Below are 513,206 nucleotides of genomic sequence, written 5' to 3' on the forward strand. Positions count from 1 at the left end.
TACAGAGGTATCGACACCCATAGTTGCTGTGTCACGTTCAACGAACCCATTCACACCCGACGCCCCAGATAGGGCCACGGGAGGTGCTAGCAGTACTTTTACACCACCTAGAATAAATAAACTTGTCTTTCAAGAGTCAGCACATTCACGTACACCTAAATTCGTAAGTGAACGTACGCTTAAGGAACTCCTTGTAAATTGTAGATATGACCCGGTGGTTGGTAAAGAGGACGAAATGGTCCTGGCATCATTACGTATCAGGCGAGCCGCAGAGTATTTAGCGAGGTTACCAGGGATGACTACGCATCTAGACAACATATATCATTTTGTTCAAACAGGACGAGATCCAGGATGTATTAACAGAGCTATGGAATTCCAGAAAGTAGAGATACAGGGGGAACTGTTACGTTTCCTCATAAACTGTATGATCAGAAATCAAGATCGTCCGGGGGTAGACCCGAATGCAATGCTTATTCTTACAAGATGGAGTCAGAATATATCAGAAGGGAGACACGATAAGCAAAATTGTATAATAGCCATGTGCCGAAAAATACGTAAAGAAATAGAGCGTATTCATGAAGAAAGATTGGGAACAGACGAGTTTGAGCAAGATGAAGTGTCCGAATCAGGGAATTCCGCAAGACAGTCAGAGACCATAGCCTATGTAGGCAGAGGAAGATCCTGTGAAAATACTAGATGTTTTCCTGATCCAATACATTCTGTATGCCCAAAAAACAGCAGAACGTATCCGACGCCTGTAATAAATCTGAAGTCTCCTGAACATTCGTTTCAAGCCGCAGATAAGATACTACGAGAACGAAGGGGTTACCACCTCCTCGATTCCATGGATGAGCAAGAATTAGCCAGATCAGCCGTTCACTGGATTGATAGTCCTGAAAAATACGGTGATGAGACCGTAGCACACACGTTTCTCAATCTCAGTACAGATGAACAACGCTTAGCTGGAATCTATATGATTCAGCAACTCCTCATATTATATAAGTGCCAACATGCTGACCCTGGTCCTTTACCTGATATATTAACGGAACTACTCACAAACAGGTGGAGAGGTTCTAGTAACAAGCTAATTAAAGAGATATTAGTGTCACGTAAACAGTATGTCCTTTTTGTAAATCCAGATTCTCTCTCCCTGCCCCACAGAGAAAGAACGCCGTACTATATGGATAGACAAAATCCTTTACGAGAAGTGCACCCAATAAAAGGCGAAGACAATGAGTTTCACCGTGTATTTGTTTACACACCCATATCAAAAATGGAATTATTAGAAATGAAGAAAGTAGTACCTAGTCATGACAAAGACCCAGCGGGTTTCCACCGAGAAATTAAAGACATGTTACTGATGGGAGAGTACACCTTTCCTGATATTATGACGATATTAAAGGTGCTTTTGCCTGCTGGCATTTATGAAAAACTGAAAGAAAAAGAGTGGGAAGTAGGAGACCAAAGGATAGACTGGACAGCATTAGCAGAGGAAGAAAGGAGCCGAACTGCAGGTTCGGGGCTCGGGGATAAAGTTAAACTGTTACCAGGTTTACTAGTACAGGTACTGCCACGTTTATTAACTACAAAAAAAGGAAGATTGGGGTGCAATCACAGCCTGCAAACAAAAGCAAGATGAAGACACAAGCGATTATTATGCTCGATTTGAAAAATGTTTTGGTATAAATAGTGGTATAAAAGCAAGTAGTGACTCATATCCACATTTATTTGTGACAAAATTGGTGGAAAATGCATTGCCTCCAGTGAAGAATAGAATATTGAAATTCGAGAGTACCTGGCAAAGTAACACTCCGTCGCAAATGCTACAAATGTTACAGTATCATCACAATAGAATTAGGGATGAACAAGAACACGAGCATAGACGCATGAAGGATACAAAAATGAAAATGCTAGTTTCTCAGACAGTACCAGCAGATGGTCACAAAAAGGGTGTGACACATTCTGGTGATTCTGCAGTTCCTGTAAAAGGAACCTGCAATTACTGTAAACAACTAGGCCATTATGTACATGATTGTCCAGTCCTGAAACGTAATATAGCTACAGGTATTGCAAAGGAGAGACCACGATTAGTTAGACAAGATCAGAATGAACAAGGAGCTATGCAGCATGGACAGTCCATGCCAGTTCAGCAACAGTCCATGCCAGCCTCACAGCAACCCATACAGTTTGTGCCAGCTGCACCACCGTTGCCTGCTACTGCCACACAAACCACAACACGACAAATGTATCAGACTGCACAGTATGAATACCCTGAATATCAGCGCTACGCATGAACCAGCCTAGAGAGGGAAATCGACTTACCGCTTATCGAGATTCCTGTAGATCAAGAAGGACCTTATGTACATAGTGAATTATTAGGTCAAGATAGAAAATTCTTACTCGATACAGGGGCAAGTCGAACAACTATAAAACGTAGTGAAGTTCCAGGGGCACCCCTCTCAGGCTCTCAAAATGTTTCCCTTGGTTTTTCAGGAAAACCTATTGTTAATGAAGTATCACAGCCTCTACCACTTACGATAGGACCTTTGACACGAACTACAGATTTATTGCTTACTAAATCATGCCCAGAAAATCTGTTAGGAATTAAAACTCTGAAAGCACTAGGAGCCATAATATGTTGTTCTCCGGAAGGAGTAAGGTTGTTTTTGCGTGATTTTAAAGGTCACTATGTGTCTAGAGACATGGATCCCCGACTACAGACTTTACCAGTACATCTATGGGCACAAGGCCCTACGGATGTTGGCTGCATGAACATTACACCCTATCGAGTTACATTGAAAGCAGGAGTGGTACTACCACGAATGCGACAATACAAGTTACCGCATGATGCTGTAGTGGCTTTGCTGAAAATCATTGATGAGCTGATTGCCCAGGGAGTAGTTATAGAAACAGACTCCAATATATGTAATTCACCGATAATTCCGATTCTTAAACGAACTGACCCTACTGCCCCACCAGTATACCGATTGGTTATTGATTTGCGTGAACTAAACAAGTGTATTGTACCACAATTCCCTGTGGTCCCTGATATATCATCATTGTTGACAGCAATTGATTCCGAAGCAACATTCTTTACTGTAATCGATCTCAAGAATGCCTTTTTCAGCGTCCCAATAGATCCGGAAAGCCAATACTTGTTCGGATTCAGTTTAAATGGGCGCAGCTTTAAATTCTCACGCGCTCCCCAAGGATTTACAGAAAGCCCCAGCATCTACAGCCAAGCACTGAAACGAGAACTTGACAGTATCCACATGCCAGTCAATACTGCACTGCTTCAATATGTCGATGATCTGCTGATCACCGCAAGAAGCGAGCCAGAATGTGAAAAGGCTTCTCTGACAGTTTTACATTTCCTAGCCGACAAGGGGCACAAGGTGTCCCCTTCTAAGCTGCAATTCTGTGTTCAGCGAGTTATTTATCTTGGTCACTCGCTGTCCAAGGAGGGAAGGCAGCTTACACCAGATCGCATTCAGTTAATTGCTAACATGTCAATACCCCAGACACAGAAGGAGGTGCGGGCTTTCATAGGCCTCACTTCATATTGTAGGCAGTGGATCCCTCAGTACGCATTTCTAGCAAAACCACTCATTCAGTTAACCACACAGGAGGCAGCCACATCGACTGTTCTCCCTTGGACTCAGGAACATACACAAGCTTTTGAAAGCTTAAAGAAAGCTTTATGTCAAGCACCTGTTTTAGCAACGCCATGTTATAGCAAACATTTTACACTTTTTGTTACAGAACGCGAAGGTACTGCCTTGTCAGTACTCACTCAGGATCAAGCAGGATCACGCAAGCCATGTGCTTATTTTTCCAGTACATTAGATCCCGTAGCTCAGGCTTTGCCTGCATGCCTGAAATCAGTGGCAGCGACAGCTTTAGCAATCAGACAAAGCGATGCCATAGTATTAGGACACCCATTGACAGTACAAGTACCACATGCAGTAGAGGTTCTTGTGAACCGAACACAAACACAACACTTGACCATAGCAAGACTTACCGGTTATGAACTGACATTGTTTCAACCACACATAGAGATCCGACGGTGTAATACATTGAATCCTGCTACACTATTACCTGTAATTGGAACAGACCCACTAGCTCATGATTGTATTGAAATCATTGAAATAAAGACGAAACCTATACATCTACCCACTGCTATATCGATTATGAAATGTAAAGCACACACGAAGGTTACTGATACCATTTCTCAAGGCAATGATTTAGCTGACAAAACAGCTAAACAGACTGCTCAGAATCGCACATTAGACATGACAAAGCCAATAGTTCAGACACCAACACAGTGTATGACAATTAAGGATCCCGCACTTGACGTAATTGACATACAGACACATGCCACAGCAGAAGAAATAAAGAAGTGGACTGAACTAGGAGGGATCCAGACAGATCAAGGATGGATGACGAAGGAGAAATCTGTATGGTTTCTCCCTGATTCCATGGTTCAAGTCATTATAGCTACAGTTCACAGTCCAGCACATTTAGGAGAGAAGGCTATGCTAGACAGCATTCAGCACATTTGGTTCAATAAACATTTACGAGCAGCAGCTAAACAAAAAGTTCGTACCTGTATGATATGTTGTCAGTTTAATCCAGGAAAGAGTGTTTCCGTAGAGCAGGGTGGTTTTCAGCCTCCTGACCATCCTTTTGAAGTCCTCCAGATGGATTATATTCAGATGGAACGTTGTCGAGGATTCAAATATGTTCTCGTAGTTGTCTGCGCTCTCTCCCGTTGGACAGAGGCGTATCCCGTATCAGATTACACTGCCTCGACTACTGCCAAGCAGCTAGTTCGAGAATTCTTCCCACGGTACGGTTTACCACGTGTTGTATATTCAGATAACGGCCAGCCTTTCTCATCCGAATTAATGAAATATGTCTCACTTTTGTTGGGATATCAGTGGAAATTCCACTGTGTCCGACACCCCGAGGCAGCAGGTCTCGTGGAACGACATAATCAACTTTTAAAAATCAGATTGTCTAAAATATGTCAGGAAAAGGGTGTGGACTGGATAGTAGCCTTACCAGTTGCGCTATTTTACATGAGGATGGTAGCACACTCTCGAACAGGGCTATCCCCTTATGAGGTGATCTTTGGTAGACCACCGAATATGTGGGGGACGCCTATACCCCGTAAAATAACTGATGTTGACTGTAATATGCTGACAGATTACCTGGCTTCCTTGATGTCTGCACTACAATCTTGTCGTTCACAGGTAGTCGCAGCTTTTCCCGACAACACCGAGGTGAAACCCCATGACGTAATTCCCGGCGATTATGTTCTCGTCAGGAATTTTGATCGGAAAACCCAACTGGAGCCAAGGTGGAGGCTTCCTAAGTTGGTCCTGCTGACGACCAGAACAGCTGTGAAGATCGAAGGAAGAAAAGGATGGGTGCATTCCACCCATATCAAAAAATTTCATGGACTTCCTCCTGACACAAACAGTACTTCCCGTGTGTCTTCCCCCATTGACTCAAAGCTACCTTTGGCTGAGGCCAGTAGCACCGAACTCTATAAACAGAAACTCAGGTCCAGATCTAAACTGTCGGACGATTTGATTGTTTAAGTCCTCTCCAAGGTGAAGCGGTTGAATCTGTCCCGACATGTATCCCTTAGGTCTGAATCATGTAGAGTCCAGAATCATAATGAAACGACATGCTTATTGTAAATCACTGCGTAGCCACTGTATTGTGACTTTATTAATTTTGTTTTTCTTGAGTTTTTTAATAGTTACTGCAAGTATATTGTTGCATATGTATTATCCTGTTTCTAAACGTGCTTTCAATATAACTGATGAACATTCTTTTAGTGACCTACCCCCACATGAGTTGTCCTATAGACTTGCGCTGCGTAATAACACATTCATTAGTATGTTACATCATTCCCATCAGACTAGTAATGCCACCAATTGTTGGGTGTGTGGCCGACTCCCTCCCTATCAGAATAACAAAGGAGTTCTGCCTTTCTTTCCACATCCGTTCACACACAATGGCTCCTGTGGAGCATGGTTTAGTTTATTGAATTCCATAGACCCAGACACAGCAGTTTATCAACAACACTGGATATGGGGAAATCTGAATATAGTTTTATTCAAAGTCTGTCACCCCAATAAGGAGGGTCACCCCAGTAGAACAGGAACTGATTTAGAAAATGAAGTGTATAAATTAGGTAATTTTACGCCTAATCTTATGATTTTGAATGTCAAATCCGAAGTTGAACTAATTCTGCCCACTATGTCAGTATTTCCAGTTAAGGGTGAATTATGTGTGAGAAAAGTTGGTTCCATACATATGGGCCATAGCCAATGCGTTACTATAGTAGAATATAGTGATCAAGGTAAATCTTCATTTAGAGCTTCTCGCCATTCTTACTTCATATGTGGCCAGACGGCATATATGCGTCTGCCTCTAGATTGGGATGGTACCTGTTACATAGCATTCCTTTTGCCACCTGTTTTCCTAGCTCCCCCTGATTATTATCAAAATGTTCATTTAGTACACAATAGAGAGCGAAGAGATCTCCCAGTTGTCGATTATACTGAGACAGCATGGGACAAATATGTAGATTTCAATAAAGGTATCTTTCCCTATATAGGTACTATATCAAATAGTAAGCTGATACGCAGACTCACCAAGACTCTTGAAGCTGTAGTAAACGAGACTATAGCCGCCCTAGGCAATCTGACAGAGGAACAATCAGTGATGAGAATTGTTGTTCTCCAGAATCGTCTTGTCCTTGACGTCATCCTGGCCGATAGGGGCGGAGCTTGCAGGGTCATCGGATCCAGCTGCTGCATATTCATACCAGAAAATTCGCCATCTGTATATAAAGCTATAACACGCCTTCATAAGATTGTAAGCCAGATACACGAGAATCCAGGCACTTGGACGTGGTCCGGGTGGTTTTGGAGTGTGATATCAGCCTGGGGATGGAGAGTTCTATCCTTCCTAGGTATTGGCCTTCTTATGCTCTTCAGTTGTTGTCTATGCCTGCAATGTGGACCAGCGATTTGTGGTCTGTGTGCCACATCGTGCATTCCATATCACAGTTCTCGTTCAAAATACCGGAAGAAGAAGGAAGAAGAAATGATGCTCCATGAGCAAATCGATGGAATGATGAAGATTGATGTCTCTTGAAGGGCAAGAAGGGGACAAGGAGGGAATGTGGAAATGTGGATTTTCCTGATCAGTTATGTCCCCTATCTTGGACCCCAACGGTTCTATATGCATGTTACAAGTACATGTATGTTCCCTCCAGTTCCAGTTTCTAAGACGCAAACATATGTGTGTCTACCGTCGACATGTTCTCTGTCAGATCCGCCATTGATGGGCTGGATATTCGATTCCTAGGTATGAAAGGCCACCGACTTTATATGGCTAAGTTACTCCATTTTTACAGTTCAGGCAAGTAGGCCCGATTCTGTCCTCAAAGCCTTTCCCTGCTCTCTGTCTTTGACAGCTTCAGCTTGAGCTCGCATCTGTATCCATGAACTTTGTCCTACTCCCTGTGCAGCTAACGGTGCCTGCCTCGGCCAGTTTTCGTATGCCTGCCAAGAAGCTGTATTTCACCTTCGAATTATCTATTTTGCTCTTCAGCCGATGCATTCCTGTCAAGTGATTTAGGTAAACATTTCCTTTAGCTCACAAGCAAGGACTCAGCCTTTCCGTCCTCCTGCAAGTGATTCATAGCCCTGCTGCCATGGAAAGTTTTCTGCCCCTCGCATCTCATATAGACACTTAGACGCTTGTACACGCACACACAGTTAGTATAGAATAGATTCTGTCCGAAAGTCCTTCCTTGTGGATAACATAGTTCTCCAAACATAGGATGGTAGATATGATTTGGGACTAGGTTGACTTGACCCCCCAGACTTCTCGTCTCCACATGTAGAGCTAAATGTCAAGTCCCCTTCACCCCCTAGTTGCACGTCAATTACACGTCATGCTGCTGCGCGCGCATCTATGCCAAGTATTATCTTATAGATCCACCTATGTCTGATAATACAAACCAATCATGTTTCTTTTATTCCTTGTTACGCCTAGTTTCGATTATGTCACTGTCACGTCATTTTTCTTATCAAATGTTACGCCTTTTACATTCGTTTCATTGTAATGCACTTATTATAAAAATACATGTCTGTCAATGAATTATTGTACTTCACTTCCTGAACCCTCGTGGTGACGGAACCTGAAGGCCGCGACTCGAGTCGGCCATTTTGAATGGAATAAAGCCCATTTAGAAAACCTCTTATACCACGGATTCTGCCTCTTGTTATTTTGAGCTATTTACTTTATTTAAGATCCCGTATGAAATTCAGTCCGGTATATTTTATTTACCACAGTAGCACAAAGTCGCATTGCACTTAGTACAGAGCACTTTTAAATATTGAAATTGAGGACGGATGTCCAAGTTTTGGGCTGATGGATGCACTCTTGAAGTGCTCGGCTGCGATGAGGTGGAAGGCACAGGAGCAGGAGTGTTTCTCATCTGTCCGCACTCTTGTCGTGCAAGATTGTTTGGATGAAGGGTCCTCAGGTGCTTCATCATACTTGCCATGCTGTACGAGTATTTCTTGTTAGGATCCCCTCGTGACAGCACTCTTTTGCAAATCTTGCACGTGATCAAGGTGGCATTGGTCTTATTCTGCCCCTCGGGAAAAGTAAAAAATGTCCACACCACTGAAGAAAAACGTTCTTTGTGTGGTAACTCCTTCAAAAATTCATCCTCAGATGTATGAGGAGATGCAGGTGATGCCTGCTGCCCTGAAGCCATTTTTAGTTGAAAAAAGTTAGAGCTAAGTGTAAACTTAGTCTACAAAATCTTCTTCTCTGCAAAGAGATGCTCCTCCAAAGAAGGTCAAAGAAGAATGATTGAATTGGGTGTGGTCTTTCAATAGTTAGAACAGGAAGTGTAATGAACCAATCACATCTCTTTTTTTGCAGGTCACATAGGATCCGCGCACCCTGCGCTTACGCAGCACGCACCCAGCGCGGATTCGCAAAATTGAATTAAAAAAAATTATAGGATTAGATGTAAAAATATATTAGTTTTAAGACTAGTTTAGAGTTTGTCTTCAATTAATATTCACATGAAATACATATATATGTTTTTTTAAATGTTAAATATTTAGCGGGATCCGCGCACCTACCGCGTCATAGACGCATATGACGCATCGCGGAAGCCCGTAAACATCGCGTTACGTACATCGAACGTGTCGCGTATAGTCTGGGAGTCGCGTACTAGTCACATTGCAATCACGCACTAAACACGTATCCAACGCCTACCATGCACGGATGCTACCACGTAGGGATCGAGAACGGTGCGCATAGGGTGCGCGGATCCAAAAACATGGAAAAAAATATATAAAATAAAGTTTTGAACATATAGTTAAAAAAATATTTTGAAAAATATAAAAAAATATGTTTGAAAAACCCATTAAATTCAAATAATATTTTATAATTTTTAAAAGAATTAATTGAAAAAATAAGTTAAAAAATGGTGATAAAAAAGTATTTAAAAAAAACAGAATTAATGAAATTGACACACTGAATTTGAAAAACATAGAAATCCAATCAAAATCATTAAACATGATATCTTCAGAGATAAGTTAAAGATAGGAATTAGCATTTAAAAAACCTTTGAAATTCACTGAAAAAAACATAGGTTTCATGCACGTTATAGTTAGGCATTGGCATTTAAAAAACCTTTGAAATTCACTCAAAAAAACAAAGTTTTCAGGGGCGATATATAGTTAGCTGGACATTTCCCTCGTACAAAACCCTAGAAATTCCCCTGTTATAGTTAGTTCAGCTAACTATAACTCACGCCCCCGCAATGCACTGCTGATGACGTCACATATTACATCACTCATGACATGGTCAGTGACATCACTGATGACATCACTGATGACATCTCAAATGACATCACTGATGACGTCATCCAGTGACTGTGTGTTTCTGTAAAGTTTAAATATGTTTTTTTTTTTTTTTTTTTTTTAGTCCTCATTGTGCAATACCGGGTTTTGAGATTTCTCAGGGATCTCTTGGCACTTACGTTGCTCTCTTTCCCTTTTTGCCAAGGACACTGTATCTCTTTTACCCTTTTGAGGAAGGTGGGAATAGCTAGCCATTCAGGCTACTCCAGTCGTCAAGCCTTCTGGTTGTATTGCTATTGCATAATCATTGGACCCATTTTGAAGCAGCCTATGGTTTAGTTGGTCAAGACTCTGTTTCCCAAATTTCCCAAAATTGGAATCTTTTATTAGCACTCCCACTTCTATCTAAACGTGAAATTCTATGAACATTATTTAACCACCCCATATGTGAGGGGGGAGTAGACCTAATCCAATTCACACATATTTCCCTTCTAGCAAGTAAAATTAGTGTAAATAGCAGATTCTCTTGTTCTTTCGTTAGTTTAGCAAAATTTGCCCCTTCTTCTCTAACCCCAAAGATAACCAAGTGGGTACTTACGTCAACTGGATATTTAAGTACCTTCTCCAGGCTTTTAGCCACTTCTCTCCAGAAGACATCGATCTGCGGGCACTGCCGAAACATATGCAAGTCATCGACCTCTTCCTCGTCACACTTCGGGCATTTTTTCTGATCCGAGTTTTTGAATTTTGAGAGTTTTTTCGGTGTCCAGTACTCTCTATGGAGAGTGAACAAGTGGTTCCTCCTTAAGGCAGCAGATTTTATAACACCCCAGCATTTCCCCATAGATACTTGCCATATGTTTTCGATGTCACTCATCAGCAGTGCGGTATTCCAGATCTTCTCTAGTGTCTTAAGATTGTCTTCACCTGATTCTATAAGTGACCAGTACCATATAGAGACTTCTTTCTTTTGGACTCCGATGTTAAGCATTTTGAGCTCGAGTTCTCTATCTCCTTCATAGTGTTCCGTCAAAGTCTTAATCCAGCTGGATAGCTGATAGAACTTAAATTTAGATAGGGAGCCTCCCATAGTAGTATCCAAGAGAGGCCAGTCTATGATATGTTCCTGCTTTATCAGTTGCCCCCATCTAGTAATCCCATTTAATAGTAGGGGAGTTGAGAGGCTATCTTGGAGGCAATCTGGCGTGCCGGGGGAGTCCCAGATCGGGGCATATTCGCTATAATAAGGGATTTTAGTTAATCTTCTTATTTGTGTCCACAGTTTAACTGCAGATAAGAGGACCTTTAACTTTATTTTTTTGAAGAATTTTGGGTGGCCAAATTTGTATAAAAAATTTCCCATAGGTTTCGTTATAGCTTGCAAGTGGGATGGATAGAATTTGTAGTCATTTAATAAAATCCTAGCGTATTTAAACTGAAAGGCCCAGCAATATAGTAATATGTCTGGGCTGGCTATACCCCCTTGATCTTTCTTCTTCCTCAGTTTTTTCCATGCGATTCGTGGGGATTTATTAGCCCAGATAAAGGAGTTTAATTCTCCCTGTAGTTTTTTTATTGATGTTCTATCGAATTCCAACGGGATCGTGCTAAAAATATAAGTGAATTTAGGCAATATTGTCATTTTGATGATATTTGACCTTCCCATAAAAGTTAACGGTAGGCCACTCCAAGTTTTTAACAATTTTCTAGTTTCACTAAGTAGCCTTTTAAAATTTATTTCTGCAATTTTGTTTATATCGGTAATTATGTCTAAGCCTAGATATCTTATTTTCGTTTTTATCAAGGGGTGGTTGTTAGTATAGTTCCACACCATGATTTCAGATTTGGACTGGTTGACCATATATCCAGAAATTGCACCAAACTGATTGATAGATACCTCGATATCGTGGAGAGATGTTAAGAAGTTATCTGTGAATATCATCAGATCATCTGAGTTTAAATATGTTTTATATATTTATAGTGAAAGGCCTATGGAAGAATGAGTGGATGTACAAGTGTGTGAATGGATGATTTTCTAGGTGCATAACTGACTCTATAAGTGAGTCATTAAATGTATATTGCTGCAGACTAGTGACTAAACTGTGTGACGTCATCAGTGATGTCATCAGTGATGTCATTTAAGATGTCATCAGTGATGTCATCAGTGATGTCACTGACCATGTCATGAGTGATGTAATATGTGACGTCATCAGCAGTGCATTGCAGGGGCGTGAGTTATAGTTAGCTGAACTAACTATAACAGGGGAATTTCTAGGGTTTTGTACGAGGGAAATGTCCAGCTAACTATAACGCCCCTGAAAACCTATGGTTTTTTCAGTGAATTTCTAAGGTTTTTTAAATGCCAATTCCTAACTATAACGCCCCTGAAACCTTTGTTTTTTTCAGTGAATATATATATATAGATGTATATATATTACCTACTGGCGGTCGCCAGTAGGTAGTTATAGTTAGGACCCCTTTTCCATAGGAAATCCGCAACATTCTATTTTCAATAACTTTGGCGCCGGTCGACGAATCCTCACGAATTTCTCAAAATAGGTGGGGCGCTACGCTCCGCTCCTGCTCTGAAAGTCTCGGGGGGATTCGTCAAGCGGGGGCTGAGATAAAAGGGGGGTCCCAAAACGCGTTTTCCCCATGCATTTTTCCATAGGACCTTTAGAACGAGCTACAGCCCGAACGGCTGAACAGAATTACCAGAAATTTGGCAGAGAGGTAGTCCCTAGGTCAAGGAAGTGCCTTTTGTAGGTTTGGTGTAAATCTGTTCAGTAGATTCTGAGAAAATAGCCTTTAAATCAATATATATATCTGAGCCCGCTCACGGTACGCTTACCGTACGCTTACCGTAAGCGTACGGTGGCGTGCGCGAGCGCGATTCTGATTGGCTGATAGATCTTAGTAAACATTCGAATCGGCCGAAACCAGGAAGCGGCGGCCGCCATTTTGTGTATTTCACTCTGAAAAAAAAGAGTGATATTTTGAAAAGGGGGCAATGAGGAGAGTTACAGACCCCCTTACATTTGTGAGGGGGTCAAAGAAGGACAGAAAAGTACAAAAAAAACATTTATTGATTTTTAAAAAAATCACGGGGTACGCGTACGGTAAGCTTACGGTAAGCGTACGGTAAAAAAAAAAAATTAAAAGAAATGAAATGCAGATTTAAGAGTTTAGATATTAGGGGGCTCTAAAAAGAGCCGTTGTGTTTATGAAGTCATTTTTTTAGTGGTACCTACAAGTAAGTACCGATGCAGAGTCTAAGGTTCAAGAGGAAGACTCTGTTCCCTTCATCATTGAAGTGTACACCCTCTCCTCTATAAATGTCTTGCATGTCATAACGCAAGTTGTTGTGGTAAATGGATCCCATACCATAGTCACGGAGGAAAGCAGAAACAGATTTGTTGACGTGCTTTCTTGCTTTGTCAATCTGCGGACAGAAATGATTGGACCAGTTCCATTTTTGCCTTTGGCATATGTTGGAAAACACAAAGGCAGTTTTAGGGAAAAGTGAAAACAGTTGTGCAAAGGTGTCCTTCATAAGCATTTCCAGACCTACCCCAGTCAAAGTGCCTAGGTCATTGCCACCACAGTGCACTATTATGAGGTCAGGGTGTTGGATTTGCATGAAGGATTTCACCAATGGCATCAACTGGTGCCACTTTAACCCTCTCTGACCAATCCATTTAATGTCTACATTTGGCAAAGCAAGGTCTCTCACCATATCTGTTTTCTCTGCAAACTTTTCACTCCAGAAGACATAGCTGTGCCCTACAATCCACACTGTGAACATCTTCAAAGGAGAACTGGATGCACTCAGGAGGTGTCTTTCCGTAGAATGGCAATATGAAAAGAAAGACAGTTTGGAAATGGAGGCATACATATTTTTTTCAAAACAAAAAGAACTGATTGGCTGTTTCATACCATTCTAGAATAAAAACTAGGCTGTATGTGTAAATTAATAGAAGCATGTTTTGTATTGGTACAAAAAAATACGTAACCAAAGAACAGTACTATGGATTTGCTGTTAGGTTTGAAAAGTCAAGCACTCTTGCTCTGTGGAATTGAAACATTGTTTGGCGAACTTCTGACCTAACTCAACACAGCAGTGTTCCATGAGCTGTTGCTATGGTAGCAGGCAGAAGTCAAGTTGGGGGAAGGGTACTAGGCAGAAGTCAAGTTGGGGGAAGGGTACTTTTGGAAAAGGGTTGGTTTTCAACCAATAGAAATGTGTGATTACATTTGAAAAAAAGGGGGAAGCACTGAGATTTGAAACTTACATGTATATGTGTGGAAAAATAGAGGGAAAGTTTGCCATTATCTGGTTCTGCTGAGAGGAGAGAGGTGAACACAACAGAGATCCTGGCTCTGATAATCTGCTGTTTGAGTGTCACATTTCTTTCACAACTAACTAATTTTAAAGGTGAGTTTAAAAAAGAATAGTTTAAGGGTTTGAGGTTGGACTCAGTAATGCAAATACATTCAGCATCACTAAGGCTGGTTGCCCTTGCTGGAGTGTAGGCAGTCACCGAGAATACACATGGTGGTGGTCTGAAAAAACAGTTTGGACATGTGCATTTAAATAAATCAAAAAAAGTGGTTTCATAATGTGTCAGTCTGTAAAAGTGATTTTCACTTGCCCCGAAAAAAAAAGAGCAGTAAGTGTGCTTTCAAATTGGCAAAGAAATTTCGTTTTGGGACTAATGTGAAAACATGACTCTGTGTGCAGAGAGGAATTATAGGCAGAGATTTATTGCGTATTGCTCTGGTGATTTCACAGTTGCATTAGATGGAAAGGGGGAGCGAATTTTTGGGGGAAGAAGCAGACTCTTAGCACACACCCATGTGCTTGCCATGTATAGTCATGCACAGTATTTACAAGCGAGTGGGGTTTTCAGGTTTCAGTCTGTAATGCAAATACATTCAGCATCACTAAGGCTGGTTGCCCTTGCTGGAGTGTAGGCAGTCACCGAGAATACACATGGTGGTGGTCTGAAAAAACAGTTTGGACATGTGCATTTAAATAAATCAAAAAAAGTGGTTTCATAATGTGTCAGTCTGTAAAAGTGATTTTCACTTGCCCCGAAAAAAAAAGAGCAGTAAGTGTGCTTTCAAATTGGCAAAGAAATTTCGTTTTGGGACTAATGTGAAAACATGACTCTGTGTGCAGAGAGGAATTATAGGCAGAGATTTATTGCGTATTGCTCTGGTGATTTCACAGTTGCATTAGATGGAAAGGGGGAGCGAATTTTTGGGGGAAGAAGCAGACTCTTAGCACACACCCATGTGCTTGCCATGTATAGTCATGCACAGTATTTACAAGCGAGTGGGGTTTTCAGGTTTCAGTCTGTAATGCAAATACATTCAGCATCACTAAGGCTGGTTGCCCTTGCTGGAGTGTAGGCAGTCACCGAGAATACACATGGTGGTGGTCTGAAAAAACAGTTTGGACATGTGCATTTAAATAAATCAAAAAAAGTGGTTTGATAATGTGTCAGTCTGTAAAAGTGATTTTCACTTGCCCCGAAAAAAAAAAGAGCAGTAAGTGTGCTTTCAAATTGGCAAAGAAATTTCGTTTTGGGACTAATGTGAAAACATGACTCTGTGTGCAGAGAGGAATTATAGGCAGAGATTTATTGCGTATTGCTCTGGTGATTTCACAGTTGCATTAGATGGAAAGGGGGAGCGAATTTTTGGGGGAAGAAGCAGACTCTTAGCACACACCCATGTGCTTGCCATGTATAGTCATGCACAGTATTTACAAGCGAGTGGGGTTTTCAGGTTTCAGTCTGTAATGCAAATACATTCAGCATCACTAAGGCTGGTTGCCCTTGCTGGAGTGTAGGCAGTCACCGAGAATACACATGGTGGTGGTCTGAAAAAACAGTTTGGACATGTGCATTTAAATAAATCAAAAAAAGTGGTTTGATAATGTGTCAGTCTGTAAAAGTGATTTTCACTTGCCCCGAAAAAAAAAAGAGTAGTAAGTGTGCTTTCAAATTGGCAAAGAAATTTCGTTTTGGGACTAATGTGAAAACATGACTCTGTGTGCAGAGAGGAATTATAGGCAGAGATTTATTGCGTATTGCTCTGGTGATTTCACAGTTGCATTAGATGGAAAGGGGGAGCGAATTTTTGGGGGAAGAAGCAGACTCTTAGCACACACCCATGTGCTTGCCATGTATAGTCATGCACAGTATTTACAAGCGAGTGGGGTTTTCAGGTTTCAGTCTGTAATGCAAATACATTCAGCATCACTAAGGCTGGTTGCCCTTGCTGGAGTGTAGGCAGTCACCGAGAATACACATGGTGGTGGTCTGAAAAAACAGTTTGGACATGTGCATTTAAATAAATCAAAAAAAGTGGTTTGATAATGTGTCAGTCTGTAAAAGTGATTTTCACTTGCCCCGAAAAAAAAAAGAGCAGTAAGTGTGCTTTCAAAATGGCAAAGAAATTTCGTTTTGGGACTAATGTGAAAACATGACTCTGTGTGCAGAGAGGAATTATAGGCAGAGATTTATTGCGTATTGCTCTGGTGATTTCACAGTTGCATTAGATGGAAAGGGGGAGCGAATTTTTGGGGGAAGAAGCAGACTCTTAGCACACACCCATGTGCTTGCCATGTATAGTCATGCACAGTATTTACAAGCGAGTGGGGTTTTCAGGTTTCAGTCTGTAATGCAAATACATTCAGCATCACTAAGGCTGGTTTCCCTTGCTGGAGTGTAGGCAGTCACCGAGAATACACATGGTGGTGGTCTGAAAAAACAGTTTGGACATGTGCATTTACATAAATCAAAAAAAGTGGTTTGATAATGTGTCAGTCTGTAAAAGTGATTTTCACTTGCCCCGAAAAAAAAAAGAGCAGTAAGTGTGCTTTCAAATTGGCAAAGAAATTTCGTTTTGGGACTAATGTGAAAACATGACTCTGTTTGCAGAGAGGAATTATAGGCAGAGATTTATTGCGTATTGCTCTGGTGATTTCACAGTTGCATTAGATGGAAAGGGGGAGCGAATTTTTGGGGGAAGAAGCAGACTCTTAGCACACACCCATGTGCTTGCCATGTATAGTCATGCACAGTATTTACAAGCGAGTGGGGTTTTCAGGTTTCAGTCTGTAATGCAAATACATTCAGCATCACTAAGGCTGGTTGCCCTTGCTGGAGTGTAGGCAGTCACCGAGAATACACATGGTGGTGGTCTGAAAAAACAGTTTGGACATGTGCATTTAAATAAATCAAAAAAAGTGGTTTCATAATGTGTCAGTCTGTAAAAGTGATTTTCACTTGCCCCGAAAAAAAAAGAGCAGTTAGTGTGCATTCAAATTGGCAAACAAATTTCGTTTTGTGACTATTGTGAAAAGAAATGTAGTAATATATTTAAATACAATAAAGGAATTTTTTTTTAGTTTTTTTCAGGTATTGCTGAAGAGCAGTGAACAAAATTTAAGATGCCTACAAAATCCAGAGTTCAAAAAACGCTAAAAAAAAAAACTATATTTGAAGACAACTGGAGGACCAAAGTTAGTAGAAGATGCTCATGTTGGGAAAAAGAAAAAATCTTCTGGTAAGCAGAAAAAACAATTTCTTAAAAATATATTCAAAACAAGGAAAAATGTACAAAATGTCTGTACTGGAAAGAATGTTACGAAACGAACAGAACAGGAAAAAATTGAGAATTTACTTAATGCAAATATACCTTCTGCAACTGAAAAGATTTACATAAACAGAAAAACAGCGTTTAAAGAGATACGTAGAAAAATGTTTCAGAGAAGAGTTATGTCCAATTTGATAAAGGATGTGAAGAAATATAAGCAAAAGGCAAAATATTACAAGAGAAAAAAAGAAATTGAAGCAATTGCAGCAAAGGCATTAGAATTAAAAAGGAAATTATTCATATTAATTTTGAATAGGATGCGTACATTAGACAAAATGGTTAATGTACTGAAATCACATAGCAAAAGGAAAAGAGTAGTGAACAGAACAAACTTTTGTAAAGTGTTTTTAGGAAAGTGGATGCATAGTTCAAGTAGTGAACCTTTTTTTAATGAAGAGAGCTATTTTCAAAGTAATAGTTTGCTGCATGCAGTTGACACCAGAGGTCGTTCATACGAAGTAACAAATGGTTGCATAATGGAGAAGGAGATAATGGTTCCAAGAGATGAGGTACAAGTGATGGCAGATGAGGCAATGGGGAGACGTCCTAAAGCCCCAGTGTACACTTGGAATTGTAGTAGTATTTGCACTGTGCGTCAGGAATCTATTGACAAATTTCGAGAGTTTCTAAGAGAATATAGTAAAAAAAGTGTAAAACAGAAGATTAAGGTGCTTCAAAGTCTGGATCCATGCAGAGTGAGAGAGAATACTGGTTTGCAGGGTCATTCTCTGGCTTGTCTATCTAGAAAAGTGTGCAATAGTGTTTTCCATCATTTTAGGATGCTGGCTGTTCATCATACTGAAATGAGAAAGTTTGTGAGACGGTTGTATTTTGCCAAAAGTCCAGCAATAAAGTTAAATGAATTGAATAGGGCTCTGTTCCGTGGATCGGTATCAGATGTAGAGAAGGTTGTTGATGAAATTCAGTTTTGTTATTTTGGTCCTGAACAAAACAGTGCAGAGAAGGACACAGTAAATGAGGAAGAAGTGGAAGAGAATGTAGAACCTTCTGTAAGTAAGACATTTAATGATCACATAACAAAATTTGCAATAGTCTCTAATGAAAGACCAAATTTTACTTGTATTTGTTGCCGCAGAACTCATTATAGAAAACAAACTAGGAATGTTGATCTCTACAGAAAGAGTGAAAATGAAGATAATTATAAGTGGAAGGATTTTGCCACATATATATTTCTAGAAAATTGTTTTGAATTGGGTGAAGATCAGCGTATTTGTAAATACTGTTACAACAAGTTAGAGGAAAATAGAATGCCGACCAGAGCTGTACATAATAATTTAGAATTGGATGCTATTCCTGCTGAACTTTCTGAATTAAATACATATGAGTCTATACTCATTCAATGTGTTCATCCGTTCCAGACCATAGTACGTATGGAGCCCAAAACTGGTAAATTACCTCCTTCAGATTTACTGAGAGGTTTAAAAGGTAGAGTGGTGTATTTGCCCTTGGATTTGAAAAAAAATATGGAAACTATTGATGCAGATACTTTGGAAACTGAACCATTAATTATTCTGATTAATGGTGTACCTACAAAGAATAAGGAGATTTGGCAGGAGCTGGTAGATGTGCGGAAAGTACAAAGAGCAAATTTGTATTTGAAAAAAAATAACAAATGGTATGAATCAATTTATATAGAAGAAGAAGAAGAAGAAGAAGATTTACAAGAAGACACAGAAATACCAACTGGACAAATTGAAAAAGTGGACAAGTCAAAGGAAGAAGAAATTTATGAACATTTTAGCATACATCCTCTTCATTCGAAAGAAGTTATGGGAGACAATATTGATCTCTTTCAGATGAAGAAAGCAAAAGGAACTCCCGTGAGTGTATGGGAGGAGAGCTTGGAAGCTCGATGTTTTCCCCAGCTGTTTCCTAAAGGAAAAGGAGGACGATACGATGAACGTCCAGAACAGATTCCAGCTTCTGAGTATCGGACTACAAGACTATATGCTGAAGATCCCAGATTTCGACAAAGTATTCCTTATTTGTTCCATCTTTTATTTGAAAGCGACTTGTCTGCATTGTCTTATGCAGTAAATCACATTTTAAAAAGTGGAGTACATTTACAAAATGTGTCTGCTAAGGATTTTATGGAGAAAGTGCAGCACCGAGATGATCATTTGGAAACACAACTGATCAATCTGATGGCTTGTCAGCGTGGGACAAATGAATATTGGTACCGACGCCATGGTGAACTAAAATGCATGTTACGGAATTTAGGAACACCAACATGGTTCCTTACCCTAAGCTGTGCCGAGTACGCTTGGGATGATTTACTGGATTTTCTACGAGAGGCCAATTCAAACATTAAAAACATCGAATACAAGACAGCAGGAGAACTGTGCTCATTGGATCCGGTAAATGTTTGCAGATATTTCAATCATAGATTTGAGGCTATGATGTCCTTCATCTGCAATAAAAAAAATCCTCCCCTTGGAGAAGTAGTGGATTTCTTTTGGAGAAAAGAGTACCAGGCAAGAGGTGCTCCTCATATTCATATGCTGTTGTGGATCAAGGATGCCCCAAAGTTTGGAACAGATACTGATGAAGCAGTGTTATCTTACATTCAAGAATATGCAACATGTGCTATACCAAAAAGCACAGAAGAGAAAAAGTTAAAGGAGCAAGTTTTACGTTTCCAAAGTCATCGGTGTGGAAAATACTGTCGACGGAAATACAAGAGCAAAGATAAATACTACACTAAATGTCGATTTGGATTTCCTAGACCTGTTCTTTCAAATGGAAGAGTAAACAGTTTTATGTCAGCTGTGAGACATACTATCACAAGAAAATCACCTAAGAATACCTACAACCTTAAAAGAAAAGAAGAATCAAAAAATATAAATGACTACAACCCAGTCATTTTATCCATGTGGAACGCTAACATGGATATACAGTATGTAGCTGACAATTCCATTGCTGTTGCTCGATATGTAACGTCTTACATTACGAAATCAGAAAAAACAGAATTGAAGGAAATGTGGGAAGAGATTTCTCACGAGAAGACTGTCAGTAAGAAGCTGTACAGTTTCAGTTTGAAGATGTTATCGCATCGAGAAATTGGATCCTACGAATGTTCAGATAGGTTATCTTCTGCAAGTCTCTACTCGAAGTCAAGAAGAATAATTTGGGCAAGTTTAGGCCTTGCAGCAATGAGAAATCGGGTACTGAAATCTGTAGGAGAAATTGAATATTTGGCCGAGAATGACCCAGAAAGTACAGATATTTTGAAAACAAACATGTTGGACACATATTATCCCAAGAGAAGTCAACATCTGGAGAACATGTGTCTCTATGAAGTGCTGCAGAACTACATTTATTCACGGAAAGCCGCAGAAGACATCAATAATGGAAAATATAAAGTCATTGGTGAGGAAGGATGTTTGGTGAAGCAAACAAAAGGAAGTTTAATAAATCACCGGAAGCTGAGTTGCGACACTACTGACAAGAAATAATTTTACTACTTGGCTCTTTTACAGTTGTTTAAACCATGGCGTACAGAGGATGAACTACTGGGAGAATTCCAGAGCTATGAAGATTCTTTTAATGCTTGCAAAGACAGCATACAATGCAGTACATTCTCAACTTATCTGCAAATGTTAAATGAAGAAATTGATCAGGAAACTACAATTGCAGCAGAAATCGCTAGAGATAGTTCTCAGGACAGCCAAAGTTCAGGAACACTCAGTCAAGATCCCCTAGGACAACCAATCATTGAAAATGAAGCATCAATAGCCATGAATGAAGTGGAAACGGCTATGAATCAAGCACAAGAAGAATTTATAGACTTAGAAAATTTGGAAAGACAACTGAATCAAGAGCAGCAACAAATTTATGAAGAGATCAAAAACAAAATTGATCACGGATTTCTACATGTAAAAAAAGAGTGCTCATGCACATCATTTCATCCAATCAGGATGTATGTAAGCGGACAAGCTGGAACTGGAAAAAGTTTCCTAATAAAAGTCATCAGAAGCTACCTAAAGCAAAAAACGGATTCTACTTTGTCTTGTGTGGTTACTGCTCCAACTGGGTTAGCAGCATATAACATAAAAGGAATCACTTTACATCGTTTGCTAATGTTACCAGTGGAGCATGAGAACAAAATACAATTCAACAAGCTAACTGGAGAAGCATCCTTGGAAGTTTCAAGAGTATTGAAGAAGATGCAAGTTCTCATTATTGATGAGGTGAGCATGGTATCAAACTTAATGCTTGCCTTTGTGCATTTAAGAATGCAGCAAATTTTGAAGACAGACTATGACGTGTTATTTGGAGGAAAACACGTCATAGTTTTTGGAGATCTTTTGCAACTTACTCCAGTTAAAGGACAACCAGTGTTTAATACTGTGACACATGAAGACACAAAGAAGTCATTGGGAAGCATCGGTAATGCAAATATTTGGTCCTTCTTTGAGTACAAGGAACTTACTACTAATATGAGGCAAGCAAACGATGAAGAATATGGAAGTATTCTGAAAGATATCAGGATTGGACTACTCACAGAAGTTGGCAAAAAAACATTACAGAGTCGGCTGCTACATAATTTATTTCCAAAGGAAGAAATAGTTGCAGAGAAGATATACAAGAACATTGCAGAAAACAAAAGTGTCATCTGCTTAATGCCAACTCTACGTGAATGCTCAATATTCAATGAGGAGCTTTTGAAATTGGAAAAGGAAGAGATCAGGAAATTGGAAGCAGTGGACAAAATTGAGGATGGAAGAATTAGTGTCACAGTAACAGGAAAACTGAAAAATAAATTGGACTCACTAGAGAAGAACATCTCCAAAACAGCTGGATTAGAAAAAAATCTATATGTTTGCATGAACTGTAGAGTATTTTTAAGGAGAAATTTGGATGTTGAAAAAGGTTTAGTTAATGGAGCGATGGGAAGAGTTGTGGGTTTTATTAATTACCAGAAAAAAGAAGGAGTTGAATGTTTAAAAATAAAATTTGATCAGATAGAAGAAGTTAAAGATATTTGTCGTTGTACAGTACGTTTTATGCTTGTGAAAGACTTATATGTACGTAGGAAGCAGTTTCCGTTTTCTCTAGCATATGCTGTAACTATTCACAAGTCTCAAGGATTGACTGTAGATTGTGCATTTGTGAACATTGGTTCAACTGTATTCAAAGAAGGTATGGCATATGTAGCTTTGTCACGAGTGAAAACATTATCAGGTTTATTCATGATAGACTTTGATGACTCAAAAGTTAGTGCTGATACAAACTGTGTAAAGGAGTATAATAGATTAAGAAGAAGCTATGCTCCTCATTTAGGTCAGTATCCTGTGTTGGAGAAACGTGTAGTATCTCGTAAAAGAAAAAATGAGAATATCTGTAATGAAGATGTAGAGAAGAGGAAAAAAAAGAGGAGTGATGTAATTGCAAGCAAAAAGAAAAAGGAAAATGAAGAACAGGTTGTAGGATGTCATTTTGAAAATAGCTCTGGTGTCAACTGCTACGCAAATGTAGTGCTGAATGTTGCATTTTATCTGGAAAGTTTGCAAGAGCAGATAATAGTAAATCAGGGAAAAAGATTCTGTTCAGAGCTGAGTCTCCTTTTTCAAAAGCTGAGTAAAGATAAAACTCAAATAGAAAGTGCTACTGAAATTAGAAAACTTTTAGATGTATGTTCAGGACGAACACAGTTTTCTCAAAATGAACAGCAAGATGCACATGAATTTTTGATGTATTTTCTTCAGGTAGTGGAAGAAGAAGGAGTTCCCATTGACATTTTTTTTGGTCTCTCTTATAAATGGGAACATAGTTGTGATAATTGTTATAATATATGTGGCTCTATTGTTGATAATGAAAGGTTTATTTATTTGACATTGCCAGACAGTAAAACAGTCACTTTTGCAAAATTAGTTAAAGATGCTAATCATAGCATGAAATGTGGTGAGTGTAATTCTGACATGTTTTCAACATTAATTTTAAAGGAATACGGACAGTATGTAATTTTAATGATGCAACGATGTAGAGCTGATGGTTCAAAATTGGATACTTTAATAAAGAAGTTTACAGGACAGCAATTATCAATTTCAGGAAAAACTTTTGTAACTGTTGCAATAATTTTCCATGATGGACCTACTGTTACTTCTGGACATTACACAGTTTATCTTAAATGTGAAAAAGGCTGGACACTGTGTAATGATTCCCAATTGATTTTCAAGCAACGTTTGCCTTTTGATTTCGCAAATTCCTATCTAATCTTCCTGAAACCTAAATTTTAGACAAATTTGGCAAGATCTCGACAAAATAATTTTACCATTTTACTGGATTACCATTGCAATTTTGTAGAAAAAAGATTTTTTAAATTATCATTTGGCCTAATGGAAAGATAACCAATTGTAATGTGGACTTTTTTAATTTTTAATGAAACTTTGAAAAACCAATAATTTAGAGATTATCGGTAACATCTGCACAATTTAAATTTTGGAATGTTATTAGACTGCCATTGGAAATTTTTTCAAAAATGATTTAAAAAATTACTATTTGGCCATGCGGAAAAGTAACCAATTCTATTGTGGACTTAATAAATTATTCAAAAAATTTTCGTGGACCAAAATGTTACAGAGAATCGGTGAGATCTGGACAAATTAAACTTTAGAATTTAATTGGATTACCGTTGGAAATTTATTACAAAAAAAAATTTAAAATTACTATTTGGTCTAAAGGAAATGAAATCAGATGTATTTTGGAGATATTTGAGATATAATTTTGTGATTATACTTCTGAAACAAACATATCAGACGGTATTTTAAAGAAATAAGTATTGGTATTAGATGATATTTTTTTAGAATATTATGCATTTCTATAATGTTAAGTTTAAGTAAAAAAAGAATCAGGGCTTTTTTAATACAATCTTTGTGATTGGTATTTTTTTTTGCCCGCTGTAAAATGATGAATGCAATTGCTTTCACAATTTATAGTGAAATGCAATATATTCTGAAAACAGCAAAAATAAGGCAAAAATATTTTTTGGAAAAAAATGTAAATATGTGTTCTGTATTATAAAATGTTTTAAAAATATTAATACTTTTTTCTTTTTTTCCAGATAGATATAGAAAATTTTCGAAAACTACAAACATTTTTAAAACTATTTTTTAAAAAAACAAATGAATAAATATTTTTTCAGTGAGTATGGTAAGTCAATAATAATAATTGTAGTCTCTCAAGGAGCATGTAATGTGATAAATGATTTTTAGTGTTTTTAAAAAAAAAAAAAAAAAAAAGTACGCGCACCGTACGCGTACGGTAAAAAAAAATAAAAAAAAGTTTTTAAAAACATATGTAAAAAAAAGATGAAAGATAAGGTTGGCTCTTAAAAGAACCGTTGTGTTCATGCAGGGACAGAGGAAAGAAAGCATGGGAAAATTAGTCAAAGCGACAAGTGTGCTAATCTATTTTGTTATCCACTAGGGAAACACTGGTCTCCCTATGACAAATTAGATCATGACACGAGGCACATCGAATATCAACCCTCGCAAACCGAGGGTTAATTTCCAGAGGGCTAGCAAAAGGAGATTCTCCCCCCACAGATGAAGGGCTCACCTGACCTGCAGAAGAAGGAGTCAGCCCTGCAGATGATGGTCCAGGCTGAGCTGCTGTGGATGTACTGGCTCGTCTTTCTGAAGAGTTACCTCCAAAAAGATGACCATGTGTCCTTCTGTGTACATCCTGGAGGTGTCTCTTCATGGTGTGATTCCCAAAGGAATACTTCCTGTCAGGATTACCTCTAGAAAGTACACGCTGACACAGCCTGCAAGTAACTAAGGGTGCATTCACCTTTTGCTGGCCTTCAGGAAAAGTAAAATAATCCCATACATAAGACGGCTTTTGTTTCCTCGCTCTCTGCCTCAAGACAGTGCTGCTGGTGCTAGCCTCACTCTCAGAAGGGCTCTGCTGTTCTGCCATCGTATCCCAAAGACAAACCAGCTCCTTCTCCTAAGGGATCACAAGCAGAAATGAGGGGAATGGGTGTGGTGTAGGAGAGTTCTAGAACTGAAAGTAGTTTCAACCAATCAAAAGTTGTGTTTCATGATCACATGACCTACCGTACGCTTACGGTACGCTTACGGTACGCTTACAGCAAAAAGTACGCATGCGCGTAAAAAAGACACGCGCTTGCGCGCATGCGCATAACAGTCACTCCCCGGCACTTCCGCGTAACGTGCGCGTGTAGCGTACACGCGTACGCGTCCCACGCGGAGGACGCGCGGCTACGCAAATTGCGTAACTATACGCAAGCAGCGTATAAAAATAACGGGCGTTGCGTAAACCGTACGCTTACCGTAAGCTTACGGTACGCGTACTAAAAAAATAATAAAAAAAAGAAAAAAAGTACTGCAAATAAATTTTACATGTTTATTTTAAAAAATATATTTAAAAAAACATATTAAAGAATTTTAAAAATTTAATCATAGTCTTTATAAAAGGTAAGAAAATTAAAATAAAAATATGTTAGAAAAAATAGAAGAAAAAAAAAAAATTTAGCATTTAAAAAACCTTGCAAATTCACTGAAAAAACCATGGGTTTCACACACGTTATAGTTAGGAATTAGCATTTAAAAAACCTTAGAAATTCAGTGAAAAAACCATAGGTTTCACACACGTTATAGTTAGGAATTAGCATTTAAAAAACCTTAGAAATTCAGTGAAAAAAACAAAGGTTTCACACATGTTATAGTTAGCTGGACATTTTACTCGTAAAAAACCAATGAAATTGCCCCGTTATAGTTAGTTCAGCTAACTATAACTCGCGCGCCCGCAATGCACTGCTGATGACGTCACATATTACATCACTCATGACATGGTCAGTGACATCACTCATGACATCACTGATGACATCTCAAATGACATCACTGATGACATCACTGATGACATCATCCTTGTGATAGAGTGGCAGACCTCCTCTTCATCTAATATAACCTTTGACACACACATTCAAAAATAGAGACTAAAATTTACAAAAACAATGGACATACCAATACCAGTAACAACAACCTCTTCAGTAATACTAAGATCCACATACACATCCACTCATTCACCAACAGTCCTATACAGTCACTCATACATGTACTCACTCATCATATGTACTCATACACCTATACATCCTGTTACACAATGCCACTCATCCATAGAGTTACTCACACACATAGTCACTCATGCTAATAAAGAATCAAACATACATTTATTTGCATATACAATTATACACACACCACCACACTTACTTCTACGGAAACTTACACATACTTAGTCTTTTAAACAATCACTTATAGAAACACATACTTATTCATACAGGAACTCTTTCAATCTCTCCCTCTGACATATACTCACTTATATACACCAATAGTCACATATACTAGTTTTAAACATATGTAGTTACTCATAAAGACACTATTGAGACAGTCATTCACTCACTAACACACCCATACACACACTCATCCACCCATGCAGTCCTGCACACATGCTCTGTTCAACACATACAAACAGTGAGTCACTCATTCATGCACCTATGCACTACGTAATACCCCCCACCGAACCATGCAGACACTCAGACTGATACTCAAAAAACCAACTAATAACCTATATAGACACCCATGTAGCTACTCACCAACCCATGCAGCCACTTATACACAAAGTGAGAGACTGATACAGATATATACATATTTAAACATTACTCACTAAGCCATGTATTCACTATGATACACTTAATCAGTCAGTTAAACAATCAATTTATCAAAAACAAATCATCCATTTAGACACTTATATACCCATTTATTCTTCCATCGACCTTGAGATATACATATATAAAACATATTTAATTTTCAGAAAAACCCACATTCACTGGATGATGTCATCAGTGATGTCATTTGAGATGTCATCAGTGATGTCATGAGTGATGTCACTGACCATGTCATGAGTGATGTAATATGTGACGTCATCAGCAGTGCATTGCGGGCGCGCGAGTTATAGTTAGCTGAACTAACTATAACGGGGCAATTTCATTGGTTTTTTACGAGTAAAATGTCCAGCTAACTATAACATGTGTGAAACCTTTGTTTTTTTCACTGAATTTCTAAGGTTTTTTAAATGCTAATTCCTAACTATAACGTGTGTGAAACCTATGGTTTTTTCACTGAATTTCTAAGGTTTTTTAAATGCTAATTCCTAACTATAACGTGTGTGAAACCCATGGTTTTTTCAGTGAATATATATATATATATATCCACAATGTATTTCAAAATAAAGACACACACTCGAAAGTTCTATGCAAAAGTAGATAGCGTTTTAATCCTCAAATGTTACGTTAAAACGCTATCTGCTTTTGCACAGGACTTTCGAGTGTGTGTCTTTATTTTGAAATTCATTGTGGATTACGACGTCCGGCGGGAGTTCCACCGGCATCGCGCACCACCTGGCTTCGGGCTCGGTCCCAGAAGGAACCGGTTCATTTATATATATATATATATATATATATATATATATATATATATATATATATATATATATATATATATTATCTACTGACGGTCGCCAGTAGATAGTTATAGTTAGGACCGAGTTCCCATAGGAAATCTGAAAATTCTATTTTGAATAACTTTGGCGCCGGTTGACGAATCTTCACGAAATTTTCAAAACTAATGGGGCACTCCGCTCAGCTCCTACCCTCAAAGTCTCGGGGTGATTCGTCAAGCGAGGGCTGAGAAAAAATGGGGGTCCCAAAACACGTTTTCCCCATGCATTTTCCCATAGGACCTTTAGTCGGAGGTACAGACCGAACGGCTGAACAGAATTACTTGAAATTTCGCAAAGAGGTAGTCCTCAGGTCAGGGATGTGCCTTTTGCATTTATGGGATCAATCTGTTCAGTAGTTTCTGAGAAAATTGCAGTTAAAAGTACATAAATATCTATAGGCGCGCACCGTGCGTGCACGGTGCCGTGGGCGAGCGTAATTCTGATTGGTGGTTAGATGTCAGTCAACATTCGAATCGGTCGAAATCAGGAAGTGTCGGACGCCATTTTGTGTGTGGCAGTGAAAAACAAAGGCGGAGTATGTGAAAAGGGGGCAGGGTAGAGAGTTCCTGAGGGTGAAAAAAACATTTTATTCTTTTTTCAAAAAATCGCGGGGTGCGCGCACGGTACGCACACCGTGCGCGCACGGTGAAAAACCCTTAAAAAAAAACAAAAAAACATTTTAAACGAGCCATTCCATATTACAGGATACAGTCAATCTATAACTATATACATAGGTAGTTTATTGTAAAATAAATATAAAAAATATAATAATACATACATAAATTAGCATTTAAAAAACCTTATAAATTCAATAAAAAAAACATAGGTTTCACACATGTTATAGTTAGAAATTAGCATTTAAAAAACCTTGCAAATTCACTTAAAAAACCATAGGTTTCACACACGTTATAGTTAGGAATTAGCGTTTTAAAAACCTTGCAAATTCACTGAATAAACCATAGGTTTCACACATGTTATAGTTAGCTGGACATTTCACTCGTAAAAAAACATTGAAATTCCCCCGTTATAGTTAGTTCAGCTAAATATCACTTGCGCGACCGCAATCCACTGCTGATGATGTCACATATTACATCACTGTATTCACTAAGATAATGTTAATAAGTCAGTTATACAATTAATTTTACAAAAAAAACATCCATTTAGACACTTATTTACCCATTTATTCTTCCATTAACCTTTAGATATACATATATAAAAAATATTTATTTTTCAGAAAAGACACATATTCACTGGATGATGTCATCAGTGATGTCATCAGTGATGTCATTTGAGATGTCATCAGTGATGTCATTTGAGATGTCATCAGTGATGTCATGAGTGATGTTGCTGACCATGTCATGAATGATGTAATATGTAATGATGTCGCTCCTCATTACAGGTCGGTGTAGCAGCCACATCCTCGTTATTTTGGCCAACGCGTTTCGGGCAGAGACGCCCTTCTTCTTGGGCCATAGCTGAAGATGACGACAAAAGAGCACTGTCAGTACAAATCCCTCTTTTATTTCTACAATCAGCTACACGGAAGAGGCATTTCCTGTGTGGCCGTTGCTACATTGGAGTTCCACCCCCGGAGCCACGCGGGTCTGCTTGCTGTTTGGATTGTACAGTTTGAGTGGAGCGGGAGATGCCAAATATATTGTACAGTGAGGTGGACAGCACCTTTTATCCCATTTTGATTGTTCAAGAAATGACTTTGACGACGCCCACATGGGTTAGACATTTTGCACTACCAGTCCCAGAATACATTGGGGGATGATTAACATGCTGATTGTAGAAATAAAAGAGGGATTTGTACTGACAGTGCTCTTTTGTCGTCATCTTCAGCTATGGCCCAAGAAGAAGGGCGTCTCTGCCCGAAACGCGTTGGCCAAAATAACGAGGATGTGGCTGCTACACTGACCTGTAATGAGGAGCGATCCCGAGTGCGCCCTCCACCTGAAGGGGTAAACTTTGAAAACAAATTAGTGGCCAGCCCTTGGTCACGGAGGTGCACCACCGCCTGTGCTTCGTGGGTCCGTGTGCTGTTTGAATTGGTCAGCTACACGGAAGAGGCATTTCCTGTGTGGCCGTTGCTACATTGGAGTTCCACCCCCGGAGCCACGCGGGTCTGCTTGCTGTTTGGATTGTACAGTTTGAGTGGAGCGGGAGATGCCAAATATATTGTACAGTGAGGTGGACAGCACCTTTTATCCCATTTTGATTGTTCAAGAAATGACTTTGACGACGCCCACATGGGTTAGACATTTTGCACTACCAGTCCCAGAATACATTGGGGGATGATTAACATGCTGATTGTAGAAATAAAAGAGGGATTTGTACTGACAGTGCTCTTTTGTCGTCATCTTCAGCTATGGCCCAAGAAGAAGGGCGTCTCTGCCCGAAACGCGTTGGCCAAAATAACGAGGATGTGGCTGCTACACCGACCTGTAATGAGGAGCGATCCCGAGTGCGCCCTCCACCTGAAGGGGTAAACTTTGAAAACAAATTAGTGGCCAGCCCTTGGTCACGGAGGTGCACCACCGCATGTGCTTCGTGGGTCCGTGTGCTGTTTGAATTGGTCAGCTACACGGAAGAGGCATTTCCTGTGTGGCCGTTGCTACATTGGAGTTCCACCCCCGGAGCCACGCGGGTCTGCTTGCTGTTTGGATTGTACAGTTTGAGTGGAGCGGGAGATGCCAAATATATTGTACAGTGAGGTGGACAGCACCTTTTATCCCATTTTGATTGTTCAAGAAATGACTTTGACGACGCCCACATGGGTTAGACATTTTGCACTACCAGTCCCAGAATACATTGGGGGATGATTAACATGCTGATTGTAGAAATAAAAGAGGGATTTGTACTGACAGTGCTCTTTTGTCGTCATCTTCAGCTATGGCCCAAGAAGAAGGGCGTCTCTGCCCGAAACGCGTTGGCCAAAATAACGAGGATGTGGCTGCTACACCGACCTGTAATGAGGAGCGATCCCGATTGCGCCCTCCACCTGAAGGGGTAAACTTTGAAAACATATATATATATATATATATATATATATATATATATTCACTGAAAAGACCATAGGTTTCACACATGTTATAGTTAGCTGGACATTATATATATATATATGAAACAGGACATTGACACTGACCACACCGCATATTGCCCTGCACCCCGCCAGCCCATATGGGCATACTCCCCACGCAGCACTTACCTGGGAAATGAATTCTGAGACTTTCAGTTCCTACGAGCAGCGAGCAGTGTGCGGACACATCTGTTGGGGTGAAGCGGATTCCAACCAATAGGAAAGCGGCAGGACATTTTAAAGAGCGGGTGGAAAGATATCCTGAGTATTATGCCATCTGTGGAAGGCCGTCCAGGCCGAAATGCATTACTCCTTCATCCATAGAATCCCCTGTGTGGCCTGTGCTTCTTCAAATCCGGAGGAGTTCGCTTCAATCTTAAATATTTTAATATTCATCATGAATATAATGTAAATTAAATAAATGCAAGTAATATTTAATACTATATATAAATATGTACTTATATAAACATACTCACAGAGATATATATGCATGCATGTATATATACACACATATATAACATAATACAATACTATTAATAAAAATATATTACATTATATTACATTTTTTGAGTTTTTTAAATTTGCTACTATAAAAACACACATATAAATATAGAAAACATAAAAAATATTAACAAATCAATAGCAAAATATTAAATAAATTATAAAGAACAAAAAATCTTTAGAGGGGTAAAGTTTACTATTCCCACTATCCCCCCAGGTGTGGGGGCGGTGGCCACCCCCGCTGTCACCTGCGGCCACTGTGGGGCAGCAAAGAAAGAGTCGCTAGCACCACCCCACTCGTGCTCTTGCGGCCGCAGGCGGCAAACTCGGGAGCCACCATGGGTGGCAAAAGATCTTGTTATGCCACTGCATTCACTATTCCCACTTCAGTGTGTGCAACAGTAGAGAAAGCATTTGACTTTGGAGATGTAACATTTACTATTTCCACTCCACTCTGTGAAACAATAGGAAAAGTGTTGGACTTTGGAGGGGTAACATTTACTATTCCCACTCCAGTCTGTGCCACAGTAGAGAAAGTACATCACTTCAAGCACATACCATATGTGCAAGATAACCCTATTAATTTCTAATAAATATAAAACGTTTATTATGAACTTTATTAGTTAATCCAAAAAAAGTAAAAATAAATAAAAAACAATTAAATAATTTACATGATTATTAAATATTAATAATTCAACATGTCATTTATGTATTACTTTATTAACTTACTACACTATACCCCCACAAAGCTAGCAGCTCACACCTAAAATATATCTAAAATAAATACTCGTAACACGAAAAACATAATTAATAATGATATGCTTATACATTAATAATGAATTGTTAATTAATCAATTATTACTTCAATTCCCGCCATATACTCTTACAAACCCAGCAGCTCTCACTTAATATATAACTTATAAAATATAAGTATACCACAATTTACATAATTATGAATCAATTATATAAATATTCATTATTGATTATTGAATTAATTATTACTTAACTTCCCACCTCATACCCCTACACACCCAGCTGCCTGCCCCAATATATAACTTAAAAAATATAGTTAGTACACAATTAACATAATTAAAAATCAATTAAATAATGTATAATTATTTAATAATTAATTGTAATTAACTTCCATCCCTACACCCCTACAAACTTAGCAACCCACTACAACACTATAAATTACCATTAGCAATTACATTAAAAATGATAAATCACGTAAAATTACAAACTATATTTAATAATATTATTAACGATGATACAAAGAATAATAACACATGAAATTAATATATGAACTAAAACACATAAAGATAATTAAACTATATTATTGAAAACGATATTCTTGACAATTAAATTACTTATATGAAAAATTGATATTCTTGACAACGATATCCCTGCATCACAATAGTTTTCTATCACAATATTCATTTTCTGGTATTTTTGTAGCTCGTTCTTTAAAACTCAATATTTTTTGCAATTACCTGCTAGATGTCAATTATAGCCAAAGGATGTCACAGGGGTGGGAGGGATCCTGGTAGCCCATTGGGTAGTGACTTCCTCATCCCCCCAGGGCACTTTCTGGGCATAAATATAGCACCTTTGGCACCTGAACCTCAGATAATGACTGAACTAGAGAAAGTATGTTTTGTACACAGTGGTTCAGTCCAGCCAGTTGTCATGTATAGGTTCCTTTTTTTTAAAAAAGGAAAAGAAATTGAAAATAGATTCCGAACATTTTTAATCGGTACTCTGAAATAATCAATGTGAGAAAATGTAACAATTATAACATACAACAACCTCCAAACAGTATAGTGTATAATGCAATTAATTCATTCATTGCAGTAGATCAGGAGATTTTTCAATATAATCTTATGTTGGGGTTTTAAATATGATCCAGTGCTCACGGGTAAGTGAAAAAAAGGTGCTCTAGTGGGTGATAGAATAGTAAAAACATGCAACTCTTAAAAAACATTGCACTCCTATTAATTAATTGACATAATTAAAATAGGAGTCAGGGCAGGTGTGTCAGCACCTGATATCATGCAGAGTGCGAGCTTACACACTGTAGTGACTCATGCTGAGTTTGAATCTTGATGTCCTATTTAGGGATCACTTTCTGATGAGATCCGGGCATCAATGAAGAATAAACACACATATTGTTTAGGAAGCAGTTAGGTGAAGACCGACGAGTCGATCATCTGGGAAAAATTCCTAGGTACCGTCTAGCGTTTCCTTTCAGGGAAGAAGATTCAAGGGGGCGCCTACCGTAGTGATTCTATAACAATTAATGTGCCGGTTGGGCCTGAGTTCCCGCTGGTATGTGTATCTTTGAGATGAGGATCCTTTTTTACTTTTTACTCTGCTCCTTTCTGGGAGAACTCCATTGAAACAGGGGGGCCTGTCTGAATAGGAGAGGCATATACGTTTATTTGGAACCCCCAAGCATTTTGAGGAACCTAAGTGTCGTTGGATAATGACTTCCATTCCTGCACAGAAAATACTTTCACAATGGCAGAGGAAAGGACTTATACTGTGGACCCTCCCCTCCCTCTGTTTGTCCACCATTGAAGTCAAAACATCCACCCCCTTCTCCTTTGTAGGAAGAGCATTGGCCTAGTATTTATGTATTGGCAGTTGAAGTAGGGTCTGAAGAAGCTAGAACGGTCAGCAAAGCGCCCCTGTATCTGTCAGCACTGGGTGAAACCAGACCAAATACCCTCACCAATGAGGAGTGTGCTTTGTCCAATAACAAGACCACTTGTATATAACACCCAATATCCCTAATTAACTCACTCCCAAAAAGAGAACCTTGAGTGCTTAAACAAACTTCTGACCCAGCCAATTCTCCTAACAAAGGGGTCTATTACGATGGTGGAACGGAATGCGGGACCGTCTGCGAGGGGTGCGGTGGTCCCGTACCTGCAATTAGGATGCCACCGTGACATCCCTCATTCCCATCATTGTGGCGGGCGGAGCTCACAGCACCACCCACTACAATGCTGAGAATGCACATTGTGCATAGACATGCACAAGGTGACAGGCACGGTGCCTGCCACTTTATCCATGCCAATGGTACCCCCCATGTGCAGCCCTATCCCCCAACACCCTGGGGGCCCACTACAGGTCCCCAACAGCAAAGACCGGATGCCTTTCCATGGTGGCGTTGCCGCCATGGAAGGGCTGCTTTCCGCTATCATCATAATATGGACGGCGGTTTCTTGCAGACACCTCCACCATATTATGCATGTTTTCCACCCGGTAAACGAGTCGACGGGCAGACAGGCGACAGACGGTCTTTCCATCCGCTGCGGACCCCCCAGCCATCCTAATATGGCTGGGGGTCTTTGAAGTGTGGATGGCGGGCGGATCGCCCCCGCCGGGCCAGCGGTGACTACCGCCAGCCCGGCGGGGGCAATCCGCCCGCCATCCTAATGGGCCCATAGCGTCTATTATTAGATGAAATCCCTTCCTTCTACCATATGACAGATCTGCATTTTCATTGCTCAGGAAACATACAGCCCTCTGGGCCACATGGACATCACCTCAGGATCAAGAGATTCCCTCTGTTTTTCACTTGCTCGGCCAAGTATAGGATTTTAGTCAGTCAAAGGACCCAGAGTATCAAATAACTTAACTTGCCAAGGTGTCTAAGCTCTGTCAATCCCCTTTCTGTGTTTTTTACCATCTCTGCTTAGAAAGCTTAAAATTTCCTATCAAGGTTTGGAGTCAAGGCTGCTTTGTCTATAATGGTTGGTTTAGGGCAGTCTGCCCTCATCTTAGTACTAGTGGTCCGTTCTATGATATTCCTAATCCTGGCTTTTACATAATCATCCACAATTGATACAGGGGCCCATTTCATGGAATGTGGGTGCTGTAGAAACCCTGCACCAAACATTGAATTACCTTCTGCATGCAAAATCGGTGTTTGTGGCTTATTTGCCGCCACTGTTTTTTGTCACCTTAAGACAACCATTAGCTCATAATCTGCATCATAGTCAGAAAGGTCATCCAAACATAAATCATTTAACTCCCCAAACTGTCTTTTATTTGGACCACAACATAAATTCACATCTGATTTGTTTCAGAGAAAGTTTAAGTCTATTTCCCCTAGTGGACGAAGCTGCAGGCTGTAGCTGACGAGGGCTCCATGAGGCCAGACACCTTCGCTGAGAGGTCCCACTGAACAGGATTTGCTGCTGTGGAGAAGAACACAGTGGGAGCCACTGTGAAGTCAGGCCGACCACGTGGCACCTTGGGAGGATCGGCTGGCAGGTACGTCTCGACCTTCTGTTTGTTCTCTGGGCATTTTTTGGTGAAAGATTCCTGAAGTCCAAAGTTTTACGGTTAGGCACGAGCAGCACCTGTAATACTACTACAAAGTGTCTAGGATCTGGGGGGCACAACTTGGGGTTAGGACTCACTCCAGGAAAGGCCATCTTCAGGGTTAAAGGTCTCTGGAGGTTGTTATGTCCCTGTAGCTCAAACAGGAGGCCAGCAAACTAGCCCTTGGAGTTACTTCTCGTGATCCTGGGTTCAAGGAGATAGTCCACTTCAACGTCAAACATCAAAGCAGACCTTCAAGAAGCAGGACAGTCCGCTGGTAGAAGCAGGACAGTCCTCTGTGGGTCCAGACTGGCCTTCTGAAGTGTTCCCTGCTACAGTGAAAAACGACTTTAGATGTTTTTCAATGTCAGGGCATTTAAAACATTAAATATACATGCCCTTCCCTTTAAATACCATGTACCCAGCTATATGGGTATTTAGCCCTACATTAAGGGTGACTTAGAACAATTTAAAAGGAAGATTTAGGCAAAAGATGTATTTTGCCAAGTTGAAATGAAAGTTTTAAACTGAACACCCAGGCTGCACGGGCAAGCCTGGAGACATTTTTACAGTGCTACTTTAGTTGGTGGCACAATGATTGCTGCAGCACACGAGTAGTGTTCAATTTAGAGGCCTTGGGTATAGTTCATAACATATACTAGGGACTAATAAGCAAATTAAATGTGACATTTTGGTATATACCATTTTCACCTGTGTTAAAAGGAACAGCACAAGCACTTCACCACTGGCTAGCAGAAGTAAAGTGTGTGGTGCCCTAGGGCCAACAACAGTGGGTTCAGCAAAAGAAGGGAACAATCTGGGGGAATACCATGCAAAAGGTTGTCATTTCCAAGAGTCGAGAAGGGAGTCAGATAAACACAGAGTTCACCAGAAAGGGCAGTAGTATGTAGACCTTTATAGAATCTAGTTGGATCCCAAGAACTCTCAGAACCTGAAATATGTACTGCAGCCACATTACATATACCACTGTAAGAGAACCTGTGGCCTGTCCAAGATGGAGAGATTATGTTAATATTAAATTAGACATTGGGCACAACAGCCCAGAGTTTAGGAGTCAGCAGCACAACTGCTGCCATATCCAAGTTTCATAAACTTCTGAGTTCCTATAGGCCAAATTATAGGTGAAGATAAATAGCCAAATGGGATAGAGACCTCCAATGTGAAATCACAGAAAACAGGTGGAACATTTTATGGAGGACTAGGTATGAGAGTAGCTTATCAGTCCAACATAGTGTCCATACTAAAAATAATGATAGGGTAGCATTTTGCTCCAGATAAGCTACAGAACATTTTCCCAGTAACGACTGATGAATGCTGAAGAAAATGCAGTGAGGTGGTATCCCCTTACCTGTTTGGTGGCATAGCTCAAAGATAAGTAGGGGCCTGATTATGATGATGGTGGGGTTGTCAGTGGCAGTCCCACCACCATGGTATCCGCCCGCCATAGTACAATGGAGTTCAGATGGGTGGAATGCATCAGACGGGCTCCTTGAGCACTCCGGTGCGGCGGAGGGGATTGTGTTCCCTACCATGGTGGTGGTGCCCTTTGCACCGGCCTTTTCATGGTGGTTAACCCACCATGAAAAGATTGGCAGGAATGGACTTTGGGGGCCTGCTACGCCCCCCTGGCCCTCCGATGTGAGCATCTTCATGTCCCTGCACCATGTGGCAGCCAAAGCATGGTGCCTGCCATGTACTGCAGGGATATGTGTAGTGTCCCTATTTTGCATTGCAGCGTAATTACACTACCGTTCCCAGCAAAATTATAGCACGAGAACAACGAAAATCAACAGATTGTGATTGACTGTTGCTCGTCGCTCTTGTGTTTTTCACTTTATTTTTTTCAGTGTAGAATGTTTTTTACTATCAAAAATTGACTCAACAATGCATTTTGTAGTAAAATATAATATTGAATAATGGATTTACATTTTGTGTAGCTACACATCATTTTTGTAACTTTCCCAAAATTTCAAGTAATTAGGCGAAAGCAAATAACCCACATTTTGATAGCTAGTGTGAAGCTTGAAGTTTGTCTAATCTCGTTTCCAAGAAACAGCCACAATTGAGACATTATTTCAAGTAGTGCTTTTGAAGAAGGCATTTTTTAAAATAGTTGATACATTATATAATCACATGAGTTTACACTTGTTAGACGTGAACCTATTCTAGTGGAAAACTGCTTTTGATAAGTGAGTCTTTTGCTGTACAGTATTTGTTAATGCTGTGAGCAATAACAGACATCGTTTTAATTACCAAAAACAAATGGCATTCATTTAAAATGCAGATGGATAAATTAAGTGCCATGAACTACCCAAAATGATTTTAAATGCACTCGTTTCGGATTTATGGCAAACACATGTATACTACCATAAAGATGCGCATCTAAAGGAAAGAAAAACATTGACAGAAACGAACAGTAACTCATAGGTAAGATGCAGTCATACAGAGAGACAGGGGCCCAGGCACACAAAACACAATGACAATGTCACAGAGAAAGTGGCGAAAAAGACATCGAAAGTGCCACAGAGACACAAGCAAGAACAGAGAGATATCGACACACACAGAAACAGTAATACCCAAGAGAGGCTTTCACGGCCACTCCTGCATACATACGGCAGCCCTCTGGAACCATAGGTTGCATGCCATGAAAATCAAACCTGTTCTCATACTTAGAGTTAGCTTTTGCAAGTCTCCAATGGAGGGAGATTGCAAAAGTAATTGAGTGTCATTAAATTAAATGTAGCTTTCTATAAAAGAGGTATATATTTGGAGATTTTAATGATAAGGGAACATTACGAGTGAAGTAATAATATTTAACTGGCATACCAAATTCAAGTACACTTCAGTAGAAAACGTTAATTTAATAAAAGATTGAGCACCAGAAAACAAAGTAAAATTAACTTTTAATGAAAAAAGTATTACAAATTGTTGGAAGACCATGGACCGAAAGAAAAAAACGGAAATTTACACATATTGAGTTGCACTTCCATTTTGAGTAAATTCATAACTTTGGGGAATTTTAAAAGAATACCTAGAATACCTCTCAGAATCTGTGACTGTTACAGATTTTGGGGGCATATTATCAAGAAACGGCGTTAAAATTATCGCCGCTTTAGCGGCAGAAAACTGCCGCTAAAGCGGCGATAATGGGCTTGATAATATGCCCTTGAGAATTCCAATAGCAGCCCATGTTCTGTTGCCAACATGGGCTGCTATTGGAATTCTCACGGGCATATTATCAAGCCCATTATCGCCGTTTTAGTGGCAACTTTCTGCCGCTAAAGCGGCGATAATTTTAACGCCGTGCTTGATAATATGCTCCTAGAAGAGTACTCATATGTCCATATTTTTGACATGAGTATATTTGAGGTACAATCTTTTTTTTCTTCCTCTATGAGGATTTTTTTGCCCAATGAGAAACTCCATCACTTGCTCCCCAACTAATTTTGGGTGTGTCCTTCCCCACGACCATCCTTGATATAATCTTACTCATGTCCATAGTAGAGGTAAATTGTTGACTGTATCCAGGATGAAAATTAGTTTTCAAAAAGTTTGTCAGTATCCAAACACTAGCAAGTTTGTGTGTGTTCATCCTCTTAGGTAGGAATTTACACTTTGGAACGACCACAACTGACCCTGTCAACTCTACTTTCATCTACTATTAAGCTGATGCTGTTTCCTTTGATGGATGTTACTGCCTTGAAGAATGTTGTGATCAGTTGCCCGCACTCATCTCATCACTCTGATCTGCAGGGAGGCTCACTAGTCTTTTCTGTCTGATTGTGTGCCCTTTCACAACCTGGGAAGATTAGCTGTATGCGTGGAGTGTGTGTGCCACCTGGAAAGAAGCTCTGTGTCTCTGACGAATGCGCTACATGAGAGACATGAATCAAGCCAATTAAGGCAACCTGTCCCATGAATGACAGAAGAATACTCTTGAACTCTTAAGGCCATATTGCAAAACCTTTTTTGAGGTCGCAAACAGCTCAATTCACTGACTCAGGCCATTTGCAATTGCAAAAAAGGTTTTGAAAATGTACAAAAGCCAAATTGCGATTTGGTAATCTGTTACTGAATCACAATTTGTGTTTATGATTAGGTATTTGGAAGGGGTTTGTTTAGGGCATTCCTTCCTAATCCGAATTCGCAGTAGTATGTATGAAAGTTTTGCAACCAAATTATGGTTGCAAAACATTTATTTTTTACCGACACCTCAACAGTGGTAGTAACCATTCACAAATGTTAAGGGGTCCCTAAGGGACCTCTTATCCTTTCTGAATGTTGATACAAATATTTTTTAGGAGTCGGCAGTGGTCCCATGGACTACTTACTACTCTTAAATAATTGAACTTAAATGTTCAATTTTTCTCTTATTAAATGCATTCCTTTTTCCTCTAAGGCTACAAAAAAAGACAAAAATGGTTTATTGCGACCCCATTGGGAATCACTATTACTATCTTGAACATTTTTGTAGATTAGGAATTGCGATTCCTAATCGCGATTCGGAAAGAGTTGCAATTCGAAACCCACAATCCCTAAATTCTGTACATATAGCCATAAAGTATAAGTTTTTCATGGTTCAGAGCAATCAAGATGCATATTTTGTATAGCTTGGCACTTAGTTCAGATTTTTGAAACGTTGCAGATTATGATTCCTTGAAAGCCAACAAAGGATTGAACTGGATACTGAGAAGTATTCCAGGACAATACTTTAGTTCAAGGATTTACACTTTGTGATTGAACACTAGTTTCTAAAGTCATCATTTGAGTATTATGAGCATTTCAATCTTGGTATTTCCACAAGAGAAGCAAAAAGTATCTTCTTGTTTGTAGACTTTGGAAACCTTTTTTTGGATACATATATGGTAAAAAAGTAACAATATAGATTAAAAAGCAATTTGGTGTTGTTTGGCAAATTCAATAATACTAGTGTTCTTTTATTACATTGCAATATATGAACCTGTTATGTTGAAATATAATTTGAATCACAGAGTGGTTTCCTACACCATTAAAGGTAGTTGTCTATAGTAAGAAATGCATAATATATTTGATTGCTGTTTGGAAATATAGATACTGTTCAGAAGTATATTGTTATAATAACCCAAGAAGGCCATGTGGTTCTTAGTAAGTGTATAAGCACATCATCTGCTCTTCAGTCAGAGATCAAGTGCCAGTTGGAACGTTAACAGAAACCCAAAGCACCTTTAACTGTAAGGGACAATTCATTGTGATGGACAGGGGAAGGAGGGATGAGGGGAACAGGGGATCAGAGAAAAGAGAAAGGACTAACGATACATTGGTATATGCCTATGGTCAAGTCATTACAACACATCTCCTTATCAACTACTTGAAAGAACACCTGACTATATACAAGGAGTAGTACAAAGAAAGGTTATATAGCAAAAATACATTTTGAAATCTTTGTGCCATTCAGGGAACTTTCCTTCCGTATTTGCTTTTTCTACTTCTAGAGTGCTCTTATTAATTTTTGCCTGAACTTGTGTATTTTGTGTTGAGTCGGAAATATGTGCCTCATTCCTACATTTGGAGATATTGTCCATTTCCCAGGTCTGACCATTCTCTAATGTGACACCATTCTTTCCCACCCATGTTACCCTCTCTGGTTTAGAGAAATTACTATTCCCCTTTATTCTAATTTCAGGTATTCTGATCTTCACCCAACCCCTCTTCTTGAAATTTGTAATCATCATACTGTTACTCTTGTTGGTTCTTTGTTTATACTTGTTTTGGTGTATTTGGATCTTATCCATCACGTTTTTCCTAGAGACCACCAGTTGCTCTTCTTTTTCAGGCCAATAAGCAGATAGGTTTGTTTTCGGTTGTCTTCCTTTAAGTGAAACAAACAGTGACACACCTATGGTGGCGTTTGCAGAGCTATGATATGCCTATATGGTTTCTTGAAGAGCTTTGGCAATGGAAACCTGGTTCATTTCTGCCCTATGCAGGCACTTCTTGATCATGTTCTTCACACGTTCTACCATGCCATTTGCCCGGGGCAATACAGGGCTGTTTTAATGTTCATTATGGATAGTTCCTCTAAGGATTCCTGCATTTGGTGTGAAGTGAAATATACCCAATTGTCTATTAGAAGTGTCTCTAGAATTTTCCTCTTAAAATGAAATATCTTTCAAAACTTTTATGAGAGTATTCGTTGTTAACACATTTTGTCACAACCCATCATGTGTGGTAGTCTACTAGTACCAATATGAATCATTCACTGAGTGATTGGTAGTTTAGCGGTCCAATTATGTCAAAAGCTAATTGGGTCCATGGTTTAGCTAGAATCTAACCGGAGAGAGTGGGGGGGTTACGTTTTCTCAATCTTTTGTCACTGTTAGCACAGTCTCTAAAGATTTTAACTAATTTTTCATCCTAAGTGACTATGTGAGGCCACCAATCATCATTCCTTATTTTCCACTTTGTTAGACTACGTCTCCCTTGTGTCCCCCATGGGCAAAATTTGCTGTTTTCCCTAATTGCTTGGGAAAGCACAATTTTATCTCCCCTGCAAATTAATTTCCCTGTATCGCTTAATTCCATCTGCACTTCCTAGTATTTGTTTATGTGGTCAGGTAGTTTTCTCTTATGTGTAGGCCAACCCTCATGAATGAAGGGACAGAGGGCCATAGGCTAGTCAAGCATATTTTTAATACTGCATTCTCTGGGATGTCTTCTATCCCTTCACTTTGTCCCTTGAGGGGATTCCGGGCGAGGTAATGAGCTACTCTGTTTTGTGTCCCTGGTAGGTATTGTACCCTGGAATTGCATCCCTCCAGTCCAAGCAACCATCGGGAAATTCTGAGTGTGGTTCTTTCTGACCCGTTAGTTATGAAAGCATAATCTAAGGGCTTGTGGTCTGATCTGATAGTCAAAGGGATCTCCCACTAAAAAGTAAAGTGTTTGACCACCCCGTAGCAGGCCAACACTTCTTTTCCCACTACTGAGTATTTTCATTCAGCCCTTTAAGAGCTCTTGATTCAAATGAAATGATGTGTTGTGCTCCATTTATCTTTTAGTGAACATGGCCTCTAACCCCTTGTCACTGGCAACCGGGTATTAAATGGGTAGTGTTGTTGAGATTAAACCTTCCCAGTGGTACATCATTAGTTATAGCTGTCTTTATTTTGTGAACAGCTTCTTGACAACTCTCATTCCACAAAATGTTTGTATTCTTTTTAAGATGGATCCTTAAGGGATCTAATATATTTGCAAAACCTGCAAAAAATGTTTTGTAAAATTCAGCAAGTCAAAGGAAGGACTTCAATTCATCTTTACAGGTAGGTACTGGTGCCATCTTTATTCATTCCACTAAATCAATCTTTGGTTTAATGCCTTCGTGTGATATAGTGTGGCCCAAAAACTCCACAAAGGTCACCCCATGCAACTTTTGTCTTCTCTTATTGTTAACCCTGCCTTTTTTAGTGTTCCAAACACTGCATTGAGAGTATTATCAAGTTCTTTAATACTTGTGCCAAAAATCAAAATGTCATATTGGAAACAGATGGTTTTCGGAATGTTCTGTAGTAAATGTTGCATTATTCTTTGGAAGATGTCCACAGCCAAAGCTGATCCAGAAGCCATTCTTTTGTATTAGAATGTTCCTAAAGGGGTTATGAATGAAGTCAAATGTCTTGAGGTAGGGTCTAGTCCTGTCTGGTGGTAGGCTGAGGATGGATCTAAAACACTAAATTACAAAGTTTTGTTGAGAACTGTTAAAATTTCATGAATCCGAGGTAATTGATGTAGATCCACCCATATATTATCATTTAAGTCCCTGAAGTCTACACATAGTCTAATCTGGTCCTTAGTGGCTTTCTAGGCAATTACTATTAGAGCTAACCACTCTGAGCACTCTATTGGTTTGATTACATCTAGAAAGTGAGTAATTAATCTAGAACTTCTTTGAATTGTATATGAAGGTGTAAGGGGATGGGTCTGAACTTGTGTACAATAGGTACCACCTTTGATTTGAGTTTAATGTGATGTTGGTATTTTTTTAGTATTCTTAACTTATCTGAGAACACCTCAGGACATTTTTTGCAAACCTCTTCCTCACACATTGTTGGGTTTACTATAACAACAGGATCACCACTGCTGGCAACTAGTTTGATGCTTCCATCCCAGGAGATTCAACCCCTTTTTCATGATGTATACCTTCCCTATAGTGCTTCTGTCTTTGAACCAGATTCTCATTTTCACCAAATCCTCCAATTGTATTGCATCCCCATTGTACCCATCAGGTCTAATGTCCAGTGGTTCTAATAACTCACTACTATTGAAAAACATTGCATTTAACCTTTCCTTATCCAACAAGGTATATGGAGAACAAGAATGTACAAATACAGTTACAGGCTCATTTTCTAATAACAATTTTACAAGATGAAAAATGTATGTTCTTGTTCTCCTTGGTCACCTGAGAAACATAATTTCCTATTGAGTGGTTAGTTCTGTCATATGAACTTGTTTGTTTTTTAAGTTCCTACACACTCTGGTAAAATGTCCTTCCTTCCCACACTTTCTACATATATATGTTCTGGCTTGGTAATGTATGTAGTCTGTAAGAAGACCCATGTTTTCACAACAAATACATTTTGTTTTTTTAATTTGCTGATGTTTGCTTGTGAAAATCATAATTTTTCCTGGTATATGGTTTGTACGAGTCATCGATTTTGTATGAGAAAGGACCTCCAAGTTTCTAAATGACATTCACTTCAGCAGGAGATATTGTTTGTCTTTCAGTATTTGCTCTCATCTCCTTCATACACTCTGCTGTGTGTTCTATCTCAACTGATACTTCAATAGATTGTTTCAAGCCTAGATTCTGTGTGAGAAGTGTCTCCTATACTTTGGGATTATTGATACATCTGACCAACTGATCACAAATTAAGGAATCTGTTAAGTAGAAAAACCCACAAGTGTGTTAGATAATCATTTTAAAGCAGCAATATATGCTTTTACTTTTTCAGCTTTGTCCTGAATCCTTGTGAGAAATGTGTGTCTTTCGAGGACAGCATTTATTCTTTTGCCAAAATGATCTTGTAGTTTGTTGAAAGTAGCCTGATATACATCTACTTTGACCTCTTCCTTCTCTTCTTCATCTTCCTCTGTCTGGCAAATGTGTTCATACATTGTCTTTCCCTCTATGCCCAGATTGTGTAGCAGAATATGCTGTTTCCTTTACTGCATAAATTGACTCCCCCCACTACCAACCAACATGGTTAAATGAGATTCAAACAGTTTAGTGCACTGTTTCCAGGGTAGAAGTAGTTCTCCCTCTTCCTTCAGAAAAGGTGGGGGCTTGGACATACTTGCAGCTGTCATTGTACCATTAAAGGATAGTTACAGTACAAACTTCCTTTAATTTTGCATAGAGTATGAAAATACAATACAATACAAAATTGTGAACTCAATATTTCTGCTAAATATCAGAACTAGAACACACAATACATGTTTATTGTTACTATATTTGTTACTGCCAATTCCTATTTGTCCCAACAACTATTTCTCTAATCCACACCACAGAGTCCTCTTTCTATTTCCCTCAGGGAGAGTTTGCAGTACCAGTTTTTATTTACAAAGGGCGTACACTATTGGGGAACAGCCCCAAATTGCAACACTGGGCATGTACAGCAATGGAACCACCGAGAGTTCCTTTAAGATTCTTGTGAAGAAGAGGTTTGGGGGTGTTTCCAGCTGAGCAGGTATGTGCTATTACAATATTATTTATGTATGCAGAGAATATCTCAAAAAATATTTTCCATTATTTACTCATGGTACAGCACTTGAAAACTAGGTTGCGAGTGGTTTATTATAAGGAATTCCTCACATTGCTTGGTACCATCACCGTTGTGGCCTTTAGAACATTGCAAGTAGGCTGCACGGTTTCTCAGATGATTGCCTCAGGTTGGGTGCGTAGTTCCTACAATGTCGATGCTCACATTAGAATGCTGCATATTTCGGTTATGCTGCATTGTTGAAGCAGCATGTTGTATGAGAAGTCAGCGCTCACTCAAGTTCACTGATTTCTGCAGTGCAGCATGTTTGATAAAGCAGCTCGTTATATGTAATGTCAGTGCTCGCTTCAATTTCTTAATGACTGCCGTGTGGCAGGGTGTCACAACAGTGCCGGCTAAGTAATCACTTCAACCTTCTAGGAAGTACTCGCTATAATTTCTGAAAGTCTGCTATGCAGCATATTTCCAGTAGTGACGGCAAAGTAATCACTTCAGCAGTCTCAGAATTGATCAAAGAACAGCACGTTTATACTACTCTGCGCTAGCCTGAAGCATAATCCTTTGCAGTGCAGTGTGCTGGCAATTTCTTTGATGATTATGTAAGTGGAGTGACCATATCTATGTCAATTGCTGTCAGCTGGTTTAAACTTGCTTGTGTTTACTTCTTGCGCGATCAGCGCTGAAACTAATAGGCGTTATCACTACGCTGGAGGTGCTCAAAGTTCAGCCTGCACTGAGATTGAGTTGCACAGCCACTTACAAACCGTTTAACAGTTCACTATTCTTATGATTGTAACACTGCTCGAGGTGACTTTCACTCACTACACAGCCGCTTATCTCCTTATAGCTTAACTGATATGCTGCATACACTTGGAGAGCTAAATGAAGAGTATATCAGACTAGCAGTGGTTGTATATTTTGAGTGCTAGAGCGAGCTGGAGAATTCCTTTAAAAGTCAGCGGCTTCTCCTGATAGCACCTGCAAAGTTTTGAAATTGCTGGCAGCACGATGACTTACAGTATTTTGTAGAATTCTTCATAAGTATCTGCCATCAGCCTGTCTAATTTGGAGGACCGGCTTGCTGTGCTGCAAGCTTTTTCTCTCGTACTTCTCTGGTTGAGATGAAAACTACAGGCTCTTGATTGAGTACATCAAATAGGTGGTGATGGGGTTGCTGTCCCCTCATAGCCACTAGTTGCCAGTGCTATAATAACTCAAGAATTCCATATGGCTCTCAGTAAGTTTAGTAACACACCATTAGATCTTCAGTCTGAGATCAAGTGCCAGTTGGAATGTTAACAGAATCCCAAGACACCTTTAACTGTAAAGAGCATTCCATGGCGATGCTGACAAATAGTAAATCTTCCCTCACGACCTCTTTTTTGAAAACAAACAAATTAATTGTACAAGGGAAAAATCCAGGTCTAAAAGCAATGATGCTACACACAAGAAAAAAGTTTTTTTTATAATAATTTTTGTTAATTTTATTTTTTGTTGTTTGACTTATTCAATTCGTCATCGATCAATTTAATACATTTATCATGATCAAATCATATATAGTAAACACTGATTGAATTCATTACAGTAAAACAGCATCATATAGACAGCATTGCGATGGACAGGGAAGGCAGACATGAGGGGAACAGAGGATGAGGGAAAAGAGAAAGGACTAACTATGCATTGGTATAAAGATAGAAGATGGCAGTGGTAATAACAGGTTGCTAGCAGATCCACTAACAATTTATGGCAGGTACACAAAACGCAATAATAAAGTGTGCTACAATGGACAAACAACATGCCATCCCAGTAGTGTAGATAAATATAAGGCAGAAAGCAATATCAAATTATAAACTAAATTCAGAGCAATACACAGGTGTTATGTTTTTGGTCTGACAATATAGCAGATCCAACATTTAATTTTCAACACAAATCCAGAATTTGTTGACATGCATGTCAGTATCAGATGACAGCGAACAGCTGACACATGTTTCGTAGAAAGATGACTTTTTCAAAGCTGACCATTTGAAAAATAATTGTTACTCATTAAAGTCAACTCTTTGAAGAATTCTTTTTATATTCACACATTCTTGCAAAGACATAAAAATAGGCTTAGACCCAAAAAGAGAGCTAGGAGAAACATATTAAGACATGCTTAGGAAACTTCCTTCTACATGTAAAGACGTACATATCATATTCAACTTTCACTATGGATAGATTTAGAAAAAGAAACAAAGTGCACAAGTGAAATCAGCAAACAAAACGGCAGTTGAGTAAAGAAGGACAAGAAGAACCGCAGAGAAAGAACCACAAACCAATCAAGAAAGGATAACCCTTTCAAACATTTTTCTGTTGTATTGTCACCTTTTGTATAACTTTTTGGCTCGTGATTGTGATTGCTGCCATTTTTTTTCTCTCTGCATTATTATTGTTACGGGGATTCTTCCCCCGCATCACCAGGTCATTCCTTTTCCCGCTGCTGCTGCCCCTGCAGCCCCACCCCCCGTTCCAGCCCTGCTCCAGCCTCCCTTCCGCTGCTCCCCCCCTCCCCTACATATGGTGACCGATGTGCGGTCACGCCGCTGGCACACCGAAGGCGAGCCTAAGGCAAGCCCGTCTGCGCCTGTCCGTGACCCGACCACGACCAGCACCAGGAACCCTGGCTCTCCTAGACCCCTCCACTATGACTCAACCACCCATCAGGCACTCAACCCCAGGAGACACACGGACTGCGCAAGACCATCGCCTATCACCACCGATGGGCAGTTCTCTTGCAGACCCTGCCACAGATCCTTCACCATCGACAAAGCTCCCACGACTGCTGACTGCCCACCTGATGCATGCACCACCGAGAACCTGACATGCACCGACATGCCGTAGAAATCTGGGACCTGATCGACACCCTCTCACCAGACGTCGCCTTCTTCGTGGAGACCTGGACCAACGCCACCTCCGGTCCTGACATCGCCACCGCCATTCCGACGGCTACAAGATCCAAAGAAAGGACTGCCCGCACCACCCAGGAGGGGGACTCGCCATCACACACAAGACCGCTCCGACTCTCCTCCTCCAGCTCAAGTGACCACCGGTCCAACGCGGAACACCTCCACTTCCAGATCCAGACCAGCCCTCAGACCACACTACAGACTGCCAGGACCTCGCACCCAGCCTGCAATGACCATCGCCGAGCTCGCTGCACCCCACACCATCACCTCCACAGACTACATCCTACTCGGGGACCTGAACTTCCACTTCGACAACAATGACCCCGATTCCAGCACTCTCATCAATAACCTCGCCAACCTAGGACTGAAACAACTCGTCAACACACCCACCCACAGAGCGGGTCACACCCTCGACCCCATCTTCGCGGGAGGAAAAAACATACGCTTCAGCCACACTACCGAGCCCCCCTGGATGGACCACTACTGCATCTACTTCACCTTCAACACCACCACCGCACACAAGCCCACCCCACGCTCGACACGACGGAATTGGAGCAAGGTCACAGACGAACTCCTCAATGCCACCCTCCATCAAAACACCCCCGCCGCCACGACCGACACCAACACCGCAGCCAGGGAATTCCACTGCTTGATCACCTGCTGCACAGACAAGCTTGCACCGCTCCGCCTCCCCGCCAAACAACGCCCCCTGAAGGCCGCTTGGTTCACCGCAGAACTCCAAGAAGCCAGACGCGCCTGCAGACGCCGAGAAAAAACCTGGCAAAACCAGTAAATCATGGAAGCTTGGAACAACCACAAGAGCGCCCTGAAGGAATACCACCAGCGCATAAGAGACACCAAATGGACCAACGCGACTGACGCCAGACAACTGTTCAATATCATACAGCAGTTCACAAGACCTGCCTGCAAAACCACAGACATCACACCCTCCCAGGAACTCTGCGACAAGCTCAGCTCCTACTTCCACCGGAACATCAAGGACCTCTACGACAATTTCAGTGAACCTGCCCCAGACACCACCCCCCTACCCATCTCCGCTGACAAGCCGACCAACACGTCTTGGGATCCTGCTACCATCAAACTCATCACCACGACCATGAAGAAAACTCACTCAGGAGCACATTCGGACCCCTACCCACCACACATATTCCACAGGGCCGCCGCCGCCATCGCACCCGAACTTGGTCACGCCATCAATGCCTCCCTCACTTCAGGCATCTGCCCAGACGATTGGAAACGGGCGGTGGTGAAACCCCCTCCTCAAGAAACCTACGGCCGACCCCATGGACCTGAAAAACTACCGGCCCATCTCTCTCCTCCCCTCCGCGGCCAAAGTCACCGAGAGACTCGTAAACGCCCAGCTGACCACCTTCATCGAAGAGAACTCCATTCTAGACTCCTCCCAGTTGGGATTCCGCAGCAACCACAGCATTGAGACTGCCCTCTTGGCCGCCACGGATGACATCTGCATGCTACTGGACCAGGGATACAGAGCGGCCCTCATCCTGCTAGACCTCTCCGTAGCCTTCAACACCATTTCTCATCGCACATTCACAGCCAGACTTCACGACGCAGGGATACAAGAAACCGCCCTCAAACCCAGAGGATCAGACTCCATCCCTTCCGCTCCGAAACCACTGATATCAACTGTGGAGTACCACAAGGATCATCTCTCAGCCCTACACTCTTCAACATCTACATGGCCCCCCTCGCCACCATCGTCAGACAGCCCGGGCTCAGCATCATATCCTATGCTGACGACACTCAGCTCTTCCTCTCCCTTATAAAGAACCCCGAAGACACCAGACTCTGCTTCCAGGAAGGAATGAAAAATGTGGCAGCCTGGATGAAGGACAGCTGTTTGAAGCTCAACTCAGAGAAGACCGAGGTCCTCATCCTCAGACCCTGTTCCACCGCCTGGGACAACACCTGGTGGCCGTCTGCCCTCGGGAGCCCACTCACCCCCACCGACCACACCCAAAACCTCTGCATCATCCTCGACTCCTCCCTCTCCATGAACCACCAGATCAACGCCGTCGCCTCCACCAGTTTCAACTGCCTTCGCATCCTTCGTAAGGCCTTCAAATGGAATCCCTCTGACTGCAGAAGGACTGTCACCCATGCACTCATAACCAGCAGACTTGACTACGGCAACGCCCTCTACGCCGGAATCAACAGAACTCTTCTACACAGACTCCAAACCATCCAGAACGCCGCAGCCAGACTCGTCCTCAGAACTGCGCGGCGTGAGCACTTGACCCAACACCTACATGGCCTCCACTGGCTCCCCATAGAGAAGAGAGTCACTTTCAAACTCCTCACCCACGCCTACAAAGTCCTCAACAACATCGGACCCAAATACCTCAATGAGAGACTCTCCTTCCACGCACCAGGGAGAAACATCCGCTCCACCGACCTCGCCCTGGCAGAGGTCCTCCGGATCCGCAGAAACAAAACCGGAGGAAGAGCCTTCTCCTACATTGCGGCCAAGACCTGGAATAAGCTCCCGGTGAACATCAGACGCTCCCCGAGCCTGTGCACATTCAGGAAGGACCTCAAGACCTGACTCTTCGACTGATCTGGAGCCTTCCCCCCCCAAGCGCCTAGAGACCCTAACGGGTGAGTAGCGCACTATATAAACTCCTGATTTGATTTGATTTGATCCCTCTCAGAAAAGAGCGAGACCCAGGGACAAGACTTCTAAATCATGCACTGTCCTAAGGAGGTGTCCTGAATCAAGCGTATCCTCAGGGTCGTACCGATGCTCAGAGGGGTCCACCTCTCAACAGCCCCAAGTCTGTAGGTATATATGACCCAGACTTTAGGATGGTCAAGCGGGGGAAGGAAAGGATGGGGACAGCATGGAGGGAGACCTGTGAAAATAGAAAGAGAATGATATAATACACCCCTCTTTAACCATAAGACAACTACTCTTCTATAGAAGAAATCTGTGCTCAATAAACTACCTGTTAAGGAAAAGAATGTAACCCCTAAACAGGGAAGTAGAGCAGGTGATCAGAAATCCTCAACACCGATACACAGTAAAGGAGAGAACAGAGAGAATTTAAATATCTCCTAATATACCTTCTTACCCTGTCTATCAAAGAAAGCAATACCTATCAACCTACCCTCTATATCAGGTTTGAGATGCCCCACAGATGTTGTGCCAGCACTGAAATAGTAATCACCCATTACTGACCTCCCCCTCAATCGTGAACATTTGCATAAATGATCAGGTATCAATTCATCATCAAAGATACTGAAATGAATCTGTTCATTCACTAGTACAACACAACACAAATGGATCACCAAAGAATATAGCTGGAACAGCTCCATACCATTTAGATCCTGTACAAGCCTGAATAGAAGGTATCCTCAAAAGTTGCTCAATAAGTTACTAGAGAGTTTTACATCACACTCCAATATTCCGTTTACCACATGATTAATCTGTACATCCTCTTCCCTGCATGAGCCAAGGAAAACCGTCTCGCCAACAGGGAAGAACACGTAGGTACTGTTTGTCAAGGACTATAAGTTAATAGAGAGTTTATGTCACTCTCAAACTGCCTGTTACCACATGATTAAGCAGTACCTCCTCTTCCCCGCATGAGCCAAGGAAAACGGTTTCACCAACAGGGAAGAACAGGTAAGAACTGCAATCAAGAACAATGAGGAAATGTACGCTGAGCTTAAGAGCAATCGATATCCAGCCTCTCGCTCCCTCGCATGAGCCCCAGGAAATATAGGACTCGCCAACGAAGGGAGCGAGTCTAATAAAGATCCCAAAATAGAACGGAATTCCGTAATAACAAGGAAAACTGCAAGTAAGCTTTGGTGTAACTTGCACCCTTACCGGACCGGGGCCTGTCCACCAAGTTCAGAAATATGAATAATCGGCAGCTCCATCTGCCGTTCGTTCTGCTATATCCGGGTCTCCTGCCATCACGCACGATGGTGCATTGGTCATCAGGAAACTCATGTGCTGATGGGAATTGGAGTTCCATAGACTCCGGGACGGTTCTTCCTTATGGAGCCTGTCTGTGGGCGTTGCCGGTGTTGCCTGACAGTACACCCCGCCCAGGAGGACAGAGACAGGCACATGGTTTGTCAGGGAAACGCCTATGAAAGGCTGCACCAAAGGAGGAGCATGTATCTACACTGCCGGTTCCCAAGAGTCATCCTCAGCACCGTACCCTTTCCAGGCCACCAAAAATACCACAATTTGCAGCGCAAGACCTTGGAATCAATAATTCGGCCACCTGTTCTGCTTGGGTTTTCGGATCAGATAGAACCCGCTCATCAGAGCCTCACTAACCCAGCCAGAACGTTACCCCCTCCCTAGAACCTATTTACAATCCTGCAACCACATATATATCTACCACCTAAGGACAGGGGATTCCTACTATACATACCAAGACCTCTTACAATCGGCGGCCTCGCGATCCCATACGGATCCAGACCTCTCTGCCCATACGACAGTATCACAAGTGGCGGCCTCGCGGTCCCATACGAACCCAGACCTCTCTACCCAGACGGCAGTCTCAGCACAATCGGCGGCCTCGCGATCCCATACGGATCCAGACCTCTCTGCCCATACGACAGTATCACAAGTGGCGGCCTCGCGGTCCCATACGAACCCAGACCTCTCTGCCCATACGACAGTATCACAAGTGGCGGCCTCGCGGTCCCATATGAACCCAGACCTCTCTGCCCATACGACAGTATCACAAGTGGCGGCCTCGCGGTCCCATACGAACCCAGACCTCTCTACCCAGACGGCAGTCTCAGCACAATCGGCGGCCTCGCGATCCCCTACGAATCCAGACCTCTCTGCCCATACGACAGTATCACAAGTGGCGGCCTCGCGATCCTATACGAATCCAGACCTCTCTACCTAGACGGCAGTCTCATACGACAGTTCATCCTATGATCACCATAACATACAAAAAGGGAATCAGTCTCACTATTCATCAGATCACACAAGGATTGCCAGTTCAAGCATAGCCTGTTCTCAGGTTTGAGGGGCTTCTCTTTCCCTTATTCAGTTACCACTTACCTGATCAGGGTTAACATCTGTTCATGTAGCCGCAGCTGACTAGAAGAATAGGCTACCCTCTCATACAAGAACACGCAGCACATGTTGGTTCACTACAAACTGGATACTTTATTACTCATTACATACACAATCACATAACATTACGATATAACACATAACCTGCAAAGAAAAGTGAAAGATTAAGTTGTACACTCTAATAAGAAAGGGTCGACATCACCTTAGTAGTATGTAGCCTGCACTCAGTGGTCATCTAGGTTCCCTTCTCGTCTGTGCCTCGGCTCGCCTGGAATCACCCTTCTCCGAGTCACTGGGACCTCTTCCTTATCGGCTACTCTCTCCTCTCTGGCTATTCTGCTAGGAAAGCATCTGTCTCTCGGTTCTTCTCCGCCTTCAAGATGGCGTCTGTCTTCCCTGGAATAAGTAGTAGCTTTACTGCTAACGGCTAGATGCCGCCTACGGACTGAACATGTAACTGCCTCAGACTTTCACTAATATAGAGGTGCGTTTCCTCATGGAAAATTCCGGCCTGTAACCTGCCGCCCACCAAATTCTTGTACCTCCCCGTACCAAGGACACGTTCCCAGCCGGCCGGCCTGATGTAGTGTCTTCGGCATGAAGAAAAATACAATCCTTCGATAAGGGCCGGCCTGAACCGGTTCTCTCCAAGCGAATAACACCTCATAACTAAAACATTACGTTTGACCTAGAAGCATCCCAAGCTGCCGGAGCAGAAAGAAAGATGGAGTCTCTCCCGTTTGAGGCCTACCAGGCCTGAATTCAGCACAGCTCCGTGAAATACCCTCACTACAGGACAGGTTATCCCTAATACTAACGAATCTATCCCCTAGGCTATGTGTGCAAGCCCTGATCTATGGGGAAGAGCACAGGATCATGTCGAAGTGCCTAGTAAATAGGCTCCATTCACTACTCTAACCCTTAGACTTGAATGGTAAGAGACTGAAGTCACATTTAATCATCTTTTCCTCACAAGAAGGCCGGGAAAATCGAGCAGAACATTTCACCCTTGACTTCAGTCTATTATACATTCATTAAACGGAACTAATATCTGTGGAAGAATAATATGAAACAAGACTAACTGATCTATGTCTAGTACCAGGTGTGCAGAATTGAAGTAGTGAAGGAATACACTGAATAAAGCAACAGATAGAAATCAAAATGCCGATAGTAATCAGAATACCTCCTAATATTTGACGTAACAAATGCAAATCAGGTAACCAATTAAAGAGCCAGTCAAACCAGCCCTGGTCAATGTGTTTTCTAACTTCTTCTGTCAAGTCATGTAATTTATCATTGTGAGCTTGAATGGATTTTGTATGATCCGACAAGTTAAAACAACACAGACCCTCAAAATCAGAACAATCGTGTCCATGTTTAAGCAAAAGATAATCAATGGCCGCTCGATTTTGCAAGATAGCCCTTCGTTCACCCTGGGCGTCTAATAGCATGTCAGACAGGACTGTAGAAGTATGATTGATGGATTTTACCATCCAGCAGGCCATTTTCCCAATAGATTTGGCATTATAAACTGCCAAAGCAGGAACACCAACAATTGAAATAGCCAGGCTAAGGTATTCAGACTTGGAATATAAATGCAAAGATGAGTCACAATCCTCCTGTAACCTCACTGTATCTCGAATCACACGAGAGTTGGCATTCGGATGTGATGAGAACATGAGCAAGCTCAGTCTAGTAATGGCACAAGGGCCTCCAGAAATATTTGCGGGTATATATGGCCAGGAAGTATTACCACATGAGAAAAGCCATCCGGCAGGCAGTAACATCGTGCGATAGTGACTGGGGGTAACTACCATACTCTTGCAAGTCATGTTATTCTGAACAGAAGTACATGTTTTCGGTGTCCTTTGAAGGCACAAAGTTCGTTCATGAGCGGTGAATGAAGTGGCACCTTTCAATCTTAAACGCATACATTCAGAAATCACCCTAGGATCACAAGTAAGGAAAAAACATAAATCACCCTGTGTGATATTATAGGTAACTATTTGGGACTGGACGGGCGGTATCGGGTCTGACAGTACAGTACACAAGGGGCAATACTCATGGGCAGCGAAATCGCCCAGAAGAACATTGGGGCGAGCATTTGATATATTAAAAATATGAGTCAAAGTCTCCAATGAAGCAGGGACAGCAACCAAACAAGTTGCCAGTATATCCGTCACCGATCTCATCGGTGTCAAGCAGAAATGAGGGGCTTTAGTCACTTGCTTGGCCAATGTAATCCAAAAGTTCGGCGACGAATCCCACGCAGCGATGGAACGCGACACTCGGGTTCTCAACTCAGCCCGGGTTGATGGGATCCCTCCTCTCTCGTCGTACCAGCCCAAAAGGAGTCCAACGCCGACACATCCTGCAGCAACAGTCCAAAGAATGATCTGCAAAAGAATCAAATACAGGCATTATTCATTCTCGTAAGTAACATTTGTCAGCCGGGACTGCTTCCCAGCTATCTTTCCCTGGTCTCATAACTAAAATGGTGTTGTCTTGACCGGTTGCAATGACTTCTGCTTGTTCAGGGGGATTCTTAGGCGACTGCACCCAAACTCTGGCCCCAGGATTATCTGTGGAGCCAAAACCTTTCTGGCCTCGTACAGTTAGCAACGTTGGGGCAGTGCCTTTTGTCATCTCACCACTGAAGACAGGCATTATTAGCAATTGAGCCACTCGGTCAGTTTGATGTATCAGTAAGTCAACCTCACTGCTATTCAGCAGGAGCACCTTAATCTCTCCCTGATAATCACTGTCAATGATTCCTCCAAGCACCTGAATGCCTTTTACAGCCAGCCCCGATCTAGGGGCGATTAATCCGAAATTTCCAGTTGGTATATGAACACCAACACCGGTTTCAATGATGACTCGATCCTTACTTTTTATAACGGTGTCATTCATGGCATGCAAGTCTAAACCTGCCGACCCTGGGGTCGCTCTACATGGAGCCAAAGCTCCGGGAGTAATCTCCCAGTACATCACAGTCTCTCTGATTTCATTGGGCTTAGCATCAACATTCGGAGGAAACAAACGCATAAGTGGGGATTCAGCTTTTAGAAAAGGACGGTTATTCAAAATCAATAACGCTTGAGGCAAAAAGTCTCGCCAATTCTTATACCTGTCATCTGTTAATTTGCGCAATTGGTCTTTCAGCAGGCCATTCAACCTCTCCACAAGACCCGAGGCCTGTGGATAATATGGTATATGAAACACCCATTCAATATTGTTTTCCACACAGAATTCCTGTACCAATCTTCCACGAAAATGGGATGCATTATCAGATTGAATTTGGAATGGCACACCATAATACATCATAATCAATTCCAATGTTTTAATAGTATTCAATTGGGTAGCTTGCTTACAGGGAAGGGCCACCAACAGGCCACTGTATGTATCAACAATGGTGCAAACATATTGACAATTCCTACTCATAGGAAGTGGACCAATGTAATCAATCTGCCAAATTTGAGCGGGCAATTTCCCGCGATGTAAATGACCTTTAACAATTTGGGGCACTTTGCGCTGCCTGATATGCTGACAAATGGGACAATGTAGAATAACATTTTTGATTAAATCTAGGGGAATATAAATTCCTCGATCAGCAGCCCACCTGCTAGTGGCTTTCTCTCCAAAGTGTCCTGCTTTCTGGTGGGCCCATTTCGCCAATCCCGCAATATCAGAATCTTGCGTATCCACCACTGCCTCAGCAATTTTAGATTTCTCATCTGCAATATTATGAAAGAATTTGTCAAGAGAGTCTATCGGGGTATGAGCATCCACATGGAAGATTGTAACAGTACTCTGTGGGAGCATTTCCCAAATCTCCTGCCATAATTCTTTTCCCCACAGTTCTTTTGAATGGATTTTCCAACTATGGGAATGCCAAGTCGGTAACCAAACTGCCAGTCCATTGGCAGTAGACCAGGAATCGGTAAAAATATGACATGTGCCAGGTAACTCTTGTTTCAGAACTTGATAAACAGCATAGAGTTCAGCAAATTGACTGCTCTTACCCTCACCAGTTGTACTCAGCAATTTTTGTGTGATCGGATTATAGGACACTGCCTTCCAATGCCGTTTCGTCCCTATGAACCTTGCTGAACCATCCGTAAACCAGACCTGGTTTCTGTCCTCTGCGGACAAATCATCAAAAGGTTTACCCCACTTAACAGGAGACTCCTGTACTAAAGGTACGGAACATTCACTCTCAGTCTCAGTTGATGGCGCCCGTGCCACCTGCTCATGCAAAGATGCAACTCCTTTTTGTCCCACACGTGCCCTGTCTTGTATATACCATTTCCATTTAATCACACTCGCCTCGTGAGCGTGTCCAATTCGGTGAGTTTTCGGCGAACTCATAACCCACTGCATGATAGGAATTTCAGGTCGCAAAACTATATCATGTCCCAAAGTCAATTGCTCGGTATCCACCAGAGCCCAATAACATGCAAGTAACTGTTTCTCAAAAGGTGTATAACGCTCACCAGCATCGGGTAACTTTTTAGTCCAGAAACCTAACGGTACTCTACTCTTGCCTTGTTTCTGCCACAAACTCCAATTCGCATAAAGGCCTTGTACAGACACATTCAAATCCACATCACCATCACATACAGGCCATAAATCCAGAGCATGCTGAATTGCTTCTTTTGCCTGACTGAACGCATCTTGCTGTGGTTTACCCCATTCAAATGCATTCTTTTTACGAGTGACCTGGTACAAAGGGGCCAATATTTGACTCAAATGAGGAATATGCTGGCGCCAAAAGCCAAATAAACCAATGAAGCTTTGGGCTTCTTTCCTATTTCTCGGAACTGCAAAATCAAGAATTTTCTGTTTAACTTGAGGGATCACTTCTCGGTGCCCTTCATGCCAATTAATACCCAAAAATTTCACAGCCTGGGACGGACCTTGTAATTTATCCGGGTTGATTTCCCAACCTTTCTCACGCAAGCACTCAATGACTCTATCCAATTGGGTCTGAACTTCCTCTTGTGATTCGCCTTGGATCAAAATATCATCAATATAGTGACATATCTGAATTTGCGGATGAACCGGTACCTCAGCCAAATGCTCTGCCACCAGCCGGTGACATATCGTAGGACTATGCACATAGCCCTGGGGAAGACTTCTAAACGTCATCTGACGCCCGTTCCACGTAAAACTGAATTGTTCCTGACACTCAGGGGCAATCGGAATCGAAAAGAAAGCATTAGAAATATCAATGGACGCATACCATGTACCTGGATGTTTTTGGATTCTTTCAATTAGGGTAATAACATCCGGTACTGCAACAGTCAAAGAGGGTGTGTGTCTATTCAATTCTCGATAATCAACAGTCATGCGCCAAGAATTATCACTCTTACGTACAGGCCAAACAGGATTATTCCAAGCAGAAGTAACTGGGGTTATAACTCCTGCATCCACCAACTCCTGAATAGTGGTACTAATCTCTTCATGACCACCTGGAATACGATACTGCTTCTGACGAACCACTTTTGTCGCCTGGGGAACTTTTATGGGGGGCATTCTTAAACGACCAACCCGTACAGGCCTAGACGATATATAATGTTTAGTTCCAAATTGGTAACATCCATCATCTAAGTGCAAAGTCATTCCTTTCAAAATATCAATTCCAATTATGAATTCTAAGAGTGGCACCACTAATACAGAGTATTCTTTTCTAGGAATTCTACCTATTCTCATTTCAAGTAAAGTTTGAACTGCGGGAGTTTCCTTTCCACCTAATCCGGTAATTGTAAAAGGCTGACCTTTAAACTTCTTTGATTTTCCATGAATAAGAGTGGCCTCCGCTCCTGTATCTACCAATGCTCGGGCCCTTTGGATATTACGATGTCTCCAATAAATATCAATATCTACATAGGGTCTATTATCTCTGTGAGCCCATCTGTGTACTGGAGCTTGACCTATTTCCTAGTCCTTTTTACTGTGTTCTGTGTACCAGGATAAATCAGGATAAAGACTCTCACGTTTCCTAGGTATCGATACCTCCTGTTCATATCCATCTCCATTACGAAATGGATTACTGTTCTCTGCATTGTACTGCGGGTTTTGATCGGCCAATATGTGTCGATCCTCTCTCCTTCTCAACTCAGGGGATTGATCCCTATCATCTCTACGTCTGCTGTTAACATAATCAACTCTCCCCCTCTCTCTTACCCCCTCTCTCTCCCTGTCTCTCTCACGACGGGGGGACAAATCACGTACATAACGTCGATCATCACGACGATCAGAGCGCCCACGGCGGTCGTCATCACCGCTACCGTCAGAAAAACCACGATCACACTCAGTTGTCCGAACACGCCGGGCACCCTCCTTTCGATCCAAGCCACGTTTACAAAACATTTCCCACAAACGAGAAGTAGTCTCACCATCAATGTCCTCCTTCCGCACACCATCGGCCATAAGACCAAAAAACATATCACGTCTAGTAAGTTTATTGTCACCAGGAGTACGAGTGTCAGGCCGGGACTGCCGTTCAGGTTTAGACCACTCACCCAACTCACCGATTCCAGCACCACAGATAACATGTTACCAGTCTGATTAATCAATAAAGTCATCATGACCTGCTTATAAGCAACAGGGGAAGAACGAATAATACGATTCCGCACAGAAGATGTCAAGAAACCATCAAGCAACCTGTCGGCAGTATTTAGAAAAATTGCCGTTTTCATCACCTCCTCTTTGAGACGTTGCGCAGCATCGCGCAAAGTATACCACGGTTTGTCATTCATAGGCCAGTCAGATTCAGTAGGATATTTTTGATTACAACCCTCAGTCGCCAATTGAAGCAAAGAAATTTGACCACCACCATTAAAGTTACGAAAATGATCCTGTACAGTAGAATCCGAACTCAAGGAACAAAACTTCAAACAATCGCCAGCATCCAACATAATGCCAGCAGCGCCCAGTTCATAAAGGCGCACCATCCATGTGAGTAAGGTCTCACCAGCTCGCTGCCGAAATCGCTGCAAAATATCACTAATTTCTTGTTGAGTAAAATCCTCCAAAGAGTCTAAAGCAATACCATTCGGAGCACCGGGAGCCTGCTGCACCTTCCGCCGAAAAACCGGATGCACCGAGACCGCGGGACGAGCATCACAAGGAGCTCGACCAGTACACGTAGAGGAATAATCAGTGGAAGAAGCATCGACCCCACTCGAAGGACGAGCGCAATCACGGGGTGCACCATCAGAGGCGCAAGAAGCAGATTTACAAGCACGGCCGTAGCGAGAGGACTCGCGCTTGGCAGACTCCTCACCCGAGGAAGGAGAATCACTCGAGTTCCAGATATTACCATCCCATTCATCAGGATTCCAATCCAGTCCGGCTTTCGCCACGACCAGACGCACCTTTCGCGTCGAAACCCGACCACGCCGATTCTTGTATTTATAACGAGCAATTCGCACAGCCGCCCTCTCGGCAATAGTTTGGTACGTCTCAAGTTTATCAGCAAGCAACTTATTTTGACACCGCAACAAAGTATGAGCATTCTGAATCTCAACAAAGTTCGCTTCCAAATCCTTATGCAAGTTCTGTAACTTCAACAACCTCTCATGCAGAATTCTGTACGCAGACAGAACAATCCAACCTCTGCGTCCCAAAACGGGAAGCTCATCACCCTTAGATACCGGCGCCTTCTGTAAACAAGTAATCACATTAGCCGGCTCCGCCAGCTCCAAAAAAGAATTCCAATTCTCACTCAAACCAGTAGAATCAGCCCACTCACGGGCTAAGGCTTCATAAGGCGTTGAATCCCAGCCGGGAATATCAACGGGCAACTTAAAAGTAGATTTTGACTTTCTAGAAAACATCTCGGAAAAGAAAGAAAAAGAGAAAAAGAAAAAGAAGAAAGAGAAAAGAAAATAACAAACAATTATATAGAAATAATATACAAACGAAACCACGCACGCACCGAAAGCAAACACGATACAACCACAACGCACACAGGTTTCGTAAACGGTTCGTGACGCCAAATGTTCTGCTTGGGTTTTCAGATCAGATAGAACCCGCTCATCAGAGCCTCACTAACCCAGCCAGAACGTTACCCCCTCCCTAGAACCTATTTACAATCCTGCAACCACATATATATCTACCACCTAAGGACAGGGGATTCCTACTATACATACCAAGACCTCTTACAATCGGCGGCCTCGCGATCCCATACGGATCCAGACCTCTCTGCCCATACGACAGTATCACAAGTGGCGGCCTCGCGGTCCCATACGAACCCAGACCTCTCTACCCAGACGGCAGTCTCAGCACAATCGGCGGCCTCGCGATCCCATACGGATCCAGACCTCTCTGCCCATACGACAGTATCACAAGTGGCGGCCTCGCGGTCCCATACGAACCCAGACCTCTCTGCCCATACGACAGTATCACAAGTGGCGGCCTCGCGGTCCCATACGAACCCAGACCTCTCTGCCCATACGACAGTATCACAAGTGGCGGCCTCGCGGTCCCATACGAACCCAGACCTCTCTACCCAGACGGCAGTCTCAGCACAATCGGCGGCCTCGCGATCCCCTACGAATCCAGACCTCTCTGCCCATACGACAGTATCACAAGTGGCGGCCTCGCGATCCTATACGAATCCAGACCTCTCTACCTAGACGGCAGTCTCATATGACAGTTCATCCTATGATCACCATAACATACAAAAAGGGAATCAGTCTCACTATTCATCAGATCACACAAGGATTGCCAGTTCAAGCATAGCCTGTTCTCAGGTTTGAGGGGCTTCTCTTTCCCTTATTCAGTTACCACTTACCTGATCAGGGTTAACATCTGTTCATGTAGCCGCAGCTGACTAGAAGAATAGGCTACCCTCTCATACAAGAACACGCAGCACATGTTGGTTCACTACAAACTGGATACTTTATTACTCATTACATACACAATCACATAACATTACGATATAACACATAACCTGCAAAGAAAAGTGAAATATTAAGTTGTACACTCTAATAAGAAAGGGTCGACATCACCTTAGTAGTATGTAGCCTGCACTCAGTGGTCATCTAGGTTCCCTTCTCGTCTGTGCCTCGGCTCGCCTGGAATCACCCTTCTCCGAGTCACTGGGACCTCTTCCTTATCGGCTACTCTCTCCTCTCTGGCTATTTTGCTAGGAAAGCATCTGTCTCTCGGTTCTTCTCCGCCTTCAAGATGGCGTCTGTCTTCCCTGGAATAAGTAGTAGCTTTACTGCTAACGGCTAGATGCCGCCTACGGACTGAACATGTAACTGCCTCAGACTTTCACTAATATAGAGGTGCGTTTCCTCATGGAAAATTCCGGCCCGTAACCTGCCGCCCACCAAATTCTTGTACCTCCCCGTACCAAGGACACGTTCCCAGCCGGCCGGCCTGATGTAGTGTCTTCGGCATGAAGAAAAATACAATCCTTCGATAAGGGCCGGCCTGAACCGGTTCTCTCCAAGCGAATAACACCTCATAACTAAAACATTACGTTTGACCTAGAAGCATCCCAAGCTGCCGGAGCAGAAAGAAAGATGGAGTCTCTCCCGTTTGAGGCCTACCAGGCCTGAATTCAGCACAGCTCCGTGAAATACCCTCACTACAGGACAGGTTATCCCTAATACTAACGAATCTATCCCCTAGGCTATGTGTGCAAGCCCTGATCTACGGGGAAGAGCACAGGATCATGTCGAAGTGCCTAGTAAATAGGCTCCATTCACTACTCTAACCCTTAGACTTGAATGGTAAGAGAATGAAGTCACATTTAATCATCTTTTCCTCACAAGAAGGCCGGGAAAATCGAGCAGAACACCACCTCATACTCCATGTCTTGATCCACCTATAGAGGAGCTGGATGTTTTGTAATGAGACAGTGAGAGGGCTTCAACAATGAAACATGAAAGACAGAATGAACCCGGAAGGCAATGCAATTTTAACTGCAACGGGGTTCACATGTTTTATGACTTTGTACGCACCTATGAATTTAGGATTGAAAACACTATCTTTTGAAGCAAATATTTCTTGTGGAGAGCCAGACTAGATCTCTTTTGGTGTACACAGGGCCCTGTCTATGATATTTGTCAGCCTGTTTTTTGTATTGTTCTTTTGCTTGAGATAGATTTTTCTAGGTGTACCTCAATGTTTTTTGAATATGCATGACACGACTATGCACTTCAGGAAATCTCTGACTGCTACATGGTGTTGAAAATGGAATGAAACGAGGATGAAACCCATAAGAACTAAGAATGGAGTGTGATGTGCATAACTGTGACAAACACTGTTGTATGCATTTTCCACAAGCCATAACCATTCCACCCATGCCTCTCTGTTATTATCCACATAACATCTCAAGAATTGTTTTAATGATTTATTCAGCCTCTCTGTCCATCAGTTTGGGGATGAAAGCTGGTAGACATTGTAGAAGAGATCTGTAATACTGAGCACCATTCCCTCCAGAAGTGTGCTGTAAACTGGGTTGCACGATCAGAAACAATCACTGTAGGGAGGCCGTGGAGATGAACCATGTGGGTTAACAGTAAACGGGCTAACTGTCCTGATGAAGGGATTTGCTTACAGGCGATGAAATGGCCCATCTTGGTCAGATAGTCAATTATGACTAATATCACCATGTGTCTTGTATCTGGTGGTTGCCCTACAATAAAGTCCAAGGAGAACCTTTCCCATGGTTTAGTAGGTGTAGGTAGTGGTTGCAATAATCCCTGAGGCTTGAAAAGGGAGTGTTGCTTCAGTTTCATTAATGATTAAAACAATCTAAATCTAGTTGGTAATAAAACATACAATATATCATGCGTAGTTCTTAAACAGTACATATTTAGAGTGAATAGACTAATTGTCATCGAGTCAGAAAACAAGCAGATGGATGGTGACATGTATATGATTTTTTTTTATTGTAGATGCCCCTGATGAAGGGAAATTCCTGAAATGCATTGGGCAAGTTTTAATAAAGTCATGACATGTGGAAACCATTTCTTCGCCTGTTCCTTTGTGACCATCTTCGCATTGCAGTTGAATGAGTAAAAAGAATTGAAAGAAACAGGAGAAAAAAATGGAGCGAAAATGTAACAGAGTAAAACATGGATAAACTTTAGGTGAAGAAACATGAATTTAATTTGTTTGATTCGTTCAGCAACATGGCTGTGCAGCTAGAGTTGGAACCTAATGAGGTTCCACTGTGTTCGTTTAAATTGGTGTGCAATTGAGTGGAGCACGTATCTAGCATGCACCCCGCTACAGTTCTGAAGTTTTCATGCATATGCAAACTTGGGAGTACGAAGGTGTGCATCTTACCACTTTTTATGCTAATTGATTTCTGAGTGATGAAAACCAGAATTTCCGCAGGATCCTCTCGGTTGTTTTCACACTTCCATTGTGTCCTGCACTATTGAGAACATGACACCATTGATACACTTGTTTCTGTAGCTCTTGTGTGGGAACAAGGATTTGATTCCCCTTCACTGGAATGCCCTGCCCTATCTTCCATTCAGGATGCCCTTTCAGCCAATCTTTCCACCGAAATGTTTGAACTCCTTTGGCCACCTTTTGCTTAAAGGAGTCGGTGTGTATCACACAAAGGACCTTCATGGGCTCAATGATCGCTCGATTTGGGGTTGAACGAGGTTCCGTAGAGGATTCTTGCCGTGTTAGTGCATCTGCTTTATTTTTTTCACTCCCTGGTCTAAGTGTCACTATGAAGTGAAACTCTGTATAAAATAGCATCCACCACAATAGCCGAGGTGTTAGTTGCCTGGAGACTTCATAAATAGTAGATTGCTATGATCGGTGTACACTATAACACAGTGTCTCGCTCCTAACAACCAATGCCTCCATTCCATAAATGCCTCTTTAATAGCCATCAGCTCCTTTTCTGCGATGGTATAGTTTTGTTCCTCACTGTTTCGTTTTTTGGACATGAAAGCAATAGGGTGTATTTGACCAGTAGTAGTATGCCTTTGAGATAAGACTGCTCCGATCGCCACCTCGGAGGCAGCTGCTTCCAAAATTAACAGTAACTCTGGGGTGGCATGGGCTTATACAGGAGCAGTTACAAAAGCCTTTTTTAGCGTATCAAATGCAGACTGGGCATCCTCAGTCCACTTGAAACTTGATTTCTTTCTCAATAGTTTGGATATTGGGGCTGCTTTATTAGAGAATTGGTTAATAAAACACCAGTAAAAATTGGCAAAGGCCAAAAAACACTGGATGTCCCTCGCGTTTTTTGGAAACGGTCACTCTATGATGGCTCTCACCTTTCTCTCCGTCATTTCTTGTCCAGCGGGGGTGAGCATAACACCCAAGAATTCTAGTGTGGTGACATGGAATTCACATTTACTGATTTTACAGAAACGTTAGTTTTTTTGCAAAGCTTGTAGGATGAGAAAAAACATGTTTCTGATGCTCTTCTTCATTCAAGGAATAGACGAGGATGTTGTCAATGTACCTGACCACAAAACGATCCAAATATTCATGAAGAACATCTTTAAAAAAAAATTGGAATGCAGCTGGAGCATTGCATAGCCCAAAGGGCATAACCTGATACTCGTATAAACCATAGCATGTCTTGAATGCTGTCTTCTATTCATCTCCTTTGCGCATACAAACCAGATAGTAGGCTCCCCGAAGATCAAATTTGGTGTATATCACTGCTCTTTTAACTTGCTCCAAGAATACTGACATCAACGGGAGCGGGTATCGATTCTTTACCGTTAAGGCATTTAAATCGCGAAAGTCTATGCAGGTCCTAAGGTCTCCATTAGCCTTTGGAATAAAGAACAAAGGAGATTCTGCAGGGGAACTGGAATGGTGAATAAACACCAGAGAAAGATATTTGTCAATGTAACATCGTAGATGTTCGTTTTCAGGTTCGGTCAACTAGTATATCCGTCTGCATTGGACCACAGCTCCCTGGTATGAGATCAATCCTACAATCATAAGGCCTATGCGGAGGACGTACTTCGATCATTTGATCGCTGAATACATCTTTAAACTGTTTGTAACAAGAAGGTAGGGATCCCACTTTTTCCGCCGCTGCAGCAATATGATGGCTCAAGGCTAATGCTTTGGACGGAATTTCAAGCGTCCCTAAACAATGTTGTTTGCAAAAGTCAGACTCCATGGTCAACACTTTCTTTGATCACTCTATAGTTGGATTATGTTTTTATAACCAAGGTATGCCCAGTATTACCCCAAACTGAGGAGCGTGGATGATATTAAAAGAAAGGTATTCGTAATGGGTTTCGTTATATCCGATTTCATATTCTTACGTACCTTAACATGTGGGACCAGATTCAAGTCGTTTACCATCTACTGCAAAAACGACTTCAGGTGAAGCTTTCGGTATAGGCCTTACTCCCAATCTTTGCGCTTCCTCCTTATCCATGAAATACTCTGTGGCAGGTGAATCCACCATTGCTTTTGTCTGGGTTGGTTCTTGTTCGATATAGATTACCAAAGGAATAAAGAAAGGATCCTGACCAAGGACATTTTCTTGCTTTAATGAATGGATAGACACAATGATTTCTCCTGAGGCTCATCCGGGAGTGTATTTTGAACGCTGCTAGTAATGCTATTTTTGCACCTTGACTTTTAAAATGTAAACGTTTCTACTATTTGTTTTTAGAATGTTATCTTTCCTTACCTGCACTTTGCTACTGGCACTCGGCAATTACGAGTACTGCTATTGGCCGTCCTGCGGTGGGAGCGCGAGTCCGCCATCTTTGATACAGTTTCTAGGTCAGCGGGCTAGGCTTTCTTGACCCAGACGCTACTTAAACACAGCCTGGCGCGAGCGCGCTCATGTGATTTCTCCTGAGGCTCCGCCGGGAGTGTATTTTGAACGCTGCTAGTAATGCTATTTTTGCACCTTGACTTTTAAAATGTAAACGTTTCTACTATTTGTTTTTAGAATTTTATCTTTCCTTACCTGCACTTTGCTACTGGCACTATTATGAGTACTGCTATTGGCCGTCCTGCGGTGGGAGCGCGGGTCCGCCATCTATGAGACAGTTTCTAGGTCAGCGGGCTAGGCTTTCTTGACCCAGACGCTACTTAAACACAGCCTGGCGCGAGCACACAGCGGATGCGTGCAGCGGGTGTGCCGGTGGTGCACCGAAGGCGCACCAAAGGCAAGCCCGTCTGCGTCCGTCCGCGATCGTTCCGCGTTCAGCGCCAGCCCCCCTGTTCAGGGGATTACAGGTAATCATTCTAAATTGCACTATGACAGTATCCTTTTAAAAAGTAAGAACTCCAATACTATTGCCCATTCTTGCATCTGTATCAGTCCTGATCTCCAGCTTCGGGAGTGTTATAAGGTCTGTCCAGGGTGTGGGATTAAAATACCAGAGCTTCTATTTTACACCTTAGATGCACGCAGCAAAGATAGAGAGGGAGGTAGTCACCTCTACATGGAAATGTGCTCTCTTGAACGCGAGATCCTTGATTAAACACAGCACGGAGTGTGCTTCATTTATAGAGGATGAAAATATAAAGATTGCTTTCATCACAGAATCCTGGACTGATAATTCATCAGGTCCGGATTTAGTTAAGGCGACGCCTCCTAACTATGGGGCAGATTTATGAGCCCCTTGCGCCACTTTTGCGTCACTTTTAACATGGGAAAAGTGACGCAAAAGTGGCGCAAGGGGCTCATAAATCTGCCCCTATGTATGTTATACTCTGAACAGGCCCATTGGGAGAGGAGGCGGATTAGCGGTCATCTACCATTACTCACTTATTACCACATTTAGTCTGGGAGAGGTGGAAGGCTGTGAGGCACTAGACTTCTCCTCACTATACTTTTCAAGGCACTCTCATCTATAGACCACCAGACCCTAGAGGCCGTTTTATTGATCAGGCTAGCAATCTTATGGAAATTGGTATTATCGCCAGTTCTTACGCTGTTTTGGGTGATTTTCATTTCCATTTGGATGCTTCGTCAGACCCTGACACAGCCAAATTGCTAGATTTGATGAAGGGCAGCAATTTAGAGCAACTCGTGATTGGTGCTACTCATCAGGCAGGACACATACTTGATGGAATTTTTTCTAAAAATCCACAGTTGCAAGTTATTAATATTCTTCCTTTACTTTCGGTCTGACCATGAGGCTGTATTACTTAAACTCACTATCCCTGATCGACACACTCAATAGCCAGCAAAAAAGAAACTGGTGAAAAGAGCGTGGAACAAAGTAGTTGCTGAAGATCTGTTTGATGCCCTCAACAAGACCTTAATCACGCCCCCTACAAATCTAGATGAGGCAACGAAATCCTACTCTAGCTGGCAAGAAGCAGCAGGGAATAAATTAGCTCCCAGAAAATTATGTTATCATACAAGACTGCAACCATCCGCCCCTTGGTATTCTCAGGAACTAACGGAACAAAAACTGATTTGTAAACACCTGGAGAGAAATTGGAGAAAGGAGTATAAGGATAGTGATAAGGAGGAATATAAACGTGGCTTTGCCACGAACAAACAGCTGGTTCATAATGCCAAGCTAATATTTTTCTCCACTAATATTAACGATGCAAAAAACTCAGCGAGGGAACTATTTAACACAGTTACCCGTTTGGCCAACCCAGTGGCAATTACAACTACTCCCAGTCAGGAACTGTGTAAAGAATTGGCCAAATTCTTTTACGGGAAAGTGGATGCCATATTCTCCACTTTCTCTAACGTAACATCTAAGACTACCTCGGGCCAAATGGATGATTTAAATACAGAAAAGAACGCACAACTGGACAATTTTGCCCAGCTAACAGTTACGGATACTTTTAATATTCTTATGTTGGTGAAGTCTGGCTCCCCTTCTGACCCTTGCCGATACCCATATTAAAGCTACCGCCAGAACCAGTTTTCCGAGTCTTGACCTCCATTTTTAATACAATGTACTCAGAAGGGTATTTCCTGTTAGAGTGGAAAAAAACCTCTATTCTGCCTCCACTAAAAAAACAAATCTTCACTCAAAAGACCCCAACAATTTCAGGCCTATATCCGGATTCCCGCAACCTGCAAAAATTGTTGAGAGGAACTTAAATACGCAACTTAGTCAATTTCTGGAGACTTCACAAGCACTGGACCCAACCCAGCATGGTTTCAGAGGGGGGCATAGCACCGAATCTGCACTCCTGAAATCTACTGAAGAGATCAGGTCCATTTTAGATCAAGGAGTCAAGGCTGCTTTGATCATGTTAGATCCTTTAACAGCATTTGATACGGTCCATCACAATCTGTTGATGGACCGTTTGCAGGAGATCGGAGTACAGGGCTCCGCCTGGAGACTTCTTAAATCTTTCCTGTCAAAATGGAGTAAGTTAGTGTCTTTGGGGGAATTCTCGTCTGATCCTTTTTCATTACCATGTGGGGTCCCGCAGGGGTCCTCATTGAGTCCGACACTTTTTAACATTTATGTGTCCTCATTGGTGCCCCTTATTCAGTCATTTGGGTTTAGCCTGACCTACGCGGATGACACCCAAATCGTGGTCTCATTACAAGCAGATGAGTGGCGGAGCACTGTGGGCCGATTCAAGGACTGCATGAACGCCGTAGGGATTTGGATGGCCCAAAACTGCCTTAAATTGAACTCCGGGAAAACTGAGGTGGTATGTTTTGGCAACGATCCGAATTTTTGGACCCCGGATTGGTGGCCAGACACCTTGGGTCCTCTCCCCTCACCTAGCAGGAAGGTAAAAAATCTGGGAGTGTGGCTGGACCAGAAGCTTAGTTTTACAGACCATGGGGCATATGCATCAACATTAGCATTTGCGATTCCTTATTAGCGAAAAATAAGGATTCGCTAATAAGGAATAGCAAAAGGCTATGCATGTAGGAATCGCTATTCAAATAGCGATTCCTTAACTTTCCTTAATTGCTACTAGCAAATAGCGAGTAGCAATTAAGGAATGCCGTCCCAATCATTCCTATGGGCCTCCAGGCCCATAGGAATGAATCGGAGATTGCATGAGCAAATAGCGAGTACCAGTAGGTTCTCGCTAATTGCTCATGCAATTTCAAGGGTGCAAGGGTGTCAAAATGACACCCTATAGCACCCCTGAAAATGATATGTGCACATATGTTGCACACACATGCATGTGTGTGCGCAACATGAAACTTTGAAAAATGCACAAAAGTGCATTTTTCAAAGTTTTTGCAAATTACCATGCAGTTCATCTTCATGGTAATTTGCTCCCCCTATTAGCGAAATCGCTAATTTTTTAACTTTGATGCATTGCATTTAAGGAATCTCACTTTGGGATTCCTTAAATGCAATCGCTATTTAAGGAATCGGTATTTAAGGAATCCCTATTTAAGGAATCGGTATTTAAGGAATCCCTATTTAAAGAATCGCTATTTAAGGATTCCTTAAATAGCGATTTCTGCTTTTGGGTTGATGCTTCGGGATTGGGTATTTTTAACTTAATACCGGGAGCTATTAGCGAATCGGTATTTTACCGACTGGATTTTGGGTTGATGCATGAGGCTGAATGTGAATTCAGTGAAAACGAAAAAAGGGGTCTCTACCTATGATTTTCAAAACGTACAATGTATCGTCTTTTAGGTATATCAACACTTGGACTAAGACAACAAAAGGAAAATACAGACAATTAAATTCAGAACATAATCGAGAAACAAATTTATAAGTGTTTTATTTTTAAATTAGATCGATTTCAAACAGATGAATTCAGTGCATTGACTGATTTGTCATTGATACAAAAAGACTTTCAAAATAACAATGAAAATGCTAAACGGGGTCCCAGACGTACTCAAACACTCGCTGGCTTACACATTCATACCGGAATCATTCCGCACCATAAACACTGAAATCACACATTCACATATAAAAGATGTAAATAGCCCAAAGAATATTCAATTTATGAACAAAACTCAATATGTACACAAAATCATATGAATATTCAAAATCGTGTTAAGTGACATATGTTCAAGTTTGAGGAATTAGGGCTTGGGTGGGCCACATGAGTGGCCTCTGCTACGTCCTTTGCTTTCAGGTCATCACAGCTCTTACCATCTCTAGGCTTGAATATTGTAACAGTCTGTATTTTAATATCCAGGAAGGAATAATGCAGAAGTTGTAACTCCTGCAGAATGCTGCTGCTAGACTGGTGTCGGGCATTCCAAAATACGCAAAAATCTTGAAGGAGATACGGAAGCATCATTCGTTGCCAGTTAGGAAGCGTACCCAGTTTAAAGCATTGTGTTTGGTCCACAAAGCGCTTTATGGGACGGGACCAGCTTATATAAAAGAGCGACTGCATTGGTATCAAGCAATCAGATCACTGCGCTCATCTGATGCTAAGCTGGTTTGTGTCCAATTTGTGAAAAAGGCCACCTGGGGTGGAAGAAGTTTTGTAGTGAATGCAGCCATGGCTTGGAATAATCTCCCACTATACCTCAGAGGTGCGACCAGCTTACTGGCTTTTCGAAAAGCTTTAAAAACTTGGCTGTTTACAGGATAATTTGACCTCTGCTTTGAGCCTGGGGCAAGATCTCACATAGCGCGAGGACACCTACGGGTAACAGTAGCGCTTAATAAATGTTATAATAAATAAAAATGCTCTGAAATTCCCCTTCTCCGCATTTCGAGTTTGCTAGTTTTCCGTCGTTGTGCTTGTGGTAATGATTGCCGCTTGTCCAACTCTGAAGTGGTTATACTTGGGCTTGATAGCACATTCTGTAAGGAAATGCCCCTTTTTGGTGCAATATAAGCACAGTCCGTTCTTACGACGGTATTCCCTTTCGCCTGGGGTTAAAGAGGCTCGTACTGTTTCTATTTTCATCGGTTCCGGGGAAGCCGTTCCAAGCTCGGAATTCTTGACACGATCAAAACGAGGGGGATATCTTTCTTTCCTTATTGTTTCTCCCTTGCGTTTTCGTAGGCGATGATCCAAACACATTGTTAATTCAATGAGTGCTGAGCAGGTCCAGGGCTGTGGATCGACCCGATCTAGTACACCTTTCAGCTCATCTTTGAGCCCTTGATAAAAGATGGCAGCCTGTTTAGATTCAGGCCAGTCTGTTTCAGCCACCAATCTCCTGAAGGTGTTTAGGTATACTAGCAAGTATTTGTTGCCCTGTGTTAGTTCCAATAGTTCTCAATTTGCGGAGAAGGTGTCTGCCATGCAATCAAAGGTTTTCTAGAATTCTGTTCGGAAATTAACCCAATCGTATAATAAGGAATCGTCCCTACTGACTATGGGAACAGCCCATTGTGCTGCTTCCCCAGCCAAGTAGGAGATTAGAAATGCCACTTGTGACTGATTTGTGGAAAACATCTTTGGTTTACAATTAAAGTAAAAGGATCTGAGTGAGAAAGACCGGTACTTTGTGTATGTCCCCATAAAACCTCTCAGGGGGAGCTAAATGTATTGGGGAGGGGATTTCTACGACCACCGGGCCAGACGCAGGCAATGAAGGAAGGCTTCCGCTGCATTCTATCAACCTTAGGAGAGGTGGGGCTCACTGGTTAGAGGTGGCAGACCCGTAAGCTGAGAATCGGCCAGGGACCAGGGTTCAATTCCCGACGCGGCAGGGTTGTGGACCAGGGTCAAAACGGACTCGATAATTCTCGCCTCGGTACCTACTCTAACCAGGAACACACTCGGCAACTCTGGGCATTAAGCTTGCCTCATCTCTACAATGGCCCCCCACAGATGCCGGGGATGCCTGGTTTCACCTTGGAGATACCCAGAAAGGGACCATCTCACAGGGATAGCCAGGACGGGTTCCCCAGCGGTCTACAGCGCCGGGACACCCCGTTGCTGGGGTAGCTGTGCGCTTTACAAGTCTACAACATTAACATTAGCCTGTAACGCAGCAGTTTCCGTACGGGAAGCCATGAGTTCTACCTGGACTGCTGCAGAGCGACTAAAACATAATCTAGGGTGGCCATTCTGGAATCAGCCCAACCAGGAGGATATATGTTTCCGTGGGCCAATTATTCTGGCCTGACTCAAGCGTATCCTCAAGGTCGTACCATTGCCTAGAGAGGTCCACCTCTCTACAGCCCCAAGTCTGTAGGTATATATGACACAGACTTTAGGATGGTCAAGCGGGGGAAGAAAAGAATGGGGACAGCAGGGAGGGAGACCTATGAAAATAGAAATAGAATGATATAATACACCCCTCTATAACCATAAGATAACTACTCTTCTATAGAAGAAATCTATGCACAATAGACTACCTGTAAAGGAAAAGAACGTAACCCCTAAACAGGGGAAGAAAGGCAGTGATCAGAAATACTCAACACCGATACACTGTAAAGGAGAGAACAGAGAGAATGTAAATATCTCCTAATATACCTTCCTAGCCTGTCTATCAAAGAAAGTAATACCTATCAACCTACCCTCTATATCAGGTTGAGATGCCCCAAAGATGTTGTACCAGTACTGGAACAGCAATCACCCACTACTGGCCGCCCCCTGTTGAGTGAAACACAAATAATTGCCAGTATGCTGATTATCTCAATAGTGAAAAGTTCCATAAATGATCATGTATAAATTCATCATCAAAGATACAGCAAAGGGTCTGTTCATTCACTGGTACAACACAAATGGATCAACAAAGTATATAGCTGGAACACCTCCATACCATTTGGATCCTGTACAAGCCCGAATAGAAGGTATCCTCAAAGGTGATCAATAAGTTAATAGAGAGCTTTACGTCACTCTCCAATATTCCGTTTACCACATGATTAATCTGTACATCCTCTTCCCTGCATGAGTTAAGAAAAACGGGTTCGCAAACAGGGAAGAACAGGTAGATACTGTTTGTCAAGAACTATAAGTTAATAGAGAGTTTATGTCACTCTCAAATTGCCTGTTACCACATGATTAAGCTGTACCTCCTCTTCCCCACATGAGCCCAGGAAAACGGGCTTGCCAACAGGGTATAACAGGTAAGTACTGCAATCAAGAACAATGAGGAAATGTACGCTCAGCTTAAGAGCAATCAATATCCAGCCTCTCGCTCCCTCGCATGAGCCCCAGGAAATATAGGAATCGCCAACGAACGGAGTGAATGTATAAGGATCCCAAAACAGAACGGAAGTCCTTAATAACAATGAAAACTGCAATTAAGCTTCAGTGCAGCTTGCACCCTTACTGGACCGGGACCTGTCCACCAACGTTGGAAATAAGAATAATCGGCAGCTCCGTCTGCCATTCGTTCTGCTATATCCGGGTCTCCTGCCATCAAGCACAACGATGCGTCGGACGTCAGTAAACCCATGTGCTGATGGGAATTGGAGTCCCCTAGACTCCGGGATGGTTCTTCCTCACGGAGCCTGTCTGTGGACGTTGCCGGTGTTGCCTGACCAGAGGAAGGGGGGGCATGGATAAAAAGAGACTTGCTGTACCGTATCTGCGATGATGCACACTGCTTAACAGGATGTGTCACTCCTGAGATTTACTGCGTTAGCAAAGTTAGGGCTGCCTGGTTTTGTGAGGAGGCAATAGACTGGAATCAGCTAGAAAGGGCAATTACCATCAGTACACTAGCAGGCCTTCTTATTCATTGTCATTGCATTTACTTTAGTGACATTCAGTTACATGCTTCTTCTACAATACGACATGAAAGTAGGACAACCAGGTTCACAGACTGGAATCTATGAGACCCTCAAGGATGAACTAAAAATACTGATTGGACCCTTTTACAGTCTCTGGATTAAACTCAGAACATGGGTTGGAGTTTCTGACACTCCCAATGTTATGATCCAAACATGGTTTGGAGTTTCTGGCACTCCCAAGGTTACACTCAAAACACTGGTTAGAGTTTCTGGCACTCCCAATGTATGCTACGAACACAGATTGGAGTTGTGACACTCCCAAGATAAACTAGGAACACAGGTTGAAGTTTGACTCTCCCAAGGTATACTAGGCACACAGGTTGGAGTATGACACTTCTAAGGTATACTAGGAACACAGGTTAGAGTTAATCACACTCCCAAGGATAACTCGGAACATTTATCTCTGTACAAGGATCACGCATGAGGAGAATTCTCTTGGCACTAATTTTCATCAGAGACACGCACAGCAAAGTCTCTAGTCCTTGAATAAACACAGTTCAAAGGCCAAGGATGCAGGAAGAGTCTGGAGCAAGAACAACCAAGGTGAACTGGAGGGAAGTCACTGAGGAGAAACATGAAGACAAATCTATAGTCTTGAAGATGCCAATACTCTGGCCTACTTACCACTACTAAAGGATAGTGAGTACTAGCCTAATTCTTCAACTTGTCGTAAGTTTGAAGAAGGTCTCGAGGTCTTGACTTAGGAAGTCACAGGGGAACTGGAGTAGAAGTCACAGGGTAACTGGAGTAGCTGATCAGGAGTCAGAGACAAAGGATGTATCGAGGGAGTTGGAGCAAAGGGAATCACCGGAGGAGCTCTGAATTGCAGCAGAGAAGAGCACTGCCCAAGTCCAGTCGATTCAGCAAGTGAGTCGGAAAGAAGGAAGCTTGTTACACAAGCAAAGAGCTCAGGTTTGGGCGTGGTTTATATAATATGTTCTGGGTCCAATGGATACAGCAGGATCACGTCTGGCACGTGGCTCACGTGGCAGTGTGGAAGGTTCTCCAAGACTCCTGAAGAAAACACTTGCTGGCACACTGGCGGTGACCTTACATGAAGAGCAGGTGTAAACTAATGGATGAAATAAATTTAGAGGAAACAAATGTTTTGTTTTATCTAAATGTACACAAGGAACAGTGTAGGGCATCCACCGTCAACAATAGACGGATGTGTCATCAAAGTCTGTAACATCGTGTAACAGAGCCCCCTTGGCAGAGTCCTGAAAGGGAATGGAGCTAGTGAACTGAAGGGTCTGCCATACGGAGTGCCAGTAAGGTACCAAATCAGGACAGGACAACAAGGCATGGAACAAGCCACACGCAGCAGAGAAGCAGTGGCAACAGGCATTCATTGTCAGGAGCCAGGTTCTGGACAGTTTATCAGGTGTCTAGACCCAATTATGGAGATTCTTGAAATAGGAAAACTTCAGACGCACCTCTATGAGGAAATGATCATGGCAATCCAAGATCTTGCTTCAGTCCTCCTCTGAATATTCCGTGCCTAGATGTTACTGCCAGTACACCCTAGATGAGATGCATGTGTCTTGAGAGTAAATGTTGTCAATACGAATCTGATACAAATTAGAGAGAAATCTAGAGAGAAACCCCACAGCCGTAGGTAATCAAACACCAGGGAGGTGAATAGGGTTCTCACCCCAGAAGCCCCTGAGGCTGTGTTTCAGCTACCAATAATGCCAGAGCTGCAACTTAGGTAGTTGTAACGTCGATTTCAGCACCTCAAATAAACAAAAGGAATCACCCTCCAACAGGTCCCTGACCAACCAAATACCCCATTCCAACCAGAGCACCCAGGTAAATGAGCATTGGTCAACAATTATGCCTGCATTACACCCCAATGGTGCCCCCTTATGGACCGTGGGATGGACTCCTAGGAGCCAATGCACCAGCTCCCATGCTGCCCAAGTAGCCCATAACATTGGGGGCGGTGAGGGGACTTCACCACCTGCGCATTGTACAGGAGCACCAAACCCTTGGGCCATGTGCTGCAGCACATTCCCAGAAAGCCCACTGTGGGTCAGTATCGGTGAGGGACAGGAGGTAAGCCGCCTGAGAAAGATGGTGCACAAGGTAGTACATGCACATATCCAGAATTCGAAGATCACTGGCCCCCCCAATATCAGCGTGCATTCTCGCAGGCTTGAATCAAGGCTTCCTGCCCACCCTGACAAACAACTTGATGCACATGTGCGGGGCAGTGAAGCCAAACCCTGGAGCAGAAGTATGCCAAAAATAGAGAGGAACCGGGGGTTTATGATTATCTTCAACATCTGGAGTCTTCCTCACAGAGAGACATGTAGAGCAGACCACCGGATGAAATCCTGCTCCATGTGGGTTATAAAGGGCTGAATATTACCCTTCACCATATTATAGGGACCCCTATTGATCAGTAGGCCCAAATACTTCAAAACCTTATCTTCCAGATGAAGCCATAAGCAGCCATAGAAGGCTGTGGGTCCAATTGATCTTGTACCCTGAGAACAGCAAACATCATCATTAATCAAGGAGATATGATGGGGAACAGAAGCCTCTGGGTCACTCAAACACAACAAAATGTCTTCTGCATAAAGTAGGATCCAGAATTCACCTGCAGGGGTGGCAATACCCCGGATAAGGGCAGATTGGCAGATGGCATCCACCAAGGGCTCCAATGGTAATAAAAACTGGAAAGGGAACAGCAGGCACCCCCACCTCATCCCCGCAGTATATGGAGGGTGGAAGACAAACGCCCGCCGCAATCAACCTGTGCTGTGGGGGATGTGTAAACCACTTGAACTTAGACAAAAAGCTGGTACCCAGCCAAGCCCTGTCCAGCTTGAGGAATAAGTACCCCCATTTCACCCTACTAAAGAGTAGAGTAGAGTCTGTAGAGCAGGGGGACCAGCAGGTCTTTGTTGATCTTATAAATCTGTATTGGAAACCATGGTGCCCCAGGGCCTTATTATTGGACATAGTCCCAATGGCATCCAATATCTCGTCCTCCGTAATCTCACCCTCAAGGTCCTGATGGCGGGCCTCTGACAAGGTGGGCAAGTGAACGGTCTGGAAAAAGTCCTGCTTTAAGTTCTGATTAGTAGAAGCATCTGAGCGATACACCACGCCAAGGAAACGGACAAACGCTTCCACCGGGTAGGTTAGCAGTCCCTCTGCCTTCCCACGGATAACTAAAATGGTGCTACTAGCCTCCATCTGATGTAGCTGCATGGCCAAAAGCCTGCTCACCTTCTCCCCCTGTTCAAAATTGCCACCAATTCAAGTAAAATAGGACAGACTCTGCCTGGGAGGTAAAATGAAAATGTAACTCAAATTTGGTGCGCTCCAAGCATCTCAGGAGATCCACGGTGGGACTCATCGTGTAAGCCTAGCAAATGTCACCCTCCAGCTTTATGTGCACTTCCTGGGTCACAGCAATAAAATGGGACCCCCTTCAAATGAACTTCAGGTCAGGGAAAAAGGGGAAATAAACACTAACAAATAGTAAAGCTTCCCTCACGACCTCTTTTTTTCAAACAAACAAATTAATTGTAGACAGGGAAAAGATCAGGCCTAAAAACAATGATGCTACACACAAAATGTTTTTTATAATAATTTTTTTGATAATTTTAATTTTTATTGTTTGGCTTTTTCAATTTGTCTTAGATCAACTTATTCCATTTCTTCTTTTCATATTCAAATAATATTTAAGAACCACTGATTAAATTCATTACAGTGAAACTGCATCATATAGACAGCAATCCTAGGGCACATAAACAGTAAAGCAAAATTATTGTACCATCATACCTTCTCATTCACATCCATACCAACACATTCCACATTCATACATCTAACAGAATCAACAACAAAAAAAAGTTTTTCTCATATACTAGACATTTGGAGCATGAAATACATAAATGTCTTCTATAATTAATGAGACAACTGCAAAAGCAGGATGTTAACGTCACAAGGTCAGTGGTCGACGCGTTTCGATGGCAATGTTGCCACCTTCATCAGGACCAGAGGTATATTTCAAAAAACGGTAAGGCCCCAGGAAGACCTGAAACAACACATACATAAAAAGTCATAAATAATTGGCCTAATCTTCCCTATATATATAACCAAAAAGGAATTTCTTCACATGTTAGGTGAACACAGGTTGACCAATAGTCATTATGCAAAAGGGCAATGTTGGAAAATCCAAAGAGAAAGGGAAAAATCATCAAGGAAGAAGTTTGCATTTGTCATTCTGTTCATATAGACATCCTTCAATTTATACAGCTAGTGTATTGCATGCAAGGAAGCATGCTTAGTGACTCTACTTTTAAAGAGACAGAGAAAGTAGTTTATCAAATGCCACCACCGGACAAGTATTAAAGCACCAAGTGTATAACCAAAATGGTCATATTTTGTGCAGTATTTCTATCGCTATATCATCATTCAAAAGAGGACTTACTTTTTTATAAAAACTTGAAAAGTACGTATGACCCGTCACATATGGGACATCCAATCCATCACGGTTTGTAGTTATTCGAGATATCCTTTTATAAAAAATACAAAGGACTGATGTTGTATAATTCGTAACAAAATAAGCGGATTGTAAATGCTGGATGAGTACACTATTCTGTTACCTGATAAGCGGGGAGGAGATCTTTCTACTATTCTCCACGAATCACGGTTACTAGATACCGGCACTCGCACAGTGTCAAGCTAGAGTGCCTGCATTTTCGAATTTAGTCGTTACACCAATGAAAGGTCCCCTTATTTCTATTGCTGGAAAAAACAACAAAACAGATTTCATTCATCTGTTTTTTTCTAAGTGATAGGAACATATCCCGTGGCCCCACAATGTTTGTTTTTAATATTTAATTTGGGGGCGCAGTTACCTAAAAGACGTTCACATATCTAAAAAAAAATGTTTGGTGTGCTATACAGCGATACAGACCCTTTAATGATTATACGAGCAAATGCTAAGTACTTGTTCGAAGGAACATTTTTTTGGAAAAAGGGGGAAGGAGGGATAGATGTTTTCGCCAACAGGCGACGTTTCAGTTATGGTCTTTATAGAATTAACATTGCAACAGTCATGGTTGAGTACCAGGTGACCACTAATACAGTCTAGTTATTCTATCAAAAAAACGGGCGTACAAAAACTCGTATAGATTAGAGTTGACCCGATATTGGATCGTTCTAATGGCTGACCTTTTGGTGAATTGTAGGGCAGGTCCACTCACTGGACAGAAAAACAGTATCAGTACTGCATCGTTGTATCTAAAGGGATCGAAACATAACGATAAATTACACTAATTTAGGTTTTACAGTTAATAGATCAAAACTGTTAAAGACCGTTATGTTTTAACGTATTCGTACACGCATCAGGGCTTACCTTCTTTGTGAGTCTCTTGTCGTACATGTAATCCTGCGAGTAACCGGCAGCCGCAAAACGGCAACACGCAAACGTCATTTCACGCGCGACCTGATATATTGTTGCTTAACCAATCAGAAATAGCAACGTGAGGTCAGTGGGTGCAATTCCACTAATTAGTTCAAAGGCAGGGAAAGGGGACTGCTTGCTTTAGTTTATTTAGCACCATTTTGAAACAGGTCCCGTATGCTCGTTTCTTTTTTAGTGGCCATACTACGATCGAGATTAACACAAAAAGAGTGTAAGACTACATAACTTTATTAGTCTCAATTAACCGATAATGAACATTTTATCCCAATTGTGCATAGCCATTATATTGCCGATACCGGGGCAAAAAAATGTAAGATTGTATAACTTTATTATTCTCCATAGTCAGACAGAGAGCATTTTATTTAGCTCCTTTTTTTAATAGTATATCTCCTTGTCAGTATAACTTAAACAAGAGGCTATCCATGATGTAATACTTATTTCAATGTAAGGTCAAACCCATAACACAAAAAGTGTCCCATTCAAATATATTAAGTGCGATATACTAGACACATTGTTGTTAGCATGCTAGAAGATCCCAGAATCAATTCCACGCAGCACAAAAAGAGAAGAAGGGGAAAAACTTCTTTATATATAAGGCAACATCATGGTCTCGATGCTAATGCCATGAGATGTATGTACTCAAAGTTTATCTATTATTTCCACGATTTGGAAGTTAAGTACTACAAAAATATGTCGACCATCTTGATGTGTCTTGCGCAGCTTTCCCACCAGGTTAATCAGCATGAGACAGATTTATCCCATTTCCTGAGAGTCCATACAGCTCACCAGGTCTTAGTCACATACCACTGTATGTCTTGATTTAGACCTTTCTTAACGCTGTTGAAAGTATAAATCCAGAAAGTTTCGCGTTGTTTGCGAATGGTTTCCATAGATACACCTGCTTTACTTTGAATCTTTTCTATGATAAGCCATTTGAAATCACTTTCTAGATAGTCCTTATCTATACAGTGTTGTACTAGCGGGGCTGTGATTTTCTTATTTCGTACAGCTGATTTGTGCTCGCTGTATCTGATCCGAAATTCACGTGCTGTTTCACCGATGTATGCTAATCCACATGGGCAGATTAACATATATACTATATTGTGACTCCTGCAATTGGTTAGGGTTTTCAGTTTCACAGATTTGCCCTCATACTGTATACAGTCGGTAACTAAGGCACTATCACAGGCATGGCAGGAACCACACCTGTGATTGCCCAAAATCATGGGCAGACCTGTGACTGTAAGTTGACGTGCTGTGTTAAATTGGATGGGTCTGGTATGTACCAAGAGATCGCGCAGATTGCGATTTCTGCGGTAAGCTACTATAGGTTGTTCCAGCTGGGTTTCATTTTCATCGCTGTTCAGAATTTTCCAATTCTTCATAATAATATTCCTGATCTTGTGATTAAGAGGTGAGTGATTGATAACACAAACCAACTGATCTTTAGACGTGCGGGCAGTGCCTGCCAATAATGCCTCTCGATCATAATATTTGGCTCTCTTATAGGCATGCCTTATGAGTCTGTTGGGATAGCCTCTAGCTAGAAGTCGTGCCCGTAAAGCATCTCCATGTTTATGGAAGTCCTGCATATCAGTGCAATTGCGCCTGATACGCAGGAATTCGCCAAAGGGAATGGCATCTCTCTGACTTGTGGGGTGGAAACTCTGGTAGTGCAGTATTGTATTCTTTGCAGTCGGTTTCCTAAATAGACTCACCGAAATAATATTGTTTGATCCCGAGATGAGAATATCTAGGAACTCCACTTGGGATGTACTATTATTGGCAGTAAATCTAAGATTGCAATCACTCGCATTTAGCCAGAGTATGAATTCATTCAGGGAGTCATTTGTTCCTGTCCATATAAAGAAAATATCATCGATGAAGCGTCTCCACCCGATGACATTATCTGAAAAAGGAGCTGCCTCGTTGAAAATATTCTTGAGCTCCCACTCCCCCATGTAAATGTTGGCCACACTGGGAGCACAAGATGCTCCCATACTGGTGCCCTTGATTTGTTTGTAAAATGACCCCTCAAATTCAAAGAAATTATTCATAAGTACCACCTCCAAGCATTCCAAGATAAATTCATCTGGTCTGTCTCCTGGGGTTCTTTGTAACAGGGCTGAAACAGATTGTAACTCTTGATATTGAGGAATGTTGGTGTACAAAGCCTCAATATCAAGCGTCACAAGAATCTGTTGGTTGCGATTGAATGGCATACCCTCAATCTTGTTAATCATGTCCCCTGTGTCTCGAATGAATGAGGCATAATTCTGCGTTAGGGGACAGAGATAGGAGTCCACAAACTTAGACAGGGGCTCTGTACTTGAGCCTATTGTTGAGATGATAGGACGCATGGGTGGATCCACTATGTCCTTATGAGTTTTTGGCAGACCATATAGAGCTGGGGTTATAGGACAAGATCTATTCAAAAAATTAAATTCATCCTGACATATATCACCACGGTCTAAAGCTTGGCTAGTGATGCCTAAAATGGTCCTTCTGAGATTAGCCAATTCCTTGGGGTGGGATTTCGTATAATGTTGAGGGGTAGCCAACATTTTGGTCATCTTTTCACAGTATTGGCTCTTATCCATTACAACAATCCCTCCACCTTTATCACAAGGTTTTATCACTAGATTTTTGTTAGTCTTAATGCTACATAAGGCATTATTCTCTGTGATTGTCAAATTGTTTTTTACAAAGGATGGTTTTTTAATCACTCGTGTTATTTCTTTAAGAACATTCTGTTCAAAAATATGAACTTCCGGGCCCACCATATCAAGGGTGGGAGTAAATTGTGATGGTGGTTTACATCCGGATTGATTGCCTGTCTCATTGGTGGGGGGACGATCAAGGAAGAATTTCTTTAATCTAACCTTTCTGAAAAAGGAGAAGAGATCCTCGTGTAGTTTGAACAAGTTTGGGCGAGTACAAGGAACAAATGATAGCCCCCGACTTAATACAGCTCGTTCGTCATCTTTAAGGGGGACAGTGGAAAGGTTGAATATAGGTAGCATGTCACAAACCCCTGACCTACTGCTCCCACTCTCTATCGCCAATATTGTTGATTGCGGGTTTTCAGATATGGTTGCTGATTTTGATGTTGAGGGGCCATCGATTGAGAATCCTCTCTGTTTGACGTCCACCTCCTGTTCCTGCCTCTGAATCGGCCTCTCGATAAAAAAGGGTCACAGGTCAGAATTCCCCACAGAGAGGCCTTTCCCACCGTCCAAAGAATCTGTGCAGTGGGAGTAGAAGATTCATTATCTCTGAAATAGCAACAGAAGGGCCCAATAATGGGAGAGGTTTAGCCTCCAGCGCTTAAAGGGAGGGGAGATATGGCCATGCTCAAGCTACTGGAGGACTGGAGTATGGTCTAAGATCCCCCCACCGCTATAGTGCAGACCGCAGCTAGGGTAGAGAAGAGTGGGAGAGAAGTAAGAAATTAATGCAACAACATGCCCCATGCATTGGTTATTTGTTCATTCAATTGGCCCTTAGTCTCTTGATGAGCATCTTAGTTTGGACTTTGGGGGTGGACAATTGTTTTACCTAGTTTTTATATTGTACTCTTTTCTCCCTTCCATGCACTAGTCACGTTATGGAATCAATCCCTATAGAGGAATATATGCTTGTCACGGGCAAATAAATTATCTAATGTAATTGTTACTCTGCAGTCCATTTTATCGAGCTGTTTCTAAACTTTAATTGCTATGATGTAATGATTGTAGATAATGTTTTTCATGCTATGCATTCTTTTTTGGGTTTTTTTACAAGCTGAATGAAGTTTAAATTGAATTGAATTGAAGCCCCACATATACATGATAATGAGGTGTTTTCTTTGTCCCAAGGGTGTGTCAAACATCAGATGTCAAGTAACCCATCAGCACCTAGTGCGTCATGCAGGCCCACCCCATCCTTAGCATTGGCTCTATCTAGAGGACCAGAGCGGTCAAGGTGGGGGTCTAGTACCACATTCCAGTCCCCTCCAATGATCACCTTGGTGATACCAAACTCCATCAGGAGACACGATAGTGAGGAGAGAAAGGGCACTCAGTCCTGATTGGGGGCATACACTGAGCCTATCATCAAGGCCTGGCCTAAGGTTTTGAATTTCATGAAAAACATAGCGACCCAGGTGGTCTGTCCAAGTTTTCAAAACATTAAAGAAAATAACTTGCGGAAAAAGGATGGGAACTTCACACTTTTTCAAGGATGATGTTGGTCTGGCAGAATCACCTGCCCCATTAGCAGCAGGCAGAAGGCTACTACTGACAACCTTCGCCATCAACTCCCTCCGAAGTTTGTCCGATTCTGGCGACAGATGATCCTTCAGCAGGAGGGCAATTTCAGGGCAGTGGGTAGCTACATAAGGGAGGATTTTCTTATACTTAATGAAGTGGGTAAGGCCATTACCATTAAGGGATAAAATGCAGGGGAACTTGGGTCTCAGTGGTGTGGATGTGGGGCATTTGTGTGGTTGGGTGGACATGTTCAGCCGAACAGGGAGCAGCAGTAGCAACACTCACATGGAAAACACTTGCAATAAGTAAAAGGATAACAATCCCAAGGCTTGGGAAAGGGTTGAAACCCACGGTGCAGCAATACTCAGTAAGGCAACAACCCAAGGAGTCCCAGGAACATTACGTAAAGCACCAAAAATATAGGCACAATGGTGATAACAAACCACCAAAACTTTAAAAACTTTAAACAGGTGAATGTACCTCTCAGTATCTCACCCGCCCAACACTCCCAATCAACAACATGAGCAGAGAGCAACTCTGGGCCCACACATGCAAATCACTCTCTCGAGTAAACCCCACAGCGGACACAGACAACCAGCACAGAAAAGGTAACCCAGGAAAACACTGCTAGGAAGAATTCTAGAAAAGAGAACAGGCAGTGGTGCAGGCAAACAAGCCTTCCAAAATGCAGTGGTCCCTCAGAAGTCCAAAATAGAAACCCCCAAATACCCCCCAGAAGTGACATATGGTAGTCTTACATGGAAAGCGTCCTGTCAACCAAAGCAAAGGGTGAATATTACCAGGAGTGCAGAGAGGAAGCGCCCAGCAATCTGCATGAGGGTCTGGAAGGTTATGGCTATATCGGGGAGTGTGACTTGTCACGACACCTGTCAACCATGTCTGCACCTGTTCTAGGTGCTCTGTCTTCCCATCTTATAAGTAGAGTGGTCAATCTCAGGCATTCAGGGGAGATGGAGGCCGAATCCCGCCAAAGAGCAGCAGACAAAGGGAGAGGGTAAAAGTTGGGCCCCACGGGCCATACCTGGGAATGTGGACAAATACTGTTCCAGTTCCTCTGGGTCATCAAACTCCTGGGTAGACCCATTGGTGGTGAGAAGCATCATGGCCGGGCCCAACAAGCAGTTTTGGATATCCAGTTTGTGCAGCAGTGGCCGGCGCATCAAGAATTTCTTCCGGTGCACAACTGTGTCATGCGAGGCTTCAGCAGCTACAAAGAATCTGGCATCATTACGGAGGAATGGGCCATTCTGCCGTTTGGCTGCATCAATGATTTGTCGTGCCTGTTGGTGCCAGAGAAAGCACGCAATATTCAAAAATAATGTTGGGTGCGTTTCACCCCTGAGTCAGATCCAATTCACCCATTGGAATTCCTGTGGTGGGGTGAAGGTGAGTCCCGTGAGCTATAAGAGGAAAAAAACAGGAATCTGGACATGTCTGTCACACCCAGCCCCTCAAACACAACATTGAAGCACACATTATTGCGACGGCTGCAATCTTCCATATTCGTCAGTTTCCGACAGATATATCGTATTTCGCTACCAACGTCAGGGTTGGTCTCCAACACTGTGATACAATCATCCAAGGCCTCCACCCTGCAGTTCGTAGTGTCAAGTCGCGCCTTGAAGGAACACAGATCAGCGCTGAGGGACTTAAGATCGGCGGTTGTCAAAGCGGTAGCGGCATCCATATAGACCACAGTGGCCTAAATGCCGGTGAGCTTTTTAGTGATAGTCTCTAGGGTGATGTCCACCATGGCCACCGGAGGGCGTCGAAGCTTGCCCGCCACCACATCTATGAACAAGACCTGCCATGCAGTCTTTCCTCTGGGCATCAGGGTTTATCAGCCTGGAAAGGACAAAGATGGCAGAGGCCCAACAAGCGGAAAGCAGAAGGTAATGAGCTGCAGTACATGGGTCCAGGGTGGCTTGGGCAGGCCCACAGCGATCAGCCACACTCAGAACCTCCAATACCCACAAGAACAGTAAACTCACTGGACCTCTTCAGCAGGGGCCACCATGACCCGTGGGAGCTAAGCCAGCGGCCAGACACAGAAATGGCACAGAGCACACACAGTCCCAGAGCGGCAGGCCTCCACCACCAGTAATGGGCAGGTCAGACTAGGTGCGGCCACAATCCTTACATGGGCACAACAGAACTCAGAGCCCCAAAGTCTTGCAGAGTCCTGCAGCAGATGAGGTAGTGTCAGAGAGCTGGGCAAAACGGTCATACCAGGCATCAGCACGTGTCCCTAAGGTGTGTCAATCAAAGTGAATAGAAGAGGCCTGTAGGAAACATGCTGCAGCCTTCAGGTCAAGTCTCCAAGGTCAAAGGGCGACACTTGCCTGATCCGGTTAGGAGGTGTTGCGGAAGATCAGGGGCCCAGTCGGGGGATGACAGGAAAGCCATGCCACAGAGCAGAGTATTGAACTCTCTTCAGCGTGTGACCTCTACACCACCACTCATTTCTCCTAGGCAGCTCACTGCTCACTCAAGGTCCACGGCTTCACGGCCCACACCTAGTTGCAAAAGAAGAGATGATCTATCTCAATCATGCACTGACAATGGGGAGGCAGCTATGGCTCACAAATGAGCCAGCCACAGTGCGCCATGATGGGAGTAGGGTGCCCGGAGCTGGCCGATAACGTCAGGGAACATCGGGTGAACCCGGGACCTCTAGCAAAAGCCAGCCATCTTGCGTCGCAGTCAGGCTCTGCACCCGAAAATACTACTTTTAAAATTATCAAGTCACTCATAAGTAGTGCTTTGCAGTCCTCGAAACCTGGATGCATGTGGTGTAAAAGTGAGCCATGTAAAATATGAATTGGCAACAGAATGTAAAGACTTTATGCACTGCTTTAGGCTAAAGTAGAATTTCCGTTTTACCAAGGCCTGCTTTAAAATTAAAAGTAATCTCTTTATACATTCACTTAGAAAAGAGCTGGAGAGTCCATCTTCCAAGCATTATAATATTTATCAAAATTTGAATTTATGAGTGAACAAAGATGTTTGTTAACATTCCATAAAATGATTTGTGTACAAGGGCTTCATATCTTCCTAAAGTCTGGATAGCTCTCAAAGCTTGATTTGCCAGGTTCCCTCCCTTGCAGTTATTGCATTTCTCTGCTTAGCTGAAAGGTAGAAAGAGACAAAGATCCTTGTTGACCAGATGGCCTGCTAGCAGAGCTCTGACCTGACAGGGAGGGAGACAGGATGAAGCTAATTACAGGAACAGTCACTTAAATTATCTGGAAATGCAAGGACAATAAAAATCATAGATGACTGGAAAAGACAGGGGACAGATGTATTAAGAAGTCACACAATGCAGCACACTGACTAAAGTGGCTGCACTTCTTTGCATAGGGAGAGAGCAGAACAGTGCCTTATATAATAAGAGGTAGTGCTGTTCTCCTCTCTGTGCTGGAGCACATTTGGCAGCGTGCGTCAGCGTAGACAGCCTTCCACAGTAGTGCAAGGGTATTTGCATTCTCTATAGCATATGTTTTGTACTAGAAGGGGTCCCTTCCTGTAAAAAAAACAATGCTTTAAGGCTTTTCCCACTTTGTGTGTGTGCTGAATACTTCAGTAAACATGCAAAGTAGAAAAACGAGGAGAAATAAGAACCTTCCTCCACATTTCAACAACCTCAGGGAGTGTGGGTTTTGCACAAATTCCTGTCTACGATTCTTTGAAGATCAGTGTTTCAATCAAAGCCCATCGGTGGATACATGAAAATGTCGATGCACCACCCATGCAATGCCCCCTTGAATACAAGGCAGCGCATTGCACAACTTTGTGTTTCTTTGGAGGAATGTATGACATCCAAACCGATGCGTTTACAACGTGTGCCTTTAACATGTAAATGACTTTACCATGTAGGCCTTTACCATGCATATACCTTTACTATGCAAGGTAAGTATAGTTCAGGTAGGTTAAACAGTTAAACATATATATATATATATCTATATATTCACTTAAAAAACCATAGGTTTCACACACGTTATAGTTAGGAATTAGCATTTAAAAAACCTTGCAAATTCACTTAAAAACCATAGGTTTCACACATCTTATAGTTAGCTGGACATTTCACTCGTAAAAAACCATTGAAATTCCCCCGTTATAGTTAGTTCAGATAACTATAACTCGCGCGCCCGCAATCCACTGCTCATGACGTCACATATTACATCACTCATGACATGGTCAGTAGCATCACTCATGACATCACTGATGACATCATCCTTGTGATAGAGTGGCGGTCGCGCGGACTGCCACCTCCCCGGGACACACTGTTTTTATTATTTTAAGTAATGCAGGGGTGTCCGTAGGGCCTCTGCCGCTGCCCCGGGAACCGCCACCTTCCCAGGTCATATACTTTCTTTTTTTTTTAAAGCAGGGGCGGCCCTTCGACCTCTCCCACACCTTCCCGGGACACAAATGCAATAATTAAGGGGGTCTCTCTTGTGGACCCCCGGAGACCATCACCTTCTTGAGCTTAATTCACGAAGGAGGAGGGCCAGCATCCCCCCCATAGAGCCCTACATGGCCAGGGGGACCGCCATCCCCAGGGCCAGCTCCAGCAATGTCCTGGGGTGCCCACCCCTGGAACATTGTAGTTCGATATGACTTGGCGGGATGCCATAGCAAACAGTGCTCTGCCTTGAACAAGCAAGAGGACTTTGCTCTTGCTTGCTCTAAGTGGAACACTTTGCTTTTACACACAAGGAGCTGCATGTCACCAGCTCCCTGTGTGTAAAAGCAATGCTGACTTGAACTGCGGGGGGATCAGGCTCCCCCCGTAGTCCCCAACTAAGTGGACTGGCCCCGAAGGATGGGGTCCCCAGGGCAGAAAATGACGAAGGAGGAGGGCCTCTCAGCCCCACTCCCTTTAATGAAAATAGTTTAAAAAAATGAAAAGAAAAGGCCTGGTCCCAAATAATAATAATCAAAAAAGGACAAACCCTGGGGGCTGGAGTCCCTGAGCAGCGGCCCCCCCTCCCTTGGAACAAAATAAAAATAAAGGCAGGGTCCCGGGGGATGGTGGTCCTGGGGCCAAAATCGGCCTGGGAGAGGGGCCACATGGCCCCCTTCTCCTTTTTTTTTATAATAACATTCTTTTTAAAAGGCTCAGGCCAAGGAGGATGGGGTCCCCGGGACCCCAAAAAAAGCCGGCAACTCGCCAGGGGCCATGTCTCCTTTTTCAACTACTGTGCAAACTCACCTCCTGGTGCATTCCTGGATGCGGGATGAAGTCCCCTTGGCTGCTGAGGGTCCTTAGGGCCCAACAAGACATCCTGTTACATCCTGCAAGCCCACACAGTGGGGTTGCTGAGAGGTAGTTGGAGGCCATGCCCCCTTTCTCCGGTGCTTTGCAAACACGTCTCTCAGCACACTGCAGGTGTGGGGATGAGGTCCCATTGCCTCCTGAAGGCTTCATGACTAAAGTGGACTTCTTCCCCCAATGAGAAGGTTGCCAGGAGCGCGTTTGCAGAGTGGTGGAGAAATGGTGCATGACCTCTAAAGACCTCTCAGCAATCTACCTGTGTGGTTCTTTCTGGGGGTAACAGTAGGGGTAGGTGGCCTGCAAGAACCCACAAGAGCCAAGAGACTTCATTCACCAACTAGTAGTGCACCAGGAGGTGTGTTTGCAGAGTGGTGGAGTAAAGGGGCGTGCCAACGGAAAACTCTTAACAAACCCACTGTGAGGGACTTGCTGAAGCTAACAGGAGGAGTAGTTTGCCTCGAAGGACCCTCAATAGCCAAGGGGACTTCATCCCCCTACTGGTATTGCAACAGGAGGCACGTTTGTAGAGCGGTGGAGAAAGGGAGCATGGTCTCCTATCAGGTCTCAGCAATCCTGCTGTGTGTGACTTACTGGAGGTAATAGGAGGGGTAGTTGGCCACCATGGATGTCCTTGGGGGCCAACTACCCCTCCTGTTATCTCCAATAAGTCCCACACAGCGGGATTGCTAAGAGGTCTTCAGAGGCCACTCCCCCTTTCTCCACCACTCTGTAAATGTGGCTTGTGGTGAATAAATGGTTGGGGGATGAAGTCCACTTTACTCCTGAGGAACCTTGGGGCCCAAGAAGCCCTCCTGGTACCTCCTGTAAGTCCTACATAGTGGGATTCCTAAGACCTGGTCGGAGGTTCAGCCTCCTTTCTCCACCACTCTGCAAACATGACTTCTAGTTAAAAACCATAGAAATTCACTTAAAACAACCAAAGGTTACAGGGACATTATAGTTAGGAATTAGCATTTAAAAAAACCTTAGAAAATCACTGAAAAAAACAAAGGTTACAGTGATGCTATAGTAGGAAATGGAATACAAAAAACTTAGAAATTCACTGAAAAAAACTAAGGTTACAGAGATGTTATAGTTAGGCTCAGGTTTAATTCATACAAAACTAAAGAAATTCAGCAGTTATAGTTAGCTGAGCTAACTATAACTCGCGCCCCTGCAATACACTGCTTATGATCATATTACATCTCTAATGACATAGTGAGTAACATCACTGATGACATCTCAAATGATATCACTGATGACATCATCAATTGACTGTGAGTGTTAAATATATATACCAAGGTGCATTGGTGAATCAGAAGGTGTATGAGTGCCTGTATGGATGATTCAGTGGGTGCGTGACTGACTGTATAAGTGAGCGATTAGCTATCTCAGTGAATGTATGGGTGAGTAACTAGGTTGTATGAATATGAGGTTTGGACTCCCATTTTTTATGACGATTACTCTGCAAGGATCAGAAAAACATCTCAAACACACATATATAGAAATCTCTTTTTGATGGAGAGGGGAAGGGTTAACAGATGCTAACCATTCACAAGTGGAGATAGAGTAGTCTAAAATGAAATAATGTATTTCATTTGCTGCCTTTCTCATGATCATGGAGTGGAAAGTTGAAGAGGTCGTCATTTATAGTTGCTTTGTATAAGAGTGGTGTACCTTTCTTGTGCTTAGTTTTTACAAATCCTAACAGTGACAAAACTATCCAGAAAGAGCTAAAACAACAATATAATCTACAAACTCAATTCACTGTTATGTACATAACTTTTTAATTATTTTAAAAATGTACATTATAAATAAAGATGTATTTGGTAGTTTGATTAAAAAAAATAGTATCACAGTGATATGAAAAAACTATATCAGATTAACTGTATCTGGCATAGGGTTTGTGTTTAAGATGTTAGTACCAACTTTTTGGGGCAGTAAGACTAAAATGAATTAGTGTCCCTTTATTCCCTTGTGTTTTTTGTAGAAAATCAACAGTATACTATAGTTGGAAGTTACAGTGAGGAATGTATTTAAAAGAAAGAATGTTTTAAATGTCTAAACATTATGAGCAGAATAAATACATCTATGTTATTTGCATTCTGGGAATTGTAGTACTTTTAGTCACATTGTTAAACAGGAGTAGTGAAGTCACAAATAAAAGATAAGAAAAAGTGCTGCGCCTGTATATGAATCATAAAGTAGTAATACTTGTTAGGTATGTATTAGGAAGTGTTTTTCAATGTGGTTTTTAACTTATAAGACCGGTTTGCATATGTTTAGATAGTCGTTTACGGTTTTTCTGGTTGCAGATAATATGTACGATGAGACTCGAGTTTACTTAAAGATGTAAAGAACTATATATTTTTGGAAAGATGACCTGAAGGTGTATATCTATTATGAAATCACATATGTTTGAATGGTGATCTATATACTTTAAGGCTGTTGAAAATGTCATGCATGTGGTTAGGGTGGTGCATTTCTTTAAACATGTTGTGTTTATAGTTCAGGAGGGTTAATAGTGCAGAATGTCTCTCGAGAGTTCTTGGGCAAGCTCTGGTTAGCAATATGTTCTTGTTAGGATCTGGCTTGACAGCACAGCTGTCACCAGACCATTATGTGAGAACACCAGGAGAGATGCTTGGCTTCGCCCTCACACTGGGAGCTAGGTGTGTGCGTTTTGATTAGGCAGAAGTTGTGTGCTTCCACAAAAAAGTGCAGGCTCTCAACACAGCTGTGATCATTTTGTTTATTTATTCAGCTGCCTGAGGTTGAACTTTCAAGGGCTCACACATGCTACTACATTTTCTTAGATAACTAGATCATTTATGGTATTTCTCTGACAGAATCACAGATGGGAGGATTGTGGTTATTAACCTACATGGATGTTTAGGCCTGGTTTGACAGTGCAACTGTCACCTAACATTTTAATGTACACTAATCTTGTTCTACAGTTCTTTGCTTCTATACAAATACATATCCATCACCATGTTATCTGCTTGCAATACTTAACATTACCATACAGCATTCTTTTAAAGTCAGACCTATTGTCATTGCCAATGCTTCTTTTCACAGTTTACATTTCAGCTGATTCCTTGAAGTGCTCATCACACTTGCTGCAGGTTTTGTGATGGCATAATCCACCTGTAATAATTTATTACATTTGAGCAGATACCACATTTTTTATAACGTGTCTAATGATATCACAACAATACTAAATTAAAATCGGAGACTATTTTAAAGGGATTGAAGACTCCCATGTCTTGTAAAAGATTTCAAGTAGAAAGCATCCAACCATACAACCCTCAATGTAGTCTCAAAAGTATTACAGAATTGTAAACATCTTTGAGCTTCTTTTTTTATTTTCAGTGGCTTCTCTGCATCTGTGCAAAACACATAAACACACATAATTTCTGTGCAAAACAATTGTTGCATTCATGACGGTCATTTCCAAATCCTGATCTACTGAAACATGATGTGTGGTTTTGTGAGAACAGAAATTACACGTTTTCACAGGAAAAAACACAGCTACTTAAACCTTGATTACAAAGGACCAGGAGTTACCAACCCAATCAGAATTAGTGGTCTACAGGAACACTCTGATAAATTTTGTATCAGTGTGAGATGTTGGCTTTTGAAAAAAGCCGAAGGGGCATATTATCAAGAACGGCGTTAAAATTATCACCGCTTTAGCGGCAGGAAACTGCCGCTAAAGTGGCAATAATGGGCTTGATGATGTGCCCTTGAGAATTCCAATAGAAGCCCATTTTCTGGTGTGCACCTGGGCTACTATTGGAATTTTCAAGGGCATATTATCAAGCCAATTATCGCTGCTTTAGCGGCAGCTTCCTGCCGCTAAAGCAGCGATAATTTTAACGCAGTTCTTGATAATATGCCCCGAAATCTTTTGGTGAATCTGAGAGCGAAAATAAAAACATACAATTACAGAGAACGTTCAGACCCGAAATTACTGATTCCTCAGCATTTCTTCATTTAGGGCACTAAGGGTCTCACATTCAATCCCCTTTTAACACTCCACCCCCTTCCCCTCAAGATACAATGTCCCCCCAGTAGTGGAAATTGTGGGAGAAAGTTACCAAACAGGATACTCGTACCCATTCCACAAATATAAAACTGCTTTACGGTTTGGTTTTAGCAAAAGGTCATGGGGGGCAAACAAACCACTGACAACAACCACAAATTTGTAACTTGGTATTGACAAAACGTTGCTCATGCTTGTTTGAAAAGTACTCCTGCAAAAGGAAAAGGAAATCATGTTCCCGTTTTGAAAAAGGCAGCGAGCACCCTCATATGTATGAGAGCATTGATGAAAGGTTTGTTGCGAATGTCCTATGCAAGGCATGGTCGAGAGACTAAAGGTAAATCTAGCAAAGAGAATATTAAAAATAAGCCTAATAATCTCTTCGCCTCAAGGTTTAGACCACAAAGCGTATGGACTCAGAGCATTCGATGAAATGAGGTGGGAGAGGTGCCCTTGTTGATGAGATGGGTACTGAACAAGAGCCCACAGTGTGAATGAGGCCGTCATGCTGGGGATGTACAGAAACAGCACACACGGTAACCTTGGTATATGGAATAATATGAACCATCACTGCTGCAGCAATAATAGGGATTCGTTCAATTCAGGATTATTTTGTACTGTTTTAAAAAGAAAAATCCCCATCTGAAAACACTTGCTCACTATTTTACATGTGATGGGTTTTAGAAAATAAATTTCCTCAATATGAGAAATGAGCTTGCTGATAAAAACGCGTGAGCCAGATAAGAGTAGTCCAAACTGACCATGATATTAAGATGTGAGCGGAGTGATTAATCTGAAGAACATGTGGAAAAGAATAGTTTTAGATAAAACCTGTGCGAGGCACGGCAGATGCACCTCCTGTCAGGCTAAAGATGAATGGGCATGTTTATTAAAATGGCGTGTTGAGTACAGTGCGAGTCCTTACACCCGGTGATGCTATGTGCTTTACATCTCAGTATCCCGGGGCCATTGTGGATCTGCGGTACGTACCAGGGAGTATAGCTGACCTGCAACTGGTACCCCAGTGACACCGTGGACCTGCAGCATGTACCCCAGGGGCATCACAGAGCACCTTGCAGTGTCGTGGGTCTTCATCTACTCCTGCTTAGTCTCAACCTCATCCGCCCGCTCCAGGGCCGGACTGGGGAGCCACAGACAACCTTGGGAAAAAAGCCCAATCTGCCCGCTGCTTTCCTCTCCTTGCTCTACCTCTCACATTTCATCTATCCATTCTTTCTCTCTCCTTTTGTCCTTTTTCTCTTCTCTCTCTCTGATCTGTCTCCATTTATCCGTTCCCCTCTGCCTCTGCCTCTCTCCTGAAGCCGTGTGTGTCTGCTGAATTATCCTCATGTAGATGAAGAAAGTGAATGATGCACCAACAGCAGCTATGGGCATTCAAAACAAGCATTTAATCACTCCAGCACAATGGGGAAATGGCCATTAGATGAAGAGTCCAGCCCTGGCCACTCCAATCTGCGTAAAGCAGGCTGCTGATGCACCCCACCAACAGACGGGCAGTGATGAACGAGCAGTGGGTGGTTGATAAGGGAGCAGGGAGTGAGACAGGCATAGGTAGGAAATGGGAGAGCTGGTAGGTTACCCGCGTTCAACATCAGAGTTGAGGAGTCATACAATGAACAGTGGAATCGTGGGGATCTGAAAGGCGCTGAAGGTGATAAAACATCCCCAGAAGCAGCTAGATGAGCCAACATGGTCGGATCCCTCCATTACTTACTCTGAAGAATTAAAACAACTGTCAGTGTTCAAGAACGTTAGCAGCTGCAGTCACATTAAGGTACTACTTTACTTCTGTAACCAAAATGCATTTTTCAAAGTCAAAGGCACAATGTATAATGCAGTGTGCTTTATTAATAGGCCATCGAAGCAATGTCTAACTTGGAAAAACCAGAAAAGCCAATGAAGTGCACTCTGTCCACATACTTCTTTTAATCTTTTTAGTCTACTGGAGAATTGATGAGATGAGGACCAGTTAACGTTCTCTGTAGCCAGACCCAAAAAATTGAATTACCTGAATACCCTCTTTCCCGGATACTTGAACTGGTGATCAGAATAGACTAGGCAGAGGGAATGTTTTGTTTCTAAAGCATAGGTCTAAAGTGTTTTCCTAGTTTTCTGTAGAATATGTAAGCTATTGGGCAACGGGCCACCTGTTAATCATTAATGCTTCCCACTAACAAGTGTAGCCAAGTGAGTGGATTTTAGATTTTTAAAATATCTGACAGAGCATCTGCATCCCCTGCAAATATACAACTCTGCACTTAAAGATCATTTCCATGAGTCTGTTATGATCTGTGTAAAATGGCTATTCAGCATTTATCACAATATTTAGGGAGTTTGCTTGGTATGTGCTCTCAAAGTTCCACCCATTGGCGTGGCGGTGTCAATTACCTCGGAGATTTTATTCTGAGAGGGCACACAGTCACTTGCCAGATTATGTCTCCTGATTTTATATGTTCTACATTCCTTATTTGCATTTTTTTGCTCAAACGTCCTTATGTGTTGGTGACCTGCTGGGTCATTCTCTTTAGGCCCAACTTAGTAGTGTTAACTGATCAAACTGAGGCGTGTGTCCTCACTTGCCAATGTGTATGTATGTCATGGAGACTCTTTTCAGATGGGCTTTTGCCAAGGCAGAAGCACTGAGCTGCTGCTGGTGTCAGCACTCGATGACCTTTAATGACTTGATGGTAATAGTGGTGTCAGGTCCTTGGTTCATTTAGAGCCAGCAGCTGCCTTCAATAGCATCAACCAATGCCATGTTGCACTATGAAACTTGGTAATGCAGACATTATTAGAACATGTTCAGTTGGCTGCTATCGTTTCTGACATACTGCTCTCAATTTGTGACTTTACCCCCTTTCAGGTCTAACCTGAAGGTTCTCAATCTGGGAATTTACCAGGACTCTACCTTAACTCTGGACACTTAGTAAGCAAGTTCTTATTTGTTTTCAACAGAGGATCTTACAGTCCAGTTTCCTTTTACTGCTGAACCTTCCCATGTCCTAGGGATCAGTGCTCTGGTCCAGTCCACGTTGGATTATAACAGCACCACCTAAGTTCAGAGGGATTCCTTGCATCTTGCGGTTTACTTTATAGCCAGGCACGCTGCTTAGCAGTTTCAAGAACATTCTCTCGCTTGTTCGACCTCTTCTGCCAAATGTGTCGACCCCACCCTATTCTTTTCAACTTTGCAGACAAAAGAAAGCATGATGCTTTGCCCTTCATACATACCACCAGCTACATTATCATGTACAAAACGGTCTCACACACTGCTCCCAACACATCATTTTGTGTGACCCGAGAGACCGAATCGAGGTAAGGACATAAATAAATAAATAAAACAAATTAAATTGCGCACCCTACATCGCCATTTGGCGTTGCAGCGCGCGCAATGTAATTCGTTTTATTTATTTATTTATGTACTTACTTCGGTTCAGCTGTATGTCGGAGTTTACTACCCCCCACCCTGCCCCTCCCCCGCCCCACCCTACTACGCCGCAGCACTCCCTCCAGCAGCCGCTACTGGTTGAATCCATCATCGTTCTTCTGCTCACTAAGCCACCCCTATTTAGACCCAACCATATGCATATCAGCACTCCATCCATCATCTTGTTGTGTTTGCGATGCTCACATCATTGTCTGGCGACAGCTGTACTGTCAAGCCAGAACATAAACAAGCATTTGCAATGCAATCGGTCTCGCATTACTTAAATGTCGAGCTATTGGCTTTGCAAATGGCAAAGAAATGTGGTGTGCGCCTGCCTCTGTTTTTCTATTTATTGACTTTTGTAGCAATAGCAGCACGCCACGGTTTAGCTTTAGATGATTACAGCTAAAGTGCAGTGTGTCGCCATTGCTACAAAAGTCAATAAATAGAAAACAAATTAGTGCAGCAGCCTTTTTTTCTGTTTATTTACTATTGTAGCAATCACAACACATCGCGCTTAAGTTTTAGATGTTTAAAACTAATGCGCAGTGTGCCAGAAAGTTAATGCAGGAGGATGGGCATGCCGGAGTGAACAATAAATACAATGAATTGTGGTGTGTAACGTTAATGCATTACATCAGCAGGTCGGCAGCAGTGCAGAAGGGATGGGGTGCGAGCAGGGAGGTAACAGATGGCCAGAGATGGCCAACCAAAGAAAAACAATTGGCAATGTCCCTGTGGGAGCGAACCAAGCACCTAAGGTGGGACAGATGGACACTATTGACCAACCACAGTAAAGGAATATCCAAAAGGCAGGCCGGCTACCCAACCAGAAATGCTGGGCTGAACTTAAAGCCCATATTCTAAATACAACATGGCTCGAAGAGATAGTGCAAGCGCTAGGTGAGACCTAAAAAACAGCGTATTATTAATCATATAGGCAAAAACTAATGCATTTACCAATGCTTGTTTGTCATGGAACCAATTACATTCCAATCTTTGACAGTTGTAGGGAGCTTGCACAGAGGGAAGTCAAGTTCAACCTCTGTACTTTAATAAACCATTTCTTAAAGAGGCGTAATCTTGCAATGTGATCCTTCACAACGTTCTGTCAGGTGCCTGATTGTACCATTGCAATGAGTGGGGGGGGTATCACACTATTGTTTTGGCCGAAACAGCTCCCTCAAGGGGATAGGAGATCCTTTGGGTGAAAATAAAACTGCCAACCTGGCTGAATTCTTTAAATATGCCAGACTGGTTACAGTTGGAGATGCAGGAGTAATGGCTCTGCTCCATACATTGGGCTGCCAAAATGCAAATGACCCTCTAAATTCTTTGGTTATATGCAACTGGCTGATCTGTGTCCTCATAAACCCTGGGCTTCTCACATATGTGTTGACCTCAACATATTCCAGCAGCAAGCCCTTACACACAGAAAAGGGGATTAGGGGCCTGTTCTGTGTAGGGCACCGCCATAACTTCTTCTATGGAGTGAAGCCATTAGTAGTGCAGCGGATAAAGTAGCACTTGGGCCCAGGCAATGAATGGCCCACCGTACCTAAAATGTGGTTCTTTTAGAATTCCTATCTTTATGAAATGGGGGGTCATTCTTGCATTTTGGTTGACATGGGTGCCGATTTTTGCAATAGGGGCCATGGCGCACTTGTTACAACATGTACTGTTAAGGGCTATTTAGTAACATGCCTGTGTGTCTACTCTAAAATCACTGTGGTAGTTGTACTTCAGAGGGTGTGTGATTTTAGGTGCTCTGGATTTTAGATTCAATAACGGAAAGCCAAATTAATGCAACCATGAATAATCACAATACATCACTGTAACCTAGAGGCATCCGCTGCCATAGTTCGAAACAGCAATTATGTTCACTCTGCACTCTCTACAAAATGTTTTTAAAATGTATATTCAATATAAAATATTCCAGAAAGAGCTAAAGTAGACCAACGCTTTTCTCATATGTGCGCATTCATTGCTGTTTATTCTTCTGAATTGTCAGACAACCTCTGAAAACAGAGTTTGTTCACATGCATAGCGCTAGCATGTCAGTACATTAATGTGGACTGGAGACCCTCCACCCTCCAAGTTGGGAAACAATCCCAATGGGCAAAAATGCAATGAAGCACCTCCCAGTGGAAAATGTTTAGTCCACAAATAAACACTGGGTGACAGGCTTCTGACAAGTTGCTAACTTAGACCCTTGAATGGGTAAGTGCAAAATCCACACCTGTCTGCCCAAGTACCCAAAACACCAAGAATCAAAGGAATCAGTGAGTGATGTGCTATATAAAAACTGATTAACATAACAAAAGGAACAGCAATAACTAAAAAAGCAAAAGTACAAGCAAAAACATGGCTAAAAATCGATGCTAAATAAGGCAGGTGGAGGTTATGGAGTAAAAAAATAATTTGAGAAAAAAGTGCAGTGAGGTAAAAAAGCAAGCGCCACATGAAAGACAACAGGACAGTTAAGGGGATAAATATATTGAGATTACCACAACACATTGAATTAACAGATAAAGGCAAGTAGCAAACGATAACAAAATCAAGCCAATACAAAACAATTGGTTGTGGGGAAAAATAAAAATTATAAGGAGATATCCCTGGGCTAAGAATGAAAAATAATTGAAACATAAAACAGTGAGTTAAAATAAAACTCAAGGAGTCCAGATACAAACAGTAATAGAAAACAAAAGTAAAGATCGAATGACAGGTAAATGTAGAGTGAATGAATTTCTATCACTACTACTAGTAAGTTACCTTCTCACTTTCGCAGCCTAAATCCGCCCTTATCTGGGCTGGGTTTGTTTTATCTGGGTCTGTGCTGGTTTCTGGATTCTTTTGACAAACAGTTGTGCATGTTTTCATCACCAGACTCGGGGACACTTTTATTCTGATAGACCTAGTAGCAGAGGAGCTGCAGCCCCTCTGCATGGTAGATAAAATGTCCCAAGGGAAGAATAAATTACTTTGGGTAGTGCCTTATTTGTAAAATGAAGTGCAGGTGCTCACTGTTTTTAAAAAGGCCCCGCCCACTTCCCCAGCTCGGCCCACTTCCTCCAGTGGCCTCAACCACTTCCTTTATTGGCTCCACCCACATCCACAAGACTCAACACATCAGAGACACTTCCTCACTTCTTGAGTTCCACAAGAAGCTGAAGGTCTGTCTCTTCACAAAAGCACCACAGGGACCTCACACCTAAACACCTACCCAAGCCCCTGAATGCCCTCCCGGGTGATTAGTACGCTATACACATCAATATAACATAACATATTATAACATATAGGAAGCCTATAACAACACCTTAAAAGTGAACTCAAATTAAAGAATGTGTGTAAATCTCAAAATGCAGCTTTAGAAAAGGTAATTTAACCCCTTCGCTGCGGCGCGAATTCTGCCGCAGCGCTGGGGGGGTTTGGGGGGTTTTTGGCGCCGCCATGCTCATGACGGAACCACGCCGTCATGAGTCACGGGCGAGCTGTGCTCATGACGGCGTGGTTCCGTCATGACTCCACCCACTTGCGCTAATCACCCGCACAGGCGGGGAATCAGCGCCGCATGGGAGGAGCGGCCGCCAACGGCCGCAGCATGACAGAACCGCTCCGTCATGAGCACACGGCGCCCGTGGCTCATGACGGAGTGGTTCCGTCAGAAGCATGCAAGGGGTTAAGGACTTGAAGCAGCTTTGCAAACAAAAGAAATTGTGCTTGTACTGTGCTGTTTAAAAAAAAGGAAAGGATGAAGGAAGGAATACATTAAAGAAGACAGCAACAAGTGCAGGCAGGAAGAGGAGCACTGGAGTAAGAAAATAAATAAGTAATGGCTGAAAGAAGGAGGAAATAAGAAAATAATGTGAAAGAAGGAAATGGCGGGATAGAGGGAGAAACGCACCATGTATGTTTGTAAAGCACATAGTCATTGGAGGGAACCTTAACACCATATTAAAAATGCTGTTATCCACCGTATTAGCACTCATTTTATCAACCACATAAAGATGAAAGACTGAGTAGCCACACCATGATTTCAATTTATGTCACTGAGATAGAACTCAGATTCCTGGAGTGGATATAAACATATTTACAAGAAGGAAAAAAATAGAAAGGGAGAGTGAGGGGGGAGGAGAGGTCCGAAGGCAAAGATAGATACGGTAGGCAAAGAATGTGAAGAGAAGTTGGGAAAGCAGAGATTGGGAGTGCAAGATTGGTGTGGAACGTGATGAAAGGAAAAGTGAAAAGAAGAGAAAGGCAAGGGAAGAAGAGCGAACAGTGAGGGCATGTGAGAGTAGAGGGGAAGGGAAGGGTGAACAACCATTTAATGAGTGAGGTGGTGATTAAGCAAAAACGCGGATGTAGGGCAGAAAGTGAAGTGAGAATGTAGAGAAGGGAAGGAGTGAGGTGTGAAGGGGAAGAAGAAAAGCAGATACTGATAGAGAGCAAGAAAAGAGCACACCTCTGCTTTATGAAATATACAGTAAATAATTATGTAAAGTTGAGGGGTGACAGGAGTGCATCATTCTTGGCCTGTCTCATCAATGCACAGCAGTGCTGTCCAAGACACACAATAGCGATTCTTTAACTGTGTTAAGTTTAATGCCATCAAAAGATATTTTTTTGCCATCACAATAGGTATTCCTGATAAAACATGATGAAGTGTCATTTATACCATTGGGATTATGCTTTGATGGAGAACCATAGTATAGAAAAACCACAGGAGTACAACCCATAAACAAAGCCGAGATCTGGGTGAATACAATGTAAATGCAACAATATCTCAGCTGGATTCATTGAAACTGATAACATTTTGTATATACAAAATATTACAACAAAGAAAGGAACGAGAGGCTTCAAAATATTTGTTGAATGTGCCCTTGAGCATCATATATTTCAGGAGGACTAAAAATTATATACACAACAGTTGTAACAGCACTGTTTAGGCATAAATGCCAAGGCAACCCAAAAGAACAGTGTACATAGTGCTCGTGATAAGAAAGTGACGGCGCATGTGACAACGTGAAAGAAAACCACAGCTTGTGGCGCAGAGAATAATACAGAAGATATATACAAGATTAAAAGGTTCACACAAAAGTTACTTTCAATGCATCAATTGTTATTTACAATGTTTTAGAACCAAGACTCAAAAAGCGCCTAAAGCGTATGTAAGCTGATGGGTAAGGCTCGACGGCGTTTCGATCCTGTTAATTTTGGATCATCTTCAGGACCTGGGTGGCCTAGTTGAAAGAGTGCTGTGTGAATAAAAAGAAAGTATGAGAGCGGCTAAAGGGAGAAGGAAAAGGGGCAGGGGAGGTAGAGGAAACGGGGGAGAAAAAACGGATCACTAGATACGATGGGGAAACTGTATACCTGTGTCGCACGACGATTAATGTTAGCGCAGGAAGTCAGGGGAATCACTATCGTAGTAGGAGTGGTGATTAGTTTAGCGACAAGGTTAAGCATCCAAAGCAATCTGAAAAAAAGTCAAAGTGCTATCAATAAATGCGGAAAAAACCTGGAAAACGGGGAGGGGAGGAAGGAAACAAAGGAGGGGGCGGGGAAGGATGGAGAGGAACCGTGGTATGGGACGGAAGAGGTAATGGATAGAGATGGAGACATCATATCAATCAATGACCACCAAGTGCAAGGAGTGAAGGAGAGGGAAGTCACAGTCAAATCAAAAGAAATGAACTCACCGGCTTCCCGCCGTGCGAGGGCTTGAATAGGTAACACGGATTCAACCCTGAATAGTTCTCAAGAGCAAAGCGATATCTGCTCAGGGCAAAGGAATAATGGAAAAAGGGGGATTAGAAAGCCTGCACATGGCGGCGGCATGTAGTGAGTAAAGCGTAAATAAGGCGAGAAGCGCTTACCTAATAACGCAGGAAAATTATTCAAATCTGGAATTAATCCAAGGATGATAAAACACCAAAATGCCGCACCCGTGTAAAGGTTACAGCCGGTGTCTTAAGCACGAAGGCACAGGAGACGCTGCGTAAAAAGAAATGCAAACGTCGAGGGGTGTGGGCCAAAGGGCGCGGATTGGTTCAACAAGGAAAGGGTGGGGCGTAACTAGGGACGCTATGAACCTGTCCAGGGCAAAGAAAATAAAAGAGGTATTCAGAGGTTAGAAAAAAGAAACGGAGGTCCAAGACGGGCGATCCGTGTTAATTTAAAAAAAAACAATGGGGGGCAAAATGGAGACCAGATTAAAAGTACCAACAGTTCGTAAATTCCAATGATCAAGTACAAGCTATTCAGAAATTATGGAGAACACAAACGGCAAAAATGTAAATTAGTAATTAACATGATACACATCCAATATTAAAAGTCAACTCACAATACAGAATAAGCAGTGTATAAAGTTATGCCACATAATGTTACACAATCAACTACATGACATGTCTATTTGGAAACAGGGAAAGAAAAGTAGCTCATGACAGTACAAAGGGGCAGTATGTCAGGAGTCACAGGATATCAGGTGTGGAGATGAATGGTGCTATTCCACTAGTCAATGGTATTCAATCCCTGATTTACGGAGTTACAAAGTGTTATCCATTTACATTCACTTTTATTCAGTAGGGATTGTAAATTGCCGCCACGAAGTGGAAGGCGGGGTTGGTCAATTACTTGCCATTTTATGTCAAGTTCATCATGATTCATCTCCAGATAGTGAGTAACCAAAGGAGCTGTCAAAACTTTGCAATGTATTCTGCTTTTATGTTGAATGATTCTTTGTTTGACCATCTGTGTTGTCTGACCAATATAGATAAGATTGCATACAATTGCATGAATCACATTCTGCGAACGGCATTTGGTGAACGTATTTAGAGTATGTGATTTATCATTGTATTTGAATTCCTTGGTGTTAGAGGTAAGATCACAGACACTACATGTCTGGCATTTGTGATGGCCCAGTATTGGTGGCAAACCCCAAGCTGCAGTAATGGTATTGGGTTTGAAAGAGTTAGTGGGCCAAGTAATGGCATGAACTAAATGATTAGACAAATCGTTCCCACGTTGAAAGGAGAAGAGTGGTGGCTCTTGGAAGGATTTATTGGTTCTCAATAGTGTCCAATTCTGTGCGATGATTTTCTTCACTTGGTTACTGCATGGACTAAATTTAGATACAAACGGAATGCAGGAGTTTATTTTCTTGGGTTGGGGAGTTAGTATAAATTCACGGTGGCAGTACCATGCCCTTTTGCGTGCACGTGTGATCAATCTACGTGGATAACCTCTAGCAATCAATTTCTTAAGTAGGACCTCGGATTCATTAAAGTAGTCCTTGCGACACTTGCAATTCCTGCGAATACGCAGGAATTGGCCATATGGTAACCCATCTTTGAGTCCACGGGGATGATACCTCGAGTAGTCTAATAGAGTATTTCGTTCCGTGGATCTTCGATAGAGCAATGTTCCAATTTTTCCTTCCTCAGCATGGATGGTCAAATCAAGGAACGGTAGATCATTAGTTCTGTATTCCGAGGTGAATTTGAGATGGGGTTGAGAATTATTCAGCCAGAGGATAAACGATGTTAAAGACTCGGCATCACCTTTCCATAATAGCAAGACGTCTTCTATATGACGTCGCCATGAGGAAATTTGAAAGTTGAATGGATTGTTTGGATTAAGTATAAGACATTTTTCCAGTTTATGGATGAAAAGGATGGCAAAATTTGGGGCAAAACAAGCGCCCATAGAAACTCCCTTAATTTGTAGATAAAATTTGTCTTGATAAAGGAAATAGTTATTCTCCAAGGCAATATGCAAAAGGTCCATAATGAAATCTGTGGGAATGAGGGTGGGTCTTGGTCTGCTTTCAAGTAGTTCACAAATGGCTGAAAGGCCCTCATCATGAGGAATGTTCGTATAGAGAGATTCTATATCAAGGCCTGCCATAAGTTCTGTCTCAATATCATAGGGTCTCTCTTCGATGGTCTTGATCAAATCCATGCTGTCACGTATGAAGGTATCTGTGAGAGGGACGAATTCTTTAATCACTGCGTCTATGTATTTGCCCAAGTGTTCTAAAACAGAACCACAACCAGAAACAATAGGTCTGCCAGGGGGGTTTTACTGTCTTTATGAATCTTTGGTAGAACATAAATCACTGGTGTACGTGGATGTGGGTTATTGAGAAAGGTGAATTCTTTGTTAGAGATGATATTACTGGTCTGTGCTTGCTTTGTAATACATTGGATTTTGCTTTTCAAATCAGGAAGTGGATCATGGGTAAGTTTGCGATAATGGGCAGTGTTTGAGAGTTGTCTTTTAATCTCTAGATCATATTGGTCACCGTTCATGACTACGATCCCACCACCTTTATCTGCTGGTTTAATAATTAGATCAGATCTTGTTTTGAGATTAAGTAGAGCCTGTTTTTCTACAAGAGGTAGATTGTATGGAACATATTCAAACCATTTTTGTACCTCTGCGATCTCATTCAGGACAATACGTTCAAAGGAAAGTAATTCCGGGGGCATAGTATGTGAAGGTGGGTTGAAAGAAGAAGGGGGATGAAAACGTGATGTGTTAGGAAAAGTCGAGACCGGTTTGTCAGCAAAAAATTGGCGGAGTCTGATTCGTCGAAAAAACTGTAATAAATGTGTGTGGAGTTCAAAATAATTACTACGTTCAGTAGGTACAAAGCTTAAACCTCTACTGAGGAGTCTAGTTTCATCATCCGAACGGTTGTGTTTGGAGAGATTGAATATAGGTATCAGCTCTGTGTTGGTGTTGGTAACAGAAATGTTGGGATCCAGGTCTGTAGTAGTAACATGGGTAGAATCAATAATGGGGATCATTGTTGGGGGCCCCATCGATAGAACTTGTTTCTTGTTTGTCTCTCTCCGGAGTATTGATTTTGGTAGCTGTTGCGTATTCGTGGACGGTTCTGGCCGCGTCCGCGGCCTTGTTCTAAAAAAACGGTAGGTAACAAAGGCGGAGGTCTGTTGGTATTTCTGGAGGTACTAGGATCGTCGTTTGAATCAGAATCTTCAATTGAAGTATTGGAAGAATCCGAGAAAGTGATGTGTTGGTTATTACGAAATCTACCCCAGTTGCGTGTTCTAGGTGGGTTATAAGGGGTATTGTAAAATTCGTCTTTGAGATAAGGATAGGTTTTTTCAATGCTGTAATATTTGATATCTCTTTGAATTTTAGTGATTTTTTTATTGAGTTCAAATGTATTGAATGTGGCTATAGTGGAGTTAACTTTATCAAGTAGATTTTTTGCTTCTGGGATAAGCTGTCCTCTAAGATGAGTTTCTCAATTTCAGCAATTTCTTCCAATTCTGTTTGGCTGTGTTCAATAGCTGTTTCAACTCCTAGCACCATCCAGTGGCGAGAGCACGTGGTCGCTAAGTGACTGAAACCTGTTCGAAACTTGGGGTCCTGAGTAAAAATGGCTGGAACGTTACGTATTTGCAAGCCAAGTGGAATAATCCCTGATTTAAGATACTCCGTGAGCATACGGGCATGAAGAGTGGTACGGATTTGTTTCTTTTTCAGTTTCACTAATCTTTCAAGCAAAACCTTCGAGGTATTGGTTGTAGGTGGAATAGTGGAAGTGGAAGGAACAGTATTAGAAAGGAGAGAGGGGCCGCTCAAAATATGTTGAATGTAGTCTTCTGTATAATTAGGAGCCTCTCTAGACATATTCAATCAGGAAAGAATACTGACTGAATAAACTAACTTAAGTAGTTGGAGATAAAAGGCTAAACAAAAAGCCTACTCTCACAGCTCAGCAGCTGCTCACAGTATAGAAAAACCACAGGAGTACAACCCATAAACCAAGACGAGATCTGGGTGAATACAATGTAAATGCACCAATATCTCAGCTGGATTCATTGAAACTGATTAAATTTTGTATATACAAAATATTACAACGAAGAAAGGAACGAGAGGCTTCAAAATATTTGTTGAATGTGCCCTTGAGCATCATATATTTCAAGAAGACAAAAAATTATATACACAACAGTTGTAACAGCACTGTTTAGCTGTGGTTTTCTTTCACGTTGTCACATGCGCCGTCACTTTCTTATCACAAGCACTATGTACACTGTTCTTTTGGGTTGCCTTGGCATTTATGCCTAAATAGTGCTGTTACAACTGTTGTGTATATAATTTTTTGTCTTCTTGAAATATATGATGCTCAAGGGCACATTCAACAAATATTTTGAAGCCTCTCGTTCCTTTCTTCTTTGTGATATTTTGTATATACAAAATGTAATCAGTTTCAATGAATTCAGCTGAGATATTGTTGCATTTACATTGATGGAGAACCAGGCTCTCATGCTTCAAACAAATAGTTATATTACATAATCAGGCTATAAATCACTTAATCCTACTACTACCAGTTTCAAAATAAAGTAAGACATTCAACTTCATTCAGAGAGACTTCAACACACACTTTTTAACTAATAAAGCACACAATTCAACTGAGTCTGCCATCTGTGCTATATTAGGATTGCAATTTATGATCAGTGAGTAACAAAAGGACCTCTGTGACAAAAACAGAAACCCACTGAGCTATCCACATAAATACAGTTCTGTCATCAGCATGGTACATGTTCTTTGCCGAAGGCACATTACCCCTCTGTGCTACAGTCAAAACTACAACTAGACAAAATTCTGATCTCTCTCCAGCAGGGACATAAGTCTGTAAGTATGCAGGAGGGGTTGGCGGGACATGAGTCTTTGGAGGTGAAGAGATGGTTTTTGGCGATAGATCTCAGCAGACTTGTGGGGTTGAGGGGAGGTACAGAGCACCCAACACAGTCTAGCCCCTCTGCTAGCACATTTTGAATGAATGTTATTTTTCTTCAGGTCGAAGCTGAGAAATTCCCCGTGTATCCTCTCTCTGGTTGGGGGGGGGATTGGGAAAGCCTCCTGGTATGAGTGGCCAAGACTGAGAAGGGCTTCGCGGTCTCAAGTGCGAATTCTGAAAGTATGGATTCTCAGGGCCCAGTGCAGGCTTTAATACAAAGCGATGGTGGAAGCAGGAAACCTAAGAGAGCGAAAATCCACACTCAAAAACAACAGAATCCCAAACTTACTCCCTCATTGAGAAATTATTTCAAAGCAGCACCCAGCACCTTAATATTAAAACAAACAGTCGGTTTGACTGTTTACAATAAAGGCAATGCAGGGGAGTCACTTGAATATCCAGAAGGTATACTAAGTCCAAACAGATTCCGGCTTCTTGTAGGGGGCTAGAAGAAGGAGGTATAAAAGAGCCAAGGATGGCAGATAAAAGGGATAGATCGCTAAATATACCTATGCAAATAACATAGGAAGTCCCTGTAAGAGAAATCCATACAAGGGAAAATGACCAAGAGCAGGTAGCAGGACAGAGTGAGGATCCGCCGGACAGATCTCTTACATACACTGACGGAGGAGGTCAGAAATAGATTTATGGTGTCAGAAAAGAACCAAGCAGAAATTAAGATCTTCTGCGAGAAGATGGAAGACAAACTGGACTCTTTAGCAGCTACAGTGTCTGAGTTAGTATTACAGTCTGAGGAAAATGTGAAGGAAATTAACCTGTTAAAAGAACGAGAAATAGGTTTTTAGGATAAGCTGGAAACTGGAGAACTCCCAAAGGAGAAACAGTATTCGATTGCTAAAAGTCCCCGAGGGGGTTGAGGGAAGAAATCTTAGAGAGTTTGTGGTCAAACTAATTAAACAATCTACTCTCTTGGTGGATATTCAGAAGGTACATGGAGATCCATATAGACTAAATCCAAATAAAACCAGACCCAGAAAAATCTTGGTTCATTTCCTGACTTACAATCTAAAAGATGAAATCCTAAATAAAGCCCTTAAGCTGAACGTGTTAAACACGGAAGGAATAACTTTTCAAATACGGTCTGATGTGTCATCAATTACAGCATCTAAACAGTGGGAGCTGGGAAAGCTATTAGATCCCTTCAGGCAATCAGGTGCAACTGCAGATCTTAAATTCCCGGCTACACTAAAAGTAATGTACAACAACAAGATGCAGGTCTTTAGACGGGTGGAAGAGGCCGAAAAATTCCTATAGTCTATTTTGGGGCAGGACAGGGGAGCGGTAGCCTAAATAGTATCATCTCTCCTTGATAGCCTAGACTAAAGTTGGAGACTTACATGGGTTTTCTAACTAGCATCTATTGTTCCCAAGACAAGTTGTAATACCTGTTAGATGGTTCTGACTCCAGGAGGGGAGCCTCGCAGGCCAGGGTAGGGCCATGAAGAAAAAGAAAGGGGGTTCTCCATGGGAGGGACACGAGGGTGTGGGGTGGGGGCAAGGGTGGGGGCCACCGGGTGGGGAGCAGTGGGAGAAAAAAAAATGTTCAATTCGTCTAATCAGGTCTTAAGAATAAAGTGCCTTTTGCTAACAGAAATATGATACATCCCATAGGTGAACAATCAGCACTACTGAGGGTTCTGTCATGGAACCTAAACGGGTTAAGAGTTAAATATAGGATGGAGAGGATCTTACAATACTTGAGAGATGCCCTGAACAAATTCTCATCCTGCAGAAGACACATCTAACAGAGAGCGAGATGAAGAATTTGTGTAAGTCCAGAAGTTGGATTCAGGATATAATTTGTACTACTCAACAAGCAACAACTAAGGGAGTAGCTATAGTTATTAAAAAGAACTCTGATATTCTGTTAGAAAGTAGCAAGGTTGACAACATGGGGAGATGGGCCATAGCTAAGATAAAATATCATGTGCATAAATTTACGATAGCAGGATACTGCGGCCCTAATTTGGATGATCCAGCCCCGATAAGGGGTCTACTCTCCGAGTTATTAAGTTTCTCTGACCCTCTAATTTTGGCAGGTGATTTTAATTTGGTTCTGGATCCAGTTATGGATAGGTCATTAAAAAGCAGAGCCTCTCAGAATCGTAAAATGAGATCTACGTTACAAAATGCATTGAAGCAGTTAGGATGGCTCAACATATGGAGAGATAGAATGGGAAGCAGGAGAAGGGACACTTTTCATAATAAAAAGTATGGTCATAGGTCCAGACAAGATCCTTTTCTGGTCAGTCTCGAGTTGAAAATAAATGGGTGAAAGTCAAAAACATCTTGGTGGCCACTTGTCTGACCATTCAACTGTAACTCTAGTTTTAAAAATCCCAACCAAGCTGACCACTAGAAGATGGACTCTAGATTGTGCCATCCTGTTCGAGGAAGATGTGATTGAGCAATTAGTCACAGAAACAGAAAACCTTTTCTTAACTAACATGGATAGTGCATCAATCGATATTGTGTGGGACACATATAAATCCTTCTTGAGAGGATGCATATCGTCCATGCAAATCGGCAAACAGAAACTTTTTAGAGCTGAGGTAGAAGAGATAGAAGGTGAAATTCAGAAGATAGAGCAAGGACCTATCTCCCATGGAAACATACCACAGCCGGAGGCACGCTGATGGAACTACAAACCCTCAGATTAGAAATGGCAGGGGTGGTAGATGGCAGATTATGGAAGAGGTGGCAGGCTAGTAAGGTTGCCCACTTTGAGTATGGGGAAGGGTGTGGGAAACTTCTAGCTTGGAAGACCAGAAAAGAGCTAGCTAAAGGCAACATAAAAGAAATTAAGTGTGATATCTCTGGGAATTTACTCAAGAGCCCCATTGAGATCAAAGAGGCTTTTTAAAAGCACTTTGAGAAGGTATATAGAGAACATTTAAACCCCCAGGAGGAGGCAATAAAGGACTGGTTAGACAGTTTTGCTCTAAAGAAAATCAGTGAAGAGAAGTCCAATAGCCTCAATAGCCCGATAAGCATAAGCGAGATCAAGAAAGCAATTGAGGCAGGAAAAAGAGGTAAAGCGCCAGGGCCGGATGGCTTGCCAGCGGAATTATATAAATCTTTAATGGAGGTTCTCACCCCAGTTATGGGAAAGCTATTCTCTCATATTTTCGAGAAGGGTGGGAAGATGCCAAATTCGTGCAACGAAGCTGCTGTGGCTCTAATTCTCAAACCCCTGAAACCACCCAGCCACTGTGATTCATATAGTCCAATCTCTCTTCTTAATCTTGACTATAAGTACTTCGCTAAGATTTTAGCAGAGGTTAAATGGGGTCATAGGCGATCTGTTGCATGTGGACCAAAAAGGTTATATTCGGGGAGGAGAATTCGAGATCTTCAATACAATCTGATTGGAGCGATGGATTTAGCAACCCTCCATAATGTACCCTTGGCCATTATTACGTTGGATGCCACAAAGGCGTTCAACAGAATTAACTGGGTCTATCTAATGCACATATTGAAGTTCGATCTAACAAACCCCAATAGCTAAAACTTTAGTAAATGGGAACCTCTCTCCACTAGTTGAAGTACAAAGGGGGACAAGGCAGGGGTGTCCATTATCACCGTTGCTTTTTAATTTATACATAGAGCACCTAGCCGAAAAGATTAGAAGACATGCTGGGAAACTTTCCTTTAAGTATAAAAACTGGGAAAAGAAGGTGTCTCTATATGCGGACGATATGATGGTTTACACATCGGACCTAGATACAGCAATTCCAATCATGTACAATGAAGCACAACAATTCGGCCGGGTGTCTGGTTATGAAATCAATGAGTCCAAGACGTAGTGCATGGCCCATATTTTTAAACTGGCTAACTTCTATTAAATACACAATGAAGTTAGAAAGGGCAGTTTCGAAAATGGAAAGTGAGAAAAGAGGTTTTTGGCTGCGCTGCATGAATTGGCTCGATAGCTGTAATATCTCAACTTGAATTCATCAGATACACGCCACTCACTCTGGGGTCACTCTAGGAAAACACTCACAAGTGGTTATGTATTGGCACAAGGACCTGTTGTAGGTGGATTTCTGACTTCAGTTTATTACAATAGAATTCTTTATACAGTGTATTTCATCAAACATAATTAGATAAAAGACCTTTTAATCAAAAAAGATCACTATAAAAACATTTGTATTACAAACAGGAATTTAAAAACAATGTATCATAAACCTACCAAAATCTATATACGAGAGTTTTTTGTATAGAATAACAATAGACAATAATATCTGTCATTGACTGCCACAATCAAGACCGAAAGTTAGACCACCTTGGTTGTGTATTAATATAAATCATCACTGTCTACCATCCTTACATAAACAAACTAATTTGTGGCTATTTTGAGAGCGTCGACGCGTTTCGAAGGACTAATCAAATCATGCCTTCTTTTTCAAGACTATAATATTTTAAACTCCCGTTCTTTAAAATCTATGAACATAAACAAATGCAAATTTTCAAAAAATAATAAAAAAACAATAAAAAAACAAGATCCAATAAAAAACATTTCAATATGTAATACATCAGTATTTCTAATGTAATCCTCCATCCATTGAGACCTTATGGATACCTACTACTATATTCGAATAGGGGAATTTCTTTGTGCCAATACATCAGCCCACTCACTCTCACCCCATTATGAGTATTCAATTATGCTACTCCCACCTTGAATCATACAGACAGATGAGACAATACTTTCTTGGCAAGAACCAACATATGCACCTTCTTGTGCTATTTCTTTACCTCCCCTTCTTTCAGACCAAAGGAGCTAATGAGTATTGATAACTTACTTAGGGCGAGGGAACTTCCCTTCGATTACTATGGTGTCTTCAATTCTCTGGGTCCCTATCATTCCAATTTATATCTGGGGATAGCCAACAAGGAGACAATAAGCACAAAAATCTGTTAAGATATGCTTAAAACTTTTCTAAAACTTTTTAAATTCCTGTTTGTAATACAAATGTTTTTATAGTGAACTTTTTTGATTAAAAGGTCTTTTATCTAATTGTGTTTGATGAAATACACTGTATAAAGAATTCTATTGTAATAAACTGAAGTTAGAAATCCACCTACGACGAGTTCTTGTGCCAATACATAACCACTTGTGAGTGATTTCTTACAGTGACCCCAGCGTGAGTGGCGTGTATATGAGGAATGCAAGTTGGGGTAGTGTTTATAACTCCTCCCAGAGGACAACTTTTAAATAGTTCCGTGTACGAACCCTAGTCCTTTGGGTTTCCAAGGGTTCTTCTCTCTGTTTATATAATCGATAGCTGTAATACCAGGGCCACAATAGTCCAATGATTAAGCCTTTACGTTGGAACACTTAATCCCTCTGGTCTGTTCCGGGGAACGCCCAGTGAGAGGAATAGTTCAGACCAAATATGAGAAAGAGAGATACAGAGCTCTCATGTCGGTGTCAATCAAGCGGGGGGTGCAGAGAAATCGAAATGGCTCTGGGAATATCTAATGGCGAATGAGGACTAATGAATAAATAAATACATTTTAAAAATCGATGGTGGGTAGGCATGCTGTGGGAGCAAGGGCGGAAGCCGAGGGGCACTGTAAGAGGAGTGAGCGAGTGCTCTGGCAGGAAGGGGTATTGTGATAGGAGGGGAAGGGGACTGTAAGCAGAGGAGCACTGAGATACAGGTGAGAAAGACACTATGGAGAGAGGGGCACTGTGATAGCGGGAGAAGGCCACTGTGGGGAGAGGGGCACTGTCAGAGGTAGCGGTGAGGCACAGTCACAGTGGCAGGAATGGGAGGTGTTCTTCAAGGCGCTTGTGGCTACAACGGTGGCCATTGCAGAAAGGAAGGGAGAAGACGGCCGGGTGTGATAGGGATGAGACGGTACTGGAATAGGTAGGAGTGAGGTACTAATACGCTGACTGGCAGGAAGAAATGTCTTTACTTTCAGACCACCCTCAGCTGCTTCCCGTGTTTTCTTATTATGCTGCAAGGCCTTGTCTGGGCTCCTGAGGCATTCTGTTACTGTGCAGTTTCCTGCGTGTGCCGCTGTGCAGAAATGTATTGATGGTGTTCCATAGCCAAGCACTATTTTGTCACTGTTGCCTGTAGGATAACTGTGGGAAATACGCACGCACAACTCACCTAACCTTGCAGCATTGGCGACACTGGAAATGCAGACCGCTGGCTGACGCAGCATTAATTATTATTCCATTTCATTGTACATGCAGTTTATACTGTGCATTACACAACACATCCACTTTTCCCCAAGCCTGAGGACCAGGCACTGGTACACACCAAAGTAAGCACACTGGCAGAATGCATCAAATCTGAACGTGCAACAACAAGACTGAGGGACATTTTAATGGCCTGTGCACAGTGCTGGCCAGGGCACCAACCGTGCTTGGTAGAAGAATTCAATAGATCCGCCCCTGAGAAATAATTGCCGATGCTCAGCACTAGAATCTACCGGTACAAATTAAGCACTGACTTTGGGCATGAGATGTTCTGAAAGCGATACCCTGATAGGAGCAACACTTGTTCTGCAATGTAGAGGTGTGGTTATTTATGTTCATAAAAAGAAAGAATATTGCGTTCCGACATGGGTGCTGCCCACAGACTTTTCACTAGGGGACCAAAGCAATGCCTCTCTATTGATAAGAGAGGAGCCCGGCGGACCAAAGAAGCTCCTTATCACCTCTAGCAGTCTGGTATTTGTAGATTGCACAGTCTCATCTTGACGCATGTCTGACTTTGCCAGAAAGGAAAACAAACAAAAAAAACAACAGTGCATTGCTATTGGTGCCTTGGATCATTTGAGATCCCTGCCTCAGTGCATGTTAGCTTACGGATGACTTGTATTTGGGTGGGTGGTGCTGGTACTCATTCCAGTACCCTCTCTCCAAGGTTCACCAAAATACTGTATCTGCCCTATTCCTAGTACTGCTGGGTGCCTAATGAAAAACTGTCCCATGGACAATGCCTCTCTGCAAGGCTGGCCACCAACCAAGTGAAGCGCTTGTAAATAATTGCCTCAAGAGCTGTAATGTGAGAGGGGGTTGTAGAGGGATAGGCGCTGATCATAGAGATCTGTGCAGACCTCTGCTGGCATGTGGTCAGCTCTGGAAGAGCTGTGAAAGTTTCTGACATTGCCCCTAGCTCAGTACAGTCCTGGTTTTGCAGCAGGTGAGCAAAGCGATCCACAGTCTGCATGCTTTGTGCATTGATTTCCATACATGCTTGTGTGTGCATCTTTTTAGTCAGACTGAGAGTGGCCTTTCGCCCTGTTGGAAGGCGGACCCCGGGGGAGTCGGAGAGACCACCCAGGGGGGCCTCCACACTGTACGAAGTAGCCGAGCGCTGCTGAGAAGCCTCCTAGGAGAGGTCCTTCTCCTATACCGTACCAGCACAGTAACACCACCACACAGGACTCGAGGCTGTTTATCACGATGAGCAATTCTATATCAGCATTTAGGAGGTTACGGTTATCGATATATACAAGGGGGGGATCGAGGGATCCTCAAGAGTCTCAAAGTCTTTGGTAGGGACGGGGTAGCGGGACAGTCTTTGGTAGTAGCAGGGTACGAGGGTACCTTAGGCCCAGTTCTTGTTCCTCAAGCTGGAGGGACTCCATGTCCCGGAGGGGTCGAGTCGCGACGGCGTCAGCAGGGCTCTGGTGATCAGTTCGTGGAGCTGGAGCCGCGACCAGGTCAGCAGGGCTCTTCAGGTGGTTCAGTTCAGCTCGAGCCGCGACCACGTCAGCAGGGCTCTGGGGGAGGCTTCAGCGAGGTTGGGCCGCGACGGCGTCCGCAGGGCCCCGATGTTCCGTGAGGTTCTTTGTCTCAATAAGGTGGAGCCGCGATGCAGTCAGCTGGGCTCGTGGTACAGGGTCAAGCAAGAGTTCTTCTCCGTAGGGTCAGCCGCGATTCCATCAGCAGGGCTCTTGACTCCGGGATACAACTGCCGTTCCCTTGTGGGGTTGCCCCAGATATAGGTCTGGAGCTCTTTGATGTCCGGACCCTCGCGCCTGGGGGGGGCGGAGAGGCCGGACTGGGAGAGGCCAGACGCCCAGCAGGAGAGGCGCCAGGCCCGGGGAGGCCGGAGGACGGTCGCACCCAGGTGTGGGGGGACGGTGGGGGTCCCATCGAAACTCTCCTCCTCCGGGAGAGGTGAAGTGGCCACGTGGTGCCCCCTGGCCAGATCTTGGTGCCTCGATGTCGGGGCTTCGCTGGGGCCGAGGCCGGGGGGAGCCGGGCTGCGCGGTCTGGTGCGTGGAGCAAGCATGGGGGGGAACCCCGAAGAGATGAGGGGTTCCTGTGCGGCCTGGAAAAGGGGGCCGCCGAGGCGGGTGTAGACAAATGGACACAATCCGAGGGGGACCTCGAAGGGAGGAGAGGTCCCTGGTGGCCTGAAAGGGCGGCCCGTGTAGGCCGGTGCGGGGGGGACGAGCACAAACCAAGAGGGTTAAGACCACGCCACGAGGCCGGGTCCAACAGGCGTCCCCCCCAGCCGAAGGCAGGGAGAGTCACCCATCTCCTTGGGGGTTCTCCTCATCGAGGCGGAAGAAGCGGGACAGGCCGTCGGCGTTGGCGTGGTCACTGCCAGACTGGTGTTCAACAGAGAAGTCCATCCCCTGCAGCGAGATGGACCATCGCAACAGCTTGGGGTTTTCGCCCCTCATTTGCATTAACCACCGCAAGGGCCGGTGGTCGGTCTGGACCCGGAAGTGGGTGCCGAAGAGATAGGGCTGGAGCTTTTTGAGGGCCCACACTACAGCGAAGGCCTCCCGCTCGATGGTGCTCCACCGCTGCTCCCGGGGCAGCAGCCGTCGGCTGATGAAGGCCACGGGTCTGTCGAGTCCCTCCAAATCTACCTGGGACAGGACGGCCCCAATTCCATATTCGGAGGCGTCCGTCTGCACCACGAACTCCTTGCTGTAGTCCGGGGCTTGTAGCACGGGGCCGTGCACATTGCCGTTTTGAGGGCCTCGAAGGCCGCCTGGCAGCGGGGGGTACAGTGTACCTTCTTGGGCTGTTCTTTTGACGTGAGCTCTGTTAGGGGGCCGACAATGCTCCCATAGTCTCTGATGAATCGCCGGTAGTACCCGGTGAGGCCCAGGAAGGCCCGGACAGCTGTCTGGGTGGTGGGGGGTTCCCACGCCTGGATGGCATCAACTTTCAGTTGGAGGGGAGCCACCTGGCCGCTCCCTACTTGATGGCCCAGATAGGTCACCGATCCTTGGCCTATCTGGCATTTGCTGGCCTTGATCGTGAGCCCGGCCCTTTGGAGGGCGGTCAGGACTGCTTTGAGGTGTCCCAGGTGCTCAGCCCAGTGGCTGCTGTATACGGCAATGTCATCCAAATAAGCCGCGCTGAAGGCCTCTACCCGGCCAGGACCTTGTTCACTCGTCTCTGGAAGGTGGCCGGGGCGTTCTTCATGCCGAAGGGCATCACCCGAAAGTGGTAGTGCCCGTCAGGGGTGGAGAAAGCGGATCTTTCTTGGGCACCGGGGGTGAGCTGGATCTGCCAGTACATGGCGGTGAGATCAAAAGTGCTCAGGTAGCGGGCTGCCTCTAAGCGGTCGATGAGCTCGTCGGCCCGGGGAAGAGGATGGGCATCGGTCTTGGTAACGGTGTTCAGGGCCCGGTAGTCCACACAAAATCATAGCTCCGGGGGGTGCCTGGTGCGGCGGCTTTGGGCACCAGGACGACGGGACTGGCCCACGGGCTGTCGGAGGGCTCGATGACCCCGAGGGCCAGCATCTTCGCCACCTCAGCCTGGATGCAGGCCCGCACCCGGTCGGGTACTCTGTAGGCTCTGTGTCGCACGGGGGGACTGTCCCCAGTGTCGACGTCGTGGACACACCATGGAGTCACCCCAGGAGTGAGGGAGAAGAGGGCCGCAAAGGGCTGTAACAGTTGCTGACAGTCGTGGCGCTGTTCCGGGGTCAGGGAGGGGGCGAGTTGGACGCCTTCGATGGTCCCGTCGTGGTCGCTGGTCCGCAGGAGGTCGGGTAGGGGCTCGGAGTCGCCTTCGCCCCCGTCGTCGGTCGCTAGTAGTAGGCTTAGTTCAGTCCGGGCAAAGTGGGGTTTGAGCCGGTTAGCGTGCAGAACCCGGAGGGGGTTCCGGGGAGACTCCATGTCGATCAGGTAGGTGACAGGGCTCTTCTTTTCCACCACGTTGAAGGGCCCGGTCCATTTGTCCTGGAGGGCGCAGGGGTCAACCGGTGACATGACCCAGACCTGCTGGCCCGGCTCAAACTCGATGGTAGAGGCGTTTTGATCGTACTATCTTTTCATGTCCTCTTGGCTGGCCTCGAGGTTGGCTTCGGCCAGGGCTCGGAACCTTCGTGTCTGGTTGCGGAGGGTCAGGAGGTATCTGTAGATGTCAGGAGGGGCATCTCGGGGCTTCGTCTCCCAGCCTTCTTTGACCAGGCTGAGGGGTCCTCGGACGGGATGCCCGTACAGCAATTCGAAAGGGCTGAACCCCAGGGACTTCTGCGGGACCTCCCGATAGGCAAACAGGAGGCACGGCAGCAGGACATCCCATCTCCGCCGTAGGGGCTCTTCCAGGCCCTTGATCATACATTTTAAGGATTCTGTTGAACCGCTCGACCAGTCCGTTCCCCTGAGGGTGGTATGGGGTGGTGAACTTGTATGTGACCCCGCACTGCTGCCACAGGGACCACATGTATTTGGAGATAAAGTTCGTACCTCGATCGCTCACCACTTCTCGGGGGAACCCCACTCTCGAGAAGATCCCCATTAAGGCCCGGCCCACTACGGGGGCGGTCACAGTTCGAAGCGGGATAGCCTCAGGGTACCTGGTTGCGTGGTCTACGAGGACCAGGATGAAGCGGTGACCCAGGGCGGTCTGGGGGTCCAGGGGCCCTACGATGTCTATTCCGACCCGTTTGAAGGGGGTGACGACTGCTGGGAAGGGCTGGAGAGGGGCTTTGACCCGTCCCCTGTCTTGCCGCTGGCTTGGCAGGTCTGGCTGGACCGGCAGTGGTTGTCCACGTCCCTCCGCATCCGGGGCCAGTAGAAGTGGGTCACCAGGCAGCTGTAGGTTTTGTCCTGTCCCAGGTGCCCAGCAAGGGGCACATCATGTGCCAGGTTAAGGAGGAACTCCCGAAACCGGAGGGGGACCACCAGCACTCGACTGGCCCCTAGTTCGGCAATCTTCTGCTCGCTGTACAGTAGTCCTTCAGCCCAATAGACCCAGTGGGTTCCGGTCTGGTCACCGTTGGCCTGCGAGGCCGCTTGTTGCCGGACTCCTTCAAGGGAGGGGCAGGTCTTCTGTTCCTGCAAGAACTGTTCTCTGGTGGGGCCCCCGTCGTGGCGCCATTGGGCAAGTTCCGGGAGGGTGCCGAGAGAGGCGACCTCGTCCGGGGGGGCACCGTGGATCTGGCATCAGTGTCCGCTTCTCCCTCGCTGGAGGCAGGCGGTGGCACGGGCCCCTCGGGCTCGATGGTGTCGGCGGCCATGGACGAACGGGGAGCCTGGGCGGCCATGGACCGGGTGGTGGCGCAGGCCCATTCGGGTAGTCCTAGCATTCGGAGATGCTCTCGCCGCTCCACTTGAGCCCAGGGGGAACTCTCACGGTCGTTCCCCAGGAGGCAGTCCACCGGAGCGTCGTCGCGGACAGTCACCTTCAGTATGCCTGTTGGAAGGCGGACCCCGAGGAGTCGGTACGACCACCAAGGGGGGCCCTCACACTGCACGAAGTAGCCGAGCGCTGCCGAGAAGTCTCCTGAGAGATCCTTCTCCTATCACGTACTAGCACAGTAACACCACCACACAGGACTCAAGGAGGTTGTCTTGTGACAAGCAATTCTTTATCAGCAATAAAAAGGTTACGAGGTCAATATTTACACGAAGGGATCGAGGGATCCACCAAAAGTCTCAGTGTCTCTTTGGAAGGGTCGGGGTAGCGGGACAGTCTTTGGCAGGAATGCGGTACGAGGGTACCTGGGGCCCAGTTCTTATCCTCAAGCTGGAGGACCTCCGGATCTCGGATGGGTCGAGCCGCGACAGCGTCAGCAGGGCTCTGGCGTACAGTTCGTGGAGAGCCGCGATCAAATCAGCAGGGCTCTCAAGATGGTTTCTGCTCAGCTCGAGCCGCGACGTCGTCAGCAGGGCTCCGAGGGAGGTTTCAGCGAGGTTGGGCCGCGACGGCGTCAGCAGGGCTCCGATGTTCCAGGTGGTTCAGAAAGGGTTCACAAGAAGGAGCCGCGACGCAGTCAGCAGGGCTCGTGATGGTTCCGACAAGAGTTCTTCTCCGTAGGGTCAGCCGCGATTCAATCAGCAGGGCTCTCGACTCCGGGATACAACTGCCGAGCTGTGGTGGGGTCGCCCCAGATATAGGTCTGGAGCCCTTTGATGTCCGGACCTATGCGCCCGAGGGGGCGGAGTGGCCGGGTGGAGGTGGCCAGACACCCAGCAGGAGAGGCGCCAGGCCCATGGGAGTTGCAGGGCGATCATACCTCGAGAGGGGAGGACAGTTGGGGGTCCCATCGATACTGTCCTCCGCCGGGGGCGATGAATGGGTCCTGCGGCACCCCCTGGCTAGTTCGTGGTGCCTCGATGTCGGGGCTTCGCTGGGGTCGAGGCCGGGTTGAGCGGGGGTGCACGGTGTGACGTGGGTGCCAACAAGATGGCGGAGCCACGCGGAGTATGCGACCACGTGCAGCTCCGGGTGAAGGGCCTTGGTGCAGTTCAGACGGGTGGCCCGTGAAGGCCGGGGTGGGGAACGGGCACAATCCAGGGGGTTAAGGACCACGCCACGCGGCCGGGTCCAACAGGCGTCCCCCCCAGCCGAAGGCATGGAGAGTCACCCATCTCCTTGGGGATTCTCCTCGTCAAGGCGGAAGAAGCGGGACAGGCCGTCGGCGTTGGCGTGGTCATTGCCGGGCCGGTGTTCGACGTCAAAGTCCATCCCTTGTAGCGAGATGGACCACCGCAGCAGCTTGGGGTTCTCGCCCCGCATTTGCATTAACCATTGCAAGGGCCGGTGGTCGGTCTGGACCCGGAAGTGGGTGCCAAAGAGGTAGGGCCGGAGCTTCTTGAGGACCCACACCACAGCGAAGGCCTCCTGCTCAATAGTGCTCCAGCGTTGCTCTCGGGGCAGTAGTCGTCGGCTGATGAAGGCCACTGGTCGGTCGAGCCCCTTTTCGTCGGCTTGGGATAGGACGGCCCCGATCCCATACTCAGAGGCGTCCGTCTGTACCACGAACTCCTTCTGGTAGTCCGGGGCCTGCAGCACCGGAGCAGTACACATGGCTGTCTTTAGGATGTCGAAGGCTGTTTGGCAGCGGGGTGTCCAGTGTACCTTCTTGGGCTGCTTTTTGGACGTTAACTCTGTGAGGGGGCCAACAATGCTCCCATAGTCCCGGATAAACCGCCGGTAGTATCCGGTGAGGCCCAGGAAGGCCCGGACAGCGGTCTGGGTAGTGGGGGGTTCCCAGGTCTGGATGGCATCTATCTTCGCTTGGAGGGGGGGCCACCTGCCCGCTCCCCACTTGATGGCCCAGGTAGGTCACGGATCCGTGGCCGATTTGACATTTGCTGGCCTTGATCGTGAGTCCGGCCCGCTGGAGGGCGGCCAGGACGGCCGTCAGGTGGAGGAGGTGCTCGGCCCAGTGGTTGCTGTACACGGCAATGTCATCTAAGTAGGCCGCGCTGAAGGCCTCAAGCCCGGCCAACACCTTGTTCACCAGTCTTTGGAAGGTGGCCGGGGCGTTCTTCATTCCGAAGGGCATCACCCGAAAGTGGTAATGCCCATCCGGGGTCGAAAAGGCGGATCTTTCTTGGGCGCCGGGGGTGAGCTGGATTTGCCAGTACCCGGCGGTGAGGTCCAGCGTGCTCAAGTAGCGAGCGGCCCCTAGGCGGTCGATGAGTTCGTCGGCCCGGGGTATCGGGTGTGCGTCTGTCTTGGTTACTGCATTCAGGGCTCGGTAGTCCACGCAGAATCGCAACTCTGGGGGGTGACCGGGAGCTGCGGCCTTGGGCACCAGGACGACAGGGCTGGCCCACGGGCTGTCGGAAGGCTCGATGACCCCCAGGGCCAGCATCTTTGCTACTTCGGCCTGGATGCAGGCCCGCACTCGGTCAGGCACCCGGTAGGCTCTGTGTCGTATGGGGGGGCTCTCCCCGGTGTCGACGTCGTGGACGCACCAGTGGGTCACCCCCGGGGTGAGAGAGAAGAGGGCTGCGTAGTCCCGCAGTAATTGCTGGCAGTCGTTGCGCTGTTCCGGGGTCAGGGACGAGGCGAGTTGGACCCCTTCGATTGATCCATCGTGAATGTCGGATTGCAAGAGGTCGGGCAAGGGCTCGGAATCGTCCTCGCCCCCTTCGTCAGTTGCCAGCAGCAGGCTCAGTTCGGTCCGGGCGAAGTGGGGTTTTAGCCTGTTAGCATGTAGGACCCGGAGGGGGTTCCGGGGGGACTCCAGATCGACCAGGTAGGTGACGGGACTTTTCTTCTCCACCACCTTGAAGGGCCCGGTCCACTTGTCCTGGAGGGCGCCGGGTTCGACCGGGGCCATGACCCATACTTTCTGACCTGGCTCGAATTCTATAGTAGAGGTGTTGCGATCGTACCACCGCTTCATGTCCTCCTGGCTGGCCTCGAGGTTGGCTTCGGCCATGGCTCGGAACCTGCGGGTCTGGTTTCGGAGGGTCAGGAGGTATCGGTAGACGTCAGGAGGGGCGCCTCGGGGCTTCATCTCCCAGCCCTCCTTGACCAGGCTGAGCGGTCCGCGGACCGGGTGTCCATACAATAGTTCAAACGGGCTGAACCCCAGGGACTTCTGCGGGACCTCCCGATAGGCAAACAGGAGGCAGGGCAGCAGGACATCCCATTTCCGCCTGAGGGGTTCTTCCAGGCCCTGGATCATCCCTTTTAATGTTCGGTTGAACCGCTCAACCAGTCCGTTCCCCTGAGGGTGATAGGGGGTCGTGAACTTGTATGTGACCCCGCACTGTTGCCACAGGGACCGCATGTACCTGGAGATAAAGTTCGTGCCGCGGTCGCTCACCACTTCGCTGGGGAATCCCACTCGGGAGAAGATCCCCATCAAGGCCCGGCCGACCACAGGGGCCGTTATAGTCCTTAGCGGGACCGCCTCCGGGTACCTGGTGGCGTGGTCCACGAGGACCAGGATGAAGCGGTGGCCCAGGGCGGTTTGGGGGTCCAGGGGTCCCACAATATCGATTCCGACCCGTTCGAACGGGGTGCTGACGGCTGGAAAGGGCTGGAGGGGGGCCTTGACCCGACCCCCCGTCTTTCCGCTGGCTTGGCAGGTCTGGCAGGACCGGCAGTGGTTGTCCACATCTCTCCGCATCCGGGGCCAGTAGAAGTGGGTCACCAGACGACTGTACGTTTTGTCTTGCCCCAAGTGTCCGGCGAGGGGCACATCATGGGCCAGGTTGAGAAGGAACTCCCGGAAGCGGAGGGGGACCACCAACACGCGGCTGGCCCCGAGTTCTGCTACTTTCTGTTCACTGTACAACAGGCCCTCGGCCCAGTAGACCCAGTGGGTGCCGGTCTGGTCACCGTTGGCTTGCGCGGTCGCCTGTTGTCGGACCCCTTCGAGAGAGGGACAGGACTGTTGTTCTTGCTGGAACTGCTCTCGGGTGGGGCCCCCTTCGTGTCGCCATTGTGTCAGCTCTGGGAGGGCGCTCGGAGAAGCCATCTCTTCGGGGGAGGATTCGCTGGGTCCAGGGTCGGTGTCCGCCTCCTCCTCGCTGCTGGTGGGAGGGGGTGTGAGCCCCTCGGGTTGGGCGGTCCCGGAGGTTGAGGATGAGCGGGGGGCCTGGGTGGTCATGGACCGGGTGATGGCGCAGGCCCAATCAGCCAGTCCCAACATTCGGAGGTGCTCTCGTCGCTCCACTTGAGCCCAGGGGGAACTTTCCAAGTCGTTCCCCAGGAGGCAGTCGACCGGGGCGTCGTCGCGCACTGTCACTTTCAGCAGGCCCGTCACCCCTCCCCACTCGAAGGGGACCAGGGCCATCTGGCATAGGCTTTCACTGTTGTCGGCCGTCCGTACGGGGCACAGCACATTCGGTAGAATCTGTTCAGGGGTCACCAGGTGGCAGCGGACAGCGGTGATACTGGCGCCTGTGTCACGAAGGGCTTCGGCCCGTTGTCCATTGACCGTGACCTGCTGCCGGTACTTCTGGGTGTTGGTTGGGATGGGGGTGCAGGGTACCATCTCTCGGCTACCCAGGCAGACCAGGGACATGGCTGCCGGCTCCCACTCAGTGTTCTCTTGGTCGAGGGCCTCCTCTTCCTCTTCTCCTCCCCCCAAGGCGGCGGCTGTCAGCTGCCGGGGCGGGGGCCCGCCGGCCCCGTTTCTTCGGTTCAGGGGGCAGGCCGGATCGCTGGCAAAGTGTCCGGTTTGTTGGCAGCCGTAGCAGGTCACTGGTGGCCGTGGTCCGGGTCGGGCCGGGCCCACCCTTCGGGCTAGGCTCGGGGAGAGATGTGGCTGCGGTGGCCCTCGAGGGGGGCTCCTGGGGGCCCCGGCGGGAGGGTCTCGGTTCCTGTTCGGCCCTCCCCCCCACCGCGCTGGCGGGGGGGTCCGTTGGGGTTCCTCTGGTACTCCCCCATTGAGTTCCGGGGGACCCGGGAGTTGACCCATCGATCGGCCTCGATGGCAAGTTTTCGCGGGTCGGTCATTTTGCTGTCGAGGAGGTGCTGTCTCAGTTCCACGAAGCAATTGTTGGAAAGGTGTTCCCACACGATGAGGTCGACCAGCTGCCCGTAGGTGGTTACTTTGCTCCCTTTGATCCACCCTTCTAGGGCCCGACTGAAAAAGTCCACATATTCCACCCATGTGGTACCCGGGATTTTCTTGCAGTCTCTGAACCGCTGGCGGTACATTTCCGCTGTTAGCCCGTAGCGGGTGAGCAGGGCCTCCTTCATGTGATCGTAGGAGGTCATCACCTCCTCCGGTAGCTGGAGCAGCGTGTCCCGCCCCTCACTCAGGAACCGCCCCCACAGGTCCGCGCCCCAGTCTTTTCGGGGCACCCGATGAGAGGCCATGGCCACCTCGTAGGCCTTGAACCATTGTTGGATGTCGTCATTCTTGTAATACTCCTTGACGACCTCTTTCGGGATATGTACCTTGGCCTCGGAAGGCGGTAGAGTGTCTCTAGTACTGGGGGTGTCGGTCCCTCCGTTCTTGGCCTTGATCTCGAGCTCCTTGAGACTGCGCTCGTGCTCAAGAGTTAGTTTTTTTTCCTCTAACTCCCGGTGTCGTCTCTTCTCATCTATCTCTTCTTGAAGGCGCAGCTGCTCTAGGGCCAGTTTCTTTTCTGCCAGCTGGAGTTCGCCGTCCAGCCGCAGTCGGGCGAGCTCTAGCTCGTGGCTCCGGACCTTTTCCCGCTCTCGTATTTCTTCTTCGGAGAGGCCGGTTTCTAGGCTCTTTCTTCCTCCGGTTGCCGGAGTCCGTGCGGTTGCTGTGGTCTCAGTCAGGGGCAAGGGCCCTTCTTCCTGGGAGGGGCCTGCCCCGGCCTCCAACCATGCCCTCAGAGCTTTCTGCATCTCCTCTTTGGTACCTAGGCTGGTGGTTGCAATGCCTTTGTCTTTGCAGAACTGTTTTAATTCTTTGTGCGTATATTCTTCCAGCCGTTCGGGCTGGAATTCCATTGTCGCGTTGTTTTCCTGGCTGCTCATGATGCTGTTCGTTTGGATGGGTAGCTAGTGGGTACTGGCTGGTACGTACTGCGTTCGGCTCGGATCCCGTCGCTGGCCACCAAATGTTGGAAGGCGGACCCCGAGGAGTCGGTACGACCACCAAGGGGGGCCCTCACACTGCACGAAGTAGCCGAGCGCTGCCGAGAAGTCTCCTGAGAGATCCTTCTCCTATCACGTACTAGCACAGTAACACCACCACACAGGACTCAAGGAGGTTGTCTTGTGACAAGCAATTCTTTATCAGCAATAAAAAGGTTACGAGGTCAATATTTACACGAAGGGATCGAGGGATCCACCAAAAGTCTCAGTGTCTCTTTGGAAGGGTCGGGGTAGCGGGACAGTCTTTGGCAGGAATGCGGTACGAGGGTACCTGGGGCCCAGTTCTTATCCTCAAGCTGGAGGACCTCCGGATCTCGGATGGGTCGAGCCGCGACGGCGTCAGCAGGGCTCTGGCGTACAGTTCGTGGAGAGCCGCGATCAAATCAGCAGGGCTCTCAAGATGGTTTCTGCTCAGCTCGAGCCGCGATGTCGTCAGCAGGGCTCCGAGGGAGGTTTCAGCGAGGTTGGGCCGCGACGGCGTCAGCAGGGCTCCGATGTTCCAGGTGGTTCAGAAAGGGTTCACAAGAAGGAGCCGCGACGCAGTCAGCAGGGCTCGTGATGGTTCCGACAAGAGTTCTTCTCCGTAGGGTCAGCCGCGATTCAATCAGCAGGGCTCTCGACTCCGGGATACAACTGCCGAGCTGTGGTGGGGTCGCCCCAGATATAGGTCTGGAGCCCTTTGATGTCCGGACCTATGCGCCCGAGGGGGCGGAGTGGCCGGGTGGAGGTGGCCAGACGCCCAGCAGGAGAGGCGCCAGGCCCATGGGAGTTGCAGGGCGATCACACCTCGAGAGGGGAGGACAGTTGGGGGTCCCATCGATACTGTCCTCCGCCGGGGGCGATGAATGGGTCCTGCGGCACCCCCTGGCTAGTTCGTGGTGCCTCGATGTCGGGGCTTCGCTGGGGTCGAGGCCGGGTTGAGCGGGGGTGCACGGTGTGACGTGGGTGCCAACAAGATGGCGGAGCCACGCGGAGTATGCGACCACGTGCAGCTCCGGGTGAAGGGCCTTGGTGCAGTTCAGACGGGTGGCCCGTGAAGGCCGGGGTGGGGAACGGGCACAATCCAGGGGGTTAAGGACCACGCCACGCGGCCGGGTCCAACAATGCCCGTCACCCCTCCCCTTTCGAAGGGAATCTGTGCCATCTGGCACATGCTCTCGCTGTTGTCGGCCATCCGGACGGGGCATAGTATATTGGGCAGGATCTGTTCGGGGGCCACCAGGTGGCAGCGGACAGCGGTGACACTGGCTCCGGTGTCACGGAGGGCTTCGGCCCGTCGTCCATTGATAGTGACCCACTGTTGGTACTTCTGGGTGTTGCTCGGGATGGGGGTTCGGGGCACCATTTCTCGGCTGCCCAGGCAGACCAGGGACATAGCCGCCGGCTCCCACTCAGTGGACACCCCGCTGAGGGTTCTTCCTCTTCCTCCCCTTCTCCCAGGGCGGCAGCCGCTAGTTGTCGGGGCGGGGTCCCGCTGGTCCCACTTCGTCGGTTCATGGGGCAGGCAGGGTCGCTGGCATAGTGTCCTGTTTGTTGGCAGCCGTAGCAGGTTATCGTGGGCCGGGGTCCGGCTTTGGCTGGTGCCGTCCCTCTTCGGGCTAGGCTCGGGGAGGTGTGTTGCTGAGGCGGCCCTCGCGGCGGACTCCGGGGCGGCCCGGCTGGGATGTCCCGACTCTTGTTCGACCCTCCTCCCCCGCCGCGCTAGTGGAGGGGTCCGGTGGGGTTTCGCGGGTACTCCCCCATCTAGCTCCGGGGGACTCGGGTGTTGACCCATCGATCGGCCTCGGCGGCAAGCTTCCACGGCTCGGTCAGCTTGCTGTCGAGGAGGTGTTGTCTTAGCTCCACGAAGCAGTTGTTGGAGAGGTGTTCCCAAATAATGAGGTCGACCAGCTGCCCGTAGGTGGCGACCTTGCTCCCCTTGATCCAACCTTCTAGGGCCCTGCTGAAAAAGTCAACATACTCTACCCACGTGGTACCGGGGATTTTCTTGCAGTCTCTGAACCGCTGGCGGTACATTTACGCAGTTAGTCCATAGCGGGTGAGCAGGGCCTCCTTCATATGGTCGTACGAGGTCATCACTTCTTCCGGGAGCTGGAGTAGGGTGTCCCGGGCCTCGCTAAGGAACCGACCCCATAGGCCGGCACCCCAATCCTTCCGGGGTACCCGATGGGAGGTCATGGCCACCTCGTACGCCTTAAACCACTGCTGGATGTCGTCGTTTTTATAGTACTCCTTGATGACATCTTTGTGGATATGGACCTTGGCCTCGGTGGGCGGCAGAGCGTCTCTATTGCTGGGGGTGCCGGTCTCCCCCTTCTGGGCCTTGAGCTCGAGTTCTTTGAGGCCCCGCTCGTGTTCGAGGGTCAGCCTCTTCTCCTCCAGCTCTCGATGCCGCTTCTTCTCCTCTATCTCCTCTTGTAGCCGTAGCTGTTCTATGGCCAATTTCTTTTCGGCCAGCAAGAGTTCGCCGTCCAGCTGAAGTCGTGCGAGCTCTAGCTCATGGGTCCGGACCTTCTCCCGCTCTCGTATTTCGTCCGCGGAGAGGCCGGTTTACAGGCTGTTTCTCCCCCCGTTCGCGGGGGTCGGGGCTGGTGGCGTGGCTGCATTCAGGGGCAGGGGACCTTCGCTCTGGGAGGGACCCGCCTCGGACTCTAGCCAGGTTCTCAGGGCTTCCTGCATCTCTTCCTTGGTACCTAGGCCGGTGGTCGCAATGCCCTTGTCCTTGCAGAACTGTTTTAACTCTTTGTCTGTGTACTCTTCCAATCGTTCTGGTTGGAACTCCATGGTCTCTGTTCGTCTGGGTGGATAGCGAGTGGGTTACTTGCTTGTACGTTTCTGCGTTCGGCTCGGATCCCGTCGCTGGCCACCAAATGTTGGAAGGCGGACCCCGGGGAAGTCGGAGAGACCACCCAGGGGGGCCTCCACACTGTACGAAGTAGCCGAGCGCTGCTGAGAAGCCTCCTAGGAGAGGTCCTTCTCCTATACCGTACCAGCACAGTAACACCACCACACAGGACTCGAGGCTGTTTATCACGATGAGCAATTCTTTATCAGCATTTAGGAGGTTACGGTTATCGATATATACAAGGGGGGGATCGAGGGATCCTCAAGAGTCTCAAAGTCTTTGGTAGGGACGGGGTAGCGGGACAGTCTTTGGTAGTAGCGGGGTACGAGGGTACCTTAGGCCCAGTTCATGTTCCTCAAGCTGGAGGGACTCCGTGTCTCGGAGGGGTCGAGCCGCGACGGCGTCAGCAGGGCTCTGGTGATCAGTTCGTGGAGCTGGAGCCGCGACCAGGTCAGCAGGGCTCTTCAGGTGGTTCAGTTCAGCTCGAGCCGCGACGACGTCAGCAGGGCTCTGGGGAAGGCTTCAGCGAGGTTGGGCCGCGACGGCGTCCGCAGGGCCCCGATGTTCCGTGAGGTTCTTTGTCTCAATAAGGTGGAGCCGCGACGCAGTCAGCTGGGCTCGTGGTACAGGGTCAAGCAAGAGTTCTTCTCCGTAGGGTCAGCCGCGATTCCATCAGCAGGGCTCTTGACTCCGGGATACAACTGCCGTTCCCTTGCGGGGTTGCCCCAGATATAGGTCTGGAGTTCTTTGATATCCGGACCCTCGTGCCTGGGGGGGGCGGAGAGGCTGGGCTGGGAGAGGCCAGACGCCCAGCGGGAGAGGCGCCAGGCCCGGGGAGGCCGGAGGATGGTCGCACCCAGGTGTGGGGGGACGGTGGGGGTCCCATCGAAACTCTCCTCCTCCGGGAGAGGTGAAGGGGCCACGTGGTGCCCCCTGGCCAGATCTTGGTGCCTCGATGTCGGGGCTTCGCTGGGGCCGAGGCCGGGGGGAGCCGGGCTGCACAGGCTGGTGCATGGAGCAAGCATGGGAGGAACCCCGAAGAGATGAGGGGTTCCTGTGCGGCCTGGAACAGGGGGCCGCCGAGGCGGGTGTAGGCAAATGGACACAATCCGAGGGGGACCTGAAAGGGCGGCCCGTGTAGGCCGGTGCGGGGGGGACGAGCACAAACCAAGAGGGTTAAGACCACGCCACGAGGCCGGGTCCAACACGCCCCCTGCTGCGATGGAGGAGCTGTGCTTGCTCACGGTGGTGGGCAGGAAACGAGCAGCATGTTCTGTTTCGCATACACTAAATAATGACACATGCTGTTTTCTCTCCACTTGAACCTCCTATTTTCAATGCAGGGAATGAAACAGAAAAAGTGTCAGACATGCTCCAATACCTGTAGGTTTCGCTGTGGGATACAAATGATGTTTGACTAACGGGAGGTTATCCCTGCCCCCGCGCCTTCCCTTCAGCCCACACTCAAAGGATTTCATTGTGAAGGGGGGTCTGTTTCCCACCAGGTGGATGGAACATTGCAGGCTCTGCTAGCACCTGTTTTTATCTATGCCTTACATATCTAGAACTAGGTTTCTATAGAGGTCTCAATGTGCATCATGTTTGTTTTGTTATGCCATTTGTGTAAAGTGTATAGTTATACTCATGGAGAAAGTGTACGAAATCTTGCTTATCAAGTGAGAATGTAGTGTCCAGTCCAGTTTTCAACTGCGTCCTGGTACTTGTAGTCCTGGATTTATAACAGGCTAAGTAAAAATCCCCATATGCAAAGGAAAACGGTGTCAGAGAACTCGAACAACTCGTGCTACACTTTTTAATCAGTTGCTGCTGTTCTTTCAGGAATGCTAGCGAGAACCAGCTATAAATAAACCCAATGGGAGGAGGCAGAAGAGGCCATCACAGCTGGCCATCACAGATGGAAAGTGCAATGGCCAACAAAAACATTCTTCTAGTGAAATATTCAGGGAGGGAACTTAGCACACAAAGGATGGACATTTTCACAAATGCACCAATAATATGCCAGCATTTTTAAATGCCACATGTAACAACCAATAGCAATTGAGAGGTGTGCTAAAAGCACATAGAGAGATACAAAAGGTTTTCCAGACAGCGCTGTCGAGGCTCGACCTAAAAAGGGAGGTTATGGCCTGAGAAAAGGTTTATTTTGTCACGTTGAAATGAGACATTAAAATTGTTCCAAAGGCTGCAGTGGCAGACCTGAGAAATATTTTAAAAGGCTCCTTTAGTGGGTGGCACAATGAATGCTGCAGGCCCACTAGTATTATTTAATTTATAGGCTCTGGGTACATGTATTATCTTTTATTAGGGACATACACGTAAATTAAATGTGCTGTGTTTTAGGGAGAGTACACATGCACTTTAACACTGGTTAGGAGTGGTAAAGTGCACAGAGTCGTGAAGATAAAAATGAATTCAGCAAAACAGGAGGGGTGAAAGCAAAGAGTTTGGCAGACTACCAGTTAAGGGTGTCAGGTCTAACAATAAGTAAGTAATTCAATTAAAAAAGTAATTTATTTAAGAATAACATACATTAATATATGGGTATATAGTCATACTTTTTTAAGGTCATTTAGAAGTAGTAAGGAGTTTTTAGGATTCAAGAAAGGGAAGTATATTTAGGCAGTAAGGGTATTTAGGGGTCAATGATGGGTAGGGTATGGGGAGGTAAGGTAGGTTTTGGTATGGGTAGTGTAGGGTAGTATGGTAATATATAGAAGTAGCAGGTAGTAATGGGTTATGTATAGGTTAGGGTAGTAAGGGTTTTTTAGGGTTCATGGATGGGTGATGTAAAGTGGTAGAAATGGGTTTTAGGGTTTAGGGACAGGTACTCTATAGGGATAGAAGGATAGTTTATGGTTCAGGGGTGGGTATCATATAGGGTTTGTATGTGGTTTTAGGGTTTAAGGATGAGTTGTGTGTAGGGGTAGTAATGGGATTGTAGGTTACAGGGATGTGTATAGGAGTAGTAAGGGGTATTTTGCATTAAGAGTAGTGGATAGAGTTAGAAAGGGGTGTTTTTGAATGGAGAGAGGCGTCTATTAAAATTTTATTATATAAATGTAAATAAAATAATGTATATTAAAAAGATATTACATTATATTAAATATATTTAATATAAATTTAATTTAAATTACATTTAATGACATAATTATAATTCAAAGTTATAGTTTATGCCCCCTGTAAAACTTACTGAAACTCTAAGGCCTCCATACACAGTGGGCCTGATTCACAAATGTAAACTCTCACTTTTGTGCAAGTTTACGATTGGTTGCTATTCAAAAAGTGATTTATGAGTAGTTTTTTATGAGTGCACAGTCTCCGCACATAAAAAGATAGGACTGTCTATTTATTTATGTGTGGAAACTCCGCATTCATAAACATACTACTCGTAAATCCCTTAGTGAATAGCAAACAATTGTAAACTTACGCAATAATGTAAGTTTAACTTTGTGAATCAGGCCCATTGTTTTGAACTCACTAGACAGACTACATTAACTATAACTCAGCGTGGAAATAAATAGTGTAGAGTGGAGTGGCGTAGAGTGGAGTGGTATACAGTAGAGCAGGGTAGAAATGACTAGTGTAGAGTGGAGTTGTGTAGAGGGGAATAGCTTAGAGTGGAGTGGGGATTCATGGCATACAACCAAGTGGCATACAGTGGAATAGCGCGGAGTGGAGTGGAGTACAGTCGAGTGCCATACAGTGGAGTGGTGATGTAGTTGAAAAGAATGGAATATCATAGACTGGAGTTGCATAGAGTGGAGTGACTAAGAGTGGAGGGGCATACAATGGAGTGTCATAGAGTGGAGTGGCATAGAGTGGAGTTGCGCCAAGTGGGGTGGCATAGTTTTGATTGACGTACAGTGCTATTTGGTGCAGAGTACAGCAGAATGGCATAGAGAGAAGTGGCGTTCACTAGAGTGGCATAGAGTGGTGTAAAATCAAGTAGCGTAGAGTGGAGGGACATAAGGTGGACTGGCATACAATGAAGTGGTGTAGAGTGGAGTAGAAATAAATGGCATTGAGTGGAGTGGCATTGAGTGGGGTGGGGTAGAGTGGAGTGGGGAAAAATTCAATAGCATAGAGTGGAATGGCATAGAGTGGAGAAGTGTAGAGTGGAATAGCTTAACGTGGAGTGGGTCTGAGTGGCATACAGCCAAGTGGCGTACAGTGGAATAGCATAGAGTGGAGTGGCATAGAGTGGAGTACAGTAGAGCAGCATACATTGGAGTGGTGATGAAGTGGCATAGAGTGCAGGGACATAGAGTGGAATATCATAGACTGGAGTGGCATCGAATGGAGTGACTTAGAGTGTAGTGACTTAGAGTGGAGTGACTTAGAGTGGAGTGGCATACAGTGAAGTGGCATAGAGTGGAGTGGCATAGAGTGGAGTGGCACCAAGTGGAGTGGCATCATTTTGAGTAGGGGTGGGCGGCAGGCTCCGCTGGCAGAGTTCACTGAGTTTACACCACTCCACTTAAAGCGCAGAGTTGAGTGAATGTCGAAGCCAATCGCTGGTGGAGCAGAGTTTATTGGCACATGTGAGGCACATGATTTTGATGTCACCCCATGCTATAGTGTGGCAAGCTAAACTGCACTACTCCCCCATGAGCTTCACTGGTGGGCTCCAGTCTTTACAGTGTATCGAGAGTAGGGGTGGCCGAAATTTGCGCAATCGCGTTACGCAAATCTCCGCGAAATGGTAAAAAATCTCCGCGAACACGCAGAAATTCCGCAAACACGCGGAATTGCTTGTTCGCGATACTTTTTTCCTGTTCGCGATCACTGTTTGCGTGCTCGGGGTGAAATATCTCGCAAACACGCATATTGAGAACACGAACAAGCAAAAAATTTCGCAAAATCGCGGAATGCAGATTTTTGGACAATTTCGCGTTCTCCGCGGAACGCAAAATTACCCAAATTCCGCAAATTCCGAAGAACGGAACGCTATTTACCACCCAGGCCTAATCAAGAGCATCTTGTGGGCTGGCTCCTTCCTTCCTGCTATTTCTTTATGCATATCTGCTGCTCCCCATTGGCTGCATGTGGCCGAATCTCAGCTACACACGGACAACAATGGACATTGAAGCAGAGTGCCCCTGCCCCAAGTGTCTCTCCCTAGAAAGAGGATGAGTGTCCCGAGTCTCAATTCCGAGAAGGAGGAAGACTGCTCGCCCCGGATATGGAGACTGACTGTGACTGCAAAGATGATGCCCTAGTGGTCCGAAGAGCAGCTAATTCCCAGAAACAGGCCACACAGCCTCCTGCCCAGGGTAGCTGCAGTAAGTCCATTTATAGCCAGGCAGCCAAGAGAGTAACATGCGAGCAGGACCCTGGCCACGCTGAAGTCTAACAAAACCACAGAAGCAGGCAAACAAGCTTTAAAAATTATAGGAGGAGCACCGAACGATTACCTAGTCTGTCATAGAGAGATCTTTTGATTAAATCACATTGGCCTCAATGCCACTGAATAGCTAAGAATTCAAATGGGTAAATAGTAGAAAAATATCACAAAAAAGAGCACCAGATTGTCATATATGTTCTTTATATTCTTTCTTTTATTGCTTCTTTCATATATACAACACATGAAGTACAGCCAGCGTGTTTCATCCCACAACATATGGACTTCTGCAGGGCAAAAAAAACAATTTGTTTCTAACCCAGAGCATTAGTTACAAAGTAGTAAAGTGCAAATAGTCTTCACTATACAATTATTCAAGTCCTTTTAGAGTTGTATTTATGCATCTGCGGTCAAGACTAGAGACCCCATAGATGTTTCCAAGCTCTATATTTCACAATGGTTTGTTGCAATATATGACTTCAAATTCCTTAGGATCACATTGTTAATGGATTAATCTCCATTATTTTTGTGTGTCTGACCGCAAGAGTTCCCGGCATTTCTTTTTGAAATATAGAGCTTCAGTTCGGCACTAACTAATCTAATTGTCTCAAACTCTATGGGCTCCAATATGTTTTGTAGGCTGGGAGACTTTAATATAAAATGGGATGATAAATGTGGAGGGAGTGGGGGGGAGCATGAGATTTTAATCACTCTCCATCAGTCCTAAATCTGGAGTAATTGATGCGTAAACACGAAAAAGGGAATATCATAGACCTACTGTTTTCCCCTAAGGAAACAATATCAGTTATGTATTTGATGGAGCATTATAGAATTCCATTCAATGTAACTCTTCCTAATCATACCAGGGCACAGCAGATATGAAGGCTGAAGAATGGTAGAACATGGTCCAAAAAAAACAAATGAACTCTGACAGAAGTGCTTAAAATCAATCCTTACCCTGTGAGTATTCCTGACAGGGATGTTTCCCAACAAGCAGTAGATCTTAACAGGGTAAAGTCGGCATTAAACACCATTGCTTCAGTTGCAACAAAATGGTCTAAAAGAGTTCCATCTGACCCGTGGTTTTCAAGTGAGTTAGCTATGGCTAAGAGAAGCTGTAAGAAACTAGAGAGAGTCTAGAGGAAAACAGGTTTAATGAATAACAAAGCTGCGCAGAAACATAAACTACAAAGATATAGTAGATTATGGGGCATATTTATATGGATTTGTTTTTGTACAGGAAGGGACTCCTGTCTGCACAAAAACAATCCTGGAAGGCTTTTTTCTTCTTTTTATGTGTGGTGATGCAGCACACATAAAAAGAGGAAAAAACTAAGAGAAATAAAGTTATTTCTCGTCTTTGAGCCTCCTCTAGGGAAGCGTAACGTTTTGGGGCATCCCCAGGTTTTCATGGTCTTGTAAACCTGGGGATGCGTCAAAATCAATGGGTGCAGCATGGGAACACCCACTGCAAAGGCCATGGAACCCTCCTCAGCACAGAGTAAGGCAATGCAGCGATTTGCGCTGCCTTGCCTTACTCCATATCTATGATGCCATTCAAAGCCAAACAAAGTGGCTTTGTGTGGCCTCATAAATATGATTTGGTGGTTTGTGCCACCATTGCATCACGAAAAGTGATGCACGGGCGTTGCAAGGGCTTATAACTATACCCCTAAGTATGTTAACGGAAAAGAATATTCTGCAAAAAGAATGCTAACAGCAGAAAACTTGGATAGCAAAGCATTCAAGTTAAACAGTAGATGTTTTTCAACCTTCGCAGATGCCGAACTTGCTAGTTAAGAATCTCTATGTGAAGCTTTCTCATCTTTCTTTCGAAAAAAGGTTGACAAAATCACTGTTGACTTTACCAGGAGTGAATAAAGTGAAGATGAAGTGACTCGGTAGAAGGTTGCCTTTCCAGTGAGGGATTTTGGGCCCCTATCTCAGGAAGCAGTATGCACCATGATTCTGACAAATAAGTTTGGGTCTCCATTGGATCCCTGCCCCTCTGCTTGTTTCCATATGGGAGTGGTCTTGTTGGCAGCACTTTTAACTGATCTGTGTAATCAAGCAATGACCAGAGTCCTAATCACGGTAAGAAGCTCAAAATGTCCCTATTCAAAAGAAACCAAAGAAACCAAATGCTGACCAGGAACTGCTCTCTATTTACAGGCCCGTCTCAATTCTACCATTCCCTGCAAAAATAATCGAAACGGCAATTTTCAACTAATTGGTTGAATGCATGGAAAAAAATACTTTACTGGATTAAGCTCAGGTTGGGTTTAGGGCCCTACACTGCACTGAGACTGCTCTTGTAACGGTGTTAGAAGACATGAGGAGTTTGTTGGACAAGGGTAACAGTGCCGCCCTAGTTATATTTTATCTTTGTGCTGCACTTATACAGTTTCAATCCTGCTTTATTAACTAGATTAAAAGCATTGGAAATTAAAGCAAATACTCTGTCTTGGTTGTCCTCATTTCTAACAAACCGCACTCAGGCGGTTAGGATGTACTCCCATTGTTCTAAACAGAAAGCTTTAACCTGTGGAGTGCAACAAACCTCAATCTTAAGCACAACTTTGTTTAATCTTTATGTTTTCCCTGTGGAAAAACTGATTTGGAACTTTGGGCTATCATTTATGTTATATGCTGACAATACATAGATAGTTGTATTGATTAATGATGAATTAACTTCAGCCAAGAACTTTTGTAAATGTTTGCAGAAAGTAAAGAAATGGGTGTGCAAAAATGCACTAAAACAGTAAAAAAAAACGGGTCATTGTTTTTTGGTCCCTTAACCATTACTAAGGTCCCAAATTGGTGGGCGGAGGATTTGGGAGCTGTGACCTCACAGCAAAAACTCAGGGAATTATAATACACTCTGTGTTGAGTATGAATAAGAACTTTTCTCCCAAAAGCCCTCCCATTACTACCTGAACGAACAACAAACTCATAATCCAAGCTTGGTGCTATCGCGGTTGGACAATGGTAATGTTGTAGACCTAAGACTACCTACTAAAACACCAGAAAAACTTCATTGGGTTCAGAATTGGGCCACTAAGTTAAAAACCTGAAGGAGAAAATATGATTCAGCTTCTGCCGCTAGAAAACAGCTACACTGGCTGCTGATAAGTCAAAGACTACATAATAAAACAGCCTATCTAACTCACTGAGCCTTCTATCAAATGGGCCCAGCTAGTATCTCTGAGTAATTACATAAGTATATCCAGAAAAGGACTTTGAAATCAGGACTTGCCATTCATTTAGCTGTCCCACACTTTAATTTGGAAAGGAAAAGCAGCAGAGCCTTTTCAGTTCTAGCCACTACTGAATTTTATTCTTAGCACTAGGACACCAGTATTTCAGGCTATACATTTTACGCTTTATAAATATTCTTCAGCATCATTGTCATTAATTAAGAAGAATAACATCACCCATGTTCATGGATACATGAACACCCAAATATATTGCAGAATCGGCACAATGTGGATCCAGCATATTAAAGGGTCAATCAGTCACTATCTGTGTATTCCAGATGTTCAAAATGATTCAAGGGTTTGGTTACAAGATCAATTCTGATAAAACTGAGATTCTCCCTCTCACCAAATTTTGTCTCCCTCATCAGTTCTCTTCCACTGGCTTTGCATGGAATTCTTCTAAAATCAAATATCTCGGAATATGGTTTTCTAACTCCATTTTTTCATCCATTCGGTTGAATATGTCTATTGTCCTATCCCGTATTGATAAACTGTTATCCTCTTGGAATCCTCTTTTTCTCTCATGGTGGGGTCGGCTTGATTCGATTAAAATGATGATATCCCCCATTCTTATATACCTTCTCTCCATGCTCCCCATACATATTCCTGATATTTATTTCAAACGCATCGACTCCTGTCTTTCTAAGTTTCTATGGAACCATAAAAAATCGAGGGTTGCTCTAGTTGCTCAATTTTCCGGACTTTCGTCTCTATCATAAGTCATTTTCTCTCCGTCAGGCCTCTAACTGGCTTTCTCTGACACCTTCCCCTCTTGCTCATCTTTGGCTTTCTATTGAACGTTCATTGCTTTCTCCGTTCTCTTTATCTGAGGTTGTACATTTTTCTGCTAAGAACTTAACCACTCCTCTCCCCTTGTTCAAGCAAACTTCCTCTCTTCTATACGTTTTGGTCCGTCCTGATCCTATTACTCGTGAATCCTTTTTAGCCTCCCCTATCTGGTATAACTCGCTTATTCTCCTAAACAATCGCCCTATTTGCTGGAATGCGTGGAGATCAAAAGGTCTGGTGTGGGTTAACCAACTCTTTGATGGTTTTCTCCCATGCTCATTTCCTCGATTCCGACTTATGTTTCACTGCCCGCAATCCTTTTTCCACAGATCCACTGTCCTCATGGCCCTTATACTTGATGTTTATTATTCCCTTCCTTCGTCGTCATCTCCCATATCTCATTCCCCCCTACTTCAGATTTTGTCTACTCTCCCCAAAGCCTCTCTTATTTATAAGTTTTTCTCCTCCCCCAATCCGAATCGTCCGAAATCTAAATTGGAGTGTGCGTGGGAGTCGGATCTGGGCTGTGACTGGTCTATAGCTCTTTGGGATAAAGTTTGGTCCAGGTCCTTAAAAATCTCTCGTTCTGCCTCCCTGACCCAATCTATGTTTTTTCTATACCACAGATTGTATCTTTCTCCAGTTTCTATTTCTCGCTTTTCTCTTGATAAAGATTCTAATTGTTGGACGTGTGCATCCCCTAATGCTGATCTTTTTCACCTACTTTTTCTTTGCCCTTCTGTTGTCATACTCTGGGGTCAGGTGTGGTCTTATGTCTCTCGCCTATTTTCAATCTCTACTCCCTCTTCTCTTTTTAGGTAGTCTTTCTGACACTTTAGATATTCCTCCACACTCCTCTGGTCTATTAGATCTTATGCTCGCTCTGGCTTTTCAACACATATCTTTTAACTGGAAAGATCTTAACAAACTCTCTATACAATGTTGGTGGAACTCTCTTTGTCATTACCATAGGCTTGATGTGTGCTTTGCTGCTGCTTCCACCCCTACCCTTAATAGAGATTTATTTTGGTTGCCTCTCACAACATATCTTGACCGCATGGCTCTGAAACGTACCTCTCCTTTATCCTCTGAGAATTTTAAACCTCCATGAGCGGCTCTTTCCTAGGCTTTTTGCTTTTTCTACTTTACCTATTCTTTTGCCTGATTTTCTTCCTATTCTCTTTAGAATGCCTGTTACCTATTCTTTTTCCTTTCCCTCCTTTCCTCTCTCCTTCTCTTCTCTCTTCCCCCCCTTTTCTGTCCATAAATTTTTTTTACAAAATGCTTTTTATGTTTCTTTTGATAGCGAGTATTGATCTACTGTTTTCTTTTTTAATTCAACATGGACAATGTTATTTGTATGATCTGTATCTCGTTGTTCTCTCTAATTTTCTCTAATAAAGCATTTTCAAACTTAAAAAAAAAAAAAAATGATTCAAGGGTTGAGTTTTATCCCTAACTATGGAAGAATTGCTTAACTAACAAATAACCACATCAGTCAGTGAAGATGAAAGATGGGGTACAGAGAAGAATGTAAACCCCTGTTTGTGTGGAAGACACGGATGCCAGACATCCAATAGAGCCCATGATTCTAGGATCTGCTTCAGTGAGCCTCTAGATTTCCTTATTCGTCATTCTGCTACTAAATCTATAGCAGTCGAATCATGACCAGGCCGAATAACTACATTTAAGTTGCCACACAAAATTAATAGGTTTGAGCCAATAGTGCAGTTCTCCTATTATGAAATGAAACAAGAAAAGATCACCTTCGTTGGCATTATAAACAGAACAGATGGTTACTTGGACATCTGCCTTCTTAGCCACAACGATTATCCAGTATCCAGAACTGTCAACTTTTACATCCCCGATCGACCTTTGTCTCAACTGAACTAAAATAGCAACCCCTCGATGGGAGCCCTCCATTCCAGTTGCAGCAAGTATCTCTTAGTCCACAATTCTGAATTTACAATACTCCTGGGTGAAAAAATGTGCCTGTCCCTAATAAGGTGAACTTAAGCAGAAGACATCATCCCATTTACAGCTGAAAATATGGAAATTACGATTACTATGATATACCGGATTGCTCATTAGATGTCACTTTGTTTACATAAATGACACAGCAAATAAACAAAAAAGCATTATTTTTTCCTGTTTTTTACTTTTTCCCCCAATTGCACAATAACAACCCTTGAGAGCTCGAACTAATAGCCTAACATACTCAGATTTCTCTACCCTTGTGTTCCCCAAACCCTCCAAGCCCACATACCTTGCATGTTTACCCTCCTGAATTTTTTCATCAGAGTGATTCTTCTCTCAACCCTTATCCCTAACCGGGGTTTTTCTCCTGACTCAAGAGTTAAGATCTAGAAAAAAACTGAAAAAATACTATCTAACAGCAGCAACGATTGATGCAATGGGTGCCTTTTACGGCAATTGGGCTGGGCCACCGATGTCAGCATCAGCCTTAAAAAAAAAGAAAAACCCCTTCTTGAGGAAAAACACGACATGAGGAATATATATGAGGCAAATCATCAAAACCATCATAATCCTAGAAAGTAATTTCAAACCAAACTATGAGGATGACCTCACATTGTTGATAAGGACTTTAGATCTTAATAAACATTGGTCTACTGGCTGCCAAGACACCTTTCTCTATAACTTGTCATTGTCTGAGCTGGTCCTGCACTTTAGAAGGATCTTGATATTAAAAATTCGTATTCATATATTTAATGCATAGATTTGCACTCAACCGTTTAATTACAGAAATCAGACTCATCAAAAAACTCTACATCACATGATTTAATAGGAGAGAGTGGGTAATCTGCATTAAAAATAAAAGCTGCCTGAGTAAAAAATTTACAACGTAGACAAGTATGGCCCATGGACACTGTGATGCTTACCTTTGTTAGCCTAACGAAATAGGAACATTTGGGCTCTCTGAATAAGACAGTCCATGCTCCAATCAGGAAGTTGTGGCAAAGCTTGTCTACACAGAATAGCACATAGAAAGTAGGACAGGGAGACTGACGGTCCATTTAGAGTATACTGTTCTGAAATGTGGCAGCTACAGAGAGATTATTCCTGGCTGAATGTGGGTGCCCACAGAAGCAGGAGCTTTTAAGCAAAGTTGCCCTCACTCACCCAAAGGTGACATGCTTTATCATCGGGTGTTGCTCCTCACCAGGTGGGCACTGCGATACCTGGTGACCTTGCGATAGGGTGCTTTATTGGAGATATTTTGATTGATGCCGTAGGAACACCATGAGTCTTTGGGCGCCCACATTCCGCCAGAGATAATCTCTCTGCAGTTGCCACAATTTGGAACAGTTTACTTATATTGCATTGTAAACAAAATAACAACATATGCCCTAGCATTGTCAACTTCATGTCCTTTAGGAATCCCCAACACATGTAGAATGTTCTGTCTCATGCGGTTCTCAAAGCCCTCCATCTTAGAAACAATACTCTTTATCTTAATCTCATGACCTCCCATCTTTGTTTGGAACTGTCTCCGTCAGTCCCCCAGAATGATTCTAAATGTAATTCAAACAACTACGTCTGATGTCCATATTTCTAAATATTTTCCAGAGGACCACCTGTGTTTTAAGGTGCAAAATGTTTAATGCTAGCGGGACGTTTTTTAAAATAATCCTGCTGTGTCTCAAGTAGGTCATAAATGAAGCATAAAGTTGGAGTCTGAGAAGGACCATTCTGTTGCTGTTGCTCCACAACTTAAGTTAGACCCCAGAATCTGTGTGCTCCCCAATTTAAGTTAGACCCCAGAATCTGTGATACAGAAGAGGCATTTTTGGAGGCATGGGCTGGCCACAGGGAAAGACGTCAAAGGCTTTGCTCCTTGCCACAGCTCTGTGCATTAGTTGAAGTTACTTCAACTCCTTTTGGGTCTCACCACAATTCATTGTCATTGGTCCAACTAGGATCACGTTCTCCAGAATTGCAGATCTGTGTACCAGTTACTCTATTAGCTAGACTGTAAGTGCAGATCACATTTTCAAAGTACCCCCCAGCACTCATGCTTTTACTTTGTAAATTCTATTTACCAAGAGCGTTGCTATAGTGATGAAGTGCTGATAGACTTGGCAGTCTTTGTTAGATATTTAATCAATCTATGATCCATGTAATGTTATTTTGTAAATTTTATATCCACTTGAGGAAATTGTATTTGGTACCAGTTTTAAAAATGTTTGGGCTCCGCCAATGTCGACCTGCTTTACTTGCATTACAACAGCTTGATAATTTGCACATTATTTTTAGAATAGTAACTTATCTGAAGCATTACAACAGCTTGATAATTCGCACATTATTTTTAGAATAGTAACTTATCTGAAGCAAGTCTTGAGACACAGGAACTGTTTGTTTACTTAATCCCTTCTTTGGATACAGTACACGTGAGTTTAATCCTATAATGTATTTATACTGAAACGTTATTTATATTATTTTAGGCTATGAAATAAGGCGTTTTTATATATATTGGTATGAAATTTTTTAATTACAAATTATGTATTGCTGTGTGTTTCCATGTGCTTTTATGATTGTATTATGTAGCAATCGAATAAAGCTTATTGATTGATTGATTGATTGATTGAATCAGTTTCTGACTGAGAACCTGAGGATGCTATAGAACTACTTGCATCAGAAAGAAAAAAAAAAGCATCCAAAAACTCCTGTGTACCATGTATAGCCGAGGATTGAGCTAAAGCAAGATTTATAACAGAGTTTGAAGGTACTCCTGATATAAAGTGTTTGATCTGTTATCCTCCTCTCACATCCCTACACCCGCAATATTAGAAATCATGAGCTGTTTTCCCTGAAACTGTTTCAAGACTTTGGTTATCAACCCCATGAGGAGGAGATAGTAATGGTACGGCCGTTTTTTTAGAAATAGCTTTTCATTCACACCTCTAAGCCTATAATGGCATTTGCATGTCTCCTTGTTGATAGGGCCTGTTCTTCAGATCTCTCTCCTCCCCCCCCCAATGGCTTGGAACACAAAAAATAATTTAACATTTTCTGAGAAGGGGGCCTTTGAGTAGACAAGATGGAGGGGTGAGGTAATAAACAGTTAGGTTTGATCGTTACCTTGGACCCGGTATCCTCTGTGCCATCACAACCTTTTTTAACTACTGGATCAGTGCTGTGATGATTTTGGAGGGGTACTAGCAGTTTTCCCAAGATTCACGCATTTATTCCAGGCAACCAGCCTCAGTGTCTTATCCAATGCCAGATCCCGATTATGATCCAGGTCGGGCCAATGAACCATCTCCAGGTGAGCGTCTTGCTGAGCACGTTGCAGGGGCTCAGTCAGGCAGTCGTAGTAGTAAATAGTTGGTGTGCAATTGGGCAAGCAATCGAACAGGTGATAACCAGAGATCCAAATCTGCTCCAGAGAATGACAAAACCACTGCCTGGCCGTGACTGCAGCTGTAGAGCAAAGACGCCTTAAACCGAGGACAGAGCATGCAAGCGATCGATTGTGGCGGCAAGAGCAAGAACAATCAACAGCCCCAGGAAATCCTCCAAACCAATATGATTCCCCTTTAAAATTTGTATTGTCTAGCTTCCGCATTGACTTTCTTTCCCTGTCTTTGGCTGTGCAGTTGCTGGTGATCGGTGGGTCTCCCTGTTTCTCCCCACAATAAGCTACACTCCCCACATTACTCCCCGAGGCACTCCATGCCTTCTTGACATCTGTACTCACTATGTTATAGGGAGCTCTGGGGCATGTTTACCAGAAACTGACACATCTGTATTTACCATCTGAAGGACGCAGGGGGCAGTAACTCTCCACCCTTACACGTCCTGTAGCCTTACTTTTAACCGCTGGTGTCGGCCCAGTTATTAAAATTTAATTTACCCTTGGGTACTGGGACCACCACCAAGCCGTTTTAAATCACAATTCACCCAACCTCACTGCACTCTCAGCAATATACCAGCTCCGCTGTAATCAGGCGTCGTAGCACACCCGGGACATACTAGGTGTCACTGGGTGGGCCCGATGATGAAGCATGCCACCAACTAGGTTGGTGGGTGAGGGCTTCATGAATACACCTACAAGGTGTCTGTGACAGAACTACTTTGAGTACTGCATCACTTTGGTCAACTTAAGCTAGTCTTCTTTGTTTAATCACATATAAATCCCTCGGGGACATGGACTAGCTTTCTAGTCCTCTCTCTCCCTCTTGTTACACGCACGCGCGCACATCTGTATTTACGTCAGTTTCCCTGTGCCAGCATGCAATACCCTTGCGCCACCATGGATGCGCCATATTTACAATACAGCGCACCATGGCGCAAGGATTGACTGATGCATCAGAAATTCTGACGCATCTGTTGGGCCAAAAGTCACACATTGCTGGACTCGTGTTGCAAGCACGACGCAACTCCAGCAATGCATGTTGAGGCCTATACTTATTGAAGTGTGTCACTCCTTATGCCTCCTTCAAGCAGGCATAAGGTTTTGACACAGTGGTATCCTAGACGTGGTGGTGTGAAATCTTGTAGATTTCACTGCGTCACTTTTAGGAGGCTTTCCTGCATGGGAACGCCCACCCTGCATACAGACGTAGGTATAATGTGACGCAGGGCTTTACAACGTGACGCATCTCCCTAGGTGCGTCATGTTGTAAATTGGCCGCATTGTTTACGCTGCCGCTGCGTCACAAAAGTGACACAACGGCGGCACAAAAGTGTCGTAAGGGGCTTGTAAATCTTCTCCTCTGGGCTTACAATGCTGCACTCTTCCCAGGCATGAGGCATACTTCTACACCGCACAGTTCAACCCACCAAGTAGGCCACTGTGCACTGCACTCTTTCATTTCAGATTGCACACACTCACCCCTGTTCTCTGGTATTCTTTAATCACTTTAAGAACAAAAAAACTCTGGCGTTCACTTTCAAACCTAATCTTTAACAGGCATCCTCCTAATTCCCAAGAAATACTGGGTTGGCATTATGCAGAAATGGCCTTGTGAAAGTACCAATAAAACAATCCTATCCAGTGGTGCTTTGTACGTGTAGGTGAGCACATTTAGATATGCTTGTTATAACTATTTGTTTCTCTTGGCCCTTTTTCTGATTTCCTTTCTGCCCATGAAATGTTTCCAAGCTTTGTTAGTGCATCAGTCACAGAATGCTGCCACTGAATAATTGCTGGGATACTCCGTGAAACACCAGCACAGATTTGTTGAGAGTGTGCAGATTGGCAATTTAATATTTCCTGCAATCAGAACAATTCTTTTCACTCCGCTCTAATTCAGTCCTCTGTTTGCAGTTGAGTATGTCTTGAGTATCCAATAAATCTGCTGGTCGGCAGAGACATATACTGTTGCATGAAGATATCACATTTGTAATGGAACCCACAAACTGAGAGCCAGCACCATTGGGGCCCGCCCTAATGTGCACACAGAGCCCTTACAGAGCTTGAGGTCAATATTGTGAACAGAATGTAAATGGAACGTTGACAGACCAACAGGTCTGGGCATCTAAATATAAGCAAACTTGAAACAATCTCGTCTCTGGTAGGTACTAAAGTGGTGCACAGTTGATTAAATCAAATTAAACTCTACACAGCTCCTTCATTTCTTTTGGATTCGCTAAAGCCTCACCATTTCGCTGCTATTTAACGTTTAAACATACAAAGGTCTGAAATTTGAACAGAAAGCCGTTGAGGAAACGAATCATTGTCTTCCTTACACTTATCCAGGGAGTAACACTAAAACAATCCCTGCATTTTCCTTTTGCACTATGCAGTAGAAGGAGTTTCTGGATTTTTCGACTCCTTTCTTTACTCTTCTTATAAGTCTTTTTCTCCAGGTGGGGCAGCTCAGGGCTCAAATCTCTTACAACAAGCAAAATGTCAGTGCTCTATACAAACCTTTGTTTTCAATTTTTACCGTGGTAACTCTTGACATTGTACAGTGAGTTTCTTCTTTTGCAGCCATGAGACCCCCTTCTATTTCTCTGGAGGCAGGCTGAGATGTTTCTTGACACTGGTTGGATGCGAGAAAGTAATTTATTAGTTGGGGAGGGGGATTGAGGTCCATAACAAGTAATAAAGGCACTATCCTGTTAGGCCCAGAGAGGGTTTCAGGAATTAGGGGGCCGATTGAACTGTAGCGGGATCGGGACCGCCCGCCTGCAATGCGGGGGTCTCACACCCCTAATTATGATGCGACCGCCACCTCGGCTGTCGCATCTGGCAATTTCAACATTGCGGCGGGTGCTGCTGGCTGCAGCACCCGCCGCAATGGTGAATGGCCATGTTGTGCATTTCCCTCCACAACATGGCAGACACCGTGCGGTGCCTGCCACCATGTGCATGGAAATGTAGGGGGTACCATGGGTACCCCGCTAGTGCACAACTGTACCCACACCACAGAGGGGGCCCGTAACAGGGCCCCCGAAGCCAGCCTCCGCCAGCCTTTCCATGGCGGTTCCACCGCCATGGAAAGGCTGGCTGATGCCAGCATTGTGATCGGGCGGGCGGTACCTTCGAGGCACCGCCCCCATATCCCCGGCCTTATCAGCTCCGCCAGGCAATCGTTATGATTGCTTGTGGCGGAAGCGTGGCGGGCGTGCTTGCAGAACAATTCTCCCCGCCATCCTGATGTGGCAGGGGGAAATGGACATGCAGATGGTGGAGGGACGGCCACCGCCAGCGGTGGCGGTCCCTCCGCCATTGGAATGAACCCCTTAAATCTTAACTCAACCCTTAGCAGCTATGACTCAAAACAGTCAGGCTTACTTCAGAGAAAATGAATAAACCATTTAGTATTACCAAAACAGGTTCTGACAACCCTACAGAGTAAGAGCCATCAGAGGCAGGCCTCTAATTCCACCCACCTAATTTAGATGGGTGGTATTAGAGGTCAGTTTTCATTGCTCGATACAGCCAGAAAAACCCTGGCGTTAATGGGCAGTGGAAACTGCTAAATGCTCCCCTTGCCATGGAAGATAACTCCATGGCGAGGGGGGCATTTTCGTTTGTATTTTTAAAAAAAAGGTTTTATTTTCTTTGAAATAAATAATAAAACAGTTTGATGGATGACTCCGTTAAGTTAACTGAAACGTGCCCCAAACTTCAAAACACTTTTACAGGAACCGGCTTGGCAGTCATTTCTGATTTTGTCTGGCAGTGTAGTCTCGGCCTGGCAGATGTTAAGTCCTCAGCTAGGCCTGGCCAATGAAGATAACTCTGTCTGACAAAATTTTCGATACGGCCCCTTAGTCTATTTTTTGGAGCTTGAAATCCTTCAGCGAGGCAAGGCTACAGACTGTGTCCGAGGAGGGCTCCACAAGGCCACATACCCTCTTGACGAAGTCCAGCTCAAACAGATATGCTGCCTCGGAGAACCTCTGAGTGGGGAAAACAGGTTTCTTCTGCTTATGGAAGTAGTGCCTTGGGAGGATTGGCTTGGCAGGCTTCCCTCAGTCCTCCCGAGGTCTTGGAGTCTTAAATGTTTTTTAAGTCCAAGGTTTTCAGAGATGCTAGTAGATGTCAAATTAGACACAACCTGGGATTCTACTACTACTGATGGGCTGTTAGCACTCAAGGGACCATCCACTGAAGTAGCCTTTTAAAACATATCTTAGGCCTGCCACTGCAGCCTGTTTGCATTAAGAATAGTTTTTCCAAGACGATACATATCACAATAAATTACAAATACATCAAATGATCAATTTATTCAATCGTATGTGAAAAACAACAAAAAGAATGTGAGGGTGCAATGGGAGTGTGATAAGAAATGTGCTTGCTGCTCTCACACAAGTGATACACACATGTGACAATACATGATCAAGAGTGCATATCAAGTAAGAGCAAAAAAGAACAATTGATGGATAGAATGCTGCACATTGTCAAACATTCACCCGAGTACAGAGATCTGGGCCTAAATCCATCGTTGTTTTGCTCCCCATGCCATTCCAGTTCAGAGCCAGCCATATGCAAATCAGTCTTGACCCTGTTACCCATGGGAACAGTAGAGCCCAGCCCAAGCTGCCAGGCCAGGTCCTCACTGGACTGGAAAAAATCATCTTGGGACTAGTTTTGGGGCATCCCCCCTCCTCAGCCAGGCTAGCTTGACTCCAGTGGCATGGAGAGCACAGGACCCACGTTTGTGCATACTGGTCCCACTCGGCGTGACAAATGTAAAAAAAAGAATTTCATGGACAGTATGCTGCAAAACGCCAAACATTCACCCCAGTGCAGAGATCTGGGCCTAAATCCATCACTTTTTGCTCCGCATGCCATTCCAGTTCAGACCCAGCCATGTGAAAATCAGTCTTGACCCTATTCCCCATAGGAACAGTCCAGTCCAAGCTGCCAGGCCAAGTCCTCCCTGGACTGGAAACAAGCATCCTAGGATCGGTTTCGTGGTTTCACCCCTCATCAGCCAGGATAGCTTGACTCCAGTGGCATGGAGGAGAGCAGGGCACTCAAGTCTGAGCATACCCGTCCCTCTCGGGTGACAAATGCAAAAGGAACAATTGATGAACAGAATGCTGCACAATGTCAAACATTCATCCCAGTACATAGACCTGAGCCTAAATCCATAGTTTTTTTGCTCTCCATTCCATTCCAGTTCACACCCAGCCATATGCAAATCAGTCTTGAATCTTTTCCCCATGGGAACAGTCCAGCCTGAACTGTCAGGCCAGGTCCTCCCTGGACTGAAAACAAGCATCCTGGGACTGATTTAAGGGCATCACCCCTCATCAGTCAGGCTAGCTTGACCCCAGTGGCATGGAGAGCACGGAACCCACATCTGGGCATACCTGTCCCACATTTGTGTTTGCTATCAAGTAAGAGCAACATGGCCCATTTTATTCTTATGTACAATCAAACTGGGTCTGTAAAACGTGTCAATTACATTTCCATCATTCAGACAATTAGAAGGATCATCATCAGGACTCTATGAATACATAAGGAAAAGAAAAAATAAAAGTTTGAAAGAGAGCACTGAAAATATGGAGTTAGAGTAGAGAAGGGAACAACATGGGTTTACAATGTTTACAATGGGTGAATACTCACTGGGCACTAATCAAAAATTGCTGAAGGCACCAATGGGCTCAATTCAGTTGCACCTATATTTTGAAAATACACAAGACATCACCCAAAATGGGTGGGGAATGGAGGGTGGAGGGATCATAGTCAATGGGATTAGGGTACATCTCAATAGTCTCAAAATTGCCTGTGCAAGGATTGTGCAGACTTCCAACAGTGTCGAAAATTGCCAATGTTGATTTGGACGGGGTCCAGGAAATCTAAAGTGAGGTGCAAGAATGTAATGTCAGTCAAAAAAGTGGTGGTAAAGAAATTCTGTAGGTATGAATGCCCCATCATAAGAGCACATACCTGGTAATGTGAGTGGGCAGCTTCTAGAATGTAAAAGGGAATGCAGAGGAGTACTGCTAGGTCTTCCTGGACTGCAGACAATTCTGCTTCAAAGGAGAGCTGAGTGAAGTTGGCTGGGTTTACCCTAAAAGATGGCTGCTGCTCCTGGGTACTTGAAATGAAGGAAGTACTGTCCAAAATATTGATGCCCAGGTCATGATAATAGATGAAGGAGAGCCCCTAAGCTGCACAGAAAAGGATGTCGAATGGCAAGTGATCAGTTTCCTCGGATTACCTGACAGAGAAGGGAATATGGAACAACTGCTTAATAAGGCAGAATTAGGATGGATTCTGAAGATGGACAGGATGAAACCAGGGCTAATCCGACAGGAGCAATTGACTAATTTAATATGATCTAGCACAGAGCCATTTTTCCTTAAACTAATAGACTGGATATTGTCTAGAGTTTTCTTTTTGTGCATTCCTGTGTAGTGCCCAGGTGTCTCATCAGTTTCACATCAATTGTGTACATTGCGGTAATTAATTATATCACATTTTTTCATGTAATTTGTGATTCTTGTATTTGTTATTTTTCACAATAATACCTCTGACTCTCTCTTTTGCCATTTTTCTATATGTTTTCCAATTATTGTCTTTACTTTCAGCCCCTTTTCAAAGATTGGGGCCACTAGTCACAGGGTCTCCTTTTGTATTCTCTGGGCTGTCCTTCCCCAATTTTATTTCAAAGGACTGACTTCAGCATAAACACAAAGGAATGTGACACCATTTGTTTATCAGCCAACACTATTGAAGCTCTGACAGGGAAAGAGAAGAACCAGAGATGGGAGTAGTGATGGGTGTCGCCCCACTTCAAATGCTGGCACCAGGTATAAATATTGGACCTCCTGAGCCACTCATCAGATCACTTCTGGAGCTGAGGAAGAAGAAGAGCTGTTCTGGTGTTGGAAGGACTGCTCTGCTGCTGCAAGGACTACCCTGCTGCCTGAGGAAGGGAGCCTAGATCTTCTCCTTGAACCCAGGACCTCCTGAGTGACTCTAAGGTCTAGCTGGTTGGCCTTCTGTGTAATCCACAGGGACATAACAAGCTACAGAGACGTGTCCTGCATCTTCCCAGCAGACCAGACCACCTGGACCTGCCTGTGTCCTGCTGCTGGCCGCTGCTGGAGTGAGCCATGAGCCCCAAGAGGTGTTCCTCAGGTCCTTGACCTTTGGCTTGCATCAGAGTGTATTCCTGTTAGAAATGGTATTCCTAGTTGTCCAGGAAGGTATTCACCCAGGCCAGGTAGGAATCACCATTCTAGTTAGGGTAAGCTAGATACACACTAAACGATTTCCTGTGCTCACCCTATGATAGCTTGGCACAGAGCAGCCAGGTTTATCTAAAAAGGCAATGTATGAAGTATTTGTGCAACACACACACTCACAGTGACACAATGAATACACCACAAAAAGACTCCACACAGGTTTATGAAAGTAGAGAATATGTATCTGAGCAAAATAGGACCAAAACAGCAAACTTCCAATCAGTAGAAGTCGAGATATGTATTTTTAAAAATTAAATGCAAATATAGCGCTTAGTAGTCACTAGCAGTAAAAAGTTTACTTGAGGTCGCAAGGGACCGATGCAAATTCCAAAGTTCAGGCCAGCTGCGATGGAGGGAAGGCTGGCTACAGGACAGATGCAGGGCCCGCTGGGAAAGTACCTTAGATGGAGCAAAGTGGTATACCCTGACAGCACGATGCAACACTCTTTTCCACACAGTCAGGTCACTGCGTCATCGTTGAACCTCGCAGTCAGGACCTCGGTTTGGTGCTGCATCGTTGTCGAACCTCGCAGTCAGGGCCCACATCGTTGTTGAGCCATGCAGGGCTGCCTCCGGATTGGCACTGCATCGGTGCTGAAGGAAACTAAGTCAGTTACGATCTGTGAAGTGGTAATGATGCATTGACTTTAGAAAAAAACAGCTACAGGACCAACTTCTGAGGCCCAGAACATGAAGAGCGCACTTCAGGCAAGGGTAGGACTCACGGAATGTAGAGTTCAGCAGCACCAGAGGGATTGCAGGATGTCTTTTTTGTTCCTGAGACTCCAGAAAACAGGAGGCAAGCTAGTAAGTCCTAGGAGATCACTTTGAGGAAAGGCAGAGTTCAGCTCTTCTTCAGCAGAGTCAGGGAATAGCACGACAACAAGCATAAAAGCAGTCCTTATATAAAAGCAGTTCATTAGTCCTTGAAGCACAGCAGCCCTTCTGACAGAGGTGCAGTTCAAGATCCAGAAGTGTCTGATGGTATGATGTCAGAGACCCAGTACTCATATCCAAAAGTACCTTTGATGTAAGGGGTGACTTCAAAGCAGCCCTCTGAAGTGCACAAGGATCCCTTTCGCCCCAGTCCTGTCTGCCAGGCTATCTCTGTGTGTGTGGGGGGGTAAATCAGTGCTTTATGTGTGGACAGGTCACTATCTTTTTAAGTATGTCATTCCCTCCCATTCCTCTGTGCACAGGATGACACATCAGAAAGCAGATGACTGCAGATGAGTGCTTAAAATGCCGATGAGCCTCATCTTTCTGTGTTTGTGGCTGTCTACGGCAATGGCATAAATTATAGCTTTCACCCAGCCAAGACATGTATTGGAGAGACAGGCTGTAAATTACACAGAGTTATAAGCACAGAGAAATGTCCACTTTATAAAAGTGCCATTTGTAAAACAGTAGTGTTAAATGCAACTTTATCAATAAGGAGGATGTGTCATTACCATTCCAAACATATGAAAAATGAAAAGGCTATTCCTCTCTGATCAGGAATAACAGCTTAAAAGTGTATTAAGGAATTCCCAATGCTAACCTATGAGAAGAGTAAACCTCACAATAGTGTCAAACTAAAAAGGCTGTTTGTCACTACCAGGATGTGCAAAACATACCAGTACATGTCCTACCTTTCATTTACACAGCACCCTTCTTTGGACTACGTAGGCCTACCTTTTGAGTGACTTATGTGCAATAAAAGAGGAGTTTCAAGATTGGCAAGTAGTTTTAAATGGCAAGTTGAAGTGGCAGCAAACTGCATTCAAAGGCCCTGCAGTGGCAGACCAGGGAAAAGTTTGAAAGACTACTTTGGTGGGTGGCAGAATCAGTGCTGCAGGCCCACTAGTAGCATTTCATTCACAGGCCCTGGGTATATGGTATACCACTCTACAAGGGACTTATAAGTACATTAAATATGCCAAACAGGTTTAAGTCAATTATACCATGTTTAGAGGAGAGAGCACATGTACTTTAGCACAGGATAGCAGTGGTAAAGTGCTCAGAGTCATAAAGCCAACAAAAACAAGGTCAGAAAATTGAAGGAGGAAGGCAAAAGGTTTGCGGTGACCCTTCAGAATGGGCCATTTTCCAACAGTTTCTCCCAGACCAACTGGTGGGTTGTCTCAAAATCGATGCAGGGCAACGCAACTCGACCCAGGACCTTATATCGCAGCACTTCACAGGTCCTGATCAATGGCCATATCCGAACTGACGCAACAAAACACAACTCAATGCAGGACCTAGCAATGCAGCACCTCTACTCTTGTTATGACATTGTCCTTGCACATCACATGTGCTCATAAGGTATTTAAGAAACACTGAAAGCCCATCATTTCTTTCAAGCACTAGGATGCATGAAATCAAAACAGGTCTGCCTACACATATACTCATCCATGCAACTCACTGTCCTATGAGCAGGTAGGATCCCATCCCATCCAAAGCCAGTAGTAGAACAATAATTTAAGAAGTTAGGACCCCTTGACAGAACAGTTAAGTTAACTGGCCCAACACCATGATTGTCCCCAATAGCTGTTGTGAAAAATCTAAACAGCGGAAGATATAGAGATTAGAGGAGTGTGTGATCAATACAGGACATTTTCTCAGTATATAAAGTGAAAGCACATTACCTATATGAACTTTCTTGTAGACCACGGAATGCAAACTCCCCGATCTGGGACTTCAGTTGTTGAACAGAAGGCTAACCCTAATGAGGAGTGAGCAACTCTCTATGCTAACAAATGGATCTCATGTTTGACCTTATTTCGATTTTGCGTGATTCGTTATGTATCTATCTTATTTTTGTACGTCATATATTTATGCATATTCATGTTTACAGTTTATGGAGTGCTTAATAACGAATCCATTCCTGAAATAACACAAAGTAACTCGTGAATGCACAGTGTTTCGATTACTTGTGTATCATATTAATCAATACTTGATATCTGGCATTTGGGGTCTCTTTCCATTCTGTTTTAGTATATTGATCCCTCCGCCATAAGTTTTAAAATGATCAAAGCCCTTTTAAAAAAAATCAAAACAACGACTATTAGATACCCTGCAAAAGGGTATCTTATTGACAAAAAAAAGGATTTGGTTATTTGTTTTTCCAAAACGGAGTCCGTGTGGGCCTACAGAAAGGAATAGATATTAAAGAGGCCAAGCCCCTTCGGAATGTGCCAGAGGTGAGAAGTTTCGGGGGCATGATGACATGTTATTGGAGGTTCATCCCCAATTCGGCAACTATCACTGGATCACACAAATCCCACTGCAATAGACGATGGAGCATAAGTAAACATTTACGACGGTCAAAAGGGACCAACTCAGTGAAGCAACAAGTAATTGACTTCAGAACTACAACTGAACCAGTGGTAGATACAAGTCCAGTAAGCCTGGGAGCAATAGTACAACAATAACAAACAGCAGACACCTGTGCTCGAATGTTCTAGCAGCCAGAGTTATCTCCCTTACAGAAACACGATTTTCACAAATCAAGAGCCTCTGGCCACCAGATGAGGATGAACCCATTTCCACTTTTGTTTTTCCAAGGTATCTTTGTCATTACAAATCAAAAAACGCTGATCCGCCTGCTCTCTGGAACCACACACCTGTCACCTCTATGCACAGAAAGGTGGACCCTCCAGCTGCAAAGATATCATTTCACAGTTAATTACCAACCGGAATGTAACAACCCCATTGACTTGTGCCATGCCATCCAGGAATGTGATAACCTCCTCCCAAAGACAACATGAAAGACCATTGTCAAACCTGTGGTGCAAGCGACGTGCTGAACCACTCTACAAACAAGAATTGGACAAAGCCACTGCCAGTTATCCATGCCTTTAACTGGCAGCAGAGACATCAACAGCAAAGATTGCAAATGATCCTGCCTCAGCAAAGCACAGAGGCATTGGTAACACTATAGGGAATACGCCATGAAATCATCCTAAACAAAACAGAGAGAGTGCCAGTGCTGCACTAAACTTACAAAAGAGTTTTAAACATCAACTGAATTAAACACGTTCACTTTTGACCATTTTTTGGTTGATTTTAATTAAAAATATTTTAATGCAATAAATTCTCTTATTATTTTGCACGGTTTCATTGAAGTAATTAAAGCATTTCACAAATAATCAAACAATACATTGCTAATATTTACACTACATTAACACATATAAATGACAACACCACTAGCGTACCTCAATCACTCGGACAAAAACACTCAAGATTCACAAACATACTGACTATACACCATAAAACAAACGATTTACACTTGTATGTACAAAATACATCAGGCCATCAGCAAATAACACTTGCAGTACTTCTAATAGCTTATTTTTAGTTGTTTTAGCAGATGATTGGCCAAAGGCGAAGATAGGTCTACGCGTTTCGAATCCCTTCACCGGGGATTCTCATCAGGACCAACACTCTCTACAACTTGAAAGTACGCAACCCAGGCTTTTAATATGAAATGAACGTCCAACGCAATTCTTGTCAGGACAAAAGATGTCTCGCAGGCACATTTAAATCCTTACTCCTCCTGGTAGGAGTTGACTGTGCTTCCGATTGTCTTAAAGCGGCGTGCTGATTGTATCAATCCCTCTGCGGCTATGTCCTCTTCACCAGTTTATTCCAACGCCATCGGAGCCATCGCGAACCGTGCAAACAACGCCATAGTCGAATCGACTATGGCGTTGTTTGCACGGTCCGCTTTAAGACAATCGGAAGCACAGTCAACTCCTACCAGGAGGAGTAAGGATTTAAATGTGCCTGCGAGACATCCTTTGTCCTGACAAGAATTGCGTTGGACGTTCATTTCATATTAAAAGCCTGGGTTGCGTACTTTCAAGTTGTAGAGAGTGTTGGTCCTGATGAGAATCCCCGGTGAAGGGATTCGAAACGCGTAGACCTATCTTCGCCTTTGGCCAATCATCTGCTAAAACAACTAAAAATAAGCTATTAGAAGTACTGCAAGTGTTATTTGCTGATGGCCTGATGTATTTTGTACATACAAGTGTAAATCGTTTGTTTTATGGTGTATAGTCAGTATGTTTGTGAATCTTGAGTGTTTTTGTCCGAGTGATTGAGGTACGCTAGTGGTGTTGTCATTTATATGTGTTAATGTAGTGTAAATATTAGCAATGTATTGTTTGATTATTTGTGAAATGCTTTAATTACTTCAATGAAACCGTGCAAAATAATAAGAGAATTTATTGCATTAAAATATTTTTGATTAAAATCAACCAAAAAATGGTCAAAAGTGAACGTGTTTAATTCAGTTCATGTTTAAAACTCTTTTGTAAGTATAGTGCAGCACTGGCACTCTCTCTGTTTTGTTTAGTTTATATGACTTGGCCTTGCTGCCATTGAGTCAAAACCCAAGCTTGTTTTGCTATGAAATCATCCTGACACCTGAAGGACTCATACTGCGAGAGACGAAAGTGATAATACCAGAATCTCTCTAAAAATAAGTGGTCCACCTGGCACATGAAAGCCACCAAAGTGCAGTCAAAACAAAAACCCACCTCAGTGAAAGTTTGTGGTACCTAGGAATGGGCAGTCAGGTAAACAATATTGTCATTATCTGCATACTGTGGCAAGCAACAGACATCACAGAACACCCAGCACCAATCGTGATGGAGAAAGCCAGCGCTGGACCTCGGCTGTAGGTCAGTGCTGATTTTGGGGCACTTCCTGATAGGAGACAACTCTTGGTGGTGATATACACATCCACAAAGTACTCAGTTGTTGATATTGCAAAGTTGGAAAGGATCCTTGCCACCATTTGCATTCCAGTGCTATCCCCTGCTCACTGTACCACTGGAACCAACCTATACCTGGCTGATGAGCCCTAATAAGGATGAACTGGTTCCTGGGTTGCCTGAGGTCCAGTTCTGGGAGGACCTATACTGGCAGTTTGGGCTGGACTGTTCTCACTGGAGCTGATTTGCTTATGGCTGGGTCCAAATTGAGGTGGTATGGTGGGTGAAAAACGATGGATTGGCCCTAGCGATGGCCAGTGGCTGTGATTAATTCAAGCATTCATCCACCCACCCCCTTCCCGAAACACTTAAAACGTACAATGGTCCGCCATTTTAAGGACCTGAGTTTAAAAAGTACATGGCTGAGACGGGCAGTTCTTCACTTTTTCAAGTTTATTGGATGATGACTCACTGCACCACCAACTGTGTAATTGCAAACTAGTTATTTTGAAGACCCATTAGGAACGTCATACCAGCAAGCAACCTGTGGATCCTGGCAACCATAGCTGTCCAACAATGACAGTGCAAGCGAATTAGGACTAAAGCCTTTGCAAGTCAGCTACTTAGAGGAGACTGGCTCTTCGTACAAGAGTAATCATCGGGGGGCAAGTTCCATGCCTTGGGTGCGATTTAGGAGAATCAGCGACCTCCACTTTTGCTTTTGCAGATGCGGGGAAGTAGGTGTGCTTTCATTAACAGCCTCATGCATCAACCCGAAATCCAGTCGGTAAAATACCGAATCGCTAATAGCTCCCGGTATTAAGTTAAAAATACCCAATCCCAATGCATCAACCCAAAAGCAAAAATCGCTATTTAAGGAATCCTTAAATAGCGATTCTTTAAATAGGGATTCCTTAAATACCGATTCCTTAAATAGGGATTCCTTAAATACCGATTCCTTAAATAGCGATTGCATTTAAGGAATCCCAAAGTGAGATTCCTTAAATGCAATGCATCAAAGTTAAAAAATTAGCGATTTCGCTAATAGGGGGAGCAAATTACCATGAAGATGAACTGCATGGTAATTTGCAAAAACTTTGAAAAATGCACTTTTGTGCATTTTTCAAAGTTTCATGTTGCGCACACACATGCCCTTAGAGCATGTGTGTGTGCAACATATGTGCACATATCATTTTCAGGGGTGCTATAGGGTGTCATTTTGACACCCTTGCACCCTTGAAATTGCATGAGCAATTTGCGAGAACCTACTGGTACTCGCTATTTGCTCATGCAATCTCCGATTCATTCCTATGGGCCTGGAGGCCCATAGGAATGATTGGGACGGCATTCCTTAATTGCTACTCTCTATTTGCTAGTAGCAATTAAGGAAAGTTAAGGAATCGCTATTTGAATAGCGATTCCTACATGCATAGCCTTTTGCTATTCCTTATTAGCGAATCCTTATTTTTCCCTAATAAGGAATCGCAAATGCTAATGTTGATGCATATGCCCCTTAGTACCGTATTGTACCCCATGTGCCCTTAAAGAGGCCTACTACAGGTGCCATGTACCCCTCACTACACCATCAGTGCTTCCAATGGAGTAATGTCTTTCGAAGTGGTCCCGCCCATGTAAGTGACAGAAGCTCTGAGGGAAGAACTCAAAATGCAGGGGAAGTTCCACCCAAACCTCGAGACCATTCTTGCAGACTTAGTGCACCAGCAATGCATACTTTCAAGATAATGTATCATTCGCTTCTCTTCCCTCTCTGATTTCATGGAAGCCCTGCCTGTTGAAAGGTCATTATACCTTACACGGAGCATGATCAAAGATGTAATTTTATTAAAATCTGCTCTTCAGCAAGAAGGAAGGCATCCCGAAAGAGAGGTATTATTACATGAAAAAATGTTTTTCTATGTTCTATCAGAAATTGCTTCTACTGTCAGAAGGGATGGGATGAATGGTGTGTGGGTGACTAATGGGGATTGTAAATTGGTGGTACATCAATCATTTCCCGAAAATTATACTATTTCAAAATGTTCTATGTTCTTGTCTAATGGGGCGAATTGTTCCGAATTATCACGCTTTTTTAAACAGAAGATCCAGGTACTCCTACGTATTGCTAGCCATTGTTTTTCGAAAACAAAATATTAAAAAGCTGGAAATGAGTTGTATAAAATTGCCTGCAATAATTCTAACAAGTAAAAAGCATGTACGGAAGGGATGTGACCTCCTCATTAATGTACTTATGCAGCTGTTGTGTAAAAGCGCTGTCATCTGACAGACATTACAAGCGGTAGAGCATCTGAATACTCATGTGTACTTTTATTCTAATGGCCTCGATACGATGTGCACGGTTCTGGCGTGGTGATAAACGTACACCTGAAAACAATGTTACTTTGTGGTAATAGTGTGCCAGGGCCATGCAATTACGAGTTAACCCCCATGAAAAGCGGAATTACCACGGAATTATTACAGAACCTAAAGTAACACAGAATTCTTGATTCCATGGGGTTTAATGCATACATCCATCTCCTTCTCTGAACAGGTGATAACTGTATGCTGCAAACGCTGTGTGGGTGGGGCGCGGGGATGGAAGGAGGTGGGGTGAGCAGTAGGTGAGCGAAGGGGAAGCTATGTTATGTTATGTGTTTTTGGAAAGGACATTGTCACCATTGAGGGTATCGTGGCGCATGTGTGCCTAACGCTGCTTATGGTTGATTCATTAATTGAAAAGCCATGTCGGGTGGGGGAGCACTGCAGGGCCCGCACCCAATAAAAAAACAGAGAAAGAGGCTTGGCTGCGATTTTAGCGGGCGGAGTTAATGGGCAGCAAAATAGGGGCCTATGTTACAAAATCAGGAAAAACGAGTGTAAAAGCACCTCCTGACTCTTAACCATGTGACCATGTATTTTTCACTTCGTCTCCTGTGTGTAGGCTGAAGTTTGGGACCATGTTCATTGTATTACCATGACTTAGACAGCTAACATTCTTTGTGTTTTGTACTTTGTTAGAGACTTGCTTCGGTGCTCTTTTGTCCACAGCAATCATGTGCTAAAGCAACCTCTTGTTATTTTGCATCGCCTTTTACTTACAGCGAATAATGTCTACTGTTCAAAAATGGGTTCTCACACCCACCTGCCAGATGTTGTGTAATTGTTACTGCTCACTGCCTGTGGGACTCACTGACTCCCCTGTCTGTAGGCAGCAAAAGCCTGAGTTATCATATTTTCACTCTCGCTACACTTTAGCCAAAAATCTCAGGCGTTTCATGGCCTCTTTCTATGGAGTCCACTATATATTCTGTCCATCATGTCAAATGGCAGAGTGACCTAATTGCTGTCACTGTGTCCTCAAACAAAATATAAATAATACTAGCAGGGAGGCCTTTATAAAGTGCCGATCGTGAATATTATTATTATCATTATTGCTTATCATGTGGAAGAGTGCCGGTGTCGGAAGCTCTGCTCAGGACCTGGAGGCCGGTGCAGTCAAACGTCAGCGCGCTGAATACCAAGTCTGGTAATCTTTAATCCCCTACCAGACACTCCATGCCCCTTTTTTCTCGTTCATGCAGGTTCCATCTTTCCCCCTTTGTGATGGTTTTGCCTCCTTTCTCTTCCTCCATTTTTTCAATAATTTTGTTTTTCCTCTTTTGCACTCAGTAAATATAAGATGCAGATAAATCAGTGCCGGTCTCCAAAAATCAGTGCCAGTTACCCCCACTGGCGACCACCGGCTCAAATCTACAAATATCTACAATAGTGCTGTTTTGAATCAACCTTAAAAAGGATGAGAGTTTTATGATGCCAACTAAGAATGGAACCTGTGACCTGCCAGCAGCTTAGAGTTTTTCTGGAACAGATTCATTAATAGTCTCGGGTACAATTTTCTTTTTTTCAATGCAACCAAATTTCATTGGAAGTTAAATCATTGGACAATGAACACCTAAGAACCTCAGGCTCATTTCTCTAAAAACACATTTTAAACTGGGTGGCAACATTCTTGATGAGATCATCAGTTAAGCTCCCGCCCAAAACATTGCACAATTTCCGGCTGACTGTGAAGGAGCAGAAGTCAGATATATATATATGAAGCATGTGATCCTGATCAAAGATTGTTATTGCATCTTTGCCTGGTCAAGATTTCTACCTTTGGACTTATGGCCCGATTTAGAGTTCAGCAGGCAGAGTGCAGTCTGTCAGGGTGGTAGAGGACATTTTCTCTGCAAGTATGGTGAACTACTGCGACCAAATCTAGAGAATTCTGCGGGCCAGGTGGTCATCTCTGTACATTTGGAAGAAAACCGCTGTGCTGCCATGGCTATTTCTTTCCAAATACTGAACATTTGGTGGACAGCTGCCATTGGTTTGGGCAGCTTCTCACCAAGCTCTTAATGTGTTTTGTTTTTGCAAAGCAAACTCTCAATGTGGGAGATTTTATTTTTGAAAAAACAAAACACTAATTATGCCCCACACCCTGGGAGCTTCCTCCGAAGGTGTTGGGTCATTATATTGTTTATTTACTGTCGATCACATCCAAGTTTTGCCTGATGGTGATGGACAAAAAAAAAAAAACATTACACCATCCACTCTAAAATGGGGGGCAGTGTAGTGTCCGTTCTCTAGCAGCACATGCTCTATTGGGCCATTGGCGGAAGTATTCCAACAAAAGAGCCAGAGGGGGTACCATCAACAGAATAGTAAAGGTCTCTCTATCTTTAAATGAGGTGGGCAGACTGAGGATATGGTGGAAAGGGTGGTATTCCTCCACATTTGTGAATGAATACCCAGTCCATCAAAGTCTAAATTAGGGCGTTGGTATATTTTTGGAGTTCAAAATCCTCAAATGTGGGGCAAGCCTGGAAACTGTATTAGAATTTGGAAGTCCAAAAAATGAAGTCTCTACTTTTTTTACACTTTTTGGAGCAGTTCTTCATGTCCTCTTCTACGGCTTGCAGGACCTCAAGGACATCACATAGAGGCAAGACTTACTTAAGGAGGAGTATGAGTCATGGTCCAATTGGACTCACCAGCTGATCACTCCAGAAAAAATGCTGCTTATTGTGTTCTTGTAGCCATGTAGTAGGCCAGTCAACTAAACCTTGGAGTGCACTTCTCCATCCTGGGCATGAGTGGGAGCAGGTCCAGCTCTTCAGGCCTTCAAACAAGTCATACACAGCAGGTCCATCCTCTTCGGTTCTTTCATAAGTCCAGATGGGGTTTGATGAGTTGGTGGTGAGGAGCCACTTTTGATACCTTCGCTAGCCAGTGGGTGGGAGTGACTCCTGACACTAACGCATGAGAAAAAAAGTTCCCAAGTGCAAACCCCCCAACATTTGCAGTACATACTGCTTGTCTTACTACAAGCTATCTCACAATGCACTATGCTGAGCAAAATCAAAAATGGAGGCACGTTTGACTACTTGGAGGTCAGCCCATGGCAGCCACTGTTCAGTTCTTTTCCATTCACATTTTACTTGCAACTGGCACAGCATGCATCACAGGGCAATGGGTGATGCCACTATAGTCATTAATTAGTTATTCAGATATTCCCATTTTGCTTTAGTGCACCACACCATATGTCTGCTCACATCAGCCATTGATCAGCAATTGTGCCATTCACATTTTACTTCCACCTAGCACAGCATAACAGTGTTAACTTGTGGATTATTGTGGTATTAATATGTAATGTACCTTACACTGATAGATTGGGAATAATGTCAATGCTACTTGAAGGTGTATAGTACTATGTTTGTAGGTAATTTTGGGGTATTTTATTGTGGCCTTACAACCTTGCAACATTTTATGGTAGTTTAGAGTACTTAGCAAATATGCAGTATTTGGTGTTAGTTGCAATTTGAGTCAGTTAGTGGTATTTTATGGCATGTTTGGTATCTTGTACTATGGTAGCTTAAGGTGTTTGGCCATAATTGTTACTTTGTGATAGTTTGAGGCAATTTGATGACGTGTTTTCTGGTAGGTTGTAATTTGTATGAATTTGTGGTATTTCATTTGTGTGGAACTACTATTATATAGTTTGTGGAGCTTTTGTGGTATTTTGGGTACTAGTGTTAACACTTCTCAGTGTCTTGGGATTGTAATAAACCCACATAAATAAAGCTGTAATCTCAAATTGTTTTCTTTCCCTGACCCAATATTTTCCCTCAGTTAAGACCTGGCAATATTAAAACCTCAGAGACTTGTAGATTTTATTTGTAATGACCGCAATGTCAGTTCTTCAGGATCACACAGGAGGCAGCAATGCACCATAATGGAGCAAAATTCCAATCAATATCAGAATGGCTCCTACCCTTCTGCAATTGTTAATGGAACTGAAACCCCATTTCCTAAAGAACATTATCGCCACACAGAACAGGCACCTATGTTATCCTACCTCCTTATAATCGATCAGCAAGATAGTTTAGGGCTCTTGTCAATTGGTCAAGCCTGGTGTTCCCCACCTAGATTTGCACGATACAAATACCACCAAAAATATATATAAGTGTCACTGACAATGTTAATGTGTTGCTACTTATCTCTTCAGAAATAAAAGGGGACCATCTCATAACACATGCCCTGTGCATATAAGCATACCATATGTACCTACATTAGTTGCATTAAAAGGGCAGTTAGACTTGAAAATAAAAAATATTAAGCATCATATTTAAGAAATCTAGAACTAAAATCAGAAATGGGGTTATCACGTTACTCTATACTCAGCCAGCTCAATCCATAAGTGACTCTGTGAGAATGGACTTGTAGGTATACACAGATTTTCTCACTAAACACCTATCTCACAACAGCGGAGCTATTTGCGCGCCTGCTGAACTCTCTCAATCAAATTCCATTCAGCAGTCAGACACCATAAGTCTGTATGGTATTCATTGATGCTTTGACTTATTGACAGAGATGGGAGAGCCACTGACAAACAAATAGGTTTAAATTAAGTTGTATTTTAATAATGTGACTGGCCCGATAGTGGGATAGCACATGTTCCAATGAGAAGCACAGTCCAGTCAATGAAATGGGAAGACTAGAAACTCATATTATAAGTAGCACACTTGTGTAGTGTAAGGCTTTCATTGCGAGTCATTATCATGTAAATCCAAGTTCTGACCAAGTTGTTCACTGCTTTGAATGAAGTTAGAGCAGTGAAAAAAAAGCTTTTGTATGTTTATTGTATGATATCACAGCTGTAATATCAGCACAGAAAGAGACAGGGCTCAAAGGCTGATGCTCTAGTGGGTGCTGATCTTGTGTCTCCCCTCGGTCTTCAGACACATAAGAGAGGAGGGGAATCACACAGAAATGTCCTAATCATTACTCTGTCTTTCATTCTCTCACATTGAGAACTGATGTGAGGAAGTGTGGTTTATTATATGGTGTGATCGTGTGACCTTATTGTTTAATAAACTCACCAATCTGTCTTGGGTTCAGTCAGGCTCATTTGTAAAACCTTAACTCAACCCTGGATAGCTGTGGCTTTGAGTAGTTAGGCTTTAATAAAAGAACAAGTACAAAACATTGAATAAGAAAGAAATGTTATGTTGCTATGTTATTTGCACTTGTAGAGCACGCGGTTACCCTGAGGTGTCCATGCGCTAAGTACTGGTTACCGGGGAGATTGAGTGTATGCTACTGAGAGAAGAGCCATGTCTTCAAGCCCTTCCGAAAGGACAGGAGATCCGGGGCCTTCCTAAGATGAAACAGAAGCTCCTTCCAAGCTCTAGAGGCACAGAGAATAAAACTCCTACCTCCCCAATTAACTTTTTTAAAAGTGGGGACTTGCACTTGTTTTGCACCCATGGTGTTTAGCCAAAATATCGAGTTTTACATTTCGACCTACAATAATATCGTGTTTTTAATATCGTAGGTACAGAATATCGAAGTCAAGAATATCGATGGACAGAATATCGATCCCAAGGTAAGTAATATCGAAGTTAATAATATCGAAGTACTTAATATCGATGTAAGTAATATCGTAAGTAAAAATTTCGATGTCAATAATATCGATATTTATTTAGTGTAATGTCATTTAATATGTATTTTATTTGTATGTTAAAGATTATTGTAATGTATTTTAATACATTTAAAAATAAATGTTTAGAGATTTATAATTATTTTACATTTAATTTAGCGTTTTAGTATCAGAGCGGGTTGTGGGTTTATAGGGGAATAGGGTGGGAAGTAATTTAATTATAATTAATGAATTAATATGTATTGTTTAATTGGTATTTATGATTAATTAATTGGTAATTAATTAATAATTGGTAATTAATTGATTAATTAATTGTTAATTAATTATTAATTGTAAAATTATTTTATTAATTGGTTAATTATATACATTATAATTACTTTATTATTAATATTTATTTATTGTTATTGTTAATTAATTAATTGTTAATTAGTAATTAATTGGTGATTTAAGTTTATTAAGTGATTAATTGATAATTAAATTAATTATGTGAATTTTTATGTGTAGTGGGTTGTGGGTTTATAGGGGAATAGGGTGGGAAGTAATGTAATTATAATTAATGAATTAATATGTATTGTTTAATTGGTATTTATGATTAATTAATTGGTAATCAATTAATAATTGGTAATTAATTTGATTAATAGATTAAATAATTTTTTATTAATTATTAATTGTAAAAATAATTTATTATTTGGTTAATTATATAAATTATAATTAGTTTATTAATAATATTTATTGATTGTTATAGTTAATTAATTAATTGTTAATTAGTAATTAATTGGTGATTTAATTTTATTAAGTTATTAAATGATAATTAAAATTAATTATGTGAATTTTTATGTGTAGTGGGTTGTGGGTTTATAGGGGAATAGGGTTGGATGTAATTAAAATAAAATAAATAATGATATATTTTATTTATTTGTAATTATTATTAATTAATTGTTATTAGTTAGTTAAATATAGTAAATATAAATAATTGATTATTGTATTTTATTTGTTGTTATTGCTAATTAATGTATTGTTAATTAATAATTAATAGGTGAATATTTGTAATTTCGTAGTTAATATGTATTAATTAGTGAATTAATAACTATATTAATTATAAAGAATGTATTATTAATTGTAAATAAGAGATACATTGATATTTAAATCTATTGTGTATTTTGTATGTGTAGTGTGTTGTGTGTTAAAGGGGGAATAGTGTGGGATGTAATTTAAATTTATTTATTTAAATATTTATTTTACATAATTGGTATTTAATTATAATTATTTTTTTAAAACATTGTTAACATGCAATTATTTTATAACAAATTATTGAATTGGTCATAATGTTCATAGAATCACTATGCTATCTAGTGCTTTCCCAACTGTTTTACTATCTGGAGTGGGAATAGTAATTTTTACCCCTACGCTATCCAGCGCTTTCCCTACTGTTGCACTCTCTGGAGTTGGAATAGTAATTTTTACCCCTACGCTATCCAGCGCTTTCCCTACTGTTGCACTCTTTGGAGTTGGAATAGTAATTTTTACCCCTACGCTATCCAACCTTATCTCTACTGTTGCACTGTCTGGAGTGGGAATAGTGAATTTTACCCTTACGCTATCCAACACTTTCCCTACTATTGCATTCTCTGGAGTGGGAATAGTAAATTTTACCCTTACGCTATCCAACACTTTCCCTACTATTGCACTCTCTGGAGTTGGAATAGTAATTTTTACCCCTACGCTATCCAACGTTTTCCCTACTGTTGCACTCTTTGGAGTTGGAATAGTTATTTTTACCACTACGCTATCCAACGTTTTCTATACTGTTGCACTCTCTGGAGTGGGAATAGTAAATTTTACCCTTACGCTATCCAACACTTTCCCTACTATTGCACTCTCTGGAGTGGGAATAGTAAATTTTACCCTTACGCTATCCAACACTTTCCCTACTATGGCACTCTCTGGAGTTGGAATAGTAATTTTTACCCCTACGCTATCCAACGTTTTCCCTACTGTTGCACTCTTTGGAGTTGGAATAGTTATTTGTACCCCTACGCTATCCAACGTTTTCCCTACTGTTGCTCTGTCTGGAGTGGGAATAGTAATTTTTACCCTTACGCTATCCAACACTTTCCCTACTATTGCACTCTCTGGAGTGGGAATAGTAATTTTTACCATTACGCTATGCAACACTTTCCCTACTATTGCACTCTCTGGAGTTGGAATAGTAATTTTTACCCCTACGCTATCCAACGCTTTCCCTGCTGTTGCACTCTTTGGAGTTGGAATAGTAATTTTTACCCCTACGCTATCCAATGTTTTCCCTACTGTTGCACTCTCGGGAGTTGGAATAGTTATTTTTACCCCTACGCTATCCAACATTTTCCTTACTGTTGTTTTTGTTGAAGTTGGACTAGTAGTTTTATTGTGTCTGATATTAAATATGTTTTGTAATATTTTAGCTATTGTAATATATAATTAATAATAAAAATTATTCAAATTAAAATTATTGATTATTATTTGCTATATGTAATTATTTAATATTTATTAATGTTATTGTTTTATGTGTATAGATGTATTGGTAATTTAAATAAATATTTAATAATTTATATGTTACAGAAATTATTATTAAAAGTAATTATTAAGTAAGTGTATATATTATATATTATATATATATGTTTCATTAAAGTTTCATTTAATTATATATATTTATTATACATTTTACATATTATACAATATATTTAATTATGTTTCTTTGATTTATAAGTATTATTTGGTTTATTTTACATATATTTTTAAACTAAAAAAAAACCGATATTTTTGAATTACGATATTTTTGACATCGATATTAAATTATCGATATTTTTGTACTTACCATGTTGTAGATAGGATGTCGATATTCTTGACCACGATATTTTTGTTGCGATATTTTTGTAGGTCGAATTTTTGTCTTTCGAAATTATGTCATACAATCGCACCCATAGACCATAGCATTCTACCGGGGACATACCATTGGAATTTATGCCTAAGAAACTCTGGACCAGTTCCATTGATGGCCTTAAAAACGGTACATAATGCCTTGAAACAAGTTCTTTGTTTTACGGGGAGCCAGTGCAATTTCTTAAGCTCTTCTTTCACAGAAACACATTTCGGTGTTACAGACAGCAATCTGGCCACTGCGTTTTGGACTAGTTGAAGCCTATTCGTATGTTGTTTTTGGACATTAAGATATAGGCCATAGCAGTAATCCAAACATGACATTATATGGGTCGTCACCACTGTCTTGAGATTGCTCTCGGTCAAAAAGATCTTTATTTTTCTTATGATTCTAAGAACCAAAAAGCAGGCTGAAATCACCATGCTTACTTGATCACCCATGGTAAGTTTATTGTCCACCAATACCCCAAGGTTTTTGAATTTCCTTGTGGGTATGGGGCAAGAACCAAGGTCCTCCAGCCACACTCCGGTGTCCACACCCGAGGATTATTCCCAAACTTTACGACATTGGTCTTGCTGGAGTCAAGTTTTAAACAATTAGAAGACATCCATCCAGAGATGGCACGCATACAGTCATGGAAACGTTCCCCTGTTTCCTTCTCACCTCCCTCAGTCAATGACAACACTATTTGCGTGTTGTCAGCGTAGGAGGTGAGCTGGAAGCCAAAGGACCTAATAACTCCTGCCAGTGGTGGACATATATATTAAAAAGCGTTGGGCTGAGTGAAGAGCCCTGTGGCACCCCACGAGGGAGTGAAAAAAAGTTTGGACGTATTGCCATCCAAATCCACGGTTTGCGACCTATCAGATAGGAAGGATTGTAGGAGTTTCCATGCTAAACCTTTAACACCGATCTCAGACAACCGGTCCATCAATACTTTATGATGGACCGTGTCAAAGGCCACAGACAAGACCAGTAGAATCAATACGGCATAGCCACCCCTGTCTACGGCCTCTCTGATTTCTTCCGTGGATTTCAACAGAGCCAGCTCAGTGCTATGGTATGCTCTGAACCCATATTGTGATGGATCCAGAGAGTTGTTAAGATGAAGAAATGCACTGAGTTGGATGTTCATTGCCTTTTCCAAGATGTTGGCAGGGAAAGGAAGCCGTGAGATTGGCCTGTAGTTGTTGGGATCTTTGGGGTCCAGAGTCTGCTTCTTCAACAATGGAAGAACAGAGGCTTTCTTCCAGGTTTTGGGAAATATGCCAGATGCAAAAACGGCATTCAGCAGGGGGGTCAATGTCATTCCAATCACTTCTAGAAGTTGTTTAGTAACCCGAACAGGGCAAGGATCATTAGGGGCTCCTGATCGGATCGAGTTCAGGACCTTAATCGTCTCTGATAACTCCAGGGGTGAGAATTGGTCAAATATCAGTGGAGAGCCACGACTGTCCCATCCCTTTATATTAGAGCTCATCTGCGCCATTTTATTGGCTTTGGTAAAAGAAGAAAAAATGATTTCACCTTTATGTTTAAAGAAATCAGCAATTTTGTTGCAGAATTCTGGGTTGCCCTGGCTTTTAGGAGCATTCGGGGTAGACAGTTTTCTAATAGTTTTGAAAAGTTCCTTTGAATTAGATTTGGCTAGTGCTATTTGTGTTGTAAAGACCTTTTTTTTTGCTTCTAATAGCGATTGCTTATAAGTAGTGATGCTAAGTTTGAATCTTTCCTTATCCGCATCAGCATACTTTTTACGCCATGCCCTCTCTAATTGCTTACAAGCCAATTTTTTGGCTCTTAGCTCGTCAGAATACCAAGGAGCTGAAGGTAAAGCTCGTTTGGGAGTCCACTTTTTTTCAGGAGCTAGTTGGTTACAAGTTTTAACTAGCCATTGATTATAAGCAACCGTGGCATCTTCCACTCCCAGCGGAAGAGGGCACATCGAACTCCTCAGGGAATTTTCAAATTTCTTAATGTCCAGTTTTCCCCAGGCTCTGGTTACAATCTCCTGGGCCGGTTTAGTACTGGCTAAATGGCCCCCGTGGCTGTTCAATTCAAACTGAATGGCACTGTGGTCAGACCACGAGATCGGGAGAACTGAGGTGCAAACTAGGTCGCAGTTATTAGAGTATATACCATCCAGGGTATGTCCTTTTTCATGAGTTGGGGCCTTCACCAACTGTTTAAGGCCTCCTGTCCCCATAATTTGCTCCAGCCAATTGGTATCAGGATCAGAAAGGCTTTCTAGATTGAAATTAAAATCACCCAATGCCATATAGGACTCTAGGCATAGTCCTTCTTCAAGTAGGGTACCTACTGTATCCAAAAACCCACTTTTAAGTCCCAGTGGGCGATATAGTAGTAGACCTTTGAAGGTTCTATGATTTACAGAATGAATATTAAAAGCTAAAGCCTCACATGCCAGATTGGAGGCAGAGAGAAAATTGGGTTCCACTGAGTCATGATATATAACTGCAAGCCCTCCCCATTTTTTATGTAGCCTGTCCAATGTAAAACAGTGAAACCCAGGGGGAGTTACCTTCACTAGATCAGGTCCAGAAGCATTGTCTGTCCACGATTCAGTAATGAAGGCCAGCTTTACATCAAGTATCTCCAACAATAAAGCACATTCCGTGCTATGCTTAATTAAAGATCTGGCATTGAGTAGAATACATTTTAAGGGCCCCACATCAGTGGCATTGGTCTTTTTACCTAACATAACGCTTTGACCAGATGCTGGCAAATTAAGGATACAAGGAAGTTGTTGTCGGCAGCTAACACAAAGAGTGCTCTCCATGCCATTGTTGACTGCATTTAGGGGCATAGAGGAACAGCATGGCCTACCCTTACCAGGGTTCAGTCTGTGCAGCTCCTCATTAGTGTACCTCATGATAATCGGGGAAAAATGGCCAGGGGGACTGGCCCTGTGCCCGGCCGGAGCACGGACGGGCGCAGATGGGCTTGCCTTAGGCACGCCCGCTGAGCGCGTCCGTTGCACGTCCGCATCAGCATGCGGGCTAAATAGAGCAGCGTTTAACCACTAAACCACTAACCAATGAAATGGCAGTTTGGTGGTTCGATCCCCTCCCTTCTTCAACACCCCCTGTGCCAAATCCATGTTCAAATGAGAGCAGGCAAGTAAATATATTATCAGACAGTTAAAAATGAATTAAAAGCAATGTGGAGCTTAGATTTGAAAAGATGGTCTCACCTGGCGAGCATTCAACACAGCTTCGCCCAGGGAACCAGCGCTGAGCATCCGCGTCAGCATGCAGGCTAAATAGCCCAGCGTTTAACCACTAGACCGCTAACTGGTGGAATGGCGATTCGGCGGTTCGATCCCCTCCCTCCTTCAATTCCCCTCTGCCAAATCCATGTGCAAATGGGAGCAAGCAGGTAAAAATAATATCACACAGTTAAAAAGAAATTAAAATCAATGTGGAGCTTAGATTTGAAAAGATGGTCTCACCGGGCGAGCATTCAACACAGCTCCGCCCAGGGAACCAGCGCTGCGCGTCCACGTCATCATGCGGGCTAAATAGCCCAGCGTTTAACCACTAGACCGCTGACCGGTGGAATGGCGGTTGGGCGGCTCGATCCCCTCTTCCATATCCATGTGCAAATGAGAGCAAGCAGGTAAAAATAATGTCACACAGTTAAAATGAATTAAAAGCAATGTGGAGTTTAGATTTGAAAAGATGGTCACAGCTGGCGAGCATTCAACACAGCTTCGCCCAGGGAACCAGCGCTGCGCATCTGCATCAGCATGCGGGCTAAATAGCCCAGCGTTTAACCACTAGACCGCTAACCGGCGGAATGGCGATTCGGCGGTTCGATCCCCTCCCTCCTTCAATTCCCCTGTGCCAAATCCATGTGCAAATGAGAGTAAGCAGGTAAAAATAATATCACACAGTTAAAAAGAAATTAAAAGCAATGTGGAGCTTAGATTTGAAAAGATGGTCTCACCTGGCGAGCATTCAACACAGCTTCGCCCAGGGAACCAGCGCTGCGCGTCCGCATCATCATGCGGACTAAATAGCCCAGCGTTTAACCACTAGACCGCTGACCAGTGGAATGGCGGTTCGGCGGTTCGATCCCCTCTTCCAAATCCATGTGCAAATGAGAGCAAGCAGGTAAAAATAATATCACACAGTTAAAATGAATTAAAAGCAATGTGGAGCTTAGATTTGAAAAGATGGTCACAGCTGGTGAGCATTCAACACAGCTTCGCCCAGGGAACCAGCGCTGCGCATCTGCATCAGCATGCGGGCTAAATAGCCCAGCGTTTAACCACTAGACCGCTAACCGGTGGAATGGCGGTTCGATCCCCTCCCTCCTTCAATTGCCCTGTGCCAAGTACATGTGCAAATGAGAGTAAGCAGGTAAAAATAATATCACACAGTTAAAAATTAATTAAAAGCAATGTGGAGCTTAGATTTGAAAAGATGGGGTCACCTGCGAGCATTCAACACAGCTTCACCCAGGGAACCAGTGTTGCGCGTCTGCATCAGCATGCTGGCTAAATAGCCCAGCGTTTAACCACTAGACCGCTAACTGGTGGAATGGCAATTCGGCGGTTTCATTCCCTCCCTCCTTCAATTCCCCTGTGCCAAATCCATGTGCAAATGAGAGCAAGCAGGTAAAAATAATATCACACAGTTAAAAATGAATTAAAAGCAATGTGGAGCTTAGATTTGAAAAGATGGTCTCACCTGGTGAGCATTCAACGCAGCTTCGCCCAGGGAACCAGCGCTGCGCGTCAGCATATGGGCTAAATAGCCCAGCGTTTAATCACTAGACCACTAACCGGTGGAATGGCGGTTCGGCGGTTCGATCCCCTCCCTCCTTCAATTGCCCTGTGCCAAATCCATGTGCAAATGAGAGCAAGCAGGTAAAAATAATATCACACAGTAAAAATGAATTAAAAGCAATGTGGAGCTTAGATTTGAAAAGATGGTCTCACCTGGCGATCATTCAACACATCTTCGCCCAGGGAACCAGTGCCACCAATTTATAAGGATAGAGCTTATATTTATACATTTTAGACACCAAAATTAGCAAATACTACCTGAGAGTTCTGGAGGAATAAATAATTAGGCAAATTGTAAATCACTGCTCTTTGCTCAAAATGCAAAACAAACAATGACAACTACTGTAGTTAGTACTTACATTTGAAAAATGTGAAATCTTTTTATAAAGATGTGTTTTGGTACACCGGCTCACTTTGGGCCACTAACTCTGGTAGGGGCAATTTAGAGGGGCCTATAATGCTTATCAGGACAGTTACCTTGCAGCCAAAGCAAACTACAGTCCAGTTCCAGGCACTATGGGCGAACAGCCATAGACATCAATGGAGTGGTCCTGATGTAAGTGACACAGGATGCTGAGGAGGCTGATCCAGTTAATGGAGGTCACCCAGGGGCCACCCTTTGATCCATGAACACAGTGGGGTAACTTTGGACAAAGTGGTCGATGTCCCTTGAAGTCCAGACGAAAAACCAATTGCCGCTGGCCTACTGATTTCTGGTCACAGCAAAACCAGCAGTTCCCTTTCATTGCAGCTAGTGTCCGTCATAGGCAACTAAACTGCACTTCAATGACTTGCCTGGTCCAGCACACAAGGATGCAACTTTTGAGTGTTGGGGTTCAGTCTCCTGGTCTACACTTCAGCTGTCAGCAGGGAATTTGCAATTGTGGCTACCAACTCTCCAAGGCAGCTTCTTCAACTTTTGTGGTTCTGGAGCTTTAACAGCAAGTCAGAGCCAACTGACTCTTGAAGAGTAGCCCTTCTGTCGGGGTCTTAGAGGGGGTGACTTTTCTCAAGCATGCCAGGACCAGACGAACCGCGTGTGAGAAGCCGACCGCAAGAAAGGAATTGAAAAAAGCGGCAGCGACGGAGAAAACGGATAAAGACAGCCCCAGAAGTCGCCAGAATAGAGGAACGGAGAAGTTACATTCCAATCCACCATTCAAGTCTAACATGGCACCCCATGTCCTACATGAATATAGCCCCACCCTTGATGAAGACCTTCGAAAGAATTATTTCCTTTGGTCCCACACACTGAAGGTCGAAACGCATTGGCTCCCACTCGAGAGAGGCTCAGAGCGACCGATATAACATTGCCTGCACCACATTAGGCTCACCTGAGCAGAATGTTTGAAGCTCATGACTCTCTGACATCTCTAGGACCTGTTGTAATTTAGTATATTGAGGACAAAATAAAATATAGTCCCATTATTGTATGTAAACAAGTAGGACTGCTTCAAGTTTAAAAGCTTATTCTTTTGACATTCTCGTTAGAATTGATATAATTAGAATTATTGTTGGTCACTAATCATATATATGTATGTCATGTAAATAGCCTTCATGTCACTTGTTTTTGTAATTTGTTGTCCCAGGAGTTGTTGCTGTACAAAAAATAAGAGGAGTATGCTTTAATGTGTCACGTGGTAGGAACTTCCTTTTTGCTAAACAAAGTATGAAGTACGAACCTACAAATAAATGTAACCCCGGTTAATTAATGGTGTCAGAGGTATTTCTCTTCGATAATATTTTTCTCAAGCATGGCACCTCAGGCAAATTCTTCTCTTTGCTAGGCCAGAAGCACTAGATGCAGTCCCATCTTTGGTGCAGCCTCTCTTTGCCAGGTCCAGTGAACAGCAGGACAGTCATACTTCCATCCTCTCTACAGTATGGACATGATCTGAGGTCTGATGCAAGTGGTGTTACCATTATGCCCACAACTTGCCCTTGGAGGATGCTGTGACTACTAGCCAATGGCTACCAGGTCCCTTCCCACCCGACAACAACTCCATGCAATATGTGGCATATAGCTATCCCAGGGTGCAATATTCTGCCCACTCTCAAGATGGCAGAACTCTTTTCTCAGGGTGTGGAGATAGGTAGCCCACTCTAGAAGTGTGTCTACCTGAAGGCTACATGCCCACTTGAAAACTGTTTTGACCACTGTTTCCCTCTCGCTTTCCTCAATGTCAGCCTGTCTACCAGTACAAAAGAGCAATCCTTTTTTATTGAGCCGATTCATAGAACAATCAAATACAAGATAAGAGATTTCATCAACATTAAATATAAATAAATAGCTGCTAATGTTGTACTCATAAGACTACAACTTTGGGCTCAATCATTATTTCAGAAGTTGCCCATCATTTAAAACACCAATATCATACATTTACAAATAAAATTCCTTTGTGACAAACTAAATTTGCTACCTCCCTAGTCTCTTACACTTATATATCTGCAGAAGGAGAGTTTGTAAATATAAAATAGGGAGAAAGGAGGGACAGCTCCCTAAATTGCTAAACATTTTTTATGAGATACCTGTATCACAGCAGTCAACATGTAAAGTACAATTGTGCCTAAGATGCAACTGAATTAGCAACCATCCACTAAAGTACGAAGTGGGGTTTTTTGGGGTACAAATTTACCAACAGCCCACACACAAAGTGCCATCATGCCTTTGACAATCATAATATAGCTGCCATCAGGATAAATTATATACAGTACAAGTACAGCAATAGCCACTACTGAAAGCGCAGTCGTGCCTTTGAGAACTTTCATAATATAGATGCCATCAGGTTAAATGAAAAGAAATTATACAGTACATATACAGCAATATCCACTACTGAAGGTACTATTGTTCCTTTGATAACTAATCACTACTGTTGCATTTTCAATTGCCTCCATAAACTGCAACAGGGCGTTAAATAATTTTGTACCCTCAACTCTCTTTGCATATGCCTCTTTAAGCTTTTTCATTCGACTAATTTTATTATGCCACTCTTGATATGTTGGTACTCTACATGTCTTCCAGTTTTGGAGGATCAATGAGCGAGCGATTAAAGAGGCTATCGCAATAAACGCCTGAGGCTTTTCGCAATGTTCTGCCACTGACTTAAGAAGCCAAAGAGTGCCACACTGGCCTCCAGATCAATCCTAGTCTGAAAACCAAGGTTAAGGACAGAAAACATATTTTCCCAAAACTGTACAACTATTTGGCAGGTAAAACAAATATGCAACCAATCGCCCATCCCCTGTTGCTGGCAATGATCTTCCTCTGCTGGATACATTCCGTGGAGAGCCCTTGGAGTACAGTGTGCCATCTAGCGGATAAAAAGGACATCCTCTTAAGATGTGCTGCTCTTTATGCCTTATGGCCAAGTAGCAAGATTGACCACCACTCTGTCTCTGAGAAAGTGCATTGTGTAGGCAAGCTGATTTTTTCTAGAAAACCTTTCACCTGCTGACTCCCCCTTGTTTCATAATAATCTATACCAGTTACTAACCCCCCCGTGATTTTTCCCTGTGCAGAGCAGATATTGCCAGGTGAGAATTTGAGCTAGATTCAGGCCAACATTTTTAAAAAACTGAATAATCTGCTGAAACCCTAGGGAGAAACAGTTTTCATGAATCACCACACCTTCCATGGAGAGCTTCCAAAGTGATATATTTGCCCCTCACTAAAAAGTGTCCAAATTCTTTAAAACCATTCATGTACCAAAATCATAAATGACTGTATGAGAGTCTCAGGCAAAAAGAACAATTGATGGACAGAATGCAGAACAATATCATACATTCACCCCAGAACAGAGATCTTGGCCTAAATGCATAGTTTTTTTGCTCAACATGCCATTCCAGTTTGAACCCAGCCATATGCAAATCAGTCTTGACCCTGTGCCACATGGGAACAGTCCAGCCCGAACTGCCAGACCAGGTCCTCCTTTGACTGAAAACAAGCATCCTAGGACCGGTTTCAGGGTTTAACCTCTCATCAGCCAGGATAGCTTGACTCCAGTGGCATGGAGAGCACAGGACCCACGTCTGGGCACACCCATCCCACTCGGGGTGACAAAGACAAAAAGATCAATTGATGAACAGAATGAAGAACAATGTCATACATTCACCAGAGTACAGACATCTGGGCTTAAATCCATAATTTTTTTGTTCAACATTCCGCCCAGGACATTCAGTCATTACATTTATTTTCATTCACACATTCATTCATTCAGAAACATACAAGGGATTGATTCATCAAATACATTAAGAGACGGTTTTGGGCGTCTAGCCATACTGAATTATTCTTTCTTTTTGTTCTCCTAGCTTACAGATCCTGATGAGAGCCCTAGTATTTATGGGGACTCGAAACGCGTAGACCTTGCTTTTCTGGCCACAAGAATTCAAACCTAATCAAAACTGTTAGACATAAATTCCATATTGTTTAGCTTTTTTCTTCTGTGGTTTTTACAAAAAGTTTTATGATTCTCCTTGAATGTATTTGATGAATCAATCCCTTGTATGTTTCTGAATGAATGAATGTGTGAATGAGAATAAATGAGTTGAAGTGAATCGAATGACTGAATGTGATGGTTCGTGAATTTAGCACAGTATTGTCCACTGAGTGTTTTTTCTAAATCTCTGATTGATCTAAAAATTGGAAGGTCAACCATATGAATAATTAATTAAAGAATTGTTTCATTCAATTGACAAAGCCCCTTGTCTAAGGTTTTTTGTTTGGTTCAAAATGCCTCCTCATAATTGATTGAGAGGAAAAAGGATTTTTGCACTACTAGCATTCTGTTGTTACTTATTATGTCTGGCTCAGTTCTTCTGCTATTAGCCAAAACCCCGTTTTTTTATTGGTCACCATTCTGCCCATCAATTGTTTCTTTTGCATATGTTGCCCTAAGTGGGAAGGGTTTGCCCAGGCGTGGGTCTCGTGCTCACTACACCACTGGATTCAAGCTAGCCTGGCTGATGAAGGGTGATGCCCTGAAACCGGTCCCAGGATGCCTGTTTCTGGTCCAGGGAGGACCTGGCTTGGCAGTTCGGGCTGGACTTTTCCCACAAGGATCAGGGTCAAGACTGATTTGCATATGGCTGGGTCCAAACTGGGGTGGTGTGTTGAGCAAAAGAATGATAAATTAAACCCAGATCTTTGTGACTGGGGGTGAATGTTTGCATTGTCTAGCGTTCCGTCCATCAATTGTTTCTTCTGCATATGTATGAGATTCTCAGGCCTACATATTTACATTCCTTTTAGCACCAAAAACGAATAGCGTGCTGATATACTTTTTGATAACTAGAATGCTTGAAGTCTCACACCGAATTTGTGCACAATTTTATATCTTGTTTTTCGGGAGTTCGGCCATCTTAATAAAGACCAGAAGCTGGGATCCTACCTCCTGGACCATTTAAAAAAAACTAAAAAAAACTCTACAATCCCCTTAGCGTCAATTGATATTACTAATATATCCATGAGAGATGTTTTATAATAGGTCCGCATGTTAGGTAATACCAACATGCTCTCACTTATATTTAGTTGAAGTACTTAAAGTTTGACCCTGGAGGCCTTCATGGTCCAAACAAAGCACCGGAAGAGTACCTCAAGTTCCTTAAAATAGGCCTTGCTAATATATATATATGAACATCCACGTACACAAAGCCGCTGGAATATGGCACCTTTATTTTCCTGGGTCTCCTACGATCCCAAGATCAGAAAGACGCATTTCGGCTTCGCAGAAGCCTTTGTTAATCTAATTGGCGCCAAAACTATGTAAATATATATTGCCATTCCCATCAAAGGCACCGATAGACATGGAAAAAATACTGTTGTGTTACTACAATGCACTAATGTAAACCCATTGCAATGTGTTAACTGTTCTATTTACATAAACACAGGTAATGTGGCTGATGCGACTTTGAATTTTACGATGTTTTAAGAAGTTGCACAGTACAGCAATTTGATTGATATATTTATCTCATAGTTAATGCGGAACCAGCCAACATAATGCGCCACTGCACCCAATGAGCATATAAATGTGCATATACAAACAATGTAAATGTCACCCGCCTAAATGGGAAAATCTCAAGCATATACAATAGGCCGCCAATCTCACAAAAACATTTGGGCACATACGTAAAAAAGAAAATAAACACATATTAAAAATGTACTGCATAATATCACCAGATTGTTGAAACAAGACAGCCTCTGACCCGGAATGTTCGGAAAAGCTTGCACACGGGTTAATCAGTGTTCGACCTGTGTCTTCTGCTACGGGAATAATGTTCTCATGTGCCCTATTGTGTTCACATCAACCAAACTAAGAGTCACAAGATGCAGTGGGACATATTGATTGCATCCGCATCCCGGGGCCAAACTGAACACAAATTGTGAATTTCCAACATAAATGATAGCTGCCAGGTTTATGCTCTTATTCCCACAGGACTATAAATCCCATAAAGTAATTTGGCAAACAAGTGAATAACGATAGTCCGTGGGCTGTAACCCGTATGTAAGTCAATTTCATTAATCCATTTCATAGGAGCCAAAGACCAAAATAATAGAAAGGACAATAAAATAAAATCTCTTTACTTAGAAAAGTCTCAAAGTCATTATTGGCGGGCACCACTGAATATGTATTCAAACCAGGCACAAACCCGGGTGAAGGAGACCAATGAATAAAACTGAATATGCAAACAGTCCTCACCGCATCCGCGTAGGCGTCCGGGGTGCCCAGTCACCAGGGGCACCAGACTACTGGCCAAGGCCTTTCTAGCTGGGGAAATGCAAAACCCGTGCTGGCAGTCGCGCAAGCCACCCCGCTGAGGGATTCTGGTCTCCACACTGCTGTCATCCTTGTTCTCCTTCCTGGCAACCACTATGGGGGCCCCACCTTTAGCACTCCCATACTCCTCCAAGAAAATGGCGGTCAGAAGGAAGAGCCACAACCGACTGGAGTTACGTGGACAGCGCTTAAACAGCTAATGCTGAATTCAAATGAACATCTAATCCTGCTTCCACAGAAGAAGGCACGTACACAAAGCTGCCAGAATATGGCACCTTTATTTTCCTGGGTCTCCCACAACCCCGAGATCAGAGAGACACGTTTCGGCGCCACAGAAGCCTTTGTCAATCTAATTGGTGCCAAAACTATGTAAGTATATATAGCCCTTCCAGGGGCGTAACACAGGCCCCTGCAGCCCCCGCGGTGGAGGGGGCTCCAAGCTTCAGGGGGCCCCCTCAGCACAGCACTCTTGCTTGAGAGCTCTTGATTGAGCCCGGAGGGGGCCCCTTCATTTCCTTGCAGGGAGGCCCCCTCAATTTTCGTTACGCCAGTGAGCCCTTCCCATTAAAGGCACAGATAGACATGGAAAAAATACTGTTGCATTAATACAATGCACTAATGTGAACCCAATGCAATGTTAACTGTTCTATTTACATAAACATAGGTAATGTGGCTGATACAACTTTGAATTATAGGATGTTTTACAAGTTGCGCAGTACAGCAATTTGATTGATATATGTATCTCATATTTAATGCTGAACCAGCCAATATAATGCACCACTGCACCCAACGAGCATATAAACGTGCATATACAAGCAATGTAAATGTCACCCGCCTAAATGGGGAAATCTAAAGCATATACAATAGGCTGCCAATCTCACAAAAACATTTGCCTATATACATGAAAAAGAAAATAAATACATATTAAAAAAGTGCTGCATAACATCACCAAATTGTTGAAACGAGACAGTCTCTGACCCGGAATGTTCGGAAAAGCTAGGATACAGGTTAATCAGTGTTCAACCTGTGTCTTCTGCAACGGGAATAATGTTCTCATGTGCCCTATTGTGTTCATATTAACCAAACTAAGGGGCATATTTATAATAACTGACGCATCCCTGCATATCAGCAGGGATGCGCCAGTTATTTTGCGCCCCAGCTCCGCCATCATGGATGCGCCGCATTTATAATGCGGCGCACCATGGGGCAAAAACGGCACAGATGCGTCACGCATCTGTGCCGTAAAAGTGGCGCATTGCTGGAGTTGCGTCGCAAGCGCGACGCAGCTCCAGCAATGCTCTGGGGGGCCCTATCTGCACAATGCTGCGTCAAGGTTTGACGCAGCATGGGCTCAAAAGTGACTGAGTGAAATCTTGTAGATTTCACTCAGCCACTTTTAGGAGGCGTTCCTGCGCCGGAACGACCCCACCTGCCCTGGAACGCCTACATGTGGCGCAGGGCTTTACAACGTGACGCATCTCCCAGATGCATCACGTTGTAAATACCCCGCACCATGGCGCAGGATTTGCGCCGCTGCTGCATCACAAAAGTGACGCAACGGCAGCGTAAATGAGGCGCAAGTCAAACATAAATCTGCCCTTAAGAGCCACAAGAGGCAGTGGGTTATATGGATTGCATCTGCATCCCGGGGCCAAACTGAACACAAATTGTGAATTTCCAACATAAATGATAGCCGCCAGGTGCATGCTCTTATCCCCACAGGACTACAAATCCCATAAAGCAATTTGGCAAAAAAGTGAATAACGATAGTCCGTGGGGCTGTAACCCGTATGTAATTTGATTTCATTAATCCATTTCGTCGGGGCTAAAGACCAAAATAATAGAAAGGACAATAAAATAAAATCTCTTTACATAGAAAAGTCTCTAAGTCAAACCCGGGGTTGAAGGAGACTAATGAATAAAACTGAATATGCCAAACAGTCCTCACCACATCCGCGTAGGTGCCCGCAGTGCCCAGTCACCAGATAGTGAATATCTAAGGTTTTTTTTAAATAGAATAAAACAGAGGTTTCAGGGACATTATAGTTAGGAATTAGCATTAAAAAAAAACCTTAGATATTCACTGAAAAAACCACAGGCTTCAGGGACGTTATAGTTAGGCTGACATTTATCGTTTACAAAACCAGAGAAATTCAGCAGTTATGGTTAGTTGAACTAACTATAACTCGCGCCCCCGCAATGCACTGCTGATGGCGTCACATATTACATCACTCATGGACATGGTCAGTGACATCACTGATGACATTACTGATGACATCTCAAATGTCATCATTGATCACATCACTGATGAACTCATCCTGTGACCGAGTGTTTGTAAAAAGTGTGCATAAAGAGGCATGAGGGATGCAAAAAGAGGGAAGAAGGGTGCAGAAAGAAGCACATGGGGTGCAGAAAGAAGCAAGAGATGTGCAGAAAGAAACAAAATAAGTACAGAAAAAAAGAACAGAGGTGCAGAAATAGGCAACAGTGGTGCAGAAAGAGGGTGGATGGGTGGAGAAAGAGGCAAGAGGGTGCCAAAAGAAGCAAGAGAGCTGCAGAAAGAAAAAGAAGTACACAAAGAAGAAACAGAGGTGCAGAAAGAGGGAAGAGGGTTGGAGAAAGGAGGGGCGTGGCCTCCAAAGACCACTTAGCAATCCCACTGTGTGGGACTTAGTGAAGGTAACAGGAGAGGTAGTTGGCCCCAAGGACAACCTTGGAGGCCAACTCCCCCTCCTATTACCTCCAGTAAGTCCCACACAGCAGCATTGTTGCAGGGATTCTGTTCATGCACAGAACTATGCGCAGGAAACCAGGACCTCAGTGAATTGCGGTGTACCAAAAACTCACCTCCGTACCCAGAGCCCCAATCCGACTAGCATCAGTGTCCCATTCGTTATCTGTATTCTCTCTGAGCTCCCAATGTATAGACAACCCAGAACAAGCGACTTAGTGTACTCTCAGGAATGGTGGGAATCAGAAAGACCTGTTCGTTATTATTCTCATATCAGTCCACAACAAGAGTAGTCAGAGACACGGTAAAGTTTGAAATGTTTATTTTATAAACTACGTGTCCTAAGATGCAGTACCTTAGCTAACATAAGCAGACAAATGATTATAATTAAAACCATCAGCATTGTTACAATACCATAGAAAATGAAGGGAGAAATCATATTACAAATGACAGTGGAATACAACCAACCTCCCTTCGCTAGTGAGCTAGTATTATTATACTAATAGAAGGTCTCTAGGTTTGAATGGGGAACCCCATACTGTAAAGATCAGCTTAGGTGAATCACATCACAGGATCAGCTTTGCTCTGCGCCTGGAAAGGTTCTTCTCCAGAATGTGTGTCTAATGCATTCAAACTGCAATATTAAAGGCTCTCGGCTTTCAGGTATTTGCAGCTGTGTGCGTATTATGGCTAGGAAGTGGGTCAATCAACCTGAAGTCAAAAACATACATTGTTTGGCGGCTCAGAGTGTTTCTGCACACAATGTTCAGACCAAGGTCGCAGTGCACGTCTAGGGATGTGAACAACAGACAGTTCTCATGTGAAGAAAAGGCAAGCAAGCAGTTTTCAAATAATAACATGTCTCTGCAGTGTCGTGTGCAAAAGCAGCAAAAGTGGTAAGATGGCGTTTCTAACATCTAACGCGCTTATGCTAACATAGCAATGTATGTATCTAAAACGCTGCCTCCAGTACAGCATTGCTAAGTTCTCATAGCAGGCTACGCCCCCTTTCCCCACCACTCTGCAAATGTGCTCAAAGGCATGCTCTTGCATGGGGATTAAAGTCCATTTCACTGCTGGGGGTCCTTAGGGGCCAACTAGCCCACCTGTTACCTCCAGTAAGCCCCACACTGTGGGATTGCTGAGAGGTGGTGACAGGCCACGCCCCCTTTGTCCACCACTCTGCAAACGCGCCTCCTGACATGCTCTTGGTTGGGAGGTGAAGTCCCCTTGCCTCCTGAGGGTGCCTGGGGGCCAACAAGCCCTTCTGTTACCTCCAGTAAGCCCCACACAGCTGGATTGCTGAGAGTGGTCCGAGGCCACACCCCTCTTTACACCACACTGCAAACACGCCGCTTGGTGCACTACTGCTTGGGGGATGAAGTCAACTTCAGTCCTGAGGTCTTCAGGACACAAGGGTACCTCATCACCCCACCAGCAGTGCACCAATATCGTGACCATATCGTACCTAAGGAAGCAAGCACATGTAAAAAATAAAACAACAGACTTCGCCTGTTTTGTAGACTACTCAGCAGCTTTCGATGGAGTGCCTCGATGCAAGCTTTGGACTAAATTGTGCAACTGGCAAATTCCATCAGTTCTCCTTAATGCTATTTTTTCGCTGTATAGTAATACTTGGATTAAAGTTAAGCTAGGATATAACACCACAACAAAAAAGTGCTTCACAAATCGAGGCCTAAAACAGGGATGCGTACTTGGCCCTACACTGTTTAACTTATATACAGCAGATCTGGGCAAGATGCTCCATAATGCCAACCTTGCAATCCCTAAAATCGGAGCTAACAAATTTCAAATATTACAATATGCAGACGATATAGCGGTGATGGGCATTACTTAAAATTCGACTACAAAGGTGTCTAAATGCCTTAAACACTTACATCGAGATAAATGAATTAACAATAATCTCTCATAAAACCTAAGTAATGATTTTCGGGCGCTGCGCAAAAAAAGCACTACTTAAATGGCATGTGGGTAAAGAGATAATCTCTGCTTCGAAATCCGATAATTACCTTGGGTGCTGGCTAAGTGACTCTACATTTGCATTAAATGAAGTCCCTACAGTCGACATTTACGCTCTGTGAAAATTACACAAGAAAATGCAAAGTCCAACGACAGTCCCAATCAGAAAGGTACTACAATCCAAAATAAGGGCAATTGTGGGGTACACACAGCAGGCATTTCCAGGCAAAATGGACATTATGCTAGAAAAAGTACAATGCCAGGCGTATAAACGCATATTCAAGCTACCAAAATATACTCGCAAACCTGATCCACTTGGAGTTTGGTCTGGTGCAACAAAACAAAGAATGCCTGCGTATGCAGACAAAATACTACTACCAACTACTTAAAGCCCCTGCTGGAAGCTTAAAAAACATGCTAAAACCGATCTACGGAGGAACAATCAACCCATGGCAACTCTATATGCAGAAAGCAGTGGACACACTGGACCTGGCAATACAGAACTGGGGTCAAGAGGACACAAACTACCCGGCCATCAAAAATGCAATCAACAAACAATGCTATCAACTGTCACGTAAAACTGACCTAGCATATTATGAAATGGGAGGAGGTCAACCTGGGCTGATCCCAACATACATGGAGCATAAAACCCAGCCTTACCTTAGCCAAGCATTAGAGATGAAGGCCCTAAAAAACATTCTGTGGGCCAGACCAGTACCCCTCCTAATCAAAGAACTAAATCCCAGGTGGAAATCCCTTGATCTTAAAATCAACTGTAGAATTTGCAATTTTAAAACAGAATCCCTGCTACATTTGTTGTGCTGCTGCCCCGGCCTGTTACAGTCTCGTCAAAAGCCTCTAAAGCCAATGTGGCTATGCAAAAGAGTTCAGACAGTGAAAGAAGCTGCTTTGGTTCTAATTTCTTGCACCCTACCAACAGACTTGGCTAGATTTGGGAGATACATGGACAAGCTGCTCACCAGACTTACTGAAGAAGAAGGTCCTGGCAACACCGTAGAAGTCTTGAACTGCATCAAGCCATCTTCTAGAAAATAGACTTGCTGCTGATTGAATAAGGCACATTTTAAAATGATACATCAAATTCTGTTGCAATGCTGTTTAAATAACTCTTTTTCCTTTCAAAATAAATAGTATTTTTCTCAGTATTGTAATCGGTTAGAATCTCATGTGAACTCTTTATAATGTTAGATGCACTGTGAAGGATTTTAAGTAATCATGTTTCTGTTTAACTGCAAATGGTTTTAAGTAACTGCAATACATTTTTTATTCATTCATTAATTTTTCAGGACACAAGGGGACCTCATCACCACACCAGCACTGCACCAAGAGGCGCGTTTGCAGAGTGGTGTAAAAAGGGGCGTGGCCTTGTACCACCTCTCATCAATCCCACTGTGTGGGGCTTATTGGAGGTGCCTAGTTGGCCCCCAGGACACTTGCTAGCAACGGGAACTTAATCTCCCAACGCAGAGCACCCTAGGAGGTGCATTTGCACAGTCATGCAGGGAGGGGGCAGTCCCCAAGTGAGTTGTAGATTTTTAAAATATTTTTTATTTTATGAATGGGGGCTGTGTGGCCCCCTTTCTCTTGAGCCTTTGGGGCCCTGGGGGCCCCATCCCCTGGGACCTGAGACATTGTTTTTAATTATTTTTTTATTATTCAAAAGGAGGGAGGTGCGGGACCCCCTCCTGAGGCTGATTATGGCCCCAGGGACCCCATCTCCGGGGATAGGTCTCTCCTTTTTTTTTACAGGCCTTGTGGGATCCCCTGAGCAGGTCTAGGGGGTCAGGGTGTTTCTACCCTGCCCCCTTTTCTTATTTTTCTCTCTTTTTATCCTGTTTTCTTTTGACTCGGTTCTAGAGAGCCACAAGATGGCTACCAACACTTCCTGATTTGGAGTGTTGACAGCCAATCAGAATCAAGCTCGTGCTCTGGAGGGTTCGTGAATCCTCCTCGGCTAACAGATATCAATATTTTTATTTTTTGAATTTCTCAGGAACTACTGAACGGATTTACACCATTTTTTTTTTAAAAAAGCATGCTTTCTGAACCAAGACCTACCTTTTTGCCAAATTTTTTGTAATTCCGTTCAGCAGTTCGAGCTATAGCTTTGTCTAAAGTTCCTATGGAAATTAACATGGGGAATATATCTATATATATATTAACTGACAATCATCCCAAGCTGAAGGATAAACGGGTCGCACACTCGAAGATTAAGCAGTTTTTTGCTTTTATTTCCTCATTCGCAACACAAGGGAAAAGGCGACAGACCAACACATTTAGGAATTACAAATTCCTTGATCATTTGATCATATATAGATATATTTTCACTGAAAAAACCATAGGTTTCAGGGGCGTTATAGTTAGCTGGACTTTTCACTCGTACAAAACCATTGAAATTCCCCCGTTATAGTTAGTTCAGCTAACTATAACTCGCGCGCCCACAATGCAATGACGTCACATATTACATCACTCATGACATGGTCAGTGACATCACTCATGACATCACTGATGACATCTCAAATGACATCACTGATGACATCACTGATGACATCATCCAGTGAATGTGTGTTTTTCTGAAAATTACATATGTTTTATATATGTATATCTCAAGGTCGATGGAAGAATAAATGGGCATATAAGTGTCTAAATGGATGATTTGTTTTTGAAAAATTGATTGAATAACTGACTGATTAAGTGTATCTTAGTGAATACATTGCTTAGTGAGTAATGTTTAAATATGTAAATATCTGTATCAGTCTCTCACTTTGTGTGTAAGTGGCTGCATGGGTTGGTGAGTAGCTACATGAGTGTCCATATAGGTTATTAGTTGGTTTTTTGAGTATCAGTATGAGTGTCTGAGTGTCTGTATGGTTTGGTGGGGGGTATTACGTAGTGCATAGGTGCATGAATGAGTGACTCACTGTTTGTGTTGAAGACAGCATGTGTGCAGGACAGTATGGGCGGATGAGTGTGTGCATGGGTGTGTTAGTGAGTGAATGACTGTCTCAATAGTGTCTTTATGAGTAACTACATATGTTTTAAACTAGTATATGTGACTATTTGTGTATATAAGTGAGTATATGTGAGAGTGAGAGATTGAAAGAGTTCCTGTATGAATAAGTATGTGTTTCTATACGTGATTGTTTAAAAGACTAAGTATGCGTAAGTTTCTGTAGAAGTAAGTGTGGTGGTGTGTGTATAACTGTATATGCAAGTAAATGGATGTTTGATTCTTTATTAGCATGAGTGACTATGTGTGTGAGTAACTCTATGGATGAGTGGCGTTGTGTAACAGGATGTATAGGTGTATCAGTACATATGATGAGTGAGTCCATGTATGAGTGACTGTGTAGGACTGTTGGTGAATGAGTGGATGTGTATGTGGATCTTAGAATTACTGAATAGGTTGTTGTAACTGATATTGGTATGTCCATTGTTTTGAAATTTTTAGTTTCTATTTTTGAATGTGTGTATCAAAGGTTATATTAGGGGGAGAGGAGGTCTGCCACTCTATCAGCAAGGATGATGTCATCAGTGATGTCATTTGAGATGTCATCAGTGATGTCATGAGTGATGTCACTGACCATGTCATGAGTGATGTGATATGTGACGTTGTCAGCAGTGCATTGTGGGCACGCGAGTTATAGTTAGCTGAACTAACTATAACGGGGGAATTTCAATGGTTTTGTACGAGTGAAAAGTCCAGCTAACTATAACGCCCCTGAAACCTATGGTTTTTTCAGTGAATTTCTAAGGTTTTTTAAATGCCAATTCCTAACTATAACGTGCCTGAAACCTATGGTATTTTCAGTGAATTTCAAAGGTTTTTTAAATGCTAATTTCTAACTCTGCCTACAGAGATAGGACATGTGAAGAAAGAAGAAAAAACGCACAGAAAGAAAAAAAGAAATGCAGACAGAAGCAACAGAAGTCCTCAAAGACGAAGAAAAGTGCAGGAAGAAGGATAACATGCAGAAAGAACAAACAGAAGAGCAGAAAGAAGCCTTGTTGTAAAATCATCCTGTACCCTCAACTTTTTCAGACGGATACTGGTGGTAACTGAGTCTGACTAACCAGTCCTAGAGCCAGTGCTATGTTAAAAGACACTCAGAATACAGTGAAAACACCTACATACACTAGGGATCACTATGTGTTGGGGTCCCCCTGTGATCAGCATGACCTCCTCTGTAAGCCCCTAGTAGATAATAGGGCAGGGGATTAAAACTACCTCTTAAAACGCGCCACAGGGCGTGTTTGCACATGTCACCTCAGGCCCCATCCCCTCACTCTCCCACTGTGTAAACACGCCCTGTGGCCGTTTTAAGTTGGAAGATTATGTCCCCTTGAATCCTGAGGGTCCCTAGGGTCCAACTAGACCACTAGGTACCTCCAGTAAGCGCCACAGAGCTGCGTTGCAGAGAGATGTAAAAAGGGGCACGGCCTAGACCACCTCTCTGCAACGCAGCGCAGTGGCGCTTACTGGAAGCACCTGGTGGGCTAATTGGCCCCCAAGGTCCCTCAGGATTGAAGGGGAATTATTTCCCAACTTAAAACGCACCACAGGGCTTGTTTGCACACGTTAACTCAGGCCCCGTCCCCTCCCTTCACCACTGTGTAAACACGCCCGGTGGCCGTTTTTTGTTAGGAGATTAAGTTCATTTGAATCCTGAGGGTCCCTAGGGTCCAACTAGCCCACTAGGTACCTCCAGTAAGCGCCACAGAGCTGCTTTGCAGAGAGGTGTAAAAAGAGGCACGGCCTGGACCACCTCTATGCAACGCAGCTCAGTGGCGCTTACTGGAAGCACCTGATGGGCTAGTTAGCCCCCAGGGGCCCTCAGGATTGAAGGGGAATTTTTTCCCCAACTTAAAACGCGCCATAGGGCGTGTTTGCACACGTCACCTCAGGCCCCATCCCCTCCCTTCCCCACTGTGTAAACACGCCCTGTGGCCGTTTTTTAAGTTGGGAGATTAAGTCCTCTTGAATCCTGAGGATCCCTAGGGGCAAAATAGCCCACTAGGTATGTCCAGTAAGCGCCATTGCAGAGAGGTGTAAAAAGGGGCACAACCTGCACCACCTCTCTGCAACGCAGAGCAGTGGCGCTTACTGGAAGCACCTGGTGGGCTAGTTGGGCCCCAGGGTCCCTCAGGATTGAAAGGGAATTATTTCCCCAACTTAAAATGCACCACAGGGCATGTTTGCACACGTCACCTCAGGCCCCGTCCCCTCCCTTCACCACTGTGTAAACGCGCCCTGTGGCCGTTCTAAGTTGAAAGATTAAGTCCCCTTGAATCCTAAGGGTCCCTAGGGTCAAACTAGCCCACTAGGTACCTCCAGTAAGCGCCACAGAGCTGCGTTGCATAGAGGTGAAAAAAGGGGCGTGGCCTCAGAACACCTGTCTACAACGCAGCTCCCTGGTGAATACTGGAGATACCTGTTGGGCTAGTTGGCCCTCAGGGACCCTCAGTATTGAAGGGGAATTAATTCCCCAACTTACAGCTGGCCAGGGGGCGCGTTTGCAGAGTGCTGCAAGGAGGGGTCGTGGCCTCCGGCGCGATGCCGGTCTTTTATTTATTTTATTTTTTTAAGAAGGAGGGCTGTGTGGCCCCCTTCTTTTTCTAATTTACTGGCCCTGGAAACCCCATCCCCCAGGGCCTGCACCCTAACTTTTTTTGTTGAAAAAATAAATTTGGCCCTCCCAAGGCCCCCAACCCCCGGGTCATGGCCTTTTTTTTTTTTTATTCTTTAGGCGGGGGCTGCGTTGCCCCCCTCCTCAGGCCACTTATGGCCCCGGGGACCCCATCCCCCGGGGCCGGCCTTTGTTTTTTAATATTTAAAAAATATATATATTTATAGAAACACCTAGGACATGCTGGACAAACCGTATGTACCTATCACCATGACGATTTGCGTGATATTCATTAAAAGGCGACTATGCATAGAATGAATCCACATGGAATGTATTTACAACGCTAGTGAAGCTCTGACGTCTCTGACGCCCTACCGTGCCTAATCCCAGTGCCCCCGCCGGTGGGTACTCTCCAAGTAGACACCCTTGGCGTTTATTTATACAAACATGGGTAGCTATTGATGGGCACATTTAATATACACGCACACCAAGCCATTCAAAGGGGATTCGACAAAAATTCGACCAAACAATGCATGAAACCTCCCTCACGGTTAATAAAACACAAATCCACCGCCGGATGTGTAATGCTTTTTATTTTACTCTCTGGAAAGGAGACGAACCTCACTTGAGAGTCACGGTGTGCTCCTGGCTGAGCCCAATGCTGTGTTACACCCACCAGTGCCCGCCGAGTGCCTCACACCTCTGTGTTGTATTTCACCAGCTAGTGCGTATGCTATGACACTCTCTAGCCCATGTGCACTGTAACACCACCCCGTGAATATGTCATGCCACACTTGCCTTCACACGGGTTATATTGCCCCATCTAACGTGCCTTCCTCGATGCCTATGTTATAACGCACAGTGCTATGCCATACATATTACAATATGGGATCCATATCTTTGTCACAGTGCATATGCAATGTTACACTCCCCAGCACATATTTTATATTATAACTTTAGAGACTAGTTAGGTCACACAACACTGCCCTGTGCATATTACACTCCAAGGCGCATATCGCATAGCACACGCTAGTGCCTGTGCTATCTCGCGCTCTCCAATGAATCTGTCATTGCGCACAATGTATTGCATATTATATTTCACGCCCCGGTTCATCTTATATCACACTTTTTGGTGCATAGTTTATACCATGTACTATATCTAGTTTTCATTTTCAATCGTGCTCCCAGGACTATGTTCTATATAACACTGCGTCCACCTACCCTTTTCACGGGCATTACATTTTGCGATGGGGGTGGAGGGTCAGGGGGTGTTTCTGCCAAGTGAGTCCGGAGTCACAGTTACAAACATCCTCTTCTTCCTGAATAAAAGTGAGATTATGCTGCATACTTGTTCATATTTTAAGTAGTTCGCACAGACACACATTTTAAAAACAATAAAGTTCCTAATACCCACCTTCTCTGAACAGTTAGCTTGCTGTCCCATCCACCTCCTCCCTATCCTCAGTTGTCTGAATCCACAGACTAGCCTCCTCCCTCCTGCCATGCATGGTCTGATGTGCTGCCACTGCCCTCCATTTAGCATGATGTACCAGTCCACTCCTCCTGCCCTCCATTGCCCAATTCTATGGCCCATCATTGACCTCCTGCTTAGCCTCTGTGCTTAGCTTGCTGCCCCTATTCTCCTTCCCCCTGCCCTCTTTGTGCATGCCCCTGCTCCATCCTTTTTGCCCACCATGTTCCATGGACCCGCCACTCCTATCTACTCTGAATGTTCGGTTGAGCTGCACTCCCCTCCCACCTGCCTAGCATTGTCAGATGACTGTAACCTGTCCCTGCCACCTCCACCCTGCCTGTCCACATGCCATGCCCCTATCCCCTTCCTCCTGTCCTCCATGGTTCATTTTACTGCCACACCCTTCTGCCCTCCCTGGTCTGTTGTGCTGCAACTGCTCCTCCTGCCTGCCCCGTGCGGTCTGTTGTGAGGCCCCTTCCCCTGAACTCTCTTGTCTGTGCCCAGGTCCTGACCCTCCCTTCTATCCTCCATGGTCCTTTATGCATGCCCCTGCACCCTCCTTCTTGCCCATCATAGCCATTGTGCTGCCACTAACCCTCCCGTTTGCCATGCATGGTCTTCTGTGCTGCCATGGCCCCTCCCACCTTCCCTGTGTGGTCAGCTAGCTGCCCCTGACCCCCTCCCACCTTCCCTCCATGGTCTGTGTGTATTCCATCATAGTCTCATTGTTGCTCTCCATGGTGTGTCTTGTTTCTAGTGCCCAACCTGCCTGACCTCCATGGTCATCTTGCTGCTCCTGCCCTGCCCCCTTGCCCCCAGCCCTCTGTTTCCATGTGCAGACCCCTATTCCCTCCCTCCTGGCTTGTCTGTTCCATTGTAATGCCCCTGACCCGTCCCTCCTGCCCTTCATGGCCTGTTATGCTGCAGCTTTCTCTCCTGTCTGTCCATTATGGTCAGCTAGCTACCATTGCCTCTTTCCCCTCTGTTCTCTGTTGTCCATGTGCATGGTCCTGTCCCCTCCCTATTGCTTTCTATGGATTGTTTTGCTGCACTCCCATCCCGCATGCGCTGTGTGGTGTATTGTGCTGCTGCAAACCCTGATGCCTGCCCTGTAGGGTCAGTTTAGTGCACCTCCCCATGTCCCTCCTATCCTCTGTTATCCGAGTCCATGTCCCTATCCCAATTCCTCCTGCCTACCATGATCCAATGTACCATACTTGCGAACATTTTGAACTTGGTAAGAAGGAGATTTTGAAAAAAAAATGGGGGATTGATTTTCCCCTTTGAGTTACATTGAAAAAGAGGAGATTGTAGACAAGAGACAGATCAAATAAAGACCATTTGAGCTTAAAAACATTGGACGTTTCCTGGCTGAAACAGGTCTGTTGGCATGTATGGTTGTACTACCACTGCCTCTTCCTTCTGCCCACAATGGTCTATTATATTGCCAAAGCCTCTATTGCCAGTCCTGTATTGTTGGTTTGTTGCCCCTGCCCCCCTTTCCACTGCCCTCCATAGTCTGTTGTGCTGCCATTGCCCTTCCTGCCTGCCCAGTGTGGTCAAATTGTTGCATCTGCACTCTCCTACCTGCCTTCAATTTTCAGAGTCAGTGCCCCTGGTCTCTGCCTCTCAACAGTATCCCAATGAACAACTAGATTGCTAACATTCTATATTTATTACAAAAGTGTGGAACGCCTGACGTCATCTTGATGTAATCAAAACTGTAATACCTAGAGTATTTCCTTTAGAAATTACATATATGAGAGGGTCTTATTTGCATCAAAATTATGGTTAGTGCTCTAAAAAACTAAAATGACGACATATTTTCTGAGTTTTCAAATAGCGACAAAGAACTTTTAAATTATTTGTAATCTTTATGTTTTTATATCCAGTTGACCACTTGATTAAATGTTGCACCTAGGGGAGAAGATGTGGTGTTACTTCCAGAGCTGCAGACTTTGCAACTGGGGAACCAGGTTGGAGTTTCTGCTTCAGCTCAACATTCTGTGATTCTGGTCAAATCATTTAACCTCCCCATGTCTACAACCAAAATGAAATTGATCTTGTGTGATGTAACCAATGCTCATGTAAAGCACTCCAATACCTGACAAGTCTGCACTATATAAAACTGCAAATACACAAAAAATAAGTGTTTTGCACACTTCTGTCATTGAGCTACATGTGGGCTACATCTGGGTGATATTTGTGCTGCATTTGGGCTCTTTTGTCTCTGGTGGCCATCTTGGGAGATTTATTTGTTATGAAGTTTCCTAATTTCCTCATTTACTGCAGTCTCCTCAGTAGGAAATGCTTTCAGTTTTTTACTTTGATTCCATCAAGAAGGTATTCAGATATGTCACACATTTGCCATACATTCTGAATGTTACCACTCTAGTTGCTCATTAGATCACTGTAGTAAAGCTACTGCTCACCACGGAAGTCTGCTGCTGGTATTAAAAGTGCATGTTTCAGTCTGCATATCAGAATTTTTTTAATGAAATAGAAGAGGATTTGAGAAGTCAGTCAAAATGTGCCCTAATTTTTCTTTCTTCAGCACTAATCATAATTTCTATGGCAAAATAAACCCCCTCATTGTGTTCCTTTTTAAATTAAATGTTTTAAGTGCTACCAGTTAATTCCAATCAAGATGGCTTGAGGTGTGCCATACTTTTGTCATAGGTAAGACAGTAAGCGCTCTAGTTGTTCTTAAGAACACTCTGGGACATTCTGTCATTGGGCTATACTTGGGCTACATCTGGGTGATATTTGGGCTACATTTGGGCTCTTTTGTCTCTGGTGGCCATCTTGGAGATTTATTTGTTATGAAGTTTCCTAATTTCCTTATTTACTGCAGTCTCCTCAGTGGGAATACTTTCAGTTTTTTATTTTGATTCCATCAAGAAGGCATTCAGATGTGTCACACATTTGCCATAAATTCTGAATGTTAGCACTCTAGTTGCTCATTAGATCACTGTAGTAAAACTATTGCTCACCAGGGAAGTCTGCTGCTGGTATTCAAAGTGCATGTTTCAGTCTGCATGTCAGAATTTTGTTATAAAATAGAAGAGGATTTGAGAAGTCAAAATGTGCCCTAATTTTTCTTTCTGCAGAACTAATCATAATTTCTATGGCAAAGTGAACCCCCTCATTTTGTTCCTTTGTAAATAAATGTTTTAAGTGTTACCACTTCATTCCAATCAAGATGGCTTCAGGTGTGCCATTCTTTTGTCATAAGTAAGACTGTTAGCGCTTTAGTTGTTCGCTAGAACACTCTGGGACATTCTGTCATTGGGCTATACTTGGGCTACATCTGGGTGATATTTGGGCTACATTTGGGCTCTTTTGTCTCTGGTGGGCATCTTGGGAGATTTATTTGTTATGAAGTTTCCTAATTTCCTGCAGTCTTCTCAGTAGGAAATACTTTCAGTTTTTTACTTTGGTTTCATCAAGAAGGCATTCAGATGTGTCACACATTTGCCATAAATTCTTTATGTTAGCACTCTAGTTGCTCATTAGATCACTGTATTAAAGCTACTGCTCACCAGGGAAGTCTCCTGCTGGTATTCAAAGTGCATGTTTCAGTCTGCATGTCAGAATTTGTTTATGAAATAGAAGAGGGTTTGAGAAGTCAAAATGTGCCCTAATTTTTCTTTCTGCAGCACCAATCATAATTTCTATGGCAAAATTAAGCCCATCATTTTGTTCCTTTGTAAATTAAATGTTTTAAGTGTTACCACTTTATTCCAATCAAGATGGCTTCAGGTGTGCCATACTTTTGTCATAAGTAAGACTGTTAGCGCTCTAGTTGTTCGTTAGAAAACTCTGGGACATTCTGTCATTGGGCTATACTTGGGCTACATCTGGGTGATATTTGGGCTACATTTGGGCTCTTTTGTCTCTGGTGGCTATTTTGGGAGACTTATTTATTATGATGTTTCCTAATTTCCTCATTTACTACAGTCTCCTCAGTAGGAAATACTTTCAGTTTTTTACTTTGATTCCATCAAGAAGGCATTCAGATGTGTCACACATTTGCCATAAATTCAGAATGTTAGCACTCTAGTTGCTTATTAGATCACTGTAGTAAAGCTACTGCTCACCAGGGAAGTCTGCTGCTGGTATTGAAAGTGCATGTTTCAGTCTGCATGTCAGACTTTTTTTATGAAATAGAAGAGTATTTGAGAAGTCACTCAAAATGTGCCCTAATTTTTCTTTCTGCAGCACTAATCATACTTTCTATGGCAAAATGAACCCCCTCGTTTTGTTCCTTTTTAAATTAAATGTTTTAAGAGTTACCACTTTATTCCAACCAAGATGGCTTCAGGTGTGCCATACGTTTGTCATAAGTAGGACTGTTAGCGCTCTAGTTGTTTTGTAGAACACTCTGGGAAGCTGCAGTAGAACACAAAGTAATCAACTGACAGTCTCTGCCCTTGTTGGATGTACATGTTTTACTGAGAATGTCAGACTTCATTTTCACATGACTGAGAAAGATAATGTGAATTTACAGAAAATATGCTCTCAGTTTAGCTTATAGATCACCTTTCAAACCTCTGTGGGAAAAGCATGAGAAAGTAGTTTTCTCTCAAACATGATTCATGATATCACAGCAGAAGGCTTTTTCACATGGTAAAATCACCATAGAACACACCACAATTCCTAAAATGAGTATGGTACCATCAACAAATGATTTAAAATGTAACTAAAGTCTTAAAACCTTCTATTAACTGCAATGCTTTTTAATGAGGTGCTATCATGTATATTGGTCCCAAGATGGCTGCCAACACTTCTTGGATGAAGTGCTGACAGCCAATCAGATCTCACGGTGAGATGTGTGGTTAGGCTCCGCCCAGATATATATGTGATTTTACTTTTGATTTTCTCAGGAACTACTGAACAGATTGACACCATATATGCAAAAGGCACAGGCCTGACCTGAGGACTACCTCTTTGCCAAATTTCAAGTAATTCTGTTCAGCCGTTCGGGCTGTACCTTCGACTAAAGGTCCTATGGGAAAATGCATGGGGAAAACGCGTTTTGGGACCCCCCTTTTTTCTCAGCCCCCGCTTGACGAATCACCCCGAGACTGTCAGGGTAGGAGCTGAGCGGAGCGCCCCATTAGTTTTGAAAATTTCACAATGATAAGTCAACCGGCGCCAAAGTTATTAAAAATAGAATTTTCAGATTTCCTATGGGAACTCGGTTCTAACTATAACAATCTACTGGCGACCGCCAGTAGATAATATATATATATATATATTTTCAGAAAAGCTCCATTTTCCGGGGGCCCCGACCCTGCAGGGCGGGCTCTTTGCACAGGAATGGAGAAGCCTGTATTCGGAGTTATCCAAGAAAAATAACAGTGTGCACAACTATGAATGACATTTACTTTCGTGACTTTGGCAAGAAAAAACGCTATTAAGCAAAATGGAATCATGCAGTAAATCACGTTATGAGGAATATGTATGAGGTGCACCCTGGGGCCTGTAGTTCACTTTACGGGCCACATGACCACTGGGAGGATACATAACCGCTCACCTGTGATCAAGGCGGCAAAATGCTGAAACGCGTAAGGAGTGAGAGTGGTTAAAATGCTGCTGCATTGACAAAATAAATGTCTGAACTTGGAAATAAGTCAGAGTTGGGCTCTTATTTTTCTTGGATAACTCTGAATACAGGCTTCTCCATTCCTGCGCAAAGAGCCCGCCCTGCAGGGTCGGGGGCCCCCGGAAAATGGAGCTTTTCTGAAAATATTTAATGGAGGGGGCATGACCCGCTTGGATTACTGCACCAGCCAAATGGATTTCCACGGGTATATGGTGAGCAGTAACGAGAAAGGGAGGTGAGGAAGACAAATTCTCTCTCACACAACCCCGAATTTCAAGGAAATAATATAGCGCTGCAGCATATGAAAGGCACTTTTGCATTGAAAATAACAATTTTAACAGTGTGCACAACTATGAATGACATTTACTTTCGTGACTATGGCAAGAAAAAACGCTATTAAGCAAAATGGAATCATGCAGTAAATCACGTTATGAGGAATATATATGAGGTGCACCCTGGGGCCTGTAGTTCACTTTACGGGCCACATGACCACTGGGAGGATACATAACCGCTCACCTGTGATCAAGGCGGCAAAATGCTGAAACGCGTAAGGAGTGAGAGTGGTTAAAATGCTGCTGCATTGACAAAATAAATGTCTGAACTTGGAAATAAGTCGGAGTTGGGCTCTTATTTTTCTTGGATGTATATATATATATATATTCACTTAAAAAACCATAGGTTTCACACATGTTATAGTTAGGTGGATATTTCACTCATAAAAAACCAATGAAATTCCCCCGTTATAGTTAGTTCAGATAACTATAACTCGCACGACCGCAATCCACTGCTGATGACGTCACATATTACATCACTCATGACATGGTCAGGTTCATCACTCATGACATCACTGATGACATCATCCTTGTGATAGAGTGGCGGCCGCGCGAGTTATAGTTATCTGAACTAACTATAATGGGGGAATTTCATTGGTTTTTTACGAGTGAATTATCCAACTAACTATAACATGTGTGAAACCTATGGTTTTTTAAGTGAATTTGCAAGGTTTTTTAAATGCTAATTCCTAACTATAACGTGTGTGAAACCTATGGTTTTTTCAGTGAATTTGTACGTTTTTTTAAATGCTAAGTTATGTATGTATTATTATTTTTTATATATTTATTTTACAATAAACTACGTATTAAAAAAAATTTTTTTTTTTTTGGGGGGGGGTTTCACCGTGCGCGCAGCGATTTAAAAAAAAAATTAAAATGTTTTTTTCTGCCTTCGGGGTCTTTCAGGGACCCCCTGACAAAGGCTAGGGGGTCGGGAACTCTCTACCCTGCCCCCTTTTCACGTTCGCCACCTTCCTTTTTCACTCTCGCACTGAAAACAAACAAAATGGCGGCCGACACTTCCTGATTTTGACCGATTCGAACGTTGACTAACATGTAACCACCAATCAGAATTATGCACGCGCATGTTAGAGTGCTCGCACGGTGCGCGGCTATAGATATGTATGTGTCTTTTAACTGCAATTTTCACAGGAACTATTGAACAGATTGACTCCATAAATGCAAAAGGCACATCCCTGAGCTGAGGACTACCTCTCTGCCAAATTTCAAGTAATTCTATTCGGCCGTTCGGGCTGTACCTTGGACTAAAGGTCCCTATGGAAAATTGCATGGGGAAAACGCGTTTTGGGACCCCCCTTTTTTCTCAGCCCCCGCTTGACGAATCCCCCCGAGACTTTCAGGGTAGGCACGTTGCGCATTTCGTACCGTGCACGCTTTGCCATTTTCTACAAAATATCAATTGTTTTTTTCTCCCTTGGGGGTCCTTAGAATTATATATTCAATGTGATTGTTAATTCTTTTTTTTTTTTTTTTTTTTTTTCCGTACGCGTACGGTAAGCTTACCGTACGCGCACTCCGCGATTTTTTTAAAAAATATTAAATTTATTTTTCATACTTTTTGGTCCTTCGTGAACCCCATGACGAACGCTAGGGGGTCTGCAACTCTCTTCGTTGCCCCCTTTTCATGTTATCAACCTTTGTTTTTCAGTGCGAGAGACAGAAAATGGCGGCCGATACTTTCTGATTTCGACCGATTCGAATGTTTACAGTCATGTAACCACCAATCAGAATTGAGCTCGCGCACGGCACCGTACGCGTACGGTAAGCTTACCGTAAGCGCACGGAGCACGCTTACAGATATATATATTGATTTAAATGCTATTTTCTCAGGACCTACTGAACAGATTTACACCAGACCTGCAAAAGGCACATCCCTGACCTGAGGACTACCTCTCTGCCCAACTTCAAGTAATTCTGTTCAGCCGTTCGGGCTGTAGCTCGGACTAAAGGTCCTATGGGAAAATGCATGGGGAAAACGCGTTTTGGGACCCCCTTTTTTCTCAGCCCCCGCTTGACGAATCCCCCCGAGACTTTCAGGGTAGGAGCGGAGCGTAGCGCCCCATTAGTTTTGAAAAATTCGCGAGGATTCGTCAACCGGCGCCAAAGTTATTCCAAATAGAATGTTGCCGATTTCCTGTGGAAACACGGTCCTAACTATAACTATCTACTGGCGACCGCCAGTAGATAATATATATATATATATATATATATATATATATATATATATATATATATATATATATATATATATATATATATATTAGCTACTGGCGACATCTCAGAGCCATAGTCAATTCGGAAATGACCTATTCGGTGGCTAGACATTTTAAGGCTACACATCTAAACAAACTAGATGATCTGAGATATTTTGTTATAACTGCAGTACCACCAATGAGAAGGGGAGGAAATAGAGAAAGAGTTTTGAGACAATTGGAGGCCAGGTTCATACTTGAATTGGATACTCGCACCGAGAATGGATTAAACAATGGGGAGGAATTATACAACTTTTTATAATTATTTATGGATATTTATGATTATTTAAGGTTCTCTTTTGATTAGGGTTTTTATGCATTATTTATTATAAAATAAAACATCACTTTATAATAAATTAATATCGACTGGTTTTATTTTTTAACTAGTTTTATCCCAATTCCAGCGGGATACATCTGTACTTTCCAATTGGTCATATGTGAGTGGCATAAAGTTTATCTGACGCCCGAGATTAATAATAGTTTCAACTAAAAATATGTGATCCATTGTAAGCAATTCTGATTTTAAAAAATAAAAAAAGAGAAAAAAAGAAGAAAAAAAGAAAAAATCATAAAGTTACTACCGGCCAGTTTCGAAACATTGAAGTTTTTTATAAAATGGTTTTATTGCACAGTCACTTTAATGCACTTGTTTACATTTGTTATGCTCCTCTTAGAATTAGAATAGGAAGTAGCCAGTTATGTTGGGGATAACTTAATTAATTGTTAAAGGCAATAAACCGTATAGATAAAATTAAAAGTATGAATAATCAATATTTCAATTGTATGATTTTATATTTGTCATATGTTATTTGCTATTTGTGCTATTGAAAGGTTATTAATGGATTTAACCAGGAATATTTGTTTGTTTTTATTTAAAAACTATTTAATAATTATGTATCAACTGCTATATTTATTGATTACTTGGGTAAATCATCACCTAGTTCTTTTTAACATGCTTTTCAGTGGAGTATTTTATCCATTTTCACCAAGTCACATGACACTTGCATGGTGAGGGTGCTTTAAAAATGAAAAAAGATTGTAATCTGCTCATGCGATCAAGTCCACTCGCTGGGTGAAACGCGCCATCTGCCATGCCAATCAGTGTCAGCAAATAAAAAAGATAATTCATGCACTTAACAGGTGTCCGTGTCCCGCTTTTCAGACAGCTGCTGTTGGGAATTTGATGAACTACATATATATATATATATATATATATATATATATATATATATATATATATATATATATATATATTACCTACTGGCAGTCGCCAGTCGGATGATATAGTTAGGACCTATTTTCCATGGGAAATCAGCAACATTCTATTTGGAATAACTTTGGCGCCCGTTGACGAATCTTCGAGAAATTTTCAAAACTTTTGGCCAGCTCCGGTCCACTCCTACCCTGGAAGTCTCGGGATGATTTGTGTAGCGGGGGCTGAGAAAAAACATGTTTTCCCCATGCAATTTCCCATAGGACATTTAGCCGCAGCTACAGCCCGAACTGCTGAACGGAATTACACCAAATTTGGTAGAAAGGTAGACCTTGGTTCAGAGTCGAACCTTTTGCTTAAATGGTGTAAATCCGTTAAGTAGTTCCTCAGAAAATCAAAAGTAAAATCACACATATATCTGGGCGGAGCCTAACCACACATCTCATCGTGAGAGCTGATTGGCTGTCAGCACTTCATCCAAGAAGTGTTGGCAGCCATCTTGGGACCAATATACATGATAGCACCTCATTAAAAAGCATTGCAGTGAACAGAAGGTTTTAAGACTTTAGTTACATTATAAATCATTTTTTGATGGTACCATACTCATTTTAGGAATTGTGGTATGTTCTAAGCTGATTTTACCATGTGAAAAAGCCTTCTGCTGGGATATCATGAATCATGTTTGAGAGAAAACAATTTTCTCATGCTTTTCCCACAGAGGTTTGGAAGGTGATCTATAAGCTAAACTGAGAGCATATTTTATGTAAATTCACATTATCTTTCTCAGTCATGTGAGAATGAAGTCTGACATTCTCAGTAAAACATGTACATCCAACAAGGGCAGAGACTGTCTCTTAATTCCTTTGTGTTCTACTGCTGCTTCCCAGAGTGTTCCAAAGAACAACTAGAGCACTAACAGTCCTACTTATGATGGCACACCTGAAGCCATCTTGATTGGAATAAAGTGGTAACTCTTAAAACTTTAATTTAAAAAGGAACAAAATGAGGGGGTTCATTTTGCCATAGAAAGTATGATTAGTGCTGCAGAAAGAAAAATTAGGGCACATTTTAAGTGACTTCTCAAATCCTCTTCTATTTCATTAAAAAAGTCTGACATGCAGACTGAAACATGCACTTTCAATACCAGCAGCAGACTTCCCTGGTGAGCAGTAGCTTTACTACAGTGATCTAATAAGCAACTAGAGTGCTAACATTCTGAATTTATGGCAAATGTGTGACACATCTGAATGCCTTCTTGATGGAATCAAAGTAAAAAAACTGAAAGTATTCCTACTGAGGAAACTGTAGTAAATGAGGAAATTAGGAAACTTCATAACAAATAAGTCTCCCAAGATAGCCACCAGAGACAAAAGAGCCCAAATGTAGCACAAATATCACCCAGATGTAGCCCAAGTATAGCCCAATGACAGAATGTCCCAGAGTGTTTAAAAAGCAACTAGAGCGCTTACTGTCTTACTTATGACATAAGTATGGCACAGCTGAAGCCACCTTGATTGGAATAAAGTGGTAACACTTAAAACATTTAATTTGCAAAGGAACAAAATGAGGGGGTTCATTTTGCCATAGAAATTATGATTAGTGCTGCAGAAAGAAAAATTAGGGCACATTTTAACTTCTCAAATCCTCTTCTACTTCACTAAAAAATTCTGACATGCAGACTGAAACTTGCACTTTGAAAAAAAGCAGCAGACTTCCCTGGTGAGCAGTAGCTTTACTACAGTGATCTAATGAGGAACTAGAGTGCTACCATTCAGAATTTATGGCAAATGTGTGACACATCTGAATGCCTTCTTGATGGAACCAGAGTAAAAAACTGAAATTATTTCCTACTGAGGAGACTGCAGTAAATGAGGAAATTAGGAAACTTCATAACAAATAAGTCTCCCAAGATGGCCACCAGGGACAAAATAGCCCAAATGTAGCCCACATATCACCCAGATGTAGCCCAAGTATAGCCCAATGACAGAATGTACCAGAGTGTTCTTAAGAACAACTAGAGCGCTTACTGTCTTACTTATGACAAAAGTATGGCACAACTGAAGCCATCTTGATTGGAATAAACTGGTAACACTTAAAACATTTAATTTATAAAGGAACTGAATGAGGGGGTTCATTTTGCTAAAGAAATTATGATTAGTGCTGAAGAAAGAAAAATTAGGGCACATTTTGAGTGACTTCTCAAATCCTCTTCTATTTAATTAAAAAATGCTGACATGCAGACTGAAACATGCACTTTTAATACCAGCAGCAGACTTCCGTGGTGAGCAGTAGCTTTACTACAGTGATCTAATGAGCAACTAGAGTGGTAACATTCAGAATTTATGGCAAATGTGAGACATATCTGAATACCTTCTTGATGGAATCAAAGTAAAAAACTGAAAACATTTCCTACTAAGGAGACTGCAGTAAATGAGAAAATTAGGAAACTTCATAACAAATAAATCTCCCAAGATGGCCACCCGAGAAAAAAGAGCCCAAATGTAGCCCAAATATCACCCAGATGTAGCCCAAGTATAGCCCAATGACAGAAGTGTACAAAACACTTATTTTTTGTGTTTTTGTGTTTTTGCAGTTTTATATAGTGCAGACTTGTCAGGTATTGGAGTGCTTTACATGAGCATTGGTTACATCACACAAGAACAAATTCATTTTGGTTGTACACATGGGAGATTAAGTGATTTTACCAGAATCACAGAATGTCGAGCTGAAGCAGAAACTCCAACCTGGTTCCCCAGTTGCAAAGTCTGCAGCTCTGGAAGTAACAGCACATTCTCTCCCCTAAGTGCAACATGTAATCAAGTGGTCAACTGGATAAAAAAACATAAAGATCACAAATAATTTAAAAGTGCTTTGTCGCTATTTGAAAACTCAGAAAATATGTCCTCATTTTAGTTTTTTAGAGCACTAACCATAATCTTGATGCAAATAAGACCCTCTCATATATGTAATTTCTAAAGGAAATGTTCTAGGTATTACAGTTTTGATTACATCAAGATGACATCAGGCGTTCCACACTTTTGTAATAAATATAGAATGTTAGCAATCTAGTTGTTCATTAGGATACTGTTGTGAGGCAGAGGCCAGGGGCACGGACTCTGAAAATTGAAGGCAGGTAGGAGGGTGCAGAGGCAACAATTTGACCACACTGGGCAGGCAGGAAGGGCCATGGCAGCACAACAGACTATGGAGGGCAGTGAAAAGGGGGGCAGGGGCAACAAACCAACAATACAGGACTGGCAAGAGAGGCTGTGGCAATATAATAGACCATTGTGGGCAGAAGGAAGAGGCAGTGGTAGTACAACCATACATGCCAACAGACCCGATTCAGCCAGGAAACGTCCAATGTTTTAAAGCTCAAATGGGCTTTATTTGATCTGTCCCCTGTCTATAATCTCCTCTTTTTCAATGTAACTCAAAGGGGAAAATCAAAACCCCAGTTTTTTTTCAAAATCTCCCTCTTGCCAAGTTCAAAATGTTCGCAAGTATGGTCCATTGGGTCATGGAAGGCAGGAGGAATTGGGGTAGGGACATGGACTTGGATAACAGAGGACAGGAGGGACATGGAGAGGTGCACCAAACTGACCCTGCAGAGCAGGCATCAGGGTTTGCAGTAGCACAATACACCACACAGCGCATGCGGGACAGGAGTGCAGCAAAACAATCCATAGAAAGCAATAGGGAGGGGACAGGACCATGCACATGGACAACAGAGAACAGAGGAGGAAAGAGGCAATGGTAGCTAGCTGACCATAATGGACAGACAGGAGAGAAAGCTGCAGCATAACAGACCATAAAGGGCAGGAGGGAGGGATCAGGGGCATTACAATGGAACAGACAAGCCAGGAGGGAGGGAATAGGGGTCTGCAAATGGAAACAGAGGGCTGGGGGCAAGGGGGCAAGGGGGATGGGCACTAGAAGCAAGACACACCATGGAGAGCAACAGTGATACTATGATGGCATACACACAGACCATGGAGGGAAGGTGGGAGGGGGTCAGGGGCAGCTAGCTGACCACACAGGGAAGGTGGGAGGGGCCATGGCAGTACAGAAGACCATGCATGGCAAGCGGGAGGGTTAGTGGCAGCACAATGGCTATGATGTGCAAGAAGGAGGGTGCAGGGGCATGCACAAAGGACCATGGAGGATAGAAGGGAGGGTCAGGACCTGGGCACAGACAAGAGAGTTCAGGGGAAGAGGGGGCAACAGGCCCCCTCTAACATTCACGGGCACTTGGTCCATACAGAAGAAACTCAGAAGATCTCTGTTACTCTGATGAAACATCTCAAAATGTCTCGCCACCGGATAGGTGGGATCCCTGTTCTGTATTGCCCTGAGATGTTCCAGAATTCTTATCTTTGGTGGATGAATAGTACTTCCGTTGTAACGCAAACCGCACGGACATACCAAACAGTACACTGTGTGGGTAGTGTTACAGTTCATCAGACTCTTTATTTTCTTAGGTTCCCTCATTCCTGGCACCGCATACTCCCCCCCCGGATGGTAACTGCTTGCATGCAGCACGGAATTCCCTGCAGACGGTAGACTGTGCACGGCACTGCACAGGAAACCGACTGCAGGGAATTCCGTGCTGCATGCAAGCAGTTACCATCCGGGGAAAACAATAACTAGCATCCCATATGGCGAAATATTAAGAATAAAAAGAAACTGCACGCGCCCTTGTGACTTTTTAACAGCAGCTAAGGATAGCATGAATAGGTTTGAGGCCAGAGGTTACCGTAGAGAGACCTTGGAGGAAGCCATGTCAAAAGCAGAAAGGAAACCCAGAAAAGACTTGCTAGTTGGTGGAACATCCAGTACAGAGAAAGAAAAAGCAAAGGATACCAAAGCCAACAGTTTGAGGATGATTACAGACTATTCAGGGAATGCCATGGAAATTAGAAAAAAATGTGCAAAAAATTGGCATATCTTGAGATCTGACCCAGTAATAGGGAAGGATTTGCCTAAAGCACCCCTATTAACTTTTAGGGGAGCAAGATCCCTGTGCACTACATTAGTTCAGAGTCATTGTTGGAATGATAGCAAAGCACCACCATTTGGAAAACTGGTGGGATTTTACTAGGCCTGGGCGGTAAATTCCGTTCCGTTCGCGGAATTTGCGGAATTTGGGTAATTTCGCGTTCAGCGGAGAACGCAAAATTGCCCAAAAATCTGCGTTCCCCGACTTCGCGAAATATTTTGCTTGTTCGCGTTCTCAATATGCATGTTCGCGAGATATTTCACCCCGAGCTCATTTCACCTGTGAACTTGAGGTTGAGGTTATTTATATTAAGAACATTGATGTATTCTCTAGCTGATTGCTCTGTGCCTCTATAGATGATAAATAAGTCGTCTATATACCTGTTCCAACTCAGAACCCTATGTGTCCATTGTGCATTCTCCCTTGCTGCCCAGGAATCCTGCTCCTACCACCAGCCCATGAAAAGATTCGCTTAACTGGGGGCGAAGCAGGTGCCCATCGCAGTACCGCGTATCTGTTTAAATAGTTGGTCCTGGAAAAGGAAGATATTATTCCCCAAACAGAACTCCACAAACTCCACTATCATTTTGTTGTGCTCAGCTAGATTCATTGGTTTAGTTCCTAAAAACCATCTCACAGCTTCTATTCCTTGGAGATGGTCAATGCTCGTATACAGACTTGAGATATCAAGTGTTATCATTACCATGTCATCATTCCAAATCAAACTTTCAATCCTTGTTAAAAAGTTTGAGGTGTCTCTTGTGTATGAAACAAGTTCTTTGACAAAATCAAAAAGGAAATAGTCCACGAACCTGGACAGATGCCACGTCAGGCTCCCTAGGGACGAAACAATTGGACGGCCTGGTGGACAAGTCGCATGCTTATGAAGCTTCGGAAGATGGTAGAAAGTTGGCACTCGAGGATGTTTGCATTCCAGATAAGCAAACTCTCCCTTGCTCAACATCCCTCTATGGTACCATTTGTTCAAGAGTGACCGAAAGGCGTTGATACTTTCCCATCATTCAGTTGTGCCAGTGCTTCCTTTATATAGTAGTCATTGGTCATGAGAACTACATTCCTGCCCTTGTCAGACGGCTTGCAAACAATAGTCTTGTCTTGTTTGAAGTCCGCAATCGCTTTCCTCTGCAGTTCCGTGATGTTACCTCCGCCTTTCTTTTTGTTATTTGAATTGCGAAGTTTAAGAAGGCCCTTTGTCACCACATCCGTGAAGACGTCTATGGAGTCACCTGGCATAAGTTGACAGAACCTCGAATTAGGCTTAAATGGACTACCAGGATTGATTTGCACACCTCCTGTCCGGTTCATGTTAAGCGTAGATGAGGGAATCAAGGATGTGGGATTCCCTTCATCCGCCAGGTCCTCTAAAAGTGCTAAAGTCTCCACATCGCCAGTTGTGAGATTGTGTTCTCTACATGTTTTATATGTGATTCAGTTTGGAGCAGGGCATTCCTTGCCTTTTCAAAACTTTTAACAATTTAATTTTTCTACAAAATTTGAACAAATCAATTTTAGTTTGTGGATATTCCGATGTTTTCGTTGAGCAGGAGCTCAGCCCAACTGTAACACTTCTTCTTCTGCCTTATTCAATTTTCTTGGTGTTAAATTCACAACCGTAAGCATTTCTACATTTATCTTTTGCTCCATTGTTTTTTGCTCCGAGTCACTCTTGGAGAGGCGCTGTTGATGCTTGCGCCACCCGCCTCTCCTCGTCCGACGTTTGCTTTCTTTTGTTTTTGTTGTGATTTCTCTGGTGGCTTTCCTCTCCCCCTTTGCCCCACGTTTCCCTGATGACTTGAAACTCCTCCAAAAAAGGGGCCAGTGCGGGGGCTGCAATTTGCGCAGGTCTGGAAGCTCCACCTTCTCTTTCGTCTTCGCTTTGGTCAATGTCGGTGACTTCTGACTCTGAAGTATCTCTATGTTCCACAACGAGCTTGCTTTTGTCACGTAGAAGCTGTTTCCTTGGTTGATCGTACCTTTTCGCAAATGTTAGAATGCGGCCCTATGAATAATCCCTCTCGTCCCTTTCAAACTTGTCTTGTTTCCGCTGCTTTATCTTTTGTTCGTATATTTTGAGGCGTTTTTTCATGGCCTCACGCAGTTCATCCTGTTTGTTCTTGTCACTATCTTCGGCAATCTGTTTCTTCAATTCCTCAACTTCACGCAATATTTGTTCCCTGTCGCACCATGCAAATTTGATGAGAATGGCTAACATTCCCTTAGATGATGCCGCCGTATGCTCCGCCCATTCCTCAAGCAATAACGGGTTCGGGTTTTCATACGCGGGGACCGGATAGATTCTTAGTCCCCAGGGTTTTCTCTCAACCTCCCACCATTTGCGGCTCTCACGTTCGTATAATCTCTCTAGTTGAGAGAATTGGTCTTTGAGCAGATTGGTGCCAGTAACTGGTGCGCGGTTATCGCCGCTGTGCTTTCCATTTCTTTGTGATTCTTTATTTTTTTTGAAAATTTCTGTGGCTGCCTCACATCGTGCCTCCTCGTCAAACATGCTGTTTGAGCGTGTTGCTCCTTATGCGTGTGTAAAGCTTTCCTTCAATCTGCCGAGTTCACCTCTATTCAAACGCTCAGCCGAGCGTTACTTTGTATCAATTCCACCGTTTCCACACTTCACTTTCAACTTGCTTTTGAAGCGCCCGCTGCTCTGTTCATATATTCATATATCATTACATATATATATGTAAGGATATATATTTATATGTGTATATCTATATATATATGGATACCAAAGTCCTGAAGAAATGCAGGTCACGCAAATCAGGTACAGACCACTCGAATAAGTGAAGTGAAAATAAATGTGCTTTATTCCTCCATTAGTAGGAGCATGACGTGTTTCGACCGGGTAAACCCGGTCTTGATCACATGACATGACCAAAAACCAACGAGTTTAAATGCTGTGAAGCACACAGTTAATGCTCCTCCCACTAGCCACAAACAGTGAAAACATACTGCAAGAAATGTCGGATTTTAACAACTTCAAAAGGTATTTAGGCTAGCATAATAGTAAGCTAAAATTTCGGAGAACCACTGCAAATCACAGAATAAATATATAAATATATAAAGAAAAATAACAAATGCTATTATCTTTAAACAGTGATGGACCAATCAAGGGCAAGTGCCCAAAGACTACAACATCAGAAGCAATACCGAGATGATAATAAAAATTGCAGTTAAAAAATCACATAAGGGACTGGAGTTCAATAACAATGTGAAAATACATCAGCATACTAGAATAGTGCAAAAGTGCAATACAAATCACATATTCATTTATAATGGATTTGTTAAGAATTCATAAAAGCAGATGATATATTGCAGAAAAAATGTAAGTGCATAGTGCAAAAGAAATTTTTTGTAAAAAGTTCACCGAAGTGAACTTAAAAACTGGTAACCGGAAATCCATATATTTCAAAATCTATACAGCTTGGTACAGGTTATAGACAGTGCAATAGGACATTTAGTGCAACAAAACGTAAATTCATATATGTCAGTAGAACCAAAGAGAATTTATCCATAGATCTTACCATTCTGACAAATAAAGTGCTTCAAGCCAACTATTGTCAAATAAATAGCTACCCGGTCCCTACATCTCATCTCCACCGAACCAAAACCAGTAAAACTAGAAGACTAGTAAAACCAGTTAAAATCCGATAAAAACCAGACATAAAAGAACACAGATAAAAATTCACTTAGACAATAAAACAGCTTAAAAATCATTCATAGCAGCAGATTCGATCATTACATAGCTCGGGTAACAGATATCACAATTAAGAGATAATGGGACAAGCCTGCCCCATAAAAGATTCAACAGTTCAGATTGACCCATTAAAAATTATATAAAAATATAAATAATTATAGAAAATTATAAAGATCTTCCCCTGGATTAAGATCATTAGGAATCTTTGTGTCCAGAAGTAAAATGTACTGGCTCTCCAACTGTCTAAGTTTCCTCTCTCTATCCCCACCTCTTTTATATATATATATTTATACGGCCAACCCCCCACCGCACATTGCATTCAGGCATGCGCAATATGGAGTTGGGTATAGAGCTTGTGCCAAACCTCCTACGGGTGCCCAACCCCATACTGCCCATGACCAGCGAGCGAGAAACGTCATCACATTATATAGGGATGGCATTTTAAAATATGCAAGTCTACTGGCTTTTACAAGGGATCATGAAAACAAAAATGAAGGAGAGAAGAAGGGTATGACAGCATATGTCCCTTCACTGACTAGACATAAACACAAAAAATGGTACGTTGGCAGCTAATGGGCAAACTAAATAGTGTACTCCATGCTTCAATTTATTAGGCCCATTCCATATCTCCAGATTTTGGGGGGGGGGCTAAGACTTAGGGTTCTGTGAGGATGGCGGGCGGTGGCGTGGTGCTGGCTGTGCACCCGTGAGCAGCGGTTCTCATAGCCGCCATATTAGTATGGCCAAACATAGCCCATTACCCGTCCGCCGCAGTGCGGCGTGCACCGCCATCAAAGTGAGCCCGCCACTGCGGCGGTGGGAGCCAATGGAGACACACCACCATGTGGAATGACGTCCGCCCCGCTCCACAAGTTAGGATGCCCCAAACAAGCAGATGCACCGCAGCGGAGAAACCGCCCAACCAGAGACGGCGGAAGCTCGACAGCGGAGCGTGAAACCAGAGTCCCGGTCCCTTCCACACGGTCCCGACCACCATGGATCCAGCTCTACACGTTTTTCTGGTGCTGTACCTGCTACATCACCAGCAACTCATGGACAGCCGCAGATGCCGCTGGCTGTTCGCAATAACACAAACACAACACACAACACATGGGCTGACACAGGGTCCAAATCCACATCAGACACCCTGGTGGGGACAGGAACACATCCACCAAGTCACCCCTCCGCATCCTGGACACACATTTTCCGCGACCATGCAGCAATGTCTCGGTCACGTCACTGCAGTGGTGAGCACAAGGGAATACATGCGTACAATGCAGAAGGCAGGGCCAGGGCCAGGCATGGGCAGGGCACAGAGAGCACAGGGCCACACCTCCACCCAACACACATGGACACCCCCTGAAGGCGCATGCCATGTGCCCCTCCTGTGCACCCCCATGCACAATAACAAGTCAGGTGGATCCACACCCTGCACCACACAACAAACAACCAGGGAGACAGCCACTTCAAGAGTGGCTTCAGAGGAAAACACAGCACAGTAGCACAGGGCCAGGGAAACACACACACCACAACAACACCACACTCAGGGCAAGAAAAATGAGTACAAGCACCAAAAGAACACACAGACATACCCCATACTGATACACAGACACATACACACACCACATGCCAACAGCAATGGAGCGCAACAAATAGGGAAGCCAAAGTGGGGTGTACACAAATGGAAGGCCATGGAGACAAACGACAAGCATGTGTACATCACATCAAGACAAGGAACAGAGAACAACACCCTCAGACCATAAAATCACACATGGCTGGTACGGTTAGTGAAGTCAAACCACAGACAGCTCAGTGCAACAACACAGGGAGATAGCAAGGCAAACCATGTATAGGCACAAGGATGAAAGGAAGGCCCTGAAGTCAAACTGTGAACAGCCACACATGTATACAACTACTTCACAGGAGTACAGCAGCAGCACGATCCACAGGGCCCATTGACACATTCCATGACTGCCAAACACCAGTAGTAATCTACACACATACCCCCTCACACCAGCAGCACACAACACCAGTGTCAAACACACTGAAGGCTGGCAATACTTGCCAGTCAATACACAGACAAACTATCTAACACCCTGGGGGTAGCCACAAATATCACACACACACAGGGATGCCAGAACAAATGTCTGCACAAAAACAACAGACAAACACATAACCCAACAGAAACACACACAGAACCACAACAAGAACAGACATGCCCTGTGCAGCTAAACTGTGGAAAGGTAATGGAAGCACAGACACAACAGGAGTGCACAACCTCATCACTCAGGGACAATGCACAGACAACATACCACAACACAGACAAGAAGTGCACCATCACAGAACAACACAGCCACATCAAACAAACAACAGATGCACAGGCAAAAAAATCAGATAGCAAACACAGCAGGACATCAGGGGATGCACGCCAGGCAATGACAAGGCAACAGACACACACAGCACTGCATGCACAACAAGCAGTGTGTGCACACCAAGCATACCAGCAACGCACAGACATGAGTGACATAACATTAACCCACACAACACCAATCAGCACAGCACAAAGACAACAGCACGCCCAGGAAGTGAATCAGTACCACAGCCAACACACATACATCCAACACAACACCAACAGATGCACAAGTCTGGGATAGAAAGGTGGAAACCACTTGACCAGAGGACTGGGCAGCACACACAGTTGAACTGCATATGAGCAACCATGACTGCCAAACAGCACAAGAACATCACATACAACCCATTGGGGAAATGCCCTGAGTGACACATTGCTCCTACCCAAAGAACTGCATCACAAAGCACAGTGTCATAAATGAAGTGATGGGGAGGCACACACACATGTAAAGCAAGGGGACAGCTGACATCAAAGTGAAGTGTACTGCATGTCAGTAGGGGACATGTCAGGAGTGTACCATACACAAATAGAGGTAGTGCAGACTCACAATGGGTAGGCATCTGAAGCACAGATAGGGGATGGTATGACACCACACACAACATGCCATACTGGAGGCAAAAAGGCACCATGTGACAGCAATGCATGAGAAAACACAACCACAATGACAGTGTGGAGCAGCAGGTCTGCACAGTCTCCACAAACAGTAACAAGACACATGGATGTTCAACAAAACACAACACTGACTTGCCAGTCACACACTCTTCATACTCACAAGTGACAAAAACAACAAGTAGGAGTCAGCCAGAACTGCAAGGACACACCAACACACTGCACAGTGCACAACATACAACTCACACATGTGGATACAACCACATCCACAGGGCTGAACAATCAAAACAACAGGCATACAACTCCTGGGTAGCACATGTGTGTAGTTGACAATTCAGGGGCATGCACTCATCAACACACGCGACAAACTCACCCCCTTCACACTGCACACTTCCTGACCATCCAAGAGCACACATTGAAAGTAAGCCATGGGACTAGGATGACTAGCCATCACAAGATGACCACACACATACACTACTGGGCACACGTAAAGGAAGACTACACTTACATGAGGACCCTGGCCAGCCTGGCTGCAATCCTGTGTATAGAATCCCACTCTGTGCTGGCAGTGCCCCCCAACTTGACATGTGTACAATGTAGCCAACATGAATAAATTAAGAGTATGACAACGGCTTGCCATTTAAAATCAACACCATTGCCCACACAAGTATCTGGGTCAGGAAGAACTGAAGTCCCTGTCACCTCTGTAAAAAATGGAGTAAGTGAGCCAAGAGATTGGCTATGTTGAAGTGGCACACAGACCATGTGGCACAGTAGACCATATACACACAGCAAAATAACTTTATTCGGTAAGGACACTGACAAAACAAACAACAGGAGCAACTGTCTTTATTCACATATTGCACAGATAGGTACCATGAGAAGAGAAGAGCAAGGCACAAAATGCAGGGTATGTCCATGAGAAGCTGCACAAGCAAGGGGCACACAGCAGTAAACAACAAGGCCAGTGGCCAGGGCAAAGTGCAATGTATGTCCATGAGAAGCTGCACAGGCAAGGGCAAAACAGCAGTGAACGACAAGGCCAGTGGCCAGGGCAAAGTGCAGAGTATGTCCATGAGAAGCTGCACAGGCAAGGGCAAAACAGCAGTGAACGACAAGGCCAGTGGCCAGGGCAAAGTCCAGAGTATGTCCATGAGAAGCTGCACAGGCAAGGGCAAAACAGCAGTGAATGACAAGGCCAGTGGCCAGGGCAAAGTGCAGAGTATGTCCATGAGAAGCTGCACAGGCAAGGGCAAAACAGCAGTGAACGACAAGGCCAGTGGCCAGGGCAAAGTGCAGAGTATGTTCATGAGAAGCTGCACAGGCTAGGGCAAAACAGCAGTGAACGACAAGGCCAGTGGACAGGGCAAAGTGCAGAGTATGTTCATGAGAAGCTGCACAGGCAAGGGAAAAACAGCAGTGAACAACAAGGGCAGTGGCCAGGGCAATGTGCAGAGTATGTCCACAAGAAGCTGCGCAGGCAAGGGCAAAACAGCAAGGCCAGTGGCCAGTCCAGGGTGGAGAGTATGTCCATTAGAAGCTGCACAGGCATGGGGCACACAGCACTAAACAACAAGGCCAGTGGCCAGGGCAAAGTGCAGAGTATGTCCATGAGAAGCTGCACAGGCAAGGGCAAAAAAGCAGTAAACAACAAGGCCAGTGACCAGGGCAAAGTGCAGAGTATGTCCATGAGAAGCTGCACAGGCAAGGGCAAAACAGCAGTGAACAACAAGCCCAGTGGCCAGGGCAAAGTGCAGAGTATGTCCATGAGAAGCTGCACAGGCAAGGGCAAAACAGCAGTGAACAACAAGGACAGTGGCCAGGGCAAAGTGCAGAGTATGTCCATGAGAAGCTGCACAGGCAAGGGCAAAACAGCAGTGAACAACAAGGACAGTGGCCAGGGCAAAGTGCAGAGTATGTCCATGAGAAGCTGCACAGGCAAGGGCAAAACAACAAGGCCAGAGGCCAGTCCAGGGTGCAGAGTACATCCATGAGAAGCTGCACAGGGAATACTTGAACACAGCAAAGAGCAACAAGGCCAGTGGCAAAAACTAAGTGCAGGGTATGTCCAGGAGAGGCTGCACAAGGAATGTGTGCGACTGTACCTTTCCATGGTCAGCAACACAGTCAGGGGGTAACAATGTGCAGTACAGGCCCACCTGTGTGAAGGACAGGTGTATGAGGGTGATCACCACTCAGACTTGGCTGTCAGGCGGACTGGGAGCTGGCTGTGTCTCGGGGACTGTCGGGGCACTTGACCGGGGAGAGAGCGGACCAGCTGAGGTAGAGCTATCAGTGGCTTGTCAAGCCAGAGGGCTTCTTGGACCAGGTGGTGTAGTGGCACGTGGAGGCGGAGTCATGCAGACGGGAGACACGGTGTGGATGGGAGATTGTGGAGGGGTGCCTTTCCACTTCTTGGGGATCCTAACTGGCTTGACTGACTTTGGATCAATGGGAAGTGGTGTGGACACGACAGGCACACCAAAGCTGCATCAGGTGCAGACTCTGGCACTCCCTCTGGTGATGTGCTGGATACAGCTGAACGCTTTGCCTGGGTTCGCTTTTACCCCTCCTTCCCCTGTTTACTAGGTGTTACCCCTTTAGTGCCCTCCTTCCCCTGCTTCACTGGGCTTGGAATGGGAGTCGAGGTGGTGGGTGAATCTGCCTTGGAGCCCTTCCTAGATGTACCCTTGGCATGCAACACCTTCTCGGTGGGCACAGAAACTGTATGCTTCTCTTTGCGAGATGCTTTAGCGACAGGAGAGTCCTTGGATGGGGATGCCTCTGAGGCATGTGTGCCTGAGGTCTGCTTCTTTGCATTTTGTCCCCTGTTGTCGCCTGACAGGCTTTTCTCTCTGTGCTCTGGGGTGCCATTGGTCTTCTGTGGGGATGGTGTCTGTGCCCGGGACCGCTTGGGTTGCTGCTGCTGTGTGCTTTGTGTGGTGTATCGTGACTTTGATGTATGTGGACCGTGGTCACTATCGTCAGATGGGGCCAATGCCAGGGGGGTGGACAAAGGGACCGGACCCAGACTGTGAGTATGTGCCTGTTGAAGGGCAAATGTGACTTTGGAGGACAAAAGCTGGACAGTCCGGTGCAGCCCACCCACGTCTGAATGTATGCCCTCCATGAAAGCAACCACCTGTGCCAATTTTTTGTCATGGTCAATGAAGGCATTGAGGAGAGCTGTCTGGCCTACACACAGATGGCGCAAAAGGTTCACAGACTCAGCACTGATGGCAGCAAGGGGGACAGGGGCAGGGGCCGTGGTGCCAGGGGTGAAGGACAGTCTTCCCCGCTTACTGAGGCGGACACGGGCAGCACCAGAGGAAGTGGCAGGGAGGGTGGGCACTGGCCACTGTGTGGTGGAAGATGATGCAGAGTCCCCGTTCCCTGTGCCCGCCAACATGGATGCATCCCCGCTGGCATCAGATAATGTGGTACTTTGCATCTCAGGCTGGGATTTTTCCAGCAGACTCCTGTCCCCCTCTGACGTGCTGGTGACATCTGTGTCACTGGGCTCCTGTGCAGCTGTTGTGCTGGTTTCACCCCCACTGGTGTCCGTCTCCTGTCCTTCCATGACCACAGGAGATGCTGCATGAGAGAGAGAGATGTAGGGTCAGGTCAGTGGCAGCAACAGAACAAACACATGCAAGCAATGCATTACAAAAGATGCCCAAATCTACATGTTGCACACCACTCTGTGCAATCACATCGTGCCAACTCACTATATTGACTCAAACAGTGCGTGGAAACTGGAAATTCAGGCATAAGTGAGCCATGTGATGACCACACAGCACAACACCCTGCTAGTGGCTCCGTTCAACCAGGCACACAACTAGCTCTGAGCACACCTAGGGACATGATGGGGGCACACTACTTGTTGCCACTGTCAGATCTGGATGGAACAAGAGTGGACAACACAGACACAGACTACAACATGACATTCCACAATGGCCATGAGCCCATGCCACCCACCATGTTGTACTTCAGGGCCCAAAGACTGATGCAATTAGTGTCAGAAGTCTAGGCTTCCCAAATCTGAGTGCATGCAATGGACGCATTGATGAAGGCACACTGAGATCGGGCACACTGCCGTTCCCTCCCATGGGATTCCCCAGACTACCCCAATCCAGACGATACCTGAAGACCACAACTCAGAATGCAATGGGAATGCACAGCATTCCCAATTACCTTTGTAAGTACAGGTAGAGCAAATGTGTAACACCGGCACCCAGCCCAGCAGCCACTTACATGCCACTGCATCACACTACCAACATCACATAGACCAGAGCTGGCACAGGCTCTGTACACATGCAGCCACTCCCAGCCAAAGTCACCATCCCCGAATGCTCACCCCTGGCTTGCTGCTGATGCTCCTTCAAATGTGTAACCAGCTCAGGTTGTGTCACCGCCAAGATGCAGGCCATTAGTGGTGTCATGCTGCGCCGTGCCAAACGCCCAGTGCAAGGAAGCAGCCCCAAAATCATCTCCACCATGTTCTTTGCCAGCCGACTGATGTCGTCTCACCTCTTGTGGCAGTGGGTGCGCCGCCGGTTTGAGACACTCAGAGCTCACACCTTGGCCGCAATGGCCCTCCACATGGCCTTACACTGGTGTACCTTGAGCTGCAGGCATGGGAGACAAGAGGGGGAAATGATAAGTGACACAGTGTTATGTACCTACATCTCTCAGTACAGAAGCAAGATACAAACTCATCAAAAATCCAAAGATATGTCTAACAGAGACAAGAATACATCTCACAAGGTACATCTGCATGGGAAAAGCTGATGTAAATGCATGCAGGTGTGAAGGGGAACACAGTCCCTCCACATCTCACACACATGCAGGATTCCAGCACTGAAACCCCTATGCAGCCGCCCACATCTCCAGGCCATTTTTAGGTTGAGCAACACATACATCACATATCAACCTGTGTTTGGGGGTAGACTTACTGTGCCCAAGACTGCGCAGCCCTCAATGTCCCTGCCCTGTGAATAGATAACTGTGTCATGGATGTCACATTGAAGGACATGATCTCACAAATCCAAAATCCTTTTCACAAGGCCGGCCGTGTGCAATCTACAGTGCTGATCGGCTCATAGCTGGAGTGCAATGAGAAAAGACTGATGTAATGCTCTGTAAGTGAAGTGATGTGTCCTTGTCATTGTGGGTGGAGACTGTGCAGGCCAGCTGGGCTCACACTGAGATAGACAACAGGGGCTCACACAGCCATTCAGCTAAGCAATCACTGTCCTGACTCCTGCATGAACAACAGTCCAACTACATGTTTTCTCCCCCTGCCCTCCCCCCACTGTTGAGGACTTACCACGACATTTGGGGCACCATATAGCCTTGGGTACTGTGTGAGCACCTCGTCCACCAGGACCTCCAGCTCCTCGCTCGTGAAGGGGCTGGCACGGATTTTCTCTGTCCTTGCCATCACTGTGGACATGAGACAACAGCGGTGGAATTGGGTGGTGAGGGGTCTCTGGCAGCAGTCCCTGGAGGCAGCAGCAGGTGGGTGGTCACTGGCTGCAGTGCCTGTAGGCAGCAGAAGGTGGGTGGTCACTGGCAGCAGTCCCTGGAGGCAGCAGCAGCTGAGGGGTCTCTGGCAGCAGTCCCTGGAGGCAGCAGCGGGTGAGGGGTCTCTGGCAGCAGGCTCTGGGAGCAGTGGAAATGTGAGGCTCCCTCCCACATATATATAGCCCCCTGGGGGCAGTTCAAAGGTGCCAAGCTGCAGCATTTGGTGGTCCAGGTCTGCCTCTTTCAAATGCATCCAATGACCGCCTCCGCGGTGGCGGAGCACACCTACCGCGATTTTCAAAATTGCATCATGCCACCGAAATCAAGGTTCCCATTGGCTCCAAGGGCATGCTCCATGGCGATGACACACCGCTGGGGCCAAGCTGTAGCTACTGCAATTTGGGTGCCATAAATTCACATGAGGCACCGCGATTTGGACAGCGGAGCATGCCAACCACCATTTAGGCATGTCTCCATGCCTATCACTACCGCACTTGTGTAAATGAGGAGTGCTGGTGACACACCGCTGGAGCCAGGCGGTAGCTACCACGATTTGGGTCCCATACAATGGCAATGGCCATCTGGCAAACATCAACAGTGTACAGTGCCCACATGGTCAATGGCACATCATTGTGCACACGATGCCAATGTTCCATTTACTCCACTGGTGACTACACATGCCATGTTTGTGTATGTGATTTCGTTGATTGGCCTGTTCTCCCTTACATGTCACTTATGATATTGATGGCCGTGTATGCAGGACAGTGTTGTTCTGGACTCTACAATGTGTACACATGTCAACTTGCCAGTTGACCAACTGACCTGATAAGAGTGGTCAGAGCGCGCGGCGCTTATTGCTGCTGCTTTGCCGTTTGTGAGGCGTTTTTTAAATTTCCCCATTTTGTATTTATTTTAATTGTGTTTATTTTTGCCCTTGTTTTTATACTGCTGTCCACTTACCTGCACAATAATTGTTGATTCACTGCGCTTTTGCGGGTCCTTTCCCTGCCACTCGGTGCTTTGGCGGCCATATTGGGGGAGTCAAGGACGCCGGGCGGCGCCATCTGATTGGACGGTGTAGCGTCACAAGGACGCTTGACCTCTTTTTAAGGAGGGTAAACCTGAGGGTCACTCTTGCCAGTTGACCGACTGACCTGATAAGAGTGGTCAGAGCGCACGGCGCTTATTGCTGCTGCTTTGCCGTTTGTGAGGCGTTTTTTAAATTTCCCCGTTTTGTATTTCTTTTAATTGTGTTTATTTTTGCCCTTGTTTTTATACTGCTATCCACTTACCTGCACAATAATTGTTGATTCACCGCGCTTTTACGGGTCCTTTCCCTGCCACTCGGTACTTTGGCGGCCATATTGGGGGAGTCAAGGACGCCGGGCGGCGCCATCTGATTGGACGGTGTAGCGTCACAAGGACGCTTGACCTCTTTTTACGGAGGTCATGCGGACACGCAGCGGATACGCGCAGCGGGTACGCCGGATCCCTGCCGGAGTCACGCCAGAGTCCAGCCCGTCTGTGCCCGTCTGGGCCCAGACGGGCCTAAGGCCAGGTTTCCTGGCCTAATTGCCTGAAATAAGGATAAAATACTCACGTGAGGAGTTCTTGTCACTACGTCCCCTGAAAGATACAACTTGTAAGTAAATCCACAAAGGTCCTAAAATATTCTCTGGCTGTAGGATTTGTCAGACGATCCAGTCAGCGAAGTGTAGGAACGCCCTGTCTATGGCCCTGCTGAATTGTAGATCTCTCCCTAGCCATTCATTAGAAATAAATTTTCTTATAGAAGATCTTGATTTAGATGTGTTGTTTCTGACGGAAACTTGGATTACATCTTGTGCTGGGGTTGATATAGTTCGAGCCCTCCCCCCAGGCTTTCTAATATACCATTTGGACAGGCCTGTGGGGCGAGAGGGCGGCATTGCCATTATATATAGAGATACTTTTGTGTGTAGGTCTCAGCCCGGGGGGGTGCTAGATTGCGAGAGCTGTCAGTTCTCCCTACAGATCTCTCCTACGGTGTCGGTATCAGGATTATTGGTCTATCGCCCTCCGGGTTGTGTAGGCAATTTCGTCAGTTCGCTGATTGAAACAGTAACGCATTTGGCTTCTTCCAGGGCCAATTTTATGGCGTTAGGAGACTTTAATCTCCATTTTAATGATCCGGCGGATCTAATAGCGATAGACCTGCAGTGTGATCTCAAAGTCTATGAGCTGAGTCTAATCAACTCGGAAGCTACGCATAATAGGGGCCATTTGTTGGACCCCATTTTTTCTAATGTGCCACATCTTAGGTCTTTGCCCCCTTATCCTCTCCCGTGGTCAGATCATTTCTTGGTTCCTTTTACTTGGCAAGTGGAACTAATGCCCACCCCCCTCCTGAGGGTTCACACTTTGGAGAGAGCTTGGTCTAGGCTATCGGTGGACAACTGGATTACTACTCTAGAAGGTATGCGTCCTTCTCCAGTTTTGGACCCGGCAATCGCTGACTCGAACCTTAATCAGTGGTTGTCCAGCTCTCTTGATGTCATTCTCCCTAAAAAGAAAGTGCTAAAAAGGGAGAAGAGGATGGGTTCTGCCCCATGGTACACTCCTGAGTTGAGATCTCTCAGGAAGGGATGCAAGAAGTTGGAGAGGGCATGGAGAAAGGAAGGGGTTGAAGCTAGACTAGAGGAGTATCGCTCGGCAATCAGGGTGTATAAATCTGCCCTTCGTCGTGCTAAGGCTCAATTTTTTGAGGAGAGAATAAAAAGCTCCTCTAACTCCTCTAGAGAGACTTTTAGAGTGGTAAAGGAACTTCTTAAAGTTCCTGAGCCCCTGGTAACTCATGACAGCCCTGGTGAGAAATGCAAGGAGCTGGCGAACTATTTCAATATGAAAATAGAAAACATTCTAAGTTCCTTGCCTCAGGATGTCCAGAGAATAGACACGGGCAGTCAGTCTCGGGGAGTTCTTGTCCATTTTGACACCTTGGGGCTAGTCTCAGTGGATGAAGTCCTTAAGGAATTGGGCTCTCTGAAAAGTGGTTCCCCTAGGGATCCAGTCCCTATGAGATTTCTGAAACAGGTAGCAGCCACTATTGCGGCTCCGGTTACGGACCTTATTAATGCATCGTTTGTCCAGGGCTCGGTGCCACCGAGCTGGAAGAGAGCAGTGGTAAAGGGTCTCCTGAAAAAGCCAAATCTAGATCCATCTGATTTGGCAAACTTCAGGCCTATCTCCTTGCTTCCTGGACTCGGTAAGATCGCTGAAAGATTGGTGAACCGTCAGCTGTCACACTTTTTGGAGTCCAATGGCCTGCTGCGCGACTCTCAAACCGGTTTCCGGCCAGGTCAGGGCACTGATACCGCTCTTCTGGCAGTCGTTGAGGAAGCTAGGAGCATTCTGGATTCAGGAGGCTCAGTGGCTGTGATCCTCCTGGACCTTAGTGCGGCCTTCGACACGGTGAACCATCAAGTGTTGATCCGACGACTGTCAGATATAGAGGTTGCAGGTGTGGCTCTGAAATGGCTTACGTCATTTCTCTGTGAACGGACGTACCAGGTCTGGGAAGGCAGTGAATGGTCGGTGTCTATCCCCCTCCAGTGTGGTGGGCCACAGGGCTCTTCCCTCAGCCCCACATTGTTTAATGTTTATATGGCCCCCCTGGAGGACGTGGTAGCCCCATTGGGCATCAAAATCGTCAGCTATGCTGACGATACTCAGCTGGTGGTTGCCTTATCCCGTCTTGCTGATAACACAGACTCGCTGCGCTCCGGTATGTCCAAAGTCCACACTTGGATGTGCGAATCAGCTCTAAAGTTGAACGGTTCAAAGACCGAATTAATTTGGTTAGGACACAAAATTCCCTCTCTCCCTTCGACTATTTGGCCTAGCTGTCTGGGAGCTTGTCCGAGTCCTAACAAAAAGATCAAAAGTCTGGGGATCTGGCTGGAACAAGATCTTTCTTTCAGGACCCAGGCGAAAAAAAACGGCAGGAGTATGCTTCGGTCTTCTCCGCTCAGCTCGTAAAGTTCTCCCCCTGCTCCCTTGGACATCTAGGAAGCTACTCATTCAGGGGCTTATTGCATCTAGATTAGATTACAGTAACACTATTTTTTTAGGTGCCCCTGAAGCTACATTTAATAAACTCCAGCGGGTCCAAAATGCTGCGGCAAGGTTGCTTATGAATACACCAAGGACGCAGTCAGCTAAACCTGCACTGAAGGCCCTGCACTGGCTTCCGGTGCGGGAAAGGGTCAAATTCAAGGCTCTCTGCACTGCGTATAAAATTCTTCAGGGGAAGGGACCTCCTATCCTGGGGAATTTAGCCGTGCCTTATAAGGCTAAGAGGGCCTTGCGTTCTAACCAGAAACTTCTGCTTCAAGTTCCCAGGGTGAAAACGGCTCGGGAGGCGGACGAAGATTCTCGGTTAATATAGCCATGTTGTGGAACGGACTTCCTCTGAGTTTGCGCTCAGAGACCTGCTTTTTGCGGTTCTGTAAACTTCTTAAAACGTATCTTTTCCCTGCCTAACGCTGCTGAACCTGTCTGCTTTTTTATGGTTGTCGTCCTGGACAAGCGCTGGGATGCCCTAGGGTAACTATGCGCTATATAAAACTCAGATTCATTCATTCATTCATTCATTCATTCATTCAATGTGTTGAGGTGCAGTGACAATCGCAGCAATGTTCGTCTCAATGAATGATGATATTTTTGCATGTCCTCTTATGTCCGATCATGCGCACAATCATCATTTCTGCTCCGACTGTGGTCATTGTGTTGTCGATGTGTGCCAGGTTCAAATGACGCATGAAGGTGTGTCAGGTACAGCAGCTAGGTATGAGACAGTGGGGTTGATTTGTTACACATATGCTGGATGCAATACTCCCAGGCGTGCCCATGGTAAATGTGGCCATATCCCTATTCACATTGACCGAGGTGGTGTTTGAGGTACTTGTTTTGTGTACGTTGACAGGTGTGCCATTTGGGTAGCTGAAGGTGTCCCTACATGTAAGCTGGTCTGTAACTCAATTTTGATGACAGTCATTGTTGGCATTGTGTCATCCAGAACGTGAGATGCTGTGCCCATCTCATGATGTACTGCATTGCCATGTGTCCACTTTCATCTCACCTAGGAGGAGACCAAATCTGCTTCGGTCCTTGACAATGCTGGAGGACATGGAGGATGTGGCGATCATCCGGGAAACGCTGTCTGGATAGAGCCACCCTAAAAACCCTTTGTGATATGTTGGAGCCCCACCTGCAGCCTCTCAGGACATGTCCAACAGCTTTCACCCCAACTTACAAGGTGATGGCGGCCCTGCATTTTTTTGCCACAGCATCGTTCCAGCACATGGTGGCCAGCGCAGGTGGGATGTCACAACCGATGTTCCACATGATGCTGCGTGATGTTCTGTCCGCCATGATGATATACAATGACAGATATATCCACTTCCCCAGGGTCCCGAATTGGCAGCTGTGAAGGGAGGCTTCTATCCCCTTGGACAAATCCCCCATGTTGTTGGTGCCATTAATTGCACCCATGTCGGGCTTGTGCCACCACAGGCACGTGAGCACATTTACAGTAATCGTAAACATTACCACTCCATAAATGTGCAGGTGGTGTGCCTGGCAGATATGATCATCTCCCACGTGTGTGCCAAATTCGCAGGCTCAGCCCATGACTCCTACACCCTGCAGAACAGCATTGTGCCCCAGCTGATGGCTAATCTGCTTCCCGAGCATGCATGGATTGTAGGTGAGTATGCCTAGTAGTATGGCGTGCTGGGTGTGTGACCTGCTGCCCTCTGCCTCAGCGACATTGCAATGTCTATTTCTGTTTGTCATACCTGCATATCCCAACTGTCCCTGGTTGCTGAGCCCACTGCGGAATCCCAGGACCCCGGCTGACGTCAACTACAATGATCCCCATGGGAGGACACGTTGTGTGGTGGAGCCTACTTTTGGTCTGCTTAAATCACGTTTCCGCTGCCTGGACAAGACCGGAGGTGCACTGGCGTACTCGCCTGGGAAGGTGTGTCAGATTGTAGTGGCATGCTGCATACTCCAAAACCTAGCCATTCACAAGGAGATTCCCCTACTCCTGGATGATGATGAGGACCCAAGGCCCCCGCCTGCAAACCAACCCGTGTCCAGTGATGAGGAAAGTTGAGAGGAGGAAGGTGTTGACCTGTGTCAACATCTCATCACCCGCTGTACTCTTGAAGGTGGGTGACAATGTACAACGTACCCATTGTCTGATGATGTTGCTGTTGTTGTGAAGGGGTATGTGAGAATTGTAACAGCAGCCAGTTGTAGACTCAGTGGTGGTTGGCAATGTTTCTGGGACAGGTCATTTAGGAACATCTACAGGATGTGTATGTTGACACTTGTTGCCTATTGTGACGTGTGCATGTTGGATTATCTCGATGGTAGGAGTTGTGTGATGTCTGTGATGCCAGACCCAGACCAGTGAATGTTGTTCTGTTGTGTTTTTCTAGGTGCCTTCAAATTCTCCTTGCCTACATACAGTCCATACTCCTGGTACAATGTGATCATGTTGAAGACTGTACATCCTGCAATTAAGACGGAGCAGACATAACAACATGAGTGTAAGGATTAATTATTTACAATGGTAACATGTGAGGGGGGGTGTACATTTACATTGAGGTGGTGGTGGAGCAGTGAGTTGACAGTTCTGTTAAATTAGATAATCGAGTAGTCACCACATTGATGTGGTGACCCAATCCAATAGACAGATGCCATTCACAAGGCAGTGTAGGGAAGGACTGTCCAAAAAGTCAATGCAGCGGTGAAGAGGGTTGGTAGAAAAGAACTTCCCTTGGTGGAAATTTATATAAAGATTAAATCTTTAAACTACCAACAAAAAGTTGTAGCCAATGTATTAGAACTTACACAAAATACGGTTGGACCATACAAATGATTGAATATTTAAAAACTCTTTATTAAGATCCTAAACAATCATCTTAGATAAAAATAGACATGTGACTGTCTATACTTGAAAAGCAAATTTGTGTACCATACACGCATGTGTTACACATACATTAAAAATAAACGCATTTAATTTAAATCAATGTTTTCAGAAACATACTAAAATCAAACCAAGAAAAGGAAGAAAATATTTCTCAAACAGATTCAGTATATCGGTACAAAAATCAACAGAGAGACAAAAACAGACAATACATTTTGTCATTGGTTGTCACATCCGGATTAAACTCTTGCTGGCTAATCCTAGATACACTTTACTCGTATTATATCTATAGGATAAGCTGTTTCATGGATTATGAAAAATACAGCGTCGACAAGTTTCGATGGTTCTATTTAATATCCCATCTTTATCAAGACCAAGAAATATATGTCTCTCATTTATAGGCACTGATTGGTTGCCGTTTTCGTTTCAATCCTGTGGGTAGATATGGTATATTAATTTACATATAATTTGGCAATAAATCATTTTCATATTAATTATAGATCCGTCCATTGTACTTTTTTTTTTTTATGTTGTACAATGCATCTAATCACTAAGCCATATTGGTAAAATATTTCTTTTAACATTGCACTTTATCATTTAGTCTACAATATTCCACACATGTTCTGTTATTGTTCTAGCAAATGGGCTGGTCCTGGTAAATCTCTCGTGTATAAGAGAAGGATTTACCAACATGGAAAAAGAAATTATAGCAAAAATAAACCATAAACCCTTAGCTAGATAGATGGATCACCATTGTGGCCACAGGTGGGGGAAAGAAGGAGAGTGAATTACCTCATTTCATCTCATGATGTCCTGGGTTCTTTTATTCTAATGGACATATTCTTGTTCTTTGATTAAAAGAATCTACAGAGCAATATAGATCAGCAATATTTACTGAACATTTTAGATGTACATTCAAATATGTCTCTGTTATACTCATTCTATACCTCAGAAAAATCTGTTTGCTTTTATTTATTAGGCGCTGGGCGGTCCGATTTCTATCTTCAAAGTCCAGTGTTAAAAACTGTTTGTCCCACGACTTGAATCTAGGGATAAATAATTGTTATTAATTCTATTTATTTTCAGGTCTGAATATACTATCAATTCATATAAATCTTGGCTTACTTTACCCTATTTACCTGTCGGAAGTCCTAAGTCGTGTTTCTCTCGTTCTTTATCCCGTTCTTTATTCAGTTTAGGGCACAGGGGTTTTTATTAACATCCACCCTCCTTACATCCGGAGTTCTTAATATCCGAATCTATATAAAGAAACATTAAACAACTATCCTTACTTATATTAGCATCCAACGTTGTAGTGATGTTATTTATAAAAATAAGCATAAACAAACTAACCCTCATAAGGAAAAGACAGCTTAGTGTGACTGATGTTGCCCTATTAATATTTGTATATGTATAAGAATAATATTTAGCTCAAATCAGACATCATTTGTTTTTTCTCTTAAATGGTTTCTAAACGATATAAATAAATAAAGCAGAAAAGGTTTTTTTAAATATGTAATCCCCTCTATTTGGCTTATATTCTAGATGGTATTGCTTGAGCTAAGTCAAAGGTTCCCCCCGAAAGGCATTTCTATGCCCCTACCTTGTCAAGGGATTGTGTGGCTGTCGATCGTCCTCGTATTCTCCCAGCGCCAGTCTGAGAGAACTCTCTCTTGTTCAAGGTTAAATACCAACTAAGACGTATTCTAATTGGTTCATCCTATGATTGTTTTTATCACCGTCAGCTGTATTGCCTCGGTAGTGCTAGTGTTTTGCGGGAGTCTAATTTATAAGCATCACAGAAAGGATTCGCATGCGCTACCTTAATTGAACCGGAACCACTTGGGTCCAATTGTTTGGTCACCCTATGTTATGCCGCGTTACATCATACGCATTTTTTACCGTGCTCTTAGCAGATGAAGTCACTTTGTCAGAACTTCACTATAAATACCGACAAAGGGTTCGCCCGATACCTTACACAATGGAAACATTCAAATCATCCCATTTATTGAACCAATGCTCTACCACGAGTGCCCCGGAAGTAGACGCTCCACTCGGCAAAGTCATTGCTCTACCACGAGTGACCCGGAAGTAGACGCTCCACTCGGCAAAGTCGATGCTCTACCACGAGTACCCCGGAAGTAAACGCTCCACTCGACAGGGTCGGCTCTAATTTTCTCTCACAATATTATTTTGAATGGAGATAAATAAAAACGACCGGCGCTTATACGCCAAATGTGATTGTTTACAATTAAAATTATTATCCCAAAAGGTAGAATTAAGTATTTGATTTCTCAATGTTATTACATTGAGAAATGACTCGCTAAAATTGCGTTATTATGTGATTATAAACATTAAAATCTGCACAAGAAAAAGCAGTCATATGCGAGACAATATAACCTGTATTGAACAGGGGAGATATTGCTATAAGTATCGTTTTTGTTGCTATACAGCTATCTATTGATTAGATATCAGTTTCATCCAATCTTCCCTGGTGTTCAGACCTTTATCTATGGTATCTAGATGACACATATACCATTGTTCCCTCATCTTTCTAATTCCATCTAAATTGCCGCCTCTCCTGCTTACACTTACTTTTTCCAGTATAAACCAGGTGAACTGATTAAACTGGTGGTTCTTTTTGGAATAATGATCTGTCAGAGGTGCATTTTCTTTACAATTTTTTAACGCTGACCTATGTTCCAAGAGTCTGGTTCGCAATTCCCTGCTCGTCTCACACACGTACCCAAGGCCACATGGGCAGACAAGCAGATATATTATGTTTTTGCTCCGACAGTTATTAAGTGTCCTAGCGACCAGGGTTTTACCATTAAACTCCAAATTCTTTGCTTCAATGCAATTTGAACAAATAGAACAGGTAACACATTTGTAATTACCTATTGCTTTCTGATTGTGCAAAGTAGTTTGAACACTTCCATCAATTTTTTTATATGTTTTCACCAGAGCATTTCTTATGGTTTTATTTCGCCTGAAAGAAAAAAGAGGTTTGGTCAGGGGTGTTAGAAGTCCATTATTGATGATCTTCAAATTACGATTGATTATATTTTTCAACTTATTGCTCAAGCCTGAATATTGGCTGACAAAAACAATTCTTTCTGCAACTTTGTTGTTTTTCTCTTTATTAATGTTTAAAAGATGGTCCCTATCATAGAACCTGGTGCGTTTTAAGGAATGTTTAATAAGTTTTTTCGGATAGCCCCTGTCTTTCAATTTCTTTTCCATGCCCTCAGCATGGTGATAAAAATCAATGAGAGTAGTGCAATTACGACGCAACCTTAGAAATTCCCCAAATGGGATATTGTCCTTTTGTGATCTAGGATGGTTGCTTTCGTATTGCAAAAGAGTATTTTTATCCGTGGGTTTAGAAAAAAGTTCCACCTCTAGCTGACCTTGTGTATCCTTTAATCGGATATCCAAAAACTCCACGCTCGTATCACTGAATTTGGCTGTAAATCTCAAATTTTCATCACCCAAATTAAGCCACTCCAGGAAAAGCATCAACTCATCCTTGGCACCATTCCAGATGAAAATAATATCATCTATGAAACGGTGCCAGTGGGAGACATTTTCAAAGTAAGGTGCCAACTCATTGTAGATGTGCTTCTGTTCAAAATGACTTACATAAAGGCAGGCCAAGCTTGGGGCACAAGTGGCCCCCATGCTGGTCCCTTTTATTTGTTTATATAATTCATCCTTGAACAGGAAAATATTATTCTTCAAATCCATCCTGATGCAACTCAAAATGAACTCCTGATTACCACCATTCAGATCTTCTTCGTCTAAAATCGACGACATTACCCTTATTGTATCTTCCTGAGGAATATTTGTATACAGGGCTTCGATGTCTAGGGTGACTAAAAACTGGGCCACCCTATCAAAACCCTGTCCCTCAAAGATCGAAATAGTGTGGGCAGTATCTTTCAAATATGATTTTTGTTTTTGGACTATTGGTCTTAAAAAATAATCAGCATAGCTAAGTGGCTCCAGGAGTGAGCCCAGACTACTCACAATAGGTCTCATTGGTGGATTGACTAAATCTTTATGTATTTTTGTTAACCCGTACATTGCGGGAATGATGGGGTTATTGTTAAAGAGGAACTTATATTCATTGTCGCAAATCCAATCTTCCTCTCTACCTTTGTTGAGGAGTTGTGCTACCTCTTTTCTTAGGGCATCAATCATTGTAAATGGAACACGCATATAATGGCTTGTCACATTTAGTAGTGTCCTCATTCTATTTTCATAATCCATGACATTTAAAATTACAACCCCACCGCCCTTATCGGCGGGTTTAATAATGATTTGATCACTTTCTTGTAGTGATTTGAGGGCTTTTCTTTGAGACACTGAAAGAATATTGTTCTGATTATGAGCAGTTTCTAAACTATTCCTAATTTCTATCTCAACTATCTTTTCAAATAACTCAACGTTTTTATCTACCTGACTTAGGCTCGGAGTAAAAGTTGATTTGGGTCTAAAACCCGAGATAATATGGACTGGTTCATAATTCTTATCTAGAAAAAACCTGTTTAATCTAATTTTCTGAAAAAGCTTCTCATATCTTTTTCTAATTCAAATTTATTTAGAGGGGCTGTTGGGGCAAAATTAAATCCTTTCTTTAAAACCTCTTTCTCATCATCTGTCAAAACCCTATCTGAAAGATTAATGATGGGGAACTCTTCTACCTCCAATACCTCTGATTTCTGGTTTTCAAGTAGTCTTGGGCTTGCTAATTTTGAGGTGGATGGTTCCTCATTGTATCCTCCCTCGTATAATTCCGATAGTTTCTCTGACCTCGGTTTTGACGCCCACCTAAAAAAGGCTCCCGTTCAAAATTTGGAACTGGTCTTCCTGGCTGTTCACTTGTTTGGTCTCCCTCACTACTAGAGCCCGAAGACTCAGAGAAAGTAATTCTCTTGTTTCCCCCTCTGGAATAAATTTGTCTTTGGTATTGTGGTTTTTCCCACCTTTGTTCTTTCTTGGTATTATAATATTCTTTGCTGAGAAATGGGTATACTGATTCGGCACTAAATTTCTCAATATCCTTTCTGAGCTTAATTGTTTTTTTGTTGATAAGGTATTCCCGATATCCATTAGTTTCTACTTCTAACTCTTCTAATTTTTTCTTTGCGTTGTCCAACGCTGTGTTTTGTTTCATCGCTGCTTCCAAATCTTCTATTTGTTTGCGCTCGATGACCATAACTTCTTGTGCAGTTTCAATAATTAAAATTAACCAATCCCTACTGCAACGGTTGGCTATATGTGTCCAGACCTCAAGGAATTTTTGATTTTCAATAAAAAGCCCAGGTTCGTTTCTAATACGTAATCCTATGGGTATCACTCCAGCTTTTAAATATTTAATAAGGTAATCTGCATGAAGTTCCGTTCTTATTAATTTTTTCTTTAAATTGAGAATTTGTATTATTTGCTCATGACTACGGCTATTGATAGCGGATTGTCCACCTGCTCGTGGATTCTGATTTATCAACTTATTGAATTGATCCTCGGTAAAACCAAATGTTTTAAAATTATCCATATTGTTTACCGGGAGATTCTTTTGTTAGTGAACTGGAGCTAACCGTGGTTCACTAACACCTCTCCAACCCGAAGGGCTGTGCCACAAATGTAAAGTTAAAGAGAGAGGGACCCCTTGTACCAGACCAGGGGATTAGGGTACTACCGAAAGGTAGAAAAGAACTTCCCTTGGTGGAAATTTATATAAAGATTAAGGGCCATATGTAGGTAATTTCTATTTACCGATTCCTAAATACCGAATTTTACCGATTCGGTATTTAAGAATCGGTAAATAGAATGTAGGTAAAAAATCTGTAAATTTTACCGATTCGGTAATATTTGTTATTACCGATTCGGTATTTACCAAATCGGTAATAAGGCATACCTTCCCATTCATTCCTATGGGCCTGGAGGCCCATAGGAATGAATGGGAAGCCATTCATTATTACCGATTCGGTAAATACCGAATCGGTAATAGGGGGAGCATATTCAAGGGTGGCAGGGTGTCACATTGACTCCCTGTTGCACCCCTGAATTGTGCATGTGTGCACATGTGGCACACATTCATGCCCTAAGGGCATGTATGTCTGCCACATGGCACTTTTAAAAAAGCACAAAATTGCTTTTGAAAAGGTATTCGGTATTTACCATCAACTTGTAGTTGGTGGTAAATAACGAATCCTTAAACCAAAAATGCACTCACTTGAGTGCTCCCTGCATAGGATTTAAGGATTCGGTAATTTACCGAATCGGTATATTACCGATTTCTTAAAATACCGATTCGGTAAATTGCCGAATCCTTAAAACGTGCCTCCTACATTAGAAAGGGCTAAATACCGGTCGGTAACGGGAAAATTACCGATTTTCGGCCGTTACCGACCGGTATTTAGCTATCTATATATGGCCCTAAATCTTTAAACTACCAACAAAAAGTTGTAGCCCATGTATTAGAACTTACACAAAATACGGTTGGACCATACAAATGATTGAATATTAAAAAACTTTTTATTAAGATCCTAAGCAATCATCTTAGATAAAAATAGCCATATGACTGTCTATACTTGAAAAGCAAATTCGTGTACCATACACGCATGTGTTACACATACAATACAAATAAAAGCATTTCATTTAAATCAATGTTTTCAGAAACATACTAAAATCAAACCAAGAAAAGGAAGAAAATATTTCTCAAACAGATTCAGTATATCGGTACAACAATCAACAGAGAGAGAAAAACAGACAATACATTTTGTCATTGGTTGTCACATCCGGGTTAAACTCTTACTGGCTAATCCTAGATACACTTTACTCGTATTATATCTATAGGATAAGCTGTTCCACGGATTATGAAAAATACAGCGTCAACGCGTTTCGATGGTTCTATTTAATATCCCATCTTTATCAAGACCAAGAAATATACGTCTCTGGAGAGGGTTGTCATCAGGGCTGGCTCTGTGACTGGCTTTTGGCAGGTGCTTTGCCTCCAGATACTCCCAGCGTTTTCTTAGGATGGCCCCTGTGTCGCTTGGCAGGGGGGAGCCCTGCTGCATGGCCAGTGGGGTCTGAGGACTCACCCCTCTCTGTGGGCACAGGGGAGGATGGTGAACTGTCATCCTGCAGCACACCAGAGGGAGGTGGAGGTGTTGGTTGTGGCGCAGCCGTGTCCCTCAGTACCGCTACTTGCTGGCCTAAGAGAGCCACAATTTGTCCCATGCGGGTGTCAATAGACCTCATCAGCAGGATGAGCTCGCATAACAGTTCGTCTGACCGGCCCGTTCGTCCCTGGGCCTGTTCATATGCCCCAAGGACTCTGGTGATGTGGTCCAGGTATTGTGTCCCAGCCTCTTGGTGTCTGTGGGTAAACCTGCCCCTCCTACCAACCCTGCTGCCACGGACCTGTTGCCTCACTACTGTGGGCACCCGCATCCTCTCCCTGCCCTTCACAGTTGGTGGTGTGGGGTGGTCATCCTCTGGGACAGGGAGGGTGTTGCAGGCAGCACTGGTGGTGGTGGACGCACAGGCCGTAACAGCAGGGGTCTGCAGTGATGTTGTTATTGCAGCAGATGTGGTGAGGGGATGATGGGGTCCTGGGACCTGTTGCTCCCTGGCACACCAGATGGGCCGGCTTCGAGCTCATTGTCCAGAGAATCCCGGGAGTCCACATCCGAGAGTCCATGTAATGGGGGAAGACTGGCTCTGCAGGTTGCTGGTGTTGTCCTCTGCAGTGAGTTCTAGGTCACCTGTGGGTCAGATGGGAAATAGTCATTGTAGTGCACCCCGCAAGCTTTGTGTTAGCTGTGTGTCATTCACTGTTTGTACACTACACAATTGACTGATCATCACATTGTTTTCTATGTGCACTACTGTGCCTCCTGACATGATGCAGTGGTACATGCATTACTTGTCCATGGTGTGAGGTGTTAATACATACCATACGCCACGTGCATAAATTATGATTACAGGGACCTGTTGACATCTAGGGACTGGCACAACATGTTATTTCATTGAGGACTCTTTGTTGATTTGTCTGACCTGGCAGACGTCACATCTGGCCATGGACTGGCCATTGTCATCTCCTGCATACCTTTGTCCTGTCATGTGCATATCTTGATTTGTACCACCAAACATGCTTTCTTATTTTTCGAATGGTCCTTGTTGCTCTGGCCCCATGGCACTGCACATGTCAATAGGTGCTGTGCATGATTGTGCCCAAACTTACTTCTACATTGGTGTGTCACACTTTGGTAGCTGTGACAGTTTCCTTTGCTTACCTGTGTGCACACTGTGCGTGGCAATGGGGTCGGTGTGCATACTTGTGCAATGAGAGGGCTGGTGTTGTCATATGGCACCATTTATTTTGTGACAAATGGGTGGGTGCACGTACTGGCTACTTGCCTGTTATGTGCTCACATTTGGCTTTGTCATGTGACACATCTGTGTGTGCGTGGTGGAGGCTTACATCCTGCTCAGTGGGGTCACAAGACAGAATAATATGTCTACCTACCTGTTAGTTTGTTTGAGGTGGGTCATTAGATGCCACGTGCATCTGGGTGGTGTGGAGAGCTCCATCCTGCTGTACTGAGGGACAAGGATGCATGGTGGGAGTAGTGGTACAGTCCTCCCACCCCCAGGCATCCTCCCAGTGAATGTGGCTACCTACCTGTAAGTTTGATGTGGGTTGTGAAATGGCTGACACATGCTTCTGAGTGGGGTGGTGGGAGGGATCCATCTTGCTGGGCTGTGGGACAGGGGGCATGGTGGGAGTAGTGGTTCAGGCCTCCCACCCCCAAACACCCTCACTGTGAAGATGGCTCCCTACCTGTAAGTTTGTTAGGTGTATTGCAATGGCTTTCAACTGCTTCTGGGTGAGGGAGTGCTCCATCCTGCTGAGGTGTGGGACAGAGGGCATTGTGGGAGTAGTGTTACAGGCCTCCCACCCCAAACACCCTCCCAGGGAAGATGGCTACCTACCTGTTAGTTTGATGAGGGTAATGTAAAGGCTGACACATGCTTCTGGGTGGGATGGGGGAGGGCTCCATCTTGCTGATGCTGTGGGACAAGGGGGCCTGGTGGGAGCTGTAGTGCTGGCTGCCTGTACACATGCCCCATGGTAATGTTGTTAGCTACGTTTGGGGTAAATGGGAGTGAGTGAATGTTGGATCTGTGAGACATGTTTTTGTGAGTGTGTGGTGCAGATGAATGGAATTTGTCCTAGGTGGTGTAGCTTTGTAGTTGTGCAAGGCAGTACATAGCAGTGTGGTGGTAGTCTTTTGTTTGTCCTTATCAGCCTCCACTCCCCCGGGTACTCCTGTGAGACTCTCTGGATGCAGTATTGCAAGCACCTTCTCCTCCCAGGGTGTGAATGGTTTTGGTGGAATGGGAGGGCCACCGCCAGTCCTCTCAGCCAGCTCACGGTTCTTGCTTCTCCTCTCTTTGACAACCCTTCATGATCTCCTTTTTGGATCTCGAGGTGGTACCTACTGCATTGACCCTTTCGACTATCCTTGCCCACATTTGTGTCCTTGTGGCTAATGGTGTCTGTTGGACCAGGCTACCAAACAGTTGTGGTTCCACTCTATCTCATTTACCATGACTGTCACTCTCTCTCTGTGAATTTGGGCATTTTATGTGTTGCATAATGTGTTGTGCGCAAAGTGGTTGTGGGTGCAGGGGTGTGAGAGGTGGGTGTGGTTGTGATGTGTATGTTGTGTGATGTGCAGTGGGTTAGTGGTGCAGGTGTGGTAGTGATGGTGGTGGTGTTGTGTGTGCTGCATTCTTTTGCCTCTCCTCTCTGATCTGGTGAATACCCTTCTCTTCTGGAGTGTTGCAAAGGATTGTGGTCAGGGAAGGGGCTGGTTTTATACTCAGCTATGTGGGTGTGTCCAAATGTGGTATTGATGTCAGGTGTGTTGTGTGTGTTGTCCTGGGAATTGTATTTTTCTTTTTGCCATGTGGTTGTGTCATTGGGGTGGGTTTTGTGTTTTTGGGGGGCATGGCTAGTTTGCTGTGTGCACGTTTTGGCCTTATTGTGTGTTTTTTCATTCGTCCGATTTACGGATCGTCCGCAGCGGTGGCTATGCTGCAGCTCTTCTGCTGGCTCTCCCATTCATCCCTGTGTGCGACCGCGGTGGTCGGGAACAGCGGCACGTACCGCGGGACCATCGTGGACATCCTAATTTCCCGTGCGGTGTCTCCGCTATACTTGCGGCGGGTTGGTGTTTTTCCGCTGCAAATCTGACCGCCGTGGATGGATTTTGGCCATCTCCGCCCGCTATGGGTGGTTTTTCTTGGGCTCGTTCCACCGCGGTCTGTATTTTTTGGAGGTTCATCCTAATTTGGCCACCGGTTTTTCCACGGTACAGGCGGGCGGTGGTTTTCCGCTTCCATGAGGGTCGGGTTGGTTTTCCGACCGCCATCCTAATAGGCCCCTTGGTCTCCTAGGAAACCTCACACACTTAATAGTGTCATGCTTCATCATTCAACACGCTCACACCCCGGCAGCTCTCTGCATGCAGCCCCTGTCCTATGGGGTTGTGGGAGCTGGTAACATTCACTGTTTGCTTGTCAGGTGGGAGCAGCCCTTGTTTTTGGTTCCTGCTCAGGAGCAACTGAGCATGGTTCCCCTGCCCACTTAAGGGGCGGGCAGGGACCATCACTCTATCCAGGGGAAAGGGGTACCTGGGACAGCATAGCATCGGGTTCCTTGAAAATGGGGTCTCCGTGGATGAAACTCAGCTTGGAAGGGGTCCCACTCCCCCTCCCGTTCTTAAAGTGTGCCTGGCCCAGAGGGCTGGTGTCTTCATTGCTAACATTCAGCTTGGTAGGGGGCCCCATTCCCCCTTCCTCTTCTAAAATTGTGCCAGGCCCCAGGGATAGGGGCCCTGGAGCCAAAATCAGCTCAGGTCGGGGCGCTGAGGCCAAACACACAGGACTCTATAGCATGAATCCACTGCCACCAAGATATACTTGTAAGCCCCATCTGATTGTAGGGTGCCGCAGTGGTCCAAATAGACATAAGCAAGTGGTCTGTCCAATATTAATAAGGGTGTCTGCGCTGGAAGTGCCACGGTGGAACCCTTTATCTGCTGACAGATGTCGCTCTTTAAGCAAAAATTCTTTGTTTGTGTAGTTAGTCCTGGCCACCAATAGCGTTACTTTAGCAAAGAAACTGTTGCTGTAATCCCTGCGTGTGCAGTACCTAGACCCTCTTGTGCAGCTAGTAGTAAGCATAATCTGCTATCCATGTCTGGTATTACTGTATCCCCCACTCCTGGAATTTGAGCATACGGAATGTTATTTGCATCTTGAGTGGAAACCTTTTGGTAAGGCTATGCTGTTTTTGCGTGAAGCAATGACAGCTACCATTATCTGTCCGTCTATTCTCGTGCTAGAACGAGTGATTGCAGCTACAGCAGCAGCTCGGACTGCCCCTTTTGGGGCTTCATCAGTCAATGAATTCCCTTTAACCTCTTCAGTGCCCATGACGAGATAGTCTCGTCATGGAGCACGGTTGCGCTGTGCCCATGACGAGACTATCTCGTCATGAACCCCGCCCGCTAATGTAACGCCCGGCACAGGGCGGGGAAAGGGCGTGGCACTGAAGGGGTTAATGAGAATTTCATTGCATTGATGACTCAGCGTGTTTATCACGTGAGCTCTTGGTAGTTCGTTTTTCAACTCAGCTACCTGTTCCCATAGCGATTTCCATTTAATTGTGCAACCTTTTGAGTCTTTAAACCCATACTGACCCCAGTAGTAAAGATATTCATTGTATGAGTGGACCAAGTAAAATTAATCGCACACAATCAGTGTGGGAAATTCAAGATCCGTATTGATTAGTGCCAGTAACAGGGCTTTTAATTCTGCCAGCTGTGCCGTGCAGTCTTCTAGAGACTGTGTCTTTGTACTGATAGGATGGAACTTGCCATCCTGCATATGACCCTTCACCATCGCACCCGCTGCGCTGTATTGATGTTTACTTCCACGAAGTTGGAGTTTTGTGGCAACTTCGCGTTCCCAGGGTTGGTAAAACTCTACAAACTCTGCTCGCGGAGCGGAGTACGACGACTGCGGTTAGAATTTAACCCATGAATAGAATACCTCTGTTCTATATGAACCGTGTGCCTCAATCACGAATGTTACTGTCCGACCCCTAGCTGTGACTCCATAGTATGCTAGTTTTAAAGTAAGAGCAGTTCTGACATTTTCTGAAATGTTTATTTCACTTTTTTGTTCTTCCTCCCTTGCTGCAGTCGCTCATTGTGCTTGTGCAGCAGCGTCTTCGTCAGCTATTATTGAAAAAAGAAAGTTTTAAGGAAACTGTAATAAGATTTTCTGCACAATTGGGAACTGTTTTTCCTTCAAGCTTGATAAACCTACAGCCAATACATAGGATACACCTACTCAACTGTGGCGGATTGTTCCCTTTCCCACTCCAGATGTCTCTGGGAAAATGTGATTAGGGGTCTCTGAATATAGCACGACTGAACTACTCAGATTTGACCGTTAAATATGTACCAAAGCAACGTTGGCGGCACCATGTCGTAGAGTTCCGATAAACCTATATAGGATTTGCGCATTTAGACAACATAGACTGTGGGGGCCCGATTCACAGAATTAACTTAAGACAAAATCCTAAACTTACTACTTTTGCTATTCACAGAATGCACTTACTACTTTTGGTATTCACAGAATGCACTTACTACTTTTGGTATTCACAGAATGGATTTACGACTACTAACTTTATGCCCGCACTCGGGCCGGAAATTCCGTCCCGGAGGCGGAGCTTCCGACCCGTAGGCAGAGCTCCCGGCCTGGGGGCGGAGCTTCCAGCCCAAAGGCGGAGCTTGAGGCCCGGAGGTGGGGATTCCGGCCGGTGGCGGAGATTTAGCCATGGCCAAAATCTCCACCTCCGGGCCGGAAGCTCCGCCTCTGGGCCAGAAGCTCCGCCCCGGGCTGGGAGCTCCGCCTCCAGGCCGGACGCTCCGCCTCCGGGCCGGAATTTCCGGCCCGTATGCGGACGTAAAGTTAGTAGTCGTAAATCCATTCTGTGAATACCAAAAGTAGTAAGTGCATTCTGTGAATACCAAAAGTAGTAAGTGCATTCTGTGAATACCAAAAGTAGTAAGTTTAGGATTTTATCTTAAGTTAATACTGTGAATCGGGCCCTGCGATTGGTGTCCAGACTGATCCCAGACACCCCCACTGGGTATGTTAGCCTGTATACCAGCTAGCTTACAGTGCCACTGCAAACTCCTCTTACCAATTAGATAATAGTTCTTGGCAACTATTGAACATGACAACTCTGTCCCTTCTGGGATCATGGAAACAGTGCAGTACTTTACGCTCAGTCACAAGTGCTCACTTTGTCCCAGAGAGATACACAGAATAAACGGTGGGGATGTTTGCAATAAGCATTTATTGAACCAACATCATTCTAGTGTAAACTAGTTGTGCTAAAACAACCATACGACAGAAACAGATATAAATGATTATAAGCACCGACAGAGTAAAAGGATGGTATATTCCTACCATAATGCTAAAACAATGAATATAGGTAGGTTTAAAAATACATGACAGTAATAATGCGTACTCCTATCATGTGACCCTAACTTGATGTACCTAAGTGTACCTAGCATGTATGTAGGTTTAGAGCAAACAATCCTTCTAGGATAAAGTCAAACCCATTACCTGAAGTGAGAGACTGTGGACCCCGTCGTGGTCTTGAGATAGACACCCCATGAGGGATGTCAGACCACTGCAAGCTGGAGTGTCTGCATGCAGGAACCTAAGTTTCTTGCGTCAGTGTGTCAGCATGGAAGTCCTCTTGATCCTCTCTCTGCCTCAGCAAAGATATGGTGTTTATATACCCAAAGAGGTACCCTCAGGGGATGTACCTTGCTGTGTCATGTCGGACTAGGATGACGGAAGGAATGACCCTTATACATAGTTATTATGCAGGAAATGGTAGTCCTGGTGAAATTCCAAGAATCCTCATGCATAATGAATGAGGCTAGTTTTTGAAGAAACCAGAGGAAATGTAGGTTAAAGGTTTGGTTACTACCTGAGCCTAAATCGGGGCACCTGTATGAAACATTACACCAGGTCTGAAATGTATGTAAAGGAGAGGGGGCCATGCAGCCCCACCTTCCCCAAGCCTTTGAAAGCCCCTGGGTACCTCATCTCCCAGGGCCTCTACTATTAAAAGAAGAGAGGGGGCCACACAGCCCCCTCACTGAGCCATTAATTTCTCAGGGGACGCCATCCCTCGGGGTTGGCTCAAATACTGTATCCCAGGGATCCCTTTGCCAGGACACAGCCATTTCTCTTTCAGCACCAGCACGGGCAGGGAAACTTGCATTTGCTCCCATCAGTCGGTAGCATTTTTAAAACTCCCGCCAAATTGAAGCTTACACAAAGTCTGCTAAAGGGGCTTTAAATATTCTTCTGCCAGCTGGGAGCAGAATTTTGAACAGTTTCTCTGCCCAAACTGATGTGGTCTGGGAAACAGATTAGCAGATTTCTCCCACCTAGATGGAGCACCATAAATAGCTGCTTGCTCTGGGTGGAAGCATTGTAAGCTCCTTCAGCAGGCGGGGAGCCATCTGGGACCGTAGAAGCTCCGGGGTTCTCTCTTTGGTGCCAACATGAGTTCATGGGAGGGCACCAAGGAAATCACCTTTCATTAATTGGTCCATGGGGGACAGGGTCCCCAGGACCGAATACGGCTCAGGAAGGGGAGCTACATGACGCCCTCTCCTTTAAGTTAAGCAGGGGCCCTGGGGATAGTGTCCTCAGGGTCGTTTAAAGACTCGGAAAGGGTGGCTGCATGCCCCCCTCGCTCCTTTAAACAAAATGACTCAGGTGGGGTCCCCCGGGCCTAATCAGTCTTAGGGGGCATGCATCCCCCCCACCCTTTAATAAAAAAAGGATCTGGGGGATAGGGTCCCCAGAGCCTATTGAGGCTTGAGGAGGGGGGGCATGCAGGCCCCCTTCACTTTAAAAAAAAAGGTGGCCCTGGAGGATGGGGGATGGGATCCCAATGGCCTAATGAGGTTCAGGATGGGAACCATGTGGTCCCATCCCCTTTAAAATACTTAAGGACTTGGGTCCACAGGGCCTAATGAAGCTCAGAGAGGGGGGCCACAAAGCCACCTCGCCTTTAAAACAAATATGGCCTCGGGTGTAGGGTACCCCAAGGTCTAATGAGGCTCGAGGGAGATGGGCCACAAATCCCTCCTCCACTTTAAAATACATAAGCCCCTGCAGGATGGGGTCCCCAGGGTCCAATGAAGCTTGGTGAGGTGGGCCACAGGGTCCCCTTCCCTTTTATATTGATATGGCCTCACTGGATGTGATCATGGGGACCTTATAAGGCTCAGGGAAGGTGGCTGCATGCCCCCCTACCCTTAGATTTTACCAAGGAAGGATGGGATCCCCAGGGGCCCAAGAAGGCTTGGGGAGGGGGACCGAGTGGTCCCCTCCCATTTTTTTATTGTATTTGGCCCAAGGGATGTGGTCCCCAGGCGCTTTTAAGGCTTGGGGAGTGGGGCTGTATGCACGTCCACCTAATATATATATTTGTGGCACCAGGGATTGGTGTCACTGGGACCCGAAGGCCAAACCTATGCTGTGTGGTGTGGGATTGGCAACTTGCTGGGAGTTTCGCCACAGGGCATCGCCGCAGACCAAGCCCTGTGATCAACTCCCCCCTGCCCTTAGCTAAAGGTGGTGCATAGCGTGAACATTTTTAAATTTCAGAAATTGGAAGTGGGGCTACACATAAGCTAGGCTGTGTGTGGCGTGGGGTTGGCTACCTCTGGGTGGCTGCCTGCGGGTAGTTGGATGCAGGGCATGGCTGCAAGCCAGGCTCTGCAGCCAAACCCACGTCACACGTGACAAAAGGCTGTGTGCAGTGTGAGGTTGGCTGCCTGCAAGGGGGTTGGCTTCCTCCAGGTGGCTTGGCAACAGGACCGCATGGTCCTGCTCGTAAAGCTTTAAAAGGCCCAGGGAACCCCATTCCCCAGGGCAAATGCGATTTAACAGCGTGGGTGTGAGGCACCCTCCCTGGAGCCTTCTTTGGTCCCAGGCACCCCATCGGCGTTATACTCAGGTGAATTAGGATGGCGGGCGGACTTTAGTCCGCCTGCCACCCTTGCGGTGCTGGGACCGGCCGCCAGTGGTGCGGCAGTCCCGCACCAACAATTAGGATGCGAGCGCCACCCTCGCAGTCGCATTCCGCATCTTTGACATTGCTGTGGGTGCTGCTGTAAGCAGCACCCGCCACAATGCCAAAGAGGCATTTTGTGCATTGCTATGCACAACGTGGCAGGCACCATGCGGTGCCTGCCACCTTGTGCATGGCAATGAAGGGGGAAACCATAGGTACCCCCCAAGTGCAGCCCCCAACCCCCCCTCCCCCGGGGGCATATATAATAATATGGCGGGTGTAAATCTAGTTGGGATGGTGGGCGGATCGCCACCGCCGAGCCGGCGGTGGCGATCCGCCCGCCATCATAGTGATCTCCATAATGTTTGAGCAAAAAAAACACAGAAATTCAACTCTTATAGTAGGCAAAGCTAACTAACTTGCCCACCCGCCATGCACTGCTAATGACCTCACATAATATGTCACTCGTGACATGTTAAATGACATCATTAATGACATCACTGATGACATCTCAAATGGCCTCATTGAGTACATCACTGATGACATATTCCAATCTACTGCTATTCAAATTGCTTTATAAACCAGTACAACATTTTAGATATGAAAGTAAGTACTAAATGGTGCAAAGTCATGTAAAGTATAAATTACCCTTCAGACGCACAAGCCCCTGTAGGTGAACCAAGCTCCTCCTACACACAACCTTCATTCTGTACAGAACATTTTGTCGATAGTCGACCTCATGTGACCATTCAATCAGACAAAGGTGGACAAGCGCATGCTGCACACGGTCTTTGAGCTATGAACAATTGTTTAAGAAGATCTCACTGCTTACAAACATCCAAGGACTATTGGGTGACCAAACCTATACTACACTAAGCCTTTGCTCTGTATCAAACCCTACACTGATGGTCAACCTGCAGTGGGCAATAAACCAGACATGGGTAGGAAAGTATCTACTGCAAACAATTTTGGTCCCCTCATTTCCATTGAGCTTGTTCCTTTTCCACAGTTGTTTGCAACATTTTTGTATCTTGTATTTCTTTTCCTCCTCTTCCTCTGTTTGTATTGGATTCTTGTCTGAGCCTCTTTGTTATGCCGTAGGATCATCCCCATAGATTTGCGGGCACGCGAGTTAGCAGAACTAACTATAAAGGAGGAATATCTATGGTTTTGTACGAGTGAAATGGCCAGCTAACTATAACACCCATGAAACCTATGTTTTTTTCTGTGAATTTCTAAGGTTTTTTAAATGCTAATTTCTAACTATAACATCTCTGAAACCTATGGTTTTTTCAGTGAATTTCAAAGCTTTTTTTAATGCTAATTTCTAACTATAACGCCTCTGAAACGTAGGGTTTTTTTCAGTGAATTTCAAAAGTTTTTTTAATGCTAATTTTTAAGTGTGATAGTAGTTATACCTATTTTTTGTACAGATTTTCTACAGTTTATTTATAACTATTTTATTCATTAAATAACGTTATATATTTTTCTGAAAATTGCACAAATTTTTTTTTTAAAACATTCAAACTGAAATATTGATCAATTTTTTTGTTTTAATTTTTTATTTGAATATATTTATATTATTTTCATTAAAAAAAATCCTTTTTTTTTCGGAGTCGCGCACTCAAAGAGTACACATCACGGTGGGTGCGCGGATTCTAGCTGCCATTTTAGAAAAGTTGTGAAGGATCCGCGGACGGTGTGCGACGGCTGCGTGATTTTCAGTTACATCATGTACATTTAATATTATGTGATGTGCGCGATTGGTATGCGATCAGTCTGCGACTCCTGCTCCTGCGCATTACGGTACGAGATGCTTGTGCGGTAGCGGGTCCCGCGTGACATATACATGCTGGGGCGCACTGGGTGCGCGACTCCCGCCCAAAAAAATGATGTTCCAAAATGTTATGTATGTGTCTTTAATAAACATATTAGGGCAAGAGGTTATCTAAGATATTCATAAAAATAATATATTTGTACTTATAATAAACTTATAATATTTTAAAATACATTTTCGCGAAGCCGGGTGCGTGCATTGTGAGCGCAAAGAACCAGGTCAGCAGAGCTGCTATAGAGCCAGATAAGCTAGGTCAGAAGAGCCGTTGTAGAGCCAGAGAACCAGGTCAGCAGAGCTGCTCTAGAGCCTAAGAAGCAGGTCAGCAGAGCTGCTCTCGAACCAGAGACCCAGGTCAGCAGTGCTGCTCTAGAGCCAGAGACCCAGGTCAGCAGTGCTGCTCTAGAGCCAGAGACCCAGGTCAGCAGAGGTGCTCTAGAGGCTGAGAACCAGGTCAGCAGAGCTGCTGTAGAGCCAGAGAAACCAGGTCAGCAGAGCTGCTTTAGAGGGAGAGAACCAGGTCAGCAGAGCTGCTCTAGAGCCATAGACCCAGGTCAGCAGAGCTGCTCTAGAGGCAGAGAAACAGGTCAGCAGAACTGCTTTAGAGGGAGAGAACCAGGTCAGCAGAGCTGCTCTAGAGCCTAAGAAGCAGGTCAGCAGAGCTGCTCTAGAACCAGAGACCCAGGTCAGCAGTGCTGCTCTAGAGCCAGAGACCCAGGTCAGCAGAGCTGCTCTAGACGCTGAGAACCAGGCCAGCAGAGCTGCTGTAGAGGGAGAGAACCAGGTCAGCAGAACTGCTTTAGAGCCAGAGAACGAGATCACCAGAGCTGCTCTAGAGCCAGAGAACCAGGTCAGCAGAGCTGCTTTGGAGCCTTAGACCCAGGTCAGCAGAGCTGCTCTAGAGGCAGAGAAACAGGTCAGCAGAACTGCTTTAGAGGGAGAGAACCAGGTCAGCAGAGCTGCTCTAGAGCCGAAGAAGCAGGTCAGCAGAGCTGCTCTAGAACCAGAGACCCAGGTCAGCAGTGCTGCTCTAGAGCCAGAGACACAGGTCAGCAGAGCTGCGCTAGAGGCTGAGAACCAGGTCAGCAGAGCTGCTGTAGAGCCAGAGAAACCAGGTCAGCAGAGCTGCTTTAGAGGGAGAGAACCAGGTCAGCAGAACTGCTTTAAAGCCAGAGAACCAGGTCAGCAGAGCTGCTCTAGAGCCATAGACCCAGGTCAGCAGAGTTGCTCTAGAGGCAGAGAAACAGGTCAGCAGAACTGCTTTAGAGGGAGAGAACCAGGTCAGCAGAGCTGCTTTAGAGCCAGAGAACCAGGTCAGCAGAGCTGCTCTAGAGCCAGAGAACCAGGTCAGCAGAGCTGCTTTAGAGCCATAGAACCAGGTCAGCAGAGCTGCTTTAGAGCCAGAGAACCAGGTCAGCAGAGCTGCTCTAGAGGCAGAGAACCAGGTCAGTAGACCTGCTTTAGAGGGAGAGAACCAGGTCAGCAGAGCTGCTTTAGAGCCAGAGAACCAGGTCAGCAGAGCTGCTCTAGAGCCAGAGAAACCAGGTCAGCAGAGCTACTTTAGAGGGAGAGAGCCAGGTCAGCAGAGCTGCTTTAGAGCCACAGAACCAGGTCAGCAGAGCTGCTCCTGAGCCAAAGAACCAGGTCAGCAGAGCTGCTTTAAAGCCATAGAACCAGGTCAGCAGAGCTGCTCTAGAGGCAGAGAACCAGGTCAGCAGAGCAGATTTAGAGGGAGAGAACCAGGTCAGCAGAGCTGCTTTAGAGCCAGAGAACCAGGTCAGCAGAGCTGCTCTAGAACCAGAGAAACCAGGTCAGCAGAGCTGCTTTAGAGCCAGAGAACCAGGTCAGCTGAGCTGCCTGGAACCTAAGGACCAGGTCAGCAGAGCTGCTCTAGAGCCAGAGAACCAGGACAGCAGAGCTGCTGTAGAGCCAGAGAAACCAGGTCAGTAGAAGCTGCTTTAGAGCGAGAGAACCAGGTGAGCAGAGCTGCTTTAGAGGGAGATAACCAGGTCAGCAGAGCTTCTTTAGAGCCAAGGGACCAGGTCAGCAGAGCTGCTCTAGAGCCAGAGAACCAGGTCAGCAGAACTGCTTTAGAGCCATAGAACCGGGTCAGCAGAGCTGCTTTAGAGCCAGAGTACCAGGTCAGCAGAGCTGTTGTAGAGCCAGAGAACCAGGTCAGCAGAGCTGCTCTACAGCCTAAGAACTAGGTCAGCAGAGCTGCTCTAGAGCCAGAGAACCAGGTAAGCAGAGCTGCTTTAGAGCCAGAGAAACCAGGTCAGCAGAGCTGCTTTAGAGGGAGAGAACCAGGTCAGCAGAGCTGCTTTAGAGCCAGAGAACCAGGCCAGCAGACATGCTTTAGAGCCAGAGAACCAGGTCAGCAGAGCTGCTTTAGAGCCAGAGAACCAGGTCCGCAGAGCTGCTCTAGAGCCAGAGAACCAAGTCAGCAGAGCTGCTTTAGAGCCATAGACCCAGGCCAGAAGAGCTGCTATAGAGCCAGAGAACCAGGTCAGCAGAGCTGCTCTAGAGCCAGAGAACCAGGTCAGCAGAGCTTCTGTAGAGTCAGAGAAACCAGGTCAGTAGAGCTGCTTTAGAGGGAGAGAACCAGGTCAGCAGAGCTGCTTTAGAGCCGGAGAACCAGGTCAGCAGAGCTGCTTTAGAGCCAGAGAACCAGGTCAGCAGAGCTGCTTTAGAGCCAGAGAACCAGGTCAGCAGAGCTGCTCTAGAGCCAGAGAACCAAGTCAGCAGAGCTGCTTTAGAGCCATAGACCCAGGCCAGAAGAGCTGCTATAGAGCCAGAGAACCAGGTCAGCAGAGCTGCTCTAGAGCCAGAGAATCAGGTCATCAGAGCTCCTGTAGAGTCAGAGAAACCAGGTCAGTAGAGCTGCTTTAGAGGGAGAGAACCAGGTCAGCAGAGCTGCTTTAGAGCCGGAGAACCAGGTCAGCAGAGCTGCTTTAGAGCCAGAGAACCAGGTCAGCAGAGCACTGACTGACTGACACTGGCTGACTGACACTGACTGATTGACACTGACTGACACTGATTGACTGACACTGACACTGACTAACACTGACACTGACTGACACTGATTGACTGACACTGACTGACACTGACTGACACTGACTAACTGACACTGACTGACACTGACTGACACTGATTGACTGACACTGACTGACACTGATTGACTGACACTGACTGACTGACTGACACTGACTGACTGGCACTCACTGACTGACACTGACTGACACTGACTGACTGACACTGACTGACTGAATGACACTGACTGACACAGACTGACACTGACTGACTAATCTCTACTACTCTACAACTCACTCTCTACTACTCTCTCTCTACTACTCACTCTCTACTACTCAATCTCTACTACTCTCTACTACTCACTCTCTATTATTCTACTACTCTCTACTACTCACTCTCTACTACTCTCTACCCTCTTTAGAGGGAGAGAACCAGGTCAGCAGAGCTGCTCTAGAGCCAGAGAACCAGGTCAGCAGAGCTGCTTTAGAGCCATAGAACCAGGTCAGCAGAGCTGCTTTAGAGCCAGAGAACCAGGTCAGCAGAGCTGCTCTAGAGGCAGAGAACCAGGTCAGTAGAGCTGCTTTAGAGGGAGAGAACCAGGTCAGCAGAGCTGCTTTAGAGCCAGAGAACCAGGTCAGCAGAGCTGCTCTAGAGCCAGAGAAACCAGGTCAGCAGAGCTGCTTTAGAGGGAGAGAGCCAGGTCAGCAGAGCTGCTTTAGAGCCAGAGAACCAGGTCAGCAGAGCTGCTCCTGAGCCAGAGAACCAGGTCAGCAGAGCTGCTTTAAAGCCATAGAACCAGGTCAGCAGAGCTGCTCTAGAGGCAGAGAACCAGGTTCAGCAGAGCAGATTTAGAGGGAGAGAACCAGGTCAGCAGAGCTGCTTTAGAGCCAGAGAACCAGGTCAGCAGAGCTGCTCTAGAGCCAAAGAACCAGGTCAGCAGAGCTGCTTTAGAGCCATAGAACCAGGTCAGCAGAGCTGCTTTAGAGCCAAAGAACCAGGTTAGCTGAGCTGCTCTGGAACCTAAGGACCAGGTCAGCAGAGCTGCTCTAGAGCCAGAGAACAAGGTCAGCAGAGCTGCTGTAGAGCCAGAGAAACCAGGTCAGTAGAGCTGCGTTAGAGCGAGAGAACCAGGTGAGCAGAGCTGCTTTAGAGGGAGAGAACCAGGTCAGCAGAGCTTCTTTAGAGCCAAGGGACCAGGTCAGCAGAGCTGCTCTAGAGCCATAGAACCGGGTCAGCAGAGCTGCTTTAGAGCCAGAGTACCAGGTCAGCAGAGCTGTTGTAGAGCCAGAGAACCAGGTCAGCAGAGCTGCTCTACAGCCTAAGAACTAGGTCACCAGAGCTGCTCTAGAGCTAGAGAACCAGGTAAGCAGAGCTGCTTTAGAGCCAGAGAAACCAGATCAGCAGAGCTGCTTTAGAGGGAGAGAACCAGGTCAGCAGAGCTGCTTTAGAGCCAGAGAACCAGGCCAGCAGACCTGCTTTACAGCCAGAGAACCAGGTCAGCAGAGCTGCTTTATAGCCAGAGAACCAGGTCAGCAGAGCTGCTCTAGAGCCAGAGAACCAAGTCAGCAGAGCTGCTTTAGAGCCATAGACCCAGGCCAAAAGAGCTGCTATAGAGTCAGAGAATCAGGTCAGCAGAGCTGCTCTAGAGCCTAAGAACCAAGTCAACAGAGCTGCTCTAGAGCCAGAGAACCAGGCCAGCAGAGCTCCTGTAGAGTCAGAGAAACCAAGTCAGTAGAGCTGCTTTAGAGGGAGAGAACCAGGTCAGCAGAGCTGCTTTAGAGCCAGAGAACCAGGTCAGCAGAGCTGCTTTAGAGCCAGAGAACCTGGTCAGCAGAGCACTGACTGACTGACACTGACTGACTGACACTGACTGATTGACACTGACTGACACTGATTGACTGACACTGACACTGACTGACACTGACACTGACTGACACTGATTGACTGACACTGACTGACACTGACTGACACTGACTAACTGACACTGACTGACTGACTGACTGACACTGACTGACACTGATTGACTGACACTGACTGACACTGATTGACTGACACTGACTGACTGACTGACACTGACTGACTGGCACTGACTGACTGACACTGACTGACTGAGACTGACTGACTCAATGACACTGACTGACACAGACTGACACTGACTGACTAATCTCTACTACTCTACAACTCACTTTCTACTACTCTCTCTCTACTACTCACTCTCTACTACTCACTCTCTACTACTCTCTACTACTCACTCTCTATTATTCTACTACTCTCTACTACTCACTCTCTACTACTCTCTACCCTCTTTAGAGGGAGAGAACCAGGTCAGCAGAGCTGCTTTAGAGCCAGAGAACCAGGTCAGCAGAGCTGCTTTAGAGCCAGAGAACCAGGTCAGCAGAGCTGCTCTAGAGCCAGAGAACCAGGTCAGCAGAGCTGCTTTAGAGCCATAGAACCAGGTCAGCAGAGCTGCTTTAGAGCCAGACAACCACGTCAGCAGAGCTGCTCTAGAGCCAGAGAAACCATGTCAGCAGAGCTGCTTCAGAGGGAGAGAGCCAGGTCAGCAGAGCTGCTTTAGAGCCAGAGAACCAGGTCAGCAGAGCTGCTCCTGAGCCAGAGAACCAGGTCAGCAGAGCTGCTTTAAAGCCATAGAACCAGGTCAGCAGAGCTGCTCTAGTGGCAGAGAACCAGGTCAGCAGAGCAGATTTAGAGGGAGAGAACCAGGTCAGCAGAGCTGCTTTAGAGCCAAAGAACCAGGTCAGCAGAGCTGCTTTAGAGCCAAAGAACCAGGTCAGCTGAGCTGCTCTGGAACCTAAGGACCAGGTTAGCAGAGCTGCTCTAGAGCCAGAGAACCAGGTCAGCAGAGCTGCTGTAGAGCCAGAGAAACCAGGTCAGTAGAGCTGCTTTAGAGCGAGAGAACCAGGTGAGCAGAGCTGCTTTAGAGGGAGAGAACCAGGTCAGCAGAGCTTCTTTAGAGCCAAGGGACCAGGTCAACAGAGCTGCTCTAGAGCCAGAGAACCAGGTCAGCAGAACTGCTTTAGAGCCATAGAACCGGGTCAGCAGAGCTGCTTTAGAGCCAGAGTACCAGGTCAGTAGAGCTGTTGTAGAGCCAGAGAACCAGGTCAGCAGAGCTGCTCTACAGCCTAAGAACTAGGTCAGCAGAGCTGCTCAAGAGCCAGAGAACCAGGTAAGCAGAGCTGCTTTAGAGCCAGAGAAACCAGGTCAGCAGAGCTGCTTTAGAGGGAGAGAACCAGGTCAGCAGAGCTGCTTTAGAGCCAGAGAACCAGGCCAGCAGACCTGCTTTAGAGCCAGGGAACCAGGTCAGCAGAGCTGCTTTAGAGCCAGAGAACCAGGTCAGCAGAGCTGCTCTAGAGCCAGAGAACCAGGTCAGCAGAGCTGCTTTAGAGCCAGAGAACCAGGTCAGCAGAGCTGCTCTAGAGCCAGAGAACCAGGTCAGCAGAGCTGCTTTAGAGCCATAGAACCAGGTCAGCAGAGCTGCTTTAGAGCCAGAGAACCAGGTCAGCAGAGCTGCTCTAGAGGCAGAGAACCAGGTCAGTAGAGCTGCTTTAGAGGGAGAGAACCAGGTCAGCAGAGCTGCTTTAGAGCCAGAGAACCAGGTCAGCAGAGCTGCTCTAGAGCCAGAGAAACCAGGTCAGCAGAGCTGCTTTAGAGGGAGAGAGCCAGGTCAGCAGAGCTGCTTTAGAGCCACAGAACCAGGTCAGCAGAGCTGCTCCTGAGCCAGAGAACCAGGCCAGCAGAGCTGCTTTAAAGCCATAGAACCAGGTCAGCAGAGCTGCTCTAGAGGCAGAGAACCAGGTCAGCAGAGCAGATTTAGAGGGAGAGAACCAGGTCAGCAGAGCTGCTTTAGAGCCAGAGAACCAGGTCAGCAGAGCTGCTCTAGAGCCAGAGAACCAGGTCAGCAGAGCTGCTTTAGAGCCATAGAACCAGGTCAGCTGAGCTGCTCTGGAACCTAAGGACCAGGTCAGCAGAGCTGCTCTAGAGCCAGAGAACCACGTCAGCAGAGCTGCTGTAGAGCCAGAGAAACCAGGTCAGTAGAGCTGCTTTAGAGCGAGAGAACCAGGTGAGCAGAACTGCTTTAGAGGGAGAGAACCAGGTCAGCAGAGCTTCTTTAGAGCCAAGGAACCAGGTCAGCAGAGCTGCTCTAGAGCCAGAGAAGCAGGTCAGCAGGACTGCTTTAGAGCCATAGAACCGGGTCAGCAGAGCTGCTTTAGAGCCAGAGTACCAGGTCAGCAGAGCTGTTGTAGAGCCAGAGAACCAGGTCAGCAGAGCTGCTCTACAGCCTAAGAACTAGGTCAGCAGAGCTGCTCTAGAGCCAGAGAACCAGGTAAGCAGAGCTGCTTTAGAGCCAGAGAAACCAGGTCAGCAGAGCTGCTTTAGAGGGAGAGAACCAGGTCAGCAGAGCTGCTTTAGAGCCAGAGAACCAGGCCAGCAGACCTGCTTTAGAGCCAGAGAACCAGGTCAGCAGAGCTGCTTTAGAGCCAGAGAACCAGGTCAGCAGAGCTGCTCTAGAGCCAGAGAACCAAGTCAGCAGAGCTGCTTTAGAGCCATAGACCCAGGCCAGAAGAGCTGCTATAGAGCCAGAGAACCAGGTCAGCAGAGCTGCTCTAGAGCCTAAGAACCAAGTCAGCAGAGCTGCTCTAGAGCCAGAGAACCAGGTCAGCAGAGCTCCTGTAGAGTCAGAGAAACCAGGTCAGTAGTTTGCTTTAGAGGGAGAGAACCAGGTCAGCAGAGCTGCTTTTGAGCCAGAGAACCAGGTCAGCAGAGCTGCTTTAGAGCCAGAGAACCAGGTCAGCAGAGCACTGACTGACTGACACTGACTGACTGACACTGACTGATTGACACTGACTGACACTGATTGACTGACACTGACACTGACTGACACTGACACTGACTGACACTAATTGACTGACACTGACTGACACTGACTGACACTGACTAACTGACACTGACTGACTGACTGACTGACACTGACTGACACTAATTGACTGACACTGACTGACACTGATTGACTGACACTGACTGACTGACTGACTGACACTGACTGACTGGCACTGACTGACTGACACTGACTGACACTGACTGACTGAGACTGACTGACTGAATGACACTGACTGACACAGACTGACACTGACTGACTAATCTCTACTACTCTACAACTCACTCTCTACTACTCTCTCTCTACTACTCACTCTCTATTATTCTACTACTCTCTACTACTCACTCTCTACTACTCTCTACTACTCACTCTCTACTGCTCTCTACTATTCACTCTCTACTACTAATTCTCTACTACTCTCTACTACTCTCTCTCTACTACTCACTCTCTACTACTCACTGGCTACTACTCTCTACTACTCACTCTCTACTACTCACTCTCTACTACTCTCTACTACTCTCTAATACTTCTCTCTACTACTCATTGTCTACTACTCACTCTCTACTACTCCCTACCACTCACTCTCTACTACTCTACTACTCACCCTCTACTACTTTCTCTCTACTACTCACTCTCTACTACTCACTCTACTACTCACTCTACTACTCTCTACTACTCACTCTCTACTACTCTCTACTACTCACTCTCTACTATTCACTCTCTACTACTCAATCTCTACTACTCACTCTTTAACACTCTCTACTACTCACTCTCCACCACTCACTCTCTACTACTCGCTCTCTTATACTCTAAGATACTCACTCTCTACTACTCTCTGTACTACTCACTCTCTACTACTCACTCTCTACTACTCTACTACTCTCTACTACTCTCTCTACTACTCACTCTCTACTACTCGCTACTACTCACTCTACTACTCTCTACTTCCCTCTACCACTCACTCTCTACTACTCTACTACTCAGTCTCTACTAATCTCTCTCTACTACTCGGTCTCTACTACTCACTCTACTACTCTCTACTACTCACTATCTGCTACTCTCTCTCTACTACTCTCTACTACTCACTCTCTACTACTCACTCTCTACTACTCACTCTCTACTACTCTCTACTTCTCACTCTCTACTACTCTCTCTATTACTCACTCTCTAATACTCTCTACTACTCACTCTCTACTACACACTCTCTACTACTTGCTCTCTACTACTCGCTCTCTACTATTCTCTACTACTCACTCTCTACTACTCTCTACTACTCACTCTCTACTACTCCACTACTCTCTACTACTCCCTCTCTACTACTCTCTCTCCACTGCTCTACTACTCTCTACTACTCTCTCTCTACTACTCACTCTCTACTACTCTCTCTCTACTACTCTCTACTACTCACTCTCTACTACTCTCTCTTTACTACTCACTCTCTACAACTCACTCTCTACAACTCTCTACTACTCACTCTCTACTACTATTTACTACTCACTCTCTACTACTCTCTCTCTACTACTCTCTACTACTTTCTACTACTCACTCTACTACTCACTCTCTACTACTCCCTCTCTACAACTATCTACTACTCACTCTCTAGCACTCTCTACTACTCACTCTCTACTACTCTCTACTACTCACTCTACTACTCACTCTCTATTACTCACTCTCTACTACTCTCTACTACTCTCTCTACTACTCTCTACTACTCAATCTACTACTCAAGTCAAGTCAAGTCAAAGAATCTTTATTCGGTGATTAAAAAACACCATAAAAGCACACTCATATTTACATGTTAAAAAGTCATTAAACATTTCAGGGTTCTTTGTACAGTGAATTAACAAAACATAAATACAACAATATAGCCATATTTAACACTTAAAAGTTAAAGTAAAAACATTTCAGTCTTCTCCTCTAGTAAGCCTTAAACGAAGTGCTACCTTGATAAAGTTCATAATACTACACAGTGTTTGGGGTTCCTCAGCTTTCTGTAAGAATACAAGTGCCTCCCTAGCGTGGACCAAATTAGCATTTTTCAAAATATTTACAAGGTATCTGCGTCTGGGCATTGAGTAAAAGGGGCAGAGTAGAACAAAATGAAGGGAGTCTTGCGGAGACCTGTTGTCGCAGCCGCAGGGCCCCTTCTGTTCTATTGATGTAGCAAACCCCGCTGGTGATGCCAACATAAATGGGAGAAGGTTCAATCTGAAACGGCACATCAGGAACCTATCCTGTGCATTGTACATGAGGAACAAGTATGGCTCCATACCTTCCACGCTCTTCACTAGGTGATGGGCCCTCACTGTCTTTTTACACCCTTCAGCCTCATCTCTGCGTAGGTTTTTCCGCTCTAGAAAAATTCTCCCTACATGCAGTTTATTCTGGGCTACAATAGTTACAGGATGAGTAAAGAGGTTCCCAAAACATAGCTCCTCCAGGGTATTCTTCACATAAAGGAGCCAGGGGATGCGCATACACTTGTCCCTTTTTAGGCAGTCCAATAAGATTTCTCTACTAAGTGTCGCATCAGGATTATACCAGATTTTTAACCAAGCGATAATAGGCCTCAATTTTATCAAATCTTCTATATATGGTCTCCCTAGCTCCCTATGGGCAATCAAACCAGCAGTACTTTGTGGTACCCTCAAGAGTGATTTCAGATATTTATTTTCTTCACGTTGGATACTAGTGGTATTGACAAAGCCCCATACTTCTGCCCCGTAAATTACCTTGGAGCATGATACTGAGCTGTACAGATTTATCACCTGTTCCGGGGACCATCTTCCTAGCCTCCTGCCATAGCTAGCAATTGCCCCGTTAGATGCAATCATTTTACCACAACGTTCCTCCACCAGGGTATCAAACCGCAGGGCACCATCGAATGTTACACCAAGGTATGGAAACGTTTTGACCTCTTCCACAATGTGGCTCCCTATTTTGTATGTAAATTTAGAGGTGGTTTTTTTCCCCGCCAGGAGCACATAGGATTTACTCAGATTTACAGAAAGGTCCAAGGCACTCATGAACCCAACAAAACCATCAATCAGGATTTGTAGGCTCCTTGGTGTCCGTGCGATCAGTACCGCGTCATCTGCATAAAGCAGAACAGGAATATGACGCGACCCAACCCTTGGGCAATCTGCCTTCAGACCCAACAGAAACTGCTCCAAATTATTAATATAAAGGGAAAACAAAAAAGGAGCAAGAATGCAGCCTTGTCGGACTCCACTCTTACAGGGAAAAGAACTAGTCAGCCCCCCCTCCCTATTAAAGCGGACTTTGGCGGTGGTGTCACTGTGCAGTTCCCTCAATATATTAATTAGACCACTCTCTATCCCCATACTAAGCATCATGCCCCACAATTTTTCCCTATTGACGTGATCGAATGCTGCTGCCAGATCCATGAAACCCATGTAAATGGATTCATCACTAGCCATGGTATACTTGGCAGTCAGCAAATAAAGGTTCAGGCACTGGTCACTAGTGGACCTCCCTGCCCTAAATCCGTATTGAGTGTCCGAGAAGATGTTTTTTTCCTCGGTCCACTCGGACAGTCTATTAAGAATTGCCCTCCCCAAAAGTTTTGCTGACACATCAATCAGGGAGATCGGGCGGTAGCACTTTGGGTCATCCCTGTTGCCCTTTTTGAAAATCGGCACAATTACTGCCGTGGACCAAGACGGGGGCAGGCCACAGATGATAGCAGTATTAATAACCCTTGTCATTAGGGGAGCCCAGAGTTCGATGTTACTCAAAAACAGATCAGGGGGGATTCCATCAGGCCCCGGAGCTTTATTTTTGGTCAGGCCCTCAATCCCTGCAATGATCTCCTTAATGGAGAATTCTACCAGTGGAGCCTCAGTTGGAATGGCCGGTAGGTCTACAATAGAACCAGGCTCATGATTGTACAGGCCCCTATAGTGGTTGACCCACTGCTCTGGGAGAATATTGGCCCCTATATCCGGGGTATCTTTTTCCTGGAAAGTTGGGTTATTAATTATTTTCCAAAAGCCTGCTAGGTCCTTTCTTTCCCCCGCTTCTCGTAAATCTGCCCATGCTTCCGCCTGCAAGGCAAGTTTCCTCCTCTTAATTTCCTTTTTATAAATTTCTCTGCACACCTTAACTTTGTGGGGGACCCTTGGTTTAGTTTTAAGGCAGCTTTTCAGCTCCCTCAAAGCTTTAGAGCAGTCTTTGTCGAACCATCGGGGGTTCCCGTGGTTCTTAAATGGGACACTAGTCTTTAGCAAACCATCGATCAGATTAGCGATCTGGTCGAAGGCTTCCATTATCCTCGGTCCGCGGACTTCTGTGTCCAAACAATCATTAATAGCAAGTATGCCTGCGTCCACCAGGCCCTTGTAGAACTCTTCCCCGTCTATTTTAGCCCATTTTAGTCTCCTGCCTTGGTCTGTTGCTCTCTCAGTGAAGGTGCGTTGAACTCTAATACTTAGACCCACCATATACTGCAGCTCCAAAACAAGAGGGTTATGGTCACTAAAGCCACTCCATTCGATCCCTACACTAGTTGTCTTATTAATTAAGGACCTTGAGACCAGAATGTAATCTATGAAGGAAGAGCATCCTCTACCCTTAAATGTGGGGGGGAGTGTGCCATCCTCCTGCATCCCTACCATATTAATGGTGTGTTCAAGGTCATATTTAAACCGTAACATTCTGAAAGCTGAGCCCAACGGCGTATGAGAGAAATGCGGTCCCTTCTCCATAGGGCATCGGGACCAATCTGTGCTTATTTGGACCAGTACCGGGCACAAGTGGCAATTATAATCTCCCATAACCACCAACCCATGTGGCTGCCCATTTTTTTGGCCTGTTATGACCTGGCCCAACCTATTATCTAATTCAGTAACAAGAGAGATGTTAGATCCCGCTATCTCGTTGTTATAAAGGTTTACTGCAACAAATCTAAGACCTTTCCCAGTGAACCTGACTGCCTGAATCCTGTGGGAATTCCAATCAAGGCAAGTGTAACTTCCCGGAAGGCTCAGATCTATATAAATAGCTAAACCTCCCATGGCTCTCCCTGATCTTGATTTTTGAGCAGGAACAAAAAAACACTTATACCCTTGCAGGTGGAAATTATTCTCCTGGGCCCAGGTCTCCTGCAGACAAATTACATGGAATTTTCTGATATAGTCAAGCCACTCTTTGTTATTAAATTTCCCAGCCAGGCCAGCTATATTCCATGAGATGATTTTTAGTGCCTCACCCCCCTGGACCCCTCCTCCCTGTGACCCACCAGGTGATTCTCGCACTTGTTTTCCCAATTCCGGTCCCTGTGCGTCACCTATACATGCAATATCTACAACCCTGGGTTCATCCAGCACATAACTCCGGGCGCAACTTGATGACTTTTGTTTTGCCTCGGGGCTGTGCTTCTCCCACTCAGCATTTGGAACCCCTCTACCCCCTATACCCCATATACCATTATCTCTTTGTCAATCTACCCCCTCAAGACCATCCAGGCAGTGGAACCGATTGAATGTATGGAAGGGTAGCTCTGGGCGGCTAAATAATGGCCTGGGATTGAACTCGTGATGAACACCCCTTCGACCCACCCTTTCCCAGTTGTCATATGAACGGGTCACGTGTACAGGGGCTGGGGTGGGGGGAAAGAAGAAAGACACATGAAGTGTTTGAATTGTTGTTACCTGTGATCTATTCTTTCCCTGGCATATGTGAACAACTGTTCCAGCATCCCTGAAGCTCACCAATATGCAATCCCCTATGATGGATTTGCGTGTTCTCCCTATCCAAGGCACCCTTCTGACCATTATGATCTCATTGCTTAAGTGTACGGGTAAGGGTCTATTCAAATTTAGCCACTTAATCACCCTACTTTTCAGAGCACAGAAATCCTCGGCTTCACCTGCCTCTAGTGGTGGGACGCCCGCCATGACTACTGTAAAGTCATTCGCCTCTGGTGGTAAATTGGGTCTACGTGGCCTGGGGGGAAGCTTCATTAGTGGAGTCGGTGCAACACTATCTGGGGGCTGTACCGGGGGAACAGCATTTGCAGGGGGTATAGGTCCTATGGGGTTAGGTGGCTTATTTGGGGCAGGGTTATTCCTCTGGGTTTGTGGTGGGGCGGCCGCAGTTGCAACCTGTGAGGGAGCAAGATGCATAACACTTTTTGGAGCTGTTGGGGTGGCAATAGGTTTAGGAGCCCTCTCATGAGAATTGGCCGGATTTTTCATACTGCTTAGTGTAGCCTCAAGAATGGTTAGTCTGATTTCCACTTTTTTGATGCTTTCACTAATTGGTAACAAAAGTGACCTAAGCAGGAATTCCAAATTACCCAGCGGAGCAACAGAGAGGGGGGCATTAACAATGTTGCTAGCCGTCTCTTTAGTCAGGACGGGAGCCACACCATCCTGTGCAGCGGGTTTAGAATGTAAGTCAGCCACCGTTGTCACAGTTGATATGGAGGATTTGGTTGACTTCCCAAAATCAGAATGAGGGATCTTTGGTTTGTTTTTAGCCTGGGCACCCCTCGACTTCCTCCTACGTTTGTTTGGTGGGGGCCCAAAAACCCCTTGTGCTACAGCTATTTTAGGTTTGGCTTTCCTAGACTTTGATGCTGGGGGCGGTTGAGAAATTAAGTCAATCGTCCCCCTACTTGGGCTTGTGCTACTCACTGGGGTTGAGCTCATAAGTACCACTGGGGGCGTTTTTGTAACATCCCTAAGCAGGATCGGAACATCTTCATTTAGTGTCAAGTCTTCGCTAGGTGTGGGAGGATAGTCTCCTAGAGGTCTACCTTTCAAATTATCTATAGAGCGTCTCCGCTCAGCTCTGAGCCGGCTTAATGTGTTCTCCTTGTCCCCATCTCCCCCCGCCCGAGGAAAGTAATTCTCTAAGGTCATATTTTTTGTTCCAGCCTGCCTTATGGGGGTACTTTCCTTTACCGGGGACGGCATGGTATCTTAGAGTGTGATGATAGCTATGGGGCAATTTATCAGCTTGTTGTGCTAGGGACTTGATGGCAAACGGCAGAACCAAGAGGGTAGGCCCAGCCCGGCCTACGACGGCCACAGACGGCCCCGCCCTTGTCCCGGGCTTCTCCCGGCGCCCTCCCGCGCGCTCCCGCGCAGCGGGATCCCAGTGCAAAAATAAAAGAGAAGGAGGTGGGGCGGGGGGCGTGGCAGTCAGGGGGAGCGACCCAGGTGTTGTGGGTTGACCTCACGCAGGGGCTCCTGGGAGTTGGAGTCCCTGCGGGTCCGCTCGCAGCCCTGTACTTGCCTGCCAAAGCCCAGAGTCCGGTGTCCAAGATCAGAGCCCCTCTATGCTCAAGGCGCCTCTCTCCACACCGCGAAGCGGGACCCGCGGAGCGGGTCCGGCGAGGAGCTGCGGCAGAAGAAAAACACCACAGGTGCAGGGAACAGCCCACGGCGAAGTCCAGGCAAACAAGGTATCCCACGTCGATCAGGAAGGGGGCTGCTTTCAAGTGCTAGGGCGGGGGCGTGGCAGTCAGGGAGAGCGACCCAGGTGTTGTGGGTTGACCTCACGCAGGGGCTCCTGGGAGTTGGAGTCCCTGCGGGTCCGCTCGCAGCCCTGTACTTGCCTGCCAAAGCCCAGAGCCCGGTGTCCAAGATCAGAGCCCCTCTATGCTCAAGGCGCCTCTCTCCAAACCGCGAAGCGGGACCCGCGGAGCGGGTCCGGCGAGGAGCTGCGGCAGAAGAAAAACACCACAGGTGCAGGGAACAGCCCACGGCGAAGTCCAGGCAAACAAGGTATCCCTACTACTCACTCTCTACTACTCCCTACTACTCTCTCTCTGCTACTCACTCTCTACTACTCACTCTCTACTACTCACTCTCTACTACTCGCTACTACTCACTCTACCACTCACTCTACTACTCACTCTCTACTACTCTCTAATACTCTCTACTACTCACTCTCTACTACTCACTCTCTACTACTCACTCTACTACTCTCTACTACTCAGTCTCTGCTACTCTCTCTACTACTCTCTTCTACTCTCTACTACTCACTCTACTCTCTAACTCTCTACCTCTCTCTACCTCTCTCTCTACTGCTCTCTACCTCTCTACACCTCTACCTCTCTATCTCTACCTCTCTACCTCTAACTCTCTACCTCTACACCTCTACCTTTCTACCTCTCTCTACACGCACACATATTCACATATATATATGCACATGCATTTATATATATGTATGTGTATGTATATTATCTACTGGCGGTCGCCAGTAGATAGTTATAGTTACAACCTAGTTTCCATAGGAAATCTCAAAATTCTATTTTGAATAACTTTGGCGCCGGTTGACGAATCCTCGCGAAATTTTCAAAACTAGTGGGGCGCTCCGCTCAGCTCCTACCTACTCACTCTACTACTCACTCTCTACTACTCACTCTCTACAACTCTCTACTACTCACTCTACTACTCACTCTCTATCACTCACTCTCTACTACTCTCTACTACTCTCTCAACTACTCTCTACTACTCAATCTACTACTCACTCTCTACTACTCCCTACTACTCTCTCTCTGCTACTCACTCTCTACTACTCACTCTCTACTACTCACTCTCTACTACTCGCTACTACTCACTCTACCACTCACTCTACTACTCACTCTCTACTACTCTCTACTACTCTCTACTACTCACTCTACTACTCACTCTCTATTACTCACTCTCTACTACTCGCTACTACTCACTCTACCACTCACTCTACTACTCACTCTCTACTACTCTCTAATACTCTCTACTACTCACTCTCTACTACTCACTCTCTACTACTCACTCTACTACTCTCTACTACTCAGTCTCTGCTACTCTCTCTACTACTCTCTACTACTCTTTTCTACTCTCTACTACTCACTCTACTCTCTAACTTTCTACCTCTCTCTACCTCTCTCTCTACTGCTCTCTACCTCTCCACACCTCTACCCCTCTACCTCTACCTCTCTACCTCTAACTCTCTACCTCTACACCTCTACCTTTCTACCTCTCTCTACACGCACACATATTCTCATATATATATGCATATGGTAGACTCAATCCCTATTCTAAGAAGGGGTGGGAACCGGGAGGTCCTGTTAAGGAGATTGGAAACCAAATATATTTTAGAGTTGGACAGTAAGAACCCCAGAGGATTGAATGCAAGTGAGGATTTTTATACTCACTTGTAATTTGGAGATCCATCTTCTTTTGGGAAAAACAGGATGTTATTTTAATCAACTCTAAAGTATGCTGCTATGTCCCTGTCTCGTCTAAGTTTACAAATTTTTAAGTGAGAAATATTTATTTTTACACTCTTTTGCACAATGGGTTCATACTATTTTAGAGATAATATTTATGGGGAAAAATGTTTTACAAATTTGGCATATTGTATATTTATTTGTTATCAGGTGTCACGGACGTGGATCTGTACAGTAGATGTATATACTTGCACGAATTTGCACTAATTTGCACAGTCACTTTATTGCAATAGGTGGTTTCATGGCGGGGCCCACTTGGGCCGTATTAAGGAAACAACATTGTTGAAAACATGCCATTTGGGTGTTTTTAAATTATTTAAATTGTAATTATTTATGGTTTTAATGAAGTAATCAGCAATTAGCGGATCTGTGACAAAATGCAGTATTTTTATTGTAAAAACGATGTATTTTACAGCTATTGCTTGATGTGATTGGCATTGTTTAGTGAAAATTAACTGACAATGTAAATGCTACGGAAACTTCTATGTCCATGATTAGTTCCCGCCTGCACATGTGACTCACTCCAAGCATATTTAAATGGTGAATCCGTTGTATTGCGCATCATGTGACCAAGGCCTGTGACGGGCTGAAACGCGTAATGGCAGCGGTGGTGTCTACTATATTTAATAAATAATTAATTTTCACCGCACCTTGGGTTTGCTTCGGTTTCTTGAAGGAGAGATCTTCAGTTCACGAAACGGAGTTTTGTTGTATGCAGTGCCGGAGGAGCTTTACCGGCATCAGCAAACCCCTCCTCCACGAAGGGCCGAGTGGGAAAAGAGCTCATTTCCGGGTTCCGGAAACAACCGCAAAGGATTCCGTTTGGAAGACGCCCGAGGCCCCCGAGCAGCAAGAGAAATCCTTATCGCAACAAAGGGAGACGAGAAACCAGGTCGGAGGACCAGTTGACGTTGAAACCCCAGGCGAGTAAAAGGCTTTGCATAGACTCGGCGGAGGAGTTGCCACATTGATTGCGTACGGGAGCGCCCGAGGTAATCTAGAGTGGTAGCGGGAATAAGTAATTTTGACACCATGTTTGCCGATGCGCTACGAGGCAGGGAAGCGGCAGCATGCACAATGTTCGATGATTCTCCCAATAAAGAAACTGATTCACCAGCAAACTCTGGTGTAATTAGGGAGGAATGTAACAACTTGAAAGAACATTTCAGGAAGTTGGAGAAAATAAGGCGCGCCGAACAGGCGAAATGGTGGGAGCACAAGTCATTATCTCGTTACTTGGAGGTTGGAAGAATCCCAAGGGGGTTAAGAATTATGCTGGCCCCAAGTTATGAAAAACCTGACCCCGCAATGTTAACGGAATGGGCCACTGTTAATTTGGACTCTTCCAGACGGTTAGTGGAAGTCCTGGTTAAATATGCTATAAGTGACCAAGCTGCTTTACAAAAAGAAATAGAGGACATGGAAAAAATTATTGCGGAAGCTGAGGATACACCCGAAAAAATCAAATATAGGGATGAAATGATAGCACGCCTGCGCAGGGATGAAGACGTGATAAAGAAACGCAAAACTTTTAAGTTCCAAAGGGACAAAGTTGATTATGAGCAGGGGCGTGTATTTACTTTTGCCAAGAAATATGATGCAGTCAAAGCAGGAGTATTGGCAAAGGGTCCCAGAATCCAACCGCGAGCGGATGAGGAATTAGCATCTTCGTCAACGGACCTCAGCTCAGTGGTTGACAGTGAGTCTGAAAATGAACAACACAAGTCAAATTCTGGATTGGGGTTTCAAAGAGCGTCGCTTGCTCAAGAAATCAGTTGCATGCAACAGGATCGGAAGCAAACCCTGAGACCCCGAACCCCAGCAGCTCAAACTACGCAAGTGGTAGACGCAGGAAAAACAAAAAGCGCAGGGCGAGGCGCCGGCAAAACCACAAACGCAAACGATGGCTACAGCAAGAAATCAAACAGAGGATGGAGACGGAAATAATCAATTCCGATCAGGCATCGAGCAAGACTGTGGTTAATTTAACTGATATCATCCTGTCTAAGGAGGAGACTAATATCCTTGCATTAGGATTAACATACAGTCCTAAAATGGATTTTAAATACGCAGAGACAAGGATAGATATCTATAAATTTGTACGCAAACTCAAGTTGCGCAAATTCTTTGCCCTTCAAGGCTCTAGAAGTACACCAGAGGCACACCTTCATGATATGGTAGTTGAAGAGGATTTGCATAGTGACCTTGTCTCCGGCGATGTGGATTTACTTAGGGACCTACAACAGCTCCAGCATGAGCAAACAGGAGCTTTGGAACATGTAAGCTGTATACCATCAAATCAACCATCAAAAAAGACTCCTTTCAAACCTAAATCCACCTTCTACCCCCTTATGTTGAAGGATAATTTTGATTCATTTAGTGAGAAGGTAGCAGTTGACCTAAAGAATCTGTACTCTTCAACGACAAGGGCACCTAAGAAATACAACAAACAGGATAACCAGTATGTCCAGCTCATGCAAAAACTAAAAATGAATGACAACATCATAGTGCGGCAATCGGATAAAGGGGGAAATGTGGTGCTTTGGCCCAGGAACCAGTACATGGAAGAAGCCCTTATCCATCTCAACAATCGTAACTGCTACAAATTAAGCACGCCCCTATTGATGAACGCAGCACGACAGGATTGCTATAACAAGTTGTTAGCCTGGAAATCTGCTGGTTTAATTTCTATGGATGAATTTAAATTCCTCAAGGTAGACCATCCTGTCTCACCGGTTATCTATTTCATACCGAAAATCCACAAAAGGAAGGACAAGCCTCCTGGTAGCCCTATCATCTCAGCCAGGGGGAGTTTGTTGGAAAATATTTCCAAATATGTGGATTATTTTCTTCAGGAGCACATGAAAGGTCTTCCATCTTATATACAAGACACTGGGGACTTTTTGAGGAAATTGATCGAAGTTCCATGGAATTCTGAGATGATGCTTATCTCCATGGACGTTACATCCCTCTATACAAGCATTCATAACATGGATGGGGTCAGGGCTTGTGAATATTATCTTAATCGAAGACCTATGGGAATGTATTCCCACAACAAAATGTTGCTTGCCATGATAGCCATGTGTTTGGAGAACAATTTCTTTTTGTTTCAGCATCAGGTATACCAGCAGACGCGGGGTGTGGCCATGGGGGCATGTTTTTCTCCCAGTTACGCATGTTTGCACATGGGTTACTGGGAGGAGATGGTCCTCATGGCCGGACACCGCGCTGTCATAGAATCAAATATCATTTGTTGGTATAGATTTATTGATGACTTGTTTTTGATATGGCGGGGGGATGAATTCAGTGCCAAACAATTTCTTGAAGCAATCAACAGCAATGATTTAAACCTGCAGTTTACTTATCAAATGAGCAAGAGATCGGTCTTTTTCCTTGATGTAGAAATATTTGTTTGTAATAACCAACTACAGACCAGACTACACAGGAAAGATACTGCGGGCAACACGGTGCTACATGCACTTAGTCACCATCCACAACATCTGATCAACAGCATTCCCTTTGGGGAGATGCTTAGGATGCGTCGAATTTGCAGCACAGAAGACGATTTCCTCACAGCTCAAAATGATTGCAGGGAACGCTTCAGGGAGAGAGGGTATGCAGAATCCATACTCTCCAAGGCTGTGTTAAAAGTTAACAACATCACAAGAGCTATGGCACTAACACCGAAAAAAGCCCCAACAAAGAACCTAACAGTCATCAGTACTGAGGATACACGAATCATTTTGACCTTTAGTACACAGCATAAAGCGGTACGTAAAGTTATTAATAACCATTGGTCATTGGTTCGGGCTGATCCAGTATTGGGCAATTCAATTTCTAGGAAACCTAAGATAGCTTTTCGAAAAGCACGCTCAATGAGCAATGTGCTCGTGAGCAGCAGCCCGGAATTGACCCAATCCAAATCATGGTTAGCGGCTAGAAAAGGGTTTTATCGCTGCAATGTATGTAAAGCATGCAGATATGGAGTAAACACAAAGAAATATTCAACCCCATTCCTTCCTGAACCAGTTCCAATCTCCAAATACCTTAACTGCAAAACAGATTTTGCAGTGTATGTGCTGGAGTGCTCCTGTGGCCTGCGTTATGTTGGCAGCACCAAGCTGCAGGTTCACAAGCGGGTACTCCAGCATATGCGGGCAATAACTAACAAGGACTTGACCTACCCGGTGGCACGACATTTTAAGGAGCACCATGCCAGTAAGTTGGAGGCTTTCAACTACTGGGTGGTAGACTCAATCCCTATTCTAAGAAGGGGTGGGAACCGGGAGGTCCTGTTAAGGAGATTGGAAACCAAATATATTTTAGAGTTGGACAGTAAGAACCCCAGAGGATTGAATGCAAGTGAGGATTTTTATACTCACTTCTAATTTGGAGATCCATCTTCTTTTGGGAAAAACAGGATGTTATTTTAATCAACTCTAAAGTATGCTGCTATGTCCCTGTCTCGTCTAAGTTTACAAATTTTTAAGTGAGAAATATTTATTTTTACACTCTTTTGCACAATGGGTTCATACTATTTTAGAGATAATATTTATGGGGAAAAATGTTTTACAAATTTGGCATATTGTATATTTATTTGTTATCAGGTGTCACGGACGTGGATCTGTACAGTAGATGTATATACTTGCACAAATTTGCACTAATTTGCACAGTCACTTTATTGCAATAGGTGGTTTCATGGCGGGGCCCACTTGGGCCGTATTAAGGAAACAACATTGTTGAAAACATGCCATTTGGGTGTTTTTAAATTATTTAAATTGTAATTATTTATGGTTTTAATGAAGTAATCAGCAATTAGCGGATCTGTGACAAAATGCAGTATTTTTATTGTAAAAACGATGTATTTTACAGCTATTGCTTGATGTGATTGGCATTGTTTAGTGAAAATTAACTGACAATGTAAATGCTACGGAAACTTCTATGTCCATGATTAGTTCCCGCCTGCACATGTGACTCACTCCAAGCATATTTAAATGGTGAATCCGTTGTATTGCGCATCATGTGACCAAGGCCTGTGACGGGCTGAAACGCGTAATGGCAGCGGTGGTGTCTACTATATTTAATAAATAATTAATTTTCACCGCACCTTGGGTTTGCTTCGGTTTCTTGAAGGAGAGATCTTCAGTTCACGAAACGGAGTTTTGTTGTATGGATTTATATATATGTATGTGTATGTATATTATCTACTGGCGGTCGCCAGTAGATAGTTATAGTTACAACCTAGTTTCCATAGGAAATCTCAAAATTCTATTTTGAATAACTTTGGCGCCGGTTGACGAATCCTCGCGAAATTTTCAAAACTAGTGGGGCGCTCCGCTCAGCTCCTACCCTGAAGGTCTCGGGGTGATTCGTCAAGCGGGGGCCGAGAAAAAAGGGGGTCTCAAAACGCGTTTTCCCCATGCATTTTTCCATAGGACCTTTAGACACAGCTACAGCCCGAACGGCTGAACAGAATTACTTGAAATTTGGCAGAGAGGTAGCCATAAGGTCCAGGAAGTGCCTTTTGCAGTTCTGGTGTAAATCTGTTCAGTATTTCCTGAGAAAATAGCATTTAAAAGCATATCAATATCTATACGCGCACACCGTGCGCGCACCCTGCCGTGCGGGAGCGCAATTCTGATTGGTTGTTAGATGTCGGTAAACATTCGAATCGGTCGAAACCAGGAAGTGTCGGCCGCCATTTTGTCTCTCGCAGTCTGAGGGGGTGAAAAAAAACAGGTGGAGAATGTGAAAAGGGGGCAGAGTGGACAGTTCCTGACCCCCTAGCCTTGGTCAGGGGGTCACAGAAGGACCCCCAAGGGAGAAAAAAACAATTATTTTTTTTTTTTAAATCGCGAGGTGCACGGCACGCACTGCGAACCGTGGGTGCTCGGTGCGCGAAGCGCACCGAGCGCCCACAGTGCGCGCACGGTCCGCGAAGCGCACCGTGCGCGCAGAGTGCGCACACCTCGCGATTTAAAAAATAAATAAATAAATTCATGGTGCGCGCACGGTGAAAAACCTGAAGAAAAAAAAAAATCATAAATACATAAGCATTTAAAAAAACGTACAAATTCACTGAAAAAACCATAGGTTTCACACACGTTATAGTTACGAATTAGCATTTAAAAAACCTTGCAAATTCACTTAAAAAACCATAGGTTTCACATATGTTATAGTTAGCTGGACATTTCACTCGTAAAAAACCAATGAAATTCCCCCGTTATAGTTACTGCAGGCAACTATAACTCACGCGACCGCAGTCCTCTGCTGATGACGTCAGATATTACATCACTGATGACATATGTGTCTTTATGAAAAATAAATATTTGTAATATATGTGTAGCTAAAGATTAATGGAAGAAGACATGGGTAAATAAGTGTCTAAATACAGTGATGTAATATCTGACGTCATCAGCAGAGGATTGCGGTCGCGTGAGTTATAGTTGCCTGCAGTAACTATAACGGGGGAATTTCATTTTTTTTTTACGAATGAAATGTCCAGCTAACTATAACATGTGTGAAACCTATGGTTTTTTAAGTGAATTTGCAAGGTTTTTTAAAATGCTAATTCGTAACTATAACGTGTGTGAAACCTATGGTTTTTTCAGTGAATATATATATACATACATATATAAACATATATATAATCTGCATATCTATATCAATACAAATATAAATGCATGCATACATATACATATACATATATGCATACATATGCATGTTATGTACATGAAAGTTTGAAAAACAGTAATACAAGCAAAGCTAAAAAGCCACCTAATTGCAAACAGAATTGCTTTAACTTAAACGAGGGCGAGACCTATTGCATTTTCAATGCTTGTTTACAAAATGTGCCCTAATTTTTCTTTCTTCAGCACTAATCATAATTTATATGGCAAAATGAACCCCCTCATTGTGTTCCTTTGTAAATTAAACTACCCACTCTCTACTACTCACTTGCTACTACTCTCTGCTACTCAGTCTCTACTACTCACTCTCTACTACTCTCTACTACTCTCTACTACTACTCTCTACTACTCACTCTCTACTAATCACTACTACTCACTCTACTACTATCTACCACTCACTCTCTACTACTCTATTACTCACTCTCTACTACTCACTCTCTACTACTCACTCTCTACTACTCTCTCTCTACTACTCATTCTCTACTATTCACTCTCTAATACTCATTTTCTACTACTCACTCTCTATGTTAGCACTCTAGTTGCTCATTAGATCACTGTAGTAAAGCTACTGCTCACCAGGGAAGTCTGCTGCTGGTATTCAAAGAGCATGTTTAAATCTGCATGTCAGATTTTTTAATGAAATAGAAGAGGATTTGAGAAGTCAAAATGTGCCCTAATTTTTCTTTATGCAGCACTAATCATAATTTCTATGGCAAAATATACCCCCTGATTTTTTTCCTTTTTAAATTAAATGTTTTAAGAATTACCACTTTATTCCAATCAAGATGGCTTCAGGTGTGCCATACGTTTGTCATATGTAGGACTGTTAGCGCTCTAGTTGTTCTTTAGAACACTCTGGGAAACTGCAGTAGAACACAAAGGAATCTACTGACAGTCTCTGCCCTTGTTGGATGTACATGTTTTACTGAGAATGTCAGACTTCATTCTCACATGACTGAGAAAGATAATGTAAATTTACAGAAAATATGCTCTCAGTTTAGCTTATAGATCACCTTCCAAACCTCTGTGGGAAAAGCATGAGAAAATAGTTTTCTCTCAAACATGACTCATGATATCCCACCAGAAGGCTTTTCACATGGTAAAATCACCTTAGAGCACACCACAATTCCTAAAATGAGTATGGCACCATCAACAAATGATTTATAATGTAATAAAAGTCTTAAAACCATCTATTAAGTGCAATGCTTTTTAATGGGGTGCTATCATGCATATTGGTCCCAAGATGGCTGCCAACACTTCTTGGATGAAGTGCTGACAGCCAATCAGATCTCACGATGAGATGCTTTTTCCACAGAGGTTTGGAAGGTGCTTAGCTTGATGCCCCTATTCTCCTTCCCCCTGCCCTCTGATATCTTTGTGCATGCCCCTGCTCCATCCTTTTTGCCACCATGTTCCATGGACCTGCCACTCCTATCTACTCTGAGTGTTCTGTTGAGCTGCCACTCCCCTCCCACCTGCCTAGCATTGTCAGATGACTGTAACCTGTCCCTGCCACCTCCACCCTGCCTGTCCACATGCCATGCCCTTATCCCCTTCCTCCTGTCCTCCATGGTCCATTTTACTGCCACACCCTTCTGGCCTCCCTGGTCTGTGGTGCTGCAACTGCTCCTCCTGCCTGCCCCGTGCGGTCTGTTGTGAGGCCCCTTCCCCTGAACTCTCTTGTCTGTGCCCAGGTCCTGACCCTCCCTTCTATCCTCCATGGTCCTTTGTGCATGCCCCTGCACCCTCCTTCTAGCACATCATAGCCATTGTGCTGCCACTAACCCTCCCGCTTGCCATGCATGGTCTTATGTGCTGCCATGGCCCCTCCCACCTTCCCTGTGTGGTCCGCTAGCTGCCCCTGACCCCCTACCACCTTCCCTCCATGGTCTGTGTGTATGCCATCATAGTCTCATTGTTGCTCTCCATGGTGTGTCTTGTTTCTAGTGCCCATCCTGCCTGACCTCCATGGTCATCTTGCTGCTCCTGCCCTGCCCCCTTGCCCCCAGCCCTCTGTTTCCATGTGCAGACCCCTATTCCCTCCCTCCTGGCTTGTCTGTTCCATTGTAATGCCCCTGATCTGTCCCTCCTGCCCTTTATGGTCTGTTATGCTGCAGCTTTCTCTCCTGTCTGTCCATTATGGTCAGCTAGCTACCATTGCCTCTTTCCCCTCTGTTCTCTGTTGTCCATGTGCATGGTCCTGTCCCCTCCCTATTGCTTTCTATGCATTGTTGTGCTGCACTCCCGTCCCACATGCGCTGTGGGTGTCTTGTGCTGCTGCAAACCCTGATGCCTGCCCTGTAGGGTCAGTTTGGTGCACCTCTCTATGTCCCTCATGTCCTGTGTTATCCGAGTCCATGTCCCTACCCCAATTCCTCCTGCCTACCATGATCCAATGTACCATACTTGCGAACATTTTGAACTTGGTAAGAGGACGACTTGGAAAAAAACTGGGGTATTGATTTTCCCCTTTGAGTTACGTTGAAAAAGAGGAGATTGTAGATAGGAGGCAGATCAAATAAAGCCCATTTGAGCTTAAAAACATTGGACGTTTCCTAGCTGAAACGGGTCTGTTGGCACGTATGATTGTACTACCACTGCCTCTTCCTTCAGCCCACAATGGTCTATTATATTGCCACAACCTCTCTTGCCAGTCCTGTATTGTTGGTTTGTTGCCCCTGCCGCCCTTTCCACTGCCCTCCATAGTCTGTTGGGCTGCCACTGCCCTTCCTGCCTGCCCAGTGTGGTCAAATTGTTGCATCTGCACTCTCCTACCTGCCTTCAATTTTCAGAGTACGTGCCCCTGGCCTCTGCCTCTCAACAGTATACCAATGAACAACTAGATTGCTAACATTCTATATTTATTGCAAAAGTGTGGAACGCCTGACGTCATCTTGATGTAATCAAAACTGTAATACCTAGAGTATTTCCTTTAGAAATTACATATATGAGAGGGTCTTATTTGCATCAAAATTATGGTTAGTGCTCTAAAAAACTAAAATGAGGACATATTTTCTGAGTTTTCAAATAGCGACAAAGAACTTTTAAATTATTTGTAATCTTTATGTTTTTTTATCCAGTTGACCACTTGATTAAATGTTGCACCTAGGGGAGAGGATGTGGTGTTACTTCCAGAGCTGCAGACTTTGCAACTGGGGAACCAGGCTTGAGTTTCTGCTTCAGCTCAACATTCTGTGATTCTGGTCAAATCACTTAATCTCTCCATTTCTACAACCAAAATGAATTTGATCTTGTGTGATGTAACCAATGCTCATGTAAAGAACTCCAATATCTGACAAGCCTGCACTATATAAAACTAGGGGTGGGCGGGATTTGCGAAATTAACTTTCTCAAAGTATCGCGAAAATGCTAAAAATCTCCGCAAACACGCCGGAAATATCGCGAAGACGCGGAAGTTTTTTTCCCGCCTGTTCGCGGTATTTTTTGCGTGGTCGCGGGTCGCCAACTTACCCATGCGGTTGCTCACTGGCGCGGCCATCTTGTTTTCACTTGTCCTGCCCTCTCGCGATGCTTACTTCCTGTTCCAGGTCGCACAATGCATGTTCGCGCCCGTTCGCAGTAGATATTTCCTGTTCGCGACCGCTTTTACTTGATCGCGTTGCTTTTTGCTTGCTCAGCAAGAAAATATTGCGCGAACTTGCGCACGTGGTCGCAATGGGCGCGGCCATCTTGTTTTTCACTCTATTGCATGGTTCTGGGGCCTGATTTTCAATCCTCTCCAAATCTTTTCAATCCTTTGTTTCAACCCACTTTTTTTTAATCTTTCTTATTTCTTATTTCTCCTACTATTTTCCAGCTTCTATATTTTTGGTTTTTGTCTCCTTTTTTTGTTTTTTAGCTACTTTTTCTCTTTCTATTGCCTGCTATTATTTATTTCCTTTACTTCTTTAATTTTATTATCTTTTCTTACCCCAGAACCATGTCAAGAGGGCTGGTCGACATTGCAGCCAGAGCCGCGACCGCCTTCCTTGCGGAAGGCGGCGCCCACAAGGGGTGCAGGTACGGGCCTTATTTGGGGAGGTGTAGTTGGCTGCAATAATTTTCTTTGTGCAGCACCACCTCCCCTCAACCCTGGCAGCAGGTGGCAGGCCTGGGTCCGGGTACGGCCTCCCGGAGCGTCGGCAGCGGTGGGGGAAGGTGCGCCGGGCAGTGTCGCGCTTCTCTGGGGTCCGGCGCACCCAGGCGCAGCTGACGTACCGGTGGTCGGACATCCTGGACCGTGAGCAGGACCTGCTGGACCTGCTAGGAATGGAGGTCCCGGGGCTTGGTGAGTACCTATTTAACTATTACTACTTTGTGTCTGTTCTTCTGCTCTGTGTTATATATTGCGAATATTTTTTTTTCTTCCACCCAGCTAGAATGTTGCTGCTTACATTCCAGGTTAATTACATTTAAAAGTCTTCTGTGATTTTTTATGACACAGGTACTCTTCTGCGCTACTACTAATTTACTTGTTTGCAACTTTGCGTTTGCGCTCGCTTAGCGTGATTCTGTACGAGTTTATTTTAGAGAAATTAAGTTATGTAACGCTACAGTGACTCTAGTCCACTCCTTACTTTGTCCTGTCACTAATAGATAGGGGCGGATTGATACTTAGGTTTAGGTACTTTGTATGAGTTTCTAATTTGTTAGTGGTATGCGTGATGCCCCCTCAGTTACGTGACGTGCTGCTAGTACGGCAGTCTTTATTAGAACCTTTTCTAGATTGTTCAATGAGTGGTGGTAATTGGCTTAGCACTAGCAGAACATCAGCATCAATCAATCAACCCAAAGTTTGGTGTGTACAAAAAATGTAGTCATGTGTCCTCCATTTGACCATATGCATTGTTGAGGAATAAAAGAAGTGGAAATGCATACTTAATGTACAATTGGTATGCCTGGAATAGGTGGGCTAGGTTGGGTGGTACGTCTTACTTAGGCTTAGTTGTAACCTAGTATTCTGGAACCAGGATGGAAGACTGGATTACTGTTGATAAATAGTAACTTAAGTAGTCGATCCGCGAATCCCCCAATACTACTTGTTGACCAGATGAGATAGGTCAATTTAGTTATTGCAATTGTTGTTTACATAAGTGTTTTTTGACCGTTGTTGAAAAATATTGTATTTGTTTGACACCATCCATCAATGTTTGTCTCTTTCTTATATCTTTCCAGTTCATCAGCACCCAGGGGCAAACAGACAGGGAGTGGGGGTTCGGCGGGACAACAGTCCGACAACACCAGGAGGACACCAATGAGGGCTCCTCTGCTGGCCCCAGTAAGTCTTCTTGTTTTTAATAATATTTCTTATTCCATAACTTTTACTGCACCATATTTTTCACGAACTATTGTTTCAGTTTTCAAATGCTATTTTTTTTACCAACAATTATCCTTCGATCTGTACGGTTTCAAAAATCTTATCCCTGACTCTGCTATGATGACTCTCAGTACTACTACTACTAATACTATCAGTCTGTCTGTACTGTAGTAGCTAGTCTTGCCCAGTTGGCCAGTGCCACTCTTTATGTGAAAGGTTGTAATATAAAACTCATATTCACCAGTAGCTCTAGCCATTGAGTCCAATCCTTTGGGTCGTCGTCTTGTACTACTTCTAGTCTTATTGATCTTGAGTCTTTGTTAATCTTGAGGCTTTGAAAATTCACAGCAACAAAAGCCCAACCAGATTTATTACTATTTTGATATGATAGCCTATAGGACATACTACTGTTGTAGGGATCTTGCACATACACAGACCTTTGCACAAGAAAATAGGATGTTGGTGATGATAGGTTGGACCTTCCTCACACACCTCAATCAGAAATTCAGTACCCACCACAATTCCACTGCTCGACTATAGTACTGTCTTGTCATAACTATTAGGTCTCCGAACCCTCCCCCCAAGATACCCAACAAGTAGACAACCCAGAACATAACACACCCAACCTCTCAGTCGTTGAAGCAATGCACATGCACACCCTTACTTTAATTTGCTCACTCGTGTAAGTTAGTCCACACCAAATACCACCAAGTCTATGTAAGTTCAAAATGTTTATTTTGAATTGAGAAGCTCTGTACATTGTTTTATTATAAAATGCAGCACCAACTGGAAAATCAATAACATTAAAACAATAAACATTGTTACACTTATACAGTTGGGAATTAAATCATGATAACTGAACAGTGGTTGAAGGCAGCACCACCATCCCCTAGGAATTTAGTTTATATAAATTTATAAATGAAGATGTGAGTGAAGGGACCCCTCACCTTAGGAGAACCTAGTACTGGTAGTTGTTGCATCATTCAGAAGCTCTGCAAAGCTCTGGTTCGTAGAAGGGAATCTTCCGTCTGTAATGCAAAAAATGAAATGGTGTGCGTTAGTATATTGCAACTTGCAAGCATTTCTCAGCTGTGCCAAAAAGTGTAGCATTTATGGATAAGCAATATGGACTAACAGTACACCAGTACTTCCTAAAAAAGTGGCTTGTTAATGTTTTTGTTGACCGCTTGTACGCAGCGCGTAGACTAGACAGTAGCAGTGTGAGGCAGGTCATGTGGGCTCAAAGGTGTCTTATAGAAGAAGCTGCAAGGTAACGTCACATGTGCAAAAATAAAAGACACAAAGGTAAAATGGTAGCATGGCTCAGGCTAATTAGGCAAAGGCTACAATGACCATATATAACTATTAGTGTCTACTCTACTACTACCTGATTTGTACTAGTGATGTATGTTAGTATTAACTCATTTTTCAACATTGCTACTGATCAATAGGGGGGAGGTGTATATGACGCCTAATCAAAGTGTAATGTTTTCTAGGCGCACTACCGACCACCATTGCCGGTGCCAGCGAAGGCGACGCGGAGGGCCAGGATGCGGCAGTTGCTGCAGATAGCAACGGAGCGGTAGGGGGAGTGGCAGCATCAGTGGCAGGCGGTGGTAAGTTAGATTCATAATCCTTAACTATTGTTGAACTTGACAGTACACTCACTGCAAGGGTGTACTGTATGTATATGTATACTGTACTGTTGAGACTTAGGGCTCAATTATGTTGGCGGGCGTATTGCCCCCGCCGGGCCGGCGGTATTCATCGCCGACACCACAGGGGCATACCTCCCGCCATCCCTGTAGAAAAGAGTAAGACCCCCCATATGTCGACCAGGCGGAAAAGGGTTCATTATGGCGGTGGTGTCTCTCTGAACACACCGCCAGCCATATAATCTGCATTTTGGAATGCCTTTGCGTGGCGGCATTGCCGTCCGCCACGGAAAGGCATGCAGACATTGCAGAGTATGTTTTGGGGCCCCCATGGAGGGTACCTACCTATGCTATGGTACCCCCCCTGCCTTTCAAAGCAAAACGTGACAGGCTCCGTGCGGGGCCCATCATGTTGTGCTTGGAAAAGCAGCACAACATGTATTTTTAGCATTGCTTTCGGCACCGCCAACCAGAATGTAAAAAAAACAGGATACGCCCGCCACTGTGCCAGGCACATCATCCTAATTAATTGTCCCCACGGGACCCCCACCCTTTTTAGCGTAAGGATGGCGGGCGGACTTTGTCCGCCCGCCATCCTATGTCGTAAGTAAGTATGAGTTGTTGGGGACGTTTGAAGAGTGAACTAGAAGACTAGAATCCCTTTAATTTGCATAGGAGCAGGAGTATTGAGTAACCAATGGCCTCATCTGTCTGATTTCAACTCCGCTTTGAAAGTTTTATGAAGAAGAGCACCTGGTGCACTGTTCAACTAAAAAGTGAAAGACGGGTGGAAGTAAGAAGGACGGGCGAGATTTAAAATGTTATGTACTACTGTGCTTTATAGTGCTACTCTACCATGTCACTATGTGTATAAATAATTAACTTGTCTTACTGTTTTTCTAAGAGTATATTTTACAATTGTCTTGTTTTTTTCTTTTTGATACACAGCTACTCCTAAACTAAACCGCAAGGAGTTGGCTGACAAGGCACGGCGCCGGAAGCCGGAGGCAATCCAGCGGGAATACCGGCGGCTGGTGGTCTTAGCCGAGGAGGAGGAGGAGACTGCGGAAGCAATTCAAGCCTCCTCCAGTGCCCCGGGCCCCAGCCACCGCCCTCTAGCGGTACAGCACCACCGTCTGGTGGCTGCCTGCCACCACCGTAGTGCCATCTCCGGTGCCCCCCCCCCACTGTGGCTGCAACTGCCGCGCCCTCAGACGCCGCGTAGCCCGTCTAGAGGACCAGATGCGTGTCCTCCTTGAGTCCCGCCCCACACCTTAGTCCCTGTCATTAAGTTCTGCCCCTTTTTTAATTCTTGTTTGGGTGGGTGTGAACTTGTTTGGGCGTTGGGTTTGGGATTTTTTCTTTACGGAATTTTTCTCCTATGGACAATTGGACATTGGTTGGGGTTAGGGAGGGGGGTGGGTCAGCTTTTGTGGGTTTAGTTTATTTTTGTTAGGGTAAATTAAATATATTTTTCTATGTTACATGCAATGTTGTTAATGTTTTGTAGGTGGAGTAACTGTTTTACATCACACTGTTTCCTTGCTGGTGCATGGCCGCCCATAGCCTGTGTTTGATTTAAATAATTGGCTGACTGTGTAAGACACAAACAGATAGATGCGACACACCTCACTGATTGACTTGTCCTTCTAGTACTTTCAGTCTGTCCTCTAGTCTATGCATTCTTTATCTGGACTGGTGTGTGAAAATGAAATCATTGACAACATGTCCATTATTAATTCTGCCTCCCACAAACTTCTCTCTTACCTGTGCTTGATATTTATGTCCAACTGTGGCACAGAAATGGCTGCATGGTGAAGATGGTTTCCTTTTTCTAACATGCCATGATTGGGGTGGTGGTGGTGGTAGTATAGTAGTAGTAGTAGACACTGGCAGGGCGGCAGCATTTGCAAAAAAAGAAAAGGAGACAGTCAATCGCCTTTGAGAGACTGTTAGAGGAGTAGTAGAATGAAGTACAGTACAGAACTTACCGAGCAACAATAATATGCTCAAATATTAGACAACAAAACATAATGGTGGTTGGGATAGCCTACTAGACAGAGTTACAAACTATAGTTGTGTCGAGTCACTTGACTAGGCCTACAGCCTAACAGTTAGTGCTGTATATGAGGAATGACAACAAACAAATCCAATCAATGCCTGCAATTCATGTAGAGGTATATGTTCCTTTGTTAAATAAAATAACCTAAAATATCCTACTCATGGGTGGGCAAGCAGAAGATCATCGCTCTGCCTTGAAATTGAAGTACTGTTGCTTTCGCCACATCCGCCCCAGCAAGTGTGTGATTAAGTATTGGTGTACATTTAATTTAGTCACACCTCGACAATAAGTCACACAGCCCGGGGGAAGAGGGTTAGGGTTTGTTGAATGGATGGGAAGGGGTTTTTTGGGAAAGGTTTGACATAGAAAAACAGTATACATGGTCAAACAAACGACAATCATTGAAGACTACCATATCCATATGTTAAGGGAGAAAAAGGAAATGCATGCATGATGATGAGAGACCCGGATTACATACACTTCTAGTTCTTGTTCTGTTGTTCCGGCCTTAATACGTTTATAGATAGCAAATAGGAATTTGAAATATTGGTAGGGAAGAATCGTAAACAGAGAGCAAACCTAATGATGATAATACCAACTCCAAGAACACACTGTTATAAAGATTGTTTGCAAAATATTAATCAAATTATTTAAAAGAAGATAAAAGTGGATACTGTTACTGTGTTATCCTGGTACAAAATGTGGACTGGATTTGCATCTCGGCCTTCCTCTTGGTCCTCCTCTCGTCCATCAATCTTGGGTGTGTCGCCTCGCCACTCGCCACTGCCCGGCTGGAAACAAAAATGTTGATTTATTGGTAAGGTAAGTGTGCATTGTAATGTTTTCCAAAGTATAGGGCAAGGCTTGGCCTGTAATTGTAGATGGAAAACCAAAGGGGATATTGAGAAACAAAGTTGAAACAAATGCACAAGTTATGATATAGTGCAACAAGAACACTTTCCGAGGTGGCATGTATGCATCATCTCTACTCTAGTCTGTTTCCAGCATTGACCTTCAACATTAACAGGAGAGAGCAGGCCCACAGTGCTTAGCAGTAGCACATCCTACGTTAAGACTTTAGAGTACTTTTTTTTAAAGAGTTAGGCAAAGCACATTATCCATTCCAAACATAGCATTTTACAGTTTAAGTTAGTAAATCAATGCACCACAGTCATCCCACTGCTACACTCTATTCCACTTCAACAGACATTTGGGTCTGCTGTGGTTGTTGTTGACCTGTTTACCTATAGGCTTTTAAGTTTATGCCACTCATGAAACGTCCTCCTGACTTCATCATCATCTCCGATACTTTTACTGACTGACTGTGAAGATCGGCCTGCAGTAGAAGTAAAATTGTTATTACACAACAAGAGTAGAAATATTATTGACTTGAGTCAGTCTTTAGTGTGTACAGAAAGATAGATTACTAGTACACTTTGACTTCACTTTGTGCACAACAAACAAACAACGAAAACACAAAGGCCAATCGCTCAGAGTCAGGTGTTCAATGCATGCCATTAATTGTCATTACCTGTTCCTTCTCATCTTAAGTTAACGGGCCGTCTATTTCACCATCATCCTGATGGACGGTGCTGTTGTGTCATCAAACTCATTGCGCAGATACAGTGAGTCCCCTTCCTGTATTGAATTAAAAGCAATTTCTTATTTGCAAGAAGGGGAAAATTGAATTCACCTTGAGTTAAGTTTAGTGTGTTCTGTAGAAAGTTGATTAGTGGCAGTGCACAATTACATAAATTCATGCACAACAAACACAACAAAATCATTCAGTCTGCGACTCTGCGTCCAATGCATGGCATCAATCATTACCTGTTCCATCTTATTTTCAGTTAATGGCCAGTCTCTCTCAGCTCTTAAAAGGAGGATAGCTATAGTAGTCATCTGATTCATGCTCCACTTCTTTTGGCAGGACTAGGAAAGTTTGATTTTTTTTCTTGTAGTATTTTACCATCATCCAATCATCATTCATGAGGGCAATGGATTTGGGCGGGAGATTCAGTATGATGGAGCGGAGGAGCTGGATTCGGAGGACTGTACTGTCAAATTGCAGACACCTGAAAATTGTATATTAAATAAGAAGAGTAGAAGACGGTGGTACTGGATTTGTTGTGATTCACAAGTTTGTAACCGGAACGACAGACACACAAATAACGGTGGGAAAAAAGGGAGGAAGACAGCAAGCGCAAGCCTAATTGTCAGGGAAGCATAGCTCGTCCTCAAACTCTGAGGGGTCAGCCAGTAGTAGGTAATCATCATGTGACACACTACTTCCGTCACCTGAGACGCTGTCCTCATCTTCCTCCATTGCTTCATGTATTGTGTAATTCGGTGGCATGAAGTGCTGATTCATTTTGATCATTGTTAACCTCTCCACGTTTTTGGGCGAGAGACTGGTCCCTCTCAATGTTACAATGGAACCAGCAGCACTGAAAACACGTTCGGAAGAGACACTTGCGACAGGGAAAGCCAGATAGCTTATCGCCAGCCTGCTGACCTGTGGCCATTCAGACCTTTTCCTATACCAATACTGCAATGGGTTTTGATCAATGTACACCTCTGTTGGGTCGTCCAGATAGGCCTGGACCATCCGCTCAATGTTCAGGGTTGCTGCTGGTAAGCTTTCGTGCTGTTTTTTCTGTACATCAGCACTGTGCGTATTAATGCCTAACTTTACATACCAATCGTGTAATGAATGTACTCAGCCTAATGATCCAGTTATTGTTTCTGTGGTCGATAGTGATGGTGAGTGTTGTGATCCAAACGCACTGCCCTCAGCCGACGAAGTTACACTTGATCCTGCATGGCGTGCTTCAGTACTTCTTGTGGGTTGATCTTGCGGGCTTTTAATTAGCAGCCGTTCGTTTTCCAACTTACTGGCTGCTTCAGCTATACAACTTTTGTAGCGGGCAACATCAATCTCTGAAAAAGCAAAGAATGTCTTAAGTCCAAATTTTGCACGTGGATCCAGAATTGTGGCACAAATGTAATGTTCTTGTGACAAAATTTTATTTTGTATCCTTACATTTTCAGCTAAGCGCCGGGATAAGCTCTCCACCAAGTCATGGGCTTGCCTTTTGTCCTCTACACCTTTGTATGATTCAGACACATTATTCAGCTGATGCTCTAGCATTTGCAATAATGGGATAGCTTGGCCCATTGTACAGTCCTCCTTTCTGACTTCACGTGTGAAGACCTCAAAAGGACACAGCATCTCAGTCAGGCATTTAATTAGGCTCCATTGCTCCATGTCAATGTTCATGCCTTTAACAGTAGCATCCCCTCTTCTGTTCCAGACATATTCATGGAGTGACCTGTACTGCTCATACAGACAATCAAGCATGTAATACGTTAAGTTCCAACGTGTTGCCACCTCCTGGATGAGTGCCTTGACTGGCCTTCTATGTTCACGTTGGATGATCCTCAGCTGCTTCCGAGCTTTAAAAGAATGGCTGAAATGAGTGCATATTCTTCGGCAGATGGCCAGTAAATTGCTGACTATGGGTTCTTTTTTCAGAAAGTCTTGAACTATTATGTTTATGCAGTGCGCCAAACACGGAACCCTGAAATAGGAACCAAGTTCCATGGCCTTAAGTACATTACTGCCATTGTCTGTGGCAACAAAACCAATACCAAGCCCTCTTGGCCGCAGCCATTCCAAAACATTGCTGCGAAACTCGTGTAAAATGTTTGAAGCCGTATGAGATTTCTCCATGGCGAACATGGCTACAGTTGCATGTTTCCGAGTACCTTCAAAAATCGCAGCTGTGTCAACAGCACCTTGTGCAGATAGCTTATCTCTAACCCCCACAAAAGAGATCCAGTGTGCAGTGATGCACATGTAATCTGTGGCTTGGCAACTGGTCCACATGTCTGTTGTCAGGTGGATATTGTGCAGCAAAGCTTGTCCAACCAATTCCAGCACATCATGATGTAGTGCCGGAACAGCAATTCTTGCGAAATAGGACCGGCTGGGAACCTTCCATTTAGGGCAGATGGCAGACACAAATTCAAGGAAACCCACCCCTTCCACAAATGAAAAAAGAAGAAGGTCCAGCACTAACATTTTAGCCAGCTTCGCATTGTACAATCGTGCCGTTGGGTGGTTGCGTTGGAACTGCCCCTCCAACCTAAACATGCTCTCAATGGTAGGCTGGATTACTTTCCTTTGTGGTGCTGTTTTCATTAACCCACTAAGGCTCAACGACACAGATTGTCTCATTGCGGTACTCGGTCGCCTTGGTGTCTCACTCTCAGCCTGACTCAGAATATGGCTCTTACTGCGGTGCCACTCTGATGTTACTGAGGAAGATGTGGGCGTTACCACTGCACTACTGGGGACAGGGCTAGAAATGCCTCCCTCTTCTTCACCTGCCACTGCAATAATATCGCTCCCTGATTCATCCTGACCAACTTCAATGGGTTGAGTTTTTCTACTTTCTTTTAACTTAAGTAGGTGATCCTCCCACACGATAGTGTGGTGTATTCTGAGATTACTTGCTTGTCCTCCGGTACCATAGTTTGTACCAAGCTTACCACGCCGAACACCTTGCCGACAAATTGAGCAAATAGCAACGTTCTCCTCCTTGGCGCTAACAGAAAAGAATTCCCAAACTGGGGAGGAGAACTTTCTGGCACTGCTGGATGTGCCACTTTCAATACCAGATGAACTGGAGAGTGTGCTTGAAATGTGACCCTGTGCACCTAGACTGTGACTTTTACTACCACTACCTACTGAGATGGTTAAGCTGGATGTAGGTCCCTGCCGGGCCTTGGAAAATATGGCAGCTGGAGGTAGTGGTGGTGTAACCTGTGTTGGTGATATCCGTGCTACATCCCGCTCAGTAGCAGCCTTTCTGGATAGGGTGAGAATGTTGGTATCCAATCCCTTTAGGGCGGGAGTAATGTGCGTGATGACTGGCTTGTCTTCATCAACATCATCACCCCCCTCTTCTACATCTACCTCCATAACTCTAAGTTTTTCTGGGACCTTCCTTTTCAGAAGCATTGTCTTGTGGCATATATCACTCTCAGACTGAGCTGGTGGGAGCCAAGTGTCATCACGATCATCAGAAGCGGGGCTTGAAGAAGAAGATAATGGACTAAGCCTCCTTTTCTTTGCTGGTGGTCTGGAAGACAGTAGATCTTCTGAAACAGTGGTTTGACTTTGCTCAACTTTGTCTGCAGGAAGCTCGATTTCCTTAAATGCCCCTACGTCAGGAGCAACAACTACGATGGTGGGCTGTTGCGGCTGCTGCTGTTCTTGTTGCGGCCGCTGCTGTTCTTGTTGCGGCCGCTGCTGTACTTGTTGCGGCTGCTGCTGTTCTTGTTGCGGCTGCTGCTGTTCTTGTTGTGGCTGCACACTGATCTGCTGAGTTTGCGCCTGCGTTGAACTTGATTGTGTACTACTTTGCGGTAATGACATTTCTTCAACATCGCTGCTCGTTAGTAGACTAGCTACCTCTGCGACACCAAAGCCCTTGGGCCTAGGTTGGTGGGGTTGGACCGCTGTGCTGCTCCCAGCTTGGTTCCCGGACAATGCTGCTGCAGGCGGAACTTTTTTGGTGCCAAAAAAACCATTGGCCGGCACACCACCAGTCGTGGTTAATGGCACTTCCTTTTTCTGTTCCTTCTTCTCACCGGCAACTTTCTTGGTACTGGACCTGGTACCTTTCTTTGGGACCATCTTCTTCAGATGTCAGGCAGGATGCAGATGCACAACAAGTTCTGGTCACACGTGGACGTGATGCGCAGCAGGACTTCTGTCTGGCTGGCAGTACAACGGGTAGCCGGGTGATGCTGATGACACCTCCTCCTCTGTCTTTTGTGCACCTAAAAGCAAATAAGCCAGGAGAAGAACATCAGTGAAAGGCCCCAAAAAGATCTGCAGGGTGCATACATTGCACACCAACACACCAGACACATACAACAAAAGCACGTCTTTGAGACAACCAACATCAGAAAGGCCACCCCCAAAAAAACACACTTTCCCAACTCAATCCAATGCCACCCATGCCCTAAATGATGTCTAAAAATTCAACAGACCACACAGAAAACACTTGATTAATAAAGCTGGGGCTACCTGCTCTGATCCTAGTGGATGAAAAAGCAGGCCTGTTGGCAGACAAGGCCAGGCAAGCTTGCAGGCCTAGGCTTCAAAATGGCCACCAGCCACATGGCCAGGCCCAACGACATCAGAAAGGCCACCCCAAAAAAACACACTTCCCCAACTCAATCCAATGCCATCCATGCCCTAAATGATGTCTAAATTCAACAGACCACACAGAAAACACTTGATTAATAAAGCTGTGGCTACCTGCTCTGATCCTAGTGGTTGAAAAAGTAGGCCTGTTGGCAGACAAGGCCAGGCAAGCTTGCAGGCCTAGGCTTCAAAATGGCCACCAGCCACATGACCAGGCCCAACGACATCAGAAAGGCCACCCCAAAAAAACACACTTCCCCAACTCAATCCAATGCCATCCATGCCCTAAATGATGTCTAAATTCAACAGACCACACAGAAAACACTTGATTAATAAAGCTGTGGCTACCTGCTCTGATCCTAGTGGTTGAAAAAGTAGGCCTGTTGGCAGACAAGGCCAGGCAAGCTTGCAGGCCTAGGCTTCAAAATGGCCACCAGCCACATGGCCAATCCCAACAATGTCAGAAAGCCCACCCCAAAAAAAACACACTTCCCCAACTCAATCCAATGCCATCCATGCCCTAAATGATGTCTAAAAATTCAACAGACCACACAGAAAACACTTGATTAATAAAGCTGTGGCTACCTGCTCTGATCCTAGTGGATGAAAAAGCAGGCCTGTTAGCAGACAAGGCCAGGCAAGCTTGCAGGCCTAGGCTTCAAAATGGCCACCAGCCACATGGCCAGGCCCAACAACATCAGAAAGGCCACCCCAAATAACACACTTCCCCAACTCAATCCAATGCCATCCATGCCCTAAATGATGTCTAAATTCAACAGACCACACAGAAAACACTTGTTTAATAAAGCTGTGGCTACCTGCTCTGATCCTAGTGGATGAAAGCAGGCCTGTTGGCAGACAAGGCCAGGCAAGCTTTCAGGCCTGGGCTTCAAAATGGCCACCAGCCACATGGCCAGGCCCAACAACATCAGAAAGCCCATCCCCAAAAAAACACACTTCCCCAACTCAATTTAATACCATCCATGCCCTAAATGATGTCTAAATTCAACAGACCACACAGAAAACACTTGATTGATAAAGCTGTGGCTACCTGCTTTGATCCTAGTGGATGAAAGCAAGCCTGTTGGCAGACAAGGCCAGGCAAGCTTGCAGGCCTAGGCTTCAAAATGGCCACCAGCCACATGGCCAGGCCCAACAACATCAGAAAGCCCACCCCAAAAAAACACACTTCCCCAACTCAATCCAATGCCATCCATGCCCTAAATGATGCTTGAAAATGAAATACATTCAAAAAACACCAAAGGAACAGTTGCTTCATCATGCACACACCCATGAGGCCATGCCCATGACTAGCTGGGGCCTACTACTGACTACTACTACCCACAACATTTAAAAAAAAAGGAATGATGATAGTTACCAAAAATAAATTGTAGTTACAACAACTGCAATGCCCACAATCAAACAGACACAACAACCACTTACTTGTAAAATATCCGAATCAAAAAATCCTCAAATCCAATTGCAATGATGCAGCAGACAAAAAGAGTGATCTTTCCAGCTCAAAATCCAAAGGCAGAATGAGCAGGAGATGGACAAAGCACTGGGAGGAGCCTGCTGGACAGGAACAGGAAGTTGGAGATTCTGTGTCACTTCCTCCCTCTCCCCACCTTTTTAAAAAAGGACTCCTTGCACAAGAAAGGACAGCCAAATGTCAATCTGAGGAGTTGTTTTCATCCAAAATCCTCATTTGCAGAAGGTTTCATGCTGCTAGAGCTGATATTCTTCTCCAAATTGAAAATGTTACATGTTCGAGTTCTCGAGCTTCACATTACTTCCGCCGGATGTCAATGGCGTGTCGAAAATGACTTGATCGCGTTCTCTCGCTCCCTGTCGCATTGGATATGACGTGTTCGGGGTCTCTTTCTCCTTTTCGCGTTCGATTAGACGTGCCCGCGTCCTCACGTTCTCGCTCGCGGTGTAGAATGACGTGTTCGAGATCTCAATCTTCTCATACTCGCGCGGTGCATGATCGCGAGAAGAATGACCTGATCGCGTGACAAATGACGTAATCGTGCGACAATGCGAGCGCGAACTGTTGCGAGACAGCGCAAAATGGCTACCAACAATCCAATATCTCGTGAAGAACGCGACCGGGTCGGGAAAACTTGTCAGCGAACGCGGGGATTCAGGTAAGGCGATTGCGGGCACGCGAGAATGTATATTTTTTACAGCGCAAGCAAGAAACAAATTATCGCTAAGCTGCGGAATGCGGAAATTTTGACATTTTCGCACTTTCCGCGGAATGAGAAAATGCCAAATTATTGCAATTTCCGCGAACGGAACGGAATTTTGGCCCAGGCCTATATAACACTGCAAATACACAAAAAATAAGTGTTTTGCACACTTTTGTCATTGGGCTACATGTGGGCTACATCTGGGTGATATTTGTGCTGCATTTGGGCTCTTTTGTCTCTGGTGGCCATCTTGGGAGATTTATTTGTTATGAAGTTTCCTAATTTCCTCATTTACTGCAGTCTCCTCAGTAGGAAATTATTTCAGTTTTTTACTTTGATTCCATCAAGAAGGTATTCAGATATGTCACACATTTGCCATAAATTCTAAATGTTAGCACCCTAGTTGCTCATTAGATCACTGTAGTAAAGCTACTGCTCACCACGGAAGTCTGCTACTGGTATTAAAAGTGCATGTTTCAGTCTGCATATCTGAATTTTTTAATGAAATAGAAGAGGATTTGAGAAGTCACTCAAAACGTGCCCTAATTTTTCTTTCTTCAGCACTAATCATAATTTCTATGGCAAAATGAACCCCCTCATGTTTTAAGTATTACCAGTTTATTCCAATCAAGATGGCTTCAGGTGTGCCATGCTTTTGTCATAAGTAAGACTGTTAGCACTCTAGTTGCTCATTAGATCACTGTAGTAAAGCTACTGCTCATCAGGGAAGTCTGCTGCTGGTATTCAAAGTGCATGTTTCAGTCTGCATGTCAGAATGTTTTATGAAATAGAATAGGATTTGAGAAGTCAAAATGTGCCCTAATTTTTCTTTCTGCAGCACTAATCATAATTTCTATGGCAAAATGAACCCCCTCATTTTGTTCCTTTGCAAATTAAATGTCTTAAGTGTTACCACTTTATTCCAATCAAGATGGCTTCAGGTGTGCCATACTTTTGTAATAAGTAAGACTGTTAGCGCTCTAGTTGTTCGTTAGAACACTCTGGGACATTCTGTCATTGGGCTATACTTGGGCTACATCTGGGTGATATTTGGGCTACATTTGGGCTCTTTTGTCTCTGGTGGCCATCTTGGGAGATTTATTTGTTATGAAGTTTCCTAATTTCCTCATTTACTGCAGTCTCCTCAGTAGGAAATACTTTCAGTTTTTTACTTTGGTTCCATCAAGCAGGCATTCAGATGTGTCACATATTTGCCATAAATTCTGAATGTTAGCACTCTAGTTGCTCATTACATCACTGTAGTAAAGCTACTGCTCATCAGGGAAGTCTGCTGCTGGTATTCAAAGTGCATGTTTCAGTCTGCATGTCAGAATGTTTTATGAAATAGAATAGGATTTGAGAAGTCAAAATGTGCCCTAATTTTTCTTTCTGCAGCACTAATCATAATTTCTATGGCAAAATGAACCCCCTCATTTTGTTCCTTTGCAAATTAAATGTTTTAAGTGTTACCACTTTATTCCAATCAAGATGGCTTCAGGTGTGCCATACTTTTGTAATAAGTAAGACTGTTAGCGCTCTAGTTGTTCGTTAGAACACTCTGGGACATTCTGTCATTGGGCTATACTTGGGCTACATCTGGGTGATATTTGGGCTACATTTGGGCTCTTTTGTCTCTGGTGGCCATTTTGGGAGACTTATTTGTTATGATGTTTCCTAATTTCCTCATTTACTACAGTCTCCTCAGTAGGAAATACTTTCAGTTTTTTACTTTGATTCCATCAAGAAGGCATTCAGATGTGTCACACATTTGCCATAAATTCAGAATGTTAGCACTCTAGTTGCTTATTAGATCACTGTAGTAAAGCTACTGCTCACCAGGGACGTCTGCTGCTGATATTGAAAGTGCATGTTTCAGTCTGCATGTCAGAATTTTTTAATGAAATAGAAGAGGATTTGAGAAGTCACTCAAAATGTGCCCTAATTTTTCTTTCTGCAGCACTAATTATACTTTCTATGGCAAAATGAACCCCCTCATTGTGTTCCTTTTTAAATTAAATGTTTTAAGAGTTACCACTTTATTCCAACCAAGATGGCTTCAGGTGTGCCATACGTTTGTCATAAGTAGGACTGTTGGCGCTCTAGTTGTTCTTTAGAACACTCTGGGAAGCTGCAATAGAACACAAAGGAATCAACTGACAGTCTCTGCCCTTGTTGGATGTGCATGTTTTACTGAGAATGTCAGACTTCATTCTCACATGACTGAGAAAGATAATGTGAATTTACAGAAAACATGCTCTCAGTTTAGCTTATAGATCACCTTCCAAACCTCTGTGGGAAAAGCATGAGAAAATAGTTTTCTCTCAAACATGATTCATGATATCACAGCAGAAGGCTTTTTCACATGGTAAAATCACCTTAGAACACACCACAATTCCTAAAATGAGTATGGTACCATCAACAAATGATTTATAATGTAACTAAAGTCTTAAAACCTTCTATTAACTGCAATGCTTTTTAATGAGGTGCTATCATGTATATTGGTACCAAGATGGCTGCCAACACTTCTTGGATGAAGTGCTGACAGCCAATCAGATCTCACGATGAGATGTGTGGTTAGGCTCCGGCCAGATATATATGTGATTTTACTTTTGATTTTCTCAGGAACTACTGAACGGATTTACACTATTTAAGCAAAAGGCACGAGTCTGAACTGAGGACTACCTCTTTGCCAAATTTGGTGTAATTCCGGTCAGCACTTCAGGCTGTAGCTGCGTCAACAGGTCCTATGGGAAAATGCATGGGGAAAACATGTTTTGGGACCCCCCTTTTTTCTCGGCCCCCGCTTAATGAATCACCGTGAAATTTTCAGGATAGGAGCGGACCGGAGCTGGCCAAAAGTTTGGAAAATTTTGCGAAGATTCATCAATCGACGCCAACGTTATTCCAAATAGAATGTTGCAGATTTCCTATGGAAAATAGGTCCTAACTATAACTACCTACTGGCGACTGCCAGTAGGTAATATATATATATATATATATACGTATATAGATGTATATGTATGTAAATATAAATATATAGTTATATAGTGATCCTCTCTCGGTTCCCCCAACAAGACCGAGATAAATAGTATTGGCATAGTCTAGCCAAGATCCTAACACTGGTAACATAATACTTTTTAGCGCCTCAGAAAAGACATAAAGAAGAAGCTTGCTGGAGCTTGGTAAAATAAAGAAGCCTTTTGATATAACCTGGTTAATAAGTGGTCTCATTTGTAGCTAGTAATCGATATGCTTAGATTTGGGGAGAGGTCTCATGTCCATGGGCAAGTACTATTGAGCCCAGAGAGCAGGATTCTTGTTTATGACCACTATTTTAGCCTTTTGCTTATTTAATCTTAAGTGGCTATTCTTCATTCAGCCACAAATGAAATGCATAATGTCTTGAATCTTCTGCTGGGAACAAGAATTATAATATAGGCAAAGCAAGAAAGTAAAGTCGGCATCATCCTTTAGCCAGCTCACTTGTAACAGGCCTAATATAGATGTCAAATAAATGTGGCAATAGTAAAGAATCTTGTAGTGCTACACACTTCACTCTTACAATTTTTGCAGAAAACAGAGACCACTGGACTGCTTGTAATCAATTCTCCAAACGGGATACCAACCAATCTTATGGAATGCCAGAAGTAACCATTGTCATTTTAAAGGTAGCCTTGCTTTGCAGACTGTGAGGCAAAGCCAAAAACCAGCCTCCTAGCGGTCTCCCCTGATTGGCCAGCTCTAACAGATTTAGCCAGGCTGCTTTGATTAGTTAATAAGTGGCCTGGCCGGAGCAGAGGTTATTTAATGGTTTAAGTTCGGCAGCTGTAAAGATCAAGTAGGGGGATGGGTAATAAAACATGAGCTTCAAAGAGAGGATACTGCAAGGAATGCCTGCCATGCCCACACCCTCCTCTTTCTGCCAGATGGCAGGGCCAAGAATGAAAGACAATTTGAAGGGGTCTGGAGGAGGGTTCAGTTAAATGACCCACACTGGTGGATTGGCCTAACTAGCTCTTAGAAATTACCCATGCAATGCTTTGTGGGAAAAGAAGATGCCACTCTTTGGAGGAAGCTGGCATGCTTTTGGGAGGAACCCGGCAGCTCATTGGACAGGAGTGCCCCCTGCTTGTTGCCACAGATCATTGAAAAAATAGATGAGAGCTGCAGAGCAATTCTGCTCTGAATTTGAATTTGCTGCCTGAAAATACAAAAGAAGGATTGGCCTGCTATAACATTGGTCTGCACTACACAGGATTGCTCCCTGAAGGATGGCTCCTGTTTGCACACTTGGAACTACAGACCTGAGGCCTCTGCCTTGAATCAAAAATGATTAAAGAGTGGACTCCCTGAAAGCAACAGTTTAAAAGAGCTTGCCTGCACCATCTCAAGCCAGAAGTCCCCAGCCTGGAGTGCGTTTAGTGGGCTTTTAAGGATTTGGTCAGGTGCATTGTGGGAATTGTAGTCTAAACTTCCAGGGACCATCTCAGAGTTTCTAGACCTTTACATTTGTGTTTTGGACACCTTGAACCCTCAAGAGGAACTTCAGGACAAAGTTTCAGGAGTTTGGAGAACTTTAGGGAACTTTTGTGAAAACGCCCCATGACTGAAACAACGTCAAGAGTCAAGCAGACTATCTTCAACCGGGATACAGCCAGGATTTCTTGCTCGTCCTGCTGCAAGCTCCAGCACTTCCAGGATTTCACTGAGGACCCACAGAAAGTCAAGCCGGTGAAACCACACCAAATCTGACCTGCTGTAGAGGCTCGATCGACGTCGAAAGAAAAAGCTCCAGAAAAGTTTCAGTGTGAAGGTAAGGTTTTGACCGGGTCCTCCCGCTTAGTTTATCTGGCCTGGACTCCATCACGATTGGACTCAAACTTTGACCTTGCCCCACACAAGTGTGACCAGATGTCCCAGGTTGACGCTGCCTGCCATGCCCACACCCTCCTCTTTCTGCCAGATGGCAGGGCCTAGAATGAAAGAGAATTTGAAGGGGTCTGGAGGGGGGTTCAGTCAAATGACCCACACTGGTGGATTGGCCTAACTAGCTCTTAGAAATTACCCATGCAATGCTTTGTGGGACAAGAAGATGCCACACTTTGGAGGAAGCTGGCATGCTTTTGGGAGGAACCCGGTAGCTCATTGGACAGGAGTGCCCCCTGCTTGTTGCCACAGATCATTGAAAAAATAGATGAGAGCTGCAGAGCAATTCTGTTCTGAATTTGAATTTGCTGCCTGAAACTACAAAAGAAGGATTGGCCTGCTATAACATTGGTCTGCACTACACAGGATTGCTCCCTGAAGGATGGCTCCTGTTTGCACACTTGGAACTACAGACCTGAGGCCTCTGCATTGAATCAAAAATGATTAAAGAGTGGACTCCCTGAAAGCAACAGTTTAAAAGAGCTTGCCTGCACCATCTCAAGCCAGAAGTCCCCAGCCTGGAGTGCGTTTAGTGGGCTTTTAAGGATTTGGTCAGGTGCATTGTGGGAATTGTAGTCTAAACTTCCAGGGACCATCTCAGAGTTTCTAGACCTTTAGATTTGTGTTTTGGACACCTTGAACCCTCAAGAGGAACTTCAGGACAAAGTTTCAGGAGTTTGGAGAACTTTAGGGAACTTTTGTGAAAACGCCCCATGACTGAAACAACGTCAAGCAGATTATCTTCAACCGGGATACAGCCAGGGTTTCTTGCTCATCCTGCTGCAAGCTCCAGCACTTCCAGGATTTCACTGAGGACCCACAGAAAGTCAAGCCGGTGAAACCACACCAAATCTGGCCTGCTGTAGAGGCTCGATTGACGTCGAAAGAAAAAGCTCCAGAAAAGTTTCAGTGAGAAGGTAAGGTTTTGACCGGGTCCTCCCGCTTAGTTTATCTGGCCTGGACTCCATCACGATTGGACTCAAACTTTGACCTTGTCCCACACAAGTGTGACCAGATGTCCCAGGTTGACGCTATGTGTTTAAGCACTATAAAGTGGTTTATCTCTAAAAATTCATATCTCCGGTTCCCTACATTGGAGTTTTGTCATTTTGGTATCATTTTAAATATACAAATATTTCCTAGATTTATGAATTGGTGTGGGATTTTTAGTTTATATTGTGCCTTATTTATTTAATGGATTGGTGTTTTTAAATGCTTTACATACCTGTCTCCTGAGTTAAGTCAGCCTGCTTACAGCCAGCTACCAAGGGTGGAGCCAGGGGCTAATGTTTTGAGACTTTGTCTAGACATTATGTGGAGTGGGTGGTCTTGTTGCTAGTGGTAGGTGCATGCCTACCCCTACTAGTCATCCATCCTTCAACAGATATAGATCAAGGGTACACAGGATTAACTTTTTATATGAATTTCTGTAGTAACTCCTGCAGCTTAAAAAAACAGGTTTAAAGTCTGGTTCTGTTCTTTAGCAGATCATTTGTAATATTCAGGCTCTTTAATATGATATTATTAATTACATTTTTTTTATTAATAAAAAACTCATTTAATTCATCGATGTGGTTGTGGCTGATGACGGCTGATAGCCAGAAACCGGTCCTAGGATGCTTGATTTCGGTCCAGGGAAGACATGGCTTGGCAGTTCGGGCTGGACTGTTCCCATGAGGCACAGGGTCAAGACTGATTTGCATATGGCCATGTCTAAACTGGGGTGGCGTAGTGGGCAAAAGAACGATGGATTTAACCCAGATCTCTTGACTGGGGGAGAATGTCTGCATTGTCAGCATTCCGTCCATCATTTGTTTGTTGTAACGCTTTTCGCCCTAAGTGGGATGGGTATTCCCAGACGTGGGACCCGTGCTCACTACGCCACTGGAGTCAAGCTATCCTGGCTGATGACGGCTGATAGCCAGAAACCGGTCCTAGGATGCTTGATTCCGGTCCAGGAAAGACATGGCTTGGCAGTTCGGGCTGGACTTTTCCCATGAGGTTCAGGGTCAAGACTGATTTGCATATGGCCATGTCTAAACTGGGGTGGCGTAGTGGGCAAAAGAACGATGGATTTAACCCAGATCTCTTGACTGGGGGAGAATGTCTGCATTGTCAGCATTCCGTCCATCATTTGTTTGTTGTAACGCTTTTCGCCCTAAGTGGGATGAGTATTCCCAGACGTGGGACCCGTGCTCACTACGCCACTGGAGTCAAGCTATCCTGGCTGATGACGGCTGATAGCCAGAAACCGGTCCTAAGATGCTTGATTCCGGTCCAGGGAAGACATGGCTTGGCAGTTCGGGCTGGACTGTTCCCATGAGGCACAGGGTCAAGACTGATTTGCATATGGCCATGTCTAAACTGGGGTGGCGTAGTGGGCAAAAGAACGATGGATTTAACCCAGATCTCTTGACTGGGGGAGAAGGTCTGCATTGTCAGCATTCCGTCCATCATTTGTTTGTTGTAACGCTTTTCGCCCTAAGTGGGATGGGTATTCCCAGACGTGGGACCCGTGCTCACTACGCCACTGGAGTCAAGCTATCCTGGCTGATGACGGCTGATAGCCAGAAACCGGTCCTAGGATGTTTGATTCCGGTCCAGGGAAGACATGGCTTGGCAGTTCAGGCTGGACTGTTCCCATGAGGCACAGGGTCAAAAGACTGATTTGCATATGGCCATGTCTAAACTGGGGTGGCGTAGTGGGCAAAAGAACAATGGATTTAACCCAGATCTCTTGACTGGGGGAGAATGTCTGCATTGTCAGCATTCCGTCCATCATTTGTTTGTTGTAACGCTTTTCGCCCTAAGTGGGATGGGTATTCCCAGACGTGGAACCCGTGCTCACTACGCCACTGGAGTCAAGCTATCCTGGCTGATGACGGCTGATAGCCAGAAACCGGTCCTAGGATGCTTGATTCCGGTCCAGGGAAGACATGGCTTGGCAGTTCGGGCTGGACTGTTCCCATGAGGCACAGGGTCAAGACTGATTTGCATATGGCCATGTCTAAACTGGGGTGGCGTAGTGGGCAAAAGAACGATGAATTTAACCCAGATCTCTTGACTGGGGGAGAATGTCTGCATTGTCAGCATTCCGTCCATCATTTGTTTGTTGTAACGCTTTTCGCCCTAAGTGGGATGGGTATTCCCAGACGTGGGAACCGTGCTCACTACGCCACTGGAGTCAAGCTATCCTGGCTGATGACGGCTGATAGCCAGAAACAGGTCCTAGGATGTTTGATTCCGGTCCAGGGAAGACATGGCTTGGCAGTTCGGGCTGGACTGTTCCTATGAGGCACAGGGTCAAGACTGATTTGCATATGGCCATGTCTAAACTGGGGTGTCGTAGTGGGCAAAAGAACGATGGATTTAACCCAGATCTCTTGACTGGGGGAGAATGTCTGCATTGTCAGCATTCCGTCCATCATTTGTTTGTTGTAACGCTTTTCGCCCTAAGTGGGATGGGTATTCCCAGACGTGGGACCCGTGCTCACTACGCCACTGGAGTCAAGCTATCCTGGCTGATGACGGCTGATAGCCAGAAACCGGTCCTAGGATGCTTGATACCGGTCCAGGGAAGACATGGCTTGGCAGTTCGGGCTGGACTGTTCCCATGAGGCACAGGGTCAAGACTGATTTGCATATGGCCATGTCTAAACTGGGGTGGCGTAGTGGGCAAAAGAACGATGGATTTAACCCAGATCTCTTGACTGGGGGAGAATGTCTGCATTGTCAGCATTCCGTCCATCATTTGTTTGTTGTAACGCTTTTCGCCCTAAGTGGGATGGGTATTCCCAGACGTGGGACCAGTGCTCACTACGCCACTGGAGTCAAGCTATCCTGGCTGATGACGGCTGATAGCCAGAAACCGGTCCTAGGATGCTTGATTCCAGTCCAGGGAAGACATGGCTTGGCAGTTCGGGCTGGACTGTTCCCATGAGGCACAGGGTCAAGACTGATTTGCATATGGCCATGTCTAAACTGGGGTGGCGTAGTGGGCAAAAGAACGATGGATTTAACCCAGATCTCTTGACTGGGGGAGAATGTCTGCATTGTCAGCATTCCGTCCATCATTTGTTTGTTGTAACGCTTGAGTGGTGTTGGGATCACGAAATCCAACTAGCTCATCGCTTCCCCCTTATGCTCAAAAAACAGTCAGGCAGTACTAATGACCCTACAAGACCACGAGTGTTCCTGTTTTTTGGGGAGGAATTTTCTTTTAAGACAGCTAATTTTCGATCAAGCCAGGCAGTACTCCCAGAAATCATTCGAAGGGGTATCTTTTTTTGCCAAACCAGATTTTTGCCACTCCACTGTGGAGCGAAGATGGCATCTTTGACAACTAATAACCCCCTTCCAACAGCTGGGTTCCCAGGTCTTCTTCATGAACCCTGCCAAACTGAAGGTTATTTTAAATGGCGCATCACAAATTTTCATGTCAGAAATCAAAGCACAAGAATATCTTTCGGAACTAAAACTAAGAAAACGCTAAAGTAAATAAAATAGGCATCAGGACTGGCACAGCTAAACTTGTAAGAAGCATTTAGCATATTATATGGTATAGAATTATGCGACTAAGAAGATTTTCCCTCACATATTCTTTGTTTTTTCTTTAGTTTTTGTTTTTCTCTTTTTTGTTTTTTCCTTTTTTACCGCAGGTTTCTTTCGGCATATTCAATTCTGAAAGGTACCTTTCTTGGCAAGGCAATGGTGGCGGGGTGTTACGACAGGGTCTATCATTCAGGAATTTCCTGATTGCTCATGTTTGGGGGGGGAGGGTGGGTGGGGAGGGTTGGGTGCTAGGGGCGGGTTGGGTGGGGAATGGCAGTTTACGAGGGGAAGGCCGAATCTGTGATAGTTGTTTTTATGTCTTCAATATGCCTAAGCTCTAACAGTTTGACTTGTGCATCCCAATGGCCCACTCTGCGGGCGCTCTTGTTATTTTTTGTATTTTCTTTACACACAGGTTTTCTGACTCATGGGTTTAAACTTACTACACACTGATAATACTACAAATCTTAAAATCTTATCTTTGAATATTTGTGGGTTAAATGATACCCAAAAAAGGCAAAAGGTAGCCCAAAGTTTACGGCTGTCAGGGGCTAATATAGTTTGTCTCCAAGAGACACACATAGAAGGGTCCCAACTGTATCTTTTAAATAGCTTAGGATACAAAGTTATTGGGGGTACTATACAAGGGACTCACACCAGGGGTGTAGCCGTTTTAGCCGGTATAACTATCTCCCTCAATCTATCCAAACTAAATCAGACACCCAAGGGAGATGGATGCTCACCGAAAGTCGTATTACCCCCACATTCGCATTCACTTTTATGCTCTATATATGGGAGTGTTTTGGATGACCATACTGTGATTAACCAAGTTTCTGCCAAGTTGGATCACTGGCCCCTGCCTGTCATCTTGTGTGGGGAGCTTAATATTAACTTACCATTCAACTGGGGATCTAACTCTCAATGCCTCCAGACCACCCGCAAACCCAAAGTGCTTCTCGCACTTAAGAATCTCCTATATACTCATGGGCTGGTGGATGTATGGTCTTATCTCTACCCTAACCTACCTGGTTACACATTTTTTTCTGCACCCCACAAATCATTTGCTCGTCTGGATTTTTTTTGGGTTTCTTCATCTCTAATTCATTATAGCAAAATTGAATTACTTCCCCGTATTCTTTCTGACCATAATTCCTTAAGTCTCAATATTCGGGGGTTGATAACACGTAATGAAATCTCATCCTGGAGCTTTGAAAGAGCACTTCTACAGGATGAAGGCTACCAGACCCACATGAAACAATGGATAAAGATCTTCTTTGATAACAACCTTGGCACAGCCCCTACCATGGTAGTTTGGGACACTTTTAAAGCCTGTGTTCGTGGGGATACCTTACAGTTTTCACTCAAGAAAAATAAACAAGAGGAAGCGCAACTGATGGAACTACAAACTAAATTAGCAAAAACTGAGGAAAACCTTATTTCAGTTATTCAGTCACAGGGTGAGATTGATTGGGCACAATTGGCTGTGGCTGCCACTAGGGCAGAGATATGCTCAGTACTGGCTGATAAAGCCACCTCCAAATGGGCTGCAGCAGGAGAAAAATCATATGAATGCAGTGAAAAAATTGGCCATCAGTTGTCTATGAGAACTAGGCTACAGGTTTCAGCCAATGAAATTCAAAAAATTAAAACACCTGCAGGAATTATCACCAGTGACCCCGGAGAAATTCATGCAGCCTTTTGTGAATTCTTTCATGATCTATATTCTGAGGGTGCGGGCGAGCAATCTGACCTTAGCAACCACCTAGATACTAATCTAGATTCAATAACGTTAGCAACGCTTAGCAGAGAAGAGCATGAGCTACTTGAAATCGCTCCAGCTTCGGAAGAAATCGCTAGAGCTCTGCATAGCCTACCAGATGGGAAAGCTGCCGGGCCCGACTGTATCCCACTGGAATTTTATAAGGTTTTTCTCCCACAAATCAAAGTTATCCTTAATGCTGAAGTGACTGAAATCTTCCAGGGTGTCTCTCCCCCTCAATCTTGGTCTACAGCCAAGATTATAGTGTTTCCCAAAAAAGAGAAACCCCCAACGGAAATGGGCTCATATTGGCCAATTACCCTTATTAATGGTGATTCAAAAGCACATTCTAAAATTCTTGCCTCACAGCTTTTGGCTAGAATTGAAGGTCTAGTATCTAGGTGGCAGCATGGATTTATCCCTGCTAAGGGCACCACAGAACATATTCGTAGACTCATTACTCTGCTTGACGCCACACAGGTTTCGGGAGACCTGATTGCCGCAGTTTTCTTAGATGCTGAAAAAGCATTTGATCGGGTCTCCTGGAATTATCTCTGGGGTGTCATGCAGAGAATGAACTTTAGGGTCAATGCCATTCAAGCCATTAAGGCATTATATATCACCCCCATGGCTAGGGTATCCATTAATGGGGGACTGACAAAACAAATTAATATCACGCGGGGGACCCGTCAAGGTTGTCCCTGTTCCCCATTACTCTTTGCCATCTATATCGATTCGCTTATTAAAAAACTAGAAGGCAGGGGGAGGAGCCAAGATGGCGACCGGGACGGCAGCGTAGGCTCCCGGCTCCGTGAACCTCCGCACCCCGCACAGATATCCTGCACGAGATCCTTAGCCTGCGCCATCTACCCGTGTTGGTGAACGCGAGAGGCAACCGGCCGTGTGACCCCGAAGTTTCTGGCAGCGGTACCGCCGGAGAAATGTCCGTCTGAAGTTTGCGGCCTGTGCAGCCCCGGAGCCGGGACCTCGAGTGAACGCCGTGGCCGGGCGGCAGTGCAACAACAACGGCCTTTGGTGACTGGGTTTGGTCGGACTGCCGGAGTGGTGCGAATGTCGGACTGCGCTTCGCCGTGGTCGCTCCTACCACTAAGCGTAGCTGAACGAGTGCGTGCCCGTGGTGGCAACTCCAAGACTCTCCGGTGATTGCTTCAGCCTTCGCCGGTGAGCTGCCCGGACGCCGCCCGTAACTTGTCCCGATTCTTGCGGGCTGCTCCCGGATTTTCGCGGGCGCTGGTCCGTGGTGGGGACGACTGTGGCCCGTGACCACACACCGGACACATTGTTTGCCTGCCTTCGGAACCCAGTTACCAGTGCCATGGAACCCGGGGCGCTTGTGTCTGAGCCCCGGCCCCGATCTGGGATGGACCTACCCAGCGGCCATTTTGGTATGCCAGAGTCCACCATCCTGTACACCGGGTTGCAGCAGGATTGGGAGGGTGCGACTCTGAGGAGCGTAGCGGAGCGAGCGCCGGGAGCTGTACTGGGGTACGGTGACCTTCTCGAGGCTCTCGGTGCCCTTCACTCCACCCTGATTCACGGAGCCTGGGTGTTGGGGAGCAAGCTCGATGGAGTGACATCAGCGTCGGAACAGTTGCCGCCTGCCTATCCCCAGGTACACTGGGACTTCTCACGCCGCGCACGGGGGGACAGTGTCGTGGCCGCCCCTGTGAATAGTGCACGCCTGGACTCTCCGGACAGTATATTAACGTGCGATCAGCTGGCTGTGGATTTGGTCTGTCCTGGAGGTTTCGGCCCTGAGTGGGGGGTGGTGGCCTTGTCCCGTGCGCGGTCTCCGACGACCCAGGCAACGTCCAAGCAACGGTCGCCCGACCTGGCTGATTCCGCCTTCCTGGGCCTGGTGTGCAGTGTAAATCCTGGCTCGGCATCGGGAAAGACGATCCTCCCTAGAGCTGACTGTGTCGATCTTCAGAGCCCTCTACCCTACCTGTGTGTGTCGCTTCCTGAGTTTTATTGGACACTTCTCTTCCTGGTAACATTGGACATGGCACTGGGACGAGGGGTATGCATGGGTGGGTTTGCAAAGAGTGGCCAAGGATGATGCTGACCCTTCCGAGGTGGTCACCTACTAGGCGGGCGGGCTCGGGAGTTGTGTGCTCTCACGGCATAACTGTTAGTGTACCAAGTGCGTAATGCTCCTTACTCCTCTTTGACAGGGTCGATTTTGTGTTCTTTATTGTGTGCTTTATGGGAAACCGTGTGGTGCGGGAGGGAGAAGCCGGGGGCGTGTTTTGCAGGCCCTCCTCCAGTTTATTAATACTCTCTCTACCCCCCCGTCTGGTGGGGGCTCTTTTCCCACTTCTTTTCTCTGTTTCTTCTATATTTCGGGTCTGGTTCCGGGGCGACAGGCACACTGCTGGGGGGGGGGCCGTACTCATCTGCAGAGGTGCAGGGTGGGGGGTTGGGGGGGGGATCCTTTAGTCTTTCATCTCCTTTTTCTATGGCCTCCTTTTCTTCTCTTATTCTTCTTTGTCTTTTTCTGGGATCAGCATGGTAGTACTCCTTCGTTGTTAATCACTGCTGTTTCCGGAGTGCCATAATTTCCGTGGAGTATCCTGGGTCTTGGGGCAGGGGGTTGCAGGCGCAAATGGCCGTGTCATTCCTCCACATCCTGAACTTCCTGTTTCAGCGCCATTGCTTAGATAGACTGCTGTGTATTGTTTACGTTCATCGTTCTGCCTGCCATTTTTCGCTGCTGGGAAACTGTTTGGCACCTGATCCTTCCATCCTTTTCTATTATAAAATGTAAACCTTTATTATCCTGGTCTCCTACTTGGGCTGTTCAGAGACTGAGAGAATGCTAGCGTCGAGATTTTGCTCCCCGAGGTACTGACTGTGATAGACCTGCTTTCTGTTATTCTGATTGTTTAGCGGCCGGCCCCGGGGGTTGTAGGCCCATATGTGTAATTGATTGAAATGTCAATAAAGGTTTTCAAAAAAAAAAAAAAAAAAAAAAAAAACTAGACGGTAACCAGGCTATACCAGCAGTGAGTAGATTTGGTTTAGAATCCAAAATCATGGCCTATGCCGATGATCTGGCCCTGGTCACACCGGATCCAAAGAAAGCTATTCCAGTAATCGAAGCTGAGGCTCATCTATTCGGCTCCATATCTGGATATAAACTAAATAAAGGAAAAAACTCAAATCATAATTAACAGCAAAATCACCTGGAATGATGGAAGAGTAGTGGTCAACGCCAAATATCTGGGTATTAATATCTTAGCCGATACTGATCTTATAGTAAGTCATAACACGGATCCCCTTATTGTTGAAACAAGGAAAGCCTTGAACCGCCTCAACAACTTAAATCTTTCTATTGTTGGACATTGCAATCTGCTAAAAATGATCTTCTTCCCAAGAATACTATACCTATTCAGGGCTATACCCTTAGAATTCAATAAGCCGACACTCGCAAGGTTTGAAATTTATATGGGCATTTTCCCAACCTAGAAGAGCATTTAAATTCTTGTCCTTACCTCGGGATAGAGGGGGATGGGCCCTCCCCAACTTAAAACTCTACTACTGGGCTACTGTCCTACAATCATGTCCCATACTATTACAAGATTCCCCCCCACTGCCCGCTGTCGGTTTGCCTTCACCTTTTGAACTCCTGCTCGGACCCAACGCTTGGGGCTGCTTGTGGCGGCAGCGGGAACTGGGCTTCTCTAAAAGAGTAAAATTTAAGTCCCTTCTTGGTGATTATAAAGTTTTTTCAGCTACACGCAAGCTTTTTGGTATGGGCAGACTAAATTTCTATACTCCTACTAGAAACAACTCTAACCTACCGGATATTTTTAGTTCATCTTACTTCCAAACCTGGATAGATAAGGGAGTATAGAAATTGGGAGACCACTGTTCATCTGCTGAGGTCTTGTCCTTTAAAGATCTTCAATTTCTTTATAAACTAGATAACAGGGAATCATTTAAGTATCTAGCTATTAAATCTTTTTTTTAACGAAAAGACTGGGGGCCCTTCAGGTTTTACAAATTGTGGTCTGATCGAGAAGCTTTGTGGAAATACACCACCACGCATTGGAGTCAATTATAACTTGTTTAACAGCTTAATGCCTGATGATCTGTCTATAATATCTACCAAGTGGCAACAGAAACAGAACATCACTAATAATGTTTTCTGTCTTGCAGTTAAATCTGCTCAAAGTGATTTGTTATCCTCTAACTTTCAGGCGCAGTTTTATAAGACTTGTTGTTTTAAATATTTTTTCTCCCTGCAAGAAACCAAAAATTGGGCAGCACAGCCTCTCCTTCTGCAACAATCAGCTCCTGCTGAGCCGTGGTGGACCAAGGAAAAGGCAGGTTTTACAAAGAATCATATTAAAAGAAATGTTTTTAATATCTGATGTGAATCAGTAAAAGAGAAAACCAAACACAAGAGTTACAAATCGGGTGGTGCTCGAGTGAGACAGCGGGACTAATCTGTGGACAACCCACTGGTCAGACAGCAATGCATTTTGGGGGTGGGGGGATGGCATGGACAATCCTGCTCTGGGGTAGGATCAGCTTTTCAAGTAACAACCCTTAGTAAGAGATCTTGTGCAGCAAATGTGGAGGAGACACTATGCAATATCAAACTTCGCCAGGAAGGTTGTTGTAGTAAGTGACCCATGTTTGGATAAGAATGATACACCTATCCGATTTCTTTGTTTGTCAAAGGAGAAAGAAGCAAGACAATATGACTTGCTGTGCGGATGATAAAGGCCATATCACACCAGTACCTGTGTTTATCTATTGAGCCAAAGCATAAATACAACGTAATTGGAGAACAACACCAACCTAAAAGGCCAATCCCTACCCCAAACACTAACAACAACCCACCTGCACCACCTAAAAATATACTCCTTCTAACTCCACAAACACACTTCTTCTTGCAGTGGGCCTACTATTGTGCAGCTGGAGATTCGGATAATGCAGACGATGACAACAACCACCAAATTTATGAATGTTTCACACACACCCTCATGGACTCACCTTTACCAAAAAAACACAGTTTTTATACTCACACATGCCAAACCTTTGGATGTGTTGGTCATCTTTTTTGGGAACATTACTAACACCTACCATTTAGAGTCTTGTCTTTACCTGTGTTCCTACCCATTTAAAATTGACGTTTGTGAAAACTTTTACATTGTTTTGCTACATACTATGCACTGATTCACAATGTTTTGCCCTGTGTCACATTTACATACAAAATGCATTCCCACTTGTTATATATATATATACATATATATATATTCACTGAAAAAACCATAGGTTTCACACACGTTATAGTTAGGAAATAGCATTTAAAAAACCTTGCAAATTCACTGAAAAAACCATAGGTTTCACACATGTTATAGTTAGCTGGACATTTCATTCGTAAAAAACCAATGAAATTCCCCCGTTATAGTTAGTGCAGGCAACTATAACTCACGCGACCGCAATCCTCTGCTGATGATGTCAAATATTACATCACTGATGACATATGTGTCTTTATGAAAAATAAATATTTGTAATATATGTATAGCTAAAGATACAGTATTAGCATCAATAGAGGATTGCAAATTAATTTTTGCCCTTGGGGGTCCTTCTGGGACCCCCTGACCAAGGCTAGGGGGTCAGGAACTGTCCACCCTGCCCCCTTTTCACGTTCTCCACATTTGTTTTTCACCCCCTCAGACTGCGAGAGACAAAATGGCAGCCGACACTTCCTGGTTTCGACCGATTAGAATGTTTACTAAGATCTAACAACCAATCAGAATCGCGCTCGCGCACGGCGGCGTGCGCATACGGTAAGCTTACGGTACGCGCTCGGAGCGCGCCCATAGATATATATATTGATTCAAATGCTATTTTCTCAGGAAATACTGAACAGATTTACACAAGACCTTCAAAAGGCACATCCCTGACCTGAGGGCTACCTCTCTGCCAAATTTCAAGTAATTCTGTTCAGCCGTTCGGGCTGTAGCTTGGACTAAAGGTCCTATGGAAAAATGCATGGGGAAAACGCGTTTTGGGACCCCCCCTTTTTCTCAGCCCCCGCTTGACGAATCCCCCCGAGACTTTTAGGGTAGGAGCGGAGCGGAGTTCCCCACCTATTTTGAGAATTTCGCGAGGATTCGTCAATCGGCGCCAAAGTTATTCCAAATAGAATGTTGCGGATTTCCTACGGAAACACGGTCCTAACTATAACTATCTACTGGCGACCGCCAGTAGATAATATATATATATATATATATATATATATATATATTTTCGGAGATATAAACTAACACTGTAGAGGGACCAGATGTAGTGAAGAAGATGGTTTTCCCGTCGAAACGCGTCTTGGCATCCTTGCGAAATAAAGTATTTCTTTGATCTATCATCCCACGGAGTCAGCGCCTGGATTTGTATGCGCTCAGAATTCAGGATTGGTTCAATATATTTATATATATATATATATATGCAAACCATATATATATATATATATATATGAATTAAGGTAACTATAACTTGCGCGCCCACAATAAACTGCTCATGACGTCACATATTACATCACTCATGACATGGTCAGTGACATCACTCATGACATCAATGATGACCTCTGAAATTACACATTGTGGATTGCGGTCGCGCAAGTTATAGTTACCTGATCTAACTATAACGTGGAATTTCATTGGTTTTTTACGAGTGAAATGTACAGCTAACTATAACATGTGTAAAACCTATGGTTTTTTAAGTGAATTTGCAAGGTTTTGTAAATGATAATTCCTAACTATAACGTGTGTGAAACCTATGGTTTTTTCAGTGAATTTGTACGGTTTTTTAAATGCTAAGTTATGTATTTTTTTTTTTTTGTTTTTTCACTCTGCGCACACCCCCCGAGACTTACAGGGTAGGAGCGGAGCGTAGCGCCCCATTAGTTTTGAAAAATTCACGAGGATTCGTCGACCGGCGCCTAAGTTATTCCAAATAGAAAGTTGCGGATTTCGTATGGAAACACGGTCCTAACTATAACTATCTACTGGCGACCGCCAGCAGATAATATATATATATATATATATATATATATATATATATATATATATATATATATATATATATATATATATATATATATATATTCAAACGCAAACCATATATATATATATATATATATATATATATGAATTAAGCAAAGCGTCCTTGCGGGGGGAGCACTCAAAGCTGGTGCCGGCGGTGAGGTAGGACAGCCTCACAAATATTTCACGAAGCAAAGAAATGAAGCCGCACTCTTCCTGGGTATGAAAAGGGTAAATTTTAATGACCTCCTCTTTACCAACGCGTTTCGAACTCCAACGGTTCCTGATCACGGTATTTACAAGAGTCCATCTTTTATTTTTACATATTTATACCAACTAGTCCGTCTTGCCATTAATGAAGCATTCTGGGAGTGGTAGTTTTCATGAATTGAAAAAAAACATTTGGCTAAATCATGCCGATTCCGTTTGTCGTACTTATATGTCTCTAAGTCATACTATTATACTATTGAGCACAGATAGTCCGTGCATCATAATTACTGTCAACAGACTTATTTTATCATACAGGTTCCATTATGATGCGTGTAGAGGGCTGAGTGCCCAATGTAAATGTGGTTTCTAGTGGAATTTTCGAAAAAAAATTCCACTATTTATTCACCATATGAATTGCACGGTGGCACATGTGTATCAATACGCATACAGGGAATGGAATTCGTCTCCCGTTTTTTTGAAAATTCGGGCTGAGTGCCCCTTGATTAACAGACGAAGAGACAGTATGAGAGGTAGGATCAGCAATGAACAAATAACTTCAATTTACCATGTCTACAGACTACTCTACCTGCATACTAGATTTTAAAGAAAAAAGAAAAGTTCTAAGACTCAGGGTTAACTTGAGACTATGTTCCAATTTGGAAGACAGTGTTCATAAGTGTACATAAAGTTCCTCATCCCCATTCAGCCAATGAGGAATTCTGGTTCTGAAGCGAATTATTAGTTTAGATTCCAGACGTCTAAGTCTTTCAGTTCTGTTGCCTCCTCTTTCATGTTCAGCGATGGTAGCAATGCCTGAGTAGCTGATATTTCTCCAGGTTTGGCCGACATGATTCTGCAGGTGTTTAGTTAGAGCATACGACATATCTTTGTTTTGGATAGCGCGTATGTGCTCTAGAATGCGCTTCTTGAGTGGGCAGATAGTGGAACCAATATAACGCTTCCCACACGAACATTCAATTAGATATACAACAAATTGTGATTCGCAAGTTATTGAGTTCTGGATTTTGAAGATCCGATCTTTGGGATCTTTGAGTGTTTTTAGGTTTCTACCTATTTTGCACGCTTTGCATGAGGTACATTTTGTAAATCCAAGTTGTCTTTTTTCCAACCATGATTGAGTTTTGGTATTTTGGAAGTGGCTGTTGACCAAAGTGTCGGATAGCGATGGCGCTTTCCTATATGTTATCATTGGAAAGTTTCCCATTGTGGGGCCAATGTCCGGGTCTTTTTTTATAATGTTCCAAAATTTCATTAGGATTTGGCGGATTTGGAAGCTTTCTTTTGAGTATGTCAATATTAGACGAGGTGTCTCTTCTTTTGTTGACTCTTGCCATACTTATCAGGGCTTTGGTTTTGTTTTTTGCCGTTAATGTCTGAGCTCTTGTCTTGAGTCGGGCTTTTGTTTCTCCGCGTAAGATATCTCCATGTTTGTAACCACGTGTTGCAAATCGTAGTTTGGTATCCGTGAATTTACGTTCCATTTCCTCAGGCTCTGAACAGTTTCTTTTCATACGTATGAATTCACCATACGGAATACTTTGTTTTAATGAGCGTGGATGAAAACTAGATCCATGTAGGGCGTTATTTGTTGCTGTTTGCTTGCGAAAAACTGTGGTGTGTATTTTATTTGACTTTATATACACTTTTGTGTCCAAAAAGTCAATCTCTTCTGATTGAATATTGTAGGTGAATTGCAAACCTACATCATTTGAATTGAGGATTTTTATGTAGTTCACTAACTTGTCTTTAGACCCCTTCCATAATAGGAAGAGGTCATCGATAAACCGGAGCCAGAGTACTACATCTGTAGTGTATGGATCATTTCCCTCTCTCCAAGCTATATGCTTTTCCCGCCACCCCATGGTGAGATTGGCATAGCTTGGAGAGAAGGAAACTCCCATCGCTGTACCACGATTTTGAGAGTAGAGTTGTTTATTAAATAGAAAAACATTGTTCGTTAGACATAGCTCAATCATTTCCATGAGCATGTTGGTATGTCTTAGTTCTCCAATTGGTCGTTGTTTTAAAAAATATTCGACAGCTCTCAGTCCGATGTTGTGGTCTATAGATGTGTACAATGATACGACATCGATTGTGGCTAGGAGGTAGTCTTGTTGCCATTGTGTTTCCATTAAGATTCTCAAGAAGTCACCTGTGTCTTTGATGAACGAATTTAAGGTTGGAACAATAGGGGATACAAAGTAATCCACATAGTTTGCTAGGTTTTCATAGAGGGACCCACAGCTGGAAATTATGGGTCGACCAGGTGGTTTCTGCAGGGTTTTATGGACTTTCGGCAGAAAGTAGATTGTAGGTGTCACAGGGTTGGTCATTGTCAGAAAATTTTTCTCTTCTTGACTCAGCATTCCTTGGTCGAACCATTTATCTATTCGATTGTGAAGGTAACTGATCATATCTGGAATAGGATTAGATTTCAGTTTGGTGTAATTTGCTGTATCGTTTAGCTGACGTAGCGCTTCATCGATATATGCTTGTTTGTCTAAGATGACAATGTTACCCCCCTTATCAGCTGGTTTAATTACTATTTGGTTGTTGTTTTTCAAGGTTTGTAGAGCTTTGCGTTCTTGTGAGGACAGGTTTTCTTTCTTCTTTGATTTGGTATTTTCCATTGTTTCTAATTCTGCCACAATTAGATCGTGGAACATGTCTATCCGATTGCCTGGATGTAAGGCTGGACAAAATTTTGATTTCCTTTTAAAGTTGGTACGGGGGTTGACATTGATCGATATGTCCATCTCTTGTAATATTTGTGTGTCTGTTTGTTCTGTCTCTTCTATATCGTGTACTAATTTGTATGCCGTTCTGAGTGTCTTTGTTTCCGCTATGGTATATCCTTCTGAGGTTGTTGAAGTCTCAGGTTGACGATCCTGTGTCTTATTTTTATCCGGTAGTTTTGAAAAAAAATTCTTTAGTTTTAGCTTGCGGATATATTTATACATGTCTATTCTTGTTTCTACGGCATCAGAATGTTTTTCCGGGCAAAATGTTAATCCTTTGTTCAATAAATTGCGTTCTGCCTGAGATAGATTATAGTGAGACAGGTTGATTATAAGATCTGGTTCTATTTGCATCTTCCGTCCATCCTTTATTTTTTTGTCACTGTTCGGTTGCGTAGAAAGTATTTTTGTTTTTCGGCTTCGTCTTGTTTTTCTCCACGGCCTTTGTTTCCAAAGTATCCCCTTCCACGTGCTCTTGTTTGACCTCTGCCTCGTCCTCTTCCTGTTATCTTCGGATTTTGTTGATCCTGGTACAGCATTCTCATTTCTTCTAAAAAAGAAAGTTTCTTGATAGTTTTTCTTGCAGTTGAATCTTCTCCATCACTTACTTCCACCTCTGATTCACTGGGTGTTGTGTATGGGGATTCTTGTGTGATGGGTTCATTTTTGTCCCATTGTTGTTTAAGGATGTCAAATCTTTTTGCAAAGGTAAATATTGTCCCATTTGCATAATCTGATTCATCTCTTCTAAACTTCCGTTGTTTTCTCTCTTGAATCTCACTTTCATGTTTGTCCAAGTTTTTCTCCATCATTGAGCGTAGTTTGTTGATGTTTTCTTCCTCTTTTTCATGTGATTTGATTGACTGCTCAACTTCATCTATTTTAACGTGTAATTCTTCTACATTTTTTTTGGCATATTTGATGATTATTAGCATCATTTTACGCGAACAATCCATATTGTTTTTCCCCCATTCATCCAACATTTCCGGGCTGGTGTCTGGGTGGTTGGGTAGGGTAAAAATACGCAGTCCTCGTGGTACAAGTTCAAGTTCTACATACTTTTCCATAGTGATTATTTCCCAACTTCGTGATATCTCTTTCCGAAGTAATTTTTCCAATTGATTGAATAGTTATTTTAGTGTAGATGCTCCTTTTGGTACAGTCATGTTATCTGTAGATGTAGATGCATTAGGAGATGATTTAACAAACATGCTCTCTGCTTTCTCCAGTCTTTTTGCTGCTCTTTGTTCCATATTCTCTAAATTGCTTCGGCACTAATATCAAAAGTAATGCAGGGAATGGTCTGTAGATAGATATTTAGATCTGTAATATTAACAGTTCAGTATTTAGTTGGTAGCAGTTGGTTCCTATTTTCACTGAGATGGTTGCACTAAGTGCTGTGTCAAAAATAGCGGTCATATATTTTACTCCAGGAAAGTGTATGATAGATGCCACAATGGTCGTTGTACTTCTATGTAGCTTGGTACACTCGCTCAGCGCTCACACAATGGTGAATAACAGCAACAAAACGATTGCTCGCTTACCTGGGAGACTCCCGGACGTAGTGGTGTCCTCCGACGCCGCTCGCCGGCGCTCAACCAGTCGTTGGCTGATATTTATCACCGTTGTGGTTTTCGTGTATTTCGGTTCCTCCACGACTACGCGTTTGTTTTCAGCTGAATGTTTGACAGGGACTGGCGGTGATTGCTCCACACGGAGGTCAGTGCCAGCGGTCTCTGCAATAATTCGTTCTGGCTGAATGCTTTTTGGTTTGGCGTGTCGGATCCCTTTGCGCTGGGCTCTCCCCCGAGTTTCAACATGAATTAAGCAAAGCGTCCTTGCGGGGGGAGCACTCAAAGCTGGTGCCGGCGGTGAGGTAGGACAGCCTCACAAATATTTCACGAAGCAAAGAAATGAAGCCGCACTCTTCCTGGGTATGAAAAGGGTAAATTTTAATGACCTCCTCTTTACCAACGCGTTTCGAACTCCAACGGTTCCTGATCACGGTATTTACAAGAGTCCATCATTTATTTTTACATATTTATACCAACTAGTCCGTCTTGCCATTAATGAAGCATTCTGGGAGTGGTAGTTTTCATGAATTGAAATAAAACATTTGGCTAAATCATGCCGATTCCGTTTGTCGTACTTATATGTCTCTAAGTCATACTATTATACTATTGAGCACAGATAGTCCGTGCATCATAATTACTGTCAACAGACTTATTTTATCATACAGGTTCCATTATGATGCGTGTAGAGGGCTGAGTGCCCAATGTAAATGTGGTTTCTAGTGGAATTATCGGGAGACGAATTCCATTCCCTGTATGCGTATTGATACACATGTGCCACCGTGCAATTCATATGGTGAATAAATAGTGGAATTTTTTTTCAAAAATTCCACTAGAAACCACATTTACATTGGGCACTCAGCCCTCTACACGCATCATAATGGAACCTGTATGATAAAATAAGTCCGTTGACAGTAATTATGATGCACGGACTATCTGTGCTCAATAGTATAATAGTATGACTTAGAGACATATAAGTACGACAAACGGAATCGGCATGATTTAGCCAAATGTTTTTTTTCAATTCATGAAAACTACCACTCCCAGAATGCTTCATTAATGGCAAGACGGACTAGTTGGTATAAATATGTAAAAATAAAAGATGGACTCTTGTATATACCGTGATCAGGAACCGTTGGAGTTCGAAACGCGTTGGTAAAGAGGAGGTCATTAAAATGTACCCTTTTCATACCCAGGAAGAGTGCGGCTTCATTTCTTTGCTTCGTGAAATATTTGTGAGGCTGTCCTACCTCACCGCCGGCACCAGCTTTGAGTGCTCCCCCCGCAAGGACGCTTTGCTTAATTCATATATATATATATATATATATATGGTTTGCGTTTGAATATATATATATATATATATATATATATATATATATTATCTACTGGCGGTCGCCAGTAGATAGTTATAGTTAGGACCGTGTTTCCATACGAAATCCGCAACATTCTATTTGGAATAACTTAGGCGCCGGTCGACGAATCCTCGTGAATTTTTCAAAACTAATGGGGCGCTACGCTCCGCTCCTACCCTGTAAGTCTCGGGGGGTGTGCGCAGAGTGAAAAACCAGAAAAAAAAAAAATACATAACTTAGCATTTAAAAAACCGTACAAATTCACTGAAAAAACCATAGGTTTCACACACGTTATAGTTAGGAATTATCATTTACAAAACCTTGCAAATTCACTTAAAAAACCATAGGTTTCACACATGTTATAGTTAGCTGTACATTTCACTCGTAAAAAATCAATGAAATTCCACGTTATAGTTAGATCAGGTAACTATAACTTGCGCGACCGCAATCCACAATGTGTAATTTCAGAGGTCATCATTGATGTCATGAGTGATGTCACTGACCATGTCATGAGTGATGTAATATGTGACGTCATGAGCAGTTTATTGTGGACGCGCAAGTTATAGTTACCTGATCTAACTATAACGTGGAATTTCATTGGTTTTTTACGAGTGAAATGTACAGCTAACTATAACATGTGTGAAACCTATGGTTTTTTAAGTGAATTTATATATATATAAATATATATACATATATACATATATACATATATATATATATATATATATATATATACAAACGCAAACCAGTCCTTAGAGAGGAGAGCTCCCTTTAGTCGGTGCATGCGGCGAGACAGGGACAAAGTCTCGCTTTCATTATTTTCCACAATAATGAACCACGCAGCACTCCTCTTGGCAGATGCAAATATTTATTTGGTCGTAACTCTCCTACGCGTTTCGAACACTCGGTTCCTGATCATGGTAGTTAAACAGAGTCCATTATTTGTTTCTATTATTTCTACTCATGCACACTTGTAGCCTATCATGAGGCATTGTGGGTATGGTAAATGTATTTATACTAACATATTCTTTTGATTATTTTGATTAGACCAAAAGTTTTTTTTTATATATATATCAAGTCTTCAATTTAGACTATGATGACTCTCTGTTTGCGGTATAGTGCCTCCCTCGGGGTGTTTGTTCTGAAGCTCACTCAATCCATTATCTTGAATGAGCAAAGTGTTTATTGCATGTGGTACATATATACCTGTACGCGTTTAGTCATGCGAAATAGTATGTCCAGTGACCTGACATTTCTTGTCATAGGACTGTGATAGACCATTATGCTCATAGAGGACTGAGTGTTCAAACTTAATAGGGCTAAGTGCCTATCTTCAATGGATTGACTATGACATCAGAGCCCACAACCCAACGACGAGGCTTGAACACAGCAAAAAATAAATAGGCAAAAGAACATAAAAAAAGGAACACTATTGAAGTTGCTGTTATCACTGTTCAACTTCCTCATATAGTTGATGTTCAAAACAATAATCTGAATACAATAATACAAGACAGAGAAAAAAGCAAGGACGCCATAGATTAAAGACGGATGAAGGAGAGATGATAAGGAGGGGGCAGAGAGGAGGGGGGAGGAGGAGAGGAATAGGGAAGTGCAAGAGCATAGGAGGGCATATGGTTTAAAAGACTGATCTGTTATGACTTTTTTTTCTACACAGTTCATTCATTTTGCAATCCTCTCTATTATTTGAAAAGTCATAAATGCGCATGCATTTCCTCGTCCCCATTAAGTCCCAGGGGGGTTTTTGTCGTAATCCTTATTATGAGTCTAGATTCTAGCCGTCTTATCTTTTGAGTTCTGTTTCCTCCCCTTTCGTGTTAGGGGATTCTTGCTAGTCCTGAGTACTTAATGTCCAGCCATGTTTTGTCTTTATGTGTACTCATGTGTTTCACAATCGCATACGAGTAATCTGAATTTCGTGTTGCCCTAATGTGTTCCAATATGTGCTTTTTTAAAGGGCAAATGGTGCTTCCTATATATTTTTTTCCGCAGAAGCACTCCAATACATATACAGCATACGTCGATTCACATCTAATGGTTTCTTTTATTTCAAAGGTTTTTCCTTTTGGGTCTTTTAGTGATTTCAGGTTTTCCCCAATCTTGCAGGCCTTGCATACTGTGCATTTGGTGAATCCTTTTGCTCGTAATTGTAGTCATGTCTCTGTTTTTTTATCTTCAAAATGGCTGTTTACCAGAGAGTCCGATAGGTTTGGTGCTCTCCTAAAGGATACCATTGGTCGATTTCCGATTGTATTGTCAATATCTGGATCTTTCCATAGAAGATTCCAATACTTGACTAATGTTTGCTGAATTTTATAGCTTTCTTTGCTATAAGTCAATATTAGACGTGGCGGTTCCTCTTTTGGTTCTTTGCCATCTTTATCTTCATTGTTTTTCTTCTTTTTGTCCACAAGGGTTTGTGCTCTTGTTTTTGCCTTTGCCTTTTCTTCGCCTCGTTTGATGTCAGCATATCTGCATTCTCTTTCCAAAAAATGACATTTGGTTTCATCGAATTTCCTCACCATTTCTTTCTGTTCTGAGCAATTTCTTTTCATTCTCAGGAACTCTCCGTATGGTATACTTTTCTTCAATGATTGTGGATGGAAACTCGATCCGTGGAGTAAGCTGTTAGTTGCAGTTTTTTTCTGATGCACTGTCGTTTGTATTTGGTTTGACTTGATGTAGATCTTGGTGTCTAGGAAATCTATTTCTTTTGAATTGATGTTATGGGTGAATCTTAATCCTATATCATTATCATTCAGGATTGCTAGATAGCTCAAGAATTGTGTCTCTGTCCCCCTCCATAGGAGGAAGAGGTCATCAATAAATCGTAGCCAGAGGGCTATGTTCGTTGTGTATTGGTCGTTTTCCTCTCTCCAAGCTATGCTCCTCTCCCACCATCCCATCATGAGATTCGCATAGCTTGGAGAGAATGAAACTCCCATTGCAGTACCGCAGCTTTGTGAATAAATCTTCTTATTGAAGATAAAGATGTTATTTCTCAGACATAATGTCATCATGTCGATCAACATGTTGGTGTGTTGTAATTCGCTGGTCGGTCTCTGCTTGAGGAAATACATGATGGCGTTTATACCCACATTGTGGTCTATAGAGGTGTATAATAGTCAGATTGCCATTGGGTATCAATCAAAATTCTGAGAAAGTCTCCAGTGTCCTTTATATAGGAACTCAATGTAGGGACAATTGGTGCCAGGAAAAAGTCTACGTACGTTGATATATTTTCATACAAACTGCCACAACTAGATATGATTGGGCGTCCTGGTGGTTTGCTTAGAGTCTTGTGTACTCTTGCAAAATGAATGAAATGTGTAGAAAAATACGTCATAACAGTTCTGTCTTTTAAACCATATGCCCTCCTATGCTCTTGCACTTCCTTATTCCTCTCCTCCTCCCCCCTCCTCTCTGCCCCCTCCTTATCATCTCTCCTTCATCCTCTTTTAATCTATGGCATCCTTGCTTTTGTCTCTGTCTTGTATTATTGTATTCAGATTATTGTTTTGAACATCAACTTTATGAGGAAGTTGAACAGTGATAACAGCAACTCCAATAGTGTTCCTTTTTTTATGTTCTTTTGCCTATTTATTTTTTGCTGTGTTCAAGCCTCGTCGTTGGGTTGTGGGCTCTGATGTCATAGTCAATCCATTAAAGATAGGCACTTAGCCTTATTAAGTTTGGACACTCAGTCCTCTATAAGCATAATGGTCTATCACAGTCCTATGACAAGCAATGTCAGGTCACTGGACGTACTATTTCGCGTTACTAAACACGTATAGGTATATATGTACCACATGCAATAAACACTTTGCTCATTCAAGATAATGGATTGAGTGAGCATCGAAACAAACACTCCGAGGGAGGCACTATACCGCAAACAGAGAGTCATCATAGTCTAAATTGAAGACTTAATATATATATAAAAAATTTGGTCTAATCAAAATAATATGTTAGTAAAGACACAAACTACCATACCCACAATGCCTCAGGATAGGCTACAAGTGTGCATGAGTATAGATAATAGAAACAAATAATGGACTCTGTTTAACTACCGTGATCAGGAACCGAGTGTTCGAAACGCGTAGGAAATAAATATTTGCATCTGCCAAGAGGAGTGCTGCGTGGTTCATTATTGTGGAATATATATATATATATATATATATATATATATATATATATATATCCACAAACAGTTTTCGCGAAGAAACCCAAGCCTCTTGCAGCGGTGGGCTGTGGCGGGGACGCGAACCCCATATCTCCCAACCAATCGTGCTTCACTCGTTCCAGAAAAACGATGCCACAGCCACTTGCTCCTTATCACAGCGTGTTTATTTAATCAAAGTTTGGCCAGTCACTCGACGCGTTTCGGAGTACAACTCCTTTGTCACGAGTAAGAGTACTTTGCAAATGACCATTTTTAAGTGAATACAAAATACCACACCCATTTTCATAATAGACATTGAAAACAGACACTACGGCTTTTATCACGGTGCAAGGAGCTAAAGGAAAACAGACTAATAGTCAAAGGGAAAAAAATTTCATTTTTTAAATTTCATTTTTTAAAACTTCCTTAGCACCTGTTAATAGTCCATAATTAATTTACAGAGGGCCTGCATGTATATCTGGACTGAAAAGTGACATCGTTGCTGTATTAATTTTTTACAACAAAACTTTATTGTTTCTTTCGAAACAAACATCGTCTTTAACTCAAGCCCCAGTGGGCTCACACAAGCTCTGCTCGCGATTATTCCCTATATTTGAATCGCAATTGATGCCATTCTAACAGCCTCCATAATTATTGTGCCCTCATAGAAAAGAAATTCAACCCCAGTGGGTAACAGTGATTCCACAGTAATAATGATAACAAATAATAAGTGTAATACGGTGCTTGATGATAGTCCTAGACTTAACTCTCCTCCAATCCCATGCCGTGTGTCTGTCAAATCAAAGAAAGATAAAACATAGTGACCCAATAGCAAGGCATTTCGCAACTCACCATTCGGGCGATAACACACTTCTATCCTTCTGTGTTCTGGACAATATTCCAATTAGAATGAGAGGTGGGGATAGAGTGCAGGAATTAAGGAGACTTGAATCCAAATTTATAATAAAATATCACACTCTACAACCTGATGGCCACAATTGTGATGAAGGGCTTTCAACACATTTAGGGTAGTGTCTCAATTTTTCCGGGTTTTTCACTCAGCATATTTTAAATTGTGTAATCATGAGGAGACTTGTTTAGCCTCTATTGTCTTTTTAAACTGATTTGTGTAGTATTTGTGAATTTCTTAAACAATTTCAGTATGAGGTATTGATATCACTATGTTTTATCTTTCTTTGATTTGACAGACACACGGCATGGGATTGGAGGAGAGTTAAGTCTAGGACTATCATCAAGCACCGTATTACACTTATTATTTGTTATCATTATTACTGTGGAATCACTGTTACCCACTGGGGTTGAATTTCTTTTCTATGAGGGCACAATAATTATGGAGGCTGTTAGAATGGCATCAATTGCGATTCAAATATAGGGAATAATCGCGAGCAGAGCTTGTGTGAGCCCACTGGGGCTTGAGTTAAAGACGATGTTTGTTTCGAAAGAAACAATAAAGTTTTGTTGTAAAAAATTAATACAGCAACGATGTCACTTTTCAGTCCAGATATACATGCAGGCCCTCTGTAAATTAATTATGGACTATTAACAGGTGCTAAGGAAGTTTTAAAAAATGAAATTTAAAAAATGAAATTTTTTTCCCTTTGACTATTAGTCTGTTTTCCTTTAGCTCCTTGCACCGTGATAAAAGCCGTAGTGTCTGTTTTCAATGTCTATTATGAAAATGGGTGTGGTATTTTGTATTCACTTAAAAATGGTCATTTGCAAAGTACTCTTACTCGTGACAAAGGAGTTGTACTCCGAAACGCGTCGAGTGACTGGCCAAACTTTGATTAAATAAACACGCTGTGATAAGGAGCAAGTGGCTGTGGCATCGTTTTTCTGGAACGAGTGAAGCACGATTGGTTGGGATATATATATATATATATATATATATATATATATAAATAAATATTATATATATATATATATTCACTGAAAAAATCATAGGTTTCAGGCACGTTATAGTTAGAAATTAGCATTTAAAAAACCTTTGAAATTCACTGAAAAAAACATAGGTTTCAGGCACGTTATAGCTAGAAATTAGCATTTAAAAAACCTTAGAAATTCATTGAAAAAACCATAGGTTTTAGGGAAAGTTATAGTTAGTTGGACATTTCACTTGTACAAAACCAGAGAAATATCCCGATTATAGTTAGTTCAGCTATCTATAACTCGCGCCCCCACAATGCACTGCTGATAATGTCACATATTACATCACTCATGACATGGTCAGTGACATCACTGATGACATCTCAAATGACATCACTGTTGACATCACTGATGACATCATCCAGTGACTGTGTGTTTCTGTAAAGTTTAAATATGTTCAATATATATAGGGAAAGGCGTATTGAAGAATGAGTGGGTGAATAAGTGTCTGAATGGATGATTTAGCAGGTGCGTGACTGACTCTATAAGTGAGTGATTAAACGTATCTTACTGAATGCATGGGTTAGTGACTAAACTGTGTGAATGTCTGTATCCGTCTGTCTGTTGGTGTGTAAGCGGCTACATGGGTTTGTGAATAGCTACATGAGTGTCTATATGGGTTATTGATTGGTTGTCTGAGTATCTGTATGGGTGCCTGAGTATTTATGTGGGTGGGGTGTGTGTGACTCTGTGCAGAGATGTGTGGGTGGGTAATTCACTGGGTGCCTAGTTTCAAGAGTGCATCTTTGATGGAAAGTATGGGTGGGTGAGTGTGTGTATGAGTGTGTTAGTGAGTGAATGTATATCTCACTGGTACATTTGTGAGTGACTACATATGGGAAAGGCAGTATATATGTGTGTTGGAGTATATAAATGGCTATAAGTCAGAGTGCGTGATTGTGAGAGTGGCTGTATGGATGAGTGTGTGCGTGTATCAGTGATTGATTAAGAGCGTAAGAATATGCTAGTATTGGTATGAGTGATTGAGCTGGTGTGTGTATAACTGTATAGGTGAGTAAATGGCAGTGTGATTAATTATTTGCATGACTGACTAGGTGTGTGAGTACCTCTATGGATGAGTGGTGGTGTGTGAGTATTTATATAGGTGTATGAGTGCATATGATAGTCCTGTACTGAGTGACCATAAGTATGAGTGACTGTACGGGTGAGTGAGTGGATGTGTGTGTAAACCTAAGAATCAGTGAGTGTGTATGTAGTTATTGCTGTTGGAGTGTCTATGGTTTTGAGAATGGCAGTCTGTAATTTAGAGTGGGTGTATCAAAGGTTATATTAGGGTATGAGAAGATGCATCAAATTATCACATGGATGATGTCATCAGTGACGTCATCAGTGATGTCATTTGAGATGTCATCAGTGATGTCACTGACCATGTCATGAGTGATGTAATATGTGACGTCATCAGCAGTGCATTGCGGGGGCGCGAGTTATAGTTAGCTGAACTAACTATAGCGGGGGAATTTCTCTGGTTTTGTAGGAGTGAAATGTCCAACTAACTATTACTTGCCTGAAACCTATGTTTTTTTCAGTGAATTTCAAAGGTTTTTCAAATGCTAGTTTCTAACTATGCCTACAGAGGTAGGACATGTGAAGAAAGAAGAAAAAACGCACAGAAAGAAGCAAAAGAAATGCAGAAAGAAGCAACAGAAGTCCACAAAGATGAAGAAAAGTGCAGGAAGAAGCAAGACATGTGCAGAAAGAACCAACAGAGGAGCTGAAAGAGTTCTTGTTCCAAAATCATCCTGTGCCCACAACTTTTTCAGACGGGTACTGGTGGTAACTGACTCTGACTAACCAGGCCTAGAGCCAGTGCTATGCTAAAAGACACTTAGAATACAGTGAAAACTCCTACATACACTAGGGAACACAATGCGTTGGGGTACCCCTGTGATTAGCATGACCTCCTCTGTAAGGCCCTAGTACATAATAGGGCATGGGGATTAAAACTACCTCTTAAAACACACTATGGGGCACGTTTGCACAGTGGTGAAGGGAGGGGGGGCCTGAGGTGACATGTGCAACACGCCCTGTGGTGGTTTTAAGTTGGGAGATTAAGTCCCCTTGAATCCTGATGGTCCCTGGGGTCCAACTAGCCAACCAGGTACCTCCAGTAAGCGCCACAGAACTGCATTGCAGAGAGGTGTAAAAAGGGGCATGGCCTGGCCCACCTCTCTGCAACGCAGCGCAGTGGTGCTTACTGGAGGTACCTGGTGGGGTTGTTGACCCCCAGGGGCCCTCAGGATTGAAAGGGAATTAATTCCCTAACTTTAAACGCGCCACAGTGCATGTTTGATCACATGTCACCTCAGGCCCCGCCCCATCCCTTCACCACTGTGCAAACGTGCCAGTGGTGCGTTTTAAGTTGAGAGATAAAGTCCCCTTCCATCCTGAGGGTCCCTAGGGGCCAACTAGCCTACCAGGTACCTCCAGTAAGCGCCACAGAGCTACGTTGCAGAGAGGTGTAAAAAGGGGCGTGGTCTGGCCCACCTCTCTGCAACGCAGTGCAGTGGCACTTACTGGAAGCACCTGGTGGGCTAGTTGGCCCCCAAGGGCGCTCAGGATTGAAAGGGAATTAATTTCCCAACTTTAAACACATCACAGGGCGTGTTTGCAAACATGTCACCTCAGGCCCCGCCCCCTCCCTTCACCACTGTGCAAACGCACCCCGTGGCACGTTTCAAGTTGGGGAATTAAGTCCCCTTGAATCCTGAGGGTCCCTGGGGTCCAACTAGCCCACCAGGTACCTCCAATAAGCGCTACAGAGCTGTGTTGCAGAGAGGTGTAAAAAGTGGCGTGGCCTGGACCACCTCTCTGTAACGCAGCCCTGTGGCACTTACTGGAGGTACCTGGTGGGCTAGTTGGCCCCCAGGGACCCACAGTATTGAAGCAGAATTAATTCCCCAACTTCAAACGCATCACAGGGTGCGTTTGCAGAGTGTTGCTGGGAGGGGCCGGGGCCTCCGGCACGATCACAAGTTGTTTTTTAAAGATTATTTTGGGAAGGGGGGCTGTGCGGCCCCCTTTCTTTTTACTGTTTTTGGACCCTGGAGACCCCATCCCCCAGGGCCTGAACCCCATTTAAAATATAGATATATATATATCAACGGGAACGGGGCTGCGTGGGCCCCCCTCTCTTTGGCCAATTCTAGGCCCCGGGGACTCCATCCCCTGGGGTATGGCCCAACTTTTTTTTTATTATTATGGAGGGGGGCTGCGTGGCCCCCCTCCTCAGGTCATTTATGGCCCCGGGGACCCCATCCGCCGGGGCCAGCCTATGCGAGCTTTATTTAAAAAAAATATATATATTATTTGGGAGGTGGGTCGCGGGGCACCCCTCCCGGGCAACTTCTGGCCCCAGGGACCCCATGCCCCGGGGCATGGGCAGTGTTTTAAAAAAATATATATATTTGGAGGGAGGCTGTGTGGCCTCCCTCCTCAGGCCATTTGTGGCCCCGTGGACCCAATCCCCCAGGGCCGGCCTTTGCGTATTTATTTATTTTTTAAAATGTATTATTGGGGAGGGGGGCTGCGTGGGCCCCCTCCCTGGCCACTTCTGGCCCTGGAGACCCCATCCCTGGAGCCTGGCCTCTCGTTGGGGACAGTGGGGGAGCCCCAATGCCCCCACTGTCCTAGCCGGCTCCCCGCCTCCTGCGGGAGCCGGCATTGCTTTTCCACATGGGGAGCTGCTAAGATGCAGCACCCCGTGTGGAAAAGCAATCTGGTTTGAATTTTGGAAGAGAGAGCAGGTTTCCTGCTCTCTCTTCCAAAATCCAAACCACAGTTTGCTATGACAGGGCGTTAGCCGCGAGGCTCCCGCCCTGCCATAGCAAATTGCAATGTCTCGGGGGTGTGCAGCCCGGGACACTGCAGGAGCCGGCCCTGGGGTGTGGCAGTACCCAGGGCCATCACAGGCTCCAGGAGGGGGGCCGCGCTGCCCCCCTCGCAACATCTGAACAGCCCCGGGGAGGTGGTGGTCCTCAGGGCTCGGGGGTCCATTACTGACCCCCAAATTTAATTATTAGTGCCCCGGGGAGGTGGCGGTCCCCGGGGCGTGTATGGGTGCTTGAGCCCCCCACACAGGTATATATATTTTTCTTTAAAAGAAGCCCAGGGAGTGGCCCTCCATGATTATAATTAATGAGAGCCCCGGGGTGGCGGTCCCCAGGGCTCCGGGGGGCCTTAGAGGTCCCCAAACTTTAAAAAAACAAGCCCCTGGGGTGGCGGTCCCCAGGCCTGCGGGGCGGCCCCTCTCAAATATTTATGCAAAGCCCGGTGTGGCAGTCCACGGGGCAGTGTGGGGGGTTTGGGGCCCCCCACACATTTTTTTACTGCCCCAGGACCTGGCCCACCCAGGGGCTTCAATTAAACGAAGCGCGGAAGCCCGTGCTTTGTATTTTTTTAATTTTCTCAGCCGGATTTGTACATCCAGCGCAAATTCGGCTGATTTTTTTTTTTTTTAAATGCTTTTTTGGGCCCTGGGTGTCCCTTTGGGACCCCCTGAGCAGGCCTAGGGGGTCAGGGTGTTTCTACCCTGCCCCCTTTTCTTAATTTGCGCGTTTCTTTTTCTCTTTTCTTGTGCCTTGGTTCTACCGAGGCACAAGAAAAGCAGCTCGTGAGGAGGGAGTGTCCGTTCACAAGGTGAAAAAATACCACCACAAATCCGATGGACATAAATAAAAAAATACATATGAGCATCAGCCAAATGTAAGTCCAAGGGGGAATCATAAAATGTCTTTTAAACCAAACAGCAAAAATAGAAACTTTTGATGGGGCCCTGGAAGTCATAGAGTTAGTATCAAAGGAGAAACGTGGGTGGGTAACTGCGTTTGATTGTAAAACAGGCAACGTTACATCTGCAGGATAAGCATACTCAGTATCTTCAGGTAGACCATCAGCTGGTGGTAGCAACAAAGGATCAGCAACTGTATGCATCTCGATAGCAATATCAGGTATGGTGGTAGAAGCCGGAGCCAAAACAGAATTTCTCAGCATCGCAGGGCAAGAGACCACTGGAGTCATACTAAGAAGAATCGGCCACTCGCTGTAGTTTGACATTGTCAATGGAGATGTACCTGTTATCCTTGCAACCAGGAAGTGGAGGCGCCTCTATATATCGAAACTTTTAATTTTGTATTTTCTCAACAACTACTGAACAATATTTACACCATTTAAAAAAAAGGGCGCTTTCTGAACCAAGCACTACCTTTTTGCCAAATTTGGTGTAATTCTGTTCAGCAGTTCGAGCTGTAGCCGTGTCTACAGTTTCCTATGGTAAATTGATTTTTTGGCCACTATTTTTTAAATTTCTCAGGAACTACTGAACAGATTTACACCATTTAATGAAAAGGTCTCTTTGTGAACCAAGGGCTACCTTTTTGCCAAATTTGGTGTAATTCCGTTCAGCAGTTCGGGCTGTAGTCGTGTCTAAAGTTTCCTATGGGAAATAATATGGAGAAAACACGTTTTGGGGCCCCCCTTTTTTCCCAGCCCCCGCTTGCCTAATCACCCCAAAACTTTCAAGATAGGAGCTGACCGGAGCGCCCCATGAGTTTTGAAAATTTCGCGAAGATTCGTCAACCAGCACGAAAGTTATTGGGAAAAGAAAAAACGCTTTTCCTATGGAAACCTGGTCCCAACTATAACTACCTACTGGCGACCGCCAGTAGGTGATATATATATCTTATGAACAATTCATGATTTTTTACATTTTTATAAAAGGGTAGTCCTTGAAAATGGGCCAAATGAATTTTTTTTATCTTATTTCAGGAAGGAAAATTCTACTTGAAAGGGGTGGGCAACAGAAGAAAACATGTTGGTTATATCAGGAGACAAGTCTATTTGGATAATCAAAAAGGAAACCAAGAATAAAAATATCAAAATGTGTGACATAAGTAGTCCAAATGGTGGTTGAAAAGTCCTAAAGTATTTCAATTCTTCAAAGAAAAGTCAAAAGTCCAACTGTAAGTAAAGTCATTATCACAATCAATGTGGTGTGTAATGTGAAGTAGATTTGTAGAGCGCTGCTTGTCACTCGTGAGGGTCAGAGTTGCTTTGAGAGTCAGGGGAAACTTTTCTTACCATCCCAGGCTGTGACTTCACTACCACAAAAAAGTCAGCCTCAGATATTGACAATGTTGAATGTCAGAACCAGACACACCCTGAAGTTAATGGACATACTGGGGTAAGTGTTGAACCACCTTGGACAGATGTTCTAAGAAACACCACAACAGCAGGTAGGGAGGGGTGCGATGGGATGGCAGAGGAAACAATATGCCAGCTGTTCAGGCAGTCAGTGGCTACATAGCTTGTGATGCCGGTCAGCTTGCACTTCTCAGATTGCCCGTAACTCCCAAAATATTTCAGAGACATTTCCTGCTGACCAACAATAAATTGCTTCATGGCCTCCTGGAAAATAGCTATTGTTATATACTCTGGGAGTGGAGGCAACATGTGATGCCTCGGGGTGTTAGACAAATGCTTCTTTCAGTTGCTGTTCTTCTAGACAGGAACTTGAAGAAGAAAGAGTTATAGCAGGTGCATCTGGAAACTCCATTTTTGTGGAGGCCTGCGGACTAATTGATGACACCACAGATGCATATTCTTCTAGACCAAAAGAAGCGCTATCAGCTGACTCCTACTGACATGTGATGTTCAGGTCTATCACTAAACATCTACATCCCAATAAACCATACAACTTGGAAAAAACTAAATAAGTAAATGTAAACAAATAAAATATTAAAAGCTAAAATAATTAACATTAATTAAAATGAATAATTAAATATTAATCAGTATAGGTCTCCTAAAAACACAACTGTGTTTCAACAGGTTGAACATCAATAGTGGCAAAACTGAAATCTTGACCACATTCTGACCTTAACCTACATGGGACTTATCTTTCTAGCACACGTCTCTAGATGATAAATCTATCCCCAATCAATGTGTCAAGCGTCTGGGTATTAAATTTGATTGTGAGCTATCTTTGCAAAAAAACAGGTAAATTCAGTAGTTAATGCATGCCTATTTCATTTATGAACTTTGAAAAAATCCCTTTCCCTGTTCACCTACTTGCATGGGGATGTTAAAGCAGGAGGCAAGTAAGTAATGTATCTGTTAAGTAATTCACAGGAGAGGTTCACTCTGCTGCCTGTGATAAAACACACTTGTTCATACTATTCACCCAGCAGAGTTGGTTCGGGAATTGATGTTCATTGGTCATGTTGGACTGGGCCATCTCTGCAGGGGCAACCCCAAACGTTTTGCCTTCCCCCTTCTGTTTTCTTGATTTTGTTTTTGTTGGCATAAGGACTCTGTGCACTCTACCACTGCTAATCAGTGCTAAAGTGCTTGTGCTTACTCCCCGAAAAATTGAAAAAAATTGCTTACATGCAATTGGCACCATTAATTTACTTATAGGTCCCTAGTAATATCTGACATGTGCCCAAGGCCTGCAAACTAAATGCTACTAGTGGGTCTGCAGCGCCTATTGTGCCACCCGCTTAAGTAACCTTTTAAAACATGTATCAGGCCTCCTAGTGCCGCCTGTTTGCATTTTTAAACTGCCAATTTGCATGAAACTCTCTTTTTAATACATATAAGTCACTCCTAACACTCATTCTAAACAACCCATAGGGCAGGATGCATTGTATTTATAAAGTTGGACAAAATGTAACATGTCCTGTTAGAGAAAAACTCACAAACTAATTTTTCGCTGATGTGTGGCCTACCTCTCTTATAGGATAGCATTGGATTATATTATAACTTTTACTAAGTGATAACTTTTGTTTGGGATCAGGTAGAAATGTCATGTTTGGTGTCTAAAGAGTTGTTAGTTAAAGTCCTCTTTAAAGGTAAAGTTGGTTCTTAAGTCACAACCCTGAAAATGCCACTTTTGGAAAGTTGTAACCACTGGAGGGGCTAGGATCATGGGACAAGGGTCAGGTAGGGCCGTAATACTTATCAAATCCAGAAGGGGGTTCCTGACTTCTGCAATGCTTCTGCTTTATCTCTTTATAGCATCAATCAAACCACTGCCTTTTTTGTTTGATTGGGATATTTATTAAACCATTCCATCTGAGATTATTTTCACATATTTTTAACAAAATTCAAAAGTATGAAAAGAACAGACATATACATTTCAAATGACATAAACAAACAATACATTGAACAATTCACAAGTTACATTCATAAACAAGACATTGAAATGTGTCATCACTTATGTACAGCAATTTCAAAAAGGCATTGCTTTTTACACCATTTCGTATAACACAAGGCAGCCCTTGGGGCTTTCAATTAAACCCAAACTCAAGGAAAAGCCTAACAAAGGGAACTACTTTCTGCATATAGGTGGGGAATTAATGTATCAGTCCGGTTCCCTCAACGGCAAAAGTATAGTATTTGACAGTTTCTCAGTGTTTCAGAAAGCCAAAGCCTTTTTGGAAAGTTGGCATTTTCTTTTCCTAACCATTTGACACCTCCAGCCTGTGTCCTATGGCACATGACTGTGATTAGCATGGCAACTGGCCTTTGGGCATTCCTCCCAGACAATGACACAAAAAGTGACTAGTTGTTGACAGGATGGGAGGAGTGGAGATGTGCACAGCCCCACTTACATTTTTAAGGAGCTGCCTAGCACATTCCGAATGGATCATACACTAGCCTTTTGTTACCCTAGACATCCAGGGACCAGTGCTTTGAGAAAGCAAATGCCAGATCCATCTGAGGGTGGAATTACAACTTCAGAAGGTTCTTACACTTTATAGCTGGCACCAGATATGACAAGCATTGGCATAGCCAATAGGTCTCGCCTGTGGGACCTTATAAGTGTTTAGCCATGCAAGAGTTGCATAACTAAACACTTATAAGGTCTCAAAAGCGAGACCTATTGGCAATGTCAATGCTTGTTTTAACTGCTGCAATCTATTGAAGCCTCATGGAGAACATCAAAGCGGCCGCGAGGCCACGAAAGTGAAAGTAATCGCGGTAAAGCGCGACGCGCACGCCCGCGCACATGCACTGTAGCTCTAGGCTGGCCTGGGAGCACTTTTTGGAGCCCTAACAAAATGTCTCGCCAGACCAGCGCATGCGCTGGGTCAGGCGAGACCTAAAAATAGGACACTCAGCCCTAATCTTCAATTCATGTCTGGACCAGTGGAGGACTTTTAGAAGACCGCCCTGCTGCACAAGCACTGATGTGTACTTCAGAGGCTGGCCCTGCTGCTCTCAGGTGACTGCCCTACTGCCTGAAGCCTGCCTTACTGCCTGAAACCTGCCCTGTGCCATGCTGTTTGAGACCAACTTTGCTGCTTAAATGCAGGACTAACAGAGTGTCTCCAAGTGCTAGTTGGCTGGCCTCCTGTTCAGAGCTACAGGAACACAACCCTGTACCTGGACCCTCCCTCAAGTGAGTCCAAGTGAGGCTCACCCAGTCCTGGACTCTTGGAAGTGATATATAAGTGCCTAAACAGATAAAAAACAAACATTTGGACTTAGAAAAATTCAGCCCTAAAGGGCTCTGAGAAAAGTCAGAAGATTGGGACCTACCTGTTCAAGGATACATCCAAGGTGCATTGCCAGTGGGCCTGAATTCACTGTAGCGCCCACTAAGTTCTCCTCTGCAGCAGCAAATCCTGTTCAACGGCTCCTCGCAGAAGAGGTATCCACCCTCATGGAATACTTGTCAGATATGGTCTACAGCCTCGTCCCACTGTAGGTTTTCTACCTCTAAAAAAATGACATAGTCTGAATGAAGAAATCTTCACAATGCCCTTGTCCAACACCTCTCTGACAACAACGACTCCTCCTCCTCAGACACCGCCGGCTGCCTTGTCCTGCTGACCTTTACCATCTCTGATATTTTTCTTCAAAATGTCTTCTTAGTCAGAAGGTAAGCGGTGACTATGCCCTATCCACCTCATGTATCACAATCGCGCACCATCGCGGTCGCTCATAACTTTTGAATTTGCCCTGGTCTTGAACGACTAGATGCCCGCGGTTGGCACTTTGATCTTTTAGGTGCTAGTTTTTACTAAAGACTCTAACTATTCATAACTCCAGTCTACTTATTGGATTTTTGTCATTTTGGTATAATTTTATTTAGTAAATTTTACTCTACTTTTCTAAATTGGTGTGGGAATTTCTTTTGTTTTCATTGTATTACTGCTTGAAGGGAGCAGGTGGATGATGGTCATTTATGCCAGTTACCAGATTGGGGACAATTAGGGGCTCTAGAAGGATCAGAATAAGCAAAACCAGGAACAGTCTGTGGAGGACCAGGATCTGATGTATCAAGTGGAGCAGGAAGACCAGGAACTGGGGTTCCACAACAACAATAACCAATGGAACTAGACACAGGACCAAAATTAACAATCTCACTCCAAGAGGGCATTATAAGAAGGCCTAAGACCCATGGACATGGTACCAGGTAGACCATGAAGACAGGGAAGCAAGTAGACGGAGAAGCAAGGAGAATCAGGATAACCCAGCCCAGGAAGACTAGGAATATCTGATCTAGGAGAACCAATATAAAACGTTTAGGTGGAGAAGGACTCAGCAGTCCAGAAGGATCAGGGTGAGGATCAGTGGTACTGTGATCAGGATGCCAAGAAAGCACAAATACAAGGAAGGGCCAAGATTCAGGTCAGGAAGATGAGGGTCAGGAAGGACTAGAATCAGCAGCGCAAAATTAAAAAAAACTGTATCATAGAGACCAAGAACGAGTTAGACCAGGGCCAGGATGAAGATCAGGAGGATGAAAACAACCAGGAGGAGGAGGCACAGAAGGACCTGGAAGAGAAGGAAAAAGACCGGGGCAAGAAGGACACCTATGTGTTTCTGCACCAAATTTATTGACGTATCCCATTTGTGAACAATTCTTATTCATGCTTCTTATTCTGTCAATCCCCCAAAACCTCCACTTTTTTTGCCCACATATAGAACTTACAAGTATTGGCTGAAAAACGAACATACAAGAATAATTACCCTCTGACCTCTAAAGAATAGCAGATGCTATCCGATGCTGGCACAGCAGTCTGATTGTGGATCTGGTTGCAGAGGGACTGAAACTTAGCAGAGGGATCTAAGGGGGGATGAGTGAAAAGGAGTGTGGTCTATGAAAAGTGGTGAAAGGGTTTGAGAAACTCACATTGTTGAAGTCAGCAAAATGGTTAATGGCTAACAAAGGGGCTGGATGGGCAATTGCAATCAGCAAAATAGAGTTCAGTATCATAGTAAGGCTCAGATGAGCAGAAGAAGGGGTAGGGAGGCTCCAGATAGATGATCACAGGTGGCCTAAAGAGGTACTGTGCGAATAAAATGGGTCTGATTGCCAACTGTGGGCCCACTGGGAACCAAAGCCAGCAGCGATAGCTTCAGCTAGCTTCAGGGTGGTGGAGATACACATGTGGCAGAAACATTTGAAAGACCAGCAAAGAGCTAATGAGTGTCAAAACAAGTAGAATTTTCTGTGTGACTCCCAGAACTTTGAGTTCACATTCCATGAGCCTGTATGTGTGGTGGATATAGTAAGACTCCTGTGTGTAGTGAAAGTACATGGACCAGAGGAATGCATTTGTATGATGTGATGGAGAGTAGATACAGCGTTCCTAGAGAATCAAAGTGTATTGACGGCATCCCAAAGGCTAGGGGCGGAGACCGAGACATGGAAGTGAGAGATGATGCTACCCGCATAAATTCTGTGAGTTCCTTGTTAGCAAAGGGCTGCTGGTCAGTTTTTCCTAAGTGATGACATATGGAAGATATTAGGAGTGAGCCTTAGGTCAGAGGTTTCTTTTGTGAAATGTGGCAAAGTTTCTAAGCCGCCCTTTTGTCCTTGCCTGATGGCTGCTCAGAAAGGCTCGGACAGCAATCTCTTGCTTCATTGTGTACTTGTTTGGGATACTCCTGCTTGGAGCCAGCAGTATTTCTACTTCTGTGAAGGCCACCATCTAGTACAAAGATGCTAAAGCCTGAAAATGACATTTAAAAGAGAGTCTACACGAAATCAGTTCTAATACCTCAACAGTGAATCCACATCCCATGTCTGGAAAATGAGTACAAAAGTGGAAAGGTGAAATTATCGATCCATATATAAAAAAAATGGAGATAAGAAAATGTCTCTGTTTAGTCGGTGTTCATGCCTTACAATATTTCTAATGAAGTCAATCAATAAAATACCTCTCAGTGAATGTATTTTCTTCTGCATCTTTGATGCCTATATGTCTTTTTCTGATTTACAGGGAATACTAATTCATATTCCAATGGCATTCAGTGCAAATAATTATAATCCTATTTGTTTGCTCATGGCTCATCAATGGAATACTCCCTTTGGTGGACTGATGGAGTAGGGATGGCCAGAGGATAGTCTTTACACCGACCACCCTACTTATGGTAAAACCTGGCAGTAAGGGACAGAAAAAATGTTTTTGCCCGACACCCAAGGAGAAAACTTCCAGCGGTTGGGGGCCAGTAGTTGTTTGCTTTGAAAAAAAAAAAACATTTAGAAAGCTTGCTGCCCATCATGTCTTACGGTATTGTTTGTCAAATGTGTCCTGCATAGACAGGAATTGACATGACGGCTGTACCTCTCAATGTAGAGAGCTGTCAACAGGGCCATTGGACAGCTCTAAATTTGGCGGCCATAAGTCTCTTAGGATGGTGGAGGTATTGTCCTCCACTACCTTGACAGACTTTCCTCCAACCCTCTAACTTTAAATTAGGTCCATAGTTTTTCTTCCTATTGCCATGAGATTGTAAGGAAGCCTCTCAATTATATGGGTTGGTGGCTTCATAAGGGGCCCAATGCGATTGTTTCTATTTTAGTAAGATCACACTAAATATCAGATGGCACTAAGTCACTGGGATACAACATTTAATAAAAATGAACCAGAACTAATAATTCCAGAATGTGCAGATTTACTGCAGAAACAGAGGTGTTCTGGTAACATGGAGACTTGTGGTAATCCTTTATTGGCTCTGGTACTTTCACATGACTGTGTTAGTAAGAGAGAGTACATAGCTGTAGAAGAGTGAACAGCTTCAACTAATCTTGAAAAGGTTTGGATCACCTTTATTATTAGCCATCTTTGCAGGTAAAAATAAAGGAGTAGGAGCATGTATGGAGAACGAGATAGATTAATAAAGGGCCTCATAAGTCACTGTGTCTTAGCCTGTGATGTGGTTGAGTGGCATTCTGTGTCATGTCTGTCAAAATAACTTGGAAACATTCAAACATTTGGGACTTTTAGACCTGTAAGTAGAAGTGGGCGTAACTTGTGTAATTTGCTGTACTGTAATAACAAGGAATTACAGCAAAAATATGTGGAATTACGTGAGGAGCATCACTCATCATTTAGAGCTATTTTCTTAGTAAAAAACTCACCTTTGCATTAAAAGTACACATGTGAATACATTTTGTACTAAGGAAATAGCACTAAATGCAAGTGAACAGGAACAGCAGCAGCCAGCAGCCGTGTGCCCTCGCTAAGGGCTCATTAGGATGGCTGGCAGACTTTAGTCTGCCCGCCGCCCTAGAGGTGCTGGGACCGGCTGCCAAGGGTGCGGCAGTTCCGAACCGCCAATTAGGATGCTAATTTATCTTTGCAAGAGTAATGCTGAATTACCTGAATTACTTCAATGATTTCAACAGTTTTAGCACTAAACCCTCATGTCGCAAAATCACAGGATTTGGGGCTAAAAAAGCCATTTTCATTATGCAAAAAAAAACTTTTTGGAGTTTCGAAACATAAAAGGACTTTTTAAATTGTTTCTGAATTGCAAATTGGAGCGATCATGATAGAGGGTTCCCCCTCCCCTTTCCTATTTGCAAAGGACTTTATTGATAGCTATTAACTACAATTGCTGTCACAAACTACTGATGAGCTAATGGCCCCCGATCTGAGGTAGTAACTCATTTGCAAGGGGGGGGGGGGTCCCTTTAGTAGCCCTTTTCCTTTAAAATCATTTTGGTAACCTCAGGGGATGGAAGGTTTTACAAGAGAGAAGCATTTTTAAAAAATTAGCAGTGGAACATAGGCTGGTTTACAAAAGGAAAGTTTTCCATTCGGGAAGGTGGTGTTCTGTCCCGTGCAGGCCACCATGCCTGTGATTACAGACAAGTACAGTGTGTCACAAAATGCCACCTACCTAATGAATATTAAATGGGCAGGTTTTTAGAAACTGGGTTTCTGGTTGGCAGAGGTATGCACCCTGTCCAAGCAGGAACTACAATCCTAGTCAGAGTAGATCACAAACACACCCTAAATTAACCAGTGCTCATCCCCTAGCAGCTTGGCACAGAGCAGTCAGACTTAACTTCAGAGGCAATGTGTAAAGTAGATGTGCAACACATTAAATAGTAGAACATTAAAAAACCCGTCAAAAAGAGACCATGCTTGGTTAGAAAAATAAAGAAAACAAGAGAATAACAGCTAAAATCAAATTACTAGAAGAAGAGTTATGAATACTTTAGGAATAAATTGAAATATAGCACTTAAAAACATAAAGTGCCAACAGGGGATATCTGGTCGTGGTAGACAGGGTCAAATCCAAAATTTCAAGCCAACTGTGATAGAGCGTGGGCCAGACACAGTCCCAAGTAAGTCAAGCTGACATTTTACCTTCTCTAGAATTGTGCCAACTGTCCTGTTTGTGGGTAAAAAGTTCACCAGCAAGGAGAGCGCAGCTGGCGGTGGTCCACGTGGTGCGAAGAGCTGCTGGGCATTGCAGACGGATGGGCTGGAGCCTTGCAGTCATGACCGGTGATACTTGCTGTGTGAAGAGACAAACTTGGGCGTACTAGCAATAGTTCATTGTGCAAGCAACGTGGTTCCGGACCAAATCGGCCAGTTCGTGAAGAGCTTGACTTTAAGAGCCCAAAACCACTTCCAAGGGCCCAGTACATGAGAGGCAACTCTTTGGAGTCAAGAGCTCATTGACAATGGGTCCAGGAGCTATGGGGAGCCTGTTAGGTCCCTGAGGCAAAGATAAGGAGGCCAGCAGACCAGCTATTTGAGTCACTCTGAGGTGCTGGGTTCAGCATGTGGGTTGGAGGTCCAGTTGTTCTTCCCCAGGCAAGGAGGGAAGCAGGTGAGCTTAGCAGGAGAGCAGGTCATCCAGGGCAGTAGTCTAGCACAGTCGCACTATATCAGCAGCACAGCAGTCCATCTTTCTGGCAAAGTATCCACAGGTCTAGAAGTGTACTGAAGTGGTTGGGTCAGAAGTCCAGTTTTTATACTCAGTGGTGCCTTTGAAGTGGGGGAGACTTCAAAAAAAGTATTTAACGTGCACAGGGGTCCTACCTTCTTTAAATGGTTACAGACTCACTTAATGGGGGGTATGCAGCCTTTTGTGTGGGGACAGAACATAGCCTATTTTGGTGTAAGTGTGAGGCTGTTTCCAGCTCCTCCCTGCCATCCTCCCAGGGTGACCCATTAAGTCGCACCTAAGCTCCCATTGTGTGTGGCTGCATAGAGGGAATGCACAAAGCATAGCCGTCACCCACCTCATATGTGTACTGGACACAGGCTGCAAGCAAATAGGGGTAACAGCAGAAAAATGCCATCTTTCTAAACGTGCAAAAAGAACAATTGATGGATGGAATGCTGAACAATGTCAAACATTCACCCCAGTACAGAGGTACAGAGATCCAGGCCTAAATCAATTGTTTTTTTGCTCACCAGTTTGGACCAAGTTTGGCCTAGATCCATCATTGTTTTCCTCACCATGCTATTCCAGTTTGGACCCAGCCATATGCAAATCAGTCATTACACTGCTCCTCAATGGGAACTGTCCAGCCCGAACTACCAGCACAGATCCTCCTGGACCAGAAACAAGCATCCTGGGACCAGTTCTGGGATATCAGTCAGTGTCAGTCATAAATGCTTTATTCGACAAATTGTCATAAAAGCAGAATCCAATACATAATGAATGACCAATTATATGAAACTGTTAAAACAGGAAATTATCCCTCAAGTATAAAATTCATAAGAATGTAAAAACAACAATGATAAAATTCATATACTCCTCTCATAGACATATACCTATATACAAATAATAAAGAATGCAGCATACAATAGGCATTCATTATAGTGCCGCAATCGCTTGTGATCTTAAATGTGTACATATGTGCAAAGATTAAAAAATACAATATGCAATATACATAAATTATAATGCCGCAATCGCTTTATATCTTATAATCCATGCCCAACCTAAAAATTTAGCTATGGCCATAAGAAGTGGTAACCATGTTTCGGTACGAATTAATCTAAGTGCAACCTCACATTTTCGAGTGCCCAAGGCTCGACAGATAGGGGCCAACCATGTGCACCGAAGAACTGTATAGGCAGGACACACAAATAACAAATGGGCCAAAGACTCCGAAATTGCATGGCAAATGGGGCAGGAAGTGTCATCTACTGTCCCCCAACTTGCAGTAAAAGACTTAACAGGTAATGTGCCCACTCTCAGTTGAAACAAAAGCTTTCTATCACGAGGCTTCGTGATAGTTTCCCAGTAAGATTCTAGCTTTTGTGTTGGTTTAGCCATAAGGAATTGGCCCGTCAATGTCGAGGTATCGCTATTCCTGAAAGTGTTGGAATCCACCCATCCCCAGTATCTTTCCTTCAATTGTACTTTCGACGGGAGCCGGATGTTCTCAGGATTCTCTCAAAGGGCAACCATTCCAATATTTGCTAGTATAAATCTAACATTCTGTAACCATTTGATTTTCTTGTAACAGTCAGCTCTTATTAGATCTTTAAGGCCCTCAACATAGGGTGACAATTCAGTGGTTGTCCAAATTCTCCGCCAGTACAGCAAGGGGCGTAGTTTGACACGGTCAGCCAATGCCTTCCTACCTAGGTCACAAAGTAATGGCTGTGCTGGGGTACTTTGTGGGAGGTTAGTGATTTTTCGTAGGAAGCTATTTTCCGCTACAGTCAGTTTAGAGAGATTTGTAATACCCCAGAGCTCTGCCCCATATAGAACTGGGCTAACAACTTTCATATTGTAAATGGTCAGGACTGGACTGACTGGTTTTGTAAAGGATGCATTGAACTCGGCTAGTAGAGTACCAGCCAACTGGCGATGTTTCAGTGTGGCCATGTCCAGTTGCTTAGCCCATCTCATGTCGCCCTGTATGATGACCCCTAAGTATGTAAAATCTTTTACCTTCTCCAACGGACGCATATTCAGCAGCATCGCTCCTCTAGAGGATCTATGGGGGTTATATGTCTTATATGTTGTTTTAGAGACATTTATCCCTAGACCCTGCAGATGGCAAAATTCCTCGAAAAGCATTAAGGCTCGCTGTAAGCCGCTCGGTGTTTTTGGAATTAGCAGCATATCATTGGCGAACATAAGAATTGGAATTTTTACACCCGCCAATTTAGGAGCGTCCGTTGGGATATCTTCCAAGAATTTTACGACCCCATTAATAAAGAGGGAAAACAAAGTTGGGGCCATCACACAGCCTTGTCTTACCCCTCTTTCCACTCTGAATGGGGGGGGGGGGGGTAACCTGGCCCTGGCTTCCCCACCTGATTTGTGCACAGGTGTCCTCATGGAGTCTGGCTATGAGAGATAATAATTCATGGGGCACCTTCAATCTTGCAATACTCTCCACAATCTATTGCGGGAAACGAGGTCAAAAACTGACATTAAATCTACAAAGGAAGCATACAAGCTGCCTTTTTCCAAAACCACAGTTTTCCAGTAAAGTAGAGTAAAGCGAAAGGTTTGGTCAATGGTGCTTATACATGACCGAAAACCTGCCTGGAAAGATGATAGGATATCCTGCTCACTAATCCAATCCTGGATTTTGTTTAGCACAAGGCGTCCCATGATCTTTTGTGATAAATCAATTAAACTTATGGGGCTGTAGTTCCCATGCAATAACGTATCCCCCTTTTTGAATATTGGAATTATCTCAGCTCCTTTCCATGACTCTGGTACCGACATGCCTTTAGCAATTTCATTCATTAAAATCAGGATGTATCGGTTCCATTTAGTTTTATTGGAAAGGAATATATCAGCTGGGATTCCATCAGGGCCTGACGCTTTGCCTCCCAACAGGTTACCCAAAGCAATATCGACATCAACTTCATTAAAAGCCGATCCATCATAGTAGGTATATGAAAGCTCAGACATTTCCCTATCATCTAAGCCACCAGTATATTGGGATTGGAAATGCACTACCCATTGATCTTGGCTTACATGGTTTATCGGCTCTAAAGGACGACCATCTCTGCCCCATTTTACTACATCCCAAAATAATTTTTGGTTTTTGTTTTCACACACCCATTTGAGATCCTGCCATCTATTATCATCCCAGCATTTCTCTGCAAAGTCCTGGGCTTTCTTATATTTCTGCCTGGCAGACCGGACCTTAAGCATGTCACTTCCTTGATAGCTTTCCCCAGGGAACTACGGGCCTCCTTACAATCCTTATTAAACCATTTACTTCCCTTCTTATGGTGAGTACCCTTATTTTTGATGGTTTTATAGAAATAGGTACGAAGATGTTTAAAGAACTTCGCATAAAATCCGATAACCATCTCAGATGGTGCCATGTTAGCCAGAAGATCTTCCAGATCTATTATTGCTTTGTCTACATCTAATGAGATCCAATCTAGGACTTCAGGCTTTGCCAGTAAATGTACCCATTTCAATCGCCTCGTGTCATTTGTAGGAACTAAGTCTAGAGTTATCAGTTCCCTGCTAGAATGGAAAGCATCTTTTTCTATCACTATCTCAAAGACTGCAGTTAATAAGTTATGATCACTCTCGATCCGCTCGACTACCTTCATGTCCTTTAATGCATGCCAAAACTGGCAATTAATTAATACGTAATCAATGCGGCTATGACTGGAGCCATTGTTAAAAGTGCATGCACCAACTCTGTCTGACTGTGTTCTACCATTTGTACCCCTTAATCCTTTCTCCATGCAGAGAGAATTCATCGGTGCTACCGAATCCGTCCATTTTTTTACTGGGATTAGATCTAATTTCGGGATTCTCCAGAGATCATCTTCAACATCATAAAAATTAGAGTTCCCGTTTAAAAGGGGTTCGAAAGTCATGTTTTGGGATATCACCCTCATCTGCCAGGCCAACTAGACTCATGTGGCATGGCCAGCATGGGACCCACGTCTGGGCATACCCGCGGTGGCAAGCGCAAAAAGAACTAGAGATGCTGAACATTGTCAAACATTCATCCCCAGTACAGAGATCTGGGCCTAAATCCATAGTTTTTTGCTCACCATGACATTCCAGTTTGGACCCAGCCATGTGCAAATCAGTCTTGCCCCCTACTCGTCATGGGAACAGTCAAGCCCAAACTGCCAGCCCAGGTGCTCCCTGGACTAGAAATAAGAATCCTGGGACCAGTTTTGGGGTATCACCCTCTTTAGCCAGACTAGCTTAACTCTATTGGCATGGCGATCACAGGACTCATGTGTCGGCATACCCATCCCACTCGGGTGACAAATGCAAAAAAAAAACAATTGATAGGAGTAATGTTAAATAATGTTAAACATTCCTCCAAGTACATCGATCTGGGCCTAAGTGAATTGTGTTTTTGATCCCCATGCCATTCCAGTTTGGGCTCAGACGTATGCGAATCAGTCTTGACCCTGCTCCGCAAACAACTAAATTAGTCAATTCACCTTTCATTGAAGAGCTACGGTGTGGTCTGGGCCCTGACAACTGTCAGTGGCCTCTGCTGGATGCTGGCCTTTATGGCTGCACTGTCCTTGGCATGGTGGATTGACCCATGTCAAATAGTAAGCTAGGCCCCCTGACCCTGTTGGTCATGGTAGGGTTACTCAAGCTGTGGGTAACCTCTTTTGGTAATCTGGGTGTTGCCCTGGCTATGTTAGAATTATCACAGGTGGACACCTCTGATCCCAAACTAAAAATATTGGGCAAGGAAGCTAAAGACAAAGGACATTTTAGATGTGGTCCTGAAACTGTTGAGGTGGGTCAACTCCCCAGAGGGACTGACCTGGACAGAAGGATGTAAGCCAGAGTAGGCTCTGCAATGAGCCAACCACTTTCCCAACTCTTCATCACCTGACAGACTAGGAAGACTCTCCCAGGTGTGTGTTAGTCTCCTAGCCTGTCAGCTGGGAGGTGGGCTTGTGTGAGAGACTGGCTGTCTGGCACAGTACCCCCTCCACGTTTTGCCAGCTTTTTGATGCAACGTAGACTGAGTATACTGGGTCCCTGCTAACCAGTTTCCCAGCACCAGTGTTCTTGGCACCACTTCTGCAACCCCTATAAGTCCCTGGTAAATGGTACCCTGGTATGTAGGGCTTTGGGACAGAAGAGAGTGCACTGGGTCTGCAGCACCAATTGTTCCACCCCAGAGACCCCTCGCCAAGACTATGCAAGCTGCCATTGCAGGCTGCGTGTTTTGGTGCAGAGAAAACCGAAGAGTTGACAAAGCAATCAGCCCTGTGTGCTATTCCCCCATACACTACATGAGGTATAAGTAAGTCATCCCTACTGCAGGCCTTACAGCCTTCAGGCAGGGTGCACTATATCCCATGTGTGTGCATATCTACATGAGAAGATATGACTCTACAATATCAAATTAATTATTGGATATTGCAAGTGCAAAGGGAAGCTATAGAGAGCACATGGGGTAGATACTTGTCATTACGAGTTTCCTAGCCCCATGATGGCTTCACTGTATCCTAAGATGTTTGGTACAAAACATCTCATATTAATAAATACTCATTGATGCCAGTGATGGTTTTTATAATCAATGAACACAGGTGACCCTTTAGAGAATTCCCAGGGCACTGGTGTGGTCTCTGACTAGTCTTAGCCAGCCTGCCACCACCAAACATATGTCTGACCTCATGGGGTGAAGGCCAGTGCTCTCAGAGGCCAAGAACAATGACTGCTCTGGGTGGAGGTGCTTCACATCACACCCAAGTCAGGATGGCCTTCAAAAACGGGAAGCTTCAAAGGTGATGCTGCCTTTGAAATGCAACCCAGGCAGCTCCAGCTTGTGGAGGATGCCAGCCCCCCTTTCCTGGTAGGTAAATCAGGAGGTGGGTCCCCATTCAGCCAGCAGAACCCCCTAAGGGGGGGCAGGCGATGTGGATCCCAATTTTCATTTCCCTCTATCTTGGTTTGAGGGACAATTAGCCAATTAGTGTCAGGATAGTGCCCTTTCCTGCAGGAAGTGGTCATTTCACGGGTGTAGGCACCCTAAAGGTAAGGCCCATTGGCTACTACCCCGGCAAAGGCCCTACATTTAGTATTTAGGTCACACCCCCAGACCTTGAACCCAGTTTTGATGGACCTAGGAATAGCAACTGACAAAGAAGAGCTGCTGACACAAGAACCAACTACTTGCTAAAAAATCTGTGGCAACAAACTCTATTGGATGCTTCCAGGACTCAACCAACGTGGTCTGTGGTCTCCTCCTGCAGCTGTGAGACCTCCAAGAACTTTGGAGCACCTCCAACCTTTGACAAATTGCCAAGAACCTTCCTTGGAGTAGTGGAGCTACCCCCCTGCAGCCTGCAGGCACCGAACTGCACAGTCTGGTCTACCGATCTGCTGCTCCCAGGTGACTCCGATGCAGCACCCAAGCAAGAAGGGGTACATCAGCTCCAAAGGGACAGATCTGTCCCTCCACCAAGTGAGAGGACAGCTGGACCTACCAGAGCCATGCCATGCCAATACTAGGGGTACTAGACTACCTCCACTGAAGACAGAGAAGAAAGAGTCCTTTCAGGACTCCAATGACACAGGATGCGGATACCCGCAGAGGGACTTGGAGACCCCAGTGACCCAATCCGTGAGTGTTCCAGCTTTCCCTGAATTGCCTCTTCAACCAACCTGCCCCTGGCCGCAAGGACCATATCAACGCACAATGCTTGGCTGCCTTATCTGCTCTGCACCCACCCCGCCCTGGCATGGGTAACGACAAATCAGCTGTGCTTCCATGGTCTTGAGGACCTTGAGATCTGCTTCCTTGAGTGGGACCCCCTGGACTTACCTTTAAGTCCACCTATGCAGTGTGTTTTTAGGTGGCCCCCTTCTCCATAGCGCGCCTGCTACCAACAACCTCAGCACCCCGCTCCCAGCCGAATCCTTGACATTCATGAACTTCTGCTTATGGAATATTGGACCTGGCCTTGCTACTTACCCGAATCCATGAAGGTGAGCCTCGCGAACCCACTATGTGATTTTCTATGCTTTTTCCTATTTTCTCCGGTTGACTCCTATTGTGTGCAATTGTGCACAACAGTGATTTATTTTGCAAACTCTATGAATTCATAACTTGAAAAGTACTTAACTTAGAACAAAGTTCTTGGTCTCTAGTTGGCAGGTTGTTACCCTGTCCAAGTAAGAACCCTTCTTCCTAGTCAGGGTAAGGAGGATACACTACTGAAATAACCCCTGCTCACCCCCTTGGTAGCTTGGCTGGAGCAGTCAGGCATTGTGTAAAGCATTTGCACATAACCAAATGTAATACAGTGAAAAGACTACAAAAGGACACCACACCAGTACAGAAAAATATCCAATATTTTATCTGTGCAAATAAGACAAAAAAATATAAAAATCCACTATACAGCTCTCAGAAATATCAATCATCAAAAATAGTGAAAAACTAATTACACTGTATTTCACTATCAGGACATGTCACACACACTATTACAAGTCCTACCTTTCACATACACTGCACTCTGCCCATAGGGGTGTCTTGGGCTTACCTGAAGGGTATCTTACATGTAAGAAAAGGGAAGGTTAGGGCCTGGCAAGTGGGTGCACTTGCCAAGTCGAGATGGCATTGTAACTGCACGCACACACTACAGTGGCAAGTCTGAGAACCCCTTTGAAGGTTTACTTGCGTAGATGGCACAACCAGTGTTGCAGGCTCACTAGCAGCAGTTGATTTACAGGCCCTGGAACACCTGGTGCACTTTATTAGGAACTTACCAGTAAATCAAACATGGAAACACCAATCCATAGACATAATTTACAGCAGCAGTACACGGATCAGCAGTGAGAAAGTGTGCAGAGATACTAAACCAGCAAAAACCAGGAGGACAGAAAGCAAAAACACAAGGGAATCTCCCTCTGTGAGTACAACAAATGCTTAGCATTACCGTCTAATAAGCCTAACTGCTCGCCCACACCACCACAAAAAGCTCTGTATAGCAATCTAGGTCTCACTGCACTCTCTGCACAGTGTACTTCATTTTAGTGCATTATATAGAGAGCAAGAGTAATACAGTTCACCTGCTATATTCAAGGCTGCCAGCCAAATAGTAGATCATTTCTACTATTTTGCCTGCCAAGTAACTATCAGAGACAAATCAGAGACACATCACTATTCACCCGGTGGCCAGCTAAATAGCCGCCACCAAATGTACATAATCAGTGTTACTAACAAGTTCAATTGAACAATCTGGGAAGAATGAAAAGCTGAATCCACTTTTTTGGCCATCAACTGGCCTGCAGTGAGAGTTATATCCTGTGTCACCTACCCTAATCACAAAGACTGGGAGTAGATACAGGAGCAGGAGCTGGAACAATCAGGAAACCGAGGGGGATTAGAGGTTGCATATGCTTGAGATAAAAAAGGCATCATATGCAGCGACTCCAGGGACAGCCTGAGGTGGTAAAGAGCCAGCAGGAAAGACAAAGTACAGAAGCATTATATTGAACAAACACTGAAGAAACTCAGTGTATAGGAGTATAGGTGAAACAGAATCAAAAACAAAAACTGTCATAGAGAGTGTGAGACATTGCAAAGATGTACAGGGATGGCCAGAGGCTGTTGTCAGCAGAGTCAGATAGAGGTCTGCAGAGGAAGAGCAGAGAATCAAACAGGAATGAAGAACCCAAATGTCAGTTATGTGTATCATGCCGCAGCATGTTAAGAACTATCCCTGTGGCAGTCCCCTCACACCTCCACAACATCCTTTCTCCCGCTTCTTACTGCTACAATAGTCACCAAGCACAACTATTCCACAGTGAAAATTCAGTCATAATCTGGGAACAGGCTTACTAGTTCAGAATGTCTGCTTTGTATTTGGCAACAGCATGAATTGGATGGTTTATTGTCCAAATTTTACTTAATCTCTGCTATTTTGTCAGTGTTCGGGTAAATAGTGATGCTTCTTTGCTCTTTGTACGGCCGTTGATCGGCAGCTGATCAATTAGTTATTGATTGATCTCTACCATTTAGTCTGTAGCCAGATAATTGTGAATTTCATTTGCTGTTTGCACTGCTGACATCCAAATAGTACATGATCTCTACTATGTAGTTGCTGGTGTGGTAAAAAGTGAGGCTTCTTTGCTGTTTGCATGGTTGCTGGACGAACAATACATGATCTCTGCTATTTCGTTGGTGAACAGGTAAAATAGTGGATTTTATTTGCTATTAGCGTAGCCCTTGGCCATATTGTACATAATCCTAGTAGTACATGATCATGTCTATCTAGCCATCAGCCCAACTAGTGCATAATATCTGCTATCTAGTTGGTAGCCGCATAAATATATTTGCTGTTTGAATAACCACAAGCCAAATAGTACATAATCTCTGGCATTAATCCGAGGCCAGGCAAATAATGACATTTGCTACATATTAACACGCTGCCGGCCAAATAATGCACAATCTCTGTAACAGCCTTGTAAATAGCACCAGAAATTCACTATTTACCCAGCAGCTGGGTAAACAGCTGCTACGTGTGCGATATCAGCCAAATTGTAAATTGAAATCTGAGACAGCGGTCCTGGTTAGGGTACTAAAATTAAACTTTGACCAGCCGAGGATTTTTCCATGGCAGCTGCTAAACAATGGAATTTCATACAAACAATAGTAACCAAACTTCTCTGACCAAATTAAAAACATTTCTGAAAACTTGGCTTTACCCAATTTAATTGTCTTTCTACCAGAATATAATCCTCTTTTTCAGCAGATGTTATTCTTATTTCCTTGATATCTATGTGGTGAATGTAGTGCTTTGTAAATCACAAGAAATCTAAATAAAATAAAGTAACCCAATAAAACCCATACACCCAAAAAATATATAAAAAGAATTTTAAGGCAATAATTTATTTATATCATAAATATGGACACCTGCCTTAACTTTTGGGAAGGAAGGCTGTTTCGCAATTCTAAAATGTCGCCACTCCTGTTCTTTCCCTTTGTCGAGCACATAGGTCCAAAGTAAGATAAGAGAGCGTGATTTCATTCGCTTTCTTTTATTTTCAATACAGGCTTTAGAGTGGCCCACAAGAATAAAAATGTTGAAAAGATCAAGAGGGATATTATCGAATCAACGGATAGAACAACGAAATTGGCTACCATTTTAGAGAGGTAGTGCTGTCGAATTTCTGTTTTTAAAAGGGAATCAATTCTTCTATTGCTGCACTTCACTATCCCCCCACACCTCCCCTCCCCCACGTACATTAACATCCCTGGACACAGTTTCCCTGCAGACTTTACCTGAAGGGTTAGGAAGCACAGAGTTTTGGAGTTTATTCAGCGTTTCTTACAACTTTGAGAGCAATTTGAAAATGACCTTTTTAAAAATCACAGGACCCTGATTTGTACCACACCACAGAGAGCTGACTGCCCGGGTTTTAAGAATGTAAATGCCATTTATCACCAAGTACACCTGAGCTCTACGTGAAAGCAATAAAGGAAATCGCAGTCAGTGGAGCCAAAAGCCCACCAGAATCTTCAAAATGAGAAAGGTTAACAGTAACAAGAAACAACTGGTGACCTTTCATAGAGAAAGAGTTGAAAATTACAAATCAGCACGCATTAATCACACAACAAATGCGCAAACAGGCTTAAAAGGCACAACGGGCAGTTTTCCTCTGAATGAAACAAATCTACAGAGAGTGTATTGATTAAATGCAATAGAAAAAAAATTATTTTTCCTTTCTATAAACCTACAAATTTCACGACTTTCAAAGTCTTAAATCCCATCAAGATATTGTTATCTTTTCATCTGTTTTCTGAATTTGTTTTCATTAAACTTGTAGAGCTTTTATATGAATAACAGTACGACATAACTAATAAAAATAAAATGGACGGAACCCTGTCTCTCTCGTCTGTAATAAAAAAAGATGTAGCTGCTCAGCTGGAATATATTATTACAATTGAGTTCCTTGGAGCCTAATTGCAGCTTCAGTTTAAACAAGGAAAGGGGTAAATCGATTTTCCTTCTTCTAATACCTTTTTAGGGACCAGAAGAAAGGAGATAATTATAACATTATGTTTATTTTTTCCACTCCACAGGTCATTGCAGAAAAGATGTTTCTATGCAAACTGAGCCACAGCAAATTTTAACTATAAATGTCTTAACCTGTGTTAACCAGACTTGCATTAAACTGATTCAAATATCTATTGTCAAAAGTTTCTAACTGCTTTTTGGTGCGTGTAATTTCACAGTAAGGATCCAACTTTGGTTCCTCTCATCACCAATAAAACATGAAAGAGCAAGACACCAAGTGGTTTGTGGGAAGGGTGACGGTATGACCAGGTAATATAAAGAACAAAGTACCCCCTGCATACATTATAAAGATATTGCGAGTCACCTTGCAGTTCCATAACGTACAAAGGAAATTGACCATTGGGCTATGTTAGAAATGGTGTTTCTGGTTGGCTAGAGTATGCACCTAAGCCAGGTAAAACCCACCATTCTAGTCAGGGCAGGTTAGTTAGACACCAAAGATAACCAATGCTCACCCCCATGGTAGCTTGGTCACAGTCAGGCTTAGCCCAGAAGCAATCTGTAAAGTGCTTGCGAAACACACTCAAACCAGTCACACAATAAATACACCACAAAAGAGACTCTACACAGAATTATATAAAGATATAAAGTATATTGTACATAAAACATAGTTCAAAACAATATAAATCAGTAATTACTTAGCCAACTAGGTTATTGTCAAATGTGACAATGAATGCGATACGTGGAAACAAAGCTCATACATTGCAAGCATTATGAAAACAGTATTGTCTCACTTATATGGAACGTTATCATGCACCTCAAAGTTGCCATGCATTATTACTATTAGTACATGCATTATAAAAAAGCCACTGACAAAGCCAATAGTTTTAGCTTTTGGCTATTGAATGCACACAGTCATGCACCACAGAGAGGCATATGCACCTAACCATTTCCACATGCATACAAAAACACATGCGCAGGCATCCATGCAAACACAGTCATAAAGGCAAACAGCCACACAGAGACAACAAAAAAGTAGCCTAGTCAGTACTGACTAACTGTAATCAGGATACAGGAGAGTATAAGTATGTGACTTGATAGATACTGTTTGTGAGTGAGGAAAGATACATGAATGGGTAAATGGTCATAGGAGTATATGGAAATGTAATGGATTGTGGGACGGAGAGAAGGAGGGTGCTTGGAAGGATGTATGAAACATGGATGGATAATATATAGATAGATGGATGGGACCATGAAGGAAGGTAGAGATAGAGGGATTCAGCATGAGAGAGATGCATATATGTATTGACGAGTTAAAGGAAAGAAGGAAATGGGTAATAGAACAAGGAATAACTAGATGGATGATTAATAAAATCACACCTTCATTTTTATGATGTTTAGTTGGAATCTTTCTTAGGATTTAATGTGTCATAAATGTCCACGTTTTCCTACAGACTATTTTGAAATAGCTATCATGAAGATCTCATAAAATCAGTGGTGGAGGTGTGCAGCCCAACTTTTCTGTGAGCAGTTCAAAAAGGAAATGTAAAATGATAATAAAGCAATGTTATTATCATTTTATCTTTCCATACTGGCTCAGTTCTAGGAGCGGCGGGCCTGGGCTGTCCAGAGCAAGGGTGGGTCGAGTGGTGGGCTCTCTTTTAAGTGTGCATGCTAGTTTGGTCGGCCGTCTTGGGCCAGCCAAACAGTCAGGTGCACTTAGCATGTTCTGCATCTGGCATTATTGCACAGTCTGGGTGGAGAACATGCACAGGCTCCCAGTCCCTGTCTGAGCGCAGAACCATGGCTCTCAGACCTATCACGACGCCGCTGTCATGCTGGTGACAGCAGCATCATGATTAGATAGGAGAGTATCGGAGCGAGTAGGCTTCTTGCTTCTGGGGTCAGTCGACTATAGAAAGAAAACCCAGAAGCGGCGGCCGGACTGCAGGTAACTAATTTTTGTTTCCAACCCCTAACCCTGCCCCTCCCGTTAAGTAGTAGCCGCCACTGCATAAAATGTTCTCTACTTTCTGCTCAAAAATATATGTCTAAACATTGGAAGAATGTGCATTTTTGCACAAACAGGTGTACATTTCCAGTGTGACTAGGTATGACCCTCTTTAGGTGGACACAACACAGATTAGGACCTTACACCTGATTTTAGAAACAATGCACTCTCTCAGTGCATATTCTTTATGTTCCCACCTGTAAGAGAGTGCAGCAGTGAAAGTGGGCGTGGCAATTTAAAACTGCATGTTTCATTGCCTTCCCTTGTAGGGATGCCAGTGACCCCACTGCAAGGGGCTGCAGTCTATTATGCAGCCACATGCAGGATTCTCAGGAGAGGCCCACAAACCTGCTCTGCCCAGTGTCAACAGAGAACCTTAGAAGCCTCATTACCACAGGGACCTAACTAAGCACCATTTCCTATGCACCAGTTACACACAGGCAACGGCTATAGCCCGTGCAAAGGTATACCCTATTTACACAATCAGATGTGAAATGTGCACAGTGTATTGCCGAAGGAGAACTCTCAAGTCTCTGCAGCGCCTTCTGTAATAGAGAAATGTCCTTGGGGGCCCAAACGTTAGGCACCAATACCCATTGCAAGCCAGGTCTCAATATTCTAACTTTTATTCTTCTAGCAGTCAAAACACACAGAAATAAATGCTATTCTAGCAAGAGAAAGAGATAACATAGAGTGTAAAAAATAATGACTATATTTCAATAAAAATCTGAAAGATGATGGAAACATTTGCTGTAATTTGAGAAAATAAAATATTACACTGCTCCTCCTTCAGCCAGACATGCTGCAAAATAGACGCAGATATTGCAAGTTAATAAATACAACTGAAGAAATGAAATGGAAATTAGCTGAAATTAGAAAAACAGGGCTGATGTGTGAAAGATTTGTAAGCCGCAAACTGGTTACCGAGACCTGATTAGGATGTTTGGGCTGTACAAAGACTCACAAGAGTAGTGTTTCTTAAAGTAGCACACCACGCCAAATAAATTGCGACTTCGTTTTTTAGCAATAGGAAATACCAGATCGCTAAATGGAATTTCCAAATAGCAAGTTGCTATTTCAATGTACAAAGCAATTACAATTTCGAAGTTTGTTAAAACATTACACAGCACATGCAAAGTACCATTGATTTGGAATAGTTGGTAACCAAATCCAAAGTATAAAAGGGTCCAAAATGCCTTTCAGTCTTCACAATGGCTTCACTCTATGCTGTAGTAAGGAGGATATGGATTACTGCAGCTCAACAGAAGAGGAGGAGAAAAAGGATGTCCAGACTGCGGGTGACTTTGATTGGCCAAATAGATGAGGAGGTTTATACCATATACTGGTCTACCAAAAATGCACTTCATAGCTTAATTAATGATTTGGGTAACCTGTATTTAGCACGTCTACCCAATGCAGTGTATTTATACCTATACATATTCAGGTAATGTGTAGCTTACACCAGTTAGCATTTGGAAGCTACAAATGCACTATGGTCGTGCAGGAGGGATATCCCAAAGTGCATTATGGAGGTTTTTGAGGAATGTTCTAAATGCAATGTTGGCTAGATAACATTCTCAAATTTCAATTGAAAATTGGGGTACTGGTTGGGGGGGCTACTCAAACAGGAACCACAAGCAGACCCAAATGTAATATGTGCTCAAACCTCTGGTAGCGTGGCACAAAAAAGCAGTCAGGCTTAACTTAGAGGCAATGGGTAAAGTATTTATGCAGTACTTCAAACAGTAATAAAGTGAAAACACAACAGAAAAATAATCCATGACATTTTCGAACCATACAGAAAAATGTGACTTTGTGACATTTTACCGATTGGGCCAAAGTCACAAGTTCAGGCTGACTGTGATTGAGTATGGGACGGATACGGGGACCAGTTAGGTCCACTAATCAACAGTACCTTAAATCCTGATTGCGGAGTGTTGCGAAATCCCGCATTGAGGATGGGTCGTGCAGTGGAGGTGATGGGAGGTCCTGGTGTGGAGATTCATAGACCAGCAGTGGTTCGTGAAGCCATTATTAGAGGTCCTGCATCACTGTCAAGGATGCAGGTGATGAGGTGTTTGCGATGTGAAGTTTTGTGGTGGAGATGCATCACGGTCCGGCTGGTCTCAAGAAAGTTGCCGGCCTTGTGATGCGTAGTCCTGCGTCGTAGTTGAACATGTCCTCGACAAGGGATTTGCGTTACGAACATCTGCATTGAGGATGCATTGCGCAGAGGTGGTTCCAATCAGGCTGCGGGCTGTGATGCGGAGTCCTGCGTTGGAGATGCATCACACAGTGGTTCAGATACAGAGTTTTGTGAGGTGATTGCATTGCACTTTGTCAATTCTGCTAAGTACACTGCTGAGCTGGCAGAGCACCTTCAGGCCAACTTCCAAGGGTCCAGGACTGGGTGGCACCAGTTAGAAGGGTAGGACTCAAAGCAGACAGAGTCCAGGTGCTGGGTTCAAGGTGGTTGGAGGCTTCTGTCCCTGAGGTTGTGGTATGGAGGACAGCCAAACCCCCCTTGTAGTCACTCAGGTGGTCCTGGGTTCAAGATACAGGCCCATTTCTTCAGTCAGACAGTAGGGTAGCAGGGCAGCACGGCAGCAGGTTAGCAGAGCAGCAGGGCAGCAGGCCAGCAGGGCAGTAGGACACTAGAGTAGCAGTCCATCTTGTAGAGCATCACAACAGTCCTTCTGAGTCTTCCACAGGTCTAGAGGTGTACTGAAGAGTTGGGTCTGAGGGTCCAATATTCATATGTGGTGCCCACTTTGAAGTAGGAGAAGGTTCTGGAGGGTTCTACCCATAGACCTGGTTAGAATTTCTTGCCTCCCTGCCCCGGCCTCAGCTTGTCTGTGGTCACAATAGACTAGTGTCAAACCCTTTGTGAGTGTGCTCAGGCAGAGCCTTTGAGATGTGCAAGTGTGGTAGGTAGCAGCTTCTCCCCCTCATCAAGTCGGAGACGGCCTATCCTGCTAACACCTGTGGCTCTTTGTCTCACTGTCTGGGAGCAATACCCCAAAACCAACTGCCACCTACACCTAGTCATGTGACCCAGGGAAAGGCTGCAAGCACCAAATGGTTAGGGCAATTAAATGTAAACTTTTTAAAAGTGAAATTTTCAGAATTGTGACTAAAAAATGTACTTTACCATTATAGAGGGTTTTTTATTACAATTCTTTAGACTCAAATGCAACCTGTCTACCTGCTCCCAATTCCAATTGAAAGTTACCACTGATCAAATGTAATAAATTACCCAAATGTTACCCTATGAGAGAGGTAGTCAGTAGTCACAAACAAATGTAGGAGGTTTTCAGTAGCAGGACATGTAAAACTTAAAAGTACACGTCCCGATTTTTAAATACACTGCACCCTGCCCTATAGGCTGGGTGCAAGCCAATAATACCATGTTTAAAGGAGAGAGCACAGCACTTTAGCACTGGTTAGCGGTGATAAAGTGCCCAGAGTTCTAAGGCCAAATATAATGAGTTCAGCCATCAGACCACGCAAAACTTGATTTAAGAACATGCAGTAATTATGGAAGGTTCGATCTGATGTGCCTCACAAATGAAATAGAGAACATCGCCCACCATAAGTGATGACTACAAGTCACACAGTGTCGCCTTCAAAACGCAGGTTAAGAACTTTATGGTAAAGGATGGTAACACATAATTTATGACTGTTAAAACTCAATACCTGTTATTGATTACAATATCTGAAAAACCAAGGATCTCTTAAATCATTCATATGAAACTGAAGCCAAATTAAGGTGAGTGAACCTAGTCGAAAGTCCACAAGGGATGATAAGGTCATGCTTTAGATGGATCTTTGCCAAATTACCACTGTGGTGCCATAACTCCACCTGCATGTTATCTGTATTCCTACACATAGTTGAGGTCACTGTTGCCAACCTTTCTACAGAACGACCAAATGTTTGCAGGCAAGTGGTCTTCTGTCTCCCTTGATCCTGTGTGATGCAATCTTGAGTTGTTTGTGTGGCCAGATCTTTAATAGACATTGTGAACTCATGAAAGCCTGATCTCATTACTTAATTTCCCTCAGAAATGGCTCCTTCTAATCTTCCAACCCTATGCTCTTTTTGCTGTGTGTTGTATTTTCAGCATGTATTGCCCCATAAATAGAATGAGTTGGTGAGGTTTCACTGATGTCTTGTACTCTAGCCCTTACAGTAGGTCTTATAGGCCATATTTGTCTTTGCAATATATTGATTGATGGTGTGGTTGGAGTTTCTGATGATGAGGTAACATTTGTAGTCAGCTCAACTAATGTAGATGTGTTGTTGTGGCTGATTGTTCCACTTTCAGTATCTGTGGGAATCTTAATCACATAATCTGCAGTATCAACTACAGTCTGGCATGTTTTAACAAAACCCTCAGTTTCTGGTTGTGTTATATGAGTAGGTTGAGCTGTTGTATTTTAAAACAAAATGAAAGTAGTCCTTTAATATTACATATGTTATCATTTTGTTGGAATGGGTGAATACGATGTCAATGAATGTCATATGTGCTAGCCCGACAACTGCAATATTAGTAAAGGCAATGTGAACGTATGACACAGCCTGTACCCACATAACGTCAACAATGCTTGTTAATGCAATGTCAATGTATACCATAATTTGTGCCTGCATAGCAGCGCTGATATCAGCAATAATAATATCAATATATGTAATAATCCATGCTTGTACAATAATATTATTGTTGCAAATAAAGAAAAATGTAAATGTACATTCAGACTAATGCAAACATACCATTGACAACACCAGTAAGAACAATGTCAGTGTGCAAGATCACTACTGTATGCACAGTGTAGGTAATGTCGGCAAAAATTATACCAGTGGCTGCCATATTATTCTTAGGAGCTCCAATTAACTCACATCATTGCTGTCGGATTCACCCAAGGTGACCTCCCTATCAACCTCGAATCAGTGATACATGGTGAGGCAGGTTCTGCAACACATACACAAGCTTATCGAGTAACAGGTCACAGGATGTAGACAGTTAGATGATGGAGCTGGATGGCTCCCATCGAAAGCAGACACCAAGATCTTTGTGCACATACCACCAGGGAGTACCACAGATGAAAAGGACCCCGTTCTCCAATGTCTTTCAGGCCTCCTCCAATTGGAAGCCTGCCTATGGTTCTAAAACTGATTGAATGCTCTGGTGATTAAAGCCAGACTTTCCGGGCTTTTGGGGATGGGGGACTGAAAGAGCCCTAGAGCTCCTCAATCCTCACACCAATCCAGCACTGATTCAGTTGATAAATCCACCAGCGAGCAGCCATTTCAGTTTGCTTACTCACCACGCAATGAGCTCCCAACTGCACACCAGACTCCCCAGGGGGGGCAGAGCATTCAGCTCCATCCTCATCTCCCCCAAAACGCTTTCGAAACCATCTGAGGTGGACCCATTGGATCACAACTCACCAGAAGCAATATATCCAGAACATCCAATGTCTAGGGGAGAAGGGAGTGGCGGGAGGTAAAGGGTCTCCACAGTTAAAATAAATTCTCAGCCTGCATCCAATGCATGTGGTTGGGCATATCACCCATGCCTAGCTAGTCAAAATGACACTCACAGGGCCCCAGGAGGCACCCTCCAAAGAAGTAGACAGCCCGATCCAAGCAATGGCAGTGTTCAAGCCACAGGGACCATAGAACAGCGTCCCAGCAATGGATCGTCAAACCCCCCAAAAAGGAGCCTAGCTCATGGGCCCCATTGCGTTGACAGTCCCACCAAGATCATTTGCGCCACCACCATTAGGCCGGATACCTAAAGTCCCAACGTGCCCTTTGACTCTTTCCGAGAAAACACTGCAAGCAAACATCGTCCCAGACATTTTTTCCACTACAGGTTCCCAGTAAGAGGTTCACACACAACCCTCCAACCACCTCCAGTATCCTTGTTAGAAGTGTCAATGCCCAAGAATTGAGAACAGCCCACCAGGACCCACACAACAGAGCCCAAAGGTTCTCGACCATTCCAGAAGAAGGGTGGGACCTGGAAATTCAGCTAAATTACAGAAACCTCATTCCACGACATATTCAAACACCTAAGGGGCACGCTTGTATCAATAGAAACTTAAAACCTGAAAAGTAAACATCCACCTCTCCTCACAATCACACGTGGCCCAGATAGGTCAAATGAACACCTCGGCACCTGCTTAAACATCATGCTCTGAACAGAATAGCCTGCAGGGAAAATACTGTCCCAACTGTAGCAAGGATAGGAAAACCATAATACGAATCTCATTAAAATGTGTCTAAAAATCCCCACCCCAAAATTCTAAACGCATTAAAATTAGTTTAAAAATGTCTGATCATCCCCAAAATTCTAACGCTGATAGAAATTAGTTTAAAAACAACCATTGAAAAATCTATCACCTCCCTTAAAATCACATAGCAGGATCATTTTACAGATGAGAAAGTAATGTTCCAATAAATTGCCTAACAAATGTTTTTTACCCAAGTTAACCAACTACCCACAGCTCCTACCCTACAGGTCAGCAATCGAACTATGAATGAACCAACTTTACCGCAGACTGTCATTCCTCTAACCAGGACTCACAAAAGACTTTCAAAAGACTAGTCGCTCAAGTACTTCAGAGTTCAATTGACTTTAAAACTTAGTTTTTAAGAGACACTCTTTCTGCACAGTACCAAGACGGAAAACACCCCAGGGCGGCCTGACATCACCCACCAGACACTGAAGCCCAGACAACAGCTACCTGACATGGATCACAGACAACGAACAACAAAAGACATCACTCCCAAAGACAATACTACATTCTACTAATGCTTCCTAAGTTATGTTCCCTTATATATTTGCACACGCTCTCCTTAACCGGTGTGCTTTCAAGCCCCTCTGGAATAAAAAATGTACATGATTTTGTAAGCTCTACCTCTACATTCTTGTGACTCATGCAGAGAGACCTCTCTCACTTTACACACACCTATACTGAACAAAAAGCTAATATTCTCATGCACTACAAAGCACACTCCTACACAACTCCTGGTGCCAACATATGTCTGAGGTAGGCACACAAAATTAGAACAGATCATATTACATCTGTTCATTGATACCATACACAGCCAGACTATTTATTGCAAAAGATAGCCCCTGAAATATCAAAATGACTCATCCATGTGTACCACTGTGGGATCAAGGCAAAATTCCTACCCAATAGAACAGAACCCCATAGAATGTTATTAAACATCTGCCCTCATGAGACCAACCCCACTGCACTATATCTCTTCACTGAGCTGAGTGACACTGAATCCGAGGCAGACAGGATGCGAAGAAAGGGCACCATAAGGGAGGACACTGTTTGGTACAGGGACTTCGTAGAGAAAATGTTCTTGGAGGTAGCACAACCATCACACAGCACACAAATAGTTCTGCTCCCACCTCAGTCTGCGGTCCCAGGAAGGTCCTTAATATCTTTAGGGCCACCTTCTTTAATGATCAGTGGACCCCTGACATGGAATGAATTCCAGTGCAGGGTCACTCTCCTTAATCACAAAGGAGGGAAATGAGTCACCTGGGAGGGGGTCTAATGCCAGCATAGACATCATGTGCCAGGAAACCAGGGACAGTGAGATCAATAGGTACACATGCTTGGAAGGGAAGGGGTAACCCCTCATTGTACAGAAACTTACGTTGTACTCCTTATGTTGCTGAGGCAAAGGAACCATACTATTGGGCAGCAACAAGAATTGTGGCACAATACTGCACGTACCAGACCTGCAATGGGGCACCTCCATGCTGATGGATATCTACTAGCAATGCAGTGACCTTGCCTACACCCAGCTCATCCCTGGATGGCGGGGTCTCTGTGCCCTCGTCGCGATACACACCCCAACCCTGGTCATCCCTGGAGTAGATCTGTCCAAGTTGTCTCAACATCTGTTACAGAAGAAAACAACTTTGTTGAATCAGGCTCGAAGGGGAGAAGAACTGCTGATTATTTTGGCTGTGCTCAGTACAAGGACATTCCAGAAGAATTCAGACTGTTAACAGATGCTCAAGGAAATGCATGAGGGTAAATACCCTTCTTCACCCTGCAAACCAAAGCCAAAGCCCACTGGTTACAAAAACCCAGATGGGAGCTGATGCAAATGATAAATAATACTGAGCTCGGCCTAAACGCTGTCAAGGAAGAACTGTGAGCCATCCGCCTTATGGTGATACACCATCGGTATGTGTTGGAGGGTGGGGTGTATGCCAAGATTTTTGCTTTCTGTTGAACTTTTATACCCTGAAATGATATGAAAAATGGGACATTAGCCCATGCCATCCAAGATAGGCATAATCAATAAGCTGGTATGAAGAAGGAGGGAGGAGCCCTGGAGCAGGACTCATTACACAGTATCCTTTTGTGGATCCCCTTAAGGGTGTTCAAGTTATTGACATCTATGATGCCTATTCTCCTTGCTGTACATCTATTATGTAGTTTCCGCCAAGTGGGAGTTTCTTGATGTTAAACAGCAGTCCTAAAATTCGGTAGTATGTGCTTAGTTAGGGAAAAAGCACCCAACACTACACACACAGACACCCTTTCAAGTAACATAACTGTCAGGAATGTTGAGATGGGTGAATACGATGTCAATGAATATCATGACATGTGCAGACCCGACAACGACAATATCAGTAAATGCAATGTGAACGTATGTCACAGCCTGTACCCACATAACCTCGACAATGCTCATCAATGCATACCATAACTTGTGCCCGCACAGCAGCACCAACATCAGCAATAATGATACTAATGTATGATATAATTCATGCTTGTACAGTAATATAATTTTTTCAACATACGTTCAAACCAAAGCAAACATATCTTTGACAACACCAGTAAGAACAAAGCCAGTGTGCAAGATGACAACTGTAATCACAATATTGATAATGTTGATAAAAATGATACCAGTGGCGGATATATTATTGTTAGTTCCATTGAGCTGACATCATTGCTGTTGGATTCACTGAAGGCGACCTCCCCATCAACCCAAAATCAGAGATACGTGGTCAGGTAGGGCCTGTGATCTATGCCCACGCTTATCAAGTAACAGGTCACAGGTGGGGTCCCCCATAAATAACAGGCACACACGAACCCGGGAGAATCCTGACTGATTCCACAGATAGATAGAAACACCTCAAACAAGTCAGAGGTAACTGGCCCCAATAAAATCAGTTTGGCTGAAGGCTGACGTTCCCCAGAAATACCATAAAGCTAGATACCACATTGTAATTGTATTGTAATTGCATTTACATAGCACTTACTACCCCTGATGAGGCGTCGAAGCACTTTTTTGGCAAGTAGCACGCTACTCCGGGACCCATAGAGGATTAGTGTTGAATTAGTATAGTGAAATATGAAAGTAATTTTAAGTGGTAGATAGGTTAGTCAGTTATTTGGATTCGGAAGGATAGCAGACGGATAGAAGAGGAAAAAAAGTGTGTATTTATATAGTGCTTGTTACACCTGATGGGGTGTTGAAGTGCTTTTTTTTGGCAAGTAGCACACTACACTGGAAACCCATAAAGGATTAGTGGTGAATTGGTATGGAGAAATATGAAAGTAATTTGAATGGTGGATATTAGTCAGTTATTTGGAGTGAGAAGGATAGCGGAGGGATAGAAGGGGAAGAAATGTTTGTATTCATATAGCACCTGTTACCCCTGATGAGTATTGAAGTGCTTTTCTGGCGAGTAGCATGCTACTCAGGAACCCATAAAGGATTAGTGTTGAAAATTAGTATAGTGAAATCTGAAGCAATTTGAGTGGTGGATATGTTATTCAGTTATTTGGAGAGAGAAGGGTAGGCGGCAGGATAGAAGAGGGAAAGAGGTTTGTATTTATATAGCGTTTGCTACCCCTGATGGGGTTTTGAAGCGCTTTTTTGGTGAGTAGCATGATACTCTGGAACCCATAAGGATTAGTGTTGAATTAGTATGGTGAAACATGAAATGAATTGGAGTGGTGGTGTTGGATTTGGCCCTTTTTGCAGGGTCATCTCTGAACTTTTTGCCTTCCTCCTTTATTTTGTCTGACCTGGTTTTGTTGGTTTTATGACTCTGGGCACTTTACCACTGCTGATCAGTGCTAAAGTGCAAATGCTCTCCCTATTATAAATTGATGTATGGATTAGTGACTCCCTGATTGGCTGGTTTGGTTTACTTGCCAGACCCTAGTACAGTGCACTGAGTGTGCCCAGGGCTTGTAAACCAAATGCTGCTTGTAGACTTGCAGCACTGGTTGTGCCACCCACAGAAGCTGTCTGTAAAGTGTGTCTAAGGCTAGCCCTTGCAGAGCCTGTGTGCAGTCTGGTACTGCCATGTTGACTGGACAAGTGCACCCGCTTTCCAGTCCCTAAACCTTCCCTTTTCTGCATATTAGTCACCCCTATGGTAGGCCCAAGGGCAGGGTGCATTGTAGGTAAAAGGTATGACAAGCCCTGATGTGTGTGGCATGTCCTAATAGTGAATTACAGCCATTTTCGTTTTTCACTATTGCAAGGCTACCTATTCCCCATAGGCCAGATTGGGCAGTTTGATTATTACATCTTATAATCCTAACTGACTCAGGGAACTAGGTAGAAATTCGAGTTTAGCATGCCTGAACTCAGAATGATAAAATGCATCTTTTAGTGAAGTTGGTTTTAACATTCTGTGTTTGAAAATTCCACTTTTAGAAAGTGGGTGTTTTCTGGTCTAACTATCCAAGCCTGCCTCTGCTAAGTTGTGTATTCCTTGTCTGGAGTTTGAGTGACAGGGGCTGGGGGATTCCAGGAGACAGGGTGAGTCAGCACAGGGCTGAATAGAGAGAGCTGCATGTAGATGGGTGGGAGGAGTTGCACCTGGGACCTGAATAGGGCTGTGCATTCCCTCCACAATGCTGGATCCATCTCCTGTGGTGCGTCTGATGTCCCTGCCCTGCACTGTGAAAGGAAAGATGAAGTCATCTAAACAGAGTGCTCCAGGACTGACCAGAACTGGTTTGGACTAGGCAAAGGCCTCTATGCCTTCAGAGAACAAAGAGAAACTGTGTATGAAAAGGGGGACCCAAACCCCAGAACTTTAGATCACTTTTGGGAAACCTTTGCTGAGGAGAGGAACCGGAGAGACTGAGGAGAGACTATCCCTGAGCTGAGTGCTGTTTGGGGGATTGGCCTGCAGTGATTGCCTGACTGCCAAAGAAAGGAGAAAGGAACTTTGTGTGTACTTTAATCAACTTGCGAAGGATCTCCAAAGGCTTGAGATAGAGCTTGCCTCCTGCTGAAGTCTCAGGGACAACAGACTTCACCCACCAGCTCCCCAAGAGTCCTTTGGAAGTGCCTGCAGTTGTGTTGGGCTTTCGCAAGGAGCTGGAAGCGCAACGCACAAAGAAGAAGCGTGTTGCCGAACTGCCGCTGTCGCTTCACAACACGAAAGCGCCTCGCATCGCCTGAGGAGAGGATCGACGTCGCACCAGACGCTGCCACACCATCGGAGAAGCGTGTCGCTGCCGCAGCCGCTGTCGTTGCATCGCTGGGAAAGCGTGTCGCCACTGCAGTTGTCGCATCGTTACAAAAGTGCCTCGCATCGCCGGAGAAGAGGATCGACGTCGCATCAGATGCTGCCGCATAACCAGGAAGCATTTCGCAGGGCTTGTTGCGGCTCAGAAGAATTGTTGAGTCACCGCACGGCCGTCGGGCATGCACGCATCGTGTCGCCTCAAGGAGAAGACGCCATTTTTGTTTCATTGCACCGGATGTTCATCGCATCACGGCATTGCAGGCCGCATCGCCACGGAAGCGCAGTAAGAAACCGACGCATCACCTCCCCACGCCGAGAAGAACCGACGCATCCCCTACGCATCAGTAGGGACCCGACGCATCACTGTTCTCGTGTGTAAGGAACCGACGCATCACCTTCCCTGCAACACTTTCGTTGTATAGCGTTACGCATCCAAAGGTAAATTGAACTTGAAATGTCGCATTTACCATCTTAAGAGAACTAGGCTATGTCTACCATTTTTAAAGTACTGTATTGTGGAATTTTGTCGTTTGTGGTCTTGTGTTAAGTCTATATAAGGATACTTATTTTTAATATACAACTGGTGTGGTGTCCATCTGTAGTGTTGTCACTGGATTACTGTATGTGTTCACAAATGCTTTACGCATTGCCTCTGAGATAAGCCTGTCTGCTCGTGCCAAGCTACCAAGGGGGTGATCAGGGGTTATTTTAGGAGTGTACCCCCTTACCCTGACTAGAAGCAAGGGTCCCTATTTGGTCAAAGGTACCTACCTCTGCCAACTAGAGACCCCCAGTTCAAATAGGTGGATATGTTAGTCAGTTATTTGGATTGAGAAGGGTTGGGGAGAGGTAGAAAAGGGAAAAAGGTTTGCATTTATATAGCTCTTGTAACCCTGATGGGGTGTTGAAATTTCATTGGTGAGTAGCACGCTACTCTGGAACCCATAAAGGATTAGTGGTGAATTAGTATAGTCGAATATCGAATTTGAGAAGTGAACATGTTAATCTGTTATTTTGATTGAAAAGGATAGTGGAGGGATAGACGAGTGAAGGATTTGGATATTTTTTTTATTTTTTGTGAAGGTCATAGCAATATGAGGAGGCTTTTAGATGCGTACAAAAGGGTTTTGGAGGGAAATAGTCAGAGGGAAGAGTTAAGAAAGGTTTGTTTTGGGGGATCCTTATAGTAAAAGAGGTGTCAGATGATGCATGGAGGGGTAGAGAAGGGGAGAGTCTAGAAAGGGTATTTTTGGGATCATAGTAATTGCATGGGGTTTGGGATAAATGAGAGAGTGGATGTAGAGGATATATTGATAGATGTATAGGGTGAGAAATAGGGTAGTGCATTGGAAATAGTAGTAGAAAGAAGTTTGAGATGAGTCAGAATGCTGGACAAGAAGATATATTAAGAGAAGTATAGGCTGAGAAATAGGGTAGTGCATTGGAAATGCTAAATTAGAAGAAAGTGATAAATATATAGATCCATAAGAACATTGGAAGTATATAGATGCATAAAGGAGGTAAGTATATGTAGATTAAAGATATTGATAGAGGTACAGGGTGAGAAATAGGGTAGTGCATTGGATATGTTTTTTCTGGAGAAATGTGACAAACACACAGATCAAAGTACATGGAAGGTACATAGCTGCACAATGGAAGCAAGTACATGTAAACCAAAGATGCACCAGATCAACTCTGGTTTTCAACTGTTATTGTACTTAAATTATTATTATTATTTTTTTTACAACATAATTATTCTACATGTTTATACAAAGCAATACACAAAGATAGCTACATATCTACAGTGAAAATAAATGCTTATATACAGAGGGATATGCTGTAAATATCGGTTTGCATATGTTTCTTATGTGAGTAAGAACCAATTCTTGAGTAGTTTTCTGAAGATAAGGTGGCTGACGGTGGATCTTATGCTGGGGGGTAAAGAGTTCCATAGTTTGGCTGCTTGAACAGAGAAGGATGTGCCACCCATGGTTTTTTTCTTGTATCTTGGGATTTTGAGGCAAGGTGCCCCTTTAGAGCAGGGGTTCCTTTGTTGAATGTGATTGGTGATTTTATTCCGGAGGAAGAGCGGTCCCATGCCATGTATTGCTTTGTGGGTGATACAAAGCAGCTTGAGCGTGGATCTTCTGGCAACCAGTAACCAATGCAGGGCTTTCAAGGTAGGTGAGATGTGGTCTCGCGGTTTGATATGCAAGAGCACTCTGGCAGCCGAGTTCTGAATCCGTTGTTGTCTTTTCATGGTGTTAACCCCTTCCATGCTGCGCAAATTCCGCCGCTGTGCTGACGGAATCTTGCGCGGGCGTGGTCATGACGGAACGGTTCCGTCATGAGCACAGCTCAACCGTGGCTCATGACGGAACCGTTCCGTCATGAGCACCGAAGGGGTTAAAGGTGATCCGTGGTAGAGGCTATTGGCGTAATCAAGTTTGGACAGAACAAGGGAGATAGTAGCTTGGACCTTGTGTGGAAATCCCAAATGAGGGAAAATTCGTCTCAGCATTTGTATAGTGACAAAGCTTGATCTTGCTAGTTTATCCACTTGGGCATTCATCGATAGCTTGGAGTATATGGTTTTTCCGAGGTTTCTTACTTCTTTCGATACTTTAGGCAGTAATCCCAGTTTATCAGGCCAGGCAGCAAGCGGGTCATAATGTTTCCAATCGCCATACATGAGTATTTCCATTTTGGAAGCATTCAATTTGAGATGGCTCCAAGTCATCCACTGATCCACGGCTCTGAGACAACTGAAAATTGGGGATTTTCCAATGTCTTTGGGGCATTCCAGTTGAAGGAGTATTTGCTTGTCATTTGCATAGTTATAGCACGTGAGGAGAAATTGATTGATCAGTACCGGTAATGACTTCATGTAGATGTTTTTAAAGCATGGGCGAGATGATGGAGCCTTCAGGGACCCCTGCTTTTGTGGAGTATGGTTTTCACGAGAAAGGTGGGGTATGGATGATATTAGTTCTGTTTCGAAGATAGGACGCAATCCAGTTTAGAATAGTTCCCTCTATGCCGGCTTCATAGAGTCTTTGTTTCAGAGTGTCATGGTCAACCATGTCAAAGGCAGCGAGAGGTCCAAGAGGCGTAGCACAGCAACGCCTTTGCCATCTACTGTATTATTCAGGTCATCCCAAATGGCAAGGAGGGCAGATTCAGTGCCTCTTCCTGGACGGAATCCTGTATGTTATTCTCTTCAATGAACTGTGACATCTTGGCGAGCGCTGCTCTTTCTATCAGTTTGCCCAGGAAAGGTCCATTTGTAATTAATCTTTAGTTGTCAGGGTTCAGCTAGTCCAATTTTGTTTTCTTCAGTAAAGGGTGTATGTGTGACTTTTTGAGTTCTTCTGGAAATATTCCAGTAGTTAAGGAATCGTTGCTTATTCTTCTTACTGGAGTGGCAGCAGAGGTTGTTAAAAGAATTGTCTTGAAAGTTTGTGGTGAACACTGGTCATAAGGGCTGTCGGCAGGCCTGCTTGCTTTGACCAGGACCATAAATTCATTGTGTGAGATGTGTTGGAAGTAACGGAGAGGCTGGGTTAGAGTATTCTTGGATTGTTGTTTTGTACAAGGGTTAGTTCTGGTGCTTTGTTTCTGTTTTAAGTATGACTCCAATGTGTCTGATTTGTCCGTGCAATGATTTGCCAGTTTGTCTGTGAAATCTTGTGTAACAGGATGAGTTCCTTCTAGGCAATTTGGTTTACGAAACTCATTTAGTATTCTATAGAATTCTTTATTTGCACATTTAGCATTTTGAATTCTGTCTGAATAGTACCTTTTCTTAGCTTTTTTGATAGCTGACTTGTATGATCTGTTAATTTTCTGTTGGTGAAGTACGTCTTGTTTGGCGTTTGTTTTGAGCCAGGTACGTTGCAGATTTCTAATTTGTTGTTTTATGTCTTTTATCTCTATGTTTCTCCAAGGTGCTTTTTTTCGTTTGTTCTGTTGTGTGGTTTTGAGTGGTATCAGGATGTCAAAAGCTTCCTGTAGCCACTCATATGGATTTTGAACAGACTTTATTGTTTCCAGATTTGTACTGGATGTTAGTTGTGTTTCTAAGTGTTCCAAATTGAGTTTGTTCCACGGCCGATAGGTGGATGGATGTAAGGTAGTTTTAGGTGAGTCGCTTAGTATTGTTTTATGTTGGAAAGCAAGCAAGTGGTGGTCTGACCATGTGACTGGAGTTATAGTTTGAAAGGTAACTCGTTCGGTATTAGCAAAAATGACATCTAGGATATGTCCAGCGATGGGTGTGGGTCTGTCGACAATCTGATGCAGGTTCAGTGCATCTAGGACAGGGATTTTTGTTTTTGGATGGGCCATATTGAGTTTGTCAAACCAAATGTTGAGGTCACCCAGAATGCATGTGTTGGAGTGTATTGTTATCATATTTGATGTTGTCAACTTTTGGGTGATCATTTGATCGCCCAGAGGAACAGCTTCATGCAGGACTGGAGCCATATCATCTACCGTCCATGATCCAGTTATGAATAGTATGTCTGGTTTTGCATCTGTGAGAAGGTTGTGGATGTAACGATTGTTTTTAGAGAGGGATCGAGCATTTATTAGTAGACAGTTTAGAGAATGGGCTTTGGTGATAGTGAGACTTTGTTTTGTAGAATAGTGATCAGTATTGTGTGGGTTTGTAGCAGGTGTGTTTTTAGTGCCGGTTTTAGCTGTATTAGGATAGCAATTGTGTAGCTGTTCTGTATCATGTTCCTCATCCAGCATGCTAAGAAGGCATTTTGATGGGTTTGCATGTGTATGTGGTGTAGATGGTGTTTGAGAGTGAGTTGGTGTGCTGTGTTGTTTTCATGGTGTAACATTGTTGTGCAGTAGACATGAGGAATCGAAGTTGTAAGGTGTGGCACGTTGCTTATATTGTTTGTGTGTTTAGGTTGGAAGGTGTATGAGTTAGGGGTGGTGGTACAGCATGTGGGTAATGTAGTAAGGTTCTAAATTGTCCAATGGATGAGAGGCCTTTGGAAGAGAGTTGCTATGTTGCTGTATCTGTGTTAGGTGTGGTGGAAGAGAGAAAGCTTGGCATTGGAGTTTGTTCCTTTGTTTGGTTTGAAAGGTGGGTGTATGTATGTATTTTGTGATGGTACGTTAGATGAGGTGTTGTGCTTTGAAGATCTTGTTGTGCTGGTGTGTGATATGTTTTGTTTTGAATAGTGAAAAGGGGTGCTGGTGTATTTGTTTCATGAAATGGATTTGTTTGTATAGTATTGTTTGTGAGAGGAGGTTCTAAGGTAGAGGGGGTGGTGATGTGTTATGAGTAGAGTGTATGTTGTGTGTAGGAGGGAATGAAGTAGAGGTAAGAGTGTTTTTTTAGACTGGTTTGTTGCAAGAGTTAAAAAGTGTGGTGCTGTGCATTGTATGTGTTGTGCATTAGTGTTATTATGGTGGAAGGAAGAGGAGGGTGTTTGTTGGACACATGATGGAAGGCTGATTATATGTTTGTTAGTGATAAAAAGTGGTCTGTTAGGAGTAATTAGAGCAGGGAGTGTGTGTCTGTATGGGATGTAGTTATGTATGGTGTTGAATGGCATTATTTTAGTGATTAGTGTATTGGTTAGTGGTATAGGTTAGAGTTGTGTACTGTTTGTAGGTGATGATGGGAATGTGTGGTAGTTCGGCTAGAAGGGTGTATAGATGTGGTTTGGTTGGTTTTGTAGTGTATGCTGGTACATTGATTTGTGCATAGGGTTGTGTGCGGTGTACATTTGGTGTCAGTGTGTTACTATGTTTGTGGATGGTGTGGCTGGGTATTACTGAATGGGAAAATGGGCAGCATTTCTGACCCTAGTCCCGACCAGTCTCGAACAGGCAACTGACCTTGTCCTCTCCGCCCTTAGCGTCGACGCCTGTGCTGAGACGTCCTAAGCCTTGGCCTTTTATAAATAGATGTAGATAGGTGCACTCAACCAATCAGGACACCACATGCACACCACACATAGCGATCACAAGCTCCTCATACTGGACATCTGGACACATACACACTGGCCCACATTAGCTCTCCCTGAATACTTATCAGATGCGCACATGTGATTGATTTATGAATAAGGTGCTCTTTAGGAATATAGAAAACATTTTATTGTATCTCATGAACTGTATAAGTTGATGGCCAAAACTTTATACATCGCAAGATTGTGAGCAGATGCATTCTGTCCAGGATCTCTCAGTTGCAGAGATTAATTTTACCAACTTGTTCCTGTTTTGACAAATGCCTCATATCTTTTTTATTTATTTTAGAAAAATTCATATCTGAGCAACATTTTTAAAGGTTAACATTGTTACTAACACAATGTTTAAATGTTTCAGGATTATTTCACAAGTACTTGAACCATTTTCTTGAAATGCCATGAGCCTACAAATAAAAAACTTTAATTGTTCTACAAAAATATGTTATATACACATTAGCATTACATAACTCACAATGCTTTGCATTTAAAACTATCAAAACCTGAAATGTATTATGTATTCCATGATGTTTGAAGTTCTTCTGAAACATTTTGATGTGTTTTTTCTTCACTAAAACTACTTTGTAGGCTTACTTATTGTTTTCTAGTTTGTTAAAATTGTATATGAAAATTATTTCCAAACTATATATTAGTTATAGTAAATTTGTAGTAGTTTAGTTTATTTTAAAAAAATCCTTAAAAGCACAGCACAAAATAGTTCAGATTGTTCAACATACTTAAGTAATATAAACCAAGTAATTCATCCTACACGGATGTGCGATTTCTAATCACATTTGTTAAAAGTATTTCTAAAAACCCAGTTCATTGTAAAACAAATCATACATCATGAAGGAATATTAAATGACTCGTTCAACTTAGGCAATTATACAGACTCATGATTTAAACCTTTTGAAAACAACTCATGTCCCATTTGGGGACTGGATCGACGAGTATAATACACTGTCAAAATATAGCAACACGTGCCAAAGGTAGGTTTGCCTGTAAATTCGCTAAAACCATACATAAAAGTGAGCAAAGTATCTGATGAGGCAGGATGCTTTCTCATTAACTTCTTCCCAGGGGTCTGCCCTCGATAATGAAACCATTCTATCCCCTTCCCTGTGTCAGAACCTGAATGAGACAGAGCTGGATTACCAACTCGCAATTAAAAGAAAATTGTAAAAAAAACTAACATGGAGCATCTGATATAGGTAAAGAGGTGTCCGTATTAGACATTTCAGAGATGGCCTCTAGCTGCAAAGTGGACTCTATCATTTCTTCCATGGGGTGAATGGTGATTATTTGTTCCGTCCTCCCCCAGTAGCTGCTGCCCCCATCCTTCTGTTTGCTGTCTTTGGTGTTGGGACGCAGGTCGTACCATCTATTCCTTATCTCGTTGATATACCTATGGTGACTCCAACTGCGTTGATACTTTGCTTATTCTGGTCCAAATGTACTTTTTGGGGTCTTCTAGGACAGACATTGAAGCCTTACCAGTCACTCAACCACCACTACCCCACTAAATTCTCCAGCTCACTATAATTCCGACCCCCTCACCATCTCCTCCTGTGGCTCCTGGCTGGACATCTTGGTAGCAGTTACTCCTAGGCTGGGAGAGGAACTCATTATGGCCTCTGCTGCTTCCAGAATTGGGTGTGATCATCACTCAGTGGTGATGCGAGATTCACAAATTGAGATTCATACCCAATCAAAATTTAAGATTTGGGGCCAGATGTACAACCCGTTTTTGCATGCACAAACACTTTTGCGTCCCGTTTGCGCATGCAAAAACCTCATGGGCCATGTACAAAGCCTATTTAGCGAGTCGCAATTTATTTGCGACTCGCTTAATAGGTTTTGCGGCTCGCTATTAAAAAGGGGCGTTCCCTTCCTAATAGTGACCGCAAAGCCATGTACCAATGTTTGTGACTGCAATTGCGGTGGCAAAACACTCGCAAATTGCCACCCTCTTCAAGAGGGTGGTAATGGAGTCGCAAATGGGAAGGTGTCCCCAGGGGTGAAAGGCTGCACACATTTACTGATGGACATAGAGGGTAAAGCGAAGATAAACAAGCCATGTTCCCAGTAGGGGTCAAAATATCAAGAGATCACTCCTGTCCCATAGATGACAGCCTCGACAATTGCTGCAGATCCCACAAAACTGGGGCCCGTGAACCATAGTGAAAAAAACACCCTGGCAGCCTCCAAATTTGGGGCAATTTTGACTGCTTTCTCTTCCAACACCCCCCTTCTCCATGCTCTATTGGCATTTCCTCAGGAACACAACTAGGATTTTGTGGACCGCTCAGGTACGTGATTAGGGTTCGTTTGATGCACTGGAAAACAAAAGGATGCCAGATCTTCTTTGGAATGAAAGAGTGCAAAATCCCTCTTTATGTGAGATTTCGGCATTCCTCTTTACCTACTATTTAATTTGGTTCCAGTCTGGAAAACCTTACTTTGCTTCACTTCATTCAGAACTCCTATCTCCAGCATTAGCAACAGTTTGGCTCTTCAGCAGATTTCAATATCCCTGACAAATCCCTAAAACCTTGCTTGACAAAACAGTAAGAAAATAACTAACAAGAACAAAGGTTAGTTCGTAGGAAGGACTTACACAACTGCAACACTTAAACTGTTTAAAGAGCACAATGGTGCATTATAAGAGTTATCAAACATGTGAAGAGAATATTGTGCATTGCATAGCCTGTTCCATTATCAAAAGAAACTGGTTTGTGATTAACTGGAATTGTGCACATGTGGAGACATCAGTGCACATGGTATAATCTGCAAGAAACTGGTTTGTGCATGACTGAAATGCACATCAAGAAATTATTACATGCCACAGTACTCCATCTTGCAACAGAAGTCTAGGACATTTAAATATCCTTGCATAGAGATACTCTGAAAAACCCAGTCATTTTATTCAGAAATATAGCATGGGTAAAAGTTCCAGACTTAAAATGCATAATTGGTAACAATCATATTTATCTACTGTGTTACTTCATCTTCTCTGAGTAATCCTGGCAACAAAACCTTTCTACCTTTATATGCTGTCACAATCAGTTAGATTGTGGGGAGGTAATACTGAGGCAACATTTTAAATATCAAGACTAGAGATTGTGCCTATATCTCTTGTTTTTACTGTCAATGTATTGGACCAATCAGCACCGCATTATGCTGCTATTGTGGCTTATTGCTATTTAAAGCAGATTCCTACAGGCATGACGTTTAAAGGGATGGATTTCAAGAAGAAAGAAGATTCCTATTACCTTATCCCCCATTCAGACCTTGTGCAACTAGCTATACTGAAGGAAGCTGTACGGAGCCTGACACTGCACCAGTTCAGGAAGGACCTCAAGACATGAATCTTCGAATGACTCCAACGGACCTCAGCGGAGCTGCTCACTCTTTCCCCCACCGCCTTGAGACCCTCACGGATGAGTAGTGCGCTTCACAAAACCCTGATTGATTGATTGATTGATTGAAGCTGATGTAGGGAGATGGGAGGAGGTGAAAGAACGTCATGTTGATTCTGCAAGGGTTCATGCAAGTCTCCAGGCTGGGGGGTGAACGTCTGCCATGTTTGTGACACAAAACAGAGTTCAAACTCAAAAGGTCTTCAGAGTTCACACAGATGTATATCTCTTTTAATGAATTATGCTTCTATGAAAATACACTGGTACACTGATAATATGCAGAATCCACAATAATGCCCTCCTTGTGTACCTGGCCCTCTCTGCAGAGTCATCCCCAAACGTTTTGCCTATTTCCCTCCATTGTTTTGCTGAATTTGTTTTCATTGCCCTTAGGACTCTGTGCACTTTACTTTAAGTGGTTGTGCTCACTCCCATCAAACTGGTTACATTGGCTTATACCCAATTGGCATATTTAATTTGCAAGTCCCCTGTAGAGTGGTATGCCATTTACCAAGGGACTGTAAATTAAATGCTACAAGTGGGTCTGACGCACTTATTGTGCCATCCACTTAAGTAGCCCTTTATAAGATGTCCCAGGCCTGCCATTGCAGCCTGAATGCAGTTTTCAACGGCCATGTTGACTTGGCATTGAAACCCGCTTTCCAAGCATTAAATTCACCTTTTCATACATATATGCTCAACCCTAAGGTAGGCCCTAGAAAGCCCATTGAGCAGTGTGCTGTGTAATTAAAAGTTTGGATATGTACTTTTAAGTCTTACATGTCCTGGTAGTGAAAAAGGGGTTCCTTATTACATGTTTAAGATGTCATTTCAAATTGGGAGCATATTTCATGTTTGGTGTCTATGAAATTGCAATGATAAACTCTCTTTAATGATCAAGCCAGATTGTTTCATCACAATTTTGAAAATACCACATTTAGAAAGCTGGCATTTTCCTGCCCCTAGCCTTCTTGCCTGTAGCCGGCCTTGGGTCACATGACTGGGTGCCACGGAAAGGCATGCGGATATTCAAGTTGGGCGCCCGTTGCGGGCCCCAGGGGTGTTGGGGGGATGGGAGGGGGCACATGGGGGTACCTATGCCACGTTGTTCATGCATATGCACAACATGCATTTTTGGCATTGCGGCGGGTGATGCTGAAAGCACCGCCAGCCGCAATGTTAAAAATGCAGGATGCGCCCGCCACTGTGGCGGGCGCATCCTAATCACCCCCACGGGACCGGCACACTTATGGCAGGCGGTCCCTTTTTACGTTAGGATGTTTCCGTCAGCCATCCTAATGATGCCCCTAGTGCGGTTTTCCTGCAGCCCGTGAATTCTAACTTGAGTAAACAAACAATTTTTCACCAAATCAGAATTACTGTGGGTTTCATAATGAGTGCCTTAGTCCCGTTTGTTCTCAGCAATCACTAATGATTTTGGATTACTTGTGTACCTTTAGGTGGTGGGTTACATGAGTTTCGTATGACTCTGCAGTATTAGATCAGACCCACTGACATGCTCTACATGAAATCTGATTTGTGGAGCAGCTAAGACTAACAACCCTGTCTGATAAATGTTTTCAATTGACAAGTAAAGGAATTCAAATCTACGTTACTTTATGCTGTATTATTATCTCTTGTATAGCACATCTATCTTTTGCATGGTCTTGGAGCACTCTTGGAAAATTGGGTGTACTTGTTTAATAGTTCTGGTATTTCGTGATAAGCCAGTCATAATAGTCTGCTGTGAAGCTATGTAAAATTAATGAAGCTTAAACCGTTGAGTGTAGCTTTAATTGATGATTCAAATATGTGCAGTAGAATAAGCATGTCGTGTCTGATCGGTTATCCATATGCTTGTATCTAAGGACTCTGGACTCTGATTGTTTTGTTATGTTGTTATGTGTATTTGTAAAGTGCACTGGCACCCGTGAGGGCATCCATGCAATGAGCAGGTGTGTGTACCTAGCCATGTCTATGATCAGTTGGTTATTTGAAAAGCCATGTCTTAAGCTTCTTACCGAATTTAGTTATAGAGGTGGAGGCTCTGATGTGGAGTGTCGTCCCACACTTTAGGAGTGATGTTAAGAGAATGCCTGCCCTCCTGATCTGGTTCTGTGTATGCGTGGAATGTGTGTGAGTAGGAGTAGGAGGTGTCTGGATGATTGGTGGAAAGAGAAGCGAATGTTCTGAATGTTCTGGTAGATGGTGCCTCATTTGTGTAGTGCCTTGAATGTGTGTGTGAGAGCTTACAATGAGTGCGTTTGTGCGTCGGGAGAAAGTGACCTCCCTGAGGTATGGTGTGATGTGAGTTCTGTGTGGGAGGTTGAGGATGAGTATGGCTGGCAAGATCTGGATGGTTTGTAGTGTTCTAGGGAGCTGATTGGTGACTCTAGCATAGAAGGTGTGCATGTAGTCCAACTTGCTGGTGACTACGGCGTGAGTGACAGTTTTGCTAGTAATGCTTGGGAGCTGTACGAAATTGGGTTATTGGTTGGGGGGGTGGACACTCTATTCAAGTAACAACCACAATCCTTGTCACACTGAACCACAAAAGTCACTAAATAAACATGTGCTTAAACATCTAGTAGCTTAGCACAAGAGCAGTCAGGCTCAACTTATGTAGCACACAAACAGTAATAAAATGAATACACAACCCAAGAAAAATAGAGGCGATTTTATTAAATAAAATGATACCTGAACATCAAAAATTCAATCAGTAGAACAGGAGATATGCAGTTTATATAGATATAGTATCTAAAAACACAACGTGCTACTCGAGGTCATCTGGTCATACTAGACTAGGGTAAAGTCACAAGTTTAGGAAAACTGCGATGGAGAGAGTGCTGAATACATGGACCAGGTTTGTCCCACTTTAAAAGCTACCTCCTCAAAGAGTGGCATGAAGAGTTCCTTTTGCGGTGGAAGAGGTGACAGGGAGAGCATTCTGGATGGGTGTTGCTGTAGCACGAAGAGCAGGCCTGGTGTCATGGATGGTCATCGCTGTAGCACACAGCTCTGGTTGGCCATCTCAGACAGTCGTTGCTGTAGAGCAAAGTGCTGATCTTGCATTGGTAGTCATTGCTGGCAGTCGCTGTAGCATGGAGAGTCAGGTTCACTGGAGCTTCCTGCTGGTGGTTTTCACTGATGGCAGAGTCTCAGCACAAACTAGCCTGTTCACGGTTTAAGACAGCCCAAAACGTCAGAATGTTATCTTTTAATCACAGAGGAGTGCACTATGATACCAGCCAAGAGTTCATGACCTGGGGAGGCACCTGTTGGGAATCAAGTACTCAATCCAGCAGAAGCCAGCAGTGCTCAGGCAGGCCCAGGGAGGTCCAGTACAGTCTGTCACCTGGGAAGTTGAAGGAGACCCCTGGAGCTTGTTATGTCCCCATAATTCAGAGCAGGAAGCAAGCTGTTCGCCCTTTTTGAATGGTCATCCCTGAACTTTTTGCCTTCCTCCTATATTCTTTCTGACCTGTTGTTGGCTGTTTTATGACTCTGGGCACTTTACCACTGCTGATCAGTGCTAAAGTTCATATGCTCTCCCTATTGTAAATTGATGTATGAATTAGTGATTCCATGATTGGCTGGTTTGGTTTACTTGTCAGACCGTAGTACAGTGCACTGTGTGTGCCCAGGGCTTGTAAATCAAATGCTGCTAGTGAGCTTGCAGCACTGGTTGTGCCACCCACAGAAGCAGCCTGTAAAAGTGTGTCTAAGGCTTGCCATTGCAGAGCCTTTATGCAGTCTGGAACCGTCATGCTGACTGGGCAAGTGCTCCCACTTGCCAGTCCCTAAACCTTCCCTTTTCTTCATATCAGACACCCCTGTGGTAGGCCCAAGGGTAGGGTGCATTGTAAGTACAAGGTAGAACATGCCCTGGTGTGTGTGGCATGTTCTAATAGTAAATCACAGCCATTTTCGTTTTTCACTATTGCAAGGCTACCTATTCTCCATATGCCAGAATGGGCAGTTTGATTGTTACATCTTATAATCCTAACTGACTCAGGGAACATGGTAGACATTCAAATTTAGTATGCCTGAACTCAGAATGATGAAATACATCTTTTAGTGAAGTTGGTTTTAACATTCTGTGTTTGCAAATACCACTTTTAGAAAGTAGGTATTTTCTTGTCTAACCATTCAAACCGGCCTCTGCTAGGCTGTGTATTCCTTGCCTGGAGGTTGAGTGACAGGGTGAGTCAGCACAGGGCTGAATAGAGAGATCTCCATGTAGATGGGTGGAAGGAGTTGCAACTGGGACCTGAATAGGTCTGTGCTTTCACTCCACAATGCTGACTCCCCCTCCTGTGGTTCGTCTGATGTCTCTGCCCTGCACTGTGAAAGGAAAGAAGGAGTCATGTCAACAAAGTTCTCCAGGACTGACCAGAACTGGTTTGGACTAGGCAAAGGCCTCTCTGCCTTCAGAGAACAAACAGAAACTGTGTATAAAAGGGGGGCCCAGACCCCAGAACTTTAGATCACTTTGGGAAACAAGAAGAAAACTCTGCTGAGGAGAGGAACCAAGAAGAAGCTGAGGAGAAACTATCCCTGAAACTGGGGGATTGGCCTGCAGTGGTTGCCTTACTACCAAAGGGAGGAAAAAGGAACTGTGTGTGTGTACTTTTGCTCAACTTGTGAAGGATCTCCAAGGGCTTGGAAAAGAGCTTGCCTCCTGCTGAAGTCTCAGGAACAATAGACTTTACCCACCAGCTCCCCAGAGTTCTTTGGAAGTGCCTGCTGCTGTTTTGGGCCTTCTGAGGGACTGCGTGTCGCAAGGAGCTGGAAGCGCGACTCAAGAAGGAGAAGCGTGCCGCCGTCGGAGCTGTTGTCGTCGCATCCCGTAAAGGGGTGTCGCCGCTGCAGTTGTCGCATCGAGCGTAAGCGTCTAGTATCCTCAAAGAAGTGTCTCGCAATGCCGAAGAAGCGTGTCGCCATCGCAGCCATTGTAGCTGATGCATTGCACCGCATCAAGAGAAGAGTCCCGCATCGAGGAAGAAGCGTGTCGCCATCGCAGCCATCGTAGCTGATGCATTGCACTGCATCAAGGAAAGTGCCTCGCATCCACGGAGAAGCATGCCGCCGTCGGAGCTGTTGTCGTCGCATCGCGTAAAGGGTGTCACCGCTGCAGTTGTCACATCGAGCGGAAGCGTCTCGCAACGTCGGAGAAGAGTGTCGCCGCCAAAGCCGCTGTCATCGCATCGCATAAAGGGGTGTCGCCGCTGCAGCTGACGCATCGAATTGAGCCTTCTCACAACATCGGAGAAGCGTGCCGCATCTGGAAGATCTTCACGTCTTTATTTCTTTGCACCAAACTTTCATCGCATCAACATCGTTGCAACACTATCGTTGCCCTGCGTGTCGCATCTAAAGGTACATTGACTTAAAGTGTTGCATTTAAGAACTAAAGAGAACTAAGCTAAATTTCACCATCTTAAAGTAACAGTACTGTGGATTTTTGTCGTTTATGGTCTTGTGGTAAATCGATATAAAGAATACTTATTTTTGATATAAAACCTGTGTGGTGTCCATCTGTAGTGTTGTCACTTGATTACTGTATGTGTTCACAAATGCTTTACACACTGCCCCTGAGATAAGCCTGTCTGCTCATGCCAAGCTACCAAGGGGTTGAGCAGGGGTTATTTTATGAGTGTACCCCTTTACCCTGACTAGGGGCGAGGGTCCCTATTTGTCACAAGTGCATACCTGTGCCAACTAGAGACCCCCAAGTCTAACACAAGGCATCTGACTTTTGGAGTCATTCAGGTAGCCTGAGATGAAGGGAGCAGGTTCAGTCTTCCTTCTTAGAGGTGGGGGCAGGCATCAAGTAGCAGGACAGTCCCCTGGGGACATGGAAGGCATCAAGCAGCAGCACAGTCCTCTCTGAAACAAGACAGTCCTTCCTCTTATAATGCCTGGATGTCTAAGAATCTACTGAAGAGTAGTTATGAGGGTCCTATATTTATACCTCGTGCCAGCCTTTGAGGTGGGGGTATTCCCTATGCTACCCCTGCCGCTGGTTTAGGAAAGTTGCTTCCTTCCCATGCCAAGACTCCAAGAAGTATGGGGTTACAAAAGATTGTTAAAGGTTTTTCAGTGTGTGCTGGAGGCAAGCTGTTTGAAGTGTAAGTGGGGCAGGGAACTGCTCCACCTCCAACCATCACTGTCTGTGAGGAATACACAAAGCCCAACAGCTGATCCATTCAGAGTGGTGTGACCCAGGACACTGGTAGAAGGGACAAGTGGCTAGGACAGGAAAATGGCAACTTTCTAAAAGTCGCATTTTCAGAATTGTGACTTAAAATCCAACTTTACCATTAAAGCTGATGTTAAATTACAATTTATTTGAGAATAATCTGCATAGTTCTATCTGCTCCCAATTAAACAGTATCACGTATTAAATGCAATAAGGAAACCTTGTGTTAATCAATGGGAGAGACAAGCCTTGTAGTAGTGTAAAACAACTTTAGGAGTTTTTCATTATCAGGACATGTAAAACTTAAACCCACATGTCATACTTTTTAATTGCACTGCACCTGCCCTTTGAGCCTTTAGGGCCTATCTTAGGGGTGACTTATATATATTAAAAAATAAGGTTTAGGCCTAGCAAAAGGTTTACTTTGCCAGGTTGAAATGGCAGTTTAAAACTGTACTACAGGCTACAGTGTCAGGCCAGAGACATGTTTCAAAAGGCTACTTTAGTGGGTGGCACAATGAGTGGTGCAGGCCGAATAGTAGCATTTACTTTACAGACCCCGGTACTATGTACTAGAGCCTTACAAGTAAACTAAATGTGACAATTAGGTGTAAGCCAACTTTACCAAGTTTTAGGGAGACAGCACAAGCAATTTAGCACTGGTTAACAGTGATAAAATATGTGAGTCCTAAAGCCAATGAAAACAAATTCAACAAACAGGGTGTGGATGCAGCATGCAATTAAGTTGACTTGTGCAGTCATATTCAGTTTGCTGCTGACAATTATTCTAATATAACTAGGGTGGGTGCTGCGTGAGAGTCAGAGTCCAAGGGTGAGACTGAGCGATAAACTTTGTGACACACCAAAGATGAGTTTACAGGCTTCCGTGGAATAAGATGCGGGTGAGCGATAGTCCATTCACGGCCTGAACTGGTTATGTAGTTGGGGTGTAGTCAAGTGTGCATTGAGAGTTCTATTGCGGCAGCTTAATAAATGTGACAAAAAACAGCATTGGTGACTTGCTCTTTGTGGTAAATTGCTGTATGGTTTGAGTTCATATTCATATCAAACATAAACTGTGGAGCCACCAATTATTTTTTCCATCAATTTATTTTCTAAATCATTGAATAAAACATCTATGTCATTATCAGTTTTGCTTTTTAGCACCAGTCAAGATATGTTTTGCAATGCTATTGCTTCTTCAAACTCTAAGGTCAAGAAACAAAATAGGTGATACCCCTATTCATATATCATGTATAAAAACATCAGTTCTCTTGTGAGACAATATTTATGATTGTGTATGTAACACCCCTGATGTTCCAAACTCTGCACTGTTCTACTACATTTGCATGTGTATCTGCATGACATGTGTACTTTCTAATGCATTCTGTTTGAGTAATAAAGGTATGTATTGAGGCAGATATTCTAATGGTTATGTAGGTGCTGTTTGAGTATTGACAATGAGATGCTATTGAGTGGATACTGTTTGTTCACTATTTGGCTTTGGAAACATTATGTGTGCATAAGAGTGCCAGGACGTTTGCCTAACATGTTCTGTTGGATTTTGGAGATTATGCATGTGTTCTGATTGCTCTTGAAATTACAAGTTCCTTGTTTTGAAATGTTTTTTTTCTTGTAATACCTACCAGCAACTTATAACACCACATGTTTGTAGGCTGTTATAGAACGGTATTGCATTTTTTTCTTACTGTACCTGCATTATTCTGAACATAGATTACATTGTGTTAGATAATATAAGGGCAATGTAACCTTGCTCATAATTAATAGGTTTAATACCAGCTTTTTCACATAAGGAAATGACAGCCGGTCAAATTCTTGAACTTGAAGTCTGGTCAGTCCCCAGAGTTGTATTTGAGATAGAACAGGGATGTCTTTTTTGTAGGTTCCATATTATAGTGGTCCATGAAATCAGCTCTGGGTCATGACTCCCCCCCCTCTGCTTTTTGATTTTAAATAAATTAAAAAGTTAAACACCAACTGCTTATATATTTTTTTTCAAAGTTGCAGTCCCTCTGGTGTCCCATGACATATTTTAGCCCTGGATATCCCCTTTGGGACCCCACACACAGGGCCTAGTACATAAACTATAACTTATGCCTGCTCCATGCACAGATCATAAGCTTTAATATTACATCAGTTATATTACAGTAAACCATATCATTCATACCAACACCTAATACATCTCCAATTACATAATTTATGACAACACTATACGTGGTAGTAGGGTGAGCCATAGTTTATGTCCTTTGTGGTTAGCGAGTTGACAACACTGTGTACAGAGGTGCATGAGTTATAGCATTTTGAAGGTGGTGCATACATTAGAATTTGAAGGTGCAAGTATAACTTTATAAAATTCTAATATTTGTGTAGTTTAAGTTTGGTTTGTATAGAAATAATAAATCAAGTTAAAGTAATGTAAAGGTGGCGCGTTAATTATACATCGAAGGTATAACTATAACTTTAGGATTTCTAATGTTTGTGTAGATAAAGTTTAGTTTCTATAGAGAGAAAAAATAACATTTTCCTAACTATAAGTAAACCTTAACCTTTGATTTTTCATTAAATCTGTCTGCTTTTTTTCAGAGTAGAATGGAACACAATAGAGTGCGTAGAGTAGAGTGAGGTAGAGTTAAGTGGCAGAGAGCGAAATGAGGTAGATTGAAGTGGGGTAGAGTGAAGTAGGGTTCAGTAGAAGAGCGTACACTAGAGTGGTGCAGCGTGACATGGGGTAGAGTGAATTGGTGTAGAGTGGAGTGGGGTAGAATGGAGTGGAGTATAATGAAGTGTCATAAAAGGTTGTGGCGTACAGTGTTATGGCGTAGAGTAATATAGAGTGGAGCAGCATAGAGTGAAGTTGCGTAGAATGGAGTGGCATAGACTGCAGTGGTATGGAGTGTAGTGGCATAGAGTGGAATGTTGCAGAATAGAATAGCATAGAGTGGAGTGGAGTAGAGTGGAGTGGCATACAGTGAGTAGAGTGTTGTAAAGTGGAAAAGCTTATAGCGGAGTGTTGAAGAGTGGAATAGCATACAGTGACGTGGTGTCGAGTGGAATACAGTTGAGAGGCGTACAGTCGAATTGCATAGAGTGGAGTGGTGTAGAGTGGAGTTCGGTAGAGTGGAGTTGAGTGTAGTGGCGTAGGGTGTAGTGGCATAGAGAGGAGTGGCTTATAGTGTCGTGGCATAGAGAAATGTTGCGAAGAGCACAGTGGCGTACAGTGGAACAGAGTAGAGAGGAGTGGCATAGAGTGGAGTTGCATAGAGTGGAATGTCCTAGAGTGGAGTGGGGTAGAGTGGAATAGGGTAGTCTGGAGTGGCATAGAGTGGTCGCATATAATGGAGTGGCATACAGTGGAGTGGCGTACAGTGGAGTGGCGTACAGTGGAGTTTAACAGAGTGGAGTTGCATAGAGTTGAATAGCTTTGAGTAGAGTGGTGTAGTGTGGTGTAGAGTCGAGTAGTGTAGAGTGGAACATTGGAGAGTGGAGAGACGTAGAGTGGAGGGGCACACAGTAGAGTGGCATACAGTGGAGTGGCATAGAGTTGATTAACTTAGAATGAGTGGCATAGAGGGGAGTGGAGTAGAGTAGATTGGCATAGAGTGGAGTGGTCTAGAGTGGAGTGGCATAGAGTGTAATAATTTACAGTGTTGTGGCGTACGGTGAAGTGGAATAGAGTGGTGTGGCTTAGAGTGGAATGGCATAGCATGGAGTTGCGTAGAGTGGAGTGGCATAGAGTGGAATAGCCTGCAATGAAGTGGCGTACAGTGGAGTGTCAAAGTGCATCAAAGAGTGGAGTGGTGTAGTGTGGTGTGGAATAGTGTGGAGAGGCATAGTCTGGAGGAGGTAGAGTGGAGTGGCGTAGAGTGGAATAGCATACAGTTTTGTGACATACAGTGGAGTGGCGCAGAGTGGTATAATGTAGCCTCGAGTGGTGTAGAATGGAGTGGCACACAGTGGAGTGGTGTAAAGTTTAATGCAGTAGATTGGAGTGCCGTAGAGCAGAGTCCATGAGCATAGAATGGAAAAGCATACAGTCTGGTTGCGTACAGCAGAGTAGCACTAAATGGAATGGCATAGAGTGGAATACTGTAGAGTGTAGAGGCGTAGAGAGGAGAGGAGTGACATTTAGTGAAGTGGCATAGAAGGGAGTGACGTAGATTGGAGTGGAATAGCATATAGTGTCGTGGACTTGCATTGGAGTGGTGTTTGAGTGGTACAGTGTAGTGTGGAGTGGAGTAGAATAGAAAGCTGTAGAGTGGAATGGGGTAGATTGAAGTGGGGTAGAGTGAAGTGGGGTACAGTAGAAAGGCATAGTGTACAGAGGCGTACACACTGGTAGAGTGAAGTGGTATAGAGTGGAGTGGGGTAGAATGGAATGGCGCACAATATAGTGGTGTACAGTGGAGTGTCGTACTGTGTTGTGGAATAGAACTGAGAGGCATAGTGTGCAGTAGCATAGAGTGGACTGACATATTTTGGAGTGGTGTAGTTTGCAGTGGTGTAGAGTGTAGTGGAATAGAGTGAAGTTGTGTAGAATAGAGTGGCGCAAAGTTGAGTTGAATTGAGTGGAATGGCGCTGAGCAGAGTTGCATAGAGTGGATTGGCATAGAGTGAAGTGATGTACAGAGGAGTGGCATCAGGTAGAGTGGCCTAGAGTGCAGTGTCATAGATGTTAATGGCGTACACTGGAATAGCACAGAGTGAAGTGGCAAAGAGCGGATTGGCACAGAGTGGAATAGCATAAAGTGGAGTGACATAGAGTTGAGTAGCGTACAGTTGAATAGCGTACAGTGGAGTGGCGTAGAGTTGAGGGGCATACACTAGAATAGCTTGGAGTGGCATAGATTTGAATAGCGTAGAGAGGAGTGGCATACAGTAGATTGGTGTAGAGTGGAGTGGCATAGAGTCTCATAGTGTTAAGTAGTGTGGAGTGGCATATAGTGTAGTGGTGTAGAGTGAAATAGCGTAGCATGGAGTGGTGTAGGGTGGAGTGGCATAGAGATAGAGTGCAGTGGCATAGAATGGAATAGCATGCAGTGGAATGGCATAGAGTGGAGTGGAGTGGCATAGAGTGAAGTGGGGTAGAGTGGAGTGGTGTAGGGTGAAATAGCATATGGTGTTATGGTGTACAGTGGAGTGGCATACAGTTGAGTGGCGTAGAGTAGTACAGTGTAGTGTCGAGTGGTGTAGAATGGAGTAGCATGAAGTGGGGTACAGTGGAATAGCATATAGTGGAATGTCGTGGAGTGGAGTGAGATTGGAGTGCAATAGAGTGGAGTGGCACCAAGTGGATTAGCATAGAGTGGAGTGACACAGAGTGGCGTAGAGTCCAGTGGTGTAAGGTGTAATAGGGTTGAGTGGAGGTGCATAGAGTGGAGTGGCAATAAGTTGAATGGCATAGAGGGGGGTGGTGTAAAGTGGAATGGTGTAGAGTAGAGTGGCATAAAATGGAGTGGCATTGAGTGGAGCAGCATAGAGTTAGCAGCATAGAGTAGAGTGGTGTACAGTTCAGCGGCATCAAGTGGAGTGGGGTGGTGTAGAGAGGAGTGCCCTAGAGTGGATTGACATAGAGTGGGGCGGCATAGGGGGAAGTGGTGTAGAGTAGAATAGCAGAGAATGTGGTGGCATAGAGTGGATTGGCTTAGAGGGGAATAGGGTGCAGAGTAGTGGCATAGAGTATAGTGGCATGGAGTAGAGTGCCTGAGAATGGTGTGGAATAGAGTGGAATGGCATAGCATGAAGTGGCATATAGTGGAGTGGAATAGAATGTAGTGGTGGAGAGTGAAATAGCATAGTATAAAGTAACTTAGAATGGAGTGGTGTGGAGTGGCATAGAGTGGAATAGCGTCGAGTGGAGAGGCATGGAGTGGTATACAGTGGAGGGCCGATGATTGTAGTGCCCTAGAGTGGAGTGGAATAGAGTGGAATAGCATAGAGAGAGTGGTGTAGAGTGGCATAGAGTCAAGTGGATTAGGGTGAAATAGCGTAGAGTGAAGTGGGATAGAGTGGAGTGCCGTACAGTGGAGTAGCGTAGAGTGGAATGGCATAGAGTAAAATACAGTAGAATAGATTGGCATAGAGTGGAGTGACACAGAGTGGGGTGGCATAGATTGGAATAGTGTACTTTGTTGTGGTGTAGAGTAGAGTGGCATAGACAGGAACGGGATAATGTGGAGAAGCGTAGAATGAAGAGGCGCAGATTAGAGTGGCATAGAACAGAACAGCATAGAGGAGAGTGGCATGGTGTGTCGTGGAGTGGCCTACAGTAGTGTGGCGTTGAATGGAGTAGCGCAGATCGGAGTGGTGTAGAGAGTAGTGTCATACAGTGCAGTGGCATAGAGTGGAATAATATAGAGGGTAATATAATAGACAGAAGTGGTACAGAGTGGAGTGACATAGGGTAGAGTGGCATAGAGTGGAGTGACGTAGAGTGGAGTGGCACAGACTGGAGTGGTGTAGTGTGGAGTAGTGTAGAGTGGAGTGTTGTAAAGTGGAATAGTTAACTGTGTCATGGCGTAGAGTGGAGTGATATAGAGTAGACTAGAGTAGCATGAAATGATGTAGAGTGGAGAAGCAGAGTGGAGTGGCATAGAGTGGAGTAACGTAAAGTGGACTGGAGTACATTGCAGTAGCATAGAGTGGAGAAAGCAGTATGGCACAGAGTAGAATAGCATTGAGTGGAGTGGCACACAGTAAAGTGCAGTGGCATAGAGTGGAGTGGCATATAGTGGAATGGTGTAGAGTGGAGAGGAGTAGAGTGGCATACACTGGAATAGCGTAGAGTGGAGTGGCGTAGAGTGGAATAGCACACAGTGTTGCGGCGAACAGTGGAGTTGTGTAGCATGGAGGGCCATAGAGTAGCATGGAGTGGAGTAGAATGGAGTGGGGTGGAGTGGCTTAAAGTGGAATAGTATAGAGTGGAGTGGTATAGAGTGAAGTGTTGTAGCGTGGAGTGCTGTAGAGTGGAATAGCGCAAAATGGAGAGGCATAGAGTTGAGTGGTGAAGAATGGACTAGCGTAGAGTGGAGTGGCGCAGCGTTAATTGGTGTAGAGTAGAATGACATGTAATAGCATAGACTGATGTGGCATAGATTGGAGTAACATACAGTGGATTTTTATAGAGTGGAGTGGCACAGACTTAAGCAGTGTAGCATGGAGGAGTGCAGAGTGGAGTGTTGAAAAGTGGAATAGCATACAGTGTCATGACATAGAGTGTAGTGTTGTAGAGTGACCTAAAGTGTAGAAGTGTAGAGTGGAGTGTCATAGAGTTAAGTAGCATACAGTGGATTGAAGTACAGGGCAGTGGTGTAGAGTGGAGTGGTGCAGACTGGAGTGGCACAGACGTAAATAGAGTTGACTGGAGTGGTACATAGTAGAATGAAGTGGCGTGGAGTGGAGTGGCATACAGTGGAATGGCATAGAGTGGAGTGTCCTAAAGTGGAGTGGCAACACTCTAATAGCATAGAGGGGGGTGGCATAGAGTGGAATAGAATACAGTGTTGTTGTGAAGAGTGGAGTGGTGTAGAGTGGAGTGACATAGAGGGGTAAGGTATGGAATGGAGTAGAATGGGATGGGGTGGAGTAGCTCAGAGTGGAATATCGGAGAGTGGAGCAGCATAGAATTGAGTGGAGCAGCATAGAGTGGAGTGGCACAGAGTCGAATAGCGTCGACTGGAGTGGAGTGGTATGGCATAGAGTGGAGTGGTATACACTGGAATAGTGTAGAGTGGAGTGGCGTAGAGTGGAATAGCATACAGTGTTGTTGTTAACAATGGAGTGGTGTACAGTGGAGTGCCATAGAGTGGAATAGCGTAGCATGGAGTGGTGAAAAATTGAATCTGGTGGAGTGGCTTAGAGTGGAATAGCATAGAGTGTAATTAAGGCCTTCCAATGTAGGTAAGTAGTAGGTTTCATTGTAATTTGCTATCTATTTCCACTTTATTAAAGTTGGAGTAGGTAGGAAAATGTATTTATATTTTTCTATATATTTTTTTAAGTTTATGTAGTACCACAGTAGTTACAAGAAAAATAATAAAAGAAACATGTAAACAATTAAAATTTGTGAACTATAGTGTAGTAAAGTGCCATTTAATTTTTGCAAATTAATTTTTATTTTACATTTTTGTAACAAGCACAGTACTTTCTAGGTAAAACCATTAAACTCCAATAATCTTTTTATTTAAGAAGTAAATATGCAAACAATTGAAAATACACTGTAATACACTACATTTGTGAACTGTAGTGTGGTACAGTGTATTTGTCACTGTCTTTAGTGTTTCTTTGCACCTGGTCATCTCTGCCTTTAGCCCTTTCTTGCACTTGGCTGTCATAGCCTTTAGCGTTTCTGCTTTGTGTGGACGATAGCTCTGTGTTGCGCTGTGGCACAGTATCTCTTCTGTTGGCCTTACCAGTATTCATCTGGCCAGCTTTCTGACTGACTGTGCTCCTCTGTACGGTCTTCACCTTTTTCGAGGGCCTTGTACGGCTAGAGAGGCGCTTTGACTCCACTCATGACAAACCATAGACTGCTTCTTAGGCACACATGGCACGCACAAGCAGTTTTCGGGACCTCGGCAAACTCTCGGGGAGAGCAGTCTTGTTTTTTGGGTCACGTATCCCCTGCTCGTCATCAGCATCTCCCCTTTTCCTCTTTTAAAATGTTGCCCTTTATGTAATGTTATAAAAAAAATGTATTAACTTTTCAAAACACTGCCTGCCACACTGGTCTCCCATCCTCTTCCCAGTACACATGGTACTGAAGTATGGAATAAGAAGGAAATGAGGAAATAAAAACCAATGAAGTGTGCAGCACAGAATGGCAAGGATAAATTCTTGATTTATGGGAGCATACAAGACAGAATAGACCCAATATAGGTGGGAGACTCCCCATTTTTCAAGCCAAAAATGGCTTTATTTTGACTGCCTCCCAACTGAAATTGCCTCTACTTCAATAGAAGTGAAAGTAGGGAAATACATGTTCCCGATGATTTTTTTCAATTTCCCACTTGCCTTTTCTAAAATGTTGCCATGTATGCGGGAGTGCTGCCCGGCTGAAATACACTACTTTCATTTAGAACTAAAGTAGAAGGCAGTAACAAACAGGCTCTATTTTATTCCAAAAGCATCCGGTTGGAGCATAAGATGCTGCAATTCATCCATATTCTTAATGTTTTTCTCAGAGGGAGGCAGTGAAAACGGGACATTAATAAAGCAGTGTGATCCAGCAGAGGCCCTATTGGCCATGAATGAGGTGCAAAAATGAATTAAAATGTTGGATCACATGTTTTATTGAGTGTTGCGAGGAATTTATATGTATACTTTTTTAGCCCCAATTCCTCACACAAATCTCCCACTTTCCTCTTAAATGTCAGGATGGTATATATGATATTCTCAGATAAATTTCAAACAATGCTACCCACAGTCTTACTGCATCCTTACTACAGAGTAGTAAACAACACAAAGGGGCTGATTCAATACCATTCAGACTGGGCATCTGACCGCCGTGTCTGTGAGACAATTCCAAGCGCCAAAGCCGCAAAATAATCTTCAGCCTATTACAATGTATGCAATGCAAATCTCCGACCGCTGCGGCCGGAAAGCTCTCATGGTCTGCGGCAGTCGGAAAGTTTGCAGATAGGATTCTGATACCGACAGCACTGCAGTACGACTGCCGAGCTGTTTATGATCAGACCAATGTACTAGCAATCGGTATCTGCGGTCACACCATGGCGATCGACCATCACGCTACTGCTACCACCAAACAACACAACTGTGTCGATAGGAAGTAGCAAAAAAAGGAGACAGCTGATGATCATTGCTCAAGTGGCCACGCCAACGTTTCAAAGTATAAAACACACCCTGTCCCTGACCATGGCCCTTTGCCACTACACTGCAGTGCAGCACCACACTACCCAACACATTCCCCACTGCTCCTTTCACTTCGAGTTAATATCCATTTTGCATCACACTCACCAGCATACTCACATTTCACCCTTAATATTTTCAAATGGCACAAAAAAAGACAAAGTTATTCTGACACCGAGTTGTCAGTGATGGTAGATAAAATCATTAGAGTAGAGCCACATTTGTTTGGAGCTCAAGTCCAACAAACCTCTGTTCAAAGGAAGAATAAAATGTGGGACAGGGTCGTCAGCAAGGTAAATAATGTCAGTACCATCCTGGGCAAAAAAGAGGACATCAGAAAGAGGGGGCATGACCTGCAGATCAGAGTCAAACGCCTCATCAACAGGCACCACCTGGTGGCTCAGAAGACTGGCGGTGGGCCTCCCGGGCAACTATTACAACTCACATCCTGGGAGGAGACAATGCTTGCTATGCTGCACACTGAGGGCTTGACTGGAATACCTGGGGGACTGGAGACTAGTGTGCAACACCTCTCCAACTGGCACAACATATCAATGTACTGTTTGAATGTAACTCACATTTGCTATCGTCCATCACATCCAACTGTCCCATATGCAATATCTAATGCATCAGACATGCGTCATTGGCACTTTCAAACAATAGTCCGGCATATGATTCCCAATGTTTCAGCCTCCTTCACAACCTACAAGTGGGAATGTTGTTTGCAAGAGTTTTTCCATCAAATCATCATCACAGGACCCATATATTGTGCCAATGTACAACAGTATGTGCCAACACAACAGCATCTTGCCAACCGGTGTGTTACACAGTGCCTTTTGCCAGTGTTGCCATATTGTAACTGACAAAAATAAAACTACCACCAGGCACAGTTGCCTCAGCAACCCAACATGCACTCCCCTCCTTTGCCCATAGCTACTTGGCAGCCATGTCACTACTCAGCATCACCTCACAGGTAGGTAGTCATTTAACAAGTGTGGGTTGGGCGAGGATGATAAGACTGCATCTACCATCAGGCCCTGTTGCCGGAGCACTAACAACATGTACTCCCCTCCTTTCCCTATAGCTACTTGGCAGCCATATCAACACTGATCTCCTTGGCCAATGGACTGCACACAGTACACACAAAGCTCTGCTCAGGCACATGTCCTCCTACTCAGCCTGAAATCCACAAGGTCTTCAAAAAATTAAAAGAATAACAACACAACAGTCAATGAAGTGTGTAACAAACATTTCATCAATGCATGAAGTTAACACAATCTACATGGCTGGTGGGCCATTGGCAGCGTACAGTACAAATGATAACCAGTGCAAAATATACAACACATATGTCAATAGGCCTGTATTTGACACACCTAGGAGTTTGATGTTACCAATACCCATGTGACATCTACAATGGTCTTGCATTAAGTCATTGGGAGACTCCATGACCATGACCATGTCACCATGAAATGGAGCACTTCACCTAATGATAATGCCAAACCCCCTTCATGTAATGGAGGTCAAACAAATTCTTGCTAAACTGTCAAACACAACGGATATAGTCCATAATAGCTACCTTCAGCCCTTTGTCCCTTCCATTCCTCTTCTCATTGTGTAACAAAGGATGTGGAATGTACATACCAGACTTACAACTATAACAATCAACTCTATCTCAACGGGTGGATCATGCACATCTGCGGGGACGCAATATGGCAATCAGAGTCCTGCTCCACACCAGGATCAAGACTCCAGTGATGCTGAAACTCCGGCACAAACAGACGTGGAGGACCAACCTGGCACTTCTGGATAGCCTGGGCAGACAGAACTAGGGAGTCTCACTGCGCCCATGAGCAAACTTCCCACCTCAGTGGCAACACCGCAGCTGACAACTGCCCCAACAACCTGCGCGGGCAGGTGTGGTGGGAGAGGCACTGTGGAACAGGAAAGTGAGGCCACTGGTCCCACAAAAGCTGAGGCCAACATTTCCCGAGTCCTCAGGGCATATGAGGGAAACAAGGACTGATGGGCCAGGTACTCGAGGAACTCCTGGAAATTATACAGCTGCAGCAGTCCATGGACCAGTGTTTGGATACCCATAATGACAATATAGGCCAGCTTACTGGGGTGCTAAGGGACATCCACACCACAGCGCTTTTCCCCAACATATACCCATTCCTGTGGGCAAACTGCATCTGGACCATCAACATCAGCGGCTGCCACGGGAATGGAGGCCCCAGCAGACACCTCAGAGCCTGCAGCAGTGGATCACCCCTGCAAATGTATCCCAGTACATCCCCCCAAAAAATGCAGGAGATTAGGGTGGCAAGGCACTGACCCAACCCAGAAAGAAGAGTTGCCCATGATGTCTCTTTGTGCGCAACATATTGACTTTGATGATCATTCCTGTCCACATTTCAGTTTTGATGGAATGAGTTTGTAGAACATTGAACTTCAATGTGGCTACAACTAAAATGATTTCATTCAGCCCTCCATTCTGCCTATTACTGCCAGCATTTTGCCTCAGTACCTGTTCCTGAGACACGGCGAGAATCGGCGCTGCCTGCCACCTGACTGAGGCTGACCGGGTTGGAAGAACTACACTACCCATCCCCCGTGCGGTGCTCCACGCCGCGTCCTGCATTTCGTGTGCCAGGAGGCGCTTATAAGGGGCCCAGGGCTCTCGCGGGCGGGAGCCCTCTATTCTGCCTATTACTGCCAGCATTTTGCCCCAGTACCTGTTCCTGAGACACGGGGAGAATCGGCGCTGCCTGCCACCTGACTGAGGCTGACCGGGTAGGAAGAACTACACTATCCATCCCCCCGTGCGGCGCTCCACGCCGCGTCCTGCATTTCGTGCGCCAGGAGGCGCTTATAAGGGGCACAGGGCTCTCGCGGGCGGGAGCCCTCGATTCTGCCTATTACTGCCAGCATTTTGGCCCAGTACCTGTTCCTGAGACGCGGGGAGAATCGGCGCTGCCTACCACCTGACTGAGGCTGACCGGGTAGGAAGAACTACACTACCCATCACCCCGTGTGGCGCTCCATGCTGCGTCCTGCATTTCGTGCACCAGGAGGTGCTTATAAGGGGCACAGGGCTCCCGCAGCACGGGACGTGTGCGGGCGAAACCCGGGCCAAGGGCGGGCCCGTCCTTGCCAGTCTTCGGCCGGAGGACGCTGGGCTGGGCGACGACTCTTGGCTTCGCACTGTAACCTGCCTGCATGAAGGTACTGTGTCCCTATTCATACCCGTAAAAGTGTAAGGGCATTATTAGAACTTGACTTACTGGAAGGACTATATCACAGGTCTAGGATTCATTAACAGATACACGGACATTTTTAGAGACATTGCTCAGTGCCCTTTGTGAGACATTGTGATTGACTCTAGTAATCTGCAAATAAGGAGCTTATACTGAATTATATTCATTTACAGATACCTTAAAGGGAACACGAACCCGAGCCATTATGGGGAAAAGGAAAACATCTACTACTGCACATAGGAAGAAACAGAATAAAGAGGGGGGAGGGCCCTGTTTGTCATTATTGAATTATTTGACAGGTGCCATGGGCGGGATAGAAAAACAAATTTTAATGGTAGAAGAGGCAATGAAACCAGATAAAAATGGCATTGATGAGGGTCTTGCTCTACCGGTTAATGACAAAGGGTCAACTGACCCACTGGTTGATAAGCAAAACGTAACAGATAAAAACAATGGCTGCGTAGTGAATGTTTCTGATCATACCATTGATAGTGACCCTGAGAGTGATCCTCAACCACCCTCAATGCGGCCTAGAAATCCTGATATTGCACCTAAACTGAGCAAGGAAACCAGTACAAAGAGTATGGCAGATCTGTGTACAACACAAAAAAGGGCACCAAAAAAGGGTAAGGTTTCTGCAATGAATAAACAAAACGGGGGGGGGGGGGGGGAGAAGGCAATAGCCAGCTATGATTCTCGAATGCAGAACTAAGTATTAGAATTGAAAAATAAATTCGATGCCCTAGATGGTTTTCTAAGGGAATCTTTAAATAACTTAATTGGAAGGGTGGGGGCAATGGAAAAAGTACTGTCGAAATGTCATAATAAATGTGAGTTTTTACCTGAACATCAGTAGAATAAATACTAACCCCTGCACCCAGTCAAATACTCTTACCTCGAGTGAACATCCGTTAGTCTGTAAGAGTGGTACGAGGACTCATCACAAGCCAACTGCCCAGAGTGGGAATATAATTAATCAAGAGGAGGGGTCTACGGTGATGAAAGAAAGGAGATCTATGGCCGACAAGTTATGTGAGAATCCGACCACACACATAGACCTACCCCCAGCATCAACCCCATACACACATGGGCCCCGAATACCTCAACAACCGCTTCTCGCTCTACACACCCACCCGCCAGCTCCTCTCCACCAGCCTCGCCCTCACCACCGTCCCACGGATTCGCAGAACCCCCACCGGAGGAAGATCGTTCTCCTACCTGGCAGCCAAGACATGAAACTCCCTCCCCGCACACCTACGACTGACCCAGGACCATCTCACCTTTAGGAAACACCTCAAGACCTGGTTATTCGAGCAACAGCAGCAGTCCCCCCTCCCTTCAGCTCCTTGAGACCCTCACGGGTGAGTAGCGCGCTCTACAAATGTACTGATTGATTGATAGTACTAGCCAATGTCCCCAGACTGCAACAGGGGATGACTGAAACCTGCGAGAGCCTGAGAAACAAATCGTTATCCTGCCTAGGGAACAGGATAGGTCTAACTGATAAATTCTTTCAAGAGTTTAAAAGGGCAAGAAGGGTGAGGTGGGTAGGGAGAGGGATTAAGGATTTGGCTGGTGATTGTGTCATATTAAACTTTAAAACCCGCAATTAATTGACGTGATCCTAAACAGGGTTGGAAATAGTTTGATCTCTGCACAACATATTAACATTGTCTCGTTAGGATTTTTTTTATAAATGCAGCTATTATCGATATAACAGCCAAAGCAGGGAAGTCCCATTGGTAACTCAGAATTTAGGGGTTGGCGTACCGATATATAATCGCTTTAATGCATTAGCAAATTTGGAAGAAGTGGACAGACTGAAGGGACCTGGTATTAGTATAGATAAACTTAATCGTAGGAGCAGCGAGTATGAAAAAAGCATAGGTATAGTAGCCCCTGATATTTGTAGTAGGAATAATAAATTTAGGACCCACAGGGATGAGAATATTACTGGGGGAAGGGGTATATTTGGCTTACATGATTACGCAGGGCAATGTGACATACTTAATTCAATCCCGGTGCATACTTTTGATGAAATGGTCTCCTCAACTGCTTATGTTAAAACACCCATTCCCGCTCTACCTATAAGTGAGGCTGCCCAATATTATGTTTTATGCAGGAGGATAGTCATTTGATACCCAACAGTGGGGATAGCTTAGATACCCATGAAGATGATATTTTTCACTGGTAACTGTAACTTCATGTTCTGGAACGTAGCCGGTCTAAAATCTAAGGCAAGGAATTTGGTATGGAATAACTTTGTGCAGAAGTTTGAACTCATCAGCTTACAGGAAACATGGGTAGTGGAGCCTATACATATAAATGGTTATAAAACCCTACACACACCAGCAATAGCTTCATCGTATGGAACAGCTAAAGGGGGTTTATGTACCTATGTTTCGAATCTGGTAAATTTTGGTAATATTAATATGGTAGCTGAGGACTCTTTTTATCACATCATTAGTCTACCTGTGGATAAAACCTGTACAGTGATATTAGTGAATTACTATAATAATGCTCGCCATGATCAAATAGAGAGGATCATCAAAGCCATATATTGCCATCTTCAAAAGGTACAGGAATCTGTAAGTAGGGATCTATTGGTAGTTTGGGGAGGGGATTTTAATTCTGGGTTATGTCAACATTCAGAAACCGGGAACTGCGGTATAACATATGATATGGAAACGATCCTCCCCCATTTTCCCCACTCAAGGTATGGCGAAAGCTTAAATGATATAGTGTTCCAACTTGATTTAGGTTTTGCTAATATTCTATGTTCCCCTCCTGTTATCTTTGGTCCCACTTTTAATGGCCGTGGAATATTCTCCACAATAGATTTTATTCTGGTCTCAAACAGGCATTGCTCAAGAATTACTAGCTTCCGTACTCATAAGATCGCTATAAGCGATCATTTTCCTCAGAGTCTGGGTATTCTATTATTTAGAAAAGAGGAAATGAGTGCTAAAAGCCCTAATTCCATACTGGGAGATATCTCTCTTTCCAGGCAAAATGGATATTTTTAACGATGGGATAAAATAGATCCAAACGAAGTAATGAGTAGGGTTGTAATGAAATGTAACAATAAGATTATGGCCTGTCTGGATGAGAACTCCACTAGTAAGGAAATCATTAATGGTTTTATTGCCATTACAGACCATATTAAGAAGGCACTTACTGGTAAAATCAATAATAAGAAGGGAAACCAGAAGAAAGAAGGGTGGTTTGATTCTAACTGTACAAGGAATCTTAAAAATGCCCTGCATATGGAAGATAAAAATAAGGACAGGATCAGAGAAGCCCGCAAAGAGTATAATTGTGCCTTAAAAGAGAGAAGAAATGTGTTAAAAGCAGATGCATGGATAGCTCTACGCGAAGCCTCTGTTAGCAGAGACTCTAGCGCCTTCTGGAAGGCCGTTAATGCCCCTTTTCTGATAGTTAGAGATATAGCCACTATAGAGGCGGCAATAACTGAGCAGGCGTGGATAGAGCACTTCTCCGCTCTGTATAATGATTCACACTTAGGACCTCAAATTATTATAGAAAATTAGGTTGGGCAAGTAAAACCTCCAAAGGTCCAAGGAGCACAACTGCATTTTGACCTCAGTGAGGTAAATCTGGCTATTAAAAGCCTGGGAGGAAAGGCCGCTGGCCCGGATGGTGTCCCTGTTGATATCTTCAAAGCTAATATGGAATTATGGGCCCCATTGCTGACACAAGTTTTTAATGCCTGTGGCTCCACTGTTTTTTTATCTACATGGTATGAATCCATTTTGGTACCTATTTTTAAAAAAGGTGACAGGGCTGACCCGGTTTGTTACCGGCCAATATCCCTGCTAGATTCTAACGTGAAAATTGTGGGTCGAGTAATACTGAACAGATTACAAGACTGGGCGGAGGAACAGGCAGTGATAAGTGACCCACAATATGGTTTTCGCAAGAAGCTAGGTACAATTGAGCAAGGCCTTAATCTACAAGTACATTAAAGCTAAAAAAGGACTCTTATACATGGCATTCGTCGATCTATCATCGGCGTTTGACTGCGTAATGCATAACAAACTATGGATAATTTTAGAGGAGATGAGTGTGGAAGTGGTTTTGATTTCTTATCTAAGGCACCTATATTAAGGGGCAAAGGCTTGGGTTAGTTTTGGGGCAGGGGGAATGCACTAGACACTTTAAAGTGAGGCGTGGTGTGAGACAAGGCTGCGTTCTTGCACCCTTTTTTTTTTACATTGTATATAAATAGTTTAGATAGGGTTTTAGTACAGGACTGCAGGGATTTACCAGAAGCTGATAAACGACCCATCCCTGCATTACTATGCAGATGATGTGGTTCTTATGGCTCGTACATCACAGGGACTTCAAAGGGTTGTAAATAGCTTTGCAAATTTTATGGCGGAGAGGGGCCTAACTATTAATTCATCTAAAACATTTATAATGAATTGCGGGCCAGGGTGTATAAAGCCTAGAACAATTTTTATTGATAAAAAGCAGATTGAAAGCACCAATACTTTTTCCTACCTTCAAATTTTATTTGAACGCACGGGATCATGGGTGGAGGCAGTTAAAATAAGAAGATTACTGTTTATAAGGACTCTGACTGCCCTATCTAATTTTAGTAGGAAATTGGGCAGACGCCCAACGGTGGAATTATTGAACATCTATAAAGCGAAATGTGTCACTGTCGCTTCGTATGGAGCTGGTATATGGGGGCATATGGATGTCAACTCTATCCAGGTAGCTGAAAATATTTTTCAGAGGTTTTTACTGATGGTCCCAAACAGTACCTCCTCTTTCATATGCCATGCAGAACTAGGGTTGTTATATCTGGAAGATATTATAAAGATCCAACCGGTCCTGTTGTGGCATAGGGTATGGACAATAGGGGAAATGAAGTTTAATCGCGTGATTCTCACAGGTTGTATGGGTCTGGATGGGGTGAAACAAGTCAGATGGCTGCTATATGTCAAATCGTTTTTATATAATATGGGCCACCAAGATTTTTATGACGACCCCCTTTCCATGCACAGGATAACAAGGAAAGACCTTAAAAATGGATGCTTAAGTTTTCTGAGTGAACAGAGGTTATGTGTGGAAATGAATAAAACAATGGTTCAGGCATATAACCTCATAGTAACAACTTTTAAATTGTAGCTGTACCTAGATCTGATAACACGTGATTATGATACATTTTTATTGATGCGTTTCCGTCTGGGCATTCTGCACAGATCGATAAGCTTCTCCGATGTAAATGACTGGTCGAAAGAACTGTGTAAATGCCCATGCGATGATACCTCTGGACAATCAACTATAAATGTGGTATTTTTTGTAAATTTTATTCCGTACAGAGGAAACTATGGATTACCCCTGTTTTAAAAAAATTTGGTATGAGGCAATGCCGTCCAGCATTCATGGCCCTACAACAGCTAGAGACAGAATTTGTGATAGCTTCTGTAACCACTTTTCTAACAAATATTTTTAAGTGTAGGAAATTGATCATGATGTAACACACTGAGAAATGAAATTATGTTTTCGAATCCGGTCCATTATTTTACTGATAATATAATTATATGTTTTTAATAATTTTAACATTTAATTTTGCAACCGAATAAAGTGTTATTGAATTGAATTGATTTCATCCACCACTGCTCACAACTTTTCCCTTGTGTGTTCACCATTGCACTGTAAATGTTCTGTACTGTAGTAAGGAATCCCTTAATACGTACATACATTGTTAAGTTAGCATAACCACGTTAGATGTTAGAAAGCCATCTTGCGGCTTTTGCGCACGACACTGCATCTACATGTTATTGTTTAAACAAACTGCTGGCTCGCGCTTTGCCTCACACGAGAGCAATCTGTTGTTACCATCCCGAGCTCTGCGCAGCGACCTTGGTCTGTACATGGTGTAACAAGAACAGTCTGGGTCGTTGGACAATGCATGTTTTCCACTCTAGGTTGATCGACTCACTATTTAGCCATAACATACAGACAGCTGCGAATACCTGAATGTTGGTGCTTTTAATATTACAGACAGCATGTTTAATATTCAGACCGAAGACGAGCCTTCCTGCGAGAAGACTTCTGATGCTCCTGTGATGTGATTTCACTAAGCTGATCTTTGAGGTATGGGGTCCCCCCTTCAAGCCTAAGAGACCTTTTATTAGCATAATAATAATATTAGCTTCTTAGTAAAGGGAAGGTGGTAGTATCCACTGTCATTTATAACATGATCACTCCCTTTATATTCTATGGTACTGTAACGATGCTGATGGTTTTAATTATAATCATTTGTCTGCTTGTATTAGCCAAAGTACTGCATCTTAGGACACATGGTCTATAAAATAAACTCTTTTTATTTTCACCGTGTCTTTGTTTATTCTTGTTGTGGACTGATGTGAGAATAATATACGAACAGGTATTTCCGATTCCCACCATTCCTGAGAGTACACTGAGTCGCTTGTTCTGGGTTGTCTTTTCATTGGGACCGCCGAGCTAAATCTCGGATAACGAATGGGACACTTATGCTAGCTGGATACTGGGTTCTGGGTTCTGAGGTGAGTTTCTGGTACACCACAATTCACTGAGGTCCTGGGGTTCTACGCATAGTTCTATGTATAAGCAGAATCCCTGCAACAGTACATGATTGACAAAATGCACTTCATTAATGCACTTTTCACACATCCAGTTGCTCTTGTTGTATCATTCACATCTGTCAAATAATGAAGTCAGCACCTTGTGTATCACCAAATGTGAGTAGAGCCAGTATGCATGGACTTGTCAAACTTGTGAAATGTCCACTTGAGTATACCAAACATGTCAGTCAATACACACATAGAAGTGTACAGTCTCAACACATCTTTATTACAGTGTTCAAACCTTAGGAGGTCATAATGTTGTCCACAGAGTAAATTGACACATCTGTGAAATGATCACTGTCAGTTACCACAAATGTCATGGTCAGACCTCAAAAACAGGTTTGGAGAGGAGACATCAGACAATGCCAAAGTCAGTAGTAAGGTTACAAATGTGTCAGGGAATCAGCTAGAGCCACATCAACTAACCCACAAAGGGAATCCCACATCATATATTACTAGGTACCACAATAGGGAATCAACACAGTAACTGAGCACAGGTACGTTCCAAACAAGTGTAGCAGCATCTGGTGGGATGTCACAAACATTTACCAGTAGTGTCCAACAAGCTCTGTGGCATAAGATGATAACACACATGAACACCTACATCCAGCTCATAGACAATAAGTATCTAGCCAATGTGAAGAAAGACAAACATATTTTGGGAAAACGACCACAGTGTGTAGTTTAACATAATGCCACACATATTGCCAAAGGACCACCACACAAAAGGGCAGAAATCCTATGGTGTAATCGCAACTTCCCATCCTATCACTGTGCAAGCTGCCTTGCTACCGTAGTCGTATACTAAAAGTCTATGCCCGACATTCCCAGGTATATCCCATGTCCAATTTGCACCACAGGACAGCATCCTACAACTGCTGATGTCACTACCCTGAAATGTCCAAATGACGATGAAAGGGCAAAGCTACCTACAAGAGGCAAAAATTCTGATATAAGGTTGACAAATCATACATAGGACAACAATCACAATTTACATCTGCAGTACATGGTACCTGGAGAAAATAAAACTACACAAATCAACATTGTGTGCATTTGTGAAGAGCTCCTCCACTGACAGACCAGCAAAGAGTCAGCCACAATTATGAACCCTAAACAGTCAACCATCAACTACACTCTCACAGCTGCACAACCACAGTAACGGTCACAGTCATGACATCTCACAGCATACGTACACTCAAGGAAAGAAGTTGTTGATGAGCTGTCTGCCATGTCAACTCCTTCCTCTTTGCCGGGGGAGAGTCCGGCTGGTCTCCATCATCTATGATTAGAGGAATGTTCCTGCATAATGCGTGGTTGTGTACCATGGAGCAGGCAACGGTGATCTGATACACCTCCCTGGGTGAGTAGAGGAGCGCATCTCCAGACTAGTCCAAATATCATAATCTGGCCTTCAGGAGCCCAATAGTCCGCTCCACTGGGCACTGTGTCCTACCATGGGCCTCATTGAAGTTGACTTCGCTTAGCGTTGTTGGATTCCTCAGCGGGGCCAACAACCATGGGCAGTTGGGATATGATGAATCACCTAGATTGGAGACACAGAGTGGTGCATTTAGGAAGCAGACATGTACAGAAGATGTTACAATACATCACACACAAAGGTTGGACACATCTCACTCACCAACAAGCCAGGCCCTCTCCTTTTGTTGTTATGGCATCAACTGTGGTATGATACTGTTCTGCTTTACGTAAGAGTCATGGGTGAATCCTAGGAATTTGGCAAAGACGTGTAAGATGTATAAATCCGCTAGACATGTCACTTGTACATTGATGGAATAGAAGTTCTTCCTGTTCCTATACACCTGTTCACAGGCTTGCAGTGGGACTAAGCCAATATGTGTGCCATCTATAGCTCCAACCACATGTGGGATGTGACCTATGGCGTAAAAGTCTCCCTTTATTGTAGTCAAACCCTCATGTCTGGGAACTGAATGCAGTTTTCCATGTGTATCAGCAGTGATGACAGCACATCTCATAGCACCATACTAAACATTGGTTGGGATATTCCACCAGTTATAGCCACCATGTACTGAAATGAACCAGTGGCCAAGAAGTGCATTGTGGACATCAATTTTACTTTTGGTGTCAGAGCTGTGCGATAGGTCGGTCGAGGACACAAGTGAGGCTCCATCTGGACACATAGATCCTCTATTGTCTGCCTATTGAGCCAAAACTTTCTGATGATTTCCCTGTCTTCCATTGTCAATAGGTCTGTAAAAGTTCGGAATACTGAAGTACTTCGTCTTCTCCCTCTGCCAGGGTTCCTATGTGTGGAATGGAAACAATTATTGATGGTGGTCACAGAGTCCACACTCACACACACAGCAAGATATAGCCAACACTCATGCAACTTAACAGTAGTGCATTTGTGAGCAGTGCACAGCATGTGTGTATGACAGTGGACATACATACCAAGTTCTAGTATGAGGAAAGTGGAAGAGAGATGCCTGCTCTTGTGCGGATCACAATGTATCCACAGTGAGCACTGTTGTGTGACAACCCATCACAGCCAGCTTTAGGCATTACCAACACAGACCAGATTTATATGTGTGAATTATTGATGGATAGGATGCACTGCCATCGTCACAATTTCCACCTATCTGCCCCAATCTGGAAAACACGAGTCTGTAACAGCACAGTGAACATCATATATATACAACTCATTTGGAAGGCAACGTCATTTTATAGAGTCTGCATTGCACACATTCCCACCTTCACTGCCGGGGTAGACAGCACTACAGTGTGTTGATGCACACTCATGTAGTGTAGTTCCTATTTCCCTTAGAGGCTCTGTGTATTGGAATAATATACACTATAGTTTTTGCATAGGACTAAGGTCAGTATGCTCCTATCGAGTACATTAAACTTAATTACTTTTGTGTGCCAGCTAACTCAGAGGTCACAAGAAACTTCTTGAATAAACAAGTAGGGATTAGTTTCTGACAACCGCATAAACATGACAAATTTGTTTCCCTTAGAATCGGAATGCGTCTCAGAATTGTGGAAACAATAGATAACAGTTTCACTCAGTCAATCGTGCATGCTTAGTTTCTTCAGAGTTACACAGAAATAGATAGACGGGCGTTTCAAGAAAAGGATTTATTGAACAGTCTTGTTTCTCGTGTAAGAGATATGAGCTGTTACACTCAGACAGTAATCAAGATATAACACGCACAGCGTAAGCAGTAAGAAGAAATAATACTGCAATAGCATTGTCTTTTAGCTATGACCTATTTTTAGATATACATACATAAATAACACAGGCTAAAAAGTGAATACTCGTCTGATGCTTCTAAATAGTCCTACCCCAGTGTACCTAACCCAAGTGTGGTGCGAGGTATGAAGTAGGTGCTGTTTTCTATAGTATAGTATATACTAGTATGCCAAGAGTCCCTCTAGGTTCTAGTCAGCTCCATACCTTTAGAAGGAGAGAGGTGGGAATCTGTTTCCGGGTCTCAAACTCCAACACCCCGCGAAGGGAGTCAGAACACTGGAAGCTGGATTTTCTGTGAGCAGGCATGACAGCGTCTGGTCAGTGCGTCAGGCCGGGCTATGGTCTCTTCCGAACTTGCCGTGGCAAACCGTGCAGTCAAGTCGTGCCGAGCCGTGCTGTGGTTTGCCATGGTAAGGGAAGGTATATTTATACCTGGAAGGTGTTTAGGAATGCTAGCATTGACGTAAAGTCGGGCAGAGGAAGACGTCATGGATGAACCCCTAAGGAACAGCAGTTCATGCATAATAGATGAGTTCTTGGAGAAATCAATAATCCTAGCTAGGGAAAGTCCCGTCGGCTTAAGGGTCTGTTTTCTAAGAACTCGTTGTGACATGGGATGGACGGATGTAGGTGCCCATGCCTGTATTTGGATTGCATGGCTAATGCCTAAATAAGGACAGGGATTCTATGCCTAAATAAGGGCAATGCGAATTGTGCCTATATAAGGACATGATTCAGGGAAACCTATGTACGGGCATCTAAATCGAAACACAACACTCATCTACAACTCTGATGTGTGATCAGTGGAATAGGACTAGGAAAGGTGCCATACATAAGGTGACATACTAATTGAAATGTTGTTTGGAAGACTCACTGTCGGATCCACATTGAATGTGGTAATGAGGAATGACATGGTGGAGGCTTCGTCTGACCAATGTAACTTACAGGATCGTTGACTGATGGCGGTTCCAAACTGCATGGTAGGTCGGTACATCTGCGGCAGTAACAGCCATTGGCTGTCTTTATAAAATACGGGCGTCATGGTTCAAGGGATGTGTCCGCCGACAGAGGTGGCCACCTATGTGTATATCAGACATCGCCAACGGAATAGCCTTCTTCGGCAACCGCTGGATGAGTTGAACCGCACAGAAGGTGTGGTCAGCCTCAACGGTCACAGCCAAAGGCTGCAATGGAAAATGCAAATGCCACGGTCCAATGTCTGTGGCCGTATACACCGAAGTCCGCCTACGTGGCCTATATATACCTTGCTTTCTTGGAAGATTTTAACTTGCCACCAGACACTGCTTATAGATTCAACTCCCCCTCGCTTCCTGCTGTTTTTGACCTCTGGGAGCAGTCATGACATGCGTTGTGAGGGAAAGGGCAGGCTCTATGGCTCACCAGAGTCACTCGTAAGTGTCTAGATTACTCACTGCACTCTGCTTGACTGCTTACCTTCCGTACCCATTGGCTACATTGTGCCTCAGAGTGTAAACATTATGTTAATTGCATAGTTTGCATGGCCCTTACATGGGGCACACTTATGAAGGACTATGGGCCCCAGGACTTTGTGGAGAGGAGGCCACCATTGGAATCTGTGGTTAATTCCATATCTATCACAGGCATATCTCGATGGATTACTCTTATTAATGGAGGCTACATTGACTTGGATACACACTTCATGGTATATGCGCATTGCTCTATACAGGCATCTCACCATGAGCCAGGTATGCATGATGTAATAAGCAATCTAGGATGATGTTAGTCAATACACTCAGCCCATATCAGATTTTGCAGAACTGTTGACTGGAATGTATAAGAAACTCGCAGACACCTTAACAATATGCTTGGATACGGAATGGGCAGAGGATTAAGTATTGGTTAAGATTTGTGGAATTGGGAGGTACACTTGGGATAATCGGTCTCAGCCCACAGGAAACAAGGCCTGACTGTGGTAGGAGACGTGCTGCAAATCATCATGTTCCTGTTGCCCAGCTGCTCCTTTTGTGTTCCCAGACACAGTATTAGGTAACCCTACCTACCTTATTAGCTGTTAATTGAATAAATGAGGGATGGTGACTTAGGTGAATGCTCTCACCTGATACTTTTTTACATTTACCCAGTGTCAATGAGTGTCTGACTCTAATGACTGTCCCTGCAATCAGACAGGTCTGTTGACAGGCACTTTTTGCATAGCTTCCACAATACCTTCTGATTGCACATCTGAGACATGTACAGTGAAGCTACAGGTACACTATTGGTGGAAGATAGAGGTGTAGAACACATGTTTGCTAAAGTATCCCCAATTACAATCCTCTAACAAATGTAGTGTTAGTGTCATATGTGTTACAGTGCCACATGTGCCTAAAGGAAGGTCCTGTGACAGCAGTACAAACAAAATGCAGTTGAGCCTACTCACTAGGTCGTCTATTTGAGTGGTTTACACGCCCACCAATGAGATTTAGTCATGAATGTCACACATACGAGCCCTTGCCTTTTGATCTCAGTCCTTGTATGTTGTGTACACTATGTTACTCTCCTCTATGTAGCATGTGCATCAATGCACTGGGACTGGCAGTAAAGGTGTCTGGACAGTCATGTAGAGGTCATGTTCCGTTCAGAATTCCAAAACAGTGTACTGTGTGCCATGGTCCCTCACATCACATTCCATCTACGATTGCTTGATCAACATGATATTAGTGGGGTGCCTCAGTCTTTGGATGTCATGCCCAGCCTTGGGGTTTACCATCACATAAGCAGAAGTGGGCATTTCCATGTATTTATTCGGTGTAGCATGTGACATGGACACATGTACAGTGTCCTACCTAGAATTATGTGTGTGCTTGATGGCAAGCTATGTTATAGCTACCATACAGAAGTACAAAATATTGCTGTTACAAAACTATTTCTATATCTCTTGCATCCATACAGATCACTGCCCATCAAAAGAAGATCATATGAAAAGCCATCGCCCAGAAGTTGTGGACCCTGGATGTCTCAAACCAGTGTAGTGTCGCAAGAGGTGGGATGATCTCTGGCGCTGGGTGCACAAGATTGTGGAGTTCAAGCTGGGGCTAGCATCCAAGAGCGGTAAGGGTGTGTGCCAGATCATGACCCCCCTGATGGCTCACATACTGGCTGTGGGCAACCCAGCCCTTGATGGACAATTGAGAGCCCAACTGCAGAAAGTTGGGGGTTAGTATTGGCTTCAGTGTGACATTGTGCATGAGTAACTAACTTTTGTTATAGGCACCTTTATCCCTGCAAGCTTGGAGCTGACTCATGTCCCACGCAAAAGGACCATTGTTGCATGTATAGGCATGGGAGATGGTGCATGGTGTTTATCACTGACTATAGGTCATGTTGACAGGAACTAAGCGGGGGCCAATAAAAAATGTTTTACCACTGCGGCAGGTTTACATGGGAACGTAATATCTAAACTTATCCTACATTGCAGCATGATGTAATGTGTGCAAGTGGTCCTGCACAGGTCACGTGTCAGCCTTGTGACTGCAGTTTAGCTGCCTTATTTCTGTGTCTCATGTGATGGTGTACCACATACTTGTGGCATGGTATTCAATGTATACTGGGTCCAGTGATTGTGTCAAACATTCCCTTGGTATTTGGTAATGTGAAGTAGTAAGAGTTGGCTTACATCAGTTATGAAAGCTTATTGGATGCCTACATGCAGCCATGTGTACCTTTACATGTTGTACAAGTACCCCTGTGGCATACAGGAACTGAGGGTGTATACGAGTCACTATCTGTATGCATCATACTTTTTTGTTTGCCAATGTGTAAATGACTATAAGATTGAGTGATGAGCATAAAGAGTCTGTGAAAGCCAAAATTGTGTGATATTAGGATATGGGTACATCAGTCACACTTACCCAATGACATTGATTGTTAACATCTTCCAGTTAAATGTCTTGATGAAATGACACAGACACACATATTTGGGATGGTACAGTCATCTCAGCCATTGCTTTTAAGCATGCCAATGAAAAGGATCTATGTATTATGCTGGGATGGGCATGTGCATCAGTGAGTCATCACTCTCTCTATGGTGACATGTGTCTGGGATTGATATACTGACATGTTGGTGTGACATGTTTGTCAGAAGTCATTGTTATATGGATACATATGTCACAAAGGTAGACCTGGAATCCCTGCCGTGTTTTCCCCTGACTTTTTGCCTCTGCCTCCTGTATTTTTGGTTGTGTGCTGGACTTAGTTTTGCAGGTTTAGGTGCTCCAGATGCTTTGCCACTGCTGATCAGTGCCAAAGTGCAAGTGCTTCCTGTGTAAATTGCAATTATGATTGGTTATCCAATATTTGACATATTTGATTTACTGGTAAGGGCCTAGTAAAGTACACTGAGTGTGCCAGGTACTGTAAATCAAATGCTACTAGTGGGCTTGCAGCACTAGTTGTGCCACCCACATGAGCAGCCCTGTACATGTGTCTCAGAACTGCCAATGCAGTGTCTGCGTGCACAGTTTTTAACTGTCATGTCAACCTGGCAAGTTCACCCACTTCCCAGGCCCTAACCTTCCCTTTACTTACATGTAAGGCACCGTTCAGGTAGGCCCAAGGTGCCCCCATGGGCAGGTTGCAGTGTATGCAAAGAGTTGGACATTTGCTGGTGGGCTTTGCATGTTCTGAGCGTGAATTACTGTTCATTTAATTTTTCACTATTGAAAGGCATTCTGTCACATAGGTTAACATGGGAGCTGCCTTGTAATATCTCCCAAGTGTAACTTTCCATTGGGACAAGATAGAGAAAAGATGTTTAGGCTCTCTGAACTCAGAAATTAATAACCCATATTTTAGTGAAGGTGGTTTTTACATTGTGTGTTTGAAAATGCCACTTTTAGAAAGTGGGCAATTTCTTGCTTTACTATTCTGTTTGCCTCTGCCTATTTCTGTATTCATCATCTGGTTTTGCGGTGACAGGAGCTGGGGATGTGCATTCACTCTAGACAGTCACAAGGGGGATTGAGGTGTGTCCTGCCTTTCCTTGGGGACTCATAGCCAGGCAAAATAGACTTTTCTGCATTATGGGCCGGATGTACGACCAGTGTAAAATGCGACTCGCAATATGCGCTCGATTGCGAGTTGCAAATTTCGAGTCACAATTTACAATGTACAACAGTGTCAGAGACACTGATTGCAATTCCCAATAGGGTCGCAAAATGCGAGCCTCATTAATATTAATGAGGCACTCGCAATTTGCAACTCCATTGGGAATGGCTGGCCCTACCAAGGATGGTGGCCTGCTGGGCTCAGCAGACTTCCATGTCTGGGACTGCATTTCCCTAGGACCACTGCCTGCCCATAAAAAATATTTCCCCCTGCATTTGCAAAAGGGAAGGGGTCCCCTGGGAATCCCTTCCCATTTGCGACTGCATTACCACCCTTTTGAAGAGGGCAGTAAATTGTGAGTGTTTTGCAACCACAATTGTGGTTGCAAAACATTCGTACATGGCTTGTGAGTCACTATTAGGAAGGGAACGCCCCTTCCTAATAGCGAGTCGCAAACCACTGTTTTGCGAGTCGCAAATTATTTGTGACTCGCACAATAGTGTTAGTACATGGCCCAGAGGAAAATTGCATGCACAAACGGGTCGGTAACCCATTTGTGCATGCAATTTTTTGTGGTACATCTGGCCCTTAGAGTGGTGGGAGGAGTTTTCACTAGCACCCGAATAGGCTGCGTCTACTCTGCACAATGCTGTGTCCACCTCCTGGAGTAAAGCTGGGCCAGGGAGGACAAAACTGGTTTTACTGAGCTCAGAGGCTCTTAAGACAAAGACTAGAAAGAGTAAATGGGGTATAAATATTAGACCTAAAACCTCGGAACGTTAGATCACTTCTGGAATCTCAATCAGGATGAATCTCTGCCAAGGGAGAAGAGCTGTGAGGAGGAGTACTGCCCCTTAGTTGTGTGTTTTGCTTTGTTGGGCTGGCCTGTAGTTGCTGCTTCAAATGAGAGGACAAAGACTGGACTTTGCTTTGAAACCTGCTTGAGATGATTCTCCAAGGGCTTGTGTGTGCTTGCCTCCTGTTCTGAAGTCTCAGGGCCACAAAAACGTCACCCACAGCTTCCTGAAACTCCATTGCTGGGAGTTCTGACCCGCCAGGAGGTGCCTATTCAAGTTCTGGGCCTCTGGAGGTTGTTCCTGCTACAGGAAGATGCCAAGAACTAACGTTCCGAACGAAATTGACGCTTCCCCCTCCTTGTAGCTGAATTTTCTGACGCAGCACCGCAGTGCGGGAGAAATTCCTGATGCACAGCTCCGTGCGGCTGATAAACCAACGCAGCACCTACCAGAGGCCCGAGAAACAGCCTCATGCTGAGTCCCGTGCAATGATCTCTGATGCCGAAGATCACCGCATTGACTCCGATGTAAGCCCTTTTGGACGGCAAAAAGAATCGACGTATCACCGGTCGGAGGCTGGAGAAATTGAGGCAGCACCTCCTTCGCTGTTGCCACATCACTTCCAGCGTGTCCAGCGCCAAATCTACAACAATACATGGACCAAAATAAGAAACCGATGCATCACCTCCCCACACAGTAAGAAACCAACGCATCACCTCCTCTCCAGGAAGACACCGATGCATCACCTCCCCTGCATGGCAGTAAGGAACCAACACATCACCTCACCTGGAGCAGGGAACCAACGCATCCCCTTCCTTGGGCATAAGGAACCGACGCATTAACTTCCCTGTGACTGTTTTTGCTTGTGATTTTGACACATCCCAGGTACTTTGTACTGAGAGTGACATATTTTTAGTTTCCTATGAATAGAACTGTCTTTACCTTTTAAAAGTCATATCTGTATGTTGGATTTTTGTCGTTTTATATAGCACAACCTTGACCCTAAAGTGTCAGAGCGCTTACATGAGCACCAGTTACTACACAAGGACACATTCCTTTTTGTTAGACTTAGGGAGATTCAGTGATTTTCCCCAGAATCACAGGATGTTGAGCGTCGTTTCTGAGACTCGAACCCCAGTTCCCCAGATATGAGGTTGACCACCTTTGCCGCGAAGCCACATCCTCTCCCCTTGTTTGGTTTAAAGATTCTTTATTTTTCTAAACCGGTGTGGTGTCCATTTGTGGTGTTTTCACTGTGTTACTGTGGGTTATTCACAAATACTTTACACATTGCCTCTGTAGTTTAGCCTGACTGCTCTGTGCGAGCTACCAGGGGTTGAGCACAGGCAAACCTAGTGTTGCAGGGATTCTGCACATATACAGAACTATGCGCAGGAAACCAGGACCTCGGTGTATAGTGGTGTACCAACTACCCACCTTAGTACCCAAAATCCCAATATGACTAGCTATGGTGTCTCATTCGTTCTCCGTACTACAGCGAAGCTACCAATGATTAGACAACCCAGAACATGTAACTCCAACTCTCTCAGGAGTCGAGGGAGCAAGAACACTCTTTCGCTCACTCACTCATACTTGTCCACAACATGAGTAATCAGAGACACAGTATAGTTTAAAATGTTTATTTTAACTAACGTGCTCTAAAATGCAGTACACATGCTATTACTAACAGCAGAATGCATAAACACAATATAGTGAAAATTGTTACAATTCCATAGTATATGCACGGGGATATCATTTTATAAAGCTAGTGGAAAACGGCCTACTGTGCCTTGCCACACTCCCTGTGCTAGGAACTAGTTTATTATAAAAATAGAAGACGTCTGGGCTTTGTCAGGGGGACCCCCTACCTCCAAGTCTAGATGCAAAGGTTTACATCTCCAGACAAGCACAGCTCTTCTCTCTGGAAAGGTTTTTCTCCAAGTGCCTCTAACATGCATGCATGCAATATTAAAAGCACTCGCTTTTCAACAGTGCAGCTGTGCTTCGTGTTATGTCTAGGTGCGGGGAACTGACCAGAGCAGAATAACAAGGGACATTGTTTTTCGACCTTGCACATCATGTACAGACAAAAACCACAGAGAACAACAAAGAACGCGAAAGACAGACGGTTCTCATGTGAACACGCACAAGCAGAGTTTAGTGAAAACAAAGTTGTGTAGTAACGTGCGCAAATGCAGCAGCATGGCAGCTAAGCTTGTGCTAACTTAGCAATGTTTCCAATTAATCCACCAACCTCACTACACTAGGTGTGTACTGTACTCATCCTGATGAGAAGGAAGGGTCCCTACTTGGACAGGGTGCAAGCCACTGCCAACTAACGACCCCCATTTCTAAAACACAAATACATGGAATGTTCGGTGAGTTTACTGCCATTGTGGCAGCCATTCTGATAGCTTCATGGACAGCCTCATTACAATGCCTCATGTACTTTCAGTTTCCTAATGGCATAGACATTTTAAATGTGAAAAAGTTATGCTCACAAGAACTGAGCTTTAATGTGGATATACCTAGGCAGAGTCTGGTACAACGGTAATTTATGGTGCTAGCTCACATGACTTTGCCCTATATGCCTCCATACTACTGTTCTGTACTGCATGTGACACATAGCGAGTCTACCCATGTGCATCTGTGAACAGCATTATGGCAGTGGACAGAAGTGAGACAGTAACTTGGAATGTTAGCTCTGTGGAATGGGCACTTCCATGTCAATTGTTAGTTCAAAATTTGATGTCACTTATCCCTACTTGTTGCCCTGCAGTACTGCCTATAGTAGGTTTGGGACTTTTGCTTGTTGCAGGTCGTGTGTGGATAAGTAGTGATGAATTCATGTAGATATTGCATTAGATAATTTACACTAACAAGTCCATGGTACAAGGGCCTAGGTTGAGAGAGTGATATTATATCTTGCTACACACATGAGGGTGAAATTTGGACAGTCTCACAGAAGCAAATGGATCTGGCAGTTGCTCTGACACCCTGATGATTGACTGTGCTCAGTTTATGTGGCATTAATGCATGTTCTCAGACTAATGGTGCAGATGAGGTACAGACCCATGAACAAGTACTCATCAGTGAGGATGTATTGTGTGATGTAATGATATGATTGAATTTTGGTCTTAAGGAATTGTTTAAAACCTATTTCAACCCGTTACTGCATCTACTGAGGGCAGTGAAGGATACAGGCCCAAGACCATTGGGTTTGCTGCTGACCACAGTGGTTCCCAACAACATAGTGACTCTGAGGTTACCACTACCCTGGAGGGAGAGGGGAGTGCCCTGGAGGAGCAAGAAAAGAACACTTCAACATCCTCTTCTTTGTCAGCCTTCGGTGGCTTCTCCCTAGTGCTGGTGGTGGACCGAGCTGAAACACCATCCACTTCATCTATGTCCGCCAACCCCCATTCCATCTCCGTCCTCCCTTCTGCTCCCCAAACTGCTGTCTGGGCCTGCTCCTCTAAGCAGAGGAGAGTCTCCTTCACACCAGGTACCTCAGCCCCTGCCCCTGTCTCCCCTGCTGCCCTGAGTGTGGGGGGATAGATGTCCTGAGGCGGATCTCTGTGGGCCAAACTGCAGTGCTGAATGCCCACCATAAGCATGTCAACAAGCATTCACTCTGGCATGGCAGGCATACAGAGATCTTATCAGGCTCTTTCACCCTCTCTCACAGCAACCTTTCAAGTCTTAAAACCTCCCACAACACCTCCTGCCCTTTCTTCATCCACCGTCCATAGCCCAAAACCTGTTCAACGCATACGCACACCTGAGAATGCATCAACATCATGAGCCACATGCAGCACACTCCAACACAGAGATAAGAAATGTAAACTCAGCAAACACACAGACCAGCCACTCTACATCCTCACAACATCCACAGACATCCAGACAGACATCACACACCCAGAGCTTTCCACATCCACCTCCAAGGTCACACACCAACACACTGTTAGAACTGGGGGTCTCTGGTTGGCAATGGTTTGCACCTTTGTCCAAATAGGGACCATTGCTTCTAGTTAGGGTAAGGGGGCTACACTCCTAAAATAACCCCTGCTCAACCCTGTGGTAGCTTGGCATGAGCAGGAAGGCTTATCTCAGAGGCAGGGTGTAAAGCATTTGTGAACACATACAGTAACACAGTGAAAACACTACAGATGGACACCACACAGGTTTTATAAAAATAAGTATTCTTTATATAGACTTAACACAAGACCCAAATGACAAAAATCCACAATACAGTATTAAGAAAAGGACTTATAAATGGGAGAAATAGCTTAGTTCAAAGATTATGGTAAATGCGACACGTTTCTCACAAAGTACCTTTGGATGCGTCATGCAAGATAAACAAAAGGTTTGCAGGGAGAACGATACGTCGGTTCCTTGCTTCGGGGGAGGCGATGGGTCTGTTCCTCAGTGCTTGCGCAAAGTAGGCGATGCGTCTGTTCCTTACCGGAGAGGAAGTGATGCGTTGATCTGGGGTTGCATTCCGGTCGCGATGCAACAAGATGATGCCAATATGCAATGCGATGATCTGGTGTGATGCGTCAAGATGGCGTCTTTGATGCGATGCAACGACGTGAAGGCGATGCATGCACGCCCGACGGCCGTGCAGCGACTCTGGTACTTCGGAGCCGTGACAGGCCCTGTGACACGCTTCTCCTGTGATGCGACGGCGACCCTTGCGGTGGTGACGCGCTTCTCCGATGACGCGACGGCAACAGTTGTGGATGCGACACGCTTCTTCTCGTTGAGTCGCACTTCCAGCTCCCAACAATACGCAGGCTTCTGCAGAAGAATTCCCAGCAAACAAATTCAGGGGGGGGCTGTGGGTGAAGTCTTGTATCCCTGAGACTTCAGCAGGAGGCAAGCACAGTTCAAGCCCTTGGAGATTCTTCTTCAAGATGTTGAAAGTTCAATAAAAGTTTCTTCTCCTTTCCTTGGCAAATAAGCAACCACTGCAGGCCAACCCCAGAAAATAGCACACTGGCACAGGGGCAATCAACTCCTTCAGCTTCTTATGGTTCATCTCCTTGGCAAAGGTTTGTCTTGATTCCAAGAAGTGATCTAAAATCTTGGGATCTGGGCCCCAATATTTATACTAGTAAATCCTTTGTCCTCTGAAGGCAGAGGGTGACTGTGCCTAGCCAAAACCAATTCTGTGCAGCTTCCTGGCAGGAGGTGGAGACAGCATTGTTGAAAGCAGACCTGGCCCAGGTAGCTGAAAGGAAACCTCCTCCCCCTACTCTCTATTCTATGAGGGCTCAGGGAAGTGAAAGGAAATTTCCGTCCCCCATTCTCTATGCAGCCAAGGTCCTATTCAGCCCAGCTCTGACTCATCAGACTGCTGGAGCCCTAGCCCTCCTGTCACCCACAAACCAGACATGCAATACACAACCTAGCAGAGGCAGGCTTGATGGTTAGGTAAGAAAATACCTACTTACTAAAAGAGGTATTTTCAAACACGGAACGTAAAAATCATCTTCACTAAAAGATGTATTTTAACATTCTGAGTTCAGGGATACTAACTTCGTTTTTCTACGATGTTCCCTGGGATAGTTAGGATTATAAGATGTTATAATCAAACTGCCCATTCTAGCCTTTGGGGACAGGTAGCCTTGCAATAGTGAAAAACAGAATTGGCTGTAATTCACTATAAGGACATGCCACACACACCAGGGTATGTCCTACCTTTTGGTTACAATGCACCATGCCCTTGGGCCTACCTTAGGGGTGGCTAACATGTAGAAAGGGGAAGGTGTAGGGACTGGTAAGTGGGTGCACTTACCAAGTCGACACAGCAGTACTAGACTACACACAGGCTCTGCAATGGCAGGCCTGAGACACACTTTACAAGCTGTTTCTGTGGGTGGCACAATCAGTGCTGCAAGCCCACTAGCAGCATTTGATCTACAGGCCCTGGGCACACATGGTGCACTGTACTAGGGTCTGATAAGTAAATCAAATAAGCCAATCATGGAGTCACTAATCCATTACAACAATTTTACAATAGGGAGCACTTGCACTGTGGCACTGAATAGCAGTGGCACAGTGTCCAACGCATCTACAACCAGCAAAACATATTACAAAACAGAGGAGACATCAGCAAAAAATGGAAGGGGGACTCATGCCAATGGTACCTGGTCTAACACACACCATCAACACAGACAGCTGACATTACACAACCAGACGCACACAACAAACACAGCACCATCCTCTGCCACAACTGTCAGCACACACACAGATACCACACTCACAACAGCAGCCACAGACACATCACACAAGTCCAAGCCCCAGAAATATTCAACATCAAAACACACATCAGACAATCAGGGACATTACTGCACAGCACACACCTCCACAAGTCACATCCCTCTAACTCCAACACTCAACCCCTCTCCTCACAAACCTCCCAGTACCCTTACCATGATTACCCTTGACCTATTCCGTGTCACAGCTGCACCCTTCCCAAATGAAAAAGGGCTGGGTTCCCACCACTACCCTACCCTACCACCTCCAAAATCACACCAAGATAACATGCCCCCCTCCTACTACAATCCCTACCCCCAAGGCAATAAGAGGAGTAAAGCCACCCACCCTGATCCCAACCTCTCCTTCCCAAAAAGCAAAGGACCCCTTCCAAACCCCACCCCAGGTCTTCCACACAGAAGACCAAAAGGTCCAAACGTGTCCCACTCCGATACCCCCAGTACCCTTAGGAGGCATACAATTCTATGTATGGTCTGTCCCAGGCCCTCCACAGCCCAAACCAGCCCTCCCAATCCTAAGCCAAGCCCTCCCACTGCCCAACCCAGCCCTTCCAATCCTGAGCTCAGTCCTCACACTGCCCAACCTAGCCCTACCAATCCCGAGCCCAGTCTTCCCATGGAGTCATCCAGCCACCCAACCTGAACCTCAGCCCACCCATTTTTATCCTCAGAGGTGCCTGGACTGCCCATTAGATGCCCCTATCCGGGGGATGTTTCCCTGGCTGTGATCTGTTTGGCACGGTTTGTGGCACAGCAGTGTGCTGGACCACCTGTTATCTTTCTGGACTGGCCATTAGCCTTTGTGTTTAACACTGATGTTTCTGTTACAATAAAATCTCATATTTCTTGTCTCTCTAGACCTGTGTCCTGCCCTTGCTAATAGTGCAGACTGTTTTTAGTGGTATGTAGGCCTGTGAGAGTTTAGTTGTGTGTCTTTCACCATGGTAGATGATCCATTGGCAGTGGTGAGCATATTCAGCCCTTGGGACAAGTAATGGCTCATTGTTAAGTCGATGCATATCTGGTCCGAGTTACTATTGGGACACACATTGCTTTAGCTGGTCGCTGCCATGGTAAGTATGGCATCTTTGGTTTCAGCCAATATCCATGTCTGCTAGCTTGCAGTACTTGTAAAGATGTAGGGCAGAAGGGTGTTTGCTGTGTGCAGAATAGGTCTTCAGTTACAGCACATATGGGAGCTGTGGTCTTGTCAATGCAATGTGTTACTTTGGAGGCACATGCGAGCATGTCTGTGTGTTTTCTTTCTACCACAAATACTTTGAAGTCAGGGCAACTGCTAATGCTGTAATGTTTTTTAGGGATTTGCACTAACACATCAGTCACATGTGCATGCCAGTTGGTAAAAAGAAAGACTGTCCCTCTTGTACACCATGCCACTAATCCTATGAAGATGGAGACATTGATCAAGTTACTATGTGCAGTGTGGCCTTGACAACTTGCCTTCCAGGAGTCCACCAGCGTAGGCTGAGCCTAATCATCAGGGAGTAGTGATATTGTGTTTGTCAAATATCTGTAACTGTGGTTTGTGACTAACCCATTTAGCTGCCTTTACATTTCCATGTGGGTGCTGTGTGCAAGCCTAGGACAGTGCAACAGCAGTGGAGGACATTTGTTTTTGCCTGAGACATGCTTACTGATGTTTTATCGAAGTAACAACATGACATAGCTAATTAAGTATTTGAGGCTGTCACAGATGATGTTTGCTATGGAAAACGCGAAGATGTGCAGTATGTTGACAATGTTTATGGCACACAGCACCACACCAGCTTCTCAGATGTCCACACATGTAGGATTTGTAAGTCTGCATCTGTACATAGTCACTGATCTGTACTTATGAGTAACCAACAAGATATGATGGGAACAGATTCCATTTGATGTTGCATACAGAGACACACTGGATTGGCTTTGACAAGTGATCCAGCGGTCCTAACTCACCTTGTCCACTGTGTTGTGGTTCAAGGGGTGTGGGGTGGGATGTAGCATCTACCCACCTATATTGATGTTTACTGGGTGACAGAGTTGATTGTGAGTGCCTTCATTTAGGTGATGCAGAGTGTCTGTAGATGTTCAACTGGGATGTTTGTGCTACCCACACTGACACATACACAGACTCTCTGTACATGAGGGGCTAACTTCCACATGTCAACTGTACCTCTGTGATTGACATATTATACCACACAGTAACATATATTCCTCATTGTCACATAGCACTACATCTTGGTATCTGAGACTACAACTTACTTAGCATCGACAAGGACAGCTGCCTTTTCCCAATGGTTGTTGGTAGAAATGGGATCTCTGGTTGGCAAAGGCTTGCGCCAAAGCCAGGCAGAGACCACCACTCTAGTCAGGGCAAGGAAGTTATACACCAAAGATAACCCCTGCTTACCCCCTTGGTAGCTTGTCACGAGCAGTCAGGCTTATCCCGGAGGCATGCACACAGCAACAACACCCCAGGCACATCACAAAAGGAACTCCACACAAGGCTATATATAAAAATAGCCTTTGTATTATAATAAGCACATTAGATCATAATCACATAATATACACTGTGCCAACTGGCACTGGGCAGTATCTACAGGGGACTATTTACACACGACAAGGCCAATGGGGCCACCGTCAAAACTATCACAAATCACCACTTGTAAATGTAGCACAAATAGGAAATGTAGCGCACGACCAGTAGCTACTGGTAAAGTTAGGAACTTAGCCTGAGATCCTGCAATGTAAAACAGAGGATGCATAAACCACTTTGCGTAGGAATCACCTTAGGCATAAAACTACATTAGGCCCAAACCTCATTAGCATCACACATTACGCAATAGGCATTTACAGTAGGCATCACAAGCATAAACACATTAGGAGAACGCATTGTGCAATGGGTATCACCAGGATAAATACATTAGGCCATAACCAGCATAAACACAGTGGGCCCCAAGCGGAGGCAACCCACCTGGAACTGACCCCCAGGCCCACTGGCCTCTCTCAGGGGCTCCAAAAGCCCTATGACCAACAGAGTCAGGGCGTAAGCTGCCAAGGCAGCAAAAGTACGCAAAGTACTGGCCTAAACGTGGCAGATGCCCACTAATTGCTGAGTAGCTGTGGACATGCGCGTGGGCACCCGCGTGCCCCCTGAGCCCCTCTCTGGGACTCTAACTGAAAGACAAAATGCCCCAAAGCGTTGCAGCTGCCTGCGCTCCCGCAGGACAGCTGGAAAAATGCGCAAATACAGACTGGCACTCCTGGTGCTTTCTGGGCCCCCACTGGGGCTTTTCAACACAATCTGCCCCCACGTTGCAGTGGCCCTCTACAGCGGCGCCACGGAGGGAAACTTGGCCCCAGCACTGGGGACGAACTAGTCCTCAACATTGGAGTCCCGCTCTGGGACTCGGAAACAACTGAACTAGCCCAACCATCAACCCGTGGGGCCCCACACGGGGGGCTCCTGGGAATAAAAATGCCCCCAAGAGAAAGACTGGGACTGGCACTCCAGTGCTTACTTAACCCCCACTGGGGCTCCTAATACAAATATGGCACTGTTGGAGCGGCCCGCTGTCAGGTGCGAACCGCTCAGGCAGCAGAAGGGAAGCCCCTACTCACCAGGCTCCTTCGGCTCTGATTGCTCCGGTGGGATTTTACTTCGCTGGGCTCTCCTCACAACACGGGAGCCCCGCCAGCAGCTGCAGCACTTCTCCACTCCTCCGCTGCACTACGGGGCTCTCACCGTGGTCACGAGAGCCCCGCCTCGAGACAGGCTGCTTCCTGACTCCGGCCAGCACATCCCAGTGTGGGGTGGGCTCCCGCCTGGGTCTTTTAATGCGGCACTTCCAGGAACACCGGCGCGGCTCCGTTGGTGTCCCGACCGGCTCTTCTCTTCCGGGCCGCTCGCAAGCCCCGCCCACGTCCTCTCCGAGACTGCCTGGCTTCCTGTCTGGGCTGCGGCGGTGAGTTTGGGGCGCGATACAGGGTAGGCTCCTGTTTTAGGAGTAGATCAAAAAGAACCCTCAAGGCAGAGTGACACCACAATGCGGGGTAGGCTACCGCTAAGGAGGAACAGATGCGGGGCGGGCTCCCGCTTGGTTTTCACGCAATAATCAGCGGGGTGGTCTCCCGCTCTAGAAGGGCACAGATGCAGGGGGATCCCCACACCGGGGATTCCCTCTTTAAAATGATCGCAGCTCTGTGCTGCAGTAAAAACAGAAGCGCTGCTCCTCTTGGGTAGAAACTAGAGCGCTCCCCAGGAAATAAAGATACAGCGCTTCCCGGGCACTTGAAGTCCCAAAATCCAGGGAAAACGAATGGAGCGCTCTGGCCAGCAATAAAGAGCAAAGCGCTCTTCCAAAGAAAGGCAATGTTCAGGGGGCACAAGGCTGGGCTCAGGCAGGCCAGCACACAGGGCCCTCCAGCAGGGAGGCAGTCCCTTGTGGCGGTTCCTCCTAGAGCCCAGCAGCAGCAGCCCCTAGCGTCAGGACCAGCACCACAGAACACCTTCCTGGGGTCACAACCCCTTCTCTTATACACAGATTTCCTTTGTCACATAGGTGCAGGGCAAGGGGGAAACCAGATGCAACTGGTTTGGGGGAGCTTTGGAGCACTTTGTTTTGCTCAGCTCCTCTCTCCATTGTCACGTGGGGGCTAGGTGCTCAGACACACCACAGGGAGCGGAGCCAACATTGTGGAGGGAAGGCGCAGTCCTATTCAGGTCCCAGGTGCAATCCTCCCTCCCATCTGGATGTAGATCTCTCTATTCACCACTGGGCTGACTCAACCTGGCTCCTGGAATTCCCCACACCATCCAGCACCTGCCAATCACAAGCCAGACATGCACTCCACATCAGGCAGGCAGGTACACAGCACACAGAAATGCCAACTTCTAAAAGTGGCCTTTCTCCACCAGTCACAATACATCTGTGCACACCATTGCGCAGCATTTATTCTCATGAGTTTGCGTATACTAAACTCAACCCTGCACTCCTCTCACACCAGGAATTACTATGGACACACATATCCCCCATGCATTCTTATGGCAGGGCAGGCCAGTCTCACTAAATGTAACACAGAGCGCACGCACTTTACACTGGGACACAGTGCTAAAGTGCCTAGAGGCCTAAAACCATTAACACTACATAGGAAAAAAGGCCTGGATAAATGCAAAAAGTTTAGGGGTGAACCTGCCAAAAGGGCCAGGTCCAACAGTTGTTAGTTGCATTAGTTGTTGAAGACCCTACTCTGACTTTCATCCAGGAACTTTTGGTGATGCTTCTGTTCTGACCTGCTAACAGTGGGTATGAATTGTTAGGAGTATGTTTGTTGTTCTATTTGTGGCAGTGGAAGGTGGCACTGCTGCTGAGCTGGGAATATTTTGCACCTTGAGTGTGTGGAAAATATGGAATGTGTGTTGGATACCTTATTGGCTTTCGCATTGGTGACCTGCCGGGACAGACAATGGACATACCCCGGGACACTTCAAAGGCTGCTACACAACTCACAGAACTCACAGTTTTTGTTCAGTCCCTCCAGGCCACCCAGTCCTTGCAGTAGGTTTATACAAAGGGGGGAGGGCGTCTCTGATAGGGGCGTGCCTTGTGTAATTGTGACCCTGTCTGAGGACACCTTTACTGTGCATTGGTGCTTATCTTAGTGTGCCACCTGACATGCATTTTGAAGCTTCTGTCATTGCTACCAGATATCTGATACATCTGAACTACACCTGGGCCAATCCAGGACTTTTGGCTTTGTGATGGGTTGTGAATTGCATTGGATCAATGGATAACAACTATAGCTTTGTTGGGTATTTTGGAACAGCTTATGTTCTGAAATGATGAGACTGTAAGCGTATTGTGACATGATAGGTAATACAGGGTGGTACTGCTGCTGATGTCAGTTGTGTATTTGTGGATCCTGATGGTGATGACTGCAATGGAGAGGCCGATGGATACCCGTCACACCACATTCTTTTTCATGTTACAGGTGCACGGCACAGGAGGACCCGGCTTACTGAAAAGCCTGATGTCCCCTCATGTCCAGCATCACTACACATGTATATTTACAAGTTATTCAAAAACAACGTAGATTGACCCACTGGTGAATGCTTCAACAAGTACGACTCTGCTATAAATATTGTAGTGCCAGGAATCAATAGGGTTGGTGGCATGCTCCATCATCGGGTTCTCAGCTGGGCAGGCAAATGCAGACCAGCTGTGCTTCAATGCCTGAATTACAGCAGAGCCGGTTTTGTTTTTTGTTATCCATAATGAAGACCAATTGCCAGTTTTCACTTTATCACCCGATTTTCTTTTAAACAAGCCCTCGGCTGCTGGGAATAAAAAAATTGTCAGCAATTAGTCCCAGAGGCATTTTTAACCTCACTATTTATTTTTAGCACCATTCACACAAAAAACAAAATGCGCTCCCAGTAATTCAGGCATTGAAGCACAGCTGGGCTGCATTTGGCTGCCCAGCTGGGAACCCGATGATGAAGCCTGCCACCAACTAGGTTGGTGGGTGAGGGTTCTTCTTAAAAACCCTATTGGTTCAAGTCACTCCAATATTTATAGCAGTTGTCCTTGTTTAAGGATTCACCAGTGGGTCCGTCCACGTTGTTTTTGAGTATTAATCAGGGTAAAGGGACATACCCTGTTATAGTCCTTGCTCTCTCTTTTGTTTCTTGCGTATTTACAAGTTTTCCCAGTGTGATGACTGGGACACATATTTATCAGACACCAACAAACATGCAGACACGGGTGAGCTCCTGCTTTTTGATGGCGGCCCATCGAATTGCTACAGGATCTCATTGGAGGGATCGGTATGTCACTTACCTGTGGTTGTGTCCATGAGGTTGGCAGTTTTCCTCGTCATCGAGCAGGTACAGGAGCGGCAGGACTTGTAATGCAGAATCCATGTCATTACAGGACATGTGCAGCTGTGTGGAGGTGGGTTTTAGCCTGATGTGCCCCTCTTTCCGCCAGCTCGAACGAGCTGGCTGGACCGTCTCGTCAGAAATGCACAACGTAATTGGGCAGGCGGTAAGACCTCTATACTGCTCTCTGATTCGCTCCGATGGGACTTTTCGATGCATCCAGGATTTGTTGCCCGAGTTGGAAAGAGCACTGCGGTCGGATTTGCGTGTATTACTGTGCATCGTAATACGTCGCCCGGATGTGGTCACGGTGGTCCGACTGCTTCCATCAGGACCGCGGAAGCATATCTGCCAAGGTTTCAGATTGCCATGTGTGACATTTTCATAGTTTCATTTTTATTATGAGTGACAGTTTTCTGAGAGCAAAATAAAGCAATGAAGATGAGGGAAGCATATAGTTATTAAAATTACAACCATTTGTGCAATGAGAAACTCTATACTAGCTCCTCAGCGCGCCCCTGCTTTTCCTTGTTTCAGGGGTGAAATGTCTGACAGGCATTACTGCACTGTGTGGAATGGACATCAGTGAAGTTTGAATGGGAGCTTCTGAAGGCTGTGAAAGGCCTGTAGGCAGCGTACTGTGCACACTCCAACGGAGAGACAAGTATGTGTAAAGACATGGATAGGCTGACACAGAAACACAGATACAGTAACAAACATGTATATACAGACACAGGGATTTTGAGAGATAGACACACAGAACAAAGAAATGGGCAGAGTGCCACTACAACTTAATGCAGAAAAAGGTCAGAAAGGCACAGGGAACTCACACTAAAATGTAGGGGCACATAAATGGGGCAGCTTATCATCAGATGTCTGGGACCGGCCCCAACAGGATGTGTGTGGCCCCAACTGAAACAACACACTGATGCCTAGTGTTGCAGAGCGGGCCGACAGAAAAGCAAAACACAGATTGCCAGCCAATGTGAGGCCCGCATCCCTCCCTGCCAGCAAAATCAATCTGGAGAGCACCCTCAGGAATCTGGCCTCTCTCTCTGTGAAGCGAATGACTGACGTGACACAGCCGGCCCAACAGCAATGTGAGAGGCCGGGTCCCCAACAGCATCATGAACAGTTAATCTGCGCTGATCCACCTATGTCGTTGTGACACTGACTCCGACTGCAGGTCGCTGCATTATCGTGCACTCATTTGAAATAATATAAATTAACACATGCTGACAGACACTCGGTGAGTGGCAAGTGGTAACTATTTACTAACTGTTCTTGATGATCTTCAGTCAGGTAGCGCTGCATGACTGACGCCGGCGACTCTCTGTAGCTGGCTGCCAGGCTCAGGCGGGCCTCGAGCCACCCCACTGCAATCATTTCAGTTTTCTGCCAGTGCATGTGTTAGTCCAGGCTGCGGCCTGTCCAAGTGAGCCCTTTCTATCCTGGCGGTGGCCAGGCGATGGCCATAAGATAAGCCCCACAGTGCGGTGCCTTGGCACTGAAGTCAGTAGCAGAAAGCAGTGCTGCGAGTGGAGCGCCATGTTGATTGCGGCCGGTGCCCCCCGCAAACCAGTAAGCTGCTGCTGGCCTGGCTTCCTCACTCTCCCCGCGGTTGTCTGGCAGAAGGAGTCAGGAGACATGACGTCTCTCCACTGCGCCGCAATCCCAATTATCAAACAACATGATTGGGCCTCAGCTGTATCTGTAGCCTCCGTGACATCAGGCTGTCTAACTCAGAGCTGTGCGGCGCCGCAGGAATCACAATGAAGATACATTGTAGCACTGTGAGCCTGCCAGTGCCTTAGCTCACAGTTGGCAGCCCTACTAAGTACCACGGGAGCATCCCAAGCCTGCGGGAGCAGCTAGTGCCACAACATACAGCACTGCCAGCTGCTACACATTCAGTTTGCATCATTACAGTGACAGCTGAGACACACACAGATATGCGTGACAACGAATTTCAGTTCAGTGATGCGGAACACCACACTGAAATGCGTTATTCTAATGCCTGAGGAGGGATACTTGGCAGGACTGCAGAAGCCAGTCCAACTGGCATTATAATGAGGCCTTAAGTATAAGGGTTTCGAGAGAGAAATATTTTATTACTCTCTATAGACCTTTTATAACTTAAAAAATTACATTTGGTAAAATGTTATTGCACAGATTTGATAGCACGGTTAGTTTGCTATAAAGTACCTTTCGACGTGTCACACATACAACAGTTCGTGCTATATAAAATTGCATTAGAAAAAAAAAACATAGGAATGTGGCAGGACACATAATAAAAACACAATATAAATGTCATATTTATGAAATAAGAATTGAAGACATTTGCAGTATTTTTCTTGGAGAACATGGCAAACTTACATTCTTTCATATGTACTGTTCTTCTATCACTGTAACTGGTTAGAAGTTGGTATTCGAGCCTGAGAAAGGGCGAACAACTCCCTTCAAAGATGGCCGCCGCAAAGATGTGTATCACCAATGCGATAATATGGGCATGAATCACTGCTTACAGAGACGTCTCGTGGCCCGGAGCTAACTGTTGCGTCACGGATCATGCCGCACTAGGTGTAGCAACAACTGGAGGCGTCCATGGCAGCCACGAAGGAGCTGCGCGAAGTTCCGGAGTCTAGTGTGACGCCCGGTGCTCATTCTGAGCACATAAGACCCTGACTGCGTCCCTCCTGACAGCTTCCCCGCCCGTTGTGCCCGAGCGCAGGAGGATGCGTCCAGTCCTCCCGTTCGAGGCCGTTCTAATCGTCTCCCTGGCAGGCTTGCTGTGGGCCGCCCTTCCGAAGGAGAAAACCCCTCAGCTGGCCGCTACTCCCGCGGCTAGCAGCGGGGCCCGTGTGGCCAGCACCCCTGTCGCTGCCACTAAGAACAGCAGCGAGCCCCGCACTGACCTGAGCGCCGCCACAGAGAAGCTGCACCCTGAGCACCGGCCTATGACCCAGCGAGCGTTGTCCGTGCTTGTCGTAGTCAGCGCTGCTGTCATCATCTTTTTCGTGATAAGGACTATCCGGTATGTGCTTAATGTTGACAGTACACCATTTACTCTCCATATGAACACTATTCTTCTGTGAGAACCTATTCTTCTGTGAGAACCAGTGTTTGTCAAATGTTAGTGGGCAAACGGCAGTGGTTTCAAGACTCCTCATTGACCGAGTTTAAGATTTACCCTGTATTGTTTCCCTTAATTCTTTAGAATTGTGGCTTTCCGATGACTAACGCCTGTAAGCAGTGATATGTGTTTTTTAATAAACTGTAATTGGTATCTCGCTAAGGCGTTGACTTTCCACGGTAACAGGATCACTTTAACGTTAGATTGAGATAGTGGCCATCTCGCTCTTTCCCATCAGGCTCTCTTTTTTTTTTTTTTTTTTTTTTTTTTTTTTGGGGCGGGGGGGCTTTTGTGTGTTATAGTATTACATTGCTGACATTAACCTATTCAGACTAACATAACTTGTCTTGTAGGTAAAAAGCCCAGAACTCGAAGCAGCATTCACGATACGTTGCCACACTAGATGTCAACTATAAAATAATTTTATAACCTTAGTTTTAAGCCTGTTGTCTAAGGATATTATACCGAAGTGGAGTTTATTTACAAGAGGTTCCCCATCCTACTTATAGGAAGGGGGTTACGGTAAATACTACTGACCCTGCAGTGCCTTTGAAGGGGTACCTCGGCATAAGTGCCAGTGTTAGGTGTGACCCGATGGAATCCCGTTTTGGCGGCTACCATGGATCCAGTATTTATTGGAATATATATATTCATATACTGAATATCTCATTGGTGCTTTATTAATAGGTATTCCTTACCCAAGATGTGTTTGAGAGAAGTCAAAGTGCTTAGAAGTATAGTTTATTGTCGGTCGCTGCCAATTGCGAGACCACATAACAGGATGGACTGAGCCGCTGCCATCGTGCCCCTGGTGCGGCGAAGTCTCAAGAGATTTTTGGGTGCTTTAATATAGTGTTAAATGTAACTTGGCTTGGAACTGAGTAAAATAAAACGTATGCTACTGTGCCTGTGTGAATATGCAGAGTAATAGGTATCTATGTTATCAAACTGCTAAGAGCAATAGGTTGCTTTTAAACCTACTAGGTTCTAAACCTATGCCTGGTACGATGGTGGGGATAAGGGCACGGACCTGCGTTTCTCCTGCTCAGCTTGAAAGGCTTGCAGTTACTTGGCAGAACCATGTAAGACTTCTGCACCCTCTCTCTGCTCTGTTTGTCTGTCGAGGACTAGGTTAACTGAACTGTGTGGGATGTTCACGCTGAGATCAATCCCCTCCTGAAGAAGCCCTCAGTGGACTCCTCCGACCTCAGAAACTACAGACTCATCTCCCTGATCTCGTTCCCAGCGAAAGTCATCGAGAAAGCCATCAACAGCCAACTCGCCACCTTCGTCGAAGAGCACAACCTCCTTGACTCCTCCCAATCCGGCTTCAGAAAAAAACACAGCACAGAAACCGCCCTCCTCGCTGCTGTAAATGACATCCGCTCGCTCCTGGACAGAGGAGAGACAGTATTCCTCATCCTCCTTGAACTCTCAGCGGCCTTCGACACAGTCTCTCACCGCACCTTAACTCTGAAACTTCACAACGCAGAGATCTGGGACAAGGCCCTTGACTGGATCCACTCTTTCCTCTCCTGCAGAATCTCGGACCCTACATAAACCACCTGCGGAGTCCCCCAAGGGATCCTCCCTCAGCCCACGCTGTTCAGCGTCTACATGGCTCCGCTTGCCCCCATCGTCAGAATCCATGGACTCAACATTGTTTCATACGCAGACGACACCCCACTCATCCTCTCCCTATCCAACGAACCTAACGTAGCCAAGCACAACTTTCCAGAAGGCATGGAAGCAGTCGGCAAATGGATAAAAAGCAGCTGTCTACAACTCAACACTGACAAAGCAGAAGTACTAATTATGGGCCCACACCCTGATGCCTGGAATGACACCTGGTGGCCCCCCCGCCCTCGGAAGCCTGCCCACCCCCACGGACCACGCACGCAATCTCGAAATCATCCTGGACTCCGAACACAAAATGGACTGCCAGATCATCTCCGTCGCATCCTCTTGCTTCCACACCCTCCGCCTCCTACTCAAGACCTTCAAATGGATACCCCTCAAACACAGAAAGACCGTCATTCACGCCCTCGTCACCAGCAGACTTGACTACGGCTACGCACTTTACGCCGGAATAAACAAAACCCTCACCCACAAGCTACAAAACACCCAGAACGCTGCCGCAAGACTGGTCCTCAACCTGCCAAGACACTGCCACATCTCCCAGTACCTGCGCACACTCCACTGGCTCCCCATCAAGGCTATAATCACCTTCAAGATTCTCACCCACACTCACAAAGCCCTCCACAACACCGGACCAGCATACCTGAACAGCCGACTCGAATTCCACGCACTTCAAAGGACCCTACAATCAGCCCATCTCTCCTACGTTGTTGTCCTACGCACCAGGAAGTCCACATGGGGAGGCCGCTCCTTCTCCTTCCTCGCTGTCAGAGCCTGGAACGCCCTACTGCTCCACCTCAGACAGACGACATCACTCCCCATCTTCACGAAAAACCTCAAAACATGGCTCTTCGATAGACCTCCTCCTTGATTAATTGAATCCTGCACTGCCCCCCTTCTCCCTCCCAAAGCGCCTTGAGACCCTTATGGGTGAGTAGTCGCGCTGGACAAACCCATGATTGATTGATTGATTGATTTGTGCAAATGAGTCTACCAAATAATTATGCAATACTGCTTCAGGGTTGCACACTGTGAACCAGTAGGCCTGGGAAGTCATGGGAGCCGTGATCAGCAAATTATTGGTTAGAGCCCAAGTCATACTAGCAGCTCTTTCGAGACTGGATGTAAAGCAGGGTTCCATGGCTCGGGATGCTGTGACGTAGGTCCTCTCCATGGAAAATACTTGGAAATGAGCCAACCCTCTCACTCACTACCGAACCATGAATAAAGCAATCAGATTTTTAATGCGTATGGTACCAACCACCACTCTACTCTCAATCTGCACTCCCTTGAAGCCTGAAAGCAGAGAAGTCCTAATAATAGTTGGTGAATAAATAATTAGCATGCTCGGTATGCAACATATCATTTCATTATAAGAAAGACTGTCAGTGTCGCCACAACATCCTTTGCAGCCATCGCTTGTGTAAAAACCTTGCTCTGAATATTATATATACTTGTATAGCTCGAAGCATGTTGCAACTAACTGTACACAAATTGCCTCCAAGGTGATGGATTTAAATTTCAGGCAAAAGTTCAAGAAGCTTGACACGTGAAAGGGTACATGTTGGATTTTGGGTTGTGTGAACCCGCGGAGATCTTCCATAATATTAGGATTATACCTGTAACTGGTCTGATCATTCTCTTATTAATCTTAGTTTGACGATTTTTTTTTTTTATGTAAAATGGAGAAATGTAAAGGGATAAAAGACTGATCCAATAAGTTAATGTGGAAAAGCCAATATGGAGGAGACCAAGAAGCCTAAACAGAACATTATTAAGCACCAGAAGATAAAGACCCTCCTACAGCATTACTCAATGCAATAGTTGGCTATACTTAAGGTGACTGGCCAAGTAGCTCCGTGGACGAACAAAGGTATTAATTCAGCTAAACCCTATCACAGTTAGTTTACTTCAGACCTCAAAAGGAGGGAATAAAATTGAGATGAAAGGAAAGCAAATGGAAGAGAGAATGTCAGTACTCCTTAAGAGAAATAAAAGGTAACTTTGAAGGAGTATAACATCCTCAAAGAAACTAAAACAATATTTAGTTTTCATAAATTAGAACCATCTTCATATGTCCATAAATAACTTTTTAAAGTTGTTAATGATATCTGCTATCCATCTGCTTTCCAGGGAGCACTTTGGTTCAGTAGGGATCAATGTGAGTTGCCATGGTTTTGGTTATGGAGATTAGTATAAAAGTTTTGCTGTGAATAATGTAGACTATTTTTTTTAATTAAGATGTGTTTAAGGAGTCACATTTGGTTCTATATTTCCTACATCACTTTGAGGTAGAAGCACCACTGGGATAGTGTGTATGAGTATTTAGCATTTTACAAAGTCTTCTGGGCAAATTGACCACATTTGGATTCATTCTTATCAAGTGGAAAAAGGAAGCTTTTTTATTTTTATATATATATATCTCAACGCTTCAAGTCTTCCCTCCTTTAAGAAAAGACACAGCACTCGCGGGGTCGAGTCAAGATTTATTGTGACTCACAACGCTAAAAAAACAGACGCGTTTCGGGTATGCCTTTCTCAATGGTTTACAGGCATCACGGAAGCCGCCATATTTATATTACATTACATTGCCACCATTTCCGTGCAACAACAACAACATAGGACTAGCATGTCCCTGTAATCATTAGCGCCATATTGTAACGGTTTATATAAAATGAGCGTTTGTTGTACTCAACTGCTGGTGATCACATTTGCTTGGTTTGGATAAACGCAAATTGATTATAGACAAGCAATATTTGTATTAAGGGTTTTTTAGCGTTGTGAGTCACAATAAATCTTGACTCGACCCCGCGAGTGCTGTGTCTTTTCTTAAAGGAGGGAAGACTTGAAGCGTCGATATTTGGCGGGTGCACCCCCCGCCCCACAGCACCCGTTCGAGAGTGCGAGACACTGGTGCGAGTGTAGCGTGGATATATATATATATATATATATATATATATATATATATTCACTTAAAAAACCATAGGTTTCACGCAAGTTATAGTTAGGTGGACATTTCACTCGTAAAAAAACAATTAAATTCCCCCGTTATAGTTAGTTCAGATAACTATAACTCGCGCGCCCGCAATCCAGTGCTCATGACGTCACATATTACATCACTCATGACATGGTCAGTGGCATCACTCATGACATCATCCTTGTGATAAAGTGGCGGTCGCGCGAGTTATAGTTATCTCAACTAACTATAACGGGGGAATTTCATTGGTTTTTTGTCCCCCCAACTATAACGTGTGAAACCTATGGTTTTTTAAGTGAATTTGCAAGGTTTTTTTAAATGCTAATTCCTAACTATAAAGTGTGTGAAACCTATGGTTTTTTATGTGAATTTGTACGTTTTTTTTAAATGCTAAGTTATGTATGTATTACTATTATTTTTTTAATGTTTTTCACCGTTTTAATGTTTTTTGTTTTTTTTTCACTCTTCGGGATCCTTTAGGGACCCCCTGACAAAGGCTAGGGAGTCAGGAACTCTCTACCCTGCCCCCTTTTCACGTTCGCCACCTCTCTTTTTCACTCTCTCACCCAAAACAAACAAAATGGCGGCCGACACTTCCTGATTTCGACCGATTCGAACGTTGACTGACATGTAACCACCAATCAGAATTACGCTTGCGCAAGTTAGGGTGCGCGCACGGTGCGCGGCTATAGATTTTTATGTGCTTTAACTGCAATTTTCTCAGGAACTACTGAACAGATTGACACCATATATGCAAAAGGCACTTCCCTGACCTGAGGACTACCTCTCTGCCAAATTTCAAGTAATTCTGTTCAGCCGTTCGGGCTGTACCTTCGACTAAAGGTCCTATGGGAAAATGCATGGGGAAAACGCGTTTTGGGACCCCCTTTTTTCTCGGTCCCCGCTTGACGAATCACCCCGAGACTTTCAGGGTAGGAGCTGAGCGGAGCGTCCCATTAGTTTTGAAAATTCCGCGAGGATTCGTCAATCGGTGCCAAAGTTATTCAAAATAGAATTGTCAGATTTCCTATGGAAACACGGTCCTAACTATAACTATCTACTGGCGACTGCCAGTAGATAATATATAATATATGTAAATGTCAACATGTGGCTACCAAGGAATAGTAATTTTTCTATGGTAATGGAGCCCTACAGATTAAGGGACATGTCATTTTAAATAAGTTTTAAAAAATGGCTTAAAAGCTTGACTCCCACTGTGAGGCGCGTCATGTGATCAAGGCCCCACGGGGTCGAAACGCGTCATGACTGCAGGTTGTGAGAGCAAAAAATAAATATATAATAATTTCAAATTTCCACCCGGATGCTGCCGCTTCAAAACACAGCGGGTTCCATGAGTGAGGGGAGGACGTAACTCGCTTTTCATTCAATTGCGCACCACTCTGCGGAACAAAATAGGCACTTGCAGGGCATTTAATGTTAAAAATTCTTTTAATACCATGTTGATTCATAGAAAAAAAAATTGCGTTTCGGCTATAGTCTTTTTCAATGTCGGGAGCGGCCCCCCATTGCAATTCATTTATGCACATCAGAGTTACTGTTTCAAAGACAGCAAAAAGGGCATACATCAACCAAGTCTCCCCTGCAATATTACCTCATTTCTATGGCGGCCATCTAGTAATGTGCCATGATACATAGGCTTAATAGCCATAACCACTATTCTGACATTTAACACCACTTGATTCAGCGTAAGCATCACAATTGAAAATTCTGGTGGCAATGACAATCGCATATCGATAATATTCTATTACTTAATTACTAAGCCTTTCATTATATCGTAATGGTGATGGCTTTCATATAGACACATTTTAAATTTCAGCATGCAATGATTTAATCCATATAGTGCATGGTTAATATGTTTGAAAAGAGAAAGTATATTTAAAAAATAAAACCATGCAAAATTTAATTATAACCTCCTTCACAGAAATGATTTAGAAAATACAATCGAGATCTTGCCCTGTATGGGCAAATAAGAAATGTTGTGATTCCTGAATGTTACTGAAACCCCTCACTATGAAATAATATGTATCTATCTATTCCAGTGAACTGGATAAGTGAGTGGAGAAGAAAAGGGGATAACTGTGGAATTGCTGGTATAATGTGTCGCCCTGAATGGTTATATGCTGTGCTACCCCAAGTATACGTCAGTTGACCCCCTAGGAAGTAACTGGGTTGGAGGTGAATCAAAAACTGTTAACTGCCTGCTGTCGCCAACTGACTACCCCATCATCAAAAATATGTATTTCATCTCCTAAAAGTACCCATGACTCTTTATCTTTATTGAGACCTTTAGGCATCTTCTTCTGCAGCTTAATAAAATACTTCAACTCAAGTTGTCTGGATTTCAGTTCTCTATTGCCTACTCTTTCACACCTGGAAGTTTGATCAAGACAAAAAAATATTTTAGAAGACTTAGGTTGATTCTATGCATGATTTCAAAGTAGTGTGCCACCAGATATGTCACATCTTTTCTGGCAATCACCTGCATAAGTTCTAATAAGCGCTTTTTGCTGAGTGTATCGTGCTCACTATGTATTTCATATTGCAGGGGCAAATTAAGCAATACACCACAAATTCAGAATTCAATTTAAAAATGTGTATGTATATGTTTTTACTAATTTTCTCCAGAGATGAGGCCGCACTCCATAGCAGGTAGGTGTCGCCACTTTTATTGAGAAAACTGATTGCTTCTCACCCCCATTGGTGCCCCCTGTCCTGACGCGTTTAAGGGAACCCTTCCCTTTCTTCAGAGGCCAAACACGAGCAACCGATCATGTGCTGCTTCAATATCCCCTGCATGCTTTCCTTTAAATGGCCTCAGGTGTGCCACTTGGTAGTCCGTTTTTCACATTGCCGGCTGGGATTTGTAGTCAATTATTGCACCAATTGCATCCCTCCAGTGGGTTGATTGCTCGTGTCTCTTTTCAGGGGCCAGTATTAGCCCTCCATTAAGCCCGGGTGAAACTCAGTCAGTTTAAATGTCATTACCTGCTACGCCGATCACGGAGGCACAATTTCTCCGCGCAGACCCCAATTATTCCAAGGGCGATGCGTTGCCTCCACGACCTGGAAGCGCCGTGAATATATTTTTTCAAATTTTCCCCAGAGATGAGGCCGCACTCCTTAGCAGGTAGATGTCACCACTTTTATTGAGAAAACGGATTGCTTCTCACCTCCGTTTGTGCCCCCTGGCCTGACGCGTTTCAGGGAACCCTTCCCCTTCTTCAGAGGCCAAACACGAGCAACCGATCATGTGCTGCTTTAATATCCCCTGCATGCTTTCCTGTAAATGGCCTCAGGTGTGCCACTTGGTAGTCCGTTTTTCACATTGCCTGCTGGGATTTGTAGTCACTTATTGCACCAATTACATCCCTCCAGTGGGTTGATTGATTGGGTTGACACCTACCTGCTAACGAGTGCGGCCTCATCTCTGGGGAAAATTTGAAAAAACGTATATATGTGTGTATATATATAATATAGACTGACATCTCCGAATTCTTTCCATTTTTCTTACAGCTTCCGTCATTGAGATATTTAGTATCTCATTCGCTATATTTTTTCCCCAATGTTTCATAATCGGGTGATTGTAGGTTTCTGCATTTCACAAGGCAATGTTTTGGTTGTCCTCTTGTGGTAGAATGGAAGAAATGTATCGCCAAGAAGATTTTAAGAGATAATCTGACTGTTCGGCTAAGAATTTTTATTTGAAAATAATTATTCTTTCCTTGGAGATTATCAGAACTAGTGTGTGGAGCCTTTGTGTGTGTGTATTACTAAATGATGTGAGATTAATTTCTTTAGTCCCTGGAGCAGTGAATTTAACAAAGTGTTTAGTTAACACAAATTAGTCGCTAATAATGTAATTCAGCTATGTATCGTAAACCTCGCAAAATGTAGAGAGACTTAGCCATGCCATGAATTCACCTTCAGTTGTTGTACAGTGCCCATTTTATGGTTTCTCGTTTGTCTGCCTGTGTAGCTCGATTTAAAATGTTTCCTTCGGTGTATTGTGTCATACTCTTAATTGAAGCAGCTTTAAGGTAACCGTGGGCGGAGTACTCTGTGTTCCGCGAAGAACGCGGAATAGGCACAAATCTGATCACTCCGAAGCGGAGTTGGCCCACCGCCCGCCTCCACCCCGCTATTTGAAAGAAAACTTAACAGTGAATTAAAACAATTAAAACACCCTTACCTCTAACTGCAGCGTCCCCAGGCTGCCCTCCTCCTCTTTCTCGACATTGGGATACATCTGAAGAAGACTGCGCATGCGTGCACGCCCGTCGAGTTCCACTGAGTTTGTTTCCAACTCCTTGGCACTCCGTGGAGCCCTGCTATGCACACTACACCCAGGCTTACTTTAAGGTCATGTCTCTCTTGTATCTCAAAGTGTATTCTTCCTCCTGTTTCTTGTGTTCTTGGAGGATGAAACAGAGTGCACTCTTCCTCTGCTAACGGAGGTTGTGTGTGTAATTTAAAATGTACCTGTGTTTTTTCCAGTGTAGTACAAGATTATTCATTACTGCAAAAGTAATTTTTCGTGTGATGTTTTACCATTCGATAATGTGTTATATTTCACACCATGCTAACTGTGATTCCTCTGTGCGAAACCCTATATAACATCATGTTTTGGAATGTTTCCCAGAAGCTTTCCATTGAACTTAAAAATCAGAATCCACATTAGTTTGTTTAATAGCTCAAAACTAAAGATTTCAGGATTTCCCTTGCTTTTAAACTGAGCGGTCCCTATGGCAGTTTGCTCTTTGACTCATTACTTGCCTTGTGCTAGACTGTTTTTTGTTCTGGCTGTTAATTAGATATTTACTAACTGTTTAATTAATTAAAATCATTACAGTAAAAAAAAAAAATGTACAAAATAGTCCCTCCGCCAATGTCTTTGTTTTTTAATATGCAATAGGCCCCCAGCTCGCCTGTGCTAGTATTCAAAGTTAACCGCACTTGCCAGTGGGAAGGACGAATAATGAAACCAGCATTGGCAAAGCCAATAGGTCTCGCCTATGCAAGAGCTATTGGCTTTACCAATATATTTTAACCATGTTGTATGCAAGCTAGGCAGCTGGTCTGTCATGTTTCACAATGTTTTAAATATTTGAAGCTAATAAACAGGCTAATTAACAGGCTAAACTGGCTTTGTAGCGTGACCACACTAGGCTTAGTAGAACTATTGCTGTGTTTCAGGCGCAATCTGCTGTAAATCGCTAGTATCATTTTTAGGAGATAGTTCAGTAGGTTAATATGCCAACTGCAGAAATGTCGGGAGATGTCAACCATCTGGGCTGGTTAAGGTTAGTTGCACTGGCGCCATGTCACTTGTGTCCTGCTGGTGCCTTTGAAGGGGTAGGGCAGAGTCCGTCGCTTGCCCAACCTAACAAAAGCCTGTTGCGTTGGGGGAAGTCAGCCGCAGCACATTCTTGTGCCAATGAGAGACACGTTGGCAGCACTTCGCAGCCATTCCCATGTTAGTGTAGCATCTGTGGAAGGTATGTAGGTTAGGGGCGGAGTCAGTCGGTCTCAAGTGCTGCCGTAAAACTCCAGGAGGGTTGAGGTAGAGGATATCGTCCCTGGATGGCGTTTGTTAAAAGGAGACCATGATATTCAATACTTTGTCAGAATTGAGCAGAGTTAGTTGAGGGGCAGACTCTGTCTGTGAAAGGCATCCAGTACTGGACAGCCAGTCACATGTACAGCTGCTGCCTACGAAAAATAGTAGGGTTGGGGCAGAGTTGGTGTCCAGTCAGTCTGAGGCCAATGTATTGAGCAAGGGCTTGAAGAAAAGTGAGTCATATCATGCCCAAGCCTCTGAAAGTATATTAAGACCAGAGAAGGGAGTGTCAAGTCAAGCTGCTATCCGTGAAAGGCCGATAGCGCTGGGCAGAGTTAGTCGCAATGGTTCTTGTGAAAGGCTAGTTTTCTGGGGGACAGGTGGATTGCGCCCCATGCTACGTGTAAAAGGTCGGCAGGGCTGGGCAGTGTTGGTCACAGGTCCCGTTGGTGCTTGTGAAAGGCTGGCATTAAGGGGGAACATGTCACCCATCTGCCTGTGAGAGGCCAGTATGGATGTGGCAGGCAGTCAGTCACTTGCCATGACTGAGGGAGGCCCTTCAAGGCCAGTCCGCAGAGACACACATAATGACTCGTTGATGCCTGGCGTACTCTGCCCATGCCCCAGCCCTCCCAGCTGCCACACTGCACCAGCAGGCTTCAGATGTCTATACTGGCCTGTCCCCTTTGCTTGGCAAGGCCTGCTGGGATTTCCCAGAACACCAACTCATCGGCCGAAAATGCCAAGACTTTGAGAGTGTGGGAAACGTGAACAAGGTCTTGCAATCACAAACAAGAAATCTCAGAATTCTAATCTACGCATAAAGTGAAACAAATTTCTAACAGCCACAAGGACAGTGGAAGGGGTGAGGCAAATTATGTTGCAAAACTAGTGATTTGCGAGTGGAGTTTGAAAAAAAAAAAAACAGCTGGGAGAGCGGAACAAGAAGAATGCGAGGCATGTTTGTATGCTGTAGCACGCATGGGCCTGCAGCAGGCTACTGACTATGTGTAACATAAATATAGGCAAGCACAAAGGAAGTATGATAGGGTCTAAGGGAAAGTTTAATGACCTGCCTCAGTTCTAATCCCCTAATCCTATAATTGAAAACAAATAAAAGAACTGGGGGTCTAGCAAAATCCTGCAAATTGAGCAGAAATATGAAATAGAGGGCTAGTTAGTCCCACATAGCAGAGGAGGGAGTAAAAGAAAAGGAAAGAGACAACCAAATGCAATCTATGAGGACCTCAGAGCGAAATTTTGGATACCCATCAATTGTCTGTGTGATCAATCTTATCATCTGGTCATCCAATCCAAAGTAAGATGCTTCTCTTGATCATAGAGAGCATCTAATTGGGAGTGATTTCACTCAAGGGTGGTCCAAGATTGTCAACGGATTGGAGCGAGAAGACCAACCATTGTCAGATGGTAGAGCAATCGAAAGAAGTGCAGTGCTAACAAAAGAAAATAGTGGTGTGTTAAAATTGAATTGTGAGAAAACACTACTAGTTTAATATGTGTCTCACATTCTAAGTAAAACAGTGCAAAAAGCAGTGTTAAACAAATAACTGCTATATAGAGAGGTCGACATGTTTCAGCCTAATGAGATCCATTTATCCCTGCGGCTTTCTTCAGGACCCTTGTTGTTAGATTTTCGCTACTGCAAACATGTGAAGAATAAAATGTATAGTGGAGAAGAGGAAAAAAGAAAATTTAAATTTATCTCACTATCATTTAAAGGTGGCACAATGTACAACCTTAAGTAGATCCTCCGCCTCAAAAGGATGCAGCGTGCATCTGTCAAGAGAACAAATGGAGAGTGTCTCAGTCTTTAGAAATAGTACTCCCAAAATTGTATTCCTACCCAGCCTTGTGTTAGGGGGCTTACCCGTAATGATCGAGGAACGGACCTCACCTCGCCTGGATCCTGGCTCAGGACTAGGAGGCCCCGCTCTGTATGGAAGAAAAATTAAACTCCCAACATCCAGAAAATAATCATAAAAAACTTAATACATCTTCATAGGTGTGCTAGTGTAGTTAACTACTAGCGACTGTGTACCAAGTATTTGTAAATAAAACCACACATATGTCAACCCAAGGGAAGAAACCCTTTGCCCATATACTGTGATAAAGTGCCGTAAAACAAGGGAAGAGGCAGTGTGAAAAACCATTTTTTCTTTGCTTGCCCTTGATGCTAAACGTCAAGTTTACACTATGAAAGTTACTACAGAGTGTAAAAGTTATCAGGTAAAAATACAAATTAATGTTGTCAGGAAAAGGAGGGTGTTCTCTATAATGTTAAAGGCATAGTGGGAATGACAATCTGTATGTGCCAAACATGCTAAGATTTTAAATAAGCTCCTATATAAAGTATCCACCAGAGGGAGCCTAAAACGCGAGAGATTGCATATAAAACTACAGGCACAATGACAATGTTACCTATGAAAAACCTCGTAAGGGTAGGGAGAGTGCTCACCTATCCGTCGTTGCCTCGTTGTGGCTGCAGAGTCAGGAGAGAGGTAACTCGAGCATTCAGCCAGGCGCGTTTATGAAGCCGAGAAAACCTCGTCAATTGCAAACGCGGGAGCCTATGATGTGCGTCATCAACTGTTGCCAGAAAAACATCCAGGACTACAAAGTGACGTCACAATGGAGGCGTCTGTAGTCTGTATATGTAGTTTACGCGCTAAAGATGTTGCTCGTGCGTTGCGGTTTGAGAGGGAATCGCTGTACATGTACACCGTAGCGTTAACTGTGTATTGTCTGGTTTTTATTTTAATTTTAAAGCCCCTATTACAGACCCCAGATTAAAGAACTCGAAACCTCAGTGTTGAAAAAATAGAAGCGGAAACCATGGGAACGTAAACACGTGACCGCTAGTGTGTGGTAACTGACTACAAAAGGATGGCATATGTAGTTCTTAAGGAGATGTATAGGTACTAATTATACCTCTTAAATGCTTGTATACAACTCACTCGTAACTGTGTGAGAGAGCCATGTAAAAGCAGCGTGAGTGCATAATCCCTAATAGGTAGTCACTACTAAAGAGGACTACAGGAAGATGTCAACAAAAATATATGTTGGCATCTGTAGTTCATAAAGATGCACTGCCTGGCCTAGTATGCGGTATTAAGATGTCATGGGACACTTAGCTATAATGCAACATCCTAAACCTTGTGTGCATACCATGGTATCGTGGTGTCAGAACGTACCCAAAGCCAAATGCCATGCCTTGGAACTGTAATGTAACATCATAGACCTCATGAGGGTGCCAAAGTGACAGGGCATCCTAAATGAAAGAAACCGAAACCGCATAAGGGAGATATATAGAAACCATGAATTTCACAAACCCTTTTAAAGGGTGGTCCAAGGGATGTCGTCGTTAAGACCCCTGACATCACTATGTAATCTGAATACCCATTTCTGCTCCTTTGTAAAAAGGTATTTAGTGATGTCACAGATATGGGACGGTATCATAGGCTTTTCAAGCACTGTCCACGAAAAATCTTCTGCCTTGTGATTGTTTTCAATGAAATGTCTGGTTAATCTAGTGGTTGATTTCTTGCATCTGAATGAACTCTTGTGTTCTAACATGCGAGTCCTTACTTTGCGAGTTGTCATACCTACATATTTACATTGGCATGGACAAGTGAGTAGGTAAATGAGATTATCACTATTGCAATTAGTGAACTTCTTTTGCAACCAAGGTCTGTTAGTACCTATATCAATGGAGGTAGTGTGTATCGTTTGTGGGCAAATGGAGCAATTCCCACAGGGAAAATGGCCTGTCACTGCGGGGAGCTCCCATAAAGTGCCTACCGCTCTCTGAGGAATGGATTTCGGGCGTGTGTGTACTAAACGATCTCGTATATTTCCAGATCTCTTGAAAGAGAACAAAGGAGGTGCCAACGATCCATCACAAGAGGTCAAAATGCGCCAATGTTTTCGGACACTCTTTTGTATCTCATTAGCCATCGTGCTGAAGGTGGTGACAAACCTCATCCGTTCAAGTATAGGTTTCTCAAAAGCGGGTTCCAAAAGCGCTTGACGGTGATTGTTAGTAGCCCGCTTTAATGAACGTTTCACCAATCTCCGAGGATATTGTCTAGAGACCAATTGTTCCGTTAGAGCCTCGGCATGTTTCCTGAAAGTATTATCAGTAGAACAGTTCCTACGGACTCGCAGGAACTGTCCAAAAGGTAAGTTATCCCTTAATAATTTGGGGTGTTGACTGTCATATCGTAGTAGAGAGTTTCGAGACATAAGTTTCCGATAGAGTTCACTCTCTAACCCTGTAGGGGTAACAAAGATCAACAGATCTAGGAAGGCTAACCTTTTATCATCAATTTCAATTGTAAACTTCAGGAACTGGTTTCTGGTATTGAGCCATTGATGGAAAAGATGGATCGACTCACGATCGCCTCTCCACACAACCAACACATCGTCAATGTAGTGTTTCCACAATCGGATAGACTGAAGAAACGGATTAGTTGAATTGAAGATGTGTTGTTGTCCATAGGAATGGACATAGAGGTTGGCCAAACTAGGCGCAAAAATACTGCCCATGCTGGTCCCGGAGACTTGCAAGTAAATCTGGTCTTCGAATTTGAAGAAGTTGTCCTTCATGGCAAGTTTAGCCAATGCCATGATGAAATGAACCGGAGTGATGGAGTTCAGTTTGGTTTCATGTAGAATAGCAGAAACTGTATCCAAGGTCTCATCTTGGGGAATAGAGGTATATAATGCCTCCACATCAAAAGAGACTAACAGATCCGTGTTCATATCAAAATCAATGGTGGGCAGCAGTCGTAATACATCTTTCGTATCTTGGAGATACGTGGGCATCTTGCTGACAATGGGTCTCAAAAAGAAATCTACAAACGTAGACAGAGGTTCCAGAATCGCTCCTTGTCCTGAGATGATGGGTCTCCCCGGCGGAGGTCTTTGGGCTTTATGTATTTTGGGTAAAATGTAGAAATACGGCATGATGGGGAATTTCGTTTGTAGAAACTGAGACTCTTTAGTGGTGATCCAGCCTTCACAGAGTGCCTCCTCTGAAATGTCACTAATAATACGTTGCAATCTATTAGTGGGGTCTTCTGCTAGTGGTAGATAAAAGCGGCGGTCTTCCAGTTGTCTGAGGCACTCAGTCCTGTAGTCCACTGTGTCGAGAATCACAATGGCCCCACCCTTGTCCGCTGGTTTAATAGTAATCAAAGGGTCTGCAGAAAGGTCTCGAAGGGCTCTTTGTTCAGCCAAGGGCAGATTAATGTATGTAGATTTATGGTTACTACATAGCCAGGTGACATCTTTCTGAACTGCTTTTTCTAAAGTTAGGACTGCCGGCGGTACTGCATGAGTTGGAGGATTAAACACCGAGCGTTTCTTAAGACCGGTGTTGATATCAGTTTGATCATCTTCGGTCAGTTCCTTGTCTTTGAAAAAGTAATGTAGTCTGAGTTTACGAAAAAATTGTGCTAATTCGCACTGTGTCTGGAAAGGATCCCCATCAAAGGTGGTAACAAACCCAAGGCCTCTGTTAAGAACTAATTCCTCATCTTTCGTGAGTATCTTGGAGCTAAGATTTACAATCAGATCTGGTGGGGGCTGTCTGTCGGAGGAGTATTCCTCTGTGTCTGGCTGCGAGTCCCCGTATGTGGTCCCGTTTGCGGGTCCCAATGTACATGGGATCGTTGGTTTCTTCTTCTGCCTCTCGATCTGGGAGGGCCTGATCCTAAAAAAGAATGCGAATTGGGATCAGTTGGAAAGCCTTGAAAAGGTGCCATTGGTGGTTGAAAAGGATGTGTGGGGTAGCTCCACGGTGTTGGTGGCCACCACTGTTGGAATTGAGGCATGGAGTGTCCCCTGTAGCTATTAAAGCGATTAAATCTGCCCTTCCTCTTGGTGGTTGTTTATACGACCCTGGACCCTCTGAATCGCTGTCTTCAGTGCTAGACCCTGAGTAAGTGGATCCATATCTTTTACCATTATTCCTGAATTCAGGAGGGAAGTAATTCTCGTTGGTATATGGGTAACAGTCTCGTGTTTAAATTTGGCCAGGTCTTTCTTAAATTTTTCAATTTTTGAGAGTAAGATGGAATCTTTAAACTCTTTATTGTTCTTATTAGACTCTTCTTGGTTTTTTCGAAAGAGAGTTGCAGTGATGGTTGTTTTTATTTGAGATTCTAAGAGTTGGATTTCAATCAGAATTGAATCGGCGACTTTTTTGGCAGTACTGATAATCAGTATAAGCCAGTCGCGCGTGCAGCGCCAGGCTATCCGAGACCAATCCTTTAAAAATCCCTTGTCTGTGAGAAACAAGCGTGGAACATTGGTGACTATTAAGCCTGGGGGTGCACAGTTGGCCCGTAAATATTCTGCCATGATGGCCCCATGTACCGAAGAACGGGAATGTGATTTTTTTAAAAATTAGAATCTTACCCCACTCGTCAACCCCACTAACAGAGGAGGTGGTAGGTAAATCCAATATGCTGGGAGTATTGTCAAGAATAGACTGTAAAATAGCATCATCGTAGGCTAAGCCACTGTATTCGGCCATCTTATCACTAGACAACAGGACAGCGGGAAACACCCGCAGGACAAACACAGAAGTGTGGAAAACTACAAAAAAGAAGAAACACTAACTATGAGTTAGATGTACACTATCCTATAGGTATAGTGATCAAACATACAGACCCTCAGCTGTAAGCTGCTCAATAACCAAGCACAAAGGAAGTATGATAGGGTCTAAGGGAAAGTTTAATGACCTGCCTCAGTTCTAATCCCCTAATCCTATAATTGAAAACAAATAAAAGAACTGGGGGTCTAGCAAAATCCTGCAAATTGAGCAGAAATATGAAATAGAGGGCTAGTTAGTCCCACATAGCAGAGGAGGGAGTAAAAGAAAAGGAAAGAGACAACCAAATGCAATCTATGAGGACCTCAGAGCGAAATTTTGGATACCCATCAATTGTCTGTGTGATCAATCTTATCATCTGGTCATCCAATCCAAAGTAAGATGCTTCTCTTGATCATAGAGAGCATCTAATTGGGAGTGATTTCACTCAAGGGTGGTCCAAGATTGTCAACGGATTTTTATGATTATTTTCTGGATGTTGGGAGTTTAATTTTTCTTCCATACAGAGCGGGGCCTCCTAGTATACATTTTATTCTTCACATGTTTGCAGTAGCGAAAATCTAACAACAAGGGTCCTGAAGAAAGCCGCAGGGATAAATGGATATCATTAGGCTGAAACATGTCGACCTCTCTATATAGCAGTTTTTTTTTTAACACTGCTTTTTGCACTGTTGTTTTACTTAGAATTGTGAGAAAACACTACTAGTTTAATATGTGTCTCACATTCTATTTTAACACACCACTCTATTTTCTTTTGTTAGCACTGCACTTCTTTCGATTGCTCTACCATCTGACAATGGTTGGTCTTCTCGCTCCAATCTGTTGACAATCTTGGACCACCCTTGAGTGAAATCACTCCCAATTAGATGCTCTCTATGAATGTCCCTTCGTAAAGCGATGTTATTGCCTTTAGAAGTTTCAGGGGGGCCCTAAGGTGGTTCATTTCCCCTATAGTCTGCTACGATCCCCCTTGTTAAAAGCGGTGCTATTATTGTCAATAAAGCAGCAGAACAAAGCAGGTCTGTTCTTCTTAACAGCTTGTGTGGACAAGTGTCCCAGCACTATAATATTGTCAACATGATTGGTAAAACAGTATAATGCTTTTTTCTTTTGCCCATGACTCCAAGTCCTTCAAGAGTATTTGGCGTAGGCCGTTCCCTCTTGGTCAAGAAGGGCTGCAAGCCTATAGTTTGATGGCTTGGAGCGGTCGCCGTTCTTGAAGATGGGGGGAAAAGTATGGAACCCCTCCAGGATTCCAGTGACAGCACGGTCACAAAGGCGTAATTGGAGAGCGGAGTTAAGATTGCTGCCTAGAAGACCTGTGCTGTTTTGAATACTGGTGATGGGATCCCATTTGGCCCTGGTGCACCGTCTTTCCTCATTTTCCTGCTGAACTTGATGATTTTGTCATCTTTTATTGATGTCTCTTGGGGCGTACAGATCCCTATTTCAGGGCTGTTCGGTTCAGTAGGTCCTTCTTGATTGCTCAGCTGATTGATGTTCCTCCACAGCCCGGAGTGGTTCTTCCCTTATATCAGGGAGAACACCTTGACCCATTCCTTTTCGCTGTGGTCTTTGGTTTTCCCTTATTTTTTTTTGTAGGCTGACCTCAAAGCTGTAATGGAGCGGCCATCGGTTGGTTTGTCCCCTTTTTTCTAGGCTTCTAGGGCCCTACGTGTTTGCACTCAAATATTATTAGAATGGTGGGGAGCTCCCGGAATCGTTATGGGTTTGTTAGTCAACTGCTGGTGTTGTGCATTCCCCAGGTTTAGTTGGAGATCTTCTATGATGTTCTCCCAGTTGCTTATTGCTGAGGCTTGATTTGGTTGGTTTGTGCCGAGCTGTCTTTTCTCCACCCATGCTAGCAGGTTGTCTCCAATTTTTGCTGAGCATTTTATCCTATGGAGAACCTTGTGCTTCTCTTCACCTGCAGTTTCACCTATTGCTTGGAGGGGGATTGCTTTAGAGACTGTTAGTTGTATCATGGCCCTCAGGGGCCTGTCATTACTTTCAGCCCTGTCATCGAATTAGAAATTATTATTATTATTATTATTATTATTATCCTTTAAATCTTTCTGCATCGCTGCGATAGTGTCACTGACTAAGATGTAGTAGATTGTAGACCTGATCCTGAAGGTTGGTTTCGGGCACCAGGATGGAGAGCGAGATTCATTAAGTAAGTGTGTTGAGCTTAGCTTATGGTCTTTAAGAAGAATGAAAAGGGGTTCGGCCTGACCCATGCTCCTGGGCATGACCTTCGCTTTACCTAAATCCCTCCGGTTGAAGTCCCCTGCTGTACTTACTTGATGGGATTCGTGTTTGAATAGAAGGTCATCTAAAGTTCTCGACAGAGAATCGATGAACTCCTTCCTGGTTGTCTGTGCAGGGTTGGTGTAACAGTTTATGAAAAGGAGGCGCAGGGGTTGAGGGTTAAGATTCAGGCATTTGATCAGTAAAGCCTGGAGCTCTGATTTTCTAGTTTGCATTTCCATGGCTTCAAGTCTGCAGGCATGTTTTAGGCAGATGGGGAGACTTCCCGATGGCTGTCTTAAGATGTTCCGCTTGGTAGCTGCTACATAAACCTCATAGTACCCTGCTAAGTGAGTGCGTTTCATGGACCACGTCTCCTGGAAACACAATATGTCACCCATAGCTAAATAATCCTTTGTTGGTTTTTCTTTGCAGATTTTACTGATCCCCTGCGATGCTCCATGAGAATATGGAGAGTGGTTGGTTGGGCGAAGTTCCGTCCCGTCCCTTTCCCCTTACCCCCTTCATGACTGGCTGTTAATTAGAAAGTCTCTGTTACCATATGCTCATTCCCATATAGTTGCATTTTAATTTGAACTAGCTTGTTTGCCTTCTGTATAATGATATGACATTTTTAATAAACCTTCATGATTTTGACTTTGAACCTTGTCTGGTGCAAGTGTTTTGACTTGGTTTATCCCTGTGATGGGGTCATTGATCTTTAACACACACATCGCCCCCAACTGCGAAAATGAGAGCTTAAGAATAATAATTTGGTGTCCACAGTTTTGGGAGACAAAAAAGCACCCACAGATGCAAGTGAATGTGCAGATAAGTTTGAGTCTGTTGGAGAAGAGACAGTGTACTCAGTGGGTTCTTCTAGGAATGTAATTTTTTGTACGGGGCAGAAGTAGATACTGCTTCAGAAGAAAGTAGTTTTGTTATTTTGTCTGATTTTATCTTATATACACTGAATGATTTGGAAAGTGAGTTTGCACACTACTTTGCATTTCAAGGAGTCTCTAATAGTTCCTCCCTCCTATTTTGTTCTTGCTGTCCCTGCATATACTAGCATATCCCTGAGGAGACTTGTGGTCTGCAGAAGGCTGAGAGCTGGTGTTAGCCATGTGCCCGTTAGAGAAAATTAGGGTCAGCAAATATCATGGTGCCTCTTATTTCAGTTTTGTGCTGTGCTCAATCACCTCTTCAGCGGGGAGTGTTTCGTTTTGTATGCATTTACAGCTGTGGAGAGTGTTTCAACTCTTCTTTCCAAAGTGATAGAAGGTATTTCATACACTAAGGATGTGGTTTTTATTTGAATGAGGTTGTTTTTTGTAATCTTGCTTATTTTTAAAACTTTGAGAATTAGAGGGTTTGAGGTTAGTGATGAAGGCAATGTTCTCCCCTTTTAGAATTGCAAGAGTTTGGTTTTTAAAATGCCACACACTGTTGCAGACTGTTTCCGAATGCCACTGATAGGGGTGTTTCACAGCAGGTGAGGCACTCCAGGGGGTGCTGAACAGCAGTTCATGACCTTATCTCTGACAGTGCCATGCCTGTGGCGCAGGTCATACCTGTTGCATGTTCTACCTTCTGTTGATTAATTGGCTCTCCCTCACTCTCATTGGATGATTTGTGTGAGAAGTTGGCCTAGTATATGATGTCCACTAATTAAAGTGGGCACCTTTCACCAGTCCAAACAACACTTATGGTGATTTTAAGAGGTCAAAGATAACCTTCGAAAGCTATCCAAGTGGTAGCTGTGGAGAGCAGCCTTCAGGCTTGGTCTTGAAGGAATGTTAAGCAGCTTGTTTTACCAGAATGCAACCTTATTGTATTGGTTAAATGAAAGGAGAACTACACAGTTGTTATAAACATATGTATTTATTATTATAACACACTCTAATTACCTCACAGCATCTGCTACATGCAGATAAACACAAAGCACACAATACTGTATCACAGAAACAAATGTAAATAGCAATAATACACGGTAGGCTCCAGGGGGAGACCAAACCATATACTAAAATAGTGGTATAAGAACCACGACTCGAGTCACGTCAGTGTCTAGAGGTGGTAGAATCGCTGGGACCCCAAGGAACCACCCAAGGTGAGTAAGTAGGGACCTCACGGAGGACTGGTGCAGTGTGAGAATACGACTGTGTGCTACGTACAATTCAACGGGAGAGTCACAGTTGCAGTTTTAAAGTTTAAGGACCCTTCCCAGTGGATTACAAGGAAGCCCTTTGGATCATGGGAGGTTGAAGAGCCACCTCACCTGTGGATACCGTAGTACCAGAGTTGCATATCCCAGGCAAGCCAGGTACATAGGGATGAAGTGGTGTCGGAATACGCAGTCGATCTCAATGGAGCACTTGAAGGAAATGCCACTGCAGGGAAGAAGAAAAGTGTCCATTGGAATCCAAAGGTGGATTCGTGTTGAAGAGTACCTGAAAGCAAAGGGGACAGTGTCTGGGTGAATCAGGAGTGACCAGGGGCTCGGTAGACAAATGCCCACCGAGGTCGCGTGCTTCAAATGCGTTGAGGGGTTTCTTGACTCTGCAGCCACCGGGACCAGGAGACGCTGAGGACGACTAGGAGCTGGATACGAGCTGTCCCAAGAAGGATGTCGAGTGCTGAGGTGACGATGTCCAGCTGGAGCACCAACAAGCCTTGGCAGGGGCAACCCACGAAGATGGTCAAGAGGAGTGTACGGTTCAGACCAGCAAGGCCCAGGAGAGTCACCAAACACATGGGAGTCGGGGCAAGCCTGGAGCAACCAGGGCAGCCCAAGAAAAGCAGTGTTGACCCTCGAGGAGCCTCCGGCCGGAGGCACAGGAGTCGTGAGGGGACCTTGAGCTGAATTACAAAGCAACAGCCCACGGAGCACTTGGTGCGAGAAGGCCAACGTTCTTTAATGGAGATACTCGGAGCACAGTGCACTTGCTTGGTGAGTGCCAATAAGCATATGCACTTGCAAAAAGTATGCGGTGCACAGCCCCCACGAGGGATTCTGATCTCAAACTTGGTGAGAAGGCAGCTCGGACCTCGAGCGACGTGGAACGTGGAACCCACCTCCTGTATTGCTGGAGCCTTCGGAGTCCGCGGGAGCTCAGGATCAGCAGTCCGATCAGTTGCGTTACGGTACCTACGGTTGCAGGGGAGTGACTCCTTCACTCCAAAGGAGATGTCTTTGGTTGTCCTTGATGCTCTGCAGGTCCTGCACGGAGTTTGTATGGTGCACTGGCACAGACCATGCTTTGAACGGAGTGGGAGACGAAGTTGGGCCCAAACGAAGTCCAGAGTGTCCAGACAGTCGAAGGTCAGTGGTTTCTTGCTCAGAATCTTGTCCACGTTGAATCTTTGGTCCTGTAGCCAGGTAAGCCCTTAAGTACCCACGGGAGAGGGTTGGACAGATTCAGGCGACCCTCCTAGGGGAGGGTTTGGACAGTGGGGCGGTTACTCCCATGTCCTTTGTCCAGTTACGCGCCAAGGGCTCCCAGAACTGGTTCGAGCTTGACTATGCACAGGGACACCAAGTGTGCCCCTTGTGCACTTTCAGACACTTTGGAAGTGTACCCACCCAGCCCAATGCACTAAATCCTGTCTGGGAGGTGGTCACACCTCCTGTGACAGGATGCCTATTGTTCTGCCTTCCCCTGCTCAAGCTTGTCTCAACAGCAGGACGGCAGAAATGTCTCTGGTTGGCAGCAACCATTTGGTGGTGTCCGGATCGAGAAGGCTGGTACCGGGAAGACCAGAAATCCCATGAAGCCCACTCAGAAAGGTGGAATCATACCTCCCATACCGGTGTGAAGTTATGATTCCGAGGTGTTTGATACCAAACACAACCTGTTTTGTTGCAGCCGCTTTTGAGATAGCATTTTACACGAGCATATAATGCACCTCTACCTATATGTCTGGCTGCGTCACCGACAACCCGGGAAAATGATCTCCGAAGGCTGCAGGGGTGTTATGCTCATGCAGGGGCACCCTTTCACGTAAAACCCAGCACCCTGCCTTCAGGTTTGTCAAGTCCTGCTAGAGGGGTGACTGATAGTAAGTGTAGCGACCTATAGATATAGTAAACCTATATCCTTAGACAGGCTGCAACGGCAGACCTGTAGTTCCATTTTACATGGCCTCTCATGGGTGCCATAATACATTCTTCAACCCATGTGAGGCCTCTGGGTTACCTATGCCCTGTGTACATGGGTACCATATACTAGGGACTGACGAGGGTACCCCAGTATCCAATCTGGAGCGTACCGAAGTACACAACACAACCAATTTAGGGAGAAAGCAGATAGACTAGGGTCCTGATTAGCAGAATCCCAGTCGGACTCGTCAAAAAACAGCAGAACACCAGGAAAAAGTGGGGGTAACCATGCAGTCAGATTCTACCTTCCTACAATTTGTCTGTCCCTTTCTTAGTTAGTGTCCAGGCATAAAAAAAACTGATAGACCTACTCTGTCAATGTGAACAGTGATGGTGTTGATGAGTTGACCCGCGATAAGGAGAACCTTTCACATGCTTTTCCTTCTTCGACCCTCCCCACCCCACCACTCCAGGCATGCATCTGTTTTAGTGTCACTGGTGACTGTAGAAAGGGCTCCTGTCTAGTGCTCCTCTACTACTCTTACAGCCCACCTCTCATCCATGAGGACAGTAGGTATGGACTGCCACTCCACATCTACAGTTATACTGAATAGGCTCCCGAAGTGTTCTGATACTTTGCAGGGGGAGTGTGGTGTTGTGGCAGAAAGGTGTCTCAAATTACGGAAGCAGCTGCAGGAAACCTGGCTCAAGAGTCCAGTGTGGGAAGCAGAGGATCTTGTAGCTGCCTTCTGGGTGGTGGCAGGTGAAAGGGGGGCACGCAGACCATACAGTTTCTGTGTAGGAATTGTTTTGCATGATGCTGGGAGAAGCTGACAGAGTTTTCCCTTTGCAAAGCAAGTGGAGCATTTTGCTATGTGAGCATTTTTCTCTGTGTGCTGCAAAGCAACATTACTTTTTTTTTATTGATTGAAAACTGTGTTGAATAGGTTGCTCAGAATAGTCTTTTGCCAAAAAAGTCCTTTTCAGGGTGACAAAGCCATTGAGGCTAACACTAAAAATAACTGATTCAGCTTGAGTAATTGTTCACGGGGAGGTTTGTGGAAAACAATTAAATATAATGTAGATGTGTTGAAAATGTCCCTTTGACTATTTTCAGCTGGAAAATAGTTGAATAGGGCTTGGCCCAGTGAAACAAGTTGCCATAGGATTAGGACAGTTTTATGGAATTATCTATACTTCAGTGGCAATTGTTCCAATGGTTTATCCACATGTATCGGATGAGATTTCCATAGGGTCAGAGAGGCTATGCTGTAGCTCGTGGAGTGTGTTTATCAGAAAATAAATGGCTAAGACTGTCGGGGATAAAACCTTTCCGGTGGAGAGGATGAAATTACTCTATACAACAATCTTCTGACATGGTTGATGTGATCGTGTAAGGTGCCATGCAAGAAGTATGAAATGTGAGCCTGTTTCTGGGTGAGAAAGTAACATAGGTATGCCAAGTTTTTCTCCGATTTCGGTTTACAGTACACATAGCCAGCTCTGCCACCGATATTGGTCCTTCAACCCACTCATTGTCTTTGCCACCATCAGCCGGATTTCATAACCAAGAAAAGCTATTACATTTTTTTTGTTATCTTTGAAGATCTTCTTTGTGTGATCTTGTAGTTCTGTCCTTTGTAAGAGGATTCATAATCCTGCTAATCTGTGGGAGGCATAGGTGAGTTCTTTGTCCCATATCGATAACCATTGGGGTCTGTTGAGAGTTCCAGTGAATGTAGAGTTCTGTTCTACCTCCAAGGTAAAATGGGTACCACTGATGACTTATTCCAGTGATTACTTCGGCAATTTATTTTCATTGAACACTTTTATGCCCCATAGTCATGCCTTGGTCTGCCTGCCAATTAACTAATTAATGGTCCACTTAATTTGTGACAGGTTGCATGTTTTTCCTTATTTCAGAAATCGTACGCTTCCACCTTAATGTTTAGATTAGTATGTTTCCAGACAACGACATTGCTTTGAGCATCTGATTGTTGTTTTTGAGTTTAGTTTTCTTATGGTCAGTCACAGTGCACTATGCAATTGTTGTCGAAGATGGACTCGCATATTAATTACTGGAGAGACTGAAACATCGACGTTGTCTCGGCTTTCCTATGGATGATGTAAAGTGTTTTTTATTAAAGAAATAATTTATACGGCCTCTTGTCCATCTCGAGCATATGTGTATACATTTGTGGTTTATTATTCTCTGTACTCATGTCTCTAAATTATGTACTTGCCTTCTCTGATCCTTCGAAAACGTTTCATCAATATCCTAAAATCCAATACGTTTTGCTAATATCTTCTGTTTATAGTACACCTTTCTTGATGTCACACACTTAGTTGATTCAAAAACACGTTTTTTATTATCTAGACCGAACTAATGGAGGTATGTTCTGTCTGTATCTGATTAAAAGGTACTTGTTGCATATGTCGTTTTAAAAATAAATGATTCCTTCAGGAAAATGTTTGGTTTTGTTACACTAGGTTTTGTGTGGGCAGATCTGACTACTAACACTGCACTGGCCTACGGGGATACTAATAGCTTCATAAAGCATGAGCACAGGTGATTTTCTCAGTGACGCCAGAAGCCCAGAGCTAGCTTTTTGTACCTAATCTAACTCCCATCTCATATTTAATCTTTTATTGTACGTGGCGTTAATGTTGGCAAACCTCTCTGTGGCATGCTACAGCTGTCAGCGCACAGCCTTAATATAAAGTGTCAGGAACTCTCAACGAAAGAAAATGCATATCTAGGCCTGCTCTCATAATATGTTAATTATTTTAGTGTGAGGCTTTTTTTGAAATGCCCAATGTGTCGCTCCCATTTAAGAGAGCATCTAAATTACTCCCCATTTATAGTTAATTCAGGCTATAGTAATGAGAAAATAGAATTCTGTAAACCAATATAGGGTAGAGGAATCCGTATTATGTAATCTAGTACAGGCTAAAGTAACCGGAATCATTTTACTTAATTTAATGCAGTGTGTAGTAACCAGAGTAATAGCTTCCTATTAGCTAAACCAAAATAATCAATTATCAAACTAATCTCTTGTAATCCTACTCGGGCTAAAGTGACCAGAATAACTTTATCTAACACAGAGTAAAGTAATCATAGCAGTTTACATCTGTACTCTAAAGCAAGGTAAAGGAAACCTCATCAGTATTCTTAGGCAGGGTGAAGTAATTAGGGCAGTCTGTTTCTGATGCCTGATGAACGGTAAAGCAATTTGTCTGTTTCCCTAATGGTTGCACAGCAAATCTGTAACACCAGTAATCCAGAAAAGGATGAAGATGGAGTTATCTAATTTAGAATGGAGTATGGAGTATCGTCCGTTAATCTAATGAAGAGTGTAGTAATCTCAGTAAACTCCCCTATAATGTAATGCAGAGTAACGCAGTCCAGGAATTCTCCTGTAATCTAGTTTTATCTCCTCAGCTGAATGTGAAATTTGTGCTGCTCACTGAGATGTTGACCATGTATTCTTTGAAGTGAATACAAGTTATTTCCTTCCTATTATTTGGGGCAATGTACTCGGTATCTCTTCTTGTTTGCTCTGCAACGCAGGCTAAATTGTAGACTGATCCAATATGGCTCTCCTTTACACGTTTTTTGTGCCTTAATCTTTCAATCATTGGTGAATCTGCTGTGATTTCAGCGGCTTGTTAATTGCCGGTACTTAAGCCTGTTAACTGTGATTTGGTCCTGTAGGGTGAAGTTACTGTGAAGCAGTCCATATCCTTTAATTTTGGTTTGTGTCTATGTGGTTCTCTTAGATGTATAACCTTTCATACCAAGTAGCATTTTTTGGATTGTTCTCCATTCCGTGCGCAGTGTATGTCTCGACCTCAGGGGTGTTGGTCTTCACTGATTAGGTGGTTTGGTTGTTTTGCTGTGTGCATAGCGCTTTGTAAGAAACTATTTTTGCGTTTTTGTAAGTCTTTCTGAACTTTTTGTAGTCTGACGTTTTTGGGTGTACTCAAATGTAAACGCATATTACAATATCCAAAGGATGTTCAGTCCAGTCATATCAATGGGAAAGTACAGAACCACTTCTGTATTCTCCTTATCTACTGCTGAGTGAAGTAATCGGAGGAGGGAGAGAACCCATTACAACGAAACAATGGGTTAAACCAATAGAATAGCAAAACCAGGGATTCCCCACTAAGCATGCTGCTTAATGTTCTCGATCATTAGATGACAAAGCGTGGGCCCTGAAAACCAAAAGATTATATAGAAAGCGGTTGCAAAACCATTGATAAGGGTAAATAATGTTTGTAAACAGTCTGAGGCAATGCATCTCGTTTTCTAGGTTACCACAGAATGAACTAACCAAAATTAGTCAGTACGCTTAAAAATGAAGAGTTCACGATCCTCTAACCAAAATGTTTACTTTGATATAGGTCGGACATCTTTACTTTTCGCAATCCTGCTTTCATTCTTCAGTTGTGTTTTGTTTAGATTTAACAACATAAAAGTGCAGCAGCATAAGATAGTATACTAACATTTTATTGATGTAAATTGCACTTTAAATGTAACTACTTTTCTAATTTTGAAGTCAGTTAATTTGAGTAAAGTAAAAAGGGCAAGGAGGTCCTTATTAATTTTAATGAAGTGATTCGGTTACATCTATCTTCATTTCATTTATTTTCATTCAGTTGCACATAGTCATGGAGTTCTTTAATATTTATCCACCAGATTGCATGAGGTTTTATAAAGTTGTCTTGAGATTTGATGTAATTATTTTCTGTTGAGGGGTTTGGGGCGCAGTAGGGTTATTACCGGTGCACTGTACCAGCACTTCACTGTTCCTCCTTCTGCAAACCCTCACCTACTAATCCTGGCCCCTTGATGCACCTCAGTTACAACAAGCATTTGCAATGCAATAGGTCTCGCATTTATACGAGTTTGAGCTATTGGCATTGTAAATGACAGTGCCTTTTATTTATGTTTTTAAAAAACCAAGCTTAAATAAAAAGCATTGTCATTTACAATGCCAATAGCTCAAACTCGTATAAATGCGAAACCTATTGCATTGCAAATGCTTGTCTGACTGTTTGTGGGCAAGTGGGCCTGGTTTTACTGTGGATTCCCCGAATCTTACAACAAACATTGCCTGCACGATGCCGTCTCCCATGCCTTGTAAAGCACATACTTTGTTTACATTTCTTTATTGCCATTTTGGTCAAAAAGCACCACTGGTTGTAAAAAAACCAAAAAAAATTGGCCCACAGCTCACTTGCAAAATAGGAGCGATTGTTAAAGCGGGCACTCGGGCAATGGGCGTGTATCAGAGATGCAGCCCTAAATTGCCTTTTGACCAGAGTGGTGGCCGATTTGGGCTGTCTCAGATGCCGCCAATGGCCCAGTGGGGGGCTGGGCGGCCTTTCCCAGGCAGATGGGTTTCTATTGGGGGGGAAAGGGGTGGAAGAGGGGTCATTCCTGCGCTCTCACTGAGCTCGCCCATTAACGTATGCAGATTGAACAGTGGGCCTCAGCAGAAGTGGCCCCACTTCCAATCAGGTGTGGTTCATCACTGAACTAATCCATGCACAAAGAGTCGTGGCAACATATCCATAAAAAAAAAAACTCTGTCAATTTAAGAAGCCATGCCTGTTTGAGAGGACCTCCCTCCCTCTTTCTTTTTATAACATTGAAGCTGTGTTTTGCGAAATTGCGGAATCCACAAACGTGGTCCACTTTAAAAAAATAAAAATATTAAGGGTGCCCGACCCTATTCTGGATCTGAATCCAACCCTGCATGCCAAAGACCCCGCTTAAATGTATGAGCCTTGCTGGGGCTACTAAAGTGCAGTGGTAGGCCCAGGGAAGGTGTAGGGTAGAAAGCGCCTGGTTTTCTCTGGTTCTGCCAAAATAGGGGGCAAACATTAGCAGTCACATCTCTGACCCCACCTCCACTTTGTACTCAGGATCGCAGTTTTATAATGCACAAAATTCCATTACTGTCTCGGGGAGGGAACTTTCGTAACGGCAGCATCATTGTGTGACCCGCAAGGTAGTCATTAGTAGTGGAGGCAGGGTCAGACTGGGACAGAAAACAGGCCCGGGCACTAAAATAAAAGCGGCCAAGTAGCGAATCGGGTAGCTAAAAAAGTGGCTCACGTTTGCAAATCGGGACAGGGCTTAAATTGTAAAGACACACTGCATAGGTGTTTTGCAAGGTGTGGCCAGGGCCACTGGAATTATGCTGTAGGTAAAGGCCAAATTAAGGAGCAGAGAGTAGAAAATTATGTGGCAAGAAAAAGCAAATTATGCAGTGTAATAAAGCACATTTTGTAATAGTATTATTTTGACATTTTTACACTGGTTAACACTGTCTAAGCATTGGTTGTACCTCATTAGTACCAGTTTAATATCCAAATACAGCAATATGCAACTGAAAATTAAGTCAATTTTTGCTAAGGGTCTTCCACTGCGTGGCAACATGTGCCATTGTGTTTTTAATATTCGAACCGTATGAGCCACAGGCATTTTACCCATTAAAATCTACAGATTGTGCTACAGATGGATTATGAGGCAAATGCATAATTATTTGAAAAACATGTGGCTGAACAATCGCATAATTCCAGTGGCCTTGGGTGTCACAGACTGCATACACATGTGCTTGCTACAAGTAATGTTTGTGGTAACATCAGGGAAACCAACAGTAAAAACCAGCTCACCAGACCACAAAACTGCCCCACACACAGCCTTAAATACAGCCAAACACTGGCCTGGTGGACCAGCCCTTCTGGCACCACCAGATTGCCCTACCAGCCAGTCTGACCCTCGCAACACCACAGCAGAAAGCAGTTAAGTCAGGGTGATTTCTCAACTATTAAACTGCAGGACAAAAAAACTGTTTTACTTGTTTGATTTGAATACGTTTTTTCCTCATTAAGGAGTAAACGGGGGGGGGGGGTGGGGGGGGTAGGGTAGGAGGGTAGGAGGGTAGGATCTGTTGCCAATGCACTTCCATTAAGTGGCAAATCTACAGTACACGGGTTAGGAGCAGGTTTGCTTTCCCCTGTATTTCTGTGGAGTTGTTCGCCTGATCAAAGAAGAACTCCTTCTATAGCTCTCAGCGCTTCCCTTTGCCAGGAGGGTGTGAATTCTCCACTCAGAAGCAGGGACAGAGGCCTCCCTGGGGTACCCTTGGCTCAGGATAGGGAGAGACGCACCACATGCTGTGCCTGCTCGGGCTGATCATTGCTATTCTATGGAGAATGACGATGGCAGGCCAAGTACGTGCTAAATGGGGGCCTGCCCCAAACCTGAAAAACAAGAGCCCACATCTGGCCTCAGGAATGTGTCCCCCCTACACCGGCGAATACACCTGACCCTGACTGAAGGCAGGAAAGCAGATCAAAAGCAGGGCCGTCCTAGGTAGTGTTGAACACTCTGGGGGGAGTGCACATGAGTTTGTCCCCCGAAAAAAAAAAATATCTGGGGAAATAAATCCCCCACACTTCCTACGCCCATGGTGGGAACACAAATTGGTCAATGAAATCTACAATTAATAATGATACTACTAGCCATGTTTAGCATTACGAAGTGATACTTTAAACACAATGCAATTGAAGTCTTTGACATCCTGGCTTCTATTTTTGATGTTTTGGGCTGTTTCTTGTTGCTCTTTAATTGACGATTAAAACAGGATTGAAATTGGCAGTACGAAAACTGGGCAACTGCCACACCAAATTTAGAATGCCAAGAGAGCTGGAACAGAATCAATGCAAGGTAAGTACATCCTAAAGGTGTCTGACTCTACCCTATCTTTCTGTTTTTCATGGACACAGGCCTGTGGAAGACGTCTCTATACTTCCCTAAAAGTATCCTGTTTTGGCATAAATGGCTACACTCCAGCAATATGGGCGATCTTTTCCCTCCAACCCCAAAATGCCGATCAGTTCTGCTGCAGATTGTGTTGCAGGTAAAAAGGGAGCGTATATTCAAATTGATGGCAGCATGCATATGCTGCGTGCTGGAGGTGGCGTGCTTTGTATGGGGCCTGAACAGACGAGCGTGTGAGGTTTGCGTCTAAACTGAGTGGGATGCATGAGCATCGAATGAGTTCCATCTAGAATCTCTGCTTCCTAAAACTAGACAGAAGCAGTGAGCAACCAAACTATTGCGTCTATGTCGTGTAGAAAAGGACTCCGTTTAAATTTTACTTCTGACTCAAAACTGAAATCAGAGTCCCTCGGCTGCTAATCACACACATACTTTTGGGAAACTAACGTACACAGCAATTTGGTATTGCTAGCAGTAACAATGACGATGGAGTTGGGTGTGGTGTAATAGTCTTTCATTTTTTTGAGAACTTTTCGGCATCGTACGCTTGCATTCTAATGTGCGTTAGACTCAGAGCAGGATGCACGCATGCATAACACCATGTGAGGCATATATATCTGCCAGTGAATATGGCAGAGATTAGCGTGGCCTGCTTGACCAGAGAGGATAATGCCTGAAGGACTTGTACCTAAAAGACGTGTGTGGGGTGTGGCCGTGGCAAGATAGCTGCTTGATAAAGTGCTTTCCTAATTCAAGCATTAAAGCAGATGAGCGTAGTGGCAGTTTTTGTGCTGCGGAATCCTGTAGGCAGCTGGCTAGACAATCTAATTGTTTTTTGAGGGGCTGTAAGATAAGCAGCCGAAGCATCGGCTGTCACTGCGTTTTTGGAATAGTGGTAGACGCCTGAGGTTCATAGTAAACGGATACCCCTAGGCACGAGCCCTACTGAAATGTATCCCTTATTTGCGGATCAGACAGGTGCTATGTGACACGAAAGAATCAAGTCACATGACTCCCTTCCTGATGCGTCCGCAGGGCATTGCTATCATTGATTATGCAGCAGATCCAGCGGGTCTGGAAAAAGCAAGCACACTGACGTCATGGGCACGTAACGTACGACGCGGCTGCTCGGTGACAGGTAAAGGATGCGTGTGTAAGTCCCATGACGTTTGCTCTTGACGACTGTAATCAAAAGTACTACCACGATAGTCTAAAGAAGCAGAACAGCCCAGTGAAGCGTTCCGCTAGGACCCGTCTGAAACCTGCAGGTTTCGAGTTTGCTTCTTGCCGCAGTTGATGAGATTGTCTCCGCCACGCTTGGGCTCGTACAGACTCTGGGTTTATCATCAGCCAGGGCCAGAGACGACCTAACGGAGAAAGCGCTTTCCCCGTCTCATCATGTTTCTGCTTTCAGAGCTCGCTGGTGCGTTGCACCGAAGGGATGTACTGCACACCCCACTCTGCGATAATATGGACACCCCTCATTAGGTCAACGCTGACAGAGCGCGAAAAGAGAATGAAAAGATGTGCTACAGAGGAAGAAGGGGGGGTGGGGGGGGGGAACTTCAGTAACATAAAAAACAAGCCCGGTGGCGCGATGTGACAGAGGAAGAAGGGGGGTGGGGGGGCCTTCAGTAACATGAGAAACAAGCCCGGTAGAGCGTGGTGCGCGCGCGCTTTGCGGGGCGGGGTGGGGGAGCGGACCCTTTGAAGTGCTCCCAAAAGCGGAGTGCATGGTGGCACGATGCGCGTGATTGTGCGCGTGCTAGCCATGCAATCCGCTTTTGGGAGCACTTGGAAAAGCCCTTTTACAATAGTCTCGCTTTGCGTTCGCTTACGCGATAGCAAGGCGAGACCTAAAAAAGAAATTAAAAAAAATTCCAGAGATTTTCATTTTTGATTTATGTTTTTGTATCGGTAGACTGCTAATCTGACCCAAATTTTTCTTTACGACATTTTTATAAATGGCAGATATGTTGCAGTTATGATGTAATATTTCAGGAACCATGACACCTTTTGTACTCATTTTGTTGTTAAAATATAGGTTTTGGGGGCCAGGTAGTCTTATAGAGACAGAAAATGACTCCTCAGAGCAACCCTTCCGCCAGTTTCCAGAATGGCAGGTCTATAATGATGTGTCTTAACCATCATAGTGGTAATACATTTTACATTTGTTTCAGATTTTCTGTTGATTCAAATCTGTAAACATGAGCTTAACGGGTGGTAGCAGAGGATCTTTACCACCTGAAAGTGTTGCTAGCTACATAATCTGAGGATTCCTTCAACAAAGAAAAATGTGTCATATGCCAAGCTTAATCCGAAAGAAAAGCGAATACCAACTGTGGCTGGAAAGAAGAGAGTTCAAGATGCTGCAGTAATAAGGCAAGACACAGTTCACAAAAGATTGAAACTGATGGGTGAAAAATGTCAAATATTTTATAATTGTAACAGCATGTGCTACAAGTCGCATACAATAGAAAAAAGTCTGGAAACATTTGTCAAAAAATATCAGAAACCAGTGAATCACAACAAGAATTCAAGTCTTCTGAGAAGGCAATGACAACCAAACCCATTGCCCATCGACTTAGAAGATCGATGGCTTCCCGCCGTCCACCTCCAACAACTGACCAGAAAGCAGAGGATCTTCAGTGTGGTTTGGCCAGAATAAGGGCCAAATGGATTGACGAAAGAACAAGGTGCATAGTATGTGAGTCTCAAAGGACAAACATGTTTTTTTAAATCTGCAGCTAGTTTCTTCCAAGATGAAGTTTTCAGCCGAGTAGCTGATCTAAACAGCAAGGTGAACATATTTGCAGCAGATACGTATGCCCACCTGAACTGCATGCGTGCATACATTTGAAAATAGGAATGTACAATGAGCTCCCAGCAGCAATATAACTGTTAGCCTTTAGTTAAGTGTTTACTCTTTGAAAAAAGAAAATGAACTTTTAAAGCCACTCTTGAGTGCAGGCTGCTGGCTCATACTCTGTGAGATCAAATGAATAATGGTCAACATTGGTGAAACTGTTTTGATCCATAATAATGAAATTAAGATTTTTCTGGTGGTGATATTCAATGACAGTATTCTTTTTTTGTTAGTCTAACAAAAAGAATGAGCCGCTTATGGTGTTGTCAGCTGATTTGACTCCTGAAGTTCTTGCTGCCAAAATAAGATCACAGGATCCACTATCAGCAGGAACCATTTTAAGAAACCTCCTGAAAGATTTAAATTTTGGGCTTAATGACAAATGTTGTGAGGCCCCAGAGCTCCGCAAATCAAGTTAGTAAGAAGGCCTGTTGTTGTCTTAACTTTTTTTGTTTTCGTATTTTTTTTTCTTTTTTTACATAATTGTTTAATATCAGCAAAGGTAAACTGTTACAAACTAAATTTCTTGAGTTCAGAACAACATTGATGATGGCTGACCACATTGGTGATGGCTTTGAAATCTAGGCGTGGAAGTCATTCCCATGAACCGACATGCATGTACTCTCTTTTCCAAATAATGTTTTATGAATTACATCACGGCAAAAAGTAAACTCCACTACACATGACTGCCGATGCAATCTATGATGAGTGCAGAAGTATAGAGCTAATCACTTCACTTAGTAGGATTGGTGTATCAACAAGTTATAATGACATAGTACAGAGCAGGAACTTGTTAGCTCATGCTGTAAAATCTTGTGTATCTGGCAGCCCACCACTTCCAAGTCACTTTACTAGGAAAGGATTTACAATTCCTGCTCTTCATAATTTTGATTTTGAAGACCGCTCTTTGTCGCTGACACGATACTGCCATGGTGCTTTTCCAAGACTGTACCAATAAAGTTGCTGCTGGAAAACAAGCTGTGTCAGCTGTAGGCATAAACAAAGCTGCAAACTTATAACCCAACTGCCTTGCCAACATGTGCAAAATCACTACGAACTAACTGCATGTCCCATTCTACCAGAAAGTTTCAAAGTGGCTGAGGACATGGATCTACTTTTACCTGAAGCTGCGGTCCACAAAGCTGATTTAACTGAATTAATCATATAGCTTATTCAGTGCGGACTGAAGAATGAATAAAAGCCAGGTCATCTGTGGGCTGGAATTCATGCTCTGATCTCCCAGAATACCGTCCCACTGAATGTTGGGTTTTTACCAGTAAAATCATCTCCAGTCACAAACTATGCAACAGTATACATAGCTCTAAAAAGGTACTAAATGTACATGCTCAGCTTGAAGACCAGCCTATCCTGTCTATTTTGTATGATGATGTTTTCTGTACTATAGATGAAATTAATATGAGCAATCCAGTGAAATTTGATGATCTTTAGCCAATGATGGGTGTTTTCCACATGACAAAAGTTGTGTTGCGGTGTGCAGGAAGTTATCTAGTATATGTGGCATAGACAACACACTTATTGAGGTTTAAATCTTCGGAAGCAAAACTGTCAAGTCTGTTTTGAACTGAACTTATTATGTTAGTTTGTTACAGGTATGCTCATCATATCTGAGGCTGAAGAAACATTGTGTTGGAATACTTGCTGGAACAAGAATGACAAATTAGGGTTTGCATATCTTACCTCTGAAGTGAAGAAGGCACAGGGTGCACTGCCTTCAAAAGACATAATGCAAAAACAGGCAATGTTCAATACACCAAGTTCGTAGTGTTTGTTGAAGAATGTGAAGATAAATCTTTTGCAAGTAGTACTGGCCAAATGTTTCACACATGATGGCTCAAGTGAAAAACTTTGTACGTGCTGATCGGGAAGGTGATTGGAAGCTGCACGTGAAGACTGTAGGGTCCCTGATTGCCGTGTTTCTCGAATTCGATTGCATAAACTACCCAAGATATGGGTTCTTGTATTTGGAAAGAGTAATAAAGCTAGAGGTAGAAAAACCATACCCATACAGAAAATTCATCCAAATTAATTTTGTGGTGAAAGATAGCGAGGGAAGGTTCAATGCTGTGGCTCCAGATATGAAACTGAAACGGACAATTCAGAGATCACAGAAAAGCTCCAAGGGAATTGGTCAGACATGTAATAGTGAATATGTTGCTCAGTGGCAGCTAGTTTACCATGAAGTCCTTTCTATTTGCAATGTTTTCAGAGAGATGACAAATTCAATATTAATGGACAATCGTGAAACTGTTTCTCACCACAAACTTGTGTTAAAAAGAGGGGAACAGTTGAATAAACATGTTGACATCCTTCTTCATTTCATGCAGCAGCAAAGAAACCCCTTTGAAATGACTAAACCAATGCGACTACACAACTTCTTGACCAAACAATTTGGGGGTAGCAATGTAAAGAGACTGCTACTGAATGTCCTGGAACATAGATTGTAACTATACCCAAAACTGAAACAGGAGAGATTTGTACTGAAAGAGAAAAAGCTGTTTGACATAATCTCTAAAGCTAATCTTCCACGCTTTAATTGCCGTACTAAGAGTTTTATCCAACCACAGAACTGAAACAGGAGAGATTTGTATTAAGAGAAAAAGCTGGTTGACCTCACTAAAGCTAAACTTCCACGCTTTAATTGCCGTAGTAAGTTTTATCCAACCAGCCACTACAAAACGGGTTAAAAAAAAAAACAACTTTAGCAAGCACATAGCGAGAAGAATGTATTAAAAAAAAAAAAGAAAAAAAAAGGGGGTGAATTTATCAAGGACATTCTGTTGCATGATGTTCTTTCACAAAACACATTATTTGATGGCAATGCTGCAACCAAACCAATGAGGCACAAACTTGTGCAAGAGCTAAAAAAAAACCTTTCACCTGAAGAATTTCAGTTAGAAAAGGTGTCCTCATTGAAAACTGCTGTTGTTGAGGACTATGTCACAAACCAGATGGTCAAGATTTCATCCATGCAAAACTTTGGTGAGGTCGTTCAGACTGTTCTACAGATCTCAAAGTCAGTGGACACCTTGCAAGAAAGAACTGCACATTGTCTTTGACCGTTATCTTGAACTATCTGTCAAAGAATGTGAGAGAGACAAATGTCTCAAAGTGGAACAATTGACCTTACCTGCATCAAAAACGCGACACCTATACCTGTACAACTTTATATATTCTGGTCATCAGCATCGAATAAGATGAACTTGGAGATGTTGACTCGCCAAAATTTTGCTGACGCTTCAGTGAACACTGAATTTCCAATTATTGCAAGTGGAATGATTGTCAAGGAGGAGTTGGTGCCTGCAGAGAGAGTTTCAAAAGGTACGGGCCATATTTTTCATGAAATTAACAGCAAATTGGAGGAAGCTGACCTTTGTGTTGTGCTACATGGTGAGTGGACTGTTTAAAATGGTTCCAGCAGAGTCATTGTACTGTCAAATGACACAGATGTTAATATTGTGCTACTTAGATTTGTTGCGATGTTCGTAAGTCAAGGATTGTCCGAGTTATGGATACATTCTGGAACAGACAAGAAAGGACACTTAATCCTGCTTCATATTCTGTACAAGAAACCTGACCCAGAGATGTCCAGTGTTCTTATCAAGGCACATATTTTTACGTGTGATGACTCTATGAGCACAATTGTAACCAGGCTTGGAGCTTTAAATGCTGAACCTGCAAAGTTTCTAAAGGATTTGCAGAGACCGAGGATGCATTTGACTTTAAAGATTTAGGAAAATAACTTGTGCATGTGTGAAAAATGAGTTCTGACTGTCACACATTTGACTATTTTCGGTACACTAAGTTCAAGAGATCTGTCCCGGTAAGTGGCCTTCCACCGATGGCATATTCTGTGCATAGACAAATTAAGAGTGTCCTGCTTGTTCAGAAGACGTGTGAATGTTTTGGAACATGCGTATATAGAGAGAGATCCATGTGAATTTGGTTTGGAAGATATTGATGGGATGCTAAAACCTACCAAGCAAAACCAAAGGGGATGATGGACGGAGTGTTGAACATTGCAAGCACTCACCCCCAGTCAACTGATCTGGGTTTAATCTATCATCATTCTTTAGCCCACTCTGCCACCCCAGTTCAGACATGGCCATATGCAAATCAGTCTGACCCTGTGCCTCATGTGAACAGTCCAGCCCAAACTGCCAAGCCATGTCTTCTCTGGACCGGAAACAAGCATCCTGGGACCGGTTTCTGGCTAATCAGCCGTCGTCAGCCAGGCTAGCTTGAATCCAGTGGCTAAAACCTACGAAATTTTAAAGCTTCCACCCACAGAACTTTCACATACATGTACTTGTAGATGTCCCTGTCAATATGCTCTTTTCAAATGTTTAATATTTTGCAATTGTACTACGAGTGAAAATGTGTCTAAAACACGAGTGCTGAACATTTTTTTTTTCTTTCATATTCAGATCAATAATCATTGTTTGGTGTATACATAAAAGGATTAAAAAACAATTTTATTTATTTCATTTCTGTATGTCTCTTCTTCCTCTTACATCGCCGCCATTTTGGTAAATGGCAGAAGGGTTGCTCCGAGGAGCCATTTTCTGTCTCTAAGAAAGCTTGCCCCCAAAAACCTATGTTTTGACACCAAAATGAAGTATATTGGTCTCCGGGTTCCTGAAATATTACATCATCACTGCAACACATCTGCCATTTTTTAAAATATCATCCAGAAAAATTCGTCCGGGATCAGAAATATCTACTCAAGCTAAATTAGTTAACTCGTGATCCAGAAACACAAAATGAAAATCTCTGGACAACAATTATTTTACGGAGGTATATGAAGGGGCTGTAATTATACTGGGGTTCGGTGACAAGTTGTGCAATTCTAAAGACTGGCTGGTACTTTCTGGTAAATGTTGGTATGTACTTGCAGGACTCTATTTACTTTGGTCTGAGGCTGGATGCTGCGTCTCTTCAATCCTGGTGACTTTCGATACTAGAAACGCAAATCTTTTTTTTTCAAACAAGCCTAGCTAAGGATGTGGGTCATTCGCAGTACAAGTTTATGTAGCATCACACAGTCCTGTGCATTACCATGAGAGTACTTCAGCTCTTGCTATGTTAAAAATTTAGAGGGTGAAAGTCGCCTGCCGTGATGGTGCTTGTTCCTTAGCTTCCAAGTTTTAAGCAAAACAACCTGGGGTGAAATATGCGGTAAAAAAACAATGGTTCGGGTGTGGCCAAAAGGTCCAATAATAAAGGGATCCTAAGGAGTGCACTTATGGTTAGAGAGTTGAAGATTAATTATTTTAAAGGAGCAAAAAAAAAAAAAGCTGGGGGTCGCGTAACTAGTTAGCAGGGAGGAGTCTCGTTCGTTATCAGAATTAACCAGACAAATCGCTCCACCAACTACAAACAGCCATGCACCACCACTCACAGAATCGAGAAATCGAGAAAGAGCTATCAATCTGTTCCTTTCCATGTCTGGGCCGGGTGAGGCTTGTAGCTAATAACTGCTATCTACTCATTACTGGGTCAGTAACACATGTGCAATTTGCATCTATGTGAGTAGTTTAGTAGTCTTGCACCCCCTGCTTCATTGTTTCTTCTGCTACCAATATCTAGCCCTCATGGGCCAGTGGCTTAATGTCAAAAAACGTCGTCTGTGCCTGTTTTTTCTAAAATCACTCCCATCCTGTAATACCGGATATTGGGCCCAAAAACATGATGCTGGAGAGACATCAATGTTATGCTTTGGAGAGTTCTCCTCAAGCAAGATGTGCTCCCACTAGACAAACTCTTAGGGTTTGAGATTTGTCCACTGATGCTGGTGCTGAAGGAGCATGAAAACTTGATGGAAAGGGCACTAAAGGGTCAAGATGAACTGGCTCCACCTATGTTGATCGTGGGTTTGAGAAGATAAGATGGAAAAGCTGTGGTTAGAAATTTCAAGAGTATGCCAAATCTTTTCAAGCAGGTGGTTTTTCTTTTTTTTTTTTGTTTTTTTTTTTAGAAAAATCGATCTAGGTATTTCTGTGCAAGAGGTAGATGAGAGAAGAAACTGTGAGGGTCATCTGTAATTCTGATGGTACTGAGCCATATCCCTGTCTAGTTGAATGATACTTCCCTCCCCCAAGCACAAATGGAATATTCCTTTAAGCACTCTTTGGTCCTACAGATGCAGTAGGAGACCATACATTTTTCCATTGCATAACTATGAAACAATGTCTGTTTCCTCTGTGCCGTCACATGTAGATGTAGTGTGCTTGGTAGAACTGCAAGGAAGTATTCAAATACATCTACATCATAGAGTTTGTCGATCACTGTGGATCGTAAAAGTATAGACAACAAAGCCGCGTCAATACACATATACATATATCAATACATAAATGTTAGCTTAAAACACAATATTAAAACCACAGAAATTCTTATCACAACCGTTGTCTTAAAATGGCAAGAGACTAAAACCACAGATAAAATTTGCAACATAAAACATCTCTCCACATAACTTCATCAACATCAAGCAATTCATATCAAAGATCTGTGGCAGACTAGGAGTTTAGTTCGCTTAATCCAAAATGCCTTTAAAAACATAGCCGCTCAAAAAGCTTCAATCTGGCTAGTGTCACTCTATTCTAAGTGTTTCCTGATGCTCCCTACGGCCTGGATTTTTGCATAGGGGAGCAATCCATTTTGTAGGTATAGATTTGTAAAATGGACAAAAAAAACCCAAAACATGGATAAGCGATTCAGAACACCCTTCACAGCGTACACACAGTTCATCAAATTAACCTTTTTCCTGTTGCCATCTGCACGTAAATGATTTTAGTAGATAGTGCCTTACCTGAATTGGAGATAAAGATTCCTCGCCAGTGGAGGGACTATTTCGTCAATAGTGCTTTTATAGGCGACTATTGGTTTCCGGTCAATAAAAGACATTAACAGGGAGCGCTTACACACTCTTTTCAGTTCCCACACTTTCCCAAAATGGTCCCTTTAGTCTAGCCTTAGCAATCTGACACTTAAGGCTTTGGTCGCACAGAGCCATGGTATTTTCTGTGCATACTGTGGGACCAAAATATCCTTGATACCATCACGGTAGGACTTGTCCATAACCTTTGCCAATAAATCAGCATTCTGCATTCAATCTTATGAGCAATTTCCTTTTGGGCCATATCTATTTATAAGGGTGTCAAAGGTGAACTGATGAGGAGATTCAAGAGGGTTCTAAAATCTTTGTTCCACCACGGAAAGACACTCAATATGTGAATAGCCCCACAACTCGGCACCTTATAAAACCGCCCCTAGGGCCTTCACATTATAAATTTCCAAGGCTGGAGTCACCCTTCTTGATGTTGTTTTTCTGTGAATTTTCCCTGTTTAAGCAGTTTAGTGGATCAAAGATAGGTAAGCTTGTTCCAACTGCGGTGCCCAACATAGATTCTTGGTCAGTCTAGTGCCCAAATACTCAAAGCTGGACACTACATCTAAAATTGTGTCACCCACTAACATCCTCCTCCTGCAGAGTTTTGACTTCTGACTGGTGAAAGTCATACATTTGGACTTGGAGCTATTAAGCTCCAACCCCTTCTCCTCACAAAACAAATGGAAGGAGTTTAGGAGTTGTTGCAACCCTTACAGTGATTTAGAAATTACCAAGGTGTCGTCCGCAAAAAGAAGAGCGGGAACTCTCTGACTTTTATTTTGGATGCATCACGCCCATCTCTTTTCAGTATACCAATTACAATGTCTATATATAACAGGAGGAGAGTGGGCACCAGAACACACCACTGTCTGACCCCCCCCAGACCAATCTGGATCAGATCGGTTAGAGCCCCACCCTACCCCCGCCGCACCTGGGCAAGTGTGTCCGCATGTAATCTCATAAGAATGTTCAGCAGGGGAGTTGGAAGCCCCATCTCCTCATGAACCCTCCATAGTTTCGGACGGCAACTAAATCAAATGCTCCATGGAGGTCGACAAAGGCAACATACATTTTTCCCTTGATTACTATCACACCTCTCCAGTATATACATGCAATACGGAAAATCTGATCTGCAGTGCTCTCATTTTGTCTGAAACCTGCATGCCCGTCAGAGTATGTTTTTATCCCTAATCCACTTCTGTAAACGAGCCAAAACCTGTTTACAAAAGATTTTTTGTAGGGAATCAATCGGGCTTATTGGCCTATAATTGGCTGGATTTGCCCTATCCCCCTTTTTTATTATAGATTGTAATTATTACCACTAGTTTCCAGGATGGCGGAATCTCCATACCACCTAGAGTTTTGGGTTTTCTCTATAGGAATCAGGCAGGTCTATCAGATCCTGGGGCGTGACCAGGTGTGCAAGAATTGATAGATGTTAATATCGCACTGAGCGAAAAAGTCAGATTCTGCGCTGCTCTCTACATTATTGCATTTGTGGGAATAAAGCTGTTCAAAATGAGCCACCCTGTCCGATGTCTGAATGCAAAAATCAAGGGTTTGCTTATGACCATTGACAGTGACATGCTGTCTTCCACAATGTCTTTACTACAAAGTGCTACGTGTAGGTTGGTCCATAGGGAACTCTCCCATTCTCTTATGGCTTTAATTATCAATAGCTGAGACATCTTTCTTTTCTGCTCTATATTTGGCTGCGGTTTTTGTCTTAACAGCCACAATGAGTTCCACATGGTTTCCCTACATTTATCATTGTACCAGTTGTCAGGGTTAGGGACAATGTTCCCCCTGCGCCTATGTTTCCCCAATGTATCTTTGGCATGGGCTATTCACTTTTCGTGGCAGATAGCAAAATTCTCAATTCTAGAGGCAGCCGGGAGTTTGGATAGGAACGCGTGAGTGGCAGTAACACTATTCTATTCTCCAATTCCTCTGTTTTTTATCACCCAGTCCCACCTGATTGTTTTAAAATTATTGGCATATGTGAGGGAGCTGTAGCTCTGTTGCCATAGGATACCTGGGCTCAGGGTACTTTGTCCCATAACAACATACAAAAGGCATTGTGGTCACTATCCAACCGCTCTACTATATCCACATCCACAATTGTCTGCCAGAGCTTTGTCAGCCAGGAAGTAATCCATTCTACTACTATAGCCTACCCTATTAAAGGTCAATTTGCCTTTACTGTCCAACTGGCATCTGCCATTAGTAGCCCTCAGGTCGCAATTAAATGTCATGGCCAGTAATTGACCCGTCTTCGCTGTCTACCTAACTATGGGTAGATCTAGAGAAGGAATACCCCATTGATTGTCCTGTTCTTGCATTAGGTCAATAAGGGAAAGGAGCAAGGGTTCGAATGTGACATTTAGATCCCCAGCCACCAAAAGCCTATCCTTGTCCGGGCTCTCAAAGTGCTTGCTCCAATACACTAATTACATTTGTCTCCTTGCATCTGTTCTCCACTCAATTATGAACATTATGGAGTCTTAATATCAACCCATATCGAAACACCAATCTAACTGCTAATATGTCACTGGGGATAGTCTACATTGGGAATGAATCATGTTTATTATGTGGGCACCAAAAAAACAGATGACAGCTATACTGCCTACAACTGTGCGCCGGCAGAGCGAAAACTGTAGAGATAGACACAGCGTTTAAGTCTACATCCCCGAGGCCGACCTCGCAGTGAAAGCAAGCCAGAGTGAGCCAGATAGGAGCAAATGGAAGTACCACTTTTATCTAACAAAAAGACAGGAACAAAGAAACAAACCCCCCACCTATAACCTTTCCCCCACCCGCCCTCCGCATCAGTTCAGATCAGACAAGGCCGTCAGATAGTCTACATTGGATTGATGTTTTAATCCATATGCACAACCCCCCCAGACGGTCTACCCATTGCGGATTGACTTGCATTCACACAGAAAGATGTATACCCACTTTTATGGGCAGGTGCTAGGCACCATGTCTCTTGGAAGAGACGGATGTCAAATGTGTGAGTTGGAAAAAAAATTAAAACATCCTCCTCCAGTAGTTTGGTTAATCCTGCTACTTTCCATGACAATCAATAAATATTGGAATCCTGGGGCTGGAAAATCCCATCTAAGAGTGGGGTGTCTGATTCCCCTACAGTGCTCCCCCCAGTGCTTGCAACCGGAGGCATACTTTCCAAAAACTAGATCTAATCCATCAGTCTATCACCTGTGATTCCTACGTGTGTACCACTACCCAGGTGTAGTGGATTAATCCGTGTTTGAGCAGTTAGAGGGTGGATCATCCCTTCCTCCACAAGAGCACTGACTACATTCAAATACATAATGGGGCTCTAAGGAAGCTGTCTGCTTCCAGGACTGCGTCTTGAGTGACTTAAGTCTACAGTAATCCTCGAGACCCAAATTTCTTTTTAAATTGCATCACACAACGAACTGAAGCCACATGCTCAAATACCAGTAAAGAATCTACATTTTTAGCCCTAAGCACAGATATTGCACCTAAGGCAAAGGAGCAAATGCTCAAAACCTGTCTTCCCCACACATTTTCATTGCTTTTGTAAAGTAATTATGTTTTTGTTTCATTCTTCCTCGACAGTCCCTCTCTGGTAGGGCTTAAGATTTCAGACAGGCCCCTGAAATCATATTCGCCTCTGACAATGGTTGCTCATGGTGTTGTTAAACCGTCATTGATCAGTCAAGCACTGAATGTACAGTAACAACCATTTGGCAACAGAAACCAAAACAGTGAAAGGATTACAATAGCCGTATAACAAAAATCAGAAAATCAATCAACACTGGATAAAGTACACAGCTGCTGTAAAAGAAGCATCCTGGCTCTTAAGCAAACAGTACAGACCAACTGGCATAAAAAAGAACGTAGGCTTAAGATGCTTTTTGAAGATTGTCAAAGACTCAACCCGTCGGTTCGAACGGTGGGACTTCAGAAATCTAGAGATCTATGGGAATCAGCTGTTGGATCGGAGTACCCTCTCTTGGGAATATGGAGACAGTTCATTTAGCAAGTATCGTGGGACCTTACCACCCTGGAAGGCTCTGAAGGCCACAGTCTGAGATTTTAAATGTAATGCGCTGTATTGGGAGTCAGTGCTCGTCTCAAATTAGAAGGCAGTGGGGGACTCCTTATTAGGCATGCCGCTGCTTTCTGGACTAACTGGAGTCTGTGTAGTGATCAGTGTGGAAAATCATGAGAGCTAGAAATGGGTGTATGATGTAAGAGGAGCAATGGTCCATACAAAACATTTTTCATCAGTGTTATATTGAGTGAATCGTAAATATACAAACCAAATTGCTAGATGCAATCAAAAAAGGCCAACTGGCCATATCGTTGATGGCAATTCGACTGATAGTGGTTTGAAATATGATCACCTGGACAAAAGTATATTGAGCTTAAGCAGGCGCCTCTAAAAGTGGGAAGAAATGGGATTTGTTTGTTCAGATCTAAATTTACATAAATGATGTGTGATATAGTTCAGTATATGGTCACGTCTAAGAAGACCATTACTTACTAATGCAAATTGTCAAAATGATCCGGAGGTCTGAAAAAATGAGGTTGGCAATTAATAAGTCCGTTCAGAGACAGTCTTCACCAGTAACAGAAGGAATATGGAGGTTAACTAAAAAACTTGAAGCAAAAACTTAGTGCATGCTGTAGGCAACTCTGAAACTTGCCTACAAAATAATTTCTGAAGGATTTAAAATCATTCCTAAAAAAGTCTATATTAACTTTACATTAGCCCCTAGTAATATTTGTTCTCCTTGCTAATATAAATGTATCTCCTTCTTTTAAATTCTATTTCCTAACTATAACGTTCCTATAACATTTTTTTTTGTGAAAATAAATATATATATATATATATATTCACTTAAAACAAAGGTTACGTGGACGTTATAGTTGAGAAATAGAATTGCAAAAAAAAACTTAGAAATTCACGTTGGGCTCAGATTTCACTTGCACAAATCCAATGAAATTCAGCTGTTATAGTTACCTGAGCTAACTGTGGCTTGCGCCTCTGCAATGCACTGCTTATGACGTCACATATTACATCACTCATTGCATGGTCAGTGATCTTACAGATATCTCAATTGACGGGGAGTTGGTGGTCCCCGGGGCTGCGGGTTTTGCTTCGTAGGCACCCCCGTGCATAACTAAAATTCACCTCTCCTGAGATTTTTGGCTCACCTGGTGTCTTTCTGGAAAAGACACAAAATTTCGTGAAGATTCGTAAGGCAGCGCCAAAGTTCTTAGCAAAAAAAAAAAACGTTCTTCCTGGAAACAAGGTCCTAACTATAACTACCTACTGGCGACCAGCAGTAGGTAATAGTACAAAATTATGTATAGTTTCAAACGGAGAGGAATGCTCTGGCTTCCTCCGTTGGTCGGTCATTTTAAATGTAATAACTGTGCGGCCTGCCAAATGACCAGTGATTCTAAACTCATCGTGATTAATGGCCAAAAACATGTTCATAACAATTTTTTGAATTGCAATACTAAAAATGTGATCTATTGTTTAAAATATCCTTGTGAAATGTTTTACATAGTACAAACCATTCAACCAGTAAAGACACGTATTTTGCAATATACATCCACACTGAAATGTAACGCACAGGGAGCGCCACTGGTATAACATCTGAAGCATTCAGAAAGTGTATATCCAGTGGTCTGTTTTGATTGCACTACAGAATACCGATAAAGTCAATGTGCAGATCACTTTGAACAAACTAGAAGCTAGAATGATTGAAAAATATCGTACAGCTGCACATGGCCTTAATGATCACGATGAAATGAGGGCTTTGATATGACTGGTGTTGGGAGAAGATGATTTCTACTGTACCCTGATGATTTGTTTTTTTACATCTACTAGTTTTTTACATTTTGCATTTTACCATCTTGGATACATGGTTCTGTTGCGTATTTTAGCTTACTGATTTTTATTGATGGAATGAACTTATGATTGGCCTGAACACTTCACCTTGTACATACAATTTGTTTTTTACACTGAGTCCAGAATACATACAATGTACAGTGTATTTAGTATAGAACCTTAAGGAATACCATAACAATTTGTTTTACGTCTGTGTATACGTGAGAAGAAACTTCATTATATTATGTTTTGTTTGATGACCAGTGTGAATATGTTTTTTAACTTGATTCATTCTACTCTATTTGCTTTGATTGCCTGCCTTGGGTGACATGACGGGTGATGGTTTAACTTTCCTTAAGTTTCTTTTTCAAGCATTTTATTTATTATTCCCTGGTGTTATTAGTGCATGACCGAGTAGTTTTAGGTCCCAGTCTTTTTATCCAGCGACTGCAGTCTTTCCTTGCCACTTCGTACGTATACTCCAAATGGAAGCAGTATGTCCTTGCAGTCCTCTTTGTTTTTAGTTCCTTGAGGGCGCAGTACTAAATAGCACGCCTGCCGACGTCCATTTGCATCATGTGACCGGATTCCCGGCACCTAGGTCTCCGTCAAAGTTTTAGTCACCTGGCTGTTACTTTGCTTTGTGTACGCCACTCCACTGCAGCAGTTCAGGGAGAGCGGCTGTAAATAGATTTACCCCGATTGTTTGGGTGAGTGGATATAATCTTTAGTGTCCCTTTCCTTGTAATTCTCAACACATGGGAGGAGCAAACAAGCATTTACAATGCAATGGTCTCGGCATTGGTAAAGTTAGAGCTATTGGTAAAGTTAGAGCTATTGGCATTGCTCATGACATTATTTTTGTTTATGTTTTTGTTTTTAAAACATTTAAAGAAACGGCATTGTCATGAGCAATGCCAATAGCTCTAACTTTAACAATGCCGAGACCGTTGCATTGTAAATGCTTGTTTGTAAATCCTTACGTAAGCCCAGCTGCAAGTGGATTATTATTGGTCGATACTTAAATCTATTTTGCAAACCTAAGAACATAAACCTATTTTGACTTGCACTTGTGACGAACATCCATTTCATAACTTTGTGAGTCAGATGTGTCAGTAAAATTAACTTCTGGCATGGATTTTTAGTCACTTCAGAAATAGTTTCATTTCCGTTCACCCTAGCTAGCCTCCCTCCAGGCCAACTCTAGAAAATTCCCCTAAACTCACTGGATTGTTAGGCTCTCTGAGAAGCCGCACCTGCGTCGCCATGCAAAATGAATGACACACCACCAGGCATCAGTCTTAAATTCCAAAAACATATGACACCCAAGACTATCCCTTTCCCTAGTGCAGAAAGAGCGCGCGCCTATGTCGCGCCTTCTTCAATGCAACCAATGACAAACGGGTTCTCCAACAAGGCACTACTTTTTACCAATCAGGACTCTCGCACGCCACCCCACGCGGTCGACGCGTGCTAGCATACCTCAGAAACGGGAAACTCTCTAATTGCGGGGAGGGGGGAGCGTGGTTACCCATGCAAGGGTCTCGAGAGTAAATGTCTGCCATTTTAAGGTCATGCAGTTTCAGTCGATCCTCTCCTTAGAATTGAACGAAACTGCCTGACTTTAACATGATCGACGGTGCCGTACGCGCCTTGCTCCCACACCGTTTCTTTGTTTCATCTTTGACGGTATGCGCGTGACATCACAGCATAATAAAAACACACTTTTGTACACACACTTTGGCGGAAGAGACGCTTGAGAGTAAAATAATGCGTGGCTCTTGTCTCGTCACAGCCCCGCCCCTTTGTCGCCTATGGACTACAGCCATATCCTACTCAATACCGCCGACTGCGGCAATCAGAAAATGACAGTAACGTGTTCTGGAATTAGTAGAATGACATATCAGACGTCACAAGTAGGGTTTCATGTTTTTAACAAGGCCGAGCAAAAGGCACACCACTGCCTTTCTCCGAGGTCAAGAAGAAATGCCTCGGAGAAAGGCAGCGGCATTTTCGGATTCGGGGGCGTGTTTGTCTTTTCTCTCCTCCAGCCATTGGCTGGAGGAGAGAATGAGACTCTCTTTAAAAAACACGCCCCCCGATCCGAAAAGGACAGGGCCTGATCTGAGTGACGGGACCTCTTCTCCAATGGCTGGCCAGCATTCAATAGGCCAGCCAATGGAGAACAGGGGAGAAGAGGGGCGGTTTCAAGCCCCTCTTCTCCAAGTCATTAAATCTCGCGAGCGAGACTGCGCAAGCGCAGCCTTCGCTAGCCGAGACCTAAAAAGGACTTCCGTTTAATCATTGTCCCCGCTCCGTTCCTTTGTTGTTCCTCTGTAGACTTCTTCCACAGCATAGACGTTTCCATTTGCAGTCCCCTGTCATTTCAGACCAGCATTGTTACGGTCCGTAGCACAGGTGTGTCCCTGTATTGATTATTGTTTTTTTTTTGGGCCTCCTATGAACTATCTTATACATAGAATAATTTGTTTATTCTTTATTTCAGGCTTCGCGCCATTAGTGAGACACTGTAGAGGAATATTCTCCCATAGTATTTACATGGAGTTTTGAATCTTCCCGAGAAAAGCGGTATAGTTCTTTACTTGTTTTGGTTTTCTATCTGAGTTAGTGGACACTGCACTTTCTCTATTAGACACTGGTGGCTAAAATTTCCAGAACATACACTGGTGTGTGTTCTTTGCCTGTAATTAATTGTCTATTCATACGATACACCGTTCAGTGTTCATTCTTTTAAATAGGTGTTATGTCACTTTCCTTTTTCACATATTACTGTGGTTGGTGTTGCTTGTTATGCACCAATGGTGGCCAGATGAGTGAGGTTGACTTTTCATGTATACTATTTTTGTATTTATATTGGAATTATGCACTAGAGAAGATATTGATATATACATGTTATTTTGAAGGTGTTGTGTTCCTTTAGTCCTTGTCCTTGTCCTCATGAGTCCCAAAATTAATTGGCTGAAACGCGTTGACCCTACAGCACGAGAAAGTCCCACAGACCACCATTGATATATAGGAAAATTGATTATACACTTCTTGATTAATGTGGAGGGTTGATCTATCCTCTCTAGTGTGTACTGGACTACCTCCTTTTTCTGGATTGCTTTCTGAATGAATTTTTTGTGTAGCAATCGTATTAAGTAAGAATGGGTAGGAAGGATTTGTAAATGTATATGTGTGCATATACATGTGTGTGTGTGTGTGTGTTTTCTGTGTTTTGACTTTACAGTTGGTATTTGAGTCACAAAAAAAAAGAAAAAAGGTTCAGAGATTTAATACTCATTGATGGGGACTAATTTGTTTTTCCCTATAGAAATGTTTTTTCATTTGTTCCTCCACAATATTTTGTTTCTATGTTACTACCTCCTTTGAGCAGGCGGTAAATAATTTTACTTTTGCGACTGGAATTAAGTCGCAAACCAATAATACACCTCTAAAGCAATCAGTATTTGGAGGGGACGCCTTTAACATGCCCCTTCCAAACCCAGTTAGCGATTCGGTAACATTACCCAATCACGAATTGGCTTTGGTGAATTTAAAAATGTCATTTTGTGGTCAAAGGTTCTGATTTTGAATAGCAAAATAATTTATGGTCCTGTCCAAAAATCGCAATCTCACTAAACTGTAATTCCAGACTATGACAATCATTTGCACCCTGCAGTTCTGTGGGCTCAGAGGACTGATGTATGTTTTCCCTGCAGAGATACATACATCAGGACCTGCTCACAGGTTCAAGATTTGCTCAGTTGTTCATTGTCATGAAGTCAATAACACAGAAACCACTGAGTTTGGTAACAATAAGTACCCATCATCTGGCAACAGCATCTAGAGACCCCTTTGGAACGAATGTGGGTTCGGCAAATGTATCTGTTTTGCTATGTTATTTTACATTGTATCATATATTTTAAGTGTTAACCTGCAGTAACCCATGGCTGGGTAGTAACTGTAATATCGTATTTATATAGCAATTATTGTGACAGGCTTACAGTGCTGCTAATAACCAGTTATTATGATAGTTGGCCACAAAGGCTTCACGGTGTACTGAAACATGCCTGCACTACCATGATTAGTTGATATTGGAATATATATTTGTGCCCTGCCCTGACTCACATTTGCTAGGTTCACTGAAGGCTGATGAGCTGGCTCTGTCCATGTGTCAATTCACATGCCCTGTCAGAGGCCCCAGTAACCTCACACAAAGATACTCACTCACTGGGCGATATGGGTAAACCGGCTGGTAAACAATCTGAGCTGCAGAGACTGGAATCTAAGCACCATAGCAACTTCTCACCAGTTCAAACAGTGGCCAGAGGCCCCATTTCCATCCTTGATGAGGGCCATGACACCCAGGCTATGTCACTATACCCCCCCTCTGATCCTCTAATTCTTTTCTCGTCTTTAACACTCCTACATGTCTTGCCTGTAATGCACCTCCACCCATTGTGAGAACCAGTCTTCAAAATCATCTCCTTCTGCTCAATACTCTGCATCAATTTCTGCTACTGATAATTCCTCGTGCCTTAATTACCCACCCTTTCTAATGATGATGATAGTGCATAAATATGGTCTTCACCTCACTTATGGATCTGATGAAGTTACATTGGTAGGGACTTGTCACGCACTCAAATTTATGAGTGCACTCCTCAAATATACTCAGGAACGTGCAACACTTGCGTTTCAGTGGGAGTGAGCAAAACAGTGCAGGTGCAATGCATAGAACTCAAGTGTGCCCACTCGCTGGATCTACATTTGTCACCTATACGGTCTCCTTACACCTCCAATCACATTAATGAGTCGTATGATTGGATTTATATTGCATGCCTTTTCTTCTAAATTAATGATAAATCCACTGTCTGCGAAACATAATACTATGTTCTTCTTTAATCACTTTCAATAATAATCCCTCATCTCGTGCAATTTGTGGATGTCTGTTGTCTGTATTAACTGGTATTTTTAAGACCCTTGACTGGTTGTGTCACTGTTGCTAAAGGTAGTTAAATAAAGCTATTTCAATATTCATAACTCTGTCTCTTTTATTTTCAACTGCATTGCAAACCGCTTAAAATATTTCACATGGTAAAGAGACCACTTTGACTCTACACACTGGCTGGGTTTGAGGTCCTGGAACTGTTTTTTGTGTGCGGTTACTGTTTTCAATCCCAATGTGTGTGAAGTAGCTTCAACAATTTGTGTGGGACTATTGACTTTTAACAACCATCCTGTATGATCACAAACCTCTTTAATGTCCTTTTTATATGTGAATACAAATATTTTGGAATTATGGCATTCTAGAATAAATATAATATCTTCAATATCCTGTCTTCTAAAACATTTTTTTAGGACTAGAAAGCGAGCCAAAAAGACAAAGCGATATGGTGTTTTGAATACCAACATTGATAACATGGAACTAACACCTTTAGAGCAAGATGACGACGATGATGATACCACATTGTTTGATGCCAATCACCCACGAAGGTATGTTGATTACTAATTGACACTAGGCTACTTTTTTGGGATTGGTTTTCTTCTGTCCTCAAAAGTGGACACCCCAAATATAGATTTTTTTAACATTGTGTTAGTGGTATCCATGTACCACTAATAGATATTCTTCTGAGGAAATAAAAAGTGGAACATGCAGTCCTCACTGCAGTCTCAAAGGAAACCATTTACTGTCCCCCTCGCCAAAGTTACAGAATTGGTGTACTACTGGAATAAGACTAGTGTGCCTACCCCTTGACTGTAGCCATCTCTGTCCCCTTCTTTGCGTCTCACTATTCCTGTTTTTTTTGTTTCCCCCCCATATACCTTTTGAGTGGAAGTCTTTCTTACATCCTTGCTACCTCAACCTTTTTTCTTTCACTGTCCCAGGTATTTAGTATATGATACGCACCCCTTATTGGGATTTTACATGTGTTGCCAGAAACTCTCGTCAGTGACTTAATTATTTCTAACCTGCTTCACTTTTAGGCCATGCCCAGCCGAGATTAAAGGAAAGTGTAAATTCCTGCAAGAGACCATGGTGTTGGCCCACAGTCCCCAAAGCCCTACTTTGTTGTAAATTATTTACGTGCTAGATACAGCGCAGTGGTTCACTAGATTCTCCATCTGTACAACCCTCCCCTCCCCACCCCCTTTATATTTTTGGGTTTACTATTTTTGCACTATAGGGATTCACTTGGGTGGTAAACAATACTTCCTTCAATATTAAATCACTAGTTTACTCTCTATCTGGCAGAAAATAATTCTCTGAACACAGTAAAACCAGAAAAACCAGAAAAAAGTACCATGATTGCCATAGTTAAGTCGATCACAGAAGTGTGCAATTCCTATAGCCCAATGTTCAGGACATAATGTTTGCGGTCAAGGGCAAAACGTTTTCATGTTTGTGTGCATTATGTCGTGGAGCACAAACCCTTTTGCTACCAGTTTACAGTACCGCCTTTATGGGCGAGGAAGGGCATTGTCTGTAGTTATGATAATAATTTGTTAATGCTGTTCAAACATGTATTTATGGTTCATTAATGCAAAGCTCTCATTATCAGGGTGAGGGTTCTAAGGAAATGTAATGTCTAACTGAACAATAGTTCCAGAATCAAAATGTGTACAAATGTTTGCAAAGTTTAACAATATAAGGCTGCATATAATGCTCCATATATGCTCTCTGATTAGATGCAAATATTTGCAGAAGCTTGAAAGTAAGATTGATGATTCTTCGCTTTCAAAATAAACTGTTAACAAAAAATGCAACTAGGAAAAGTGTTTTGCAAAACTGTGAACTTTTTGGTTCCAGTTCTTTGAAGAATCTTATATTAAAATGTGTTGAAGCATGCTAGTATTTCCCAAAAATATTCATAATGGAAAATCAGTGTAACCAGTTTCCTCAAGATTATGGGAAAAATGGAAATAAGCAAGCATTGACAAAGCCAAATAAGGCTGACATTGGTGGTCAACCTTTTGGTTTGGTCAACGTGTGTCTTTGTTTGATATGGTTTTTGTAAAACGTTATCGTTGAAAGAGCTGCGGGGCCCTCACCATTCTAACAAACATTAACATAAAGCAGAATTATTTTTGGTCTCGGAAAGCACACGTTGCCACAGTAGCTCTTGGCTCTGAGAAAAATTACTTTGTGTGTCGATATGCTCATTGTGAATGAGCAGAATGCCGTCACTCACACTGAAGCCAGTTGCTAGATAGGTAGAGGAGAGCATTTTAATAAAAGCAAAATGTCTTGGCTAATACCCAAACTAATTAGGGGCCCAATTCTTTAAAAAATTCACAAAAGGGCACCCATGCATATATCCTTTCACTAGTACAGATTTATAACTTTCATGAACTCTCAAGAATTTACAGAAGTAGACCAGGAAATCGTACTCCTAGAACATGTGTGGCCCTTATTTAAGCACAAGGAAATATGCATGTGTGGATTTGCTTCTGTTGAGCATTTACAAGTTCACTTTCCCTCCGACCCCTATTTTTCCAGCCTTAGAATTATTACTTCTGCCCTTGTCTTAAATACATTTCCAACCTTTTCAGAATGGGAAAACATTAAAAAAAACAGCTGGGGAATACAAGTTAGTAGGTTTCCAAACCTGGAACGGTATTTTACTGCTCGCTACCTTTTTCCATAGTATGTAGATCAGCAAAAAATTGACAAAATAAGGGAACTGTTTGTTGTCAAACCCTGCTACTGTATGAGCCCTGGTATAATCAGAGAGACTATCAGAGCTCTTATGTAATGAGATTCCTGCCATAATTTGTCACGGCACTACATGGCTGCAAAGGGACAAGTGGATTTCTTTACATGACCAGTAGATTTTTTAAAGCAGCCTGTATCATGGACTAGCATTAAATTCCCCATCCCTGTAATCTGACTTTAATTAGTTCCTTGTGAAGATTGAATAAGTTCCGGGCATTCACTGGAAAAGCAGGTACCATGTTTTAGCATATCGCTTTATCTTTTATTAGAACCCAGTATAGTTTGATCTGGGTCCCAGCACCACCACATTTATTTTCCAAACATGGGTTTCTGGCTAAGGTACAGTTGTTGCCTTGGAGCCAAGATATCTAGGATCTAATAGCCATTCATAAAAAGAGTAATTACTAGCGTCAATAATTTTATTAAAACGGAATATTATTAATTATTTCCAGCTTAGAAGGAGGCTGCTTAAAAGCGAATGCCCTTTCGGGGTTTTAGAATTCATCCAACGTTTTGTAGTAGTGAGCACGACCTTCATTTGCCAAATACTATCACAAGCCTAAGCAAACATTAGGACAGGTGAACATAACAAAAAATGCATTTGTGTGTTCCTTTAAACACTTAGAGAATCATCCGTCTACCGTTGTAATAAGCAACGTAGTAATTCCAAAAGGAAGCTTTTGAAGGATAGGAAAGCTGGTGTGCGTTTCTCTCCTCTCGAGTTAAGCTGTTTTGGAATAGGAGTGTTAAGAGTCAAGCAAACCTGTCAGAAGTTTTTTTCTCTGCAGCTGGTATAGCAAAGTCTTTAACCCACAAAATCAGTATGCATATAAAGTTTGGTATTTTCTCATGATCAGAATTTATATAATAATGCTGTTCTTCTGTAAAAATAGTACCTATTGCCTTAATAAAACCAAGTAGATGAGCGGTCTGTAGTAGCTCTGTCACGTTTTACTTGTGCTACACATGATTTGTAATAAGTGGCTGCAAATGCTAACTGCATGTCCTGTTTCTTTAGCTACGAAACTATACTGGATAACTTGTCAAGATTTTTATCTGAGAGCATCTTAGTTTTCGCCCAGTAAAGCAACTTGGTTGAGTTTTTCAGGTGATGGAGCAACACAGAACTTCAACATTCAATCTGTTCATTCACAGTTGCTATATAACTAAATCCTGCCCTTAGAAAACCTCAAAATAGTTTTCTTTTCGTAATATAATGAATCATGATTCGGTCTCCGAAACTCTTAAATTACATTACACTATAATGTAAAGCTTCTGTAGACCAGAAAAGAGATGAATCTGCTGCGGATATCAATGTCACTGTAGCAATCCATGACTGTTATACTGCTTTATCAGTATTGAGAAAAGTGCTTTCATAAACACATGAAGTGCATTGGGGTGTTCTCATAAGGGCTAAATAGTTCAAAGAGATTGCATACAGAAATGAAGAACACTAATGCCTTCATCTTTACACATCCTATAGGCACAGAAAGAAGGTTAGAGCATAAAAATCCAGCACCAGACGTTACAACGTGTCGTGGCCTCAATATCCTAATAACAAATCGGTGCACTGGGTCTGGGATGTGACCTACATGCATCCCATAGAGGCGGTATACATGCCACTACAGACAAACACAAATGACCCTACACTCAAAAAACACAAGTGAAATATTAGTGAAGGCAATTATACACCATGATATGAAAAGATAACAGTGTAAAAGGATTGCTTCCCAAAGGAAAAGAGAAAACTGTCATTTTTGATTGTAGAAAAACGTTGTTTTTATTCTTTTAATCCATAAACTTAATTCTTTAAAATACAGATGCACACTGGACAAGACTTCCAACGCGTTTCGTCCCTCTTGGGACTTCTTCAGGGGGTTTATCATTTTTCTTAAGTATCACATAACTATAAGTAAAAGGAGCCAGGCATCCACAAGACGCACTGTACTAGGCTCTCCTGACGTAGCAATATGGGATCGGTATCTCCCTCCACGTGTGTGCGCTTGTCTGGTTCAATGAAATTCGAAAGTTTTTCTACAATCAAAAATATGACCGTTTTCTCTTTTCATTTGGGAAGCAGTCCTTTTATACTCTTATGTTTTCATATCATGGTGTATAATTGCCTTCACTAACAGTTAGTTCCCTTGTGATTTTCGAGTGCAGGGTTCATTTGTTTGTGTCTTTACACATCCTATATATAACACATACAACCTATATTTAATACACTCCTGCTTTTTGAATTCCTACATTTCATCGGTGACTTTGTGAGCAGTGTTCTTTTTATTGTTGGGAAGATACAATAATTTTAAAAGTGAACACTGAATGCATCTTTACAACATTCCATGAAGCTAGCCTATTTCATGTTAAAAAAAATACGACTTAATTTTAGCATGCAAATATCTTTGTATTATTTTAGTGTATTTATTGTGCACAGTAATTAACTGCATTGACATTGTAAACTGTCTGACCAGCAACCAAAATAAAAAAAAATCTAAATACTCCGTTAATACTGTAATGAATTTCAAGAAAAAAATGCCTTACTCTGTTTCACATGTCCACCATACCAAAATAACATGTTTACTCCTCTCATTGTTTGTACTCTATGTAAAAGCTTTTGCTTGCTAGCTGTTTCCAATTCTCAACTTGTGTTTAACAGCCACCTACTGGCTGGACCACAAACCTCTTCTGCAGGCATTATTCCTGCTCACGACAGTGCTGCCTGCTACCATCGGTAGGAGCTCTCTTAAACTGTGAGAAAACTAAGTGTGGTGCCAAGTACCCTTTCGTCACTGAGCCTTGGAATTACCCATCCCAAGAACTATCCTGCTCTTCTTTCAAGATCACCACTACAACCCCTTCTTAAGTTTTGAGTTACACTGTGACAACTGTTGCAAGACCATTTTCCTCGTACCTGATAAAAATTTCCAGCAGCAACCAGTTGTAAAGTTGCAATAATGTGATGCAAACTCCATGGAAAAGAGAGCACTTAAGTTACACCCACTGTGACTGACCTTGGAGAGCTCTGCTGGTGCAATGTGAGATTTGATACATTTATTTTTCCACTTCCTTGTTGCACTAAAATGTCGAACCAGTATCCCTCCCCATGTGCTAGTCCGGGTTAGTCTGTTTCCTTCATTTACTTATGATGGTTGCTATGGGAAGTAGTGGTTATCTTCTGCTGTGGGCACCCTTTGATGCTATCCCAGGCTTTCTTTCATCCTTCAAGCCTTACTCCTGATCAGGGCAAAAGGCTAGTGAGAAGAAGGCAACCTCGGAAGTGTACAACATCCATCAAAAGAAGAAAAAGCGAATGTGAACCAAGTCTTCAAATGTTTAGTGCCTTACTCCGTCTCCCTCATAGTACAAGAGACACTGTCATATAGTTCCTAATAATACAAAGGATCTGTGCCTTTGGACAGCATAAACTAAGGAATTGGTGTCCAGACTGATTCCAGACACCCCTGAAGGATATCTTCGCCTTTAGACCAGCTAGATCACAGTGCCATTATAAGCCCCCTAACCTTACCAAGGAGCGAATAGTTTCTGGCAAATATTTAACGTGACAACCCTTGATCATTCAGGGATCGTGGAAACAGTGTACTACTTTTCACTCAGTCATTCTTGCTTACTTGGTCTCAGAGAGATAGACAGAATAAACAATGGGGATGTTTTCAATAAGCATATATTGAACCAGCGTCATTCTATAGTCAAACTGGTTTGCTGCGACAATCATTAGAAAGAAACCGATGTATAAGATTACATTAACAGAGTAGATAAAAGGGAGAATTCTTCCATGGTGCTAAAACAGTAAATATATGCTGCCATACTGATACATGGCAGTAATCAAGCGTACTCCTACTATGCAAACCCTACCTAAGTGTTCCTAGCAGTTATATGGGTGTAAAGCCAAGGATCCCTAGGAAAGAGCCAGCCCCATTACCCGATGGGAGAAAATGAAGGACCCCGTCTTGGTATCGAGTTGGACACCCCGCAAGGAATGTCAGACCACTGCGTGCTGGAGCTTTCTGCAGGCCGGGACCTCCGCATTTTGTGTCAGCGTGAAGCTCTCCTCCACCTATCTAGTGTTGGTATGGGTCTTTTATACCATAAAGATAGCCTCGGGGTTCCTTACATAATCGATGTGTTGAGTATGATCATGCAAATAAGCCTAGAACAATACCTACAATTATGCAAAGTTGTTCTTTCACCCTAGATTGAAGATGACCATGACATTTTACATAGAAGATGTTCCTGCTGTTACCTATGTCATGTGCAGGGACTCTTCCGAGAATCCCCATGCATAATAAATTTCCAAGAAACTGATCAACATTTTTTCAGCATGTATCTAGGTAAAAGGTCAGTGCTAGAACAGTTATGCTTTGCATGGTAGGACAAATGTTGGTAAAAGGTTGTGTATCTAACACCCACTCCTCATCAGAAGGTCGATAAGGTCAAAAAATGCTCAAATATGCCTGATAAAAGCATAAACATGTATACAAAATCATTGACTAAAAACATAAAAAAAATTGGTTTATTAAATAATGCTTGATGAAATATAAAAAAAAACGAAGTCTACTAAAAACTGAACATGCCGAAAGCCATGATGCTCAGTGAGAGCAAAAGAAAAAAGAAAACTGTTTTGCATTCCAATTTGGCTCGCTTTAGAAAAAGGGCTGAATTGTTCTCATCACACGGAGAGCCAAATGTTTGTGTCCTGTGTGGTAGACGTGACATCACTTTTGCTTGCATTCGCAGACGACGGTCCCTGTAACACCTCTTGTTTCAGGTCAGTGGCGCAAAGGTGTTCATCTTCAGTTCCCATAGCAGCCGATGAGGAAACACTTGGTACCTGTGTGTCTGTTGTAGAGCCGGTGTTCATTTCCACAGGAGCTGAAGCATCCCCTGGAGGCTCTAACAATTCTGTCATCAACATGGGAATACACTGAGGACTGTATCATGTGGGTCTTTAAGGGGTCCAGTAGTACATCCATGTCCGGTGGCGCAACCAATGGAAGAGTCAGACATATGTCCAACATGCATTTGTATCTGCAGAGCACAGGCAAGATGCAGTCAACCCAGACCGTTCTGAACGATAGGAACCAATGCTTTCTCAGCTCCCGAAACCGAGGTGTTCCCAGATGGAGTACAATGCGTTCACGGCAACGTTGCACCAGGAGTGCCCTTTCCATCTTTTTGGGAACTGGGCCGGCCATTGCGTAGCAGGAAAACTAAAACCAGGATACCCACTATACGTAGCAGGACCAAAGGAAGCCCTCCAAAAATGGTTCCTAGTACAGGGTGTATAAAAAGCTGGAATAACTCTGTAAATGGTCTGAAAGGTACTCCGTAGTCCAGAACCTATGCTCTTTAGTAGGTGTACGATTCCCCTTGTATCAGACCTGTTAAAAATACGATGTACCATTTCTCCAAAATGAAGTGGAAAGTTTGTTTGGACAAGCTCCTGTATCTCAGCTGAAGACCTTGCAACCTGGAGATCAAAAGTCTCTCCGGCTAAGGTTAAGGCCACATTCTTCTGAAAAAGCATGGCCTTCAGTCTGCTCAGAGAATCAAACCGTATAAAGTAAATATCTAATGCATGCTATAGCGGTGCCTCCCTAACTATGTTTGTCGGTGGAAACAATACTTGCATACAACAAGTAACCCTGGAACTTACTGTGACCAGATATGCAATGTTCTCTACCATCCCACACCAGCCTTGATCATTCAATATCCAATAGCTTCAATTCGAAAGCAGCTTGAACACCGGATGAATCGCGTCAGCTGGAGATCCTTTCAAGTGACATAGGTTTGCAACCGAAGCAGTACAAAATATTATTGCAGACTAGAGACCCACTTAAAAAGAAGTTTTAGTCTGAACCGCTGAGAAAAACTTCAGTGTCCCCATTCTTGCATCTAAATCTGTATGGTAAATCCAATGATTCATGTATGCATTCCTCTCCCAACGCTTCGTACCTGCCTACCTGGTGGTACTGTAGACAGTATTGAAACCGGAATGTCTTGACTGGCAGTGTATTAAAGCCATGGTTTAACCGTTCTGTGGAAGGTGAATCAGTCATGGTAAAAGTTTATTGGTCCAATTTTTCAATGTGCAGCATTGTATATTTTACATCTCTCTGTGCCATTGTTGTCTGTCTTTCTGTTGGATTGTATCCAGAAAATAAGAGTCGTACTGTTGATATAACTCCAAGGCACGTGACCAGAACGCAATGAGTGTAACGTCCAGCTCAATAATAAAATGGATCGCAGGTGCGACTGCCCATGTTGTAAAATAGACCAATCCTGTTCCATTATTTCTATTGCAGAAGACCCAATGCTACCCAGTGAATAAATGCTAGATGAAAGTGTGGTCATGCCATTTTTGACCACTGTCAAAGCCTTTTCTGTGTTACCCCTGTCAATCTCACGGAATCTATCAGGAGCCTCCTGTTGGGAGATCTTCCATACTTCTTTGTAAATTGCATATAAGAAGCGCTTCTGATGCGGTTTCTGGGGACCTAACAAAAAAATCACTAAGATCCATGTCATCTGAGAGTAAGGCGAAGTGTTTCACCTGGGACATGCATATTTGAATGTCAATTCTCTATTTGTCTCTTTTCCTAGTTAAATGAGTTGTTATAAAGTGTATATCCTAATTATGTTTTGATATGTTAATGTTTATGTAATTGAGAAGTCAGAAAATGTATGTTTTAACTTTGTGTTAAATGTATACATGATATGAGTCTGTACACCTTTAAAGTCTATTTGCACTAAAATATATACAATAACTAATATTTGTTTTAATATGTTTGTTTACTTGGTACGAGATGAGTGATACACAGTAATCAACAAAGATAAAAACCAAATTAAAGACCGACAGTAAGGAGAGAGAATACATAGACAGCAAACCAGGACAGATATTGCATGTCTGGATGTATATAGGCTATAAGGTTCACAAGAATAACTTACATTTATGGTATTGTTGTATAATTCGTTTTATTGTCCCGCCGCCTATTTCCTCAACAGGATCCCCCCCATATTGGAAAGAGAACATTCTAAATGTGTAATTCACATAATTTTGACTTAATATCCGACTTTACCATTAAAGAGGGTTTGTAATTTCAATTCTTTAGACACCAAACTTAAACTAACTGCTCCCAATTGAAAGTTATCACTTAATATTGGGTTTCTACATTACATTTATTATTTTTTTTAATTTATTTGCGGTTTTTGTAGAGCGCAACACTCATCCCAGGGGATATCACGGCGCTTATACCAAGCAGAAACTACTGATGACTAATACTGAAAAGTTTAGAAATTGGGGAAGAGGTGGGTTTTCAGCTTTTTTCGGAACAGGAGATAATTTGTGGTATGTCTTAAGTCGATAGGAAGATCATTCCACGTCTTTGCTGCCAAGTAAGAAAAGGAGCGGCCACCTGTTCTAACTTTATAAATACGTTTAGTCCTAACCAATGCCGATTGAAGCGATCGTAGGTTCCTAGTAGGGACATAAAATTCGATCTTCCCTTGAAGAATAGTGGGACCAGTCTTATGCAGAGCCCTATGAGCATGGCTGAGCAATTTAAAGGCAGCCATCTGGCGCATCGGAAGCCAATGAAGTTTCTACAAACATTCCGATGCCGAGTCTAGCTTGCCTTTGTTGCAGATAAGTTTGGTCGCCGAATTCTGCAATACCTGTAGGCGAGAGAACAGATGTTCATTCATCCCTACAAACTGGCAATGCGCTTAGTCTAAACGACTAACCAAAAGGGCCTGTGTGACCGAACGTCTACAGTCCAGAGGTATCCAGGGAAATAACCTAGCAAGAAGTTTTAGGATGGCGAAACCCTTGCCACAGAGGGATCGCACATGCTCCTTCATGGACAAGGCGTCATCCATGATGATCCCCAGGTTCCTGGCATGTTGTTTTGGAGTGGGGGCCAAACCCAATGAGGGTGGCCACCACGAGGCATCCCACACCCGTTTGGCACCACCAAACAGAAGAATCTCAGATTTTCCTGCATTCAACTTTAGGCAGTGTGAATGCATCCACTGGGCCATTTCTGAGAGGCAGTCATGTAATTTGGTTTTAGTGATATCAGGCTTCTCATCCAAGGCCACCATCAGCTGCGTGTCATCCGCATAGGAGCAGATGCCAATGCCCCACTTCCTTCCAATGTCGGCGAGAGATGACATATAGACATTGAAAAGGGTGGGGCTCAATGAGGCACCCTGGGGGACCCCGCAGCCGATGGAGTTAGGCCTGGAATGGAACTGACCCATATGTACTGCCTGAGTGCGGTTGCTCAAAAAAGAGTGCAGCCAGCTCAATGCAGTGGATTGAACTCCTTTGCTCCGAAGTATGTTCAACAGGCAATTGTGGGATACCGTGTCAAACGCCACTGACAGGTCAAGCAGTATCAGTGCCACTGCCCCACCTTGATCGGTGGAGGATCTGACACTGTCCGACACTGCCAGCAACATTGCCTCGGTGCTGTTAGCTTTGAAGCCCGTCTGGGAGGGATCCAGGAGGAAGTTGGTTTCCAGGTACCTTGTCAGTTGTACATTGACCCGTTTCTCCAAAACTTTGGAGAGATAGGGAAGCTGGGAGATGGGTCTATAGTTCTCTGGGTTGAGAATGTCATATCCAGCTTTCTTCAAGAGGGGGATCACCGAAGCGTGCTTCCAAGCATCAGGGAAAATGGCAGTTCTTAGTGATTTATTAAAGAGTTGTGTGATCAAGGGACAGAGCGTGGACGCAATCTTTGAGAACACGAAATGGGGGCAGGGGTCCAAGGGGGAAGCAGATTTGACTGTGTTCATGGCTGCTAGGACCTCGTCCACTGAGAGTGGTTCAAAGCCAGTTAAAAGGGGTGTAGTTCCCGAGTCTGGCGGGGCTGTTGATGCTTCTGTTATGATCACAGTATTGGGGGGTTATCTGTGTTACTATAAGCATGTTGGGGGGTGAAAGTAGAGTAGATTATCTTAATTTTCTCAGCAAAGAAGGTGCTAATACGGTCACAGGCCTCAACCGAAGGAGTGAGTGTTTGAGAGATGCTAGATGGTTTGCTAAGCTCCTTCACTATTATCTCATGTAGTAATGAAATGCAAATTGAAGAATGTTTCACTACCAGGACATTTTAAACTGAAAAGTAATTGTCCATCCTTTCAATTACACTGCACCCTGACCTCTGGGCTGTATAGGGCCGACCCTACTACACCAGGGGTGACTTGCATTTATTAAAAAGGAATGCGTAGGCCTAGGAACGTTTTTTTTGCCAGGTTGAAATGACAACGGTACATTTGGGCTGCAATGGCAGACTTGGACGTGTTTAAAGTGTTCACTTAAGTGGGTAGCACATTCAGTGCTGCAGGCCCACTAGTAGCATTTCATTTACAGGCGAGTAGTACTTTACTTGGGACTTGCAAGTAAATTAAATGTTCGAGTTGGGTGTAAGCCAATTCTACCATGTTTAAAGGAGAGAGTACAAGCACTTTAGCACTGGTTAGGAGTGGTTAAGTGGACCGAGTCTTAAAAGCCAACAAAAACAGGTTCAGAAAACAGGATGAAGGCAAATATTTTGAGTATGACCCTGCAGAAAGGTCCAAGTCCAACAGCTGCTCTATATTTTCATTATGACTTCCTGGAACATTGTCAAGACCTTGTCCCTAGCTACTGCCTTTCGTCAGCTACAGTTGATCCACTGCAGTTCCCATCTACCCTCCCTGCTTATAGGATGGGAGGTATAGCTCTAACCTTTTGGGCCATTGGCAACCTTGGAATTCCTGTGAATGTTCCACAATCTTCCTTGATTACCTGTAAGAGGATTCAATTAATTGTGGCAGCCCTAGATTCAAGTCTTGCATGTGCCTTCCCTCCTGTCAAGAGGCTGGTGACCAGACTGTGGAAGACTTCCTGAATAACCAGGATTTTTAAAGCCAATGGTTTGGAGTCTGTGGTACTTCACCTGTTGTGCACAAGTGTGATTCCTATTGTCCAGGTCTGCTTGCATCCCTTGCAGCTCCACCAAGCAGAGCACCTGTATCATTTGCTGATTAGCTTGTTCAAGCCTTTTCAAGTCCCTACATTCTTCATACATGCCCCAGCTGCAGCTCCAAGCTGTGCACAAGCACAGCGCCACCACCTCTTGTCAGTTCAAAAGCAACCGGTTAATCAATTCCTTCAACTCAGCCGCTGGCAGTAAAGCTTAAGGAGTGCACTTTTGTTCACATAATGTTTTGGTTGTCTGCTATAAGGCACAATTCACCAATCACGGGCAGACCTCCTTAGAAAGAATCACCACTGCACATGAACAACTTCTATGTTCTTTAGGCCCTCATCCAGCCAAAGTAAAACTGCAATTTGCTCATTGTGTGACAGAAATTGCTAACTGGATGGCATCGAACTGCCTGCACCTCAACAGTGGAAAATCTGAAATCGTACTTTTCAGCAGGGCCCAAGAGCTCTGGTCAGCAGACTGGTGGCCTTCAGACCTGTGGCCCGTCCCTTTGCCCAAACAAGTGGTGAAGAACCTTGAACTAAAAAATCGACAAGGATCAAATTAACTCCATATGCGCTAGGAGTTTTTCGACCATGAGACTCCTAAAGAAAGTCTTCCCCTGGCTGCATATCACCTCTAGGAAAAGCCTGGTTCAGGCTCTCTAAGTCAGCCGACTGTATTATGGGAAAGCTGTACTGGTAGCCGCTAATGCCTCTCTCTCGACTAAACTGCAAGTGGTCCAGGAAACTGCCACCCGCCTCATCTGCAATCTCCCTCTGCGGTCTCCCTCAGGCTGTTTTGGGAAACGTAGACTGACAAATTGCTCAGCTGTCCCTTCTGCACTCCAAGCTTGGATAATACCAGCCTCCTAAGCAGCTACGGTCTTCTTTCAAGGCTTTTCTTCAATCCTTGCATATCTGCACTGTCCGATATGGTGGCAGGTCTTTTTCCTACCTAGCTCCTTTCCATTGTAATAAAATTCCTCCCCACATTCACTCCTGTTCTGACTTCCAGGACTTTAAAAAGAGGCTGAAAACTTGCATGTTCTGATTCTGCCCGCCTTTGCCTGTATCGCAAGCACCGACATACTCCTTTTGGGAGTGAGTGTTGCGCTATCATATTCTGTTTTGTGTGCTAGTATTTTGCAAAGTGGAGGTCCTGGAAGCTGGCAGGATGATAAAATTCTCTGCTAATAGATCAAAGTGGGCGAACAATAGTCTTTAGGAAGCTACTGGTTGAACTGAGAGATGGTAAGGAGAGGTGTATTACTTTCTTTTACTTCCATGAGCAATATTTTTGTCCTCTGGAAGGCTGACGTGGTCTAGGTAAACAGGTGCAAGTGCTAGACTGTCATTAAAGTCTGGATGACCATGCACCTTATACATCCAATGTTCTTCTGCAGTACTCTTAAAATCGGCCGAAAGATGTGATTGTTTCTTTACATTTCCACAGTCCTGGAATGCTTGCCACTAGGATGCAGAATCTTTGTACTTACTGTAATTCACGGATGGGTTTCAACAGGGTTCAGAGATAATGTGCAATCTTTTGTTACCCCGTGTTGAAGTAGATCTGTTGCTTAATGGATGGTATGATTTTTTTTTTTCCAGACATCTTCCTGAATTGATTGTGTAGGTGCTCCTTCCAAAATTTACTTAGTGGCCTTTAGGGTCTAGTGAAACAGGCCATGCGAATCATTCTATGCCAATGAGATTGCACCATGAATTGCTACAGGCCTGATGCTTTTGTACCCCCAATCAGGCACCCCACAGTCTCTTGGGACTTCAAACTGGGTCTGCCTTGAGTGATGCATATACCCACCATTTTAACCTGTTGCTTCCTGTCATATGTAACTCTAATCCTGCAGGAATATTTTTTTGGTGGTCATAACTGACCCCGAACTATTGCATCCGGACAAGGTGGTTCTGAGTACTCACCCTATTGTTATTTCTGATGAGCTGAGATATTTCCATTTGGACTAAGTACTTTTTCTCCCTGCTTTCTTTCTTCACCCACATACCTCCTAAAGTCACTTGTATATCTTCCACTGCTATATTGTGCATGGGGCATATTCTCATTAGGTGTCCAAACTAAGTCTGGGCATTGAACTCTGCTCTCTGAGTTTTCCACACTGTGCGTTAAGCAGAGCTTGCAGAGTTATGAAGAACTCCGCTCCACATAGCGGAGTTTTTTTCCTCGCTTGTGTTCATCAACATCAAGTTGGCGAACACAAGCAAGGAAAATCCACCTCCAGACGAGATTTTTCGTCATTCGCGCTCGTCAATGTCAAATAGGCAAGCGAGGGAAATCAACCACCATTCGAGATTTCTCAACGTGGGTGGTCGGATTTCTCAGTGCGAGTGGCCGCGTATGCTCGCGACCGCTCTCGTTGAGAAAGCTGCCACTCGGGTAGAAAATCTTTTTAAGCGGCAGAAAGAAAGCATCGCCCACTTGCGCTGTGCATGGTGCCGTTCGATAACTTCACTAACGCCCACCATTGATAATTATCATAACTGGCATTTTTTTTTTAATCCACTCCCCCGCTTGCGGAATTCCACATAGCACGGCGGAGATTTTTTTGCACTTCGGAGTACTGCATATTGGTACTCTGCAAACTGCGGCCAGGCTTAGTCTAAACATGCACCAGAGTTTTGGCAGCCTAAATGGCATTCTCTGTGAATGTATCAGTTCGAGAGATGTTTCGACTACGGTTACCTGGATTATTTGACCTGCATTCTGCTGGAAACACCATCTTGAGCCTTTTTCTTGGAGTGATTCACAGTCAGACTCTGGCTGCGCTGGCAAATGTTGTATTTACCTGCCTTTCTGTTGCAGTTGGTGTGTACTTACCCACAGGCTGAAAACGGGAACGAGCCAGGACGTAAGAGTAAGTTGCCCTTTTGTAGCTTAAGGCCTTTAGTCTTTTGACACTTTGTAAACGCTAGTACCCTCCCACTCAGCCGTTGGCTGGAAAATTACCGCTGTTTACAGCCATATCCCATCCTGCAACTGGGTGGATAACCGCTACAAGCTGATGTGAAGTTAAGGAAATCTATTTAGCTTGCATTTTTATACTTTGTTCATGCTTTAGAACAAAATCACGGTATGTCAGGGTGGGCAGTGTTGGATGTGTATGGTAAATGTTTAATAGGTAGTTATTAATATGTTTCCTTAAATAGGATGTGACTAATTTAAAATCCTGTAATGTATGCTATTTAAAAATCCATTTCTGTTTTTTTTTCAGTTAAATTAGTGCCTTTTGATGGAAAAACTGTGCGACCGGACATCATGAAGTGAAGACTGTGCTTGCAGACTGTGAAGTTAACTGAAGTTAATATATCAGTTGGACAGGGACATCCATATTTAATTGCCATGGAAATTATTTTTCTCAACCTGTAACATAGCAATATCCAGTGATATAATGTTAAGCCAATAAAGTGCTTTGACTTAAATTAAAAACTATAGTGGTTAAGCACACGGAGCCTACAGACATATCCAGTGCTGTTCACTGCAGGAAACCTCACGCTTTATTTGTAACTTTTAGAAGAGAGATGCCCGGAAGTGATACCCCACAAACGACTTATTAAACATTTTTATTTGTTTACTATACTGGATATTTGATGTTTTTTGCAGTATACTATTAACACGACTTCTACACACTGATTGCTGTAGTATTTCTGTTACAAACATATTTTTGTTTCAATAGTGTGTGGAACACTGAGAAAATCTTACTCTCATAATATTGCAATGCCACTCCGATGTTGTTGATTTGCCAATTGTGTTAATTTGTGTCAAGTTATTTTAAACTAATAGATGTATGTGGGTTTATGTACATAAAAATTGCTTCTTATTTCATTTTCTCAATGTGGACTATAACAAAAATAAAATGTTTACAGAATGGTTGATTGTATTATATGTTGTGTTAGTGTTCATATGGATTATTGTAAGAAAGTTTACCCCAAGTTTGAAAATTGCAGAATCCAGAGAGTTGCATTTCAGGGGTCTTTTGCCTCGTAGCCAATTAAGATTTGTATGAACACGTTTTTGGATAAATGTAATATTGAACCGATTTGGGAGTTCAGGATCTGCACCGGACATCCTACAGTGAACCATGATTGTTTTCTAGGACTCATTCATGGAACATTACAGGCAAAGTAATAAAGCTTTTAGTAAAGCTCCATATGAATTTGACGAGCAGGCAAACATAGGCCATATTATGCAATTATCACTAGCGCTTTGTAATTTCGTACCCTGTGAACGTGTTTGGCCTACATGATACGCTTTTGTAAGACTGTAATCCAAACGGAAAAAGCATATTAGTTATATTTTATTAGAATACTTTTAAGTTTATATTCAAATAAGCATTTTTGTCGGTAAGCGTAGATTTATGGGTGAAAATGACTCTTGGAATTCACAAAATAATTCTTGACAGTCCTAAATACATCTAATACTGTAGAATTCTCCGGAACGAGTGTGGAGAAATGTACAGTAGTAAATCCTTTTTGGATGTTGTGGAAAGTCGTTGTTACAAGGCGTGTTTCTCCTTGTAAGTTTGTGAACACCCACAAACGTACGTTTGTGAGCATACTCTAGAAATGTTTGTAAAGTTTCACCAGCCAAAGGCTGGAGTGACGGATTTTCCAGAAATGGTAAGTGAAATGAGACACTGCCCCTCACTTTCACATTGGGGTGGATTTTCCCTTTGCAGAAATCTATGCGATTTACATTTCTGCAGAGAGCAGCGTTCAAAGCGTTCTTATGAGATTGTTTGTGAATAGAAAAAAATGTAAAATGTAGGTTCAGGTGGAGATGCAAATCCGTGCCCAGTTTGTTTTCTGGAATGGGGTCTGATGAATCTAAATGCTTGTTTGACTACTAAGTCGGTCTTAAAAATCTGTTACATAACTGATATTTTCGTTAAGCAATTTCCAGGCCAAAAGCAAACCTAAAATATTTGATTGCTAAGATTACTCCTCATTTTATCTTACTAAGTGGATCTAATTACTTACCAAACACCTATACAGTAGCTAGCTGTGAGCATATTTATTTATTTATTTATGTTACACATTTATAAAGCGCACTCTTACCCAGAGGTGTCCTGGCGCTGATTGACAGAGAGTGTATGGGGAGGGAATTAGTGTGTAAAGAGCCACGTCTTTAAAGCCCTCCTAAAGGACAGGAGGTCCGACAATTGTCTGAGGTGCAACGGCAGAGCATTCCATGCCTTAGCTGCACCTAGGGAGAAGCTCCTCCCTCCCCAACGAGCTTTCCTGACTCTGGGGATGACTACCAGACCCTGCTCAGCTGACCTCAGGAGTCTTATAGGGTCTGTGCCATTGGAAAAGTTGGGAAATGCAGTGAAGCCCCAGGCCATGCAGGGCCTTGAAAGCTATGCAAAGTGATTTAAAAATAATTCTTTTACGAACTGGTAGCCAGTGTAGCTTCACCAGATCCCGTGACACTGAGGCAAATTTAGGTGTGCCTGTAATCAGTCGGGCTGCAGCATTCTGCAGAATTTGGAGTTTGTTGAGGAGCCCCTGTTGGGCATTCAACAGTAGGCTGTTACAATAGTCTAGTCGGGACATCACCAATCCTGTAACCACGGTCTTCTTGTGTTCTTCAGCAAGAAACTCCAAAACTTTCCGAATAGTTTTTAGAACGAAGTGGGTTGCTGAGGAGAGAGCATTGATTTGAGGCCTGAAGGACAGCGAGTCGTCAATCAGAACACCCACATTTTTGACCTTCAAGAAGCATACATACGAACTAATGAAATACACAAGTGATTTGTAACAGATCCTTTCGTCTCACCCCCCCCCCCCAAAAAAAAAGGTCATCAACGGACTTTCTGAAAAACCATTCCACAAAACCAAACTCTGGTTTCTGTTAACGTGCATAATATCCTACCCCAGACTACTGTGAGCCTCTGTAATGCTGTGCTGCTGTCCGATTGTTTGCTTAATAAGTGACAGTTAACAATAGCAAATGTAATTTACTAACAATAGGGCTATTCAGTATAAAATAATAACAGAATACATCATGTGAGATCTATTCTTTAGTGTACTAACACATCAAACTGTCTAAAAAATATCCTAAATCATCTTCTTAAAGCACAATGCAGCCTAATTTACAAAATCTGATGTGGTCGACAAAGTGTGGTAATGCCATGCCTAATAACAGCCGTGATTGCTAATACGCTGAGAGCATTGCTTAGTGAACAGTGGCTGAGATTCGTCCAGGCATCCAATCCATCACTGGTTTGTTTTTCTCAGCTCAATGGGCATGCCCAGAAGTGGATCTCATCCTCACTGTGCCACAGGCTTGATATCTTGGAAGAAAATGCAATTCTTGGCTCCTGTGAAGGCACTACAAGTCTTGTCCCTAGTCAATGTTGGGGGGGGAGACAATCGCCAGTAAGTAATTCTAGTTTGGGCATAGTTTCCATAGGAAAAGCGTTTTTGATTAGCGTATAGCTTTGGTGCCGTTTGACAAATCTTCACTAAACTTTCTCCAAAAAGTGCATCAAATGTTTCAGGGTGATACGTCAAGTGAGGACTGAGGAGAAAAAAAAATGGGGTAAAAAAAATAATGAATTTCCCATAGGGATTTTGAACAGAACTACAGCCCGAACTGCTAGTCGAAATGACACAAAATTTGGCAGATGGGTAGCTCTCGGTCAAGAAAGAGCCCTTTTTGTAATTTGGTGTAAATCCGTTCAGTAGTTGCAGTTATTAAAGAAAAAACAATTTGTATATCTTGGGACGTGGAGCCTATATGGATCCAATAGACCTCATTCCATGCTGATATCTGATTGGCTGCTACCACTTCAGGAATTGTTGGCACTCTAGCCCTGGTGCTGGGGTCCCCCAGGAACCCTGCCAGGACAAAAACATTTTACGTTTTTTTTTACTGCAAAATCACAGACGGAACTGAAAATCTGTGGCAAAAATTTAAAAATAAAAACAAACGCAGTCTCCTGCACTTGTTTAAAGATTGACCCCTGAGTAGGCCAGGTCCCCGAGGCATTGCGTATACAATAAAGTTCGGAGGGGGAAGCACTCAGCCACCTTCCTCAGGCTTTTTTGAGCTTTGGGACCACCATCTCCCCCCAGGCTTTATGTAAATAAGGGAGGGGGTCGCACGGACTCCCCTCCTTGTGCTCCTAGGAGCCCCAGGGACCACTACATGCCTGGGGTATTAATGAAAACTTGGAGGGGAGTGGGCATGTGAACCCACCCCTCCTGTGACTCAGAGGAGCCCTGGGGTATCACCACCTCCCTGGGGCTTTCAAACTAAATTGGAGAGGGGGCATACAGACCCCCCTCTCCATCTCCTTTTAGTGCCCTTGGGACCACCAACTCACCGGGGCCGGCCCGTTAAAACTGAAAGAAGGGGGGCCAACCCGCCACACCCCAGGGCCAGCTTCCTATCTCCCGAGGTGCCAACCCTTGGGAGATAGCGGCTTACTTTCGCTTGGCTGGAGCTGCCAAGCTCCCGCCAAGCGAAAGCAAACGGCGAAGTCATCTCCAGCAAACGAGAGCAAGAAAACTGCTCCTGCTAGCGGACTTCATCTGTTTTCTTGCCTGCTGTCAAGTCCTGTTTAGAACAGAGTCCATGGTTTTCCATTTAAATTGCTTTGAGTATGCAAATGTACAAATCACCTGTAAGCTCTGCCCTTTTTGGCCCCGCCCTGTACTCGTTAGTAGTATGCAAAGGTCTTCCTGCCTTTTGCCAGGATGATGGACAGCTTCACAAAAGACCCCCCAGTGTGTTTCCTGCCAATTTTGGTGACCTTGATGCAGGAGGACCTCTCCACAAAACAAAGAAGCACTTAATATACTTAAGAGGAAAGACCCTTGCTTAGTGGAGATTCATCTCTGTAGTCTCTTCTTCTCTATCAATCAATCATACATTTATAGAGCATGTCAAATCACCTGGTAGGTCTCAAGGTGCTGGAGATGTTGGCTGCTGCGTGGTGGTTTGATCGCTCAAATATCCAGGTCTTTAGTTCCTTCCTGATTTGCTGGAGCTACGGTGCAGTGCTGAGGGTGTCTATGAGGAAGAGGGAAGCAGATCGAAGGTGTCTATGCAGGTTGGTGGAAGATCCGGAGTCTGATGTATGCTGTCCCTTTGTTGTGAAAGGCCTTGTAAGTGTGGGTCAGCATCTTGAACTGGCATCTCTCCTGAATCGTTTCTTGAGAGGGGTTGTGATTTGGGTCCTTCTGAGGAGGTAGAGTTTGAGTCTTGCCGCTGAGTTTTGTGTTGTATGGAGTCTATTCAAGAGGCGTGCAGTGATTCCTACATGAAGTGTATTTCTGTAGTCCAGTCTGCTGGTGATGAGGGCCTGTTTGATGGTCCTTCTGGTGTTGACTGGGAGGATTCATGTTATTGCAGATTTTTGGATAAAGACTGACGAAGAGCAATCGCCCTATCAAAAGCACACAAGGTTACAATGCATTTCCTCATGGTCTATTATGCAGCGGTAGTGTAGAATATTCTTTAGACATTTACCCAGCGAGGTAGCACTAACCAGTAGAAAGGACTCCAGTTGGGTAGACCTTTTGTGTAGACCTGTTGACTCTTTTTGGATGAAAGGGCAGGTGATCTTCTGTTCTGGCCCAATCAGTCACCCACACCTATTCAGCCACTCTTGCATGCACTCACAGAGCCACTCACACCCATAGTCACTCACACACCCACAATACCTCAGACTCATACAGCCAATTACCTGGGCACACAGCCACTCAACACCCATACAGTCACTGATACTTCCACTCCGAGAACCACTGACACATCCACATAACCACTCATACACCCACAAACTGATACTGCCACTCGCACACAGACCCAAACAGACACACTCTAACTCACAAATCCACTCTCACACCCAATAACAGCCACTCACATACCCACTCGTACACCTACACAGGCACTCGCAAAACCACTTACCATACAGCTTTTCACATACCCTCTATCAGACTTGTGCAAACACCCACACAGGCACTCACAATACCACTTTTACACCCGCACAGCTACTTTCACACCCAGTCACAGACCCTCAAAACTACTCCTACTCCCAAACAGTCCTTGAAAACTTACCCACAGACCTATGCAGCTACTCACACCCATACAGCCACTCACACAACAGCTCTCACAGGTTGGAAGTAAAATTTAAAAAATCAATTCACAAAAAACAAAGGTTACATGGATGTTATAGTTGGGAAATAATATTAAAAACTGAATTTCAGTGTGAAAAAACAAAAGTTACATCGGTGTTCTAGTTAGACTCAGATTTTGCACATAGGACCCATAGAAATTCAGCAGTTATTGTTGCCAGAGCCAACTATATTTCACGCCCCTTCAATGCAGTGCTTAAGACCTCACATTATGTCACTCATGACCTGGTCTGTTACATCACTGATGTCTTCACTGATAACATCACAAATGACATCATCTACAAAACCACTTGCACACCCACTTATATCCCATACAGCCTCTCCTACGCCCACACATACCCACTCACTCATCCATAGAACCACTCACAAACCCATTCATAGAGCTACGCACTCTGCCTCTGACTCACCCATACATAAACTCACACACCCATTCACTCACACAACCACTTGTATATACATTCATACAACCAATCACACTCACCCATACAGCTATTCACAGACACACCGGGTGCAACACTGCCACTCACACCCATTTGTTTGCCCATACACTAACTCAATCAGCCACTCTAACTCATGCCCCCACTTACGTACCCAGTAACTCACCCCTAGAGCCACTCACACAGCCACTCACAGACCCACTCACCAATACAGCCATTCATTCACACATACAGCCACACATGCATGTAGTCACACAGCCACTCAGATGGTATATGTTGGATATAGCATCACTCAGTAGTACAGAAAGAATCGTATTTTAACGTATGCAGTAGCTTAGTATATATCTTTAAGCCTCAAACATTTACAAAAGACTCACTGGATGATGTAATCCGCAAAATCAGTGATGTCATTTGAGATGTTATGACTGATGAATCAGTTGCATCGCCTATCGAGGAGATGTCCCCCTGTGCACTGCGCAAGAATCCCACTAAGTGGGTAATGTTTGTCAATATAAAAATGATCCAAAAGGTTAAGAAGTAGTTGCAGGAAGATGTTTAATTCACATCAGACTGCTGTATCAAAGTCTTGAAAAGTATACTTCAATGTCTCAATATAAATCCAAAACAAAACGTTATTTTGCAATTAAAATTCAATCACGATGCATTTCGGGCTATAAGCAGCCTTTCGTCAGGGGAATAATCTGTAACGAAATCAAAGAAGTACACCACTTACAGGGAGAACATTGAAATGTTGTAAACTTGAAAATATTAAAATATGAAAGTGCTGTCACTTTCAAAACCAAAGTAAAGCGCACACTCGGGAATATGCTTGGCAGTTGTCATTTATTTCTGTTGCGCATTTTGACTGCGAACAGTCTTGATCACACACTGTGTCAATGCAAATAACACGTTTACATAGAAAATTCAAAACATAGAAAATGGACTAAAACAGTAGTGAATGTAGTTTTTCAAACTTCTGTGGCAGACTTCATACAGTTTAATTCATACACAGTTTGTGCCAATAAAGTGCGTAAGTGACAAATCCGTTGCATCGTATGCATTCGTAATGAAAACTATGTGGTATTTAACTAACCATGTCCCACAGTATCATGTGGAACACACACCAACAAACACAGCAGCCATCTTTAAACCTCAAACTGCCCGTATGATGTAATGTAAATTGTGCTTATAAGGTGATTATGCACATTCATGTAAAACAAAATGTACATTTATAACAAATACATGCAGAGTGGTTTAACATTACATCCCTTGTTACGATAATAGTGTTAAGACTAATCATGTGCAAACTGTAGTGTACATGCCAAGTGGCTGTTGGTAAAAGAGAGGGTGAGAAAAAAGGGTATCCCAAAATTAAAAACTATTCTAATCAACATACTTGGGAATCATTTAGTACATTTGCAACATGTTTCAACAGTAAGATTGTGGCATTTTTAGCACCAAGTGGTCATAAAAATATATATATATTTATTTATTCAAACAAGAAGTTGCACTCGACAGGAAACGCACTCCAAGGTAGGTTGTTCAATCATTTAATGAAGGTGGCCGCATGAACAGAAGGAAGCCCGAAAACATCGTGCCGACTGCCTTAAGCGTTTCTGGCTACTTGCCCTTGCTCACTGGCCTCAGGAGTCAACAGCCAAATGCAGTCACATGATTCAATTAAAAAGAAGTAACCGCCCTAGTGGGCCACCCTGTGCAGTTCATCATGGTCATTGTAGTGCTACCCAATTCCACCCACGTGGGTTTCGCTGTTGCTCCCGCAATTATTTAAAAGTCCACACTCCAATGGGATGAATCCATAGTCACCTCCATGAAAATGCTGCCGTATACCACATCAGTCATCAAAGGTCAACCTGTCCGATGATGACTGTGCTTGCTGCCATCCTGCTTCGGCCTCACGCGGCAGTGCTTCTCCGCGACTGCACTGGCCGCATTAATTCATACACGAATTTGTCCTCAAAAGGCGTAAGGCCGTCGGCAAGATGTTTTCTGGCTTCCTTCTGGTCACGCTACCACCTTCATTAAATGTGTGAAAAACCTACCTTGGAGTGCGTATCCTTTCGAGGGCAACTTCTTGTTTGAATCTTTAACAGCATGTTAGTGTGTTCGAGGTAGCATCTGCCTATTTTTGAGGTAATGCTGGCATGACTTGATGCCAGAGTTATGATCAATGATCGTGCATGAAGAATTCAAGTCTGTGGTAGTAAGGAGAAAATCTTCCTCCCATCTTACATCGTCTAATTCGCCAGGAAATCTTTAGTGTCCCTTATATAAGAAGGAAGAGCTATGACATTTTCCTGGAGAGGAATGAGGGGGTTCATTTTGTCATAGAAATTATGGTTAGTGCTGTAAAAAGCTAAATTAAGACACATTTTAAATGCGTTCTCAAATATCTTCATCTTCCATTTCATGAAAACATTCTGCCATGCAGACTGAAACATGCATTTTCAACACCAGCTGCAGCATGCCAAGTAACTCCTTGTGGATCATCAACTTTCCTACTGATGAGCAACTAGAGTGCTAATTTTCAAAGTTTATGACAGAAGTATGGCACATCTGAATGTCATCTTGATGGATTTGAAATGAAAAACCTGAAAGTATTTTTTACTGGGGATACTGCAGTAAATGAGAAAATTAGGGAGCTTCATAACAAACAAGTCGCCTAAGAAGGACACCAGCGAAAAAAGAGCTCAAGGATAATCCAAGTATCACCCAAGTGTAGCCCAATGAAAGTAGTGTGCAAAACTGTTTATTTTTTAATTTTTTTTTTAAAATGCTGTTTTATGTAGCACAGACTTCACCTGAAGGTACAGTAGCTCGACATGAGCATCAGTTACATTACACAAGGACGCATTCATTTTGGTTTTAGGCCAGGGAAGAATAAGTGATTTGCCCATAATCCCAGGCTGTTGCCAAAACTGGATCCTAGTTGCAAACACAGTAGCTCTGGCCGTAACGCCACATTATTTCCTTTGGACGAGACAAGCAGCCTCCCTGGTGGATCAGTCTGATTTTTATGAATTTTTGGGAGTTGATAAAAAGTTGGTAATATAGGATCATTATTGCTCAGGAATAAAAATTCATTGGTATCCACTGAGGTGGGCATCGAACAAGTGGCACCAGTGATGATTTTTAAACCTCCGTCCCAATTCAATCCACAAATGCCATATGATGCAATTGATTCCTTTTCTGACGCAGTTCTAAGCGATCTTGTGAAATTCAGAAGTAACAACAAGTATAACAAGAATAAACAAAAGAATTTAACCAAGGAACAAGAGAAAATTCTCCTGAATCTCAGCAAGGAGGAGGGAATAATCTGTAAACCCTCAGATAAAGGCGGTAACATTGTGTTGGTAACAAGAGAACAATATTGCCGTGAATCTTTACGACAATTGAATGAGAAGAGATCTTATGAAAGGACAAATAAAGAACAATATCAGGAGAGTATCTCCATGTATCACAATCTCATCAAGTGGCGTGACAAATCCATGTTGGATACCAATGAATTTTTATTCCTGAGGAATAATGATCCTATATTACCAACTTTTTATCAACTCCCGAAAATTCATAAAAATCAGACTGATCCACCAGGGAGGCCGATTGTCTCGTCCAAAGGAGGACTCACTGAGAACATGTCGAGATATATTGATTCTTTTCTTTTTCAGTCGTTTTTGCAACTTTCTTCTTATGTAAAGGACACTAAGGATTCTATCATGCAAATTAGTGATATACAATGGGAGTCAACATTTGTAGTAATTACCTTTGACATAACCAGTCTTTACACGTGTATAGATCACACGCAGGGGATCGAAGCTGTAAAATACTTCCTCAGCAAAAGGCCACTGAAGTTCTTGGCACATAGCCTCATGTTGATTGAGTTTATTGAATTTTGTCTACTCAATAATATCTTCCTGTTTCAAGGAGATCTATTTAGACAGTTATCAGGAACGGCGATGGGCACCTGCTTTGCCCCTATGCGAATTTATTCGTTGGCTGGTGGGAGAATCAGGTGGCCCTTGCCGGGAGTAGGGCCAAATGGGCGGAATATGTGGTTGTCTGGCATCGGTATATCGACGACCTCTTCCTGGTTTGGAGAGGGTCAGTCGAACAAGCGGATGAGTTCATTCATGAATTAAATGATAACAACTTTTACCTGAGATTCACATACGAAATCAGTTCAGTGGCAGTGAACTATCTAGATCTCAGAGTGTATGTTAAGGATGGGATATTAGAGACCGAATTGTTTAGAAAACCTACTGCCGGCAATTCGATCCTACATGCTGATAGCTGTCATCCTCCCAAATTGATCAATAGCATACTGTATGGTGAACTCCTTTGTTTGAAACGAAACTGTTCCTGTGACATGGATTACGAAAGGGCAGCAGACCGTTGCTTAGCTAGATTCAGAACGAGAGGCTATGAACCAGATTTATTGCAGGCTGCTTATAAGAAAGTGCAGAGAATCCCTAGAAAAGAGCTCTTAAAAGCCAAGATAGTAGCAAGCAGTGGAAAGAAAAATTTAGATCTAGAAAGTGGCACCTTCCGTATGATTACCACATACTCGGAGGATGCCAATACTTTAAGGAAAATGCTCAAAAAGAACTGGCATATCCTCCAAACGGATGTAGTAATAGGTAGGGACATTCCTCCAGCACCATTAATTACTTTCCGGAAAGCGAGATCGCTTAAGGATAAGTTAGTCCAGAGCCACTTGCCACCCACTTCACAGAAGACCGGAACATTGAAAGATATGAAAGGTTTCTGTGGGAAATGCAGGGCTTGCACTAACAGTAAAAGAGTCCTGAGTTACAACATCCCAGGTGTTACAAAACATAAAGCGATCAATAAATTTATCACATGCTTAACATCGCATGTGGTATATTGTCTAGTCTGTCCTTGCGGGCTAAGGTACCTAGGGAGCACCATACATAATGTGAAGCTATGCATTCTTGAACATCGTGCCATTGTTAACCAGGAATTTAATTATCCTGTAGCAAGGCATTTTGCATTCAAACATCAGAGCAACAGGGAACTGCTGCAATATTTTGGTGTGGACCATGTACCAGTTAGCTTGAGAGATGGGGACAGGGTATTGAAGTTGCGGAGATTAGAATTCCGTTATATAATTGATCTGCAGACTAAAGCACCAAAAGGACTCAATAGTGGGGAGGAACTTACAGTCCACCTAGGGAGATGATCCGATTTTAACATTATGCTCTATATTTTCTCTTGACCTACATTTCTGTTATTTTTCATATATTGCTCTAAAATGGTCAGGTTCACATCTTCATGTCATTAAGTTTTGGAGTCTATTACTATTGTGGAATTGCTCTTGCTGTCACCGATTCACGGTGCAATGTCTTACAATCAGTATTTATTTAATAGCTGATAATATTCACTTTATAGAATGGCTTGAAATACATTTGAGGTTGACTATTGTATGTTAGGCATACTTGGTAATACCGATACACAATTTAAAGTTTGTTGAGTACGAGCAACGAATTTCGGAGCTCGTTGCGTACAGCGTCACATTCTATGTGTGTGTGTATATATATATATGATATACTATGCTGAGTGGCACCACATTTGTTTAAAATGAATTCACGCATTTCCTCGAGCAGTAGAATCTGGGCTGAGAGAGGTTTATGTCTCCAAAACTCATGGCATCTTTGGCATTAATTTGTTTATTTGTATAGAGTACCATGTAAAGATGGCCGCCATGTATTGTGCAATATGATCAGCATATATCGCTGTCGATGTCATTGCTTTAATCACGTGAACAATTTTAAAAATGCCTCTACACCGCGATCAATGTAAACACTGACGAAGGAATTTCCGAAACGCGTCTGTTTCTGTGTGGCTGATTAAAAAATTGTGACGATACCCCCGAGTGCTGGACTTTACTTGAGAAAGGTGATTAAGTCTTGGAGCGCTGATTTAACATGGAGCACCGCCCTGACGAGCACCCGCCTCTGAGTGCCTTGACCTTGGGTGCAAAACAGGAGCTTTATATATGTATATATGTGTATGTATATATATGTATGTGTGGGTATATATGTGTGTGTATATATATATATGTGTATATATATATATGTGAGTGTATGTATGTGTATATATATATATATATATATATATATATATATATGTATTCCAAAAGCCTCCGCGATCAGAAATGCACTCCACGAAGAAATGTTCAACAGAACCTTTATTTCTGCGAGCGGTTTGAAACGCCCAACCAATTCATGTCCCTTACGCGGTTCGGTGCACACCTGCACCTTAATCATAGGGTTGGGGCAAGTTGTAAAAGACGGCTTTGGACTACCACATCTTTGACCCTCTTAGGTATGCGTACTCCAATGCACAGCATCCTGGGAGCGGTAGTCCCGATTCTTCTCCTTTGGTGGAGTCCGTTTTCACAACAAAGTTTTTGTTTGCCAATATTCAATTTTATTTCATCGCCCTCCAGTGGGCTTTGGGCTTGAAAAACCGCTCCCCCAAATTTTTACAACTTGCCCAACCCTAAGGAGAAGAATCGGGACTCCCGCTCCCAGGATGCTGTGCTACTAGAAATTTGGCAGAGAGGTAGTCCCTAGGTCAAGGTGTAAATCTGTTCAGTAGGTCCTGAGAAAATAGCATTTAAATCAATATATATATCTGAGCCAGCTTACGGTACGCTTACCGTAAGCTTACCGTACGCGTACGGTGGCGTGCGCGAGCGCGATTCTGATTGGCTGTTAGATCTTAGTAAACATTCGAATCGGCCGAAACCAGGAAGCGGCGGCCGCCATTTTGTGTGTTTCACTCAGAAAAAAAAGAGTGAAAACAAGAAAAGGGGGCAAGGAGGAGAGTTACAGACCCCCTTACATTTGTGAGGGGGTCAAAGAAGGACAGACAAGTACAAAGAAAACATTTATGGATTTTAAAAAAAATCACGGGGTACGCGTACGGTAAGCTTACGGTAAGCGTACGGAAGAAAAAAAAAAAAAAAAAAGAAATGAAATGCAGATTTAAGAGTTTAGATATTAGGGGGCTCTAAAAAGAGCCGTTGTGTTTATGAAGTGATTTTTTAAGTGGTACCTACAAGTAAGTACCGATGCAGAGTCTAAGGTTCAAGAGGAAGACTCTGTTCCCTTCATCATTGAAGTGCACACCATCTCCTCTATAAATGTCTTGCATGTCATAACGCAAGTTGTTGTGGTAAATGGCACCCATACCATAGTCACGGAGGAAAGCAGAAACAGATTTGTTGACGTGCTTTCTTGCTTTGTCAATTTGCGGACAGAAATGATTGGACCAGTTCCATTTTTGCCTTTGGCATATGTTGGAAAACACAAAGGCAGTTTTAGGGAAAAGTGAAAACAGTTGTGCAAAGGTGTCCTTCATAAGCATTTCCAGACCTACCCCAGTCAAAGTGCCTAGGTCATTGCCACCACAGTGCACTATTATGAGGTCAGGGTGTTGGATTTGCATGAAGGATTTCACCAATGGCATCAATTGGTGCCACTTTAACCCTCTCTGACCAATCCATTTAATGTCTACATTTGGCAAAGCAAGGTCTCTCACCATACCTGTTTTCTCTGCAAACCTTTCACTCCAGAAGACATAGCTGTGCCCTACAATCCACACTGTGAACATCTTCATTGGAGAACTGGATGCACTCAGGAGGTGTCTTTCAGTAGAATGGCAATAAGAAAAGAAAGACAGTTTGGAAATGGAGGCATACATATTTTTTTCAAAACAAAAAGAACTGATTGGCTGTTTCATACCATTCTAGAATAAAAACTAGGCTGTATGTGTAAATTAATAGAAGCATGTTTTGTATTGGTACAAAAAAATGTGTTACCAAAGAACAGTACTATGGATTTGCTGTTAGGTTTGAAAAGTCAAGCACTCTTGCTCTGTGGAATTGAAACATTGTGTGGCGAACTTCTGACCTAACTCCACACAGCAGTGTTCCATGAGCTGTTGCTATGGTAGCAGGCAGAAGTCAAGTTGGGGGAAGGGTACTAGGCAGAAGTCAAGTTGGGGGCAGGGTACTTTTGGAAAAGGGTTGGTTTTCAACCAATAGAAATGTGTGATTACATTTGAAAAAAAGGGGGAAGCACTGAGATTTGAAACTTACATGTATATGTGTGGAAAAATAAAGGGAAAGTTTGCCATTATCTGGTTCTGCTGAGAGGAGAGAGGTGTAGAGAACAGAGATCCTGGCTCTGATAATCTGCTGTTTGAGTGCCACATTTCTTTCACAACTAACTAATTTTAAAGGTGAGTTTAGAGTTTGAGAGGGGATGTATATGGTAAATTAAGAAATGAATAATAGAATTGGAATTCCTTTTGTAGAAGTTGTGTTTCTTATTTTCTGTTTTGGGAGAAATTTAAATGTGAGGAACATGTAAAATAATATGGACAATTTTTTCATGATAAATTAAGGTGTACTGGTAAAAATAAGGAATACTTTAAGGGTTTGAGGTTGCAGTCAGTAATGCAAATACATTCAGCATCACTAAGGCTGGTTGCCCTTGCTGGAGTGTAGGCAGTCACCGAGGATACACATGGTGGTGGTCTGAAAAAGCAGTCTGGACATGTGCAATTTAAAAAAATCTGAAAAGTGGTTTCATAATGTGTCAGTCTGTAAAAGTGATTTTCACTTGCCAAAAAAAAAGAGCAGTAAGTGTGCTTTCAAATTGGCAAAGAAATTTCGTTTTGGGACTAATGTGAAAACATGACTCTGTGTGGAAATAGGAATTACAGGCAGAGATTTATTGCGTTTTGCTCTGGTGATTTCACAGTTGCATTAGTAGGAAAAAGGGGGAGCGATTTTTTGGGGGAAGAAGCAGACTCTTAGCACACACCCAGCTCCTTTCCATGTATAATCATGCACAGTATTTAGAAGCGAGTGGGGTTTTCAGGTTTCAGTCTGTAATGCAAATACATTCAGCATCACTAAGGCTGGTTGCCCTTGCTGGAGTGTAGGCAGTCACCGAAGATACACATGGTGGTGGTCTGAAAAAGCAGTCTGGACATGTGCAATTTAAAAAAATCTGAAAAGTGGTTTCATAATGTGTCAGTCTGTAAAAGTGATTTTCACTTGCCAAAAAAAAAGAGCAGTAAGTGTGCATTCAAATTGGCAAAGAAATTTCGTTTTGGGACTAATGTGAAAACATGACTCTGTGTGCAAATAGGAATTACAGGCAGAGATTTATTGCGTTTTGTTCTGGTGATTTCACAGTTGCATTAGTAGGAAAAAGGGGGAGCGATTTTTTTGGGGGAAGAAGCAGACTCTTAGCACACACCCAGCTCCTGTCCATGTATAATCATGCACAGTATTTACAAGCGAGTGGGGTTTTCAGGTTTCAGTCTGTAATGCAAATACATTCTGCATCACTAAGGCTGGTTGCCCTTGCTGGAGTGTAGGCAGTCACCGAGGATACACATGGTGGTGGTCTGAAAAAGCAGTTTGGACATGGGCTTTTTAAGAAAATCTAAAAAGTGGATTCATAATGTGTCAGTCTGTAAAAGTGATTTTCACTTGCCAAAAAAAAAGAGCAGTAAGTGTGCATTTAAATTGGCAAAGAAATTTCGTTTTGTGACTAATGTGAAAACATGACTCTGTGTGCAAATAGGAATTACAGGCAGAGATTTATTGCGTATTGCTCTGGTGATTTCACAGTTGCATTAGATGGAAAGGGGGAGCGATTTTTTGGTGCAGAAGCAGACTCTTAGCACACACCCAGCTCCTGTCCATGTATAATCATGCACAGTATTTACAAGCGAGTGGGGTTTTCAGGTTTCAGTCTGTAATGCAAATACATTCAGCATCACTAAGGCTGGTTGCCCTTGCTGGAGTGTAGGCAGTCACCGAGGATACACATGGTGGTGGTCTGAAAAAGCAGTCTGGACATGTGCAATTTAAAAAAATCTGAAAAGTGGTTTCATAATGTGTCAGTCTGTAAAAGTGATTTTCACTTGCCAAAAAAAAAGAGCAGTAAGTGTGCATTCAAATTGGCAAAGAAATTTCGTTTTGGGACTAATGTGAAAACATGACTCTGTGTGCAAATAGGAATTACAGGCAGAGATTTATTGCGTTTTGCTCTGGTGATTTCACAGTTGCATTAGTAGGAAAAAGGGGGAGCGATTTTTTTGGGGGAAGAAGCAGACTCTTAGCACACACCCAGCTCCTTTCCATGTATAATCATGCACAGTATTTAGAAGCGAGTGGGGTTTTCAGGTTTCAGTCTGTAATGCAAATACATTCAGGATCACTAAGGCTGGTTGCCCTTGCTGGAGTGTAGGTAGTCACCGAGGATACACATGGTGGTGGTCTGAAAAAGCAGTCTGGACATGGGCTGGGCTGGACATGGGGTTTCATAATGTGTCTGTCTGTAAAAGTGATTTTAACTTGCCAAAAAAAAAGAGCAGTAAGTGTGCATTCAAATTGGCAAAGAAATTACGTTTTGTGACTATTGTGAAAAGAAATGTAGTAATATATTTAAATAAAATAAAGGATTTTTTTTTTAGTTTTTTTCAGGTATTGCTGAAGAGCAGTGGACAAAATTTAAGATGCCTACAAAATCCAGAGTTCAAAAAACGCACAAAAAAAACGTATATTTGAAGACAACTAGAGGACCAAAGTTAGTAGAAGATGCTCATGTTGGGAAAAAGAAAAAATCTTCTGGTAAGCAGAAAAAACAATTTCTAAAAAATATATTCAAAAGAATGAAAAATGTACAAAATGTCTGTACTCGAAAGGATGTTTTGAACAAAAAAGGAGAGGAAAAAATTGACAATTGAGTTAATGCAAATATACCTTCAGCAACTGAAAAGATTTATATAAATAGAAAAACAGCGTTTAAAGAGATACGTAGAAAAATGTTTCAGAGAAGAGTTATGTCCAATTTGATGAAGGATGTGAAGAAATATAAGAAAAAGACAAAGTTTTATAAAAGAAAAAAAGAAATAGAAGCCATTGCAGCAAAGGCATTAGAATTAAAAAGGAAACTATTCATTTTAATTTTGAATAGGATGCGTACATTAGACAAAATGGTTAATGTACTGAAATCACATAGCAAAAGGAAAAGAGTAGTGAACAGAACAAACTTTTGTAAAGTGTTTTTAGGAAAGTGGATGCATAGTTCAAGTAGTGAACCTTTTTTTAATGAAGAGAGCTATTTTCAAAGTAATAGTTTGCTGCATGCAGTTGACACCAGAGGTCGTTCTTACGAAGTAAAAAATGGTTACATAATGGAGAAGGAGATAATGGTTCCAAGAGATGAGGTACAAGTGATGGCAGATGAGGCTATGGGGAGACGTCCTAAAGCCCCAGTGTACACTTGGAATTGTAGTAGTATTTGCACTGTGCGTCAGGAATCTATTGACAAATTTCGAGAGTTTCTAAGAGAATATAGTAAAAAAAGTATAAAACAGAAGATTAAGGTGCTTCAAAGTCTGGATCCATGCAGAGTGAGAGAGAATACTGGTTTGCAGGGTCATTCTCTGGCTTGTCTATCTAGAAAAGTGTGCAATAGTGTTTTCCATCATTTTAGGATGCTGGCTGTTCATCATACTGAAATGACAAAGTTTGTGAGACGGTTGTATTTTGCCAAAAGTCCAGCAATAAAGGTAAATGAATTGAATAGGGCTCTGTTCCGAGGAACGGTATCAGATGTAGAGAAGGTTGTGGATGAAATTCAGTTTTGTTACTTTGGTCCTGAACAAAACAGTGCAGAGAAGGACACAGTAAATGAGGAAGAAGTGGAAGAGAATGTAGAACCCTCTGTAAGTAACACATTTAATGATCATATAACAAAATTTGCAATAGTCTCTAATGAAAGACCAAATTTTACTTGTATTTGTTGCCGCAGAACTCATTATAGAAAACAAACTAGGAATGTTGATCTCTACAGAAAGAGTGAAAATGAAGATAATTATAAGTGGAAGGATTTTGCCACATATATATTTCTAGAAAATTGTTTTGATTTGGGTGAAGATCAGCGTATTTGTAAATACTGTTACAACAAGTTAGAGGAAAATAGAATGCCGACCAGAGCTGTACATAATAATTTAGAATTGGATGCTATTCCTGCTGAACTTTCTGAATTAAATACATATGAGTCTATACTCATTCAATGTGTTCATCCGTTCCAGACCATAGTACGTATGGAGCCCAAAACTGGTAAATTGCCTCCTTCTGATTTACTGAGAGGTTTAAAAGGAAGAGTGGTGTATTTGCCCTTGGATTTGAAAAAAAATATGGAAACTATTGATGCGGATACTTTGGAAACTGAACCATTAATTATTCTGGTTAATGGTGTACCTACAAAGAATAAGAAGATTTGGCAGGAGCTGGTAGATGTGCGGAAAGTACAAAGAGCAAATTTGTATTTGAAAAGGAATAACAAATGGTATGAATCAATTTATATAGAAGAAGAAGAAGAAGAAGATTTACAAGAAGACACCGAAACACCAACTGGACAAATTGAAAAAGTGGACAAGTCAAAGGAAGAAGAAATTTATGAACATTTTAGCATACATCCTCTTCATTCAAAAGAAGTTATGGGAGATAATATTGATCTCTTTCAGATGAAGAAAGCAAAAGGAACTCCCGTGAGTGTATGGGAGGAGAGCTTGGAAGCTCGATGTTTTCCCCAGCTGTTTCCTAAAGGAAAAGGAGGACGATACGATGAACGTCCAGAACAGATTCCAGCTTCTGAGTATCGGACTACAAGACTATATGCTGAAGATCCCAGATTTCGACAAAGTATTCCTTATTTGTTCCATCTTTTATTTGAAAGCGACTTGTCTGCACTGTCTTATGCAGTAAATCACATTTTAAAAAGTGGAGTACATTTACAAAATGTGTCTGCTAAGGATTTTATGGAGAAAGTGCAGCACCGAGATGATCATTTGGAAACACAACTGATCAATCTGATGGCTTGTCAGCGTGGGACAAATGAATATTGGTACCGACGCCATGGTGAACTAAAATGCATGTTACGGAATTTAGGAACACCAACATGGTTCGTTACCCTAAGCTGTGCGGAGTACGCTTGGGATGATTTACTGGATTTTCTACGAGAGGCAAATTCAAACATTAAAAACATTGAATACAAGACAGCAGGAGAACTGTGCTCATTGGATCCGGTTAATGTTTGCAGATATTTCAATCATAGATTTGAGGCTATGATGTCCTTCATCTGCAATAAAAAAAATCCACCTCTTGGAGAAGTAGTAGATTTCTTTTGGAGAAAAGAGTACCAGGCAAGAGGTGCTCCTCATATTCATATGCTGTTGTGGATCAAGGATGCCCCAAAGTTTGGAACAGATACTGATGAAGCAGTGTTATCTTACATTGAAGAATATGCAACATGTGCTATACCAAAAAGCACAGAAGAGAAAAAGTTAAAGGAGCAAGTTTTACGTTTCCAAAGTCATCGGTGTGGAAAATACTGTCGACGGAAATACAAGAGCAAAGATAAATACTACACTAAATGTCGATTTGGATTTCCTAGACCTGTTCTTTCAAATGGAAGAGTAAACAGTTTTATGTCAGCTGTGAGACATACTATCACAAGGAAATCACCTAAGAATACCTACAACCTAAAAAGAAAAGAAGAATCCAAAAATATAAATGACTACAACCCAGTCATTTTATCCATGTGGAACGCTAACATGGATATACAGTATGTAGCTGACAATTCCATTGCTGTTGCTCGATATGTAACGTCTTACATTACGAAATCAGAAAAAACAGAATTGAAGGAAATGTGGGAAGAGATTTCTCACGAGAAGACTGTCAGTAAGAAGCTGTACAGTTTCAGTTTGAAGATGTTATCGCATCGAGAAATTGGATCCTACGAATGTTCAGATAGGTTATCTTCTGCAAGTCTCTACTCTAAGTCAAGAAGAATAATTTGGGCAAGTTTAGGCCTTGCAGCAATGAGAAATCGGGTACTGAAATCTGTTGGAGAAATTGAATATTTGGCCGAGAATGACCCAGAAAGTACAGATATTTTGAAATCAAACATGTTGGACACATATTATCCCAAGAGAAGTCAACATCTGGAGAACATGTGTCTCTATGAAGTGCTGCAGAACTACATTTATTCACGGAAAGCCGCAGAAGACATCAACAATGGAAAATATAAAGTCGTTGGTGAGGAAGGATGTTTGGTGAAGCAAACAAAAGGAAGTTTGATAAATCACAGGAAGCTGAGTTGCGACACTACTGACAAGAAGGAATTTTACTACTTGGCTCTTTTACAGTTGTTTAAACCATGGCGTACAGATGATGAACTACTGGGAGAATTTCAAAGCTATGAAGATTCTTTTAATGCTTGCAAAGACAGCATACAATGCAGTACATTCTCAACTTATCTGCAAATGTTAAATGAAGAAATTGAACAGGAAACTACAATTGCAGCAGAAATAGCTAGAGACAGTTCTCAGGACAGCCAAAGTTCAGGAACACTCAGTCAAGATCCCCTAGGACAACCAATCGTTGAAAATGAAGCATCAATAGCCATGAATGAAGTGGAAACGGCTATGAATCAAGCTCAAGAAGAATTTATAGACTTAGAAAATTTGGAAAGACAACTGAATCAAGAGCAGCAACAAATTTATGAAGAGATCAGAAGCAAAATTGAACACGGATTTCTACATGAAAAAAAAGAGGGCTCATGTACATCATTTCATCCAATCAGGATGTATGTAAGCGGACAAGCTGGAACTGGAAAAAGTTTCCTTATAAAAGTCATCAGAAGCTACCTACAGCAAAAAACAGATTCTACTTTGTCTTGTGTGGTTACTGCTCCAACTGGGTTAGCAGCATATAACATAAAAGGAATCACTTTACATCGTTTGCTAATGTTACCAGTGGAGCATGAGAACAAAATACAATACAACAAGCTAACTGGAGAAGCATCCTTGGAAGTTTCAAGAGTATTGAATAAGATGCAAGTTCTCATTATTGATGAGGTGAGCATGGTATCAAACTTAATGCTTGCCTTTGTGCATTTAAGAATGCAGCAAATTTTGAAGACCGACTATGACATGTTATTTGGTGGAAAACACGTCATAGTTTTTGGAGATCTTTTGCAACTTACTCCAGTTAAAGGACAACCAGTGTTTAGTACTGTCACACATGAAGACACGAAGAAGTCATTGGGAAGCATCGGAAATACAAATATTTGGTCCTTCTTTGAGTACAAGGAACTTACTACTAATATGAGGCAAGCAAGCGATGAAGAATATGGAAGTATTCTGAAAGATATCAGAATTGGACTACTCACAGAAGTTGGCAAAAAAGCATTACAGAGTCGGCTGCTACATAATTTATTTCCAAAGGAAGAAATGGTTGCAGAGAAGATATACAAGAACATTGCAGAAAACAAAAGTGTCATCTGCTTAATGCCAACTCTACGTGAATGCTCAATATTTAATGAGGAGCTTTTGAAATTGGAAAAGGAAGAGATCAGGAAATTGGAAGCAGTGGACAAAATTGAGGATGGAAGAATTACTGTCACAGTAACAGGCAAACTGAAAAATAAATTGGACTCACTAGAGAAGAACATCTCCAAAACAGCTGGATTAGAAAAAAATCTATATGTTTGCATGAACTGTAGAGTATTTTTAAGAAGAAATTTGGATGTTGAAAAAGGTTTAGTTAATGGAGCTATGGGAAGAGTTGTGGGTTTTATTAATTATCAGAAAAAAGATGGAATTGAATGTTTAAAAATAAAATTTGATCAGATAGAAGAAGTTAAAGATATTTGTCGTTGTACAGTTTGTTTCATGCTTGTGAAAGACTTATATGTACGTAGGAAGCAGTTTCCGTTTTCTCTAGCATATGCTGTAACTATTCACAAGTCTCAAGGATTGACTGTAGATTGTGCATTTGTGAACATTGGTTCAACTGTATTCAAAGAAGGTATGGCATATGTTGCTTTGTCACGAGTGAAAACATTATCAGGTTTATTCATGATAGACTTTGATGATTCAAAAGTTAGTGCTGATACAAACTGTGTAAAGGAGTATAATAGATTAAGAAGGAGCTATGCTCCTCATTTAGGTCAGTATCCTGTGTTGGAGAAACGTGTAGTTTCTCGTAAAAGAAAAAATGAGAATATCTGTAATGAAGATGTAGAGAAGAGGAAAAAAAAGAGGAGTGATGTAATTGCAAGCAAAAAGAAAAAGGAAAATGAAGAACAGGTTGTAGAATGTCATTTTGAAAATAGCTCTGGTGTCAACTGCTACGCTAATGTAGTGCTGAATGTTGCATTTTATCTGGAAAGTTTGCAAGAGCAGATAATAGTAAATCAGGGAAAAAGATTCTGTTCTGAGCGGAGTCTCCTTTTTCAAAAGCTGAGTAAAGATAAAACTCAAATAGAAAGTGCTACTGAAATTAGAAAAATTTTAGATATATGTTCAGGACGAACACAGTTTTCTCAAAATGTACAGCAAGATGCACAGGAATTCTTGATGTATTTTCTTCAGGTACTGGAAGAAGAAGGGGTTCCCATTGAAAATGTATTTGGTCTCTCTTATAAATGGGAACATAGTTGTGAAAACTGTTATAATATATGTGGCTCTAATGTTGATAATGAAAGGTTTATTTATTTGACATTGCCAGACAGTAAAACAGTCACTTTTGCAAAATTAGTTAAAGATGCTAATCATAGCATGAAATGCGGTGAGTGTAAATCTGACATGTTTTCAACATTAATTTTAAACGAATACGGAAAGTATGTAATTTTAATGATGCAACGATGTAGAGCTGATGGTTCAAAATTGGATACTTTAATAAAGAAGTTTACAGGACAGCAATTATCAATTTCAGGAAAAACTTTTGTAACTGTTGCAATAATTTTCCATGATGGACCTACTGTTACTTCTGGACATTACACAGTTTATCTTAAATGTGAAAAAGGCTGGACACTGTGTAATGATTCCCAATTGATTTTCAAACAACGTTTGCCTTTTGATTTAGCAAATTCCTATCCAATCTTCCTGAAACCTAAATTTTAGAGAAACTTGGCAAGATCTGGACAAAATAATTTTACCATTTTACTGGATTACCATTGGAAATTTCTAAAAAAAAGATTTTTTAAATTATCATTTGGCCTAATGGAAAGATAACCAATTGTAATGTTGACTTTTTTAATTTTTAATGAAACTTTCAAAAACCAATAATTTAGAGATAATCGGTAACATCTGCACAATTTAAATTTTGGAATGTTATTGGAGTGCCATTGGAAATTTTTTCAAAAATGATTTTAAAAATTACTATTTGGCCATGCGGAAAAGTAACCAATTCTATTGTGGACTTATTAAATTATTAAAAAAAAATTCTTGAACCAAAATGTTACAGAGAATCGGTGAGATCTGGACAAATTAAACTTTAGAATTTTATTGGATTACCGTTGGAAATTTAATCCCAAAAATTTTTTTAAATTACTATTTTGCCTAAAGGAAATGGAATCAGATGTATTGTGGAGTTATTTGAGATATAATATTGTGATTATACTTCTGAAACAAAAATATCAGACGGTATTTTAAAGAAATAGGTATTGTTTTTTGATATTTTTTTAGAATATTATGCATTTCTGTAATGTTAAGTTTAATTGAGAAGAGATTCTGGGCTTTTTTAATACAATCTTTGAGATTGTTATTTTTTTTTTGCCCGCTGTTAAATGATGAATGCAATTGCTTTCACAATTTAAAGTGAAATGCAATATATTCTGAAAACAGCAAAAATAAGGCAAAAATATTTTTTTTAAAATATGTAAATACGAGTACTGTATTTTAAAATGTTAAAAAAATATTAATACTTTTTTCTTTTTTTTCAGATTGATATAGAAAATTTTCGAAAACTAGACCCATTTTTAAAGGAATTTTTAAAAAAAAAAACAAATGAATAAATATTTTTTTGAGTGGGTATGGTAAGTCAATAATATTAATTGTAGTGTTTCAAAGTCCTTGTAATGTGATTATTGATTTTTAGTGGTTTTTTTTAAAAAAAAAAAACAATTACGCGCACCGTACGCGTACGGTAAAAAAAAAAAAAAAGTTTTTAAAAATATCTATAAAAAAAAGATGAAAGATAAGGTTGGCTCTTAAAAGAGCCGTTGTGTTCATGCAGGGAGAGAGGAAAGAAAGAATGGGAAAATTAGTCTCTGTGACAAGTGTGCTGATCTATTTTGAGGTCCACTAGGGAAGCACTGGTCTCCCTATGACAAATTAGATCATGACAAGAGGCACATCGAATATCAACCCTCAGAAATCGAGGGTTAATTTCCAGAGGGCCAGCAAAAGGAGATGCTCCCCCCACAGATGAAGGGCTCACCTGACCTGCAGAAGGAGTCAGCCCTGCAGATGATGGTCCAGGCTGAGCTGCTGTGGATGTGCTTGGTTGACTTTCTGAAGGGTTACCTCCAAAAAGTCGAGCATGTGTCCTTCTGTGTACATCCTTGAGGTGTCTCTTCATGGTATGATTCCCAAAGGAATACTTCCTGTCAGGATTACCTCTTGAAAGTACACGCTTACACAGCTTGCAAGTTACTAAGGGTGCATTTACCTTTTTCTGGCCTTCAGGAAAAGTAAAATAATCCCATACATAAGAGGTCTTTTGTTTCCTCGCTCTCTGCCTCAAGGTAGTGCTGCTAGTGCTAGCCTCACTCTCAGAAGAGCTCTGCTGGTCTGCCATCGTATCACAAAGACAACCCAGCTCCTTCTCCTAAGGGATCACAAGCAGAAATGAGGGGAATGGGTGTGGTGTAGGAGAGTTCTAGAACTGAAAGTAGTTTCAACCAATCAAAAGTTGTGTTTCATGATCACATGACCTACCGTACGCTTACGGTACGCTTACGGTACACTTACAGTACACTTACGGCAAAAGTGCGCATGCGCGTAAAAAAGACACGCGCTTGCGCGCATGCGCATAACAGTCACTACCCGACACTTCCGCGTAACGTGCGCGTGTAGCGTACACGCGTACGCGTCCCACGCGGAGTACGCGCGGCTACGCAAATTGCGTAACTATACGCAAACAGCGTAGAAAAATTACGGACGTTGCGTAAACCGTACGCTTACCGTAAGCTGGATAGTGTGGATAGTGGTTTTTTTATTTTTTTTTTACCGTACGCTTACGGTAAGCGTACTCGGCGAAATTGCCGAAAAAAAAATAAAACCGTTTTTGCTCTTGGGGGATGTTTGGGGACTCCCTCAACATGACTATGTGGGAGATGTTGTCAAAACAGCCCCGTAACATGTTTTTGGCCATCTTGTTTGATAAACAACACTCAGTGCGAGAGACAAAATGGCGGCCGCCGCTTCCTGGTTTCGGCCGATTCGAATGTTTACTAAGATCTAAGAGCCTATCAGAATTGCGCTCGCGCACGCCACCGTACGCTTACGGTAAGCGTACGGTAAGCGTACCGTAAGCGGGCTCAGATATATATATTGATTTAAAGGCTATTTTCTCAGAATCTACTGAACAGATTTACACCAAACCTACAAAAGGCACTTCCTTGACCTAGGGACTACCTCTCTGCCAAATTTCTAGTAATTCTGTTCAGCCGTTCGGGCTGTAGCTCGTTCTAAAGGTCCTATGGAAAAATGCATGGGAAAAACGCGTTTTGGGACCCCCCTTTTATCTCAGCCCCCGCTTGACGAATCCCCCCGAGACTTTCAGGGTAGGAGCGGAGCGTAGCGCCCCACCTATTTTGAGAAATTCGCGAGGATTCATCGACCGGCGCCAAAGTTATTCAAAATAGAATGTTGAGGTTTTCCTATGGAAAAGGGGTCCTAACTATAACTACCTACTGGCGACCGCCAGTAGGTAATGTATGTGTGTGTATATATATATGTATGTGTGTATATATATGTATGTGTATATGTATGTGTATATGTATGTATGTATGTATGTATATATTCACTGGAAAAAACCATAGGTTTCACACATGTTATAGTTAGCTGGACATTTTACTGATAAAAAACCAATGAAATTCCCCCGTTATAGTTACTGTAGGCAACTATAACTCACGCGACCGCAATCCTCTGCTGATGCTAATACTGTATTTAGACACTTATTTGCCCATGTCTTCTTCCATTAAATTTTAGCTATACATATATTACAAATATTTTTTTTTCATAAAGACACATATGTCATCAGCAGAGGATTACGGTCGCGTGAGTTATAGTTGCCTACAGTAACTATAACGGGGGAATTTCATTGGTTTTTTATCAGTAAAATGTCCAGCTAACTATAACATGTGTGAAGTGTGAAACCTATGGTTTTTCAGTGAATTTGCAAGGTTTTTTAAATGCTAATTCCTAACTATAACGTGTGTGAAACCTATGGTTTTTTCAGTGAATTTGTACGGTTTTTTAAATGCTAAGTTACTTTACGCCATTTGTGGCGTGCGCGCCCACTTAACGCAGTTCGTTCCGTGCGCGCACGGTACGCACCGTGCGCGCACAGTGAGCACGCGGTGCGCTTCGTGCACCGCGTGCCCACGTTACGCTAGATGGGCCATGAACGCACGATGCGCTTCGCGCACCGTGCGCACATGGAGGACATATGATGAGCATCGTTGTGACAGGTAAAATATATGTTTTGTTCAACCTGTAATAAGCCATGCACAAATGGTGCCCTTCGGGCAGCATTTGCACACGGGGTGGTGAGAATGTGGATTTTTTTTTTTTTTTTTAATTATTTATTACCGTGCGCGTACGGTAAGAGTAATCGGCGAAATTTTCGAAAAAATTAAAATTCCCTTTTTTCACTTGGGGGAGCGTTGGGGACTCCCTCGACATGGCTAGGTGCTTGGGAGCTATCTAAACAGCCCCTTTACATGGTTTTGCACTTTGTTTTTTAACCCCCTGTCAGAGTGCGAGAGAGAAAATGGCGGCCGCCGCTTCCTGGTTTCGACCGATTTGAATGTTTACTAAGATCTAACGGCCAATCAGAATCGCGCTCGCGCACGTCACCGTACGCGTACGGTAAGCGCACTGTAAGCGCACCGTAAGCTGGCTCAGATATATATATTGATTTAAAGGCTATTTTCTCAGAATCTACTGAACAGATTTACACCAAACCTACAAAAGGCACTTCCTTGACCTGAGGACTACCTCTCTGCCAAATTTCATTAAATTCTGTTCAGCCGTTCGGGCTGTAGCTCTGTCTAAAGGTCCTATGGAAAAATGCATGGGAAAAACGCGTTTTGGGACCACCCTTTTTTCTCAGCCCCCGCTTGACGAATCCCCCCGAGACTTTCAGGGTAGGAGCGGAGCGTAGCGCCCCACCTATTTTGAAAAATTCGCGAGGATTCGTCGACCGGCGCCCAAGTTATTCAAAATAGAATGTTGCGGATTTCCTATGGAAACAGGGTCCTAACTATAACTATCTACTGGTGACCGCCAGTAGATAATATATGTATGTATGTATATATATATGTATGTAAAGACGTGAACTGCTTCGCGTTTGGACTCGTACTTGGTGAAGGGACCTCCGGAACTGGTAGGAAATTGACATTTTATCTTGATAGCTATGTATTGAACTGCAGCAGGTCGAGGGAACAAAACAGCAAATATTTCTGAATTTCATACAAGAGCTATGTTTAATGTAGAGGCACGACGTGAAGTGGCCAACGAAATATTCAAAAAGAGAACGGATACTCGCTCAGGTGGGAGCGATGGTGACGGCGGACGAAATGGGACCCGCGGGTCCGATCCTTTGAAGGAACAGTTTGCACGTTTGGAAAGACTCCACGAACGCGAGATACGAAAATGGTGGGAGGCCACCTCGTTACAGCACTATATCGATGTGGAAAGAGTCCTTCGTGGTCTCAGGATTTACACTATTCCCGCCTATGAAAACCCGAACCCCAAATTGTTGGAGGAATGGGCGGAGCACACAGCTGCCTCCTCTAAGGGCATGTTATTGATATTGATCAAGTTCGCCTGGAGCGATAGGGACACCACGCTGCAGGAGATTATAACATTGGAAGGGGAGATTGAAAAACAAGGCGACAAGAGTAAATTGGAGGAGTTCAAGGAGGGCATGAAAAAACGCATCACAACCTATGAACTCAAAATTAGGCAAAGGAAACAAAGCAAGTTTGAGCGTGACGAGCGAGATTACGAGCAGGGGCGCGTCTTGACTTTTGCCAAAAGGTATGATTTACCGAGAAGACAATTACTGAGTCGCAAAAGTAAAACACCAACTGAGCAACGCGAAACATCAGAATCAGAAGTCACTGATGCTGAGTTGAGTAGTGACGAAAGAGAAACAAGACGTGCTGACGACATAGTGGCGACACCTTTTCACGAGGAATTTCGTATCATCCGGGAAACGTGGGGACTAGGTGGAAGAGGCAAACCAATGCCACAAAGGAAAAAAGCAGACGCAGAACAAGGAGGGGCGGCTGGAGCAAGCAGCAGCACCGCATCACCTCGGATCACCCGGAGCAGGAGAGGGGCAAGACGATAACATCAGAGTCTCTTACAGTGGTAAATCTAACACCAAGAATACTAACTGAGGCTGAATTGAAAGTTTTACAATATGGATTAAGTTTCTGCCCCTCAAAGAGATCTGAATACACGCAAACTAAAATTGATTTGCTCCGATTTGCGCGAAAAATGAAACTCGCAAAATATTTTCAGGGCAAAAAATCTACAAAAGAGAAAGAAACACCATCTATCAGTGAAATGGAAAATCTAACAGCTGGCGATCTAGAAACGTTGGCAGTTATGGAAGATCTGCAGCATGAAGGTGACCCTAGACAATTGATCACAAAGAAAGGAGTGGATCAATCGGAGATTATTCAAATCAATCCAGGTAGCCCATTCAAACCAATGTCAAAATTTGTACCTATGATGCCAGCTGACTCTATTGACATATTCACTGAGGCAGTGACACAAGATTTGATTAAACTAAGAGAAGGCAACATGGACAACATAAGGAGGGGCAACATCACCGAGAAAGAAAAACAGGCGATCAAGGACTTACAGAATGACAAATCCATTATCTGTAAACCATCCGACAAGGGGGGCAATGTCATTTTGATGACTTGACTACTATCAGAAAGAAGCACTGAATCAACTTAATGATATATCTAGTTATATGAAGATAACACGCAAAGAATTCGAGAGCAGTGCACTGTCCTACAGGAATCTTTTGAATAGGTGGTACCATAAGGGGATGTTATCCAAAGAAGAGTATGGTTTTTTGGAATGTAGACACCCGAAAATTCCAACATTTTACCACTTACCAAAGTTGCATAAAGACCCTGTTAACCCCCCCGGACGTCCAATTGTTTCTTCTTTGGGAAGTTTAACGGAGCATATGTCCAAATATGTAGATTTCTTTTTGTCTGAACCAGTCACCAAACTTACCTCCTACATCAAGGATACCAAGGATTTTTTTAAACGAGTACAAAATGTACACTGGGAAAATGACTTTGTAATGATGACCCTGGACATATCTAGTCTATACACAAGCATCAATCATGACCAAGGAATCCAGGCGGTTCAACACTTCCTGAATGATCGGCCAATCAATTTGGCAGAACACAACATAATGATAATTGAGTTCGTGAGATTTTGCCTGCACAATAATATTTTTCTGTTTCAGGATGTCTTGTTTAAACAGATACGCGGTACCGCGATGGGGACCTGCTTCGCCCCCAGCTACGCGAACTTGTTCGTGGGCTGGTGGGAGGAGCAGGTGGCCTGGGCGGAGACCAATGCATGTTGGACTCAAAGAGTCATTTGTTGGACAAGATACATTGACGATTTGTTCATTGTTTTTAATGGAACTGAACGTATGGCAAATGATTTTGTTGAGA

General features: G+C 43.7%; 1 protein-coding gene and 1 long non-coding RNA gene across 3 annotated transcripts; one reads left to right on the top strand and one right to left on the bottom strand.

Annotated features, from left to right (window-relative positions):
• Positions 1-231,721: 231,721 nt before the first annotated feature.
• Positions 231,722-409,314, bottom strand: LOC146865693 (uncharacterized). Of its 2 annotated transcripts, XR_014970334.1 has the most exons (4): positions 408,986-409,314; positions 391,163-391,512; positions 324,367-324,546; positions 231,722-232,914 (listed from the first exon to the last, which is right to left on the bottom strand). It is a non-coding gene; the product is annotated as an uncharacterized LOC146865693 (long non-coding RNA). The 2 variants fall into 2 exon arrangements; XR_014970335.1 differs by lacking the exon at positions 324,367-324,546 and having other exon boundaries at positions 408,986-409,312.
• Positions 409,315-414,755: 5,441 nt separating this feature from the next.
• Positions 414,756-483,635, top strand: FAM174A (family with sequence similarity 174 member A). The gene is made up of 3 exons (XM_085632553.1): positions 414,756-415,278; positions 467,382-467,516; positions 482,977-483,635. The coding sequence occupies exons 1-3, from the start codon at positions 414,980-414,982 to the stop codon at positions 482,978-482,980; spliced, it is 438 nt and encodes a 145-aa protein (XP_085488679.1). The 5' UTR covers positions 414,756-414,979; the 3' UTR covers positions 482,981-483,635.
• Positions 483,636-513,206: the final 29,571 nt, after the last annotated feature.

This window comes from Triturus cristatus, chromosome 2_1, assembly GCF_964204655.1.
Source record: "Triturus cristatus chromosome 2_1, aTriCri1.1, whole genome shotgun sequence".
In the NCBI taxonomy this organism is placed as follows: domain Eukaryota; kingdom Metazoa; phylum Chordata; class Amphibia; order Caudata; family Salamandridae; genus Triturus; species Triturus cristatus.

Coding starts and splice junctions, on each gene's coding strand:
- FAM174A (XM_085632553.1), top strand. CDS start 414,980: ATGCGTCCAGTCCTCCCGTTCGAGGCCGTTCTAATCGTCTCCCTGGCA. Junction 415,279..467,381: donor TTCGTGATAAGGACTATCCG/GTATGTGCTTAA, acceptor ACATTTTTTTAG/GACTAGAAAGCGAGCCAAAA.